The 545,873-nt window shown below is 45.9% G+C and overlaps 2 protein-coding genes and 1 long non-coding RNA gene across 3 annotated transcripts; 1 reads left to right on the top strand and 2 right to left on the bottom strand.

Annotated features, from left to right (window-relative positions):
• Positions 1-29,888: 29,888 nt before the first annotated feature.
• LOC147105154 (uncharacterized) lies at positions 29,889-32,596 on the bottom strand. Its single transcript, XR_015081759.1, has 2 exons — positions 32,324-32,596; positions 29,889-32,172 (listed from the first exon to the last, which is right to left on the bottom strand). It is a non-coding gene; the product is annotated as an uncharacterized LOC147105154 (long non-coding RNA).
• Positions 32,597-91,272: 58,676 nt separating this feature from the next.
• On the top strand, positions 91,273-99,448 carry LOC147105153 (interleukin-10-like). Its single transcript, XM_086011752.1, has 5 exons — positions 91,273-91,428; positions 92,120-92,182; positions 93,272-93,424; positions 97,298-97,375; positions 97,469-99,448. Exons 1-5 carry the CDS (start codon positions 91,273-91,275, stop codon positions 97,556-97,558), a joined length of 540 nt encoding a protein of 179 aa, XP_085867878.1. The 3' UTR covers positions 97,559-99,448.
• Positions 99,449-194,184: 94,736 nt separating this feature from the next.
• On the bottom strand, positions 194,185-461,482 carry LOC147105152 (MAP kinase-activated protein kinase 2). Its single transcript, XM_086011249.1, has 10 exons — positions 460,963-461,482; positions 303,433-303,572; positions 225,933-225,997; positions 222,980-223,059; positions 219,897-220,023; positions 209,496-209,571; positions 204,663-204,787; positions 202,399-202,484; positions 201,580-201,660; positions 194,185-200,525 (listed from the first exon to the last, which is right to left on the bottom strand). Exons 1-10 carry the CDS (start codon positions 461,242-461,244, stop codon positions 200,385-200,387), a joined length of 1,203 nt encoding a protein of 400 aa, XP_085867375.1. The 5' UTR covers positions 461,245-461,482; the 3' UTR covers positions 194,185-200,384.
• Between the last annotated feature and the right edge of the window lie 84,391 nt (positions 461,483-545,873).

Below are 545,873 nucleotides of genomic sequence, written 5' to 3'. Positions count from 1 at the left end.
CTGTTGCCCTCTTATTAATATAATAAGGTTGCCTAAATTTCCTATTTTCTTTTGACATCCTTAACTTTAAACCATATCTGTTGGTCCTCAAATCCTGCACCTCACAGGAAAAACTTCGCTGGATCTAATGCTCCAAAGGTGAAAATCTTAAGCATCTCTATCAAGTCTCCCCTCGCCCTCTCTCCCTTTTCATAAGTAGCAGGCAATCCTTCCGAACTCAGCTCCCTGGATTCAGGAGTCAGCCCTATAGTCCTCCTCTGAACTCTCTCCAATCATTTCAGAGAGAACATCTTTTAGCAGTCTTATTTGCTGACATTTTGGTTCCAATTGAGTTTGGATATTAAAGACAGTAGTGGATAGAAAATCCCGATTATTATGGGGGAACTTTATCACACTGCAACTTTACTATTTTTCTTCGTTTTCATTCTGCAACCACTATGCTCTGGATTCCATTCATCAAACGTTGTAGCACAGACAATTCATTTGGCAGATAACATGCATTAAGTATCTGTTGCCAGCCTCACTCGTTTTATTCCACTTCAGAAGATGCGCGCACTAAAGAGTTTTACTTCAATGTATCTCACAAGATAAGTCTAATTAATCTGATCTGGACAAAAGACACATCTTAAAGTTAGTCAATCGATTCCACTTTGAAATAATCAGTTGGAGAATCCGATTTGTATTCTCTAATACTTAAAAGAACGGATCTGGTCTAAGACCTGGAGAGAGTGGAGCTTACCTGAGTGTTTTTTCCTTGGGTTCAGGTGTGCTGATCTCTCCACTGTTCGCCCCCTTTATATACACCTGTACAGCAGAGCGGGGAAACTTTCCTCACCATTTTGACCTGGAAAGCAACGGAGAGAGATTGCATGTCATCAATCATTTGCGCAAACCGGATGCTGCAATGAAAAACGGCTCTCCAGCTATGTTGAAATTTTTCCAAGTCCCCAATTATAAGTTAATCAAGAAACTCTAATCTTAATTAGGTTCCTTAAAATGATTATGTCATAAGCAATTATTTTGTGAACTGCCTCAGCTATATCTCAAAGAATTGACTGACAGGGAAAAGCAAACCACTTTAGGTCAGAGCAGAACATGTTCACAGTTCCTTTACATTTACAGGTAGACCTGGATTCACAGGGACTCCTCTCATCTCTTAGTTCGAGATTGGTCCGTGGCACAGAGACAAGTAAAAGGGAGGACGTTCAGTTTAAAGTGTGTCAAGTAAAAAGATTGGATATATAAAGACTTGCATTTATATAGCGCCTCTCACGACCACTGGACGTCTCAAAGCACTTTACAGCCAATGAAGTACTTTTTGAAGTGTAGTCACTGTAGTAATGTGGGAAACGCGGCAGCCGATTTCCGCACAGCAAGGTTCCACAAACAGCAATGTGATAATCACCAGATAATCTGCTTTTGTGATGTTGATTGAGGGATAAATATTGCCCAGGACACCGGGGATAACTCCCCTGCTCTTCTTCGAAATAGTGCCATGGGATCTTTTACGTCCACCTGAGAGAGCAGATGGGGCCTTGGTTTAACGTCTCATCCGAAAGTCGGGATAATTAATATACTGTGTTAAAAGAAAGAAATAGTCTTTATAAAACACCTTATTACATCTGTCAGAAACATCACAAAGTACTTCACATACAACAAATTATTTTTTGAAGTGCAGCCACTGTTACTAACACAGCTCAATGTCCCACACACAACAGTGATATGAATGGCCAGTTATATTCTTAATGGTGTTGATTGAAGGCAGAATGTTGACTAGGATATTGGAACTCCCTGCTCTGTTTCGAGTGGCACAAAGAGATCATTAACACCCACCTGAACTATTACAATGGGCAGGCATGGCTTCGGGTCTAATATCCCATCTGAAGGACAGCACCTCTGACAGTGCAACAGTCCCTCAGTACTGCACTGACATGTCAGTCTAGATGATTTGCTACATAGAATATACAGCACAGAAATGGACTATTCGGCCCAACGAGTCTGTGCTGAAAGGCCTGGAGCGGGGTTACCCACAGCTTGGTAACTCAGACATGGATGTAATTGAGCTCACTCCACTCTTAACATTTTTATTTTCCATAGCCACCGTATAACTGAACTCCCAACTCTGGTTGCTTTTGATCAATGAAGGTTTTGGAACTGTACTGGAAACACCATTCTGTAAGCTTTTCGCGACGTCTGCTGCCACTTTAAATACTGAGGCAGCCCCTCTTCTGTTTATTAGCAGTATTGCAAACATTTTCAATACATTTTGTGTTTAGTTTTCTTCTTTTTGGTTTTTTCTTTCCATTGTTCTTTTGGCTTCTTTGTGTCTTTTTAGGGATGATTCCTTAAAATACTCAGCGAGAAATAACACTTGCAGAGGAGTTCGGGGCAGAAAATCACAGCCTACAGGTGTTAGCCATGGCTTAGTTGGTAGCACTTTCACATCTGAGTCAGGAGGTTGTGGGTTCAAGTTCCTCTCCAGAGACTTGAGCACAGAATTGAGGCTGACACTCCAGTACAATACTGAGGGAGTGCTGCACTGTCGGAGGTGCTGTCTTTCAGATGTGACGTTAAACTGAGGCCCGGTCTGCCCACTCAGGTGGATGTAAAATCCCATGGTACTATTCAAATAAGAGCAGGGGAGTTCTCCCCAGTGTCCTGGCCAATATTTGGCTAAATTTCAAAAGTAGTGCATTAGCTGTAAAGCACTTTGGGACATCCTGAGGTCATGAAAGACACTATACAAATGAAAGTCTTTTTTTTTCCAATTTCCACCCATTTAAATTAAAGACAGAAAATCAAACACGGCGGGCCCCCAATTTCCAGACCAGTTGTCCTTGTGAGCATCGCTCCTTGACAAGAACAGCAGAGCGACAAATCCACCCCTTTGCTCTGTTTCTCTTTTCCACTTTCTTTTTTCTGTTTCTCCCATTCTCTAACACTACCTTTATCCTGCAGCTTCCATGCTGAGACTGGGTTCCAGTGTCTCAATTATACTGCCTGACTGGAACTGCAAATATCTATTTCCTCCGTCAGTCTGTGAGCGACGATAGTTTGTTGTGTACTGTGAATCTGCTTCCCACTGGAATGAAACTGTCGAAATGAATTTCACTTAGAACGCTTAAAGCAGGCACAAGAGAAGTTTAGCAAACTTGACTAAATTCAAACCCAGAAGTGACAAGATTATGGTCATCCAGTAATAATCACATTTGAAAGTAAGCACAAATGTAAATATTCTTTGAGAGAGATGCAGAGTTAACGGTTCAGGTCTGTGAAGGGTCACAGACCTGAAACGTTAACTCTGTTTCTCTCTCCACAGATGCTGCCTGGCCTGCTGAGTGCTTCCAGCATTTTCTGCTGTGCAGGATATCTACCCCGAGAGGTGCCGGGGGAAGGCCCTGAGAATCATTAAAGATGCGAGTCACCCCAGCCACAACCTCTTCGCCCTGCTCCCGTCCGGTGAGAGATACCGAAGCATACGGTCTCGTACCAACAGGTTTCGAAACAGCTTCTACCCCCAGGCCATAAGACTCATGAACAATTAATTTATTATTATTTATTACTGTTGTTTTATTCATTATTACTGTCTTTCTATTAGTGTTTCTATTAGTATTTTTATTATTGTTATGCCATATTTATACCAATGTTGGGAGGACTCATAAAAATCAACATTTCATTGTGTAGTACACACGTCTGCTGCATATATGACAAATAAAATTGAATTGAATTGTTGTTATTTCAGATTTCCAGCATCCGCAGTATTTTGCTATTGTGTAAATATTCTTTGTTCTCTTTTCTTCCCTTCTAAATTTCTTTTCCTTCCCTTATTTTTGTTCCCTTTCTTTCTCCAGTCTTTCAAAATTTAAAACAAATGGAATTGTTTAGTACTTTGTAATCTTTATTTTATTAATGACTTTATGCTTAGTGTTCTATTTTAATAGGTAATCCAATGAGCAAAGTTTAGTTGACCATAGAAACATATTTAAAGTAATTGAAAATTGTGATTGGGCCCAAATTAAAAACAAGCAACAACCAGTAATGTAGACTCCTTTGTGCTTATCGAGGGGAGGGATGTTAGTGCCTGGAAATTACCATTGTAGGGGCCTAGAGTCAGGATCAAGTGCAGGTTAGGGACAAAGTAAAGTTTTATCCACTCTGTTCACAACAATGTGCTTCAAAGCCAACCTCAGAAAATGACACCCGACTGCAGCAGTGGGACAAATTGCATTTCCCACCTCAGTTATTCTTTTGACCTCTCTGTGTAAGATTGCCAAGTTAGGGTGCAGTTTTGTATTGTGGGTCCATGCCCACTAGGAGTCAGGTGAACACTGCCGAAGCTGATTTCGTTTGGCGAAAGGGGCCCTTTGAATTTATCAGTCTGGGCTGGATTTAACCCCATGTTACAGGGACGAAAGAGCAGTGTCCAACCTTTCAGCTCTCTAAGAAATGTATTTCATTTACTGTTTTTACCCTATTTGAAAACCAGCTGCATGAAACAAGTAGGCACAGGTTCATTCTGTAAAAAAAAAATCTGTATAATTTTATTTCTAAAAGGACCTTCAACAATTAACACAAGAGCAGATTAATTGAATTATAATTTATGATTGTTTTTCATTTAAACTTGGCATAGAACAGGTACTAATGTAATTTACAAGATCTTAATGGATCTATATGTTAATAAATAATGTCCCTTTTTGTAATAAGAGTCCCATCTCTGTGTGAACACATGGCACAGTTAGCACTTTGCATGCCGATTCCCAAGATTACCCCATATAAGCTGTCCAGTTTTCACACATCTTAACCTCTACTAAATGCAGTATGGTTTTTATGGCCTTGGAAGCAGGTGCTTTTGGGTTGAATAACTAGATTTTTGAAGTGACGGTGGCAGTACAGATTGAAGAGAAAGGGTTTAGCGAAACAGCAGAGACACTAAATTGCTAGTGTTTTTCTTTAAAGTGTGAGAATGTGGTTGTATGTGTTTTGCTAGATTTCAGTATGTGACAGACACTATTACAGAATGTCTGAAAATTTTAGGTCCTAGGAAAGAAATCAGACCCAAACACTCCAGAAAACAGGCCCAAGGTATGAATCAGATTTCGAACTATCAATCGCATTTTCTATTGAAATACCCCAACTTCCATTCAGCTTCATTGTTTTGGTAAATAAAGAAGCTCATACCCGGATGGGTAATGTACCAAAATAATCCAAGGTGTTATAACACTAGTGAGTTATCATCTCATTCCCGCATATTACATAAAAGTCGTACCTCTCTGTCAGTCTGTGGCATTTTGATGTACAGTGGGTGTTTTTTTTTCATTTTAAATTTTAGCAGCAGATTGGAAGTTTAAATCATAAAGGTTGCACCAACCACTGGGAATGTAAAAACTTTGGCAGGACATTCTGAAGGAATGATGTTTAGTACAGAAGATTCAGGGGTGTTCTGACCGAGGAGTTTAAAATGTTAGAATGATTCAACAGGGTAGATACAGAGAAACTAGTCCTTCTGATGGAGGAATCAGGAACAAGGGGACATAGTCTTAAAATGAGAGCTAAGCCATTTAGTAAGGAAACCTGGAAGCACTTTTGAACACAAAAGGGTAGTAGAAATCTGGAATTCTCGCCTTCAAAAGGCTGCGGATGCTGGGACGATTGGAGCTTTCAAGACTGAGATTGATGATCTGTTAGTTAAGGGTATCAAGGGATACGGAACTAAGGCTGGTAAATGGAGTTGAGGTAGAGATCAGCCATGATCGAATTGAATGGCGGAGCAGGCTCGAGGGGCTGAATGGCCTAATCCTGTTCATATGTACCTATGAAAAAAAAGGGACTATTTTAGCAGTGTTGAGAGAAGAACTGGCCAGTTCTCCACAGTTGGGAATTCACATGTCAACTATTAACTCAGGAGATGTGAGCAGGTCACTATTTCCCCTGGGCATGGCCACAACGTTATACATTTCTATTTCAATTTATAGTAATTGGATTGCAATTTCAAAATGCACGCCATTGCCTGTACCCTATTGTTAATGTAAAACACAATACCTACAAGAGACACCGGATGTGACACAAGTTACATTGTGACAGAAATATTTCCACAAATTGAGGCTGATCAGATATTATCGCCAGACATTGGTTTCACAACGGGCGCAAATACAAGTGGGGAAATTAAAAATCTGTCTCAAAGGGTGAGTTTCTCCATTTTACTCATAAGTGAAACTCATTTTTACTACGAAGGTGAAATTGATAAGAATGGATTTGATCTCTGAACTCAATATTGGAGGAGCGTGCTCTACATAAGTGGTTTGGTGAGTGAGCTTTTCCCTTAAGAATCATGTCAAATGCCAGAAAATGTGCAGTTAATAAAAAACATCAGTCATCATTCCCCAAGTTGAAACCAGAATTCACAGCGTTTCAAACCAGACCTATAGCCACCTGGCTATGACATCTTGATTCTAGTCAATGGCAAATCAAAAAGGGGTTCTCCCCTTTTACTAATCTTCTTAGTGCACAAGGGAGGGAAAACGTGATAGTTCTGCGAAATTATCTGTCATTTTACCCGTGTGTGTGTGTGTGTGTGTGAATGAGGCGGGGGAGGTGAGCTTATTGCTGGTGAGAAGTATAATAGCTGCTAATGTTGCCTTCCTATGGTCACAGGTAGGAGGTTTCTCAGAGTTTTTACCCGTAACACTCAGGCACTTATTTTATTTCAGGCAGTGAGGAGATGAACTATCTGACCAGCAGTTAAATACATAGTAAGTATAATTCAACACAACGTAGAATTAAGCTGCCCTCAATTACCGTTAATTCACATGCCTGGACTCCTGGTCCACTGATAAGAAAACTTCAGCTGTTTCAGGGAGTTCCATTTTTTTTAAATGGTCAGTGTCGTATGAAGACTGCCTTTTATTCCTACATTCCCAACTTGTAATTCGATGCAACTTTTGAACTGGATAATTAGGAGCAGTTGCCAATTATGCCAACTTGCTTCATAGAGCCACAGAAGTTTGCAGCAAAGAAGAAGGTCATTCGGCCCATCGTGTCTGTGATAGCTCATTGTCACAGTGACTTGAAACTAATCCCACTGCTCCAATTGATGTAATATCCTCACACAGTGAACCTTGTGTGATATTAGAGGTGGGGAGTGCCATTGAAAAATGATGGTTTCCTAAAGTTCACTGTAAACTCAATAGGAATGTTGTGATTGGCCATCATTGTGCTGTAAAGCCCTGGCAAACTCTCTTAAGATGGCGATTTAGAATTTTTATTTTTCTGCAGAAAGAGGCTTCTTACTGATGCAACTGTCATTTGAGCTCCATCTGAACATCATTTAGATCTTTAGTTAGAAGTTTAAACAGTTCTAAAAACTGTAATTTGTAAAACAGTAATTCATCTTTACATATCAGCGAAAAGGCCTTCTTTATTATTACCTGGTTTAAATATTGTAAGAACACCCAAGTGCCAGCCTTAGTGCCCTATACAAACTATGGGGCCAGTTTATCTCTCTGGGCTCCCTTTGAGAACTTGTTTGACATGCACAGTATACAGGAGGTGCACTACACCTGTGAGAGGATAGGTGCTCACAGTTTTCCTGGCACAGGCCCTTGCACTGGGATTGGGGTGTGGCGGGGGCGGGTAGTGGTGACAGCAGGAGCGGAACTGCACTCCTGGTCACCGGCATTGAGGTCCCAAGGCCCAAAAATCATTCTGGGGAAGCGGAATTCCATTAAAATTACATTTTTCTCGCCAACCATCTTTGGGCTGCCCTGGGACCTCTACAGACTCCTGAGTTTTCAGAAGGTTCCAATTCAGGCCCCACCATCTGACTTCTTCAGGCGCCCTCCACCTGGGCACCCAACGGACGCAGTGAGAGAAAACTGAGGCAGGAGGCCAGGAACGACTCTTCTCCCCTCATTACAATATTTACGCCGGGCCTCCACCTATTCCAGGTGCGGTTACGTGAATTTGAGGAAGCCCCAAGAAATCCCTGAGTAGCTTTGTGGGGGAGAAGATGTGACGCAAGGGGTCTTCAGCCCCCAAGTCACTCCTCGATGCGCCTGGTGCAACAAAGAGGAATATCTTCCCTTATAGGGCCTGTAAATTTCATAGAATCATACAGCACAGAAGGAGGCAATTCAGCCCATCGTGCCTGTGCCGGCTCTTTGTAAGATTAGTCCCACTCCCCTGCACTTTCCCCATTGCCCTGCAAATCTTTCTTTTTCAAGTATATATCCAATTCCCTTTTGAAAATTACTATTAAATCTGCTTCCACCGCCCTTTCACCCATTACAGATCATAGCAACTCGTTATGTAAAAAAGAATTCTCCTCATCGCCCCTCTGGTTCTTTTGCCAGTTACCTTAAATCTGTGTCCCCTGGTTACTAAGGTATTTTCGCTAGTGGGATGAATTCTGAGTAAGCCTCATCCCAATAGCACTGAAACACAGAAACAACTGCACACACTTATAGGGGAGCTATGTATTACAGTGTGATTAATGATCCAAATGGTTCTATTTTGCATCTGAAGGCTAATAAACACAGTTACAATTACAAAGTGAGAACAAACCTGAATCAGGAGACTTGATATTACTGGGACAAAAGTTGTGTCAGCCGTGGCTCAGTCGCCTCTGAGTCAGAAGGTTGTGGGTTCAAGTCCCACTCCAGGGATTTAAGCACAAGAATCTAGGCTGACACTCCAGTGCAGTACTGAGTGAGTGCTGCACTGTCAGATGTGCCATCTTTTGGATGAGACTTTAAACCGAGGCCCCATCTGCCCTCTCAGGTGGACGCAAAAGATCCCATGGCACTATTTCGAAGAAGAGCAGGGGAGTTCTCCCCGGTGTCCTGGCCAATATTTATCCCTCAATCAGTATCACTAAAAACAGATTATCTGGTCATTATCACATTACTGTTTGTGAGAACTTGCTGTGCGCAAATTCGCTGCTGCATTTCCTACATTACAACAGCAACTACACTTCAAAAAGTACTTCATTGGCTGTAAAGTGCTTTGGGACGCCCTGTAGTCGTGAAAGGCGCTATAGAAATGCAAGTCCTTCTTTTTCTAATTGTTTCCGCTTTCAGAGTATTGCGGTCACATTTGTGATAATACTTTAACATCTTCCCATGTATTAAGCTTATTAATAATCAGTCTGACGGGAGGTCAATAGTTTTTGTTGTTTATACCTCCTCCAATCCAGGGTAATTCTGCACAGCTTTCCCGCTCTGAGATAACCACACTGCAAAGGGATCATCAGTCAGTTATCACTTTCCAGACATATTTACACCACTGTTTATGAACATCTATCTTTATCCTAAAAGTAGAGAACACAAGAAAATATGTGCCTGGATAACAAAATGCAACCACACATGTGACAGATCTATCTCAAAGGGTCTAATGGATTACTTTGTTATAGCTAAAAAGTACATCAGATGTACTTCAAACATGCAATGGGGCACAGTCATCTTCAGTTATTGTTATCCTAGGCTGCTCTTTTTTGATAATCATTTTTTTTTGTTCAAGAAAATAAACCGAGTGCACTGTGTAATACCTGTAGTGCATTCTAAAGCAGTTGAGTCGGTGCAAGAAGAATGTGCTGGGCTCTGGACCAAGTGAGCTGAGCGTATGTCTGTTATTTTGCACCTGGGTCTTCCCAGAGGGTGAGTTTGCCAGTCTTGCCCTTTGAGGGAATGAAGGGGTTTCCTTCCCAAACCACTCAAGCACATCTGAGCCTGAGTCATTTAAAAAACAGCATCAAGATGCCCGTACGCTAGACCCTCCCATCCCCCCCACTGAGTGGAGGAGAACATTGATGTTCGAAGGGGATGGGAGCACTAAGAGTAGAATATTGTACTTAAAATACTTTAAATTAATGTTTATATAGTTGTAAAAAGATGTAGGCATTTCCTAACAGTAAGGAACTAATCCTATGGATGTAATGGGAAATGTAATGAATCAGAAACCAATGCGCAATGTTTGCATCAGCACCCAACGGCTTGGTTGGCTAATGGGAATGACCAGTTTTTCTGAATTTCACCTATATTTCCTTTCTCCACCTTATTACATGTGTCATCAGTGAATCTGTATTTCGCAACTTCTTCTTTTCACTGTCAAGAAAACTTTCCCCTTTTCCAGGTACAGCCAAACTCTGCCAACTCCAGCAGTCAACATCTTTCACTTTCAATACAACATTTCTTTTATTGGGAATCCAAGTGCAGGCGATTGTATTGAATGAAACAACTATTGTGATACCAGTTTGTATTCATTCACATATGTAACAGAAATTCATATGGAATGTATTAGTTTGGATGTTTTAAGATTATCTGTCATTAACTACCCATGAAAGATGGGAAAGGCATAATACAGGAAACTTTCTGGTATCCGGCACTGACGGGACCGAGCTGGTGCCGGTCGATCAAAACTGCCGTATAAACCAGCGCTAATGTTAAAACATACAGAGCTTCTCAGCTCCGTATGAAACAACAAACCCTGTTGCTTAGCAACAGCTTCAAAACAGTCGGCCGCAGCTTAAAAGCGTCTCTGTAGCTAAGCAACAGCTTCAGCTAGACGCTTGGGAGCCACGACTGGAAAAAAAAAGCAACGAGAAGTAAAAAAACTTATAGGAAACGGCTCCTGAATTTTGCCGGTAGATAGAGCTTTCAGGACATTTAACCTCCGGTTAAACGAAAGTTTCCTATACTGAGCCACCCAGTCCTAGAAAGAGCTTGGTTCAATCTCTGCTGCTCGTTGAGTTACTTGAGCCTCAATTTTAATCCCCCTCCACCCCGCCCCCAATGCATGGGAGCGGGTCGGGGGGGGGGGGTGGTTTAAAATATCGGGATCAAGCTACACGACCCCAACCTGACCTCATTCCCGTTTAAAATTTAATAAACACAAATCAGCCCATTGACGATGTTCCCTCACAAGGCAGGCAGGGTTCTAATTAACATTGAAAAGTCATTGCCTGATAACATCATCGGCACTGTGACTTATCTTTAATAGGCCATTGTATTTAGGCCCAAGGCCTAAAGATCAGCTTCTTTTAGCACTCCTTATGGGTCATGAAGTGCAGGTCAGCTCCCAACCAGGCCTCAGGAGGGAGCCTTCGGCCTTCCCCAGCCCCAATTGGGCCCCCGTTGTCATCGCTCCCTCCTCCCCCACCCCTCCCGCCACACTTCCCAATGATGTCCCGGAGCTTCCATCCTGTACTGACTGGCAGGGACCGTCCCCACGGTTCCCAGGCCACGGCCTCTTGCCGTTTGCTTGAGCCCCCATCCGCCGGCCAGGCTGCCAATTTGGCCGGCCGTCAGGCAGGTGTCTGAAGCAGTTATTTGAATGAGGCGTTGCTGTTAAGATCGACAGGGCCTCCGTGTCCCCGGCCTTGTCGGGTTTTCCCTGCGCTACCATGCGTTCTGCACACTTCCTGCCTCCCCATTAATATCAGGGTCTTGATCTTAGCTGGGGATAGAGGAGCCGACAATTGGCTTCATTGACTCTGAAGAAGGGGAGATAAGCCAGGGTTCCAAATGCTGACTGCTATCAATTGGTTAAGCATGTTCAAGGTTGAGATCGATAGATTTTTGGACTCTAGGGGAATCAAGTGATATGGGGATCGAGCGGGAAAGTGGAGTTGAGGATGAAGACAGCCATGATCATATTGAATGGTGGAGCAGGCTCGAAGGGCTGTATGGCCTACTCCTGCTCCTAATTCTTATGTTCTTATGTGAGGCTAACCTCTGACTCAGTTGTGATGCCATTTCCCCCCCAATCCCAATCCCTGCTGAAACTCAATAGCCACTTGGGTAATGTAATCAGCGACTTGCTGATATACCAACCAGTTGAAGCCTCGCTCCTGAACATAGGAACATAGGGACAGGAGTAAGCCATTCAGCCCCTCGAGCCTGTTCCGCCATTCAGTTAGGTCCATACCATTACCTAACAAAAATAACATCCATTTCTAACAAAAATTGGAGGGGGAAAAAATCCCAAAGGAACATATTCATCATGGTTACTGCCTTTTGCTTTAAAATTGAAACTGTATTCTATAGCATTCATTTTAATTGTGGTTTTATAATAAAATAGGTAAATTCAGTATTAATAAGACTTTACATGTAACATTTTAAATCACCAAAGTGTAAACAATGAATTAAAAACTTGTTTCCAATTTTTATTACAGCAACATTCACATCAGATATTCACATAAAGTGGGATCACTTCCTGTTCACTTCCACACTGATTCTATGCTCCACTGATTCTTTACATATAAAGGTAATGTATTGGGTTAATCATTTAGAGAGTCAAATATTTAGAGCTCTTTAATTTTCATTTTTTAGAATATTAAAGAAAACAAGTTTTGCTATTAGTCCAGTTTTGCTTCTCCTTCTCCAAAAAACTCAGAGAAAGAATAACAACGTGCATTTATATAGCGCCTTTAACGTAGTAAAACGTCCCAAGGCGATTCACAGCAGCGATTATCAAACACAATTTGACACCGAGCCACATAAGGAGATATTGGGACAGGTGACCAAAAGCTTGGTCAAAGAGGTAGGTTTTAAGGAGGGTCTTGAAGGAGAGAGAGGTAGCGAGGCGGAGAGGTTTAGGGAGAGAGTTCAGTATTTATTGTACGACAGCTAAAATGGAAATTGTCGCCTCCAGGTGGCGCCAGATGTTGCCAGTACAGCACTATTACAGCTCACAGTATGCCATTTACACTGAGTTGATGCTGTGCCAAAAGAGCAGTGCAAAGATATTGCAGCAGCCTAATATTGGCATGTTCAAGAGGACCTCCAGGAGGAAATCTCACTTCATTTTGACAGCTCACAGAAGTGGCACTGGAGCAGACCACTTTTCAACTTGTGCCCACTGGCAAGGTCTACACTGTTCTCAAATCAGTAATAATTGACCTTCCCTTCACAGCAATGCAAGCACCCAGTATAATCCTGGTTTTTATTAAAATGCTATTGGCGCTGGGCCAGTGAGGTATGAAGCCATAATTACTGCTTTTATACCACAGTGTCAGCAGCTTCATGGGCAGAAAACTGACTCAGTATAAAATGGGTCGTTATCCAATGGTGTGCTGGCAATGAGACCACCTGGAAGAGCTTTACACTGGAAATTATGCAAATCGGCTGCTGCGTATACACAGCCACTCCAAAACCCCGACTAAAGATTGCTTTTTGAATAAAAGTCTTGCAGCCTGCTGTACCACAATTCACTTTTTTTTGTTTCAATTTGTTTGTGCCGGGCTACAGCTTCTGGCCAAAGTGCTTGAGCCTGGACAATTTCAGTCAGCATGCACTTCAAACGTTGAGCCAGATCTCACTCTTACCCAGTGTCCACAGGTACGCACTCTCCGAGGGTTCGTTTGTATGTGAGTACCCTGGCTGGTTTCTCCCCGTCTGTAACTGAGGACAATTGTAGTGCCCACGACCATCCCAGCTAAAGTCAATACGTTCTGCACAGACCGAGGATCAGAATTTAAACCTTCCTTGGGGTGGGGGCGGGGGGTGAGGGAAGAGGGTGTAGAGGTGTCCCGGTTTTATTTGTATCCAAACCATAAATGCATTATTTATACATGAATATACCATTTTACTACAAATAGTAAAATGGAGAAATCTCCCCCATGTCTGTAACACATTGGAGGTCCAAAGAGATTTAGGGGTCCAGGTACATAGACATACAGGACATAATCAAAAAGGCTAATGGAATGCTGGCCTTTATATCTAGAGGACTAGAATACAAGATGATAGAAGTTATGCTGCAGCTATACAAAACCCTGGTTAGACCACACCTGGAGCACTGTGAGCAGTTCTGGGCACCACACCTTAGGAAGGGTATATTGGCCTTGGAGGGAGTGCAGCGTAGGTTTACCAGAATGGTACCTGCACTCCAAGGGTTAAATTACGAGGAGAGATTACACAAACTAGGGTTGTATTCCCCGGAATTTAGAAGTTTAAGGGGTGATTTGATTGAAGTTCTCAAGATATTAAGGGGAACAGATAGGGTAGCGAGAGAGAAACTATTTCCGCTGGTTGGGGAGTCTAGGACTAGGGGACATAGCCTAAAAATTAGAGTCAGACCTTTCAGGAGTGAAGTTAGGAAACACTTCTACACACAAAGGGTGGTAGAAGTTTGTAACTCTCTTCTGCAAATGGCAGTTGATGCTAGATCAATTGTTAATTTTAAATCTGAGATTGATAGATTTTTGTTAACCAAAGTTATTAAGGGATATGGGCCAAAGGCGGGTATATGGAGTTAGATCACAGATCAATCATGGTTTTATTGAATGGTGGAGCAGGTTCGATGGGCTGAATGGCCTACTCCTGTTCCTATGTTCCTATGTCACATTGTGTACACTGCATGGTGCATTCACTCACTTTTGAAACTAAAATTGTTCAGTACAGAAGAATGATAAAGATAGGAGGAAGCATTTTTTGTTTTAAATTAAATGTATACACATCAATGCAGGGCTTTGGTTATTGTGTCATTGTGCCGGGTGGCAGTTAGACATGATACTGGAATGCGACACAAAAGCAAAATACTACAGAAGCTGGAAATCTGAAATAAACACAGAAAATGCTGGAAACACTCAGCAGGTCAGGCAGCATCGAGGAGAGAGAAACAGAGTTAACGTTTCAGGTCGATGGCAAATACAGAGCCGGGAAAAGGGAGGTGGGGGCAGGGAAAGATCAAAAGGGAAAGGTCTGCGATAGGGTGGAGGCAAGAGTGATTAACATAAGAACATAAGAATTAGGAGCAGGAGTAGGTCATATGGCCCCTCGAGCCTGCTCCGCCATTCAATGAGATCATGGCTGATCTTCCACCTCAACTCCACTTTCCCACCTGATCTCCCCTCGATTCCCCTAGAGTCCAAAAATCTATCTATCTCAGCCTTGAATATACTCAACGACTCAGCTTCCACAGCCCTTTGGGGTAGAGAATACCAAAGATTCACAACCCTCAGAGTGAAGAGATTCCTCCTCATCTCAGTCTTAAATGGCCGACCCCTTATCCTGAGACTATGACCCCTGGTTCTAGACTCTCCAGCCAGGGGAAACAACCTCTCAGCATCTACCCTGTCAATCCCCCTCAGAATCTTGTAAGTTTCAAAGACATCACCTCTCACCCTCCCAAACTCCAGAGAGTATAGGCCCAATCTATTCAATCTCTAAATAACGAAAGGAATGATGGTGCAAGCTGAATTTGGGATGAGCTTCATCTGTTTTTGAACAGGCCAAACACGATAGCGGAGCTTGGCACCTGAGGACCACACAGGGGATAGCGGTCAGGAATTGCAGCTGTATGGCAAATTAAAATGAGGTAATTTGATTTACGATGCCCAACATCTCCAGCGGTTTATTATGAATAAGTCGCTTCCATATCACAGGGCATGTTTCTGCTTTGCATTCTTCACTGCGTATAATTTAGTGCCGACTCCTGCAATTCCATTTTAAAGAGTGATTACCATAGTGGAGACTGTCAGAAGTCAGACAACTCAATTCAAATGTTTTGGAGTTAGCATCAGATCTAGTTCGTGGCAGTGTCGTGACGTGTACTGGGCACAAACTGCATGAAACCACTCTAGACATTGCTTGCTTGCATGAGGTAAATATATTAAAGAAGCAGTTAGTGACAAAAGGCCTGAAGCAGTCACAGTTCATTCAGCTTCCATGCTGGAGTCCCACAGCTCATTAGCTTCACTTAGTCAGGGGTTCAAATTGAGTGGGGGTGGGGAGGGGCAGCAAAGGTGAAACAATCATGGGCTGCTGGGTCAGGACAGCCTAAACTCCAGTGCAGCTTTTGTTCAGATTTTCTCATTCTTACTTTAATATTAATGAGTGGTATTGAGGAAGGAATAACTTCCCTTGCTTAACCACTAGATGTCACTCATGTTAGATATGTCTTCATACAAGATGAGACTTATCTCATATGCGGCACTTACATTTCCATGGTGCCTCTCACTTTGAAACATCCCAAAAGCACTTCACACAAATACGTTTTAAAGTGCACTGGCTGGTGTATTGCAGGTAAATGCGGCAGCCAATCTGGACCAGCAAAGACCCACAAAGAGCCATGAAATGAATGCCCAGTCAACCTGCTTTCTTAGTGGCATTGGTTGAAGAAGGAATGTGGCCAGAACATTAAGAAGACGCATTTCACCTCTTCAATTGGTGCTGTTGGATCTGTAACACATTAAATCAAGTCATCAACCGTAACAATTTCATTCTCATCACTTATTCCTCTGGTTCAATTTGCTTTCAGTCTCTGAATATGACTCATTTAATTTTTCAGTCTGAGACTTTGGGGGTGAATTTCTGTGAAGGTTCTCTCACTTGTCCATTGTTAACTTCAACAGAAGAGCTGCAGAAATCCCAGCAACATATAAGCACCACTGGCACTGTTTGTCAGGGTTTCCGCAGCTCTTCTGCTGAACTTGCATAAAATTGCAAATCCACCCCTTTACAACTACATTTAAAATCTGTTTAATTTTATATATCACCTATACACATACATATTTTATTTGTACCAGTTACTGATACAAAAGTCTATAGATTTGTGAATAAGCACCAATAACTTGCCAATTAATGTACTTTTTAAATGATGTTCTCGATCGTATTTGCAGATGGCATCATATTACTTAATGATAGTATTCTTAAATATTTCTTTGTCACTCATATATAACTTTTATTATATTATTGTAGAGTAAAGATTCAACACCCACTTTGTTAGATTAAACTTCAAATGTAATGTGGCCAGGGTCCCTTTTAAGAATCCCGGCTGAAAACGCATCATGAATGATGTCACCAGACCTGCTTCATCTAATTGGGCAACGTGCTGGGCGGGCTTAATAGGCCCCATTAAGGTAAGTTCATTTTCTGCAGCAGGATGGAGCCAGCAGCGGAGTCACGACCCGCCATGGACACTGGCCGCACCAGACCTGCTAAGGTAGGCAAAATTCTGGCTGCTGTGCTGCCCGAAAATTAGCTCTCCAGCCTAATCCCACTTTCCAGCTCTTGGTCCGTAGCCTTGTAGGTTACGGCACTTCAAGTGCATATCCAAGTACTTTTTAAATGTGATGAGGGTTTCTGCCTCTACCACTCTTTCAGGCAGTGAGTTCCAGAGCCCCACCACCCTCTGGGTGAAAACAGTTCTCCTCAACTCCCCTCTAATCCTTCTACCAATTACTTTAAATCTATGCCCCCTGATTATTGACCTCTCTGCTAAGCGAACTAGGTCCTTCTTATCCACTCTATCTAGGCCCCTCATAATTTTATATACCTCAATTAAATCTCCCCTCAGCCTCCTCTGTTCCAAGGAAAACAACCCCAGCCTATCGAATCTTTCCTTATAGCTAAAATTCTATAATTCTATAGTCCTGGCAACATCCTCATAAATCTCCTCTGTACTCTCTCTAGTGCAATCACATCTCTCCTGTAATGTGGTGACCGGAACTTCACACAGTATTCTAGCTGTGACCTAACTAGTGTTTTATACAGCTCAAGCATAACCTCCCTGCTCTTATATCCTGTGCCTCGGCTAATAAAGGAAAGTCTCCTGTATGCCTTCTTAACCACCTTATCTACCTGTCCTGTTACCTTCAGGGACCTGTGGACATGCACTCCAAGGCCCCTCTGTTCCTCTACACTTCTCAGTATCCTACCATTTATTGTGTATTCCCTTAGATTGGCCCTTGACTGCCCACCAGCTGCCAGGTAAGTGGCGGGGAGGGAGATTTAGGAAGGTCTCATGGGAGAGTGGTGAGGGGTGGGGGTATGGGCAGGGATGGAGTGGGTATCAGTGACACAGGAGATCGCAACTTTCCTTGTGGTGTCCGGAGGAGTGCTCCTGCTCCTTCTAGTCCCACAAAAGAAAGTTTTAGGGGGTGATTTTCATTCAGAAGTCAGGAAGGAGGTGGGACTACAACTTTTGGGGTTGTAGTCCTGCCTCCATCGAGATGCGGCCAATCCATGCGATTTTAACCTGATTGACCTTGTTGAGCCCGCCCAGTGGCTGTCACTTTTGACAGTTCGCAGCCATTCTGCTTTCTGTGCCGGTGAGATGAGGGACTCCACGAACCTAAAGGGAGGCAGGCTGAAAAGGTAAGAAAATGTATGTAAAACTTATTTAATCACTTTAGTATGGAGATGCCGGAGTTGGACTGGGGTGGACAAATGTAAGAAGTCACACAACACCAGGTTATAGTCCAACAGCTTTATTTGAAATCACAAGCTTTCGGAGCGCTGCTCCTTCGTCAGGTGAAGTGGAGAAATGCATAAAGACACAGTTTATATAGTCAGAGAATCATACTCATGTGACTCGGCCAACGTTGTCTACCTCATACGTTGCAGGAAAGGATGCCCCGGAGCATGGTACATCGGCGAGACCATGCAGACACTGCGACAACGGATGAACGGACACCGCGCAACAATCACCAGGCAGGAGTGTTCCCTCCCAGTCGGGGAACACTTCAGCAGTCAAGGACATTCAGCCTCCGATCTTCGGGTAAGCATTCTCCAAGGCGGCCTTCGAGACACACGACAACGCAAAATCGCCGAGCAGAAACTGATAGCCAAGTTCCGCACCCATGAGGATGGCCTCAACCGAGATCTTGGGTTCATGTCACGCTACATGTAACCCCACCTGACGCAGGGTCATCCAGACTCGAGTCGACATTGGCTTGTTCTCTCTACACAGATGTGGCCGGACCTGCTGTGATTTCCAGCAAAAAAAAAGTTTTTTGTCTGTTTTTTTGTTTTTCATACAGACCCCAGCATCTGCAATATTTGACCCCTTGTGACCCCACCTCATTGTTCTTTGATGTAATGTTTTCCTGACTGACCTGTTTGGACACCATTCACACCTTTAATTGCTGTGATTATCTCTCTGCCGAGGTGTGGTAAATGGCAGTTGGCAAGATTACCTGTAAACACCTGACATTATTCTCTGACTATATAAGCTGTGTCTTTATGCATTTCTCCACTTCACCTGACGAAGGAGCAGCGCTCCGAAAGCTTGTGATTTCAAATAAAGCTGTTGGACTATAACCTGGTGTTGTGTGACTTCTTACATTAATCACTTTAGACACACCAAACACACTTACCTTTGCACTCATGCACACATCACTCACCTGAACACCGACATCTCGACCCCTCCAAGCCCTTGAACCCGACGGCCCGATTCCTCCAACTTGGCGTGGTTTGGAGCCGTCGGGAATCCCACAGTTCAAGCTTAAAAATAGGGATTAGGCTAAAAACTGCCTGTTACCTACCTGTTAACAGGCAGTTAATTGGCACTAATCCCTTCCCACCTCGGGTAGGCGGGTCCCAGTGCAGGGCGGGTACCCGCCTCCTTTGAAACTTACATGGAGGCGGGTTGGGGGCGGGATGGTGTCGGGACCCCCGATTTCGGGAATTTAACCCCCCGCACGCCTCCAATCCCGACTCCACGGCACACTGAAAATCGAGGCCTTAGACTTACCACAAGATCCTCTTCAGTCTTCAGACCAGCTGCAGACCTGCTTCTGCCTAGTGGAAAATCTGCAGTGGTTTCCCTGTTCAGGCCCTGGTTAAAATTGCATCGGGCTCAGATTGACGTAATTGACCCCAATTTGCATAAATTTATGTGGCTCCCTTCCTGCCTCATCCGCCTGAAAAACCCTGCTGGTTGACATCGGAAACGGTCAAAGATCAGCCATGATGTCATTGGATGGCGGAGCAGGCTCGAGGGGCGGTATGGCCTCCCCCTGCTCCTATTTCTTATGTTCTTATCTTATGTTCTTATACAAATGGTCAGGATCTAAGCGGATAAGTAACCTGTTCATTATCAACTGCACCCCCCCCCCACCCACCAACCCAGCTTCTGCCAGGCAGGTAGTGTTAAAAAATCAGCATTGGATTTGGGTAAAGTGAAAGAAGCCTTGCTCTGTGTCTAACCAGTGCATTCCTGACAAAAGAACATAAGAAAGTATACAATGAAGAAATAACAACAGAAAATGCTGGAAAAACTCAGCAGGTCAGGCAACATCCGTGGAGAGAAATTTGAGTTGACGTTTCGGGTTGGACCCTTCTTCAAAACTGGAAAGAAAAGAAACTAGATCGGAGGCAGGGCTGCGATCGGACAAAAGAATAAAAGAAACAAAAGAAGTAAAAGAGATTAGAAGCTAGACGAGATAGTAATAGGCTGGGATTAGGTGTAAAGTGTACTGACAGGGCAAAAGATAGCTGCCAGGTGTGAGAGAGAAACAAAAGAAAAGGGGGGGGGGGGAAAGGAGTGGAACAATTACAAGAGAAAATGAAATGGGGGCCGAGCTTATGATCTGAAATTGTTGAACTCGATATTGAGTCCGGAAGGCTGCAGACTGCCTAATCGGAAGATGAGGTGCTGTTCCTCGAGTTTACGTTGAGCTTCCATGGAACAATAGAAACAAAGAATCTAGTTTCTTTTCTTTCCAGTTTTGAAGAAGGGTCCAACCCGAAACGTCAACTCAAATTTCTCTCCACGGATGTTGCCTGACCTGCTGAGTTTTTCCAGCATTTTCTGTTGTTATTTCGGATTTCCAACATCTGCAGTATTTTGCTATCGTACTAGTGTTTGGTTCACTGCCACACCTCTTCTAGGAATGCCTACCTTGAAGAAGTTCTGCTCTTCTCTTCGACAGGATCTCCGTTTGGCTCTTCAACCTTGTTCATCTTCATTACTTTCAGTTTCCCTTCTCGTGTTTGATCAGGTATCTGCCAAGACTCGGTTTCACAGCCACATCATTTTCCTCAGCAACTGTCTCCGGTTCCGACTTACTCCACGTGGATTCCAACTAAACTTCCACCCTTCGTGCTTCGGATCCACCCAGGATTACAAATATCTCCAAGATATTCATCGTTCCTCGAACTACTGCTCTCGCCGCATCCTGAGATCCACGCTCAACGCCATGCGGCGCCACATGAACACACTCGACTTCTCTCTTCAGCAACACCGGCGCACTCTATCTCAAAGCTGTCCGGGTCCACAGTTCCATTTCATCCTTCGACTCATCCGACGCTTCAACAAAAAACTTTTCTTCTTCCTTTCCGATGTCAAGGATCGCAAGCTTCATCAACTCTTGGACACCAACGCCCCTCCGGAACCTTCTTCCCCTTCACTTTCCTCTGACCCCCCTTCTCCCAATCCCACCCCCTGCCGCGTTTTCACTATCCCCTCTGACCTTCCACTCTCTGACCCTGAACGATCAGTCCTCAGCAAAGGCCTGAGCTTCATCCCCTTACGCCCCCACCTCAATGAATTTCGAGCTCGGCACGATGTTGAGCTCTTTTTCCGCCGCCTTCGTCTCCGTGCCCACTTCACTGGCCAGGAGTCTTCCCCCCGCACAACTGACCCTTTCTCCCGCTTGCAGAATTCCCGTTCTACCTGGACCCCTCCCCCTGGCCTCTTACCCTCTCTAGATCTTTTCATCGCTAACTGCCGCCGTGACATCGGCCGTCTCCATTTCTCTGCTCCCCTCACCCACTCCAACCTACCTCCCTCTGAGCTTGCAGCACTCCATTCTCTTAGATCCAACCCTGACATTGTCATTAAACCCGCTGACAAGGGTGGTGCTGTTGTTGTTTGGCGTACTGACCTCTACCTAGCGGAAGCTGAACGCCAACTCTCCGACACCTCCTCCTACCTCCACCTGGACCATGACCCCACTACCGAACATCAAACCACCGTTTCCAAGACTGTCACTGACCTGATCTCCTCTGGAGATCTTCCCCCTGCTGCCACCAACCTCATAGTTCCCCAACCCCGCACAGCCCGCTTCTACCTCCTTCCCAAGATCCACAAACAGGACTGCCCTGGTAGACCCATCGTTTCAGCCTGTTCTTGCCCTACAGAACTTATCTCTTCCTATCTTGACTCTATCTTTTCTCCCCTTGTCCAGTCTCTTCCCACCTACATCCGCGACTCTTCGGACGCCCTCCGCCACTTTAACAGTTTCCAGTTTCCTGGCCCCAACCGCTTCCTTTTCACCATGGACGTACAATCCCTCTACACCTCCATCCCCCACCCGGATGGCCTGAGGGCGCTCCGCTTCTTCCTTGAACAGAGGCCCGACCGGTCCCCATCCACCACGACCCTCCTCCGCCTGGCTGAACTTGTTCTCACATTGAACAACTTCTCCTTTAACTCCACTCATTTCCTCCAAATCAAAGGTGTTGCCATGGGTACCCGCATGGGTCCTAGCTATGCCTGCCTTTTCGTGGGCTATGTGGAACAATCTTTGTTCCAGTCCTACTCGGGTCCCCTCCCTCACCTCTTTTTCCGATACATTGATGACTGTATCGGTGCCGTTTCCTGCTCTCGCCCCGAACTTGACAATTTCATTCACTTTGCCTCCAATTTCCACCCTTCCCTCACCTTCACATGGTCCATCTCGGACTCTTCCCTTCCCTTCCTCGACTTCTCCGTCTCCATCTCTGGGGATAGGTTATCGACCAATATTTACTACAAGCCCACTGACTCCCACAGCTACCTGGACTACACTTCCTCCCACCCCGCTTCCTGTAAGGACTCTATTCCATTCTCCCAGTTTCTCCGCCTCCGCCGTATCTGCTCCGACGACGCCACCTTCCACACCAGTGCTTCAGACATGTCTTCCTTTTTCCGCAACCGAGGACTCCCCTCTACTGTGGTTGACACTGCCCTCGACCGTGTCAGTTCTATCTCCCGCACTTCTGCCCTCACCCCTGCCCCTCCCTCCCAGAACCATGATAGGGTTCCCCTTGTCCTCACCTTTCACCCCACCAGCCTCCACATTCAACGGATCATCCTCCGGCATTTTCGCTACCTCCAAAGTGATCCCACCACCAAACGTATCTTCCCCTCCCCTTCCCTTTCAGCATTCCGCAGGGACTGCTCCCTCCGAGACACCCTAGTCCACTCCTCTATCACCCCAAACAGCCCTTCCTCTTCGCCTGGCATCTTCCCGTGCAAGCGGAGGAGATGTAACACCTGCCCCTATACCTCCCCCCTTCCCACTGTCCAGGGCCCCAAACACCCCTTCCAGGTGAAACAGCGATTTACTTGTACTTCTCGCAATCTAGTATACTGTATTCGCTGCTCACGATGCGGTCTCCTCTACATTGGGGAGACCAAACGCAGATTGGGTGACCGCTTTGCGGAACACCTCCATTCAGTCCGTAAGGGTGATCCCGAGCTTCCGGTCGCCTGTCATTTTAATTCACCGCTCCATTCCCACTCGGACCTCACCGTCCTTGGCCTCTTGTATTGTTCCATGGAAGCTCAACGTAAACTCGAGGAACAGCACCTCATCTTCCGATTAGGCAGTCTGCAGCCTTCCGGACTCAATATCGAGTTCAACAATTTCAGATCATAAGCTCGGCCCCCATTTCATTTTCTCTTGTAATTGTTCCACTCCTTTCCCCCCCCCCCTTTTCTTTTGTTTCTCTCTCACACCTGGCAGCTATCTTTTGCCCTGTCAGTACACTTTACACCTAATCCCAGCCTATTACTATCTCGTCTAGCTTCTAATCTCTTTTACTTCTTTTGTTTCTTTTATTCTTTTGTCCGATCGCAGCCCTGCCTCCGATCTAGTTTCTTTTCTTTCCAGTTTTGAAGAAGGGTCCAACCCGAAACGTCAACTCAAATTTCTCTCCACGGATGTTGCCTGACCTGCTGAGTTTTTCCAGCATTTTCTGTTGTTATTTCGGATTTCCAACATCTGCAGTATTTTGCTATCATATAATGAAGAAAGTTCATTTGGCCCATCAAACAAGTTTAATAGTCTGCTTCATCTGGATTTCTAGTTACACATACATATATATATATAGTGAGTGTCTGCAGCCCAATTGATCTATACTGGCATTTATTCTCCACACGAGCCTCCTCCCACTCCTCTTCATCTAACCCTATCAGCATATCCTCTATTTCTTTCTCCCTCATGTGCTTATCTAGTTTCCCCTTAAAAGTGTCTCTGCTAATTGCCTCAACTATTCCTTGTGGTAGCGCTTTCCACATTCTCACCACTTTTTGGTAAAGACATTTCTGCTGAATTCCTTATTGGATTTATTAGTGACTATCTTATCTTTGTGACCTTTAGTTTTGGACTCTCCCACAAGTATAAAACATTTTCTCCACGTCTAGCCTATCAAACTCTTTCATAAACTTAAAGACCTCTACTGGACGGAGGCAGGGACAATGGATGATGCTGTTGGCTCTTCTGCTGGTAATAGGTACAAATCCAACCCCCCCCCCCCCCCCGTTTGATGACTTTAGATGCACCTGAAAATGGGCAGGGCCTGGCTGCAGGAGTCTCTCCTCATAACGTGGAGCCCAAAGTTCTAGAATCATCAATGTTGCCCTTCTCTGAATCCTCCCCACTGCATCAATGCCTTTGAAGGTAGGGTACCCAGTGACATGAATCAGTCATTCATGAAGGAAAGACTTATGAAATAATACTGAGCGGCCTACGGGTGGTGCTGTCCAGGGAGAGTATAAATACGCGGGCACGGGCCCAGCTTGCGCAGGACATTCTTAACAGGAACTAGTGAAGGACACAACTAGACCTCCATGTTGTAAAACAGTTGATTAAAGCATTGTTTAACGCTTAGACCAAGTGCCTAGTAGTTTTCTTACATCACCCAGAATGGCACTAACCTGCGTTAATCGGTGCTGACAAAGCATTTTCAAATTCTTTGCTGGTGTCCCTCAACCTGGTAAGCACAACAGTTCACCCCAAAAGCATGATGTTTTCCATTAATAATAAGTCAACATTCACACTCCACTTTCTTCGTCTTCGTTTCAATGTTCGCCCAAAATATCGTTTTGTAGTTTCGCAAACTGTTTTTTAAAGGGGAAAATTCAATTCCTGACAAAGCCAGAAGTAGCCTGTTGTGAAAACTCAAGGGACACACTGCTGCAAAATCCCATGTTGGTTGTGGTACTCACTGCTACACCAACACAGCTTCCCGGTTGTACTTTAGCGATTGCTGGTGTCTGGAATATGGGATTTTTTAAGTCGCATGTTACAACCTGTGATGCAATAAACTCTGTTTACTAACCTGGTAGATTGTTGCAAGACAATAGACAATGTCAAATAGTGTCTCTTTCACACATTTTACTCCTGGGTAAGTTACCAAGGGTTTCCTTGCAAATAGATTCAACTGGATGTTTTTCCATTATATATGATGTTTACATAAAATTCAGAATAGAACGCATGCATTATTTAATAATTTTCTAGCAAGGATTTATACAAGATTTCGGGTGTTATAGCACTTTTTCCTCATATAATGAGCTGCCTTTTACCTCTCTCTGGAGATGACTGGCCATGATGACTAAATTAAACTGCCATTTAGAAAATCACTTAGCTAGGCACTACTTACTATCTTCTTGGGGTTGTCTGAGCCTCACGTATGACTCCTTCCACAGTGAGTCAGCTACTTATTCAACGTAAGAATATTCAAATAAATGTTATCTTCTCAATTTTTCTGTTGGTTTTACGGAAAGAGAAACTGCGTCTTGGGGTGTGGCTCAATAGAAGGGGCCATACCTGAGGCACCGTCACTGATGCGCTGCGGCTGAATACATTAAACTGATTGCAGTAATGGGAGAACTTGTTCCAGTCGTGCTGTTAAATGTGCACTTGTGGGTTAATTTTTACATTGGGTAATAATGGTTTAGATGAAGTATGCTGTATTCTTGCTTGACTCAGCCAAATGAGCCTTTTTAATCTCAATATGAATCACTGCAATTTGAGACATACAGCACTTGTAGGCACATCTTATGCATCTGTACTTTTTTTATTATCGCAATTGTCCTTCAGTTGTACATTGCTATATATTAATTGCTATGTTCACAAATTGTAATTGTTTGATAGTGAATGAGTCCTGCAACATGGCTTGGTCTCCAGATGATCCTGGAGACTGGTTCTGGGGGGAAACGGTAGCATTGGGGTCTATTTCTGCAGCCCTGCCACCATATCTGTATGAGCTACTATATTTAAATAGGGCCAGGTGGGTCTTTCTTGCCTGTAGCTGGTCATGTGGGGAGGGCTGCTGACATGTCAGCCAAACATGGCCAGTTTAGGCTAGGAACGGGGAACAAGGAAGATAAGTTTCACCTCATTCAGCCGCATTGAGTGCACGTCTTCCTCAGGCTGAGATTCTTTTCATACCTTGTTAATGCACATTGATTAGGTGGGCAGGTATACATGTCACCCATCTCAGTGGGGTGCACTGCTCGGTTGCGATTAGGAAGAAGACAGGCAGCTTACTCATGTTTGGATGCAGGGTTTATGATATCATAAAAGAAATTTACCTGGCACACAATCAAACCAGGCACAGCACGCTGAGTTCTGCTCCATCTGTAGTCTCACATCCGAAGTCTTAACACTCAACTTCGTTTTTAATGTATTCATGACACAAACATGATGGTTGCGATCAAGATGCTGACGGCATAGACCAGTAAGTCATCCAATAGGAGCAGTTTGTGATTGATGCTAGAAAAGCAGATCCAAATTTGACTTTACTGCATCTTTAGCATGACAATGTCAATCTTCAGGATAGTACCCTTTCACAAAGGGTAGTGGAAATCTGGAACTCTCTCCCCCAAAAGGCTGTTGCGACTAGGTCAATTGAAAATGTAAAAACTGAGATTGATAGATTTTTGTTAGGTAAGGGGATTACGGGTTACGGAACCAAAGTGGGTAATTGGAGTTAGGCTACAGATCAACCATGACCTACTTGAATGGCGGAACAGGCTCGAGGGGCTGAATGGCCGCATCCCATTCCTATGTTCAGAAGCGAGGCGTCAATTAGCTGGAAAATTGGTCTTTGGTGCCATTTGCCAGCCAATCAAAAGTAATTATTTAATGTAGGTTCAAAAGTAGAGAACGGGATTTGGAATGCGAGGGCAAAACGAGTAAGGGAAGTGTTTAAAATTATTTTCTTACAAAAAGAGGCCCAAGTACAGATAAAATAGGGTAGAGACAGAAATAAAGTAAAAAAAACAGGGAAAAGAGAAAATGGGAAAGATGAGAGAATGCAGGGAGAGAGATGCGCAGTTGGGCAGAGGTAGTGTTTTAATATTTATTTTATCAAATTTAGTGTTTATTTTAGCAGTTTAGTGTTAATATTGTGATAATAAAGATACTTGACATTCTAGTAGCTTTATTACTGTAATGTTAGTGTTTCTTTCAGTGTGACAGTGTATGAGCTGAAAACATTTAAGAGGATCTTCCAGGGAGATCGGAATTCCCTGGAGCTGCCAGCGGTCTACAGGCACAACCACCAACATCATGATGGTAGGGACATCAGAGGATTGCCCCTACATATGACCCACTCATACACGTTCCCTGCCCTGCTCAAGCCAACTTTCTCAGGCAGGACCCTACCAAAGATCTTTCAGTCTCTTATATCCTTCTTGCTAAGAGTGCTGTTGGGTTAAGTCTGGTGATGGTAATACAATATCTCTCTTCTCCTCCAGTTCTCTGTTTCGATCCTCCTTAACTTTCTCTATCTCTCACCACCGCTCCCCTCCAGTTCTGTCTCCCTCGCCTCCTTCTTTTCCATTTGTTTTAATCTTTTTCACTTCTCTTGCTTTCTTCCACTTCTGTTTATCTCTCTTACTTTCTCCCCCTCTACTTCAATTTCTCTCCTCCTTCACCTCTGTTTTCCTGTCTGTCTCCCTTCACTTCTGTATCTCTCTCTTCTTCATTTCTGCTTGCCACGCTCCTCACTTCTATTTTCTCCCTCCTCCTTCACTTCTGTTTCTCTGTCTTCCACTTCTGTATTTTTTCCTCTCTCTCCTTTCACCTCTGTGTTTCTTATTCTCTTTCTCCTGTTTCTGTGTTTTCTTCTCTCTCCTTTTTCACTTCTGCATTTCTCATTCTTTCTCTGCCACGTCTTTTTTGTTCTTTCTTGTACTTTCATTTCTGATTGCTTCATTTGTTTTTCTCTCTGTCCTTTTACTTTGCACTTTGCCTCCTCTTTATTACCTCTTACTCCATTTTGTCTCTGCAACAGTTTTTTTCCCTCTCCATTTCCTATAGCATTCCTCGGGAGACTACAGGGAGCTTCATGAGTATATTAGAGAGAGCCAGGCAGCTTTCTCAATAGGAGTACCACTGTAAAAGGTGCAGAGGAGCAGGAGTGTAAAGTTACTGGGGAGAGAACATAAGAAATAGGAGCAGGAGTCGGCCATTCGGCCCCTCGAGCCTGCCCCGCCATGCAATGAGATCATGGCTGATCTTCTATCTCATCTCCACCTTCCTGCATTATCCCCATATCTCCTGATTCCCTTAGAATCCAAAAATCTATCGATCTCTGTCTTGAATATACTCAACGGCTGAGCCTCCACAGTGAGGGAGTTTAAAAGGATCCAGGGAGCAGGAGTATAAAACCGTGCCAGGGAGTTGGAGCTCAAAGGAGCTAGGGAACAGGACATTAAAGGAACCAGAGAATGGGCCAAAGGCTGGGAGTTTAAAATGATTAGGGGGACAGGAGTTAAAAGTTACTGTATAGCAGGCTTCTGAAATAAAAATTGACAGGTTAATGTTAGCTGGGACTTTCTCGACTCTCCCGGGCAGTGGTTGTGTCAATCCAGTTGTCTAAGGATTAATTATATATTAAGGAATTTGGAGCTGGACATCACATAAGATAGCATATAGATTGGAGTGCATTACATCAAAAACAATTCACATCTGAGAGGCATTACTGGCTTGAAAAACCTTTTATCTTGTTCTTTACAATACCTAAAAATCTAAAGTCAGTATTGTCAGCTGTGGCTCAGTTGGTAGCACCCTCGCCTCTGAGTCAGAAGGTTGTGGGTGCAAGTTCCACTCCAGAGACTTGAGCACAAGAAGCTAGGCTGACACTCCAGTGCTGTACTGAGGGAATGCTGCACTGTCAGAGGTACTGTCTTTCGGATGAGATGTTAAACCGAGGTCCCATCTGCTCTCTCAGGTGGATGTAAAAGATCCCATGGCACTATTTTGAAGAAGAATACGGGAGTTAACCCCGGTGTCCTAGCCAATATTTATCCTTTAATCAACATCACAAAAACAGATTATCTGGTCATTATCACATTGCTGTTTGTGGGAACTTGGTGTGTGCAAATTGGCTGCCACATTTCCTACATTACAACGGTGACTACACTTCAAAAGTAATTCATTGGCTGTAAAGCGCTTTGGGACATCCTGGGGTTGTGAAAGGTGCTATAGAAATGCAAGTCTTTCTTTTGTTAATCCTTATCATTTTAACAAAATGGGAGTAGGAGAGTTTCCGTGTCCATTAGGTGACTGATCTCCTGCATTTGTAGATGACTCTGTCACACAGGACTGGCATGCAGTAGTATGCTAAATAATTTCCTAGAATGTTACAGGGAAATGGCTTACCCCGCACTACTTATAAAGTAATAACATATCCTAAAGGCTAGATGATTGATGCTGATAAATTGTTTGTGTTTTGCTGTTGTGATTGATATCATGTGAACTTTTGATGTGTCACTGCCTTGTACTGTACCACAATCTTTGTTATCTTATCCAATATTTATCCCATCCATATATTTGGTGACACAAATTATGACATGACATAGAGATTAAAAGTCATGAATCTGAGCCCATTTAAAACCAAAGTATAAAACAGTTTCCTTCTTACTTTTGAGTTATAAAATGCATAATTGCTAAACTTAATTTCTAAGAAAGCGAGCAATGGGTTCAGAATCAGTTTACTCCTTTGCGTAAGTCCTTTGATGTGGTTTGTTATCTTTCCAGTGTCAAAGGTTAGCCATTGTCATGTGAGGAAATCTAAGTTTAAAAAAGAGCTCAAGGTGAAATAATGCACAATAAAGCTATAACTACAGAAATACAGTTACTTCTGGTTTTGCCAAATCAAATAAGAAAAACCACATCAAAAACAACAACAACTTTTATTTATATAGCGCCTTTAACGTAGTAAAACGTCCCAAGGCGCGTCACAGGCGTATTATAAAGCAAAAAAATTGACACCAAGCCACATAAGGATAAATTAGGGCAGGTGACCAAAAGCTTGGTCAAAGAGGTAGGTTTTAAGGAGCGTCTTAAAGGAGGAAAGAGAGGTAGCGAGGCGGACAGGTTTAGGCAGGGAATTCCAGAGCTTAGGGCCTAGGCAACAGGAGGCACGGCCACCAATAGTTGAGCGATTATAATCAGGGATGCTCAGGAGGGCAGAATTAGAGGAGCGCAGATATCTCGGGGGGTTGTGGGGCTGAAGGAGATTACAGGGAGAGGGAGGGGCGAGGCCATGGAAGGATTTGAAAACAAGGATGAGAATTTTGAAATTGGGCCGTTGCTTAACCAGGAGCCAGTATAGGTCAGCGAGCACAGAGGAGATGGGCGAACAAGACTTGGTGCAAGTTAGGACACAGGCAGCCGGGATTTGGATCACCTCAAGTTTACGTAGGGTAAAATGTGGGAGGCCAGCCAGGAGTGCGTTGGAATAGTCAAGTCTAGAGGTAACAAAGGCATGGATGAGGGTTTCAGCAGCGGGTGAGCTGAGGCAAGGGCGGGGACGGGCGATGTTACGGAGGTGGAAATAGGTGGTCTTAGTTATGCTGCAGGTATGTGGTCGGAAGCTCATTTCGGGGTCAAATATGACACCAAGGTTGCGAACAGTGTGGTTTAGCCGCAGACAGATTTTAGGGAGAGGGATGGAGTCAGTGGCTAGGGAACGGAGTTTGTGGCAGGGTCCAAATACAATGGCTTTGGTCTTCCCAATATTTAATTCGAGAAAGTTTCTGCTCATCCAGAACTGGATGTCGGACAAGCAGTCTGACAATTTAGAGACTGTGGAGGGGTCAAGAAAAGTGGTAGTGAGGTAGAGCTCGGTGTCGTCAGCGTACATGTGGATACTGACGCTGTGTTTTCAGATAGATCCTTGGCCCCACCAGAGGCAACGATGCGGGAGCGGGAAGAGAAGCTGTTGCAGGTGATTCTCTGACTATGATTAGATAGATAAGAATGGAACCAGGCGAGTGCAGTCCCACCCAGCTGGACGACGGTGGAGAGGCATTGGAGGAGGATGGAGTGGTCAAGTGTGTCAAAGGCTGCAGACAAGTCAAGAAGGATGAGGAGGGATAGTTTACCTTTGTCACAGTCACAGAGGATGTCATTTGTGACATTGATGAGAGCCATTTTGGTGCTGTGGCAAGGGCGGAAACCTGATTGGAAAGATTTAAACATGAAGTTGCAGGAAAGATGGGCACGGATTTGGGAGGCGACAACACGTTCAAGGACTTTGGAGAGGAAAGGGAGGTTGGAGATGGGGCGGTAGTTTTCAAGGACGGAGGGGGTCAAGGGTTGTTTTTTTGAGGAGAAGGGTGATGACGGTAGATTTGAGGGAGAGGGGGACAGTCCCTAAGGAGAGAGAACTGTTAACAAAGTCAGCTAACATGGGAACCAGAAAAGGAAGTTGGGTGGTCAGCAGTTTGGTGGGAATAGGGTCGAGGGAGCAGGAAGTGGGTCTCATGGACAAGATGAGCATGGAGAGGTCATGAGGGGAGTTCAGAGAGAAACTGGAGAACGATGCGAGTTCAGGGCTAGGGCAGGGGGGAACCTTAGAGGAAGTTTGGCCCGATGGGCTAGGGGAAGGAAGGGAAGTGGCAGAGGCAGCTGAACAGATGGTCTCAATCTTAGAGACAAAGTAGTCCCTAAGCTCCTCACACTTGTCAGAGATGAGGGTGGAGGAGACAGGGGAGAGGGGTTTAAGAAGATGGTTAGCAGTGGAGAATAGAAGCCAGGGTTTATCCTTGCATTCCAGAATGATTCTGGAATAAGATAGATATCTTAAAGACATAAATTCCCTAAACAAGATTGCTTCCTGACATCTTCACACACACATTCACAACATTAAAAAAAAACTAATTTCTAATCAAAGGCTTAGAAATAACCATTGGCAATATTAGCAAACGTTTAATGCGGAACATTCTACTGTCCATTACTGTAGCCCCATTGAAGTTGAAGAGTTTTATGCTTCCATTAAAATAGCAGAGGAATTTCATACAAATTACAAAAAATGATTTGGAAATTACAACACGGAAACAAGGGCCTTTGTCCCAATCAGTTAATGTTGGTGTTTCTCTTCCACACAAGCAGTAGACCTAATTTTACGACTCGTCCTGTTTCCATATCCACCTATCCCTCTTTCCTTCAATCACCTATACAAAAGAATAAGACAACAGGAGGCATAATGAGAAAAGAAGAAAGATATTTATGAGATACAAAGAAAGAAGAAAGAAAGACTTGCATTTATATAGCACCTTTCACAAACTCAAGATGACCCAAAGTGCTTTATAACTAATTAGGTACCTTTGAAGTGTAGTCACTGCTGTAATGTAGAAAACACGGCAGACCATTTATGCACAGAAAAGTCTCACAAACAGCAAATTGATAATGACAAGATCATTTTTTTTTCTGATGTTGGTTGAGGAATAAATATTGGCCAAAACAATGGGGGCGAACTCCCCTGCTCTGCTTCGAAATGGTGCCATGGGATTCTTTTACGTCCACCTGAGAGGGCCGACGGGGCCTCATCTGAAAGACAGCAACTCCAACAGTCCAACACTCCCTCCGTACTGCACTGTCCTGTCATCCTAGAGTTTAAAGTCCCAAAGGGAGTGAAAATACCATCCACCTGAGAGAGCAGACGTGGCCTCGGTTTAATGTCTCATCTGACAGTGCGGCACTCCCTCAGTTAAATATTGACAAAGCCTCTGTTTCAATCACTAACTCTGTTAGTGTATTCCACAGCTTCATAACCCTCTGTGTAAAAAGGTTTATCCTGCTCCCTGTCCTAAACCTTTTCAATTTAATCTTGCCTCTATATCTTCTCGTTCTAGGCATCTCAACCACTAGAAACAGCCTGTTTCAATCTACCCGATTCCATTACTTCATAATAATTTGTATCACCTCTACAAAATTACCATGGAAATTCTGCTGTTCGAATAAAAACAGCCCCAATTCTTTCTTCATAATTGTATTTCCTCATACCAGGCAACATCCTTCGGAATCTGCACTGTACCTTCTGAATTGCCTCAAAATTCTTCTTCCTATAATATGGGCTGATTTTTCCGGGGTGGTAGCGGGTGCGATCGGTGGCGGGTTGGGTGGGAAAGTTGTTATTTTTGACAGCGGCTCGCTCCCACGTGCTTTGCCCCCAGACACGTCTGTCATCGCGGAGCCGGCCCGACCGGCTGCGGCGGGAGACCCAATTGAGATAATTATCAGGTAGTTTACAGGCAAGTAAGAGTCTTTTTTTCATTTACTTTTTAAATTTCCCTGCGTGGCCACGGGATTCACGCTGCGCGGGAACCACGTCTGTCAACCTGAGGCGGGAGTTCTGTGGCCATTGCTCCATCTGATGACTTGACAGCATGAAGAACAAACCAAAATAAAAACATGTTGATTACATCAGCTAACAGATTGATGGAGATTCTGAAATAACAACAGAAAATGCTGGAAACACTCAGCAGGTCCGGCAGCATCGAGGAGCAAGAAACAGAGTTAACGTTTCGGGTCGAGGACCCTTTGTCAGAACTGGAAAAGGTTAGAGAAGTAACAGATTTTTAAGCAAGTGCAGGGGCAGGGACAGGGAAGGGGGGAGGAAAGAACAAAAGGGGGGGACTGTGATAGGCTGGAAGGCAGGAGAGATTAAATGACAAAAGGGGTGATGGTGCAAGGCAAAAGGAGAAGGTAATGGGACAAGTTAAGAAACAAAAGATGACTTTAGATGAGGTGTAAATGGCGATGGCAGAATCATCAACAGCTGCCATGTGAGAAAAAAAGGGGAAAAATATAGGGGCCGAGGTTCTGGTCTGAAATTGTTGAACTCGATGTTGAGTCCAGAAGACAGTAAAGTGCCTAATCAAAAGATGAGGTGCTGTTCCTCGAGCTTACATTGAGCTTCATTGGAACAGTGTAAGAGACCGAGGGCGGAGAGATCAGAGTGGGAGTGGAGCGGAGAATTAAAGTGACAGGCGACCGGAAGGTCGAGGTTACCCTTACGGACTGAGTGAAGGTGTCCTGCAAAGCGGTCACCCAATCTGTGTTTGGTATCCCCAATGTAGAGGAGATGGGTCATGAGCAGCGAATACAGTATACTAAATTGTAAGAAGTACAAGTAATTTGCTGTTTCACGTGGAAAGAGTGTTTGGGACCCTGGACAGTGGGAAGGGAGGAGGTAAAAGGGCAGGTGTTGCATCTCCTGTGCTTGCACGGGAAGGTGCCGGGTGAAGGGGAGGGGGTGTTGGGGGTAATAGAGGAGTGGACCAGGGTGTCGTGGAGGGAGCGGTCCCTACGGAATGCTGAAAGGGAAGGTGAGGGGAAGATGTGTTTGGTGGTGGGTCACACCTGAGGTGGCGGAAATGGCGGCGGATGATCTGTTGGATCTGGAGGCTGGTGGGGTGAATGATGAGGACAAGGGGAACCCTATTGTGGTTCTGAGAGGGAGGGGAAGGGGTGAGAGCAGAATGCAGGAAATTGAACGGACACGGTCAAGGGCCGTGTCAACCACAGTGGAGCGGAATCCTCGGTTGAGGGAAAAGGAAGACATATCGGAAGCACTAGTATGGAAGGTGGCATCGTCAGAACAGATGCGGCGGAGACGGAGAAACTGGGAGAATGGAATAGAGTCCTTACAGGAAGCAGGGTGGGATGGAGTGTAGTCCAGGTAGCTGTGAGAGTCAGTGGGCTTATAGTGGATGTTGGTCGATAACCTATCCCCAGAAATGGAGACAGAGAAGTCAAGGAAGGGAAGATGGAGATTCTGTTCTACTTGGAAAGCTACTGGTAAATGTTAATTCAGAAATTCCTGAAGGGATGTGAGTGCTGAAGGCTCCCGTCCTACCCTGGATGGTGAGGGAAATACATTTTTCACTGGCCATTCTCGGTTGTTGCCTTCCACCTCAACAGTAATCGCAGTGAATTGATCTGCACTATAAAATGACACATACCATTTAAATAAATGATTGTGTTGTTTCTGGTCAGGTTTTTCTCACAGTATACTGTGATTGTCCAGTTATACATTAAATCTAGTCATCAACCGTAACAATTTCATTCACATCGCTCATTTCGCTGGCTCGATTTGCTTTCAGTCTCTGAATATGACTAATTAAATTTTTCAGTCTGAGAATTTAGGGTGAATTTCTGCGAAGGTTCTCTCACTTGTCCATTGTTAACTTCAACGGAAGAGCTGCAGAAATCCCAGAAACACATTGTAAGCACCACTTACACTGTTTGTTAGGGATTCCGCAGCTCTCCCGCTGAACTTGCATAAGATTGTAAATCCACCCCTTTACAATTACATTTAAAATCTGTTTAATTTTATGTATCACCCATACACATCTTTTATTTGTACCAGTTACTATAGATTTGTGACTAAAGCACCAATAACTTCCCAATTAATGTACTTTTATAATTATGTTCTTGATCGTATTTGTAGATGGCATCATATTACTTAATCATAATATTTAAATATTTCTTTGTCACTCATATATAACTTTTATTATATTATTGTACAGTAAAGATTCAACACCCACTTTGTTAGATTAAACTTCAAATCTAATGTGGCTAGGGTCCCTTTAAGGATCCCGGCTGAAAACGCGTCATGAATGACGTCACCAGACCTGCTCCATCAAATTGGGCCAGGTAACACTTAATACGGGCAGGCTTAATAGGCCCCATTAAGGTAAGTTCATTTTCAACAGCAGGATGGAGCCAGCAGTGGAGTCACCACTCGCCACGGCCACCACCCGCACTGGACCTGCCCAGGTAGGCAAAATTCTGGCCATGGAATCCAAAACTGCACACAGTATTCTAACTGGGGCCTTACTAAGGTTTTATATAGGTTAATCATTACATCTCAACTCTAATATTCTATAACACTTGCCATAAAATCTAATATTTCATTAGCTTTTTATGGCCTTATCCATGAGATACTGCATTTAATGTCTTGTGGGAATTTTTTATTTAAAAATCTGATTGACTAATATCCTTTAGGGAAGGGAACCTACCACCCCTATCCAGTATGACTGACTCATGACTCCAATCCTGCTCTAGTTGGTTGACTTTTAATTCCCTCCACAGTTTTTAAAAAATTCATTCACGGGATGTGGGCATCACTGGCAAGACCAGCATTTATTGCCCATCCCTAATTGCCCTTGAGAAGGTGGTGGTGAGCCGCCTTCTTGAACCTCTGCAGTCCGTGTGATGAAGGTACTCCCACAGTGCTGTTAGGCTGGGAGTTCCAGGATTTTGACCCAGCGACGATGAAGGATTGGCGATATATTTCTAAGCCAGGATGGTGTGTGACTTGGAGGGGAACTTGGAGGTGGTGGTGTTCCCATGCGCCTGCTGCCCTTGTCCTTCTAGGTGGTAGAGGTCGCGAGTTTGGGAGGTGCTGTCGAAGAAGCCTTGGCGAGTTGCTGCAGTGCATCTCTTTGTTTTCTGTGTAAACCATTTCATGCATTTTGATTACTGTATATTGAAAATAACGAAGCAGATAATAAAAAGAATTAGGTGTGCTGTTTCTTTTTCCATTTGTCATTGTGTTTCCCTATTGTCTCTCTCCACCCAAATTAGTCAAATCTCTATTGGCAAGGTCACTGGGCGTGAACTGGTGGTATGAAAAGTAGGGCCCTTGCAAGTCAGCAGCAGGAGCAGCAAGACCTTAAGGTCTGAGCTAGCTGCAAGTGTTATAACCAGGAGAGAGCTGGCAGTGGGAGCAGAAAGCCTATTGGGTCTCAGCTGGCAGTGGGAACAGTGAGACAGTGCTCGCTGACCTAGATTGGCTCCCGGTTAAGCAACGCCTCGATTTTAAAATTCTCATCCTTATTTTCAAATCCCTCCATGGTCTCGCCCCTCCCTATCTCTGTAATCTGCTCCAGCCCCACAAACGCCCGAGATATCTGCGCTCCTCTAATTCTGCCCTCTTGAGCATCCCCGAGTTTAATCGCTCAACTATTGGTGGCCGTGCCTTCAGCTGCCAAGGCCCTAAAAGCTCTGGAATTCACATCCCTAAAGCTCTCTGCCTCGCTACCTCTTTTTTCTCCTTGAAGACGCACCTTAAAACCTACCTCTTTGACCAAGCTTTTGGTCACCTGCCCTAATTTCTCCTTATGTGGCTCGGTGTCAAATTTTGTGTGGCAACACCCCTGTGCAGCGCCTTGGGACGTTTTACTATGTTAAAGGCGCTATACAAATGCAAGTTGTTGTTGTTGAGACCATCGCTTCAGAGTTATCACATCCTTCACCATCCAGCACAAGGTCACACCATTACCACTTCTCATTCTCGTGACAAATGCAGCCGCATCACTTCCTTGCACTCCTCACAGCACCCAATAGTTTTCAAGCTTGCAGCCTTTGTAAAAACAATCACCAACTTTTCTCACGGCTCCATCCTCACTTCACACTCCCCACACTTGCTTTCAATTTAACACTTTCCAAAAGGAACTTTGCCCACTGCCAGGACATATTGGAACATCGTGGATGCACTGTCTACGATTCTTTGTCCATCACCGCTAGATCGTTAAACTTAGGCTGTAATGTGTTAAGCGCGATAGTGGCATACAATTCATTTCATATGATACTTCAGTCAGAATCTCAAACAGTATTTAATTTATCTCTAACCATTCAATTTGTATGTAACAATTAATTATCCATAATATCTCTTCATTTTACAAATATACCTTGATGAAAAAGTTGTATTGTATAGAATAATATAAAGTAAAATGCAAAATAGCATAAAGTCAGCAAGCAAGCGAAATATTTATTCAGTGACCTATTCACAGTTCACATGAACAGTAACTGCACCAGTTTCACACTAATCCTTGTGTTAAATATACCTTTAGCAAATTGATAGCTGGTGCACAGTAGATACGTTAATGTTACACCTGCAACTTTTTATTACAAGGGAGTGGTAAGTGAAATATGTTGGGTGTGAACTTGGTTAAGTGTGTTAAAGAACTGTGAAATTCACTAACCAAAACTGGAAATAAACAATCTAAAATGTGCTCCTTAGGGTACAGTGTGTGCCAATGTGTTATGACCACTGCAGCCCCTGCACACTGTAGATTTTAATTAGTGATAGCTCTGTGGGTAGGACCATGAATTTGGTTTACTGTACATGAGTCACGGCCATTCCACTCAGCAGCAAGATTTTAAATTGGGCTAGAAATTCGTTATAGTCAAGGAATGGCGGTGTCAGTAGAAAAGTTGGAGAATTAGCGCCAGGCGTTAATGCTTTAGACTGCACGCAAAATTCGTGCTTACTGCTCAAAATAATGATTGGTGTCCTAATTCAAGTCTTAGGGGGAGAAATTCTGTACCTTAGTGCCTCCCGTTATTGCCTCTGGGGGGCGATAATGGGACGCGAATGACTTACCGACTGGGCGCGGCGAAATGAACGACTCCCGCTGAATTGGTTTGCGGTGGCGGTAACACTCTGCACCATGATCGTGATGTCATTGTCCTGCGCATTGCCCCGGTAACGCCCCGGACCCGAACTTTGGTTCCACCCCCTGCAGCATCGCAAGGCGACAACACCGACAGCTGCAGGAGGCGTTGTTCGGGAGGCCGGGTGCTTTGGGGGCGAAAGTTAAAGGGGATGTTGGCGCGGGAAGTATAAAAATTGTTGCAATGCATTACTTCAATTTTTTCCATTTTTCTTCAGCCGCGATCGATCAGCCCGGCACTCTGCTGGAGTGCATGGGGCTGGTCGGGCCGGATCATAGCTGCTGTCGGGGACCAGCTAACTGCAGCGATGGCCCGCCCTTTAAGGGAGGGAAGGAGCCTCAGATCTCGGCAGTGCTGCAAGGGACATTGTGCAGCGCTGCTCCACTACCCCCCCACCTGCATCCTTAGCACTCCAGGAAGGAAGTGAAGCATTTGATTTAGCACTTCACTTCCTTCCTCGAGCGCTCACAGCCAATTTAGGGGAAGCTCAGAATCATTAGCGCCTGGCGCTAATTTTTCAAGATTTCAAAAATTAGTGCCCCAAATGGGGCGATACTGAATTACTCCCCCAAAAAACCCAAGCTCATTGGCATTACACTCAAAGGGTGTTGTCATGATTGCCACAGGCTTATTTCACTACTTAAAGGGGAGGTTCATTGATGCTGCAGAACCTCATTCTCGTCATTGCTGGCAGTGCAGCTGCCTCATCAAGCAAAAGCAGGACAAGGAGAAGGAGCCGGAGGACTAAACCAGGTGTGCTCACGGCAGATCCACGCCCCAGGGAGAGAGCCTGCAGATTCTGCGATGAAGCACTGGAGGCATTGGTTTTCGTTGTGGGGAGACGAAGGGTGGTGCTCCAACCGGCAAGTGGCAGATGGCTCTTGCCACAAGTCTTCCGCACCATGTGGATGGAGTTAGTGCAGTATGTCTTGGGCAGAACTGTGGTCCCCAGGACCCACACAAAGTGCAGGAAGAAATTTAACGACCTCAGTCGGGTGGTCAGGATGAGTCACTGCCTCAACAAATGCTACATACCACCACCTGTACCACAGTCTACACACACTGGCCAATGCACCACACCCCCAGTACTCACCCACCAACAATCTCTATCAATTACTCATAAAAGACGGAGAGTTAGGAGAGTAACTAAAGGCTTTTATTAGCAAAGAACAGAGCATGCCTCTCGTGGTTGACTGGGTTCCAAGAGAGCAGGGGGCTGCAGGGCAATCACCTTTGTACCTGGGCCTGTGGGTGGAGCCAGGGGCGGAGCCAGCAGAGACATGCTGAGGCATGCATAGGTACAACAGTGTGCAACAACAACAACAGTGAACAACAATAACAGTGGTTTACCACAGTGCTCCAACCGGCAAGTGGCAGATGGCTCTTGCCACAAGTCTTCCGCACCATGTGGATGGAGTTAGTGCAGTATGTCTTGGGCAGAACTGTGGTCCCCAGGACCCACACAAAGTGCAGGAAGAAATTTAATGACCTCAGTCGGGTAGTCAGGATGAGTCACTGCCTCAACAAATGCTACATACCACCACCTGTACCACAGTCTACACACACTGGCCAATGCACCACACCCCCAGTACTCACCCACCAACAATCTCTACCTGCCAACAGTCACACCCACATCTCATACCTTGCACACAATGACAGCTATTCAATTATGGCAGGCACATCACCCAAACACATTGCTCCACACTCATTTACACACTTTCCTTTCTCTTGCAGGTAAAGGTGGCTCACAACAGGAGGGAGCAGGAGCGCACATGTGGTGGGGTGGACAAGACGACACCCAACCACTGCCTGCACTTGAGAATCGAGTGCTGCAGATTATCGGGCGCCAGGTGGTGGGCGCCGTGGCCACTGGCGACATTGACCCCCTTGGGGACAACAATGGTATGTTCATCCCTACTCCTTCTTCTGACATCCTGCTTCCCGCTCACCCCACAGGTGTTTCTCACTTTCCAGCTAATCATGTTGTATGCATGCATTTCTCCCTTCCTGCCCCCCTCCCCTCACGTTAACCCGGCTCTTGTGCCTTTATGCTTTCAGATAATCAGCAAGCACCCGAGCAGCCTGTCCCTAAAGGCATGGTAGAGAGCGAGGCGAGAGAAGAGGAGGAGGAAGAACACACCGCGTCACTGCATGTCTCACCCGCAGACACCAGCTCAGATACTGGCACTACGCGTTCTTTAGAGGCTAGTATAGTAACGCTTCCTGGTGCTTCATGCCAGCTCTCCCTGTCGGTGTTTACTCCAGGCATTAAGGTAAGTGGCGAGAATCAATTTAGCAGAGCGGGCGGTCAGTGAGCATTGGACATCCACTGATGTCACGATCCACCTGGCATTGACGTTCCCGGCGATACCTTTTACCAGCGGCGCTACGAGGGGGGGACAGGATTTGGCATGCGGTGCTGGATTCGCCTCACCCCGGCGATACTGCTGTAGTGCCCCATTAGCGCCGTCTGCTGGCACTAATGGGAGGCGCTAAGGGGACGAATTTTTCTCCCTTTGTTTCTTCTTCTTAAACTGCTGGTTACTGCGTCTTTTCCCTGTGTAACTATTATTGGGCAGAGAATAATTCAGAAGTCAACAGCTTGAGCTATTTATTTGGATATGCTTGCCAACATCTCCATGGAAACATCTCCAAGTGTTTGATTAGTAAGCTGAGCCAATGATTCACACAAAAAAAAGTTCTGTATTCCCCAATTTCTTTATAATTGGAATCATGATTGGGACTTATTTTCAGTGCTATTGAGGGTGAAACTGGTCTTCGACAGTAGCACAAGACGGGGTTTTAGTGAATCAGAAGTCCCTGTTACACTGTGCCATTGACTTCAATAGAAGAACAATTGTGCCCCCATTATGTCTTGTGAGTGCAAGTTTGTGGGGCATAAATGCAAGGAGAAAGGGGTAGAGGCCACAACATTGGGTCTCCTCCCATCTCATCCAAGTTTGAAGGTAGGTTGTGACAGGCACGTGTTGGAGGCAGAAAAGTTAAAACAATTGGAAAAAGCCCATGAGAACCAAAATGCCAGCAAAAGATACCAAAACAAGAATAATGCCATTTCCATGCAATTTTCTACTCCCACCACTAGTGCATTACCTACACCACCTCAAATCTGCACCTGGACTTGTGATGTAAGAAATTTGGATGCTATTAATACTCTAACATTCTGGCAGGATTTTCCCAGCTCTTAACCATTTAGATCTGGCTTACATTAGTAAGTGAAAACCGGGCCCAATGACTTTGATAAAATAGCTGGGGAATTTCACACGAACGTATTGACCAATGGGTTACTAATATTGCACAGTGGAATTCACACCCTTTGAAAATGTCGCAGACTTTGTTAAAAGATCAGTGTGGCTTTTTATGATGAATTCATCCTTTTCTTACACTGACAGATTCCTGTGGCTATCATAAATTTAATGATTGAACGAATGGATGGCTTTGATCAGACACTGATGCAAAGTATTCAGGTAGTTTTGACGATCTTGGAGCACAGCATTGAAAAGCCATCTATTCTTCTCCAAATAATTATTTTTTGGAAAATTTGGGACAATTGGACCATTTTCATGGGAAGGTTTTGTGCCGTAATCAAAATGTAAAGCACCGTACAATTATAAAGTATCGAATAAAGAAATAGAAAGAAATAGATGCATGCCGAGCCTGCAGACCAAACTATTAACACAGTAGCAACTCCTAACTCCTGCCTTCCATCCTAACACAGATTACCCCTTTTGTTCCTTCCTCCCCTCTTCCCCTTTCCCTGCCTCTGCACCTGCTTAAAACCTGTTACATCCCTCATTTTTTCCAGTTCCGATGAAGGGTCACAGACCTGAAATGTTAGCTCTGTTACTCTCTCCACGGATGCTACCTGGCCTGCTGAGTGTTTCCAGCATTTTCTGTTGTTATCACAGTAGCATTATTCCACTTGGATGGTGAATCTAGTTACTCTGGTAACAATTGATCCTAAACAGCACTCTGCAGTTTCCACCATCAATAACTGGTTCTTGGAGACTTAGTTGATGTAATAAGTTCATACGCTGTCAGATTGTCGTGAAAAACCCAACTGGGTCACTAATGTCCTTTAGGGAAGGAAACCTGCCGTCCTTACTTGGTCTGGTCTATACATGACTCCAGTCCCACACCAGTGTGGTTGACTCTTAACTGATCCTTTGAAGTGGCCTTGCTAAGCCACTCAGTTAACATCACATCGTCCGCATGCCCGATACGAGACTCCCAAAGCAAGCGTTCTGCTCGGAGCTCCGACACGGCAGGTGGGCAGAGGAAACGCTTCAAGGACACCCTCAAAGCCTCCTTGAACAAGCGCAACATCCCCACCGACACCTGGGAATCCCTGGCCCAAGACCGTACAAAGTGGAGGAGAAGCATCCGGGAAGGCGCCGAATACCTCGAGTCTCTTCGCCGGGAGCAAGCGGAAGCCAAGCGCAAACAGCGGAAGGAGCGCACGTCAACACAAGCACCCCACCCACCCGCGCCTTCAACCACCGTCTGCCCCACCTGTGACAGAGACTGTAGGTCCCGCATTGGACTCATCAGTCACCTGAGAACTCATTTTTAATGTGGAAGCAAGTCATCCTCAGTTCCGAGGGACTGCCTAAGAAGAAGAAGAAGGGATGGGCAATAAACACTGGCCTTGCCAGCGACGCCCACAACTTGAGAACAAAAAAAAAATGCCAAAGGAAACAAATTATTTATATTCAGCAACAAATATCTGCAAGATATGCAATGTTTCAATTTTATCTATCATTTATCTAAATATATCTTACATTTTAAGTAACACCCATTCTTCACATCCAGTAAGTAATTGGCAGTTCCGGTAAAAGTATTTCCAGTAAATGCAAGAAGCAATTAGAGCTATAGAAGCATCTCAAGGGTTATCGCAAGACAAAAATCATTTCTACACAGCTGGTGACTTGTGAAATCGATACTCTTGGACAAAACTGCAATATGCTGCAAAAAAAATGCTTCATTTTCACTTTACCAATACAGAGAATCACAGTGCATCATATCTATATTTATTTCATCTTGGTAACCAATCATTTATCTCTCCACATACTAAGTGCTGAATTATGGTGCAACTTGCAAAGTCATTTTACGATGAACAATTGCTGCGCAGTCATTTGGATTAAAGTAAAGGACGTCAATTGTAGCCCGCAAAATTGTATTGGTATGATGGTGGTGCATCCAATGTTCAACACTGCCGAACCGAACGTTGCAAAGCACCAAAATCAAGCATGATATTGGTATTACTTATATGAGGGACTTAACTCCAGAATGTACTGATATGAGGTTGGCGGTAGTGCATGCAACAGGTTGTAACAGGGCTGTGTGCTGCAGTTGGGGGCCCCGAACAGTGCACCCTCTCGCAAGCACCCTGTAATCGAAATGTTCAGTGTGTTCACAAAATTTATGGGGGTGAAATTGGAAATGGGCGGTGACACAAAACTGGCAGGATTGCTTTTCCTGCCCGATATACGACAGGCCCGATACTCAGTTCTATTGAAGACAATGGAACTGAATATCGAGCAGGGTGTGTAATGGGCGACCAATGTGATATCAGCTGTTTTGCGTTCAATTTCACCTCCTATATCTTTAGGTAAATTTTTAAATACAAATACATGATTAAAAAAACAAATGCCTGCCTATTAAGGTAATGGGAAAACATGGTGGGCACCCCATGTATTCTCCATTAAATGGCTTACTGCAATTAGTTGCTCATTGTTAAACCTGGGCACACTGACCCATACATGACAGTTAATAAGAAACACATTTTTGTTTCATTAACAAAATTGAGAGTCAGGGATTCATTTTATGATTCCCACTTCACCCATCTTTGTCACCTTTGAGCAAGGTTATTAATTTAGTGTCAACCTCTGCTGTATTATGGGCAATTTACATTCTAGGCCCTGAATTTAGACTGTCCAGCCTCATTTCACAAGTAGTATAAAGTATTTGCAACACAGAAACAGGCCATTCAGCCCAATAGGTCCATGACAGTGTTTATGCTCCACACCTGCCTCCTCCCACCCCTCTTCATCTAACTCCATCAACATATCCTTCTATTGCTTTCTCTCTCATGTGCTTATCTAGCTTCCCCTTAAATGCATCGATGCTATTCGCCTCAACCACTCCTTGTGGTAGCGAGTTCCACATTCTCACCACTCTCTGAGTAAAGAAGTCTCTCCTGAATTCCCTATTGGATTTATTACATAGAAACATAGAAGATAGAAGCAGGAGTAGGCCATTCGGCCCCTCGAGCCTGTTCCGCCATTTAATGAGATCATGGCTGATCATCCAAATTCAGTACCCTGTCCCTGCTTTCTCCCCATATCCCTTGATCCCTTTAGCCTTAAGAAATATATCTAACTCCTTCTTGAATATAATTAATAAGTTGGCCTCAACTGCCTTCTGTGGTAGAGAATTCTACAGGTTCACCACTCTCTGGGTGAAGAAATTCCTCCTCATCTCTGTCCTAAATGGCTTACCCCTTATCCGTAGTCTGTGACCCCTGGTTCTGGACTCCCCCGCCATCGGGAACATCCTTCCTGCATCTAGTCTGTCTAGTCCTGTTAGAATTTTATAAGTTTCAATGAGATCCCCTCTCATTCTTCTAAACTCTAGCGAATATAAGCCTAATCGACCCAATCTCTCTTCGTACGTCATTCCTGCCATCCCAGATATCAGTCTGGTGAATCTTCGCTGCACTCCCTCCATGGCAAGAACATCCTTCCTCAGATAAGGCGACCAAAACTGCACATAATACTCAAGGTGTGGTCTCACCAAGGCCCTGTACAACTGCAGCAAGACATCCTTGCTCCTGTACATTTATGGCCCCTAGTTCTTGTAGGGTTCTCAAAATTTCTGCACTATCCCAGAACAGAAGGAAAGGTCATTTTTAAAGTGATTTTGGAACATCACAGAAGAAATCTGTAAAAAGGACAAAAGTGTGGTTGGGCCAAACAGAAGGATTTCAAAGAGTTTAATTTAAGGAAGAGATTTTTGGACTGGTTTCAGAGTTATTGGGCAAAAAGGATTTAAATCAAAATCCCAGGAAGATTTGGCTGGTTCAAAAAAAGACATGTTCAGACTTGTAGGAAAAGGCTGCGACAGGAATGTGGGATTGACCTCTGCAGAGGAACAGTTTGTGTATTCGAAAGTAGCCAGACTGTCTGGGAGGAACAAAAAACAAAACTCAGCCCCTATCTGGGAATTTGCATTCAATCAATAAATCAATGAAAACCCCAGCCTCACCTAAAGCCCAAAGCCCATTAAAAGCCATGCATAAAAGAACCTGCACAGAATTTGAAGGCCTTACAGGAAATCTAAGATTAAAAGACTGTTTGAGACATTCAAAACCACTTTACACCTTCTTCAACTACTCAGGAAGCTATCCCGAAACCAGTTAACTAAATGGGATCAATCAAGTGGCCCTTAACGAGCCAGCCAAAAATCTAACAAGATTAGCAGGTTTCGTTTTTGTATAAACTAAAGACCTGTCTCCACAAGAAGGCAGTTCATTCGATGGGTTCGATCAGTACAGTTCGGACAGACACGGAAAAAGGCACAGCTCATTCGAAAGACATCAGCCTCGGGACAACAGAAGGAGAACAGAAGGAATCGCAGCAACCACGGGCCCCACAAAACAAACAGCCAACACTATTACCAACAACTAGGTAATATTGGGCCACCGCGACCAACAAGAAACCAACCTGGAAGAAACCGAAGATTTGCAAATTTTTCCCACTCTACAAACTATTCCTGCATTTGGTGAGCATTTCCTGGTCCTCTGGAATTCAACCTAGTTAGTATAGTGGGATTGGGAGGGGTAAGGTATTTTGTCTATTGTCATTCTCCTTCGCATATTCCGAAGTGTTCCCCCTTTTAGAGTGATAAGATTTATTGTGTTGTGTATATTTTCTTGTCTCAAATAAAATCCAAGTTCTTTTCACCAACTCAGTTATTTGTTGCAATTTCATTACAACCCCCAAATAAGTCCAGGTCTAGAACCAAGGGAGTGGGAGCGATTCGAACCGCTCAGGGAGTCAGAGGTGAAGATGACACACACACCACCCCCTACATTCTGGTCTCGCACACATGTAGGGTCAGGTAGGATCATTACAGCCTGCAGAAAGAGATGCTCATCCTATTAACATTTACAGAATTAATAATATACAAAAATGCACTAACTATACTTCAAAATAACAATAGTCACTTTCAAAGAATATTTTTTTCTAGGAAGGACAGATTTAATGTTTATGATATAAAGTACTACTGAAACAAATGGCAAAATGCTGGTTCATTTTCACATTCAGTTTCAAAAATCATCACACAAAGAGATGACTACGTATATGCCACATAGAATCAGAGAATCGTACAGCACAGAAGGAGGCCATTTGGCCGATCGTGTCTGTGCCAGCTGTTTAAAAGAGTTTTCCAATTAGTCCCACTCCCCTGCTCTTCCCTCCTGGCCCTGCACATTTCTGCTTTTCAAGCACATATCAAATTCCCTTTTGAAAGTTACTATTGCAACGTTACATTTGTATCCATTTTTAGAATTTTGGAATTCAGAAAAGCAGGAGCCAGGACTTTCCTTTTGAGTACCATCTACTTTCTGGGCAGTATTCAGGTGGGCGGGGGCAGTAAATGGGGCAGGGACCCACTATGCTGTATTTCCCATTGTTACCGCCTCAGTCATCCTGGACATAACTTAAGCAAGGCGATGGAAAACTCCCATGGAGGTTTAAACAGCGGCAGCATGCACTTTAATGGAAAGAGGGCACTTTGGATCTTCTGACCACTTCTAGATGGGATTTGCGATTCTGAATGGAGGCAGCTGCGTAGTACCAGCTGGAGTGAGGGCTGGGCCTTCAGCTGCTTCAAGCACTGGAGCAGCCATTTCCCCACACCACCCCCGGCGGAGACAGCAAGATGGAGTATAATGTGGGAAAATGTGAGGTTATCCACTTTGGTAGGAAAATTAAAAAAGCCAATTATTATTTAAAAGGAGAGAGACCACATAATGCTGCGGTACAGAGGGATCTGGGGGTCCTTGTACATGAAACACAAAAAGTTAGCATGCAGGTACAGCAAGTAATTAAGAAGGCAAATGGAATGTTGGCCTTTATTGCAAGGGGGATGGAGTATAAAAGTAGGGAAGTCTTGCTACAATTGTACAGGGCATTGGTGAGACCACACCTGGAGTACTGCGTGCAGTTTTGGTCTCCTTATTTAAGGAAGGATATACTTGCATTGAAAGCAGTTCAGAGAAGGTTCACGAGGTTAATTCCTGAGATGAAGGGGTTGTCTTATGAAGAAAGGTTGAGCAGGTTGGGCCTATACTCATTGGAGTTTAGAAGAATGAGGGGTCATCTTATTGAAACATAAGATTCTGAGGGGACTTGACAGGGTAGATGCAGAGAGGATGTTTCCCCTCGTGGGGGAATCTAGAACTAGGGGGCACAGTTTCAGGATAAGGGGCCGCCCATTTAAAACGGAGATGAGGAGGAATTTCTTCTCTCAGAGGATCGTGAATCTTTGGAATTCTCTACCCCAGAGAGCTGTGGAGGCGGAGTCATTGAATATATTCAAGGCAGAAATAGACAGATATTTGAGCTACAGGGGAGTCAAGGGTTATGGGGAGCGGGCGGAAAAGTGGCGTTGAAGCCAAGATCAGATCAGCCATGATCTCATTGAAATGGCGGGACAGGCTCGAGGGGCCGAATGGCCTACTCCTGCTCCTATTTCTTAAGACTGCTGGGAGTCGGCCATCATTATTTAAATGACACTGATCCCGTAAAATTTTGGCCAGGGTCAGCGGCAGGTCACACAGGTGGGGAGCAGTCCCACACAACCACACTGCCAGCAGCTACTGTACTGGAGAGGAAAATCTAGGCCAATGTGTCTTGCTCACCAAATGCAAGGTACCCCCATTGAAACCATGCAGTTCAAAACTAGAGCCGCACTGAGTCATCATTCAAGTAATGTGGGGCCCAGATTTTAGATTTAAAGGCACTTCAAAGCTTTGCAGTACCAACTCAGCAACCCTATTGCTGATCCAATGAAGTGGCAGTTTTTTTGTAGATAAAAAGCAACAAAAGAAAACTTGCAAATGCTTGAAAGCTGAATCAAGAACAGAAAATGCTGGAACCACATAGCAGCTCAGCTGGTAACCGTGGAGAGATCAGACCAGTTAATGTTTGGGGTTACAGTCCTTCATCAAAGCTGTAAAAAGTGAAAGATGAAGAAGCATTTAAATAGAATCAGAGCAAAGGGGAGGAGGGAAAGACGAGAGGAAAGTACCGTGGAATGACCTGTAACCTGCTTAAATAGACAGGGAGACTGTTGGGCGGCGGAGACAATCAGATAGTAATTTTTGTAAAGTTACTCACATCCACAAAGTGAACAATGCAGGAAAGGAGGCCAAAAAATGGTGATTTTTATGTAAGAAAAAAGAGTACCATTAAAGCTCAGAGAAAATGAAAATATTCAAGTCTTGGGGACTGTGTAGAGAAGAGCCACAAGGCTGATCTGTACCATCAGAGGACTGATTTTTGAGGAATGTATATATTCTTGAGCATGGGAGATTGAGGGGTGATCTGATTGAGGTGTTTAAAGTGTTAAAAGGATTTGATAAGGTATTTCCTCTGGTGGGTGAATCAAGAAAAAAGGGAAATAATCTTATAATTAGAGCTAGGCCGTTCAAGTGTGAAATCAGGAAGCACTTTTACACACAAAGGGTCAAGGGGCACTAAGTGAAAGGCAAGTTTAGGAGAGATTAATATTGGAATGGACTTGCAGGTAGATTAGTCAAAGGAAATCCCTTGGGTCGGTATTTTCCAGGGAGTCAGCAGGTGGGATCGATGGCGGGTCGGGTGGGAAATTTGATTTTTTTTTGACAGCGGGTCGGGGCCCCACCGTCAACCCGCTGCAACGTGCCTCTCCCAGTGTCAGGTCTATCAGCGCTCAGCAGACCCGACTGGCAGCGGCAGGCGACCCAGTTAAACTCATTAGCATCTGGCTGACAGATCATTAACAGGCTTTTTTAAACTTACCTTTTCACTTTGACTTCATGGCCACGGGAACCACGCTGTTTGGGGACCACGGCAGTCAGCCTGAGGTGGGAGTTCAGTGGCCATTGCTCCAGCTGATTTTTAAAAAGAAAATTCTACTAGACTTGATATACGCCACAAGACAGGGACTGTATGATGGGGATGTGGTAAACTACAGGGATCTGGGGTTTCATTCATGTGAATTGGAGATTGATGAGCCGGTCACGGACTGCCCGTCCAGAAGGCCAATTGTCTTGTTGCGTTCACCCTCCCTCCTGTTCCTCCTCCTCCTCGTCCTCTTCCTCCTCGTCCTCTTCTGCCTTGTCGTCCTCCTGAGGTAATCCCACAATCCCGCAGCCCCCATGACTGTGAGGAAGTTTGTGAGCAGAAGCCTTTAACAAATAATGAGTGACTTCTGCACTTGAATCAACACTCCCTGTCACCAAAAAAAGGTCAAATAACTAAAGAGAGCCGTTTCAGTTGCAGGAAGTAGAAAACAGGCAGTGAAACTGCAGAACCATGTTAGTTGCAGCTGATTGGGGATGGTACTGTTAGATCCGTGTGTTAATGGAGACACGGAATGCAGGAGTTGATTTAACAAGTGTTTACTGAACAAAGTCTGGAGGTGAACTAACAACACAAGACGCTACACAGGCTTATATACCCGAATGGTCACTACTGGTTCTACAGTATACAGGGGCTTCAAAAACATAGTTCCTCTTAAAGGTACATACACTACAATTCCTCCCCTTTTAGATAAATAGTACATAACATTTTAAGTAATCATTAAATAACATTTTTACAAGAACAATAATATACACATTTGCTGAAGTTAATCAATTACAAATTCAGTCTCTCTGGAGGCTTCCTGACTCGGTCCGGATAACGCCTCGGTGGTGTAGTAGGTTCTTTTGGCAAGGTCAATTCGGCTTCAATGCCAGTGTCGGGTTCATCTGGTTCCAGTATCACCTGATTGGAGGTAGATACTATGGGTATCTCTGCTTCATCACTAGGCATATAGAGTTGTGGTGTAGGTTGTCCTTTTTCGGATGACTCTATGATCTGGTCAGCATGGCGCCTTATTATGCTTTCTCCAATGTCCACGGTATACATCAGCGGTCCTAGTCGTGTGTAAATAGTTCCAGGCTGCCATTTCTCGGTACGGTAGTCCCGGGCCAAAACTGGTTGACCTATCTGGAAGGTTCTAGTTGGTCTTTAATTCATGCTTTGAAATTGCCAGTTCTCTACGTCCCTTCTGACGTTTGGCTTGACCAAATCCAGCCGGCATCTTAGTCTTCTATTGAAAAACATCATGGCGGGAGTTTGGTTTGTAACCACATGTGTTGCATTCCTGTACGCAAACAAGAAGTTATCTACCTTATGTTGTAGATTTATGTCTTCATTACCCATGGCCTTTATGGCCTTCTTGAAGGTCTGGACAAACCTTTCAGCCAATTCATTGGTGGCGGGATGGTATGGGGCGGACGTGTAGTGCTTAACCCCATTGTTTTTTAAGAACTTCCTGAATTCTTCGGATACAAATTGCGGTCCATTATCAGAACAGATCTTTTCAGGCAGCCCATTCCTGGCGAATATGGTCCTTAATACTGTGATGGTTTTTTCCGTGGTGGTGGAGGACATCTTTATTACCTCCGGCCACTTGGAGTGTGCATCCACCGCGATTAAGAACATTGAGTCCATAAATGGACCAGCAAAGTCGATATGTACCCTTTGCCATAGAGATGAGGGCCACTCCCATGGATGTAGAGGGGCTTGTGGTGGGGCATTTTGGACCTTCTGGCATCCTAGACAGCTCTTGGTCATTTCTTCGATGTCTCCATCGATACCTGGCCACCACACAAACGCTCTGGCTAAGTTCTTCATTTTCACTCCACCCAGATGCCCCTCGTGAAGCTCCTTTAGCACTCTATCCTTGAGTTTGGGTGGAATCACCACTCTGGATCCACACATCAAGGTTCCTCGGCACACTGACAGCTGTTCTCTTCTTTGCGAGAATGCTGGCAACAGTGGTTCGCCATGTGCTGGCTATCCCTTCACCGTTAAATCGTAGACTCGTGAGAGAGTCGGGTCATTTCGCATTTCCTTTTCAATGGTAGAATTTGTCACTGGTAGACATTCCACTATGGTCAAGTGGAACATTTCCACTGGGTCCACTGTAGGCGCCTCTTCCACCGTTGGCAACGGTAGGCGCGATAACCCGTCAGCATTCCCATGCTGTTTTGTTCCTTTGTATTCTATGTCATATTGGTGTGCCCCTAGGAAAAGGGACCACCTCTGTAGCCTTTGCGCTGTCATAATGGGAACGCCCTTTTTAGGGTTGAATATGGAGACGAGGGGTTGATGGTCAGTCAACAAGGTAAATTTTTGTCCGTGTAGGTAATGGTTGAATTTCTTCACCCCCCACACCAGGCTGAGTGCCTCCCTGTCGATCTGGGCATAGTTACGCTCAGCTGAGTTCAATGAGCATGACGCAAAAGCTATCGGCCGCTCCGAGCCATCAGGGAATCTATGCGATAATACCACTCCCACGCCGTAAGGGGATGCATCGCATGCCAGTCTGATTGGCAGTGATGGGTTGTAATGAGCCAACACTTCCCTGGACGTGATCAAGCCTTTGCATTTATGGAAGGCATGTTTACAGTCTTCGCTCCATTTCCAAACTACTCCCGTTTGTAGCAGTGCGTTAAGCGGGTGCAGAACCGTCAACAAGTTTGGTAAAAATTTATGATAATAATTTACTAATCCCAGGAACGACCTTAATTGTGAGACATTTTCAGGCGCTGGGGCCTTTACGACCGCTTCAATTTTTTCATGGGACTTATGCAACCCTTCTTCGTTAATGACATGGCCACAATATGATATTTGTTTCTGGAAAAATTCGTACTTGGGGCAATTTGCTCATAGGCCCCGTTCTCTCAGCCTCATGAGCACCTGCTCCAAGTTGGCAAGGTGCTCGTTGTCGTTTTCTCCTGTTACAAGGATGTCGTCTAGGTAGCATTGAGTCCCCGGAATCCCTTGCAGGACTTGCTCCATAGCTCTTTGCCAGATAGCCGGAGCTGATGCCACTCCGAAAACCAGTCGATTGTACTGGTACAGGCCTTTGTGTGTTTTTATCGTGAGATACTTTTTAGAGGCCTCCTCAACCTCCATCTGTAGATATGCCTGTGCTAAGTCAATTTTGGTGAAACGTTTCCCTCCGGATAGTGAGGCGAAAATATCTTCTATCCTCGGAAGAGGATACTGTACCATGTGAAGAACCGGGTTTACCGTCACCTTGAAGTCCCCACAGATGCGAACTTTTCTCTGTTCTTCAGATTTATCATTATTCAACGTTTTCTTCATGACCGGGACGATGGGTGTTGCCCACTCGCTCCAATCTACCTTGGATAACACACCTGCTTTTTCCAAATTCTCCAGCTCTGCCTCGACGGCTGGACGAATTGCGTATGGCACCGGCCTTGCCTTAAAAAACTTGGGAATTGCCGCATCTTCCACTTTTATTGAGGCGGTGGCGCCTTTCAGGGTTCCTAGTTCCTGTTGAAACACTTCTTTGGCGTTAGCCAAGATTTCTTTTAATCGTCCAGGTATGACGTCATCATCGTTTTTTTTCTTACTGGTCACCGTCAGTGCCTGAATGGAGTGCCAGTCTAAACGTATCTTTCTGATCCATTCACGTCCCAACAATGGTATAAATACAACTTCTGTATTTCCTTGCCGTTGTATACAACAGGCACCCTTATTTTCCCTCTGGGGTATACTTTCTGCCCAGTATATGTCTTCAAGACAATGGCTGTGTCTTTCAAAGGTATATACGGAAATAGCCACTCGTAATCCCGTCGACTCATGACGGTGAGAGCTGATCCTGTATCTAGCTCCATTTTGACTGGGGACCCCGCTATCGTGAGGGTAACCCAAATGGTCTGGTAATCTTCTTTGGCAATTACATTATGTAATTTGAGACAGCTTAGTCTCTTGTTTCCGGAGTCGCTATCGCTCTTCTGGTCTTTGGAGCTACTGTCCGTCATCATTTGTACCTTTCTGTACTTTTCCTTATTGACCTTTTCACTGTCAGCGGATTTCTTTCCAGATCTGCATACATGTGCAATGTGTCCCATCTTTCCGCATTGCCTGCATGCTTTGTCCTTGAACCAGCAGTCCTTCTGGTCATGGGTGGATCTGCCACAGCGATAAAATCTCTCGAAACCCCGTGTCATTTCATGGGTGCCAAAGTCCTGTGGCTTTTGCTGTATCTCTGCAGCTTCTCTTGCTGCTGCTTCGTATGATACAGCCACACTGAAAGCCTTGTCCAGTGTTAAATCTTTCTCAGAAAGTAGTCTTTTCTGTGTTCCTTCGCTTAGGAGGCCGCAGACGAATTTGCCTCGTAGAGAATCTGCCAGTCCTGCCCCGAATTGGCAGTGCTTTGACAGTTTGTGTAATTCGGTGAGGTAATCAGCGTTACTTTCATTCTTGTGCTGATTCCTCCTGAAGAATTTGAATTGTTCCGCTATCAGCAGCGGTGTTGGGTTTAAGTGCTCCTGTAAGGTATCAACAATCTCATTAAAATTCTTGTCCATTGGTTTGGCTGGAGTGATCAAGTTTCGTAACAGCCCGTATGTCCTTGCGCCCATCAGATTTAGAAGTACCGATGCCTTTTTATCATCCGCTACTTCATTCGCCTTGCAATATACCTCCACTCTTTCCACATATGTGGTCCAATCTTCTATATCACTATCGAAAGCAGTAATATTGCCAGTCTTCGGCATCTTGAAAATCTAAAATGGCGCTTCCCGCGCTTTTCCTCCGTCCCCGATGGATCAAAATGGCGCCTCCCGCGCTTTTCTTTCTTCCCCGCCGAGTTAAGATGGTGCCTCCCGCGCTTTCCCGCCGCTGCCGCTGCTGCCAACGCTGTTCTCCGCGGTTCCCGTTGCGACCTGCAGCTTTTCGCGGTATTTCTATTTTTTTTTTAATATATCGCTTCAATAGTTTCTCCGTTACTTGGAGAACCATTCCTGTCGTGGAGCGGACCCTCTGGGACTTTCCCCTCCCTCTGCTCGGTCCGAACGCTGACCTGCTTTGCAGCACCGGCCGCGCCGAGTGCTCCACCCTCTCTCTCTCTTTGCTTCTGCTTCCCGACTCGCTGCCCGGCCCCATTGCAGAGCCACCCGATCAAGCTCTAGCCCGCCGCAGCCCAGGAAGGATCAGTGCACTACCTGCCACCAGCCCGTTTAGCTGGGGAAACCACAGACTGGAGACCAAGCCTGGCCCTCGTTTTCGAGTTTCTTCGAGTTATTTATTTATTTTTTTCTTCTTCTTGCTTCTGGCTTCGAGCTTCGTCTGAGGAATCGATCCCCTTGAGGTGCTGCCGAATTGCAGGTAAATTCATTTCTAACTCGTTGCCACTGTTAGATCCGTGTGTTAATGGAGACACGGAATGCAGGAGTTGATTTAACAAGTGTTTACTGAACAAAGTCTGGAGGTGAACTAACAACACAAGACGCTACACAGGCTTATATACCCGAGTGGTCACTACTGGTACTACAGTATACAGGGGCTTCAAAAACATAGTTCCTCTTAAAGGTACATACACTACAGGTACCTTTAAATATCATTGCTGCAGCCTGCTTCCTGCTGGTAGACACCAGCTCTCCCTGTTGTTGTTCTGTGCTGCCGTTAAGGTAAGTGGCTATAATGAAGTTGGGAGATCGGACGTCCAGTGAGCGTTGCAGATTCACTGATGTCACGATCTCCATGATGGCGGGGTCCCTGGTGATTGAGTTTACCGGCAGCGCTACAGGCAATACCGATATGGCGTGTGATTCTGGAACTGGCATCAGCTGCCGTTACAGCTGTCAACGGCATTTTAGTGCCATCTTGTGGCACAAACCACATGAATTTCTAGCCCTTAGTCTTTTCCTTAAAGCTCTGGAAATCTTCCAAACCGGAAACCTCAACCACCTCAAAAGGACAAGAGAAGCAGATGCATGGGAACACCTCCAAGTTCCCCTCCAAGTCACATCGCATTCCGACTTGGACATATATCCTTCATCGTTGCTTCAACTAGGGATGGGTAATAAATGCTGGCCTTGCTAGTGTCATCCATATACCGAGAATGAATTAAAAAATATGAAAATGTGAATTATATCATGAGTAAATTAAGACTTTCTTTAATAAATGTGTCCAATCTTTTTAAATGTGTAAGAGCCCTGAAAGGCACAGAACAAACATTATGTTTATTGAAAGAACAAAATAACACTCTAATTTTGTGTGTGGAAGTGTGCAATTAGTATTCTACTCAGGCATATTTTTTATAGTGAGGGTGCTGAAGGAGATAGTCTATCACTTGTTTCAATCCTTCTCAAATGATTCTCACTATTTGAGGCCAATTTGCTTAAGGTGGCAACCCCTTCTTTCTCATTAATGTAATGCTTCTATCTGACCTATTTCACCACTCAAGCCTACTGCCATTCTGTCCCTTTGGCTCAAAACAGTACAGCCTCTGGAGCAGTGAGAACCTGAAAGGAGCCTAATTAAATTAAATTAAACTCTGAAAGTTCTCTTTTATGAAATAAAAATGACAGGGCTAAGGCACGTCACTGCTGGAACTAGCAGTAAAAAGTAGAAAAGAAAGTAGCACAGAGATTGATTTGTTACAAAGATCCTGACCACTATAAGAGGTGATTCAACAATGGTGCATTCTATGAGCGCACACACACGCTTGGTGCCTTGCACAATCCAGGCCTGAGTGTTAGATTTCTGAGATGCCATATTCAGTAAGCCTTTACTACTTTTTGGAAGTCTTAAAGAAGTGTGTGAGAGCCTTATTTTCCACTTTTTAATTTAATTCTATCTATGTAAGTTGGTGTGAAGAAGCCATTCAGTATTGTTCGCCTGCCCACTCCATTAGCTGTAAAGCAATTTCGGATGCCCCGAGGTCGTGAAAGGCGCTATATAAATGCAAGTTCTTTCTTTCTTTGAACTCCCCACTGTAGGCAGCCCCTGTAAGGCAATAATCCGGGACTCCAGCAGTAGAGGTCTCTGTTCACCTGGCTCCTGCCACCTCGGCTTGCTTCTCCTCACTTGTGCTGGGTGATTCACCAGGTGCTCCCTCCTGACCTTGCCTAAAAAGAATTTCACAAGGTGGATGTGTCTGAGGTGGTACTTGTGCGAACAGGAGTTTGTGAGGGCTGCTCGTGTGTTGGAATGGCTTCCCGATGCATTCCCGAACCAGGGACAAATTCTTGGAAAACACTTAGCTTGTAAGAAGAGTAAAAGGAGCATGCGTTACCATCATATCTGTATGAAATGAATGGGCACAGAGTTCCAACTTTAATGTGTTGAGTGACATACTGCTGTTGTCCAGAATGAGCCTGGGTTTTACTGACTGGGTTTGAAAGTTGAGCAAGAAGATGAAATAAAAGAGGGGACGTCCAGTGTTGGGCTGATATTAATTTGCCAAGGTCTTTCTCACACACAGATCTAATCGCATTCACTCCCAACTATTTGCAGAGGGCTGCCTGTCCACATTAATGCCACAAGGTAATTATGGATGAGGAAGGCCATTCAACCCATCTTAATCCACCCATCCAGAACAAATGTACACTCCCCCCACCCCCCCCCCCATTACTGCACGCTTCTTAAATAAGTCCAGGGTTTTCGCCTTCACTCCTGCACCAAGTGTTGATCACAGTTCTAAACTTAACTTTTACTAGATTGAATCTGTGTCCCCTTACCTTACTCCCACAGTTTAATTTGCAATATTGTTCTGCATGAACTGTTTCCATAACATTTGCCATTTTACATTCCTCGACAAGATCACCTATCAGACCTCTCCTCTCCTCTCCTGTCGGTTGTCACTTCCTCAAAGAAATCAGGGAGGTTGGTCAGGCAGGGTGTTCCCCATCTAAAGCTGCGTTGACTGCATTTACTAGGTTATTGTACATGTAATCCTCAAATTTACTCCTGATAATTAATTCCATTATTTTACACAGAATTGAAGTAAGACTATCACCTCTGGAGCTGCCTGTTTTATCACCCTTTATGAATGTGGGCACCACATTAGTCAGTTTACAATCGACCGGTACTTTTTTTTTTAAGGAGGGGAGGCATGTTGCTCGTCTCTTCTCTTGTGAATACTTTGAGGAACTGGTTATTCAGAATATTTACCATCTTGTGCTCACCTTCAACTTCAAGACAATTTGCATTTTCTGATAGTTCATTTGCTATTGTCGTACTGAAGGCATTTTTTTTTACTGTATTGTTCTATCTTTGCAGCTATGCTTTTTTTTCTACATAGTGACACAGTAACAGTTTCAAGCAGGAGAAGACCTTTGGTCTATCAAGCCCACCTATCCACAAGAATTCCATTTCTTGACAAGAACCTATTTAATTCCTTCTTGAAGCCCATTAAAGTTTCTTGTTTGACCACCCATGCTGGTAATATGTTCCACCTACTTACAACCTATGCATCTCATCATTTTTTTTAAAACAGTGTGGGAAAAATTCGGTAATGACCATTTTGGGGCGCTAACATCGCCTGGCTGCTAACTTTAGCGCCGGCGACCGCAAAATTGAGTTTTAGTGCCCCAAGAGGGAAGTGGCGCGCAAAATCAAACGCTATACACTTCTCTTAGGGTGCTAACGTCGGAGAGCGGGGCGCTACCTTCAGAGCGCTAATCAAGTTCCGGTGCTGTCAATTAGAAAATCGTCAGACAGACTGGCGCCTTCCAGTTCTTAAAGGGGAGGTTCAATCATGCTGGACAGCCTCCCTCTGATCATTGCTGCTTGTGACCTGGGCCTGCAAGGAGCTGCAAGCCTTCACTCAAAGAAGTCATGGCTGATCAGAAGCCCAGAGAGAGAGAGCTAGTTCAGCTACCATGCTTTGGACGTGCTGGTCGTGTCCGTGGAACGCCAATGGGCAGTGCTCTTCCTGGACACGGGCAGGAGGCCATTGCCACAGGCCTTTAGGAGGATGTGGAGGGAGTTTGGCCAGGACATGCTGGCCAGATGTATGGTCCACAGAACTCCCACCCAGTGCTGGAAGAAATTCAACTACCTCACTCGGGTGGTCAGGGTGTGTACATGCTTTGAAAACCTCTACATGCTACCATCTCAACCGCACTCTGTGCACACGTTGTATAAACCATCACATCCCCAACACTCACCCACCAACAATGCCTACCTACTAAAAGTGACATGCACATCCCACGCCTTGCATACATTAACAGCTATTCAACTATGGTAGGCACATCTGCCAAACACATCGCTGCACACTCACCCACACGCTTTCCTTTTTCTTGTAGGCCCAGCTTGCTCACAACAGGAGGGAGCAGCTACAAGCTAGAGGAGGTGAGGCGAACCTGCACCCCCTTACAGACCTGGAGGAGCAAGTGGTCTGCATCATTGGGGCCCAGGTCATGGGCGCTGTGGCCGTCGGAGACGCCGACCCCCTTGGGGACAACAACGGTATGTTCATCACCTCTCCCTCTTTCTCTCATGCCACTTCCCCCTCACACCACAAGCCTTTTCCACTTTCCATCTAAGCTGCTCACGATGCGGTCTCCTCTACATTGGGGAGACCAAACGCAGATTGGGTGACCGCTTTGCGGAACACCTCCGTTCAGTCCGTAAGGGTGACCCCGAGCTTCCGGTCGTCTGTCATTTTAATTCAACGCTCCATTCCCACTCGGACCTCACCGTCCTTGGCCTCTTGTATTGTTCCACGGAAGCTCAACGTAAACTTGAGGAACAGCACCTCATCTTCCGATTAGGCACTCTGCAGCCTTCCGGACTCAATATCGAGTTCAACAATTTCAGATCATAACCTCGGCCCCTATTTCATTTTTTCTTGTAATTTTTCCACTCCTTTCCCCTCCGCCCCCCCTTTCCTTTTGTTTCGCTCTCACACCTGGCAGCTATCCCTTGCCCTGCCAGTACACTTTACACCCAATCTCAGCCTATTACCATCTCGTCTAGCTTCTAACACCTTTCATTGTCTCTTTTTTACTTCTTTTGTTTCTTTTATTCTTTTGCCCGATCGCAGCCCTGCCTCCGATCCATCTTTTCTTTCCAGTTTTGAAGAAGGGTTCGACCCGAAACATCAACTCAAATTTCTGTCCACGGATGTTGCCTGACCTGCTGAGTTTTTCCAGCATTTTCTGTTGTTATTTCGGATTTCCAACATCCGCAGTATTTTGCTATTATACTGTCTTCATTCCTTGCTCCCTTCCTGCTCCCCCTCCCCTGACCTTAACCCCATTCTTGTGCCTTTATGCTTTCAGATAGTCAGCCACCACATGACCAGCCTGTCCCTCAGCCTCCCAGTGGCAGCGACGCAGGAGAAGAGGAGGAAGAACAAGCCAGAGCCTTACTGCCTGTATCTCCCGAAGGTGCTAGGTCTGATAATGGGGAGCTGCGGTCACTGAAGGGGAACCGAGTAGATGGGTTTAATGTGGGTAAAGCTCCAGGACCCAGCAGGCTGCAGCAACGCCTTGGGGAAAGGGAAGCTCGGGGGCCATCTCGCCGGAGGGTGAGTTCGCACGCGAGCTGGCTGTAATGATGTGGTTGTGTTGTGCAAACACCATGGGCTATGTCATTCATTGGAATCGCCGTCTAATGAGGAGCTCATGCACTACCCTTGCGGAAGCAAGATTCAGTGCCTCCCTCCTCCGTTGCTGCTGCTCCTCCTCCTCCGCCTCCTCCTCCCCCTCTTCCTCCTCCTGAGGTGGACCTCCAATACCTGCTGGCAATGGCTGGGCCCTCAGAATGGCCAGGTGGTGCAGCATGCAGCACACAATGATGAAAAGTGAGGCTCAATTAGGGGAGTACTGCAGGGCTCTTCCAGAGCGGTCAAGGCAGTGGAACTGTTGCTTTTGCACCCCTATAGTGTGCTCGATCAGGTTCCTGGTGGCGGTATGGCTGTCATTGTATGCGTGTTGAGCAGGAGTGTTGGGGTTGCGGAGGGGTGTCATCAGCCAGGTGGCGAGTGGATAACCCGTGTCTCCGCGCAGCCAGCCGCGAGCTTCATGTGGTGGGTGGAACAGTGCTGAGACACAGGATGAATGTATCGTGGCTGCTGCCAGGATAGCTGTCAATGACGGCAAGGATGAGCTGTCTGTGGTCGCACACCAACTGAACGTTCAGAGCGTGGTAGCCTTTGTGGTTACGGAACACCTCTGCATTGTGATGAGGTGCCCACAATGCCACGTGGGTGCAGGCAATGGCGCCCTGAACAGTGGGGAAGCCCACTATCCTTGCAAAGCCACATGAGTGTTCATCCTGCTTCTCTCTGGTGATGGGGAATGAGATGTACTCCCTTCTCCTTTTGTAGGAAGCATCTGTTACCTCCCAGATGCAGCAATGGACGGCAAACTGTGAAATCTTTGCAATATCCCCTGTTGAAGCCTGGAAGGAGCCACTGGCATAGAAATTGAGAGCATCTGTGACATTAACTGCCACTGAGAGAGACGTCCTGGTCCTGCACAGAGGCTGGAGGTCTGGCTGCAGGAGGTGGCAGAGCTCTGTGACCACCTCCTTGCTGAAGCGAAGCCTTCTAAAGCACTGCTCCTCTGAGAGATGAATGTAGGAGAAGTGCTCCCGGAAGACCCTGGGAGTGTAAGGCCTCCTGTTGTGAGGTCTGTCAGCCCTCCTCTTACCTCTGGCTACATTTGGCAATCTCTGTCACTGCATTCGCTGCCAAGACGTAGTTGCCGGAGGGCAAGATGGAGTGTCAGTACAGCCCCCATAAATGAGAGGAAAGAGGTAGAAATGTTCAGAGCCATACAAGTGAAGAAACTGTTAGAGCAGCAACAAAGCAAAAATGGAGAAAACGTGAACGCAGCTAAAACGCTATCTGACAAGCCAGCAATGAATCTGACCTCCCAATGACCCGGTAAGTGATCCCTTTAAATAGGGCCCCAGGAGCTGCAATCCCAGGTATCAATGCCTGCTATTTCTGTCGTTCTCAGCGCCAGGCGGTAAGTCAGGGGAAGCGGCTGAATTTCGCATCCGGGATCTAACAGGGCGTTGCACACTCATGGGTGTCACGGTCTGAGTAGTGCTAGAGGGCCAGGCGCCGGTGCTAAATGTCGACTGAATTTTGCGGGCGGCGTTGGAATCACCGTGCCCGGGCGATAAGCCCTTAGCGCACCATTAGCACCCCACCCGGGTGCTAACAGGAGGCGCTAAGGTACCAAATTTCTAGCCCAATTTGTGCTGATGGTGTAAAGTCTGTGGGTTGTGCAGTAAATAAATACACAGACTTTTGAAGTACAAACAAACAGGTCTTTACTATTCAGAGGTCAGGGCGAATCTGCCCTAGTTATCCTGTAGCATCACTTATATACTGGTGTGGTCACTGTCAGTATTACCATATACAGAAGCCAATCAAATAGTGCCACACCTAAAGTAGTTCTCTTAAAGGTGAACGGTTACACTCAATCGTTCCCTTAAAGGTAGACGGGTACATACACTACAATCCTCCCTTTTTAGCTTATTACTTACAGGGTCCCCGTTAAACATACATATCTTCAACTTCACATAACAATTTACAGATATACTCTCGGTGGAGAACAAACAATTTACAGAGATACTTCCGGTGGAGTCAACGTCATATAAAACAGTTTACAGATATACTTTCGGTGGGAACAGTTCACAGGTTCAGTCTCTGATCTTGACTCATTCCGAACAGCATCTCTTTGGTGTAGCCAGTTCACATGGCTAGCGTGACTCCTCCATAGCCTTTTTCTTAACGTAACAGCTTGACCTTCCGTCCTGTTGAACCAGCAGTGCGGACTTTTACAACCAACTGGCTGTCTTGATAATTTTCGGGTTTTCAACTAATTTCGCTCCTTTCATGGTGTCCCGCCTGAGATGATAGTATTTTAGACAGTTATTATCTCCTGCTTCTTCTTTTTCTTTTCTGCCTTTTTGAAACTCTCGGAGCTCCTTTCTCTGCGGCCATCTGTAGCGCCACCAACTCTCTATGTTCATTAGACCTTAAGTGCTTCATGCGGATTTCTGTACTTTGGGAGTTTTCATCACAAACTGGGCAGACCAGATCCTCGTAATATTCAGTGTCACTCAATAGGTCAGGATAGTATTCGGGGTCGTCCTGAGTTAGGCCAGTGAGGGGCCCTTCTACTTCCTTCTTATCCAACTGGACGTTAGCCGACGGTGGTTCCTTCTCTGACCATCTTTCTTGAAAAGACTTCTTCAAGCATTCATATTCATCCCGCTCTTCCTGGGATGTCTGCCATTCCTTCACGCCTGGCCTCATTTGTGAGTTCAATACCTTCCCTTCCATTGGGGATTCCATTATCAGGCTATTTAATTCTTCTACTGAAGTAGCTGTTTCCGCATTCTTCTGTTCCCCTTGACGTAATTCAGCATACTTTTGACATCCATGTGCAAGCTGTGTTGCCCCCTCAGCTCTCTCCGTGACTTTTGGAAGCTCCGAATTCTTTCCCTTTGAAACCTGAAACTCGTGTTCCCATTTTGGAGTCTTGTCCCTCAGCGTGTATAAGAGTTGGCTGGCCGTTAACTCTTCTACGGGGACACTGTGGATTAGCGCCTTCTCCATTTCATCCACCTTTCCCTCCAATGTTTTCACCTTCCCTTCCTCCGGTCCTTTGGTTTTAAGCGCTCGAAGAAATTGCGCCTTGGTGTTCTCTAACTCCTGATCAGGGGCCATTCCTACAGTCTCTGTGTTCCTTCCATTGGCCTTTCCTTCCACTGCCCGGATTCCTAGTTGAATATGTTCTTCAAGTTGTTGGACCTCTGCCATTGCCGCCTCATATTTGTCTTGGGTTTCCTTCAATAATTTAACGAGTTCTTGGACATCTTGAATTTCACGTTCTGCTATGTCTTCCACCTCTAATTTTCCATCTACGGATGGAATCTCTACCGATGAGTCTGTCTTGGCCTGGAGCTCGTCAAACATTTCCTGCAGCCTTTGTAATTCTCGCTCATGTTCAAACTTTAGTTGTTCATATGCTTTCACTAAAACTAGCTTTTCGGAGGTTGCCGAGTTAATCCCCTCCAGAATTGTAGCCTGGGCCTGTTCATACTGTTCTTTCCACTTCTCACACTCTGCTTGTAAGGAGTCGTAGAGAAGAACTGGAATAAAATCCCGGCTTCCTGAAGATTCCTCTTCATTTGCTTCTTTCGCAATTTCCTGTTGGAGTTCAGCCAAGGCTGCTATGCTATCTGCCTCTTGACGTCTCACTGCCATCAAATCTTCTTTATTCTTGCAGTCTATCTCAGTCATTTTCCCTTTATTTTCATTTAACTGAGTGATAAGCTCCTCTTGCAACATGGCCACATTATTCACATCAGGTAAAGAAGCGTTTCTCTTTTCCATGTCCAAGATTTTTTTCTGCATCTCTTTAAGTGCACACTGTGATTCAGCTTCTCTTAACCTTGCCTGCACTAGCTCCGTCTCCAATTGCAGAACAAAATCCTCAGTGTAGCGTGGTTTGCCTTTATGCTGTATCTCTAGATCATGCAAATATTCTAACTCCTGAACATCATAAGGGAGGTGTGATCGGTAATTGGTCACGATGGCTCTATGGTCACTCTCTGCTTGAGCCAGCAGGTTCTGTTGTCTTTCCAGACTCTCCCATTCGGTGTCATAGAACTTTTTCATTGTTTTCATCTCTTGTACGAGACGGTAACTTAATTGTTCGAATTGTTGTCGTACTTTGAAATAACGTTGAGTTCGAGCTCGGTGTTCCTCCGTAATGCATACGTCTGTGACTTGAACAGACTCAGAATTCTCTGTCTTTATGCACGCCATCGTTTTTCCAACCTTAGTCAGTGAGTTCATGTTAACCTTGTTTTTCATACGTGGGCTGGACTTATCGTCTTCCGGCTCAGAGTCTGAGCTGCTTGTCTGCACCGAGTCCTCACTCGTCATTGCTTGTAGGTAGTGCCATTCCATGTCTATTTTCTTGATCCACTCCCGTCCTAGAAGTGGTGGTCCTCCCTCATGTAGTACATACAAGTTCATTCTTGGGTGTTCTTTACCCCTATCTCTCACCTTGACTCTTATTTTTCCCATGGGGTATACTTTATGCCCCGTGTATGTCTGCAATACGAACTTGGTATCTCTTAAGGGTATGTGTGAGAATAGCCGGTGGTAATCCCCTCGATTTATGACTGATACAGCTGATCCAGTGTCCAACTCCATTTTCACTTGGACTCCAGCTATTTTTAGCATGACCCAGATAGTTTGTAGGTCAGCTTCCTTACTCACATGGTGGATACTCAGACTACCCAGCTCCTGGCCGTTTGGATCTGAGTCTGGATTCTGTTCGTCTGAACTCTTCTCAGCCCCCTTGTATACCTTGTTGTACTTTTCTTGTGATGGCTTCCTTTGGTTGTTGGTCTTCTTCCCTGACCGGCATACCTTAGCAATGTGACCCAGTTTGCCACATTTCCTACATTCTTGGTTCTTAAACCAGCATTGATTCTGGTCGTGTGTTGTCTTCCCACAACGATAGCATTTTGTTGTACTCGAGGTAATTTGGTCCACCCCGAGCGCCGCCGCCTTTAGTTGCATTTCCGCCGTTCCTTTCGCTGCGGCTTCGTGTGATGCGGCTATAAGGACAGCCCTGTCAAGTGTAAGGTCGTTCTCTTCTAGTAGGCGCTTTTGCGTCCCTTCCTTGGACAATCCGCCTACGAACTTGTCTCGCAGTGCCTCTGTCAGATTCCCTCCGAACTGGCAGTATTTTGCTAGCCTACGCAGTTCGACCAAGTATTCTGCGTTGTTTTCGTCTTTCCGTTGCGTTCTTGCATAGAATTTGAATCGTTCAGCCAACATCAACGGTGTGGGGTTCAAGTGGTCCTTCAGAACAACCACAATCTCTTCGAAAGACTGATCCGCCGGTTTAGCTGGTGCTAGTAAATCCTTCAAGAGCCCGTATGTCTTTGCGCCCATCGAGTTTAACAATGTTATCGCCTTGTCGTCTTCCTCTATTTTGTTGGCTTCACAATAGATCTCGATGCGTTCCACGTACGTGGCCCAGTCTTCTATTTCAGAATTAAAGTCGTTAATATTCCCTCGCTTAGGCATTTTTCTTCCCTTGGGAGCAGCACCAGTATTTCTTTAAGTATTATTTATTATCTTCTTTTTTTTTCTAAAATGGCGGTTTCCCTGCGAAAATGGCGGTTTCCCGCTCTTTCCTTCTCTCTCTCTCTCTCTCTACCCACTTCAATGGCAGTTAAGATGGCGGTTCTTTTCCCGCGAAAATGGCGGTTTCCCGCTCTTCCTTTCTCTCCCCGCCCACTTCAATGCCGGTTTCCCGCCTCTGTCGTCTTCTCCGCCTAATGGCGGCTTTCCGCGTTTCTCCCTGGTGTAAGGGGTACGCTTTCCCCACAGCGGACAGGTTCAGCCGCTGGGCTGGCTCTCGCACAGCTCCCCTTACTCGGCTCTGTCTTTTCCTCCCGCTCGCACGGCTCTACCGGCGCTGGGTACACCCCGATAACGGAGGACAGTTCAGCCGCTGGACTGGCTCTCGCGCAGTCTCTCTCTCCCCGTGCTCGGCTCGGTCTCTCCCTCTCCCGCACATTCGGTTCTACCGGCTCTGGGTACACCCCGTTAACGGAGGACAGTTCAGCCGCTGGACTGGCCCTCGCACAGTCTCTCTCTCCCCGTGCTCGGCTCTGTCTCTCCCTCTCCCGCACGTTCGGTTCTACCGGCTCTGGGTACTCCGTAGGTGGAAAACAGTTCAGCCGCTGGACTGGCTCTCGCGCAGTCTCTCTCCCCGTTCTCGGCTCCTGTTCGCTCTCCCACTCCCGCACATTCGGTTTTGCCGGCTCTGAGTACCCCGTTGGTGGAGAACAGCTCAGCCGCTGGACTGGCTCCTCGCAGTCTCTCACTCCGCACCCGGCTCTCACCCGCACGGTTCCCGTTCGCCTCCCCAGCCCTCTCGCAGACCGGTGTTTCCCTCCCCGGCTGCGGCTGGGTTTCTCCTCCCGTGCCTACTCGCAGGCTCAGCGCTTCGTGGCTGCGGTCGCTGCCCGGATTTTTCCCGCCGATCGTGGTCCGGCTGTCACCCGACGCCGTTGGACCCGACTTTTGGCCGGTACAGCTCCCCCTCGACCGAGGTCGAGTGCTCTGCCCTTCTCCTCCGGATACTTCTACCCCTTCCCCTACTCACAGTCTCTTCGGCCGCCTTGTTTCTTGCTGGTCGGCTCACTCCACACCGTGGTAGCAGGGTAATCAGTGCCTGTTGCTGATGAAGCTTTTGTTGCTAGTCTTCCAGCTTCTGTAAAGTACCACACTTTCTGTTGTTGTAGCCTCGTGTTTTCTTTTGGTAGCACGACGAGGGCGGTTGCCTCTCTTCGACGCTCTTTGTTACTTTGCTATTCTTGCCGCAGGGTACGATCGGACTCGTCGCCACTGTAAAGTCTGTGGGTTGTGCAGTAAATAAATACACAGACTTTTGAAGTACAAACAAACAGGTCTTTACTATTCAGAGGTCAGGGCGAATCTGCCCTAGTTATCCTGTAACATCACTTATATACTGGTGTGGTCACTGTCGGTATTACCGTATACAGAAGCCAATCAAATAGTGCCACACCTAAAGTAGTTCTCTTAAAGGTGAACGGTTACACTCAATCGTTCCCTTAAAGGTAGACGGGTACATACACTACAGATGGTTTTAGTAATTTGACCATTAAAACCTCAAGATCGCTCCCTGATTTTGATATCTCAAGTGCATTCACATTTAGCACATAATCTATATTAGATTTCTCTCTGCCAAATCTCATAACCTTACATAGCTCTGTAGTAAATTGGTAGCCCCACTAGGGTGGCTCTGGACAATCAAGGCCATCAGCTCCAGCCACATCCCTTCATTGTCTGAGGACACCAGCTGAGCACATTTATAATGAGGTTCATGTATCTGCCCAAGTAATCATTGAGAACACCAATGGTATGTTGAAGCAGCACTTCAGGTGCCTGCTTAGATCTGGGGACATCTTGCAATACAGCCAACTAAAGTTCCAAGCAACATGATAGTTTGCTGAAGGCTGCTTAGCTTCTCTTTGCAAAGAGGGCAGCAAGGGGACCACCAAGAGGAGAAGAAGCAACCTGAAGAGGCTGTGGAAGAGAACCCGTCTGCAGTCACAAGAGCTTTCTCAGAAGAGATGGTCTCTTAATTTGGAAAGGTGGCCGACATCTTTCCTATGCACAAATATGCCTTCAGCTACAGTGTCTTACATTTCCCATGCAGTTAACAAATTTTCCACTTATGCCACCTAATGAGACAGGCTGGTAAACTTTTACAAGAACATTCTTTGTACATAAACCAACCGTTGATATTTAACTGGAAGTAGTGCTCAGGATTAACTTTTACTGTTCCATTTAGTATCCATCTATAAATGCAATGTGATAATGTGGCTATTTACATCAATTCCTGCAGGGAGTACCAGAGCAGTAACTTTAAGGAGACAGAACGAGTTGAACATTGTTCTATCTTAGCAGTAGACAGCTTTCCTCAAGGTAATTTTTACTTCTATTAGAAATCTTTGGCATTCTCTACCCCAGAGGGCCGTGGAGGCTCAGTCGGTGAGTATATTCAAGACAGAGATCGATAGATTTTTGGATATTAAGGGAATCAAGGGATATGGGGATAGTGCAGGAAAGTGGAGATGAGCTAGAAGATCAGCCATGATCTTATTGAATGGCAGAGCAGGCTCGAAGGGCCAAATGGTCCACTCCTGCTCCTATTTCTTATGTTCTTAAAGGGCTAATAAGATGCAAGCACTCTCCCCCTTATTATTACATAGAAATTACAGCACTGAAACAGGCCATTCGGCCCAACAGGTCTATGCTGCTGTTGATGCTCCACATGAGCCTCCTCCCACCCTACTAAATCTAACCCCATCAGCATAACTTTCTATTCCCTTTTCCCTCATGTATTTATCTAGCTTTCCCTTAAATGCGTCTATGCATATATAATAATAGAATCTGCATTCTATGGTATAATGTTCTTGTCATTATAAAAAAAAATGTCCTCCAATTTGCCATAAGCAATGCCATCAGAGATTTGCTGGTATGTTCACAATTATCTTTTCCTAATGATTTTGAGGATGTTAAATGAACTAGAAAGAGTGGTTTGAGTGATGCAGTGCAGTGGTTTGCTGATACACTGCTGCATGGAATGGTAGAAGGCTGGTTCGCACCCATGATTTCCTAAGCAATAATCTCCCAATCTCAGTCACATCACAAGAGGTAGGTGGCAAGCGGAGGTGAGGTGTCATCCCACAAGAAGGATGGGCAAGTTGAAAGATGAGTCAGCCCAGGCAGCTTTCACAGGTCTTGTAGAAGTCGGTCACATAATCATTAACATGGACCCCACAATAGTTGCTTGTTGCCAATGAGGAGCACAAAACAGAACTATAAAAAGGTGAAAAGAGTTAACAAAAAAATCTTTGGAAATATAAAAAAATTCAAACTTTTGGAGGGAAAATCAAATTTCAAAAGAGAGACGTCTCCTGCAGTTTGAACTGATGACATAATTATATTTTTAGGATGTTCCTCATTCTAGGACCTGATTACAAAGCTCTTCAAAAGAACAGCAGATCCTCTTTAAACTGTGCACAAGCACATGCACATCCACATGGACAGGCATAAATGGATGGGTATGTCTACGTACCTGTACATGTTTGTCTCATAATTTGCTTATATATAATTAAATCCAAACAGTACCTTGGGCCAACCAGGGTTTCCATGAATCTTCTGCTGAAGTTACGGCGGACAATGAGGAGAATCCCCACGGATATTTAATGCCTATGATTTGAATTAATGATGGGGTTGAATTAATCTCACATCTTAAAAATCCAGTGGTTGAAACCCCCTGAAACCCCTTTGATGCATTACTGCTATAACACTGGTGGGAGTGCGGCAGAAGTGCTGCAAATTCGCCCGGCACCCACATACACTGGGTACTGACCATCCAGAGGTTTTTCTGGCCATTATTGGGGGTTCTGCCTCTACCCACCCCAGAAATGGCCATTTTTGTTGTAGGGATGGGGCCAGGGACTGCCGACACTGGGAGTTCCAACTTCCCTGGCCACTGAATAGGAGCTCTTCTCTTTTCTTTCCAGGTGAGGGAAGGGGCCCAACACCTCCTGTCCTCAAGATTGGCAGCCAGTGACTCAGTGTATGGCCTCTTTTAGAGGGTGGGTGCCCCAGAGGTGCCCTTGTTCTCCCTGACCACCACCTCTCTCAACACCTCACTCTTTCTAAATTGTCACAGTGCTTGTCCGACATCCAGTACGGGATGAGCAGAAATTTCCTCCAACTAAATATTGGGAAGACTGAAGCCATTGTCTTCGGTCCTCACCACAAACTCCATTGCCTAGCCACCGGCCCCAACCCTCTCCCTAGCCACTGTCTGAGGATGAACCAAACCATTTGCAAACTTGGTGTCCCATTTGGGATGAGCTTCCGACCACATATCCGCTCTGTCACCAAGACTGCCTACTTCCACCTCCATAACATCGCCCATCTCTGACCCTGCCTCAGCTCATCCGCTGCTGAAACCCTCCTCCATGCCTTTGTTACCTCTAGACTTGACTACTCTAAAGCTCTCTTGGCTGGCCTCCCATTTTCCACCCTCCGTAAACTTGAGCCCATCCAAAACTCTGCTGCCCATATCCTAACTTGCACCAAGTCCCGTTCATCCATCACCTCTGCGCTCACTGCCCTACATTGGCTCCCGGTCCAGCAACATCTCAATTTTTAAATGTTCATCCTTGCTTTCAAATCCCTCCAACGGCCTCGCCGCTTCCTATCTCTGTAATCTCCTCCGGCCCTACAACCCTCTGAGATCTCTGCCCTCCTCCAATTCTGGCCTCTTGCGCATCCCCGATTTTAATCGCACCACCATTGGCGGCCATGCCTTCAGCTGCCTGGGCCCTTAAGTGCTGAAATTCCTTCCTTAAACTTCTTTGCCTTCTAGCTCTCTCTCCTCCTTTATGATGCTCCTTAAAACTTACCTCTTTGACTAAGTTTTTGGTCACCTGTCCTAAAATCTCCTTATGTGGCTCGGTGTCAAATTTTGTTTGATAATCACTCCTGTGAAGCTCATTGGAACTTTTAAAGGTGCTATATAAATGCAAGTTGTTGTTGTTGTAATTGAAATCACATTTAGCCACCCTCTCGCACACCCCTTTATCCCCCTTTCCTTCATTCGCCTATCCAATCTAATCTTGAAAATTGACAAAGGTTCTAGCCTCAATCATTAACTCACGGAATGACAGTTGGGTGTTTAAAAGTGCCGCTGTCACTGACTTGGAGAGAGTATTTTCCAGGGATGGACGCAGAAGGAAGTGGGGTTGGAAAGCATCGGAGATGGCCTTGCCTGTGATTGTGACAAAGAATAGAGAGGCCACGTGAGATGGTAAGGTGGGGGGCGGCGGGGGGGGGGGGGTTGCCATGAATATGGGTGGGGGAGTTTATCTGGAGGGAGAGTTTAAGAGAAGACAGGAGGGCAGTGTACTCAGAGGTGAGAGGTTAAGGTGAGTTGAGATGGAGGTTAAAATCACCAGTGCAGAGGATATCTCAGTGGGAAACGTCATGGGAAGGTGGTAGAGAATGAAGATTTTAAAGGAGAGGCGAGAGGGATGAAACAAGGTGAGGTGCTCAAAGGAGGAGAAGGTGCCAGAGGAGTAGGGGAACAGACCACGATCAGACTTGGTTATAAGGGCCACACTGCCACTGGGGCGGTTGGGGCGGGGCGGGTGGAAGGTATAACCAGGCGGGGGAGGCTTCAGTAAGAGGCAATGTATCATTCCCCATGAGCCAAGTTTCTGTCAAGGCCCTGATGTCAATGCAATCATCCACAATTATAGCATGGGTCAAAGTTCAGAATGTCAGGTCACACTGAACGAGAACAATTAAAATATAATACAACAATTTGTTGGTGGAAATATTCAGCTTAAATGTTTTGGTTGAAAAACAATTGTAGTGGGAATGGAAGAAATACATTTTTTAAAAGATCACACTTGTTATTCTAGTTATGACAATGTCAGATAAATATCAGTGCGGCAAATGTGTATATTTTCCACTTTCACACAAAATTATGAAAGTGGAAAGAAAAATAATGTTGTAACAATTTTAAAGGAGTGACCCCCAATCACAGATGTAAACATTGGTACAATGCCTCAGGTGTCCTTGCCATTGCTGACTTAGATGGCTAATCGGCAATAAAGTGCGAGACCGTGCATTATGTGTGCTTTCTAAAGGTGTGCTCAGCGGGCTGGATTTTCATTGAGGAGGCGGGTAGGAGGTCGGACTACAACTTTTGGGGTTGTAGTCCTGCCTCCATCGAGTTCTAGCCAACCCACGTGATTTTTGACTTGATTGGCCTTGTTGAGCCCGCCCAGCGGGTTCAGCAGGCCAATTAAGGGCCACCCAGCAACAGGTGACGTCACAGATTGAAATTTCATCTGTCAAGACATTTTGACAGATGAAATATCAATGTTTCACAGCTGTTTGAAGCTGTCAAACATTGACAATCTGTACTCCAAGTTAATTCCTTCCTCTCAGGATGATTTAGAGATCTCCCCGGAACAGAAAGCTGAATGCTGCAGATTTTGACAGCTGGCGGCCATTCTGCTTTCTGTGCCGGTGAGATGAGGGACTCCTGAGACCTGAAGGAAGGAAGGTTGTAAAGGTAAGTAAAGGTTGGTAGAACTTCTTTAAACACTTTGCACAGACCAAACACACTTACCTCTGCACTCATGCACCCATTACTCACCTGAACACCGAACATCTCGACCCCTCCAAGCCCTTCATCCCGACGGCCCACCTCGCTAACTTGGTGTGGTTTGGAGCCATCGGGAATCCCACATTTCAACAATGAAAATAGGGATTAGGCTAAAAACTGCCTGTTAACTACCTGTTAACAGGCAGTTAATTGGCACTAATCCCCTTCCCGCCTCGGGTAGGCGGGTCCCAGTGCGGGGCGGGTACCCGCCTCCTTTGAAACTGGCATGGAGGCGGGTTGGGGGCGGGATGGGGTCGGGACCCCCGATTTCGGGATTTTAAACCCCCGCACACACCTCCAATCCCGACTCCACGGCCCAATGAAAATCCAGCCCGTTGTGTTGTTTCACTAGCAGGCAGCATTTTATTTCTGTCTAATTGTACTCTAATGGGTCTTTCTGAATTATGCCTCCCTGTAAAAATACTACGAGCTGCTAGGTACCACAAATGGGTGGAATTTAGGAGAGGTTTTTTGTTGCTTTATTGGTAATGTCCATTGGTATTTGACACACCTCATCCAAGCGCAGCCCCTGGAGCCAAGCAGCTTTCTGTTATAACGAGGCCGACTCAGGATTCTGGACTCCCGTGTTCATTTGTCATAAAACTGACATTGGGTTCAAAAAGTCAAAATGGAGAAATTGTTGGCTTAGTAATTACATTCTGCCTCCAACATGTTTCATAAATATATGATAAACTATATAGTGAAAGCCTTAGCAATATCCTTCACGGTATGTCAATGGAATCAGCCATTATTCACCACTATTATTATATTGACTCTCTAAGCAGTTGAGATACTTTCAGTATTTTCTATACATATTTAGTGAATTTTGGGAACATTTCACACTTTATCATTCAGTTTTTACTACAGTAGAAATGAAAACATTTGTACAATTCCATTCAATACTTGCACGATCATTTTGATTGCAGGGAGAGGATGAGCAGTTTAATGTCATTTTTGTTACAATTATGACACAACATTGCTACATTGCCAACACTGAAAAGCACTTTACGATCCTATAAAATGAATTGCAATCAAAAACGACTTGGAAATTAGCCTTTTAATGCAAACAATGCTATGACAATCGTCAACAAGATGACTTTCAAACAAACATCACTGAAACAGATCTGGTCATGTATCTCATTGCTGTTTGGGACGTTCTACTATGTTAAAGGCGCTATATAAATACAAGTTGTTGTTGGTGGTGGTGGGATCTTGCTGTGTGCAAATTGATGGCCACATATCCTACCTTACAACACTAACTACGCTTCAAAAGTACTTCATTGGCTGTAAAGCACTTTGGGACGTCCACAGCTCGTGAAAGGCGCTATATAAATGCAAGTTCTTTCTTTCCTTTTTTTTGTAATCTCAATTTCATACGTATTCTTTATAAGCCTCGGTAGATAACCCTCTCCGTCATCCGGAATTTTTGATCAACCGGCAACATGCCGGTCCCATCGGTGCCAGATACCAAAGAGTTTCCTGTACTGTGGTTGCTGGAAATCTGAATAATATATTATATTAGCAAGCTGAGAAACAGGAACGTTAACGGACATTATGGCCGGAACATTCTTTACCTGGGTGGTCCTGGTGCGGGCAGTGGCCGTGTCGGGTCCCGGCCCCGCTGCTGGCTCCAGCCCGCTGTTGAAAACGAACTTCCCTTAATGGGGGCCTATTAAGCCTGCCCAGCGCGTTACCCGGCCCAGTTAGATGAAGCGGGTCTGGTGACGTCATTCATTACGCGTTTTCAGCCGGGATCTTTAAAGGGACCATGGCCACATTAGGTTTAGAGTCTGGGGGAGAAATTGAAATTGGGTATAGCGCCACCTGTTAGCGCCTAAAGAGGGCAGTCAGTGGCTGTAGCGCCACTGGCCGCGCCTCCCACGATATTCAGCAGGGGCGCTAATGGTGGCGTTAGCCTGTTGCGCTGCGCCGCCACCGATGATGTCATCGGTGTGCGCAGCGCCCCATTAGCGCCCCGATCGCGATATTTGGTAGCGAACGCCGCTGTAGCGCCGTTCGCTACCCGCGCCCGGTTCACGGGGCCTTGCTGTGCCGGCAGTGGCGCAAGTTAAGGTGGAGGTGCGGGGCGGCCGCTTTTTTTGGCGGCCGCCTGCCAGCACCTCCGTCCCCGGCCTCCTGATCACCCCCCCCGCGGCATTGCCAGCTGTTTCCCGAGAGCCCGGCACTTCTCCTCGATGCCGGGCTCTTTTGCCGGCACTCGCGATCGGGGATCGCGCTGTTGCAGGCCCCTCCCCCTTAACAATGGGAGGAAGGCCTGCAGTACCGCAGCGTGCCGTGCCGCAGCGTGTGGTGCTGCGGCACGTTGCGCTGCGATATTCAGTTTCAACGCCCTAAGAGGGACGCAGAGCGCCTCGAGCCTCGCCCCGTCTCCCTCGAGGGGCACTGAAACTGAATTTCTGGCGATCGGTATTACTCCGAAAGCTGCGCAAAAATCAGCGCCCAGGCAAACTTGGCGCCTCAACCGAATTTCTAGGCCATAGAGTCATAGAATTATACAGCACAGAAAGAGGCCCTTCGGCCCATCGTGTCTGCACCGGCCATCAAGCCCTGTCTATTCTAATCCCATTTTCCAGCACTTGGTCCATAGCCTTGTATGCTATGGCGTTTCAAGTGCTCATCTAAATGCTTCTTGAATGTTGTGAGGGTTCCTGCCTCTACCACCCTTTCAGGCAGTGAGTTCCAGATTCCAACCACCCTCTGGGTGAATTTTTTTTTCTCCTCAAATCCCCTCTAAACCTCCTGCCCCTTACCTTGAATCTATGCCCCCTGGTTATTGACCCCTCTACTAAGGGGAAAAGTTCCTTTCTATCTACCCTATCTATGCCCCTCATAATTTTGTACACATCAATCAGGTCCCCCCTCAGCCTTCTCTGCTCTAAGGAAAACAACCCCAGCCTGTCCAGTCTCTCCTCATAGCTGAAGCGCTCCAGCCCAGGTAACATCCTGGTGAATCTCCTCTGCACCCTCTCCAATGCAATCACATCCTTCCTATAGTGTGGCGACCAGAACTGCACACAGTATTCCAGCTGTGGCCTAACTAGCATTTTGTACAGCTCCATCATAACCTCCCTGCTCTTATATTCTATGTCTTGGCTAATGAAGGCAAGTATCCCATATGCCTTTTTAACCACCTTATCTACCTGTCCTGCTGCCTTCAGGGATCTATGTACATGCACACCAAGGTCCCTCTGATCCTCTGTCCTTCCTAGGGTCCTACCATTCATTGTGTATTCCCTTGCTTTGTTCGTCCTTCCAAAATGCATCACCTCACACTTTTCAGGGTTAAATTCCATTTGCCACTGTTCTGCCCATTTAACCATCCCGTCTATATCATCCTGTAGCCTGAGTTTGAAGTTTAATCTAACAAAATGGGTGTTGAATCTTTACTCTACAATAATATAATCATAGATTCATAGAATGGTTACAGCAAAGAAGGAGGCTATTCGGCCCGTCGAGCTCATGCCAGCTCTCTGCAAGAGCACTTCAGCTAGTCCCAATCCCCCGTCCTTTCTCCGTAGCCCTGCAAGTTTTTTTCCTTCAGGTACTTATCCAATTCCCTTTTGAAAGCCATGATTGAATCTGCCTTCACCACCCTTTCAGACAGTGTATTCCAAATCCTGCGTAAAAAAGATTTTCCTCATGTCGCCTTTGGTTCTTCTGCCAATCACCTTAAATCTGTGTCCTCTGGTTCTTGACCCTTCTGCCAATGGGAGCAGTTTCTCTCTATCTCCTCTGTCTAGACCCCTCTAGAGGTCTTTGATAGAGGTCTTGAACACCTCTATCAAATCTCCTCTCTACCTTTTCTGCTCTAAGGAGAACAACCCCAGCTTCTCTAGTCTATCCACATAACTGAAGTCCCTCATCCCTGGAACCATTCTTGCAAATCTTTTCTGCATCCTCTCGAAGGTCTTCACATCCTTCCTAAAGTACGGTGCCCAGAATTGGACACAATACTCCAGTTGAGGCCGAACCAGTGTTTTATAAAAGGTTCATCATAACTTCCTTGCTTTTGTATTCTATGCCTCTATTTATAAAGCCTAGGATCCTGTATGCTTGTTTAACCACTTTCTCAACCTGCCCTGCCACCTTCAATGATTTGTGCACATATACCCCCAGGTCTCTCTCTTCATGCACCCCCCTTTAGAATTGTACCCTTTAGTTTATATTTCCTCTCCTCGTTCTTCCTACCAAAATGTATCACTTTGCACTTTTCTGCGTTAAATTTCATCTGCCACGTGTCCGCCCATTCCACCAGCCTGTCTATGTCCTCTTGGAGTCTATCGCTCTCCTTCTCACTGTTCACTATGCTTCCAAGGCTTGTGCCATCTGCAAATTTTGAAATTGTGCCCTGTACACCCAAGTCTAAGTCATTAATATATATCAAGAAAAGCAGTGGTCCTAGTACTGACCCCTGGGGAACCCCACTGTGTATCTTCCTCCAGTCCGAAAAACAACCGTTCACCGCTACTCTCTGTTTCCTGTCACTTAGCTAATTTTGTATCCATGCTGCCACTGTCCCTTTTATGCCATGGGCTTCAACTTTGCTGGCAAGCCTATTATGTGGCACTTTATCAAACGCCTTTTGGAAGTCCATGTACACCACATCAACCGCATTGCCCTCATCAACCCTCTCTGTTACCTCATCAAAAAACTCAATTTAGTTAGTTAAACATGATTTGCCTTTAACAAATCCATACTGGTTTCCTTAATTAATCCACACTTGTCCAAGAGACTGTTAATTTTGTCCCGGATTATCGTTTCTAAAAGCTTCCCCACTACCGAGGTTAAACTGTTTGGCCTACAGTTGCTGGGTTTATCCTTACACCCTTTTTTGAACAAGGGTGTAACATTTGCAATTTATCAGTTCCCGGGCACCACCCCGTACCCAAAGAGGATTAGAAGATTATGGCCAGTACCTCCGCAATTTCCACCTTTACTTTCCTCTGCATCCTAGGATGCATCCCATCTGGTCCAGGTGACTTATCTACTTTAATAATAGTTATATATGAGTGACAAAGAAATATTTAAATATTATCAAAGTAATATGATGCCATCTACAAATATGATCAAGAACATAATTTTAAAAGTACATTAATTGGGAAGTTATTGGTGCTTTAGTCACAAATCTATAGACTTTTGTATCAGTAACTGGTACAAATAAAATGTGTGTATGTATAGGTAATACATAAAATGAAGTAGATTTTAAATGTAATTGTAAAGGGGTGGATTTACAATCTTATGCAAGTTCAGCAGAAGAGCTGCGGAAACCCTGACAAACAGTGTAAGTGGTGCTTATGTGTTTCTGGGATTTCTGCAGCTCTTCCGTTGAAGTTAACAATGGACAAGTGAGAGAACCTTCACAGAAATTCACCCCCAAAGTCTCAGACTGAAAAATTAAATTAGTTATATTCAGGGACTGAAAGTAAATTGAGCCAGTGGAATGAGTGATGAGAATGAAATTGTTATGGTTGATGACTTGATTTAATCTGTAACTGAACAATCACAGTATACTGTGAGAAAAACCTGACCAGAAACAACACAAAAATGTATTTAAATGGTATATGACATTTTGTATAGTGCAGATCAAGTCACTGCAATTACTGTCGAGTTGGAAGGCAACAGCCGAGAAGGGCCAAAGAAAAATATATTTCCCTCACCATCCAGCGTGGGAGGGGAACCTTCAGCACTCACATCCCTTCAGGAATTTCTGAATTAACATTTACCAGTAGATTTTCAAGTAGAACAGAATCTCCATCAACCTGTTAGCTGATGTAATCAACATGTTTTTATTTTGGTTTGTTTTTCATGCTGTCAAGTAATCAGCTGGAGCAATGGCCATGGAACTCCTGCCTCAGGTTGACAGACATGGTTCCCGAGCTGCGTGAATCCCGTGGGCATGCAGAGAAATTTAAAAAGTAGGTGAAAAAAGGCTCTTAAGTGCCTGTAAAGTACCTGATAATGATTTCAATTGGGTCCCCTGCTGCTGCCGGTCGGGTTGGCTCCACAATGACAGATGTGCCTGGGGGAAAGTCACGTGGGAGCGAGATGACAACGGGATTCCCGACCTGCTGTAAAATAACAACTTTCCCACTCAAACCTCCACCGATCTTGCCCGCTACCGCTCCGGAAAATTCAGCCTGTAAAGTTGAGAAACGCTTGGCCCATTCAGCGACTTCTGACTTTCTGTTTGAAAAGCTCTTATTTTTATACCATTTTTGAATGGTATTTTCTTTGAAGTTTCCTGCTGATGTAAGCTAATTTTCTTATTCATTCTCTCTGTTGAATCCTTTCTATTCTTACTGTCATTTCAGCTGCTGCATGCATAATTATGTCTCTACCTTTAGGTGTGCAATAGTTATCATAAAAACAATATGACAGCAATGGTTTCTGTTTGATGCCATTTTTACAAAATTCTTTCATTCAATTCTTAATATTGGCTTAACTGGTTTTTAGCAGACATTGTGACTCCATGGTGTTCCAAGTTCAATACAAAAACAATGTAATTGCTTGGTGCATCTATTGAAGTCATACCTTCAAAGTGTGCTGCAGGTATCATATTTACTATGTATAAATTAAAGACACTTTGACTGAGTGTTTACTTGTTTTCTAGCTATCTCAATTGGTTGCATATTTAATCTTGTTTCTTGTCTTCCAAGTTTAACATAAAAACTATTTGACCAGCAGGTGTTTCTTTTACTTGATGTCATCGGTTCACGAGCACTGCTTTTCTTGATATATACTAATGACTTAGACTTGGATGTACAGGACTCAATTTCAAAATTTGCAGATGACACAGAAATTGGAAGTTTAGTGAAGAGTGAGGAGGATGGTGTTAGACTGCAAGGGGACATAGATAGGCTGGCAGAATGTACGGACACATGGCAGATGAAATTTAATGCAGAAAAATACGAAGTGATACATTTTCATAGAAAGAATGAAGAGAGGAAGAAATAAACAAAAGGGTACAATCCTAAAGGGGGTGCATGAACAGAGAGACCTAGGGGTATATGTGCACAAATCGTTGAAGGTGGCAGGGCAGGTTGAGAAAGCAGTTAAAAAAAACTTACGGGATCCTGGGCTTCATGAATAAAGGTATAGAGTACAAAAGTGTGGAAATTATGATGAACCTTTATAAAACACTGGTTCGGACTCAACTGCAGTATTGTGTCCAATTCTGGGTACCTCAATTTACGAAGGATGTTAAGGCCTTAGAGAGGGTGCTGAAAAGATTTACGAGAATGATTCCAGGGATGAGGGACTTCAGTTACGTGGTTAGACTGGAGAAGCTGGGGTTGTTCTCCTTAGAGCAGAGAAAATTGAGAGGAGATTTGATAGAGGTGTTCAAAATCATGAGGGGTCTGGACAGAGTAGATAGAGAGAAACTGTTCCCATTGGCAGAGGGGTCGAGAACCAGAGGACACAGATTTAAGGTGATTCGCAAAAGAACCAAAACCGACATAAGAAAAAACTTTTTTACTCAGCGAGTGGTTAAGATCTGGAATGCAATGCCTGAAAGGGTGGTGGAGGCAGACTCAATCACGGCTTTCAAAAGGGAGTTGGATAAGTACCTGAAGGAAAAAACTTGCAGGGCTACGGGGAAAGAGCGGGGGATTGGGACTAGCTGAGGTGCGCTTGGAGAGCCGGCACGGGCTCGACGGGCCGAATGGCCTTCTTCCGTGCTTTAACCATTCTATGATTCTATATCCCTTTATCCAGCAATGGCCTTATATCCAGCCATGTCCCTTATATCCAGCCATGTCCCTTATATCCAGCCACGTCCCTTATATCCAGCCACGTCCCTTATATCCAGCCATGTCCCTTATATCCAGCCATGTCCCTTATATCCAGCCATGTATCTTTATCCAGCCATGTCCCTTTATCACCAATCTCCTTCTGGGGGTTGCTGCTATGCTCTACTACCTCCCTGTGTAAATATGATCATTGTGAAAAGCTCAAACACTGTCTGCAGCTTCCACAAGTAGCTGGTTACCAGGATGTCTACCCACCCCAGGGATGACAATATGTTACACTTTTGTGTCCCCCACGCAAATTTTGTAAAATCAAACTGATGTGCCTCAATAAATCCGAGACTCGATGTTAGCGAAACAAAACAAGGCTTTTATTGACTTAGAAGGTAACACACAGAGGAGAGGTATCTTCCATCCAGAGGTCTGCCGTACTGGAACATAGGGGCCAGGTATGGGCGGAGCCCTACACACAGTACAATACAATGGTGAGGAAACGGAACTGAGGTAAGGGAAATGAAACTGAAACCAACCACAGTCACAGGCAGAGAATACCAATGAGTGATGAATGGAATATTTCATCACACAAACATTCATCCTGGATAATTCACTCTCCCATCGACACTATGATTTTCCTTGCTCACACAAGTGAGGACAGTGCTGAGCTAAGTATCAGAAGAGAATGAACGGGGCTCGCCTTCCACCAGCTGATCACATGCTTTGTTTAGAACATGGTGACATCACAAAGTCTATTATAAGGGTCACAGTGCTTGTCCACTATTGCTATTGCTCTCGGATTATCCAATAAGAGGTGCACTTGCATTTGGGAGAGCTGGGTGTGCCAGTTCTCTCTCCCTGAGCAAGTGCATTCTGCAGTTACAATGAGCTCCATCCAGCATCCAGAAGTAATTTGGGACTACAACCTGTCCTGAGACTCAAAGAGGTGAGTGTGTGAGTGGGTGGGGGTAGGTGTGTGGGGAGGGATATGAACCAAATGGTGGAAAAGTTATTTTCCTCCTTTAGAAATGCAAAATGGTCCCTGGAACTGAGACTAGCTATATAGTCAAGAATAATAATATGGTATTGCAGTATCAGAACAGCAAAACGTAGTTAGAGTGGATATTAAAATAACGAAAGAGAAAAGTAGAAGAAGGAGAAAAAAAGTCAGAATACAAATATGACATCCAATTGTTATAATTCTTCAAGTATCCAGATAAGTTTTACAGCAGTAAGTCAGTTCCTGCTCAAGTTGAAGAAAAATAAATCCACAGGGCCTGATGGTATATATCCAGGAGTGCTGGGCACAATGAGAGGGGAGATTCATGGGGCCCTCTGAGTATCCTTATTGAGTCATTGGGTGCTAGTGAGGTATCAGGACTGGAAAAAATAAATGTAATACATATATTTAAAAAGGAAAAGAAATTGAATCCAGGCAACTACCGGCTAACTTAAGCTAAGAAACAGAATCATGAACACTTTAATAAAGAACACCTTTGTAATTGATGAGAAGTCATTCTGTGAGACTGGGAGGCACTGTGGCAAATCACAACAGATAAAGATAAACCAAACGGCAGAGAACAAAATCCAAGGAGGGACGAGCGATGGAAGGATGAACCTATTTGTGTTACTGGCAATCTGGTGAATTCATTTGTCTTTCAGCTCACTGGAGCCGAGAGATAATTTGCCTGTGGCTACCTGGGGAGTACAATTGTTCAACCAGGCCATATATGTTACATATATCTTATAGAAAACATCAACCTGACTTCAATGTTATACAACAGTGCAATGCGGACAAAACCTAGAATAGCTGAGAAGAGGGAGTTAGACAGGAATGACAGAGCTCACCTAAACCACAAGAATGGTGTTTGACTGGCTTACAAACGTCATCTGAATCTTTAGTTTACACTATTTACTTTAGCTGCCTCCTACCTATTTACTGTTCTGTATAATGCAGTGAAGTTCATTCATAAGAACTTCCTGTTTATTACTTTAAAAAAGTCCCAGTTTGTTTCCATTAACCTAGATGTTAAGCAGCAAATGAAGCCCTGTTGGAAGAATGCTCCTCTGATAAATAACATTTTTAGGTGGTATTACTAGGGATTTTCCATGGATTTCTTCTTTTCCCAATTTTTCTTCCCTCTTCTCCGGAAGGCTCCACCTCTGGTTTCACAGGTATCCCGTACTATTTGCCATGCAAAGGTCTACATAGTGAGTGTTGGCAGAATGTTGAAATGTGCAGGGTATCACAGCTGCATTTAATAGTCGTCCAGCATCCACACCTCACCCACTCTTTCCCCGCCCTCCCCACCTCTCCCCACACAGACCAGGGGTCACTGGATAGTAATCAGTTCCAGGAACCTTGGGCGATCTTTCCTCTCCCTACTCAGGGGCGCTGGTCGAAAGAGACCTCTGACCTCTCCGTCCTTGGCCTCCTACACTGTTCCAATGAAACTCAACATAAGAACATAAGAAATAGGAGCAGCAGTAGGCCATTCGGCCCCTCGAGCCTGCTCCGCCATTCAATAAGATCATGGTTGACCTTCTACCTCAACTCCACTCTGAGGCACAAGCACTGATCCTTGCGGTACCCCACTCGTTACAGCCTGCCAACCCGAAAATGACCCGTTTATTCCCACTCCCTGTTTTCTGTCCGTTAACCAAACCTCAATTCAACGTAAGCTCGAGGAACAACACCTCATCTTTCGATTAAGCACTTTACAGCCTTCCGGGCTCAACATTGAGTTCAACTATTTCAGATCATAACCTCTTCCCCCCCATTTTTTCGGACGGCAGCTGTTGGTGATGGTTCTACTATTCCCATATACACCTCCTCTAGATCCATCTTTGGTTTCTTTACTTGACCCATTAATACCCCCTTTTGCCTTGCACAATCAACCCTTTTATTATTTAGGAGGGAAAATTCATGCGAGCCAAACAGAATTGCCAGTGTCACCAGCAACTCGATTTAAAGGCCGCCGTGTTACAGTTGAAAAATTGGCTCTGTAAGTTGGCAACGTGGGGCGCAGCGCTAACTTACCGAGCAACCCCCTCCTGGCGGTGTTACTGGAGGCCTCTGACCCGAAGTTCCCGTCCACAGTTAGTGTTGCAGCCTCTGACAGCCTGTGGGAGTGAGACTGTGGTGTTTGCAAGGCGTTGTGGGCAATTACAGGGGCTATGAATTAAAGGGGCCATGCATTCAAAATTAATAAAAATTAAAATCAAGTGAAATAATGTATTTTTCAGCCCTTACTGCCTTTCAAAAAAAAAATATTAAAAATAATTCCCAAATGGCAGTCTTCAGCTCTTAAAGCTGGATTGTCTACCACACCTCAAAAAATGGTAGAAGTGCTTCAGCACTAACACAAATGGCTCAACAAGCCAGGGAAGGGGCACCCAGGGTCTCGTAAGCAGCACTCCAGCTTTGTGCAGGGGGTCAACACTGCAAGAGAGGTCTTCTACCCACAGGGGCCAGAAGGCCCTCCAGAAAAACGATGTGGGACCACATCACCAAGGCCGTCACTGTCAGCAGTGTCACCCCCACCACCTGGCTCCAGTGCCCAAAGAAGCTTCATGACCTCAGACCACTGGTCAAGGTCAGTGAATGCATCTTCAAAAGCCGTCTCCTACCAACTGTATCACTAGCCTCACGCACTGCTCAATGCATGACTCACCTCACCATCACTCACCTACCAACAATCTGTATCAATCATGAGTCACATTTTCCATTCCTAACCTCACCTCACCCCATTGGAGGAGACAGTGCAGGCCATTTTTGGCAGGAACATGGCTGAGCCCTTGGCCAGCAGCAGGGCTGAAAGGATACAAGATGCTGGTATCCTCATATGTTATCCTCCTTCTCACATGCACCTCTTGATTTCCCACCCTCCCCTCACCACAACTGCACCCTTATGTCTTCCTCATTTCATACATCCAAGAAATGCAGCCTGCCCAGCCAGTGGGTGACCAAGAGGAGGGAGAGGAGAGTGAAGAAGAAGATTGATTTGACACACCCAGCCACCTCAAGGTTGACCAGCATGGCCATTTGTAGTGTCCCCCACTGAAAGTCAGCAGCCTTCCACCAGCCATGCTGCAGCCACTGGGGTAGCGCTGCACGACATCAGTAGGATAGACAAAGGCACACACAAGACAGTCACTAAGAGAATAAGGGTGATGAGTTGATTTCTTGATGTCATATTGGACAGATAGATGTTGGATTGGAAAGTTTGCTTTGTGGTGGCTTTTATTTCAGCATCGTGGCCAAGAGGACACTGTGATGGTCAGTAACAGAGGGAAGGGAAGGTGTGGGACTAATATTGAAAGGGCAATTGGAGTTGTGGTCACTGGGACCACAGGTGGATGATTCCAGCCGGGGTATCCCAGCCAGAAAGGGGCTATCTGGAATGTATCCTTCCTTCTGATTCCTCCTCTTCTGCTTCTTCTGTGTCTTCCTCTTCCCTCTGCGAGCGGATACTGTAAATCTGAAATGCCAGCATAAAATGCTGGAAATACTCAGCAGGTCAGGCAGCATCTCGACCTGAGACGTGAACTCTGTTTCTCTCTCCACAGATGCTGCCTGACCTGCTGAGCATTTCCAGCATTTTCTGTTTTTTTTATTTCAGGGGCGCTGAGGCTAATCCTAGTGTCCCTCAGCAAACTGCCCCAGTTCAGATCAGCTAACTCAACACAGATCTACGATTATGCAAATCTTGCACTTCTGGTTTTATATGGCTCAGTGTGACAGTAGACAGCACTTCTATTTACTTGATCATCAGGGGAAATATTACTGCTGATTTACCAAAGTGTTTTTTAAATTGGGGAGCCAAGGTTCTGGTAGCGTGCATTCGGAAAATCGGCCATATGGTATTCAAGTCCTGGAGTGGGGCTTTAACCATCTGACTCAGAGGCAAGAGTGCTACCAAATGAGCTGTACTGATCTAAACATCACTCCTAGTGGCAGTTGGCACAACGACTGGATAAGCTATATGGTAAGTACAGGAGACTATTGCTCTGAAGAAGTCTTCTTTCTTTCATATGGTAGTAGCAAAGCAAATCAAATGTCAATATCTAAGTCGGATATCCAGGCCAAAACTTCCTGTGTAATAGCGTGGTTTTCTTGTAGGCTGCCTGCGAATTTCCTCTGAGGGCAATGCTCAATGATGTGCTCCAGGGTCTGATCAGGAGCTCCACAGTCGCATGATGGGGAAGGTGGCAGCATCTACCACGGCCGGTAGAAGTAACAGCGCAAGAGAACCAAGCCCTGGGGAATCTTTTGAGTTAAAGGAGAAAGTCAGAGGATGAGCCATGAACTACAGCATAAATAAAGCAATTTGAGGGGAAAGGAAGGTATAAAGCTATAAGCATAGCCTAGATGTATATGGTGGCAGAAGATTTACTAAAGTGTTTAAGAGCAAAGTTCCAGAGGTGCAAAACAGCACATAGATATAAGCAAATACAAGTTCATCAGTCAAGTAACTGGTAAATTAATATTATTGTTTGAAATTATTTCACCTGAGGCACTGTTATTCCTTCATTTTTACATGTGTGGGGGAACACCAGGACTTGCAGTCTAGGAAACTGTCTAACAGGAAGGTTTGTTCCCTTAATCAGCTGTCCCAAAGACTCAACCACACGCCGTGGCTCCAAGAGAAGCTCGGAGTTTTATAAAGGGATGGGACCTGAGACTAGGAGTTTTATATCTCAGTGAAATAGTCACAAGAGCATTTTTGCAGGAGGCGAGAACCAAAACAGAGACAAACCATCAAGAAGAGATGTTGGAGAAGAGACTCAATGCTGACAGAATCCTACACAAGTTAAAAAATAGACTAAAGTTAAATCAGCGAGATGGTCTTGAGAGTCTGACTGGGGTTAAGCTGCACTATGGAACTCGACAGCTGCGCAACCCAGAAAGTGGGGCGGGGGAGATACAGAGAATGGAGAGCTTGGTTAGGAGGGATCTCACAAGGAGCAATATGAAGAGGTTCAAGCAAGTATCTGAAGACTTAAGGAATTAAGGAAGCTCTGCTTGCAATCCAAAAGGTGGGTGCCAAACAGTTCAAAGAGAATTTGTAAGTGATATCTTGCTTGTGCTGGTTCGAACCTTCAATTGAAACTGCATAATACAAACTGATGTGCAGCAGTTAATAAACACCAGCTTCATTTGTGACTCTGACATGTTTCACATATTTCTGTAGATAGTGATGAGGATAGTCAGTCAACAGGAAATTGCACTAAAATACATGACAATGCATTATTTGTATTAACTGAACATGTTTTGCAGTTGTATAAAAGCAGTCACTGTAATACTCAATGGATAACTGTAGAATGCCATTTTTATCCAATCGCTGAGGAATATCATTTATGTCACAAGACTACTTAAGCCACTCCCTTTTCATAGAATCATAGAAATTTACCGCACAGAAGGAGGCCATTCGGCCCATTGTATCTGTGCCTGCCGAAAAAGAGCTATCCAGCCTAATCCCACTTCCAGCTCTTGCTCCAAAGCCTTGTAAGTTACGGCACTTCAAGTGCATATCCAAGTACTTTTTGACTGCGATGAGGGTTTCTGCCTCTACCACCCTTTCAGGTAGTGAGTTCCAGACCCCCCACCACCCTCTGGGTAAAAAAAAAGTTCTCCTCAACTCCCCTCTAGTCCTTCTACCAATTACAGGAAACTTTTTTTTATCCGGCACGGACGGGACCGACGTGGTGCCGATTCATCAAAAATTCCGGATAACCAAACGCTATAGTAAAAGATACGGAGCTCAGAGCTCCGTATAAAGCAACAAAAGCTTCAGAACAATGGCCACAAGTTCCAAGCGTCTCTGTAGCTTAGCAACAGCTGCAGCCACACCCTTGCACAGCAACACATGGAGGAAGGCAAGTAATAAAAGTTACCTGAACCTACTCCTGAATTTTGCCGGTTAACCGACATTTCCGGTTGTTTAGGTGCCGGTTAATCGAAAGCTTCCTGTACTTTAATCTATGCTCCCTGGTTATTGGGCTCTCTGCTAAGCGAAATGGGTCCTTCCTATCCACTCTATCTAGGCCCGCATAATTTTATACACCTCAATTAGGCCCCCCCTCAGCCTCCTCCATTCCAAAGAAAACAACCCCAGCCTATTCAATCTTTCCTCATAGCTAAAATTGGAATAGGGTAGCAATAACATTCTACAATAATGCACTATTCCAATTAGACCACGAGTTTGATTTTGTTTCATTTGTTCTCGGATGTGGGTGGCACAGGGAAGGCTTATTGTCCATCCCAAGTCGCCCTGAGAAACCGACATTTTACCTTCTTCTTGAACTGCTGCAGCCCTTATGGTGATGGTGCTCCCGCCATGCTGTTAGGTCGGGAACTCCAGTGATGAAGAAGGAGTGGCAATATATGTCCAGATCAGGATGGTGTGTGACTTGTACGAGAACGTAGAGGTATTCATGTTCCCATAACTTTGCTCCTGCTGTCCTTCGCGCTGGTAAAGGTTACAGGGCTGGGAGGTGCTGTCAAAATAAGGTTGGCGAACTACTGCAGTGCAGCCTGTATATACATAAGCCTAGAAACTGGCTGATGCCACACCCGTTTTGGAGGCGTAAAATGGGCGGCAAAGCGTCCAATATGGCGGGCAGCATATTCTGCACTGGAATTGCACCGCCTACCATATTGGTAAAGGCAGTAAAAGAGACATCCAGGGCCTGGGCCCAAAACAGGCATTAATCCATTTGCATATGCAAATAAGAGGCCTAATCCTTGTTTGAGGCCCTTCTGCAAGATTGATCTGCCCTGAAAGGGACCCCTGGAGACCGCCATCAAAAAGGTAAGTTTGGTAAAAAATATTTGAGCCGGGAGGAGGAGGCTTCGCTGCAGTACCGAAGACTATCGGCCCCCCTTCCGGACGCCCCACCCCCACCCCCGCAGCCCCACTGAATTGTTTCCCACCTCTCACAATCGCCCCCTCTCTCCCGATTACCTTTACCCCTCGCAGGGTCACTGCCAATGGTCTAATTTAAATGAGGCTCAAGGCCCAATATAGGGTGCGCCTCACGCCCACCCATTACTGGGGCAGGGATTGTTCACACTCATCACAGAGTATAATGATGTATCAGTTAGCAAAAAAATGTTACCCAAGGTCAGATAAAGAAAGACTTGCATTTATATAGCGCCTTTCACGACCACCAGACGTCTCAAAGCGCTTCACAGCCAATGAAATATTTTTTTGAAGTGGAGTCACTGTTGTAATGTGGGAAACGCAGCAGCCAATTTGTGCGCAGCAAGCTCCCACAAACAGCAATGTGATAATGACCAGATAATCTGTTTTAGTGATGCTGGCTGAGGGATAAATATTGGCCAGGACGCCGGGGATAACTCCCCTGCTCTTACTACAAAATAGTACCATGGGATCCTTTACATCAACCTGAGAGAGCAGAAGAGACCTCGGTTTAACGTCTCATCCGAAATACAGCACCTCTGACAGTGCAGCGCTCCCTCAGTGCTGCACTGGAGTGTCAACCTAGCTTTATATGCTCAAGCTCCTGGAGTGGGATTTGAACCCACAACCTTCTAATGATCAGAGGCGAGCTGAGCCACAGCTGACATAAGGCAGCTTTAAATCATTGTGGAGTTTAGTTCCCTGATTTTGTTCACTTGGTGGCAGTGTGATTGCGAGGAAAGCATTTGATGTTCAGCACGTGATTTTATCTAGCATTTGTCTAAAGGGAAGCCAGTATTTTAAAGATTAAGCAATAAGCATGTTCTGTTATGCCCATGTATAGAACTAAAATAAGACCATGATAACCGTACCTCATGAGTGTTATTCCTGAGCTGAACAATATAGTCAGATGTGGTTGACCTGGTTGCCATGAATATCAGTCAAAAACTGAAATACATTTTTTAGATTGAGGCAAGCAAGAGGTTTTAACAAACTAGCTTCACATTTTTCAAACTGCAATTTAGTCATAAAGAAAATGTTTGCGTTTAGATATTGCTGTGGCTCAGGGGTATTTGTAAGAATGCTGAGCGGCTAATTATTCGCTTATATGTGTGGACTATTCTGCGAATTGGCTCTGCTCAAAACCACCAATATCCTGTTTCAACATTCAGAATTAAGATTAAAGGCTCATCGAGTAAAAAAAAAACATTTGTTTTATATTAAACTTGATTTATACTTTGCAATCAACATTGCAATCTCTCACACGTGCCTGTGTTTACAAGAGTGGGTGACAGATCTAACAACGCCAGTTCCACTCAATCATGGAGCATAAAGCAAGTCCAAACACTAACGTCAGAACTTTCTTAAAATCCATATATTCAAGGCAAAAAAATTATGTCATAAACCAAAATGTTTTAAAAAAGGAAAAGAAATATGTGATGATTAATAGTACCTTTAGATTACTTTTTCTGTGATCGTAAAATTGGCTATGGTGGTTTTGTGGTAGAATAGCTTTAATCAAGTTACTTTTTTAGTGTATAGAACATCTCTCAATCAAGAGCGTACAGGTGTGTCAGTGATACGTACATATCTCATGATTGCCCTACATTCTATGAAGAGTCATAGTTCAGAGTCTCAGTTTGTAATATTAGGGAGCTTCCCCACTCCAGAGACTTGAACACAAAATCTAGGCTGACACTCCAGTGCAGTGCTGAGGGAGTGCTGCACTGTTGGAGGTGCCATCTTTCGGATGAGGCGCTAAACCGAGGCCTCGCCTGCTCTGTAAAAGATCCCATGGCACTATTTCGAAGAAGAGCAGGGGAGTTATCCCCGGTGTCCTGGCCAATATTTATCCCTCAATCAACATCACTAAAAAACAGATTATCTGGTCATCATCACACTGCTAAGAATATAAGAACATAAGAAATAGGAGCAGGAATAGGCCACTTGGCCCCTCGAGCCTGCTCCGCCATTCAATAAGATCATGGCTGATCTTGGGCTCAAAGCCACTTCCCCGCCCGCTCCCCGTTACCCTTCACTCCCTTATCTTGCAAAAATCTGTCTATCTCCACCTTAAATGTATTTAATGACCCAGCCTCCACAGCTCTCTGGGGCAGAGAATTCCCAAAAAGTACCTCATTGGCTGTAAAGTGCATTGGGACTTCCTGAGGTCATGAAAGGCGCGATATAAATGCAAGTCTTTCTTGCTTCTTTCTTTTCATTAGATTGCAGGGAAGAAACCGGGAAATCACCTTAGAAATGAGGGAGAAGAGAGTCAGAATCACTTGTTCGCTTATTTTTTGTGATTTTCCCCAATTCTTAAAGCTGTTTCCTCAATTCTGGCTGCTAATGATGCCGAGTGATAGGCTGCTCCAACATTCAAAACACTTCATGAGAACTTATGATAAAATACATTCAATGATTTTCACTTCAAACCACATATTTGCATGAAACACTTAAATGTTTGTGTGAAGCAGGATTATAGTCAATCAAACTCTGTATCTTGAGATCTAATTTGCAGTGTAAAACAATTAGCAACACATTGCACCTCAATATAGGGAAAGGCAGAAGGGCTGGAATTCTATCATTGCTGTAAGATATTCTGAAACAGCCTCCATGTGCATTCATCAAGGGAACACCGGTACTATAGGAATACTCAATAATTATGGCATAGAAAAGATTTGCATTTATATAAGCGCCTTCCACGACCACCGGACATCCCAAAGCGCTTTATAGCCAATGAAGTACTTTTTGAAGTGGAGTCACTGTTGTAATGTAGGACAGGTTCTAGTCTACATCGCCGCATAAAGCAAACTTGCTAAAATGGTACCAAACTGAAGAGAAATGTTTGCAGACAAGAAATGGGAATTGAGGTTTGTAAGAAAAATATTTAGGATACAAAATGTTAATTGCACTAGAAGAGTTAGTTAACTACAAAAACTGCAAAATGTTAGTTTGACAGGAAAAAAATTACAGTCTGAAATATAACAAAATTCTGCCATTAAATTTCACAATGATTAATAGACATCAGGGGTCAATGGAAACTTCAAACTGCCGGGAAGGTTTAGTGACATTTAGAAATTTGACAGTAACCTCAAATAATACATAACCAACAGGAAATTTCAATAGGAAGTAAGAAACCAATAGTGGTCACGAAAGAAATATATAAAGAAAGAATCAAGGTAAGAACGCTATACGCTTTAGTGCACATCAACTCAGCGTTTTGCCAACCAGACAGAAACCATGAAGTGTGTCACTGTTACATTGTGTACACTGATTAGCATTCAGTGTTACTACTGCAGGCAAGAGCAGTCGGACGATCTCTGCTTTAGCTATGCTGTGTTCCCTGCTCACCTCAAAGAACTCAGAACTTCATATAGGAAAATAAGGACCTACTTTGTAAGTATAAAATTAAAATGCATTTTGTGCAGTTGTGCAGAACCATTCATTCTTTGTAAATTACAGGTCGAATGTATTACAATTTATAAAGTGAAGGAGAGTCAGTTCTCTCACTGACAAGTCTGTGACAAGGAATATTCAGAACTCTTTAGTTTGCTTTCATGTAAATTCATTCCAAATAGTATTTTAGGACATAAAATAATTTAAATTAGATTTGAAGATGAAAATTCAAAATGCTACAATATTAATTACATTGAAACAGTTGAATACCAGTTAATTGAGCTTTGATATCAGTTGTATTTTTATTGAGATAAAAGTGCTATTGAAAAGATTTAATGTGTAGATTTATTCAATTCTACTTTGTAATGTTCCATATATGAACAATAAGATAAGGATTGTTTCAGATAAATTATAGATATGTGGATGACAGCAATCCAAAATGTGTTATCCTAGTGATGGCATATTTTAAATGCAACAGAACGCTCTGTCTGCAGTTACTCAGGCAGAAAAAAAATGCCTCAAACCATCAGGGTCAACTATTGAGAGACGAGGTCAACAATAAAATGGGTTTTACCGTAATAAGTATAGGTCAGTACATTGCTGGAGATTGACTTAGGTCTAATTGACCTGCTGAGTTTGCTCACTGGAAACAATTCTGCATTTAGTAATTTGTATTTGTTACTTTTTATAGCAAAAGAAAGATGACAATTTTCAGATAACACTGCTGAGAGGCAGACTTCACCAGGGATTCAAGGTGAGGAAAGTTTAACATGAATAGATTGACATATAAACTGTAAAAGCCAGACATGAATGGAGCTCATTGACAGAGTTCCACTACTGGGAAATCCTTGTGTTGCTTATACTTGTAGCTGGGTTCTTGTGCTTTGGATATTGGTAATAATGGTGAGTGACTCTCTGTTAAGGGGTTGCTATACCAGACGTAATGTGTAAAGATAAGCCATTCATTACTACTGGCTCATTTCATTGCATTGATTTATGTGTCACGTGAGAGGGGGCTGAGTCACAGAGAATGTTCTGTTCTGTACATGAACAATTGGAAAATAAACAGCATGCAGAGAAAGCTCATGCCTGAGGGATAAGAATCAAGTGGACTGATATGGAACGTAAATGGCATAGCTGGCAGCAGTCATAGTCCTGTAGATATCAGTGTCCGTACACAAACAGGTGACTCCCACTCCCCGGCTGCCTCAAGGAGACAAATCAGCGACATAACTTTCACCACCACAGATTTCGCCAAGCGGATGTTGGGATTCAAACACACTGACTTTTTCCTGTAGGTACCGTCGCTCACCCCAATTGGAGGAGTCGTCTGTTGTTTAAATACTTTACCAATAGGCGCATGTACATATTTTATTAATTATAACCCCAGCTAGAAATGATGCGTCCAATATGCCAACGATGACATCAGAGACAGTCCAGTGGAGACCGAAACATTTCCCCACAGGGTAGATAAGCAAGCAAGTTTCTGCGAGCCACTCTCATGACTTCCTACTGGTCATCAGGAGGGCAACCTCAGCAGTGCCTTAGGAATAAGCTATCTGCCGATTAGTCCTCTCAGCTGGCATATGGTGGAACAGTGAGGGAAGAAATAACTAATTTTAAAATTAGGTCAAAAAAAATGAAACAATGTAACACTAAACTAGAAAAAAAAGTGTCTTCTGCTTAAGGAAACTGTTCTCCAAAGTGAGGATTTTGTAAATGCATAATTTCTAAATTAACATATAGACTGTGACATTATTCCAACTTAGTGACAGAATTGTCATTTCCTATTTGTGCAATGACCCCTTGCAAGGATATAACGGTGACTTCTTGAAATGTTTAGGGCCGTGAAGGATGTCAGTTTTTGAAGGAAATGCTGAATTTCTACCTCAGGGATGTAATCCCAGCAGCCAAGTCCCAGCACAGAATCATCAATAGCAACACCAGTAAAATTGGAAACACACTGTCCGAGCTGAAAGAGAACATACAAAATTGTGTAAGTATTAGATTTTGTCTTTATCCTTACACTATAACTATTCTTACTCTTAAATTAACAGGGAGTGTCATTGTTTGGAATATTTATTCTGGCTAAAAGTACATCAAAATATCAGAGAATGGGGGAGGAATTGGTATGTGCTGCAGCCGCTTTTCAAGTGTAAAACTGGAACAACATATACCAATTTCTGGACGCGAGTTCTTGCGTCCGATCTATGTCACTGTTAAAGCAGCGTAGGGCCAATTTAATTATGCAAAGAAGGATCCTGCATCTGTTTCAGGACCTTGCTGCAATATTCGTGAAAATCTAAGTGACAAGCTACACTTCTGATACCAGATGCATTTTGCCCTGTTGCGAATACACATAACCTACGTTTCCATCTTGATGCTATCTTCCGCGGCGCAGTCTGTTTTGCTGTAATGGGGCAGCAGCTGGTTTTCACAAATGCAGCCAAGTTCCTTGTGCATATTTTCTAATATGAAATAGCAGCTGGATGAATTACATATATGTGTACAACCCCCTCCGATTTTTGCCATGTGTTAGCACTCCCGCCATCTCTATTCACACATGGGGTAGGTTTTCATCTTCACCTTGAAATGAATGGAATGAAAATCTGGTGGGTTCTGTAAACAGCGCACAATCTGCACTACCAGATTACTATAGTACCATATCTACCCCATAGTGCCTTAAAAACCAACACATTTCTGTAATTCACCCATCAGTTGATAGCACTATCTCCTCCCAATTAGAAGGTTGCAAGGTCAAACCCACTATGAACTTGAACTCATAAATTAGTTTGACACTTCAGTGCAGTACTGAGGGAGTACTACTGCTGAAGATGCTAACTTTCAGATAAGACATTAAACGGAGGCCTCGTAGACATAAAAATCCCATGGCGCTATTTGAAGAAGAGCAGGGCGTTCTGCTGGTGTCTTGGCCAACATCCCTTCCTCCACCTCAACCAACACTGCCAGGAAGCAGATTATGGTAATTTATACAGTTAAACTGTTCATGATGTTTGCATTTGCCTATATAACACCAGTGACTGCACTTCAAAAGCAGCCCATTGGCTATAGAGCGTTTGGGATGGTTTGAGGATGCATAAATTGTTTTGCTTCTAATTTATCTCTGGCCTAACTACCAATCTCATAAGAATTTCTACAATTTACTCATCTTAACATTTAATTAGCCACATAGTATATGAATTCCTGATTTGTATAGTTGGACTTCCATCCCTTTTTAAGCAGAAGGCAAAGCAACATAGATACATTTATCCAGATAAAGGTGTGTTCAAAACTAAATTGGGTAGTGGATAAATATAACGTCACCATAGTGATTTGCTTCACGGTCTGTGTGAACTCTCCCAGTTCAGGCAGAGTGGAGAACAGGAAGTGAGGCCATCGACCTATCATTGCCTTGGCACACAAACCCTCCTGCCCCTTTGACACAAGACGGTGAAAAGAGAGGAATGATTTAGAAGGGGACCTGGGAGGAAAGGTCATGGAGCTCGGCTTAAAAGCACGAGCCTCTACACAAAGTTTTCGGCTTCAGAAAGCTCCTTCCAGCAATTTAAAACTTTGGAAACTCTCGCAGCAGAAATCGTTAAAAACGAGCGTCCTTTCCTTTTGCATATAATTACAAAAGCAGGCTATGTTGCAGTTTGTTGCAAACCAAATACTGAATGCCTGCCTTTTAAGTGACACACAAACACTTCTGAAACAATCTAACCAGCAGGTTCTGAAAGTGACATCTTTTCATGCCCAGTTTGAAGTGTGATTTATCGTAAAGTTAATTCAGACCTTGTCAAGTGATAAACAGCAGGGCTCGTGTTTTCCTGTTGGAATTAATTTGTAGAAGCTAAGGTGTTCATTGACCTCTGGTACAGGGCTCGGTCAACATGTGCAGCTCTTCTCTCTCCAAAATTATGTCTTTTTGAAGAGTTTCACAAAAGAAACGCAAAGCCCCAAATTTGCACCAATTCAGAATGAAACAAAAGCAGACGTAAAATGAATGTACCACCATAGCTGCTGTGAAAACCGTTAACCAGATAACCAGGCAACTAGAGCGTACTTGCAAAAGACTCTGCGAAAATAAAGAATGCAAATTTTCAGTGGGACAGCACCAGCTGCAAATCGAGGGCTTTAAATGAAAAAAAGAAGGGCTGACCTAATTGTTTTGTTAACTGTAACTCATGTGATTCCATCTGATCAAACAAAGTAATGGCTACCAACTTTGTGATGGTATTATTGGACAAATGAACACACCAAGTTTAGCCCTGGGCTCCTATCCCTTTTAATAATGTTTTGCAAATTGACTTTTGATGTCTGAACAGCTCTGAAAGATTAACATTCTTTATTTTCTCTGACTCATTGGGTGATTCAGCAATAAGTGGCAAAAGTACATTTAGCCAGATTCTACGTCTCAGCAACAGTTTGCAGCTGCTGCTTCTCTTTGAGTGTGACCTGACACTTGTGCACTGAATGGGATTTTTTTCTTTTGCTTTCAGAATATGCCCACACCCACTCTGTAATATCTGCCCAAGCAGTTGCCTGCATGCATATAGGACGTTATTTAATCTGCTGCTTCTCTAAGGCTGTAGTGTAAATCCCAAGTCAGGGCCTGAATGGACTCCAGAACCAGGGAGCTTTGCTCTGCTACACTCCAGGGTCAGGCCATGCCTTGACTCTGGATCTATACCACCACTTTAGTATGCATGTAAAGTGAAACTATTTGACACCAACAATAATCGTCATATAAATGAAGCCTAAATGGTGTGTTTCATTTTCTAATGTAGGTATGGAAAATAATGTCCAAAATGGTCACTTTTGCAGGAGCTGACACTTTCCCAGAAATTCGGGTTGGGGGCTTCCCGCGGGTGCAAGCCCCCGACCTGCACTTACCTTGCGCGCTAGCAGTTGAGCTGTAGGGCCCCGTGGAATCCCGATCCGGGGCCTGGCCTAGCTGCCGGTGCGCTGTGCTTGCGTGTCCCAGGGGCGCAGTTATTGCGATGCGTCCCCTGGGATCACGTGGGCCATGGGCAGCCAATCGGAGCAGGGAATGCTCCATTCATAAGTCTTGACAGGAAGAGCTGTCAAGACTTATAAATACTATGGCCCCAAAATAGCAGTAAACCTTTAAATTTAAAAAAAAATCACATTTTTTAAATAAACTATAAATTACATTAAATAACTATTTTAAACAATAATTTAAATTTTTTAAATATTCTAACGGGGCTAAAAATAAACTTACCTTGCTTTAAATTATTTAAAAATAATAAACCTGTGGAAAAAATGTTTTAATTTTAATTAATTGACCACTTACCTTGTAAAAAGCAGGCCTTACGCCTGCTTTTTCCATTTCTAAATTCTAAAGACTTACCCTCACGGAAAAACCTGTAAAAAAACGTAAGTTCAATGCGCACGCGCAGACTCCCCTGCACACGCATTCGACCTCTGAACCCCTGCTTTCAGAGGAACGGAAGTGCCGGTTTCCCGCGCATGCGCAGTGCATGCAGGAAACCAGCACTTCCATCGGGCCTACGGGTGAGTACCCCGTGCGTACTCACCCGTGGAGACCCGAATTTCTGGGCCATTGGTCAGGCAGCATCTGTGGAGAGAGAAATAGAGTTAACGTTTCAGGTTGATGACCCTTCATCAGAACATCTTTCTGTATGATGCCCTTTCCATTCAACGATGGTTTCAAAGCAATTGTGGTTCAGTTAGTATTCTCACTGCTTACAGTCATCAAACTACATCGTACTAGATCAGACTTAATGCTTAGAATTTGGTATCGGAATATGTCTGATTTCCAACTGCAATAATTGTGACGGACAACAGTTAGCCATTGAGTAAAATTAGATATTTTGTCTTTCAGCATAAGTTCTTCAACTGTGACCAGTGCAACTGCAGACCTAGCCCATATATCGAGAGTATATATAAAGCATTTGAGAAGGTAAGACAGACTTGATTCTGTTCCAAAACATCATGGAAGAGCTGACTTTAAAACATTTCTCATTGTCTAATGCTGTGTTATTGTCCTTATCAGTTGCAGGAGAAAGGTGTATACAAAGCCATGGGAGAGCTCAACATCTTTATCGACTGGCTTCAGGCATACATAACGATGAAAATGAATTGAAAAGTAGCAGAACTGACTTGAAGGAACCAATACTCCCTGATTTAACAAAGTCACTAGTATTTAAAGTGATATTTATATTTAGGATTGGCGGTTTCAGCATTTTTTAAAAAACCATTGAGAAATTGCGATGTTTGCTGCCCCCAACATTTGCTGCCCCTTTTAAAATAAAAATAATGGTCTTTTGGTTCTCCCAGCACCTATATCTCGTTGAGAGAGTGGGTAGGCTAGGCCACTCTGTAACCAGCTGCTAGGATTACACAGAAGTGTCCCACCACAATGTGCCTTCTGATTTGCCCAGCTTTCCTGTGCAGAGATGCCAGTTCTACGTTCAATTGACACTTGCTCTCCCATAATGAATTTACCACAAAACCTCCTGCGCTGAAAGTCCGCAAGAATACAATGACATGGACGGTTTCTTAGCAGTGTCTAAAAATGTTTCCCCTCACCTTGTATCTTCAGAATTCACCCCGAGACTGCCGAATCTAAATGTAAATTATATATGGATGAATTTCATTCAATTATTATTTTTCAATACGGCGCATATGAGAAATGCAGATAATGTTTTCTATATATTTGTGCAGAGTTATTTTTTGATTAGTGAAGACTTTGTGATCAGCGATTTTGTTTTTGACAAATGATATATTTCAGGAATAACAAATAGATTTAAAATGAGCTATTGTTGTTAGTTCATATAACATGCTGGATAATCTGCTCCTACAGTGTTCTGTATATTTTGATACATAGCTAAAATATTTTAATTAGAATATTTTTGTACTATTTATGGGACTGTAATATGGAGTTTTAATTACTTTAATTTCAAGTTATTTTCATATATCCATCCATTACTGTATCAGTAATTCTGTAACACCCAGCTTACAGCATTAGACACAGCCACATTTAATTCAACTATTTATTAACTTGGTATGAATACTATTAGTGTTCAAATGAATGTGCACTTGTGTGTACTTTATAATAAGTTATAGTATATTGTCTCCAGTAACTGTTTGCAGTATTGGAAGCTATCTTTTAGACTAGTTTAAAGTATAAACTCTTATGTGTACTACATCCTCAGATATCTACATGTTTGCCTCAGACGCTGTCAGTGTAGATAAGACCTCTCTGATTTGAACACATTAACCATTTAAAGACAGGGCTTTTTTTTGATGTGGAAAATCTTTTTGGTTAATAAGTGCATCAGGAACGAAATTACGCACTCGGTCTGACATCACTGTCACACTCGCGTACATCTGTACATTAACGTGAAAGAAACCTCCCCAGCAGAGGGAAGAGTGGGTAAAAATCATGTGCTAGCAATAAATAAATCGTTCATTATTTTCATTTGAGTTGTTCCAGTGATATTGGAGGAAGGTACACAAAGCAGATGCCGAGAATGCAGTCTATGTAAATGTTGGTACAATTTGCGCATGTATTTGTTAACAAGCATACCTCATCATATATATATATATATATAGCAAGCTGAGTCCAGTGATTTTCAAGTTCATTAATGAAATAACTAACCTCAGTGTTATGTTTTACAGTAAAATGTAGCATTTGCATTGACCCTTTGAGCTATTGAATCGTTTGAAAGTTTTCAGAACAGGCTGTATCTGAAATAAAATTCCCACATACTTCTACTGCTAAAAATTGTGAAGACAGAATTAGGGAAAAATATAGGGCTGCGGAACATTTTTGTAGTATTCGTTATATCAAGTTAAAAATAATTCTTGTAGTTTGGGGAAATGCTCCCATAGTGTTCAAAGGGTTAAAATGTTAATTATTCCTGCTTATTTGATGCACTCTACTTACCTCATGTTATGTGTAGTGTGTGAATCTGAATTGTAATGTACTTGATTGTAATGTTTGAATAAACACCATTCAATGCGTTCTTTACATTTTATCTCTCTTCATTTATTTAGCTTTTACCTTAATGCAAAACACAATACAAAGCAACGGAAACATGGGCCCATAATTTCCGATCGGAGGCTTCCTGCGTGCGGAGGCCTCCTATCGGAAAAAAATCTACGAACTTACCTGAGGGCTCCCGAGGTCCGGACACTTCCGCTCCTGGTCCTCTCCACAGTCGAAATGTGCAGGGCCCACGTATCCCAGGGGCGCATGCGGTTCGCAAGCTGGGCCGGGCCAGGCCAGCCAATAGGAGAAGGGAATCTCCCTTAATACTTTTGACAGATAGACCTGTCAAGTATATGAAGGAAGAGCACCCCAAAAAGACACTAAACAGTAAATAAATTTTTAAAAACCGTCACATTTTAAAAATGAGTTAAAGTTACATTAAATTAAATATTTTAAACAAAAATATAATTAAAGTCTTTTACGGGACTAAAAATAAACTTACCTTTTTTAAAAGTATTTTTAAATTATAAATGAGTGAAAAAAAATTATTTTTTAAAAACTTTTTTCAACTCTTATGCTAGTAAAAGCAGGCATCCTTGACAGATCGGAGGTGCTGGTTTTCAGCGCATGCGCTTCGCATGCCTGAAACCGGCATTTCCGATGTCCCTATGGGTGTGTACACAATGCGTACCCACCCGTAGGTATCAGAAAATACGGGCCATGATGTTGCTGAATATACACCATTGGTTAAACGATGATTTTGATCAAATATCATGCATAAATGTGAACGAGAATAGGACCTCACTCCACTTGGATTGTCCTTTGGAGCTCCCACTGCACCAGTGTCTTACTAAAAGAAATAACTTGCAGTTCTAAAGTGCTTTTCGCATCTTGAGTATCTGAAGCACTTCACAGCCAATCAATTAGTGTAGTTATATTGGCAAATCTAACAGCCAACAAAGCTAAGTCCAACAAACAGAAAATAAAAGATATGTTGCTTGAGAACTGGATATTGGATTGCACACCAGGAGATCTCCCTGAAAATGGGATCTTTTACATCCATCTAAACAGGCAGGCGGCACCTCAGCTTAGCATCTCATCTGAAAGTTGCAACTCCAACAATCCCTTAGTGCCATACTGAAGTATCATAGAGTGGGACTTGATCCTACAGACTTGAAGTGAGAGGGCAACCAAGTGAGCCCAACTGACATCCAGCAGGAATCACTTTGAACTTATGTTGAAGCTTTTCTGCCAGTCTTCATCCATTAAATGCACAAAAATATATAAGTTACTCAAATTGTTTTATATTTTAAATAAGGACTTTAAAAAAGCTTAGGCACCAAATAATGTTCAATTAAAAATTTACCTGAATTAATCTTATTCCTGTCAATAATACTCCTGCAAATTACAACTTTCAAATACTGTATTTGCACACTCACACAGGAACTTCCTGGAATGTCTAATGCTGAAAACTATAAATTTCGCAATAGGCTGTTGAACAGAATTCTAAACATATCTGCAATCATTTTATCATGTACAAAAAGATCTTTATAAATCACTTAGATGCAAACTGGCCTGGTAAGGTAAAGGTTTATATAAATGACTTGGACTTGGGAATACAGGGCACAATTTCAAAATTTGCAGATGACACGAAACTTGGAAGTGTAGTAAACAGTGAGGAAGATACTAATACACTTCAAGAGGACATAGACAGGGTGGTGGAATGGGCGGACACATGGCAGATGAAATTCAGTGCAGAGAAGTGTGAAGTGATACAGTTTGGTGGGAAGAGTAAGGAGGCAACACACACTAAATGGTAGAATTTTAAAGGGAGTGCAAGAGGAGAGAGACATATGGGGTGTTTGTGCACAAATCTTTGAAGGTGGCAGGACAGCGTATGGGATCCTGGGCTTTATAAATAGAGGCACAGAGTACAAAAGCCAGGAAGTTATGCTAAACGTTTATAAAACACTAGTTCAGCCCCAGCTGGAGTACTGTGTCCAATTCTGGGCACCACACTTTAGGAAGGACATGAAGGCTTTGGAGAGGGTGCAGAGGAGATTTACTAGAATGATTCCAGGGATGAGGGAATATAGTTACGTGGATAGACTAGAGAAGCTAGGATTGTTCTCCTTGGAGCAGAGAAGGCTAAGAAGATATTTGATAGAGATGTTTAAAATCATGAAGGGTTTAGATAGAGTAAATAAAGAGAAACTGTTTCCAATGGCCGAAGGGTTGATAAGCAGCGGGCACAGATTTAAGGTGATTGACAAAGGAACCAGAGGCGACATGAGGAAAAACATTGTTATGCAACAGGTGGTTAGAATTTGGAATGCACTGCCTGATAGGTTGGTGGATACAGATTCAACAGTAGCCTTCAAAAGGGAATTGGATAAATACTTGAAGGACAAAAAATTGCAGGGATATGGGGACAGAGCGGGGGAGTGGGACTAACTGGATTGCTCGTCGAAAAAGCCAGCGCAGACTCGATGGGCCGAATGGCCTCCTTCTGTGATTCTATGATAAAAGTCATTCTTATCAAGTGTGTCATGCCAACATCCCCAGAAGACGATGTAGCATTCAGCTTTAGTAAATAACTAGGACTGCCAACGACATAAGGAAGTTGCGCATGTGCAGTTCCAATGGTGTTTTGTTTGTTCTCGCAGATTAGTGAGAGAGAAAGGTGAGGGGTGGGAATTGCATGTATTGTGAGGTCTGTAATGTGACTTGAAGGTGATATTAGGATGTTATCAGCTTGTGAGAGTTTTACTGTAATCTCATGAAGTGTACTTATCGCTGTCAGCTCCTCTGTCTGTTGTGGTTTGAACACACGGCTGGCAAACAAAATGCAGGCGCAGGATGTTGGGATTTAATCGGCTGGGAAAAGGATCATTGAGACAGAGAGTGGGGACAGTGCGGAGAGATAGAGAGAGGAGCGCTAGACAAAGAGACTGGGGAGGAAAACGAGAGGGAGGGCGGAGAAGGAACGCGAGGAAAGAGAGAGAGAGAGAGGACGGCAGCAGTGTGATTAATTCATCAGAATGAACTGCTAAAACTTCCAGTACAATTTAACGAGGAGATGTGACTTGAAGGTGATGTTAGGATGTTGTCAGCTTGTGAGAGTTTTATTGTACTCTCGCCGAGTATGCTTATCGCTATCTCTGTCTGTTGTGGTGAATGTTACTTTTTCATATTTGGGATCTGACATTTATGCACAGAATGCTTCTGCGCAGCTTCCGGTAGCTTCCATTTCATTGGCAGCAGTCACTCCGAAATAACTATTATGTTAGTTTCAAACGACAGGTGGGAGAGAGTCCCTCGCCATCGGAAAGATGCCTGGGTAGCAGCAGTGTACCACAGTTGCCTCAACAGGGATGGGTTCAGATGTGATGATACCTTTGGTGGACTAGTCCACAGGACCCACACTGGATGACCATCACTACCTGTGGTATCATAACCCAAAATGAACTATCACATTCAAGGAAGGAGGGATAAGAGGAAACGTAATGAGAGTAAGCTGGAGGAGTAAAAAGAAAAGAAACGAAAAGGCAACAAATTCAATCTCAGGTGCTGATTCTTTCAATCCAAGAATGAAGACCCCATTAAATCAGGGGGCATATTGTACCAGCAATTATTTCATCAAAAAATTTGTACAGTAGAATTTTTGACAAAAAATGTATCTGTAATCTATAATGTATAGTTTCCCAAAGGCTCAGCAAGTATATCCAGTGAGCAGCTGAACCACACAGACCAGAAAGGTCCAAATTCAGTGTGCTAAGTTAGCTTACCTAGCTGGGTGATGGAAGGGGGTGCTACAATTGCTTAAATCCCCCCCCCCCGCCCCTCCCCACCAACCCCCCAGGCTTAGGGAAGGAGAAATTGGTAAGGGTTCCCATTCCTGATCACTTTCCAGTAACCCTTGCAGGAAATGGGCATGTGTGGTGATTGAGTGAAGTCAGGAGCTGGGTCAGTTGTGATGCCTTCCCTTTGATTAGCCTGCTGTCTTTCATTGTCTATGCCATCATATGAACAATGGTCACTTAAGCGACATACCAGAGAGGTAACCTTGGAGTTGTAGCTTAGCAACGTGCTAATCTCTCAGAAAAAGAAAGGGAACAGCAAAAACGTAATAACTTTACAAACAAAAACCAATAATTGTAATATATTATCACGTGGTTTGTCACATGGTTTGGTATGAGCATGCTCAGTTCGCTCTGGCCTAGTAACTAGGAACTCATCCTGTCTCTATCCTTCATTTATTCTACCCACATATATTACAATAATGCTGACTTCAACTATTGCGGAACTATTTTATGCGTTTCCTTGATAGTGACACTCCTGAGCTGACCAGTAGAGAATGGTACAAACTGGCTCACTCTAAGTTAATATCTGCTGGGCGACTTCAGTTAACAAATGTATTGATGCATCACATGCAATTCCTTTGTCGGAAATTTTAATGAAAGCTTTAATGATTTTATGGTAATCAGATTATTACCTTCATTAAAATGGCTGAGCAATTCCATGTGAATGTATTAATCGGTTTGTTATTAATATCACACAGTGTGATTCAACCCAACTGTAAAGAGCCATTTTATGTCCCCACAGCACAGGCAGGATCAGAAACTCACTGGGGCAGATCTTGACTTTGGGCGACAGTGTAAGATGGGTGATAGCGAGTCAGAGAATCATAGAATAGTACAGCACAGAAGGAGGCCATTCGGCTGAATCGAGTCTGCGCAGGCTCGTGCGAAGGAAAGTCCCATATCCCCGTTCTTTCCCCATATCCCTGCAATTTTTTCAGGGAGTGATGTAAAACGAGCTGCCAACCCATGTTACACTATCGCACAATGTTTGGGGTGACTCCAATGGTGGGACCATGACATAACACAGTAAATGAATGCATCAGTGTGGCACCTCCAGAGCTTTCTATGGATTTCCCAATTATATCAGCGGCCATGCCACATAAAAGAGTTACGGTAAAGGGACACCCTTTTTAAAATACATTTTCTTTTCTAAAGCCATGCTGTGCTTCTTGAATACTAATCAGTCACTTTCCCTTTTGTGGCTACCAATGCACTTGAGTCACTGGTGCAGACACTCGCACTTCAAAAGTAATATTTTCCCATCATGTAGTGCACCTCACTCACATAAGCTGCTTTTTTTTGTCCCCAATGGTACATATATTTCAAACCAACACTGTAGCAAAAGGCAAACTGCACCTCAAATTACATCAAGGAAATATACAAATGCAGTGGTGAGCGACTGATGCTCGTGACATCACGTATCACTATTATAACAAACAGCAACTCTTGAAACCAATGAAGTGAGTTTAAAGCGATTCTGAATAGAAACTCCTTTCCCCCAAATTAGACATTCTTCTTTGAAATAAATATTAATTCGCAATAAGGTGCTTATAATAAATGATGAAGGAGTCTTACTTGTGGTCACTTTGTTCTACCCTCTTACTCGTGCTTCATACCACAGTAGTAGTAAGTAAAAGCAAACAGGATCTTTATAACAGTTACTTGCTTTAACCTGTTGAAAGTTTCATCAGAGTCAGATATTAAGAATCCACGTATCTATTGAAGCTGATATATCAGCTTGCACCATCATCCCTTTTGTCTTATAATCTCTCCTGCCTTCCATCCTATCACAGACCTCCCCTTTTGTTCTTTCCTCCCCTCCCCCCTTTCCCTGCCCCTGCACTCGCTTAAAAACCTGTTCCATCTCCAGCTTTTTCCAGTTCTGACGAAGGGCCATCACCCTGAAACGTTAACTCTGTTTCTCTCTCCACAGATGCTGCCTGACCTGCTGCGTATTTCCAACATTTTCTGTTTTTATATCCGTTGATATATTGGTTGAGTCAAATAGCATAGATGCATTTAAGGGGAAGCTAGATAAGTACACGAGGGGGAAAGGAATAGAAGGAAATGTTGATAGGGTGAGGTGAAGTAAAGTGGGAGGAGGCTCGTGTGGAGGATAAACAACGTCATAGGCCCATTTTGGTGCTGTAAAATTTTATGTAATTCCATGCAATATTATTTAAAGTTAATAATCCTACCAAATAAATATTCTTTCTTCTCCAAAGACCTACGCAACTTCCAGCAAGCACAATTTCATACTGTGGAAGTACAGTGGGTTTGAAAACTACCGAGCCGCTGTGTGGTACTGCCCAGGAGCGCCCATGAGAGCAGAGAGGGAAGATTAACTTTTCCATGAGCCCGTGGGGGTGAGGGGGGTAGGGGGGTGGTGAGGGGGGTGGGGGAGGTGGGGGGTGGTGGTGGGGGGGGTGGTGAGGGGGGTGAGGGGGGTGGTGAGGATGGTGGTGGGGGTGGTGGTGAGGGGGTGGGGGGGTGATGAGGGGGTGAGGGGGTTGGTGAGGGGGTGGTGAGGGGTGGTGGTGAGGGGGGTGAGAGGTGGTGGGGGGGTGGGGGTGGTGGTGAGTTGGGTGAGGAGGGTGGGGGGGTGAAGGGGGTGAGGGGGGTGAGGGGGGTGGGGGGTGAGGGGGGTGAGGGTGGGGGCTGGGGATTAACAATTTTCTCATTTTATTTATGTAATCTAATTAAGTAAATTAAATGGGGGGGGGGCAACAGCAGCCCAGAGAAGGAGGGCGACTTCCAAGATCTGGGGGATGGGCATCGCTAGCACTGCCAACCCACCATTAAGCTTAACCACACCTTTTTAAAAATTTGTTCCTGGGATGTGGGTGACGTAAGAAAACTACTAGGCACTTGGTCTAAGCATTAAACAAAGCTTTAATCAACTGTTTTACAACATGGAGGTCTAGTTGTGTCCTTCACTAGTTCCTGTTAAGAATGTCCTGCGCAAGCTGGGCCTGTTTCGAGTATTTATACTCTCCCTGGACAGCGCCACCCGTAGGCCACTCAGTATTATTTCATAAGTCTTTCTTTCATGAATGACTGAATCATGTCAGTGGGTGTCACTGGCAAGGCCAGAATTTATTCCTCATCCCTAATTGCCCTTGAGGCGGTGGTGGTGAGCCACCTTCTTGAACGACTGCAGTCCGTGTGGTGAAGATACTCCCACAGTGCTGTTAGGTTGGGAGTTCCAGGATTTGTACCCAGCGGCGATGAAGGATCGGCAATATATTTCCAAGTCAGAATGGTGTGTGACTTGGAGGGGAACTTGAAGGTGGTGGTGTTCCCATGCACCTGCTGCCTTTGTGCTTCTAGGTGGAAGAAGTCACGGGTTTGGGAGGTGCTGCCGAAGAAGCCTTGGTGAGTGGCTGCAGTGCATCTTGTTGATGGTACACACTGCAGCCACGGTGCACTGGTGGTGGAGGGAATGAATGTTTAAGGTGGTGGATGGGGTGCCAATCAAGCAGGCTGCTTTGTCCTGGGTGGTGTCAAGCTTCTTGAGTGTTGTTGGAGCTGCACTCATCCAGGCAAGTGGGGAGCATTCCATCACACTCCTGACTTGTACTTTGTAGATGGTGGAAAGGCTTTGGGGAGTCAGGAGGTGAGACATTCATCATAGAATATCCAGCCTCTGATCTGCTCTTGTTGCCACAGTATTTATGTGGCTGGTCCATTTATGTTTCTGGTCAATGGTGACCCCCAGGATGTTGATGGTGGGGGATTCGGCAATCGTTGAATGTCAAGTGGAGGTGGTTAGACTCTCACTTGTTGGAGATAGTTATTGCCTGGCACTAGTGTGGTGCGAATGTTACTTTCCACATATCAGACCAAGCCTAAATGTCGTCCAGGTCTTGCTGCATGCAGGTACGGAATGCTTCATTATCTGAGGAGTTGTGAATAGAAGTAAACACTGTGCAATCATCAGTGAGCATTCCCACTTCCGACCTTACGATGGAGGGAAGGTCATTGATGAAGCAGCTGAAGATGGTTGGGCCTAGGACACTGCCCTGAGGAACTCCTGATGCGATGTCCTGGGGCTAAGATGATTGACCTCCAACAACCACAACCATCTTCCTCTGTGCTAGTTATGACTCCATGAAGAAATGCAGTAAATGGACTCCCTCCCATATATTTACTTCCTTCTTCTGGCATGTGTGTGATCTGCCAAATGCCACAGTGGGATTAGACACAATGGGCTGGATTTTGTCAATGGGGAGCTTTTGGAGGCGGGATTCCCACTTGTCGGGTTTTAGTCCCGCCTCCATCGACTTGTGGCCAACCCACGCTATTTTCCCTTGATTGACCCAGCGGGCATAGCAGGCCAATTAAGGGAAAGCCAGCTACAGGTGATGTCAGCGAGTGCCGTTTCATCTGTCAAGAGCTTTTGACAGATGAAATGTCATCGTTTGACAGCTCTGTGAAGCTGTCAAACACTGACAATCTGTCCTCTAAGTTGTGTCTTTACTCAAGACTCAATTAGAAAGCCTTCCTGACCAGAAAGCAGAAGGCTACAGCTTTTGACAGTTCAGCAGCCATTCTGCTTTCTGTGCCGGTGAGCTGAGGGACTCCCGAGACCTGAAGGGAGGAAGCCTGCAGGAAGAAGTAAAGGTAAGTAAAACTTATTAAAACACTTTACACTCACCTCACACACTTACCTCTGCACACATGCACCCATCACTCACCTGCACACCGGACATCTCGGCCCCTCCAACCCCCGCAGACCGACGGCCCGCCTCGCTGACCCTGGTGAGGTTCGGAGCCATCGGGAAGCCCACACTTCAGGGCTCAAAATAGGGATTAGCCAAAAAACTGCCTGTTAACTACCTGTTAACAGGCAGTTAATTGGCATTAATCCCCTTCCCGCCTCGAGGAGGCGGGACCCGGCGCGGGTTGGCTACCTGCCCCCTGGCAAGTTGGCATGGAGGCGGGTTGGGCACCCGCCCCCAAATTCTGCTATTTTCCCGGCAGTCCCGCCTCCAAACCCGCCTCCCCAGGGCTGGCAAAATCCAGCCCACTGACTCTCCAATGCCAATCTGACCAATTCTAATGGATATTCTGCATTGTGTTTCAGCATTTGTTACCTTCCTTTCATGGTCTCTGTGCCTCTGTCAGGAATCAGTCAAATGCAATTAAAAAGAACCTTTCTATGCCACTGAAATGATTTCATTGAGTTGATTAGCCTGCAAAAGTTGAACAAACAAGCTGATCTGTTGAGCTAGCGTGTAGCGGGTAGAACTTCATCTTAGAGAGTAGCGCAAAACAGGGGGCGGGGGATGGGGGACAGGGGGACAGGGGATGCTATGGCTTCATCCGCCCATTATATGCCCAGCCCAATATTAAGTTCTATCAAAGTCAATGAATATCATGCGGGGCGTATAACCAGTGGCCTACACGATCCCGCCCAAAACGAATTACGACCCATAGGTTGCTAAACAGAAAATGAGTTACCCAAAACTCTAAAAAAAATATTAAACTGACAGCTTTTCTTCTTCACTTCACTGCATTTCTGCAACAGAACTTAATGGTATTAGCTAGCTGTTGTTTATGTATCTGGTCTAAATGCAAGCTTTCTTTTATAGATTGTGGCAAAAAATGTACTTTTTTTGTCTGTGTGGAATTTTTAACTTGTATTTTGTATTGCTGGAAACATCGCGGAAAGAATTAACAGCCATCACTGTTGGTGGCCAAGCACAAAATATTTGGCATGCACAATATTAAGACACTTTCATCAGTTCTCCATCTGTAAATATTGCCAGTAATTCCCGCAGGGGTTCTCCCAATCTCCGACCGTGACACCAGCAGAAGATCTGCAGAAACCTGGGAGAAGCAGCAGAAACAGCCGTTCACGCTGTTTCTCTGGGATTTCCACCAATCCGCTGCCGAAGTTACAGCGGGAGATTCGAGAAGCCCTAGGGAAATCCTACCCCTAAAAATCTACTTGTCAGAATATTCCAATCCATTACATCTTAACTTACTGATGATAGCAAGTTGAAACAGCCTTATTTGTAGTGAAATTGTAAACCTGCTCTTTTTGAAGGTATTTATAATATTACTTCACACTGTGACCAGAGCAGTTCCTCTCGCAATAAAGTTCAGCCATTTGAAATATATATAAGAACATAAGAAATAGGAGCAGGAGTCGGCCATTTGGCCCCTCGAGCCTGCTCCGCCATTCAGTGAGATCATGGCTGATCTTCTACCTCATCTCCACTTTCCTGCACTAACCCCATATCCCTTGATTCCCTGAATATTCAAAAATCTATCGATCTCTATCTTGAATATACTCAATGACTGAGCCTCTACAGCCCTCTGGGGTAGAGAATTCCAAAGATTCACCACCCTCCGAGTGAAGAAATTTCTCCTCATCTCAGTCCTAAATGGCCGACCCCTTATTCTGAGACTGTGACCCCTGGTTCTAGACTCCCCAGCCAGGGGAAAACATCCTCCCACCATCTACCCTGTCAAGCCCTGTAAGAATTTTGTATGTTTCAATTAGATCGCCTCTCATTCTTCTAAACTCTAGAGAATATAGGCCTAGTCTACTCAATCTCTCCTCATAGGACAATCCCCCCATCACAGGAACCAGTCTGGTGAACCTTCGTTGCCCTCCCTCTATGGCAAGTATATCCTTCCTTAGGTAAGGAGACCAAAACTGTCCACAATACTGTCAGCTGTGGCTCAGTTGGTAGCACACTCGCCTCTAAGTCAGAAGGTTGTGGGTTCAAGTTCCTCTCTAGGGATTTGCACACATAAATCTAGGCTGACACTCCAGTGCAGTGCTGAGGGAGCGCTGCGCTGTCGGAGGTGCCATCTTTCAGATGAGACGTTAAACCAAGGCCTCGTCTGCTCTCAGGTGGGTGTTAAAGATCCCATGGCACTATTTTGAAGAAGAGTAGGGGAGTTATCCCCGGTGTCCTGGCCAATAGTTATCCCTCAATCCACAGAACAAAAACAACAGATTACCTGGCCATTTTCACATTGCTGTTTGAGGGAGCTTGCTGTGCGCAAATTGGCTGCCACGTTTCCCACGTTACAACAGTGACTCCACTTCAAAAAAGTACTTTATTGGCTGTAAAGCGCTTTGAGACATCCTGATGTCGTGAAAGGCGCTATAGAAATGCAAATCTTTCTTTCATCAGCGCTCTATATAATTGCAGTAAGACGTCTTTAATCTTATACTCAAATCCTCTTGTAGTAAAGGCCAATATTATCCACAATGACTATAATTGGCTCAATATAATTGCTGTAAACCGATTTAGACCATTACTTTTATATTGCTGTACTGGGTTTCCTCTATTTGAAAAATAGAACACAACTTCAGACATTTCAAATGGTTTCTGGACACTTCTGCAACATAAAGACTTGCTATTGCCACACTCTTTGTAGAAAGTTGGGAAACACCAACTGTGAACATTAGCTTAGAACAAGACTGTTGGTTTCCTTGCTACACTGAGCAATGCTCAGCTGAATTTTCTGAGTGATTTCTCCTCAGTGTAAGTTGGGAGCCAGTTTCTCAATAAGAGTTTTTATTCCCTTATGTGGGAGTGTGTTTGCAAATCAAGAATGATATAGGCCATCCTGAAACTATAGGGAAATAACTAGTCAGTCTTATATGTATGTATGTATGTATTGTGCACATGTACATATTAATGTACATTAGTTGCTACAGATATATAACTTCTTCAGCAGCACCTCGCAAACCTGTGACTTTTACCACCTAGAAGGCCAGCAGGCGCATGGGAACACCACCACCTCCAAGTTCCCCTCCAAGTCACACACCATCCTGGCTTAGAAGTATATTGCCGATCCTTCATCGTCGCTGGGTCAAAATCCTGGAACTCCCTCCCTAACAGCACTGTGGGAGTACCTTCACCACACGGACTGCAGCGGTTCAAGGCGGCGGCTCACCAGTACCTTCTCAAGGGGCAACTAGGGATGGGCAATAAATGCTGGCCTTGCCAGCGACACCCACATCCCAGGAACGAAAAAAAAAATACATATACTTGTGTGGACTGCATATGTAGATAACCATTAGAGATAAATAGTAAAGAACCAACTAACTCAGATTTAGAATACAAGTTTAAACTGAATTCTTCTTCTCTTCTGTGCCTAGCAGCACGTGAGGCAACCCATTTTTTCCACTGTTTTACATCCAGCAGATCATGTTCTGGGTTGTTCCTGTAACAAAGTCCCATTTTAACATGGACAGATCATTCGCCTGCCTCCCAATTCTACCAGAAAAACTGACTAGATAAAATGGGGGGTGGGTGAGTGGGTTGTTACTCCACTCCCATCGGACGTGAGCACCCCACGGAATAGCCGCCCAAACCAGAACTCAAGTCTCTGCTCGCCAGGGCTGTCCAGAGTGCGGCTCGAACCCATAACCTTCCAACTCAGATGCAGGAATGTTACCATTAAGTCAAAGCTCTCTCCCTTGAACTGAATTAAAGAGGTCAAAACCGTGTGAATCTGTAAGCACAGAAATGTCAGCACGGCATGAAACCATGCAGCCGCTCAAGCCCAAGCCTTGAATTATTTTTACATTTCATCCTGGGCTCTGGGTGCGCAAAATATATTTTTACAATTTTTAAGTTTTGTTCTGTTCTCCTTTCTTGACACCACCTACTGAGAAGGTGCACAGGGAACCTGCTTCTGACCCGGCTGCAAAAAGTTGTGCAAAAGCACTCGGGGTGACTCGGCCTTCAGTTTTCTGTTCCTCTTCCACAGAACTCGTCCAAAGTACACTTTTATATGACTTTGCTGGCTGATTGTTTTGGACAAAGACCTTCAAGTGTCAGTATTGGTTTAAATTAACATATAAATTCATTCAATTCTGTTTGAAATGAATGGGGAAAGAAACTGCAAGTAGGCGGCATGAGAACCAATTAGCCGTGTTCAAAGGATGAGTCAGAGGCACTGAAGAAATTCACATCATAAGAATTTTTAAATTCCCAATTGTATGAACAGATCATTAACACATTCTAAGGTGTTCCACGTTTTACTTTGATTTATTCAGTGATTGATTAATGCCAACTGTGACACAACATGGAACAAGGTCACCTTCGATTACTTTAAAGCACTGCCGGAAAATCAAAAGCATAAACAATTAAGTAAAAATGCTTGTGGTTGCCAGACGTTTAACATTATTAAAAAATAAATGGGAAAAATCATCACTACATGAACAATGCTCTTAATGGACCTCATTCTCACCCGAATTGTTGTTAAGTAAAATAATTCTTATGTGTCAAACGATGTGCCATTTTACCTGACTATATGAAGAGTGTTTATTTATTATTCCCGGGGGTGGTGGCAGGTATACATCAAATAAGCTCAGCACCCTGCCTTAAAGTGAGGAGAATCATCCATTGACGACTGTTAGAAGTGCAGATGCATGGACATTGGGTGAGGACAGGTTCAGGTTCAGCCATGATGTTGAATAAAAAGAAAGACTTGCATTTCTATAGCGCTTTTCACGACCACCGGACGTCTCAAAGCGCTTTACAGCCAGTGAAGTACTTTTTGAAGTGTAGTCACTGTTGTAATGTAGGAATAGCCCACTGAGTCACACATGAGTAATGGCCATGTGGGCAAGGTGTCTGTGGTCTAATACCCCATTATGAAGCAAAACCTTCAGGAGAGGGAGAGAATTGGCTGAGAAAAACGATATATCCTGAGTAGCTTCTTGTCTGTTCAAAGACAGCTGAGGCTCAGTGAGCAGCACTCTCGCCTCTGAGTCACAAGGTTGTGGAGTTCAAGCCCCACTCCAGAGACTTGAGCACAAAGTTTAGGCTGACACTCCAGTGCAGTACCGAGGGAGTGCTGCACTGTTGAAAGTGCCGGTTTAATGTGACGTTAAACCGAGGCCCTGTCTGCCTACTTGGGTGGACGTAAAAGATCCCATGGCACTATTTCGAAGAAGAGCAGGGGAGTTCTCACCGGCCAATATTTATCCCTCAACCAACCAACATCACTGAAACAGATTACCTGGCCATGATCACATTGCTGTTTGTGGGACCTTGCTGTGCGCAAATTGGCTGCCGCGTTTCCTACATTACAACAGTGACTACACTCCAAAAGTACTTCATTGGCTCTAAAGCGTTTTGGGGCGTCCTGATGTTGTGAAAGGCGCTATAGAAATGCAACTTCTTCCTTTTTTCTTTTGTTGAAGCAACAGATACGCATGATATAATATTTAAAACAAGGCTGGTATCTGCTATGGTTTCTGGCAACTGAATTGTAGTTTACTTTGGCCTGTCCTGCATGTACTTTTCGTTCCAAACCATTTTTTCAATAACATTTATTTTTAGAAACCATGAAGCTCGTATGCATTTTCTAATTTGAGTAAAAGAAATTTTGACCAAAAAAATATGCACAGGGATTTTTTTTTCTTTATGTTATTTTGAGACATTTTCCATTGTTAAAATATAATAGCATACCAAAGTGGATGATAATTTAATTTATTCAAATTCTTAACTCCAAAATTCAGACAGAGTTATGTAACTAACCACCAGATCGGTCCTATCTGACTCACTACACCTACGCAAGCACAAGCGAGGAAATGTCTGGGGAGCTAACGCTCACAAAAACTTGTGCTATTTACATAAGTCTGCAAGCATATATTTGAAAAATTAAATCAGTTTTTGTACTATCAGAGATGAGTAAAGTTCCTTCAGGAAGTTCCCGCGTGCATGGGGCTGTGTGAAGCCGCAATTCCTTTTTTTTTTGTTCAAGGTGAAAGGAGCTTTCTGTGGCTATTCTGTCAGCTCTAACACACTATCAGGGAATTAGGATGCGCAATGGGGAACTGTGGAATTCCCTCTCAATTCTACGAACGAGAACAACGTCATCATTCACGTGTGGCAAAGAAATATGTGAGTTAGTCATGAGTGAGTAAACCAGGTATCCTCCTGTATACATCATCATGTGTGGGGAAAATTTAGTCTGAAGTAAAATATTGAAAGTTTTAATATTTACTTGCCTTTAATGGGGTTTGTTACAAATGTAGAGAGTATTTTCATGCCCTTGCGTCATGTGAACTGCCGTTTCCCCCCCTCTCTCTCTCTCTGGCTCTCTCTCTCTAGATTTACAAAAATTGACCAAAGCAGGGTTGATGTTTTCAATTGACTGGCCTGTTTCAGCTGTCACACACACTCCTAAATACTCCTACTCTAATGAGTGAACCGTGGAGTTGGTATGAATAGGTAGTTCCACATCGCCGTAAAAAAAAAATTAAACGCAGGTCGTCAAACTTGTTAATGATTACGTAGGAGGAAAAAAAATCTATACAACTGATTATGAGTGGAAGCTGTGCTGCAAATTTCTTGAATAGCAATAGGTAGGGAGAGAGAGGAGCAGACCTAGTCATAAGGAGATCACACCATGTGATAGATGTCAAGTCATGTTTAACTTTGTGTGTAATTGGATTCATCAAAATATTTGTGCAGAAAGAGATTTTAAGTGCAGGAGGCAGAGCAGGTTTGTGGCTCTTTGTAAATTTCCCCACCTGATTTCCGTCAGTCTGAAATCTGCACTGTTTATTTGAGCGGAATCTGTTTTATGCACGGTTCACAAGTTAAGATAATTACGGATGAGGAAGGCTATTATAGTTAATCTATCCAAAATGACCTTAAAGTCCTCCCATTACGGCATCCAATTGTTTTTTAAATGATCCCAGGATTTTTGCTGCTGTTAAACTACCAGGTGATGCATGTGATCTCTTTCAGACCTGATATTTTGCACTGTGTGTTATAATTAGTGACCGGGCAGTAATTGTTAAAACCACACACAGTGTGGTAACAATACCCATTGCTGCTTTTAATTCAGTCCCAACTTTTCATAACATTAAATATCAGCATTAATGGGAAAAAACAGGAAAAAAGTAGATATTTGCTTGTTAAGGCCTTGTCATATCACAAACAAAATACTGCATTTTATAATTGGATAATGACCAGGTAGGAATTCTCTCATGTACTCAGTTGGAGTTAATGTAATGGGACTTAAACAGTAGCGGGTACTTGCAGAGCATTTTGAGTGATGTGTTGATTTTTGGAAAATGGGTAAAGTGCTTCCTTTGGTCTACTTCACAGTGCACTGCATGTGGCAGCAGGTAACGACCCAGGAGTGCAGACTTCACAGAGGACTAAGTACACATCGCACAAACTACCCCAAGGTTAGCGTGACAGAAGCAGCCGGCTTCAACTCACAGAGGAGCAGTACCTGATGAGGCTCTGACTTGCGAGGGCCAGCTGCGAATGAGCTTTGCCCTCTGATGCACCAAGACCCGCACAAACTGTGGCATTGAAGGGCCCCAGTGCCCTCAATTGCAATGCCATGGAAAGTTTCCAGGCACTCACAAGGGGAATGGCAGGAGTCAACCGCTATCCTGTCCACTTCTGATGCACACACATACATTGAGTTCAGCAGTCAAACTGGCCAGCAACATCAACCCAAGGAGGAGCACATTATGGCTATACCTATGTAGTCATTTGTATGTCTGCCAACAATCTGATGGTCTACCTGAGCCGGCGACGGTGAGGAGGAGGCCGCGGCGACCGGAGCATTCACATCCCGACGATGTGTTCGGCGAGTCGGGCGGAGGCAGCGCAGTGCAACGAGCAGCAGCAGCAGCCACGACGACCCGCTGCAGCACGTCGGCCGGCAGCTCCATGGCGGGAAGCTCGTAGTCCGACTGGGAGGAGGGGAGCCGGGCATGGCGGCCAGAGGTCAGATCGTGAGCGGGAGAAGCAGGCCACCACTTGGAGCCGGCAACAGTGAGGAGGAGGCCGCGGTGACGAGGAGGACGGAGCGGCTGAGGGACATCGTGCTCCCACTGCCACTGGATGCCATTGCACTGACTCTGAACACGGCGCTGTATGAATAGCTGACGTGTCCCTACGGGGAGTAAGCATTCCATTGTAATTGTACTTGTACTGGTTACATATGGCAAATAAAATTGAATTGAATTGAATTGAACAGAGAAGGTTACTGTCCTACCAATGTACAAATGCTATGTGAGCTACAAGAAAAAAGAAAGAAAGACTTGCATTTATATAGCACCTTTCACGACCACCGGACGTCTCAAAGCACTTTACAGCCAATTAAGTACTTTTGAAGTGTAGTCACTGTTGTAAGGTGGGGAAAGCGACAGCCAATTTGCATACAGCAAGCTTCCACAAACCGCAATGTGATAATGACCAGATAATCTGTTTTTTTAGTGATGTTGATTGAGGGACAAATGTTGACCAGGACACCGGGGATAACTCCCCTGCTCTTCTTCGAAATAGTGCCATGGGATCTTTTACCTCCACCTGAGAGAGCAGACGGGGCCTCGGTTTAATGTCTCATCCAAGAGATGACACCTCCGACAGTGCAGCACTCCCTCAGCACTGCACTGGAGTGTCAGCCTAGCTTTATGTGCTCAAGTCCCTGGAGTGGAGTCCCTGAACCAGACTGATACCTGGGATGGCAGGAATGATGTATGAAGAGAGATTGGGTTGATTAGGCTTACATTCACTAGAGTTTAGAAGAATGAGAGGGGATCTCATTGAGACTTATAAAATTCTAACAGGACTAGACAGACTAGATGCAGGAAGGGTGTTCCCGATGCTGGGGGAGTCCAGAACCGGGGGTCACAGTCTAAGGATAAGGGGTAAGCCATTTAGGACTGAGATGAGGAGGAATTTCTTCACCCAGAGAGTGGTGAACCTGTGGAATTCTCTACCACAGAAGGCAGTTGAGGCCAATTCATTAAATACATTCAAGAAGGAGTTAGATATATTTCTTAAGGCTAAAGGGATCAAGGGAAAGCAGGGGCAGGGTACTGAATTTGGATGATCAGCCATGATCTCATTAAATGGCGGAACAGGCTCGAGGGGATGAATGGCCTACTCCTGCTCCTATCTGCTATGTTTCTATGTTTCTATGTAGCCCACAACCTTCTGACTCAGAGGCGAGGGCGCTACCCACTGAGCCACAGCTGACACTAGAAAGCATATATGTCAGTGCACGCATATCAAGGAGCATGCATAGTGTCTACAACATCTTGGAACTCCCTGTAGAAAGGATGATAGTTACTCGGCAATATGGGCCTTGCAGTGCTATCGTGGAATATGCCACCTCTGCCACAAACCTTGCAATGTGCAAGAGTACAAATGCAATGGTGTACATGTACAAGCAAGGGTGCTCATTGAGTGCACAGTTAGTGTGACAAGCAATGTTGGTGGTGTCAGGACTATACCGAGGACATTTTACAATGTGCTGCAGAGAAAGTGACTAAAATAGCGACCATAGCCAACTCAATGCTGCCATGGATAGAGGAGTCACCATAGACTAGAAACAGAAGCGGCAGAAAGACGTAGAAGAGCAAGAAGATGAAAGTCTTACAGTTTTGAGCAACATTTTTGTTTTATATTCATGGTTAAAGAAGTGGTTTCCGTAAGCAGACTGAGTCTCGCGTTATTCAAACCCTGTGTCTTCATGTATGTCACGTACGGGTTAGTGTGCACAGGTCTCACAAGCCTTAGTTCACTGGAGATGCCCATCGCATTCTCCTAGCACTGCTAAAAGGTGAAAAATACCACACTGTCAGGCCAATGTTACCAAGCTAAAACTATTAACCAATATTATTTGTGGGTTTGCTAATACACAGAAGCGAGGTCGAGGCCCAGGAACGAGGACGGGACCCAGGAGCGAGGTCGGGGCCCAGGAGTGAGGTCGAGGCCCAGGAGTGAGGTCGAGGCCCAGGAGTGAGTACGAGGCCCAGGAGCGAGGTCGAGGCCCAGGAGCGAGGTCGAGGCCCAGGAGCGAGGTCGACGCCCAGGAGCGAGTTCGGGACCCAGGAGTGAGGTGGAGGCCCAGGAGTGAGGTCGAGGCCCAGGAGTGGGGTCGAGGCCCAGGAGTGAGGTCGAGGCCCAGGAGTGAGATCGAGGCCCAGGAGTGAGGACGAGGCCCAGGAGCGAGGTCGAGCCCCAGGAGCGAGGACGAGGCCCAGGAGCGAGGTCGAGGCCCACGAGTGAGGTCGAGGCCCAGGAGTGAGGTCGAGGCCCAGGAGCGAGGACGAGGCCCAGGAGCGAGGACGAGGCCCAGGAGCGAGGTCGAGGCCCACGAGTGAGGTCGAGGCCCAGGAGTGAGGTCGAGGCCCAGGAGTGAGGTCGAGGCCCAGGAGTGAGGTCGAGGCCCAGGAGTGGGGTCGAGGCCCAGGAGTGAGGTCGAGGCCCAGGAGTGAGATCGAGGCCCAGGAGTGAGGACGAGGCCCAGGAGCGAGGTCGAGCCCCAGGAGCGAGGACGAGGCCCAGGAGCGAGGTCGAGGCCCACGAGTGAGGTCGAGGCCCAGGAGTGAGGTCGAGGCCCAGGAGCGAGGACGAGGCCCAGGAGCGAGGTCGAGGACCAGGAGCGAGGACGAGGCCCAGGAGCGAGGACGAGGCCCAGGAGCGAGGTCGAGGCCCACGAGTGAGGTCGAGGCCCAGGAGTGAGGTCTGTGGTGTATGTAACCGTTCCACCTTTAAGAGAACTATTTTAAGAGATGCACTACTTTATCTTGGCTGCTGTATACTGTAATACCGGTGGTGACCACACCGGTATATAAGTGCTGTGTAATGATTTATTGGGCAGTTCAGCCTGACCTCCGACTAGTAAAGACCTGTTGAATTTACTCTTGCGGTCTGTGTGCAGTGATTCTTATTAACAATAACTAGAACACACAGACTTAACAGTGGCGACGATGATGATCTTACCCTGCGGCAGAGATATATCCAAGGCAGTTTAACGGGCGTCGAGAAGAGGCATCCGCCCTCATCATCCTGCTGAGAAAAGACTCGGGTCTGAAGAGCAAGAAAGAATCCTGACACGAAGCCTTCCATCAGCAACAGGCAGTGATCATCCCTTCTATCACGGTGGTGGGTAAGCCGATCAGCGACGAGCAGCAAGTCGGCCACGTTGGCTGTGAAGTAGGGGAGGGAAAAACGGAGGATATAAGGGCGGAGAACTCGACCACGGCCGGGGAAAAGAGCCGGACAGAAGTCGGGGCCAGAGGCGCTGAGACTGGGGCAGCATAAGGCACGGGAGCCGCGGTGAATGCAAACGCAGCCGGCATAAAAGACCGGGCTGCAAGCGGGCTGGGAGACGCAACAGCGTCGAGAGAGAGCTCGACCGCGACCGGGGAAAAAGGCCGGGCAGCTACCGAGGCCGCGAGGCGCGGGATAATTTTTTTTTTAAAAACGCGGAGAAATCAGCCGCAGCCGGGGGAAAGGACCAGACTGCAAGAGGGGCTGGGAGGCACGATTTGAGAACCGCTGGGGAGGGCGAACGCAGCAATACGGCAATCGCCATTACAGCCAGCAGGGGAGAAAGGCAAATGCGGGAAGCCGCCATTTTCGTAGGCGGGGGAAGAAGACAAGCGCGGGAAACCGCCATTTTGAAAAAAAATAAAATAATTCTTTTTGTTTCTCAAGAAGATTGCGAGGATGCCTAAGCGTGGTAACATCAACGATTTCGATCCTGATGTTGAAGATTGGGCCACGTATGTAGAACGCATAGAGATTTATTGTAAGGCAAATAAAATATCAGATGAAGATAAAGCACTAACCTTACTAAACTCAATGGGTGCGAAGACATACGGGCTATTGAAGCATCTTCTATCACCAGCTAAACCGGCGGATCATGCTTTCGCTAATATTGTTGCTGTCCTGAGAAATCATTTGAACCCCACACCGCTGATGTTAGCGGAACGATTTAAATTTTATGCGAGAACGCAACTGAAAGAGGAAAGCAACGCGGAGTATTTAATTGAACTGCGTAAGCTAGCGAAATACTGTCAGTTTGGGGTAAGACTGACAGAGGCACTGAGAGACAAATTCGTGTGTGGATTGTCGAAAGAAGGAACACAAAAGCGGCTGCTTGAAGAGAATGATCTTACACTTGATAAGGCTGTCACTATTGCAGCATCGCACGAAGCCGCAGCGAGAGGCACTGCGGAAATGCAGCTGAAGGCAGCGGTACTCAGCATAGATCAAATGGCTTTGGGTACAGCGAAATGTTATCGTTGTGGAAAGACAACACACGATCAGAACCAATGCTGGTTTAAAAATCAAGAATGTAGAAAATGTGGCAAGCTTGGTCACATAGCTAAAGTATGCCGGTCAGGAAAGAAGACCAGCAACAAAAAGTCACCGCAGGAAAAGTGCAGAAAGGTACATAAGGTGGCTGAGAAGAGTTCGGATGAACAGAATTCGGATTCAGACTCCAACAGCAAGGAACTGGGTAGTCTGAGAATTCACAATGTGAGTAAGGAAGCTGACCTACAAACTATCTGGGTCACACTTCAGATAGCAGGAGTCCAAGTGAAGATGGAATTGGACACCGGATCGGCGTTGACGGTCATGAATAAGCAAGATTACAAAAGGTCATTCACACATATTCCCCTACGGGATACGGAGATAGTATTGCAGACATACACGGGGCTAAGAGTATACCCCATCGGAAAGATAAAAGTCAAGGTGGTACACAAGGGCAAAGAACACCAAGGAATGGACTTATATGTACTACCTGAGGGAGGTCCACCACTTCTGGGACGGGAGTGGATCAGGAAAATAAATATGGACTGGCACTCCCTAAAAGCAATAACGGTAGATTCCGGAAAAAAAGATGTCAAACCTGAACGATTGTCCAGAATATTGGATGAGGTTAAAGAGGTGTTCCAACAGGGACTGGGAACACTGAGAGGAATTACGGCAAAAATCAAGATTGCAGAACATGCAAACCCAAAATTTTTCAAAGCCAGACCGGTACCTTATGCGATACGACCTGCTGTGGAAGCTGAGCTGGAAGGGCTAGAACATTCAGGAGTACTGTCTAAGGTGGACTGGAGTGAGTGGGCCACGCCCATTGTTCCCGTCATGAAGCGTTCATCGAGTAACAAGCCAGGGGAACCGGGGAAGGTCCGCATCTGTGGAGACTTCAAGATCACGGTTAATCCGGTGCTTCACACGGTGCAATATCCACTTCCGCGGATTGAGGATATCTTTGCTTCATTGTCTGGCGGGAAACACTTCACCAAGATAGACCTGGCGCAAGCGTACTTACAGATGGAAGTTGAGGAAGAGTTGCGCCAGTATCTCACAATCAACACGCACAGAGGCTTGTATCGATATAATAGACAGTTTTTGGAGTGGCTTCGGCTCCAGCAATTTGGCAGAGGGCCATGAAGCAGGTATTACAGGGAATTCCAAGCACTCAATGTTACTTGGACGATATCCTGATTACAGGAGATGACGATGAGGAACACCTTGCAAATTTGAAACTGGTGCTCACCAGATTGAAGGAATATGGACTTCGAGTTAATCACCAGAAATGTGAGTTCTTTCAGAAACGGATCTCGTACTGTGGTCATGTCATTGACCAGGAGGGGCTGCACAAGTCACCTGACAAGATCGAAGCTGTTGTGAAGGCTCCCGCTCCGGAAAATGTATCCCAGTTGAGGTCGTTCCTAGGGTTGATTAACTATTACCATAAGTTTCTGCCAAATCTATCCACGGTGCTGCACCCGCTGAATGCTCTTTTGCAGAAAGAAGTACCATGGAAGTGGAGCGAGGACTGTAAGAAGGCCTTTCGCAAAAGCAAGGCATTGATCACCTCAGAGGAAGTGTTGGCTCACTTCAGCCCAACGCTACCTATTCGTTTAGCTTGTGATGCTTCTCCTTATGGTATTGGAGCAGTACTCTCACACAAGTTGCCAAATGGCTTGGAAAGGCCAGTCGCATTTGCATCCAGATCATTGACCTCCGCTGAGCGCAACTATGCTCAGATAGATAGGGAGGCTCTCAGCCTTGTGTGGGGAGTAAAGAAGTTTAATCATTACCTGCATGGCCAGAAGTTTACACTGCTGACAGACCACCAGCCGTTGGTATCCATTTTTAACCCTAAGAAGGGTGTTTCGGTGATGACAGCACAGAGGCTCCAGAGATGGTCCCTTTTCCTAGGGGCACATCAATAGCAGATAGAATTCAAAGGTACAAAGCAGCATGGTAATGCTGATGGGCTGTCGCGCCTGCCACTACCTACTGAGGAGGAGGCACCGACGGTTGACCCGGTGGAGTTATTTCACTCGACCATCATCGAATGTTTACCTGTCACCAATGCAAATATTGAAAGGGAGACTAGGAATGACCCGACACTGTCCCGGGTCTACGAATTGACAGTAAAGGGATGGCCAGCCCATGGTGATCCACTGTTACCGGCATTCTCAGCAAGACGAGAACAGCTGTCCATCTGTCAGGGAACATTGATGTATGGAACAAGGGTGATTATCCCTCCTAAGTTAAGAGAGAGAGTTCTAAAAGAACTACATGAAGGTCATCTGGGGGGAGTCAAGATGAAAAGCCTTGCTAGGGCTTATGTGTGGTGGCCGGGTATCGACCAACAGATAGAGGATCTGACGAAAAGCTGCTCAGGGTGCCAAAAAGTCCAAAATGCACCTCCAATTGCACCGCTGCATCCATGGGAATGGCCTTCAACCCCATGGCAACGTGTACATATTGACTTTGCTGGTCCATTCATGGATTCCATGTTTTTAATTGCGGTGGACACACATTCTAAATGGCCAGAAGTGATTAAAATGACTACCACTACCTCGGAGAAGACGATCGCGGTGCTAAGAACGATATTTGCAAGAAATGGATTGCCAGAGCAAATATGTTCAGACAACGGACCACAGTCCGTGTCAGAGGAATTCCAGAAATTCCTGAAGAAGAATGGGGTGAAACATTATGGCCTATAAATTCGGTGACGCCCCGCCAGCACGTTTGCGCCGGAAATTTAGCGCCCGCCGCCGAGCCAGTTGTGCCCGCCCCAAATTCACTTTCAGCGCCCCAAAGCGGAAGCGGGCGCTGGTACAGGGTGTGCCCGCCCTGCTTGGGGCGCTGAAAGTGAATTTCAGCGCTGCCGGTCCCGCTGCGCCACCCGATGCGGAGCGGCAGGCTGCTGTACTGCAGGCCTCCCCCTTCTCTTAAGGGGGAGGTGCCTGCAATGGCCGGAGCCCCGTTGAAAGTGCCGGCAAAAGAGCCCGGCACAACGGCGAAGTGCCGGGCTCCACGGAAACCAGCCGGCAATGCCGCGGGGGGGGGGGGTGGAGGAGGCCGGGGAAGGAGGTGCGGGCAGGCGGCCGCCGAAAAAGCGGCCGGCCGCACCTCCGCTTTAAATAGCGCCTCTAAGGCTGCAGCACGGCCAGGTTTTCAAAACGTTGTTAGCGGCCGCCAGGAAAGAGGCGGCCGCTACTGAAGATGGGGATCGGCGTGGTTTCGGGCGGTACCGGGGCGCTGCGCACACCGATGACGTCATCGGTGCTGGCGCAGCGCTACCGGCTTACGCCGATTTAAAGGCCCACCTAATTTCAGCGGCGACGCAACTTCCGGCGCAACCCACTCTTGCGCCCCTAAATGGGCGCAAACCCAAGGGAATTTCTAGGCCTATACCTCTGCCCCATATCATCCAGCTACGAATGGGCTGGCCGAGAGGTTTGTACAGACGTTCAAAAAGGCAATAAAGGCCATGAGCGAAGATCAGATTCCACTGCAACACAAGGTGGACAATTTCCTACTGGCATATCGAAACGCCACCCATGCAACAACAAACCAAAGTCCTGCCATGATGTTCTATAACAGGAGGTTGCGGTCCAGGTTGGACTTGTTAAAACCAAATGTGCGGCGGGAAGTCGAAAACAAACAGTTCCAGCATATCAATAACAAGCCCACTCGGAGTTTTGAAATAGGACAACCGGTGTTAGCCAGGGACTATAAAAACGAGAAATGGCAATCTGGAACAATTCGGGCCAGACAAGGACCCCTGATGTACACAGTAGATGTTGGTGAAAATGTAATGCGACGTCATGCTGACCAACTGGTGGGATCGAGAACAAGGGTCGAGCCCATGGTTACGACAGAGACAACCGTGGAGGAAGTTAGTGAACCTGAAGCATCTACCTCAGAAGTGAATATACCTGATGGTGATGTCCTATCCATAGGGGATCAACTAGATGAGTCACCCCAGCAATGAGAACCAGAGACCCCTGAAAGGCGTTATCCGTCTCGGATCAGGAGGCCTCCTCAGAGACTGAATCTGTGAACTGTTTTTACATGAAGTTGTGTCTATATGTTATTATGTTATGTTTAATGGGGAATATATACTGTTAGGCTAAAAAGGGAGGATTGTGGTGTATGTAACCGTTCCACCTTTAAGAGAACTATTTTAAGAGATGCACTACTTTATCTTGGCTGCTGTATACTGTAATACCGGTGGTGACCACACCGGTATATAAGTGCTGTGTAATGATTTATTGGGCAGTTCAGCCTGACCTCCGACTAGTAAAGACCTGTTGAATTTACTCTTGTGGTCTGTGTGCAGTGATTCTTATTAACAATAACTAGAACACACAGACTTAACAAGGTCGAGGCCCAGGAGCGAGGACGAGGCCCAGGAGCGAGGACGAGGCCCAGGAGCGAGGACGAGGCCCAGGAGCGAGGTCGAGGACCAGGAGCGAGGTCGAGGCCCAGGAGCGAGGACGAGGCCCAGGAGCGAGTTCGGGACCCAGGAGCGAGGTCGAGGACCAGGAGCGAGGTCGAGGCCCAGGAGCGAGGACGAGGCCCAGGAGCGAGGACGAGGACGAGGCCCAGGAGCGAGGACAAGGCCCAGGAGCGAGGACGAGGCCCAGGAGCGAGGTCGAGGACCAGGAGCGAGGTCGAGGCCCAGGGGCGAGGACGAGGCCCAAGGGCGAGGACGAGGCCCAGGGGCGAGGACGAGGCCCAGGAGTGAGGTCGAGGCCCAGGAGCGAGGACGAGGCCCAGGAGTGAGGTCGAGGCCCAGGAGTGAGGTCGAGGCCCAGGAGTGGCGCAGCGCGGACCAGCAGTGGGATCGGGAGGACCACACTGCAGCCTATGAAACCCAGGCAGAGAGGACCTGCGGGAATGAGGGAGGAGGACAGTAGGAGTATGTTTGTGTGTGTGTGCTAGGCAGATGTAGCAGATCCTGTTCTCCAAACGCCTTGGATCCCCTTGCCATTGGACCAAGACCTTGCTCTGTCAAGCCCGTGTGGTAGCTGGTGTGCAACGGCCACCCCACGTTAAAAGAATTCACGCACAGGCATCTTCCACTCTTTAAAATGAAGTTCGGGAACTGGAATGTCAGGACCCTCATGGACAACCCCAACAGTGACAACCACAATGTGCGTGGATTCTTTAGCGCAGTCAAGACCACCTACGGCCCAAGCACCCAAGGTCCTACCCCACTGCAGGCCAAGAACAGAGAGGTACTCATCAAGGACAGAGAGGCAGTCAGTGCCCGCTGGAAGGAGCACTTCGAAGATCTCCTTAACAGAGACTCTGTCTTCGACGCGAGTGTCCTCAACTCCATCCCGCAGCATGCTACCCGCCCCCACCTCAGCACAACCCCAGCCTGGCATGAGGTTGAAAAGGCCATCCGACAACTGAAGAACAACAAGGCCTCAGGAGCAGATGGAATCCTCGCCGAGGCACTAAAACATGGCGGAGAAGCACTATTGGTGCGAATACATGAACTCATTTCTCTTATTTGGAAGGAGGAGAGCATGCCAGGGGATCTCAGAGATGCCATAATCGTGACCATCTTCAAGAAAGGTGACAAGTCCGATTGCGGTAATTACAGAGGAGTCTCCCTGCTGTCTGCCACAGGGAAAGTCATCGCAAGAATCCTCCTCAATCTCCTTCTCCCAGTGGCTGAAGAGCTCCTCCCAGAGGTGCAATGCGGATTCCGCCCACTAAGGGGCACAATGGACATGATCTTCACCGCGAGTCAACTACAAGAGAAATGCAGGGAACAGCACCAACCACTGTACATGGCCTTCTTTGACCTCACAAAGGCCTTCGACACCATCAACTGTGAGAGATTATGGAGTGTCCTCCTCAAATTCGGCTGCCCTCAAAGGTTTGTCACCATCCTCCGCCTGCTTCACGACGACATGCAAACCATGTTCCTGACCAACAGATCCACCACAGACCCAATTCACGTACAGTCCGGGGTCAAGCAAGGCTGTGTCATCGCGCCAACGCTCTTCTCAATCTTCCTTGCTGCAATGCTCCATCTCACCCTCAGTACGCTCCCCGCTGAAGTGGAGCTAATCTACAGAACAAACGGGAAACTGTTCAACCTCCGTCGTCTTCAGTCCAGATCCAAGGTCGTCCCATCCCCTGTCATCGAATTACAGTATGCAGACAACGCTTGCGTCAGCGCACACTCAGAGGTCGAACTCCAAACCATTGTCAATACATTCACCGAAGCGTATGAGAGCATGGGCCTTACACTAAACATCTGTAAGACAAAGGTCGTCTACCAACCTGCCCCCGCCACACAGTACTGCTCCCCGATTATCAAAATCCATGACGAGGCCTTGGACAACGTGGACCACTTTCCATACCTCGGGAGCCTACTGTCAACAAGGGCAGAGGTCGATGATAAAGTCCAACACCGCCTTCAGTGTGCCAGGGCAGCCTTCAATCGCCTGAGGAAGAGAGTGTTTGAAGACCAGGACCTCAAACCCAGCACCAAGCACATGGTCTACAGAGCAGTAGTGATACCCGCCCTCCTGTATGCTTCAGAGACATGGACCAAGTACAGTAGGCACCTCAAAGCATTGGCAGGATAGGCGCACCAATGTCAGTGTTCCCGCTCAGGCCAACATCCCCAGCATCGAAGCTTTGACCACGTTCGATCAGCTCCGATGGACGGGCCACATCGTCTGCATGCCCGATACAATCTCCCAAAACAAACGTTCTACTCAGAACTCCAACATGGCAAGAGAGCCCCAAATTGGCAGAGAAAACACTTCAAGGACACCCTCAAAGCCTCCTTGAAAAAGTGTCACATCCCCACCGACACCTGGGAATCTCTGGCCCAAAACCGCACAAAGTGGAGGAGAAGCATCCGCGAAGGTGCCGAACACCTCGAGTCTCCTCGCCAGGAGCAAGCGGAAGCCAAGCGCAAACAGCGGAAGGAACGCACGTCAACCCAAGCACCCCACCCACCCGCCCCTTCAACCACCGTCTGCCCCACCTGTGACAGAGGCTGTAGGTCCCGCATTGGACTCATCAGTCACCTGAGAACTCATTTTTAGTGTTGAAGCAAGTCATCCTCAGTTCCAAGGGACTGCCTAAGAAGAGAAGAAGAATACACAGAAGCCAAATAACATAGCAAAGTACTGAGTCAGCACAATATTTAAAAACAATAAAATCAGTTCAGAACAAGTAGAAGTACACTTTTTAAAATGTGCTATTTACAGAATTATCAAGACGTTTTGGATGATTTTAGTCGACCTTCTAGACGTGATGTTGTATATGAATGAAGTAGATCTTTGTTTATTCATGGAGTCCAGATCTCCAACCAGAAATGGTTAAAGGAGAATTCCTCAATACCTATCCAGTCCAAGGACCTTTGAAGTCGGAGCTATCAATCATCCATAAACTTAGATACAATAGAAGGAACTATTGCATAGAATGCTAATGAGCAGGTGCTCACATATTGGTTGGGTTCTGAAAATCTGTTAATGTCTTGACCAGATACAATTCACCTAGAACAAAGGTCCTGTATCCTAACAAACTATCAGGTCAATCACTCTTCCCTTGTACTCATGAATAACCGGTCTCGCACCCTTCACAAGAGAAGACAGCTTCCATAAAACCATAGAAGTTTACAGCATAGAAGGAGACCATTCGGCCCATCGTGCCTGTGCCAGTTTTTTGCTAGAACCGTTCACAGGGTGTGAGCATCTGCTCCACAGCTGGTTCCAGCTAATTTATGGATTAAGGTGATCCCAGTCTTTACCTTTGGTTGCTGTCTTCGTCAGATGTTGACGGTATGTGAGACTACGATATAGAATCAATCCAAAGTCACTTGGAAAGTCCTCGTAATAATATTTTATAAAGTGCAAACGAATTGAGTACACAAACAATTCTCAGTGACATTAGCCACAGTGCAATGTCCTGACTTCCTCTAAACAGTTCCTTTTATATTAATCTTATGCATTTTTTGGGGGGGATCTTCCCAGTGGCCGGCCTCAGCAAATCAAGCAGGTTTACTTTGGGTTGCCAACAGATGAGTGCGACCCATACATTGGGAGCCAGTGCCACTAGTATGGCACAAAACCAATATAAAAGCAGTTCCACGCCCTTTAACTGACAAGGTGGAAGTCTGAATGTTGACAGCCCAGTGTGGTAAGGAGGAGAACGTCTGCGTTTACGCAAGTGAGTGAAGCAGATTAAGTCGAGAGAGACAACCTGTTCTGCTCACCACGCAGTGTGACCTTGCAAAATGTTTTGCAATGTACTGAGCTCCCTTTGCATTGTGAAACGACATTCATACATTTCCAAAAGCACATTGCACACAAAATCCACAGGTTTATGTAATCTTTGTTTTTTGGGGCAAGATGCTTTCTCCTCACTGATCTGGGCTTATGGAGGAAAAGGAGAAGGCCCAGTATCTGCACACTCTTGTAGATATGTCCCTCTATCAGCACTAAAGAAACATGTTTGGATAAGCATAGAAGTCCCATATGTTCTAAAAGAAACAACAATCATGTATAAATTACATCTATTTTAGGTCCAATATTTATCTATCAGATGTTGGCATGAAGATTATTGAGTGGATCGATAATGAGGAGTACTAAGAAATGTGAAAAAAATATTGTCAATGTCAGACCATTGGAAACATTAAGCTTTTTCATTAAATTAGTGATATCGTTTGGAAAATGAATAGAGCTGGGGTTGTGTTTTCACATTGAAAGACATTACATTATTTTTTAGACAAAAGAAAACCAACTGACACTGGAAGTAGGTAAGGCTGATAGGTCTGGGGAAAGTCCTGACCACATTTACAGATATTACAGGTAGACCCGATTAATGCCTCAGCTTTTCCTGTCGGTTGTTTGCCAACTTCACTATTTTAATCTTCAATCCATTCCCTCTGAACGTCACTCATTTAGCCTCAGAGAAGGCCTTCCAACTTGAGAGTTATTTTATCAGGATTATACATTCAGCCCAGTGCTGAAGGTATGAGGTGTAGCAAAAATTGGTTGGGAACTCGTTTGGACCATACCAAAAAGCTTTGGAGTTGGTTCAAAGAAGTTGAGCACCTAACTGCGAACCAGCATTTCAAACCCAGCTACTGTAATGATGCATTCGTTGCCTCTGCATTTGTTTCTCCTCACAGCTCCGTGAAAGGCTGTAGGAGGTTTTCCTACATTAAAGGCGCTATATAGAAACATAGAAGATAGGAGCAGGAGCAGGCCATTCGACCCCTCGAGCCTGCTCCGCCATTCAATGAGATCATGGCTGATCATCCAAATTCAGTACCCTGTCCCTGCTTTCTCCCCATATCCCTTGATCCCTTTAGCCTTAAGAAATATATCTAACTACTTCTTGAATATATTTAATGAATTGGCCTCAACTGCTTTTTGTGGTAGAGAATTCCACAGGTTCACCACTCTCTGAGTGAAGAAATTCCTCCTCATCTCTGTCCTAAATGGCTTACCCCTTAATCTTAGACTGTGACCCCTGGTTCTGGACTCCCCCGCCATCGGGAGTATCCTTCCTGCATCTAGTCTGTCTAGTCCTGTTAGAATTCTATAAGTTTCAATGAGATAAATGCAAGTTGTTGCCATTGTTGATTGACCCCCTCGGAAGCTTTGGGTTGTCATGCACCCTTCATTTATTGTGTTCGCTACTAAATATACTACATTCAGTAAGGAGGTTAAAGCTATGATTATATAAAAGGCAGGCAATTCTTCTGAATGTGGAAAAGTCGCAGGGTCTGTCATCGGATTCCAACGCTTGTTGTTATCATTCTGGCTCTGCTCCAGATTTCTGTCCATTTGCAATCATTATCATCTCAGCTCCACATGTCTCTGGCTGCCAGTCTCACTAGTTTGGCTTCCTGGATTTCCTGTTGCCTGTTATCCTGCCCAGTTTTGGCCAAATAAGTCATCGTAACATTAGGACCAGGAATAGGCCATTCAACCCCTTGGGCCTGCTCCGCCATTCAAATAGATCATGGCTGATCTTCACCTCAACTCGATTTTCGCACCTTTGCTCCATATCCTTTGATATCCTGAACTAACAAAAATCTATCTACCACAGTCTTCTCAGTGGCTGAAATCACTCAAAAACCAAAATGTAGTGAAATAGAAAATACAAGGGAGACAGAGAAAGCAGAGAAAATGAAACACAAAGTGATAATGGAAGGCAAGAGAAAAATGAAAGAAAACATGAAATGAAAGAAAACATGAAATGAAAGAAGAATACAATAATGCAGACAAACAAAACAAAAATGAGCTAAACTATAAGGAGGAGTTGAAAGGAACTCAGGAAAGGGGATATAACAAACTAGAAGGATAATGAGGCCACATACTCCTTGGAAAATAACTGTCTAAATGGGGGAGATGAACAGAGGTGATCTGAGGGTACAGATGCACAAATCACTATAAGTAGCGACGCAGGTTAATAAGGCTATAAAAAAGCAAACCAAGCACTGGGGTTCATTTCTAGAGGAATAGAATTGAAAAGCAGAGAAGTGATGTTAAACTTGTATAGAACCTTGGTTAGACCACACTCGGAGTACTGTGAACAGTTCCGGTCTCCATATATTAAAAAGGATATAGAGGTACTGGAGAAGGTGCAAAAAAGATTTACTAGAATGATATCAGAACTAAGAGGTTATGTTTATCAGGAAAGATTCAACAGGCCGGGGCTCTTTTCTCTAGAAAAGAGAAGACTGAGGGGCGACCTGATAGAGGTCTTTAAGATTATGAAAGGATTTGATAGGGTAGACGTAGAGAAGGTGTTTCCACTTGTGGGTGAGACCAGAACTAGGAGCCATAAATATAAGATAATCACTAATAAATCCAATGGGGAATTCAGAAGAAACCTATTTACCCAGAGAGTGGTTAGAATGTGGAACTCGCTACCACAAAGGGTAGTTGAGGCGACTAGCATGGATACATTTAAGGGGAAGCTAGGTAAACACACAAGGGAGAAAGGAATAGAAGGATATGTTGATGCGGTTAGATGAAGAGGGGGTGGCAGTGGCGGAGGCTCATGTGGAGTATAAACACCAACATGGACTTGTTAGGTCGAATGGCTTGTTCCTGTGCTGTAGATACTACATAACACTGAAATCATAGGAAGAATCAAAATGATTTAATGGCTGTGGTCTCATAGAGTAATTGGACAGTAAAAAGAGGCCTTTTGGGAGTGCTACTGGGCTGAGTCGTTAACTTAAGATTTAGGATGGGATATTGTTCCCGTATTGTCTATCCTTCAAACTACTGTCCTGCTCTTTATGGAGCTAGGCTTGAGTATCTGAGAAGCATTTGGATGTTAATAAAGGAAGGGGCAGGTCATGTAGTTTGCCAAAGGTTTGCCAGAAAGGGGACTTATATTGTTTGGTATCTCTTGAACTTCATGTAGAGCCTCTGCATCACCTGTTCAGATTGACATAATTGTTTCAAAGTTTTGTTTCAGAAGCAAGAAGCCTTTGATCTCTACAAAAGCAAAATACTGCGGATGCTGGAAATCAGAAATAAAAACAGAAAATGCCAGAAATACTCAGCAGGTCAGGCAGCATCTGTGGAGAGAGAAACAGAGTTAACGTTTCAGGTCGATGACCCTTCGTCAGAACTGGAAAAAGTTGGAGATGGAACAGGTTTTTAAGCAAGCGCAGGGGCAGGGAAAGGGGGGAGGGGAGGAAAGAACAAAAGGGAAGGTCTCTGATAGGGTGGAAGGCAGGAGAGATTAAGAGACAAAAGGGATGATGGTACAAGGCAAAAGGAGATGGGAATGGGACAAGTTAAGAAACAAAAGATGAGTCTAGATGAACTGTAAATGGCAATGGCAGAATGATCGACAGCTGCCATGTGAGAGAGAGAGAAAAAAAAGAAAGAAAAAGATAGGGGCAGAGGTTATGGTCTGAAATTGTTGGACTCGATGTTTAGTCCAGAAGGCTGTAAAGTGCCTAATCGAAAGATGAGGTGCTGTTCCTCGAGCTTACGTTGAGCTTCGTTGGAACAGTGTAAGAGGCCAAGGACGGAGAGGTCAGAGTGGGAGTGGAGCGGAGGATTAAAGTGACAGGCGACCGGAAGCTCGGGGTCACCCTTACGGACTGAATGGAGGTGTTCCGCAAAGCCGTTACCCAATCTGCGTTTGATCTCCCCAATGTAGAGGAGACCGCATCGTGAGCAGCGAATACAGTATACTAAATTGCAAGAAGTGCAAGTAAATCGCTGTTTCACCTGGAAGGAGTGTTTGGGGCCCTGGACAGTGGGAAGGGAGGAGGTAAAAAGGCATGTGTTGCATCTCCTGTGCTTACACGTGAAGGTGCTGGGCGAAGGGGAAGGGGTGTTGGGGGTGATAGAGGAGTGGACTAGGGTGTCTCGGAGGGAGCGGTCCCTACGGAATGCTGAAAGGGGAGGGGAAGATGTGTTTGGTGGTGGGAACACGCTGGAGGTGGCGGAAGTGGCGGAGGATGATCCGTTGAATGTGGAGGCTGGTGGGGTGAAAGGTGAGGACAAGGGGAACCCTATCGTGGTTCTGGGAGGGAGGGGAAGGGGTGAGAGCAGAAGTGCGGGAAATAGAACGGACACAGTCAAGGCCGTGTCAACCACAATAGAGGGGAATCCTCCGTTGAGGAAAAAGGAAGATATGTCGGAAGCACTGGTATGGAAGGTGGCATCGTCAGAGCAGATGGGGCGCAGACGGAGAAACTGGGAGAATGGAATAGAGCCCTCCCAGGAAACGGGGTGGGAGGAAGTATAATCCAGGTAGCTGTGGAAGTCAGTGGGCTTATAGTGAATGTTTGTCAGTAACCTATCCCCAGAGATGTAGATTGAGAAGTCGAGGAAGGGAAGGGAAGAGTCGGAGACGGACCATGTGAAGGTGAGGGAAGGGTGGAAATTGGAAGCAAAGTGAATTAAATTTTCTAGTTCAGGGCGAGAGCAGGAAATGGCACCGATACAGTCATCAATGTACTGGAAAAAGAGGTGAGGGAGGGGACCTGAGTAGGGCTGGAACAAAGAATGTTCCACATATCCCACGAAAAGGCAGGCATAGCTAGGACCCATATGGGTTCCCATAGCAACACCTTTAATTTGGAGGAAGCGAGTGGAGTCAAAGGAGAAGTTGTTCAATGTGAGAACAAGTTCAACCAGGCGAAGGAGGGTGGTGGTGGATGGGGACTGGTTGGGTCTCTGTTCAAGGAAGAAGTGGAGTGCCCTCAGGCCATCCTGGTGGGGGATGGAGGTGTAGAGGGATTGGACGTCCATAGTGAAAAGGAGACGGTTGGGGCCAGGAAACTTGAAACTGTTAAAGTGGCGGAGGGCATCAGAAGAGTCGCAGATGTAGGTGGGAAGAGACTGGACAAGGGGAGAAAAATAGAGTTGCGATAGGAAGAGATAAGTTCCGTGGAGCAAGAACAGGCTGAAATGATGGGTCTACCAGGGCAATCCTGTTTGTGGATCTTGGGAAGGAGGTAGAAGCGGGCTGTGCGGGGTTGGGGAACTATGAGGTTGGCGGCCGTGGGGGGAAGATCGCCAGAGGAGATGAGGTCAGTGACAGTCTTGGAAATGGTGGCTTGATGTTCGGTAGTTGGGTCATGGTCCAGGGGGAGGTAGGAGGAGCTGGCAGAGAGTTGGCATTCAGCTTCCGCTAGGTAGAGGTCGGTTCGCCAAACAACAACAGCACCACCCTTGTCAGCAGGTTTAATGACAATGTTGGGGTTGGATCTGAGAGAATGGAGTGCTGCAAGTTCAGAGGGATGTAGGTTGGAGTGAGTAAGGGGAACAGAGAAATTGAGACGGCCGATGTCACGCCGGCAGTTAGCAATGAAAAGATCTAGAGAGGTTAAGAGGCCAGAGGGAGAGGTCCAGGTAGAAGGAGAATTCTGAAAACGGGAGAAAGGGTCAGCTGTGTGGGAGGAAGACTCCTGGCCAAAGAAGTGGGCACGGAGATGAAGGCAATGGAAAAAGAGCTCAGCGTCTGATGCGCTATCAATTACTCATAAAAGACGGAGAGTTAGGAGAGTAACTAAAAGGCTTTTATTAACAAAGAACAGAGCATGCCTCTTGTGGTTGACTGGTTTCCAAGAAGGCAGGGGGCTGCAGAGCAGTCACCTTTATACCTGGGCCTGTGGGTGGAGCCAGGGGCGGAGCCAGCAGAGGCATGCTGAGGCATGCATAGATACAACAGTGTGCAACAACAGCAACAACGGTGAGCAACAATAACAGTGGTTTACCACATTCACCCCTTGTTTAAATTTGAGTCCGGCGGGGTGAAGTGTACTAAAGGTTCGTGTAAGTAAGTCTATCAGGTGGCCTTGTATGCCGTCCTGATCGTCGTGGTGGCGGCAGTGATGGTGCAGCATCCAACGTTGAATCTGGCGTCTCATTGAGTGGTTGGGTGGTCAATGACAGGTCGTGGGGCTGCGGCATGCCGTCTACAGGGGTTGGGTTGTGGGTAGTGGTGGATGACAATGGTAGTGTTTCAGGGGCACCCGAAGGTGCGAGGTCTCGTATGGAGACTGTGTCCTCCCGCCCGTCCGGGTACGCCACATAAGCATACTGGGGATTGGCGTGGAGGAGGCTCACCCTCTCGACCAGGGGGTCCGTTTTATGGGACCTCACGTGCTTCCGCAGTAGGACGGGTCCTGGAGACGGCCACTGCGTCCTGACAAGCTCTAAATTCATTGAGGTGGGGACGTAAGGAGATGAAGCTCAGGCCTTTGCTGAGGACTGATCGTTTGGGGTCAGAGAGGGGAAGGTCAGAGGAGATTGTGAAAACACGGCAGGGGGTGAGATTGGAAGAAGGGATGGGGTCAGAGGAAAGTGAAGGGGAAGAAGGTTCCGGAGGGCATTAGTGTCCAAGAGTTACGATCCTTGAAACCTGAAAGGAAGAAAAAAAGTTTTTGGTTAAAGCGCCGGATGAGGTGAAGGATGAAATGGAACTGCAGACCAGGACAACTTTGAGATAGAGTGCGTCGGTGCTGCTGAAGAGAGAGGTCGAGAGTGTTCATGTGGTGGCGCATGGCATTCAGCGTGCATCTCAGGATATGGCGAGAGCAGTAGTTCGAGGAACGCTGAATATCTCGGAGATATCTGTAATCCTGGGTGGATCTAAAACATGAAGAGTGGAATTTCAGTTGGAATCCACATAGAGTAAGTCGGAACCGGAGACAGCCTTTGATCTCTGTTAGGAACATAAACATTGTGAGGCCGACATTCCTGCACCCCGACCACCTGGCCTGGCATGAGAAGTACATTGTGTCTATCCAGGTCCAGAAACATAGAAACATAGAAGATAGGAGCAGGAGTAGGCCATTCGGCTCCTCGAGCCTGCTCCGCCATTTAATGAGATCATGGCTGATCATCCAAATTCAGTACCCTGTCCCTGCTTTCTCCCCATATCCCTTGATCCCTTTAGCCTTAAGAAATATATCTAACTCCTTCTTGAATATATTTAATAAGTTGGCCTCAACTGCCTTCTGTGGTAGAGAATTCCACAGGTTCACCACTCTCTGGGTGAAGAAATTCTTCCTCATCTCAGTCCTAAATGGCTTACCCCTTATCCTTAGACGGTGACCCCTGGTTCTGGACTCCCCCGCCATTGGGAACATCCTTCCTGCATCTAGTCTGTCTAGTCCTGTTAGAATTTTATAAGTTTCAATGAGATCCCCTCTCATTTTTCTAAACTCCAGCGAATATAAGCCTAATCGACCCAATCTCTCCTCATACATCATTCCTGCCATCCCAGGTATCAGTCTGGTGAATCTTCGCTGCACTCCCTCCATGGCAAGTACATGCTTCCTCAGATAAGGTGACCAAAACTGCACACAATACTCAAGGTGTGGTCTCACCAAGGCCCTGTACAATTGCAGCAAGACATCCTTGCTCCTGTACTCAAATCCTCTCGCTATGAAGGCCAACATACCATTTGCCTTCTTAACTGCCTGCTGCACCTGCATGCTTACCTTCAGCGACTGGTGCACAAGGACACCCAGGTCTCATTGCACTTCCCCTTTTCCCAATTTATTGCCGTTCAGATAATAATCTACCTTCCTGTTTTTGCCACCCAAATGGATAACCTCGCATTTATCCACATTATACCACATCTGCCATGCATCTGCCCAATCATCCAACCTGTCCAAATCATACTGGAGCTTCTCTGCATCCTCCTCACAGCACACACGCCCACCCAGCTTTGTGTCGTCTGCAAACTTGGAGATATTACATCTAGTTCCCTCGTCTAGATCATTAATATATATTCTGAATAGCTGGGGCCCCAGCACCGATCCCTGCAGTACCCCACTAGTCACTGTCTGCCACTTGGAAAAAGACCAGTTTATCCCAACTCTTTGCTTCCTGTCTGCCAACCAGTTCTCTATCCAAGTCAGTACCTTACCCCCAATCCCATGTGCTTTAACTTTGCACTCTAATCTCTTATGCAGGACCTTATCGAAAGCCTTCTGAAAGTCCAAATACACCACATCCACTGGTTCTCCCTTATCTATGTTACCAGTTACATCCTCAAAAAATTCCAGTAGATTAGTCAAGCATGATTTACCTTTTGTAAATCCATGTTGACTTTGTCCGATCCTGTCACTGTTTTCCAAGTGCTCTGCTATTACATCTTTTATAATGGACTCTAGCATTTTCCCCACTACTGATGTCAGGCTTACCAGTCTATAATTCCCCGTTTTCTCTCTACCACCTTTTTTGAATAGTGAGGTTACATTAGCTACCCTCCAATCCATGGGAACTGTTCCAGAGTCTATAGAATTTTGGAAAACGACCAACAATGCATCTACTATTTCTAGAGCCACTTCCTTAAGTACCCTAGGATGTAGATTATCAGGCCCTGGGGATTTATCGGCCTTCAATCCTGTCAATTTCCCTAACACCATTTCCTTACAAATAATGATTTCTATCAGTTCCTCCCTCTCATTAGACCCTATGTTCCCCAACATCTCTGGGAGGTTATTTGTGCCCTCCTTTGTGAAGACAGAACCAAAGTATGTATTTAATTGGTCTTCCATTTCTTTGTTCCCCATTATAAATTCCCCTGATCCTGACTGCAAGGGACCTACCCTTGACTTCACCAATCTTTTTCTCTTCACATATCTATAGAAGCTTTTACAGTCAGTTTTTATGTTCCCCGCAAGCTTACTCTCATACTCTATTTTCCCTCTCTTAATTAATCCCTTTGTCCTCCTTTGCTGAATCATAAACTGCTCCCAATCCTCAGGATTGCTGCTTTTTATGGCCAATTTATATGTCCTCTCCTTGGATCTTATGCTATCCCTAATTTCCCTTGTTAGCCACGGTTGAGCCACCTTTTTTGTTTTATTTTTATGCCAGACAGGGATGAACAAATTCTGTAGTTCATCCATGCGATCTTTAAATGTTTGCCATTGCCTATCCACCATCAACCCTTTAAGTAATGTTCTCCAATCCATCCTAGCCAACCCGTGCCTCTTACCATCATAATTTCCTTTATTTAAATTCAGGACCCTAGTCTCTGAGTCAACTACTTCACTCTCCATCTTAATGAAGAATTCTATCATATTATGATCGCTCCTCCCCAAGGAGTCTCGCACAACAAGATTGCTAATTAATCCTTTCTCTTTACATAATACCCAGTCTAAGATGGCCTGATATCTAGTTGGTTCCTCGACATATTGGTCCAGGAAACCATCCCATATACACTCTAAGAATTCCTCCTCCACAGTATTGTTACTAATTTGGTTAGCCCAATCTATATGTAGATTAAAGTCACCCATGATAACTGCTGTGCCCTTATTGCACGCGTCTCTAATTTCCCATTTAATGCCATCCCCAACCTCAGCATTACTGTTTGGGGGTCTGTATACAACTCCCACTAACGTTTCCTGCCCCTTGGTATTTCTCAGCTCTACCCATACAGATTCCACTTCATCAGAGCTAATATCGTTCCTTACTATTGTGTTAATCTCCTCTTTAACCAGCAATGCTACCCCACCTCCTTTTCCTTTTTGCCTGTCCTTCCTGAATATTGAATACCCCTGGATGTTGAATTCCCAGCCTTGGTCACCCTGGAGCCATGTCTCCGTAATCCCAATTATATCATATCCGTTTACATCTATTTGCGCAGCTCATTCATCTACCTTATTACAAATGCTCCTCGCATTAAGACACAAAGCTTCAGGTTTGTTTTTTTAACACTCTTAGTCCTTTTAGAATTATTATTTACTGTAGCCCTGTTTGATTTACACCGTTAATTTCTCTGCCTTCCACTTTTTCTTTTCTCCTTCCTGTCTTTTGCTTCTATCCTTGCTTCCCTTTCCTCTGTCTCCCTGCACAGGCTCCCAACCCCCTGCCATTTTAGTTTAAACCCTCCCCAACAGCACTAGCAAACACTCCCCTAGGACATCGGTCCCGGTCCTGCCCAGGTGCAAACCGTCCAGTTTGTACTGGTCCCACCTCCCCCAGAACCGGTTCCAATGTCGCAGGAATTTGAATCCCTCCCCCTTGCACCATTCCTCTAGCTGCATATTCATCTGAAATATCCTTCTATTTCTACTCTGACTAGCACGTAGCACTGGTAGCAATCCTGAGATTACTACCTTTGAGGTCCTATTTTTAAATTTACCTCCAAACTCCCTATATTCAGTTTTAGGACCTCATCCCATTTTTTACCTATATCGTTTGTACCTATATGCATCACGACAACTGGCTGTTCACCCTCCCTCTCCAGAATGCCCTGCAGCTGCTCCGAGACATCCTTGACCTTTGCACCAGGGAGGCAACATACCATCCTGGAGTCTTGTTTGCTGCCGCAAAAACGCCTATCTATTCCCCTTACAATTGAATCCCCTATCACTATAGCTCTCCCGCTCTTTTTCCTCCCGTCCTGTGCAGCAGAACCACCCTTGGTGCCAGGAAGTTGGCTGCTGCTGCCTTCCCCTGATAAGCCATCTCCCCCAACAATATCCAAAGCGGTACATCTGTTTGAGAGGGGGATGGCCACAGGGGACCCCTGCACTACCTGCCTGCACCTACTACTCTGTCTGGTGGTCACCCATTCCCTTCCTGCCTGTGCAGCCTTTACCTGCGGTGTGACCAACTCCCTAAACATGCTATCCACGACATCCTCAGCATCGCGAATGCTCCAGTATGTATCCATTCGCAGCTCCAGCACCGCAATGCAGTCTGCCAGTAGCTGCAGCTGGATGCACTTCCCGCACACATGGTCGTCAGGGACACAGAAAGTGTCCCTGATTTCCCACATAGTGCAGGAGGAACATGCCACGGGGCTGAGCTGTGCTGCCGTGACTTAGCGTTTAATTAATTCAAATTAAATTGAGTCAAATCAGTACCACTAATTACACTACAATTAAACAATATACTCAAGGGCCCTTGTTTACTAGCACTCCCCGCTTCACAACAGAGACCTTAGAAACTATAAACCACAAAAATTAAGACCATCTAAACTTTATAAACTATTAACCTTAACTTTCAAACTATAGAGTAGTATAAGTACTCACCCAATCAGCTGCTTCCTCTTGCCCGCGTCACTTTTTGAATCGTGACGTGGCACTGGAACGCCGCCGCCGGTCTGCGAGATTGGTAAGTCTCTGAGGAAAAAAGCATGGGAAAGTGAGTTGAAATGCTCACTGTGCTGCCACTCTCCTGCTGCTCCCGACACTGGTCTCTGAGGAAAAAAGCCCACGAAAGTGAGTTCAAATACTCACTGTGCTGTCGCTTTCCTACTGCTCCAGACTAAAGCCTCAGTATTGGCTTTCCGAGCCATTTAAATGAAACAGGCTCACCCCCTGGCAGGACCTACTGCTGGCAACTGGGGGAGGAAATTACATAGAAACATAGAAGATAGGAGCAGGAGTAGGCCATTCGGCCCCTCGAGCCTGCTCCGCCATTCAATGAGATCATGGCTGATCATCCAAATTCAGTACCCTGTCCCTGCCTTCTCCCCATATCCCTTGATCCCTTTTGCCTCAAGAAATATATCCAACTCTTTCTTGAATATATTTAATGAACTGGCCTCCACCGCCCTCTGTGGAAGAGAATTCCACAGGTTCACCACTCTCTGGGTGAAGAAATTCCTCCTCATTTCAGTCCTAAATGGCTTACCCCTTATCCTTAGACTATGACCCCTGGTTCTGGACTCCCCGGCCATCAGAAACATCCTTCCTGCATCTAGTCTGTCCAGACCTGACAGAATTTTATAGGTTTCGATGAGATCCCCTCTCAATCTTCTAAACTCCAGTGAGTATAAGCCCAATCGACACAATCTCTCCTCATACGTCGTTCCTGCCATCCCAGGTATCAGCCTGGTGAATCTTCGCTGCACTCCTTCCATGGCAAGAACGTCCTTCCTCAGGTAAGGTGACCAAAACTGCACACAATACTCAAGGTGTGGTCTCACCAAGGCCCTGTACAACAATTCAAGTGCAACTGCAGGTCTCTCAGCACCACCGACATCAGGGCTTTCTGTCCGTTGCTGGAGGGCAGTAGCGAGAAGGCCCCAAGATCCTAAAGATTGCCCTGGGGGGAATGAGGTACATAAAAAACCTCACCTGAAGTTATCTTCAGACTCTCCCAGGGATAATGTCGCTGTCCAGTAGTACGAGAGGAAGGAAAGTGAGGCAGGAGACCAGGAACACCCCACCCACCTTATTTATGTGGCTGTGATGAGCCTGTGTCCACTGCAGGCAAACTCCCAGCTCCTGCCTTCAGGGAAGCATGGGAACCCAGAGGTAACGTAAAAATAGATTACATAGAATATACAGCAGAGAAACGACCCATCTTTTGTTTCTTGACTTGTCTCATTACCATCTCTTTTTGCTTTGTACTATCATATCTTTTGTCATTTAATCTCTCCTGCCTTCCATCCTATCACAGACCTTCCCTTTTGTTCTTTCCTCCCCTCCCCTCCCCCCTTTCCCTGCCCCTGCACTTGCTTAAAACCTGCTACATCTCTAACTTTTTCCAGTTCTGACGAAAGGTCAGCAACCTGAAACGTTAACTCTGTTTCTCTCTCCGCAGATGCTGCCTGACCTGAGTATTTCCAGTATTTTCTGTTTTTGTTACAGAAATAGGCCATTTGGCTCATCAACCAGTCCATGCCGGTGTTTATGCTCCGCTCGCGCCTCCTCCCATCTTTCCTCATCTAAATCTATCAGCATAATCCTCTATTCCCTTCTCCCTCATATGTTTATCTAACCTCCCTTTAAATGTATCTATACTATTCGCTTCAACCACTCCCTGTGGTAGCAAGTTCCACATTCTCACCACTCTCTGGGTAAAGAAGTTTCTTCTGAATTCCCTATTTGATTTCTTGGTGATTTCTTTGATTTCCTAACCTTGGCAGATCCAGTACGGCCGGTGTCTGTGGCGGGTCCCAACCCCGCTGCTGGCTCCATCCCGCTGTACAATATCAGCTTACCTTAATGGGGCCTATTAAGCCCACCCAACGTGTTAAGGAAGGCTATCCTTGCATTGGAGGCAGTGCAGAGAAGGCTCACCAGGTTGATTCCTGAGATGAGGGGATTGACGCATGACGAAAGGTTAAGCAGGTTGAGCCTATACTCATTGGAGTTTAGAAGAATGAGAGGTGATCTTATTGAAACATATAAGATTCTGAAGGGGCGTCGCACGCTCAACTGGCGTCATGATCTGCGGATGCCGGAGTTCGTGGTGGTAGCGGGAGGCGCAATGCAACTGAATTTTTCCCCCATAGACTTTTGTATCAGTAACTGGTACAAATAAAAGATATGTGTGTAAAGGTAAGACATAAAATTAAGCAGATTTTAAATGTAATTATAAAGGGGTGGATTTACAATCTTATGCAAGTTCCATACTTAATTAACATTGGAAGATGCAGAATTTATTTATTACATTTCTGGAAGCTTGCGTTTCCATTAAATCCAAATCAGAGTCCTTTGACTACTCAGTGCTGGAGCTGGGCAAGAAAATGGCATCTAGGTTAACAGCCACAACATTCCTCAATTATTTAGTGCTAGATTAAGTTATTCTGCTGTTAAAGTGGATCAGTGTTTAATTTAAAAGAAACAAAGTCTAATTGCTGTGAAAAGGCAACTAGTGGCTCATTCCTAAAATACATTCTGAGGTCAATTGCAAGCTAACTGCTTTCTCTTTTAAAAATTGTTCCTGATAGGTGCCCTGTCAAACATCCAACATGCTCATTACAGCTAACTTTTTGTATGGATCTGAATGACAACTTCACAGAAAAGGTAAGCATGCAGGTGCAGCAGGCGGTTAAGAAGGCAAATGGTATGTTGGCCTTTGTAGCGAGAGGGTTCGAGTACAGGAACAAGGATGTCTTGCTGCAGTTGTACAGGGCCTTGGTGAGACCACACCTTGAGTATTGTGTGCAGTTTTGGTCGCCTTATCTGAGGAAGCATGTTCTTGCCATGGAGGGAGTGCAGCGAAGATTCACCAGACTGATACCTGGGATGGCAGGAATGGCGTATGAGGAGAGATTGGGTCGATTAGGCTTGTATTCGCTAGAGTTTAGAAGAATGAGAGGGGATCCCATTGAAACTTATAAAATTCTAACAGGACTAGACAGACTAGATGCAGGAAGGATGTTCCCGATGGCCAGGGAGTCCAGAACCAGGTGTCACAGTCTAAGGACAAGGGGTAAGCCATTTAGGACAGAGATAAGAAGAAATTTCTTCACCCAGAGAGAGGTGAACCTGTGGAATTCTCTACCACAGAAGGCAGTGGAGGCCAATTCATTAAATATATTCAAGAAGGAGTTAGATATATTTCTTAAGGCTAAAGGGATCAAGGGATATGGGGAGAAAGCAGGGACAGGGTACTGAATTTGGATGATCAGCCATAATCTCATTGAATGGCAGAGCAGGCTCGAGGGGCCGAATGGCCTACTCCTGCTCCTATCTTCTATGTTTCTATGTTTCTATGAACCACTACAATTTAAAAAATCTTGTACACATGCATATCTGCCTATAGAATCATAGAATCATAGTTATTACATACGCTTCAGGCCCATTTCCTTAGTTAGGTCTTTCTCATAGTCTCGTGTGTTTTTTTTTGAAAACTACATAATAAACCTTAACCAACTGGATGAGCCCTCAGTTACTGGCGCTAAAAGCAGAGACGTTGGAAGGAAGGATGTTCTTGCCATGGAGACAGTGCAGCGAAGATTCACCAGACTGATACCTGGGATGGCAGGAATGACGTATGAAGAGAGATTGGTTCGATTAGGCTTATACTTGCTGGAGTTTAGAAGAATGAGAGGGGATCTCATTGAAACTTATAAAATTCTGACAGGACTGGACAGACTGGATGCAGGAAGGATGTTCCCGATCATAATCATAATAATCATAATCATAATCAACTTTATTGTCATTGTTAGTGCACAAGTGCAGTACAACGAAATGTAGGCTTGCGGCTCCCGAGAGTGTACATTTAGATTAAGACATTTAAACATTCAACATACATTTGGCTTGTGATACATTAACATAAACATAACCATAATAAAGTGCATTGGCAGATGTGCAGGCTTTAGAGTTTATTTGTGGAGTTCAGTAGGATGACAGCCCTGGGAAAGAAGCTGTTCCTAAATCTGGTCGTACGGGTGCGAATGCATCTGTAGCGTCTCCCAGATGGCAGGAGGGTGAACAGACTGTGGCTGGGGTGGGTAGGGTCTTTGATGATGGTCCGTGACCTCTGTAAACAGCGTTTCTGGTATATGTGCTCTATAGTCGGTAGCCGGATGGTCGGGGAGTCCAGAACCAGGGGTCACAGTCTAAGGATAAGGGGTAAGCCATTTAGGACTGAGATGAGGAGGGATTTCTTCACCCAGAGAGTGGTGAACCTGTGGAATTCTCTACCACAGAAGGCAGTTGAGGCTAATTCATCAAATATATTCAAGAAGGAGTTAGATATATTTCTTAAGGCTAAAGGGATCAAGGGATATGGGGAGAAAGCAGGGACAGGGTACTGAATTTGGATGATCAGCCATGATCTCATTAAATGGCAGAACAGGCTTGAGGGGCCGAATGGCCTACTCCTGCTCCTATCTTCTATGTTTCTGTGTTTCTATGTTGCAGAATGATCCGCTCGACACTGTGAAGTAACTGTCCACAGGTCAGCTTTAAACCATCATGCCACTACATTGACTACAAACTGTACCTGAGAAGCTTAAGCATCAACTTGTAGAACGATGCACTAATATGTAACAACATACAGCCAATCTCTCTGTAGGCCAAGTGGGTGGGATTTTCCACAGAAGACAATAACAACTTGCTTTTTACCCGAAACTTTTCTTATCTGGAATTCATCTTTTCATTATTACTAATTGATCTGAAACTTGGTGGTGGTGTCAGACTGCTTATAGAGCACATAAAGAAACTTGGCAAAGGTGGTACAGTAAATGTCTACAAATCGAAGGAAACATTGTTAGACAGCCAGTGAGTAGCCAACTCTAGGAAAATCTCTAGACAAAACAATCTTTGCCAACTGATACTTCATCTTATTCGCACTTTTTAAGAATAGCTAGTTAACACATTCTGATGATTAGAAATTGCAATAATGGACTGCAGCTGAGAGAAACTATTGCTTGTAAGTAAAATGATTTGCTAGTGTAACAAATCTGGTGCAAATGAAAACTCAAGCGAGGCAGGTAGATCTAAATTGGTTACATTTTTTAGTCAAAATGAACAAGTCACTCCAACTCAATGAGACAAATCAGGGTCTATTATTGTGCTTGACCTTCAGTCACAATAATAAGAACATAAGAACATAAGAATTGGGAGCAGGAGTAGGCCATACAGGCCCTCGAGTCTGCTCTGCCATTCAATAATATCATGGCTGATCTTCTACCTCAACTCCACTTTCTTCCCCGATCCCCATATCCCTTGATTCCCCATGAGTCCAGAAATCTATCGATCTCAGTCTTGAGTAGACTCAGCGACTCAGCATTCACAGCCCTCTGGGGCAGAGAATTCCCAAGATTCACAGCCCTCTGGGGCAGAGAATTCCAAAGATTCACAGCCCTCTGGGGCAGAGAATTCCCAAGATTCACAGCCCTCTGGGGCAGAGAATTCCCAAGATTCACAGCCCTCTGGGGCAGAGAATTCCAAAGATTCACAGCCCTCTGGGGCAGAGAATTCCAAAGATTCACAACCCTCTGAGTGAAGAAATTCCTCCTCATCTCAGTTTTAAATGACTGGCCCCTTATCCTGAGACTATGACCCCTGGTTCTAGACTCTCCAGCCAGGGAAATGACCTCTCAGCATCTACCCTGTCAATCCCCCTCAGAATCTTATTAGTGTGGGCACAGGTCAAGTACAGGGCAGTGATCATATATCTGATGAACCTAAAAAAAGAAAGCCATTCACCTCATTTTTCATTTTATCATGGGATCTCTGGGTTGAAGATGCACATGGAAGATAATTCTGCAGAGGCTCTCCAGTGGGCAATCAGAGTAAGGCCTTTTATGTCATTTCCCCAGGATTTCCGCTGATCTTCCACTAAAGTTACAGCGGGGGATCGGGAGGACCCTGTAGAAAGTTTCCCCATAACTTGAGTTGAATGTAAGATTAAATTAGGGGGGAAGTGGTGGAAAATTAGCTCAAAGATTTTTTCAAATGTTTATCTGACCTCAGTCTTGCATAAAGGGAGGGCAGGGACTCAACCAATGGGAAGGAAACAACCCAAAGAAACTAACTCGAAGTAAAGCTTAGTGTTGAAAATTATGGGGAAGTGTGAAAAATTGCAACGGTAAGCCAACTTAAAGTAAAAGCAGCAGAATTCACAGCATGAGTAACTGTGTAGAAGAAGAGGGGCCAAAGCATGAGATTGAACTTACATGTTTGAAACTGTAACACTTTTTTAAAACTTTTGGCACTTCATGGAATGACATTACATCCAAAAGTGAATCCTTTCTTTTGAGAGGTTCTTTAGTGTTTGTGTGTGTGTGTGTGTGTGTGTGTGTGTGTGTGTGTGTGTGTGTGTATCTGTGTGTGTGTGTGTGTGTGTGCGTGTATCTGTGTGTGTATCTGTGTGTGTGTCTGTGTGTGTTTCTGTGTGTGTCTGTGTGTGTGTCTGTGTGTGTGTGTGTGTGTGTCTGTGTGTGTGTGTGTGTCTGTGTCTGTGTGTGTCTGTGTGTGTGCCTGTGTGTGTGTGTCTGTGTGTGTTTGTGTGTGTGTCTGTGTGTGTCTGTGTGTGTGTGTCTGTGTCTGTGTGCGTCTGTGTGTCTGTGTGTATCTGTGTGTGTGTGTGTCTGTGTGTGTGTGTGTATCTGTGTGTGTGTCTGTGTGTGTGTGTGTCTGTGTGTCTGTGTGTGTGTGTGTCTGTGTGTCTGTGTGTGTCTGTGTGTGTGTCTGTGTGTGTCTGTTTGTGTGTGTCTGTGCGTATCTGTGTGTCTGTGTGTGTCTGTGTGTGTGTGTCTGTGTGTATCTGTGTGTGTGTGTGTGTGTGTCTGTGTGTCTGTGTGTGTCTGTGTGTGTGTGTGTGTGTGTCTGTGTGTGTGTGTGTGTCTGTGTCTGTGTGTGTCTGTGTGTGTGCCTGTGTGTGTGTGTCTGTGTGTGTTTGTGTGTGTGTCTGTGTGTGTCTGTGTGTGTGTGTCTGTGTCTGTGTGCGTCTGTGTGTCTGTGTGTATCTGTGTGTGTGTGTGTCTGTGTGTGTGTGTGTATCTGTGTGTGTGTCTGTGTGTGTGTGTGTCTGTGTGTCTGTGTGTGTGTGTGTCTGTGTGTCTGTGTGTGTCTGTGTGTGTGTCTGTGTGTGTCTGTGTGTGTGTGTCTGTGCGTATCTGTGTGTCTGTGTGTGTCTGTGTGTGTGTGTCTGTGTGTATCTGTGTGTGTGTGTGTGTGTCTGTGTGTCTGTGTGTGTCTGTGTGTGTGTCTGTGTGTGTGTGTCTGTGTGTGTGTGTGTGTCTGTGTGTGTGTGTGTGTGTCTGTGTGTCTGTGTGTGTGTGTCTGTGTCTGTGTGCGTGTGTGTGTCTGTGTGTATCTGTGTGTGTGTCTGTGTGTGCGTGTGTGTGTCTGTGTGTGTGTCTGTGTGTGTGTCTGTGTGTGTCTGTGTGTGTGTGTGTCTGTGTGTATCTGTGTCTGTGTGTGTCTGTGTGTGTCGGTGTGTGTGTGTGTCGGTGTGTGTGTCTGTGTGTATCTGTGTGTGTGTGTCTGTGTCTGTGTGCGTGTGTGTGTATCTGTGTGCATGTGTGTTTGTGTGTGTATCTGTGTGTGTGTACACCATTGTGAATGACAGAAGGCAGAGAGCTGACATGACAGAATGTCACATCAAGCTCTCAGTGAACTCTAAGACAGTTCTGTTCTTTGTCTGGTATAAGCTAATGTTACCAATAAATCAGACTTCATTAGACGTACTGAACAGGTCCCTGCCCTTTGGGTGACTGGAGTATGTCTTGCCTATTAAGGTATTTCTTCTGAAGGATGTGGTTTGTGATCAGAACAACCTCATACCATAATGAATCTATAAAACATAGACAAGGCCCAATGCATATGTGCAGATAAGAGATATATTCCTGTGTAGAACTTCCATTGACTCAGAAACCACCATATCCTTTCAATGATTCGCATTGAAATAACAGAGGACCAGACTCGTTTGTCCAAAACCTGTTTCAAAGGGATAAAACATGGCCAGTGTAACAACTGCCAGATGGTACAATACAAGAACAAAAACCAAGAATGTCACGCAGTTCTTTAGATCGCAAGAATATAATATAATCAGGTTTTGATTGGACTTCAAGGGGTAGAATTAAAACAATTACTCTCTCTCACCCTGGCCGTTCTGTAATGTATATACCTTTAAGGGAGGAACTACTTTTTACAGCTCATGTATACTGTAGTACCGGCAGTGACCACACCTGTATATAGCACTGAGTAGTAATCTGTACAGGCAGTTCCACTGTGAGCCACGTTGAGTAAACACCTGTTGTACCATTTCTCCTGCAGTCTGTGTCTTATTATACACAGACACAACATTGGCGACAAGGCAAGTTCGAACCTACCTGCAACTCTGCATCACCTCCCGGGGATTCGGTCCTGGAGATCAGTGGATTGGAGGTCAAGGCCAGAGACTCGGGCATCGACCACGGGCAACCGCCCAGTCATCCAGCAGAGACTCGAGAATTGCGGGGGAGGCTGTCGAGAGCCAGGCTTGGCTTTCCAGTCGAGGTGGTCCAGCGAAACGGGCTGGCAACAGGTAGTGCGCAGACCCTTCCCGGACAGCGGCGGGCTAGAGCCCGACCGAGCGGCACAGCAAAGGGCCGAGCAGCATCGATGGGGGAGAGAGAGAGCGGGCAGAGCGCACAGGGCGCAGCCGGTGTTCAGGGGCCGAGCAGCGTCAAAGAGAGGGAGAGAGAGACGCGCAGAAACCCGCGAGGCGCCGCCATTGCCACAAGGACCGCCGAGAGCGGCGTTGGCAGCAGCGCAGGAGAAGCGCGCGAAACCTACAGGGTGCCGCCATTGCCACGAGAGCCGCCGGGAGCGGCGTTGGCAGCAGCAGGGTAGGAAGGAAAGCGCGGGAGACACCATTTTAAGCCATTGGGAGATGCCATTTTAAACCACACCCAAAATGCCGAAGAGTGGCAGTATCACCGCATTTGACAATGAAGTCAAAGATTGGACTACATATGTCGAACAAATAGAGGTGCACTGCAAGGCAAATGAGGTGTCAGATGACAAGGAAGCGTCGGTATTGTTAAATTTAATGGGTGCAAAGACGTATGGTTTATTACAAAATCTAGTAACCCCAACGAAGCCAATGGAAAAGAGTTTTGAAGACATAGTAACGATACTACAGGAACATTTAAACACCACACCGCTGCTGATAGCAGAAAGATTCAAGTTTCACAAACGGAACCAGCATAAGGATGAAAGCAATGCTGATTATTTAACAGAACTGCGCAAACTATCGAAACACTGCCAGTTTGGAGCGGGACTGGCAGATACCTTAAGGGACAAGTTTGTGTGTGGGCTTCAAAGTGAAGGAACCCAGAAACGGCTTTTATCTGAAAAGGACCTTACGCTGGAAAAGGCTTTCAGCATTGCGGTATCATATGAAGCAGCAGCACGGGGCGCTGCAGAGATACAACAGAGACCGCAAGAATATGGCACAAACGAAATGTCACATGGAACAGAGAAGTGCTATCGCTGCGGCAGAACAACACACGACCAGAATGATTGCTGGTTAAAAGACAAAGTGTGCAGACAGTGTGGAAAAGTAGGACACATAGCACGAGTCTGCAGGTCGGGAAAGAAAACCAGCAATATGAAACCTACCAAAGAAAAGTACAAGAAGGTACATACGATGACAGAGAATAGTTCAGATGAACAAAAGAGTGATAACGACTCCGAAAGCAAGGAACTGAGTTGTCTGAAACGCCATAATGTGATCACAACGGAGGATCACCGAACCATTTGGGTCACTCTCAAGATAGCAGGAGTCCACGTAAAGATGGAATTGGACACAGGATCAGCCCTAACAGTCATAAACCGACGGGACTACGAGCGGCTATTCTCACACATACCCTTGAGAGACACAAAAATTATTTTGAAGACGTACACGGGGCAAAAAGTCTACCCCAAAGGAAAAATAAGGGTGACCGTTATATATAACGGTAAGGAAACACCAAAACTAGACCTGTATGTATTGCAAGATGGAGGACCACCATTACTGGGACGTGAATGGATCTGGAAAATACAACTGGATTGGCATTCCATACAGGCACTGACTGTGGCTGACAAAAAGGATGACGACGTCACACCTGGGCGACTGTCAAAGATCCTAACTGACGCGAAAGAAGTGTTCCAGCAAGGACTCGGAACACTAAAAGGCATGACAGCGACGATTAAAATTGAAGAAAACGCAAGCTCAAAATTTTTTAAGGGCAGACCGGTACCTTATGCGATCCGCCCAGCCGTCAAAGCAGAGCTGGAGAGTCTGGAATGTTCAGGTGTACTGTCGAAGGTAGACTGGAGCGAGTGGGCTACACCCATCGTCCCTGTGATGAAAAAGTCGTTGAGCAGCACGCCTGGGGAACCAAGGAACGTTCGCATCTGTGGGGACTTTAAGGTATCAGTGAACCCGATCCTTCACACCGTACAATATCCACTTCCGCGGATTGAAGATATTTTCACCTTGCTATCTGGAGGGAAACGCTTCACTAAGATTGATCTGGCCCAGGCGCATCTGCAAATGGAGGTAGAAGAAGCATCAAAAAAATACCTCACAATCAACACCCATAAAGGTCTCTACCAATACAACCGGCTGGTATTCGGGGTAGCATCAGCTCCGGCTATTTGGCAGAGGGCAATGGAACAAGTCCTGAAGGGATCCCAGGGACCCAGCGTTATTTGGACGACATCCTGGTCACGGGCGAAAATGACAGTGATCACCTTACCAACCTGGAGCAGGTGCTCACTAGATTGCAGGAATATGGGCTCCGAGCTAACCGCTCCAAATGCGAGTTTTTTAGAAAACAGATCTCGTATTGTGGCCACGTTATCGATAAAGAGGGGTTACATAAGTCCCCAGAGAAGATTGAGGCAGTAGTCAAGGCTCCAGCACCGGAAAATGTGTCACAACTGAGGTCGTTCCTCGGGCTGGTAAACTACTACCATAAGTTCTTGCCAAATTTGTCTCCAATACTACACCCACTGAACACCCTACTGAAAACTGGGGTGCCATGGAAGTGGAGTGACGAATGTAGACGAGCTTTCCAGAAGAGCAAAACACTAATCACATCGAAAGAGGTATTGGCCCATTGCAACCCAGCATTACCAATTCGGTTGGCATGTGATGCGTCACCCTACGGCATTGGAGCGGTGCTGTCGCACAAATTCTCAGACTGCTCAGAGAGGCCAATAGCCTTTGCGTCACGATCACTAACCTCAGCTGAGCGTAACTACGCCCAGATTGACAGGGAGGCCCTCAGCCTAGTGTGGGGAGTGAAAAAGTTCAATCACTATCTGCACGGGCAGAAATTCACCTTGCTGACTGATCACCAGCCTCTTGTCTCCATTTTTAATCCGAAGAAGGGCGTTCCGGTGATGGCTACGCAACGACTACAAAGATGGTCACTTTTTCTAGGGGAGTGGCCCTCATCTCCATGGCAATGGGTGCATATTGATTTTGCCGGTCCATTCATGGACTCAATGTTTTTAATAGCCGTGGATGCGCACTCGAAATGGCCTGAGGTCATCAAAATGTCCTCCACCACCACGGAGAAAACTATTGCAGTCCTACGGACCATTCTTGCCAGGAATGGCTTGACAGAACAGATTTGCTCCAACAACGGACCACAGTTTGTGTCCGAAGAGTTCCGGAGGTTCTTGAAAAAGAATGGGGTAAGGCATTACACATCCGACCCGTATCATCCAGCCACAAATGGATTGGCTGAGAGGTTCGTACAAACCTTTAAGAAGGCAATAAAGGCAATTAATGGTGGGAAATATGGAGATGGCAAAAACACTGAATGAATATTTTGTATCAGTCTTTACAGTAGAGGACACTAAGAATATCCCAACACTGGACAAACAGGGGGCTATGGGGGGGAGGAGCTAAACACGATCAAAATCACTAAGGAAGTGGTACTCGGTAAAATAATGGGACTCAAGGCGGATAAATCACCTGGACCTGATGGCTTACATCCTAGGGTCTTGAGGGAAGTGGCGGTAGGGATTGTGGATGCATTGGTAATAGTTTTCCAAAACTCCCTGGACTCGGCAAAGGTCCCGGCAGACTGGAAAACTGCTAATGTAACATCCTTATTTAAAAAGGGCAGCAGACAGAAGGCTGGAAACTATAGACCGGTTAGCCTAACATCTGTGGTAGGTAAAATTTCGGAGTCCATTATTAAGGAGACAGTAACAGGATATTTGGATAATCATAATTTAATAGGACAAAGTCAGCATGGTTTTATGAAGGGGAAGTCATGTTTGACAAATTTGCTGGAGTTCTTTGAGGAAGTAACATATAGGGTGGATAAAGGGGAACCAGTGGACGTAGTGTATTTAGACTTCCAAAAGGCATTTGACAAGGTGCCACACAAAAGATTATTACTTAAGATAAAAAATCACGGGATTGGGGTAATATTCTGGCATGGATAGAGGATTGGCTATCTAACAGAAGGCAGAGAGTTGGGATAAATGGTTCATTCTCAGACTGGCAATCAGTAACTAGTGGTCTTCCGCAGGGGTCAGTGCTGGGTCCCCAACTCTTTACAGTCTATATTAACGATTTGGAGGAGGGGACCAAGTGTAACATATCAAAGTTTGCAGATGATACTAAGATGGGAGGGAAAGTAGTGAGTGAGGAGGACATAAAAAACCTGCAAGGGGACATAGACAGGCTAAGTAAGTGGGCAGAGATTTGGCAGATGGAATACAATACTGGAAAGTGTGAGGTTATGCACTTTGGCAGGAAAAATCGTAGAGCAAGTTATTATCTTAATGGCAAGAAACTGGAAAGTACTGAAGTACAAAGGGATCTGGGGGTCCTGGTGCACGAAACTCAAAAGGTTAGTATGCAGGTGCAGCAAGTGATTAAGAAGGCCAATGGAATGTTGGCTTTCATTGCTAGGGGGATAGAATATAAAAATAGGGAGGTATTGCTTCAGTTGTACAAGGTATTGGTGAGACCGCACCTGGAATACTGCGTACAGTTTTGGTGTCCATACTTAAGAAAAGACATACTTGCTCTCGAGTCAGTACAAAGAAGGTTCACTCGGTTAATCCCGGGGATGAGGGGATGGACATATGAGGAGTGGTTGAGTAGATTGGGACTCTACTCATTGGAGTTCAGAAGAATGAGAGGCGATCTTATTGAAACATGTAAGATTGTGAAGGGGTTGGATCGGGTGGATGCGGGGAGGATGTTCCCGATGATGGGTGAAACTAGAACTAGGGGGCATAGTCTTAGAATAAGGGGCTGCTCTTTCAAAACTGAGATGAGGAGGAACTACTTCACTCCGAGGGTGGTAGATCCATGGAATATGCTGCCCCAAAAAGCTGTAGAAGCTACATTAAAACAGAAATAGACAGTTTCCTAGAAGTAAAGGGAATTAAGGGTTACGGGGAGTGGGCAGGAATTTGGACATGAGTCTAGGTTCGGATCGGACATGGCCCTGTGGGTAGCGGAGCGGGCCCAGGGGCCGTGTAGCCTGATGCTGCTCCTATTTCGTGTGTCTAATTCTGTTCGATTCAGGAGATGGTTCTGTGATAGTAGATTGGCGGTTAGGATCAGATCAGCCATGATCTTATTGAATGGCGGAGCAGGCTCGAGGGGCCGATTGGCCTACTCCTGCTCCTATTTCTTATGTTCTTATGTTCTTATGTAAGGCTATGTACAATGACAACATTCCGCTGCAGCACAAGGTGGACAATTTCCTGTTCGCCTACCGGAATGTGACACATGCAGTCACCATCCAGGCCCCAGCCATGATGTTCTTTAACCGAAGGTTAAGATCTCGCCTGGATTTGCTCAGACCAAACGTACGAAGAGATGTTGAGAGTAAGCAATTCCAGCACATCCATGAGAAGCCAACAAGGAGCTTCAATGTAGGGCAACCAGTCTTGGCCCGCGACTACCGAACAGAAAAATGGCAGCCAGGAACGATATGCACACGGCAGAGCCCACTAATGTACACAGTGGACGTTGGGGAGAGCATCGTGAGACGCCATGCTGACCAGATCCTAGAGTCACAGGAACAAGTCAGCCCCATGCCTCGCCCATACGTACCTGGTGATGAACCCGACGTACAGGTCGCATCTACCCCAGAAACAGTAGCATCGGAAGCTGATGAACCAACCGACGACAGGGGGCCAGAATCACCTCCGCACCAAGAGCAAGACACTCGGGAAAGGCACTATCCAGAAAGGATCAGGAAGCCTCCCCAAAGACTGAATATATAAATAGACTATTTTCAGCTAATGTTGCATGTTAAAAGTGTTAATTGTAATTAGTTTGATATTTAATTGTTAAATGAGTGTTATGGTACTGTTAATCTAAAAGGGGAGGAATTGTAATGTATATACCTTTAAGGGAGGTGTAAAGTCTGTGGCCTAGAAATTGGGTTTTGGCTTAGCCAGGGCTTTAGCGCCGGAAGTTAGTGCCGGCGCTAAGTCCCCCTGCGCGCGCCAAAAATTCAGTAGCACCGCGCCCAAATGGCTGCCGGCGCTACTGAAGGGTCCTAGCGCCTGGAAAAGGGCGCTAACTGCCGTTTAGCGCCGCAATTCCGGCGCTGCAGCACCCGATGCGGTGCGGCAGGCTGGGGAAGTGCAGGCCTCCTCCTTCCGTTAAGGAGGAGCTGCCTGCACCCGGCCGCGGCCCGCGCAAATCTGTTTAAAAATGAGCCCGGCACCTCGGACAAGTGCCGGGCTTGCATCTGTTCCGGGGGGGGGGGAGAAGTCCGGGGACGGAGCTGCGGGCAGGCGGCCGGCGGGAAAGCGGCCGGCCGCCGCGGGGCCTTTAATGCGCCGGCGCAAACACATGTTGGACTCTGTTGCCAGAGTCTTAGTTGCGGCTGCCACGGGCGAGGCGGCTGCAACTGAATTTCGGCGCTGGGGCCCGTCGGCATGGCAACCGGGATGCTGCGCACACCGATGACGTCATTGGTGCCGGCGCAGCGCTACCGGTGCAACGCCGCTTTAGGGCCCCAGGGAATTTTTCAACTGGCCATAACTCTGGCGCTAGTCCCTCTAGTGCCTCAAAAGCGGCGCTAAGGCTAGTGAATTTCTAGGCCTGTGGGTTGTTTAGTTAATTAATACACAGACTCCAAGAGTAACTTAAAACAGGACTTTACTATTCGAAGGCCAGGGAGAATCTGCCCAATAACTCCTGGCACAACACTTATATACTGGTGTGGTCACCGTCGGTATTACCGTATACAGAAGCCAAACAAAGTAGTGCCACACCTAAAATAGTTCTCTTAAAGGTGAACGGTTACATACAATAGTTCTCTTAAAGGTAGACGGGTACATACACTACAATCCTCCCTTTTTAGCTTACAACATACTTATTCCCCATTAAACATAACATATAATCAACTTCATGTAAAACAATTCACAGATATATTCTCTGCGGGAAACAGTTCACAGATTCAGTCTCTGCGGGAACAGTTCACAGATTCAGTCTCTGGTCTTGACTCGGTCCGAACAACATCTCTGTGGTGTAGCCGGTTCACATTTCTAGCGTGACTCATCCAATAGTCTTTCCCTTGGCTTAACAGCTTGAACTTCCGTCCTGCTGAACCAGCAGTGCTGACTTTTACAAACAGCTGGACTGCCTTGGTAATTTTTCCTACTTTCCAACTGATTTGGCCCCCTTCGTGGGCCCACGTGCATGATCTGATAGAAGTGATAATGATTTAGATGGTTATCGTCTTCTGCTTCGTCTTTTTCTTTTCTGCTTCTTGGAGACTCTCGGGGCTCCCTTATCCGCTGCCAGCTGTAGCGCCACCATCTCCCTATGTTCCTTAGACTTTAAGTGCTTCATCCTGATTTCTGCACTTTGGGAGTTTTCATCACAAGCTGGGCAGACCAAGTCATCGTAATATTCCGTGTCACTCAACAGGTCATGGTAATATTCGGTGTCGTCCTGAGCTAGTCTAGCGAGAGGGCCTGCTACTTCTTCCGTACCCAACTGGACGTTAGCCGACTGTTGTTCCCTCCCTAGACATCTTTCCTGAAGAGACTTCTTCATGCGTTCATATTCATCCCGCTCTTCCTGGGTTTCCTGCAAATCCTTCACTAATGACCTCGTTTGTGATTTCAATACTTCCCCTTCCCTCGGGGATTGATTGATCAGGCTATTCAATCCTTCTACTGGAGCAGCTGTTTCAACATTCTGCTGTTCACATTGACGTGATTCAGCGTACTTTTGGCATCCCTGTAAAATCTGTGTTGCAACCTCAGCTATTTCCATAACTTTTGAGAGCTCCGAACTCCTTCCCTTTGAAGATTGAAGCTCGTGTTCAGATTGTTCCCATTGTAGAGTCTTGTCCTTCAGCATATGAAGGAGTTGGCTGACCGTTAACTCTTCCACGGGAACACTGTGGATCAGAGTCTTCTCCATTTCATCCACCTTTTCCTCCAATGCTTTCACCTTCTTTTCCTCTTGTACTTTGGCTTCCAGCGCTCGGAGAAGTTGCGCCTTGATGCTCTCTAGCTCATGTTCAGAGGCCATTCTTACAGTCTCTGTGTTTCTTACAGTTCCCTTTTCTTCCACTGAACGGATTCCCAGTTGAATCTGTTCTTCAAGTTGTTGAATCTCGGTCATTGCCGCCCCATATTTGTCTTGGGTTTCCTTTAATATTTTTATGAGTTCTTGTACATCTTGTCTTTCATGTTCTGCCATGTCTTTCACCTCTAATTTCTCATCTATGGATGGAACTTCTACCGATGAGTCTGTCTTGGCCTTGAGCTCATCAAGAATTTCCTGCAGCCTTTGGACTTCTTGCTCATGTTCAACCTTCAGTTGCTCATATGCTTCCACTGAAACTAGCTTTTCGGAGGTTGCCGAGTTAACCCCTTCCAGAATTGTAGCCTGGGCCTGTTCATACTGTTCTTTCAACTTCTCACACTCTGCTTGTAAGGAGTCGTAGAGAAGAACTGGAATAAAATCCTGGCTTCCTGAAGATTCCTCTTCATTTGCTTCTTCCCGCAAATATTCTAACTCCTGAACAGCATAAGGGAGATGTGATCGGTAATTGGTCACGATGGCTCTATGGTCGCTCTCTGCTTGAGCTAGCTGCTTCTGTTGTCTTTCCAGATTCTCCCATTCGGTGTCATAGAACTTTTTCATTGTTTTCATCTCTTGTACGAGACGGTAACTCAATTGTTCTAATTGTTGTCGTAATTTGAAATAAGTTTGAGTCCGAGCTCGGTGTTCTTCCGTCATGGATATGTCCGTAACTTGAACAGGCTCAGAATTTTCTGTCAAACTAGGTTGTCGTTGTTCGGTGGAGTTCTGCTCTGAAACTTTGTTCTTCTCTGGAGCATAAGCCTTTATGCATGCCTTCGTTTTTCCAACCTTCGTCAGCAAGTCCATTTCAGCCTTGTCTTTCATATTTGGGTTGGTCTTATCGTCATCCGTTTCAGAATCTGAGCTGATTGTCTGCACCGAGTCCTCACTCGTTATGGCTTTTAGATAGTGCCATTCCATGTCTATTTTCTTGATCCACTCCCGTCCTAGAAGTGGTGGTCCTCCCTCATGTAGTACGTATAAGTTCATTCTTGGGTGTTCTTTACCCCTATCTCTCACTTTGACTCTTATCTTTCCCATGGGGTATACTTTATGCCCCGTGTATGTCTGCAATACGAACTTGGTATCTCTTAAGGGTATATGTGAGAATAGCCGGTGGTAATCCCTTCGATTTATGACTGATAGAGCTGATCCAGTGTCCAACTCCATTTTCACTTGGATTCCAGCTATTTTTAGCATGGCCCAGATAGTTTGTAGGTCAGCTTCCTTACTCACATTGTGAATTCTCAGACTACCCAGCTCCTGGCCGTTTGGGTCTGAGTCTGAATTCTGTTCGTCTGAACTCTTCTCAGCCACCTTGTGTACCTTGTTGTACTTTTCCTGTGATGGCTTCCTTTGGTTGTTGGTCCTTTGGTTGTTGGTCTTCTTCCCTGACCGGCATACCTTAGCTATGTGACCCAGTTTGCCACATTTCCTACATTCCTGGTTCTTAAACCAGCATTGGTTCTGGTCGTGTGTTGTCTTCCCACAACGATAGCATTTTGTTGTTGTCGAGGTAATTTGATCCACACTTAGTGCTGCTGTCTTTAGCTGCATTTCTGCAGTTCCCTTCGCTGCGGCTTCGTGCGATGCTGCAATAAGGACAGCCCTGTCAAGTGTAAGGTCGTTCTCTTCGAGTAGTCGCTTTTGCGTTCCTTCCTTTGCCAACCCGCACACGAACTTGTCTCGCAATGCCTCTGTCAGAGTCCCTCCAAACTGGCAGTATTTCGCTAGTCTACGCAGTTCGACCAAGTATTCTGCATTGCTTTCGTCTTTCCGTTGCGTTCTCGCATAGAATTTGAATCGTTCCGCCAACATCAACGGTGTGGGGTTCAAGTGATCCTTCAGAACAGCCACAATATCATCGAAAGTCTGATCCGCCGGTTTAGCTGGTGATAGTAGATGCTTCAAGAGCCCGTATGTCTTCGCGCCCATCGAGTTTAGCAAGGTTATAGCTTTGTCATCTTCTTCTATTTTATTGGCCTCAGAATAGATCTCGATGCGTTCCACGTACGTGGCCCAGTCTTCTACCTCGGCATTAAAATCGTTGATGTTACCACGCTTAGGCATCTTCCTCTCTTTCTGATAACACCCCGAATTATTTCTTTAACTTATTTTTTTTTTCTAAGATGGCGGTTTTCCCGCGAAAATGGCGGTTTCCCGCGCTTATCTTCTCTCCCCGCCCACTTCAATGGCGGTTTCCCGCTTCTGTCTTCTTCCCCGCCTAATGGCGGCTTCCCGCGTTTCTTCCCTAGCGGGAGGGGTACACTTTCCCCCACAGGCGACGGCCGCTGGCTTTCAGATTCACAGCCTGCACGTCGGCTTCAGTGCTTTCCCTTTTCTCGGCAAGGCAACCGGCGCTGGGTACACCCCGTTGACGGCGAACAGGTTCAGCCGCTGGGCTGGCTCTCGCTCAGTTCCCCTTGCTCGGGCTCGGTCTCTCTCCCGCTCTCTCGGCTCTACCGGCGCTGGGTACACCCCGTTGATGGAGAACAGTTTCAGCCGCTGGACTGGCTCTCGCGCAGTCTCCCTTGGTCGGCTCTGCCTCTCCCGCTCGCTCGGCTCTACCGGCGCTGGGTACACCCCGTTGACGGAGAACAGTTTCAGCTGCTGGACTGGCTCTCGCGCAGTCTCCCTTGGTCGGCTCTGCCTCTCCCGCTCGCTCGGCTCCCAAACGCCTCTCCCAGCCGTCTCGCAGTCCGGTGCTTCCCTCCCCGGCTGCGGCTGAGTTTTTATATCTTCCCGCGCCTACGCTCCCGGTCGCAGCGCTTCGTGGCTTTGGTCGCTGCCCGGCCTTTTTCGCCGGTCGCGGTCTAGCTGTCTCACGACGCCGTTGCGTCCCCAGCCTGTCTGTACCGCGGCTTCCTTGCTCCACGCTGCCCCAGTCTCAGCGCCTCTGGGCCCGACTTCTGTCCGGCTCCTTTCCCCCTCGACCATGGTCGAGTGCACCGCCCTTATCCTCCGGTTATTCTTTTTACTTTTCCCTTACTCACATTCACCGTGGCCGCCTTGCTTCTCGTGCTGATCGGCTCACTCCTCACCGTGGCAGAAGGGACAGTCAGTGCCTGTTGCTGATGGAAGTCTTTGTCTCTGAATTCTTCCTCCTTTCCAGCTCTGCAGACTCGAGTTTTCTCCCAGCAGAATGACGAGGGCGGTTGCCTCTTCTCGACGCTCGTTAACTGCTTCGGAATTATTGTTGCCGCAGGGTACGACCGGACTCGTCGCCACTGTAAAGTCTGTGGGTTGTTTAGTTACTTAATACACAGACTCCAAGAGTAACTTAAAACAGGACTTTACTATTTGAAGGTCAGGGCGAATCTGCCCAATAACTCCTGGCACAACACTTATATACTGGTGTGGTCACCGTCGGTATTACCGTATACAGAAGCCAAACAAAGTAGTGCCACACCTAAAATAGTTCTCTTAAAGGCGAACGGTTACATACAATAGTTCTCTTAAAGGTAGACGGGTACATACACTACAGGAGGAACTACTTTTTACAGCTCATGTATACTGTAGTACCGGCAGTGACCACACCTGTATATAGCACTGAGTAGTAATCTGTACAGGCGGTTCCACTGTGAGTCACGTTGAGTAAACACCTGTTGTACCGTTTCTCCTGCAGTCTGTGTCTTATTATACACAGACACAACACATCCCACCTTGTACGGCCCTCATCTTCGATCCCTTAATTCCAAGGGATGCAGCCTTGAACAGATATGGCGGACAACTGGTTTAGCCATTCACTGCCAGATCTGGCTAGACCACATAAAGCATTATCGGGTCCTGCTCTCGTCTGCTAAAATTGCTCACTCTTCCAGAATCATTCTGGAATGCAAAGATAAACCCCAGCTTCTATTTTCTACTGCTAACTGCCTTTTTAAGCCCCTCTTCCCTGTCTCCTCCACCCTCAACTCCGACAACAACTGTGAGGGGCTCATAGAATTCTTTGTCTCTAAGATTGAGACCATCCGTTCAGCTGCCTCTGCCACTTCCCTTCCTTCCCCTAGCCCACCAGGCCAAACTTCCTCTAAGGTTCTCCCCTGCCCTAGCCCTCAACTCACATCTTTCTCCAGTTTCTCTCTGAACTCCCCTCATGACCTCTCCGCACTCATCTTGTCCATGAGACCCACTTCCTGCTCCCTTGATCCTATTCCCACCAAACTGCTGACCACCCAACTTCCTTTTCTGGCTCCCATGTTAGCTGACTTTGTTAACAGTTCTCTCCCCTCAGGTACTGTCCCCCTCTCCCTCAAATCTGCCGTCGTCACCCCTCTCCTCAAAAAACAACCTTTGGCCCCACCGTCCTTGTAAACTACCGCCCCATCTCCAACCTCCCTTTCCTCTCCAAAGTCCTTGAACATGTTGTCACCTCCCAAATCCATGCCCATCTTTTCTGCAATTCCATGTTTGAATCTGTCAAATCAGGTTTCCGCCTCTGCCACAGCACCAAAACGGCTCTCATCAAAGTCACAAATGACATCTTTTGTGACTGTGGCAAAGGTAAACTATCCCTCCTCATCCTTCTTGACTTGTCTGCAGCCTTTGATACGGTTGACCACTCCATCCTTCTCCAACGCCTCTCCACCGTTGTCCAAGCTGGGTGGGACTGCACTCGCCTGGTTCCATTCTTATCTATCTAATCGTAGCCAGAGCATCACCTGCAAAGACTTCTCATCCTGCTCCCACATCATTACCCCTGCTGTCCCCCAAGGATCTATCCTTGGCCCCTCCTATTTCTCATTTACATGCTGCCCCTTGGCGACATCATCCGAAAACAGTGTCAGTTTCCACATGTACACTGACGACACCCAGCTCTACCTCACCACCACTTCTCTCGACCCCTCCATGTCAGACTGCTTGTCTGACATCCAGTTCTGGATGAGCAGAAATTTTCTCCAATTAACTATTGGGAAAACCGAAGCCATTTTTTCGGTCCCCACCACAAACTCCATTCCCTAGCCGCTGACTTCATCCCTCTCCCGAACATCTGTCTGAGGTTGAACCACACTGTGAAAGCTTTTATAGATATGTGAAGAGAAAAAAATTGGTGAAGTCAAGCGTAGGTCCCTTGCACTCAGAATCAGGGGAATTTATAATGGGGAACAAAGAAATGGCAGACCAATTAAACACATATTTTGGTTCTGTCTTCACAAAGGAGGACACAAATAACCTCCCAGAAATGTCAGGGAACATAGGGTCTGATGAAAAGGAGGAACTGAAAGAAATCAGTATTTGTAGGGAAATGGTGTTAGGGAAATTGATGGGATTGAAGGCCGATAAATCCCCAGGGCCTGATAATCTACATCCTAGGGTACTTAAAGAAGTGGCCCTAGAAATAGCAGATGCATTGCTGATCATCTTCCAACATACGATGGAATCTGGAACAGTACCCATGGATTGGAGGGTAGCTAATGTTACCCCACTATTCAAAAAAGGTGGTAGAGAGAAAACGGGGAATTACAGACCGGTAAGCCTGACATCGGTAGTGGGGAAAATGCTAGAGTCTAATTATAAAAGATGTAATAGCAGAGTACTTGGAAAACAGTGACAGGATCGGACAAAGTCAACATGGATTTACAAAAGGTAAATCGTGCTTGACTAATCTACTGGAATTTTTTGAGGATGTAACTAGTAAAATAGATAAGGGAGAACCAGTGGATGTGGTGTATTTGGACTTTCAGAAGGCTTTCGATAAGGTCCCACATAAGAGATTAGCGTGTAAAGTTAAGGCACATGAGATTGGGGACAAGGTATTGACTTGGATAGAGAACTGGTTGGCAGATAGAAAGCAAAGAGTTGGAATAAACGGGTCTTTTTCCGAGTGACAGGCAGTGACTAGTGGGGTACCACAGGGATCGGTCCTTGGACCCCAGCTGTTCACAATATATATTAATGATCTAGACAAGGGAACTAGATGTAATATCTCCAAATTTGCAGATGACACAAAGCTGGGTGGGCGTGTGTGCTGTGAGGAGGATGCCGAGAAACTACAGGATGATTTGGACAGGTTGGGTGATTGGGCAGAAGCATAGCAGATGCAATATAATGTGGATAAATGTGAGGTTATCCACTTTGGTGTCAAAAACAGGAAGGCAGATTATTATCTGAATGGAAATAGATTGGGAGAAGGGGAAGTGCAACGAGACCTGGGTGTCCTTGTGCACCAGTCGCTTAAGGTATGCATGCAGGTGCAGCAGGCGGTTAAGAAGGCAAATGGTATGTTGGCCTTCATAGCGAGAGGGTTTGAGTACAAGAACAAGGATGTCTTGCTGCAGTTGTACAGGGCCTTGGTGAGACCACATTTTGAGTATTGTGTGCAGTTTTGGTCGCCTTATCTGAGGAAGGATATTCTTGCCATGGAAGGAGTTCAGCGAAGATTCACCAGGCTGATAGCTGGGATGGCAGGAATGACGTATGAGGAGAGATTGGGTCGATTGGGCTTGTACTTGCTGGAGTTTAGAAGAATGAGAGGGGATCTCATTAAAAGTTATAAAATTCTGGCAGGACTGGACAGACTAGATGCAGGGAGGATGTTCCCGATGGTCGGGGAATCCAGAACCAGGGGTCACAGTTTAAGGATAAGGGGTAGGCCTTCTAGGACAGAAATGAGGAGGAATTTCTTCACCCAGAGAGTGGTGAACCTATGGAATTCTCTACCACAGAAGGCAGTAGAGGCCAATTCATTAAATATATTCAAGGAGGAGCTGGATATATTTCTTAAGGCTAAGGGGATCAAGGGATATGGGGAGAAAGCAGGGACCGGGAACTGAACTTGAATGATCAGCCATGATCACATTGAATGGCGGAGCAGGCTCGAGGGGCCGAATGGCCTACTCCTGCTCCTATCTTCTACGTTTCTATGTTACACAAACTTGGTGTCACTTTTGACCCTGAAATGAGCTTCCAACCACATATTTGTGGCATAACTAAGACCGTCTATTTCCACCTCCGTAACATCGCCTGTCTCCGCCCCTGCCTCAGCTCATCCGCTGCTGAAACCCTCATCCATGCCTTTGCTACCTCTAGACTTGACTATTCCAACGCACTCCTGGCTGGCCTCACATGTTCTACCCTACGTAAACTTGAGGTGATCCAAAACTCGGCTTCCTGTGTCCTAACCAGCACCAAGTCCCGTTCACCCATCACCCCTGACATGAATCAGTCATTCATGAAAGAAAGACTTATGAAATAATACTGAGCGGCCTGCGGGTGGCGCTTTCCAGGGAGAGTATAAATACTCGGGCACGGGCCCAGCTTGCGCAGGACATTCTTAACAGGAACTAGTGAAGGACACAACTAGACCTCCATGTTGTAACACAGTTGATTAAAGCTTTGTTTAACGCTTAGACCAAGTGCCTAGTAGTTTTCTTCTGTCAACCCCTGTGCTCGCTGACCTACATTAGCTCCCGGTTAAGCAACGCTTTGATTTCAAAATTCTCATCCTTGTTTTCAAATCCCTCCAAGGCCTCGCCCCTCCCTATCTCTGTAATCTCCTCCAGCCACACAAACACCCCTGAGATATCTGCGCTCCTTTAATTCTGCCCTCTTTTTAAAAAAAAAATTATTCATTGATGGGATGTGGGCGTCGCTGGCTGGCTAGGCCTGTATTTAGTGCCCATCCCTAATTGCCCTTGAGAAGATGGTGGTGAGCCGCCTTCTTGAACCGCTGCAGTCCATATGGTGTAGGTACACCCACAATGCTGTTAGGAAGGGAGTTCCAGGATTTTGGCCCAGCGACAGTGAAGGAACGGCGATACAGGTCCAAGTCAGGATGGTGTGTGGCTTGGAGGGGAACTTGTAGGTGGTGATGTTCCCATGCGTCTGCTGCCCTTGTCCTTCTAAGTGGTAGAGGTCGCGGGTTTGGAAGGTGCTGTTGAAGGAGCTTTGGCAATTTGCTGCAGTGCATCTTGTAGATGGTACACACTGCAGCCACAGTGCGCCGGTGGTGGAGGGAGTGAATGTTGAAGGTGGTGGATGGAGTGCCAATCAAGCGGGCTGCTATATCCTGAATGGTGTCGAGCTTCTTGAGTGTTGTTGGAGCTGCACTCATCCAGGCAAGTGGAGAGTATTCCATCACACTCCTGACTTGTGCCTTGTAGATGGTGGAAAGGCTTTGGGGAGTCAGGAGGTGAGACACTCGCCACTGAATTCCCAGCCTCTGGCCTGCTCTTGTAGCCACAGTATTTATATGGCTGGTCCAGTTCAGCTCCTGATCAATGGTAACCCCCAGGATGTTGATAGTGGGGGATTCAGCGATGGTAATGCCATTGAATGTCAAGGGGAGATGGTTAGAGTCTCGCTTGTTGGAGATGGTCATTGCCTGGCACTTGTATGGTGCGAATGTTACTTGCCACTTGTCAGCCCAAGTCTGAATGTTGTCCAGGTCTTGCTGCATGTGGACACGGACTGCGTCAGTATCTGACGAGTCTCAAATGGTTCTGAACAGTGTGCAATCATCAGCGAACATCCCCACTTCTGACCTTATGATGGAGGGAAGGTCATTGATGAAACAGCTGAAGATGGTTGGGCCTAGGACACTGCCCTGAGGAACTCCTGCAGTGACGTCATGTGATTGAGATGAATGACCTCCAACAACCACAGCCAACTTCCTTTGTGCTAGGTATGATTCCAACCAATGGAGAGTTTTCTCCTTGATTCCCATTGACTTCAGTTTTGCTAGGGCTCCTTGATGCCACACTCGATCAAATGCTGCCTTGATGTCAAGGGCAGTCACTCTCACCTCACCTCTTGAGTTCAGCTCTTTTGTCCATGTTTGGACCAAGGCTGTAATGGGGTCAGGAGCTGAGTGGCCCTGGCTGAACCCAAACTGAGCATCCCTGATTATAATCGCTCAACCTTTGGTGGCCGTGCCTTCTGTTGCCTGGGCCCTAAGCTCTGGAATTCCCTGCCTAAACCTCTCCGCCTCTCTACCTCTCTTTCCTCCTTTATGACGCTCTTTAAAACCTACCTCTTTGACCAAGCTTTTGGTCACCTGCCCTAATTTCTCCTTATGTGGCTCAGTGTCAAAATTTTTATCTTATAATACTCCTGTGAAGCGCCTTGGGACATTATATTACGTTAAAGGCACCATATAAATACAAGTTATTGTTGTTGTTGTAGAAATTGGTAGGTATTTTGCCTGTGGTCCGGGTGTATAACAGGATCAAAGACTACTGATTTAGTGGTGGGACAGACTGTGCTCAATGTGCGCAGGCGTTGGTCCTGCTAGGTTTGTGGGACCCTTTTATCGGCATCCTGGGCAGACACCTAAAATGGTGTTAGGCCTCTTAAATATGTAAATGAGAAATCCATCCAGAAATTAACCAATGAGGAGCACTCGAGTTTCTTCGGCAAACCATGCAGTCACCAGCGAAAGGGAAGTTGATTTTAAACATTCCCGTGGAGCCAGGAAGAGCAGAATTGCTCCTCCAAATCCACAGCTGTTGCCATCGTCCCCACCCGTAGCCCACTCCAAAATCCCCCTTCCTGAGACTTATCTGAGGGCTGCTGCCAGCAAGACAGGCAACGCGAGCCTGATCTCCTCACCATTGTGAATGACAGAAGGCAGAGAGAAGGCTGACATGACAGAATGCCACATCAAGCTCTCAGTGAACTCTCAGACAGTTCTGTTCTTTGTCTGGTATAAGCTAACATTACCAATAAATCATACTTCATCAGACGTACTGAACAGGTCCCTGCCCTTTGGGTGACTGGAGTATGTCTTGCCTATTAAGGTATTTCTTCTGAAGGATGTGGTTTGTGATCAGAACAACCTCATACCATAATTAATCTATAAAACATAGACAAGGCCCAATGCATATGTGCAGATAAGAGATATATTCCTGTGTAGAACTTCCATTGACTCAGAAACCAACATATCCTTTCAATGATTCGCATTGAAATAACAGAGGACCAGCCTCGTTTGTCCAAAACCCCTGTTTCAAAAGGATAAAACGTGGTCGATGTAGCAGCTGCCAGATGATACAATGCAAGAACAAAACCCGAGAATGTCACACAGTTCTTCAGATCACAACAATATACAGGAAACTTTGTGATATCCGGCACTGACGGGACCAAGCTGTTGCCGTTCCATCAAAACTGCCGGACAAACCAGCGCTAATGTTGAAGCATACGGAGCTTTTCAGCTCCGTATCTGGCAACAAACACTGTTGCTTAGCAACAGCTTCTAAACAGTTGGCCGTACCTTGGAAGCGTCTCTGTAGCTTAGCAACAGCTTCAGAGAGACTTTGTAGAGCCTGACTGTTGGAAAAAAAAGCCACGAGAAGAAAAAAAACGTAACAAAACGGCTCCTGATTTTTGCGGGTGGATCGAGCATTCTGGACAATTAACCTCCGGATAAACCAAAGTTTCCTGTAATCTAATCAGGTTTTGATTGGACTTCAAGGGGTAGAAATTGCTAGGCATTTGTCCATAGTCCGGGCAAATAACGGAATCAAGTGCAGCCCAGAGCAAATCCTAGCCTCATTCTCATCATCTACGATCAATTTCATAAATTGCAATACTTGTCATATTAGTTATGAGAAAGCGTACTGTGGTTGAAGCCCTATCATCAATTGTGCCAACATAGGTTTCTTTATTTGCTGTCACCGTGTAGGCGAGCACAATGTCAGCTAAACAGTAAACATCTTACCTATTCTGTGCCTGGGTTTGAAATGTTCCACCAATATCTGAACCAAGTCTCACTTCCTGCCAACTCTAAACATATAACTTGACGTGTATCTTTCTGCAGGCAAACTGTGTGCTTTGGATTATTTTTATGCATACAAAATAGTGCATTAAACCTTTGTTCAACTCTATCAAACATGTTATGTTTTCACTCTTCGTTATGTACCAGCAAGTAATTTTTGAGCATTTGGCATCATTAGCTTTTTAAAGTATGCCATTTTTAATAATCCAGGTCATTTCTGCAATGTGCTATCCTGTCGGGCTTTTGAGAATGCGAATTTCATTATATATTGGTGTAAGTTGACTCACTTTAACCATCTGCACCAGACTTGTGTGGGTTAAAATCATATGAAAAGATAGACAGGGAGATAGACTGGTCCATCAAGCCTGTCCCAAACAGTCATAAAGCAACTGAGCATCAGAACTTGAGCACAAAATCTAGGCTGACACTCCAGTGCAGTACTGAGGGGGTTCTACACTGTCAGAGGTGCCGTCTTTCAGATGAGATGTTAAACCGAGGTCCCATCTGCTCTCTCAGGCAGACGCAAAAGAAATCTGCCACTATTTCGAAGAAGAGCGCGGGAGTTCTCCCTGGCCAATATTTATCCCTCAACCAACATCACTAAAACAAATTATCTGGTCATTATCACATTGCTGTTTGTGGGACCTTGCTGTGCGCAAATTGGCTGCTGTGTTTCCTACATTACAACACTTCAAAAGTACTTTATTGGCTGTAAAGTGCAGTGTAACACGCTGAGGTCATGAAAGGCACTATATAAATACTAATTCTTTCTTACCCAACGTCCCACTTGTATAGTGATATTAGCCGTAGCAAGGAACTTGTCCAGCTCCTTTGTGAATTGTTTCAGTGAATCCACATATACCAAACGAGCTCCACCCATGCGCACAACACTACATTTTATCAAAATTAAATGTCATCGGCCAAGATGTGGTTGCCATTGCATCTAGATCAGATTGTAGAGTTTCTTCTCATCTCGGGTCCTATCACTAGCACAGATCTTCATGTCATCCGCCAACTTGCGGACAGTACCCATGACACCATCGTCTAGATCATACGAACATATAACATTGACGGGCAGGAAAAGACCAGCTGGTCCATCAAGCCTGACCCGCACCATGATGGCCGGAGCACCATGATGGCTGAAACATCATGACTAGACACTTTCTCCCGCCCTCCCTCCGCACCCCCCACCCCTGTCCTTCCCCTCGCACACCCTCCCCCACCACCACCCACAGCCATGTTATCTCCTGGGAGAGGCAAAAATCAGAGAAAAAACCCAGGGCCATTATGGGAAACTCTGGAAAATTCCTCTGTGACCCCCCCTCAGGTATTAAAGTAGATTTTGAAGAGCAGCGGACCCAACACGGATCCCTGAGGGACCCCACTAGTTCATGGATCTCCACAATGACCTTTTCATTAATAACAACCTGAACGGCTTCTACTCATATCTAGTTTTCTGTGGTTGAGGGCGATTGTACAAACAGGCTTGGAATTTGTAAGGTTAAAAAATCTGGCAGTGTAACGGCACAGCACCAGTGTGTGCTTCCAGAGTCTAGGATGCAGCTCTGAGCCCCATTCTCTGCCAAGCTCGTTCGTGCTGCTGTGGGGAGGCACTGAATGGAAGACAGGTGCTTCCCCACCAGAGGGAGGGAACTTGAAAGGAGAGTCATTGCAGAAGTGCTGAGACATATCTACACGTGCCTTCACAATTACAAGAGATGAGTGGTTAGGTGAGACATCTATAGAAAGAAAAAGGGGGCGGGATGGGGAGAGATTGCACACTGTCAAAAATCATCCAGTTCCATTGAAGCACAATTTTTAATCTGGTCGCTGTGTGCATGGGAAAACCTTCAGGTGAACCGCCAAGGACTCAGAGGCATACCAGCACCAGAGAACTATGCTGAACCTGTTGCATACAGTGAACTTTCAACCCTGCTCCATACTACCAGGAGTCTAACAGAGGTGAATAATAAACAGGCAGGCAATCACATGCATGCATCTCCTGGCTTCCACTGGGCCTCAAACGCACACAGCTTCCCTCTCGGACACCTGCGAATAAACCTTTATGGCTTTGGTCATAGGGAGCACCCACAGAGGAGTGTTTAATGAGTTATTACCCCAGCAGCCACAGACAAGGACCTTTGGCACAGATACCTCGAAATTTTGCTATCAGATATGCTTAAAGTCATTTTGCCCCTTTTGTTTTAAGTGTGACATTTATTTAATCTCCTAAGCACTGTAATGCAAACTTGAGTTGCCTTGAATTCAGCCAAATGCTGATACTTCTATGTTAATCTGAAGAGCTTGATTTTATATGTTTGGTTTCGGATCCAGCACTTGTCCCTGTAGACACCCCGGTGCAATTTAAATGGACCACTGCAACACTGGAGGCATTGGGCAGAAGTTACAACTTTGTCAGGAGGCGTAAAACAGGCATTAATGGATTGGCCGGCAGCTATACACCCTGACCCATCCACTGCCGCTGGTTTTCCGCCCCCGCCAATGACGAAAGTTTCGTCCATTGTCTTTAGAATTTGACATTAACCCCAGGTCCTGACTGCGGCCAGCCTGTCAAATGTAGATGCTAGGGCCACTAATTATGAAGAAGCATTGGTGACCTCCCCCCTTCCACCACCCCATATCTTGATCAATATTTCTCGCAAGAAAAAAAAATTGTTTCTGCTAGATAATGTACTTCAATTGTGCTGGACCAACTGGGCTAAATTTTTTCAAAATAAACATTAAAGTTAATAGGTTAAGGCATTGGAATTGGAGAGGATGGTAGAGATTGCAATGCCAAGGCGGCTGCCAATAGGTGTGGGTGGAAGAATGCCCGAGAAAGGTGAGATTGGCTGGGGGTAGGAGGGCAGAAATGGCATAGGAGAGGGTGTTAGAGGAGTTTAGGTATAGGCTGAAGTCACCGAGGGTGCGGTATAGGGGCAAGTTTCCTTCATCAAAACTCTTCATAATTTGAAACATCTCGAGCAGATGTCTTCATTTGAACAAAGAAGATTGAAAGAAGTACTAGACACAATATTCTAACTCTGATCAAGTCAGTAATTCTGTACAGGATTAATATTACCGTTTGCTTTTGAACTCTATGGGCTGGATTTTCATTCAGGTGCAGGTTGGTGTTGTGTCATCCGCATTTCGTGTTATCCACACGAATCTAAATGGATGTGGGAGATTGATGCAATTTTAACTTAATTGTCCAATTGATTTCCAACGTGCGGGAAACCTTAGCAAATGAGTTTCTCCTGACTGAAAGTTGCCTCCAATGATGTCATCATTGCTGCAGCATTTAAGGTCTACAGCAAGCCTTGCTTCTTCTGCAGACTGCCAAGCTTTTTGACTGTGGAGTGAGAGGGACCTGGAGGCACCATGAGCAGCGGGAGACCCAGATCAGCTGCTCGTTTTGACGAGGTGGCCTTGCAGGCTTTAGTAGATGGGGCTGCAGCCAACAGGAAGGTGCTCTTCCCTTCTACAGGGAGGAAGAAGCCTCCCAAGCAGACCAAGGCAGTGTGGATGCAGGTGGCTGAGGAGGTCAACTCCTTGGGAGTCACCCGCAGAACTTGGATTCAGTGCCGCAAGAGATTTCATGACCTTCTCCGCACTGGAAAAGTGACTATGATTTTCCCATCACCCTCAATCTGATCCCCATTGCCTTTCCTCACCAGCACTCAGCTTCAGCAATCTCTTCCTCCACATCCCACTTGACACTGACATCCATGCACCCTTACCCATTCCCTCTCTCTCTATGGTCACATTCACATAACTATTCGACTATGCAGCCCTCACACTCCCTATCACTCTGATGCTTTGCAAACAACTGACAACACACAGGGAGGGCCCTTGGTCTTGCCACCTCACTCCACCTTTGTCTCCTTCTAAGTATCGATGCTATGGAATATCTACACTCACTCCTTCATTCTCACTTTGTTGCAGCATTGCGCAGATGTCACTCACTACCTCTCGCGAAAGTCGGAGCTGCCTTTGGCACTGCTGCTCAGACATGTTGAGGTAGCTGACCCTGTGTCTGTAGACCCTGTTTGGGGGGTATCTCCTGCGCCGACGGGCTTCCAAGCGCTGGCCCCTTCTGGCCTGTGCAGCTTCAGGTGGATGAGCAGCAGCCTGGCGCTCCTGTTGCTGCTGCTGCTGTTGTTCCTGGTTCTGCTGGTGCCGCGGCTGGTGCTCGAGCTCATCTAATGCCCAGAAGGGAAGGAAATAAATGGCTCCCATGCTTCTAGTATATGCCTCAGTTGAGGAAGCGCTCAGTGAGGGTGGCGAGAGGGGTTTCCCAGGAGGTCACACTGGATGGGTGTCAGGCTCCAAACTTCCACAGCTGTGGTTATGCCTTCTAAAAGTTCCCCCAGACCTGAGACAACAAAGTCCTGCCACCTGCAAATGATGGCTGATCAAATCTCCTCTTTAATAGTTGACCTGCAGGTGATAGTCAGCAATCCAATAGTGCTCCCGCCAGGTTTCACCATCGTGTTTCCCACCAGGCGTGTTTCACGTGGGAAAAGGGTTAAATTCGCAAGGGCCTTTCAAAATAGGATTATAGAGGCTATTTACTACTTGTTAAGGGCCTTAATGACCTATCCCGCCTGCTGGAGGCGGGACGGAGTCGGGACTATTAGACACGATTGAGTTAAAGTTGCTCGGAGTCGGGAACCAGGCCGGCGGGGGGGGGTGTCCCGACCGCCAGTTTTCGCAATTAACCCCCCACACGCCTCCAATCACGCCTCCACGGCCCAATGAAAATCCTGGCCTATGCCTCTTTTCATAAAGCCTGGGATCCATATGCTTTTTTACAGCTCTTGATTTATCTAACCTTTTCAATGTTGGTGCAGTCCTGCACTATGGTCCTTGGCTCTTCATCCCGGTTTTTCATAAAATAAATTGTAGGTATGCAAATTAATAAGGCTGTACAACAACTTTGAAGTAAATAAATGGATTGCTGTTTGAATTGTTTTCACTACTGAACAATAAAAACAGTTTCCAAGTTGTTGAGCATTAGAATGTTCTTTCGCCCCAGGTGGGAGGTGAAAGGAAAATGACACAGAACTCCGAAATTTCTTCACAGCCATGCTCCTTGCCTCTTAGTATCTCTTAATCAGCAAATCTCTCTTTGATCTCTGCTCCCTTTCAGTCCGTTGGTCTCACTCAACCTCAGTCTCTCACTTTTGTGCTGCGCTTTAGATTTTATAGACATATACATCTCAGTTCCTTGGTCTGTCAGCCACCACCAAACTCTCTCAAACCAAGACTTGACTCTCACACATCCTGCGCTTTGTTTCGCAGCACATTCAAACGCCTCACTCATTTCTTTCAATATACTGATTGTCTTGTGAGGAGGAGGATAGGCAACCATCTCTCTCTCTTTTTTTGTCTCAGTGTCTTTATTGAAGGCTCTACCAGGGAGCCAGCATGGGCACGTCGGGCCGACTGGCCTCGTTCTATGATTCTATGAAAGTAGCAAAGCCGGAACAAAATAATTGCTCTTGCATCTTTTCAATGGATTCTTCCTTATATTTGGCCTTATCATTGCCAACGTGGCAAGATTTGGCCTTGGGTTCCAGGCTCTTCTTACGATCCTTGTTCCAGCTTTAGTCTGGTAATCAGCACCTTGTTTACCGCAGTTACATTGCATCTTTCTTCCCATTTTCAAACAGTAATTTACAGCGTTGCAAGGCTGGGTGAAGGGCAATTGCTCCAAGGGACCACGCTTAGCTGGCAAGTTTAGAGAAAGGAACCGTTTTGTTTCCATAAAGTGAGAACAGAGATTTAGTCTGGCCTACATGAAAACTACATCTCTTCAATGAGTCAGTTATCATGAAAAAGCGTTGCAGTGGCTGAATATTTGTGTTTTATCAGCCAGCACATTGGAGCAACTTACAGTGGCTAGAGATTGTTAACATGTACATGTAGTTTGACTCTAACCTTTATTCCACATTCTAGTTAGAACATCCATTTTATGCCGTTTGCTTTTGCAGATAGTATCACAAGACCATAGGGTAGGTAGGATTGCCAACCCTCTAGGATTGGCCTGGAGTCCCCAGGAATTGAAGTTTAATCTCCTGGACACTGCTGTGAGCAACCCTGAAGAAAAATCATAGGAGCATAAAAATCATTTTACATCGGGTATACGGCACAGAAACAGGCCATTCGGTCCAACCAGTCCATTCTGGCATTCATGCTCCACTCGCGCCTCCTCCTGTCTTTCCTCATCTAACTCTATCAGCATAACCCTCTATTCCCTTCTCCCTCATATGCTTGTCCAGCCTCCCCTTAAATGCATCTATACTATTCACTTCAACCACTCCCTGTGGTAGCGAGTTCCACATTCTCACCACTCTCTGGGTAAAGGAGTTTCTTCAGAATTCCCTATTGGATTTCTTGGTGACTATCTTATATTGATGGTCTCTAGTTATTCTCTTCCCCACAAGTGGAAACATTCTCTCTGTATCCACTCTATCAAAACCTTTCATAATTTTAAAGACCTCTATTAGATCACCCCACAGCCTTCTTTTTTCAAGCAAAAAGAGACCCAGCCTGTTCATCCTTTCCTGATAGGTATACCCTCACATTTCTGGTATCATCCTTGTAAATTTTCTCTGCACCCTCTCCAGTGCCTCTATATCCTTTTCATAATATGGCGACCAGAATTGTATGCAGTATTCCAAGTGTGGTTTAACCAAAGTTCGATAAAAGTTTAGCATAACTTCACTACTTTTCAATTCTATCCATCTAGAAATAAACCATAGTACCTGGTTTGCTTTTTTAATGGCCTTGTTAACCTGTGTAGCTACTTTTAGTGATTTGTGCATTTGTACTCCGAGATCCCTTTGCTCCACTACCCCACCCAGACTCGCACCCGCCAAGTAATAAATGACCTCCCTAGTCTACCTACCAAAATGTAATACCTCACATTTATCTGTGTTGAATTGCATTTGCCAATTATATGTCAATTCTGCAAGTTTATGAATGTCTTCTTATAATTTGTTGCAGTCCTCCTCAGTATTGACTATCCTCCCCTCCAATTTGGTGTCATCTGCAAATTTAGAAATTGTGTTTTTGATTCCAAAGTCTAAATTGTTAATATAAATTGTGAACAACAGTGGCCCCAGTACTGATCCTTGTGGAACACTACTACCCACCTTCAGCCATTGTGAATAGCTACCCTTTACCCCACTCTCTGCTTTCTGTCTTGAAGCCATCTAGCTATCCATTTTGCTACTTGTCCCCTGACTCCGCATTTGCTGACTTTATTCATTAGTCTATTATGTGGCACCTTCTCGAAGGCCTTTTAAAAATCTAGATAAATTACATCTACTGCATTACCCTTGTCTATTCTCTCTGTTACCTCTTCAAAAAATTCAATGAGGTTGGTCAAGCAAGACTTTCCTTTTTGAAATCCATGCTAACTATTCATTATTATATTTTTGGCTTCTAGATGTTCTTCTACTTTCTCCTTTAGTAGGGATTCCATTGTTTTTCCTATCACCAATGTTAAGCTGACTGGTCTATAGTCCCTGGACATGTTCTATCTCCCTTCTTAAATATAGGTATTATGTTAGCTATCCACCAGTCCTCTGGCACTACACCTTTTTATAATGAATTATTAAATATGTGTAGTAATGGCTCTGCTATCTCTTCCCTAGATTCTTTTAAAATGCACGGATGTAATCCATCCGGTCCAGGGGGTTTTTCCTCTTTGAGTTTGATTAGTTTATTTAATATATCTCCTCTTTTTATTTTAAATGCAGTTATTTCATTACTAATCTCATGATCCAATGTCATGTCCACCTGTTCTATCTACCTGGTAATTACTGAAGCAAAGTAATTATTTAATATTTCTGCCATCTCTCTATCACTGCCTGTGGTATTATCCTGTCCATCCCTTAGTGGCCCTATTCCCATCCTGACCTTCCATTTTTTATTGATGTGCCTGTAAAATATTTTACTATTTTATTTTATGTTCCGTGATAATTTAATTTCATAGTTCCTCTTTGCCTTCCTAATTGTTTTTTTGACTTCTCTCCTAATCTCTTCATATTTTCCCTTATCATACTCTCCCCTGCTGTCCATGTACTTAATGTATGCCTCTTTCCTTACCCTCAATTTTTCCCTTATGGCTTTAGTCATCCATGGTGTCTCATCAGTGTTTAGCTTGTTCTTTAGCAAAATACTGCAGATGTTGGAAATCCGAAATAACAACAGAAAATGCTGGAAAAACTCAGCAAGTCAGGCAACATCCGTGGAGAGAAATTTGAGTTGACGTTTCGGGTTTGACCCTTCTTCAAAACTGGAGAGAAAAGGAACTAGATCGAAGGCAGGGCTGCGATCGGACAAAAGAATAAAAGAACCAAAAGAAGTAAAAGAGATTAGAAGCGAGACGAGATGGTAATAGGCTGTGATTAGGTGTAAAGTGTACTGGCAGGGCAAAAGATAGCTGCCAGGTGTGAGAGAGAAACAAAAGGAAAGGGGGGGGGGAAAGGAAAGGAGTGGAAAAATATAAGTGAAAATGAAATAGGGGCCGAGGTTATGATCTGAAATTGTTGAACTCGATATTGAGACCGGAAGGCTGCAGACTGCCTAATCGGAAGATGAGGTGCTGTTCCTCGAGTTTACGTTGAGCTTCCGTGGAGCAGTACAAGAGGCCAAGGACGGTGAAGTCCGAGTGGGAATGGAGCGGTGAATTGAAATGACAGGCGACCGGAAGCTCGGGGTCACCCTTACGGACTGAACGGAGGTGTTCCGCAAAGCGGTCACCCAATCTGCGTTTGGTCTCCCCAATGTAGAGGAGACCGCATCGTGAGCAGCGAATACAGTATACTAGATTGCGGGAAGTACAAGTAAATCGCTGTTTCACCTGGAAGGGGTGTTTGGGGCCCTGGACAGTGGGGAGGGGGGAGGTATAGGGGCAGGTGTTACATCTCCTCCGCTTGCACGGGAAGGTGCCAGGTGAAGGGGAAGGGCTGTTTGGGGTGATAGAGGAGTGGACTAGGGTGTCTTGGAGAGAGCGGTCCCTGCGGAATGCTGAAAGGGGAGGGGAGGGGAAGATACGTTTGGTGGTGGGATCACTTTGGAGGTAGCGGAAATGCCGGAGGATGATCCGTTGAATGTGGAGGCTGGTGGGGTGAAAGGTGAGGACAAGGGGAACCCTATCGTGGTTCCGGGAGGGAGGGGCAGGGGTGAGGGCAGAGGTGCGGGAGATAGAACTGACACGGTCGAGGGCAGTGTCAACCACGGTAGAGGGAAATCCTCGGTTGCGGAAAAAGGAAGACATGTCTGAAGCACTGGTGTGGAAGGTGGCATCGTCGAAGCAGATACGGCGGAGGCGGAGAAACTGGGAGAATGGAATAGAGTCCTTACAGGAAGCGGGGTGGGAGGAAGTGTAGTCCAGGTAGCTGTGGGAGTCAGTGGGCTTGTAGTAAATATTGGTCGATAACCTATCCCCAGAGATGGAGACGGAGAAGTCGAGGAAGGGAAGGGAAGAGTCAGAGATGGACCATGTGAAGGTGAGGGAAGGGTGGAAATTGGAGGCAAAGTGAATGAAATTGTCAAGTTCGGGGCGAGAGCAGGAAACGGCACCGATACAGTCATCAATGTATCGGAAAAAGAGGTGAGGGAGGGGACCCGAGTAGGACTGGAACAAAGATTGTTCCACATAGCCCACGAAAAGGCAGGCATAGCTAGGACCCATGCGGGTACCCATGGCAACACCTTTGATTTGGAGGAAATGAGTGGAGTTAAAGGAGAAGTTGTTCAATGTGAGAACAAGTTCAGCCAGGCGGAGGAGGGTCGTGGTGGATGGGGACTGGTCGGGCCTCTGTTCGAGGAAGAAGCGGAGTGCCCTCAGGCCATCCGGGTGGGGGATGGAGGTGTAGAGGGATTGTACGTCCATGGTGAAAAGGAAGCGGTTGGGGCCAGGAAACTGGAAACTGTTAAAGTGGCGGGGGGCGTCCGAAGAGTCGCGGATGTAGGTGGGAAGAGACTGGACAAGGGGAGAAAAGATAGAGTCAAGATAGGAAGAGATAAGTTCCGTAGGGCAAGAACAGGCTGAAACGATGGGTCTACCAGGGCAGTCCTGTTTGTGGATCTTGGGAAGGAGGTAGAAGCGGGCTGTGCGGGGTTGGGGAACTATGAGGTTGGTGGCAGCGGGGGGAAGGTCTCCAGAGGAGATGAGGTCAGTGACAGTCTTGGAAACGGTGGTTTGATGTTCGGTAGTGGGGTCATGGTCCAGGTGGAGGTAGGAGCAGGTGTCGGAGAGTTGGTGTTCAGCTTCCGCTAGGTAGAGGTTAGTACGCCAAACAACAACAGCACCACCCTTGTCAGCGGGTTTAATGACAATGTCAGGGTTGGATCTAAGAGAATGGAGTGCTGCAAGTTCAGAGGGAGGTAGGTTGGAGTGAGTGAGGGGAGCAGAGAAATGGAGACGGCCGATGTCACGGCGGCAGTTAGCGATGAAAAGATCTAGAGAGGGTAAGAGGCCAGGGGGAGGGGTCCAGGTAGAATGGGAATTCTGCAAGCGGGAGAAAGGGTCAGTTGTGCGGGGGGAGGACTCCTGGCCAAAGAAGTGGGCACGGAGACGAAGGCGGCGGAAAAAGAGCTCAGCATCGTGCCGAGCTCGAAATTCATTGAGGTGGGGGCGTAAGGGGATGAAGCTCAGGCCTTTGCTGAGGACTGATCGTTCAGGGTCAGAGAGTGGAAGGTCAGAGGGGATAGTGAACACACGGCAGGGGGTGAGATTGGGAGAAGGGGGGTCAGAGGAAAGTGAAGGGGAAGAAGGTTCCGGAGGGGCGTTGGTGTCCAAGAGTTGATGAAGCTTGCGATCCTTGACATCGGAAAGGAAGAAGAAAAGTTTTTTGTTGAAGCGTCGGATGAGTCGAAGGATGAAGTGGAACTGAGGACCCGGACAGCTTTGAGATAGAGTGCGCCGGTGTTGCTGAAGAGAGAAGTCGAGTGTGTTCATGTGGCGCCGCATGGCGTTGAGCGTGGATCTCAGGATGCGGCGAGAGCAGTAGTTCGAGGAACGATGAATATCTTGGAGATATTTGTAATCCTGGGTGGATCCGAAGCACGAAGGGTGGAAGTTTAGTTGGAATCCACGTGGAGTAAGTCGGAACCGGAGACAGTTGCTGAGGAAAATGATGTGGCTGTGAAACCGAGTCTTGGCAGATACCTGATCAAACACGAGAAGGGAAACTGAAAGTAATGAAGATGAACAAGGTTGAAGAGCCAAACGGAGATCCCGTCGCAGAGAAGAGCAGAACTTCTTCAAGGTAGGCATTCTCTCTCACACCTGGCAGCTATCTTTTGCCCTGCCAGTACACTTTACACCTAATCACAGCCTATTACCATCTCGTCTAGCTTCTAATCTCTTTTACTTCTTTTGGTTCTTTTATTCTTTTGTCCGATCGCAGCCCTGCCTTCGATCTAGTTCCTTTTCTCTCCAGTTTTGAAGAAGGGTCAAACCCGAAACGTCAACTCAAATTTCTCTCCACGGATGTTGCCTGACTTGCTGAGTTTTTCCAGCATTTTCTGTTGTTATTTTAGCTTGTTCTTGTTTATTAGTGGAATATATTTTTCCTGCACTTTGTTGAACACCGTTTTAAATGTTTCCCATTGCTGTTCTACATCATTGTTTGCCAATATTGTTGTCCATTTTATTTTCCCACGTTCTGTTCTCAACCCTTCAAAATCAGCTTTTCTCCAATCTATTACCCTGGTCTGCATCATACTTATGGTCCTTCTCAATTATTATTTTAAAGCGTATTATATTATGGTCACTATTGCCTAGATGTTCCCCTACTTTTACTTCTCTTATCTGCTCTGGTTCATTTCTTCAAACGCTTCTGTTTATTAGTTATAAAAATATTGGAGATGGTAAAAAAAAAGGCTGTTTAACTGACCATCAAAAATCATTCAATTGGGTCGTTTCACTTTCCAATTGCTGTGGGAAGTTGGTGTACCATGTTGATGGACGTGTTGGGCGACCAATGGCGGAAGTGGGGCAGCTGGGGGTCATGTGATGAAACATCCAGGACTATATTTAACCAGAGTTGGCGACCTAAGGGTAGGAGGAGGGATTGCCAGGTTCATTTGGGGGGTACGGGCTTTCACTTCCTCCGCTGAAGCTGCCTGTGGGATGCACTGATCAGATTTTAACAATCAATAAAGGAAGAGAGTGGAGATGGGGTTATCGCAAAAAGTACATGGAAGAGTTATCACAAAGGTCACGCACAAAGAGGGAGTGGAGAATTTCTCCTCGATACACAATCTCTGTAAAGGAGGCACTTCTATTTTGTCCAATGAAGTGCACTTACAGCGCAGGTATCCGGCATTGACACCTTCAGGCAAGCCTGTGGTAGTCAACAGATGATAATTGGCAAGTGAGATCTTACACTGGGTCCCCAACCAGTATATTTACCTTTCATTTTCCTGAGGCCTGCTGCATGCAAATGATGATGAGTGGGAGGGGTTTACTGCAGGGACCCCATTTCCCTTCCCACTTGCCCAGTCGCTGTTGGTGCCTCTACTAAGTGATCATAGAAATTTACAGCACAGGAGGCCATTCAGCCCATCTTATCCGTGCCGGCTGACAAAGAACTATCCAGCCTAATCCCACTTTCCAGCACTTGGTCCGTAGTCTTGTAGTTTATGGCACTTCAAGTGCATATCCAAGTACTTTGTAAATGTGATGAGGGTTTCTGCCTCTACCACCCTTTCAGGCAGTGAGTTCCAGACCCCCACCACATTCTGGGTGAAAAAGTTTCTCCTCAGTTCCCCTCTCAACCTCCGACCAATTACTTTAAATCTATGCTCCCCGGTTATTGACCCTTCTGCTAAGGGAAATAGGTCCTTCCTATCCACTCTATCTAGGCCCCTCATAATTTTATACATCTCAATTAGGTCTCCCCTCAGCCTCCTCTGTTCCAAAGAAAACAACCCCAGCCTATCCAATCTTTCCTCATAGCTAAAGTTCCCCAGCCCAGGCAACATCCTCATAAATCTCCTCTGCACCCCCTCTAGTGCAATCACATCCTTCCTGTAATGTGGTGACCAGAACTGCACGCAGTCTCCTAGCTGTGGCCTAACTAGTTTTTATACAGTTCAAGCATAACCTCCCTGCTCTTATATTCTATGCCTCGGCTAATAAAGCAAGTATCCCGTATGCCGCCTTAACCACCTTATCTACCTGCCCTGCTACCTTCAGGGATCTGTGGACACGCACTCCAAGGTCCCTCTGATCTTCTGCTCTTCTCAGTGTCCTACCATTTATAGTCTACTAGCTGGAGTGCCCGGCGGTGCCGAGGGATTTTTGAGGGCATGTTGTTGTTGGAAGAGAGAGAGAGAGCGACTGGGGGGAAGAGAGAGAGCGACTGGGGGGAAGAGAGAGCATGACTGGGGGGAAGAGAGAGCGCGACTGGGGGGAAGAGAGAGAGCGACTGGGGGGAAGAGAGAGAGCGACTGGGGGGAAGAGAGAGAGCGACTGGGGGGAAGAGAGAGAGCGATTGGGGGTAGAGAGAGAGTGACTGGGGGAAGAGAGAGTGACTGGGGGGAAGAGGGAGAGCGACTGGGGGGAAGAGAGAGAGCGACTGGGGGAAGAGAGAGAGCGACTGGGGGGAAGAGAGAGAGCGACTGGGGGGAAGAGAGAGAGCGACTGGGGGGAAGAGAGAGGGCGACTGGGGGGAAGAGAGAGAGCGACTGGGGGGAAGAGAGAGAGCGACTGGGGGGAAGAGAGAGAGCGACTGGGGGGAAGAGAGAGAGCGACTGGGGAGAAGAGAGAGAGTGACTGGGGGGAAGAGAGAGTGACGGGGGGAAGAGAGAAAGCGACTGGGGGGAAGAGAGAGAACGACTGGGGGAAGAGAGAGAGCGACTGGGGGGAAGAGAGAGAGCGACTGGGGGGAAGAGAGAGAGCGACTGGGGGGAAGAGAGAGAACGACTGGGGGGAAGAGAGAGAGCGACTGGGGGGAAGAGAGCGACTGGGGGGGAAGAGAGAGAGCGACTGGGGGAAGATAGAGAGCGACTGGGGAGGGGGGGAGGGGGGAGGGGGAGGGGGAGGGGAGGGGGGAGGGGGAGGGGGAGTGGGGAGTGGGGGAAGGGGGCGATGGGGCGGGAGGGGGGAGTGGGGGAAGTGGGAGGGAGGGGGGGAAGGGGGTAGGGAGGGGGGAAGGGGAGGGGGAGGGGGGAAGGGGAGGGGGGAAGGGGAGGGGGGAAAGGGAGGGGAGTGGAGGGGGGAAGGGAGGGGGAACGGGAGGAGGGGGGAGGGGGAAGGGGAGGAGGGGGGAGGGGGGCATGGGGAGGAGGGGGAGGGGGTGTGGGGTGGGAAGGGAGGGGACAAAGGGAGGGGGGGAGAAATGGAGGGGGGAGAAAGGGAAGGGGGGAGCCAGCAGACCCTTTCCCCTCTGCTGGCGATGGCTCCGCGGAGCTCTGTGCCACCCCACGCACTGACATGGCCCAGCCGAGTGCAGTGCCCCGGTCACAATGAACCCGCCCCCACTCGATGCAAATGAGCAGATAATGAGTGGAATTTTGAACGTTTTTTGGATACCATCGGCACAATTGTTGTCCGACCAAAAAGTAAATATGCCTACAAGAGTCCCCTAATGATGGGCTTTCTTTTGATATAACATATGTGTAGGTATGCTCTATAACTTTTGATTGTATAGCCGGACAGACAGACAGACAGAGAGACAGAGATAGACAGACAGACAGAGAGACATACTGTTTTATATATACTAGCTGGAGTGCCCGGCGGTGCCGAAGCTTTTTCGAGGGCATGTTGTTGTTGGAAGAGAGAGAGAGAGCGACTGGGGGGAAGAGAGAGAGCGACTGGGGGGAAGAGAGAGAGCGACTGGGGGGATGAGAGAGTGTGACTGGGGGGAAGAGAGAGAGTGACTGGGGGGAAGAGAGAGAGCGACGGGGGGAAGAGAGAGCGCGACGGGGGGAAGAGAGAGAGCGACTGAGGGGAAGAGAGAGTGCGACTGGGGGGAAGAGAGAGTGCGACTGGGGGGAAGAGAGAGAGCGACTGGGGGAAGAGAGAGAGCGACTGGCGGGAAGAGAGAGAGCGACTGGGGGGAAGAGAGAGCGACTGGGGGGAAGAGAGAGAGCGGCTGGGGGGAAGAGAGAGAGCGACTGGGGGGAAGAGTGAGAGCGACTGGGGGAAGAGAGAGAGCGACTGGGGGGAAGAGAGAGAGCGACTGGGGGGAAGAGAGAGAGCGACTGGGGGGAAGAGAGAGAGCGACTGGGGCGAAGATAGGGAGCGACTGGGGAGGGGGGGAGGGGGAGGGAAGGGGACGGGGGGAAGGGGAAGGGGGGAGGGGGGAAGGGGAGGGGAAGGGGAAGGGGAGGGGGGAAGGGAGGGGGGAGGGGGAAGGGGAGGAGGGGGGGAGGGGGAGGAGGGGGGAGTGGTGCGGGGGGGGTGGGGTGGAGGGGGAGGGGGGGTGGGGTCGGAAGGGAGGGGAGAAAGGGAGGGGGGAGAAAGGGAGGGGGATGAGCCAGCAGACCCTTTCCCCCCTGCCGGCGATGGCTCCGCGGAGCTCCGTGCCGCCCCATGCACTGACATGGCCCAGCCGAGCGCAGCGCCCCGGTCAGCCCGAGCCCCGCTCTCCCATGTCCCGCCCCCCGCTCTCCCGAGTCCCGCCCCCCGCTCTCCCAAGCCCCGCTCTCCTGCGTAAGCCGGCTTCAAGACCGCTGAGCGTGGAAGAGAGAGAGAGAGACGCCGCATCTCACCTGCTGGCTTCCCGCGCTTTATGCCTCGGGCTTCTGTGTGTCGCCTGCTGCGCGTGCACCCTGTGCCTGTCCCATGTCCCTCGCGGCCGATGCCGTTGCCCCGGGTAATGTGACGGGGAGACTGGGTGAGGGGGGGGAGGAGCTTGCCACAAGCCGTGGCACAATTACCTAGCTCGGGCGTGGCTGGGCAGGAGAGGCCCAGGCTTTGAGGCCTTACAAAAACGGGGAAAGGTAGGAAAAAGAATCAGGTTATAGAAAATATTTACAAATGAATTAACTTCTTTTTTTAAACAATTTAATAAAAGCAATTTTTTTTTGCTAGAAATGTAGATTTGAAAAGAAACACGCAGAAAGTGGGAAAAAGAAATGAACAGCTTGGAATCAAGATGGCGGCCACTCACCTCGGTTCAGAACGATAAGGTCCGCCCACACACGCACCAATTGGTCAACCGTCAGGTTGCTGAACTGTAGGATTGGTCAATCATCACGTCACTCAACTGTAGGATGGCCCGCCCGCACACACAATGAACCCGCCCCCACTCGATGCAAATGAGCAGATAATGAGCAGAATTTTGAACGTTTTTTGGATAACGTCGGCACAATTTTTGTCCGACCAAAAAGTAAATATGCCTACAAGAGTCCCCTAATGATGAGCTTTCTTTTGATATAACATATGTGTAGGTATGCTCTATAACTTTTGATTGTATAGCCGGACAGACAGACAGACAGAGAGACAGAGAGATAGACAGACAGAGAGACACACTGTTTTATATATACCAGCTGGAGTGCCCGGCGGTGCAGAGGCTTTTTCGAGGGCATGTTGTTGTTGGAAGAGAGAGAGAGAGCGACTGGGGGGAAGAGAGAGAGTGACTGGGGGGAAGAGAGAGAGCGACTGGGGGGAAGAGAGAGAGCGACTGGGGGGAAGAGAGAGAGCGACTGGGGGAAGAGAGAGAGCGACTGGGGGGGAAGAGAGAGAGTGACTGGGGGGAAGAGAGAGAGCGACTGGGGGGAAGAGAGAGAGTGACTGGGGGGAAGAGAGAGAGCGACTGGGGGAAGAGAGAGAGCGACTGGGGGGAAGAGAGAGAGCGACTGGGGGGAAGAGAGAGAGCGACTGGGGGGAAGAGAGAGAGCGACTGGGGGAAGAGAGAGAGCGACTGGGGGGAAGAGAGAGCGACTGGGGGGAAGAGAGAGAGCGACTGGGGGGAAGAGAGAGAGCGGGGGGGAGAGAAGGGGGAGGGTGGGGAGGGGGGAGGGGGGAGAGAAGGGGAGGTGAGGAAGGGAGAGAAGGGGGAGGGGGGGAGAGAAGGTGGGGAGGGGGGAGAGTGGGGGAGGAGAGAGAGAGACACAGAGGGAAGGAGAGAGAGAGGGCGAGTGGCCCGCGGGCACAAATGGAGCCAAGCCCCGGGAACAGGCGTGAGCCGGCTTGAGGCTGAGAGAGACGGCCAGGCCCGGTTGCCGGAGTAACCCTTCCCCCCGTTCCGAGCCCCGGCCGCCCCGCCCCGCCCCGCACTCCCGAGCCTCGCCCCCCGCTCTCCCGAGAGCCCCGCCCCCCCGCCCCAGGCCCGCTTGCCAGAGTAACCCTTCCCCCCCTTCCGAGCCCTGGCCGCCCCGCCCCACACTCCCGAGCCCCGCATTCCCGAGCCCTGCTCCCTGCTCTCCCGAGAGCCCCGCCCCCCGCCCGAGCCGGCTTCAAGACCGCCGAGCGGGGAAGAGAGAGAGACGCCGCATCTCACCTGCTGGCCTCCCGCACCCTGCGCCTTGGACTCCTGTGTGTCGCCTGCTGCGCGCGCACCCTTTGCTTGTCCCGTGTCCCTCGTGGCCGATGCCGTTGCCCCGGGTAACGGGCCGGGGGAGACTGTGGGGGGGGGGTGGGAGGAGCTTACCACAAGCCATGGAACAATTACCTAGCTCCGGCGTGGCTGGGCAGGAGAGCCCCAGGCTTTGAGGCCTTACAAAAACGGGGAAAGGTAGGAAAAAGAATCAGGTTACAGAAAAAATTTACAAATGAATTAACTGTTTTTAAAAACAATTTAATAAAAGCAATTATTTTTTGCTGGAAATGTAGATTTGAAAAGAAACACGCAGAAAGTGGGAAAAAGAAATTAACAGTTTGGAATCAAGATGGCGGCCACGCACCTCGGTTCAGAAGGATAAGGCCTGCCCACACACGCACTGATTGGTCAACCATCATGTCACTGAAGCGTAGGATTGGTCAATTGTCCTGTCACTCGACTCTAGGAGGGCCCGCACGCGTGACGAACCCGCCCCCGCGACGCTGTGATTGGCCGACCGTCGGGTCGCTCGACCATACGACTGGTTGACCTCGACGTCACTCGATGCTAATGAGCGGATAATCAGCGGAATTTTGAACGTTTTTTGGATACCGCGGACGCAATTTTTGTCTCACCAAAACGTAAATATGCTTATGACCGTTCCGGAATCGTAAGCTTTCTTTTGATGTAACGCACGTGTAGGTACGCTCTATAACTTTAGAGTGTATAGCTGGACAGACAGGCAGACAGACGGAAGGACAGACAGACAGAAGTACCGCTTTATATATATATATACTAGCTGAGGGGAGCCCGGTGTTGCCAGGGCTGTTTTGGGCCGGGCGGTTTAAATCGAGTGCCAAGCTTTGGGGCCTCTCCGTGTCCCTCTGTGAATCTGCTGCCGGGCAACATTTTAAATCGAGTCCCAGGCTTTTGGGCCCTGTCTGTGTCCCTCTCTCAATCTGCTGCCAGGCAACATTTCTACCTTTTAATATCTTGAAAGATGAAAGTGAAAGTACTTTAAAAAATAACATAACATTTACCAAAAACGTTTTATAAGAGATACTAACTTTTTCAAAGTTGGATAAGGAGAGTAGTTTGAGCTGCAAGCAGTGAAACAATGGCTGGCACATCCCTGAGGTGAAAACAATTAGTCCCGCCCACACACACACACCGATTGGCCAACCATCAGGGGACTGTACTGTAGGATTGGTCAATCGTGACGGCACAGGATTGGTGGAACCTTGACGTCAGTCAATCAATGCTAAGTAGCAGATAATGAGTTTAATTTTGAAGGTTTTTTGCATAAGGCGCGAACAATTTTCGTGTGACCGAAAAGTAAATACGCTTACGACCGTCCCGGAAGCGTAAGCTTTCTTTGGAGGTAACGCGCGCGTAGGTACCCTCTATAACTTTCGAGCGCATAGCCGGACAGACGCACACGTGAGGACAGACAGAAGGACAGACAGGACAGACAGACAGACAGATCGATTCCTTTATTTATATATATAGATAGATAGATAGATTCCGTTGCCTTGTTAGCCCTCCCCAAAAGCATTACCTCACACTTCTCCAGCTTGAATTCCATTTGCCACTGTTCTGCCCACCTGACTAGTCCATTGATATCTTCCTGCAGTCTGCAGCTTTCTTCTTCATTATCAACCACACATCTGCAAACTTCTTAATCATACTTCCTACATTCAAGTCCAAATCATTGATATATACCACAAAAAGCAGAGGACCCAGTACTGAGCCTTGTGGAGCCCCACTGGAAGCAGCCTTCCAGTCACAAAAACACCCTTCGACCATTACCCTTTGTTTCCTGCTCTGAGCAAATTTTGGATCCAACTTGCCACTTTGCCTTGGATCCCATGGGCTTTTACTTTCGTGACCAGTCTGCCATGCGGGACCTCATCAAAAGCCTTGCTAAAATCCATATAGACTACATCAAACGCACTACCCTCATTGACCCTCCTTGTTGCCTCCTCAAAAAATTCAATCAAGTTAGTCAGACACAAACTTCCCTGGACAAATCCATGCTGACTATCCTTGATTAATCCGTAAGAAGTCACACAACACCAGGTTATAGTCCAACAGTTTTATTTGAAATCACAAGCTTTCGGAGCGCTGCTCCTTCATCAGGTGAAGTGCAGAGATGCATAAAGACACAGCTTATATAGTCAGAGAATAATGCCAGATTATTACAGGTAATCTTTCTAACTGCCATTTATCACACCTCGGCAGAGAGATAATCACAGCAATCAAAGGTGTGAATGGTGTCCAAACAGGTCAGTCAGGAAAACATTACATCAAAGAACAATGAGGTGGGGTCACAAGGGGTCAAATGTTGCAGATGCTGGGGTCTGTAAGAAAAACAAAAAACAGACAAAAAAACATTTTTTTTGCTGGAAATCAGAGCAGGTCCGGCCGCATCTGTGTAGAGAGAACAAGCCAACGACAACTCGAGTCTGGATGACCCTACGTCAGGTGGGGTTACATGTAGCGTGACATGAACCCACGATCCCGGTTGAGGCCGTCCTCATGAGTGCGGAACTTGGTTATCAGTTTCTGCTCTACGATTTTGCGTTGTCGTGTGTGTCGAAGGCCGCCTTGGAGAATTCTTACCCGAAGATCGGAGGCTGAATGTCCTTGACTGTTGAAGTGTTCCCCGACTGGGAGGGAACACTCCTGCCTGGTGATTGTTGCGCGGCGTCCGTTCATCTGTTGTCGCAGTGTCTGCATGGTCTCGCCGATGTACCATGCTCCGGGGCATCTTTTCCTGCAACGTATGAGGTAGACAATGTTGGCCGAGTCACATGAGTATGTACCATGTACCTGGTGGGTGGAGTCCTCACGTGTGATAATGGTATCTGTGTTGATGATCTGGCATGTCTTGCAGAGGTTGCCGTGGCAGGGTTGTGTGGTGTCGTGGTCGCTGCTCTCCTGAAAGCTGGGTAATTTGCTGCGAACGATGGTCTGTTTGAGGTTAGGCGGCTGTTTGAAGGCAAGTAGTGGAGGCATGGGGATGGCCTTAGTGAGGTGTTCATCGTCATCGATGACATGTTGAAGGCTGCGAAGAACATGGCGTAGTTTCTCCGCTCCGGGGAAGTACTGGACGACAAAGGGTACTCTGTTGGTTGTGTCCCGTGTTTGTCTTCTGAGGAGGTCTATGTGATTTTTTGCTGTGGCCCATCGGAACTGTCGATCGACGAGTTGAGCGTCATATCCCGTACTTACGAGGGCGTCTTTCAGCGTCTGTAGGTGTCCATCGCGTTCCTCCTCGTCTGAGCAGATCCTGTGTATTCGCAGGGCTTGTCCATAGGGGATGGCTTCTTTAACGTGGTTAGGGTGGAATCTGGAGAAGTGGAGCATCCTGAGGTTGTCCGTGGGCTTGCGGTAGAGTGAAGTGCTGAGGTGTCTGTCTTTGATGGAGACTCGTGCATCCAAGAATGAAACCGATTCTGAGGAGTAGTCCATGGTGAGTTTGATGGTGGGATGGAACTTGTTGATGTTATCGTGTAGTCTTTTCAGTGATTCTTCGCCATGGGTCCATAGGAAGAAAATGTCGTCGATGTATCTGGTGTATAGCGTTGGTTGGAGGTCCTGTGCAGCGAAGAAGTGTTGCTCGAACTTGCGCATGAAGATGTTGGCGTATTGGGGTGCAAATTTGGTCCCCATGGCTGTTCCGTGTGTTTGGTTAAAGAACTGGTTGTCGAAGCTGAAGACATTGTGGTCAAGGATGAAGCGGATGAGTTGTAGGATGGCATCTGGAGATTGGCTGTTGTTGGTGTTGAGTACTGAGGCTGTCGCAGCGATGCCGTCATCGTGGGGGATACTGGTGTAGAGTGCCGAGACGTCCATCGTGGCGAGGAGTGTTCCTGGTTCAACTGGTCCGTGGGTGCTGAGTTTCTGTAAGAAGTCTGTAGTGTCACGACAGAAGCTGGGGGTTCCCTGTATGATGGGTTTCAGGATGCCCTCGATGTATCCAGAGAAGTTCTCACACAGGGTTCCGTTGCCTGATACGATAGGACATCCGGGTGTGTTGGCTTTGTGTATCTTTGGGAGGCAGTAGAAGTCTCCCACGCGGGGAGTACGTGGGATGAGAGCACGTAGGATGCTTTGAAGGTCTGGATCGAAGGTCTTGATCAGGCTGTTGAGTTGGCGGGTGTGTTCTTTGGTCGGATCTGCGGGTAACTGTCTGTAGTGTTCCTGGTTGTCCAGTTGTCGTTATGCTTCTTTGCAATAGTCCGTTCTGTTCTGTATGACGATGGCTCCTCCTTTGTCTGCTGGTTTGATGACGATGTTGCAGTTGGTCTTGAGAGTGTGGATGGCGTTGCGTTGTGCTCGGGTGACATTCTGGACTGTCTTGTGAGTGCGGCTGATGAATCTGGCATTGATGCATCTCCTGACAGCTTGAGCATACATGTCAAGCTTAGGGCAGCGACCCTCCGGAGTGGTCCAATTTGACTCTTTCTTCTTCGGTTGCTGCACTGCGGATCCCTCTGTCTGCTGTTCCGGATCATTGGTTGTCTCATTGGGTTCACTGCTGACATCTTGGGATTTGTGGAAGAATTCCCGAAGCCTCATTCTCCTGATGAATTCCTCTGTGTCTGCTGCGAGACCGATGGGGTCCATTTTGGTGGTGGGGCAGAAATTGAGCCCTCGGCTGAGAACTTCAATTTCGTCTGGTTGAAGGATGTGGTCGGACAAGTTGACGATGGACCGGGGGAGGCTTGGTTGCTGCTGGTGGTGTTGCCGAGTTTCTCAAGCTTCCTGTTCTTGGTGTGCATGTAGGCAGTGTAGTTCCATTGCCTCGTCTGTTTGGCGGTGTCTTGTAGCTGGTCTGCTGTGTCCTGAGCATAGGCTGAGAACATGGACTCTATCTCAGTTTCGAGGTTGCGGCGTTTGCTGTAGAGCTGGTGTACGAGATGGTTGAGGAGTGTGCGAGAGGTACGACGGCAGAGTCGATCAGCGTAGTCTGTGTTGTAGGTCGACTTGAGTGGGTTCGTGATCTGTAGTCCTTTTGGGATCTTGTCTGCTTTCTTGCATCTCTGTAGAAACTTGATGTCTGTGTTTAAAATGCGCGATCTTCTTGGCGATCCTCTCCACTTTGAGCCGGCAGTTTGTGGTGTCGATAGCTCTACAGCAGATGCCGCAACCTCAAAACTGAGATAGAGTCCATGTTCTCAGCCTGTGCTCAGGACACAGCAGACCAGCTACGAGACACCGCCAAACAGACGAGGCAACGGAACTACACTGCCTACATGCACACCAAGAACAGGAAGCTTGAGAAACTCGGCATCACCACCAGCAGCAACCAAGCCTCCCCCGGTACCACGGTTGAAACCACAGGGAAGTCCATCGTCAACTTGTCCGACCACACCCTTCAACCAGACGAAATTGAAGTTCTCAGCTGAGGGCTCAATTTCTGCCCCACCACCAAAATGGACCCCATCGGTCTCACGGCAGACACAGAGGAATTCATCAGGAGAATGAGGCTCCGGGAATTCTTCCACAAATCCCAAGATGTCAGCAGCGAACCCAATGAGACAACCAATGATCCGAAACAGCAGAGGGATCCGCAGTGCAGCAACCGAAGAAGAGTCAAATTGGACCCCTCCGGAGGTTCGCTGCCCTAACCTTGACATGTATGCTCAAGTTGTCAGGAGATGCATCAACGCCAGGTTCATCAGCCGCACTCACAAGACAGTCCAGAATGTCACCCGAGCACAACGCAACGCCATCCACGCTCTCAAGACCAACCGCAACATCGTCATCAAACCAGCAGACAAAGGAGGAGCCATCGTCATACAGAGCAGAACGGACTATTGCAAAGAAGCATACCGACAACTGGACAACCAGGAACACTACAGACAGTTACCAGCAGATCCGACCAAAGAACACACCCGCCAACTCAACAGACTGATCAAGACCTTTGATCCAGGCCTTCAAAGCATCCTCCGCGCTCTCATCCCACGTACTCCCCGCGTGGGAGACTTCTACTGCCTCCCAAAGATACACAAAGCCAACACACCCGGATGTCCTATCGTATCAGGCAACGGAACCCTGTGTGAGAACCTCTCTGGATACGTCGAGGGCATCCTGAAACCCATCGTACAGGGAACCCCCAGCTTCTGTCGTGACACTACAGACTTCTTACAGAAACTCAGCACCCACGGACCAGTTGAACCAGGAACACTCCTCGCCACGATGGACGTCTCGGCACTCTACACCAGTATCCCCCACGATGACGGCATCGCTGCGACAGCCTCAGTACTCAACACCAACAACAGCCAATCTCCAGACGCCATCCTACAACTCATCCACTTCATCCTTGACCACAATGTCTTCACCTTCGACAACCAGTTCTTTACCCAAACACACGGAACAGCCATGGGGACCAAATTCGCACCCCAATACGCCAACATCTTCATGCGCAAGTTCGAGCAACACTTCTTCGCTGCACAGGACCTCCAACCAACGCTATACACCAGATACATCGATGACATTTTCTTCCTATGGACCCATGGTGAAGAATCACTGAAAAGACTACACGATAACATCAACAAGTTCCATCCCACCATCAAACTCACCATGGTCTACTCCTCAGAATCGGTTTCATTCTTGGACACACGAATCTCCATCAAAGACGGACACCTCAGCACTTCACTCTACCGCAAGCCCACGGACAACCTCAGGATGCTCTACTTTTCCAGCTTCCACCCTAACCACGTTAAAGAAGCCATCCCCTATGGACAAGCCCTGCAAATGCACAGGATCTGCTCAGATGAGGAGGAACGCGATGGACACCTACAGACGCTGAAAGATGCCCTCGTAAGTACGGGATATGACGCTCGACTCATCGATCGACAGTTCCGACGGGCCACAGCAAAGAATCGCATAGACCTCCTCAGAAGACAAACACGGGACACAACCAACAGAGTACCCTTTGTCGTCCAGTACTTCCCCGGAGCGGAGAAACTACACCATGTTCTTCGCAGCCTTCAACATGTCATCGATGATGATGAACACCTCACTAAGGCCATCCCCATGCCTCCACTACTTGCCTTCAAACAGCCGCCTAACCTCAAACAGACCATCGTTCGCAGCAAATTACCCAGCTTTCAGGAGAGCAGCGACCACGACACCACACAACCCTGCCACGGCAACCTCTGCAAGACATGCCAGATCATCAACACAGATACCATCATCACACATGAGGACACCACCCACCAGGTACATGGTACATACTCATGTGACTCGGCCAACGTTGTCTACCTCATACGTTGCAGGAAAGGATGCCCCGGAGCATGGTACATCGGCGAGACCATGCAGACACTGCGACAACGGATGAACGGACACCGCACAACAATCACCAGGCAGGAGTGTTCCCTCCCAGTCGGGGAACACTTCAGCAGTCAAGGACATTCAAACTCCGATCTTCGGGTAAGCATTCTCCAAGGCGGCCTTCGAGACACATGACAACGCAAAATCGTAGAGCAGAAACTGATAGCCAAGTTCCGCACTCATGAGGACGGCCTCAACCGGGATCTTGGGTTCATGTCACGCTACATGTAACCCCACCTGACGTAGGGTCATCCAGACTCGAGTCGTCGTTGGCTTGTTCTCTCTACACAGATGCGGCCGGACCTGCTGTGATTTCCAGCAAAAAAAGTTTTTTTGTCTGTTTCTTGTTTTTCATACAGACCCCAGCATCTGCAACATTTGACCCCTTGTGACCCCAGCTCATTGTTCTTTGATGTAATGTTTTCCTGACTGACCTGTTTAGACACCATTCACACCTTTGATTGCTGTGATTATCTCTCTGCCAAGGTGTGATAAATGGCAGTTGGAAAGATTACCTGTAATCATCTGGCATTATTCTCTGACTATATAATCTGTGTCTTTATGCATCTCTCCACTTCACCTGATGAAGGAGCAGCGCTCCGAAAGCTTGTGATTTCAAATAAAACTGTTGGACTATAACCTGGTGTTGTGTGACTTCTTACATTTGTCCACCCCAGTCCAACACCGGCATCTCCACACCTTGATTAATCCGTGTCTTTCTAAATGAAGATCTATCCTGTCCCTCAGAATTTTTTCCAATCATTTTCCCACCACCCAGGTTAGGCTAACTGGCCTGTAATTACTCGCTCTATCCCTTTCTTCGGGCTAGGGTTGCCAACACTCCAGGATTGTCCTGGAATTAATGATTAATCTCCTGGGCACTGCTGTGTGCAACCCAAGGGGAAAGTTAAATAGGCATCAATATTTTTATTTTATTTTTTCATTTTCTTTGAACACTTGTTTATTAGTTATAACAAGTATTGGAGATTGGGTGGCGGGGGGGGGGCGGAGAAAGCTGTTTGACAGAGCGGGGCAATGGAAGCAAAAGGTCATGTGAGGAAACCAAACCTCCAGGAATATACCCAACCAGATTTGGCAACCCTAGATAGGGCCGGTTTGTGGCAGGCCAGAGGTGTCCCACAGCCGCAAGGGACCCAGAGCAAGCTGAGGTAAGTTTAGTCATTTTTTTTTTTTAATTTCAGGTTTTAAAACAGTATATTTGCTTGTTTTTTTCAATACTTTTCTTAGTGTTTAAGTCTTTTAAAAATATATTTAAAGCATTTTAATGGGGGGTTTTTTGTCCACAATTTTAATGTTGCAGTCTGGGCCTCGGGAACCAATGGAACTTCCTCGGCTTTGAGGGTCAGAAGTAGCACTGCAGAGATACCAGGCTGAGTAGGCCTGGAGAATGCCTCTACCAATTGAGCCCCGCCATCACAGTTCCCCTCCCCCCTCAACTCAAATCGCTTGTTGGCACGTAGCTGTCCTCCACAGCTACCAGGGCTCCCATCTGGTGAGCATTGCGTGCCACGCCCTTGCAGAGGCAGTGTTCCCATTTTGCGCCACTCCCTTGCAGAGGCAGTGTTCCCATTTTGCCACAAGTCATTCTGCACATACCCCTCAGTGGCAAAATGATTCAGTGAAAACATACCCGCCAGGCTTTCTACGGTTTAGAAGCACAGTGCCTCCTCTTGGTGCCTGATATTATGCGTTCTTTTAATCCCAGCCTCTAACATCGCTTGCAGAGGCAGGAAGTTGTGAGGTGGCTGGTTGATGCTATGACGTATCCCTTATTACTCAAAGGTCATAATTCAGGATACTTACGCAGCATTCGTAGAAGAAGACATAAGTATTACTGCATTGAGCAGCACTTAGGATCTTTGGCAGATGTGCAGGATTTTTCTACAAATAAACCCAGTATTCCCTCAAGTCAAAAAAGAACACTGTGTTGATATATTGTATATTGTGTTGATCGATTTTAACATTGCAACAGAAATAGAGACAGATGAGAACAAAAATTGCACCAGGTTTGAATAAATATAATTTTTAATTGCTGAAGGTGGTGTCTTTGAATACAATGGGGTACAGTCATTGAATGTAACACATAACATGCCAAGTCTGCCTAAAATAGTAAAAAAAACAAAGAAAACAAACACCCTGTGTGATTTGATAGATGTAGTGAAAAATACCTCCGACACATTTTATATAGAAAGAGTAAAACTAGACAATGTAATCAATACTGCAGAAATTGTTGTATGAAATGAGCAGAGGTCAATATACAGCATGCCAAAAACTGGACACCTGACTTGCCAGATTTCAAAAACAGCAGCTCAGAGCAATAAACACTGATCAGGGCCGCACACGGACCAACACTACAGCCCTGAATTTAAGCAAACCTGCCCAGCGGGAACAGGGAGGGATCGGGTCGGTTGGCCAGAATAAACCCCGCCCAATCAGATGAGGTGGAAATAGGGCTTTTCAACCCTAACCCAGCCCATCCATGCCAGGTGGGTTAGATTAAAATCGGTGCTCTTGATTTTGCAATGGAAAGGTTCTACACTTTTCTTACAGAAGTTCAAATTTGCCATAATCTTAGGTGCTACGTCCTTGTGACACCTGAATTTGTGCGACAATCTGAAGTTGTGGAGACAATAGAAAATATAAAACCCCACCCAAAGTGAATGAATTCAGTGTAAAATATGGCTGCAGGCCCCTATCGAAGACACACATGGTCCAGTTCCTAAAGGTCGAGCAGTTCCTAGATTCAGTGGATGTATGTCTTCCCAAGTGAAACCTCTATTTTTTTTTCAAACACTAATCTGTCTTTTTTTCATGTAACCTACATGGCATTTTCATGCTATATACAAGCTCCGTTTATAAAACTAAACTATTATATAGATCAGCACTTGTGGCTTTTGTGCGTGTATGTGAAAGAGGGAAAAAACGCAATGCATTGGCTCAGATAGTGATCACATTTGATGCTGATCTTATGCGACAGTCAATGATTGGGACAGTCATTTTCACTTAGCACGAATACCTGATAAGGGTATATTTCCACCTGTACATGAACAACTGCAAACAATGGAGGTGGCAAAACTGCATTTTTTCCCCCCCTAGACAGGATGGTTTTGTAAGACCAAGTTCTGGAATCAATAATGCAGCTCTAGCACAGGGAATGCATGAATACTGCACTAGCTCTGCCTGCGTTCCACTGGGCTGAGCTCACCGGAAAGTGGATATTTTAAAGGGGTGCTCCCCGAGCACTGCCAGTTCCCTGGGGCTCAGGGCTGAAATGTCAGGTGGCAGCAGCATAGAAACATAGAGCAGCCTTAAAAAACCTTGCCGTATAAAGATCTCTGAGAAATTGGCTGCTGGAGGTCAAGGGAATGGCGGGGCATAAATGCTAGGCGGGGCCTGTTACAAGGAGAGGATCACCCAGGAAAAATCATCTTATTAAACCTGGCGTGCTGCTCAGGTGCGTCAGTCAGGGGCGGGCCTCTCTTTTAAATACACCTTGTGGCCTTAATAAGGCTTGCACATAGTTGGTGCACAGGCATGCTAGACCTTCCCATTCTACAGTGTAGCACACTGGGTGCTTAGTTACAAAGGAGGCCTGATTACACTGTGCTAATAACTTCGGCCCTGGTGCTTGAAAGCCCACAGTGCTTCAGGTACCTGACATCACGTAATTGGCCCTTGCGGTTTTCAGCAGTAGAACAAAGCGTGGTCAAAAATAGTTTTGCCTTTTTAAAAAAAAAATGGAGTTAATTATTTTTCATCTCAATAATTCACTCAGATACTATTAGAAAAATATTGCTGCAATGTGGTGTTTTATGAAAAATTCACACCAATGCCTCTTCCGGATCTTGGCTCTCATTAAATGACTCTCAGCCTCTTTGAAGTGGGTCTAGCTTGTTCATTCTCAGTGCTTGGTGACCCAATGGTTTGCTCTCCACCTCGAAATACTAGAGTGCAGTAAGCTACCTATGATGAGCAAATAACAACTGAAAATCCCAAAGCATTTCCTATCTATTCCTGCTTCATTTTTGCACCGATACCACATTTATGTTTATACTTCAATTGCACGCCAACATTTTCTACACAACCTCTGTGGCCTCGACTATCCTCTCCTGGTGCACGGTGCATTGCCACCTAGCGCAAGGATAAGGAAGATTAGGGTTAAGATAGGGGAGTGAATCTTCTCTGAAGGTTTTTGGGGAGCTCAGAATTTGAGTGTGTTGATACCTCACAGATCTGTAGAAATTACTAACAATTTTTGTTGAGATTCTACTTGTAGAATGCAGTGCTTTGGAGGCCTGACCTTCAGAAGGATCAGAGCAGTATGCACACGAGATTGGATCTAAAGGAGTGCATTGCAAGATACTGCAATCTGGCCCAATTTCAATCAATGGGCTCTCTAATTTTTTTGCAAGCTGCCAAACAACAGAAAGTTTAAATGAATCGGCGTAAGAAATGAGCCAATCTTCTGTTACAATTAAAAGGATAAAACAGATTGCGTAACTGTAACAGAACACAACTAGGGAGAACAGCTGACTTTAGTGGAGCAAACCTTAGAATTTTCTTCCGCATCCTTTGCTGCTAGCTCAAACCAGGTTCATGCAGCCCCTCCATCTGACTGGCTCTGCCATAGCTGTGACGGTCCCCCCACCCCCCCGGCTTGCCATCCACACAAGAAATGGGGTTGAAAATTATCAACAGGTCCAAGGACACATTCACGCAGGAAACAGTGAACACATGCATATAGTTGCGTACGTCTCAAAGAATTCCTCAACGCTAATCCATTCCCACAAAGATTTGAATCTCTCCTTCTGACTGCTAACCATCCAGGCTTGCACAGGATGAGTTTCTGATATGTCAACACGTTTTGTGGTGAGCAGATTATTCAGTTAACAAGTATTGGCTCTATTCAAGATGGAATAGTTAGTCTTATGATGGTCAGTGCAGACCAACAGAGCAACTACTTGCCAAGCCAGACAAGTAGGTGCTTTACTGGCTCAATTTCCATTTCCATCAATCTACAACTCTCTCTTACTCCTTTTATTCCTCTCCATATCCTAGTCCCCTAGAAAATACTTCACAAGTATGGAGTTCCAGTTCTTGGGTTCAATCATTGCCTATTTATGGTTGATTTTGTTTCTTCATTACAAAAACAGTGTGAACCGCCCTCCAATACATTTTTGTATCTTTGCAAAGTCCACACCGGGGCATGGAAACTAACAGTAACTCCAGGCTAGGTATAACATTTTTAGTCTAAATCGCGTGAGGCACTGCAATACCAGGCGCTAAGCTCCAATCTTCACTGTGTAAAAAATGCTGTACTATCTTGGGTCATTTTTAACCACATAGAGATGGTTATTGCCTTTAGACGCATAAACATTCTCGATGGGCTATAAATGTTTATACTTAGGTAGCCTGACTGATTTTTTTTTTTAAAAAGCTAAAATTAACATCCATGTCCTGGAGAATATTGTTTGCATATTTCTACATTGGTTCAAAAAACAGATGAATTTTGCTTAAAAATAAATGAAACTGTAGACAAGGTGAGGCCACGTATGGATGGGTGCTTATCAGGTTATCCTGTGCTGAATGCAAAACTATCTACTGGAGCTTTACTTTTAGGACTGGTTGACACAGGCTAAACTACTTGGAGTGAAGTGCAAGGGGCACACAGTGCTTCCCTGAAGAAGCTAAACATGGGCTTTAAGAAGCTGCAGACCCTGTGTTATATTTTTTTTAAAGTAAGCAAGTTTTTGAAAGTATATTTTTATAGTCGCTGCTTACCACTTTCCTCTCTGTGTACGGCATGGCACTGGGACTGGTGCAGTGAATCTTGAGGCTGTAAACCTCATGGTCCAGGTTCCCTTCACCTCTCAGTAACTGGAGAATGCTAGCTAAGAAGTGGATTTAATTGCATCTACTTAAAAAAAAAAATTACTTTTTTTGAAATGTTTTTCTTGTAAGTGGAAATATTTACAACAGTTTTTTGTTAACATAACTTGACATTTTTTTTTTTTTTAAAGGATCCCTTCCTTTGGGGCCTAGTGGTTGCTCCCATTGAGCAGCTTTTGAGAAGGCTCAAGTGAGAGTGGTCAAAAATTAACTATACGCCACTGGATTTGAAGGTACCACATGACTCGTTAACACAGTGGCATGATTGGATGAATGTGGGCTGTGGTGCCACAGTGCTTTGCATTGACTTGTGTCATTGTGCTTTGATGATGCCATAACATCCAAACTAGAGTTTCCGGAGTCCTTCATTTTGGCCAAACTCGGCATCCAAAGTTGGATGAGTCAAATGGACTCCTTTAAAGAGCATCTTAAAAAAAAAAATCTGTAATATTCGTACTGTACCATTTTTATCAAAGTTGGTCAGTGTTTCCAAAGTATTGTGGTAGAAATTATGTCATACTTGCCCAGCTCGAATATGGGGCAGTTCAAAATACAGACACATTAATCCTCTGTTTGAACAATTCGTCAGAGCAGCATTTCAAACCGTCATCCTACCCCATAAAAGAGCACAAGAATAAAGGCTTGTCACAATATGGACCTAAGATGACAGAGACAAAACTGCAGAAAACTCAACTCTGGACTCTGCCCATACAGAGTCTCTCGTAAATGGCACAAAGACTGAAAAGCTACTCGACTCTCTACCTCTCAAATACAGATTGCTATAGAACAAATGCCAACAAATCTGTACAACTGACTGCTAACCTTTTAACTGGCATTCCGCCACAAGGGCTAACTCTGCTAAAACTATCAATGGCTTAAAAGAAAATAACATTCATAAGAAATATGGGCAGATGGCCAAACACCTTTGGGTTACATTCTATGAACCATCTCAGTAAGAATCTAGCTTTTTTATTGTGCATTCTCCTTCTTTAAAAGCATCGGTGCTTGTTGCTGTCTCTGAATGGACACTTTAACTCGGTATCTGCTGCAGGGCAAGTGGTTATTTCAACTTCTAGATGCAAGAGATTTTAGTCAAATATATAATTTCACAGTGACACATATGGGTAAATTCACCAGTCCAATACTGACAATGGGGACCCACACTCAAGGTTTCTGCCCCCATCTCTGACCTATGCCCTCTTCGAGTGTGGCATCAATAAGATTTACCCCAGAGGGAGCAGAGGGGCCATCTCACTGGCGACTTCTCAACACCATGACAGGAAAAGCCAGAGGCTTGGCCTTGTAAAGGTTAGCTCTCCAGTTTTATTTTAATGCTTGCCGGTGGAAAATGCTGATAATTCTTACTCCTTTTTAAAAAAAAGTGTTGCATTTTGTAATTACTTATTGTGCAGACATTTACATGATGTGATGAGAATTAGATGGTTGATGGGAGACGAGAGGAATAGAAAGCTGCCTACCAGGCATTAATGGGAGTCATGGCAACAGTTCTAATTGTGACCATGTCCCAATTAATCCGAAGGATCATTTCTGTAAAGCAAAGGATGTAATTTAACCATTCAGAGAGTGAGTACCAGTGCAATGGAATTACACAAAGCTTATAATTGTACCAATTCAGTGAGGACATGGTCAAACCATTGAGACCTCCAAAGCTCTGCACATCTAGAAACATCTGAAGTTTTCTTTATTATAAAATTCATACTGCAAGCCTGCATTTGAAATGGGAATACTGTAAAACCTGTTCCGTTCATGGGGAATTTCACAGATTTTGTGGATTTGTTTAAACATCCATAAAAAATTAATGCAAGCCTTTAATAATACAGCTTTTAGCGTTAAAAAAGTTCAAATATAATGCATACCTCGGTCTTTTAAAACCACAAAATTTTAATCCCATGAAACTAAGATGGTTTTAAAGTAATCGAATAAAGCTTCAAATAAGACAAAATTGCAAAAAGGCATGAATGAAATTTCTCCGAAATAAGCTTTACACAGAACAACAAAATCAGATAGGAATATTCAGTTTAAACACCGAGTCAGCCTTTCACCGAATTCACCAGCTGACCGTTTCACCCCACTCTGTCCCTTCACATCGGTTTAAAAAGCCAGCCACACATCGGGCTAGTAGTATCATAACAGAGTGTTCACCTCAGCATTAGAGGCAGAAGTAAAATAAATCTTTAAAAAAAAATCCAAAAAGCCAATTGATTAAAAATTTCTGAACTTCATGCGACATTTAAAAAGAATTTTCTAAAAAATAGTGAGGCACACTTCGTGGTGCACTTTCCCATGTTGTTTTTCAGTGGCTGGCTGGAGTTGGGGCAGTTAAGGCCTTCTTTCTCCTTTTTATCAGCAAGGGGTTGCAAGACTCTTCTATCTTTTTGATTTTAATTTGTTCATAATCAACCCTCATGGTTGCCAAGGCACTGGTCATTTCCTCCTGTTGTGAGAGAAAGCCGTATTAGAATTAAGAACCAGCACAATAGAAACAAGAGACAGCGCTGTTTTTCTTCCCATCTTGTTCCGGGGGTCCCTGCACCACGATTGTCCCAGTTGAAAGGATCTGGCCAGTGACTTGCTCCTAAGCCTCTGTCTAGAACATTCTCGAACTGGCCCCTAAGAGATGCACTGGAGCAGCCTGCAGTAAACTGTCCTGCCGCCTTTCCTTTCATTCCCTTCCCGAGTGGGAGTGCCTGGTCTCGACTCTGATATCAGCACAGCTCAGATTCGTGACTCACCGTGCACAGGATTGCGGGCACACACTTGTAGGGCAGCAACTTGGGGCTCCAATGTGACCTGTCACCCGAACTGAGCATTTGGATAAATTCACCAATCCCACACTCGCTCTCTGCGGGTAGTCACGCGCGAAGGGATTGCAGGTTGTGCAAAATCAGTGAATTTATTCTAGACTTTGTCAAATTTTTAAACAGTTTGTTAGGGTGGAGAATGGCATATAGTGAGAGGGAATTTGATACTGGCAAGGTTTTTAATAACTCAGGGGTGTACGATTCAAACTTTGGTAGGACACGTTACAATAGTGTCACTGTAGCATCCATTAGCTCATCTTATAACACGTTTCAAAACAGAAATATACATCCATCTCATGTAATTGAAAAGGGGAAGGCCATGCGAGTTAGACTTCTTGATTTGCTGATGTGTAATCAGATTCACAGAAAGGGAGAATGTTCAAAGTAAACTAGTCGCGACTGCCGTGAACTGCAATAAAAAAAACACCCAAAGCAAGTGTTTTACCACTGGCACACATCACTGAAAGGAATCAGCGCAGATGAACCCTTTTGAGCTTGAGAAATGGTAGTGTAAGGAATTTAACGATAGATTTATCCTGCATATGGGGCAGATGGAGTGAGACACATGCATATAAAATAGTTCCATTATCCAATAGATGTTACGCCATACTTCCACAGACTTGGCCTGAAATATACCCAGTTTTTCTGATGGTTGTGTTACAGAAGTAGACTAAAATCCACTTTTACCTTTACATCTTCCCATAAATCTTTCTCTTCTTTCAGGACCCTGCTGGTATGAAGAGGAGTCTGCGGTACCTGCATTGACTGCTGAAGAATAGAAAATAGAACAAAGTCAAGCCATATTCCAAATACTGAATCAAGAAACAATATAGACCTGACCTGAAACTGCAGGCTTACAGAAGTGTTTTTTAAAAGTGTTTAATTTGGTTGCTTCCAGGTTCAAACTAAACTGTTTAGGTCTCCTTTAACTTAATGTGAGGCAAGGCACAGTATCTGAAAATTAAAATGGGATCTTCCCTTGCATTAGAAGTAAAGAACAGTGCTCATCTGGAAGATTTTACTGTGATCCTTATCATTGTGATTTAAAAGGGAATGACTATTAAAGGAGTTATTGGGGGTTTGAGAAAATACTTAGGCAACAAACTACAGAATAAAGAGCTCGCTTCCCCCTTATGTCTCTGAAGCATGTTGGAACATTTTTCTGCATTAAAGGTATATGCAAGTTCCTGTTAATGCACTTATCTGAAATTCATCTCATGCAATTAAAAAAAGACTTTAATCCTATTAACTAGTTAACGTCGCTGCTAAAATAGCAGAAAGGAATTTTAGACAACCCCATTAAGCATTTGGCCGCTAGCTTGCCGTGGCTACAGTATAATCTTTTGAAATGATCGGAAGAGGTGGAGAGGAGAAATTTGATGGAAAAAGGGGGGAAAAAAAGAACAAAAGCACTTGAACAATTCTATAAGGGAAAAGGAAGTAATTAATTCGCTAGGAATGGCTTCTCTTAAACCCGCAAGCCCCATTCCGCCAGTAATTACGTACATTAATCCAGGGATGGTTCATAAATTCCATGATGGTCATGCGTTGTGTTGGTTCAGTCTTCAGGAGATGTCTGATCAGCTGTTTGGCTGAAAAATTCAACATGAACAGATGCAATGGGTCTTATTACAATTGTGTTAATGTAACTTCAGAAACCAAGTTTACAGACAGGATATCTTCAGAGTATGTAAACCAAGCCTTCCATGAAGTGCAATTCATTAAACTGTCAGGAGTAGAATAGCAAGAAAAAGAAACCAGTATCAGCTCCATTTTGCTTTATTCTATGTAATACACAATGTGACTGAACATGCCGTTGTATGAGGTGACATAAACACAACTGGAGTCACAATCAAAAGTGAAATCAAATCCACTGGTATGCAAATCTCAACCGAAGTAAATCTTCAAGTTCCAGTGAATTTTTGTCTGGGCAAACCAAATTTGCAGAAATAGTGCAGAGGAAGAGTTCATGGAATGCATTCAAGATAGTTTTCTAGATCAGTATGTCAAGGAAATATGAGGGAATTAGCTTTTTTAGATCTAGTACTGTGCAATGAGACAGGGTTAATTAAATAACCTTGCAGTAAAGGAAATGGCAGAGAAATTAAACAAATGCTTTGTGTCTGTCTTCACGGAAGAAGACGCAAAAAACCTCCCGGAAATAGTGGAGAACCAAGGGGGAGTGAGAATGAGGAACTGAAAGAAAGTAGTATTAGTAAAAATAAGTACTGGAGAAATTAATGGGATTGAAAGCCGATAAATCCCCTGGACCCGAAGGCCTACATCCTAGGGTTTTAAAAGAGGTGGCTATAGAGCTCAAACACATTTCAGTGCTGTGCTGTGCGAGGGTGTTCCCGTCTTTAGAGCTTTTAAGTTTAGTGAGCTTTTATTGATCCCATTTCAGTTGAGAATCCACTTGTGCCACGCTCCCTCTTTTAGTCTCCACGTTGGGAGCAAGGCTCTGCAGCGGTGCTGGTCTCCCCCATACTGAAAGAGCCAGAATGCAAACTAAACTGCTGAAATTGGGAGATAATATTTAGATTCATCGCATCTTACAGCACAGAATGAGGCCATTTGGCCCAGTGTGCTTGTGCTGGCTCTTTGAAAGAGCTGTCCAATTAGTCTCACTCCCCTGCTCTGTCTCTATAGCCATGCAGATAGTTAGTGATTTGTTAGAGCAAGCATTCTATTTTGGTTGCAAGAAAGGTTGATTTTATGACAAATAAATCAGGAATTAACAGTGCTAAATGTTTTCTAGTCTATTTACTTATCTTGCAGTTATATGGAAAGCATTAGATTGGGGACCTCTGCCATGACAATGACACCCATTAAGTATGCTTTACTAAAAATGAAGCATTTACACAATGTCCTGCCATTAAAATCTGACTATGGCTTCAGCAGATACCACCATTTATCAATGCAAGTTAATGTATTATCGCTGCCATGAGCCAGGCTTGTGTCTTATTCGCAATGTGTGTAGATGCTAACATTCTTCACAGGACGATTCATGTGAGTAGATTGTCTAAATACTAGTCACTGCACTCCAAAAGAAATTCATTGTGTGAAGCTCTTCGAGATGATTCAAGGATATGATAGAGCTTTTTATAATATGCAAGTACTTCTTTCTTAGATAGTCTTATTATGCACAATAGGTGCTGAAGCAAGAGGGTACCTGACGAGGGGTCACAGTCTCAGGATATGGGGTAAGACATTTAGGACTGAGATGAGGAGAAATTTCTTCACTCAGAGGGTGGTGAACCTGTGAATTCTCTACCACAGAAGGCTGTGGAGGCCAAGTCACTGAATATATTTTAGAAGTAGATAGATTTCTAGACGCAAAAGGAGTCAAGGGGTAGGGGAGAGAGGTGGAATATGGTATTGAGATAGAGGATCAGCCATGATCATATTGAATGGCGGAGCAGGCTCGAAGGGCCGAATGGCCGGCTCCTGCTCCTATTTTTCTATGTTTCTGACTATATCACAAGCTATAAATATATGAAAGTACAGAGGTAATTTTAAACTACTGTACTTCTTAAGACAAGCAGATTTTGGATTTTGATTCTCCTTTAAGTGGGCAATTAGGGGTAATGCTCTCCACTCATTTATTTTTGGTACATTTTTAACACTACCATTTTTAAAATACAATTTTTGTACAATTTAGCATGATTTGATTACTGCAAAGTTAAAGGTGAGGGAATGTTACACACGTATTTATTTGGTGAAATATAAATAGGCAGGTATTTCAAGTAAGTTTAATAAAGCTAGATTACCCTCCTCCGATACTTCTGACCATTCCGGATTGGGGAATTCATACTGTCCCATTCGGATTCGTTTCTTCATTCCAGGCGAGATGGCCAGTCCATGGTTGGAGTAGAATGGGGGATATCCACACAACCTATGGATTTATAAAAAAGGATTTTTTTTTTATTTTTTTTTTACAGATACAGCACTTGACCAACCTACAGTTAACAGATTAAAATACAGCAGAACTGAAGATTATCTTTGGCCAATAAGTAAAACATCCAAAACTGCGTAATCAGTAGCTGCTCAGATCATCACATTGGATATAACTGTTTTTCGGTTCAAGAAGTACATTTCCCCCGATTTAAAAAGTAAAATCGGCATTTTTCAGTGAAGGAGAGGATTGCTGCAGGATCTGCAGAATGCTTGACTGGTCTGGTGTCGGGCATGAGCATCAGTTATATCTGATCTCAAATTGCTCCTATGCTCTTACACTAGGTTTATTTGTGTCAAATCTATGCAGTTAATCGTGTAAAATTATAGCATAGAGTTGGTCAAGTTTCAGTGAGCACTCCAGAGACTTGAGCACAGAATCCAGGCCGACACTTCAGCGCAGTCACGAGGGAGTGCTGCACTGTCGAAAGTACCACCTTCTCAGAGAAGACGTTAAACCACCTCTCGGGTGGACGCAAAAGCTATCACGGCACTATTTCGAAGAAGAGCTGGGGAGTTGGGTGACCTGGCCAAAATTTCTCTCTCAATTAACATCACTAAAACAGATTATCTGGTCATTATCACATTGCTGTGCACTTTTTTGACAGCTGCATTTCCTACATTACAACAGTGACCACACTTTAATTCACCATTCACCACTCGATTCCCACTCGGACCTCACCGTCCTCGGCCTCTTGCATTGTTCCACGGAAGCACAACATAAACTCGAGGAACAGCACCTCATCTTCCGATTACGCACTTTGCAGCCTTCCGGACTCAATATCGAGTTCAACAATTTCAGATCATAACCTCGGCCCCTATCACATTTTTACTTATATATTTTTTTTCTCCCCACCCCTTTGTTTCGGGTTTTCCCTTCCCCCTTCCTCTTTTTTTTTTACATGGCAGCTGTCTCTCATTCTGCCAGTACATTTCACACCTAATCTGAGCCGCCTTTTGTCTCTTTACTAGTCCTATCACCATCTCGTCTCGTTTTGAACACCTCTTAATGTCTATTCACTTCTTTTGTTCCCTCCCCAGCCCTCCTTTCGATCTATTTCATTTCCTTTCCAGTTTTGAAAAAGGGTTTCGACCTGAAACGTCGACTCTAATTTCTCTCCACGGATGTTGCCTGGCCTGCTGAGTTTTTCCAGCATTTTCTGTTGTTATTTCAAAAGTACTTCGTTGGCTGTAAAGCCCTGTGGGATGTCCTGAGGTTGTGAAAGGCATTATATAAATGCAAGACCTTCTTTCAGTATTCCCAATAATTGCACCATAGAAGGCGAGTAGGACACGATCCAGGTCGAGTGCATGTACTACTTCTTTTCACAGGCTTCATCGAAACTGCAACATTGTATTATTACAGTTTCAAACATCAAAGAAATCATGTTGATAATTTGCTACAGATGATGGAAAATGACAAGCATTGCCACTGCACCGAAACACCAAACCATCGGAACAGCTTTCTGTTTCGACCAATGCAAAAAACTAACGGATTGCATTTCAGTCAACCGATAAGCTTCCAGTTTGCGAATCTCGCCAGCGTTGCTGCGTGAAATAATAAACTACCTGGCAGCATTATGCCGAGGTACAGTAGAAGCATGCAACTCAAGCGTGCCACAGGTAGATGAACCTGCAAAATCCAGTTTCTATGGTATAGCGTTGTGGTTGCCATCTTTATTCAATGCATCTTATCTGTCAAGTTTTGATACAGCTGTGAACTTATCAGCCTGAAGTGCAAAATCAAAACCTCAAACTAGTCAGTCAGAGTGAGAGAAAAAAACAATGGTTTTCGCTGGCACACTGCATCAGATGGAACATCAACAGATACCGATAATAATAAAAATGTAACTTCTTGATGCAAATTCCGTCGTGTTGCGAATTACAATTATAAGCATTACATGGCCATACTAATTTTTGGTGATCTTTTAATGGCACAGATCTTGTCTCTTCAGTTAAAATGCCAACTGAATGGCATAACTTAGCGTTAGCAGCTTTTTGCTTTTATGTGGCAATACTGTTGAGTAGGAGAACTAAAACACAGGTCAGCACACTCCAGGACAAATACATCAATCATTTCAAAGGGAAAGTCATGACATCAAGTCAACTTAGTTTAGCAATACAGGAAAGGCTTTTGCGGAAACAACTTCACCAGTGTTTGAACTCTCAGAAGATAAAGTTACTTAGCGGGATAATGCGTAAAACCGTAAAAACAATTTTCCTGTGTGTAGCAGGGATCTGTAGTTTTAGTATATTTCTTCAGGTTTTCCCTCTCCACCAGAAGCTACTCAACTTTTTTTTTATTATTCGTTCCTGGGATGTGGGCGTCGCTGGCAAGGCCAGCATTTATTGCCCATCCCTAGTTGCCCTTGAGAAGGTGGTGGTGAGCCGCCTTCTTGAACCGCTGCAGGCCGTGTGGTGAAAGTACTCCCACAGTGCTGTTAGGGAGGGAGTTCCAGGATTTTGACCAAGCGACAATGAAGGATCGGCGATATATTTCCAAGTCAGGATGGTGTGTGACTTGGAGGGGAACTTGGAGGTGGTGGTGTTCCCATGCGCCTGCTGCCCTTGTTCTTCTAGGTGGGAGAGGTTGCGTGTTTGGAAGGTGCTGCTGAAGAAGCCGTGGCGAGTTGCTGCAGTGCAACTTGTAGATGGTACACACTGCAGCCACGGTACGCCGGTGGTGGAGGGAGTGAATGTTTAAGGTGGTGGATGGGACGCAAATCAAGCGGGCTGCTTTGTCCTGGATGGTGTCGAGCTTCTTGAGCGTTGTTGGAGCTGCACTCATCCAGGTAAGTGGAGAGTATTCCATCACACTCTTTACTTGTACATTGTAGATGGTGGAAAGGCTTTGGGGAGTCAGGAGGTGAGATACTCACCGCAGAATAACTAGCCTCTGACCTGCTCTTGTTGCCACAGCATTTATGTGGCTGGTCCAGTTAAGTTTCTGGTCAATGGTGACCCCCAGGATGTTGATGGTTGGGGGATTCGGCGATGGTAATGCCGTTGAATGTCAAGGGGTGGTGGTTAGACTCTCGCTTGTTGGAGATAGTCATTGGCTGGCACTTGTGTGGCGCGAATGGTACCTGCCACATATCAGCCCAAGCCTGAAGGTCATCCAGGTCTTGTTGCATGCGGGCATGGGCTGCTTCATTATCTGAGGAGTTGTGAATGACGCTGAACACAGTGCAGAATACTCTCCACAAGAAGCTACTCAACTGACCTCAGTAAGCAGCTCCACTGAAAATAGCATTAGCAAAAAAAAAACTTGCATTGCTATAGCGCCTTTCATGACCACTGGATGACCCAAAGCGTTTTACAACCAATGAAGTACTTTTTGAAGTGTAGTCACAATTGTAATGTAGGAAACGTGGCAACCAATTTGCACACAGCAAGCTCCCACAAACAGCAATGTGCTGATGACCAGATAATTTGTTTTAGTGATGTTGATTGAGGAATAAATATTGGCAGGACACCGGGGATAACTCCACTGCTCTTCTTCGAAATGGTGCCGTGGGATCTTTTACATCTACCTGAGAGCGCAGGTGGGGCCTCAGTTTAACGTCTCATCTGAAAGATGGCACCTCCAACAGTGCAGCACTCCCTCAGTACTGCACTGGACTGTCAGCCTAGATTTTTGTGCTCAAGTCTCTGGAGTGGGACTTGAACCCACAACTTTCTGACTCAGAGGCGAGAGTGCTACCAACGGAGCCACAGCCGACATGTGTAGCAGCATTCTTTCCTGCGCTGGATGCTGATCGGGAACCATCTGGTCCGACCGAGTAATGAACCTTCCCAACTTGGGCACTTCCACAGATTCGCAAAGAAGGAAAACTGCATCAAACATATGAATTTCAAAATGGAGCCACTTGTTGATGTTGAATCGGCGTCAGTTGAGCAGCTCCCTACTGAACAGGAAGCCTCAAAGTGATGGTGGAAAGACAATCATAAAACTACAAACCTACCTTAAGAGGAAGGTGGTAATATTGGTAACTAATAGCAGATCCCCCATGATGTTGCTCACAGTGAGCTCAGAGTTGGAAGGGTGGGGGGAGGGGGGGGTGCAAATCTCAACTGAAACACTGGAGAAAATAACCCGACTGTGAAAAAGTATTATTTGATTGATTCTGGTAAAACAAAAGCAGTTTTCTTACCCACTGGAGACAGAAATAAATATATCAACTTGGTCCCTCACATGCCAAATAAATAATAAATTTTGCCAACTTTTGCGATGGGAATCCCTTCTTGTGCAGGCTACTTGCAGACGGATAGCTTGCCCAGCGAGCTGGGCCTATAGCACACTTGGTTAGGGAGGGCAAAATCTGTTGCACCAACAAGGGCATTTCTGGTGGTAGCAGAGAAGTGAACTCAGTGTTCACAATGGCTGTTCCTTTGATGTGAAGATCTGAAAGCCCTGATGCAGGAGGTGATTTTAATTACCCCCGATAAAATAGTGGGCAAAGGAATTTGATAAGAATGCACTCAGCATTCATTTGATAATATCGCATGGCGCAACTTCCAGTCATAGACTACTTAGAGGAATTATTTTATACTGGAAATGTTCTCGTTGCCTGCATTCTTCTTCAGTTACACCTTCACAATTTTTGTCATCTAATGCATATATGGAGTCTGTACTACTTAAAACTTACAGAATATACATTATTACACCCAAGGACCACATGTCACATGATTTGTCATACTTTTCAGGCCCAAGAACTTCAGGAGCTGTAATATAAAGAGAAAACACAACAGTTAGTTTTATCGGCCCATCACTGTTGGATTCGTGACTGTGAAAGATCACGTGTTATAATACGTAGAAGTTACGACATGGAAACCGGCCATTCAGCCCAACCAGTCCATGCTGGCATTTACTCTCCACACGAGCAAATCATTCTAATCAACTTTACCCACCCAGTTCCCAAAGCCCTTCAACCCCTTTTCCTTGATCCACCTATCCAATCTAATCTTGAATGTTGGCAGAGTTATAATGCCCAGCTTATTACAGGTTTGAAGCCCACGTGTTGTAAACATCAATGTTCACTCATTACTGTAATATGAAAGGACAAAACAGGGGTTTCATACATAACACACCGAGGAAAAAAAAACTGATTAGTGCAAGGAGATGATTACCTAACAGCAAGCCAAAGTTTAAGGAAACCAAATTTCCTAGAAATTCCCTACCGACTGCAGACTAGATGCAGCATCATGGGGAGAAACAATGAAAGGTAGATCAGCCCCTCCTACAGATTAAACAGACTGCATTGGTCCTGAATATGTGGCCTAGGATCAACAATAAAGAGACTAAGACTTCTGACTGAATACTTGCCTGTTGGATCCCTCAGTAAAGAAACAGATGACAGTGGGGTGGATGGGTGACCAGTTGGTCAAATGAGTCACCTGCCTAGCCTGTGTAAAGTACAAATTCTTTTAATTCATACAGCACACCATTCTCGAGAAATACACCCATAACTGACCCACCCTCATTTTTTATGAAGCCAAAAAAGACACAGATTGAAATAACTATCAAATTCCCCTCTCCCCTTTCTCACTGCACGAGCTCTTTTCCACTCAGAGTCTTGTATTTGTCGTCATTGCTTAACAAGTTCATTTCCATAAATATATCCTGTGACACCAAACCAGTCAAGAGAAACTACCACAGTATCACTTTCCCAACTGCATTCTTGACTCACTGAAGTTACTCTCATTGACGAGTAGAGCAAATTATCTTGAACCCTTGGATCAAACATTACTGGGGAAATAGGCCATGAGAGGGTGAAGAAAAAATAAATTGTACTGTTAAAAAAAAGAGACTGCAGAAATTATACTGAATGAATCATGGAGACACAAAGGAATTGTAACTATTATCTTGAACCCTTGGATCAAACATTACTGGGGAAATAGGCCATGAGAGGGTGAAGAAAAAATAAATTGTACTGTTAAAAAAAAGAGACTGCAGAAATTATACTGAATGAATCATGGAGACACAAAGGAATTGTAACTATTTTCTCTAAGAACAGCACAAAATATGAACTCCCAAGCAATGTTCCTCGTATTTTTTTTGGGATGCGCAGCCCCTCACAGATTTGTACTTGCGCGAACTTTAACATTGCAAACGCCAGTCCCGCGCAGGGAGCTGTGCGGCTGCGTAGGGAACGTTGCTCCCAAGGTGTTTCTCCCAATGCACAAGGTCATGTAGTACAGTATTTAGCCAAGGACACATTGGAGAGGGGGTGAGGGGATGGCGGGGTGGGGGGGGGGGGCGGTTTGGTGTTGTTCCTCTAGTAGAGAAGATGCTATAAATTATGTGCCTTATCAGAGGCTATAGGATATCCAATAATATTCTTATCAAAATTATTCACTTAATAGCACACAAATGGGATATATTAAAAGACTGAAATAACAACAGAAAATGCTGGAAATACTCAGCAGGCCAGGCAGCATCCGTGGAGAGAGAAACAGAGTTAACGTTTCAGGTCTGGTCCTGAAACGTTAACTCTGTTTCTCCCTCCACGGATGCTGCCTGGCCTGCTGAGTATTTCCAGCATTTTCTGTTGTTATTTCAGATTTCCAGCATCCGCAGTATTTTGCTATCGTATATTAAAAGACTGTGGCCTAGAAATTCGGTGGGCTGCGCCACCAGTTAGCGCCTAAAGAGGGCACTCAGTGGCTTTAGCGCCACTGGCTGTGCCTCCCATGATATTTAGCGGGGCGCTAATGGTGGCGTTAGCCTGTAGCGCTGCGCCACCACCGATGACGTCATCGGTGTGCGCAGCGCCCCGCTACTGCCCCGATCGCGATATTTGGTCGCGCCCGCCTCTGTAATGCCAGTCACAAATCGCGCCCGGTTCACGGGGCCTACCTGTGGCGGTAGTGGCGCAAATTAAGGTGGAGGTGCGGGGCGGCAATTTTTTTCGGTGGCCGCCTGCCAGCACCTCCGTCCCCGGCCTCCTGATCCCCTCCCCGGGCAGTGCCAGCTGTGTCCCGAGAGCCCGGCACTTCTCCTCGGCGCCGAGCTCTTTTGCCGGCACTCGCGATCAGTCATCGCGCTGGTGCAGGCCCCTCCCCCTTAAGAAGGGGAGGAAGGCCGGCAGTACCACAGCGCGCCATGCCGCAGCGTGTGGCGCTGTGGCACGTTGCGCTGCGATATTCAGTTTCAGCGCCCCCAAGAGGGACACGGGGCGCCTCGAGCAGCGCCCCGAGTCCCTCTTGGGCGCTCCAACTGAATTTCCGGCGGGTGCAACAGCTCCGTTCGCAGTGGTAATTCCGGCGCCCAGGCGAGCTTGGTGCCCCATTTGGGGCTCCACCGAATTTCTAGGCCTGTTTGTCTGATGGACATAGCAGTTCTATACCACAACATTGGACAATTTAAGACATTTCCTGATGCCTGAGGCCGTCAATCAAAAGTTTGTATTTATCATCAGGTTTTATGGAACCCTTTAGAAGTCCAGGAGGTTTATTTCTACGGGTATAGAATTCAAAAGTAGTGAAGTTATGTTCAACTTGTATAGGACCCTGGTCAGGCTGAACTTAGAGTACTGTGCACAGCTCTGGTCTCCATACTATAAAAAGGACACAGTTCTGGTCTCCATACTATAAAAGCACTGCAGAAAGTGCAAAAAAGATTTACAAGGATGGTACCAGAACTGAGAGATGACAGCCATCGGGAAAGATAGAACCGGCTGGGGCAATGCCCTCTGTAATTTTTTTTGAGCACTTGGCCCTTTAAGTGGCTGCGCGGCCCTTTCAAATTTTCGTGCATGCGCGGTTATTCCAACAGGCGAGCGGCCTGTGCGGGAGCTCCAGATTGCACAGTGGTCTCGCAGCTTAAAGGGAACATTGGGTGGGGTTTTTTTTCTTTAGAAAAGAGAAGACTTAGAGACCTGATAGAGGTGTTTAAAATTATGAATGGGTTTGGACGGGGTAGATGTGGAGACAATGTTTCCACTTGTGGGAGAATCCAATACTAGGGGCCATGAATACAAGATAGTTACTAATAAATCCAAATTGGGAAATAAGGAGAAATTGCTTTACTCAAAGAGTGGTTAGAATGTGGAACTCCCTATCACAGGAAGTGCTTGAGGCAAATGGATGTTTTCAAAAGGAAACTAGATGAGTACATGAGAGAAAAGCGAATAGAAAGATATGCTGAAAGGCTGAGATGAGGTAAATGGGAGGAGGCTCGCGTGGAGTATAAACACCAGCACAGACTAGTTGAGCTGAATGGACTGTTTCTGTGCTGCATATTCTATGTAATTCTAATCAATGTAAGTATCTGAAGTCTGGATTTGGCCTAAGATTTCCTATCTGTGTACTCTTATGTGACAGGGTCTAATAAGAATATTCTTAGATTTGTCTCTCAACTAGAGAAACAACACGAAGCACCTTTCCAATGAGATATTTGCCATATTTCTTTTTTCTTGTCTCTTGGAAAGACTCCTTTTACAAAAACACTAGAGTACTCATCAGTTCTAAGCAGCACCTCCCACCCTCACATACACATATCCAAGCATACTCTAGCCTTTCAGTATTGGTCTATGGTCAGCCTCCTGCAGCAAGATAAAATGGGCACAGTTTTTGTACCAGTCAATCCTAATTGTAGATGCTGATGTCAGGTAGCAACAGTCCACCATTTGGTTGTGGAGTGAGTGATGATACAGTTAAGCTGATGGGCAGTTCAAGACTTGCCCTCCTTTAAACAGAAAGGAGGTAAAATTGCTCTGTGCATTGGATCAGGCGCATGCTCTGCCTACATTAACGTCTAACAATATTGTGCATTAGTTTTAGCAGAGCAGGTTGTGATCTCATTAAGTGCATGGTTGGCAGCTTAATAAGTGACAGTAATATTATTGCATATGAATTCTGTTACAACATGGAAACAGGCTATTCTGCCCAACCAGTCGGTGTCAGCATTTACCCTCTACAAGAGCAAATAGTTCTAATCATATTTACTCACCTGTTTCCAGATCCCTTTAACCCCTTTTCATCCGCCTACTCAATCTAATCTTGAATGTTGACATGATTTCTGCCTCAACCACTAAACCTAGAAGTGAATTCCGCATCCTCGCAGCTCTCTGTGTAAAGATACCTCCTCCTGCCCTCTGTTCTAAATCTCTTGCATTATAATCTTGTACACGTGTTCTCTTAATCGTGACCCCTCAAAGACTGGAAACAGTCTGCTTCTATCTACCCTGTGCCAGCGAGGGTTCCCAACTCTGGTTGGGCGTATTCCGAGAGGTTTGATCGCATGACATCTGATCACGTGACACTTCCCTACAGTTTGCAAATGTTATTACATTTACCCAATAAAGGTTGGGTCTCCAATAATTGAATATGCCCGCAGTTTCAAGCTAGCAGTTTTGAGAACTGGGAAGGTCACCCCTGTGCTGGCAAAAGAAGAAACCACAGGCGCAAAGCTCTACTTTTCGCCCAGGTTGCTGGAGATTCAACTTGCCTTTCTGGAGACTCCCAGGCAATCTGGGAGGGTTGGCAACCCGAATGCTCCCACTAGCTCTCCCCAAAATACAGTTGTTTCTAGCAAAGAAATAATCCCTAATCAAGGCTTATGATTCAGCCTCCCAAGCATCTGGTGCATGGCTCTCCATAAAACTGGTGCCTGATGTTAGATATACTTGCCATAGAGGGAGGGCAATGAAAGTTCACCAGACTGGTTCCTGGGATGGGGGGATTGTTCTATGAGGAGAGATTGAGTAGACTAGGCCTATATTCTTATATTCTTCGAGGGAGCACCAACAACTTCTCCACACTGAGGTCCTATTTAACTAAACTGAGAATATTTTTTCCCCCAAGGATGTTACAGGCATAGTGACATCAGAAATGCAGTTGATGCTATGCTTGGATTTCAGAAACCTTTTGACAAGGTTTCACGTCGATAATTAATGGCTAAAATAAGGAGTCACAGCTGAGGGATTAAAATGTGATGCAGTTTCAGTAAGTTTTCAATTTCTCAGCTCTCATTACCACATCGTTCATCCGGTTTGCAAACCCTTTGAGTAAATTCAACAAACCGGAAACCTTTCAATGAATCCGCTCGAGACCCAGGGCAGTTGCATGACCCCAACGCTCCCCCGGTTAATGAGCCCGGTGGAAGTGTGGGTTGGAGTAGAGAGGAAGTACGTAGGCGCAAAGCTTTACTTTTCTCTCAGGTTGCTAGTAACAGCGCCCTGGAGATTCATCTTCCTTTACTTGGGGGTGGGGGGGGTCCTCAGATAATCCAGGAGGGTTGGCAACCCTAGTCTCATCCTTTCATAATTTTATGTACTCCATCATATCACCCTGTAACCTGCGCTGTTTTAACAAGGAAGGGTTGTAATTTTTAAAGCCTTTCTTCATATTTGTATACCCATTCTAGGCACCATCCTCGTGAATCTGCGATCTCTAAGACCTCAACATCCTTCCTATAGTGTGGTGCCCAATACTGCACACAGTACTCTAAATGAGATCTTGTTAAGGTTTCGTACAGACTCATCATTACCTCTCGGCTTTTATATTCTATGGGGGAAAAATTCGGTTGGTTTGCGCCTCCCGTTAGCGCCTTAAGAGAGCGCACCACGCATTCTGAGTGAGAGAGAGAGACTGCAGGAGATATTCAAAGCTGTGTTGAGTAGTTTTGGGTACTGAGCAGCACTTTGCAGGTTCTTTCAGATTTGATCTTCCTTGCATCGATTTAGAAGAGACTATAGGGGCTGCAGTCTGAGCTCTTTCCCTGGGCCTCTCCATTGTTCTTTCCAACAGATTTGATGTACAGGTCTCTCCAGGTCGAGATTTAAGGCTGCAATGAGCAGGGTGTGGGTGGAGAGCAAGATCGACCCTCCCCTTTAAGAACTGACCGGCGCCAGTGTGTCTGTGTTCCATTGCTGACTGACATCACATGAGCTTCGCCAGCGCTCTGAGTTAGCGCCTCGCTCCTTGCCCTTTGCGCCTTAAGACAGGCGTGAAGCGCCTGATTTAGCACTCCAATCACCTCCAGGGGCGAAAAAAGCCAAGTTTGCAGTCGGAGGCGATAATTAGCGCCAGGCACTAAACTTTGCGCCTGGCCGATAATTGTGCCCCAAATGGGGCGATACCGAATTTCTCCCCCTATATGTCTTGTGACAAAACCTAGAATTTTATTCACTTTTTTGTAAACAGCATTTTCAACCTGAGGTGTTGCCTTTACTAACCTGTGAATATGTACTCCCAATTCCCTCTGGTCTTCCACGGAAACGAGTCTACTTCCATTCAGAGTATAATCACTGCTGTTTTTTAACCAACATGCATCACCTCAGACTGAATGACATTGAATTCCATCTGATCAATATCACTTTTCAGCTTCCTTTGGTCATCTAAGGAATTAACTATACCTCCTACCTTGGTATGATCTGCAAATTTCGACACCACTCCCTCTAGATCTATGTCCAAATCTTTGATATATGCAGTGACCAGAAGTTGCCCCAGAACTGAACCTGTGGGACATCACTACCCACTTCCAACCACTCTGGAAAAACTCCTACTTCCTTTTTATCCCTGCTAACAAATGTTTAAGCCCGTTTGCTATCCTGCCCTTAATTTCACACCCCTTAATTTTCTCTAGTAATCTCCCATGCGGTACCTTGTCATAGACTTCCCTGAAGTCCATGTACACTACATAAACACATTTCCCCCATCTACCAAAGTGGTTACCTCCTCAAAGGAATTCTGTTAAGCACAATCGTCTTTGTTGAAAACCATGCTGGCTGCTTCTAACTATTCTCTTTATATTTAGATATACGGTCATTTCAACCTTAATGAAAGACTCAAAAATTTTCCCTACCACAGAGGTTAAGCTAACTTGCTTGCAATTACCTAGAATAGCTGTCGCCCTTTTTACAAATAGGTACTTTGTTGGCCACTCTCCAGTCCTCCAGTTAACATCCACATTCACTATTGCCCTATGCAGCACGGTGGCATAGTGGTTAGCACTGTTGCCTCACAGCGCCAGGGACCCGGGTTCAAATCCGGCCTCAGGTGACTGTCTGTGTGGAGGTTGCACATTCTCCCCGTGTTTGCGTGGGTTTCCTCCGGGTGCTCCGGTTTCCTCCCACAGTCCAAAGATGTGCGGGTTAGGTTGATTGGCCATGATAAAAAAATTGGCCCTTAGTGTTAGGGGGGATTAAATACGTGGGGTTACAGGGATAGGGCTTGGGTGGGATGGCTGTCGGTGTAGGGACCGGGTGCTAGGGTTTGGATGATCAGCCATGATCTCGTTGGCCTACTCCTGCTCCTATCTTCTATGTTTCTATGTAAAATATATAATTTCTACAGCTTTTGCAATTATCCTCTCTCATCTCCCTCAGGATCCTTGGATGTATTCGGTCAGGCCCTGGCATTTTGTCATCCTTCAGCTTGATTAACTTATCTAAAATTTTCCCTTTATCCATCATAACATCGCTCAGCTCACTCTTAACCACTTCAGGATTCACTTCCCCTTCAGATATCCTTCTCTTTAGTAAAGACAGATGCAAAGCACTTACTAAATACCCGAGCCATTTATTGATCATCATCTATATAGATCGACAATCCTCTCCTCTCGGGGGTTTCAACTCACTTCTAACAATTCGCTTTTTTACTGATAAAAGCAACAGTGAAGTATTTTCTAACAGTTTTTGATATTTTTCCTTAAATTCTCTTAGCTTTCTTTATCCTGCTCTTAACCTCATTTTCTCAAATTCTTCTTCAGACTTTTCATGATTACTCTTATAGTTCTCATGGGTCTTTTTCGATTTTAATTAATTTTTAAACTCTTCATTTATCCATGGCATCCTAAAACTATTATTAGCTTCCTTCTTTTTTAATGGAATATACTTGCTTTGTAACTTTGCAATCGCTTTTTAAAAATCTCCCACTGTTGCTTTAGAGTCCTTTGTACCAAGTTCTCCTTCCACCTCACCTCAGTCACTCCTCATCTTCCTAAATCTGCCCTAATCCAATCAGGTGTTCTAGTTTGTGTACTGATATTTTCCCTTTCCAGTTGGATCTTAAACTTTATCATATTGTACTCACTAGTCAGGTGCTGATCCACATTTAGCTCATCTATCTGATTTATTTCATTAATAACTAGATCTAGCAATGCCTTTGCCCTTGTAGATCCACTAACATGCAGCTTAAGGAGGGAGCCCTGTACACATTTTAGGAGTCACATTCCTCCTTCTCAATTTACTCCCTCACTGTCCCAATCGATAAGGGATAACTAAAATCTCCCAAAACAACAATTTTGTTACTGTATTCCTGTTTATCTCTCTAATCTGACTGAAGGTTTTCTCTTCCATTTCCTTCCCACAATTTGGAGGACTGTAATACACTCCTATTAATGTAGCTCCTATTAATGTAACTCCTATTAATGTAACAAGCCCTTTTGATCTTTGACCTCTAACCATATTAACTCTGTCTGTACTCCTTCTTTGTCTACATCAACTCTCTCTACATCACCTATTCCCTCTTTCACCAATACCTCCACTCTGCCTACTTTCTTACCTTTTCTATCCCTTCTAAATATGTTATATCCCAATTTGTTTATTTGCCATTCTTGTCCAATTTTCAGCCAGGTTTCTATTAATGCTGTGAAGTTTACATCTTCCTGTAAAATAATTGCTTCCACTTCCCTCACTTTGTTTCCCATGGTCTGCGCATTGCAATACATGCATTTTAATCATGGTTTGCTTTGCATTGTTTACCCTCGTCTAATTCTCCCTTCTTTAGTAGCTGCTCTTGGCTGGTTTTACTTTCCCCTCCGCCCTCCTCCTCAGTTTAAACATCTCGTCACTTCCCTCGGTTGCGCATTAGTTGCAATGCGTCAGATCTCACAGGAAGCGCACCGAGTAAAAGTTGTGATAAATATTACTGTGATGACGAGAGTAAAACTGAGCTTTCACTTAATGCACTTTCAGTGTGCTTGGAATAATGTCAACTCTGAGGGGTTTAAAATGGCAGCTTCAACATATGAGCGATACAAGCAATGGCAATTTTGCCACTAATGTCATCGCATCCCCATGTCCAACAAGCTGAATTCAAACAGACACCGAAACTTGGACATTGTGTTATACACTCTTAGGCCTAGAAATTCGGTGGGCTGCGCCACCAGTTAGCGCCCAAAGAGGGCACTTAGTGGGTTTAGCACCACTGGCCATGCCTCCCGCAAAATTTAGCAGGGCGCTAGTGGCGGCGTTAGCCTGTAGCGCTGTGCCGCCACCGAAGACTTCATCGGTGTGCGCAGCGCCCCGCTACCACCCCGATCGCGATATTTGGTCGCGCCCCCCGCTGTAATGTCGGTCGCAATTTGCGACCGGTTCAGGGGGGCCTACCTGTGGCGGTAGTGGCGCTAATTAAAGGGGAGGTGCGGGGCGGCCATTTTTTTTGCTGGCCGCCTGCCAGCACCTCCTCGCGCCGCCGTCCCCGGCCTCCTGAGCGCCCCCCTCCCCCCGGGCAGTGCCGGCTGTGACCCAAGAGCCCGGCACTTCTCCTCGGTGCCAGGCTCTTTTGCCAGCACTCGCGATCTCTGATCGCGCTGGTGCAGGCCCCTCCCCTTTAAGAAGGGGAGGAAGGCCTGCAGTACTGCAGCGCACCGTGCCGCAGCGTGTGGCGCTGCGGCGCGTTGCGCTGCGATATTCAGTTGCAGCGCCCCAAAAGGGATGCGGGGTGCCTCGAGCAGCGCCCCGCTTCCGTTTGGGGCACTGAAACTGAATTTCCGGCTGGCGCAAGCGGCTCCGTCTGTAGCGGTAATTCTGGCTTTATTGAATTTGAGCTGAACAAGCGCGAAAAGCATGAACTGGTGCAATAATTTTTTAAAAAGCAGTAATCATGTTGCTCCGGTGTGAAACAGTGAATACTTTCATTTAAAAAAATGTATTTGCCACTTCATGATTTTATGACAAGTATTTCACCCGATCGAGAGACGTCTGAATGACTAACTGCAGCAAGAGTTTCGAAACTTCATTTTTAGAAGGTTATGTTGCAAAAGAGTTTCACTGCAAATGGCCGTAAGGTTATGCCTGGTGAAGTCAGATGTAGTAACTTACCCACATAATATGGTGTGTAGCAAGGAGTGGCTAATGAATTGTAGCTGGTGGTTTCTTTGGCAAAGCCAAAATCCGTTAGTTTCAGAATAGCATTGGGTCTTTTGGTGGTGTACAACAAATTTTCTGGCTGCAGAAGAAATACAAGAGTGATTATTTTTTTTTAACGAGACACTGCAAAAACAACCTGTTAATCTTTAAACTCCAATGTGCCTACTGCATTCAACTGAACTTTTAATAAAGCTGATTACAATTTTCACACACCAAAGAATTTTGTTCAGCTATTGGGTCCATTCATAAACTTGGAAGAGATAAATATTGCATAACATGAATGTGACAGTGTTTGGATGGTTTAAAAAGAAAACCACTTTCGCTTGTGGCAAGGTGAATGCCCAGAGAAGTGAGCAATGCTCTCAAACATCCCCCACAGAGAACCTTGGCAACAATGACTTTCAAAATCATTCAAAAGGACTGCGCCAATGTGATTAGAGCAGAACGGAACAGTTACAGGAGCTGATAGCCACAGAATATATGTCTTATTCTAACCAATCTGATAGTTATGGTCTACGAAAAAAATCCAAATTGTGTGCACATCCCAACAGTGGGAATCAAAAGGTTATTGCTGAATTAAAAATAACTATTTTTATAAAAGTTCATCAAGACGAGGGGGCTGCTAGTACTGGGGAACGGACCTCTTCCCACTTCAAGCACCCAGTGTCAACATCAAGCACTCCCAGGTAAAGTACAGCACAGCCAGATGCACAGTAAAGCTGCCTCTACTCTGTCCCAAGAAAGTGCCTCAGCCCCAAACCTCAGAAGGGCATCCATAGTCTGTGAATAACACTTTTCCATTTCTCACACCAGCCATCCTGTGACCTTTCTGAGTGAGTTAGCGCCAAATCTGTTTTGTGCTATAGACTATGTCCACTGGAAACTGGACCGAGACTGGATTTCACATAGGATTGAACCATCGGATTTGAACCAAGGTCTCAGAGGCAAAAGGCTGTATCTAACCCACAGCACTACTCTAAAAAAAACGTGAACTAAAGAGACCTGAATTTCAACTTCCAGGCCTCCAATACAATGAGCTCCCCTTCAACCTTCCATCAGTCCTGAAGCTCTGCATAAGATGTCTGTCTATTATATCAACCTAGTGCAAAACAGGCACCCTCCTCCTTGCCTCATTGCTTCATCAAATTCCATCACTGGGTCAGGGATTAAGAAAGACTGCCTAGCTGCGAGGACCTTTATCAATCCTCAAATGTAGACATCCCACACTCTACCTCCCCCTCTGTCCTTTGCTAGAGAATGTGTGGAATCTTGCATCACTCCCTCCTTTTTCTCTTGGGGCCAATTTAAACAGATTGGTGCTACACCAGCGGAGCCTTGTACTGCACAGCATCAAGGGGGTCACAATGGCAACATCCCAATGTGAAAAGCAAGGGACATCAGTAATGGATTTTTCCCCCAATTGGAACATGTTCCACATTCCTGGCAAATCCAATGTGTCTAGGATCTCCTCTACTCGAAGAATGATAACAATCTCATCTGGTAGGCAATCTATTTCCAGTGATGGGATACACTCTCATTTGGGCTCATTAAATAAAGCAACATTAATTACCAATTGGTTTATTATCTTTAGGACTGCAGACAAATGCTGATATTGATAAAGAACTATTTGTACTGAAACTGGGTATTAATAGAAATAAGCGTTTCCCAATTGCTGGTTTCCTGCAAATTTGCTCATAGCACAGGAACAATTTGTACAGCCCTTGTAATCAGACATAGAAACAAAAAGAACAAGATTTCTTCATTCCAATGGGTTTTCAATATTATTCAATACTATGGTATAAAATTAGTCAAACAGTGAAACCATGAAACAAAGCAAATCTTTTTCTTTTAAGATGAACACCAGATGGCTGATTAATCAATTAGACTTATGGGCCCAGAAATTCGGGTCTCCACGGGTGAGTACGCACGGGGTACTCACCCGTAGGCCGAATGGAAGTGCCGGTTTCCTGCATGCACTGCGCATGCACGGGAAACCGGCACTTCCGATCCTCTGAACGAAGGGGTTCAGAGGTCGAACACGCACGCAGGGGAGGCTGTGTGTGCGCTTTGAACTTAGTTTTTTTTTGCAGGTTTTCGCGCGAGGTTAAGCCTGCAGGATTTACACATTTAAAAAGCAGGCGTAAGGCCTGCTTTTAAGTGGTCAATTAATTAAAATTAAAACATTTTTTCCACAGGTTTATTATTTTTAAATACTTTAAAGCAAGGTAAGTTTATTTTTAGCCCCGTTAGAATATAAAATTATATTTTCAAAAATTTAAATTATTGTTTAAAATAGTTATTTAATGTAATTTATAGTTTATTTAAAAAGTGTGATTTAAAAAAAATTATTTGAAGGTTTACTGCTATTTTGGGGCCCGTAGTATTTATACATTTTGACAGGTCTTCCTGTCAATCTTATGAATGGGCTTTTCCCTCCTCCGATTGGCTGCCCATGGCCCACGTGATCCCAGGGGACGCTTCGCACTAACTACGCCCCTGGGACACGCAAGCACAGCGCGCCGGCAGCTGGGCCAGGCCCCGGAGCGGAATTCCACGGGGCCCTACAGCTCAACTGCCGGCGCGCAAGGTAAGTGCAGTTCGGGGGCTTACACCCGCGGGAAGCCCCCGACCCGAATTTCTGGGCCATCGATTCAGAATGACAAACTTGCACACGTGCAAAGAACACAAGGAAAATATTACAATATAATCATTGTCTTATCGCAGGATATTAAAAAGAACCTTTTTTTTGGAAATAACAGCGAATGCAATTTAAACCAAAACCTTGCTGAAATGAGTCGAGATTCGATACACATCTAAGAGGTGACAAAGCAGATTGTAAAAGAGATTCACCCAATCAGTATAGACAGGCAGTCGACGTGGGCATGTAATTCACCAACTATAATAGTAGGAAAGGGTCAAGATGGTGCTTTGTTGGCTTGCAGCTGCAGATGGTTCACCATATCCAAGTACAGTAGTTGCTCAGATTGTTCTTCACCCATACACTTAAACTTAATGGAATATAAGCTTCTGCTTACCTTCACATCTCGATGTGCAATGTTCACTGAATGTAGGTGCTGTACTGCTTCTCCAATGCTTTTCATGATTTCAGAGGCCTCTATGGAAGATGTAGAGACACATTACTCTTAATCTGGCGTTTGGTTTTCCCTGTATAACCTCCATTGTTCCTCTTTTTGCTAAGAGTGGAAGGTGATCTGGACTGTGGAGACCTGCAATTCCACTCCAAGATCTGCTGACAGTAGGTACACTTGTGTCGCTTATCATCCACCCCCTTTCCCACCCAACACCCCCAACGCTTCATCCCCAACCCCAGGGATGGCAACAAAACAATGCAACAGGTTACAGCAAAGCAGTTAATCAAATGGTTACAAGGATTCTACGCACTGTCCATAACTCAAATTCCAATAGATCTTCCTTAAAACCCAGCGTTGTGGCCAAGCTTTTGGTTATTCCTCCAAATAGCTTGTCTTTGATATGCTTGTGGGAAGTACCTTTGAACATTAAATCTATGTGAAAGGCACTCTATAAATGCAAGTTGTTGTTATAGTATTGTGGAGAGGAGATGTTATTTGTAAAATCATCAAAATGCATAACCTTTACCGTATACTTTTAAGATGGAATGAACAATACAGGCTGCTGTTTGAACTAGTGTGGAAAAGCTGAGCACATAGAAGTCCCCTGGTTAGAATGTAAAAATAAATGCATCGGATGCCACGAATAGTAAAAATTAAAAATATATTCCACTAATAAACAAGAGAAAGCTAAACACTAATGAGACACCGTGGATGAATAAAGCCATAAGGGGAAAATTGAGGGTAACGAAAGAGGTATACATTAAGTACATGGACAGCAGGGGAGAGCATGATAAGGGAGAATATGAAGGGATTAGGAGAGAAGTTAAAAAAACAATTCGGAAGGCAAAGAGGAAGTATGAAATTAAATTATCAAAGAACATAAAACAAAATAGTAAAATATTTTACAGGCACATCAATAAAAAAAACGGTTGGGCTGGGAATAGGGCCACTAAGGGATGGAAAGGATAATACCACAGGCAATAGAGAGATGGCAGAAATATTAAATAATTACTTTGCTTCAGTATTTACCAGAGAGATAGAACAGGTGGACATGACATCGGATGATGAGATTAGTAATGAGTTAACTGCATTTAAAATAAAACAAGGAGATATACTAAATAAACTAATGAAACTCAGAGGATGAAACCCCTGGTCCAGATGGATTACATCCACGTATTTTAAAAGAATTTAGGGAAGAAATAGCAGAGGCATTACTGCACATATTTAATAATTCGTTAGAAAAAGGTGTAGTGCCAGAGGACTGGCGATAGCTAATGTAATACCTATACTGAAGGGAGATAGAATATGTCCAGGGAACTATAGGCCAGTCAGCTTAACATTGGTGGTAGGAAAAATAATGGAATTCCTACTAATAGAATCCCGACTAAAGGAGAAAATAGATGAACATCTAGAAAAGAAAAATATAATAATAAATAGTCAGCATGGATTTCAAAAGGGAAAGTCTTACTTGACCAACCTCATCGAATTTTTTGAAGAGGTAACAGAGAGTAGACAAGGGTACTGCAGTAGATGTAATTTATCTAGATTTTCAAAAGGCCTTCAAATAAGGTACCACATAATAGACTAATGAATAAAGTCAGGGAATGTGGAGTCAGGGGACAAGTAGCAGAATGGATAGCTAGTGGGCTTCAAGACAGAAAGCAGAGAGTAAAGGGTAGCTATTCAGAGTGGCAGGAGATGGGAAGTGGTGTTCCACAAGGATCAGTGCTGGGACCACGGTTGTTCACAATTTATATTAACGATTTAGACTTTGGAATCAAAAACACAATTTCTAAATTTGTGGGCGCACCAAATTGGAGGGGGGGATAGTCAATACTGAGGAGGACTGCAACAAATTACAAGAGGACATTAATAAACTTGCAGAATGGGCATATAATTGGCAAATGTAATTCAACACAGGTAAATGTGAGGTACCACATTTTGGTAAGAAAAATAGGGAGGTCACATATTACTTGGAAAATAAGAATCTAAATGGGGTTGAGGAACAAAGGGATCTAGGAGCACAAATACACAAATCACAAAGTATCGACACAGGTTAACAAGGCTGTAAATACAAGTAAACCAGGCACTATGGTTTAGTTCTAGAGGGATAGAATTGAAAAGTGGTGATGTTATGCTAAACTTGTATCGAACCTTGGTTCGACCACACTTGGAGTACTGCGTGCAATTCTGGTCACATATTATAAAAAGGATAGAGAGGCATTGGCGAGGGTGCAGAGAAGATTTACGAGGATGATACCAGAAATGCGAGGGTACACCTATCGGGAAAGGATGAACAGGCTGGGTCTCTTTTCTCTTGAAAAGAGAAGGCTGAGGGGTGACCTAATAGAGATCTTTAAAATCATGAAAGTTTTGATAGAGTGGATAGAGAGAGAATTTTTCCAATTGTGGGGAAGAGCAAAACTAGAGGCCACCAATGCAAGGTAGTCACCAAAAAATCAAATAGGGAATTCAGAAGAAACTTCGTTACCCAGAGACTGGTGAAAATGTGAAACTCGATATCATAGGGAGTGGTTGAAGCGAATAGTATGGATGCGCTTAAGGGGTGGTTAGATAAGCATATGAGGGAGAAGGGAATAGAGGGTTATACCGATAGGGTGAGATGAGGAAAGACGGGAGGAGGCTCGAGTGGAGCATAAATACCAGCATAGACTGGTTGGGCCGAATGGCCTGTTTCTGCGCTGTATATCCTATGTAATCCTATGTAAAGAACTACTAGAGTCAAGGGTCAGCTCTGCCGCTTTGTAGAGGTTGAGACACATTTTACCTGTGTGATATTTATTTACTAGTGCAGAATCACTGACCATCAGCAATGCTCCAGCGGGTTACTCGTATTGAATCTATTAAAAGAGATTGGATGGTGTTAAGCACTTACCCCTTTCTGTGAATGCCTGATCCCCTCGGTCCTGGATTCTGCTGAACAGCTCACCTCCTTCCATACTGCAAAAAAAAGGCATAACTGCAAGGTTAAAAATGACAACAGAAATCAAGGTTGATGGGTTGAAATCCAGCTTGTGCAATATTAGCACAGCCACATGAGAGTCCTCTGTTCGCTACATAAAGAAGCCATGGTGTGGAGATGCCGGTGTTGGACTGGGGTGGACAAATGTAAGAAATCACACAACACCAGGTTATAGTCCAACAGCTTTATTTGAAATCACAAGCTTTCGGAGCGCTGCTCCTTCGTCAGGTGAAGTGGAGAGATGCATAAAAACACAGCTTATATAGTCATATTCTCTGACTATATAAGCTGTGTTTTTATGCATCTCTCCATTTCACCTGATGAAGGAGCAGCGCTCCGAAAGCTTGTGATTTCAAATAAAGCTGTTGGACTATAACCTGGTGTTGTGTGATTTCCTACTTAAAAAAGGTAGTAACACATTTGCATTTTTTTAAATGTTAAAATAGCAAAGGAATTTTATATAAACACATATCCAGTACTAGTAGCACACAGTGTGATTTCAAACCCAATAGGATACTGGCAGGATGTTAAAACCCTGATGTATCTAGAAAAGTCCACAATTTGACATTATTAAATTTTTCTCCTGTTGAAAAGGGCTCACATTTTGTTAAAGGATGGCATTGTGTGTCATCTTCCTGGGATTCTCTGATAGAAGGTGTTTGCACGAAGGAACATTATGGGCCAGATTTTGCAGCAGCAGGGCATCTAACGGCATCTGCCGTTAGGCTTGCTTTTGCACGTTTAGGTTTTATAAATTTTTTGCGCGGGAAATTGCTGAAAGTGCGAGCTGATGAGTGTCACAGCGAGGGAAACAGGGCATCTGGGACCCGAGTGAACAGGGCAAGCAGCTGTGTATCTCCTTACCCAATCAGATTGAAGGATTGAGAAATTAAAAAGCGTAAGGACCGAGAAGGAAGTGTAAATTAGAGTGGTCGAATGCAATATCAAATCAGGCACAGAAAAAGAAATAAAGAGAGGGAAAGAAAGTTTGGATTGAGAGAGAAAGTGAAATGTTAGAAAGGAAAAGTTTTTTAAAAATTAAATTAATTTTTTTTTACATTTTTTAAATCTCCAACAATAATTAAAACCTGAAGGAATGAGACTCCACACTTGTAATTTTCAGTGCCAGAGAGGTTGATTGGCAGTAATTAACACGTATCATGTTGTTAAAAGGGTACTTACACTTGAAATGACAAGACTTAACGCTGCGGCGAGTACCTACTGTGCAAATACATCAAATTCACGCCATTCAATGTGTTTCAATGGTGAGGCAGACAGGAAGATGCCATTTACGTGAAGCTAACGGCTGCACAACTCGGACAGCAACTTTTGGACATTGGCGTTTAACCGCGCATCTGCCCCTCACCTGACTGAAATTGCCTCACTTATTTTGACAGCAAAATCTGGCCCTATATATGAATATCTGATATGGTAATAAAAAAAGCTTTAGAAGTCAATGTATAAAAATGCAACAGCGCAAACTTTTAAAGTTACATCTATTGTTGCTGCACTTCCTTTCAAAAATAGTCACAATCGCTGTCTTTTTTTAAAAAAAACAATGCATATTTCATTAGTCAAATACTGTATATAGATTAGAAGTGAATGCAAGAATAATTAAACCCGACCCTCTTAAGGACTGAAGCAGTATTGCCCAGGAAATTAAAGATAAATTTAAAAACAAAACCTTTTATTTTGTTTCACCCATGACCTCCCAGCATCTTCCCACATTGAGCCTAAGATGATAGCAGTACTGTACAGACATAACAGTCAAAGCCAATCTGCCCCGCGCTTGATGTCCACCGATGGATACTTGACAGCAAGAATCACTGGATAGTAATCAATAATTAGCTGATTCTTTATTGAACCTCTCAAGCCCAGGAACACTGAATATGATTGCAGTGGCTGTCTTGATTCAGACCCACTAATTCAAAGACCAGAATTTAGAACTATGATTTTCATTATGACTACCACATTTCTGTTGATACTAAGCTTTAGTGTTGTACAAAATGCACAGGAAAGGGAAAATGATCTTCCTTTCCTGTATAGATCAATGCCACACTTTTCTCACTGAAACGTTTCATTTAAAAAATAAATACTGAAACCATCTTTAGTTCCTGAGGCTGCTCAGATTTTTTATAATTTTGTTTTAAATGCCTTTGTTCCCATTTTTTGTTCCCCCTTCCTTTCTTTTCCTCATCGTAGGGGCAGAGGAACCTTCTCTACTTTCAGCAGGCAAGGCTTCCATCTAGAACACAAAGTCAGAAAATTACCCCTCGCGCCATTTTCTACCAAAAGAGCTAAAGTTGGTCTTGAGGTAACTGTGGGGCAATGTGATCTCCTACATCCCTCCACTTCTTCAACTTGTGAAAAGTCACCCTGCCCACACAGTAACCCTCTCAGCAAACACTCTCAGATCTGCAAGACTGCTTTGGAAGCTCATGGGCTCAAACTTGGATTCCTCCCTTCAGAGTGCAGCAGACGGCACCACCAGGACAACTGCTCGATGCATATTTTGTGAGCATTTTAAATCTGTCATTCTGATATTGAAAAAGATCCGTTCAACTAAAATTACCATAAATATGTTAAATCTTCTCTATGATGTATACTTCTCTGTGCTAGTTATGGACAGGTTATAGAAACTACACGTTGAAGTCTAACAGAGTGATTGGGTTGATTAGCACTATTTAACGTCAGCAGTAAACCACATTAAAACCAGCAAAGCAATGAATAACAAAACGCCATTGTGACAGAGAGCTGACATCAGCCACCCAAAATCAGCTAATTATCACTGGGTGCAAGCGGTGCACCTTTTGAACTCTGCAGGTCTCAAAGGGTTAAGTATTGTTTACAGCAGCTAATTAACAAGGTATTAATCCGAACCATTAAATAGAAAGCACTGTGTGCAGTAACCAGATTGTTATTGTAGCATGCATCTTCATCCACACCTCCAGCATTGCAGCAAGTGTGTGTGTGGGTGGTGCGGTTTTCCTCGCCGTTCATTTCAGCAGAGTCATACATCACCCAATTGGCAGCTTTATTTTTCCTACCTCCACTCATGCTGCACGCGGCACTGCCCGGCCAACCAAGAGTCACAAGTTTATTGACAAACATTGGGATACTACAAACCGTGACGGTGAAAACAATGGGCAACACTGCTGCTGTCTAATATGGAGAGTATGTTGAGCCTCTGACGCGGTGTGTGACACAGTTTTATTTCATTCAGAGCTGAAGTAACAGAAAGGAACTTTATTCCCTCCCTATCCAAAATAGCAGAAGTTACAAACCTACTCTTATTTTCTTAACTCTTTGCTTCCTATAACAAAATTAGCTCACATTAGAAACTAACGATTTTCAGGTTAAGTTTCACAAATGGATACAATGCCTGCAGAACATGAAGATTCAAGGAGGATGAGTGCGGTAAAAACTATTTCAAGCTTCGAACTGATTTTGGTACCCCAAACAATAAATGAAAGAACATTCAAAATAATGGCAGTCAGTTGTGTCTTGGAGACTGTGAGGATATTTCTCCTCTCCAGCAGTTCAAGCTGTTCTTGCAGCCTCATTAACGCCACACATTAGCTTTCACTCTATCACAGAATCACAGTTATCACAGAATCCCCACAATGCAGATAGAGGCCATTTCGGCCCATCGAGCCACATATCCCACCCTATCCCCGTAACCCCATGTATTTAATCCCCTAACACTAAGGGTCAATTTATCATAGCCAAATCAACCTAACCCGTACACATCTTTGGACTGTGGGAGGAAACCGGAGCACCCGGAGGAAACCCACGCAGACACAGGGAGAATGTGCAAACTCCACACAGACAGTCGCCCGAGGCCGGATTTGAACCCGGGTCCCTGGCGCTGTGAGGCAACAGTGCTAACCACTATGCCACCGTGCCCCCCTATGTATAACAGGAGATGCCAAGTTGGTACTGACGTCACTGGCAAACAATTTCCAGTGTAAACAAAGTGCGAAGTGATTATTTGCACGAATAAGATTGAGTTGTTCTGCACATGCGCACCTGGATGGGGCGGAGCCTTGCTCTCTGGGTCAAGCCTAATAACTGTCCCGCCCCCACTGGAGCCGCACATGCGCACCCGACATTGCACTGCGCATGCACACATGGTGTTCCAACCGTGCATGCGCCTGGCCACGTTTCTTCCCTGTTGCCAGCCATTTATTGTGTGGAGAAGGTCAGGAGAACAGAGTGGGGAGAGAAGAGGGAAGTGAGAGGGAGGGGCAGCAAAGAGAAGGCCAGAAGCTCGTTGGGTGGTGGTGGTGGGAAGGGGGGGGGTGGTATCAGGGAGAGAGATGGTCAGGAACTCGGGGGGATGAGAAGGTCAGGAGCTCGGGGGGAGAGAAGATCAGGAGCGAGGGGGGGGAAGAGAAGATAAGGAGCTCGGAGGGGGGAGAGAGAAGATAAAGAGCTCGGAGGGGGGTGGAGAGAAGATCAGGAGCCCGGGAGGGAGAGAAGGTCAGGAGCTCGGGAGGGAGAGAAGGTCAGGAGCTCGGGGGAAGAGATGGTCAGGAACTCGGGGGATGAGATGGTCAGGAACTCGGGGGGGGGGCGGATAAGATAGTCAGGAACTCGGGAAGGGAGAGAAGATCAGGAGCTTGGGGGGAGAGATGGTCAGAAACTCGGGAAGGGAGAGAAGATCAGGAGCTTGGGGTGAGAGATGGTCAGGAACTCGGGAAGGGAGAGAAGATCAGAAGATCAGGAGCTCAGGGAGGAGAGAAGATCAGGAGCTCTACGGTTCTGCCAGTAATGTCACTTGCAATGGCGTCAACCTCACCTGTTCTCGTTGAATGAAATGTGCCTCACTAAACCAGCCTTGCAGCTCAAATTACATGAAATAGTCAATGCTGTGGATTTGTCAAATTCTGCCTCAGAGAACGAGCTATAGCACCCCACGTGATCTTGCATCGCCCGTTCATAGGGTCCCATTTTTGAAGGGGCCCACACGTCAACTCAAACTTAGCATTGGCGAGCAGCTCAGCGGTGGGCAGGTGTTGCCTGATGGCACCATTGCTGATTCCTACCGTCACTCTGCTAATTCCAAAAACAAAATACTGCAGATGCTGGAAGTCAGATATAAATTACTGGAAACACTCAGCAAATCAGGCATTTATGGAAAGAGAAACAGTTAGTGTTTCACGTTCGGATGATGAAAGGTCATCGACCTGAAACGTTAACTCTGCTTCTCTCTCTCCACAGGTGCTGCCTGACCTGCTGAGCATTTCCAACATTTTATGTTCTATCACTCAACTGATGATTGGGAGGAGGTCGGCAGGGCAGGTCATATGTGGCCGTGTGAGAGTTACCTTGCTTTTCTAGGTGACCCTCTACATTAACAGGTAGATGCCATTGTCATGGCTGCACTGGAGCAGCTTGGCTCGGGGGAGCTTGCCTGTGACAATGACTGGATCAAATTACACATTACATGGCCACCTGTGGCTGAAACGCTCCCAAATGTATAAGCCTTTGTGAATCTTCCCTATTGGAGGAAGGGACTGAAATCAACGCAATTCATGCAACTTAAAAACAACTGCACATTGTTTTGTTTTTAATGAGAAACCAAGGCAAATGGCCAAGGGCCATGGTGCAGGAAAGAAACTAAATTCCTGGGATGAGGGTTGTCCTATGAGGAGAGATTGAGTAGAATGGGTCTATATTCTCTAGAGTTTAGAAGAATGAGAGGTGATCTCATTGAAACATATAAAATTCTTACAGGGCTTGACCGGGTAGATGCTGAGAGGTTGTTTCCCTTGGCTGGAAAGTCTAGACCTAGAGGTCGCAGTCTCAGGATAAGGGGTCGGCCATTTAGGACTGAGATGAGGAGAAATTTATTCACTCAGAGGGTTGTGAATCTTTGGAATTCTCTACCCCAGAGGGCTGTGGATGCTCAGTCTTTTAAGTATATTCAAGACGGAGATCGATAGATTTTTGGATACCAAGGGAATCAAGGGATATGGGGATAGGGCGGGAAGGTGGAGTTGAGGTCGATGATCAGCCATGATCTTATGGAATGGCGGAGCAGGCTCGAGGGGCCATATGGCCTACTCCTGCTCCTAGTTCTTATGTTCTTCTGTAAAAGAGAATTGCAGAAAATGAGGCAAGTCAAGAACTAGTGATTAGGAGACACCGAGCTTGTGCAATGCATGAGGAAGGGAAGAGTTGAGGGAGGTAAAGAGTTTCACAGTTCTGTGGTCCTGAAAACGAACTAGTTAAATTTGGGGATGGTACGATGAGTCTTGATTTCGCCATAATAAAACCATTTTGTCCTACAATATAAAGTGGAAATTGAAGATACTCTTCTCCAATATAAATAAACCAATGGCTCTATATTTCTTATCTAATCATTTCCTCCAAGTTCTTGGTTTTTCTCCCTCCACTCATTCCAGTTATTTTTGTCCATCATGAAGATGCTGGGGATGACTCTCAGTTGGCCGTCGTAGCGAGAGGGTTCGAGTACAGGAACAAGGATGTCTTGCTACAGTTGTACAGGGCCTTAGTGAGACCGCACCTTGAGTATTGCGTGCAGTTTTGGCCACCTTATCTGAGGAAAGACGTTCTTGCCATGGAAGGAGTGCAGCGATGATTCACCAGGCTGATACCTGGGATGGCAGGAATGACGTATGAGGAGAGATTGTGTCGATTGGGCTTATACTCACTGGAGTTTAGAAGATTGAGAGGGGATCTCATCGAAACCTATAAAATTCTGTCAGGCCTGGACAGACTAGATGCTGGAAGGATGTTCCCGATGGTCGGGGAGTCCAGAACCAGGGGTCATAGTCTAAGGATAAGGGGTAGGACATTTAGGACTGAAATGAGGAGGAATTTCTTCACCCAGAGAGTGGTGAACCTGTGGAATTCTCTGCCACAGAGGGCGGTGGAGGCCAGTTCATTAAATATATTCAAGAAAGAGTTGGATATATTTCTTAAGGCTAAAGGGATCAAGGGATATGGGGAGAAGGCAGGGACAGGGTACTGAATTTGGATGATCAGCCATGATCTCATTGAATGGCGGAGCAGGCTCGAAGGGCCGAATGGCCTACTCCTGCTCCTATCTTCTATGTTTCTATGTTTCTATGAATCGACAGACTGTCCTCAAACTCCCAGCTCAGTCCCACTTCTGTATTCACAACACAATCTTTTCATCTCACGCCTGCAAAACACTGCCCAACAAAAAGAGTCCAGCCTCCTTTCCTGCGCATTTTGTACAACACTAAAGTTAATCATCAACAGGAATGTGATTAGCCATGCTGTAATACTGTAGTTTGCTCCATTCCAAAAAGCAGTCCTTCGCGTGCAAGCTTTTCATCTCCTCTATGCAGCTCAAGCACTGCAAATGGCAAAACAACACTTGCAGATTGTGCACATTATGTATTTCACCCTGTCATTATGTTAGTAAAATCACAATTATGTTCTCCAAGTGGCTAGGAAGTAATGGGCCAGGAAAGAATCCTCCTCCTTGGTGTTCCAGCATCACAGCCAGTTACTTAACGAAAGTTAATTCTTTTGCCTCGGCATGGCTTGATGACTAAAATTAAAACCAAAACACTGACAGTTATCTAGATTGTGATGAAGTAAAATCCAAATTTTGAAGTTGATAAAATGTTAATTAAATCACTAAAATATATATAATATATATATATATATATATACACACACACTTTTCAAATTCATACGCTGGACTTGTCGCAAGGTGTGGTTAAAATTGTGCTTCCCCCTGCATATAACGTGTATGTGTGGCATTTCGGATGCCATTTGGTGGCTGAGGGAACGGGTATTTACTGCATCAGAAACAGCCATGCTGCTGGTACAACTACGCAATTCCGTGACAGGGCAGACTGTTTCCAGCTGCAGGTCTAATCAAAACGAAACCACACGTGGTGTCTGTATTCATGTCAAAGCACTGCTCCTCTGAGCCAGTTAACACCGCTTTGAACGGGTGATATGAGAATGTCCCTTGTCAAAAGATGCAGCATCTGCTTTCCTATGTCTCATCTGGGGCTTTTGTAGAAATTGCTTTCCAAGCAAACAAAGTGGATCGGTTCAAATTTCTCAAATTATTTTAATGCCGAGCATTTTAAAGATCTGGAAGAATGTCACTGCAGTGATCTCATTATCTTGCTGTTAAATTGCTAGGTCCAGTGGAAAGAGAGATTGGTTTCATTTGCCGAAAGTTTTACAAAACTGTTTTCTTTGCATGGCCCTATCAGATCGTGAAACTGAAGGCATCATTTGAAAAGTCCAATCAAGAAATACTGCTTTACTATAGAAACCAGTGGTCATCGGTCTCTGGTCTTATCCACCCACACGTCTTACCCTGTCTAATTATACAATCATGTCCACACCAGCCAGAAATATTGATTAAGGTGCTCACTGGCCTGTGCTGGTACAGCTAGAACCTCATTGAGCGCACTCACTGGCCTGTGCTGGTACAGCTAGAACCTCATTGAGCGCACTCACTGGCCTGTGCTGGTACAGCTAGAACCTCATTGAGCGCGCTCACTGGCCTGTGCTGGTACAGCTAGAACCTCATTGAGCGCACTCACTGGCCTGTGCTGGTACAGCTAGAACCTCATTGAGAGCGCTCACTGGCACGTAATGGTGAAGCTGCCATCTGGTAGAGGGAGCTCACTGGCATGTAGCAGTGCAACAATTGTCCCATTGAGGAAGCTCTCTGGTACATACTGGTTGAGTTACCACCTTGGTGAGGGAGATCACTGGGTGCAAGTACTGCCTACCACCTCCAGGATCACTGGCCTTGTGCATAAAGCATGTTCAAAGCTTCCAAAAGTTTAAAAGCAAACCTTCCTTACAATTACAAAATGAGCCTACAATATGTTCTAGGGGCTTGTTTAATCATCAGAGGCAGATATCACTGTAAATAAAACAGGATTAAAAAAATCCAACCAAGGAATACCTGCGAACAAGCAACTTCCACAGTCTTACATTCTTTAACTTTATAAAAATCACCTGAGTATATACGGTTTGTTTGTTGAGAATTGATGGGTATGGGGAGCAAGCAGAAGAGTGGGATTAGACAAAGGGGCTCACGTGGAGAAAAACACTGGAACATAGAAACATAGAAGATAGGAGCAGGAGTAGGCCATTCGGCCCCTCGAGCCTGCTCCGCCATTCAATGAGATCATGGCTGATCATCCAAATTCAGTACCCTGTCCCTGCTTTCTCCCCGTACAGCTTGATCCCTTTAGCCTTAAGAAATATTTCTAACTCCTTCTTGAATATATTTAATGAATTGGCCTCAACTGCCTTCTGTGGTAGAGAATTCCACAGGTTCACCACTCTCTGGGTGAAGAAATTCCTCCTCATCTCTGTCCTAAATGGCTTACCCATTATCCTTAGACTGTGACCCCTGGTCCTGGACTCCCCCGCCATCGGGAACATCCTTCCTGCATTTAGTCTGTCTAGTCCTGTTAGAATTTTATAAGTTTCAATGAGATCCCCTCTCATTCTTCTAAACTCCAGCGAGTATAAGCCCAATCGACCCAACCTCTCCTCATACGTCATTCCTGCCATCCCAGGTATCAGTCTGGTGAATCTTCGCTGCACTCCCTCCATGGCAAGAACATCCTTCCTCAGATAAGGCGACCAAAACTGCACACAATACTCGATGTGGTCTCACCAAGGCCCTGTACAGCTGCAGCAAGACATCCTTGTTCCTGTACTCGAACCCTCTCGCTACAAAGGCCAACATACCATTTGCCTTCTTAACCGCCTGCTGCACCTGCATGCTTACCTTCAGCGACTGGTGCACAAGGACACCCAGGTCTCGTTGCACTTCCCCTTCTCCCAATCTATTGCCATTCAGATAATAATCTGCCTTCCTGTTTTTGCCACCAAAGTGGATAACCTCGCATTTATCCACATTATACTGCATCTGCCATGCATCTGCCCAATCACCCAACCTGTCCAAATCATACTGGAGTTTCTCGGCATCCTCCTCACAGCACACACGCCCACCCAGCTTTGTGTCATCTGCAGACTTGGAGATGTTACATCTAGTTCCCTCGTCTGGATCATTAATATATATTGTGAATAGCGGTACCCCACTAGTCACTGCCTGCCACTTGGAAAAAGACCCGTTTATTCCAACTCTTTGCTTCTTGTCTGCCAACCAGTTCTCTATCCAAGTCAGTGCCTTGCCCACAATTCCATGTGCCTTAACTTTACATGCTAATCTCTTATGCGGAACTTTATCGAAAGCCTTCTGAAAGTTCAAATACACCACATCCACTGGTTCTCCCTTATCTATTTTACCAGTTACATCCTCAAAAAATTCCAGTAGATTAGTCAAGCACGATTTACCTTTTGTAAATCCATGTTGACTTTGTCCAATCCTGTCACTGTTTTCCAAGTGCTCTGCTATTACATCTTTTATAATGGAGTCTAGCATTTTCCCCACTACCGATGTCAGGCTTACCGGTCTATAATTCCCCGTTTTCTCTCTACCACCTTTTTTGAATAGTGGGGTAACATTAGCTTCCCTCCAATCCATGGGAACTGTTCCAGAGTCTATAGAATTTTGGAAGATGACCAGCAATGCATCTATTATTTCTAGGGCCACTTCCTTAAGTACCCTAGGATGTAGATTATCAGGCCCTGGGGATTTATCGGCCTTCAATCCCGTCAATTTCCCTATCACCGTTTCCCTACAAATACTGATTTCTTTCAGTTCCTCCCTCTCATTAGACCCTATGTTCCCCGACATCTCTGGGAGGTTATTTGTGTCCTCCTTTGTGAAGACAGAACCAAAGTATGTATTTAATTGGTCAGCCATTTCTTTGTTCCCCATTATAATTTCCCTGATTCTGACTGCAAGGGACCTACGCTTGACTTCACCAATCTTTTGCTCTTCACATATCTATAGAAGCTTTTACAGTCAGTTTTTATGTTCTCTGCAAGCTTACTCTCATACTCTATTTTCCCCCTCTTAGTTAATCCCTTTGTCCTCTGTTGAATCCTAAACTGCTCCCAATCCTCAGGTTTACTGTTTTTTCTGGCCAATTTATATGTCCTCTCCTTGAATCTTATGCTATCCCTAATTTCCCTTGTTAGCCATGGATGATTCACCTTTTTTGTTTTATTTTTATGCCAAACAGGGATGAACAAATTCTGTAGTTCATCCATGCGATCTTTAAATGTTTGCCATTGCCTATCCACCGTCAACCCTTTGAGTAACATTCCCCAATCAATCCTACCCAACTCGCGCCTCATATCATCGTAGTTTCCTTTATTTAAATTCAGGACCCTAGTCTCTGAGTCAAATACTTCACTCTCCATCTTAATGAAGAATTCTATCATATTATGATCGCTCCGCCCCAAGGGTCCTCGCACAACAAGATTGCTAATTAATCCCTTCTCATTACATAATACCCAGTCTAAGATGGCCTGATCTCTAGTTGGTTCCTCAACATATTGGTCCAGGACACCATTCCGTATACACTCCAGGAATTCCTCCTCCACAGTATTGTTACTAATTTGGTTAGCCCAATCTATATGTAGATTAAAGTCACCCATGATAACTGCTGTGCCCTTAATGCACGCGTCTCTAATTTCCCGTTTAATGCCATCCCCAACCTCCGCATTACTGTTTGGGGGTCTGTATACAACTCCCACTAACGTTTTCTGTCCCTTGGTATTTCTCGGTTCTACCCATACAGATTCTACATCATCAGAGCTAATATCCTTCCTTACAATTGCGTTAATCTCCTCTTTAACCAGCAATGCTACCCCACCTCCTTTTCCTTTTTGCCTATCTTTCCTGAATATTGAATACCCCTGGATGTTGAGTTCCCAGCTCTGGTCATGCTGGAGCCATGTTTCCGTAATCCCAATCATATCATATACATTTACATCTATTTGCGCAGCTAATTCAACCACCTTATTACGAATGCTCCTCGCATTAAGACACAAAGGCCTAGAAATTGGGTTGGGGCGCCAAAGTGGCGCAAAAGTCGCCTGAGCCCAGGATTTAGCGCAGCGATCGGAATAATACCGATTGGCAGAAATTCAGTTTCAGTGCCCCTTGAGGGACACGGGGCGAGGCTCGAGGCGCTCCGCGTCCCTCTCAGGGCACTGAAACTGATTATCGCAGCGCAACGTGCCGCAGCGCCACACGCTGCGGCACGGCACGCTGCGGTACTGCAGGCCTTCCTCCCACTGTTAAGGGGGAGGTGCCTGCAACAGCGCAAGCCCCGCTCGCGAGTGCCGGCAAATGAGCCCGGCACCAAGGAGAAGTGCCGGGCTCTCGGGAAACAGCCGGCAATGCCGCGGGGGGGGGGGGGTGGTGGTTAGGACGCCGGGGACGGAGGTGCTGGCAGGCGGCCGCCGAAAAAGCGGCCGCCCCGCACCTCCACCTTAACTTGCGCCGCTGCCGGCACAGTAAGGCCCCGTGAACCGGGCGCAGGTAGCGAACGGGGCGCGAATGGGGTGCTGCGCACACCGATGACGTCATCGGTGGCGGCGCAGTGCAACAGGCTAATGCCACCATTAGCGCCCCTCCTGAATATCGCGGGAGGCGCAGCCAGTGGCGCTACAGCCACTGCCTGCCTCTTTAGGCGCTAACAGGTGACGCTACTCACCCAATTTCTCCCCCACAGCCTTCAGGCTTGTTTTTTTTAACACTCTTAGACCTTTTAGAATTATTATTTACTGTGGCCATGTTAGATTTAAACCCTTGATTACTCTGACTGCCACTTTTGCTTTTCTCCTTCCTGTCTTTTGCTTCTATCCTTGTTTCCCTTTCCTCTGTCTCGCTTAACAGGTTCCCAACCCCCTGCCATTTTAGTTTAAACCCTCCCCTACAGCACTAGCAAACACTCCCCCTAGGACATTGGTCCCAGTCCTGCCCAGGTGCAAACCGTCCAGTTTGTACTGGTCCCACCTCCCCCAGAACCAGTTCCAATGTCCCAGGAATTTGAATCCCTCCCCCTTGCACCAATCCTCTAGCCACGTATTCATCTGAAATACCCTTCTATTTCTACTCTGACTAGCACGTGGCACTGGTAGCAATCCTGAGATTACTACCTTTGAGTATTTATAAATTTACCTCCTAACTCCCTATATTCAGCTTTTAGGACCTCATTCCGGTTTTTACCTATATCGTTGGTACTGATATGCACCATGACAACTGGCTGTTCACCCTCCCCTTCCAAAATGCTCTGTAGCCGCTCCGAGACATCCTTGACCCTTGCACCAGGCAACATACCATCCTGGAGTCTCGTTTGCGGCCGCAGAAACGCCTATCTATTCCCCTTGCAATAGAATCCCTATCACTATAGCTCTCCTACTCTTTTTCCTCCCGTCCTGTGCAACAGAACCACCCACGGTGCCAGGAAGTTGGCTGCTGCTGCCTTCCCCCGATAAGCCATCCCCCCCAACAATATCCAAAGTGGTATATCTGTTTGAGAGGGGGATGGTCACAGGGGACCCCTGCACTACCTGCCTGCGCCTACTACTCTGCCTGGTGGTCACCCATTCTCTTCCTGCCTGTGCAGCCTTTACCTGCAGTGTGACCAACTCCCTAAACGTGCTATCCACGACGTCCTCAGCATCGCAAATGCTCCAGTATGTATCCACTCGCAGCTCCAGCGCCGCAATACGGTCTGTGGGTAGCTGCAGCTGGATACACTTCCCGCACACATGGTCGTCAGGGACACAGGAAGTGTCCCTGAGTTCCCACATAGTGCAGGAGGAGCATACCACGGCACCGAGCTGTCCTGCCATGACTTACCCTTTAATTAATTCAAATTAAATTAAATCAAATCAATCCCACAAATTACACTCCAATTGAATGATATACTCAAGGGCCCTTGTTTAACAGCAGTCCCCGCTACACAACAGAGACCCTAGGTACTATAAACCACAAAATTTAAGTTTGGAAAAAATGAGAAAGAGAGAAATACTCACCAACCAATCACTTACCAGCTTTCTGACAAAGTCAATGAATCGAATGGCCTGGGCTGAGACGTTCCATGAATATTCCATTTAGAAATACAGTTTACATAATGGAGGAATGAGATTCAAGGAAACAATCTAATACAGGAGTGTCAAATCTAGCCTGCAGAACAGTTTTTGCTCGACCCACAGATGCCCCGTGGCGGTTTGAGTTAAGAGTACATGTACCCAGAAAGTGTATTCAGGGTTGAGCAGCCATTACTGTGGAGAAGTCAGCAGTTAGTCAGTAGTTAATCTGAAAGAGCGGCAGCTAAGCAGAACCGATGGATGGAGATCAAAAGGCCGAGAACGGAAGGGCAATGGTGCATGGGTTATTAAACAGCTAATTAATAAAACTGGCCCAATTATTACGTTCTTTACTAATTTCCATCAACAGCTCATTGGCATGCAACAGCAATTTTGTTTTAAATCAGTCAGTGCTGTGAAGAGCTATCAACATAAAATCGGCATATTAATCACTCACTAAACCCAGTCAACAATTCATTAAGCTAGCTATTAAATTCAACCCTCAACTTATTTATTATTAAAATAGTTAGCTAAATTAAAATCTCCCCCATCAAAAAATGTATAGTACAACAACAACTTGCATTGATATAGCACCTTTAATGCAGTCAAACGTCCCAAGGCGCGTCACAGGACCAATTATCAAACAAAATTTGACACCAAACCATATAAGGAAATATTAGGGCAGGTGACCAAAAGCTTGGTAAAAGAGGTAGGTTTTAAGGAGCATCTTAAAGGAGGAAAGAGAGGTAGCGAGGCAGAGAGGTTTAGGCAGGGAATTCCAGAGCTTAGGGCCTGGGCAGCTGAAGGTGGAACGATTAAAATCGGGGATGCGCAAGAGGCCAGAATTAGAGGAGTGCAGGGGTCTCGGAGGGTTGTAGGGTTAGAGGAGGTTACAGAAGTGGTGAGGCCATGGAGGGATTTGAAAACAAGGATGAGAATTTTTTAAAAATCGAGGCATTGCTGGACCGGGAGCCAACGTAGGTCAGCGAGCACAGGGGTGATGGGTGAACAGAACTTGGTGAGAGTTAGGATACGGGCAGCAGCGTTTTGGATGAGCTCAAGTTTACGGAGGTTGCAAGGTGGGAGACCGGCCTGGAGCGCACTGGAATTGTCGAGTCTAGAGGTAACAAAGGCATGGATGAGGGTTTCAGCAGCAGATGAGCTGAGGTAAGGGTGGAGACGGGCGATGTTACGGAGGTGAAAATAGGCGGTCTTGGTGATGGAGCGGATATGTGGTCGGAAACTCATCTCGGGGTCAAATAGGACACCAAGGTTGAGAACAGTCTGGTTCAGCCTCAGACATTGGCAGGGAGAGGGATGGAGTTGCTGGCTAGGGAACGGTTTCGTGATGGAGGGTGAATTATGTTACTTTCTCTCTTCTTTTTTACCCTATTTAAGTTTATTCACTTCAATGTATACAATTTATTAATTTATCTTCCCTTCTTCCAATTGAGCACTTCCACATTACTGCTTTTCCAGTTATAGTCTGATTCCTGTTCCCTTCCATAATCTCTTTTTTTCAAAAACTTTAATTTCCTCCGCCAAGGGTCTATCATTGGCCCCCTCCTGTTTCTCATCTACATGCTGCCCCTCAGCGACATCATCCGAAAACACAACATTGGATTCTGCATGTACACTGACAACACCCAGCTCTACCTTGCCACCACCTCTCTCGACTCCGCCACTGTCTCTGATTTATCACGCTGCTTGTCCGACATCCAGCATTGGATGAACAGAAATTTCCTCCAATTAAATATAGGCCAGATTGTCTTCCCTAAAGGACATTAATGAACCAGATGTTTTTTTTTCAACAATCCAGTAGTTTCATGGTCACCGATACTCAAACTACTGCTTTTTTTGCCCCTCTGAATCATTAGTCTAGGCCTCTGGCTTACTAGTCCAGTAACATAACCACTATGCTACCGTACCCGCTAAGATGTAGGGAACGTACAAATCAAAAGCAAACTAAACAGCTGGAAAACTGCCAACGAGCAACTACTAAGACGTTATGAAAGAAACCAAACATGTCAGGAGAAACTACCAATAAAAGTTTTAAACAAAAACTAGTACATCTTACATACATAGAAAAATAGGAGCAGGAGTAGGCCATTCGGCCCTTCAAGCCTGCTCCGCCATTCAGTATGAGCATACCAGCTTGCTGTGTACCTGGAGCTTTAAAATCTAGCAGAATGGGGGTTGGGGGGTGGGGGGAGTGGAGGGGGCAATGTTCCCTGTAAGCTGCACTTTGTTCTATGCAGCCTGTTTCTTTTAATGCGCAGTCCCTTTAAATTACTGCGTATGCGCGGTACATACAATGTAAAAGCCGGTGAGCAGCCTGCGCAGAACCTTTCAGATTACTGCACGCACCTTAGCGGGAACATTGGGAGGGGGCAGAGATGAAATACTGCGTGTGGACTCCTGGTGTTTGTCAGCAGTGAGGGAAATTGAAAATGTTTAATTTGAACCCTTGCAATGAAGAATAAAATATAGAACTTATTTCTATATTTGAACTGATTAAACCATTATTGCAATCACAATTTTGCTTTATGCTTTAAATGAACTTGCTCCAAGTGATAAGGGGAGATCTTACCCATCATACACTACAGTGTCACTATGGACGTCCAATCCCTCTACACCTCCGTCCCCCACCAGGATGGCCTGAGGGCACTCCGCTTCTTCCTTGAACAGAGGCCCAACCGGTCCCCATCCACCACCACCCTCCTCCGCCTGGCTGAACTTGTTCTCACATTGAACAACTTTTCCTTTGACTCCACTCACTTCCTCCAAATTAAAGGTGTTGCTATGGGAACCTGCATGGGTCCAAGCTATGCCTGCCTTTTCATGGGATATGTGGAACACTCATTGTTCCAGTCCTACTCAGGTCCCCTACCTCACCCCTTTTTCCGGTACATTGATGACTGTATTGGTGCCGTTTCCTGCTCTCGCCCTGAACTAGATAATTTCATTCACTTTGCTTCCAATTTCCTCCCTTCCCTCACCTTCACACGGTCCATCTCCGGCTCTTCCCTTCCCTTCCTCGACTTCTCTGTCTCCATTTCTGGGGATAGGCTATCAACCAACATCCACTATAAGCCCACTGACTCCCACAGCTACCTGGACTACACTTCCTCCCACCCCGCTTCCTGGAAGGACTCTATTCCATTCTCCCAGTTTCTCTGTCTCCGCCGCATCTGTTCTGACGATGCCACCTTCCATACTAGTGCTTCCGGTATGTCTTCCTTTTTCCTCAACCGAGGATTCCCCTCTACCGTGGTTGACATGGCTCTCGACCATGTCCGTTCCATTTCCCACACTTCTGCTCTCACCCCTTCTCCTCCCTCCAGAACCACGATAGAGTTCTCCTTGTCCTCACCTTTCACCCCACCAGCCTCCACATTCAACGGATCATCCTCCACCATTTCCACCACCTCCAACGTGATCCCACCACCAAACACATCTTCCCTTCAACCCCCTTTCAGCATTCCAAATGGATCGCTCCCTCCACGACACCCTGGTCCACTCCTCTATCACCCCCAGCATCCCTTCCCCCAGCACCTTCCCATGCAAGCGCAGGAGATGCAACACCTGCCCTTTTATCTCCTCCCTTCCCACCATCCAGGGCCCCATATACAGCGATTTACTTGTACTTCTCACAATTTAGTATACTGTTTTTGCTGCTCACGATGTGGCCTCCACTACATTGGGGAGACCAAACGCAGATTGGGTGACCACTCTGCGGAACACCTCCGTTCAGTCCGTACGCGCAACCCCAAGCTTCCAGTCGCCTGTCACTTTAATTCTCCCCTCCATCCCACTCTGATCTCTCTGTCTTTGGTCTCTTACACTGTTCCAATGAAGCTCAATGTAAGCTCGAGGAACGGCACCTCATCTTTCAATTAGGCACTTTACAGCCTTCTGGACTTAACACCGAGTTACATAAGAACATAAGAACATAAGAACATAAGAAATAGGAGCAGGAGTAGGCCAATCGGCCCCTCGAGCCTGCTCCGCCATTCAATAAGATCATGGCTGATCTGATCCTAACTGCCAATCTACTATCACTGAACCATCTCCTGAATCTAACAGAATTAGACACACGAAATAGGAGCAGGATCAGGCTACACGGCCCCTGGGCCCGCTCCGCTGCCCACAGGGCCATGACCGATCCGAACCTAGACTCATGTCCAAATTCCTGCCCGCTCCCCGTAACCCTTAATTCCCTTTACTTCTAGGAAACTGTCTATTTCTGTTTTAAATTTATGTAATGATGTAGCTTCTACAGCTTTTTGGGGCAGCATATTCCATGGACCTACCACCCTCTGAGTGAAGTAGTTCCTCCTCATCTCAGTTTTGAAAGAGCAGCCCCTTATTCTAAGACTATGCCCCCTAGTTCTAGTTTCACCCATCATCGGGAACATCTTCCCTGCATCCACCCGATCCAACCCCTTCACAATCTTATATGTTTCAATAAGATCGCCTCTCATTCTTCTGAACTCCAATGAGTAGAGTCCCAATCTACTCAACCTCTCCTCATATGTCCATCCCCTCATCCCCGGGATTAACCGAGTGAACCTTCTTTGTACTGACTCGAGAGCAAGTATGTCCTTTCTTAAGTATGGATACCAAAACTGTATGCAGTATTCCAGGTGCGGTCTCACCAATACCTTGTACAGCTGAAGCAATACCTCCCTATTTTTATATTCTATCCCCCTAACAATGAAAGCCAACATTCCATTGGCCTTCTTAATCACTTGCTGCACCTGCATACTAACCTTTTGAGTTTCGTGCACCAGGACCCCCAGATCCCTTTGTACTTCAGTACTTTCCAGTCTCTTGCCATTAAGATAATAACTTGCTCTACGATTTTTCCTGCCAAAGTGCATAACCTCACACTTCCCAGTATTGTATTCCATCTGCCAAATCTCTGCCCACTTACTTAGCCTGTCTATGTCCCCTTGAAGGTTTTTTATGTCCTCCTCACTCACTACTTTCCCCCCCATCTTAGTATCATCTGCAAACTTTGATATGTTACACTCGGTCCCCTCCTCCAAATCGTTAATATAGATTGTAAAGAGTTGGGGACCCAGCACTGACCCCTGCGGAACACCACTAGTTACTGATTGCCAGTCTGAGAATGAACCATTTATCCCAACTCTCTGCCTTCTGTTAGATAGCCAATCCTCTATCCATGCCAGAATATTACCCCCAATCCCGTGATTTTTTATCTTAAGCAAGAGTTCAACAACTTCAGACTATAAATTGGCCCCTGTATTTCTTTATATATTTTCTTCTCTTGTTTCCTCACATGGTAACTGTTAATGTTGCTGCCATGATCACTCACACATCATCTAGAGCCATCTTTTGTTTCTTAACTTGTCCCATTACCTCTCCTTTTGCCTTGCACTATCATCCCTTTTGTCATTCAATCGCTCCTGCCTTCCATCCTATCACAGACCTTCCCTTTGTTCTTTCCTCCCCTCCTCCCTGCCCCTGCTTAAAAATCTCTCCTCCCTAACCTTTTCCAGTTCTGACGAAGGGTCAGCGACCTGAAACGTTAACTCTAGTTTCTCTCTCCTCGATGCTGCCTGACCTGCTGAGTGTTTCCAGCACTTTCTGTTGCTGTTACAGTGTCAACCTAGTTCCATGCCGGTGATCGACACATTTCAGATGAGTTGAACTATTAATACACATTTAACAGAAATGAAAACATGGGAGGGAGAAGATTTCCTGTGTGTGGCTTATGTAATAAAATCACAAAACCATAGTCTTGTCACATAATGAAGAGACAAAATTCTCTCATGGTTTTCAAAACAGCCAGGGTAGAGCTCTCTTCAGAACCTAGATAAATGCTACAGCGCAAGCTCATTTTACTTTCTAGATCTTGACATATTAAAACATAGTATGACTTCTTTGAAATCCTGAAAAGATCCCGGTAGCGATAATGGTTCTTTGCAAAGAGAAAGACTGATTACAATAGTTTAATGATTACCTTGTGGTTGAAATGTGGGTGTAATTTCTGTGAATAGGAAGATCAAAAGGAACAAAAGAATGACAAACCTTAACAACCACGAGTCCTGGTCAAATCTACTACTGGCAAAAGGTAACATTTCTGGTACAGTATGGATCGACAGTAATGATGCTTTCTACGAATTTCAAATGCGTAGATCACGGGATTTCTTAACCATTTTCATGAATCGTTATAAATTTCTAGTTGCTGATATTGCATCATTTGCTACTAATTAAAAAGGCCAGGCTCAATATTAAATCGAAAACGTACCATTCCCTTGTAAAAATCTTATGACGCAGCCTTGTGTTTATTTTACATTCTTCTACAGTGAAGAGAACACATTTCATTCCAAATCTTTTTGCTGGATCTCCCTTATTAAAGCTGAAGTCCTCCATGTTAATGTCTCACCAGTATGGCAGGTGTTGGATAGACAACCGGTAAAAATGTTCTTTTCCTTATGGATAGGTACTATCGCTTTCAGATAAAGAAATGATTATGGAAAGCTACTGAGTAATTTGCGAGCATCATTGGCACAAGTAGAAGTACATTTTAAGGAGGGTCTTAAAAAAGTGGAGAGAGAGGCGCGCCGAGGGACTAAGAGCCAATGTAGGTCAGCAAGAACGGGAGCTGATGAATAAGTGGAGCTTGGTGCATGTATCGGATATGGGCAGCAGAGATTTGGACGAGCTAAAGTCTGTGGAGGGTGGAGAATGGGAGCCAGGATGGACGCTGGTCAGGCCAGGATGGACGGTGGTCAGGACAGCATTGGGGTAATCGAGCATTGGAAGTGACAAAGGCACGTACTTGGGTTTCAGCAGCAGGCGGGATGAGGTAGGGGCAGAGATGTTATGGAGGTGGAAGTAGGCAACTCAGTTCTGGGTTGGACAGGATGTCGAGGTTGAGAACAGTCTTGTTCAGTCTAAGACTGTGGCTAGGAAGCAGAATGGAGACGGTCGCAAGGGCTGAAGTCAATAGTTTGAGTCTTCCCAATGTTTAGCTGGAGGAAGTTATGACCCAACCAAGACTGGTTCATTCCTCTGCCAATCCTCATCTTGCTCAAGCCTCCTGAATTTCCAGAGGAATGCCCATTGTAACACCTTTTAAGATCCCCGAGATGCTACAGCAATGAACAAGCAAAACAGGAGAAATAAGAAACAAAAACAAAACAACAAATTTACCAAGCATAAGTCATTAAAGAAACTAAAATGTAAAATACGTAATCATAAAGAAAAGAAAGACTTGCATTTCTATAGCGTTTTTCACGACCACCGGACATCCCAAAGTGCTTTACAGCCAATGAAGTACATTTTAAAGCGTAGTCACTGTTGTAATGTAGGAAGCGCGGCAGCCAATTTGCGCACAGCAAGCTCCCACAAGCAGCAATGTGATAATGACCAGATTATCTGTTTTAAGTGATGTTGGTTAAATATTGGCCAGGACACCGGGAATAGAAACATAGAAAAATAGGAGCAAGAGTCGGCCATTTGGCCGCTCGAGCCTGCTCCGCCATTCAATATGATCATGGCTAATCCTCTATCTCAATACCATATTACCGCTCTCTCCCCACACCCCTTGATGCCCCTTGTGTCTAAATAACTCCCCTGCTCTTCTTCAAAATAGTGCCACGGGATCTTTTACATCCACCTGAGAGGGCAGACAGGGCTCGGAGAAACAATCCTGAACGATCACCACGTCAATTCATTGAACAAAAGGCAATAGCCAGGAATGGCCATCCACTGCAGCTATTGTTGGGGGCCTCGGCGTGCTGGCTGTGCATGTCTCAGGCAAACCTTGGGCCTACTGAAGTTCTACAATTTTGCAGCCTTAATGAGGCTCACCAAAAGCAAGAGCCTCCAACGATCCAAGCACAACCTGGCCTCCAAAACACAAGCTGTACACTCCCATCACAGGTGGCAGGTACAGGGCCAAGGCATTCGCCTGGGATTTTACACAAAAATCAGCACATCACATTGTAAAATATTTCCTTTTAAGCCACAATGGTGGACCTGGAACTATTATGGAAAGAGTGGGACAATGAAAACTGTTCTATTTTTAAAGACAATTGCCAAAGCAAGGTTTGTACATCTGGTTTTAGTTATCTTTATTATGGCACAGAACTCAATTGAATAAAAGGCAATTTTCTTTCAACTTTAATTCAGTGTCTGGATTTAGAATCATACCTGGGCCCACGCTCTCAAATTCTACTTACTAGAAATTTGCATAATGAAGGTTTTACAAGGTGCTCTATGAAGGAACTTGCGCCTACAAATTCAAAAATGTCTTCAGCAATTTAAAAGGTTAAGTGCAAATTATTGCATCTTTCTCCACAATGTAAAAAGTAGCTTTTTAAATTCTACGAAAAGATTAGAATCGTATTTTTCAAGAGTTTCGGGTTTAATATCAGCACAAACACTTCACCACTTTGGTCACATTTTAAATCGCATTAGATCCAAACTGGGCTGTCTGAAAGAAAGACTTGCATTTATATAGCGCCTTTCATGACCACCGGACATCTCAAAGCGCTTTACAGCCAATGAAGTACTTTTGAAGTGTAGTCACAATTGTAATGTGGGAAACTCAGCAGCCAATTTGCGCACAACAAGGTCCCACAAACAGCAATATGATAATGACCAGATAAACTGTTTTAGTTATGTTGATTGAGGGATAAATATTGGCCAGGACACCAGGTATAACTCCCCTGCTCTTCTTCGAAATAGTGCCATGGGATCTTTTACATCCACCTGAGAGCGCAGATGGGGCCTCGGTTTAAAGTCTCATCTGAAAGACGGCACCTCCGACAGTGCAGCACTCCCTCAGCACTGCACTGGAGTGTCAGCCTAGATTTTTGTGCTCAAGTCCCTGGAGTGGGACTTGAACCCACAACCTTCTGACTCAGAGGCGAGTGTGCTGCCCACTGAGCCACAGCTGACACTGAAGGCGTGCCCTACTTGGGGGGGGGGAAAAACTGATCAATCCAACCCCTCCATATCCACAATATGGGCTAATGTAAATTTTACACACCTCCGCTCATCAACCAAATCAGCAGACATGCGACAACAGACCCTTTCATCTGTGTACAAACCCAACCGGAAAAGCTTGGCAGAAGAGGCGAGAGACAAATCATGGGTATCGGTATGATCCACAGACGAGAAAATGGAGATTCATTCGTAAACTTCTTCAGATCTTTCTGATTCAGAGACGCAAAGAACATTATCTAATTCAACTTCACAGACTAAAAATACCACAAAGCACAAGTAACTACACTTCAGTGACAATTGGGCCGTGGTGTTTCCCAGCTTCTTTACAGATGCTTTTTGAATGCGGCGAGTGTCAGCTGTGCACCAAACGTTTCAGGGCTTTTAATTAAACATTGGCTAAAATGAAAGCTTTGTGTTAAAAACGTTTTACTTCATTATAAAGGTGACACCCAATAAATGATAACACCGATATAATTCTCCTTCATTAAATTCTTCCAGAATCCTGGAAGGTTGTGGTGGTGAATTGCTCGAGTTTATAATTTTACTGAATTCCTGTTTTTCCACTCATGCTGGCTATTTATTTGCTAAAATTATCAACATGAGGAATTTGGCAGCCTCATCACCCATTGCTATTTGATCATAAGCAGAAAACCGAGCTCTCAACATCAGGGAGATGTTAGGAGTAACATTAACACTCAGGAAGAATGGCAGAGTTTGCAAATGCACTTAAAACATAAGAAAGCCATGTTCATTTTTAACACAAATCAAAAAAGCTAACTTTTTCAGCCAATCACCTCTCCTAGTAAATGACTCCTGGCAACTGAGGTTTCTTATGATTGGCTGGTTTGCCAGACAAAAATGGATGCATTTCATCTTAAAAGTGGGATCTTCGTACTTCCAACAGAACCAACAGTGGCTTTCTGCCACTGATACATCTGTCGCAGACTCCTCTTTGAAAGTGTTGTCTTCTTCTTGCTTATTATCTTGAAGCAGACTTGCCTCAAGATAGCAATTCAGCTTCCTTAATTTCTAAATTATCCTGAACACCAAGGCTAACTCTGGTCGTATCTTTTCTAATCTTCCTACACATCCCATACCCTTACATATTAAATTCAATACCATGTTCTAGCGAGGCACACACACCTTTCTGTTATCCTTCCACATCAGATTTCCGCTGCTGCATGTTCCTTTAACTGAAGCATCTTAACTCAAATGTCTCCAGCATTCAGGTATACACATGGTTCTCTTCTCGGTGTCAATGAAAAAGAAAAATATAGACATGAACTCACCCACAAATCCTGGTGGGTGGTCTGTAGGGTCGGAGATGATAGTGATTTTATCAGAACACATGCTGTCAACTCTTCAGCCAGCAAGTTGGTAAGGAAAAGTCAAATGAACCAGGAAAGGCTGACCATATTAGGTGTTTCACAGACAGCCAAATCAGTGTGAATTGAATGGCAACAGCACAGAAGGAGGCCATTCAGCCCGACGAACCCATGCCAGCTCTCTGCAAGAGCAAGTCAGCTCGTCCCACTCCTCCGCCCTTTCCTCGCAGCCCTGCAAATTTTTTCCTTCAGGTACTTATCCAATTTCCTTTTGAAAGCCACGCTTGAATCTGCCTCCACCACCCTTTCAGGCAGTGCATGCCGGATCATAATCATTGGCAACATAAGTTTGTTGCATCTATTCACCAATTTTTGCTACTGTATCTGAATGATGAAGAGGTTGAGGAGCTAGGTTGCAAAGGACTGGTAACCCAGGGGAGGGGGGGTAGGGCGCGATATGCCTGATGGAAGGCGCAAAGTAGTTATTGAGTATCCACCAGCCTAGTGTGCGGGGAGCAAGCCCAAACGGGAGTGCAATATTCCACAACGGAACAGCATAATGCCAGAGCCGATGAGTGCAAAGTGGAGGCGTTTGCTCCCCAGGCAGAGCCAGAAAGTTTGGCGATTAGGTTATTCCGGATTTTGATTTTCTCAGCAGTTTTCAAGCAGATGGCTTTCGTAGGCCCTTGATCGGTCGAGGGTGATGCCCAAGTACAGGAAACTCTCTTTTAACCGGCACCTAAATATCCAGAAATCTCTCTTAACCAGAGTAGGTTCAGGTAAGCTTTACTATATATTAGTGGCCGTGTAACCGGGGTTCCTGGATCTGTGGCCGTGTAACCGGGACTCCTGCACAAGTGCCGTGTAACTGGGGCTCCTGCACCTGTGGCCGTGTATGGGGCTCTCGCACCTTGGTAAGTATACCCCTCTGTAATCCGGACTTTTTGATCAACCGGCACCACGCCGGTCCCGTCGGTGCCGGATAAAAAAGAGTTTCCTGTATACAGGGTGAGCATCGTGTTTAAGAAGTTGACCATTTAGGATGACAGCATGTTCACGAGAGGCACTAGCATTGTGCAAGTGAAAGTCGGAGGACACAGTCTTTGTGATACAAAAGTAAAATACTGCGAATGCTGGTAAATCTGAAATAAAAACAGAAAATGCTGGAAATACTCAGCAGGTCAGGCAGCATTTGTGGAGAGCAAAACAGGGTCAACATTTCAGGTCAATGGTCTTCGTCAGAACTTTGTGGTATTTTGTTGAAGGCCCCATTTCAGGCAGTACTCCACTACGAGTTTCACATTTTTACTGTGGTTCCCAAAAGTTACTAGCTTGGTGCTTTCTTCATCATCGTCAAATATTGAACCAACAATTCTAACAACCTATCACCAGGACCCCCAATTCTCTTTCCTTCTCTGCTACCTCAAGCAAACTGCCATTTAATTAAAAGGGTCTAGTTTCACTCGCAACACCATATACAATATACTAAAAGAAAAATGAAAGGGTACTTATGAGAAATGTGGACTATATAGTCGATCGACCTAAAAACACCACAAGCAGTGTACAGCAGGAAATGATGGGCACAATGTATCGCGGCAAATGCAAAGAGGCGTCCCCCCCCTGCACACCCCACATTTGCTTAAATTTGTTTTTTTAAACTCATGACCGTAAATGATTTTGATTTTCTAAAGTGCCTCATAATGAAAATGGATAAAATACATCATTTCTGTTAATTTCCCCTTCCCCGATTACCCTCACTAATTTATGAAGAGTGGGCGGGGAGAGCAGAACGCTCATATACATCGCCCCCGATTACTTAGGCAGCCCTCCACCCACGAGAGTTGCCAAACTAATGCTGTCAAAAGTAAAACCAAGTGGGCAGGCTGCTTTCGCCTCCCAGAAATGCATATACGATTCCACCAGAAAACTCCCATGACTTGTACAGTCCATATATGTATAAAAATATATGTAAAATAAATCAGATCAAATTATTGACCTTCAAGCAAACTTTCCCTGCAATTATTTGTCACAATTTCATGAGAGACAGGATACAACTATTTGCCCCAAAACACATTTGCTCCTTGCCCATGACGTGGGCTTACATTTTCTCAGCACCCTTACTGTCTTTTTGCAGCATGTACTTAAACCAGTTCCATTTTTGCTTCTGTCAATGATATTAAGAAAAGTAGAGTATTCAAGTGGTTAGCCCACTTCCCGTAACATTACGGACATTTCACCCACTTGGAGGCTGATCAGTAACAGAAGAAAGCACATAATCATTTAAGTACCTGTGGCCAACCTCAAATGAAGCATGGCTCAAGTCTAGCCTGGTCCCTTGTTGTTAAATTAACCTTTTCAACTCTGGCTAAATACATAGCACGAGGCAACACCAATTAAAATCTAAATGACAGGATCACTTTCTTGTAAGTGCTCCCCGCACAATTTGTACCAACAGTTCTTGTAAACAATACCACAATCTCATTTGCGCTCTAATTTCTTTCATTCTTGTTCCCTTAATCAGATTATGGTCATCCGTTTAAAGATTTCAAAGAGTCACAAACCACTAATTACTTACTGATTCAATCATCTTTAGAAGACTGGTCATTTTATTTTACTATGCTTGCAGAAATAACCGCAACACTACAGAAACTCCAATTTAGTCAATGAACCTGATTTATACACAAACTTTTATTCTGCGCCAGAAGAGGACCAAACAGGGACTGAAATTTCTCTTGTTCAAGTACGCAAAAGACAAGAAGGGCACATAAAATAAAATAAAATGCATTCAGCCCTTGGGAATATTAAAAAAAACACACACACATACATACTACAGCTCTCTAATAATAGTTTCAGAAGAAATCTTTGGTGGACTGGGAGGGTTTAACTGTATTCTACAACGCCTATGAAACCACACACAAAAAATGACATCACATGGCACAACAGACTGCACGAAACACTCAAATCTAGGGCACGATGTACCATAACGTTTTTGCTGAGAGTCCAAAAGTGCATAAAGCATTTTATCTAGTTTTTAAACAAAGATTGTTCATGACTTTTTCATTTTTGTTGATACGTTTATAATCTACCTACCACTTAGGGTAGTTAAAAATCTTTCATTTCTAATAGCCTGAACGCAAACATTTTCAAGCCTCATTATTAATGGAGCTCTGGTGTCAAATTGTTTTTAGCTAAGAGCAATTTATATTTATAGAACTAAATTCAATCTAATTCAAATTAAGCTCAGATAGGGAGGGGAAGGGGGAGGGGGAGGGGAGGAGAGGGGGAAGGGGAAGGGAAGGGAGGGGGAGGGGAAGGGAAGGGAAGGGAAGGGGAAGGGAAGGGAGGGGGAGGGGAAGGGGAGGGGGAGGGGAAGGGGAGGGGGAGGGGAAGAGGAAGGGAAGGGGAAGGGGGAGGGGAAGGGAAGGGAGGGGGAAGGGAAGGGAGGGGGAAGGGAGGGGGGAAGGGAGGGGGAGGGGAGGAGAGGGGGAAGGGGAAGGGAAGGGAGGGGGAGGGGAAGGGAGGGGGAAGGGAAGGGAGGGGGAAGGGAAGGGAGGGGGAAGGGAAGGGAGGGGGAAGGGAGGGAAGGGAGGGGAGGACGAAGGGAGGGGAAGGGAGGGGAGGACGAAGGGAGGGGAGGGCGAAGGGAGGGGAGGGGGAGGGGAGGAAGGGGGGGAAGGGAGGGAGGGGAGGGGGAAGGGGGGAGGGGGAAGGGAGGGGAGGGCAAAGGGAGGGGAGGGCAAAGGGAGGGGAGGGCAAAGGGAGGGGAGGGCAAAGGGAGGGGAGGGCAAAGGGAGGGGAGGGCAAAGGGAGGGGAGGGGGAAGGGAGGGGGAAGGGAGGGGGAAGGGAGGGGGGAGGGAGGGGGGAAGGGAGGGGGGAAGGGAGGGGGAAGGGAGGGGGGAAGGGAGGGGGGAAGGGAGGGGGGAAGGGAGGGGGGAAGGGAAGGGAGGGGGAAGGGAGGGGGAAGGGAAGGGAGGGGGGAAGGGAAGGGGGAAGGGGAAGGGGGAAAAGGGAGGGGGAAAAGGGAGGGGGAAAAGGGACGGGGAAAAGGGACGGGGGGAAGGGACAGGGGGAAGGGACAAGGGGAAGGGAGGGGGGGAAGGGAGGGGGGAAGGGAGGGGGGAAGGGAGGGGGGAGGGGGAGGGAGGGGGGAGGGGGAGGGAGGGAGGGGATGAGGAACAGGAGGTAAGACGAAGTACTTAATGAACCTAATGGCCCCGTAATTCCTGTCACAACGCGTGAGTACGGACGGGGTACTCACGCATGTGCCCGGAGGAATTGCCGGTTTTCAGCATGCACAGCACATGCGCTGAAAACCGGCATTTCCTGTCCTCTGACCCAAGGGGTTAAGAGGCAGAATGCGTGCGACTTGTGATGCAGCGCGTGCGCAGTGAAATTCCTTTTTTTTTTCCAGAGTTGCCCGAGTGTAAAGGCCTCCGGTTTTTACGCGTGGAAAAACCAGACGTAAGTACTTAGTTTTACAGGTAAGTGGTCTTTTAGTACAATTTAGAAATTTTTTTTCCACAGGTTTATTATTTTTAAAGAATTTACAAGGTAAGTTTAGTTTTAGACCCTATTTTTTTTTAACTTATTTTTTCAAAAATTTGATTAATTGTTTAAAATATTTTTTTAAACTTATTTATAGTTAATATAATCAGTGGGATGTTTTTTAAAATTTTATTTAAAGTTTAAGTAGTGTTTTGGCAGCCCATACTTTTCATGAGTTTGACAGTTCTTACTCTCAAACTCATGAATGAAGTTTCCCCTCCCCTGATTGGCTGCACAGTGCTCACCTGATCCCAGCCGGCACATCGCACTAACTACGCCGCTGGATCAGGTAAGCACATCGCGCCGACATCTGAACCGGGCCTGTGACAGGAAATGCGAGCAGGCCCGGGCTTCAGATGTCGGCGCGCCGGGTGAGTGCACATCGGGGGCTTGCACGCGCGGCAAGCCCCCGATCCTAATTTCAGGGCCAATGTATCCCTGTAGCTCAAAGAATGTTTCAATGCACACAGGAGGGAGAGACACCAAACCCAATTTAACTTAAGAGTTGGTATTCATGGCTCAGCCCCAAACTCACCAGCCGCCCTCTTCACAAAATATTGTTTTCAGAGACACCAATGTTCCCAGTTTCTGCCAACATTCCCAACACAAGGATGGTTGAAGATCAACTTGGAGAGCAAACCACGTCGCCCATACATATCGTGTTATCCAATATCCTTCACGAAAACACAAATCAGGGGCATATTTTGCAGTGTTCATCCTCAACGTGTGAATTTATCAGTTCTAATAGAAATATTGGCTTTTTCATTAATAAATACTCCCCACTTGCCTGGATGAGTGCAGCTCCAACAACACCCAAGAAGCTCGACACCAATCAGGACAAAGCAACCCGCTTGATTGGCACCCCATCCACCACCTTAAACATTCACTACCTCCACCACCGTGGCTGCAGTGTGTACCATCTACATGATGCATTGCAGCAACTCGCCAAGGCTTCTTCGGCAGCACCTCCCAAACCCGTGACCTCTTCCACCTAGAAGGACAAGGGCAGCAGGTGCATGGGAACACCACCACCTCCAAGTTACTCAACATTCTGACTTGGAAGTATATCGCCGATCCTTCATCGTTGCTGGGTCAAAATCTTGGAACTCCCTCCCGAACAGCACTGTGGGAGTACCTTCACCACACGGACTGCAGCGGTTCAAGAAGGCGGCTCACCACCACCTTCTCGAGGCCAATTAGGGATGGGCAATAAATGCTGGCCTCACCAGCGACGCCCACATCCCGTGAATAAATTTTAAAAAAAGAAAACCACCTTTGTGCTCCCCCAGTGTATCCATGGGTAAATGCTCTCAATAGGTTGGTGCTGAACTTCACAGATTAGGAAGACTCAGATTGAATCCTTGGTTTCAGCTGAGACAGCTAATCCCATCCCAGCAGCCATTTGCGGTGGCGGTGGGGCTGGGGGTGTGGAAAGAATGGCTTCCTTGCCCCTTGGCAGAGAATCAGTTAGAGTTCCCACTCTTGATTGATATTCACCGACCCCATGCATGAATGTTGGGCAAGGATGGGATTCGGCTCAGATATGTTGGCCTAGAAATTCAGTCGCGTTTGCGCCCACTTATTGGCTAAAGAGTGGTTTGCGCCGAAAGTTTTTTAGTGCCCGAAATTCAGTTGGTCCCGAAAATCGGCGTTAGCCGGTAGCGCTGCGCCGGCACCGATGACGTCATCGGTGTGCGCAGCGCCCCGGTTCCAACGCGATTCCGTGCCGACGGCCAAATTCAGTTGCGGCCGCCTCGCCCGTAGCGGCCGCAAACAGCGTTTGAAAAACGGGGCCTTGCAGCTCCGAGAGGCCGGCGCATAAAGGTGGAGGGGCGGCCGGCCGCTTTCCCGGCGGCCGCCTGGCCACACCTCCCTCCCCGGACTCCTGCACCACCCCCCCGCGGCATTGGTGTCTGACTCCCGCGAGCCCGGCACTTCTCCGTAGTGCCGGGCTCATTTGCCGGGGGAATCCAGCGGCGATCTCACGGCTGCAGGCAGCTCCTCCTTAAGAGAAGGAGGAGGCCTGCAGTACCCCAGCCTGCCGCACCGCATCGGGTGCCGCAGCGGCAGCTGGACGCCTGAAATTGACTTTCATCGCCCCAAGCGAGGCGGCCAAACCCTGCAATAGCGCCCGCCTCCGTCTTGGGGCGCCGCAACTGAATTTCAGGCGGGCGCTACGGGAATCCGGGCGAGCGCTAAATTTCGGGTGCTAAAGACCTGGCGCGGTGATAGTGAATTTCTAGGCCGTTGTGCCCTATGTTCATGTACTCCGCTCTCTCTGCTTATGCCAATTGGACGAGGTACTGGAGAACTGGCAGCACCCCGTATATATCATCACCTTTAGGAAATGAGGGGGATAAACTAGACAGGACAAAGTCACACGAGTTACCTATGTCAGACCCGACTTAAATATATTTGAAAAATATGACTGTTAGGTAGATTTTGTCAGCTATGTTAACGTTACTTTTTAAAAAATTCATTTATGGGATGTGGGCGTCACTGGCAAGGCCAGCATTTATTGCCTATCCCTAGTTGCCGTTGAGAAGGTGGTGGTGAGCCGCCTTCTTGAACCGCTGCAGTCCATGTGGTGATGGTACTCCCACAGTGCTGTTAGGGAGGGAGTTCCAGGATTTTGACCCAGCGACGATGAGGGATCGGCAATATACTTCTAAGTCAGGATGGTGTGTGACTTGGAGGGGAACTTGGAGGTGGTGGTGTTCCCATGCGACTGCTGCCCTTGTCCTTCTAGGTGGAAGAGGTCGCGGGTTTGGGAGGTGCTGCCGAAGAAGCCTTGGTGAGTTGCAGCAGTGCATCTTGTAGATGGTACACACTGCAGCCACAGTACGCTGGTGGTGGAGGGAGTAAATATTTAAGGTGGTAGATGGGGTGCCAATCAAGCGGGCTGCTTTGTCCTGGGTGGTGTCAAGCTTCTTCAGTGATGTTGGAGATGCACTCATCCAGACAAATGGAGAGCATTCCATCACACTCCTTACTTGTGCCTTGTAGATGGTGGAAAGGCTTTGGGGTGTCAGGAGGTGAGACACTCGCCGCAGAATACCTAGCCTCTGACCTGCTCTTGTTGCCACAGTATTTATGTGGCTGGTCCAGTTAAGTTTCTGGTCAATGGTGATCCCCAGGATGTTGATGGTGGGGGATTTGGCGATGGTAATACCATTGAATGTCAAGGGCCGGTGGTTAGACTCTCGCTTGTTGGAGATAGTCATTGCCTGGCACTTCTGTGGCGCGAATGTTACCTGCCACTTATCAGCCCAAGCCTGAACGTCGTCCAGGTCTGGTTGCATGCAAGCATGGACTGCTTCATTATCTGAGGAGTTGTGAATGGCGCTGAACACTGTGCAGTCATCAGCGAACATCCTCATTTCTAAGAAGTCACACAACACCAGGTTATAGTCCAACAGCTTTATTTGAAGTCACAAGCTTTCGAATAAACTTCAAATAAAGCTGTTGGACTATAACCTGGTGTTGTGTGACTTCTTACATTTGTCCACCCCAGTCCAACTCCGGCATCTCCACACCATCCTCATTTCTGACCTTATGTTGGAGGTACGGTCATTGATGAAGCAGCTGAAGATGGTTGGGCCTAGGGCACTGCCCTGAGGAACTTCTGCAGCGATGTCCTGGGGCTGTGATGATTGACCTTGAATAGTGAGCAAAAATTGGTGTTGCAATGTTGCTTGTTGGTTTTCCACCTTCCATCATATTTCATCTAACTACCCGGTAGTGCAGTGTCTATCTTTCTGCTGACGATACAAAGCTAGGCGGGAAAGTAAGCTGTGAGGAGAATGCAAAGAGGCTGCAAAGGGATATAGACAGGTTAAGTGATTACATAGGATATACAGCACAGAAACAGGCCATTCAGCCCAAACAGTCCATGCCGGCGTTTATGCTTCACTCGAGCCTTCACCCGTCTTTCCTCAACTAATTCTATCAGCATAACCCTCTATTCCCTTCTCCCTCATGTGCTTGTCCAGCCTCCACTTAAATGGATCTATACTACTCGCTTCAACCACTCCCTGTGGTAGCGAGTTCCACATTCTCACCACTCTGGGTAAAGAAGTTTCTTCTGAATTCCCAATTGGATTTCTTGGTGACTACAGGAAACTGTGCGCTATCCGGCACCGACGGGACCGAGCTGTTGCCGGACACTCCAGCGCTAATGTTGAAAGATACGGAAGCTTTTGAGCTCCGTATCTGTCAACAAACCCTGTTGCTTAGCAACAGCTTCTAAACAGTCCAAGCGTCTCTGTAGCATCTCTGTGGCTTAGCAACAGCTTCAGCAGACCTTGCAGAGCTTGACTGTTGAGGAAAAAAGCAACGAGAAGAAAAAAAACCTAACGAAAACGGCTCCTGATTTTTGCTGGTGGCTCGAGCATTCCGGACAGTTAGCCTCCGGATAACACAAAGTTTCCTGTATCTTATATTGATGGCCTCTAGTTTTGCTCTTCCCCACAAGTGGAAACACTCTCTCTGTATCTACTCTGTCAAAACCTTTCATAATTTTAAAAGATCTCCATTAGGTAACCCCTCAGCCTTCTCTTTTCAAGAGAAAGGAGACCCAACCCGTTCATCCATTCCTGATGGGTATAATCTTGCATTTCTGCTATTATTATAAATCTTGTCTCCAGTGCCTCTTTATCCTTGTTATTTGATATATAAGTGAGTGGGCAGAACATGGCAGATGGAATATAATGTGAAGAAATGTGAAGTTATCCACTTTGGCAGGAAAAATAGAAAAGCAGATTTTTTTTTTTTTTTTAAAGGTTAGAGGCTGGGAAATGTTGATATTCAGAGGTAAGAAGTCACACAACACCAGGTTATAGTCCAACAGTTTTATTTGAAATAAAACTTCACCTGACGAAGGAGCAGCGCTCCGAAAGCTTGTGATTTCAAATAAAACTGTTGGACTATAACCTGGTGTTGTGTGACTTCTTACATTTGTCCACCCCAGTCCAACACCGGCATCTCCACACCATTGATATTCAGAGGGCCTGGGTGTCCTTGTCCACGAATCACAAAGTTAACATGCAGGTACAGTAAGCAATTAGGAAAGCAACTGGTATGTTTATAAGAGTAAAGTCTTACTGCAATTATATAGGGCCTTGGTGAGACAACACCTGGAATACTGTGTATAGTTTTAGTCTCCTTACCTAAGGAAGGATATACTTGCCTTAGAGAGAGTGCAGTGAAGGTTCACTAGACTGAATCCTGGGATGGGGGGATTGTCCTATGAGGAGAGATTGAGTAGACTGGCCGATATTCTAGAGTTTAGAAGGAGAGGTGATCACATTGAAGCATATAAAATTCTTAAGGGTCGCATTTGTTTCCAACACCAGATTTCTGATTGGTCACCTTGGAGGACAAGACACACCAAGCAGTTTCTCTGGACTGTGTAATTAGATCCTGCCTGCCTAAGTAATCAATCACTTTGCAAAGTGTAATTCGAGCCCATTCTGACTGCCAGACTCCAGACAGAACAGAACTCATATAGAACAGACAGGGCTTGCCCTCGCAGGTTAAGACCTTCTCCCATACCCCAAACAAGTTCCTAACCTTCCTCCCACCACCCACCCAGAGTTTCTGATCTTTTCTTTCTCCAACAAGTTCCTGTCCCTGACCTTCAGCCCCACCCCCACAAGTTCCTGACCACCCTGCCGATCTCCTCACACTCTCTCCCCTTCGATCCCCTCTCTCTCTCCCCCCCCTCCGATCCCCCTCTCTCTCTCTCTCTCTCTCTCTCCCCCCCCTCCGATCCCCTCTCTCTCTCTCTCTCTCTCTCTCTCTCTCTCTCTCTCCCCCCCCTCCGATCCCCCCTCTCTCTCTCTCTCTCTCCCCCCTCTCCGATCCCCCCTCTCTCTCTCTCCCCCCCTCCGATCCCCCCCTCTCTCTCTCTCTCTCTCTCTCTCCCCCCTCGATCCCCCCTCTCTCTCTCTCTCCCCCCCCTTCGATCCCCTCTCTCTCTCTCCCCCCTCTGATCCCCCCTCTCTCCCCCCTCTCTCTCCCCCTCTCTCCCCCCTCTCTCTCCCCCCTCCGATCCCTCCGATCCCCTCTCTCTCTCTCTCCCCCTCCGATACCCCTCCGATCCCCTCTCTCTCTCCCCCTCCGATCCCCTCTCTCTCTCCCCCTCCGATCCCCTCTCTCTCTCCCCCTCCGATCCACTCTCTCTCTCCCCCTCCGATCCCCTCTCTCTCTCCCCCTCCGATCCCCCTCTCTCTCTCCCCCTCCGATCCCCCCTCTCTCTTCCCCTCCGATCCCCCCCTCTCTCTCTCCCCCTCCGATCCCCCCTCTCTCTCTCCCCCTCCGATCCCCCCTCTCTCTCTCCCCCTCCGATCCCCCCTCTCTCTCTCCCCCTCCGATCCCCCCCTCTCTCTCTCCCCCTCCGATCCCCCCTCTCTCTCTCCCCCTCCCTCTCCCCCTCCCTCACCCCCTCCGATCCCCTCTCTCTCTCCCCCCCTCCGATCCCCTCTCTCTCCCCCCCCCTCCGATCCCCTCTCTCTCTCTCCCCCTCACTCTCCCCCCTCACTCTCCCCCTCTCTCTCCCCCTCTCTCCCCCCCTCCGAACCCCCCTCCGAACCCCCCTCCGAACCCCCCTCCGATCCCCTCTCTCTCCCCCTCCGAAACCCCCCCTCCGATCCCCTCTCTCTACCCCCCTCCGATCCCCTCTCTCTCCCCCCTCCGATCCCCCCTCTCTCTCCCCCCCTCCGATCCCCCCCTCTCTTCTCCCCCCCTCCGATCCCCCCTCTCACTCCCCCCTCCGATCCCCCCTCTCTCTCTCCCCCCTCCCTCTCCCCCTCCCTCACCCCCCTCCGATCCCCTCTCTCTCACCCCCCCTCCGATCCCCCCCTCTCTCTCCCCCCTCCGATCCCCCCCTCTCACTCCCCCCTCCGATCCCCCCTCTCACTCCCCCCTCCGATCCCCCCTCTCTCTCCCCCCCTCCGATCCCCCCTCTTTCTCCCCCCTCCCTCTCCCCACTCCGATCCCCCCTCTTTCTCCCCCCTCCCTCTCCCCACTCCGATCCCCCCTGTCTCTCTCCCCCCTCCGATCCCCCCTCTCTCTCCCCCCTCCCTCTCCCCACTCCGATCCCCCCTGTCTCTCTCCCCCTCCGATCCCCCCTCTCTTTCCCCCCCTCCGATCCCCCTCTCTCTCTCTCTCTCTCTCCCCCCCAACCCCTCTCCCTCTCTCTCCCCCCCTCCGATCCCCTCTCCTCTCTCTCTCCCCCTCACTCTCCCCCCCTCTCTCTCCCCCTCTCTCTCCCCCCTCACTCTCCCCCCTCACTCTCCCCCCTCCGAACCCCCCTCCGAACCCCCTCCGATCCCCTCTCTCTCTCCCCCTCCGAAACCCCCCCTCCGATCCCCTCTCTCTACCCCCCTCCGATCCCCTCTCTCTCCCCCCTCCGATCCCCCCTCTCTCTCCCCCCTCCGATCCCCCCTCTCTCTCCCCCCCTCCGATCCCCCCTCTCTCTCCCCCCTCCGATCCCCCCTCTCTCTCCCCCCTCCGATCCCCCCTCTCACTCCCCCCTCCGATCCCCCCTCTCACTCCCTCACTCCCCCCTCCGATCCCCCTCTCTCTCCCCCCTCCGATCCCCCCTCTTTCTCCCCCCTCCGATCCCCCCTCTTTCTCCCCCTCCCTCTCCCCACTCCGATCCCCCCTCTTTCTTCCCCCTCCCTCTCCCCACTCCGATCCCCGTCTCTCTCCCCCCTCCGATCCCCCCTCTCTCTCCCCCCTCCCTCTCCCCACTCCGATCCCCCCTGTCTCTCTCCCCCCCTCCGATCCCCCCTCTCTTTCCCCCCCTCCGATCCCCCCTCTCTCTCTCTCTCTCTCTCTCCCCCCCAACCCCTCTCCCTCTCTCTCCTCCCTCTGATCCCCTCTCTCTCTCTCCCCCCTCTGATCCCCCCTCTCTCTCCCCCCTGCGATCCCCCCTCTCTCTCCCCCCTGCGATCCCCCCTCTCTCTCCCCCCTGCGATCCCCCCTCAATCTCCCCCCTGCGATCCCCCCTCACTCTCCCTCCTCCGATCCCCCCTCACTCTCCCCCCTCCGATCCCCCCTCACTCTCCCCCCTCCGATCCCCCCTCACTCTCACCCCTCTGATCCCCCCTCTCTCTCCCCCCTCCGATCCCCCCTCTCTCTCGCCCTCTCTCTCCCCCTCCGATCCCCCCTCCTCTCTCCCCCTCCGATCACCCCTCTCTCTCCCCCTCTGATCCCCCCTCTCTCTCCCCCTCTGATCCCCCCTCTCTCTCCCCTCCGATCCCCCCTCTCTCTCCCCTCCAATCCCCTCTCTCTCTCCCCCTCCGATCCCCTCTCTCTCTCCCCCTCCGATCCCCCCCTCTCTCTCTCTCTCCCCCCTCCGATCCCCTCTCTCTCTCTCCCCCCTCTGATCCCCGCTCACTCTCCCCCCTCACTCTCCCCCCTCACTCTCCCCCCTCACTCTCCCCCTCACTCTCCCCCCTCACTCTCCCCCCCTCCGATCCCCTCTCTCTCTCCCCCTCCGATCCCCTCTCTCTCCCCCTCCGATCCCCTCTCTCTACCCCCCTCCGATCCCCTCTCTCTACCCCCTCCGATCCCCTCTCTCTACCCCCCTCCGATCCCCTCTCTCTACCCCCCTCCGATCCCCTCTCTCCCCCCCTCCGATCCCCTCTCTCTCCCCCCTCCGATCCCCTCTCTCTCTCCCCTCCGATCCCCTCTCTCTCTCTCCCTCCGATCCCCTCTCTCTCCCCTCCGATCCCCTCTCTCTCTCTCCCTCCGATCCCCTCTCTCTCTCTCCCTCCGATCCCCTCTCTCTCCCCCTCCGATCCCCTCTCTCTCCCCCTCCGATCCCCTCTCTCTCTCCCCCTCCGATCCCCTCTCTCTCTCCCCCTCTGATTCCCTCTCTCTCTCCCTCTCTCTCACCCCCTCGCTCTCTCCCCTGATCCCCTCTCTCTCTCCCTCTCTCTCACCCCCTCGCTCTCTCTCCCCTGATCCCCTCTCTCTCTCCCTCTCTCTCTCTCTCTCACCCCCTCACTCTCTCCCCTCCGATCCCCTCTCTCTCACCCCCTCGCTCTCTCTCCCCTGATCCCCTCTCTCTCTCCCTCTCTCTCTCTCTCTCACCCCCTCACTCTCTCCCCTCCGATCCCCTCTCTCTCACCCCCTCGCTCTCTCCCCTGATCCCCTCGCTCTCCCCCTTCTCTCTCTCTCTCTCTCCCCCTCTCCTCCCCTCTCCCCCGATCCCCCCTCTCTTCCCCTCCCCCGGCCACCAATAGATTCAGTACCCTTCTCCCACGGAGCCACGCTGCAGGCCGCAACTGTTGGGTACTCTGCTTGCACGGCTTCAGTAAACAGCATGCATGTGCTGAAGGGGACCGGGTGTGCATGCGCAGCTCGGGGATACCGCATTCATGCGCAAAAGGCCACAAAAGTGTCCGTGCAGACAATCACTCGGAATTCTTATGGGACTTGATAGGGTAGATGCTGGGAGAATGTTTCCCCTGGCTGCAGAGTCTCAGGGGTCAGTCATTTAGGACTGAAATGAGGAGAAATTTCGTCACACAAAGAGTTGTGAATCTTTGGATTTCGTTATCCCAGAGGGCTGCGGATGCTCAGTCGTTGAGTATATTCAGGACCAAGATCGATAGATTTTTGGATACTAAGGGAATCAAGGGATATGGGGATAAGGCGGGAAGAGGTGAGTTGAGGCAGAAGATTAGCCACGATCTTACTGAATTGCAGAGCAGGCTCAAGGGGCTGAATGGCCAACTCCTGCTCCTATTTCTTATGTTCTTATGTTCTCCTGGGCACTCTGCAACCTCTGGCCTGAACACTAACTTTAGTAGCTTCAAACTGTAGCCAGATCCTCCATTTTCTTTACAGCTGGGAGCAGTGGGGTAGACCGGCCAGTGTTCAAGAGGGGAGGCAGGTTGACATTTTGCATTCATTTTGTACCCCCTGCATTTGTGTTTGTCCCTCCCCCCAATTTTCTTTGATTTTCTCATCTTTTCTTTATTGTGGGTCTCTCCCATGTCTTGTCTCCCTCCTCTTGTCTTTGATTTTCTTTCTACGTCTTTCCATTGCCTGAAATGATCTAAAACAGCGGCTCATTTACCCCATCAACTCCCTCACCATGACTGGAATATGTGTTGTTTCTTCCCTTTTTTTCTCCCCTTACTAAACTGCTTGCTTGTCTTTTGGTTTTCCGTTCTGATGAAGCGTGTACACCTGAAGCACCAACTTGTCCATTCTCTTTACAGATACTGACTAACCTGCTGCATTTTTCCTGCATTTCTCTTTTTCTTTTGGTAGTTCCCTGTACATATAAAAATGAAATGCAGGTACTACCAGGATTAGACACTAGCCCAGATAACAATGTCAGCTGTGGCTCAGTGGACTGGACTCCGAGTCAGAAGGTTGTAGGTTCAAGTTCTACTCCAGTGTAGGAGTCGCTGGAAATCAACAGATTGCGAGACTTTCGTAGCAGCAAAGAAAAACGCGTGTTGGCTTTATTAACTCTCCGCATGGACTGAGGGACTCGGCTCGTCGCAGGGCTATGACGTCATCACACAATCGATGACTCTTAAAGGGACCCTGCCCCGATAACCCAACCAAGTTCCGTACATAACGTGGAGCGATACAACATTGGCTATACATAGTGAATTGTGTTACTGTCCCTATGTGGTCTCCGCCACATACGTCCCCCCAGAATTCACTAGAACTGGCAATGTCAGCCGTTGAGGGGCCCGGATCACACGGCCGAAACGGCTCCTTAAGTCCGGGGCAGGGACCGAGGGGGTCGCCGGAGGGTCCCCGGGCGCTCGGTGGTGGACTGAGGGTGCAGAAGCCAGAGATTGGCCCCGCCGCGGGGGCTGAACCAACCCAACGGGTCGGTCCAGATCCAGGTGTGCCGGCTTAAGACGGTCCACGGAAATGTAGTCCGGCTTACCGCCGACATCCACCACGAAGGCCTTGTCCCCGGCTTCCAGGACGCGGAATGGTCCATCGTAGGGTGGGTGAAGAGGTCCCCGGTGGCCGTCATGGCGGACGAAAACGTACTCCGCTGCACGAAGGTCGGGCGGAACGTGGGACTGAGGGAGACCGTGCTGCGACATGGGCACCAGCGCGAAAACCTTGGCGTTGTCCAGGCGGGCGGACCGCTGATGGGCCGCGGACCAAGGGTCCGCGGCGTTGGGGATGAAATCCCCGGGAACTCGCAGCAGCTGCCCGTAGACGAGCTCGGCGGACAAAGACTGGGGGTCCTCCTTGGGGGCGGTCCCGAGTCCCAGCATGACCCACGGGAGTCTGTCGATCCAACTGTCGTCCCGGAGGCTGGCCCGTTAGCCTGAGGGTGATATGCGGTGGTGCGGTGGAGTCTCAACCCGAGGCCTTGGGCGACAGCGTTCCAGAGCTCCAACGTGAACTGGGGCCACCGGTCGGAGGAGACGTCAGATGGGGCGCCGAACCAGGCGACCCAAGTGTTGATGAACACCCGAGCCACATCGGCGGATGTTGTTGATGACAGCGGGACGGCTTCCGGCCATCGGGTGGTTCTGTCGACCATCGTGAGGAGGTGGGTGAACCCGCGGGAGGGCGGCAGGGGCCCCACCAGGTCCACGTTAACATGGTCGAACCGCCTCTCGGGCACCGCGAATGGCGCCAACGGGGCCTTAGTATGGCGATGCACTTTCGAGCGCTGGCATACCACGCAGGATTTGGCCCAGTCGTGAATGTCCTTCTTGAGCCCATGCCAGATGAACGTAGCCGCCACCAGCTTCTGTGACGGCTTCCTGCCCGGGTGGGAAAGGCTATGGACGGCGTCGAAAACCTGCCGTCTCCACCCGTCGGGGCGTGGCTGCCCAGCGGAGACGTCGCACAGGAGCGTGGTGCCGGCATCGTCAAATGCGACGTCTGCTAACTGAAGGCCCGTGACAGCCGTCCTGTAGGCCTGGACGTCCGGGTCGGAGGCCTGGTCGGTCGCCATGCGGGTGTAGTCGATGCCGAGGTGTACGGCGCTGGTGACGGCCCGGGAGAGACAGTCGGCGACGGGGTTGTCTTTCCCAGCCACATGCTGGATGTCCGTCGTGAACTTGGAGACAAAGGAAAGCTGGCGCTGCTGACAGGCCGACCACGGCTCGGAAACTTTGGCCATGGTGAAGGTCAACGGCTTGTGGTCCACGAACGCCGTGAACGGGCAGGCCTCCAGCAGGAAATGGAAGTGTCGGACGGCGAGGTAGAGGCCGAGAAGCTCACGATCAAAGGTGCTGTACTTCCGCTCGTTGGGGCGGAGCTGCCAGCTGAAGGCGGCGAGCGGCTGCCAGGTGCCATTGACCCACTGTTCGTGGACGGCGCCGCCAGCATAGTCTGAAGTGTCAGTAGCGAGAGCGATCGACGCATCGGGCAACGGATGCGCCAGCATGGTCGCGTTAGCCAGGGCCCTTTTCGTGTCCATGAAAGAATTGGCCATCTCCTCGGACCAGTCAATGGCGAGCTTGCCTTTGAGGGCCTCGTAAAGGGGCTGCATAAGCTGGGCTGCCTGGGGAACGAAGCGATGATAAAAGTTTACCATTCCCAAAAACTTCTGCAGGGCCTTCACGGTGAGGGGTCGCGGAAAATCCTTCACCGCCCCGTCCTTTGTGATGCGGTGCCCGAGAAAGTCGATCGAGGACAGCCCGAACTGGCACTTGGCCGGATTGACGATTAGGCCGTGCTGGCAGAGGCGTTCGAAGAGAGTCCAGAGGTGGGACACATGCTCCGTCCTGGAGGCGCTGGCGATGAGAATGTCGTCCAGGTAGACGAACAGGAATGGCAGGTCCCGTAACACGGTGTCCATTAGGCGTTGAAAAGCCTGAGTGGCGTTTTTGAGACCAAATGGCATGTGGAGGAATTCGAACAGCCCGAACGGGGTGATCACCGCGGTTTTCGGGACGTCCTGTGGCCGGACGGGGACCTGGTGGTAACCTCGAACGAGGTCCACTTTAGAGAAAACAACTTTCCTGGCCAGGCGGGCGGAAAAGTCCTGGATGTGTGGAATCGGGTAGCGGTCGGGGGTCGTAGCGTCATTGAGGCGCCGGTAGTCGCCGCACGGGCGCCAACCGCCGCCTGGTTTCAGTGCGATGTGGAGGGGAGAGGCCCACAGACTGTTCGACCGGCGAATGATGCCGAGGCGCTCCATCGTGTTGAACTCGGCTTCAGTGATGGCGAGTTTCCCTGGGTCAAGGCGCAGAGCGCGGACGTAGACAGGAGGACCGGTGGTCGGGATGTGGTGTTCTACCCTGTGCTTGGTGGCAGCGGACGAGAAAGTGGGCTTCCTGAGGTCCGGGAACCCGGCGAGGAGGCGGGAAAACTTGTCGGAGGCAGAGAGTGCGCTGGACAACTTCGTCGTGCCGGAACCACTGAGTGAACACAGGAGCGAACTGAAAGTCTCAGCATTGATGAGACGTCGGTTCTTGACATCCACCAAAAGGCCATTGGCGCAGAGGAAGTCAGCGCCGAGAAGGGGGGTGGACACTTTCGCTGTAACAAAGTCCCAAGCGAAACGCTGCCCACCAAAACACAGCACCACGCTCCGTTTCCCGAAGGTACGGATGGAACTGCCGTTGGCGGCTTCGAGGGCGGGGCCGTGGTTCCCCCCCTGTATGTCTACAGTTGACGCGGGCAGGACGCTCACCTAGGCACCCGTGTTGCAGAGGAAACGACGTCCAGAGTCAGTGTCCGTAATGAATAACAGACTACCTGAACGGCCGACAGCCATGGTAGCTAATGAGTGGGCCTTCGCGTTTCCCGACGCGGTAAAGCTGCACGGGGGCCGGCACTTCTTAGCTTTGGGGCCGAACTGCGCGTGGTAGAAGCACATGCTTGGGGGCTGCCGCTGTTGGGCTGTGGCGGTGGGGGCAGGGCCCCGCATGGCCACGCAGTACTGTTGCCCGGCGGAGAAAAATTTGTCGGCCTGCTTGGCCAGGTCGCAGAAATCACTAATATGAGAGTTGGCTAAAGCCGACCGTACCTGCCCTGGCAGCTGTTGTAGGAACAGTTCTCTGAAGAGGAAGCATGGCTTGTGCTTGCCCAGGAGGGTTAACATGTGGGCCATCAGTTCTGAGGGCTTGGAGTCGCCAAGCCCGGGTAGAGAGAGAAGCTGGCGTGCGCGCTCGGGTTCAGTTAGTCCAAAAGTCTCTAGGAGGTGCGTTCTCAGCGTCGCAAATTTGTGGTGCTCCGGGGGGTCCTCGAGCAGGCTCACGACTCTGGCCGCGGTGGAGCTGCCGAGAGCAGAGATAACGTAATAATACTTCGTGTCGTCTGCGGTGATGTCCCGGAGTGCAAACTGAGCCTCGGCCTGGGCGAACCAAGCGGCAGCCTGTCGTTCCCAAAACTCCGGTAATTTGAGAGAAACGGCGTTCGTCGCCATCTCGGATAAAGTTTTTGGAAACGTCCAAAAGAGAAACGGGGTCACCAGTGTAGGAGTCGCTGGAAATCAACAGACTGCGAGACTTTCGTAGCAGCAAAGAAAAACACGTGTTAGCTTTATTAACTCTCCGCATGGACTGAGAGACTCAGCCTCGTCGCAGGGCTATGATATCATCACACAATCGACGACTCTTAAAGGGACCCTGCCCCGATAACCCAACCAAGTTCCGTACATAACGTGGAGCGATAACAACGTTGGCTATACATAGTGAATTGTGTTCCTGTCCCTATGTGGTCTCCGCCACACCAAAACTTGAGCCTGTAATACAGGCCCAAACTCTCAGTGCAGTACTGAGAGAGGTGGCCTCTTTCGGATGAGACATTAAACCGAGGCCCCATTTGCCCTCTCAGGTGGACGTAAAAGATCCCACAGCACTATTCGAAAAAGAGCAGGGGAGTTCTCCCCAGTACCCTGCCCAATATTTATCCCACAACCAACACCACAAAAACAGATTATCTGGTCATTATCTCATGCTTCTTGAGTGTTGTTGGAGCTGCACTCATCCAGGCAAGTGGAGAGCATTCCATCACACTCCTTACTTGTGCCTTGTAGATGGTGGAAAGGCTTTGGGGAGTCAGGAAGTGAGACACTTGCCACAGAATACCTAGCCTCTGACCTGCTCTTGTTGCCACAGTAAGGGGCAGAGCTCAGCGAGACCAACTGTTAATTCCAATTTCACGATAAGGGTACAATGTTACTGAAGTTGCTACGTTGAGCTGTTCACTTAACCTCCAATTTGACCTGCTGCTGTCAATCAAATAAGTAACCCATGGGGAAATGGATGGAACTTCTGGGGTCAGAGATCAGCATCTTCGACTCACATCAACAAAGGGCTGATGGTGGTATGTTGAGAAATGCCCTGGCTGGTGAATTGAATGGAAGAGATTCTGTGGAGAAGCTGCTTCTCTGGAATAAGAAATACATAAAGCAAATTCTCCAGAGGAGCAAAAAGACCAGTTGCAGGCTGAAATAAACTGTGAGAAACCAAACTGGGCAGGAAGGAGCAAGAAGTTGAGACGATTGATGTGCCTCAATAAATCCGAGACTCGATGTTAGCGAACAAAACAAGGCTTTTATTGACTTAGAAGGTAACACACAGGAGAGAGGTATCTTCCATCCAGAGCTCTGCCGTACTGGATGTGCTGCAGGCTGGGCCAGCTTACATAGGGGCCAGGTATGGGCGGAGCCCTACACATAGTACAATACAATGGGCCAGGTATGGGCGGAGCCCTACACATAGTACAATACAATGGTGAGGAACCGGAACAGAGGTAAGGGAAATGAAACTGAAACCAACCACAGTCACAGGCAGTGATGAATGGAATATTTCATCACACCGATGTTGCTGGAAAGCTGGGATGAGGGGAGAAGAAAGAAGCAAATAAGGAAAAAAATTGAAGAAAGAAGTGTAGTGAAAAGAAAAGTTTGGTAAAAAAAATTGGTTATTCAAATTATTTATTCACACAAAACCTTAATACTAATTACTTAATGAATAAAACATTTGTTTACCAACTCCAAATCTTTGTATATTTCTTTTATTTAAATGTGGTGCAGGAGACTGCTCTTGTACGGTCAATAGAGATATAGGCCCAGAAATTCGGGACTCCACGGGTGAGTACGCACGGGGTACTCACCCGTAGGCCCAATGGAAGTGCCGGTTTCCTGCATGCACTGTGCATGCGTGGGAAACCGGCACTTCCGTTCCCCTGAAAGCAGGGGTTCAGAGGTCAAACGCGTGCGCAGGAGAGGCTGCGCGTGCGCATCGAACTTACGTTTTTTTTTTTTTTACAGGTTTTCCCGGGAGGGTAAGTCTGCAGAAGTTACACATTTAAAAAGCAATTGCAAGGCCTGCTTTTTACAAGGTAAGTGGTGAATTAATTAAAATTAAAACATTTTTTCCACAGGTTTATTGTTTTTAAATACTTAAAAGAAAGGTAAGTTTATTTTTAGCCCCGTTAGAAAATAAAAATTATTTTTTCAAAAATTTAAATTATTGTTTAAAATAGTTATTTCATGTAATTTATAGTTTATTTAAAAAATGTGATTTAAAAAAAAAAATTATTTGAAGATTTAGTGATGTTTTGGGGCCTGTAGTATTTCTAAGTTTTGACAGCACTTCCTGTCAAACTTATGAATGGAGCATTCCCTGCTCCGATTGGCTCCCCATGGCCCACGTGATCCCAGGGGACGCATCGAACTAACTGCGCCCCTGGGATACGCAAGCACAGCGCGCCGGCAGCTGGAGCAGGCCCAGGATCGGAATTCCACGGGGGCCCACAGCACAACGGCCGGCACGCTAGGTAAGTGCAGGTCGGGGGCTTACACCCGCGGGAAGCCCCTGACCCAAATTTCTGGGCCAATATACTATAAGCAAAAGCAAACATTCAATGTAAACGTCTCAGCCCAGCAGACAACTTTGACTCAAACTACCGAAAGCTAGTAAAAGGTGGCAGTAATGAGGAGTGGATTGCGTCAATAGGTAGGTTCAATTCTGATCTGCATCATTTCATAAATACTAGCAGGTACAGGTGTTCCAGCTCTAGTTCGTGTTTCTGCTGAAAAGCCACAAGAGAAAATACTCTAGAACAAGTACAGATTACTCATTCCTTCTCACCATAGAATGCTGACTGATTTGTAAGCATTTGCTTGGCTTGCAAGGTGTACAAAGAGCAATGCTTTCTCATTCTCGTCTCTGAATGGCGTCAGCAAACAGTTCAAGTTTGTATTGCTTTCTTCCAACTCAATTCTTACCTTAGATAAAAAATATTGCACCTCGAGTATGACGCACACGCCTTACGCTAATTCCTATATGACATTGATAATTGCGCACTATGAATAAAGCAGGAGCGGTCAATCTTTCCAAGTTCAAGAGCAAGAAAAATAAATTGTACACTGAAACAATCTCAAGTTACATAGAATTACATAAAACGTACAACACAGAAACAGGCCATTCGGTCCAACTGCTCCATGCCTGTGTTTATGCTCCACACGAGCCACCTTTCACCCTATTTCATCGCCTTCTATTTCTTTCTCCCTCATGTACTTATCTAGCTTCCCCTTAAATGCATCTATGCTATTGGTCTCAACTACTCCCTGTGGTAGCAAGTCCCACATTCTAATCACTCTCTGGGCAAAGACATTTCTCCTGAATTCCTTATTGGATTTATTAGTGACTATCTTCTATTTATAGCCCGTAGTTTTGGTCTCCCCACAAGTGGAAACATCTTCTCCACGTCTACCCTATCGAACCCTTTCATAATCTTAAGGACCTCTATCAGGTCACCCCTCGGCCTTCTCTTTTCTAGAGAAAAGAGCCCCAGCTTGCTCAATATTTCCTGATAGTTATAAATTCTCACTTTCGGTATCATCTTTGTAAATTTTTTTTGCAAACATCGATCTGGAAATTCCACCAGGATTCTCCCGATCTCCTGTCTTAACTTCGGCAGGAAATCGGGGGAACCTACAGAGAAATGGCACAGGTGGAACGCCCATTTCTAAAATCATAGAACTTTATGGCACAGAAGGAGTCCATTGGGCCCATCATGTCCGTGCCGGCCGAAAGAGCTATCCAGGCCTAATCCCACTTTCCAGCTCTTGGTCCGTAGCCTTGCAGGTTACGGCACTTCAAATGCATATCCAAGTACTTTTTAAATGTGATGAGAGTTTCTGCCTCTACCACCGTTTCAGGCAGTGAGTTCCAGACCCCCACCACCCTCTGGGTAAAAAAAATTCTTCTCTACTCCCCTCTAATTCTTCTACCAATTAATGTAATTGTATGCCCCATGCTAAGGAAAATAAGTCCTTCCTATCTGTAATGTATGTACCTTTAAGGGGGAGAACTACTTTTTACAGCTCATGTATACTGTAGTACCGGCAGTGACCACACCTGTATATAACGTTGAGTAGTAATCTGTACAGTTCAGTTGCAGTCTGAGCCACGTTGAGTAAACACCGTTTGTACCGTTCTCCGCAGTCTGTGTCTGATTATACACGGACATAACAGTGGCGACGAGGCAGATTCGAACCTACCTGCAACTCTGCATCACCTCCCAGGGATTCGCTCCTGGAGAACAGTGGAAGAAGGTCGAGTCCAGAAGCACGGGCGTCGACCACGGGCAACCGCCCAGTCATCCAGCGGAGATTTGAGCATCGCAGGGGAGGCTGTCGAGAGCCAGGCTTGGCTTTCCAGTCACGGTGGTCCAGCGAAACGGGCTGGCAACAGGTACTGCGCAAACCCTTCCCGGACAGCGGCGGGCTAGAGCCCGACCGAGCGGCACAGAAAAAGGCCGAGCAGCGTCGACGGGGGAGAGAGAGAGGGCAGAGCGCACAGGGCGCAGCCGGTGTTAAGGACCGAGCGACGTCAACGGGGGAGAGAGACGAAAGAGCGCAGAGCGCAGCCGGTGTTCAAGGGCCGAGCAGCGTCAACGGGGGAGAGAGGCGCGCAGGTAAACGCGAGGCGCTGCCATTGCCACGAGGACCGCAGAGAGTGGCGTTGGCAGCAGCGCAGGAGCAGCGCGTGAAACCCACAGGGCGTCGCCGTTTGCCACGAGGACCGTCGAGAGCGGCGTTGGCAGCAGCGCGGGAGACGCCATTTTAAGCCGCAGCGGGGAAGAAAGGAAAGCGCGGGAGACGCCATTTTAAGCCAGTCTAACCACACCCAAAAATGCCAAAGAGTGGCAGTATCACAGCGTTCGACAATGAAGTCGAAGATTGGACGACATATGTCGAACGCATAGAAGTGTACTGCAAGGTGAATGAAGTGCCAGATGACAAGAAAGCGCTGGTATTGTTGAATTCAATGGGTGCAAAAACGTATGGCTTACTACGAAACCTAGTAACCCCAGAGAAGCCAGTAGAAAAGGATTTTGAAAACATAGTGTCAATCCTACAGGACCACTTAAACCCCACACCGCTGCTGATAGCAGAAAGATTTAAGTTTCACAAAAGGAACCAGCATAAAGATGAAAGTAATGCTGAGTATTTAACGGAACTGCGCAAGCTATCGAAACACTGCCAGTTTGGAACGGGACTAGCAGATACTTTAAGGGACAAGTTTGTGTGTGGGCTTCAAAGTGAAGGAACCCAGAAACGGCTTTTATCTGAAAAGGACCTTACGCTGGAAAAGGCTTTCAGCATTGCGGTATCATATGAAGCAGCAGCACGGGGCGCTGCAGAGATACAACAGAGACCGCAAGAATATGGCGCAAACGAAATGTCATATGGAACAGAGAAGTGCTATCGCTGCGGCAGAACAACACACGACCAGAATGATTGCTGGTTCAAAGACAAAGTGTGCAGACAGTGTGGAAAAGTAGGACACATAGCACGAGTCTGCAGGTCGGGAGAGAAAACCAGCAATAAGAAACCGACCAAAGGAAAGTACAAGAAGGTACATAAGATAACGGAGAATAGTTCAGACGAACAAAAGAGTGATAACGACTCCGAAAGCAGGGAACTGAGTTGTCTGAAACTATATAATGTGATCACAACAGAGGATCACCGAACCATTTGGGTCACTCTCAAGATAGCAGGAGTCCAGGTAAAGATGGAATTGGACACAGGATCAGCCCTAACAGTCATAAACTGACGGGACTACGAGCGGCTATTCTCACACATGCCCTTGAGAGACACAAAAATTATTTTGAAGACGTACACGGGGCAAAAAGTCTATCCCAAAGGAAAAATAAGGGTGACCGTTATATATAACGGTAAGGAAACACCAAAACTAGACCTGTATCTATTGCAAGATGGAGGACCACCATTACTGGGATGTGAATGGATCCGGAAAATACAACTGGATTGGCATTCCACACAGGCACTGACTGTGGCTGACAAAAAGGATGACGACGTCACACCTGGGCGACTGTCAAAGATCCTAACTGACGCGAAAGAAGTGTTCCAGCAAGGACTCGGAACACTAAAAGGCATGACAGCGACGATTAAAATTGAAGAAAACGCAAGTCCAAAATTTTAAGGCCAGACCGGTACCTTATGCGATCCGCCCAGCCATCGAAGCAGAGCTGGAGAGTCTGGAACGTTCAGGTGTACTGTCCAAGGTAGACTGGAGCAAGTGGCCTACACCCATCGTCCCTGTGATGAAAAAGTCGTTGAGCAGCACGCCTGGGGAACCAAGGAAGGTTCGCATCTGTGGGGACTTTAAGGTAACAGTGAACCCGGTCCTTCACACCGTACAATATCCACTTCCGTGGATTGAAGATATTTTCGCCTCACTATCTGGAGGGAAACGCTTCACTAAGATTGATCTGGCCCAGGCGTATCTGCAAATGGAGGTAGAAGAAGCATCAAAAAAATACCTCACAATCAACACCCATAGAGGTCTCTACCAATACAACCGGCTGGTAGTCGGGGTAGCATCAGCTCTGGCTATTTGGCAGAGGGCAATGGAACAAGTCCTGCAAGGGATCCCAGGGACCAAGTGTTATTTGGACGACATCCTGGTCACGGGCGAAAATGACAGTGATCACCTTGCCAACCTGGAGCAGGTGCTCACTAGATTGCAGGAATATGGGCTCTGAGCTAACCGCCCCAAATGCGAGTTTTTTAGAAAACAGATCTCGTATTGTGGCCACGTTATCGATAAAGAGGGGTTACATAAGTCCCCAGAGAAGATTGAGGCTGTAGTCAAGGCTCCAGCACCGGAAAATGTGTCACAACTGCGGTCGTTCCTCGGGCTGGTAAACTACTATCATAAGTTCTTGCCAAAATTGTCTACAATACTACACCCACTGAACACCCTACTGCAAACTGGGGTGCCATGGAAGTGGAGTGACGAATGTAGACGAGCTTTCCAGAAGAGCAAAACACTAATCACATCGAAAGAGGTATTGGCCCATTACAACCCAGCATTACCAATTCGGTTGGCATGTGATGCGTCACCCTACGGCATTGGAGCGGTGCTGGCGCACAAATTCTCGGATGACTCAGAGAGGCCAATAGCCTTTGCGTCACGATCACTAACCTCAGCCGAGCGTAACTACGCCCAGATTGACAGGGAGGCCCTCAGCCTAGTGCGGGGAGTGAAAAAGTTCAATCACTATCTGCACGGGCAGAAATTCACCTTGCTGACTGATCACCAGCCTCTTGTCTCCATTTTTAATCCGAAGAAGGGCGTTCCGGTGATGACTGCGCAGCGACTACAAAGATGATCACTTTTTCTAGGGGCGCACCACTATGAGATTGAATATAAGGGCACGAAACAGCATGGAAATGCTGATGGGCTATCACGCCTGCCACTGCCTACTGCGGAGGATGCACCAGCAGTGGATCCTGTCGAAGTATTCCATTCGACTATAGTTGAATACCTACCAGTAACTAACGCTTGTATCGAAAAGGAAACCCAAAATGACCCAATACTGTCTCGGGTATATGATTTGATGGTGAAGGGATGGCCAGCACATGGCGACTCACTGTTGCCAGCATTCTCGACAAGGAGAGAACAGCTGTCAGTGTGCCGGGGGACCTTGATGTGTGGATCCCGAGTGGTAATTCCACCCAAGTTAAGGGATAGAGTGCTCAATGAGCTTCATGAGGGTCATCTGGGAGGGGTAAAAATGAAAAGCCTAGCCAGGGCTTATGTGTGGTGGCCGGGAATCGATAAACAAATCGAGGACCTGACCAAGAGCTGCTCAGGATGCCAGAGAGTCCAAAATGCACCACCACTGGCCCCTCTACACCCATGGGAGTGGCCCTCATCTCCATGGCAATGGGTGCATATTGATTTTGCTGGTCCATTCATGGAATCAATGTTTTTAATAGCCGTGGATGCGCACTCGAAATGGCCTGAGGTCATCAAAATGTTCTCCACCACCACGGAGAAAACTATTGCAGTCCTACGGACCATTTTTGCCAGGAATGGCTTGCCAGAACAGATTTGCTCCGACAACAGACCACAGTTTGTGTCCGAAGAGTTCCGGAGGTTCTTGAAAAAGAATGGGGTAAGGCATTACACATCCGCCCCGTATCAGCCAGCCACAAATGGATTGGCTGAGAGGTTCGTACAAACCTTTAAGAAGGCAATAAAGGCTATGTACAATGACAACATTCCGCTGCAGCACAAGGTGGACAATTTCCTGTTCACCTACCGGAATGCGACACATGCAGTCACCAACCAGGCCCCAGCCATGATGTTCTTTAACCGAAGGTTAAGATCTTGCCTGGATTTGCTCAGACCAAATGTACGAAGAGATGTTGAGAGTAAGCAATTCCAGCACATCCATGAGAAGCCAACAAGGAGCTTCAATGTAGGGCAATGTAGGGCAGCCCGCGACTACCGAACAGAAAAATGGCAGCCAGGAACGATATGCACACGGCAGGGCCCACTAATGTACACAGTGGACGTTGGGGAGAGCATCGTGAGACGCCATGCTGACCAGATCCTAGAGTCACAGGAACAAGTCAACCCCATGCCTCGCCTATACGTACCTGGTGATGAACCCGAAGTACAGGTCGCATCTACCCCAGAAACAGTAGCATCGGAAGCTGATGAACCAACCGACGACAGGGGGCCAGAATCACCTCCGCACCAAGAGCAAGACACTCGGGAAAGGCGCTATCCAGAAAGGATCAGGAAGCCTCCCCAAAGACTGAATTTATAAATAGACTATTTTCAGCTAATGTTGCATGTTAAAAGTGTTAATTGTAATTAGTTTGATATTTAATTGTTAAATGAGTGTTATGGTACTGTTAATCTAAAAAGGGAGGAATTGTAATGTATGTACCTTTAAGGGGGAGAACTACTTTTTACAGCTCATGTATACTGTAGTACCGGCAGTGACCACACCTGTATATAACGTTGAGTAGTAATCTGTACAGTTCAGTTGCAGTCTGAGCCACGTTGAGTAAACACCGTTTGTACCGTTCTCCGCAGTCTGTGTCTGATTATACACGGACATAACACTATCCACTCTAACTAGGCCCCTCATAATTTTATACACCTCAATTAAGTTTCCCCTCAGCCTCCTCTGTTCCAAAGAAAACAACCCCAGCCTATCCAATCTTTTCTCATAGCTAAAATTCCCCAGTCCCGGCAACATCCTCATAAATCTCCTCTGCACCCTCTCTAGTGCAATCACATCGTTCCTGTAATGTGGTGACCAGAACTGCACGCAGTTCTCTAGCTGTGGCCTAACCTAGTGTTTTATGTAGTTTTTGTCCGGACGTTCCACCAAAGTTATAGCAGGAGACCAGGAGAATCCCTGCAAAATTTCAAGGCCATATTATATAAACTAGTATGCTGCTCAATACAAAGAGAAAATACTGCAGATGCTAGAAATCTGAAATAAAAACAGAAAATGCTGGAGATACTCAGCAGGTCAGGCAGCAACTGTGAAGAGAGATACAGAGTTAACGTTTCAGGCCAATGACCTTGGTCATCGACCTGAAACGTTAACTCTGTTTCTCTCTTCACAGATGCTGCCTGACCTGCTGAGTATCTCCAGCATTTTCTGTTTTTATTGCTGTTCAATAGTTTGACTGTAACTGCAACGAGTACATACAAAGATTTTTGAGACCAAGTCCATCAGTGTGACTTCTAATGTGCTATGAATACTTTAAATGTGTATTGTACTCTGATTCCTTTTCTCTCCCCATCTCGTATGTCTTTCACACCATGCACAATTCTGTATGGCAGCTTATGTATTCTGATAATTACTCACAAAGCACACAGAGATTCCTATACATCAATTATAATGGTATCTTTATAATTCCATTATATTGTGCCTTACTCTATACGAATGCCATTATGACCACAATGTTTGACTGATTACGAAAAGGCAAATAAAGTTGTACAGACTTAGAGGTTAATGAGGTACAATATGTCTACATCAGATGCATTTAAACCCAAGGTGTGATTCACTGCGTGCGACACATGAGATCATGGTTGATGCTGGGAAATGCATCATCAATGCCAGCTGATGGTGGCATTAAATAAACTACATTACATTAGGAAATATTATCTGTATTCATTTCATAATTTAAAAAGAGAGACTAAAGGATAGAAAAATATCACACAGGTGCACTGGGGTAGAGTAGAGGGAGCTTTACTCTGTGTCAGATTGTTTGTACCCGTTCTGAGAGAGCGTTTAATATTTACGTTGGGTGCTTGAACTGGAAAGTATTCCAATTCCAGCACTAACATAGAATCACAGAATAGTACAGCACAGAAGGAGGCCACTCAGCCCATCGAGTCTCTGCCGGCTCTTTCGAAGAGCAATCCAGTTAGTCCCACTCCCCTGCTCTGTCCCCATATCCCTGCAATTTTTTTCTCCTTCAAGTATTTATCCAATTCCCTTTTGAATGCTACTGTTGAATCTGTATCCACCGCTCTATCAGGCAGCGCATTCCAAATCTTAACCACTTGTTGCATAAATTTTTTTTTCCTCATATCGCCTCTGGTTCTTTTGTCAATCACCTTAAATCTGTGCCCTCTGCTCATCAACCCTTCGGCCATTAGAAACAGCTTCTCTTTATTTACTCTATCTAAGCCCTTCATGATCTTAAACACCTCTATCAAAATCTCCTCTTAGTCTTCTCTGCTGTAAGGAGAGCAACCCCAGCTTATCTAGTCTATCCACATAACTGTAATCCCTTATCGCTGGAACCATTCCAGTAAATCCCTTCTGTACCCGCTCCAAAGCCTTCATGTCCTTCCTAAAGTGTGGTGTGCAGAATTGGACACAAGACTCCAGCTGGGGCCGAACTAGTGTTTTATAAAGGTTTAGCATAACTTCCTGTCTTTTGCACTCTATACCTCGATTTATAAAGCCCAGGATCCCATACGCTTTATTAACTGCTTTGTTAACCTGTCCTGCCACCTTCAGAGATTTCTGCACAAACACCCCAGGTCTCTCTCCTCTTACACCGTCTTTAAAATGGTACCATTTAGTGTGTATTGCCTATCCTCGTTCTTCCTACCAAACTGTATCACCTCACACTTTGCTACATTGACTTTCATCTGCCTAATATGTGTCCGCCTATTCACTTGTCTATGCCTTCCTGAAGTCTATTACTATCGTCCTCACTGTTTACTACACTTCCAAGTTTCGTGTCATCTGAAAATTTCAAAATCGTGCCCTGTATCCACAAGTCCAAGTATTAATGTATAATGTGATCCTCGTACTGACACCTGGGGAACTCCATGGTATACCTCCCTCCAGTCTGTCAAACAGCCCTTCACCACAACTCTGTTTTCTATCCTTTAGCCAATTTTGTATCCATGCTTCTACTGTGCATTTTATCCCATGGGCTTCAATTTTGTTAATAAGCCTAATATGTGGTACTTTATCAAATGCCTTTTGAAAGTCCATATACACAACGTCAACTACACTGCCCTCATCCACCACCTCTGTTACCTCATCAAAAAACTCAATCAAGTAAGTCAAACACGATTTGCCTTTAACAAATCCATGCTGGCTCTCCTTTATTAGTCCATGCTTGTCCAAGTGGCTGTTAATTTTCTTCCGGATTATTGTTTCTAAAAGCTTCCCCACCACTGACGCTAAACTGGCTGGCTTGTAATTGGCAGATTTATCCTTCTCCCCTTTTTTGAACAAGGGTGTAACATTTGCAATCCTCCAGTCCTCTGGCACCACCCCTGTATGTGGGCCTTTGATAAAGTCCCACATAAGAGGTTCGTGTGCAAAATTAAAGCACATGGGATTGGGGGTAATATACTGGCATGGGTTGAAAATTGGTTAACAGACAGGAAGCAGAGAGTAGGAATAAATGGGTCTTTTTCAGGGTGGCAGGCGGTGACTAGTGGGGTACCACAGTGATCAGTGCTTGGGCCCCAGCTATTCACAATATATATCAATGATTTGGATGAGGGAACCAAATGTAATATTTCCAAGTTTGCTGACGACACGAAACTAGGTGGGACTGTGAGCTGTGAGGAGGATGCAGAGAGACTTCAAGGCAATTTAGACAAGTTGAGTGAGTGGGCCAATACATGGCAGATGCAGTATAACGTGGATAAATGTGAAGTTATCCACTTCGGTCAGAAAAACAGAAAGGTAGAGTATTATTTAAATGGTGATAGATTGGGAAATGCTGATGTGCAAAGGGACCTGGGTGTCCTTGTACACCAGTCACTGAAAGCAAACATGCCGGTGCAGCAAGCAGTTAGGAAGGCAAATGGTATGTTGGCCTTCATTGCAAGAGGAATTGAGTACAGGAACAAGGATGTCTTACTACAGTAGTACAGGACCTTGGTGAGACCACACCTGGAGTATTGTGTGTAGTTTTGGTCTCCTTACCTATGAAAGGATATACTTGCCATAGAGGGAGTGCAGTGAAGGTTCACCAGACTGATTCCTGGGATGGCAAGACTGTCGTATGAGGAGAGATTGGGTCAACTAGGCCTGTATTCACGAGAGTTTAGAAGAATGAGAGGGGATCTCATTGAAACGTATAAAATTCTGGCAGGGCAAGACAGACTGGATGCGGGGAGGATGTTTCCCCTGGCTGGGGGAGTCTAGAACGAGGGGTCACAGTCTCAGGATATGGGTAGGACATTTAGGACTGAGATGAGGAGAAATTTCTTCACTCAGAGGGTGGTGAACCTGTGGAATTCTCTACCACAGAAGGCTGTGGAGGCCAAGTCACTGAATATATTTAAGAAGGAGACAGATAGATTTCTAGACACAAAAGGCATCAAGGGGTATGGGGAGAGAGCGGGAATATTGCATTGAGATAGAGGATCAGCCATGATCATATTGAATGGCGGAGCAGGCTCGAAGGGCCGAATGGCCTACTCCTGCTCCTGTTTTTCTCTGTTTCTATGTATCCAAGGAGGATTGGAAGAAGAACATCTCACACATTATTCACAAAAACAGATAAAAAATAAAATAATTAATTTAAATACAGACCTCACCGCTTACAGTTCACTGTGACAAAGACTGGATTAAAGGCAGTGTTACACAATGCTATTTGAGCACTGAATTCCCAATTTATGAAATGTATATAATGCAAAAACAGGTATTCTGTAACTTTGCAGTGATAAATACAGAAGAAGAAAATGGGCAAAATAATTACTGAGGGCACACTCTAAATCTTTCAAACTTCTTTTGGTGCAAGAATGCAAATGTGGATGTAATTTAATCTTCTCTGTAATATATTAATTTTTAAAAATTCTTTCATGGGATGTGGCCGTCACTGGCAAGGCCAGAATTTATGGCCCAATCCCGAATTCCCCTCGAGAAGGTGGTGGTGAGTCACCTTCCACAACTGAGTGACTTGCTAGGCCATTTCAGAGGGCAGTCAGCCACATTGCTGGGGGTCTGGAGTCACATACAGGCCAGACCAAGTAAGGATGGCAGATTTCCTTCCCTAAAAGGTCATTAGTGAACCAGATGGGTTTTTACGACAATCCGACAGTTTCATGGTCACCATTACTGATACTCGCTTTCTATTCCAGATTTTTTTTAAATTTAATTAACTGAATTTAAATTCCCCAGCTGCCGTGGTGGGATTTGAACTCATGTTCCCCAGATCATTAGTCCAGGCCTCTGGCTTACTAGTCCAGTAACATAACCACTATATAAAACTAGCTGAAGTGCCCGGCGGTGCCAAGGCTTTTTCGAGGGCATGTTGTTGTTGGAAGAGAGACAGAGAGCGCGACGGGTGGGGGGGGAAGGGGCGGGGGGAGGAAGGGAGGGGGGGAAGGGAGGGCGGGGAAGGGAGGGCGGGGGGGGAAGGAAGGGGAAGGGAGGGGGGGAGGGGAGGAGGGGAGGGGGGGAAGGAGGGGCGGGGAGGAAGGAGGGGCGGGGGGGAAAAGGAGGGGCGGGGGGAAAAGGAGGGGCGGGGGGGCGCAGCGGAGGGGGGAAGGGGGAGGCGGGGAGGGCGAGGGGGGAAGGGGAAGGGCAGGGGGGTGAAGGGGGGTGGGGGTGGGGGGAAGTGGGTGTGGGAGGGGGGTGTGAGAGGGGTGGGGGGAAGGGGGTGCGGGGGGGAGGGGGTTGGGGTGTGGGGGGGAATGGGGTGTGGGGGGGAAGGCGGGTTGGGGGGGGAAGGGGGTGTGAGGGGGGGGTGGGGGGTGGGAAAGGAGGGGGGAGATAAACTTAAAGTACAGGAAACTTTGTGCTATCCGGCACCCACTCTCAATGTTGAGAGATACAGAGATTCTGATCTCTGTATTTAACGACAAACACTGTTGCTTAGCAACAGCTTCTAAACACTGCAGGTGTGGCCCTGAAGCTCTGTAGCTAAAGCTGTTGCTATAGCGACAGACCTTGCACAGCTACACAGTCGATTGTCTGTCACAGACACAGATTTGGAGCACAGAAGCCCCACCCACTCTATGTTCCTGTACTAAGATGGCCGCGCATGCACTCTGTTACACACTGAATCAAAATGGCGTCGCACTGAAACTTTTTGCCCTCCTTGACAAACATGGCTGCCGTTAACCGGGGGCTGTCTGCAGAAGAAATTTCCTCAGCTGCAAACACAGGATCTTCAGATTATTATTTGGGGCTTGCAATCTTACCCCAGTTGCTTATGAAGCCTCCCCACCTACTGACCCCGGGAATGGAGCTGAGGCAGCACACCCTCTGCCCTCTGCCAGTGTTTGTCTCTGTCTAGGCCGGGAGCCTGGGTCTAGAGTTGCACTGCTGGCAGTTGGAGAAGCCTAGGCCCCGGGCCTGGAAAAACGGTGAAAGGTAGGAGAAGTATAGAGGTTAGACAAAAGATTTACAAATTAATTCACTTTTTTAAAAAACAATTTGCGTTTTAAAAGCAACTTTTTTTTTTGCTGGAAATGTATATTTGAAAAGAAAGACGCAGAAAGCAGGAAAAAGAATGGAAGCACGATGGCGGCTACTCACCTCGGTTCAGAACGATAAGGCCCGCCCACACACGCACCGATTGGCCCGGCGGCACACGCCAGCAACCCGGCGTACGATTGGTCGAGCTCGAGGTCACTCTGTCGCTAATGAGCGGATAATGAGATGCTAATGAGCAGAACGTTGAAGGTTTTGGGAATACCGCGGGCGCGATTTTAGCCCGGCCGAAACGTAAATACGCTTAAAACCGTCTCGGAAGCATAAGCTTTCTTTGGAGGTAACGTGCGCGTAGGTACGCCCTGTAACTTTCGAGCGCATAGCCCGACAGACGCACACGCGATGACAGACAGAATGACAGACAGACAGATGTACCGATTTATATATATAGATACTAGCTGAAGTGCCCGGCGGTGCCGAGGCTTTTTCGAGGGCATGTTGTTGTTGGAAGAGAGAGAGAGAGCGCGTGACTGGGGTGGGGGGTGGTGGGGAGAAGAGAGAGAGAGAGAGAGCGACTGGGGGGTAGAGAGAGAGCGACTGGGGGGTAGAGAGAGAGCGACTGGGGGGTAGAGAGAGAGCAACTGGGGGGAAGAGAGAGCGGGTGGGGGGAAGGGAAGGCGGGGGGAGGGGGCGAAGGGAGGGGGGGAAGGGAGGGGGAAAGGGAGGGCGGAAGGGGGGGAAGGGGCGGGGGTGAAGGGAGGGGGGGAAGGGAGGGGGGAAAGGGGCGGGGGGGAGGGAGGGGGGAAGGGAGGGGGGAAGGGGGGCGGGGGGGAGAAGGGGGGGAAGGGGGGGCGGAGGGAGGGGAGGGAGGGCGGGGGGCCCCCCCGAGGGTCGCGCACCCCCCCGACGGTCACGCCCCCCCAAGGGTCGCGGCCCCCCCCCCCGAGGGTCGCGGCCCCCCCCCCCCCCCGAGGGTCGCGCCCCCCCCCGAGGGTCGCGCCCCCCAGGGTCGCGGCCCCCCCCCCCGAGGGTCGCGCCCCCCCCCCCCCCGAGGTGAAGACCGCCGATTGCGGCTGTGCGAGACGGCCGGGGGGCCGGTTGCCAGGGTGACACTTGACGCTCAGCAAGCCCCGCCCCCCGGCCGAGCCAGAGAGAGACGCCGCGTCTCAGCTCCTGCTGCGCGCGCACCCTAGCGGCGCTGGGCTGAGGCTCGGCCCTCCAGCCTTCGAGTGGGGCTGGGAGGTGCCTCGCTCGGGCGTGGGTGCAAAGGAGAAGCCGAGGCTTCGAGGCCTACCTGGAAAAACGGGGAAAGGTAGGAAAATTAATGAGATTAGATAAGTTAATTCATTTCTAAATCTTTTTTTTTAAAACAATATGTGCTTTAAAAGCAACGTTTTTTTTAAAGACGCAGAAAGCGGGAAAAAGAAAGGAAAAGTTTGGAATCAAGATGGCGGCGACTCACCTCGGTTCAGAACGATAAGGCCCGGCCACACACGCACCGATTAGCCCGGCGGCACACGCCAGCAACCCGGCGTATGATTGGTCGAGCTCGAGGTCACTCTGTCGCTAATGAGCGGATAATGAGATGCTAATGAGCAGAACGTTGAAGGTTTTGGGGATACCGCGGGCGCGATTTTAGCCCGGCCGAAACGTAAATACGCTTAAAACCGTCTCGGAAGCGTAAGCTTTCTTTGGAGGTAACGCGCGCGTAGGTACGCCCTGTAACTTTCGCGCGCATACCCGACAGACGCACACGCGATGACAGACAGAATGATAGACAGAAGTACCGATTTATATATATAGATAAAAACAGGTAGCAAGAGTTTCTACAGTTATATAAAAAGAAAAAGGGTGGCTAAAATGAATGTTGGTCCCTTAGAGGACGAGACCGGGAAATTAGTAGTGGGGAACATGGAGATGACAAATACGCTGAACAAATATTTTGTATCAGTCTTTACAGTAGAGGACACTAAAAATATCCCAACACTGGACAAACAGGGGGCTATAGGGGGGGGAGGAGCTAAACACGATTAAAATCACTAAGGAGATGGTGCTCGGTAAGATAATGGGACTTAAGGCGGATAAATCCCCATGACCTGATGGCTTACATCCTAGGGTCTTGAGAGAAGTAGCGGTAGGGATTGCGGATGCATTGGTAGTAATTTTCCAAAACTCCCTGGATTCAGGAAAGGTCCCAGCAGATTGGAAAACTGCTAATGGAGCGCCCTTATTTAAAAAGGGAGGTAGACAAAAGGCTGGAAACTATAGGCCAGTTGGCCTAACATCTGTGGTTGGTAAAATGTTGGAGTCCATTATTAAGGAAGCAGTAACAGGACATTTGGATAAGCATAATTTAATCGGACAGAGTCAGCATGGTTTTATGAAGGGGAAGTCATGTTTGACAAATTTGCTCGAATTCTTTGAGGACGTAACAAACAGGGTGGATAAAGGGGAACCAGTGGATGTGGTGTATTTGGACTTGCAAAAGGCATTTGACAAGGTGCCACACAAAAGATTACTGCACAAGATAAAAAATCATGGGATTGGGGGTAATATACTGGCATGGGTGGAAGATTGGCTATCTAACAGAAAACAGAGAGTTGGGATAAATGGTTCATTCTCGGGTTGGCAATCAGTAACTAGTGGTGTTCCACAGGGGTCAGTGCTGGGACCCCAACTCTTTACAATCTATATTAATGATTTGGAGGAGGGGACCAAGTGCAATGTATCCAAGTTTGCCAATGATACAAAGATGGGAGGGAAAGCAGTGAGTGAAGAGGACATAAAAAACCTGCAAAAGGACATAGACAGGCTATGTGAGTGGGCAGAAATTTGGCAGATGGAATATAATGTTGGAAAGTGTGAGGTTATGCACTTTGGCAGAAAAAATCAAAGAGCAAGTTATTATCTAAATGGAAAGAAACTGCAAAGTGCTACAGTACAAAGGGATCTGGGGGTCCTGGTGCATGAAACACAAAAAGTTAGTATGCAGCTGCAGCAGGTGATCAGGAAGGCCAATGGAATCTTGGCTTTTATTGCAAGGGGGATGGAGTATAAAAGCAGGGAAGTCTTGCTTCAGTTATACAGGGTACTGGTGAGGCCACACCTGGAATGCTGCGTACAGTTTTGGTTTCCATATTTAAGAAAAGATATACTTGCTCTCGAGGCAGTTCAGAGAAGGTTCACTCGGTTGATTCCGGAGATGAGGGGGTTGACTTATGAGGAAAGGTTGAGTAGGTTGGGCCTCTACTCATTGGAATTCAGAAGAATGAGAGGCGATCTTATCGAAACATATAAGATTGTGAGGGGGCTTGATCGGGTGGATGCGGGGAGGATGTTTCCACTGATGGGTGAGACTAAAACTAGGAGGCATAATCTAAGAATAAGGGGCTGCCGTTTCAAAACTGAGATGAGGAGAAACTTCTTCACTCAGAGGGTAGTAAATCTATGGAATTTGCTACCTCAGAGAGCTGTGGAAGCTGCGACATTAAATAAATTTAAAACGGAGATAGACAGTTTCCTAGCTGATAAGGGAATTAAGGGTTATGGGGAGCGAGCAGGGATGTGGACGTGAGTCTAGGTTCGGATCAGCCATGATCCTATTGAAATGGCGGAGCAGGCCCGAGGGGCCGTATGGCCTACTCCTGCTCCTACTTCTTATGTTCTTATGCTACCGTACACGTAAATTAATGTATAAATAGTTGCAATTTCCCAATAGCATCACAATAGCATAAATATTCCTGTGCCACTGGCCCTTCCTATTGTGGAACACAATGTACTCGAGGGCTTTTCTTATAATGGCTTTCTACCTTCTTCATCGGTGGCATAGTGGTTAGCACTGTTGCCTCACAGCGCCAGGGACCCGGGTTCGAATCCAGCCTCGGGCGACTGTCTGTGTGGAGTTTGCACATTCTCCCCGTGTTTGCGTGGGTTTCCTCCGGGTGCTCCGGTTTCCTCCCACAGTCCAAAGATGTGCAGGTTAGGTTGATTGGCCATGATAAATTGACCCTTAGTGTTAGGGGGATTAAAATGTGTGGGGTTACGGAGATAGGGTGGGATATGTGTTGGTGTAGGGGTTACGGGGATAGGGTGGGATATGTGTCGGTGCAGGCTCGATGGGCCGAAATGGCCTCTATCTGCACTGTGGGGTTTTCTGTGATTCTGTGAATTCATGGCCTACAACTCACTACAGAAAATGATTGAAATAGAAGAGCAGCCTGGCTGAACTTCAGAACACTATTTGTAACTGATACTCTCACCGCTGAGGAGCTCATCTGAAACCTTTTCTTGGGTTACAACTGTGTAATACACCGAGGAAGCACTGCACTGTCGGAGGTGCCGCCATTCGGATGAGACGTTAAACCGAGGCCCTTCAGGTTGATGCAAAGATCCCATGACAATATTCAAAGAGATTTATCCCTCTAATGACATCAATAAAACAGATTATCTGATCACTATCTCACTGCGGTTTGTGGAATCTTATGGTGCACAAATTGGCTGCCGCATTTCCTACATTACAACAGTAACTACACTTCAAAAAGTCCTTTTGGCCTTCCTGAGATCATGAAAGGTGCTATATAAATGCAAGCTCATTCTTTGCTCGTCTTTAACCCAAATATTTCTCTAGTACCATTTCAAAAAGTCATGAGTCATTTTTCAGTGTACTGAAAGATAACCATTTGCGTTCTTTAACTCTCATCCTAGAACATCATTCTTGTCGATTTGAGGAGATAAAGGTATGACTCAAGCTCCCCACCATGCCAGAGAAAGCTACATGAAAAAGGTAGAATCGGAATATTTTCCTCGTAATTGGTCCACATTGACGGTGTTCTTGAAATGAGAAACAAGTAACATTATTCAATGTATGATGTGTGCACATTGTTCCATGATGCAAGTGTCTATTAAAAAGGGCAGTCTATAGTTTTGTCTGGTTATCAGTAGAAACGTATTGTTCAGTCAAAGTCTCAAGTAGTAAAGAAAGAACATGCATTTAAATAGCATCTTTCACATTCTCAGGAAGTTCAAAACTACTTCACAGCTAATTAATTACTTCTGAAGTGCAATTACTGTTGTTATGTATACAAATGTGATGGCCAATTTGCACACAGCAAGGTCCCACAAGCAACGAGGAGAATGCCCAACTGACCTGTTTTTCATGCTGGGCTGAATGTTGGCCAAGGTACAAGAGCAACAACTCCCTGTTCTCCTTCAAAAAATAAAATGGGACCTTTTCCATCCGCCTGAACTGGCAGACGGGGCCTCTGTTTAACATCGCATTCGAAAGACAACACTTCCAACAATGCAGCATTCCCTCAGTCCTACACTGAGGTCTAGATTATGTGCTCAAGTCCTGGAGTAGGGTTTGAACCCACAACTTTCTGATTCACGGGCAAGAATGCTCCCACTGAACCAAGCTGACACTTTTTGAAATTATTCCTTTGACCACTGTTTCAACTAAGGCATTAATCCATCCCTGTTAGAACATAGAACAGAGAAACATAGAAAAATAGGAGCAGGAGTCGGCCATTCGGCCCTTCGAGCCTGCTCCGCCATTCAATATGATCATGGCTGATCCTCTATCTCAATACCATATTCCCGCTCTCTCCCCATACTCCTTGATGCCTTTTGTGTCTAGAGGCAAAGGAATTGCATAAATACATGTTACAAATATTGCGCAGCACAATTTGAATCCAATTCTAAACACATGGTCAAAATTTCTTTGAAAGACAATCTGTTGAAAAATTCCTTCTTTCATAGTTTTCAGGGTATAGCAGAAACAATTATTCATCTTTTGTGTCTATATATAGTCTATGAAATAGATCTAGGGAATATATACTCATCCCAGTGAGGATTGTGCTACCCAAGGATGGAACATTTTTCCACTGTTTGTACCTGATGATATTAAGCAGTCACAGATCAAGTAACACAAGCAAGATAAAACATTTGCATTTAAATGGTGCTATTAACAGAAAAACACCCCAAGGAGCTTCACAGAGGTGTAAGGACCATAAATGGAAGTGAAGCCCAAGGTGACCAAAAGATTAGTCAAAGAGGTATGTTTTCAGAAGAGGTACGTGAAGGAGGGGAGAGGTTCAAGGAGGGAATTCCGGAGTGTGGGGCCTAGGTGGCTGAAGAAATGGCCACCAGTGGTAAGGCGAGGGGGTGGGGAATGCAGAAGAGGCCTGAGTCAGAGAAAGAGAGAGTTGGGGGGGTTGGTTGGGGGGGGGGTGGGAGGAGGGGTTTGCAGCACTGGAGGGGATTACAGAAATAGGGAGGGGCAAGGTCATGGAAGGATTTAAACAGAAGGATGAGAATTATAACTTTCAGGCATTTGGGAACCAGGATAGGATACGGGCAGCAGAGTTTTAGATGCGTGAAGTTTACATAAGATGGAGGATGAGAGGCCAGTCAGGAAAGCATTGAATTAATCGAGTTTGGAGATGACAAAGGCATAGATGAGCGTTTAAGTGGCAGACAGGCTGATGTAGGGGCAGAGGTGGGCAATGCTAGAAGCAGGTCGACTAGAACACAGGGGTTGCAAACAGTCTGATTCAGCCTGAGACACTGGCTGGGAAGGTGGGTGGAGCCAGTGGGGTGGTGAAATAAAGAATAGATTTGCCTTCCAAAGCTAGGCTTTATTAACTTTAAAATCTGCAGCACATCTTCCCGCATCCAGTCCCAACCAAAGCTGGAAAAGAACTGAATTTAAGGTGGCCACAACACATCATGTGATCATCAACTACCAATGAGATTACAACATATATCCCAAGGCAGTTAACAAACAACCAATCACAATACTTTTACTAAACAAGGAATAATCACCACATTCACCCCTCCTTTTAAAATATACTCCAACCTAAATAACCTTTACAATTTATAATTAATTATTTACAACTAAAACTATGCACAACAAGAATAAAACTGTTCACATGACACAATACTAAGTGAACAACAACAAATAGTAACATTGCACATAAGTATTAAGTATCTCTCAACTAAAACAATATACTATAATATTTCAACAATTTTAAAACATTACTATCAATTTAAAAGTCCATTTTCAATCGGTCGACTGGATATCTTGTTCATGTCGACCTTCTTAACCTTGGTGAAATTCCTTGCCCTCCCACACCAGAAGGCACAGAAGTATCTTCAGCAGGAAGGCTATCCATATCCCGATTTTCAACGGTTTCCGGATTAGAAATCCCATCAGAAGGTAAACTGGGATGGTCATAAACATCTATCAAGGGCTGACTAATATAAGTATAATTATCTGCAATCCGATTGGAAATATTCGTAGTATCTGTAACAGCATCCACATTATCTGAATCATGACTATTGTTAATATCCTCAGAAGAGGGCTGGCCCCCACAAGGAGCCAAGTCTTTAATTGAAACAGTATTTTCTTTCCCATCTTGGAATCGAATATGAGCATATTGGGAATTTGCCTCCAACAGCTCCACCTCCTCCACCAAAGGATCATATTTTGACAATCTAACATGGCGTCGAAGCAGCACAGGTCCCTGTATAGTAAGCCATGAAGGTACCGAATATCCCGTAGTAGATCTCCGCAGATAGTTAAAGAGCCTTTCATGGGGGGTCACATTAGTAGCCGTTGAAAGCAATGATCTAATGGAATGCAGAGCATCAGGCAGTACCATTTCCCACTGTGTATTCTTAAGGTTCCGGGATGTCAAAGCCAACATAACTGCCTTCCAGATCACCCCATTGTATCGTTCGCACTGTCCATTACCCTGGGGATTATACAGGGTAGTTCTACTAGTAGAAATTCCCCGACTCTGAAGGTATTCCTTCAACTGGGAAGACATAAAAGAACTTCCCTGATCCGAATGGATATACGCAGGCATCCCAAAGATGACAAAAAGTTGAGTCAGACATTTAATAACTGTAGCAGCTGATACATCTGCACAAGGAAAAGCAAAAGGGAACCTTGAAAACTCATCCACAACAGTAAATATATATCGGTTTTGAGTAGTTGAAGGAAGAGGCCCCTTAAAATCGACGCTCAAACGTTCAAAAGGAGAAGTAGCCTTTATAAGATGAGCTCGTTGAGGCTTAAAGAAATTCGGTTTACACCGAGCACAGATAGAACATGATGAAGTCATCCGCTTGACGTCTTCAACTGAAAAAGGCAAGTTCTTACTGCGTACAAAGTGTATCATCCTCGTAACCCCAGGATGACATAAGGCATTGTGAAGATTAATAAGCGTATCTCCGTGAATCACAGAACAATAAGCCCTCGACAGTGCATCAGCAGCAACATTATCCTTCCCCGGACGATAAACTATGTCAAAATGGTAACATGCCAACTCAATCCTCCATCTCATTATTTTATCATTTTTGATCTTTCCAAAATGTTTAACATCAAACATAAAGGACACAGATTTTTGATCAGTTACCAACGTGAAATGTCGCCCCGATAAATAATGTCTCCATTTACGCAATGCTTCTACTATTGCGTATGCCTCTTTCTCTATTGAAGAATGTCTTTTTTCACTATTGTTCAAAGTACGTGAGAAAAAGGCCACAGGTCTTCCATTTTGGTTCAGAGTAGCCCCAATTGCAAAATCCGAAGCATCCGCCTCGATCACAAAGGGAACCTGCTCATCAATAGAATGCACAACTGCTCCTAAAATATCCTTTTAAAAATTCTCAAAACATGTCCTGGCCTCCCATGATAGAGGATATGTCGTAAACCGAATAAGAGGCCGGATCTTCCGTGAAAAATTTGCAATCCAATTAGAATAATAAGAAAACAGTCCAACAACTCGTTGCAAGGCCTTAGAATTAGTAGGACAAGGTAAATCAATCAATGGTCGCAGATGTTCTGGATCTGGTTTAATCTTGTTTCCCGAGATAATATACCCCAATAGATTTACCTCAGTAGTCAAAAAGATACATTTCTCTTTGTTAAAAGTTAAACCAACTTTTTCCGCAGCTTGAAGGAATCTTTTTAAATTAGAATCATGCTCCACCCTTGATTTGCCACACACTGTGATGTCATCTAAGTATGAAAAGGTGTCAGAGAGGGAGTTATCACTTATAAAAGCATCCATTGCCCGTTGAAAACAAGCAACACCATTAGTAACACCAAATGGTATTCGGCAAAACTGATACAGCTTTCCACCAGCCTCAAAGGCCGTATATGGTTGATCCTTCTTAACAATAGGAATCTGATGATAAGCACTCTTTAAATCAATAGTGCTAAAAACCTTATACTGAGATACTTTGTTGATAAGCTCATCAATCTTAGGCAAAGGGTACGCATCTAATTGAGTATACCTATTAATAGTTTGGGAATAGTCTATCACCATTCGTTTCTTGTGTCTCTCGTTAGTCGTGACAACTACCTGTGCTCGCCAAGGCGAACAACTAGGTTCAATGATTCCTTCCAATAAGAGACGTTGAACTTCAGAATTAATAAATTCTCTATCCTGACTACTATATCTTCTTGACTTGGTAGCAATTGGCTTACAATCCGACATCAAATTGGAAAAAAGTGATAATGGAGAAATAGATAAAGAGGTTAATCCACAAATAGATAAAGGTGGCTTAGTCCCTCCAAATGAAAGACTAAGAGACTCGTGTAACTGAAGCACATCATGACCAATCAAAATATCCGCACAGAGATTAGGCAAAACAGATAGGCGTATATCAGTATACGTATTACCTAGAAGAATCATTTTCACAAAGCAACGACCAGCTATTTGTGAAGTAAGGGTCATCTGAGCCATACACACCTGATACGTAACAGGTGAAATTTTCAAATGCTTCTCCTTCGCAAACTGAAGACTTATAAAACTCTCAGTACTGCCCGTATCTATAAGGGCCTTCACTTCCAACCCATTAACTTGAGCCGTAACTATAGCTTTGTTTAGGCCATGAGCAAATGCAGCAGAAATTGATGCAATAAATGCCCTATCTAAAGGCTGAATAGTCACAGAGGAGGTAGTGGAGGAAGGCCCTCCCACACCAGGAGAGGAGGAGGTAATTGAACCTGATGATTTGCACACGCGTGCATAATGACCTCTCTTGCCGCATTTACTACACACAGCCTCCCGAGCAGGACACTTCAGACAAGGGTGCCGGATATTCCCACAAAAATAACACTTCTGAATCCTAGAGGCAACAGCCGCCGAAGTAGAAACTGTTTCAGAATCTAGTAAACCACTCCCATTAAGTCCACATAATTCCTTTTCATCCGAAACTGCCGAAACCATAGTCGCAGGCCGATTAAAAAGAGCATAAGAATCCGAACTTCTTTGAGCCACATCCAATGTAGAAGCTTGCTCAAAAGCACTTTTAAGATCCAAAGTCTTATTTTCTAACAACCGCTGATGAATTGATCTAGACAGTGATATACCTATCAATTCCTCCAATAAAAGGCGAAGAGTTACGAAGGTGACTAAAGGTTTTTATTGACTAAATAACAGCCCACTCTCGTGGGTGATCCGATCCAAGCAGGAGGAATACCAGCCAGTCGCTCACCTTTATACCTGGCCTGGTGGGTGGAGCCAAGGCGGAGTCGGCAGTGGTCATCCCAGGTATAACAGTGTGGCAAGAGGCGACCTCGTACCGTGATACAATAGTGGTCAGTGATACAGTTATAACGAACAGTGGTGAACAGTGCTAACGATAGTGAACGTGGTTTACCACATTCACCCCTTGTTTAGAATTAAGTCCGGCGGGGTGAAGTGTACTACCAATTCTGGTAGGTCAGTCTGTCCGGAGGCTTCGTAAGCCTCTCCGATCGCCGCAGCGGTGGTGTTGCCTTATCCGGTGCTGGTGCCTTATCCGGTGTTGATGCTGGTGTTTGCGTGGTCGGCGAGGGCTCGTGGGGTTCCGGCATGCCGTCTACCTGGACTGAGGTTGGGGGGGGTGGTGGCGGTGTTTCCGGATCGGCTGAGGGTGCGAGGTCTCGTAGGGAGACAGTGTCCTCCCGCCCGTCTGGGTACGCCACGTAGGCGTACTGGGGGTTGGCGTGCAGGAGGTTCACCCTCTCGACCAGGGGGTCCGTTTTATGGGTCCTCACGTGTTTCCGCAGCCAGACCGGCCCCGGGGCGGTCAGCCAGGTTGGTAGAGTGGTTCCCGTAGTCGACTTCCTGGGGAAAACGAACATTCGTTCATGGGGGGTGGTGTTAGTGGCCGTGCAAAGTAATGACCGGATGGAGTGCAGCGCTGTCGGGAGGACTTCTTGCCAGCGGGAGGTTGGGAGGCCCTTAGACTTTAAGGCTAAGAGGACGGCCTTCCATACCGTCGCGTTCTCTCTTTCCACCTGACCGTTACCTCTGGGGTTGTAGCTGGTGGTCCTGCTTGCTGCAATACCTCTCTCTAGGAGGAATTGCCGGAGTTCCTCGCTCATGAAGGAGGAGCCCCGGTCGCTGTGTATATAGTTCGGGAACCCGAACAAGGCGAAGAGGGCATTCAGGCACTTAATGACCGTGCTACTGGTCATGTCGGGGCAGGGGAAGGCAAAGGGGAAACGGGAGTACTCATCAACGATGTTGAGGAAGTACACATTACGGTCAGAGGACGGGAGGGGCCCCTTAAAGTCGATGCTCAGGCGCTCGAAGGGGCGGGTGGCCTTGATCAGGCTTGCTCGGTCCGGCCTATAGAAGTGCGGTTTGCACTCCGCACAGGTCTGGCAGTTCCTGGTCATGGTCCTGACCTCCTCGATGGAGTAGGTCAGGTTGCGGGCCTTAATGAAATGGTAGAGTCTGGTGACTCCGGGGTGGCAGAGCTGGTCGTGGAGGGTCTGAAGCCTATCGATATGCGCGCTGGCGCATGTCATTCGTGAAAGGGCATCAGGGGATTCGTTCAGCTTGCCTGGCCGGTACAAGATCTCATAATCGTAGGTGGAGAGCTCGATTCTCCATCTCAAAATCTTGTCATTCTTGATTTTGCCCTTCAGCTTGTTATTAAACATGAAAGCCACCGAACGCTGGTCGGTGAGGAGGGTAAATCGTTTGCCTGCCAGGTAGTGCCTCCAGCGCCGTACTGCCTCCACGATCGCCTGGGCCTCTTTCTCGACCGACGAATGTCGGATCTCGGGGCCCTGTAGGGTCCTTGAGAAGAAGGCCACTGGCCTCCCCTCCTGGTTTAGGGTGGCGGCTAAGGCGAAGTCGGAGGCGTCGCTCTCCACCTGAAAGGGGATGGACTCGTCCACTGCGTGCATCGTGGCCTTGGCTATGTCTCCCTTAATGAGGGAGAAGGCCGCGCACGCCTCCTCCGTGAGGGGGAAGGAAGTGGCTTTCAGGAGGGGTCTGGCTTTGTCCGCGTAATTGGGTACCCATTGGGCATAGTAGGCGAAAAGCCCCAGGGTTCTCCTAAGTGCTTTAGGGCAGTGGGGGAGGGGTAGCTCCATGAGGGGGCGCATTCTTTCTGGGTCGGGGCCGATGATTCCGTTCTCCACTACGCAGCCGAGGATGGCAAGGCGCGTGGTGTTAAACACGCATTTCTCCTTATTGTAGGTGAGGTTCAGCCGTTGGGCCGTACGGAGGAATTTCTCCAGATTCGCGTCATGTTCCTGCTGGTCGCGGCCGCAGATAGTGACGTTATCTAGGTAGGGGAATGTAGCCTGCAGTTCGTTCTGGTCAACCATCTGGTCCATCTCCCTTTGGAAGACCGAGACCCCATTAGTGACACCGAAGGGGACCCTAAGGAAGTGGTATAGGCGCCCATTCGCCTCGAAGGCGGTATACTGGCGGTCCTCAGGGTGGATAGGGAGTTGGTGGTAGGCCGACTTCAGGTCGATGGTCGAGAATACTTTATACTGTGCAATCTGATTGACCATGTCAGATATGCGGGGGAGGGGGTATGCGTCCAGCTGGGTATATCTGTTTATGGTCTGGCTGTAGTCGATGACCAGGCGGTTTTTATCGCCGGTCTTTACGACTACGACCTGGGCACGCCAGGGGCTGCTGCTCCCCTCGATAATGCCCTCTTTCAGGAGGCGCCGCACCTCAGAGCTAATGAAGGCTCTGTCCCCGGCGCTATACCGCCTGCTTTTGGTAGCGACGGGTTTGCAGTCAGGGGTAAGGTTAGCAAACAGAGAGGGTGGCGGGACCTTGAGGGTGGAGAGGCTGCAGGTGTTACGCGGTGGGCGGTTTAACGTTTGCTGGTTGTTGACTGTGAGTGGGGGGAGGGGTCCACCGTATGCTAGGGTTACGCTTTGGAGGTGGGATTGGAAGTCCAGCCCTAGTAGGACGGCAGCGCAGAGATGGGGGAGGACGAGGAGTTTAAAGTTTTTATACTCCGTGCCCTTAACCGACAGGGTCACGACACAGTAGCCGCTGATGTCCGTGGCGTGGGACCTCGATGCCATCGAGATTCGGCTGCGCGTTGGTAGGACAGAGAGGGAGTAGTGGCTCACCGTGTCTGGGTGGATGAAGCTCTCCGTGCTTCCGCTGTCGAACAGGCAGGTCGTGGCGTGGCCGTTCACTTTGATGTCCATCATTGACTTGGACAGATGGTGCGGGCGGGCTTGGTCCAGGGTGACGGAAGCTAGTGTGTAGCTGAGCGAGTCGTTGTCATCTGCGGGCGAGGCGGTCGGGCGTGGTGAGTAAAATGGCGTCTCCCACGAGGTAGGGCCCCATGAGGCACTATTGGGGTCGGTTGCCTTAATCAAAGATGGCCGCCCCCATGACTCATGTGTGGGGATGCTGGCCTCAGTTGCCCTAAACAAAGATGGCCGCCCCCATGACTCATGTGTGGGGATGCTGGCCTCAGTTGCCCTAAACGAAGATGGCCGCCCCCATAGTTCGCATGCGGCACTGCTGGCCTCTGAGGATCCGCTCCTGCAGGCCTTGGAGAAGTGGCCTTTCTTCAGGCAGGTTCTACATATGGAGTTCTTGGCTGGGCAGCGCGACCTCGGGTGCTTCTCCTGGCCACAAAAAAAACAGCCGGCGGCCCGATCGCGGATGCCCGATGTCGGGGCCGGTGCCGGGGGTGGCAGGGCCGGTCGGGTCCGGGACGCCGACGCAGAGGTAGGTCCCGGGGGCGGCGCTGGGAAGGGTGCTGTGGTAGGGGTCGGGCCCGAGTCCCAGGGTCGCGAGCAGTACCTGGTGAATGCTTCCTGATCTTGGTGGGCCACTTCCAGGGAGATAGCGAGGGCTTCAGCTTTTTCCATGCTGAGGTCTTTAGCTTCCAGCAGTCTTTGCCGTGAGTACTCGGACCGTAGGCCTTTCAGGAATGCGTCGCGGATATTATCTTCAGTATTTTCGGCTGCCGACACCGATTTAAAGTCACAGTTCCTGGCGAGTGCATATAGCGCCTGTGAGAATTCGGCTACTGATTCTCCTGGCTGTTGCGGCCGTGATCTTAGGAGGTGCCTAGCGTACATGTAGTTTACCGGGGTCCGGTACTTCTGTTTCAGCAGGTTGATGGCGGTCTCGTAGGTAGTCATGTCCTCGATGAGAGTGTATACTCTCGGGCTCAGTTGTGCCTGCAGGACACTTAGTTTGGATGCCTGAGGGACGCTGGATTCTCTCAGGTATGATTCGAAGCAGACCAGCCAGTGTTTAAAGTCTGCGGCTGAGTTTGCTGCTCGTGGGTTCAGGTCCAGGTACGGCGGTCTGAGGGCTCGCAGCCAAGCTGGCTGGTGTGGCTGTGCTCCTGGGAGCTGCGCTGGTGGCTCCTCCGCCGGTTGTGACTCGTTGTCGGACATCATTAAATTTAGTCAATAAAATTGATATACCTATCAATTCCTCCAATAAAAGGCGAAGAGTTACGAAGGTGACTAAAGGTTTTTATTGACTAAATAACAGCCCACTCTCGTGGGTGATCCGATCCAAGCAGGAGGAATACCAGCCAGTCGCTCACCTTTATACCTGGCCTGGTGGGTGGAGCCAAGGCGGAGTCGGCAGTGGTCATCCCAGGTATAACAGTGTGGCAAGAGGCGACCTCGTACCGTGATACAATAGTGGTCAGTGATACAGTTATAACGAACAGTGGTGAACAGTGCTAACGATAGTGAACGTGGTTTACCACAGACAGTAATCCATTAATAAAAGCATCCCGTACCGATTCTTCCTTATATTCTTCAGCCGTCACGGCCTTATAATTACAGTTAACACTAAGGCACCGAAGTGCTTGTAAATAAGTATCCAAAGATTCTCCCACCTGCTGCCTACGGGCAGATAGAAGGTGACGTGCAAATACCTCATTCTTTGGTTTAACAAAAATCTTTTCCAATGTAGAAATAGCCACTTCATAAGTTTTACAGTCCAAAATATATTTATATACATCCGGAGCAATGTAGTTGATCAGCATATTCAGCTTATTTAGAGACTCTTGATCCAACACGCCCAAAAAGTTTTTAAATGTACAATACCAATGTTTCCATTTATCATCCACTCCAGCAGAATTGGGGTCAGCCTTGAATCGTTCTGGTTGAAGATATCGCTCCATTCGAACATAAAGTTAATAAATTGAAATAAAGAATAGATTTGCCTTCCAAAGCTAGGCTTTATTAACTTTAAAATCTGCAGCACATCTTCCCACATCCAGTCCCAACCAAAGCTGGAAAAGAACTGAATTTAAGGTGGCCACAACACATCATGTGATCATCAACTACCAATGAGATTACAACATATATCCCAAGGCAGTTAACAAACAACCAATCACAATACTTTTACTAAACAAGGAATAATCACCACAGGTGGGTCGTGAAGGTTGTAGCATGTCCGAAGACAATGGCTTTGGCCTTCCCAAAATTTAGCGGTGCCCCAACATACTGTATACAGATCCCAATGTCAGACATACTCCCTATTACAGTAAAATGTAATTTCACACATTATCGGTTAGTTAGGTTCGCTTCTTTTGTAACTTTTCATCCTGTGAGTATTTGAATCGGTCAGCCAGCCAATCAGCTTGTGAGTGCATTCCATTGCTTAGTAAATGACTTTAGATTAGAGCCTTCAACAAGGATTATTATCTATATATAGGACTGCTATTAGTCGGTCCTGTGATACTGGAGCAAAGGGAGTCAATATTATGGTAAATCCTGCATTTCCTGTGCTAAATATAGACTGGGATCGTAACAGTATAAAGGGGAAAGAGGGGGAGGAAGTCCTGAAATGTGTACAAGAGAACTTTCTTGACCAGCCCAACGAGGAAGGAAGCAGTGCTGGCTCTAGCTCTGGGGAATGAAGTGGGGGAGCATTTGGGGAACAGTGATCATAATATTATCAGATTGGATTAGTTATGGAAAAGGACAAGGAGCAATCAAGCATAAAAATAATTAACTGGAGGAGGGCTAACTTCAGTGAGCTGAAAAAGGATCTGGCCCAGGTGGATTGGAATCAAAAATTGGTAGGCAAAACAGTAATTGAACCTTGGGAGACTTTCAAGGAGGAGATGGTTCGGGTACAGAATAGACACATTCCTACGAGGGGGAAAGGAAGGGAATCCAAACCTAGAGCTCCCTGGGTGACTAAAGATATAGAGATTAAAATGAGACAGAAAAAGGAGGCTTATAACAAATGGAAGGTATAAAAAACAGTAGAGAACTAAGCTGAATATAGAAAGTATAGAGAGCTAAAAAGGGAATAAGAGGGGCAAAGAGAGAGTATGAGAACAGATTAGTGGCTAACATAAAAGGGAACCCAAAAGTCTTTTATAAATGTATAAATAGTAAAAGGGTAGTCAAAGGAAGGGTTGGGCTGATTAGGGACCAAAAAGCTGTTCTTATGGAGGCAGATTGCATGGCTCAGGTCCTAAATGAGTATTTTGCATATGTCTTCACTAGAAAAGAGGATGCTGCCAAAGTAGCAATCAAAGAGGTAGTAGCGATATTGGACAGGATAAAAAATATATAAAGAGGAGGTACTTAAAAGGCTGGCAGTCCTCAAAGTAGAAAAGAGACCCAGTCCAGATGGGATGCATCCTAGGTTACCGAGGGAAGTAAGGGTTGAAATTACGGAGGCTCTGTCCACAATTTTCCAATCCTGTTTGGATATGGGGATGGTGCCAGAGGAGTGCAGGATTGCAAATGTTACACCTCTGTTTAAAAAGGGGGAGAGGGATAAACCTGGCAACTACAGGCCAGTCAGCCTAAGGTTGGTGGTGGGTAAACTTTGAGACAAATAATCGGAGACACTATTAACTGACATTTGGAAAAGGATGGGCTAATAAATGAAAGTCAGCACGGATTTGTTAAAGGCAAATTGTCTTTGACTAACTTGATTAAGTTTTTAGATGAAGTAATGGAAAGGTTTGATGAAGGCAGTGCAGTTGATATTGTGTATATGGACTTTCAAAAGGCATTTAAAGTCCCACGTAATAGATTTGTTAGCAAAATTAAAGCCCATGGGATTAAAAGGGACAGTGGCAGCATTGGTATAAAATTGACTAAAGGACAGAAAGCAGCGAATCGTGGTGAAATGTTATTTTTCCGACTGAAGGGAAGTATACAGTGGTGTTCCCCAGGGGTCGATATTAGGACCACTGCTCTTTCTGATATATATTAATGACCTGGAAGTCGGTATACAGGGCATCATTTCAAAGTATGCGGATAACACAAAACTTGGAAATGTAGTAAATAATGAGAAGGATATTAACAGATTTCAGGAGGACAAGGACAGACTGATGAAATGGGCAGACACATGGCTAATGAAATTTAACACAGAAAAGTGTGAAGGGATACATTTTGGTAGGAAGAATGAGAGGCAATATAAACTAAATGATACAATGTTAATGGGGGTGCAGAGAGACCTGGGGGTTTTTGTACACAAATCTTTGAAAGTGGCAGGACAAGTGGAGAAAGCTGTTAAAAAAGCATATGGTATCCTTGGCTATATTGATAGAGGCATAGGGTTGGATTTTCATTCAGAAGTCGGGTTGGAGGTGGGACTACAACTTTCGGGATTGTAGTCCCGCCTCCATCGAGATGCGGCCAATCCACGCGATTTTAACTTGATTGACCTGGCCAATTAAGGGCCACCCGGCAACAGGTGACGTCACAGACTGAAATTTCATCTGTCACAACGTTTTGACAGATGAAATATCAGCGTTTCACAGCTGTTTGAAGCTGTCAAACACTGACAGTCTTATTTCTAACATGAGTCCTTCTCCACAGACTCAGTTAGAAATCTCTCCTGCACAGAAAGCTGCAGGCTGTCACTTTTGACAGTTCGCAGCCATTCTGCTTTCTGTGCCGGTGAGATGAGGGACTCCCCGAATCTAAAGGAAGGAAGGTTGAAAAGGTAAGAAAAGGTAATTTACACTTCTTTAATCACTTCAGACACACCAAACACACTTACCTTTGCACTCATGCACACATCACTCACCTGAACACTGACGTCTCGACCCCTCCAAGTCCTTCAACCCGACGGCCGACTCCTCCAACTTGGCGTGGTTTGGAGCCATCGGGAATCCCACAGTTCAAGCTTAAAAATAGGGATTAGGCTAAAAACTGCCTGTTAACTACCTGTTAACAGGCAGTTAATTGGCACTAATCCCTTCCCGCCTCCTTTGAAAGTGGAATGCCAGGGCGGGTTGGGGGCGGGATGGTGTCGGGACCCCCGATTTCGGGAATTTAACCCCCCGCAAGCCTCCAATCCCGACTCCACGGCACACTGAAAATCGAGCCCATAGAGTACAAAAGCAAGGAAGTTATGCTAAACCTTTATAACACACTGGTTAGGCCTCAGCTGGAGTAGTGTGTCCAATTCTGGGCACCACACTTTAGGAAGGATGTCAACGCCTTAGAGAGGGTGCAGAAGAGACTTACTAGAATGGTACCAGGAATGAGGGACTTCAGTTATGTGGAGGGACTGGAGAAGCTGGGGTTGTTCTCCTTGGAGCAGAGAAGGTTAAGAGGAGATTTGATAAAGGTGTTTTACATGGTCATTTCTTTGATTGCTGCTTGTGAGACCCAACTATGCGCAAAATGGCTGCTGCATTTACTCACATAATAGCAGTCACTGCACTTTCAAAGTAACTCATTCTACGTGAAGCAAATTAGCACATTTCTACGAGATGTGGTACGGTACAATAGAAATGTAAGTTCTCTCTTTCTGGGGGTGAGCAGAGTCAGCAGAAATCAACATAGTTTCATTCCGGGTCCCTTTCGTGAAAGCATTCATTTTGACCTGTAGCCGCTAGAAACTGAAAACCCTATGAGAGACGTACAGAAGGTAGCTTGTACACTGACAGGACCTGCCCCTAGACTGCTCTTCTTAAGCCCAATTCAGGGTCTCACTGAGATTTTGCTTTCTCATTGCAGCCCTTAATGTGTTTGTGTGTTTTTTTTAACTAAACACGCTCCAGACTGTGTTTTAACCTGCATTTAATTCACCACCAAATTGCATTTTCCTTCACTAGATTCATAAAAGTCTGTGTATCTCGTTGTGGCAGAACTTACCATTCCATCACTATAAGTAGGCACTTCCTTCCCTGGTACAGATTCTCATAGACATCTACAATTCGTACAATGTGAGTACAGCCGGACGCTCGCCAGTGTAGGTCCACCTCCCGTCGGGCTTTTGGGCAGTCCTGCAACATCTGAAGGGGAGAAAGTAAAGTTAAGCAAAGGAGGATTCTTCACTTAAATATGGGCGCTAAGTAAGTTAACTCATTGCAGCAGAGAGTTTGATACAGAGAGCGTGCAAATAGTCCAGGTGTGCAGAGATTTCCCCTCAAGGAAAGGAGCTGGGGCCTTCCCTGGTGACTCACAGAGTATCCAGTGAGTAGCTGAGCCACACAGACCAGGAAGGCCCAGATTCAATCCAGGGTCTGTGCCGAGTTATCTGATTTCATAAAATTATAGAAATTGACGGCACAGAAGGGGGCCATTCGACCCATCGTGTCCGTGCCGGCCGAAAGAGCTATCCAGGCCTAATCCCACTTTCCAGCTCTTGGTCCGTAGCCTTGCAGGTTACGGCACTTCACGTGCATATCCAAGTACTTTTTAAATGTGATGAGGGTTTCTGCCTCTACTACCCTCTCAGGCAGTTAGTTCCAGACCCCCACCACCCTCTGGGTGGAAAAAGTTTCTCCTCAACTCCCCTCTAATCCTTCTACCAATTACTTTAAATCTATGGTGTGGAGATGCCGGAGTTGGACTGGGGTGGACAAATGTAAGAAGTCACACAACACCAGGTTATAGTCCAACAGCTTTATTTATATTATATTTATTTATAAAGCTGTTGGACTATAACCTGGTGTTGTGTGACTTCTTACATTTAAATCTATGCCCCTTGGTTATTGGCTTCTCTGCTAGGGAAAATAGGTCCTTCCTATCCATTCCATCTAGGCCCCTCATAATTTTATACACCTCAATCAAGTCTCCCCTTAGCCTCCTCTGTTCCAAAGAAAACAATCCCAGCCTGTCCAATCTTTCCTCATAGCTAAAATTCTCCAGTTCTGGCAACATCCTCGTAAATCTGCTCTGTACCCTCTCTAGTGCAATCACATCTTTCCAGTAATGTGGTGACCAGAACTGTACTCAGTACTCTAGCTGTGGCCTAACTAGTGTTTTATACAGTTCAAGCATAACCTCCCTGCTCTTATATTCTATGCCTCGGCTAATAAAGGAAAATATCCCGTATGCCTTTTTAATCACCTTATCTACCTGTCCTGCTACCTTCAGGGATCTGTGGACATGCACTCCAAGGTTCCTCTGTTTCTTTATACTTCTCAGTATCCTACCATTTAATGTGTATTCCCTTGCCTTGTTAGCCCTCCCCAAATGCATTACCTCACACTTCTCCAGATTGAATTCCATTTGCCACTGTTCTGCCCACCTGACCAGTCCATTGATATCTTCCTGCAGTCTACAGCTTTCTTCCTTACTATCAACCACAAGGTCAATTTTTGTATCACCTGCAAAATTCTTAACCGTGCCCCCTACATTGAAGTCTAAATCATTGATGTATACCACAAAAAGCAAGGGACCCAGTAATGAGCCCTGTGGAACCCCACTGGTAACAGCTTTCCAGTCGCAAAAACATCCGTTGACCATTACCCTTTGCTTCCTGCCTCTGAGCCAATTTTGGATCTAACTTGCCACTTTCCCTTGGATCACATGGGCTTTTATTTTTTTGACCAACCTGCCATGTGGAACCTGGTCAAAAGGCCTTCCAGCCTATCACAGACCTTCGCTTTGTTCTTTCTCCCCCGCTCCCTTTCTCTGCCCCACACTTGCTTAAAAATCTGTTACTTCTCTAACCTTTTCCAGTTCTGACGAAGGGTCATCGACCCGAAACGTTAACTCTGTTTCTCTCTCCACGATGCTGCCTGACCTGCTGAGTATTTCCAGCATTTTCTGTTGTTATTTCGGATTTCCAGCATCCGCAGTATTTTGCTATTGTCTTGCTAAAATCCATGTAGACTACATCAAATGCACTACCCTCATCAACCCTCCTTGTTACCTCCTCAAAAAATTCGATCAAGTTAGTCAGACATGACCTTCCCTTAACAAATCCATGCTGACTGTCCTCGATTAATCTGTGCCTTTCTAAATTACGATTAATACTGTCCCTCAGAACATTTTCCAACAATTTGCCCACCACCAAGGTTAGACTAACTAGCCTGTAATTACTCGGTCTATCCCTTTCTCACTTTTTGAACAACGGTACAACGTTAACAGTCCTCCAGCACCACACCTGTAGCCAGAGAGGATTGAAAAATGATGGTCAGAGCCTCTGTTATTTCCTCTCGCTTGCTTCTCATAACAGCAGGAAGTGCAGCAGAGACACTATAACTGTACTCAGTGCTCCGGGTTAGGAAGTGGAAAACTTGGCCTGAACATCCACTCCTGACCATTATCCAACAGCTCTTTGTTGGAAGTGTGAAAGTGCGGGATGTTGGGCGAGGGCAGGATTAGGCTGAACATATGATGTTCTTCCTGGCTGACTAGCCAGCCACCGTCGCTGCTGGGGCTCAAAATGGCTACCAGAGGGCAACCAGCACCTGTAGGACTCTACCCAAGCAAAGAGTAATGCCCTCGGAGCGGGGAAAAAAAGGAAGAAGGCATGCACACCAATGCAATTTTACAGATAATTACAGTCTCTTCACCTTCCCCGCAACAGACACACACATTTACTGTGAACTTGGTGGCTCAGTGCATTGGCCCACTGCAGTGAATACCCGAGTGTGGGTTTGAACTCTAGCTGAGCAATGAGGGATCGTGGAGCTACCTGGCAAAGCACTTCCCTTGAGCGAGAAGAAAATGTTCAACATCTATGTTAAATTGGCTAGATAAATCGTGCACTCCTTCTTTGGGCAACTTATTTTTTTGCCTGCCGCTGCACACATCCACCACTAGAGGGCGCCTCAAAAGCTCCAGCTCCCCGCAACCTATACCTACCTATATAACCGCACTCATGCTTTGTCCCAACTTTCTGTGGGTAAAGCCATAGGAGATCCAGCAGTAATTATAATTCAGAGAGTCAGTCCACACTGCGTACTCCCCCATTTTCAATAAAAGTCCCCGCATTTGACAATCCCACGGATAGAACTACGGAAGTGGGGCACCTTTCCGTTGTTAGAGGGGCGTATTACTGAGAAATCTAGAAGGAGAGAATTGAGGGTAAAGGACATCCTTTGGGGCTGAAATTGGTCTTGGGCCATAACGAGCTAATCGGCCGTCCATTTTACACTCCGCACAATTTTCTTTTCCATTGACGTTAAAAGGAAAATAAAATCGGGCAGGGCGTAAAACGGACGGCCGATTTGCTATCGCTCGTTTTGCACTAATGCGCAAGAACAATTTCACCCGCTTTGCAAATCCATTTTGGACTTTCGAAAATATATAGGGCCTCCATTGTCACTCAATAACTTCAGAACAGAAGGCTCGTATAATGCTTTATGCATATTGTGAAGTAGTATTATACAAAACTGTTCACATTAATTAATGCAGTAGCACCCACATTATAGCTGGTACTTTTGTTTGCCAGACTGCTGGTGCTCCTTTACATTCGCAATTAGCAACCAGTTAGTCCCCTTTTCAAGAAGAATGATATTTCTAAGCATGCCAGCGAGTATTCATTACACACTTAAAGGAGCAAGACAGTCATGAAAAAGTGGCAAACATTTTTCGTTTACAAGTGCCCATCACCCCTTGCGCCAACAGCTCCGAGATAAAAATGACACACATCTGTTTTGGTCCTCGTCCTTTCCCAAACAAAATCAATAATTTTATCATTTTATTTTTTAAATGGAGAGACAACACTTAGTAACAAATACAGAAGATTTCTGCAGTGTAATCTTGTAACTGCAATCTGTTTACAGTACTCAGGAAGGGAGTCAGGCAGTGGTCTAGGTTTAACACCCAAACCACGAAGGTGATTGTTATGTTGGTGCTGTGCTGTTGGAACAATGCCAGATCTTGATAACGGGTCATTTGCTTTATTTTTTTTAACCCAATGGAGTTCCCAAACAGAAGAACCGACAACACAAGCATTCATGCGTAATCAAATCGAAATTTACATGGCTTATCTCATCCATTCTGGATGCAAGTACATTCTTCATAGTCCAGCTGTTTATGAATCAGTCCATTGGTTATTGTTGTTATACATAAACTTGGTTATCACAGGAATCCGTCCACCTTCACTGCGACCTGCTCGTTCCTGGAGTCGGATTGCTTCCTGCAATAACTAACTTATTTTCCAAACGGCATTCCATGAAAGGGAGACACAGCAACAATCCTCAGTAAAGGACCCCATCATACCAAGCCATTCTGTTATTTCGGAATCCAACCCGAAACGTCAACTCAAATTTCTCTCCACGGATGTTGCCTGACCTGCTGAGTTTTTCCAGCATTTTCTGTTGTTATTTCGGATTTCCAACATCTGCAGTATTTTGCTATCGTACTAGTGTTTGGTTCACTGCCACACCTCTTCTAGGAATGCCTACCTTGAAGAAGTTCTGCTCTTCTCTTCGACGGGATCTCCGTTTGGCTCTTCAACCTTGTTCATCTTCATTACTTTCAGTTTCCCTTCTCGTGTTTGACCATCTCGTCTAGCTTCTAATCTCTTTTACTTCTTTTGTTTCTTTTATTCTTTTGTCCGATCGCAGCCCTGCCTTCGATCTAGTTTCTTTTCTTTCCAGTTTTGAAGAAGGGTCTAACCCGAAACGTCAACTCAAATTTCTCTCCACGGATGTTGCCTGACCTGCTGAGTTTTTCCAGCATTTTCTGTTGTTATTCCATTCAGCTACCTGGCATAGCTCTGCTCCCAGCAGCTGCAGGCCTAGTTGAATGACCAGTAGCTGAGACTGTAATCTGTAAACATCTTCCTCAAACTCAAGCCAGTGAAGTGTTCCATAGATTGTGCTTTACCATACAGCCACTCCAAATCACCACTGTACACCATTTCAGACTACGAATCAGCCATGGCTCAGTTGGTAGCACTCAATAACAACAATAACTTGTATTTATATAGCGCCTTTAATGTAGTAAAACATCCCAAGGCGCTTTACAGGAGTGTTATAAGACAAACAATTTGACACCGAGCCACATAAGGAGAAATTAGGGCAGATGACCAAAAGCTTGGTCAAAGAGGCAGGTTTTAAGGAGCGTCTTAAAGGAGGAAAGAGAGGTAGCGAGGCGGAGAGGTTTAGGCAGGGAATTTCAGAGCTTAAGGCCTAGGCAACAGAAGGCACGGCCACCAATGGTTGAGTGATTATAATCAGGGATGCTCAAGAGCGCAGATATCTCGGGGGGGGGGGGGGGGGGGCGCTGTGGGGCTGAAGGAGATTAGAGATAGGGAGGAGCGAGGCCATGGAGGGATTTGAAAACAAGGATGAGAATTTTGAAATTGAGGCGTTCCTTAACCGGGAGCCAATGTAGGTCAGCGAGCACAGGGGAGATGGGTGAACGGGACTTGGTGCGGGTTAGGACACGGGCAGCCGAGTTTTGGATCACCTCAAGTTTATGTAGGGTAGAACGTGGGAGGCCAGCCAAGAGTGCGTTGAAATAGTCAGGTCTAGAGGTAACAAAGGCATGGATGAGGATTTCAGCAGCGGATGAGCTGAGGCAAGGGCAGAGACGGGCGATGTTACGGAGATGGAAATAGGCGGTCTTGGTTATACTCTTGCCTTGGGAGTCAGAAGGTTTTGGCTTCAAGTCCCACTCCAGACACTTGAGCACATAATCCAGACTGACACTCCAGCGCAGTACTGAGGGAATGCTGACCTATCGGAGGTGCCGTCTTTCGGATGTGATGTTAAACCGAGGACCTGTCTGCCCTCTCAAGTGGATGTACAAGATTGTCCTATTTCGAAGACGAGCAGGGGAGTTATCTAAAAGAATGTTCTGGTCATTATCACATTGCTGTGTGGGGGACCTTGCTGTGCGAATTGGCTGCATGTTTCCTACACTTCAAAACGTATTTAATTTGCTGTAAAGCACTTTGGGATGTCCTGAGGTCATGAAAGGCCCTATATAAATGCAAGTCTTTCTTTCTATCTTATACTAGGATTTGGATTCAGTCCAGTTCAAGTCTAGCCAAACTTGATACAACACCTAACCACATCTACCACAAATAAATCCGGGTAGCAGATCAGATTATGGTACAATTTTCAGGAAGGCTTTTTTTTACAATTTATTAAATTTGCATCTTTTTCTTTCATTAAAGAAAGCTATGGTTCAAGCTCCGTTCCAGGCTTTGAGCATGTCGTTTAAGATGCTACTTCTGTGCAGTACTGAGGGAGTGCGGCATTATCAAAAGTGCATTCTTTTGAACGAGACACCTACCTGTTCAGGTGGACATTAAACGTCCCACCGCATAATTTAAAGAAGTGTGTTCCCCCTGCGGTCCTGACCGACATTCTTCCCTCAGCTACCACCACCAAAAACAGATTAATTGGTCATTTATCTAACTGCTGTTTGTGGGACCGTACTGCGTGCAAATTGGCTGCAGCATCTGCCAACATAACAACAATGACTGCACATCAAAAAGCAACTCACTGGCTGTAAGGCACTTTGAGATGTACTGGGACGTGAAAGGCACTATATAATACAACTTCTTGCTTGCTTTGTGAACTCCCAAATAGACATCTCGTCCTGAATGCACACCTCCCACCATCCTCAAGATGTATACCTCCGAATTTCGCACTCTTCTATCCGCTTGATTTTTTAGCCAGTCATCTCAGTTGCTGTTTGTGTGACTTTGCTGTCTGCAAACTGGCTGCCGTGTTAACCTGGAACTTGTTTCTTTTGTATATTTGTTTGATGAGAATGTTAAAAGTGTTCAGATTCCAATCCCAGGTCACCCGTTTGCCCAATTGGAGTTTCACCAGCTTCAGTGCGAAGGAATTCTAGGTGGTAGAGGTCATGTGTTTCGGCAGCACCTCTGAAGTAAGATTTAAAAATGAGCGTAACAGGGCACGTTTAGTAGAACGCAATTGCGCAGCAAAATGTTTAAAGATGAAATGTACTAATTACTCGTATGTTTAATTGCAGAAATGACCATACCAGTTTAGAGAGATGAAACTTACAAAAAGAGACACTGACATAACCCTTTTCTGGAAAAACGAAACTTAGTAGTGGTCAAGAGAGAGAGGGTCTCGTTTCTCAGAAATCACATGACCTGATGACTCATTTCCAAGAAATCAGAGGGGCCACAGGCCCATACAGTGAAAAGTGAAACTTATGTTATTGGTTACCTTGTAGAAGTTAGGCACACCTAGTTAGTGATTAATGTATAGACTTTTAAATCGATTGGACCTCTGGAGTAGGAGGTCTCGGAATATGTGTATAACTGTGTAAACCTCAAGAGATTCGGTGGAGTCGGAGCCTTGTGTTGGGACACAAGAGCCATAGCTCCCCAGGCCTGAATAAACCGTTTTACCTCAATTATTGGGTCTGTCTTTCTTACAACAAGCCAGTGTTGTCGACTTTGTATATCACTCAGTCCACACTTTGGGGGCTTACTTCAACCTCCCAAACCTGCGACCTCTTCCATCTAGAAGGACGAGGGCAGCAGGCGCATGGGAACACCACCACCTCCAAGTTCCCCTCCAAGTCGCACACCATCCTGACTTGGAAGTATATTGCCGATCCTTCATCGTCGCTGGGTCAAAATCTCCCTCCCTCCCCAACAGCACTGTGGGAGTACCTTCACCACACAGACTGCAGCCGTTCAAGAAGGCGGCTCATCGCCACCTCCTCCGGCGCAACTAGGGATGGGCAATAAATGCTGGCCTTGCCAGCGACGCCCACATCCCAGGAACGAATAAAAGAAAATTGAATCTGCATTATTTTGCTTTGTGTTCTACCTTTTTAACCTGATTCATGTTTGAAGTATGAACATGATACATTAGGAGAGCTGATGGATGAGCTATATCACATAGATATACGACCCAAAGACAGAAGCTGAAGTTATGAATTATTAATAGACAGCATCATGAGTGGGACACACATTATCACACAGGTCTTTGTAATGAATGCTCTATTTTCCACCGGTATAATGCACAATATGCTATTACCCCCCACTAGCCTTCCAACATGTCTATCCTTCTACATCTCTCTCTTCAGGTTATCTTCCTATTGCTGCTTTAGCTTTACTCATCGTCTTCATCCAATCAACTTACTCTTGGTAATCATCTGAACGACCTACTTCGGCCCATAGCTACTCATATAATTCTTCACCTTCTTAATAGCATATCTCAGTAACGGCAGCTGCGCGTCTTAATTTAAAAAAAATATTTAAACTTTTCATGAGCGGATTTTTTGTGCTCGTCAAAGTAAAGGGAGACACTGCTAGGGAATGGAACACTTTCCCATTGCGGGCACCCACGTCAGTAACAAGCAGTCCCAGGTCAGCTCTACCATGGTTAACTAACGACTTGCATCTATATAGCACCCTTAGCATAGTAAAAGGTCCCAAGGCGTTTCACAGGAGCGTTATCAAATAAAAATCTGACACCAATCCACATATGGAGATATCAGGACAGATGACCAAAAGCTTGGTCAAAGAGGTAGGTTTTAAGGAGCGTCTTAAAGGAGAAAAGAGAGGCGGAGAGGTTTAGGGAGGGAATTCTGGAGTAAAACTCGCCTGCTCTTGTCTTAGTATTATCCTAATTAGAAATATAAATAAATATATATATAAAAATATGTATAAAGATAGATCTAAAAATAATATATCTAAATAAAAATATATAAAAATAAAAATGTATATAGAAATAAAAATATTTTTAAAAATGTATATTATATATTATTCCATTTTAGATTGAAACTAAATTACATTTAAAGTAACGAGGGCAATGGCTTCTTCTTAAATTGTTGTACAAGGTTATTTAATGTACCAGTCAGATATCACTGTTGTCACCAGTGCAACAAGTTGCCTCTCATTGCAAGTGCCCCCAGCAAATTTTTGAATAGTGTACTGAAAGATCAAGAGGTGTTTTACCAAGGTTTGCATTTCCCTCTGCGTCTGATATGGTGGGAGCTTTTCCAGTGAGGCTGTTCCAGGAACTGAGCATAACCAGTAACGAGAAAACTCCCCCACCCTGTGAGCAATGCCCATTTGGAGCAATATTGTAAATGACAGTCCCAGGCTTGACAAAACCCACTGTAAAATAAAAAGATGAAAGAAGTGCAGCCAAACATAACATTGGACGCGCTTATTAGAAAGAAGCTATTGGGCATTGGATGGTCCTAAAAGTAATTTTCAGAAGTTCTTCACAATAGCATTTGATCACTATTGTTATCAAATAATTATATCTCTTTATATCAGCGATACTTGGACTTGATTGCATCATCTTGAATGCATCATCAATAAAGCCAATTCTTATACCAAGTTAACCAGCTCTACCGGCTGCATTTCAAGGGTTTCCAGTAAATCATTAGCATTACTGAGCGGACAATCTATACCCAGCCCTTTTTTGACAGGAAATTCACATTGTGGCCTGTGTTCTCAACCAAATGTAGCGACCACCTCTGCTGTTATCTGTGGCGTGTGATATGCAAAGTTTGCAGCATGTAAACCACATGGAAGGCACGGTGTGAAGGCTGGTCCCACACTGGTTTGGAACGTGGATCCTGTCAAAGAACATAGTCTTCAAAATGACTAATTGAACTTATTTCCAGTAACTCAAACAGTGGCATTCTTGGTATCCATTGTGCTAACCCTATAAGATTTCTTGCTGTATTTTGGTAACCATTTCACAGAAAAAAAACTAGCCCTTTTCTATTCTGTTTTCCTGTTGCTGCCTCCTTGGTTTACAGTGGAACAGTTAGGGCTGTACCAATCTTCATCATTGCCATTGACAGTACTGCATAGTGAGTCTACATACAAGATCAGCCATGATCGTATTGAATGGCGGAGCAGGCTCGAGGGGCCGTATGGCCCACTCCTGCTCCTAATTCTTATGTTCTTATAGGGTGTGCAGTCTCCAGGCAACCCCAGGGTTGATGCAACAGTTGTTCCAGTGTAAAACTGGCACTAAATGCTCAATTCCTGGTCAAATCTTTGGAACTCTCTATCTCAGAGTGCTGTGGATACTCGGTCGTTAAGTATATTCAAGACTGAGACCGAGATCAATAGATTTCTGGACTCTAAGGGAATCAAGGGATATGGGGATCGGCTGGGAAAGTGGAGATGAGGTGAAAGATCAGCTATGATCTTATTAAATGGCGGAGCAGACTCAAGGGGCCATATGGCCTACTCCTGTTCATATTTCTTATGTTCTTAAATTCCTTGAGCCATACTAACATTATAATATGCTTATTCTGAGAAAGATTTACACTGAAGCCGAGGGGGTAGTCACAAGATGGAATTATAATAGCAAAATACTGCGGATGCTGGAAATCTGAAATAATAACAGAAAATGCTGGAAATACTCAGCAGGCCAGGCAGCATCCGTGGAGAGAGAAACAGAGTTAACGTTTCAGGTCTGGGACCCTTCATCAGAACTGGAAAAAGCTGGAAATGTTACAGATATTAAGCAGGTGCAGAGACGGGGTGGGGGGGGGGGGTTAGGAGGGGAGGAAGGAATTGAAAGAACATCCTGTACTTTTGTAGAGACAGGAAAGATAAAATGTTGCAAATGGGAATGGCAAAAATCATACTGCATGAAAAATGGGGGCAGGGATAATTATCTGAAATTGTTGAACTCGATGTTGAGTCCAGAAGGCTGCAAAGTGCCTAATCGAAAGATGAGGTGCTGTTCCTCGAGCTTACGTTGAGCTTCATTGGAATAATGTAATAGGCCGAGGACAGAGAGATCAGAGTGGGAGTGAAGTGGAGAATTAAAGTGACAGGCGACCGGAAGCTCAGGGTCACCCTTACGGACTGAACGGAGGTGTTCCGCAAAGCGGTCGCCCAATCTGCGTTTGGTCTCCCCAATATAGAGGAGACCGCATCGTGAGCAGCGAATACAGTATACTAAATTGCAAGAAGTACAAGTAAATCGCTGTTTCACCTGGAAGAGGTGTTTGGGGCCCTGGACAGTGGGAAGGGAGGAGGTAAAAGGGCATGTGTTGCATCTCCTGCGCTTGCAGGGGAAGGTGCCAGGTGAAGGAGAAGGGCTGTTGGGGGTAATTGATGAGTGGGCCAGGGTGTCGCGGAGGGAGCGGTCCCTTCGGAATGCTGAAAGGGGAGGTGAGGGGAAGATGTGTTTGGTGGTGGGATCACGTTGGAGGTGGTGGAAATGGCGGAGGATGATCCGTTGAATGTGGAGGCTGGTGGGGTGAAAGGCGAGGACAAGGGGAACCCTATCGTGGTTCTGGGAGGGAGGGGCAGGAGTGAGAGCAGAAGTGCGGGAAATAGAACGGACACGGTCGAGGGCCGTGTCAAACACAGTAGAGGGGAATCCTCGGTTGAGGAAAAAGGAAGACATACCGGAAGCACTAGTATGGAAGGTGGCATCGTCAGAACAGATGCGGTGGAGACGGAGAAACTGGGAGAATGGAATAGAGTCCTTACAGGAAGCGGGGTGGGAGGAAGTGTAGTCCAGGTAGCTGTGGGAGTCAGTGGGCTTGTAGTGGATGTTTGTTGAAAGCCGATCGCCTGAAATGGAGACGGAGAAGTCAAGGAAGGGAAGAGTCAGAGATGTACCATGTGACGGTGAGGGAAGGGTGGAAATTGGAAGTAAAGTGAATGAACTTATCTAGTTCAGGGCGAGAGCAGGAAACGGCACCAATACAGTCATCGATGTACCGGAAAAAGAGGTGAGGGAGGGGACCCGAGTAGGACTGGAACAAAGAATGTTCCACATATCCCATGAACAGGCAGGCACAGCTAGGGCCCATGCGGGTTCCCATAGCAACACCTTTAATTTGGAAGAAGTGAGTGGAGTCAAAGGAGAAGTTGTTCAATGTGGGAACAAGTTCAGCCAGGCAGAGGAGGGTGGTGGTGGATGGGGACTGGTTGGGCCTCTGTTCAAGGAAGAAACGGAGTGCCTGAAGGCCATCCTGGTGGGGGATGGAGGTGTAGGAGGGATTGGACGTCCATAGTGAAAAGGAGACGGTTGGGGCCAGGAAACTGGAAACTGTTAAAGTGACAGAGGGAGTCGGAAGAGTCGCGAATGTAGGTGGGAAGAGACTGGACAAGGGGAGAAAAAAGAGTCGAGATAGGAAGAGATAAGTTCCGTGGGGTAAGAACAGGTTGAAACGCTGGGTCTACCAGGGCAGTCCTGTTTGTGGATCTTGGGAAGGAGGTAGAAGCGGGCTGTGCGGGGTTGGGGGACTATGAGGTTGGCGGCCATGGAGGGAACATCTCCAGAGGAGATGATGTCAGTGACACACTTGGAAACAATGGCTTGATGTTTGCTAGTGGGGTCATGGTCCAGGCGGAGGTAGGAGGAGGTGTTGGAGAGTTGGCATTCAGCTTCCGCACGGTAGAGGTCGGTTCGCCAAACAACAACAGCACCGCCCTTATCAGCAGGTTTAATGATAATGTTAGGGTTGGATCGGAAAGAACGGAGTACTGCAAGTTCAGAGGGAGGTAGGTTGGAGTGAGAGAGGGGAGCAGAGAAATGGAGACGGCCGATGTCACGTCAGCAGTTAGCAATGAAAAGATCTAGAGAGGGTAAGAGGCCAGGGGGAGGGGTCCAAGTAGAACGAGAATGAGAATTTAGAAAGCGGGAGAAAGGATCAGCCGTGCGGGGGGAAGACTCCTGGCCAGAGAAGTGGGCACGGAGACGAAGGCGACGGAAGAAGAGCTCAGCATCGTGCCGAGCTCGAAATTAATTCAGATGGGTGCGTAAGGGGATGATGCTCAGGCCTTTGCTGAGGACTGATCGTTCGGGGTCAGAGAGGGGAAGGTCAGAGGGGATAGTGAAAACACGGCAGGGGGTGAGATTGGAAGAAGGGATGGGATCAGAGGAAAGTAACGAGATGGAATTACTTGGTTTACCTTGAATAAATTATCCAGTGTGAACAAAGTCTCTGGCTGTGGGGACAGGCAGGAGACAGAATGGGAGTCATGATGGTACAATGACGAGCACTTGCTGTAGATGGAGACACAACGCCTGACGTAAGAAAACTACTAGGCATTTGGTCTAAGCATTAAACAAAGCTTTAATCAACTGTTTTACAACATGGAGGTCCAGTTGTGTCCTTCACTAGTTCCTGTTAAGAATGTCCTGCGCAAGCTGGACCCGTGCCCGAGTATTTATACTCTCCCTGGACAGCGCCACCCGTAGGCCGCTCAGTATTATTTCATAAGTCTTTCTTTCATGAATGACTGATTCATGTCAACGCTATTATTGTTCAAAGGGTTGTTCCAGTCGCTATTTGTAGCAACATTAAAATCACATTATTTTTGTATTCATTTTTAAGTTGCTGTATATAGGCGACCAAAGTAATCCTTCCCCAAAGGGAACTGCTCTATTTCCAGAAGGTTTCAAGTGGAAGAAAGAAGATATCTTCATCACAACTATGTCAGGGTGATTCGAGTTACAGGCTGTGGAAAGTCAGAGCAAGTATTTTCTTCTTTTATTTTTCAACTTTCTCTTCTTTTCTTCTATCGAATGCACCGACTCATGCTGGGGAACCGTGCCATCTCTGGCATCCCATCTAACTAGCCATTCATCATAGATGGCAAGTTTTGGCGGATTATTTGGCGAAAGAATCAGAGGCGACATGAGGAAACTTCCTTTTACACAGTGAGTTGTTGTGACCGGGAATGCGCTGCCTGAAAGGCTGATGGAAGCAGATTCAATAGTAACATTCAAAAGAGAATTGAAGAAATACTTAAAAGGGGAAAAAAAATTCGAGTTATGGGGAAAGAGCAGGGGCAGTGGGATTCATTGGATAGCTCTACCAAAGAGCCGGCACAGGTACAATGGGCCGAATGGCCTCCCTCTGTGCTGTATCGTTCTATGATTCTGTGATCTGACCCCAGACACATCATCGCCAAACCCAATCCTGTCCTTGCTCGACACTAAAATAGAGACTTTTTTTTTTTAAGCACTGGTCAGTAAATAATGATCAGAAACAGAAACTGTGGTTGATGTTCCTCCTCCCTACTTCAGGGATGCTGAGGCCAGTCGTATGGTCCCTTACTACCATATCAGCTGGATGACAGGAGACTGGATCACAGCTGGGATCTCTTAGTACAAGGAGAGATTACACAAACTAGGGTTGTATTCCCTGGAATTTAGAAGGTTATGGGGTGATTTAATCGAAGTGTTCAAGATCTTAAGGGGGAACAGATAGGGTAGATAGAGAGAAACTATTTCCGCTGGTTGGGGATTCTAGGACTAGGGGGCAGTCTAAAAATTAGAGCCAGACCTTTCAGGAGTGAAATTAGGAAACATTTCTATACACACACACAACGGATGGTAGAAGTTTGGAAAACTCTTCCGCAAACAGCAATTGATGCTAAATCAATTGTTAATTTTTTTAATCTAAGGGTGATGGATTTTTGTTTTAACCAAAGGTATTAAGGGATATGGGGCAAAGGCGGGTATGTGGAGTTAGATCACAGATCAACCAGGATCTCATTGAATGGCGGAACAGGCTTGAGGGGCTAAATGGCCTACTCCTCCTGTTCCTATATGATCTTCTGCTAATGAGCGGGGGACTTATGTGCGTCAGTACCACAGTGGGCGATGTTCTTACTCGCTGAGCGCCACAGGAACAACGTGAAGTGAACATTTTAATCAGAACATTAACAGGTCAGCGAACAGGTCTACTGGGTATTCAGAACAAAGATTTAGAACAGGATCTACTGCAATTACTACACAACACAGTAGGATGGATATTTTGAATGAAGTACAGTATTGATAAAACACTCTTGTAAATTTGGTGCAAGCAGTTCATTTGTGGCTACGAGTCAGTCCTTAACTTTCATTTACAATAGCGACTCTGCATTGAATAAACCATTCAATTCTTCAGTGTAGATGCTAAGAATACACTGTTGCTGCAAACACGCAGACAGTCTGGATGTTCTGTACCAGCATTCACTGGTATATCCTCAGTGTACACTGGCGAGAAGATCAAGATGTGTTAGTCTCTTGCAAGGCCCCACAAGCAGCAAGGTAGGTAGATTTGTCCTAACAATAACGGCAGGACTCACCGATTCAAAGCAGTGTACACACTGCTGCCCAGGGCTCATGGTACCAATGATCACCTTGCAAGCAATAGGAAAATAGGCGAGCCATAAATCCCCTTTTAGGAATGGTTTTCCTTCCAAATGTCATTTTGCTCGACAAGACTAGCAACCAGGGCATACAAGAAAGCAACTCGGTGAAGGCTCCACACCTGATTGTGCCTACTGCTCCTTTGCAGGGAGGCACCTGGCTTCTGCTCACTGCTTCTCCTGTGGCAGCACAGCTGAGATCTAACTGTGCTACTACAGGAGAAGCAATGAGCAGAGGCCAGGAACTCGGTAGAGTGAGAGCTTGGCCCCACTGCAACTTGGCGGCACCAGTTAGTACTCCAGCAATCCGTGGAACCAGACCCATCGCCAACGCTAATAGAGCAGCTCCAGGAGCCAACATGATGACAGGGAGAAGGCCCTCTGCTGAAATAGTCAGCTCTGTTATATGCAGGTCTATATTACTCTCGTGTGGGCTCAATAGCAAATATTAGCATCGCATTGGGAAATGCCAGTTGTGCCCATGAAGATATCAGTCGAGGCACTGAGCTGGCAGAATTCCAACATGTGTAATGCAGCACATGGAATCATGTCATACATGACTTAGCAACAGAGAGACACTTGGGGGTTTAGATCACTTAGTCCCTATGGTTTATGACTAAGGCATTGCTCAATCCTGTTACCGTACGAGATTTTCCTAAAACTTATTGAAGAATCCCCTTTACAAAAGCATGATTACAGAGTAGCATTAGCAACTTCCTGCTCATATGATTGAAAATCATGGCCAGGTACGCGTAAAAGAAAGCTTTTCCCAATTTACAACACCACATACCGCTCATCGCTGACAAGTTCAAACAGATCATGTCCCTGCGTGAACCAGGACACTTTCCACTTAACACAGCTCAACACCTCCGCCCCGCCACGCCTTCCTAGAATCTGGAGATAGCAGTGCAGACCGACAGTCGTGTTTAACACCCGACATTATCCATGCAACACTTTCAAACAGTGTGAAGCGCAACAACCAACAGCAGAAACGCTCACAAGATCCCAGCGCAGTATTGGGTAGAGCGTTAAGCCCCGTTGTATGCATGGTCTGCTCGGCAGAGCACGTTTCTCAGGCAATGCGCCGTGAGTTTCACTGTTGTCAATAGGATTTCAGTGATGTAAATGGAGGCTGTGGGAAACTTTCATGCAGTAACGCTGGCCATGGTTTCATCAGCATTTAGCGGATGACCGGTGGGCGAGAGAATTTTCATAATATACTTACTTGAAAATATAGATTGTGGTGCCAAAACGTTTACTAATTTTAGCCAAAAAGTAGGCACAAGTAAAAAAAAATGATGCATCTACTTTTTCACTAAAATCAGGGTCGGGGGCAAGCAAGTTTTGGTTCCGCAATTCGGTTGTGGCTGGGGTGGGAGACTGATTGTATGGAAACAAATACTTTGAACTATGCAACAGTACGGTTCGTGAGATCAATTTAGTTACAGGTCAGGCAAGCGTTTAAGACAATGATTCAAGAACATCAGGAGAAATGTTTTCAGTCGTGGCTCAGTGGGTAGCACTCTCGCCTCTGAGTCAGAAGGTTGTGAGTTCAAGACCCGCTCCAGAGACTTGAGCACAAAAATCTAGGCTGACATTCTAGTGCCATACTGAGGGAGTGCGGAAGGGGGCTCGGTTTAACGTCTCATCTGAAAGACGACACCTCTGACAGTGCAGCATTCTTCCAACTCTGTCCTCTTGTGCATCCCCCCTTTCCTTTACCCCAGAGAAAACAGCTCCATATGAACTCATTAATGCACACATTACCGATATTACTCATGATTTCAAGGTGTGTGTGCTTAACATGACAGCACACAGTTTAGTTCTGCATTGAAGTCCTACCTCAGCTGTCGCTGTTCATCAGCAAATAAATTTAATAAAATTGTGTGACAACAAAATAGGAGGTTGCAGGTACCAGTACCGCTTTATTAATTGAATAAAAATTAGGTGGACATTATACATTATGTGTATTTTATTCCATATTAAACCGGTTTCATGTTAATTATCCTCCCTATATGTTTGTTACAATTTTCTTTATAAAGGCATCACAGCTTTAGCTCCTGGTACCATGTAGCACTAAATTCTTTGTAGGAAGATCCTGCCATTCACTACACATAGCAAAATGATCAACAGGTCCTTCACCGACCCCATTGCTCTCCCTAGCAACTGTCCGAGGCTGAACCAGACCATTCGCAACATTAGTGTCATATTTGACCCCAAGGTGAGCTTCCAACCACATATCCGCTCCATCACCAAGACCGCCTACTTCCACCTCCATAACATCACCTGTCTCCATCCCTGCCTCAGCTCACCTGCTGCCGAAACCCTCATCCACGCCTTGGTTAACTCTAGACGTGACTATTCCAACACACTCCTGGCTGCCCATCTTCCACCCTCTAAAACCTTGAGCTCGTTTAAAACTCTGCTGCCCGTGTCCTAACTCACACCACGTCCCGTTCTCCCATCACCCCTGTGCTCACTGACCGACATTGGCTCCCGGTCCAGCAACACCTCGATTTTAAAATTCTCATCCTTGTTTTCAAATCCCTCCATGGCCTCGCCCCTCCCTGTCTCTATAACCTCCTCCAGACCTACAAGCCTCCAAGATCTCGGCACTCCTCCAATTCTGGCCTCTTGTGCATCCCCAATTTTAAATCGTTCCACCATTGGCGGCTGTGCCTTCAGCTGCCTAGGTCCTGAGCTCTGGAATTCCCTCCCTAAACCTCTCTACCTTTCCTCTTTTAAGACGCTCCTTTAAACCTACCTCTTTGACCAAGCTTTTGGTCACTTGTTCTAATATCTCCTTACGTGGCTCGGGGTCACATTTTTGTTTGATAACGCTCCTGTGAAGCACCTTGGGACATTTTACGATGTAAAGGCGCTATATAAATACAAGTTGTTGTTGTTCATACATTCACACCTTCCCTATAAATGGCAACAGCAGATATCCCCCTCCACCTCACCCCGCTTGGTTTTGTTAGAATATATAGAGGAGGCAAATTATATTCTAGCAAATGCTCAGTATTGAATGCAGACTCAGACTGATGAATTAGTCTTGCCTTTGCCACAGAAAGAACAAAAAACTTGCATTTATATAGTGCCTTTCACAACCTCAGCAGGTTCCAAAGAACGTCACAGCCAAGGACACAATATTGAGGTGCATTCACTGTTGTAGCATAGGAAGATACAGCAGCCAGTTTGTGCACAGCAAGGTCCCGCATACAGCAATGAGATAAATGCCCAACAATCTGGGGGTTTTTTTTGGAGATGTTAGCTGATGGATAATTATCCTGCTCATCTTCAAATAGTGCCATTGCATTGTTTACATCCACCTGAGAGCAGACCAGGCCTCGGTTAATGTTTCATCTAAAAAGACAGCACCTCCGACAGTGCAGCACTCCACTCAGTACTGCACTGACATGTCAGCCTAGATTATGTGCTCATGTCTGTGGAGTGGGGCTTAAACCCTTGGCTCAGAGGTAAGAGAACAACCAGTAAGCCACAATTGCGTTAACTTATGTCAAGGTGTCGAGATGTTAATCAGTTTGAAAAAGTCAGCATAAACCTGCCTTTAACTAATTCTCTATGTCTTGTTACACACTTCGAGAGTTCTTAAGATGAATGCTTATTATGTACTCCTCTTAAGCATCTTCAATATAAATTATGCTGCATCATATTTACATGGAAAATAAACATTTTCAAACAGACTGAAGAACAATGACATTTGCACGGTGTAGATTTTAGGAATTAGAGTGCTAATCTGTTTTTCTAATTAAATTGTAGCTGCACTAATTTTCTTCCCATTTTACTACAGGAGTACTCCTTGAATATCACAATCTTGCATTTATATAGCACCTTTGATGCAGGGAAACATCCCAAGGTTATTCCATGGGAAAAAAACGGATTGGGTGTCAAGACTTTGCGAGGGATTCAAGAGGTGACTCAAGGCTTAGTCGAAAAGATGGGTTTCAAGGAGGTTTTTTTTTAAATAGCAAGGAGGGAAGTAGAGAGACAGAAGGTTTTAGGGAGGGAGTTTCAGAGAGTAATGAACTGAATGCTGAAGGTTCTGCCACCAATGGTGGCACAGGGTGAACAATGTACAGTAGGTCACGGTGAAAGGACCAAAGAGCACGAAGGGGGATGTAGGGCTAGAGAAGGTTACAAAGATAGGATGAGCGATGCTGTGGAGGAACTTATAGATGAGTATGAGGCGTTTAAATTCAAAGCGTTGGGTGACAGGAAGCCAGTGCAGGTTGGTGAGGATGGCAGTGATAGATGTGTGGGTCAGGATGCAAGCAACGGAGTTCTGGACGGAATGGAATTTATGAGGGGTAAAGGTTGGCAAGGAAGGCCTTTGGCATGACCACATCTAGAGGCAGTAGGTGTGCACAAGTGCTTCAAAACGCAATCTCATTTTACTTGTGGTGTAAATGGGCTGTGAACCTAACTGGAGGCTCATTTTATACAGATTAGAGAACACATTCAGATTCAACTTTTTAATCTCAAAGCCACAGCTTTCTGCAGCAACGGTGACAGCATAATTAAATTACACCTACATTGTGACAAACTCTCTTTAGTCACCAGCGTTTACGTACAGAGAGTGATGAGGCGCAGTCGCAATATCCAGCAGTGATGGCACTTCTTTGTTATTATCATTGGGTAGCTGAGTCACACATTACATTAGGAAGAGATGTGCTGTTGCATTAAAGTGACACATCTTATCCTCATCTCATCTTGACTACCAGCGAATCTAGAAACGTGCATTACCTGACAATCGAGGATTAACAGGACGGGTTAGAAGGTTGGGGGAGGAAGAATGCAAGATGGTGAAGAGGCCCAATTTTCTTTTTCAGTAATTGAGCTTCCATGGGGTTGCACACAACAACTTGTATTTAGATAGCGCCTTTAACGCATATTTATAATGTGAACTTGTCACGCTGTAACTATACTCCTCCACCATTAGAGGTGCTGCAGTGCCACACTGGCAAATGATGTAATTACACGTGACAAGTTTACTGGGGTTGTTTCCATTATAAATGTGGGCATAGGAATTTATAACGGGAATATGAACATAATGACAGAATGTATAATTTTATAAAGGGGAGCTTTATTACGTCTGCACACAATAAACCATTTAACCCTTAACCCTGTCTTAACCCTACTTCACTAAAAACAGCATTTGTTCTCGACTTATATTGGCTCCCGGTTAAGCAACGCCTCAATTTTAAAATTCTCATCCTTGCTTTCAAATCCCTCCATGGCCTCGCCCCTCCCTGTCTCTGCAATCTCCTCCAGCCCCACAACCCCGCCCCCCGTGATATCTGCGCTCCTCCAATTCTGTCCTCTTGTGAATCCCCGATTTTAATCGCTCCACCATTGGCGGCCGTGCCTTCAGCTGCCAAGGCCCTAAGCTCTGGAATTCCCTCCCTAAACCTCTCCGCCTCTCTACTACCTCTCCTCCTTTAAGACACTTTTGGTCACCTGCCCATATATCTCCTTATGTGGCTCGGTGAATCGCTTTGGGGCATTTTACTACGTTAAAGGTGCTATATAAATACAGGTTGTTGCTGAAGTTGTAAGGTTTCACTGTTGCTGACAGAGCCCCACCACCCCGTTTCTGAAGGGCTAAGTGTTTGAAACGAGAATACTGGATTCTGAAACTCTGCTGTTACAGAGTCTCACTCTATTCTTCCTGTAGTGAGTGTCAGCTTGGCTCTGTGCCAGAAGGGTTCAAGTCCCACTCCAGGACGTCGTGAATAATCGAAGCTAACAATTCAGTGCTGCATTGCGTGACGTGCCAGCTTTCCGATGGGGCATTAACCCGTCCACCATCTCGGGTGTATATAAAAGATCCCATGGCACTATTCAAAGAGCAATGGGGAATCCTCCTGCTGTCAGCAATATTCCTCCCTCAACCAACATCACCAAAAATCCCGGATAATCTTTCATCCCCTCCCCCATTTCCCAGCCCCCAAACTGGCCTTTTAATCGGTTTCATTTCCTGCCTTTTTTTTCCTCAGTTCTGAAGAAGGGTTTCGACCTGAAACGTTGACTCTATTTCTCTCTCCACGGATGTTGCCTGGCCTGCTGAGTTTTTCCAGCGTCTTCTGTTGTTATTTCGGATTTCCAGCATCTGCAGTATTTTGCTATCGTATTCAATCATTTGTTGTCTGTGACACCTTACTGTGACCGAGTGGGTTGCTTTGTTTGCCTATAACAATAGTAACTGTTCTTCAAAGCAAACCATTGGCTGTGAAATGTCCTACAAAAGGGATTATATAATTGCAAGACTTTCTTCCGCAAAAACACCCATGCGGTCCTGTTGTTCTCTGATGATTCTCTGATATAGATATATATATATATGTGTGTCTAACTATAAAGAAAGAAAGAAAAAGAACGACTTGCATATATATTGGTATATCTAGCGCCTTTCATGACCACCGGATGTCTCAAAGCACTTTACAGCCAATTAAGTACTTTTGAAGTGTAGTCACTGTTGTAAAGTGGGAAACGCGGCAATTTGCGCACAGCAAGCTCCCACAAACAGCAGTGTGATAATGACCAGATAATCTGTTTCTGTTATGTTGATTGAAAGATAAATATTGGCCAGGACACCGGGGAGAACTCCCCTGCTCTTCTTCTGAACGGTGCCATGGGGTCTTTTACGTCCACCTGAGAGAGCAGGCGGGGCCTCGGTTTAACGTCTCATCCGAAAGACGGCACCTCCGACAGTGCAGCACTCCCTCAGCACTGCACTGGAGTGTCAGCCTGGATTTATCTAAATGTACACTCTCGGGAGCCGCAAGCCTACATTTCGTTGTACTGCACTTGTGCACTAACAATGACAATAAAAGTTGATTTGATTTGAAGTCCCTGGAGTGGGACATATACATGTATACACATGTACATCAGGTAAGAACAAATTTGAAGAGAAAACCAAAACAGGAAATGTAATATATTTCGAGGAAGCTGCTCCGAAATTACAAAAGTGCACAGGAAAGAACATAAAAAATAGGAGCCGGAGTCGGCCATTCGGCCCCTCGAGCCTGCTCCGCCATTCAATAAGATCATGGCTGATCTTCTACCTCAACTCCACTGTCCTGCACTATCCCCATATCCCTTGTTTCCGTTAATATCCAAAAATCTATCGATCTCTGTCTTGAATATACTCAACGGCTGAGCCTCCACAGCCCTCTGGGGTAGAGAATTCCAAAGATTCACCATCCTCCGAGTGAAGAAATTTCTCCTCATCTCAGGCCTAAATGGCCGACCCCTTATTCTGAGACTGTGACCCCTGGTTCTAGACTCCCCAGCCAGGGGAAACATCCTCCCTGCATCTACCCTGTCAAGCCCTGGAAGAATTTTGTATGTTTCAATGAGATCACCTCTCATTCTTCTAAACTCTAGAGAATATAGACCTAGTCTACTCAATCTTTCCTCATAGGACAATCCCCCCCATCCCAGGAACCAGTCTGGTGAACTTTGTTGCACTCCCTCTATGGCAAGTATATCCTTCCTTAGGTAAGGAGACCAAAACTGTACACAATACTCCAGGTGTGGTCTCACCAGGGCCCTATATAATTGCAGTAAGACATATTTACTCTTATACTCAAATCCTCTTGTAATAAAGGCCAACATACCATTTGCTTTCCTAATTGCTTGCTGTACCTGCATGTTAACTTTTCGTGTAGAAGGACACCCAGGTCCCTCTGAACACCAGCATTTCCCAATCTCTCACCATTTAAAAAATATTCTGCTTTTCTATTTTTCCTGCCAAAGTGGATAACTTTACATTTCTTCACAAATGACAGATGATATTAAATGTGGGGAAATGTGAAGCATGTGGGAAGGAAAAATGGCCACTACACATGACCCATGAACACAGTTAAGGATGAAGTTGAAAGCGACAGAGTCTCAGTAGATTCATGCCTCAATGTATCCAAACTAGCAAAAGGCTGATATCAGGAAGTTCCTTACACAAAGTGAGTGTTCAATATATGAATGGACTCTGGAGCAGATGCAAAAAACCTGGAATTATTTAAGAAAGAGGGGACTATAGGGTCTTTCTGATGAATGAAATAAGAAAAGAAAATAAGACTTGCATTTCTATAGTGCCTTTCACGTCCACCGGATGTCTCAAAGCGCTTTACAGCCAATGAAGTACTTTTTGAAGTGTAGTCACTGTTGTAATGTAGGAAACGTGGCCGCAAATTTGCGCACAGCAAGCTCCCACAAACTGCAATGTGATAATGACCAGATAATCTGTTTTTGTTATGTGGATTGAGGGATAAGAATTGGCCAGGACACCAGGGGTAACGCCCCTGCTCTTCTTCGAAATAGTGCCATGGGATGTTTTACGTTCACCAGTCAGAGCAGGCAGGGCCTCGGTTTAACATCTCCTCCGAAAGACGGCACCTCCGACTGTGCAGCACTCCTTCAGTACTGCACTGCCTAGAATTTTGTGCTCAAGTCTCTGGAGTGGGACTTGAACCCACAACCTTCAGACTCAGAGGCGAGGGTGCTGCCCACTGAGCCACGGCTGACACTGAAGGGACGATTGGCCTTCCTCACCTGTAATTTGTCTTGTGATTGAGTTCGGGCGCGATGCCCCATTTTTAAACAGCCTGCCAATACTCACTGCCTTTACTCACTGGTGAAGGGCACCCACTTGGGACATGGTGCTGGATGGCTGCCTGCACGGAGGGGAAACCGTACCCTAAAGAGGAATCACAGCCTTCAGAAAAGGAAGTGAATAATATAAATAATAAAAGGAAGGGAAGAAAAGGACTGGGAACAGAAATGATTTCAGCATGGTTGAATGGAAGATTTTGTATGAGGAAATGGCTCGTTTAAGCTGCGCAACACCTTGAGAAGACTAAACCCACCTGAATTCCCAATATCCTTTCTCAATATGTAAATATTCGAGTCGCTGCTCCGTTTTTGAGATCAGTGTTGCAAGACTTCCCAGAAACTATCCAACACAACCAAAAGATGACGTTATTGGGGACACCTTGCCGCTTTCAGGAGCCTCAGGGTGGTGAAACAATGCTGACTACCTCTTGTTAAACAGGAGGCAGATACACAAGCACAGGTCTCAACACATTAACCGAGCAGGAACTATTCCTCTATTCCAGGCTCCACCCTGCAGTCATTAACTTGTGCAAAGAAAAAAAGAAAGCGTTTGTCAATTGGCAAGTTCTTCACAGGCCTGCAAAATCAAAAGTAATTACTGTTCACTTCCTCTCTTGAACAGCTGCCCTCCTTGCCAAGAATGTAGGTCATGGACCAGTTCAGAAACCCGAGTCGTGTGGGAGGAGAGAGCAACAGAGCGGTCCGGCTGTGTGAAAGGTCCGAGCGAGATATAGCAGCTGCAGAACATTGCAATTTTACTGTGCTGCGGTACATCGGGCTAACTGACATAATTAACTGTTAGCACACGAGGAAACCCCGCCAAGTCCATCGGTGATTATACTGGGGCTTGCAAATCTACAACACTTTCACATCCATGGTTTAAAATGGGACGTTGTTAAATACTCCGAATAAAACTACCACAATCTTGGCATTGGTGGTGCATCAGGCAAGTTCCAAATAGCACCAGTCAAATTTCCTGCTGATGTCAGTAAAAATGACATTTTAAAAATGACTTCGAAGATGCAGACGATTTCATAGCCCACCCTCAAAAATGACTCCGTTAGATCTCGGTGGACGAGGGCCGCATTGCCCTGAAAAGCTCCCGTTTATGTTTAAGCAAGAACTTGCATTTATATAGCACTTTTCACGACTTCAGGACGTCCCAAAGTGCTTTGTATAGTCACTGTTGTAATGTAGGGAAACATGGCAGCCAATTTGCAAACAGCAGCAATGAGATAAATGACCAGATAATCTGTTTTCGCGATGTTTGTTGAGGAATAGATATTGGCCAGGACACCGGGGATGGCTCTCCTGCTCTTCTTTGAATAGTGCCGTGGGATCCTTTACACCCACCCGAGGTGGCAGACGGGACCGCAATTTAACGTCTCATCCGAAAGACGACACCTCAGACACTGCCGCACTCCCCTCAGTACCACACTGAATTGTCAGCCTAGATTATGTGCTCAAGTCTCTTGCGCGGGACTTGAACCCACAGTCTTCTGTCTCAGAGGCGAGGGTGCTGCCCACTGAGCTGAAGAGGACAACTGCTCTAATGGGTGTCGTACAGCAGGTGACAATACCACAGTAACTGTAATAAAAACAGAAAATGCTGGAGATACTCAGCAGCATCTGTGAAGAAAGAAACAGAGTTAATGTTTCAGGTCGATGACCTTTCGTCAGAACTGACTTTTGTACCACAGTAACTATGTTGGATTTGCTCAGTCCAGGAACTGGGGAGAAGCAGTTTTATTAAAAAATGGCACAGAGCCAGAGCAGAATAGAAGCTGCTAAAGTTCAATAGGCAGCCTGACTGAAACGCTCAGAGACCGGCCCTGTCTGACAGAGCAAGTCCCGAGGAGCCCAACAGATGATTGGCTTCACAGAAAGAGTTTGAAGTGGTTGTGGAAACCTAACAATTTTCTAGCAAATACTTCCTTAAAAAAAAGCACAGCCAGATTCATTGATATTTTACCATTTCAGACATTCTCAGAATTTAGTAAGGAGGACTTGGTCACTACGACACTGGTGCACGGCAGTTCCAGCTGGGAGACGGAGCTTGAATCCCGGTCCCTACTGATACTCACAACCAGCTGGGCCAGACACACCAGTCTTGATTAGGAATACTGGACAAGGAATCCCATCCTGACTGGTCAGGCATACCTCGGACCTGGATCCCCAGCTCGGTTTAGTCACCAGTTGCTGCAGTGAGGCATTGACACCTTCTAGTCACTGCATGTAGGTGCTAGCCACAATGTGGATCTGCGCTGTATACACAGAATACAGCATTCTGGTTTTTAAAATCACCAGCTACTATAACAAGACTGATTGCAGTCACTGGAGTTCAAGAGGACGCAATGTCCATTGTTCCATTTCTGTGGTCGGAGAGGTTGAGTGGTATTACAGGAACATAAATCACATCAGTAAAAACAATACTTACGCCGTTAACATAAGAAATAGGAGGATTCGGCCATTAGGCCCTTCGAGATTGCTCCGCCTTTCAATAAGATCAGGGCTGATCTTCTACCTCATCTCCACTTTCCTGCACTATCCCCATATCCCTTGATTCCCTTAATATCCAAAAATCTATCGATCTCTGTCTTGAATATACTCAACGACTGAGCCTCCACAGCCCTCTGGGGTAGAGAATTCCAGAGATTCACCACCCACCGAGTGAAGAAATTTCTCCTCATCTCAGTCCTAAATGGCCGACCCCTTATTCTGCACCAGCTCTAGCTTTCTGTGGCGAATTTAATTGACAATTGATTGCGTAAATGCAGCAACCTCACGAATCTCACGGGTCGGTCGAGGGCGAGCTGCCGTTTTCGCGAGGCTAATGGCGGAGCGGCGCCAACCTTCCAGCAACGTGTGGGCGAGTGGCAATTCACGGGGTATCTCCTCTCCGCCACGAGCGGCTGGACGATTTACATATTACTGACGGCGAGCGCCGTTAAATTCACTGTTATTGTGGCAGCCACTTCTTGGCTAATCTTAACGAGGTTATTTGCGCAGCTATGAGAAAACTGGGCAGAGCGAGAGACAGAGCTGCTATAATGCAGGCAAATTTTGGATCATGGGCGTGTAGTAAAGATTAACAAATTGTTCCCGAGTTCCGAGTTCCATGATGTTCTGAGGCACTAAAACAGTACAGCTGGCTGAAGGGTGAAAAACTCTTTATATTTGCTGTACTGGGAGATTTTCAGAGACACGGACGATACACTAAAAGAGCTGGACACAAATTTGTGTTTAATTTTGAAGGGGATAATGCAACATATATTTGGGAAAAAAAGGAATGGAAGGATTTGAAGGGTCACCACTGTACACCAGGTGGCGACAACAGTGGAAGGTTTTCACAGGCCAGGAACGGTCTCCAACTAAAACCTCAGCCCTGTTAGATGCAGAAATTCATCAGTTTCCACAGCAACAGGATTTGCTCCGATCCTTACAGACAGAAAAGGATTCTTGAATAATGAAACTTCAAGCAAAATTGGAGCCTGCAGTGAAGCAGTGAATGACGATAGCAAAATACTGCCGATGCTGGAAATCCGAAATAACAACAGAAAATGCTGGAAAAACTCAGCAGGCCAGGCAACATCCGTGGAGAGAAAATAGAGTCAACGTTTCGGGTGAACCCTTTGTCAAGACTGAAGCAGCACAGGAAATGAAACAGATTAAAAGGCCAGGCTGGGAGAGAACAAAAGAGAAGTGAAGAGACATTACGAGGTATTCAAAACGAGACGAGATGGTGATAGGACGAGTGGAGACAAAAGACAGCTCTAGATTAGGTGTGAAATGCGCTGGCAGAATGGGAGACAGCTGCCATGTGGGAGAGAAAAAAAGGGGGGGAAAGGGTCGAGACAAAGGTGTGGATAAAAAAAAAGTAAAAATGTAATAGGGGCCGAGGTTATGATTTGAAATTGTTGAACTCGATATTGAGTCCGGAAGGCTGTAAAGTGAAGCAGTGAATGATTAGTTAGCAGAGAGAGTGCCAATGAACTGATTTGTTTTAGGGAGGTACAATAGTACCAGGTGCCAATATTTCCGATTCATGTGTTAACTTGCTGCCACCTAGTGGAAGTGTAACAACATGCAGAACAATTTGGATTATTTTTGACAGTCCCCGTTTCTTCAGAGAGTCCTGGCTTCCTGGATTGTCATGGGAGTCTCCCAGTTTCTCTGCACTTGCCTGACTGCTAATTTAGGGTCAGTCAGGCCGTTCCTTCCTTTATTCCAATTCAGCCAATGAGGACCTTTGTGACTGAGATCCTGCACAAAAGCCCAGGTCTGGGATTGCTTCATTTTTTTTGTATCTTTTGGAGTTGCTTTGTTGAGGGGGGGGTGAAAGAATGGGATATCAACAACAACTTGTGTTTATGTAGCGCTTTTAACGTAGTAAAACGTCCCAAGGTGCTTCACAGGAGCGTTACTAACAAAATTTGACACTGAGCCACATAAAGAGATATTAGGGCAGGTGACTAAAAGCTTGGTCAAAGAGGTAGGTTTGAAGGAGCGTCTTAAAGAAGGAGGAGTAAAGAGGCGGAGAGGTTTAGGGAGGGAATTCCAGAGCTTAGGGCCCAGGCAGCTGAAGGCACGGCCACCAATGGTGGAGCAATTAAAATTGGGGATGCGCAAGAGGCCAGAATTGGAGGAGCGCAGAGATAGAAACATAGAAGATAGGAGCAGGAGTAGGCCATTCGGCCCCTCGAGCCTGCTCTGCCATTCAATGCGATCATGGCTAATCATCCAAATTCAGTACCCAGTCCCTGCTTTCTCCCCATACCCCTTGATCCCTTTAGCCTTAAGAAATATATCCAACTCCTTCTTGAATATATTTAATGAATTGGCCTCTACTGCCTTCTGTGGTAGAGAATTCCACAGGTTCACCACTCTCTGGGTGAAGAAATTCCTCCTCATTTCTGTCCTAAATGGCTTACCCCTTATCCTTAGACTGTGACCCCTGGTTCTGGACTCCCCGAGGATCAGGATAGTGAAACAGTTTGGGTGGAGATAAGGAATAATAAGGGGAAAAAGTCACTAGTGGACATAGTCTATAGGCCTCCTAACAGTTGCAACTATGTTGGTCGGAGTATAAATCAGGAAATAGCTGGGGCTTGTAATAAGGGAACAGCTATAATCATGGGGGATTTTAACTTTCATATTGACTGGACTAATCAAATTGGGCATGGCAGCATTGAGGAAGAGTTCATAGAGTGTATTAGGGACGGGTTCCTTGAGCAGTATGTAACTGAACCAACCAGGGGGCAGGCAATCTTAGATCTGGTCCTGTGTAATGAGACAGGATTAATAAAAAATGTCCTAGTAAAGGATCCCCTTGGAATGAGTGACCATAATATGGTTGAATTCCAAATTCAGTTTGAGGGTGAGAGAGTTGGATCTCAAACCAGCGTACTAAGCTTAAATAAAGGAGACTATGAAGGTATGAGAGTAGAATTGACTAAAGTGGACTGCGAAAACAGATTAAAGTGTAAGATGGTACAAGAGCAGTGGTCTACATTCAAGGAGATATTTCACATCTTTCAAGATAAATATATTCGACGGAGGAAAAAGGGGAGTAAAAGAAAAGACAGCCATCCGTGGCTTAGTAAAGTAATAAAGGATAGTATTCGACTGAAAACAAGGGCATATAAATTAGCCAAATCTAGTGGGAGGATAGAAGATTGGGAAGCATTTAAAAGCCAGCAAACAATAACTAAAAGATTAATTAAGAAAGGGAAGATAGATTATGAAAGTAAACTAGCAAAAAATATAAAAACAGATAGCAAGAGTTTCTACAGCTATATAAAAAGAAAAAGGGTGGCTAAAGTGAATGTTGGTCCCTTAGAAGATGGGACCGGGAAACTAGTGGTGGGGAACATGGAGATGGCAAAGACGCTGAACAAATATTTTGTATCAGTCTTTACAGTAGAGGACACTAAAAATATCCCAACACTGGACAAACGGGGAAATTGGGGGGGAGGAGCTAAACATGATTAAAATCACTAGAGATGGTACTCAGTAAAATAATGGGACTTAAGGCGGATAAATCCCCCGGACCTGATGGCCTACATCCTAGGGTCTTGAGAGAAGTGGCGGTAGGGATTGTGGATGCATTGGTGATCATTTTCCAGAACTCCCTGGACTCAGGAAAGGTCCCGGCAGATTGGAAAACTGCTAATGTAACACCCTTATTTAAGAAGGGAAGTAGACAAAAAGCTGGAAACTATAGACCAGTTAGCCTAACATCTGTGGTTGGCAAAATGTTGGAGTCCATTATTAAGGAAACAGTATCAGGGCATTTGGATAAACATAATTTAATAGGACAGAGTCAGCATGGTTTTACGAAGGGGAAGTCATGTTTGACAAATTTGCTCGAATTCTTTGAGGATGTAACATACAGGGTGGATAAAGGGGAACCAGTGGATGTAGTGTATTTGGACTTCCAAAAGGCATTTGACAAGGTTCCACACAAAAGATTACTGATCAAGATTAAAAATCACAGGATTGGGGGTAATATACTGGCATGGGTGGAAGATTGGCTATCTAACAGAAAACAAAGAGTTGGGATAAATGGTTTGTTCTCAGGCTGGCAATCAGTAACAAGTGGTGTCCCACAGGGATCAGTGCTGGGACTCCAACTCTTTACAATCTATATTAACGATTTGGAGGAAGGGACCGAGTGCAACATATCCAAGTTTGCCGACGATACAAAGATGGGAGGGAAAGCAGTGAGTGAGGAGGACAAAAAAAACCTGCAAAAGGACATAGACAGGCTAAGTGAGTGGGCAGAGATTTGGCAGATGCAATATAATGTTGGAAAGTGTGAGGTTATGCACTTTGGCAGAAAAAATCAAAGAGCAAGTTATTATCTAAATGGAAAGAAACTGCAAAGTGCTACAGTACAAAGGGATCTGGGGGTCCTGGTACATGAAACACAAAAAGTTAGTATGCAGCTGCAGCAGGTGATCAGGAAGGCCAATGGAATCTTGGCTTTTATTGCAAGGGGGATGGAGTATAAAAACAGGGAAGTCTTGCTGCAGTTATACAGGGTATTGGTGAGGCCACACCTGGAATACTGCGTGCAGTTTTGGTTTCCATATTTAAGAAAAGATATACTTGCTCTCGAGGCGGTTCAGAGAAGGTTCACTCGGTTGATTCCAGAGATGAGGGGGTTGACGTATGAGGAAAGGTTGAATAGGTTGGGACTCTACTCATTGGAGTTCAGAAGAATGAGAGGCGATCTTATCGAAACATATAAGATTGTGAGGGGGCTTGATCGGGTGGATGCAGTGAGGATGTTTCCACTGATGGGTGAGACTAGAACTAGGGGGCATAATCTTAGAATAAGGGGCTGCCCTTTCAAAACTGAGATGAGGAGAAACTTCTTCACTCAGGAGGGTAGTAAATCTATGGAATTTGCTACCCCAGAGAGCTGTGGAAGCTGCAACATTAAATAAATTTAAAATGGAGATAGACATTGTCCTAGCAGATAAGGGAATTAGGGGTTACGGGGAGAGGGCAGGGAAGTGGACGTGAGTCTAGATTCAGATCAGCCATGATCCTATTGAATGGCGGAGCAGGCCCGAGGGGCCGTATGGCCTACTCCTGCTCCTATTTCTTATGTTCTTATGTTCTTACATCCTTCCTGCATCTAGTCTGTCCAGTCCTGTCAGAATTTTATAAGTTTCAATGAGATCCCCTCTCATCTAAACTCCAGTGAGTACAAGCCCAATCATCCCAATCTCTCCTCATACGTCATTCCTGCCATCCCAGGTATCAGCCTGGTGAATCTTCGCTGCGCTCCTTCCATGGCAAGAACATCCTTAACATCTGAGAACAAGAACATCTGAGGATTGTAGGGCTGGAGGAGGTTACAGAGATAGGGAAAGACAAGGCCAGGGAGAGATTTGAACACAAGGATGGGAATTTTAAAATTGAGGTGTTGCCGGACCGGGAGCCAATCAAACTAAACCATATTGATTTATGAATGAATTTTCTTTGCCTTTACAAAGAGAGAGACCGTCACCGTCTGTCGACGGTCGCCGGAGCTCCGAGACTCCTCGTTCATTTACTTGTTCAGTACTGCAGCTGAAGGATGTCATGGCTGGAAGGATGTCAATGCCATGGGCTATTGGAGGATAAGCTCATCCGCCAATTGATGCCATTTCCTCCTTCCAAGGGTCCCGTCCCCCTCCTCCAGGCTCATCCACCCGAAATCGTTGGCACTTAACCGCCACCCCGGCGTTGACCAATCACAGGTAGCGGGACATAGGGTTGCCAACTCTGGTTGGGTGTATTCCTGGGGGTTTTATCACATGACCTCCCCCGTCCACCAGCCTTGCCCAGTCACACACCCTTTATTTTTACCCATCTCCAAGATTTCTTATAACCAATGAGGTATTCAATGAAAAAAAACCCACAATGTTGTTTAACGCCCCCATGCTTTTTCTCCTGGCTTGTTCTCGTTAGTGTCCACGAGATGAATCCTCCATTCCTGGAGATTCCAGGACAATCCTGGAGGATTGGCAACCCTAGAAATACCATTGTACCTGGAGGGGTGACCAGCAGGGAAGACCAGGTGCAGAAGGTCACGGAAGGAGCCCCGAGGAGGGGCGGTTGGTGAGAAGGTCACGGAAGGAGCCCCGGGAGGGGCGGCTGGTGAGCAGGTCCGGGCGTTGGGCTGAAGATTGTCGGACAGGAGGAATGGTGGAAATGGAATGGCGGCGCGCACAGACGCAGCGGCTTTGCTTCTCCCAGGACGGTGCTATTTACGTTTAATGTTAATGTTATTTGTACTGGACTCATGGGAGCTTGCAAGATCACATTTCGTTGTTCATGTACTTGTGCATTGTACAATGACAATAAAGTTGAATTATTATTATTATTATTACAGTAGCAGGTTTTAATGCTGAACAAAGAGAGATAACCCAATATTGGCGCGCCACCACACGCCCTAGCAGGTGTGGACACTGCCCGATGTTACACACCTGCTGTGGGAAAGCATTACAGCAGATTGAGATCACCGCTCAGAGAAAACAATCAACCAGTGTTGCGCAGTACACTGCTGCCCTCTTGTGGATTACTGCAGGAAATACAAGCAGACAAATGATGACTGCGATTAAACAATTACCCTGTGGTGCACTACACTACAAACAGGCAGCATATGAGCTCCCCCAATGGCTTAGCGAGTGCTGCACAGCTCCTTGCAGTCACAACTCCTCAGATAATGAAGCAGTGCATGCCCACATGCAACAAGACCTGGACGATGTTCAGGCTTGGGCTGATAAGTGGCAGGTAACATTCGCACCACACAAGTGCCAGGCAATGACTATCTCCAACAAGCGAGAGTCTAGCCTATGACATTTAACGGCATTACCATCGCTGAATCCCCCACCATCAATATCCTGAGGGTCACCATTGACCAGAAACTTAACTGGACCAGCCACATAAATACTGTGGCAACAAGAGCAGGTCAGAGGCTAGGTATTCTGCGGCGAGCGTCTCACCTGACTCCCCAAAGCCTTTCCACCATCTACAAGGCACAAGTCAGGAGTGTGAAGGAATACTCTCCACTTACCTGGATGAGTGCAGCTCCAACAACACTCAAGAAGCTCGACACCATCCAGGACAAAGCAGCCCACTTGATTGGCACCCCATCCACCACCTTAAACATTCACTCCCTCCACCACCGGCACACCGTGGCTGCAGTGTGTACCATCTACAAGACGCACTGCAGCCACTCGCCAAGGCTTCTTTGACAGCACCTCCCAAACCACCTAGAAGGACAAGGGCAGCAGGCGCATGGGAGCACCACCACCTCCAAGTTCCCCTCCAAGTCACACACCATCCTGACTTAGAAGTATATCACCGATTCTTCATCGTCGCCGGGTCAAAATCCTGGAACTCCCTCCCTAACAGCTCTGTGGGAGTACCACCTTCTTCTCTTCTTAGGCAGTCCCTCGGAACTGAGGATGACTTGCTTCCACACTAAAAAAAGAGTTCTCAGGTGACTGATGTGTCCAATGTGGGACCTACAGTCTCTGTCATAGGTGGGGCAGACGGTGGTTGAAGGGGCCGGTGGGTGAGGTGCTTGGGTTGACAAGGAGTACCTTCACCACACGGACTGCAGTGGTTCAAGAAGGTGGCTCACCATCACCTTCTCAAGGGCAACTAGGGATGGGCAATAAATGCTGGCCTTGCCAGCGACGCCCACATCCCAGGAACGAATAAAAAAAAATTTACAATTAGGTTAGCAGAGATCTGGGAACAGCCGACTTTGCCCATTCTCTTGGCCAGGGAGTGGTCCGGGAGCTCACAGGAAGGGAAAGTACTGTAAATACTTACTAAGGAGTTTTACGCACACACATGGGTCTTGTCAAGTGCAAGTCCAATTTGCAAAGATAAACAATTGCATACGTCAAGAATATCTCCAGTCAGGAACTCACCTTTGCACTGCTACTAACTGATTCCAGATACAGAGAGCTACTGTGTCCCGAAAACCAAGCGTGTTAAGTGGAAAAGCTTAGAAAGCACAGCAATTCCTACAGACAGACAGACAGGTCTCAGACAATTCCGGTTCAATTGAAATTTTGCATTGAAATGGACGTGGAGACTTAAAAAGTAAGCAGTGCTCTTAATCAGGAATTTAGTCAGGAAATGAAATGGGCGGGGGGGGGGAGGGGCGCTCTCATTGATATGGAGCAAAACGGAATACATCAACTGTAGAGATTGGAGCAGGTCAACTTTGTAGCCGCGCAGCCCAAACTGCAGCAAGTTCTTTTAATACAAAAAGGAGTCTAATTTCTACTTAATAGCCCAGATTTTGCTGGCGCGGGGCATCTCACGGCGTGGCTCGTTAGTTAGACCTTTACCCTCACCCTTCAGATCAAAACATTTTCGGACTGCAAGTTGCTGGAAGTGCGAGCTGATAATGGTGCAGCGAAGGCAACAGGACATCTGGGACCCGAGTAAATGACGGGACCAACAGTCTATCTCCTGAGCCAATGAGAGTTAAGGATTGAGAGAGAACCAGATGGAGAAGGAAATAGGGTGACTTAGAGTCAAATCAGGTACAGAAAGAGAAATAAAGAGAGGGAAAGAAAGATTGGATTGAGAGAGAGAGAAACTAGAAACAAAATGAAAAGTAAGAAAAAAATTAAATTTTAAATTTTAAAAATCTCTCGCAGACAATTTTCTACCTGCAAGAATGAGGCTCCACAATTTAACCTGTTCCCTATCTGGCCGGAGAGGTTAAGTAACATTGCAGGAACAAAATTTATTAAAACATGTAAAGTACCAGCCCTAACTTTCTGTGGCAAGTTTAATTAACAATTAATGTGCAAATGCAGCAATTTCTTGAAATTCACGGCGAGGTTGAGGGCGAGCTGTCGTTTTCGCGACGCTAACGGCAGAAACCTGTGGCGATTCGCAATTCACGGGGTATCTCCTCCTCGCCACAAGTTGCTGGGCGATTTGCGCCTTAATAGTCCCACTCCAGGGACTTGAGCACTTAAAGCTAGGCTGACACTCCAGTGCGGTGCTGAGGGAGTGCTGCACTGTCGGAGGTGCCGTTTTTCAGATGAGACGTTAAACCGAGGTGCTGTCTGCTCTCTCAGGTGGATGTAAAAGGTCCCATGGCACTATTTCGAAGAAGAGCAGGGGAGTTATCCCCGGTGTCCTGGGGCCAATATTTATCCCTCAACCAACATAACAAAAACAGATTATCTGGTCATTATCACATTGCTGTTTGTGGGAGTTTGCTGTGCGCAAATTGGCTGCCACGTCTCCTACATTACAACAGTGACTCCACTTCAAAAGTACTTCATTTGCTGTAAAGCACTTTGAGATGTCCGGTGGTCATGAAAGGCGCTACAGAAATGCAAGTCTTTCTTTCTACTAGCAGCCAGCGCCTTGCTGTGCTGCCTTAACCCAGCTCATTCACCTGCTCAAAACAAGTAGATTGTCAGCAGTGTTCAAACAGTTTGTGCTACCTGAGGAAATTAAACCCCATAGTCTCCAGCTCCAAGTTGCTGTGCACAGGTCAAGGGGAGGGCAAGGAAAAATTTGTGTTTATTTGCTTTAGACACGCACTCTCCCCCTCCTCTCCCAAACGCACCGACTCTCCCCGGGGTACAATTCCATTGCCACTGTGACCACTCCCTGGTACACCTCATCTAACTCGACAGCGGAGACCCTTTCGAATGGACTCAGGATGGGGGCATGGAGAGATTTGGAATAAGAGCTGGAAGCTCTTTTTAGAAAAAGCACAGTGGCATGACAGTAATGGTGAGAGACACAAGATCCAGCGCAGAGTGTTGACAGTGGACAAGCGCATCGATTGGAGGGGGGAGGGGGTTGGTGATAGATGATGCGAAATCTGAAGACCAGCATTCTCTCAAGAAGAGAACTTTAAAGAGGGAAGGCGTGAAAGCAGAGACTGTTTTAGGGAAAGTTTACAAATGTGCTTTCCTATTAATTTAATATCCAGTATTAATTAGCTCCCGAGAGGACTGAATGATCCCAAACCATTGCATTGCTGCTGATGAATATCCCGCTCTAGATTCCAGTTTTCCTTTACATTAGGATGACACTCCACTCAACCCTGGTTACTGAAGATCCAGTTTTAATAGAGACAATTTTTGAAAAATAGAATACCGATAAATATCCTTATACAGGTGCAGTATAATGCATTTACGACAGCCTTGTGTCTGTGCAACTGCATGGCCCATGGCGCACGATATTTAGTGTCAAATAAAACATCAACCTAATGGAGCTCAACACTGCCAAATTTCTGGTCTGCTGAAAGGATCCTGGTCCAGTTTACTTTGGTAAGGAGCTCATAGAAGAGCAGTCTTCGCATCACAATTTCTACCCTTATATTTTTCTCCTCAACTGCACTGTGGTGTTCCTTGTGGGCACATCTGCTCAGATAGACAGTCCTGATCAACCTGGATTGACACAGGTCTCTTCTTTCACAGCCTTCTCCCCTCTTAGCTCGTTCTGCAAACTCACCTCACAGTGATGCAACTGTACAGGGAGGGATTCTACAGCAAACAGAGTAAAGGCCTCTGCCATATACCCCAATGTCTGGAGAATGTGGAATGTACAAGACTGAACAAACCATTATTTTGCATCTGGCCAGTGTCGATATTGGAAAGAAAATACTATACGCTACTCTCTGAGGTAGCCCTCAATTACTTTCGCTACCAAATATCTATCCAATTCCCATTTAAATTTCCCAAAACTGTCCACATATTCACCAACCTCTCTGTAAAGTAGTTAAAGCTAAGCTGTTCCGCCTCACTCTTCTGCATCGAGTCTATTCCCCGGGTAGTGGAAATCTGGAACTCTCCTTCAAAATGCTGTGGATGCTGGGTCAATTGAAATTTTCAAGACTGAGATAGATTTCTGTTGGAGAAGGGTATCGAGGGGGATGGATCAAAGGCGGGTAAATGGGGTTAAGATACAGATCAGCCATGATCGGACTGAATGGTGGAACAGGCTTGAGGAGCTGGATGGGTCTGCACCTGTTCCTATAATCCTCATGATGATCTAGAACCATCCTACGAATACCATAATGACTTCACTAAAGATAGTGCCTTCTAGTCATCATGCTGGAGGGTAGAAATTCCAATTGACAAACTTCATATACAAACCCCTAGTGTGCTTGTACCTGTACTACATTCCTGCGCACTTTTTACACCTGTGTTAATTAATGTCAGTGCAAAACCACACATGGGTACATCAGTGATCGTAGCTTCCACCCTTCAGAGTTCAAGATCAGGATTCGCAGCCTCCCTCAACCGTGGGTCTTTATTCACTTCTACAAGTCAGCTGGGCACCAGCTAAATCTGACCGACTTGAAGGAAAGTAAGCATGAAACTAGCAATTGCACTGGAGGAATTGGAACATGTCTGCCTTACTACAAACAGGATATTGATTAAGGACCTGCAATCATGCATGGTGCTGTCGGGATCTCTTCATCTGTCTCAGTACGTCTCATGACTGTGCTACGAAGAGGACCTTGACCTCGGTGGTGGGAAAATTATTGGAAAACATTCTGAGGGACAGGATAAATCTTCATTTAGAAAGACACGGATTAAGCAGGGACAGTCAGCATGGTTTTGTTAAGGGAAAGTCATGAATGATTAACTTGACTGAATTTTTTGAGGAGGCAACAAGGAGGGTCGATGAGGGTAGTGTGTTTGATGTAGTCTATATGGATTTTAGTGAGGCTTTTGATAAGGTCCCGCATGGCAGACTGGTCACGAACGTAAAAGCCCATGGGATCCAAGGCAAAGCGGCAAGTTGGATCCAAAATTGACTCAGAGACAGGAAACAAAGGGTAATGGTCGAAGGGTGTTTTTGTGACTGGAAGTCTGTTTTCAGTGGGGTTCTGCAGGACTCAGTACTGGGTCCTTTGCTTTTTGTGGTATATATCAATAATTTGCACTTGAATGTAGGAAGTATGATTAAGAAGTTTGCAGGTGATACAAAAATTGGCCGTGAGGTTGATAATGAAAAAGAAAGCTGCAGATTGCAGGAAGCTATCAATGGACTGGTCAGGTGGGCAGAATAGTAGCAAATGGAATTCAATCTGGAGAAGTGTGAGGTAATGCATTTGGGGAGGACTAACAAGGAAAGGGAATACACATTAAATGGTAGGACACTGAGTAGTGTAGAGGAACAAAGGGACCTTGGCGTGCACGTCCACAGATCCCTGAAGGTAGCAGGACAGGTAGATAAGGTGGTTAAGGCGGCATACGGGATACTTGCCTTTATTAGCCGAGGCATAGAATATAAGAGCAGGGAGGTTATGCTTAAACTGTATAAATCACTAGTTAGGCCGCAGCTGGGATACTGCGTGCAGTTCTGGTCACCACATTACAGAAAGGATGTGATTGCACTAGAGTGGGTGCAGAGGAGATTTACGAGGAATTTTAGCTATGAGGAAAGATTGGATAGGCTGGGGTTGTTTTCTTTGGAACAGAGGAGGCTGAGGGGAGACTTAATTGAGGTGTATAAAATTATGAGGGGCCTAGATAGAGTGGATAGGGAGGACCTATTTCCCTTAGCAGAAGGGTCAATAACCAGGGGGCATAGATTTAAAGTAACTGATTGGAGGTTTAGAGGGAATTTGAGGAGAAATTTTTTCACCCAGAGGGTGGTGGGGGTCTGGAACTCACTGCCTGAAAGGGTGGTAGAGGCAGAGACCCTCGTCACATTTAAAAAGTACTTGGATATGCACTTGAAGTGCCGTAACCTGCAAGGCTACGGACCAAGTGCTGGAAAGTGGGATTAGGGTGGTTAGCTCTTTGTCGGCCGGCACGGACAAGATGGGCCGAATGGCCTCGTTCTGTGCTGTTAATTTCTATGATTCTATGATAATAAATTCAGAAAGAACTTGAATTTATATAGCGCCTTTCATGACCTCAGGATGTCCCAAAGCACTTCACAGCCAATTAAATACTTTTGAAGTGTCGTCACTGTTGTAATGTAGAGAAAGGCCCCCAAATGGTTTCAACAGACACCACAGAAATTGATGTGCAATATGCAGAGATGCATGTTACATGTTAAATGTCTCTGAGCTCCATTTTCATAAAAATGCTTATATGCAGACACGTGCTGTATGCACTGGGCTGGGTTTCGAACCTATGCAACACAGTGAGCAATAAACAATGGGAACGTTTCCCATGTAGCTAAAATGTAAACAAATTAGCACAGGAGGAGTGCTGGGTGTGGAGTGGTTTGAAACCTTAAGTTCTCAGTTGAAGTGACCCATTAAAAATCAGTTCAGTTCTGTTCTGTTCTCTCAAATAACTCATGCAGTTTCAATTCATTCCAACAATAGTGCAGATGTTCTAAAACTGAGGAACTGCATACCAAAAACTAGGGGAGAGGGGGAAGACTAACTAGTTGGGAGCAGGGGGCCCTCATTGCTTTCATTAAGATCAGCCAATTGTAGGTGAAACAAGCAGCAGCAGCACTGGAGATACCAGCAGGGAGGATGACCACTTGTTCCTAAGCAAGGATGATAGTGTGGCAAAACCACCAATGATCTTCTGTACAAATGCATAACTGTCTTTAACCCAATGCTACAGCATCTGTGTTTGTTGGCTGAGTGTAAATAAGCTTTCTGCAAAAGCCCTGAAACAACGTGATGACGTCATCACGTTGGTCACGTGATGCCCCAAACGGCGGGAAACGTGATGACGTCAGAGAGTGGGAGGTTCTAAGACCAGACCTCGTGTAACAAGCTGCTGAAAAGACCTGTTTGCTGTTGCTCCTGCATGTTTTTGTTTTGTTCACTTGTTTGATTAAATTCAGTTGAATTATTGAACTGACTCGACTTCAGTGCTTCAGTTAGGGATAGATCGATTCCTACAATAGCAAGTTTCCTTGGAGCAACTCGGTTTGAGAAAAGGAAGAGAATTGACTAATAATCACAGAATCACAGAATCTACAGTGCAGATAGAGGCCATTTCGGCCCATCGAGCCTGCACCGACACATATCCCACCCGATCCCCGTAACCCCACGTATTTAATCCCCTAACACTAAGGGTCAATTTATCATAACCAAATCAACCTAACCTGCACATCATTGGACAATGGGCCAGACTTTACTGTAGCTGGTGAACAAACAGCACCCGCCCTTAGTTAGACTTGCACTCGCCCATTTAATTTCCACGAGATCTTGCACTGGAAGTTGCAGCAAGTAGGTGATGAAAACGGCGCGGCGCCCTCTACTGTGCATCTGGGACATGTGGGCACTGGGCAAGCAACTGTGCGCCTCCTTAACCAATCTTACTGAAGGATTGTTAGATGAACAGCGCAGAGTCAGAACGAGGTAGTGCAAGTTAAAATGGTGAATTCAATGTCAAATCAGGTACAGAGAAATAAGAGGGAAAGAAAGTTGGGATTAGGAGAGAGAGAAAAAGAGACAGAAAGAGTCATTTAAAAACATTTACATTTAAAAAAATAAAATCTCGAACAACAATTAAAATTTGAAAGAATGAGACTCCACATCGTTGATTTTCAGTGCCAGAGAGGTTGTTTGGCAGTAATTAAGACTTGCCATGCCATTAAAAAGGGTACTTAGACTGAAATGGACAGTCCCTAACTTTCTGTGGTGAGTTTAGTTCCTATCTACTGCGCAAGTACAGGAACCTCACGGCGTTCAATGCATTTGAACGGGGAGGCAGACAGCCAGATGCCGGTTTCATGAAGCTAACAGCGGAGCGATGCAACTCAGACAGCAACCTCCAGATTTTCACATTTAACCGGACATCTGCCCTTGTCTGAAGTTGCTGTGCGATTTGCGCATAAATAACGGTGAGCGCCATTAGCCACACTGTTATTTTGACAGGAAATTCTGGGCCAATGGGCCAAAAAGAACTATGAACAAAGGAATGATTCTGCAGGGGTTTGCAGCAGGGGTGGGGGGGACACAGAAAGAGTGTTGTTCATGTGCAAATTCAACCTTAAGGAGACGGTAGTTCCTATTTATTGGAAGTTCCTGAATCAAGGCAATGCCTTTCCCAACTGGGAAGTTTGCCAGTATAATCAGGATTAGGTCATTGCTGTAGAAGAAACTTTAAAAGAAACATACCTACAGTAAAAGAGCCAGTTTGGGATTAGATCAATCAGTCCTTGTACGCATTCCTCAGTCCTGTGTCAGCCATGGCAGCGCTCTCGCATGAGTCAGAAGGTTCAAACCCCACAACCCCATAATCTAGGCTGAGACGTCGGTGCAGTGCTGAGGGAGTGCTGCACTGTCAAAGGTGCCGTATTTCGAACGTGACATTATAAACCGAGGTCTCGTCTGCCCTCTCAGCTGAACGTAAAAGATCCCACGGCTCTATTCAGAGAAGAGCAGGGGAGCTCTCCCAGGGCCAACACTTATCCCTCAACCAAAGTCAATAAAACAGCTTAATTAGTCATTTATCTCATTGCGGCTTGTGGGGACCTGTGCACTATATTACAACGGTGAAGCGCTTTGATTGGTCCTGTGGTCGTGAAAGGCGCTATATAAATGCAAGTTATTTCTATTGGTACAGTACTTATAATGTAATGGGATAGAGCCATCTGCCGCTTGCCTCCCCCTCATTTGTGGCCCCTCAGTTGTGACATCAATGTGGCAGGACATCTATTCCATCAGAGCTGGGATGTTGCTAGAGCTGGGGAGATATAAAGACCAACACATGAGCAATGGGTTTGATGCCCTTGACAAGAATTTGGTGAGTGACTCTGCCCTAACCTCAGGGTCTGATATGGGGGGGGGGCGGGGAGGCGGGTCAGTGCCTTTTTCTACACTGACGTTGCCCTTTAAGTATTTAATATCCAGCTCTGCATTCTGCAGTTAGCTCGGTAAACCACCAGTGCGATCGCTTGGCCCTTTCCAAGAAAGAGCAGGCAAACTGCCTGAAAGAAAAATGTATGACAGCCTTTGGAAAGAATGCAACCTCATCCGTGCAGTGTAAAGGATATTCTCCCAACAGCAAGTAACCTTCACAGTGAACAGCCTGCTGAACTGAGTCCAGGCAGGTCACATTCCTAAGATATGTGCTATTTAAAAACTACTCCCCGGTTCCCGTCCCCCGTCCCCCTCCTGGTCTCGTCTCCAGAATTCTGGCAAATCAAATAACTGCCTAATTCAATAAGTGAAAACCATGGCAGTTACATGCACAAAATCCGACTAAACTAACTGGAGTGTTTGCCAAGCTAGATTTTTTGTGCAATCAAAGTAACTGTTCAGAACATCAGGATCTTGCCAAGTCCATCATTCGCGGTAATACACTAAACGCCTGTTCCTCTGCCGTTCCCTCTCTGGGACCCCCACAGCTGTCAAATTATTTTAATCCAGCACACAGGTAAGGAAAGGAACCTGTCGTTGCAAATCATTTCTAAAGCCGTTAATTACAAAGATATGCAGGCAGCACAATGGAGCGATAGCTCAACACACAAGCCCAACCACTGGGGAGGGGGTGGGGGGGTGGGGAGAGAGGGGAGGGGAGGTGGTGAGGTCTATGTGCCCCTCACCTCGGTCAATTTGGTGGCAGAGATTATGTTCCCCCCCTCCCCCACCCCACGATTGGAGATGGAACCGTGTACTTCCTCTCTGTGGCAAGACCTTCACAACTCCGTTTTTAAACTCTGTCTGCTTTTATGCCACCAGGAGAATAAAGGAGTCACTTTTAGAATGATCACTTGGGGTGTCACATTAAAATAATGCCAAGGGGGGTGATTTTCGTGCCGTTAACGCCTCGCGGGCACCGGCTTGCAGGACATAACAACATGAGAAAAGAGGCGGGGAACACATCTCCACCCTTTATGCATGAGTCGTGTTTCTGGTGAGCTGGGGTTAGCTGGGGGGGGGGTTGTGGAGGGACGAGAGGGGGGTCAACTTTAATGCCAAACCACCCGGCAGAAATCGGGCAAGTGGAGTTAAAAACGAGCGGGCTGCTTGCCCAATCGAAACTCAACCCGTTTACCCTGTGGGGTTCTGCAGGTGGATGAGGCACCCGCCCAGAGCAGGATTCTATGCAAATCAGGGGCCTTATTAGGTCAATGGGGGCATGATTGAATTTTAACTGGGTCCTGACGCCAGGCTGAAGCAGGTCTGCCAGCGGAAGAGCCCCCCCCCCCCCCCAACACAAGTGGAAAACTTTCCTCTTGTGGTGCCAGGAGGAGCGGGAGCGCTCTCCTTCCCCAGGTGACCCCCTCCCCACAATTTACCTCCAGGTCAGGGAGCACTTAGTGGCCCGAACTTCCTCCCCCACCTGCGGGCCTGCTGCCACGTTCTGCCCATTTTGGGCGCGCACCAGACCAGCAGCACGTGGGTGAGGCCCAGGAGTTAAAATATCCCTGGTCTCAAATTTAGGCCTTTGTCTACTCCCCCTACTCCCCGCTACAGTTGTACAGGGCGTTGGTGAGACCACATCTTGAGTATTGTGTGCAGTTTTGGTCGCCTTATCTGAGGAAGGATGTTCTTGCCATGGAAGGAGTTCAGCGAAGATTCACCAGGCTGATACCTGGGATGGCAGGAATGAAGTATGAGGAGAGATTGGGTCGATTGGGCTTGTACTCGCTGGAGTTTAGAAGAATGAGAGGGGATCTCATTGAAACTTACAAAATTCTGGCAGGACTGGACAGACTGGATGCAGGGAGGATGTTCCCGATGGTCGGGGAATCCAGAACCAGGGGTCACAGTCTAAGGATAAGGGGTAGGCCTTTTAGGACAAAAATGAGGAGGAATTTCTTCACCCAGAGAGTGGTGAACCTGTGGAATTCTCTACCACAGAAGGCAGTAGAGGCCAATTCATTAAATATATTCAAGAAGGAGTTGGATATATTTCTTAAGGCTAAAGGGGTCAAGGGGTATGGGGAGAAAGCAGGTACCGGGTACTGAACTTGGATGATCAGCCATGATCGCATTGAATGGCAGAGCAGGCTCGAGGGGCCGAATGGCCTACTCCTGCTCCTATCTTCTATGTTTCTATGTATGCCTGCTAGGGGCTAAAAAAAAAACCCCGGGAAGAGAGTGCATGAAGCACCATAATATTATTGTAAATGACACAGAAGTGACACAATAACCCCTTTAGTGTCATGTTCCAGCCATCTCACACAGTGCAAATCCTGCCCATATATAATGGGAATCCAGGATTACTAAGGTATCGAGATCTACATAGCAGTAAGTTTGAAGGGTCTTTTAAGATTCATTCAGCAGTTACAAGGCCTTTTCTGCACTGTTTTTCTTCACTTAAATTGGCACTTCAGTTCTCACGAGCTGTAATGCCAATTTGTGAAATTTTCTTTGCTCTCCCGTTTGCCTTCCCCCATCCCCCACATCATTACTGGGACCAAAGGGCTTCCCAATGGGAATCTCCCATCTGACATATTTGGAAGAAGAGGAGCAACTGAGGGGTGCCAGCCAGGGCAGGTTGCACAAGAGGTGCTGTGTGTTGACCCAGCGGTCCCTGAACCAGGCCTGACTAGAATACAGTGATCAGCGCATGCCGAGGCACCTGTTCCCAAAGAAAGTCTGGTCAGCAGTGCCACTAAGATACGTGAATGTCTGACTAACCATAACATTGGATGGTATGTCACAAGTATCCCAATCACCGTACACAGAAAGAAGGCATGAACAACAGCCAGCAAAGCCTAATTGATTACACCCGCCAAGACACCATCAACCATATCTGCAAGCATTCCCACACCTACTTTGCAACATCTGTGGCAAATAGTCCTTACAGGATCCAAGTCAGCAGCAAGCCAGGAGCAGAGCTGTGCCATCTGCTGCTCGAACACCTGAAGCCAGCCTTGCAGCACAGCGCCAGAGTCAGCAATGGTCAAGCCTGCCTCCACTTCCTTTCCGGCACGATACAATGAGGACTGAAGGAGATGGTACCACATGGTGGCACAAAGGACGACCCTCTTTGCACCCACCTCATACAGCGCCATCTCCAGTTCAACAACCATCAGACAGGTTGGGGGGGGTGGGCTGGGGAGCAGGTGCTGGGTCATTCCGTCGCTTACCTGCAGCCTCATTGGGTTTCATTTTCCTTCACTTTTGCCCATCACTTCTTAGCCCTCGACTCCTGTAGCCTGGTTAAAGCCTGCCAAAGGGTTGAGTTAAGAATACTTGCCCCCATTTAGCAGTCTGCAGACCTTTAAATATCACATACACACAATATTCTGCTCGCAGTAATGCTGTGCTCACTCCATCCAACTGTCCCAATTTGCACCTGAAGCCAAGAATAAGTGTACACTAATGAGCACACTAGCATTCTGGCAGAATTAGCACCAGTTCTTAACCATTTAGAACTAACTGAACACAAAAATCTGTCCCCCAAGAGCTCTAGAAATCCCAGCAAAAATGGAGGAAAAGCGCAACGTTCCGCTGCAGTCTCTAAACCTCTCCGCCTCTCTCCTCCTTTAAGAGGCTCCTTAAAACCTCTCTCTTTGGCCAAGCTGCTGCTCACCTGTTCTAATATCTCCTTAACGTGGCTCAGTTTCACATTTTGTTTGATAATTGCTCCTGTGGGACGTTTTACTACATTATAGGGCACTATATAAATGCAAGTCGTCGTTGTTGTTGCAGCCATTAGCTCATCTCTGCCGTGTTGGGAACATGGAAGCTGGTGGAGGAGGAACCTTTACTTCTTGCTGTGTTACCCACCTCCCCCACTTCATATGTGGCTCCGTTCCCGATCGGAGCCATCTTGTACTGGGAGAGTTGGATTACCTCTTGGTTGGGTGGGAGGGAGGGGTGGCAGATACAGGGAGAGGAGGAGGTCAAATCAGAGGGGGACAATGCAAATTACAGAGGAAAAACCCGGGGGGAGAAAGAGAGAGAGAGAGAGAGAGAGAGAGAGAACGAAGGAAGGGCAGACATGCCTTTCACGACCTCCAAACGTCCAAAAACGCTTTACAGCCAATGAAGTATTTTAAGTGTAGTCACTGCTGTAATGTAGGAAACGCTGCAGTCAGTGTGTGCACAGCAAGCTCCCACAAACAGCAATGTGCTAATATTGGCCAGGACACTCCCCTGCTCTTCTTCAAAATAATGCCATGCGTCCACCTGAGAGAGCAGATGGAGTCTTGGTTTAACGCCACACCTGAAAGACGGCACCTCTGACAGTGCAGCACCCCCTCAGCACTGCACTGGGAGTGGTAGCCTAGATTTTTAGGCTCAAGTCTCTGAAGTGGGACTTGAGACCCACAACCTTCTGACTCAGAGGCGAGAGTGCTACCCACTGAGCCACGGCCGACAAAGAAGTTAGAGCCCCAAATGCACAAACTCCGCCTTCCTCCTAGAAATCACAGAGCCAGAACCACAGTTAACAGGGTCAGTGCACACATTGTTCCTTCCTGAACAGACTCCTCAGCACCAGGAAAAAAAAAACCTAATTATTCTTATAACAGATGATGCTGGCAAGAGAAGAGAGAGTCCTCCATATTCAAATACAGGAATTAGTGCGGTGCGGGCCTGAAGCTTTAAGTAACTTGGAAATGTACTATTCAACTGTCAAAGCTAGAACAGAAACAATGCATTTGTTTCGGGTGCCAATCCAGTCAGCAGAATTGCCTGGAATTTACCATCTGTGAGACAGCCAGACCACTCGCTGTTTCATTAACAGGCACATCCTGGTTCACAGCAAGACAGATCAGAGAGCCCCCCCCCCCTTTCCCAAGAAGCACTTTGTATTCCACATGCCAGAAGGCAGTTGTCCTAATTAAGACTGCAACTGATTAAACAAAAAAGGAACACATTTAAATTGTCTGCGCTTGGTTATTTTTGAATTTGACAGTGCTAACAACTTCTTTAACGGTGTTGTTTGTATTTCATTAAATGTTAGCACCTTATCTTGAATCATTTGCTCACAAAATGGAAACCAGAGTAAAAGTACTGTTGTTTTGACAGTGTATTCGCACTAGACAAGTTTAGGCTCAGTAGGAAGCCAAAACCACTTCACGCCAACCCTAAACTTGGGAGTAGAATTTGGGTAAGAAGGCCCAAACTGACTCCGAAGCAAAGTGAAGCTAAGCTCTCTTCTCCAGTGAATCTCACTCCACTTTTCTCTGGTGGTAAGGTTGGCCCTGAACCTGGATTCAGGCCACATTTACACCATAGCGACAGTGTTGGTGCAAAGTGAAGCCATGGTACTATACAAGCGCATTTCACACTTCATCTAGAGCTATCTTTTGTCTCTTTACCTGTCCTATCACTAGCTCGTCTCGTCTTGAATATCTCTTAATGTCTCTTCACCTCCCGGGCCTTCCCTTTTGTTCTTTCATCCCCTCCCCCATTTCCCAGCCCCCAAACTGGCCTTTTAATCGGTTTCATTTCCTGCCCTTTTTTTCCTCAGTTCTGAAGAAGGGTTTCGACCTGAAACGTTAACTCTGTTTCACTCTCCACGGATGTTGCCTGGCCTGCTGAGTTTTCCAGCGTTTTCTGTTGTTATTTCGGATTTCCAGCATCCGCAGTATTTTGCTATCGTTCTATACAAGCATCTGTTCTTTTTTCCCTGAGGAAAGAATCTACAGATATTATTCCAATGGTACGAGTTTAGGATAGCTGAAGGTAAGCAGGCTGATTGTACCGTTTCCTTCCTCGTCTCTGCTCTGTCATCATTCAGAATTTATATTCACACAGGATGGACAACAAGGCTCAATATATATGAGGCGACAGTCTTCAATGGACCATCAGAGACGGAAAAGAAAAAGTTTAAAAATTAAATTTTTACATTTTTTAAAATCGCCAATAATAATTAAAATCTGAAGGAATGAGACACCACACTTGTAAAAGTTAATTTTCAGGGCTAGAGAGGTTGTTTGGCAGTAATTAAGACTTATCGCGCTGTTAAAAATTTACTGACACTGGAATGGACAAGTCCAAACTTTTTCTAACGAATTTAGTGGGTCTCTATCATGTAACTTCACACACTTCCATGTATTGGAATGCCGAGTCTCTCGGCGAGACGCTGTTATAAGCAAAGCTTCTGGAGGCGTAGGGCAACTCGGACAGCAACTTCCTGATTTCCGCGTTGAACGGTGCATGCACGTCGCCAGAAGTTGCTGTCCGATTTACTCTTCAATAACAGTGAGCGCTGATGGCATCGCCGTTACTTTTACCACAAAATCCGGGCCATTTTTGTGCAACCTTGTAAACCAGGTGATAGCGAGTCGGCAGCCTGTTTTACACTGTCGCACAAAGTCAAGATCTACCCCAGTGTGTTCACTGTTGTGTGATGCTCGCAACATACCCGATGAGGTCTTGGAGTGAGAAGATGTAAGAGATGAGGACCATCTCCTGGCTACCACCTCTTCCAATGGGTCTTCGGCTTATCTCAGTGAGAACAGCTAATCATTCCATGCTTCGGTGCGTTTCTGTAATTCTACTTTATTGCATCAGAAACTCTGGAATATAACTTTAACAGGAAAGTGTTGGAGCATATTATGCTCAAAGGGTTTAGAGCTTGTTCCTTATTATACCTCTTAGGAATTTCGATTGATATTAGACACGGGTCTGCGATTGTTCAAGTTCTGCCAATACTGTGTGATTTCAGCACTTCATTTGGAGGTGGAAGATGTATTGCAGACAGCTCCACTTTAGTAGCGAAGGCAATTGGTGTACATGACTTATTGTGTGCGACTCTTGTCTGAGATGTTAAGAGTTGATCTCATCAGGCTGTATATATGGTGCTGTTCAGGGGTCTGTTGAATGACTCGTACAAATTCCTGTACAGTATTGTAATCCAAGGGGCATATTCTTTTAAATAAAGGAGCTTGCTGGTTTGCCATTACAGGCTCAAACCATTAATCTCAGACATTAGTCTTGCTGTCCCTTCCTTTAATGGTAGCTGACATTATGAAGAGCGTTCATTTGTCAAAAAGGATTTGCCTGAAAGGATAATGTACTTTAAAAAACATATATATACAGTTTGTCAAAAGTAATCCAAACCCAACTCCTGGATTTTGTTCAGTGGCAGTGCACATTCGACAAGCAGGAGCTTTTCTTGCTACCCATCTTCAGTGCTATCCAAACATGGTCATCCATTTGTTAGGTCTGGTCATGCTTTAAACACATGCACTTGTTGCTTTACCAATTGGCATGTTGATTCGGGGCATCAGCCTCTCGCCTATGAGTCAGGAGTTCCATTCCCACACCAGACACTTGAGCACAAAAACAAATCTAGGCCGATAGTCCAGTGCAGTACTTTTGGACGAGCGATTAAACCCATCGTGGGCCGTCGGCCCTCTCAGGTGGATGTAAAAGATCCCATGTCACTATCTGGTGTCCTGGCCAATATCAACATCACCAAAAAAAAAATTATCTGCTCATCATCACATTGATGTTTGTGGGAGCTTGCTGTGCACAAATTGGCTGCCGCGTTTCCTATATTACAACAGTGACTACACTTCAAAATGTATTTCACTGGCTGTAAAGCACTTCGGGATGTCCTGAGGTCGTGAAAGGTGCAATATAAATGCAAGTCTTTCTCGCTTCCTTTACAAATTGACATGTTGATTTGGGGTATCTACTCAGGATATCCCGGCTAAGCCTGAAGATTAGTTTCTCAAAGGCTTCCTGTCTAAAGGTGGAGCTCAGACACAAAATAGTTTCTAGCTGATAAAAAGGGCAATGATATCACTGCCTGCTTCTGGAAAAAGGAGAGAAACACATTTTTGTAGCGTTCCTCAAAGCTGGACAACTCCCTTTTCAAAAGATCTAATTAACAGATTAAAACTGACAATTAGCGTAAAATCTACTTAATGTGAGAGAGAATCTAATGAGAACAAGTCTGTGTTGTGATCTTTTCTTTGCCCCACTTCTACAGTACTGGAGGAGGGTGGAGAATTCACAGACTGGTGCCAATACAACAATAACTTGCAGTTATATAGCGCCTTTAATGTAGTAAAACATCTCGAGGCACTTCGCAGGAGCTCCACAGGCATCAAGGCGAAGTGGAAATTAAACACAGACACTCAGTTCCAAATTCTAGAAATATAATTTGAAAATCAAATTTGAAATATAAATTCTGCCCCCCACACACATAAAATCACCTCACGATTCAAAAGCAATCAATGGTAATCACCAGATGTGTATTTTGAGGTAAAATTTGCAGTGAAACTGCAGAATTGTTCAGGAAAACAATAAGATTTGTATCAAAAACTTTGATTACCATAAACCTGTGTTTCCAAGATCAGACACAGCAAAAACACCAACAACAAAAGAATTCTCTGAGCTGGGAAAACAGAGACAGACCAGCGGAACTCGGTTTTTACACATCGATCAGGACTGAACTTCCGATAGTTCAGCAAAACGTTGAACTGCCACAACATGACCCTGTGCCACCTGTAGTGGAAAACTACAAACACAGACTGTTCCGCTGTTTCCCCTTTGACACGTTAAAAATAGCAGACTAAGAAATGGAAGCAAATTCTGGATCGCACTGAAGAAATTCGGAAGAAAAAAGAAGCTCTGAAGTGGAAAATGTGTCGTACAGGCCTTCAGGTAACCAATGAAGTCAAGTGAAAATTCATTCTGAATGCAGTTTAATTTTAATCCCGGTTTTGTCTATGGGCAAGAAAACCTTTTTTTTTTAACCTGAGGCTGAAAAAATGGGTTTAAAAAGGCGGGCTGGATTTTGTTAATGAAGGCACATTGGGGACGGGACTGCTGGTTTTCGGGTTTTAGTCCCGCCCCCAGCGACGTCTGACCAACCCACGCTATTTTCCCTTGATTGACCTTGTTAAGCCCGCCCTGTGGGCTTAGCCGGCCAATTAAGGGAAAGCCGGTGACAGAGGACGTCAGCGTATGACGTTTCATCTGTCGAAAAGTTCTTGACAGATGCATTGTCAGCGTTGGACAACTTTGAGAAGCTGTCAAACACTGACAATCTCTGTTCTAAGGTGAGCCCTTGCACAGAAGACTCACCAAAACCTCTCTCCTCAGCAGAAAGCAGGTGGTTGCTGCATCTGAGAATGCAGCAGCCATTCTGTCATCTCTGACGTTGAGGTGAGGCACCTCTGGATCCCCAAGGGTTGAACCCTGCAGGAAGAAGCAAAGGTAAGTAAACTTTTTCTAACACTTTACACTCACCTCTCATACTTGCCTCTCCACACTTGCACCCATCACTCACTTCCACAGCAAACTTTTCGACCCCTCCGACCCCCGCAGACCCCCTGCTCGCCTCGCTGACCCTGGCGAGGTTTGCAGCTGTTGGGAAGCCCACACTTGCAGGGGGCAAAATGGGGATAAGCCTCAAAACTGCCTGTTAACAGGCAGTTAATTGGCTCTAATCCCCTTCCCGCCTTGGAGACTGGGCCCTGCGCGACTCGGGGACACGCCTCCCGGGAAGATGGCATGGAGACAGGTTGGGAGCAGGGTTGGTACCCACTCCCAGTTTCTGCCATTTTCCCGGCAGTCCCGCCTCCAAACGGCTGTTAAAATCCAGCCCAAAGTATTTTGTGATAAACTTCTACTCAAGGTGTTTTATCCTTCACCCAAAAGGAATGAATGTCACAAGTCTATTTTTTTTAAAACCAAGCATTTGAGACAGGCGAGAAGTCAGTCAGCAAGATACAAAAGGTTAAATGTTCTATGGGGTCCTTTGTGGAAAGGTTGCAGATGGGACGATGAACCTTCAAGATGACAGGATATTTTGTTCTGCAAATTAACTTGTTTTCAAGCTAATTGTCCAGTGAGATTTTACAGCACAGTTGATAGTCTATGTTAAGACACTCATTGACTTGAATTTAAAGGAATGAACAGAATTGCGAGGTTGACGTCTCCCACCGAAACCCTGTCAATTTAAATGGTTTGATTGTGCCAAAACAAAAATCCAGTCAATTAATACTGTGGGCAGGGCCAGAATATTCAACTCTGCTCTTCACCCTGCCAGATAGTGACAGGCATAGCCGGCAGTCACCGCCGCCCATCAGACGACCGTATTGATCGGGTCAGAAATGTGATGCAGCAAGTTCAGCAACTGACCGCTGTCTGTTTGGTTTTGAAGTAGCCTTCAATATAATTTTTTTTTTTTTTTAAAACAAACATTCAGGAAAAAAAAGTTTTGGAGCAATACGGAGAAAAAAAAGGGCCGTGTACAGACTCGAACATTAGAGTGAGCAAATCCATTTTACAGCCGGTGTCTTTTGCAGCTTTCAAATGTCTGCGTCGCATCAACAAGCATAAAGAAACCATTGATGAGGCCCTTAATGCCATACACCATCTCGGACACACTTACAGATTCTACCATTATGTCCCTGCAGCAAGTAAGGATGGAGCTAAGCCAAACTGACAGTTAACTATAATAGTTAAATGAAGAGCAAAGGCCATTACCTTACCCAATTTAGACAATGAACTGGCATATAAAGTGGAAATGCCTTTTTCGTCAAAAAAAGCTTTCTGTTCTATATATTTAGCTCTCGACGTAACCATCTGTTGAAGCAGTGGTCAATGAACAGCATGCACTGACATGATTGTGGATACAATGTCATCACATTGACAATGTTGGTAGTTGCTGCTTTTCTTTAACGTTCACAGATTAAAGCACTAGTTCGGCCCCAGCTGGAGTCTTGTGTCCAAATCTGGGCACCACACTTTAGGAAGGACATGAAGGCTTTGGAGAGGGTACAGAAGAGATTTACTGGAATGGTTCCAGGGATGAGGGAATAGTTACGTGGATAGACTGGAGAAGCTGGTGTTGTTCTCCTTAGAGCAGTGAAAGTTAAGAGATTTGATCGAGGTGTTTAAAACCGTGAAAGGTTTAGATAGAGTAAATAAAGCGAAACTGCTTCCAATGGCTGAAGGGTCGATAACCAGAGGGCACAGATTTAAGGTGATTGGCAAAAGAACCAGAGGCGAGATGAGGAAAAACATTGTTATGCAACAGGTGGTTAGGATTTGGAATGCACTGCCTGATAGGGTGGTGGATACAGATTCAACAGTAGCCTTCAAAAGGGAATTGGATAAATACTTGAAGGAGAAAAAATTGCAGGGCTATGCGGACTAACTGGATTGCTCATCGAAAGAGACGGCACAAACTCGATGGGCCAAATGGCCTCTTCTGTGCTGTACTATTCTAATGATTCTAAAAAAAAGTTAGAAATTCTGAAATCAAATCTCAGGGCCCGAAGTATCTCCCGCTCCTTCAGTAGTTGGGTTTTCTGTCTGGACCACTTGAAAAGTACTTCTCTCGGACACCAGTAGAGAAAGTGTCATTCCATTCAGGAGTACCTCATTCTTACTGCTATGTTGGACTACATCAACCTCTGTGTTGAAGTAGGTTACTGTAATACCGGATTGCATGCAATACGTAGCACTGTGCAGAAATCAAGGCTTCCAACTGCAGTTTCTGCCTCGTCCCAGTGTTATCTATTAGCTCAAATCAATTACTCATCGATGTGTCATAGCACCTCCTAGGGACAAGGATCAATTTCTGCATCCACATGGGGAAATTTACAACTACAGGAAACTCTTTATTATCCGGCACCAACGGGACCGGCGTGGTGCCGGTTTATCAAAAAGTCCGGATTACAGAGAGGTATAGTTAAAAGGTACGAGAGCTCCGTACACAGCAACAAATCCAGGCTTCCCTGTTGCTTAGCAACATGTGCAGGAACTCCGGCCACAGACCAAGCGTCCCTGTTGCTTAGCAACAAGTGCATGAACCCCAGTTACACAGCCACAGATCCAGGAACTGCCACTAATATGAAGTAAAACTTACCTGAACCTACTCCTGAATTTTGCCGGTTAAAAGAGAGTTTCCTTACAAAAGCAAAATACTGCGGATGCTGGAAATCTGAAGTAAAAACAGAAATTGCTGGAAATACTCAGCAGATCAGGCAGCATCTGTGGAGAGAGAAACAGAGTTAACGTTTCAGGTTGATAACCCCTTTTTGCCCTCACAAGTGCGGGCTTCCCGAAGGCTCCGAAACCCGCCAGGTCAGCGAGGCAATTACGGGTCTGCGGGGGTCGGGGTGAGTGCAAAAGTGTGCTGTGAAGGTAAGTGATGGGTGCAAGTGTGGAGAGGTGAGTATCTGAGGTAAGTGCAAAGTGTTAGTAAAAGTGTACTTACCTTTATTTCTCCCTGCAGGCTTCAGTCGGTGGGTATGAGGAGAGTCTCGGACCTCCGTGTTGGAGATGACAGATGTCCATTGCATTCTCCAATGCAACAACCATCTCATTTCTGTAAAAGAAAGAAGTTTGATGAGGTTTTGAATTCAAGACCTCATCAAACTACAGAGAATGTCACTGTTTGACAGCTTCACAGAGCTGTCAAACGATGACAATTCATCTGTCAAAAATTTTTGACAGATGAAACGTCATCCATTGACGTTCTCTGCAACCAGCTTTCCCTTAATTGGCCTGCTAAGCCCGCTGGGTGGGCTTAACAAGGTCAATCAAGGGAAAATAGCATAGGTGGGACAGAAGTTGATGGAGGCGGGACTGAAACCCGACAAGTGGGAGTCCCGCCTCCAAAAGCTCCCCATTGAGAAAATCACCCCCTAGGGCTGAGCCAGGTGAACAGTCTTTGTCAGAACATTGCTACCACATGTTCATGCAGAAGTAGACTTATTCTGGTGTTATGTTGAAGTAACACTGGGGCAGGATTCACTAAATACAACAAGCTGCTTTGTATTTGTGCTTCAGGCTGTGATGTAGGCCAGAAACCACCTATTCTAGCACGACTTACAACAGCTCAAGGGCTGCTTCACTTATAGGCCCGCTTCACTTATAGGCCCAGAAATTCGGCTCTCCACGGGTGAGTACGCACGGGGTACTCACCCGTAGGCCGAATGGAAATGCCGGTTTCCTGCATGCACTGCGCATGCGCGGGAAACCGGCACTTCCGATCCTCTGAACGAAGGGGTTCAGAGGTCGAACGCGCGCGCAGGGGAGGCTGCGCGTGTGCTTTGAACTTAGGTTTTTTTTGCAGGTTTTCACGCGAGGTTAAGCCTGTAGGATTTACACATTTAAAAAGCAGGCGTAAGGCCTGCTTTTTAAGTGGTCAATTAATTAAAATTAAAACATTTTTTCCACAGGTTTATTATTTTTAAATACTTTAAAGCAAGGTAAGCTTATTTTTAGCCCCTTTTTTTATAAAATTATTTTTTCAAAAATTTAAATTATTGTTTAAAATAGTTATTTAATGTAATTTATAGTTCATTTAAAAGGTGTGATTTAAAAAAAAAATTATTTGAAGGTTTACTGCTATTTTGGGGCCCGTAGTATTCATAAGTTTTCACAGGTCTTCCTGTCAATCTTACGAATGGGCTTTTCCCTCCTCTGATTGGCTGCCCATGGCTCACGTGATCCCAGGGGACGCATTGCACTAACTACGCCCCTGGGACACGCAAGCACAGCGCGTCGACAGCTGGGCCAGGCCCCGGAGCGGAATTCCACGGGGCCCTACAGCGCAACTGCCGGCGCGCAAGGTAAGTACAGGTCGGGGGCTTGCACCCGCGGGAAGCCCCCGACCCGAATTTCTGGGCCATTCTGTATTCAGAGTTTACCACAGAGTTTAGAGGTACCAGCAGTGGCAAAATACAAAGATAAATGCACTGGGTTTCTCCCACCTCACTTTTAAAACTCAAAAGCCTTGCCTTTGCCAGTTCCACAGTTTTAATCCTACAAATTGTGAGACAGCTGGCAGGAGCTTTAAAAAAGAGGAAAAAATGTAAATATTGCTTCAAAAGGGAAAAGAAATAGATTTATGTAACTCAATCCAAAAACACTCTCTTCAACTGTAAAATGCAAATCATTAATCTAATAATTACCTAACCCTGCAATGACATTATATTAAGACTTAAAATGACTGCTGCAGGCATAATACAGTGACTGCAATTCATTGCATGCGACGTGCTTTGTGATGGTTCTGAGAGATGTGATGAGGCACTATATAAATGAAAGTTCTTTCTTTCTGGTCGCAATTGAAACACAGAATGGGTATTAACAGATTTCAGAATTTTGACTGAAATAGTTATCCGCAAACATGGGGCCAGGTTCCACATGTACGCCAACGACATCTAGCTCGACTTCTCCACATCTCTCCTGACCTCCTCAACTGCCTCTGTGCTGTCAGACTGCTTGGCCAACATCCAGTCTGGGATAAACTGCAATTTCATCCCGCTCAACATTGGGAAGATCAAAGCCATTGCCTCGGAGTTCCTGCCACTAACACCTCAATCCTGCCAAAGATTACGCTCCTGGCCACTGCCTCAGGCTGAACCAGATGGTTGGCAACCTCCGCATCGATTTCACCCCAAGCTAAGCTGCTGACCCCATATAAATTTCCATTAAAGACCGCCTACGTCCATTTCTGTATCATCTACCTTCATGCATCTTACTCCATCTACTGCTGAAACCCTCATCCACATCTGTGTCATCGCCGGGCTCAAATATTCCAATGCTCAACTAGCCAGCCTCCCCATCCGTCATAAATTTCAGCTCATCCAAAACTTTGCCGTCACATCATATCCCACGCCAAACTCTACCGTCACATCATATCCCGCACCAAACTCTGCCGTCACATCATATCCCGCACCAAACTCTGCCGTCACATCATATCCCACACCAAACTCTGCCGTCACATCATATCCCGCAGCAAACTCTGCCGTCACATCATATCCCGCACCAAACTCTGCCATCGCATCATATCCCGCACCAAACTCTGCCGTCATGTCATATCCTGCACCAAACTCTGCCGTCACATCATATCCCGCACCAAACTCTGCCGTCACGTCATATCCCGCACCAAACTCTGCCGTCACGTCATATCCCGCACCAAACTCTGCCGTCACGTCATATCCCGCACCAAACTCTGCCGTCACGTCATATCCCGCACCAAACTCTGCCGTCACGTCATATCCCGCACCAAACTCTGCCGTCACGTCATATCCCGCACCAAACTCTGCCGTCACGTCATATCCCGCACCAAACTCTGCCGTCACGTCATATCCCGCACCAAACTCTGCCGTCACGTCATATCCCGCACCAAACTCTGCCGTCACGTCATATCCCGCACCAAACTCTGCCGTCACGTCATATCCCGCACCAAACTCTGCCGTCACGTCATATCCCGCACCAAACTCTGCCGTCACGTCATATCCCGCACCAAACTCTGCCGTCACATCATATCCTGCACCAAGTCCTGCTCGCTCACTGACATTGGCTCCCCCAATGCCTCAAGTTTAAAATTCTCATCCTTGTCTTTAAATCCCTCCATGGCCTCGCTCCCCCCTCCCTATCCTTGTAACCTCCTCCAGCCCTACAAGACCAACCCCAAACACTCAATTCTTCAGACTCTCGACTCTTTTGCATCCTCCACTTCCCTTCAGCCGCCATTGGTGACCGTGCCTTCAGCCGCCTAAGCCCCACGCTCTGGAATTCCCTCCCTAAACCTCCCTCTCCTCTCCTTAAAACCCATCTCTTTGACCATCCTCCTAATAGCTCCTTCTTTGGTTCAGCCTCCAATTTTTTCGTTACACCTCTTTGGAATGTCTTTCCTACTTTAAAAAGGTGCTATAAAAATGTAAGTTGTTGTTACTATGGATTTCCCCCCGCCCCCAGACTCAATGTTTTAAGGGATTGCCTTTCATATTTGGAACCTGAAAAATGCTTTAAAAGTAACAGTTAAGTTGCTATTTAAAACTGGGTTCATCAACATTCGCTCAGACAAAACTTTCTATGGACTGTAGTCTTGCTGGATGACACACTCAAAGTCAGCCTGTGTTCAATACTGTTGTTGCCCACGTGATCTCTTCCTTTCTGTAGGAGGCAGTATCTTGGGTTGCAGTTATTTAAGGGAATGTTTGTAACACCACTTTGTGGCAGGGAAGGGGGGGCGGGGGGGGGAAGAGTGGAAACCAATGCACACCACATCCAGCCTTGGTAAAAGGACGAAAGCATTTTAAAAAGCTTCCATCATCATTATTCAGCAAGTAGTGTTCTATTTTAAAACAAAACTGCAGGGGGAAAAAAGAGGCAACCTCAGTGTACAATCCCAAATAAATAAAATAAACCTTAGCGTGGAGGAAGATGGGGCGAGAGAAGCTGGAGGAGGCTATGAAGGATGCACGCTGGTGATGGTAAAGTGGCGAAAGCAGCGAGGAATAGCTGAAGGGTGAAGAACACATTATTTAGAAAGACGGAACAAGGTAATTGCTTTGAAAGATGCCAAAGATAGAAGACTACTTTTCCCTTGAGCAGTTTCCTCCCCTCCCACATCCCCAGCAAGCCAGAGAAAGATGCCGAGAGCTCTGGGCAAGGACAAAAAAACTACATTTATAGCAACAACAACTTGCCTTTAGATTTATATCCAGCCTTTAATGTGGAAAAATATCCCACGGCGATTTACAGGAGGGAAAAGTAAAGCAATATAGAAACTAGGAGCAGGAGTAGGCCATTCGGCCCTTCGAGCCTGCTCCGCCATTCAACGAGATCATGGCTGATCATCCAAACCCTAGCACCCGGTCCCTACACCAACAGCCATCCCACCCAAGCCCTATCCCCGTAACCCCGTAACCCCACATATTTAATCCCCCCTAACACTAAGGGCCAATTTTTTTTATCATGGCCAATCAACCTAACCCACACATCTTTGGACTGTGGGAGGAAACCGGAGCACCCGGAGGAAACCCACGCAAACACGGGGAGAATGTGCAAACTCCACACAGACAGTCACCCGAGGCCGGATTTGAACCCGGGTCCCTGGTGCTGTGAGGCAACAGTGCTAACCACTATGCCACCGTGCTGAGAGTTAGGAGAAGTGACCGAAAGCTTGGTCGAAAGAAGGCTTTTAAAGATGGGGAGGGGAGTACATAAGAAATAGGAGCAGGAATCGGCCACTTGGCCCCTCGAGCCTGCCCCGCCATTCAATGAGATCATGGCTGATCTTGGGCTCAAAGCCACTTCCCCGCCCGCTCCCCATAACCCTTCACTCCCTTATCTTGCAAAAATCTGTCTATCTCCACCTTAAATGTATTTAATGACCCAGCCTCCACAGCTCTCTGGGGCAGAGAATTCCACAGACTTACTTACGACCCTGAGTGAAAAAATTCCTCCTCATCTCAGTTCTAAAAGGACAACCCTTTATTCTGAAACTATGCCCGAGTTCTAGATTTCCCCACGAGGGGAAACATCCTCTCTGCATCTACCCTGTCGAGCCCCCTCAGTATCTTATATGTTTCAATAAGATCCCCTCTCATTCTTCTAAACTCCAATGAGTATAGGCCCAGCCTGCTCAACCTTTCTTCATAAGACAACCCCTCATCTCAGGAATCAACCGAGTGAATCGTCTCTGAACTGCCTCCAATGCAGGAGTAAGGCCAGAGCAACTACAGGAAACCCTTTGGTATCCGGCACCGACGGGACCGGGATGGTGCCGGTTGATTAAAAATTCCGGATGACGGAGAGGGTTATCTACCGAGGCTATTTTTAACAAACAAAAATAAAAAAATCAAGAAATGTTAGTATACAGTAATTGGGTACTCACCTACAGAATGTTGTGTTAAATGGATGGTGGAAGATGCTTGATTAAATACAGTGCTTGAACCAACTTTTGGGAATTCCATAATGCAAGATGAGGGAGATAATTCACGATAAAGATGGAGAGACACACAGAAAAATGGCGGATCGGAAGAGACTACCGGCAGCGCGGGAGACACACAGAAAAATGGCGGATCAGAAGCGACTACCGGCAGCGCGGGAGACACACAGAAAAATGGCAGATCGGAAGAGACTACCGGCAGCGCGGGAGAGTCAGACTCCTGTTATTGAGGTGTTCGGACTTCCGACAGCGCCAAGAAGCCGAGTAGTGGCAGTTTGGAGAACTACCCCCACTGACTAACTCGGCCACCGCGGGAGACTCGGACTCAGCAACATTTCCGGTTATTGAGGTGTTGTTTTCGGAGTATGAATTTTGTCGGTTAATAGAGAATTCCGGATATTTAGGTGCCGTTTAAATGAGAGTTTCCTGTAAAAGGGTCTGCCACCAGTGGCGGGGTGAAGGGAGAGGGGAGAGAGAAGGTGGGTAATCGGAGGATGAGGAGTTTATAATTATAGGAGGTAAAAAAAAGAAAAAGTATGTTTGCTGGAAACTTGAAATAAAGCTCGAGTTCCAGCGTGCTGGCAGCAAGACTCTAGAGGAGTGCTTTCACTTACACTGGGCTTTAGTATCAGGCCAACCGCAGCTTGTGTGGCACGGTTCAGCTACTTTTATACTGGTGCTAGTTTTAATTCAGGGTCAGGGAGACCGGCATCTGTGAGGCGGCTCGTATCATTTCTTATCACAGCAGCAGACTCAGAGTCTCCGTTTTTTGAGGGGGTCGCAGAGTAGAGGTCATGGGTCTCCTAGAATCCAAAGTTAAACAAGCACCAGTATAAAACAACAACTTGCACTTATATAGCACCTTTAACATAGTAAAAGGTCCCACGGCGCTTCACAGGAGCGTTATCGGACAGAAAAATTGACACAGCCACATTAGGACAGGTGATCAAAAGCTTTAAGGAGCGTCTTACAGGAGGAGAGCGAGAGAGAGAGGCGGAGAGGTTTAGGGAGGGAATTCCAGTGCTTGGGGCTTTAACGTATTAATAGTGGCTTTAATGTATTACCTCAAATTGCCGGCAAGTCTATAACCAGCAATAAGTCACTACCAACAACCTCCCCAGGTTATAATTATTGCAGGATCATCTCTCTGGATACAGCACAAAATTTAAAGGAATAGTTACTGTATGTCTTGATAATTCAAGTGTACATAGTACATCCATTCACACTCTCACCTTTACAGGTCAATAAAACCCTACTGGCATTACCCAAAATTTGTATTACCTTTTCAGATGATCAACTTGCTGTTCTTTTCCAGCATTTTTTGTTTTGACATAAAATAACATAAATTGGACGTGCCATAGCCACAAAGAACTTTCGATGCATTCCCACAGGAAACTCAGACTGCGGCCAACATGTTCGAGAACAACTCCCATTTTGTTCTTTTGCCAATAATCCAGTTTCATCTAAATGCATATATTTACCTTTCTTTGAAGGAGTGACTCTGGGTCCATTTGCACTGGTTAATTTTTTGTCAGCTTGACTTCCAAATAAATGATATAGCTGGAGCATTATCGGCAGAGACTGTAACACCAATGCCCATAAATAAATCACTGCCCGTGATTTTATTGATTTGAAGAAATCATTCACCGGTTCAAATGAAGGTCAGCGTATGATGGAAGGGCTATTTGGTTTGAAAGAGGCTTACTAAACAGAGAGAGAGTGAGTGTGTGTGTGTGTGTGTGTGTGTGTGTGTGTGTGTGTGTGTGAGAGAGAGTGTGTGTGGTGCGAGCGTGTGCGTGTGTGGTGCGTGTGCATTAATATCTTTTATGAGGAGCACATAACTGTAGTGCTAAATGAGCTTCAGGATTACATGTTCCTCATAGTTATAGACAATGGCTCTACTATTCCTGCACCTCCAATCACAAGCCTAAACATTCCTCATTTCACAGACCATTTAAACACCCATAAATCAAGAGACAGAAACATTACACACACACACACACACAAATAAAAGTTCAGTAAAGAGGTTGGCAAATCACTGTTGCTGTTAGAGCCCCAATCCCCTGTTAGCGGTTACATTTCCAGCATCTTTTGCTTCCGCCCTTCCTCTTTCTCCCATCCACCTTTATAGAGTCTCTCTTCCGCTCCCATCCCCACTACAAAATCTCTCTTCACGTCCACTCAGTGGGGGTTACCCTCCACTTCCCTCCATCTACTCAACAGGGCATCTCTTCCCCTCTTCCATCATCTACTTAGCAGGGCATCCCACACACTGCTGAATGGGGTCTCCACTTCCTCGCCTCTCTACCACTCAACAAGCTCTCTCTCTCACCCCTTGCTGCCCAACCAGAACCCAAGGCTGTGGAGAGGAGGGCCTAGATGTTGGGAGGAATGAGAGGTGGCGAACCGAAGAGCAATGCCTAGAACGGCAAAGTGGTGGTGAACAGAGCCTGGAGTGGCAAATCTGTGTGAAGTGAAACCCAGAGTGGCAGGTCAGTATGGAGAGATTCACGGCCTTACCTGGACCTGGGGAAATGTGCAGCACTGGACGGGCCCACCTGCACCAGGATTGGGAACTCAGGCAGAGAGGATGCAAGATGGGGTCCTGGATTCACTGCTGAGGTGGTAGGGAGGGATTGGGCGGGAGAGTGGGCTTGGAGGAAGTTAGCTGGGCATGGAGCTCCAGATAGATGGCAGTGTTGTTAGTCGGATCTAAATATAATTTTTTTTCCTCTGTTACCTCTAGACTTGACTATTCCAATGCACTCCTGGCCGACCTCCCACATTCTACCCTCTGTAAACATGAGGTCATCCAAAACTCTGCTGCCCGTGTCCTAACTCGCACCAAGTCCCAAGCACCCATCACCCCTGTGCCCGCTGACCTACATTGTCTCCTGGTTAAGCAACGCCTCGATTTTAAACTTGTTTTCAAATCCCTCCATGGCCTCGCCCCTTCCGTATCTCTGTAATCTCCTCCAGCCCCACAACCCTCAAAGATATCTGCGCTCCTCTAATTCTGGTGGTTGAGCATCCCCGATTTTAATTGCTCCACCTTTGGTGGCTGTGCCTTCAGCTGCCAAGGCCCTAAGCTCTGGAATTCACCTCCCTAAACCTCTCTGCCTCTCTTTCCTCCTTTAAGACGCTCCTTAAAACCTACCTCTTTGACCAAGCTTTTGGTCATCTGCCCCAATATCTCTAGCTCGGTGTCAAATTTTGTTTGAGAACACGCCTGTGAAGCGCCTTGGGATGTTTTACTACGTTAAAGGCGCTATATAAATACAAGTTGTTGTTGGATAAGCCTCTCTCAACATAATGAATCCACTGGCACAACGTAAATGGATTTTTTTTAAAAATTGTTTAAGTTAAACTGGTCAGGATGAAGTCAATGTACTCCTCAACAAAAAGGGTCGATGACTGCATAAATCAAGCTCACAGCAGACTTCCAAACAAGATAGTTGGAGCCAAGATCCTTGGGAGTCCACAGTTGAGGCCATCCTGCGGGCTTGTGTTCCACCACCTATTTCAGTCAGTGAGTCAAACAGTGCAGTGATGCGAGTGTTGTGACTGATGGTGCAACGATTATATCCAGCAGCAAGGCTAAGGATATATTTAGCTCCAGTTAATTGCTTTGAAGGTTTGGCACCCATCGGAATGATCCTTTGCAGCCGTCGGTAAATCTCATTGGCTCCAAAGTGGAGGCATAGCTCATTCAGAAGCTGAATCTGGTACCAGTTTGGCTCCAGCCACAGGAAGATATCTTGGTTGTAGAGCAAGTTACCAGTGTGTAAATCCAGGCAGATTCACTTCAGAGAACCAACCTGAGCCTGCTTATCAGAACACTGGGGATGGTGATGCAATGCCATTAAATTCACTTCAGTGAGAGATCACGACATCAATTAATGAAGCTGTCATTTTGCAACCAGCATCTATTCTTGCTTGATCCAAGATTTATTTGATCAATAATCTACAAACACAGCCAGCAACATGAATTCAGCACAGCTCTACTCTAGAGCAGCTCGGCCTACACAAGTCTTAGCCCTGCAGCAGCACATTCACAGTTTTATCAGGGTGCTATATAGGGCAGCTAATCAGTAGCTCATTCTGGCATCTTGGCGCTCCTCTCCTCACGTGTTACCCAGCAACTGGGCACTGTGATTGGAATCCACCATGGACATGTCCCACAGCTAATCAACCATACTAAACAGGTAGAAGGGCTACTGTGGCATAAAATACTGCAACTCTAGGATTACTACCTACACCAAGAGTCACTCGGGATTTACAACCGCAAATGCACCAAATCTGAAGTGAATCCTAACTCACACCAAGTCCCGTTCACCCATCGCCCCTGTGCTCGCTGACCTACATTGGCTCCCGGTTAAGCAACGCCTCGATTTCAAAATTCTCATCCTTGTTTTCAAATACCTCCATGGCCTCACCCCTTCCTATCTCTGTAATCTTCTTCAGCCCCACAACCCCCCGCCGAGATGTCTGCGCTCCTCTAATTCTGCCCTCTTGAGGATCCCTGATTATAATCGCTCAACCTTTGGTGGCCGTGCTTTCTGTTGCCTAGGCCCTAAGCTCTGGAATTCCCTGCCTAAACCTCTCCATCTCTCTTTCCTCCTTTAAGACGCTCCTTAAAACCTCTCTCTTTGACCAAGCTTTTGGTCACCTGCCCGAATTTCTCCTTATCTGGCTCGGTGTCAATTTTTTGTTTTATAATACTCCTGTGCAGCGCCTTGGGACGTTTTACTATGTTACAGCACAGAAGGCGGCCATTCAGCTTGTCGAGCCCGTGCTGGCTCGCTGCAAGAGCACTTCAGCTAGTCCCACTCCCCCGCCCTTTCCCCGTAGCCCTGCAATTTTTTTTCCTTCAGGTACTTATCCAATTCCCTTTTGAAAGCCACGATTGAGTCTGCCTCCACCACCCTCTCAGGCAGTGTATTCCAGATCCTAACCACTCACTGAGTAAAAAAGTTTTTCTTCATGTTGCCTTTGGTTCTTCTGCCAATCACCTTAAATCTGTGTCCTCTGATTCTCGACCCTTCTGCCAATGGGAACAGCTTCCCTCTATCTACTCTGTCCGGACCCCTCATGATTTTGAACACCTCTATCAAATCTCCTCTCAACCTTCTCCGCTCCAAGGAGAACAACCCCAGCTTCTCCAGTCTATCCACCTAACTGAAGTCCCTCATCCCTGGAATCATTCTCGTAAACCTTTGCTGCACCCTGGTGTTGTTGAAGCCATCTCGGATTCCGAACAATAGGAAATATTTACTTGTTCACTAGAAGCTTTCCACAAATTGTGGGCATCACACAACATTGGCGATTTTGTTCAACTATTTTTGTTCAATTATTTACTTGGAAGTTGTTACTATCAATGACTTTGGTAAATCTCAGTACAGACGAACCACTCCTATTGTGAATAGTGATGCCCTCTGTGAGCAGCAGAGGGCGGCGCACTTGTAAACGAATTATCAGTCCCTTCAAAGTCATGCATCTGAAATTCAGAATTGCCCCAAGTTTGAACTGCTTACACGTAATTAGTTCACGACCAGCTCAAATGAGCAGCCCTAATGGAAGCGAAATCTGTAGAGATTTTTTAAAAGAGTTAATCCAGTTCCTCCAGAAAGTCATTTGCTTAGATTCTCAGTGGCCAGTATCAAGCTGTGAATTAGCGGCTTTCACTTGATGATTTGACTCAAAATACACAACTGGATAGCAATCACACCCCAATGCTGTTCCACACCCCCTACTGCTGAGATACTAACCCCCCCTCCCCCCCGTCCCCACCCCGAGGGCAATTAACAGAAAAACTAATCGAGTTAGAGCTTAAATGGCAACAACAGTCCCCGAATCCCCGATGGCACTTCTAGTGTTGCCCAGGGAATCCAATTCTATCCAACAAAAAAAAATTAACTTGCAGAGACTGAATATCCCACTCCCAATAATTTAAACAGCGAAAAATAGGTCTGGCAACAATTTGCCTACATCTCATTGCCAGTTCTTTCTGTGCATCAGGAAGTGGGTTTTTGAACATGCCAGTGTTGAGAGCAAGCCAGCAGAAAGCTGGCTCTGTAAACACTGGCAGCACAGCGATAACAGCATTGGAAATGAACCTCTCAGTCTGAGGGGTTTATTCCCCTTCCATACCTGTGCCTCCCAGATGCGAGAGAGCATGCACCATCCTGGCACCCTGCCAACCATGGCCCTCATCATAAGATATGGACCTTGCAAATAGAGCACAAGTGGGTCTGGCTGGTAACTGCAGCTAGAAAATTGCATCAAAACGATCGGAAACTGAGACCATAGAGGATTGAGAATCCTTCCCGATACATATTTTTTTTAAATGAAAGAGGAAAAGTTAATTTTAAGCAGGTTATGTTGGGGTTGCTAAATGTTGTTCTGTCATCCAGAACTGCCACACTGAACCACAAAGACAGAAGTCAATGTAAAATTTTCCAATTTTGCCATATCAGCAGCTCTTCTGCAGGGGATTTCTGCCTTTGCAACACCGTACTTTATATACTTATTGGGTACGGTAGTATAGTGGTTATGTTACTGGACTGGTAATTCAGAGACAGGAGTTAAAATCCCACCATGGGGAATTTAAATTCAGTTAACTAAATAAATCTGGAATTAAAATGCTAATTGTCGTTAAAAACTCATCTGGTTAATTAATGTCTTTTAGGGAAGGAAACCTTACCTGGTCTGGCCTATATGTGACTCCAGACCCACAGCAATGTGGTTGACTCTTAACTGCCCTCTGAAATTGCCTAGCAAACCACTCAGTCGTACCAAAACGAGAAGACTCTTCGCCGGGAGCAAGCGGAAGCCAAGCGCAGGCAGCACAAGGAGCGCACGTCAACCCAAGCACCCCACCCACCCGCCCCTTCAACCACCGTCTGCCCCGCCTGTGACAGAGACTGCAGATCCCGCATTGGACTCAATCACCTGCGAACTCATTTTTAATGTGGAAGCAAGTCCTCCTCGGTTCCGAGGGACTGCCTAAGAAGAAGAGAAGAAGAATTAAGAGAAGCAATAATAAGAATAAAATTGGATCGATCTAGGCACCGGATTCAGACACAACAAAGGCACACTCGGCCCAGCCCAGTCAACCCTGCAAAGTCCTCCTCACCAACATCTGGGGACTTGTGCCAAGATTGGGAGAGCTGTCCCACAGACTAGTCAAGCAACAGCCTGACATAGTCATACTCACAGAATCATACCCTTCAGCCAACGTCCCAGACTCCTCCATCACCATCCCTGTCCCACTGGCAGGACAGACTCACCAGGGGTACACAGTCGGGAGGGTGGCTCTGGGAGTCCTCAACATTGACTCCGGAACCCCATGAAATCTCATGGCATCAGGTCAAACATGGGCAAGGAAACCTCCTGCTGATTACCACCTACTGTGCTCCCTCAGCTGATGAATCAGTGCTCCTCTATGTTGAACAGCACTTGGAAGACGTACTGAATGTACTCTGGGTGCGAGACTTCAATGTCCATCACCAAGAGTGGCTCGACAGCACTACTACTGAGCGAGCTGGCCAAATCCTGAAGGACATAGTTGCCAGGCCGGGTGAGAGAACCAACACAAGGAAATAAACCGACTCGACCTTGTCATCACCAGTCTATCTGTCGCAGATGCATCTGTCGATGACAGTATTAGTAGGAGTGACCACTGCGCAGTCATTGTGGAGACAAAGTTCCATTTTCACACTGAGGACACCCTTCATCGTGTTGCGTGGCACTATAGATTCAGAAAAAATCTAGCAGCCCCAAATTGGGCATCCAGGAGGCGGTGCGTGCCATCAGCAGCAACAGAATTGTATTCCACCACAATCTGTAACCTCATGATCCAGCATAGCGCCAACTCTACCATTGCGATCAAACCAGGCAACTAACCCTGGTTCAATGAAAAGTGTAGAAGGGCATTCCAAGAGCAGCACCACACGTACCTAAAAATGAGGTGTCATCCTGGTGAAGCTACAACACAGGACTACATGCATGCTGAACAGCGGGAATCGGGGAAATCTGGGTATTCTGCGGTGAGTGACTCATCTCACGACTCACCAAAGCCTTTCCAACATCTACAAGGCACAAGTCAGGAGTGTGATGGAATACTCTCCACTTGCCTGGATGAGTGCAGCTCCATCAACACAACACCAACCAGGACAAAGCAGCCCGCTTGATTGGCACCCCATCCACCACCTTAAACATTCACTCCCTCCACCACCGGCGCACCGTGGCTGCAGTGTGTACCATCTACAAGATGCACTGCAGCAACTCGCCAAGGCTTCTTCGACAGCACCTCCCAAACCCGCGACCTCTTCCACCTAGAAGGACAAGGGCAGCAGGCGCATGGGAACTCCACCACCTCCAAGTTCCCCTCCAAGTCACACACCATCCTGACTTGGAAGTATATTGCTGTTCCTTCATCGTCACTGAACAAAATCCTGGAGCTCCCTCCCTAACAGCACTGTGGGAGTACCTTCACCACACGGACTGCAGCAGTTCAAGAAGGTGGCTCAGCACCACCTTCTCGAGGGCAATTAGGGATGGGCAATAAATGATGGCATTGCCAGCGACGCCCACATCCTAAAAATGAATGAATATTTAAAAATTCACTCCTTTCTTCCCCCCTCACTCTGGGGACGACTGTGTGAGGCATGACGTCTGCTTGATTTAAGAATTAACTTCAGAGACCCTACGAGCCAACAAAACCATTCCCACACACTTCATAAAAGCACACCAACCTCTGTCAATCTTAGCACAGTAAAGGCAAGGATCTCTCCCTCTAATAGAACGGCTAGGCTTTCTTCAGAAGAGGTGGCAAGCTATCATTTATGGATGGCAGATATCTGCTGTCCTCCTAGAAGTATCAGGATTAAAAATGACTGATTTACAGTTTATTCAGAGAAACAGAAAAAATATTCTATTCTACACTAGACTTTAGATTGGGGCAGGAAAATGCATCGCTGGACCGAGACAAAAGATGTCCTGTGTTGTGACTGGTACCGATACATTATCACGGGGGTGTGGGGAGAAGTAGTTGCACTTGTCAGTATGCTTTATTGTTATGTCAATAAGGCTCTGTTAATTCATGACCTCAAACTATAACCAGCAGGTTTGTATTTCATATGCTCCATACACAATCCACGTTCGGAAGCCTAAAATCTATAATTGTACTGCTGGTGTTATTTTTGCAATTCAGTAGAGAGAGATGAAGAGACAGAGAGGTTTAGGGAGGGAATTCCAGCGCTCAGGGCCTGGACAGCTGAAGGCACGGCCACCAATGGTGGAACAGAAGGAATAGGGGATGCCTAAGAGGCCAGAGTTAGAGGACGCAGAGTTTGGGGCGGGGGGGTTGCGGGGAGTGGGCGTTGTAGGGGCTGGAGGAGGTTACAGAGTTAGAGAGGAACAAGGCCATGAAGGGATTTGAACACAAAGATGAGAATTTTAAATTTGAGGCGTTGGGAGGACCAGTGTAGGACAGCAAGCAAAGAGACGATGAGTGAGCAGGACTTGCTGCAGGACAGGATCTAGGCAGCAAAGTTTTGGATCTGAAGTTTCTGGAACGTGGAGGATTGGAGACCAGCCAGGAGTGTGCTGGAATAATGGAGTCTGAACGTGACAAAGGCATGGACGAGGGGTTTGGCAGCAATTGGGCTGGGGTAGGGATGGAAGTGGGCCATGTTACAGCGGTGGAAGCAGGCGATCTTTGCGATAGAGAGAATAAGGGGTTGGAAGTTCAACTCGCAGTCAAATAGAATGCCAGATTTGCAAACAGTCTGGTCCAATCTGATCTAGTGGCCAGGAAGGGGATGAAATTGGAGGCGAGGGTATGGAGTTTGTGATTTTGGCTTCGGTCTTCCTAATATTTAACTGGAGGAAATTGCAGATCACCCAGGACCCGATGTCAGCAAAGCAAGCTGACAATACAGAGGTGGTGGAGGGGCGTGGAGAGGTAGGGCTGGGTGTCGTCAGCATACATGTGGAACCTGACACCATGTCTTCAGGTGATGTTGCCGAGGTGCAGCATGTAGATGAGGAAGTGGAGGTGGCCAAGGACAGATTGTTGGGGGACTCCAGAGGTAACTGTGCAGGGGTGGGAAGAGAAGCTATTGATAAAGATGCTCTGGGTATGATCGGGTAGGCAACTGTGGAACCAAACAAGGACAGTGCCATTGAACTTGAAAATAGAGGATAAACGTTGGGAGGACGGTATAATTGAAGGCTGCAGAGAGGTCAAGAAGGAGGAGGAGGAATAGTTCACCATGGTCAAAATCAGAGGATGTCATTTATAACGTTGGTTCGGTCTGTTTCAGTGCTGTGGCAGGAGTAGTAACCAGATTGCAGCGACGCAAACATGGAGTTGCGGGAATGATGGGCATGGATTTGGGAGGCAACAACAACATTCAAGTACGATAGCAAAATACTGCAGATGTTGGAAATCCGAAATAACAACAGAAAATGCTGGAAAAACTCAGCAGGTCAGGCAACATCCGTGGAGAGAAATTTGAGTTGACGTTCCAGGTCGAACCCTTCTTCAAAACTGGAAAGAAAATAAAATAGATTGAAGGCAGGGCTGCGATCGGACAAAAGAAGTAGAAGAGACAATAAAAGGTATTCGAAGCCAGACGAGATGGTAATAGGCTGAGATTAGGTGTGAAGTGTACTGGCAGGGCAAGAGATAGCTGCCAGGTGGGAGAGAGAAACAAAAGGAAAGGGGGGGGGGGGAAATGAGTGGAAAAATTACAGGTAAAAAATTAATAGGGGCCGAGGTTATGATCTGAAATTGTTGAACTCGATATTGAGTCCGGAAGACTGCAAAGTGCCTAATCGGAAGATGAGGTGCTGTTCCTCGCGTTTACGTTGAGCTTCTGTGGAACAATACAAGAGGCCAAGGACGGTGAGGTCCGAGTGGGAATGGGGCGGTGAATTAAAATGACAGGCGACCGGAAGCTCGGGGTCACCCTTACGGACTGAACGGAGGTGTTCCGCAAAGCGGTCACCCAATCTGCGTTTGGTCTCCCCAATGTAGAGGAGACCGCATCGTGAGCAGCGAATACAGTATACTAGATTGCGAGAAGTACAAGTAAATCGCTGTTTCACCTGGAAGGGGTGTTTGGGGCCCTGGACACTGGGAAGGGGGGAGGGATAGGGGCAGGTGTTACATCTCCTCCACTTGCACGGGAAGGTGCCAGGCGAAGGGGAAGGGCTGTTTGGGGTGATAGAGGAGTGGACTAGGGTGTCTCGGAGGGAGCGGTCCCTATGGAATGTTGAAAGGGGAGGGGAGGGGAAGATACGTTTGGTGGTGGGATCACCTTGAAGAGGAAAGGGAGGTTTGAGATGAGGCAGCGGTTGGCAAGGACAGTGGGGTCAAGAATGGAATTTTTGAGGAGGAGGGTGATGACAGCAGTTTTGAAAGGGAGCAGGACAGCAGCTAAGGAGAGGGAACCGTTTACAATATCAGCTAGCTTGGGGGCCAGGAAAGGAAGTTGGATGGTCAGCAGTTTGGTGGGAGTGGGGTCAAGAGGGCAGGAGATGGTCTCATGAACAGGATGAGCTCAGAGAGGGCACGAGGGGAGGAACTAGAGATTGTTCCTACTGGTAATTGCAAACTGGAGCACATCAAAAATTGGAAGTGTTTTAGTTGCTAGCTGGACAGAGGTGTGAATAAATAAATTCTAAGTGGAGAGCGCAGTATTGTAAAGTTTATAAGGTCTGACTGCTGGGACAAAATTGCACAAAAGCTGGGAGAAAGAGAGATTTAAAAAAACGATAAAAGTTTAAACATGATTTTGTCTTAATTATTCATCATTACAAACAGCATCTTGCTCAGATTAAATCTATGAAGTAAAAAATGTTGTCTGCTGTTCAGGGCACAAGTAGTCGAAAATAGAACTAAAGGAAGAATTGAGAATCTATCTGGAACTTCCCTTCCCAGTAACTGAAATATAAATTCACTTCCTTTAAACAAGATATTTAAAGCCAGTAACAAATGAAGCAACCCTGTAACACTTCTTCAAACTGATCAACTTTTCCAAACTTTCAAAACCCAGTTTGCAGCATAAGCTTTATTGCTGGATAAATTGGGTACAGGTTTGAGCACCAACTATTAAAACTTACCAAAACGGCACCACCGCAAAAGCTCAGTGGACAAGTGTTCTGCCTGGTGTGGTACTGAGGCACATAGGCCGGGTACATCCCAGGTTCAAAGCCTGGTCTGTGCTCAGTTAGCTGATCTCAGCTGGAATAGTGGTGAGGCCACTACAATAAATTAAATAACAGGGGTACAGTAGCATAGTGGTTATGTGACTAGACTAGTAATCCAGAGGCCTCAACTAATGATCTGGAGACAGGAGTTCCAATCCCACCACGGCAGCTGGGGAATTTAAATTCATTTAAATAAATCTGGAATATAAAGCTAGTATCAGTAATGGTCACCCTTGAAACTCCTGGATTGTCATAAAATCCCATCTGGTTCACTGATGTCCTTTAGAGAAGGAAACCGTACATATGTGACTCCAGAGTCATTGTGGTTGATGCTTAACTGCCCCTCTGAAATGGCCTAGCAAGCCACTCTGTTGTCAAGGCTCACCACCACTTTCTCAAGAGCTGGCCTTGCCAGTGACAGCCACATCCTGTGAAAATAATATATATTTTTTTAAAACCTATCCACGGGTTCTGCTCCTGACCAGTAATCAGCAGCCCATGCAGGGAGTGCGCGTGTGAACACAAGGCGAGGACAGGGTCAGCACCAGCACCGACACCTGTGGTCACATAGCATGACAACATTCACTGCCTAGATTCACAGGTGAATTATGATCACTTGGGCGAGAGACCCATCAAGGAGTCTGCTTTCACAAGAGGGGGGAGGGAGAGGAGAACGTTGGCAACCAAAAAAAAAAATCCTAACAGCCCTTGTTGTCTGTAGCCTTTGGAGATGCAATATGGTAAAATCTGCAACGTGTAATGTTTTTGCTGTCATAGGAGTCTAAACCACTTCTTTAAAAATAATCCTTGTTGTTATAAGTGGCCAAGCAGGTTAATATATAGATGGAGTCCACCAAAGTTGGCCAGGTGTTATTCTGAAAACAGCTTGCAAACAGTTGGCATCTGATTGAATTGCATCAGACATATGCTCCAAAGTACAAGCAGATGCCATGATAGGAAATAACCTTCGATGGGCTGAATGCCCTTCTCTCATCACTGACGTTCCTTGATGAGCACATACGATTAGCAGGCAACATGTCTACACATCAAAATAACTATTTACAGTACATTTCACTGATCTAATAATCAATGTTCGCTGTAGTCTTCGCTTTGTTCTGTGCGGCCTGTTTCTTTTAGTGCGCAGTTCCTTTAAATTTCCACGCATGCACAGTATTTACACTGGAGAAGTACGGTAGCATAGTGGTTATGTTACTGGACTGGTAATCTGGAGGCTCCAGAGCTGTGAGTTCAAATCCCACCCCAGACAGCTGGGGAATTTAAATTCAATTAATTAAATTAATCTGGAATTTTTTTTTAAACTAGCATCAGTACCATGATTGTTGTAAAAACCCATCTGGTTCATTAATGTCCTTTAGGGAAGGAAATCTGCTGTCCTTACCTGGTCTGGCCTATATGTGACCCCAGACCCACAAGCAATGTGTTTGACTCTTAACTGCCCTCTGTGGTTTAAGGCAGCGGCTCACCACCACCTTCTCAAGGGCAATTAGGGATGGGCAATAAATGCCGGCATTGCCAGCGACGCCCACATCCCATGAGCAAAAAAAAAGTCGGTGAGCGGCCTGCGCAACCGAAGGAACATTGCTAATAATGCACAAGTGACAGTCACAAGTTGTGTAGCCTATCCTAATCAAATAAAACGAGAAGTGGACTTTTCACACTTCTCGGTACATCATTTATTTAGAATTCATGTGTTTAAAGATATCCCTATTTCAGTATTAAATATTGCACAAGAGGCTCTTTTTCTTAAAACAGAACGAGTGGTATTTAAAATGTATTTTCATTTCTCCTCGTCTTAATTTACACTGTATCTACATCCCTCAGTGCATCTTTGGCCAACTCAGCCGTTGTTCAGGTACACAGCACACATTCACGGACAGAGTGTGCCGACGGTCCTTTCAACAGCAACAGCAGCTGGCACAAACAAAAATAAAACCAAACACTAGGAAACAATTACAAGGAAGTATTTGACCTTGAGACACATGCGCTAGTTATACTGCAGTGCATGACAACTTACGGGTGAAGGGTCGATAACCAGAGGGCACAGATTTAAGCTGATTGGCAAAAGAACCAGAGGCAACTTGAGGAAAAACTTTTTTACACAACGAGTGGTTAGGATTGGGAATGCACTGCCTGATAGGGTGGGGGAAACAGATTCAATAGTAGCTTTCTAAAGGCAATAGGATAAATACTTGTAGGAGAAAAAATTGCAGGGATATGGGGGAAATAGCGGGGGAGTGGGAGTAACTGGATTGCTCGTCGAAAGAGCCGGCACAGACTCGATGGGCCGAATGGCCTCCTTCTGTGCTGTACTATTCTATGATCCTATATGAATCTTTAGTTACACACGTCCTTATAATCCCCTCCCCCAGAAGGCACCTATTATTCTATAATCAATTAGATTATATAAACCACCTAAATTCAACAATTAGGTTACTGCCTTGTGATCGTAGCCATTATTATTCTATAAACATATAAAGCACCATTTTCTCTCTCTAAATTACTGAAGTATAATCACTCTGAATTATTGTCTAAGCAACAAACACATTTTAAGTGCACAGGCCACTCAATTATGTGTATTTAACAAAATTAAAATACTTCCATCAGTTTGTAGTTGTGATTTCAGAGATGAACGTTGCTATAAAACATTAAAAATAATTTAAAAGGCACACTGTTCCAAGTGGGAAAGAGGACTACACACCAAATGCTACAGGAACGATTACAATTGTCATAGTAAGACCAAACAGTTTACTTTTAAACATAAATATTAAAGGAGTGTTTACAACATGAGTTGTACATAATTTGTACAACATTTGTTGTACATAAAGAACGTGAATTTGCATAATGTGTTCGACATCCTGAGGATGTGCCAAAGTGCTTCGCAGCCAATAGATTCTGTTTTGAAGTGTAGTCACTGTTGTTAATGTAGGCAAACACGGCAGCCAATTTTCTCCCAGCATGGACCCACAAATAGCAATAAGATAAATAACCAATCAGTCTATTTTGGTGGTATTGGTGGAAGAATAAATGTTGGTCAGAACACTGGTAGAACTTCCTCTTCCCTTCTTGGTATAGTGCTATTGAATCTTTAGCATCCACCTCAACAGGTGGACGGGGCCTTGGTTGAACATCTTACCTGAAAGACACCTCCGACAATGCAATTCTACCTCGCCCTCAGTACCGCATTCAAGTGGCAGCCTAGGTTACGTGCTCAAGTCCTGCAGCAGAGCTGAAAAGCACAGCCTTCTGACTCAGAGGCTAGAGTGTTAACACTAAGGCAAGCAGACACTTAACTGGCCTTTCAAAGTGCTGATTAACTCTACATATCAAAAACAAATAACTGAAGGGACACTGAAGGAACTAATTTAATCTTCCTAGGATATTCCCAACATGGCTGCACTTCATTCATTGTTAAGGACATCAGTTGGCGCACCCTGCCCTCTAGATGATTCCTTGTAATTCCTTTCGAGATATTGCATCAATTGGACTTGGTGCATTTCGCCACAAACACGGCCAGAGTGCTGGTAAGACATTCCCAAATGCACACTCAACCAAGAGAAGTGATGCTTCACTTTCCCATCGCATCCAGATTAACAATAAACACTTCAGTTTCTATACAGGTTCAGTGCAAATAGCAGATCGACTCTCCGGGGCAGGTGCGATAAGGTCACAGAAATGATGGAATGCAGCAAATAAAGGTAACATTATTCTACTGAGATTGAAAAGGATTCTCCCGTCTCCACTTTAAGCAAATGGAACTTGCCAATAACCAGTACGGTACAATGAATATGGCTCACGTCTACAATGAGTAATCCCTGTTGAGTCTGCCCAAACTGAAAATAAGATGGAGTACCAACGCATTACAGGCACTTCCCACTCCTCTCGTTAATTGGGAAAGTGACTTCAATGGGCCGGCCAAGTCTGCCAGCCATCTGAAGGTGATGAAGCAGACACAAAAGTGTTAACTATTGTGATCATTTGCACATGGTGTTCCCATTAAAAACACAGAACACCACACACACAGAACACAGAACACACACACACATGTATATTATATATTAAAATATATATATAAATAAATACGCCATGTTTATTTATATTCAAAAAATGTAGCTTGAAATATTTCGCACAGAATAAGCTGTGTGTCCTGGCCTCTAGCCTACGAAGAGCTCAAGTTACTGGTCCAGACTGCAGCGGCATGTGGCTCATTGCAAGCCTTTCATTCAGGTGATGTCATTTGGCCAGTTGTCACTAAAACCATCTCGCAAATTCCACACTCGCCATAAATAGCCCATCAGGAAAAAAAAAACAGGACCTTTAAATAACTCTTAAGCCCAGAGGTCCACTTAAACCTAGGTATGGTGGGATGGTCGTTTGGAAATCTTTATGCTCACTCCAGCTAGTGTATCACTAACACAGCAGAGACTGGGTGAACTTATATCTGCAATGTACAATTCTCATACATTCACTCTCATTTTAGTTTAAGGACGAAAACCATCACAGAATTCAGCAACAGTTTGAGCCTTCTCTACTTTGCATATTTCAGGATTGCATCTTTCTGCTTTTATGCAGAGCCACTATGACGATCTCAAGTGAAACCAGTTTGCACTGCCTCGGTCAACAGCCTAGAAGATGCTGGCCTGGAGTTCCCTTCTTGGGCGCAACCCGGAAGTTAGACCTGAAAATGTGGTCAATCTCGCGCCCATTTTGCCAAAGTCAAGTTACACCAAAGTATCCACCCAATCTCATTAGAATACGCCCGAACTTAAAATGGGTGTAAATCAGCGTAAACAATCGGGGCCAAGGAAACGCTGAACCTCACACCGGTACATTTCTTCTTTGAGCCTTAAAATCCCAGTTTCAATGTAATTAACCATGAATCATGCACATCGGGCACAGCATGCTTGAAAACCTGCAATCGGGGCAGCTTTTCAATTTTTAATGTGATTTATACTTTGCAATAAAACTATTCAAAGAAACAGAAAATACATTGCAGGTTTCAGTGAGGATAAATTGTGTTTTATATTAAAACGCTCAACAAATTGCAACTAAAAAGACCAGAAAAATGACCGTTTCCTGCTACACCTGAAAATCTGGTCTCAACGTCGAGACACCCTCCCAACATCGAGTCGAGGCACCCTCCCAACGTCGAGACACCCTCCCAATGTCGAGACACCCTCCCAACGTCCAGTCGAGGCACCCTCCCAACATCGAGTCGAGGCACCCTCCCAACATCGAGTCGAGGCACCCTCCCAACATCGAGGCACCCTCCCAACGTCGAGACACCCTCCCAACGTCGAGACACCCTCCCAACGTCGAGACACCCTCCCAACGTCGAGGCAACCTCCCAACGTCGAGGCAGCCTCCCAACATCGAGTCGAGGCACCCTCCCAACGTCGAGACACCCTCCCAACATCGAGTTGAGGCACCCTCCCAACATCGAATCGAGACACCCTCCCAACGTCAAGACAACCTCCCAACGTCGAGTCGAGGCACCCTCCCAATGTCGAGACACCCTCCCAACGTCGAGTCGAGGCACCCTCCCAACGTCGAGACAACCTCCCAACGAGTCGAGGCACCCTCCCAACATCGAGACACCCTCCCAACGTCGAGGCACCCTCCCAACGTCGAGTCGAGGCACCCTCCCAACGTCGAGACACCCTCCCAACATCGAGTCGAGGCACCCTCCCAACATCGAGTCGAGGCATCCTCCCAACATCGAGTCGAGGCACCCTCCCAACATCGAGTCGAGGCACCCTCCCAACATCGAGTCGAGGCACCCTCCCAACATCGAGTCGAGGCACCCTCCCAACATCGAGACACCCTCCCAACGTCGAGTCGAGGCACCCTCCCAACATCGAGACACCCTCCCAACATCGAGACACCCTCCCAACGTCGAGTCGAGGCACCCTCCCAACGTCGAGTCGAGGCACCCTCCCAATGTCGAGTCGAGGCACCCTCCCGTCGAGGCACCCTCCCAACGTCGAGTCGAGGCACCCTCCCAACGTCAAGACGCCCTCCCAACAGCGAGGCACCCTTCCAGCGTCGAGTCGAGGCACCCTCCCAACGTCAAGTCGAGGCACCCTTCCAACGTCGAGTCGAGGTACCCTCCCAACAGGCGCAATTGGAATAAACTCACATTTGAGAGTTGGGGGCGCGGCCAGTTTTGTGGGCGGAGATTCGTTTGGGCGGTGGGGTTTGACGGACCGACGTAAAAGATCGAGGAGACGTGGGCACACTGTAATTACGTGAGTAACACTCCAAATTCTGCGATCTTTCAAGCCCCGTAATTGGTTTGTGACCTGGTTACAGATGCATCTGGGCGCAAATGAAGAGGAAACACCAGGCCACTGTGTGTTATTGAACTCAAACACAACTATCCATATCATTACTAGCACGTCCTAATCCACCACAATTACTGAGCTGGTTTTGGTTTTGCAGAAGGAGACACCGCGGGACACACTCACTGGAAGGAGACACCACGGGACACACTCACGGGACCCAGGAGCGAGGACGGAGCCCAGGAGCGAGGTCGGGCCCAGGAGCAAGGTCGGGAGCGAGGAGGAGGCCCATAGGGGAAGGACAAGCCCAGCAGCGAGGTCGAGGCCCAGGAGTGGCATAGCGTGGACCAGCAGCGGGTCAGAAGGACTACACTGCAGCCTATGAAATCCAGGCAGTGAGGACCTTCGGGAAGGAGGGAGGACAACAGTGGGAGTATGTTTGTGTGTGTCTGCTAGGCCGATGTAGCAGAGCCTGATCTCCAATCGTCTTGGATCCCCTTGCCATTGGACCAAGACCTTGCTCTGTCAAGCCCATCTGGTAGCTGGTGTGCAACGGTCACCCCACGTTAAAAGAACTCATGCACAGGCATCTTCCACCTTCTTTTGGTTTTAACTCGATTTGAGTTTTAGTAAGAGAAGTTCAAAGCAATGTTTAGACGGATGGACCCTTTCATTACTTAAAGGATGGCTAGCCCAGAGATGGAAAAGGTGGTGGGGGGGGGGCAAGGAAATGAGAAGCCTATTAAGAGTGTTAAATGTGGTACAAAATATGACAGAGTCTCCTGGATTGCAACAAAACAATCATTAACCTTCTTGAGTGAGCATCATCGTTCAAAGACGTGGAGTGCACTAATAGAGGCATCCGCATCACTTATTACTGGCACAAAACTGTGCTCCTTACACAATTATATTAAAAGTCTTGTGTAAAAGCATGCAATTCCTGTAAGTGTCACAATTCCTGTCACACTTTAGCATATCCTTTGACTCACCATGAGCAACTTCTATCACATGCTGACACTAGATAACAGGAAAGGTTTTTAATCTAATTCTGATGCGGAACATAAATTGATCGAGCCTCTTTTCCCCACTTAGGGCATCATCTTGATCTCAGTCTATGGTCTCCAAGATTTCTAAACAGTCAGTACGGGTAAAACATTTTATAATGGATTTTAATATGGTGCTCGTCCCAATGTGACCTGAAAAAAAAGAGACTCCCTTGACCGTAGTTGAACACCTTTATCTATTCCAAAACATGCAGCAGATTTATAATCAAATCACTTACCAACAGCGCGCCATCTCGCATAGGCCCACGAATGGGAATGCTTAGTTAACTTGGTATTTTTCCGCAATGAGACAAGTCAGTCTGGAGCAGTTAGTGGACCACAGAATGTCGCAACCACAGCTGTGTTGAACAGCTCATGGTAGAAATGTTTTAATCTTGCACTGCAGGAAACTTACTGTACATGTACGGAAAGGGCCCCCATGGCTCTGTAACTTTCCTTTGAAAAGAGTGCGTGTATGTAAACAGTGTCAGTGACTGTGGAGGATTAGCTTTGTGAATCAACAATGAGCAGTCCCCCAGATTCACTGGGCATCACATTTTGAAGGCGGGCAGGCTTTGCTGCAGAAATGCTGGCTCTCTCTTAAAAGCAGCAGTTCCTTTGAGGAAATACTGTAATTATGCTCAGTGCCAGGGGGAGTGCTAATGTAAAGCCATTACTATCCACTCTTGGGAACAGTTTACACTACAGTAGTCCCTTAAATCAGCAGGACGTCTTCCTAGCAGCCTTCACAAATAATTTAGGATTTTATCTGTGTGTGTTACTTTCACAGCTAAGATGTTACCATGTCTGAACATAGGAACAGGAGGAGGCCATTGAGCCCCTCGAGCCTGTACTGCCATTCAATGAAATCATGGCCGATCTGCGGCCTAACTCCATATACCTGCCTTTGGCCCACATCTCTTAATACCTTTGGTTAATAAAAATCTATCAATCTCAGATTTAAAATTAACAATTGATCCAGCATCAATTGCCATTTGCGGAAGAGAGTTCCAAACCTCTACCACCCTTTGTGTGTAGAAGTGTTTCCTAATTTCACTCCTGCAAGTAACAACAGAAAACGCTGGAAAAACTCAGCAGGCCAGGCAACATCCGTGGAGAGAGAAACAGAGTCAACGTTTCGGGTCGAAACCCTTCTGCAGAACTGAGAAAAAAGGCAGGAAATGAAACAGATTAAAAGGCAGTTTGGGGGCTGGGAAATGGGGGAGGGGATGAAAGAAGAGACATTAAGAGATATTAAAGGCGAGACGAGATGGTAATAGGACAGGTAAAGAAACAAACAATGGCTCTAGATGAAGTGTGAAATGCGCTGGTAGAGTGAGAGACAGCTGCCGTGTGGGAGAGAGAGAAAAAAAAAGGAAAAGGCACAAACCAAAAGTGTGGATAAAAAATATATAAAAATATAATAGGGGCCGAGGTTATGATCTGAAATTGTTGAACTCGATATTGAGTCCGGAAGGCTGTAAAATGTCTAATCGGAACATTGCTTTCACTCCTGCAAGGTCTGGCTCTAATTTTTAGACTATGCCCCTTAGTCCAAGACTCCCCAACCAGCGGAAATAGGGTAGAAAGAGAGAAACTCTGTTCCCCTTAAGATGTTGGAAACGTCGATCCAATAACCCCTTCAGCTTCTAAATTCTAGCGAATAAAACCCTAGTTTGTGTAATCTTTCCTTGTAATTTAACCCTTGGAGTCGGGTATCATTCTAGTAAATCTATGTTGCTCTCCCTCCAAGGCCAATATACCCTTCCTACGGTGTGGTGCCCAGAACTGCTCACATTCCCCCAGGTGTGGTCTAACCAGGGTTTTGTATAGCTACAGCATAACTTCTACCCCCTTATATTCAAGTCCTCTAGGTATAAGGGCCAGCATTCCAGAAGCATTTTTGATTATTTTCTGTACCTGTTCATGACATTTTAATGATCTATGAACCTGGACCCACAAGTCTCTTTGGACCCCCACTGTTTTTAGCTTTTCACCATTTAGAAAGTCCCCTGTTCTATTCTTTTTAGGTCCAAAGTGGATGACCTCACATTTGCCTACATTGAAATCCATTTGCCACTGTTTTGCCCATTCACTTAAGCTATCAATATCCCGTTGCAATTTTATGCTTTCATCTACACTGCCTACAATGCCGCCTATCTTTGTGTCATCGGCAAATTTGGATATGTGGCTTTCTATGCCATCATCCAAGTGGTTAATAAATACGATGAATAGTTGAGGCCCCAACACAGATCCCTGTGGGGCACCACTAGTCACATCCTGCCAGTTAGAGTACATGCCCATCATCCCTACTCTGTTTCCTGCCACTCAGCCAATTTCCTAACAAAGTCAATACAGGAAACTCTTTGGTATCCGGCACCGACGGGACCGGCGTGTTGTCGGTTGATCAAAAATTCTGGATGACAGAGAGGGTTATCTACCGAGGCTATTTTTAACAAAGAAAAATTTAAAAAATCAAGAAATGTGCAGTATACAGTAATTAGGTACTCATCTACAGAATGTTGTGTTAAACGGATGGTGGAAGATGCTTGATTAAGTACAGTACTGCCAGTTGAGGGCAATGCAATGCAATGACTACCAGCAGCGTGGGAGACACACAGTACTAGGGTTGCAAAATTCTGGGAATTTTTAAAAGAGGAAACTTTGCATGGGAATTTTCGGGAATTTTGAGTTTTTTTGCACACTGATGGTTTTTGTCTCTGACCCTTATATTATCTTTGTCGTCAAAATAGACATACTGTTCCATACAAATAAAAACAGGCTTTCAAAACTTTATTTAGGTTATAATTTTGAAGTTTATTGAACCCCCACAAAAAAGACCCATCTAAAATAAAATAAAAAGAGCATCAGCTTATTTAGCCTGTAATTTGTCCTTATTTTGTCCCTTTGAGTCTTCTACTCATGAGTCTTCTGAGTCTTCTACTCCTCATTGCTCCTCCTGATTCTCTGACTCTGGCTCTGACGTGTCCATTTCCTCCTCTGTGTCAGTGTCTAGCTGTGTGGTGGACACTTCTGTATCTGGCTCAATAAGTTGTAGGTTTGCCCGGATAGCCACCAGTTTCTCCACTCTCTTGTTAGTCAGCCTGTTGCGCACCTTTGTATGCGTATTCCCAAAAAGTGACCAGTTTCGTTCAGAGGCCGCTGATGAAGGAGGGATTTGGAGTATCACCGATGCAATAGGTGACAGGGCCTCAGATGCACAAAGTCCCTTCCACCAGGTATGTGCACTGATATGCTTGCATGATTCCCATATCCCATCCCCATTCCAAAGACCTTGCTTGGTAGAGAACGTTGCCAGACTTCCCAGAACTTTGCCCACATCCAGATTGAGATGGTGTGAGAAGGTAAAAATCACACTGTAAGCGCTGTTGATCTGTTCTCCAGAAAGTATTGGTCTCCCAACATGCTTTGGGTCCAGCATGTATGCTGCAGCATGAATCGGCTTGACACAAAATTCTTGACGCGTCTGTATGAATTGAACAATTGCCTTCTCCTCTGCTTTGAGCAGCAGGGATGTGGGTAGGGCAATGCTGATTTGTTCTTTTAAATCAGTAAAAAGCCTGAGAACATCTGACAAGGCAGCGTCATCTCCTTCAATCTGAGCAATTGCAGATGCTACTGGTGAGAGTAGTTTAAGGCTGCTAACCACTCTCTCCCAAAACACATCATCCAGCAGTATTTTCTTGATGGTGGTTTCCATATCCCCAGACTGGGATATTGCCATTTCTTGCAGCGACTCCTTACCCTCCAGAAGGCTGTTGTACATTATGACAACACCACCCCATCTAGTGTTGTTGGGCAGCTTCAGTGTGGTGTTCTTGTTCTTTGTCATTTGCTTGGAGTTGTAGGTTGCTGCAACTACCTGTTTTCCCCTGACATACTTAACAACTTGCTTGGCTCTCTTGTACAGTGCTTCCATGGTTCTCAAACCCATGATGTCCTTGAGGAGCAGGTTAAGCCCATGAGCTGCGCACCCAATAGACGTAATATGAGTGAAGTTGTTGCATTTGGATAAATGCTGCTGCATCTTTGTGGCATTCTTTACATATGGCTTTCTACAGTGTTTGCACATGTACATAGTCTTTCCATCTTTAATGCCTGGGGTAAAATGCTTACACACATCCGACGGTAAACGTGGCATTGTTCTATGCAGAGAAATAAAGGGCAATCATCTCTGTGTCGAACTGCGGTCGATCAGCACGATTGCAACAGGGTGAGTACATTTTTGCTGATGCTCCATGTGATGGAAGCATGACCTGTACACACATGAAGCTACATCACCAATAGTGTATTATTTTGTATATTTTAAATTGAAGGACAACAGAGTTCAACAAGTAACTGGTTTATTTGGTATAAAGTCTGATTTACTTACTGCATCATCACAGCATCAGCAGAAAACAAAATGACTTCCCTCAGGCCCCCTAACCTGGATCTTAAAAAAACTATAGCAGTCTTACAGATGCCTGCAGGCCAATCACAATTCGATATGCAAATATTACAAATAGAGGGAGCTAATCGCTCATCCACTCGTCCAACCAATCAGGACACATTTGTTCACAGTCACACACAAAACTTGTAATTATTAAAACAAGCCAAGTAAGAAGATAAACATATATTGATTAAGAAATTCCTTAATAATTAAGATTCCATCTCTGTTAGTAATTTTAAGAGAGGACCTGTGGAAAAAAAAGAAATACAAAAAAAACAATATTATGCTAGCATGTGCTTTTTTGGGCAAAATTCCCAAGCTAAACTTCCCGTGGAAAATTTCCGGAAATTTACCGGAAACTTTCCACCCCTTTGCAACCCTACACAGTACCCCAGTAAAATGGCGGATCAGAAGAGACTACCGGCAGCGCGGGGGAGTCAGATTCCTGTTACAAGGGTATTGAGGTGTTCCGACTTCCAACAGCACCAAGAAGCCGAGTAGTGGCAGTTTGGAGAACTACCCCCACTGACTAACTCAGCCACCACGGGAGACTCGGACTCGGCAACATTGCCGATTATTGAGGTGTTGTTTTCGGAATGAGAATTTTGCCCGTTAATAGAGAATTCGAGGTGCCGTTTAAACGAGCTTCCTGTAATTTGCCTTCAATTGCATGGGCTTCTACCTTAGTTAACAGTCGCTTTTGGGAGACTTTATCAAATGGCTTCTGGAAGTCCATATAAATAACATCCATAGACATTCCCCTGTCCACTACGTCAGTCACCTCTTCAAAAAATTCAATCAGGTTTGTTTGGGCTTTTTAAGTTCATAGAAATTTACAGCACAGAAGGAGGCCATTCGGCCCATCTCGTCCGTGCGGGCCGACAAAGAGCTATCCACCCTAATCCCACTTTCCAGCTCTTGGTCCGTAGCCTTATACGTTACGGCACTTCAAGTGCATATCCAAGTACTTTGTAAATGTGATCAGGGTTTCAACCTCTACCACCCTTTCAGGCAATGAGTTCCAGACCCTCACCACCCTCTGGATGAAAAAAATTCTCCTCAAATCCCCTCTAAACCTCCGACCAATTACTTTAAATCTATGCCCGCTGGTTATTGACCCTTCTGACAAGGGAAATAGGTCCTTCCTATCCACTCTATATAGGCCCCTCATAATTTTATACATCTCAATTAGGTCTCCCCTCAGCCTCCTCTGTTCCAAAGAAAACAACCCCAGCCTATCCAATCTTTCCTCATAGCTAAAATTCCCCAACCCAGGCAACATCCTCGTAAATCTCCTCTGCACCCTCTCTAGTGCAATCACATCCATTCTGTAATGTGGCGACCGGAACTGCACGCAGTACTCTAGCTGTGGCCTAACTAGTGATTAACACAGTTCAAGCATAACCCCCCTGCTCTTATATTCTATGCCTCAGTTAATAAAGGCAAGTATCCCGTATGCCTTCTTAACCACCTTATCTACTGTCCTGCTACCTTCAGGGATCTGTGGACATGTACTCCAAGGTCTCTCTGATCTTTTGCACCTCTCAGTGTCCTACCATTTATAGGGTATTCCCTTGCCTCGTTAGCCCTCCCCAAATGCATTACCTCACACTTCTCCAGATTGAATTCCATTTGCCACTGTTCTGCCCACCTGGCCAGTCCATTGATATCTTCCTGCAGTCTGCAGCTTTCTTCTTCATTATCAACCACATGGCCAATTTTTGTATTATCTTCAAACTTCTTAATCATACTTCCTACATTCAAGTCCAAATCATTGATATATACCACAAAAAGCAAACAACCCAGTACTGAGCCCTGTGGAACCCCACTGGAAACAGCCTTCCAGTCACAAAAACACCCTTCGACCATTACCCTTTGTTTCCTGCCTCTGAGCCAATTTTGGATCCAACTTGCCACTTTGCTTTGGATCCCGTGACCAGTCTGCCATGCGGGACCTTATCAAAAGATTTGCTAAAATCCATATAGACTACATCAAACACACTACCCTCATCGACCCTCCTAGTTACCTCCTCAAAAAATTCAATCAAGTTAGTCAGACACAATCTTCCCTTAACAAATCCGTGCTGACTATCACTGATTAATCCGTGTCTTTCTAAATGAAGATTTATCCTGTCCCTCAGAATTGTTTCCAATAATTTTCCCACCACCGAGGTTAGGCTGACTGGCCTGTAATTACTCGATCTCTTTCTCCCTTTTTAAAATACAGTACCACATTAGCAGTCCTCCAATCCTCTGGCACTACACCTGTAGCCAGAGAGGATTGGAAAATGATGGTCAGAGCTTCTGCTATTTCCTCTCTTACTTCTCTTAACAGTCTGGGATACATTTCATCCGGGCCTGGGGACTTATCCACTTTCAAAGATGATAAACCCCTTAATATTTCACTTTGTTTCTTTCATCTAATATTTCACACTCCTCCTCCCTGATTGCAATGTCTGCATCGTCCCTCTCTTTTTTGAAAACAGACGCAAAGTATTCATTAAGAACCATACCCATGTCTTCTGCTTCCACAAACAGGTTACCTTTATGGTCCCTAATAGGCCCTACTCTTACTTTAGTTATCCTCTTGCTCTTAATGTATTTATAAAACATCTTTGGGTTTTCCTTGATTTTACTTGCCAATATTTTTGCTTTACTAATTTCCTTTTTACTTTCACCCCTGCACTTTCTATACTCCTCTAGGGTTTCTGCAGTATTGAGCCCTTGGTATCTGTCATAAGCTTCCCTTTTTTTCTTCATCATACCCTGTATGCCCCTCGAAATCCAGGGAGCTCTAGATTTGTTAGTCCCACCCTTTTTCTTTAAGGGAACATACTTGCTCTGAACCCTCACTATCTCCTCCTTCAATGCCTCCCACTGCTCTTCCACGGATTTACCGTGAAGTTTCTGTCTCCAGTCCACTTTGGCTAAATCACCTCTCAGCTTAGTAAAATTAGCTTTTCCCCAATTGAGAACTTTTATTCCTGATCTATCCTTGTCCTTTTCCATAACCACCCTAAATCTAACTGAATTATGAACTCTACCGCCAATATGCTCTCCCACTGATACCCTTTCCACCTGCCCAGCTTCATTCCCTAAAACTAGGTCCAGAACCACCCCCTCTTTTTTTGGGCTAAAAAAGTTCTCTTGAATGCATTTTAAGAGTTCTGCTCCCTCTATACCTTTCACACTAATTTTATCCCAGTTAATATTAGGGCAGTTGAAGTCCCCTACTATTACTGCCCTATTTTTGCACATCTCAGAAATTTGCCTACATCTCCTATCTCCCTCTGACTGTTCGGAGGTTTATAGTACACTCCCAGCCGTGTGATTGCCCCTTTTTTGTTTTTCAGTTCAACCAATATGGCCTCATTTGATATTCCTTCTACGATATCCTCCCTCCTCACAGCTATAATTGATTCTTTAATCAATATTGCGACCCCCCCTCCTTTTTTATCCCCCTCTACCTCATCTGAAAACCCTGTAACCAGGAATGTTGAGCTGCCATTCCTGCCCTTCTTCCAGCCATGTCTCAGTAATAGCTATAATATCATACTCCCACATGTCTATCTGTGCCCTCAGCTCATCTGCTTTATTCCCTAGACTCCTTGTGCCGAAGTATATACCATTTAGCACTGCCAAACTCCCTTGTTGTTTATTTTCTAGCCTTTGTTTCCTCTGCCTACCAAACTCGTTTACTAATTTTCTGACTTCCATTTCCGGCTTGGCTTCTCTCCCTTCTGAATCCACTCTCAGGTTCCCATCCCCCTGCCAAGCTCATTTAAACCCTCCCCAACAGCACTAGCAAACCCCGCCGCAAACCAAATTAGTAACAATACTGTAGAGGAGGAATTCCTGGAGTGTTTACGGGATGCTTTCCTGGGCCAATATGTCAAGGAACCAACCAGAGACCAGGCCATCTTAAACTGGGTATTATGTAATGAGAAAGGATTAATTAGCAATCTTGTTGTACGAGGCCCCTTGGGTCGGAGCGATCATAATATGATCGAATTCTTCATTAAGATGGAGAATGAAGTAGTTGACTCAGAGACTAGGGCCCTAAATTTAAATAAAGGAAACTACGATGGTCTGAGGCGCGAGTTGGATAGGATTGATTGGGGAATGTCACTCAAAGGGTTGACGGTGGATAGGCAATGGCAAACATTCAAAGACCGCATGGATGAACTACAGAATTTGTTCATCCCAGTTTGGCATAAAAATAAAACAAAAAAGGTGACTCAACCATGGCTAACAAGGGAAATTAGGGATAGCATAAGATCCAAGGAGAGGGCATATAAATTGGCCAGAAAAAGCAATAATCCTGAGGATTGGGAGCAGTTTAGGATTCAACAAAGGAGGACAAAGGAATTAATTAAGAAGGGGAAAATAGAATATATGAGAGTAAGCTTGCAAGGAACATAAAAACTGACTGTAAAAACTTTTATAGATATGTGAAGAGAAAAAGATTGGTGAAGTCAAGCGTAGGTCCCTTGCAGTCAGAATCAGGGGAATTTATAATGGGGAACAAAGAAATGGCAGACCAACTAAATACATATTTTGGTTCTGTCTTCACAAAGGAGGACACAAATAACCTCCCAGAGATGCTGGGGAACATAGGGTCTGATGAAAGGGAGGAACTGAAAGAAATCAGTATTTGTAGGGAAATGGGGTTAGGGAAATTGATGGGGTTGAAGGCCGATAAATCCCCAGGGCCTGATAATCTACATCCTAGGGTAGTTAAGGAAGTGGCCCTAGAAATAGTAGATGCATTGCTGATCATCTTCCAACATTCGATGGAATCTGGAACAGTGTCCATGGATTGGAGGGTAGCTAATGTTACCCCACTACTCAAAAAAGGTGGTAGAGAGAAAACGGGGAATTACAGACCGGTAAGCCTGACATCGGTAGTGGGGAAAATGCTAGAGTCCATTGTAAAAGATGTAATAGCAGAGCACTTGGAAAACAGTGACAGGATCGGACAAAGTCAACATGGATTCACAAAAGGTAAATCGTGCATGACTAATCTACTGGAATTTTTTGAGGATGTAACTGGTAAAATAGATAAGGGAGAACCAGTGGATGTGGTGTATCTGGACTTTCAGAAGGCCTTCGATAAGGTCCCGCATAAGAGATTAGCGTGTAAAGTTAAGGCACATGGGATTGGGGGCAAGGTATTGACTTGGATAGAGAACTGGTTGGCGGACAGAAAGCAAAGAGTAGGAATAAACGGGTCGTTTTCCGAGTGGCAGGCAGTGACTAGTGGGGTACCGCAGGGATCGGTCCTAGGGCCCCAGCTATTCACAATATATATTAATGATCTGGACGAGGGAACTAGATGTAATATCTCCAAATTTGCATACGACACAAAGCTGGGTGGGCGTGTGCGCTGTGAGGAGGATGTTGAGAAACTCCAGGATGATTTGGACATGTTGGGTGATTGGGCAGAAACATGGCAGATGCAATATAACGTGGATAAATGTGAGGTTATCCACTTTGGTGGCAAAAACAGGAAGGCAGATTATTATCTAAATGGCAATAGATTGGGAAAAGGGGAAGTGCAATGAGACCTGGGTGTCCTTGTGCACCAGTCGCTGAAGGTAAGCATACAGGTGCAGCAGGCGGTTAAGAAGGCAAATGGTATGTTGGCCTTCATAGCGAGAGGGTTTGAGTACAGGAACAAGGATGTCTTGCTGCAGTTGTACAGGGCCTTGGTGAGACCACATCTGGAGTATTGTGTGCAGTTTTGGTCGCCTTATCTGAGGAAGGCTGTTCTTGCCATGGAAGGAGTTCAGCGAAGATTCACCTGGCTGATACCTGGGATTGCAGGAATGACATATGAGGAGAGATTGGGTCGATTGGGCTTGTACTCGCTGGAGTTTAGAAGAATGAGAGGTGATCTCATTGAAACTTATAAAATTCTGACAGGACTGGACAGACTAGATGCAGGGAGGATGTTCCCGATGGTCGGGGAGTCCAGAACATGGGGACACAGTCTAAGGATAAAGGGTCGGCCATTTAGGACAGAAATGAGGAGGAATTTCTTCACCCAGAGAGTGGTGAACCTGTGGAACTCTCTACCACAGAAGGCGGTGGAGGCCAGTTCATTAAATATATTCAAGAAGGAGTTGGATATATTTCTTAAGGCTAAAGGGATCAAGGGGTATGGGGAGAAAGCAGGGACCGGGTACTGAATTTGGATGATCAGCCATGATCGCATTGAATGGCGGAGCAGGCTCGAGGGGCCGAATGGCCTACTCCTGCTCCTATCTTCTATGTTTCTATGCAAGGATATTGATTCCAGTCCTGTTGAGGTGTAACCCGTCCGGCTTGTACAGGTCCCACCTCCCCCAGAAATGGTCCCAATGCCTCAGGAATCTGAAGCCCTCCCTCCTGCACCATCTATCCAGCTACGTATTCATCTGCTCTATCCTCCTGTTTCTGTACTCACTAGCACGTGGCACCGGGAGTAATCCCGAGATTACTATCTTTGAGGTCTTGCTTTTTAATCTCTTTTGTAGCTCCCTGAAATCTGCCTGCGGGGCCTCATCCCTCTTTCTACCTATGTCCTTGGTACCGATGTGGACCACGACCTCTGGCTGTTCACCCTTTCCCCTCAGAATGTCCTGCAGCCATTCAGTGACGAGAATGAGCCCTTGCAAAATGAGATGAATGGTAGCAAATGTTGTGGTACTGCAGCTTTAAGGTTTCAGCTTATCTTTTTGCCTGCTTGGAAAGTCCGAACAAAAGAAACCTACTAAATTGGGCGAACATTCCTGAAACACTTTCTTTTGGCACAGCTCAATGTGGGAACATTATTCTGTTATGGACACCTAAATGATGTACAAGCAGCTGATCTCCATTCCCAATCTGGATTTAACGTGCAATGTTAAAAATCTTATAAATGTTGCTCTTTCCCCTCCACCCCAATGAATGGGAGAACAAGAACACCCTAGCATTGTGAAAACAGCAATCGGTTTCCCCATCTCTTTTCCCTTCCCTCTATTGCCACCACCAGGTTTAAACACCATATTCTGGGGAGGCAACCAGCAGTTCAGATGAATGTGGACAAAAAGGATCTGATTGATTCAAATGAAAGGCTGCACTGGGGCTTGAAACCATGGCAATCTAGGAATATGGCCACTCAGCAGCGGAATGCCTCTGTATGGTTTTTTTGTAACGGTCGTAGGCCGGCCGGTTTACTGCACCAATGCCGATTGCCTTTGTAGGATCACTCAAGCAACAAAGCCTTAAAAGGAGTGGCCCTTCAGCCTTTGACGACGACAACTTGTATTTATATAGCACCTGACATAGTAAAACATCCCAAGGCGCTTCACGTTATCAGACAAAATTTGACACTGAGCCAGATAGAGATATTAGAATAGGTGGCCAAAAGCTTGGTCAAAGAGGATAGCGAGGGGGATTGGTTTAGGGAGGGAATTCCAGTGCTAAGGGCCTAATAAGCAGCTAAAAGGCACAGCCGCCAATGGTGGAGTGAAGGAAATCAGACATGCGCAAGAGGCCAGAATTGGAGGAGTGGAGAGATCTTGGAGGGTTGTGGGACTGGAGGAGGTTACAGGATTAGGGAGGGGCGACGCCATGGAGGGATTTGAAAACAAGGGTGAGAATTTTTTTTAATCGAGGCGTTGCCGGACTGGATAGCCGATGTAGGTCAGCAAGCAGAGGGGTGATGGGTGAACGGGACTTGGTGCGATTAGGACACGGGCAGCCGAGTTTTGGATGAGCTCAAGTTTACGGAGGGTGGTTGGTGGGAAGCCTGGAATAGTCACACACACCCCGATTGAGAGCGCGCAACACCCAACCTTCTCCACATCTGACTGCCTCAGAACTGAATCTGCACTGCAGATAATGGAGTCGGCGCCCAATAAGGTAGGAGAGCTGCGCATACTGACTTGGGAATACTGTACCATGGGCATCCCCAGGTTTCTGTGTTTAGCTCCTCTCGTGACATCAGTGAGCGTACGTTATATGCAAGAGTAGAAAATGCACACTTGCATTCAGCAGCAGGAGTAAAAGAAAATAGGAAGTGGCACAGGGTACTCTAACCAAAGAAACAATGGTCAAAAATCTTCACAACACTAAAGAGAAATACAATGTTATTTTACTAGTTTTACCCTTTCCCCACAAGGGTTAAAGAAAGTGCAAATTTCTTGCCAATAACCAATAGAAAGTTGTTACAAATCCCATACTGCATTCATATGGAATGTATAATTTACCAGGTGCTCCAGTATGGAAAAACATCAAGTTCCCACAGCAGAAATGTGATGTATTAGATGGTGTTCTGGCACTCAAGTGTTCTTTCTGGAATAATGTTCAGCTACTTTTAACATAGTGATAGAAATGGCTCAAGTCTGTAAACCGTGGTAGGGATTAAGCATGATGGGTAAGACTCGGTGCCCGTGCAAAGCAGTAATTCTTTCGCTGCAGTGTTCCAACGTGCTGGCTGAGCTTTCAGAAGATGTACCGGGCAACAACTTTCATGCAACAATTATCTCCGGGGCCTCTCTCCTCGGCCCAGTGACATTCACAGTGCCAAACCACAATCCCCAGAGCGCCATGTGGGCAGAGGTCAGAAAGTAATCCAGTATCCCACTTTGCACATGCGCGATGGGGTTTAAATGTACAGCTGGACCCGTGCTTATTTTTACTTTCCTCTTTCCCCTCCCCCATTCCAGACAACTCTTGAAACAAAGGATGTGTAATCAAATAGACTGGAAGCCAAGATTCAGGGAATCCAGAATTCACTTCTTTGAGCTTTCAACAACAGTTTGCATTTATATAGCGCTTTTAACGTAGTAAAGCATCCCAAGGTGCTTCACAGGAACGTTATCAGACAAAATTTGACACAATGAGATATTAGGACAGGTAGTCAAAGAGGAAGGTTTTAAGGAGTGTCTTAAAAGGAGGAGAGGTGGAGAGGCTGCTCGAGAAAACTGAGAAACAAAAAAGGCACCCAAAATGCATCAGGGGTTCCACCACACATGGTCAGAAAGATTTATTTGAAATGATCCGATAAATTCAAAATGCTTGACTGAATGTTTCCTCAGTTTTGGATTTAGTGCTTACCCTGATTCAGGCTTCTGCAGAACATGCAAGGAAAACCAACTCCAAGCTTGCCGGTCTCTAAGACCATCTGCTCTTTGGGGGAAGTCACAGCAAGGAATGAAAGCCATCCCCCTCACCCACTCGAATGGACAGATTAAGGAGGAGGTATTGCCTTGGTTCTCCCTGCTCGTCTCCCAATAGTTCGCACCAGCGGTATCCAAATTTCAGAAGCAGAGGGGCCGGAGCCACACGGCGCAACCACCGAGTGGGCGGCATGTGTAAAAGTCCCAGCTCCCCATATACAAACACCCCACCCTAAAAACTGAACCCCACTCCATACAAAAAATCCAACCCCCACGGGCAACAAATGCAAACCCAGTAAAAAAAAATTAAATCCTCCCTCCACCCAAAAGAAACCTCTGCACCTCAAGTTATGCTTTTGTACTTTCTGGCCTGCTCAGTCGCCCCACATAATATTCTACAGCTTGGCCTATTCCACTATCCGCTGCTTTATTTGCTGTCTCACTGTTCTCAAGGGGGAAGCTCTTTCAACCTCTCAGATGTTGCAAATGTTCGGCTTTTTCTTTCGTCTAAACGCACTAGTCAAGCAGCAGCTTTTCCAATGCTCAAGGCCCAGGAATTCTGAACCGCCAGCCACGCTAAATGAACTTGCAGGCCGCCGCATCTTGTGCGCCGTAACCCTAGCCCTGTAACCCTAGCCCCACTAACAGCACACTGGGACAGGTGACTTGCTCAGTCAGATGTATTCTCAAGGAATTCAAAGGCATATTAAACCATTCCTGTCCATTCAAAAAGAAACCTTGGCTTCATTTTACAATACAACATTCCTTAAATGAAAGAGGATAACTAGTATGAACCTCTACATCTGTACATTTGTCAAATTGCAGTTTTATTAAACAAATTGCTATAAAGTAGTTTTGGTTACCAAATATGCATGACAGCCATGAATTCAAAATGGCGCTTTGTCCACATTCCCAAGAGTGGATTCTTGGATACCCCAACAGGCAGCCAGCCTCAATAGGGTGTACCAAGCTCTCTAAAGACAAAAGGAAATGACTTGCATTTATAGAACACCTTTTATGTCCTCAGGATGTCCCAATGTGCTTTACAGCCAATGAAGTACTTTTTGAAGTGTAATCACTGCTGTAGTGTAGGGGAACTCAGCAGCCAATTTGCACACAGCCAAGTCCCACAAACAGCAATGAGATACGTGACCAGATAATCTGTTTTAGCAATGTTGGTTGAGGAATAAATATTGGCACCAGGACACCGAGGATAACTCCCCCTGCTCTTCTTCGAAATAGTGCCATGGGATCTCTTATGTCCACCTGAGAGGGTAGAGGAGTCCTCTGTTTAACATCTCATCCAAAAGACGGCACCTCCGACAGCGCAGCGCACTCTCAGTACTGCACTGAAGTGTCAACCTAGATTATATGCTCAAGCCTCTGGAGTTTGGTTTGAACCCATAGCCTTCTGACTCAGAGGCGAGGGTGCTACCCACTGAGCCACGGCTGACACTCAAGGCCTCAAGCTATTAAGACAGTGAAGACATTTTTGTCTCACTAAAATATTTGTACAGCTTTCATTTGACCAAGGCGCTATTTGGTTATGTGGCAGGAACCACACCTGTAGAAGTGAAGTAACGCATAAAGATTCATGTGTGTTGTTTTTACAAAGGCTAGCATGCATTTCAAAGAACCTTTTGGTTCACAGCCAAATTATAAACAGATGTTAGCAGTCACTTTGAATTTTATTGTGACTGGATTGGGTTCTTAAATCACAACAAAGTCTAAAAATCAAGGTTTATTTTTTCAAAGGTTTTTTTTAATAAAATTGCATAAAAGGGCCTTATCGGGTTCATTCAGTGGTGTCGACCAGGATTAACCAACACCTGCCTTAATATTTCAAGCAAGAGCCTTTAATAAAAAAAATAACCCTAGACACGTAAGTACTTCTCCAATTCCCACCAGTTCTTTGGTGAATTCAGAGTTCAATACACCCTCAAAGACAATGGTGAGCTGACTGCACTCAGTGATACACCCGCTATTGATAGGTTGGAGTGGGGAGGTCAGGGGTTGGAGTGGGGAGGTCAGGGGGAAGAGAGGGAAAATGAGGGCCGGAATTTTCACGGGAAAAAAACAGGTTGGTTGGAGGCGGGTGGGAAGTGAAAGCTGTAAAAGTCTAAAACCCAACCTCAACTCGCCCACATTCACCTTTCACTCAGGCGGGGTGGTAACAGCTATCGCCGGGGACTTCAACACCAAGGAGATCGTGACGTCAGTGAGGGTGCAATGCTCGCTGAATGCCCGATTTCCCAAATTGTTTTTAGCCACTTACCTCACCGCTTGGAGTAAACACCGATATGGAGAGCTGGCGTGCAGCACCAGGAAGCCAGCTGCAGGGATTTTTTTTTTTTTAAGGGATCATCAGTAATCACTCGCACCCGTCAGGTTAGTGCAGTTTCAGAGGCTTTTTGTTAGTTTCAGTTACTGCAATAGTTTCATTGAGTAATTTCAAGGTTCTTTTGCATCAGGAGTCTTGTGGCAAGTACAAAGTAGCTACATTTATTCTTCAAAGATTCAAACTGCAACACTTGGGGGCTATACTGGCATGCCACTTCGCCCTCCAGGAGCTACGGCAGAGGGAGCGTAGGCAGTGAGAAAGATGGGAACATGTACGCAGAGGGAGGAGGAAGACGATGAGGAGGAAGATGACAAGAAATAAGAGGGAGGGAGGAGGCAGCCGGACAATCGGGTTTCTGGACGGGCGGTCCGTGATGTGGTGTGCCACCTCTCACCACATAGTGCAGCAGACTTGTGGCAAGAGCCTCCTGCCAGTTGGTGGGTACAGGACTACCTGTCTTCTCTCCAGCGCTAATGTCACCAATGCCTCCAAAACTTCATCGGAAAACTTGCAGGCTCTCTCCCTGGGGCAGCGATCTGCCATGAGGATTTGTAAATAAGTGCTCCTTCTCCTTGTCTATCTTCTTATGGTTGTTGAGGCAGCTGCACAGCCAACAATGCGGAGAATGAGGTGCTGCAGCATCAATGAACCTCCCCTTTAAGTAGTGAAAAAAGCCTGTGGCAATCATGAGTTGAGATTCAACTGCACCGGATATTGGTCCAGACTTTAAGTCTAAATGAGCTTGGGATTTTATACTTGATTTAAGACTCCAATCATTTTATTGAGCAGTGAGCACGAATTTTGCATGCAATCTAGAGCATTTTTGTCTGGCGCTAATTCGCCATCTTTTGTCCCAACACTGCCCATTCCTTGGCTATAACGGCTTTCATGATCTACAGTCATGTTGTTGGGACTTGGATGTACCAGTGCAATCTTCTGTCTGCCATCTAAATCAATGATTTTACACTGGAAGTTGATGTGTTGGACTTTAATCGAGAGTACTTGTGACATCTAATGGCAGCACTAAAAGCTAAACTCAGTTTTGGGACCAGGCTGAAAAATGTCCATCTAGAAATGGAAATCCCTGCTGTCTAGAAGCTGAACTATGGAACTCTGGCTGTTAATGGGCCTCTCACTTAAATCTAATCTAGGAAATTCAAAATCCTAATCATATTTTATCGACAAGTTATATTGCTCTTCAGTGCGGCTTGTGTGTTGTGATTGAGTAATATGGAGAAAATGGCTGGTATTCCGCCCACCATACAAGTTATGAAAGGTATGGAGAGATATGAAGATATTATAAAACCATTTGAATATTTGGAATACTTGCCAAAACATCTGGCATGGTTTACATTCAATATCCTCACTGATGGCAAGTTCCCTCTCTCTCTCCCTCGCTCTCCACTGGGGGAAATGCTAAGTGGAAGCCAGGGCCTAGAAATTCAAGCGCGCCCATTCTTGGGGACCAATACCATTCAGGTATAGGAAAGGCCCGAGGCACCACCATTCACATCGATACAGCAAGCTGCCAAGAGGAACAGGCAGCCTGTAGGCGAAGCGCGGGTGAAGATTGGGCCGCTGTTAGCATTGCAGCAGCCCTCAGGTAAGTGGGGGGTGGGTGGGGAGAGACCTGGTTGGGAGATAGCAGCGGCAATCGGGTGTTAGTGCCGGCGATTGCCAGATTGGCTCCACATTCCGGTAAGTATATTTTAAAAACTTACCTTGTTGGTTGCGACCTTTAAGCACCGTTCGTTAGGCCAACGTGTAGACCCCATTTTCCTCAGGGCAAACCAAACCTGCCGTGGCCATTCTCAAACGGGCGTTAGGCCCCCTCATTTGCATATGCAAAGGGGGCTAATGTCTATTTCAGGCGTGGACACTCGCGTTGCTTTTTTGGCTTTTACCCACACAGCCATCTCTCCCATCTCGTAATGAGCACCCGCTTCCTGCCCACCATACTGAAGGCTTAGGAAGCTGGTTTGCAACCAAATATGTGTTCCAACAGGAGAAGAAAAGAAAATGGCCAAGGCTACTTGTGTACTTCATTCCCACTCGGACCTCACCGTCCTTGGCCTCTTGCATTGTTCCACGGAAGCTCAACGTAAACTCGAGGAACAGCACCTCATCTTCCGATTAGGCACTCTGCAGCCGTCCGGACTCAATATCGAGTTCAACAATTTCAGATCATAACCTCGGCCCCTATTACATTTTTACTTATATTTTTTCCACCCCTTTGTTTTGGGTTTTCCCTCCCCTCCCCCCTTTCCTTTTTTTTCTCTCTCCCACATGGCAGCTGTCTCTCTTTCTGCCAGTACACTTCACACCTAGAGCCGTCTTTTGTCTCCACTGCCCTATTACCATCTCGTCTGGTTTTGAATACCTCTTAATGTCTCTTTACTTCTTTTGTTCTATCACAGCCCTGCCTTCGATCTATTTCATTTCCTTTCCAGTTTTGAAAAAGGGTTCACCCGAAACGTTGACTCTATTTTCTCTCCACGGATGTTGCCTGGCCTGCTGAGTTTTTCCAGCATTTTCTGTTGTTACTTGTGTACTTGTTGGACAATTACTAAAGTTATTGCAGATGTCATCTAGAAAATGGTGTTCCTTGTACCTAAAGGTTGCAGATGATGGGTTGCTGCATTTGTTACACAAAAATCATGACATTGTAACAGACTATAACGGTAAGAGTTAAATCTAACACTTGGAACAGCGCTTGGTAGCCAAATGATATCCATGGTTTGAGGCCAAGGTTCACTTTTCTTTCTCTTTGTCCTCCCCCAAACTTGTTGTGCAAAAGGAGCACTATAATACAGTATTAACTACACGCACTGCTCAAGGACACAGCATAAATCCCAGAATTTATACGCAACAGTTGGATTAGATCAACCTTGGTCATTTGTTTTACCTGACTGCACAAATCCTCCAGGCTTTTGACACAATACTGATTGTCAAACATTTCCCCAGATAATTTATGATCCAACCGTGACAAGGCTCAATATGGGTTATTGATTTGTATTTATTGGAGCTCGCCAAAGCATGTCAGCACTCTTGTTAAAATTTTCCTTCCCAAGCTCTTCTGCCTGACAGCTACATTGCTGCAGGGTAAGAATCATTAGCTCGCAAACTTAAATACAAAAACAACAACACCAGAAGTCCCACCAAGCCTTCTGTTTGAAACACTTTTATGATGGCTGCGCAGAATTGACTGGATTCCTGGAGTATGTTTCCGTTACCAGATCATGGAATCTAAATAGATTACAATTTTTTCTTTAGGAGTAAGAAAGGTCAAGGGGGGGGGTGGGAGGGGGGGACTTTTTGCAAAGGATTGTGCAAGTTAAAAAGGAAGGCCATTGAAGTGGGCCGGACAAAGGGCAATCGCATGCATTTCCACGGTGAGAAGGAATTGAGGGATTATACTTGGGTTGAGCGGAGTTGTTCAATCAAAAAGAGAAAGAGGCTTGTTGGGCCAAATATAAACAAAAAAAAACCCAAAGATGCTGGAAATCCAAGACAAAAATCAGAAAATACTGGAAACACTCAGGTCAGTCAGCATCTGTAGAGAGAACAGGCAAGTTAACATTTCAGGCGTGGACTCTTTGTCAGAACTCCTTGGGCCGAATGTCCGTTTTTGGTTGTAAAATCCTTGTCTGCCTGTTCGGTTTGATCCTCCGGCCTGATAATAACATTGTCATTCTCTTTTACAAGAGGCCTAACAATGGGATGTTTCACACTGGATGACTCGGCAGTAAGTATTGCCAGGGCGTCTCCTTTGTTTATTTTTTTTTAAAGTTGATGAAGCTTGATTTTTGGAGCCACAGCCCAGATGCTCTACATGCCATGTTCACATCTGTCAACAAACAACGAATGCAGTTCTTGGCTTTGAGGTCCTATATAGTCAACATGCTTTTAATAAAAGTGAACAGCTGTCAATCTAAAGAGCAAACTAACCAAGCGATAACAAATTAAATTTATTCTGAACACTACTCCTGATTAGTGAGATATCGGTGGATTAAAGATTGCGCTAGACTAAAGGTGAAGTGACATGTTATTTTATCAAATAGTTTTATGATATATTTTATCGAATCGTTTTATGGCTATGTCCTTTGTGCTGGGGAGATGAATTGCTTTTTAGAACAGTTGAATTTTTTTTTATTAATTCATGGGATGTGGGCATCGCTGGCAAGGCCAGCATTTATTGCCCATCCCTAATTGCCCTCGAGAAGGTGGTGGTGAGCTGACTTCTTGAACCGCTGCAGTTGTGTTGTGAAGGGCCTCCCATGGTGGTAGGGAGTGCCAGGATTTTGACCCAGCGACGATGAAGGATCGGCAATATATTTCCAAGTCAGGATGGTGTGTGACTTGGAGGGGAACTTTGCATTCAAGTTTCTGTTATGTCCACGTGAGGAAGGTCACGTCTATACAGGACGATCTCAATGCCAGAATGACCAAAAGGGGGCCCGCTCTCAGATTCCAGTTACGCTTCTCCCCTGTAAAATGTACTTTCATTGTCTTTTTAGGTTTCTATAGCCCACGTATTATTTGTCAGCACGTGGGAAGAGAACAAGTGTCCGAGCCAAAGGCTCAAAGTACTGTTCCTGAGCAAGCTCTTGAAGAGTTCAAAGTCTAATTTTCACTAAAAACCCCCAAGAGCAGCAACAGGCTGCACATATGTTGAGCTAGGGTCCCTTCATGCCAGCCCATTTATTTTAAATACCCAGATGTTTGTAGTTCACTCACACAGCCTCCAGTGAGATTGAAGTACTAAGGAAATATCTTTATTTCCTCAACAGCTCCTCTCTGCCTTCTGCATCCAGGGGCTTTTACTGATTTGTATTGAAGTATGACAGCTGGTGCAGGTGTAGCTCTGCCCACTTTTTTTTTAATTGGCTCTTGGGATGTGGGTCACGCCGATAAGGCAATGGGCCAAATCTTAGTGGAAAAATAACAGCGTGTTAATGACGCACGACGTTATTAATGTGCAAATTGGCCAGCAAGTTAAAGAGATTAAGAGATACGGCACGAGTTACGAATCTCCAGAACAAACAGCATCTCGTCCTTGGCCGTCCCATTATTTTTAAGAACTTGCTGGATATGCACATTAATTGCCTGTTAATTCCAGCAATGCTAGTAGAGACACGATGGGCCGAATAACCTCCTTCTGTGCTGTAAATTTCTATGATTAAACTCACCACAGAGAATTGGGGCTGGTAATTAAGAATGCAAGTAACCTTTTAACAACGTGATGATTGTTAATACATTGCCAATCAACCTTTCTGGCCCAGAAAGGGAACAATTTAAACTGCTCAATCTCATTCCTACATGTAGTCAATTCTTCTTGAAGATTTTTCAAAAATTACATGAATTATTTTTCTTATTTTTCCTGTGTCTCTATTTCTCTCTCCCTTCATTCAATCTTTCTTTACCTCTCTATTTCTCTTTCTGTACCTGATCTGACTCTAATTCACCCTCCTTCTCTGTCATTCCCATCTCTTTCTCAATCCTTAAATATCATTGATTAAGGAGATCGACTGTTGGCTCTGCCATTCACCAAGGTCCCTGATGTTCCCATTGCCCTCGCCACATCATTATCAGCTCTCACTTCCAGCAAGTTACAACGCAAAAAAGTTGAGTTGAAAGAGCAGGAAAAAGTCCAACTAACAGTGTACGCCCCTCGCTGCCCCGCTCCAGCAAGGTCGACCAAATATCTATCGCCCATTGATATGAAGAGTCCACCACATACTGCGGTACCAGAGTATTGTATACAGGTAGCAGCTTCGCTTCCCAGCTGCTTTCATGGTCATTTTCTCCTGGTACCAGCCCACAAATTACCAGAGTTCTTGAATTCAATTTTCACAACTTACCATAGAATCATAAAATGGTTACAGCACAGGAGGAGGCCATTCGGCCCATCGAGCCCGTGCCAGCTCTCTGCAAGAGCACTTCAGCTAGTCCCACTCCCCTGCCCTTTCTCCGTAGCCCTGCAATTTTTTTCCTTCAGGTACTTCTCCTATTCCCTTTTGAAAGCCACAATTGAATCTGCCTCCATCACCCTTTCAGGCAGTGTATTCCAGATCCTAACTACTCGCTGCTTAAAAGTTTTTCCTCAGGTCACCTTTGGTTCTTTTGCCAATCACTTTAAATCTGTGTCCTCTGGTTCTCCACCCTTCTGCCAATGAGAACAGTTTCTCTCTATTTACTCTGTCTAGACCACTCATGATTTTGAACACCTCTATCAAATCTCCTCTCAATCTTCTCTGCTCCAAGGAGATCAACCCCAGCTTCTCTAGTCTATCCACGTAACTAAAGTCCCTCATCCCTGGAACCATTCTTGTAAATCTTTTCTGCACTCTCTCGAAGGCCTTCACATCCTTCCTAAAGTGCGGTGCCCAGAATTGGACACAATACTCCAGTTGAGGCTGAACTAGTGTTTTATAAAGGCTCATCATAACTTCCTTGCTTTTGTACTCTATGCCTCTATTTATGAAGCCCAGAATCCCATAGGCTTTTTTAAACGCTTTCTCAACCTGCCCTGCCACCTTCAATGATTTGTGCACATATACCCCCAGGTCTCTGTTCCTGCACCCACTTTAGAATTGTACCCTTTAGTTTATATTGCCTCTCCTCGTTCTTCCTACCAAAATGTATCACTTCGCACTTTTCAGCGTTAAATTTTATCTGCCACATGTCCGCCCATTTCACCAGCCTGTCGATGTCTTCTTGAAGTCTATCACTATCATTCCAAGTTTTGTGTCATCTGCAAATTTTGAAATTGTGCCCTGTACACCCAAGTCCAAGTCATTAATTTACAGGAAACTCTCTGGTATCCAGCACCGACGGGACCGGGATAGTGACGGTTGATTAAAAATTCCGGATGACGGAGAGGGTTATCTACCGAGGCTATTTTTAACAAACAAAGAGTCAGACTCCTGTTATTGAGGTGTTAGAGGTGTTCGGACTTCTGACAGTGCCAAGAAGCCGAGTAGTGGCAGTTTGGAGAACTATCCCCACTGACTAACTCGGCCACCGCGGGAGACTCGGACTCGGAAACATTTCCGGTTATTGAGGTGTTTTCGGAGTATGAATTTTGCCGGTTAAGAGAGAATTCCAGATAGTTAGGTGCCGTTTAAACAAGAGTTTCCTGTATATCAAGAAGAGCAGTGGTCCTAGTACCGACCCCTGGGGAACACCACTGTATGCCTTCCTCCAGTCCGAAAAACAACTGTTCACCACTACTCTGTTCCTGTCACTTAGCTAACTTCATATCCATGCTACCACTGTCCCTTTTATTCCATGGGCTTCAACTCGATGGGCCGAATGGCCTCCTTCTGTGCCGTTATGACTCCATGACTTTGCTGGCAAGCCTATTATGTGACACTTTATCAAAAGCCTTTTGGAAGTCTATGTACACCACATCAACCGCATTGCCCTCATCAACTCTCTCTGTTACCTCATCAAAAACTCAATCAAGTTAGTTAAACACGATTTGCCTTTAACAAATCCGTGCTGGCTTTCCTTAATTAATCCAGACTTGTCCAAGTGACTGTTAATTTTGTCCCGGATTATCGTTTCTAGAAGCTTCCCCACTACCGAGGTTAAACTGACTGGCCTGTAGTTGCTGGGTTTAACTTTACACCCTTTTTTTGAACAATAACATTTGCAATTCTCCAGTCCTCTGGCACCACCCCCGCATCTAATGAGGATTGGAAGATTATGGCCAGTACCTCCACAGTTTCCACCCTTACCTCCCTCAGCATCCTAGGATGCATCCCATCTGGTCCTGGTGACTTATCTGCTTTAAATACAGCCAGCCTTTCTAGTACCTCCTCTTTATCAATTTTTATCCCATCCAGTATCTCGACTACCTCCTCTTTCATTATGACTTTGGCAGCATCTTCTTCTAAAGACAAATGCAAAGTACTTATTTAGTACCTCAGCCATGCCCTCTGCCTCCACATGTAGATCTCCTTTTTGGTCCCTAATCGGCTTCACCCCTCCTCTTACTACCCGTTTATTTATATGCCTATAGAAGACTCTTAAATTCCCTTTTACAGGAAACTTTCTGGTATCCGGCACGGACGGGACCGACGTGGTGCCGGTTCATCAAAAATTCCGGATAACCGAACGCTATAGTAAAAGATACGGAGCTGAGAGCTCCGTATAAAGCAACAAACCCTGTTGGCTTCAGAACAATCGGCACAAGTTGCAAGCGTCTCTGTAGCTTAGCAACAGCTGCAGCTGCACCCTTGCATAGCAACAAATGGAGTAAAAAAAGTAATAAAAGTTACCTGAACCGACTCCTGAATTTTGCTGGTTAACCGACATTTCCGGCCGGTTAATCGAAAGTTTCCTGTATTTTAGCTGTCAATCTATTCTCATACTCTCTCTTTGTCCCTCTTATTTTCTTTTCCACTTCCCCTCTGAACTTTCTATATTCAGCCTGATTCTCACTTGTATTTTCAACCTGACATCTATCATACGTGCTCTTTTTCTGCTTCATCTTATTCGCTATCTCTTTTTTTACATAGAATTTACAGCACAGAAACAGGCCATTCAGCCCAACTGGTCTATGCCGGTGTTTATGCTCCACACAAGCCTCCTCCCACCCTACGTCATCTCACCCCTATCAGCATATCCTGCTATTCCTTTCTACCTCACGTACTTATCCAGCTTCCCCTTAAATGCACCTATGAAAGAGAACAGTTGCTGGTCTGTGGAATTTCTCAAAATTACCCTGATGCAGCTTTAGAATCGTAGAAATTTACAGCTCATCGTGTGTGCACGCTGGTTCCATGTGTATCGCAAGTGTCCCATCCCTACTCTCTACATTTCAACATCTTAGAGCAGAATTTCGGCAGTCATACTGATAAATGCCGGACAGCAAGAATCTTTGGGTTGTACCAGAAGTATGATTTTGACAGTAATAGGATAGGGGCAACCAGAAACACACACTGTTGGTTTCAAGAGAATTCATGCAATTAACCTTTCAGGACATGTGAATAAAAATTAATAAAGCATGCAAATGGGATCACTTTGGGGGGGGGGTGGGTGGAGGGGATTGAACAACCCATAAATATAATGTAGTTTTACTTTTTCATACAGTTTATTTAATCGCCTACCTGCAGAACTACATTTAGCAATTGCTGAATCTTGCTGGAAACCTACCATTTTGGGTTCGCTTAGCCAAAAGAAAGCCACTCTGCTGACACGCGTTTTGGTTCTGTTAATGAAAAGCTCTCACTGTGGGATCAGAGGCTAACTAGTCCGAGCTGGCATTGGTGCTTTACCATCACTTTGGAGCCCTAAACACCAATTTTAACAATGAAGTGAATGGGGAAGGAGAATATTTCACATTCAAAGCACTTCTCCAGAGAACACAGTTCACCTTCAACAACAATATAAGCATTAACCACAGCTCCTCCCTAAAATATGGAAAAATAAAATTGCAATTGTTTGTACCTCATCGGGTCTTCCTTCTGCATCTTTCAGCTGAATATACGGCTTTTTTCTAATCCTATTCAAATCTTCATGTAAGCCATCAAGAGGAAATGCAAGCAATTCTTGGGAGTCCTGTTGCTGGTAGCCAGAAAACTGAGGAGCAAATCGACCCACTTGCATCTTAAATGCCCTTGGTGTTGTCGTCTAGGGAGCTACTGATGGTGGGATTTGAACTTGCAACCACTGGGTTGCTGATCCATCACCATAACTGCCAGGCTACCATACTCTGTGTGCACATTCCCTCAGATTTGCATGTTCTGTTGCCTGATCATCTATTCTTTACCCCACACCCATTTTTGCCTCTTTCAAAGGTAGACTATCCTTTATCCGAACTTCCGAAAACCGAAAACCTCTAAAAACCGAAAGTTTTTTCGTTCAGCATAAGTCATGCGCACGACATGACCAGAGTGGCGCACGACTTACGCTGAGCAGGGCAGAGGGTCACAGAGTTCCCTCCTGGGTAAGAGATTGCAGGCCGAGCCGGGCAGTGTGAAGGAGGTACCGGGAGAGTGAACCCAACACCCGACCCGACCCGACCCCCGACCCGTCAGATATTCTTTTCTCCCCCACCCGACCCGACCCCCGACCCGAACCACGGCCCGTCCGATATTCTTTTCTTCCCCCCCCCACCCCCTGGACCTGAACCGCGGCCCATCCGATATTCTTTTCTCCCCCCCCACCCGACCCCCGACCTGATTTGCGGGCCAGCTTAGTAGGAGTCAGCCGATATCCGGCTTTCCAGAGAAGCAGGAAGGGGAATGAGACACGGAACAGTCGCAAGAGGTAGCCTGAACTTTAAAAATGTATATTAAATACAAATTTCCCAGTCTTATAATAATACCTTCTGAAATCCGAAAAATTTCGAAAACCGAAACTCAGCTGGTCCCAAGGCTTTCGGATAAGGGATAGTGTACCTGTATTGCCATAATTCCATCTTTATAAAGCTTCTGTGAACATACTTGAATGAACAAACGCCACAATTATTACAGCTCATTTTCAACTCAAGCAAAATCTAACCATCAGTAACATCATTAAGGAAAGCTTTGCTTTGCAAACAGTTACTACTAGATTACCTGTCACCACGAAGTCTACGCTGGCTCATATTACCCAAATTTGGCATTGCAAGGAATGAGCTCAAGATGAAAAGCAAAAGGTATGAACGTGGTAAGTAAAAAGTATGCAACTTGTAATGGCAAAGGCTCAGTAGACTGAGGATACTGACTAGATGGACCAATACAATTTTTCAACCATCTCCATAATGCTCAATTGCAAAGTTGGTTTCCGTGGTGCTTATTGCGCTTATTTTATTGCTTCCATGAGCTACTTGATGAACTGATACGGATTCCAATTTTTAAAAATATATAAGCCACTTAGACAGGGTGTTACAGAAAAATGACATCTGGACTACATAAACCATTTACTCGGTGGGCTATATGATCTCTTAAGTTTCCAGTAGATTCTATGTCACTGCTAACTGTCATCCCAAGGCCAGAGCAAGACATCATCTGTGACAAGTGTCAATTCACTTAATTGGAATTTGGAATCATAGAATGATAAAGCACAGGAGGAGGCCATTTGGCCCATCGTGCCCGTGCCGGCTCTTTGAAAAAGCTGTCCAATTATTTCCACTCCCCTCCTCTTTCCCCATAGCCCTGCAAATTTTCCCCCTTCAAATATTTATCCAATTCTCTTTTGAAAGATATTATTGAATCTGCTTCCACCACCCTTTCAGGCAGTGAAATCCAGATCATAACAACTCGCTGTGTAAAGAGTTTTTTCCTCATGTCGCCTCTGGTTCTTTTGCCATTCACCTTAAATCTGTGTCCTCTGTTTACCAATGCTTCTGTCATTGGAAACAGTTTCTCCTTATTTACTCAGCAAAACTCTTCATGATTTGGAACACTTCTATCAAATCTCCCCTTAACCTTCTCTGCTCCAAGTAGAACAACCCCAGTTTCTCTAGTCTCGCTGCGTAAGTGAAGTCTTTCATCCCTGGTACCATTCTAGTAAATCTCCTGTGCACCCTCTCGAAGGCCTTCCTAAAGTGTGGTGTCCAGAATTGGCCACAATACTCCAGCTGAGGCCTAACCGATGTTTTGTAAAGATTTAGCATAACTTCTTTGCTTTTGCAATCTATGCCTCTATTTAGAACTCCCTACACTTCAAGTAATGTTATGGGATCTGTTATGTCCTGCGAGACAAGACAGGTTTTTAGTTTAAAGTCTCATCCAAAAGAAGAAGAAGAATGAAGTATCAAGCCTATTTCAAGCACTAGATAACAAGGTTATTATTCAGGAAGAGGAAAAAGAAATTAAGCTTAGCAGAACAAGGGCGAGAAGCTGTGGTGAAGGAAAGATAGAGTGCAAGAAAATTCAATGGGCAATTGGTGGATAATTTACATTTGTTGTAAAGATAATTTACCAACCAGGGGTTAAAGTTGCAGGTATTGAATTAAGGACAGATGATGAGTGCAACAAATGGAAGAGGAGCCAGTGGTAGTCCATGTGGGAACAGGAGAATATAAAAGAATCCATGGTATTATTTGGAGGAGAGCAATGGATTCTCCCAGTGTCCGGACAAATATTCATCCCTCAACCAACATCATCAAAACAGATTATCCGGTCATTTCTGATTTGTTGTTTGTGGGACCTTACCGTGCATAAAATTGGCTTCTGCCAACAAAACAAGAGTGACCACACTTCGGAAAAGTAACTCATTGATTGTGAAGCACTTTGGGACATCCTGTGGATGAGGAAGGCGATGGGGAAGTACGATCAGAGGTGCTCAAAAGCAGTCTTCAGTACACTGCTGGGAAATTGGAAGAAAGGGTTGTAAAGCTGTGGGTTTTTAAACAGGTCTTTGGAAAAGGCACATAAAATGGAATTGGGGTGGGGGGTAAATGAGTGAGTAGCCAATTAGAGTAATTTACAAATATTATACAAAGGATTATTTTGGAAGTAAATCAGGTCGACATAGAAAAGAGATGAGCCTGAACTAGACTGGATCAGAGAGAATATTCATTAATAGAGATGGAAATGATGGTTCTTTTAAACAAACACAAAGGGAATAAATAATCTAAGAATAAAGTACAGATTTCAATTAAGTATCTACACCAGAATACTAAAAGCATTCAGAATTAGATGATTCAGTTAAAGTAGTAGCAGGAAATGGTTATACGGATTGCAGAAACATGGTATACCCCATAAAATGGGAATCATTTCAACATAGAGGTACAGGATGTTCTGGAAGAATAAGAAAAAGAGTGTGTGGGGGAGGGGGGGGGGGAAAAGAGGGTAGCTTTAGTTTTTGAGGAGCATTTGGAAATTAAGAAAGGTGAATTGATATCCATGGGGAAGATACAAAATGAAATCTGGATTGTTAACAATTGTGGCCTGTAGGAAAGGCTGAATGCTTGTTTCATTTAGATTGTGTGATCACAAACTAAGTAAGTTTTCCCTTGATTTAATTAGCACCATGTTCCTTTTGATTGAAAAGAACTAGCTTATTTCATTGTGATTCGTTGGTCTATTTAAAACGGATATGAGGAAGACCTTCTTTACTCAATGATCTCTGTCCGTACTACCCGCTTGGTAAATTAGTCCAAAAAAACTGAGCACATCCATACTAAACAACAGCAACACCAACACGCATTTATATAGCAACTTTAACATAGTAAAACGTCCCAAAACGCTTCAAAGGAGTGTGTTACCAGACAAAATTTGACACCAAACCAAATAGAGATATTAGGACAGGTGAGAGATAGGTTTTAAGTCACTCCTTAAAAGAGAGAGAGAGGCAGAGAGGTTTAGGGAGGGAATTCCAGAACTTAGGGCCTAGGCAGCTGAAAGTTAAGGTGGGTGAGTCCAAATCCTAGAGGGAAGAGAAATAATTGTCCAATTCTAAACCTAAGAAAATCAAGAGAAACTCAAGCTTTAGAATAAGTTTTAGATACAAAAATGTGCTAGTAGAGATTCTACACTTGGAAATGGTGCGACAGCCTGATACTGTCCATGCAACCAGTATCAAAGGATTACATCCAAACTCTGACCTCTCTGTCCTCGGCCTCTTGCACTGTTCCAACGTAAGCTCGAGGAACAACACCTCATCTTTCGATTAGGCACTTTACAGCCTTCTGGACTCAACATAGAGTTGAACAAGTTCAGACCACAACCTCGGCCCCATCTTTTTTTTCATATTTTTTTTCTCTCTCACATGGCAGCTGTCTTTCATTCTGCCATTGCCATTTACACCACATCTCGAGTCATCTTTTGTTTCTTAACTTGTCCCATTACCATCTCCTTTTGCCTTGCACCATCATCCCTTTTGTTTCTTAATCTCTCCTGCCTTCCATTCTATCACAGACCTTCCCTTTTCTTCTTTCCTCCCCTCCCCCCTCTCCCTGCCCCTGCACTTGCTTAAAAACCTGTTCCATCTCCAGCTTTTTCCAGTTCTGACGAAGGGTCATCAACCTGAAATGTTAACTCTGTTTCTCTCTCCACAGATGCTGCCTGACCCGCTGAGTATTTCCGGCATTTTCTGTTTTTATTTCAGATTTCCAGCATCCGCAGTATTTTGCTTTTGCATTAGTGATGTTGCCATGGTGTGGCATGTCACACTGATCTTGCCAGTAGTAATACAATTCAAAGTGAAACAGGCCTGGCAGACCAACTCAGGAACAGAGTGTACTGAAACTGAGCCACTAGGATTTCCATTGAAAAGCAGACCCTTAGATGCACAATCCAATACCACAAGTTTCACATACTTTAACATTTTGTATTTATATTGTGTCTTTAACATAGAAAAACGTCTCAAGGTGCTTCAATGAAGTCTAATCAGATAAAAATGGCTGCCAAGTCAAAGAAGGACATATTAGGCTGGTGATGAATGCTTCAAATGGAGATACCCTGGAGCGGAGCCATTCCTGATGTTTTCATGACAAGTTGATTTAAAACTACTTGATTTTTGGTTGCCTTGAAAGAGCAGCTAATATAGCAGATTATGTCCTTGCTCGGAGACAGAAACTGGCTTAATTGACATAGTTTGCTCAATGGAGTATTTGAAACTACTAAACTTTTAGGAGGCCAAGTGCATTTTGTTATAAATCTAGGATAAAATTACCTGTGTATAAGGCGGCCACAATATCACATCAATTGCTTACTCTACAAGTACAGTACTTTTAAACTCACTTCTGAAGACCGAAGGAGAATTGCACTCTGCCTTTTCATTTACTTTAATTTCCTCGTTTCTACACAGGTTGAAGAGAAAGGAAAGGAGCAGGCCCGGCAAGGATTGAATTACAATTAGCTTCTCCCATTGTTATAAGGGTATTAATATTCTTTCTACTTTTAAAGTATCAGGGAAAAAAAGTGCATTGTATGTACTTAAAGCAAAGTTTATATAATTGTTTAGGATTTTGTGCTTTTCGCATTTAGCTTAACTCTTTATGCCGACACTTAAAATGCCTGTACTTTATTTCAAATTCTGTGGAAATTTGTAGCATTATTCCACAATACTTCTTCAGCCCATTTAAGCGCAAACTGCATGCAGTACTTTGGCCAGCTCCGAAGTAGAAAGAAGTATGCCAGCTGCAGTCTGGGTTTTCCTGCTGTTTTCTTCGACGAAACTGCAGCAAAATAACTTCATTTTTACTGCTTTGAATATCAATTAGGCCCCAGCCAACAAAGAATCCGCCTCCCGTTCAGATAAATCTTCAACTTTCTGTGTCCTGTGCACAACAGATGTGCCTGCATTCAGCTCTCGAGAGGAGGCACAATAGAGACTCTCCAAAAGCACGCAGGGTGAGTGGCATAGCTTCTGTTTAAGAAAGGATCCACCTGCTCCCCTTCAGATAAAAGGGATTACATCAGTCACCCCACTCACTTTGCTTCTACGCCAGCAAGGAAGGGCTTTCATGAAAATACAAACTTTTTCAAATTAAACTTCTGGCCCACAATTCAGTTATGTTAGGGATAATATTCTTTTTAAATTGTTTACATCTAGCTCTCACTATTAGCAGCAGTGACTGAGTAAATCCTTTATGTGGTAAACATAAATGAGGAATGGGTGATATTTTGTACCCGTCAAAACATCACTGTAGGAACACATACACCAGGAAAGGCTGGCCAGGCTGTATACACTACAGGCGGATCAAAGTGAATCTTATTCAATGCAAAGGATTTTTAGAAATATGGAACTAAAAGACATGCCAAAATGCATAATCTACCTCAAAAGCAAAGACACCGTTTAAAAGGAGCACAAATCCAGTTAATTAAAACAAGGAAACAGCATTGGCCTTTTCCTCTTAAAACATGCTCAATGAGAGAGTGAAGCTTTAGGCTCAGTCACAATACAGTACATCGAATTTACAGCACAGAAACAGGCCATTCAGCCTAACTGGTCCGTGTTGGTGTTTATGATCCACACAAACCTCCTCCCATTCCTCTTCATCTAACCCTATCAGCCTAACCTTCTATTCCTTTCTCCCTCACGTGTTCATCTAGCTTCCCCTTAAATGCATTAAATACTAGAAGTATAATATTTTGCTGACTACATTTACTTCACACTGGGATGATTCTGGGACTCCTCAAAAAAGGGAGGAATGGAACCTCACAAATCCTTTATTGAGAAGCTACTTAGTCCACACAGGAAGGCTACAGCTGATGGCTAGTGTGCCTTTTAGAAGAATACTGTAACCTAAAGATTGAGATGATCTTATCATTAAGTGACCAAAATGAGAAACCTTCTGTCCTAATTTCTGAAAAACACACCAGCTACCCAAAGGATTATCACTGCAGAAAAGGTTTTTTTTTTTAATTAGTTTATTACAGCAACAGAAATAATATCTTCTCAAATCAACAAAATACAGAGCTCTCATTACCTTGCTCCCAAAGATGTCGGGGAACATAGGGTCTAATGAAAGGGTCTAATGAAAGGGAGGAACTGATAGAAATCAGTATTTGTAGGGAAATGATGTTAGGGAAATTGATGGGATTGAGGGCCGATAAATCCCCAGGGCCTGATAATCTACATCCTAGGGTACTTAAGGAAGTGGCCCTAGAAATAGTAGATGCATTGCTGGTCATCTTCCAAAATTCGATAGACTCTGGAACAGTACCCATGAATTGGCGGGTAGCTAATGTTACCCCACTGTTCAAAAAGGGTGGTAGAGAGAAAACGGTAGTGGGGAAAATGCTAGAGTCCATTATAAAGGATGTAATAGCAGAGCACTTGGAAAAAAGTGACCGGATCGGACAAAGTCAACATGGATTTACAAAAGGTAAATCGTGCTTGACTAATCTACTGGAATTTTTTGAGGATGTAACTGGTAAAATAGATAAGGGAGAACCAGTGGATGTGGTGTATTTGGATTTTCAAAAGGCTTTCGATAAGGTCCCGCATAAGAGATTAGCGTGTAAAGTTAAGGCACATGGGATTGGGGGCAAGGTATTGACTTGGATAGAGAACTAGTTGGCAGACAGAAAGCAAAGAGTCGGAATAAACGGCTCTTTTTCCCAGTGGCAGGCAGTGACTAGTGGGGTACCGCAGGGCTCGGTCCTTGGACCCCAGCTATTCACAATATATATTAATGATCTGGACGAGGGAACTAGATGTAATATCTCCAAGTTTGCAGATGACACAAAGCTGGGTGGGCGTGTGTGCTGTGAGGAGGATGCCGAGAAACTCCAGTATGATTTGGACAGGTTGGGTGATTGGGCAGAAGCATGGCAGATGCAATATAACGTGGATAAATGAGAGGTTATCCACTTTGGTGTCAAAAACAGGAAGGCAGATTATTATCTGAATGGCAATAGATTGGGAGAAGGGGAAGTGCAACGAGACCTGGGCGTCCTTGTGCACCAGTTGCTGAAAGTAAGCATGCGGGTGCAGCAGGCGGTTTAGAAGGCAAATGGTATGTTGGCCTTCATAGCGAGAGGGTTTGAGTACAGGAACAAGGATGTCTTGCTGCAGTTGTACAGGGCCTTGGTGAGACCGCACCTTGAGTATTGTGTGCAGTTTTGGTCGCCTTATCTGAGGAAGGACGTTCTTGCCATGGAAGGAGTGCAGCGAAGATTCACCAGGCTGATACCTGGGATGGCAGGAATGACGTATGAGCAGAGATTGTGTCGATTGGGCTTATACTCACTGGAGTTTACTCACTGGAGTTTAGAAGATTGAGAGGGGATCTCATCGAAACCTATAAAATTCTGGCCTGGACAGACTAGATGCAGGAAGGATGTTTCTGATGGCCGGGGAGTCCAGAACCAGGGGTCATAGTCTAAGGATAAGGGGTAAGCCATTTAGGACTGAAATGAGGAGGAATTTCTTCACCCAGAGAGTGGTGAACCTGTGGAATTCTCTTCCAAAGAAGGCAGTTGAGGCCAATTCATTAAATATATTCAAGAAGGAGTTGGATATATTTCTTACGGCTAAAGGGATCAAGGGATATGGAGAGAAGGCAGGAACAGGGTACTGAATTTGGATGATCAGCCATGATCTTATTGAATGGCGGAGCAAGCTCAAAGGGCCGAATGGCCTACTCCTGCTCCTATCTTCTATGTTTCTATGTTTGCTGACTCCAGTTTAAAAAGCTATGCCTTAATGGGCTGGGAGGATGATCATGGAAAATTGGGATAAAAGGGATGGGTTAACATTTTAATAAATTTGTGAAGCGCAATCAGAATGTCAACGTTCTTAGTTTACAAAAAAAGTGCTTTATCTCTGATCGGATCAAACCATTTCGTCTGTGATCAATGTTACTTTTAGCTTGTGTGGGATGAAATCCACCTACAATTCTTCTTCACAAATGGGACTTTATGACTGAATACCAACTCTTAGCTGTTCCTCGGGATGACATTTCACATCTTTCTATGAATGTCCCTCGATCCAGTAATTGTCATAGAAGGGAAACTTACTCTGAAGTAGAAACAGAAATTAAGTAGCAGCAATCCAAATTCTGGCTTCAATTACGGTCGTCTGGACAGTGTAAAAGGGCTGACATCTCTATTGTTCAATATTTATAATGAATGGTATCCGGTGATGACTGCAAACCAGATTATTAGAGCAATTTGACAGCATCAGCATCAGCTAACCATGATTTAAAGTGCTGTGCAACTTGCACAGTTTAGACTGATTGCCACATGTCAGAATCAATGAAACTGCAAGTCTTTCACTCCATCTGTTTTCTACATACAGCCATCAGTGAATGGCACCGGGAACTCGCTTTCTCATACAGCCAATACTCTCTACAGACAATTATGCATTAAACTGCAAACGGATCAGTAATGATTCTGTCGACATTCGCACACATCATACATGACTCAGCTACTGTTGCAAAGCAAAGGGCCCCGCCCACAAATCAAAACTGTGCCGAAGTTGAATGTCCCAATCCGGTTTTCATTGTATTATTACAAATATCAATAGTGTATTGAATATCGGAGAACGGTCTGACTATATATAGTTGTTTTGCCTCTCCTAGGAGGCTACATGGTTGCCTAGGGGGTAGGAATTCTCTCGTCCTGCTGCTCCAGGCATCTAGAGAGAGTGCGGCAGACTTGATGGATCAGCTGGTCTTTCCCTGCCCATCATTTTCACACACTTGTACAGTGTTGCAAAGAAGTAGCTACTTCAGGTTGCTGCTGGCTGCCCCTGATTTTAACTCACTCACAGAGCAGGAAAAAAACAACCGGCAGCTACTAGCATTTGTGTTGTGTCTGTTAGAAACTAGAGGTGCCTAAAAATGTATATGGCTACATGAAAAATGTATATGGCTACATGAATAATACTGTTTTTAAATGATAAGTTTAATTTTCCTAATGAAAGCTTACATTAGAATTTGAGACAGTCTTTTTAATCAGTTAGATTAGGTGAAACAAACATTCCACACAGGGGCCCATAGGATGGTCCTGCCAGGCTAGTTATCTGTTTGTAAGTTAGGGTTTTGACTTTGTTAATGTATCTTTAATTTGGCCAGTGAAGGCCCAACCTATGTTTCTTCCATTATTACTAATAACCATATTATAATCTCCACAGATTTGTTAGATGAAGGTGAGATAGCCCAAGCAGCTGCAAGTTGCTATGTATTTTTGAAAGGGAAGAAAAGTATAAAGCAACAGCTATTGAACACTGAAAGCAGCGCAAAACCATAATTCATGGGAATGTAAAAGTTCTGAGAGAAAAGTTCACAGCAGAGAGAGGGAGTGTATCATAGACCTTACTTGTGAAGGTCAGAATGGTGAGACAGCGACTGGTTAATGTGCGACAGCTCTGACTGGGGCCTTGTACTTGCTGGGTTAAGGGGGAGAGAGTAAAAAGAGATAAGATGGATTCCAATGGAGGGACCTTCAAAATGTAAAAACAAGGATGAAGTAATGAGACCCTCTTTTGGGGAGGGCTTTCATCCAAGCACCAAGACAAAGAACTTAAGCTGTCATTGGTTGATGAAGTTTTGGAGGAACCTCTATAGATAAATGGTCTTGTCAATAACTTGGCCTCAGGCCCACCTCTAAAAAGAGAATAAAAAGTGACACCCCAAGGGCTTGCACACAGACTGTGGAAGGGAGAGCCGAACAGAAGTTAAGAGAAGTTGGGCTGGTCGAACACTCGAGAGTGATCCATGCTCACCATCGAAGGAGACAGACAGACAGACAGACAGACAGAGAGAGAGAGAGAGAGAGAGAGAGAGAGAGAGAGAGAGAGAGAAGAAGCCAGAGAACTGTTCACACATGCCAGCCGTCTGTCTGATCGGGTCCGGTACAAGCTGCTTGTCACGGTCGTATGTTTTTGCTGTATTACTAGTGTGTTATATTCCATCCTAAACTCTGATTAAACACAATATACCCACCATATTGGTTTGCACTCAATCCTGTTTACCAGAGATAAGTGAATCTCTACATGTCTTTCATGTTGAAAAATGTCCTAAGGTGCTTCACACAGGCGTGAGGAGAAAGCATGTTGAATCAAAGGAGCGATCAGGAGGGGGGTGGCCAAAAGCTCCGTTGAGCTTTAAAGCTGCCCAGCAGTAAATTGGTATCACATGTCACCACTCTCGCTACCACAGGCCTGAAATACCCCATCAGTTTAGGCGCCACTGGCAAATATGTGCCGCTATAAAGTTATTGCTCTAATAAGAAAGAAAGTAGAGCTGAATGCACTTTCATGGAGAGGGTCATGATTAAGTCCCACACAGACCTCCTCACCTGCCCTTTCTCTGCACCCTCCTCCTTCCTGTCCTTTAGTACTGGGCAGAGGGAAATTTATGATATTTTTAGGTGACGGCTACAGTTAAAGGAGTACCAACATTATAAAAGTTGGTCAAACTTTGCGCTAGGAAGGGGGGGGGGGGAGGAAGAAACTAAAACTAGATACAGACCAACCTTAGTGTATAACTAACAGCTGTCGTGTTGCTCATCAGTATTTGAAACAGTCGAAAGAGAAAAAAATCCAAAGTAAATATTTGGCTTTACTTCAATGTTCGAAATCAAATCATTCAAATGCTTAAAGTCATCCTTGGTCCGCCCTGGCCCACATGTCACCTGCAAATCAACACACTCCCAGGACTCCCACCTCTGTCACTCATGATCCAAACCGATAAAACAGGGAAAATCACACGTATGGCTAAAATTAGATAAAAATATAGGAATAGCAAAAAAAGATGTTTACTTATGTGCGATCTACATACCTCCAATAGGATCGCCATATTTTGAAGAGGAGATATTTGACACTCTCCACATGGAAATCAGCCATTTCCAGGCCCAAGGAAAGGTGCTACTATGTGGGGACCTAAATGCAAGGACCGGATGTGAACCTGACTTCATAGACCCACAGGGCAACAACCATGTGTTTGGCCAGACCCCTTTATATGTCACACCAGCCATCGCAAATCGGAACAACCTTGATTGTGAAATAAATAAAAGCGGTATGGAGGTAGTGCAACTCTGCCGAGCCTTAGGCCTGTACATAGTTAACGGTAGGTTCAGAGGGGACTCCTTAGGGAGACTCACATATTCCTCAACTCTTGGGTCTAGTGTGGTGGATTATACAATCACTGACCTGGACCCCTGCGATATCAACGCATTCACTGTCAGGCAGCAATCCCCCCTCTCAGACCATAACCAAATAAATGTGTACCTTAAACTTTCTGCCCAAACTACAGACACAAAAAAGGAACCCAGTAAGCTCCATAAAATAAACCAGACATACAGATGGGCCCCAGACAGTGGAGACAAATTCATCACAGCACTAAACTCACCTGATCTCACAAGTAAAATGTCAAAATTTAAAGAAAATCTATATGAGATCACCAGAGATGGTGTAAACATGGCCATAGATGATATAAATATGATCTTCCATGAGGCAGCTGTAAAAGCCGACCTTGTGAAACAGAAGAGGAAACGTTACAAAAGACACAATAAAAATGAGAAATGGTTTGACCACGAATGCAAAAATGCCAGAAAAGACCTGAGAAAAATATCAAACCAAAAACATCACCAACCAAACAATCCAGACCTACGTACTAGATACAATGAGACCCTCAAAAGATATAAACACACCATTAGGAACAAAACACAAAATTATACCCACAAAATACTGGAAGAAATTGAAAACTCCATTAATCCAAATCAATTCTGGGAAATGTGGAATAACCTGAGTACAACACAATTGCAAGCATTACCAATCCAAGATGGCAACATCTGGAGAACACATTTTGAAAACCTCTACAAAGACATCCCAATAAACGAAACAAACCCAAGTCAACATCATGTCACAGAAAAACTCCACACATTAGAAGCAACAATTAAAGACAACCAAAACCCTCTAGACTCCCCAATCACATGGAAAGAACTGGCCACAAAAACAAAATCTCTCCACCTAAAGAAAGCCTGTGGTCCAGGCAACATCAAAAATGAAATGCTCAAGTTCAGCAACATGGAGATGCAGGGTGCGGTACTCAAGTTATTCAACATCATATTACGTTCAGGCTGTTTTCCCGATATCTGGTGCCAAGGACTCATCTCTCCCATATATAAAAGTGGAAACAAATCAGACCCAAATAACTACCGCGGCATCTGTGTCAACAGTTGTCTAGGGAAGTTATTCTGCAGTATTCTAAATAGTAGATTACTGGATTTTCTTAACAAACATAAGATCCTTAGAAAAAATCAAATAGGCTTTCTTCCAAAACACCGCACCACCGACCATATCTATACCCTTCACACTCTCATTGAAAAGCATGTACACCAAACAAAAAATGGGAAAATATTCGCTTGTTTCATTGACTTCAAGAAAGCCTTTGACTCTATCTGGCACGAAGGGCTCTATTACAAACTTCTTCAGTGTGGAATAGGGGGCAAAGTCTATGACCTTATTAAATCGATGTATCTGAAAAATAAATGCGGTGTCAAAATTGGAGACAAACGCACCTGTTTCTTCACCCAGAGAAGAGGCGTCCGGCAGGGCTGCAATTTGAGCCCGACCCTGTTCAACATATACATAAATGAACTAGCAGACATGCTGGAGCAAAGCGAGTCACCGGGTCTATGTCTCCTGGATGGAGAAGTGAAGTCCCTGTTCTATGCGGACGACCTGGTTCTGCTGTCTCCCACAGAACAGGGATTACAGCAACAACTAGACCTACTCGACAAATACTGCCAAAATTGGGCCCTAACAGTAAATCTAAAGAAAACCAACATCATGATTTTTCAAAAAAGGCCCAAGTGTCAGGAAAACAAATACCAGTTTACTCTCAGTGATACCATCATAGGACACACTATGAGCTACACTTACCTTGGTCTAACCATTACAGCATCAGGGAGCTTCAGCATAGCAGTGAATGCACTAAAAGAAAAAGCCCGAAGAGCCCTATATGCAATAAAAAGAAAATTCTACAACATCCAAATCCCAATCAAAATCTGGCTAAAAATATTTGACAGCGTAATCCTGCCGATTGCGCTGTACGGTAGTGAAGTATGGGGCCCGCTCAATCACTAAATGGGAAAAACACACAATAGAAGCCCTACATGCAGAATTTTGCCGAAGCATCCTTCGCACCCAAAGGAAAACACCAACAAATGCATGCAGAGCCGAACTAGGCAGATACCCACTGATAATAAACATCCAAAAACGAGCACTAAACTTCCTAAATCACCTCAAATCTAGCTCCCCAGACACCCTTCATTTTAAAGCCTTCCAGACCCAAGAGCTAAACCCAGAAAAGAGTCCCCTGAGTCAGCTGCTACTGAAACTAAGTACTCCTACTCAGCCGGACCCTGATCAGTCCCAGGCCAACACTGCCGTCCAAACACCAATCCGAGTGAACCAAATCATTAAACAAAGCAAAGAAACCTACCTGGAACATTGGAACAAAATAACCAAAAGCCAAAGCAGATTAGAATGTTACCGGGCCCTAAAAAGAGAATATAAACTGGCAGACTATCTCTCGACCATCAGAGACACAAAACAGAGACAGACCCTCACCAGGTACAGACTAAGCGACCACCAACTGGCAATTGAAAAAGGAAGATACAAGAAATCCTGGCAGCCTAGAGAGAATAGAATATGTGATCAATGTCTGGCCGGCGAGGTTGAGACAGAGATGCATTTCCTCCTAAAATGCGAAAAATTCAACACATCAAGAAACATATTATTTGACAAGCTCAGCCAAACAACCTGTCAAAATTAAGATTAGTCCTGGGAGAAGGAGACAGACCATACCTTGGTGCCAAATATGTAACAACATGTCACAACCTGAGGACTGTTTAAAATTAATACTGAATGTACCCACTGATGTACAAAGACTGTTTAAATTAATATTGTTTAAAGTAATATTGTATGTACCCAACGAAGGTCAGAATTGTTTGACACCTACAGAATGTTGGAAAACTGTACTTTTTGTTATGTAAGCTTTGGCAATATGGTTCCCTGTAAACTTTCATGCCAATAAAGCATTTGAATTGAAATTGAATTGAATTGAATTGGTAAAAAGCTAGGCAAGCATGAGCCAGTGATAGAATCACAGCACAGAAGGAGGCCATTGGCCCATCCTGCCTGTGCCAGCACTTTGAAAGCTATCCAATTAATCCCACTCCAGTGTTCTTTCCCTATAGCCCTGTAAATTTTTCCCTTCAATTATTTTTCCTCCCCCCTTCTTCCTTGCTTCTTTTGAGTAAGTGTCTGCCACTGGAGTATTAATCAACAACAACTTGCATTTATACAGCGCCTTTAACATAGTAAAACATCCCCAAGGTGCTTACAAGAGTTTTATCAGACAGAATTTGACACTGAGCCACATACGGAGATATTAGCGCAGGTGGTCAAAAGCTTGGTAGGTTTTAAGGAGCATCTTAAAAGGAGCAGAGGTAGAGGCGGAGAGGTTTAGGGAGGGAATTCCAGAGCTTAGGGCCGAGTCAGCTGAAGGCACGGCCATCAACGGCGGCGCGAAAGATAGTGGAGATGCACGAGAATCCAGAATTGGAGGAACGCTAAGTTCCCCGTGTAATCAGACCAGAACCTCTGAATGGAGAAAACTGAACCATCCCATCAGAGTGACAATGTATATGTGGTGTACTCATTCTTAGAAGCCTTTCTGATTAGAATGTAGCTTCAGACAAGGTGACCTATAATCAAAACATTAGCAGTAACTTATGAAAAGGGAGGAGGGGTGCCTTCAAATCCAGAAGTTAATGAATGCCCTGTTACCACCCACTTTTTGAGGTGAACATCTGGCCGTGTGTGCCTTCAATTTGTCAGCGTGATTTTAATGAGCTTGTATTAGAAACAAGGGTTATAAAATACACGGCTGTTTCAAAAAAAGTTGTACTATAAATTTTCCAATGGAGTGCTTGTAAATTAGAAGTCAGTTTTACACATAAAACATTTATGTGCTCCACCTACAGCACTGCAGCTGTTTTTAGAAGTGGGGCTTTCCATCTGTTTAAAGTGGCGAGCTCCTTTCATAGAATTTGGGTTTCGTCCAATTCTCATTCCACTTTAGTTTCTCAAAGCTAAAAGCAATCAAAAGAGTAAGTGTGTGAGTAAACCCACAAAAATTACCACAAAAAAAAACTTTCCACTTTGGTTTCTGGATATTCAAGTAACATGCGTCAAATGGATGATAAAACCTGCAACTGTAAAGCAAAGGAGTTCTAATTACTGTAATGTGGGTGACACAGCACTCAATCTCTGCTTTAGTCAGATCTCTTTGCGACAAGCACCTATTTGCCCTATAACGGAGTGTCAATACAGGAGTGTGTTGCACTAGGTGAGATAACATGGCATCTCACCCATTTTAAAAGTAAAACAAACATGTAATCTGTCTTCAAATGACCCTCATCCCCAACAAATAAGCTCAAAGAAGTTATATCTCTCCCTTTAACAGATATTGCTGGTTTTTTCTTGTGTAAGACACAAATCATAATATTATTGATGTGAACAAGTCGTGCCAGTAACAACAATTAAATTCTATTTAATTAGTAGACGTTGATTGTTTCCTTTTGGGGAAAAAAAAGCATCCTTTAAACCATGAAATGTCTATGCAGATCTCCAGTAGCCATAGTTCCTGTTAATATCAGGACGAGAGAAACAAAACGAGTTTCACAAACAGGCGGAAGAAAAAATGGATGTAACATTTGAATTGTATTAACTTAAGTGTCACATGACTTTGACTTGTATGAAAGTTTAACCACCTCCCCATCACATTCAACGACATTACCATCGCCGAATTCCCCACCATCAACTTCCTGGGGGTCACCACTGACCAGAAACTTAACTGAACCAGCCATATAAATACTGTAGCTATAAGAGCAGGTCAGAGGCTGGGTATTCTGCAGTGAGTGTCTTACCTCCTAACTCCCCAAAGCCCTTTCACCATCTACAAAGCACATGTCAGGAGTGTGATGGAATACTCTCCACTTGCGTGTTGTTGGAGCTGCACTCATCCAGACAAGAAGCTCGACACCATCCAGGACAAAGCAGCCTGCTTGATTGGCACCCCATCCACCACCTTAAACATTCACTCCCTCCACCACCAATGTGTACCATCCACAAGATGCACTGCAGCAACTTGCCAAGGCTTCTTCGACAGCACCTCCCAAACCCGCGACCTCTACCACCTAGAAGGACAAGGGCAGCAGGCGCATGGGACCACCACCACCTCCAGGTTCCCCTCCAAAATCACACACCATTCTGACTTGGAAATATTTTGCCATTCCTTCATCATCGCTGGGTCAAAATCCTGGAACTCCCTCCCCAACAGCACTGTGGGAGTACCTTCACCACATGGACTGCAGCGGTTCAAGAAGGCAGCTCTCCACCACATTCTCAAGGGCAGTTAGGGATGGCCAAAAATGCTGGCCTTGCCAGTGACGCCCACATCCCAGGAACAAATAAAAAGAGTGAAATCACTAATGCCAACAGTGGGAAGAAACCTGTATACAAGTCAGCACAGAAAGAAGAAATCTCGAACAGAATCGTAGAATAGTACAGCACAGAAGGAGGCCATTCGGCCCATCGAGTCTGCGCCGGCTCTTTCGAAGAGCAATCCAGTTATCCCACTGCCCCGCTCTGTCCCCATATCCCTGCAATTTTTTTTTACAAGTATTTATCCAATTCCCTTTTAAACACAATGAGCTGTATTTTGCAACCCCTACAGGTGTGTATGAGGCCAGCACTTGCGATCTGTCAAGATTCCTCTTGACAGATCCTCCACATCCGCAGGAGATGGGCCTCTGCAGGTGGAGAGTTGCGCTATTTGCCCAACTTCCGCCCGCTAAATGCCTGTGAAATTCTTATGCTTGCTTTGGCGCAAGGCCTACTTTTACCAGTATAAGAGTTTTAAAAAACAGAAAAATAAAATTTTATCACTCATCTATACATTAAAAACCCTGTCCAATAAGGTAAGTTTATTTTTAGCCCTGTTAAAATATAAATCTTTTTTCCAAAAAATTAAATTGTTGTTTAAAATATTTAATTAAATGGCATTTTAATTAATTTTAAATATGTATTTTTTTAAATTTATTTCATGTGTTTGTGTATTTTTTAAGTGATCCCCATTCATACTTATGGGTGTTCCGTACTTACACAACTCCCATAAGTATGAATGGGGATTCCCTTCTTTTATTGGTTGGGCTGGCCCATGTGATCCCAGGGACGCTTGCGAACCGCATGCACCCCTGGGATATGTGGCCCTCGCCAACCCGGAGAGGCCCAAGGTTGCAAGCCTCCGTATCTCCCGGACCACCAGGTAAATGTGTAGATTTTTTACAGGTCGAGGCATCTGCTCGCGGGAAGCCTCCGATCGCAAATTTTGGGCCAATAATTTATGTTTAAAAACACAATAATTTATGTTTAAACACAATCGGAGGGTTCTGATGGTATAGCTAATCGAGGTTAGCTTTTGCACCTTCGGTGGTTGCCTGCAACACCCACAAAGCAGGTTACTGCCCTATATAATATACAACAGGCAAAAAAAATCACAGAGCCCAATGCTAAATAATTGGCACCCCTGAGATAACACCCTTTTGTGAATGTTTGCATCATGTACGTGCCACGCTGTCACCAGTATAAGCAGACAATCCTAATGAATAGAGCACCCACACCGAGCCTCTCAGCTAAATGACAGACACCTCCTACACACAGCCTCACAGAATGTATTTGAGAGTGTTACACTCACTACTACAATGGCCCCTCCAGTGAAGATGGAAGGTATAGAATCTCAGAATGTTACAGCACAGAAGGAGGCCATTTGGCCCATTGTGCGTACAGTGGCACTCAGTGATCCACTTCGTCCAGTTCCCCGGGTCTTTCCGCATACCTTTAAAATATTTATAACACTGTAATGGTGAGAATGTGGGGATGGGGGATGGGAGGAGACAGTGTTTATTTCCATTTGTTTTGGAACATTCTTTGGTTAAATATTTATCAAATGGAGCAAGTACACCTCAAAACGGTGTAGGACCCTGCATTAGAAGGAAATAATACTTCCTATTAGTCAGTACAGAAAGAAAAATTCTGGGTTACACTTTTTAACTCCAAATGGCACAGATCATTTTCCAACTACAGCCACACTCAACAGCAAAGTCAAAGGCAATTTACATTATTCCATGTTAAACCGCACACACACACACACACACACCATCTTCACCGACACTACTCTGACATAATCACACCGTTATTTTTGAGGATATGGAAAACGATACTCTCAGTAAACAAAGCTGAGTCACAATCAGCCTGTTCTAAAGTAAGGATGGACAGTGGCAAAGCCTTCTTCGCTGTCAAAATCTAAACTTAGCAACCTCTGATACAGACAAGTCAACAGAAATAGTGACTCCAGGATACACTGCAATCACAACAACTACAGAACTGTTGTCTTTACTACTTGACGCTTAAAATGTATTAAATAAAGTGTTGCCTATGGCAACGCACGGCTTTCCTACCACCTGTCGCACTTTTACATATAAAAGGTGTTTACTTACCTGGTTCCAGCAGCAACCGAGAGCCAATGGAATATTTTTCTTAACCCCTCGCCTCCCCCCCCACCTCAGTGCGTTACGTGGAATGCACCTGAAGTGTGTTCCCCCTCTTTCTGGCTTCAGTCACTTTAATAGGCCCAATGCTCCTTTTCAGAGCCTGCACCTAAAAGTGTGGGTGGGGGCAGAAAACCAGTGGGTGGTCAGCCACCTGCTGCAACAAATAGACTTGCATTTATATAGCGCCTTTCACAAAGTCCCAAAACACTTTACAGCCAATTAAGTACTTTTGAAGTGTAGTCACTGTTGCAATTTAGGAAATGCGGCAGACCACTTGCACACAGCAAGGTCACAGCAGTATGATAATAACCAGGTAATCTCTCTTTTAAGTGACGTTAGTTGAGGGATAAATATTGGCCAGGACACCAGGGAGAACTCCCCCCTGCTCTTCTTCAAATAGTGCCGTGGGACCTTTTACACCCACCCGACAGAGCAAACGGGGCCTCAGTTTAACATCTCATCCGAAAGATGGCGCCTCCGACAGAGCAGCACTCCCTCAGTACAGTGTCAGCCTGGATTATGTGCTCAAGTCTCTGGAGTCGGTCTTGAACCCACAACCTGCTCACTCAGAGGCGAGAGCGCTACCAACTGAGCCACAGAGGCCTATGGTATCGGAAGCTGGCTTAAGGGCCATCCGACTGCTGTCCATAAATAGCAGCCAAAACGCCCTGAAGCTCCGCCTCTCTCAGTTCCTCTAACCTAGAGGTGAGGCCCACTACTAGTGCCAGGCTTCTAGACAATTACAATACTTACACCTGCTGTAGGCTGAAGCACAAAATCGTCCCTATGCTTTTTAATGGGATGTGTGTGAGCGCATGTGTACGTACACACACACACGCACACACACACACAAACACACACAAACACAACTTAGATACAGCTGCGGTTTTATTGAAGCTTTTATTTCAATGTTGTGGCTATCTTGAGTTTTTGATTACAAAATTACTTAGTAACAAGTCAGTCGTGTTTCGGTTATATTACTTGGTGCTTTGAACATCCAAAAGTACATCTGGTACCAACAACACGTATTGTTTTTCATGCCGTGATCAGTAAACACCACCCAGCAGTACAATTGTAGATTACTTCCTTCCAAACTCGAGTTCTATCTGGAGAGAGCATTTCGAGTTATGTAACACAAGAGTTGCACAACTCAGGATACTCTAGTGGTTACAGATCTATCACTGATAGCCACAGGTGACGTGGTAGCAATTTCAGGGTCAATTAAGGATTATCAGATTAAGTGCAATCTTTCCGATTGCCTATTGGTACCAATATGCTAAATGTGCTTTGTGAGAACACAAATCATAGCGACAATTTAAAAATATATATATTTATTCTGTTTGAACAAATTTTTTTATGTTGCATTTAGAATAAGGCACAAGTTACTGTAAGTAGATGCTGTAGTATTAAGGAAGGTTTTTTTTAAGAAAACTATTTTTTCTTACTGTGTTAAGAGTGTCAGGATATCAAATTTTGCTGATATAATTATTCATAGATATGTAATGTTGTGAATAAACTTAAATCACTTCAAGCTGACTGATGTAATGGAGCCTAGATAAACATTAATCAAAGTATAACATTCACCAGGATTCAACTGTATAAACAAGAACTAGAATGAACTAAGAACTATCTGATACCACAACAATGAAGGAGACGGTAATAGCACTTCCTGTTAGCTTAAGACCTCCTCTTTTAAAAAAAAAAGTTGCCTCTCAACCTTAACCTAATTAGACATCAGGTTTCTAGGGTCCCTGATTCAAATCAGACATTAATAACATTAACTCTTGGGAAAAACCCTCCAGTACTAATCACAATACCCTTCACCAGCTTTGGTATCACAGGAAACTCCTGTCATGCCAGCAGAACTACTACTGGGGAGGGGTTTAAGCTGGACACTCGAAGGGCTGAATGGCCTACTCCTGTGACACCATGATGCAAAACACCTCCAAGTATTTTCTAGTCCGTACAAGAATTCAACTGCTGCTGTTGAAAAAATCATTTAAAAGGACCACCTCCCTTTAAGCCATGCCTCACTATCTCTATATAATTGGCTGGCTTGATCAAGTGTTCATGAGGAGTGCTGTGTGATTGACTGGGAATTGTGGGCAGACTCGGTCAATACAAATTTTAATAATTTGCCTGCAAGTTCAGGCAACGACTCTCAAATACGTGCAATTGGAATTCAAATGACTACTTAAAATGGAGTGCATTGTGAATTTTAACTTCTGGCCAATTCTAAATATTCCCAAGTGCCTTAGATAAACCCAAACCGTTTTCTATAATCATTATATTCTCTTTTGTCATCATTGACCATTTAACTGTTCTGTTAAGTGATTGTTTTTTTAGCCGGCAGCACACATTACACATTCCTGAGAGATACACTGAATTTGGACCTGCTCACATGTTACAATGAAGTTGAAGAAATCGAAATTGCAGAAGAGTAAAATAATGAACTTACGTTTCAGAATATTAAATGACAGTGACATGATATGTAATAAATATTTCACTGCAAATTCCTTTTATGTATCATCAATATAATTTTATGAAAAACAGACTTCATGATCCAGCATCTGTTTTAAGAATTCAGCGCCACCCCCTGCCAAAACAGGCAACAAATACGGTGACAGTCAGTAATTTGTCATTAAAAGTCCAATTCGCCGATTTAAATCTTGGAATAACCTTCAGAATTAAAGAGATTTCAAAAGCAATATTTTTCCCCCCTAAGAGTTCTAAAGTGGAAAATACTTGTAGTTAAAAAGCACAGAAAAGAGCTCATTTCAAGACTTGCATAAGGTATTGGGAAAGGATTTCATTCTGGACTTAGCATCTCCCAATAATTAGCCGAGTATACTTGTGGCAATATTAACAGGAGTACTAATTTTCAGTGTGCACCAGTGGATTAAAAATATTGACAATATCAGCGTCGAAACTGGCCAAAAGCAGAATGACCCCAACCCCATCCCCACTCCCTCCCCCCCCATAGAATTGGAATCGCGTGTAATTATAAAGAAACATGGAACTGATTTCAACACTGCGGTACAATAGAGGGATGCCGAGTAAAGTGAGTCAGTGGACTTGTGCTTCTGATAGTGAAGTTTATCAAAACATCATCTGTAACAAATTATCAGGAAATATATAAACAAATGTCAAAGAACAAATTCTAGCTCTAAGTAATCTCTCTGGGGTCAGCAGCCAGCACGGTGGCATAGTGGTTAGCACTGTTGCCTCACAGCGCCAGGGACCCAGGTTCAAATCCGGCCTCGGGTGACTGTCTGTGTGGAGTTTGCACATTCTCCCCGTGTTTGCGTGGGTTTCCTCTGGGTGCTCCGGTTTCCTCCCACAGTCCAAAGATGTGCGGGTTAGGTTGATTGGCCATGGTAAAAAAATTGGCCCTTAGTGTTAGGGGGGATTAAATATGTGGGGTTACGGGGTTACGGGGATAGGGCTTGGGTGGGATGGCTGTCGGTGTAGGGACCGGGTGCTAGGGTTTGGATGATCAGCCATGATCTCGTTGAATGGCGGAGCAGGCTCGAAGGGCCGAATGGCCTACTCCTGCTCCTAGTTTCTATGTTTCTAAAGGCATTAACTGGTTTCAAATAGATTCATCTCTTAATTGGAATAGAAGACAAATGAATTTATTATGAAAGCACGGACATGTCCTGTTACCAATATTGACAGCTCGTGTTCACGCCATGTGTTTATAATGTTATCTGGACCTTTGATTAAATTACTTTCTGCTAACACACCCAGGCATGTGTTAATCTGCATGTAATTAATACTGAAACTAGAATACCCTGGGATAGTTTGGACACACACACACACTACTTGCCTGGGTCTCCCAGCCTGAAAAGACCCATTTCAGTCACAGGCCCTGTGTGGACAGGTTCATCCCATAGGGTTGCCACCCATATGTCCGGAATTTGCAGTCAGCAGCGAAGCAAAGGCATTCGCCGCTGGCCCCGAAGAAAGCTTCACACAAAGATCCCACGATCTCGGTGGCGAGAATTTGGGGTTTTCCCGACGTGCAGTTGAAATCAATGGAAGTTAATGGGGATTCCCAGCGAAGAGCTGGTGTGATGTCGACGAACTGTCTAAGCAGCCAATCAAAACGCAGAATTCTCACAGACAGCGAACAAGGAAGTGAGTAAGCTCCTAAAATTTTAACTTCTTAAAAATGTTAGAGAGCGCAAAACAAAGATTGGGGCTCTCACATGGGGAAAAGGCAAACCTGAAATAAGGATGAACAAACTTTAAAAAACAATTAAAAACTTCTTTTAAATTTCTTTAAATTTTTAATTTTTATTAAACTGGATACATTTGACACTCCACAATTAGTTTTCCAGGGCCATAACCTTTGTTTAGCAGTCAATACACTGTTAAAACCCCAGTTACACCTAATCCAAAAGGTCCTAGCTTTTAATGGGGTATTTAACAGTGGTATTACCGTGGAAGAGCCGAGGTTTTCGTCAGTTTCTCCGATTTGACAAATTTCACTGATTACCAGCTCTGTGGGGGGAGGTGGGGGGGGCCCACAGTTCAGCCTGTGGAGGAGCAGTGAATGACAGACCGCAACTTCAGGATTTCCGCGTTAGGCTGCGCATGCGCTAAATTCTGAAGTTGCATTCAGTTCCAAAGGCAAAATGACAGCGACCGCTGCCAGTTCACCATCATCAGGACCACAAATTCCAGGCCATTTGCAAGATAAGACTTTTTAAAATATATTTATATATATATACATACACACACACACACACATATACACACACATATACACACACACAACAGTACAACATAGCTTCCGAGTAAGAACTGTACTGCACCTGGCTTTATTATTATATACATCACACATTGGGCAGCAAGTTCTGAGCAGAGACTGTGTTCCTGCTTTTCATTCAGTTTATCAGGCCACACACATTCTGAGATACCGGCAGACCTCAAGTACAGGTCTGAGCTTTCTTGGGAGTTTGCCCATTTGAAATCTGGCACATTAGTGGGAGTTGACTTGAAGTACGTGGCTGCCCCTCCAATGCCGCAGGCTGCCTCGTGAATCCTACTGTTTAGGTTGGTGGATTTATTTCTGTTTGTTGGGATTCTCTTCCATAGAGGTGTGGAGAAATAAGATTTGTGAAAGGTCTCCACAATAAGAAATGAGACTGGGGCAAATGTACGAGATCACAGGAATTGTCACAAATGCAACAGCTGTGGGTGGGGGAGGTGAGGGGGAGAGAGATAAGTGTTGCCTTCTAGCCCACATTTTTTGGCATTGGTTTTGTTCCCTTCTTGCCCTGCTGCAGGTCCTGAAGTTACTGCTCACTTCCACTCAAACTCTCTATACATTGTTGCTTCGCTGGGGTATGGAATAATAGGTTTATCAATGGACCTTATTAAATTTTCCAGACGGAACACCTTTTTTCCCCGTAATATATAGGGGCCTAGAAATTGAGTAGCCTTAGCGCCGCATTTGAGGCGCTAGAGGGCCTAGCGCCGGAGTTATGGCCAGTTTAGAAATTCCCTGGGGCCCTAGAATTGGCGGTAGACCGGTAGCGCTGCGCCGGCACCGATGACGTCATCGGTGTGCGCAGCGTCCCGGTTGCCGTGGTGACGGGCCCCAGCGCCGAAATTGAGTTGCGGCCGCCTCGCCTGTGGCAGCCGCAACTAAGATTTTTTCAACCGAGTCTTCCCCGAGTTAGCGCCGGCGCATTAAGGTCGCGCGGCGGCCGGCCGCTTTCCTGCCGGCCGCCTGCCCGCACCTCCCTCCCCGGACTCCTCCACCCCCCCCCCCCCGCGGAACAGATGCGTCTGGCCTGCAAGCCCGGCACTTGTCCGAGGTGCCGGGCTCATTTTTTTCAATATTTGAACGCACAGCGGGCGGGTGCAGGCAGCTCCTCCTTAACTGAAGGAGGAGGCCTGCACTTCCCCAGCCTGCCGCACCGCATCGGGTCCCGCAGCGCCGGATTAGCGCCGCAATGCGGCAGTCAGCGCCCATTGGGAGGCGCTCACGCCCGCCAGTAGCGCCGGCAGCCGTCTGGGCGCGGCGCTACTGAATTTTTGGCGCGCGCAGGGGGACTTAGCGCCGGCGCTAAATTTCCGGCGCTAAAGCCCTGGCGCGGCGCCAACTCAATTTCTAGGCCATTATCTCAAAAATCGGGGAGAGTTTTATTTTTTCCTGAAGCTGTATCCGTATCCATATATAAAATATATATTTTTGATGTCCCGACTGAGCTAATTAGCAAATAAAGAATGAACTTGCATTTATATAGTGCCTTTTACATCCCCAGAGCATCCCAAAGTGCTTCACGGTCAATGGATTACATTTTGAAGTACAGCCACAGTTGTAATGTAGGCAAATGCAGCAGCCAATTTGCGCACAGCAAGTCCCAGAAACAACAATGAGATGAGTGGCCAGTTAATCTGTTTTAGTGGCGTTGGTTGAGGGATAAATGTTGGCCGGGGCACCAGGGAGAACAGCTCTGCTCTTCTTTGAATAGTGCCATGGGATCTTTTACATCCACCTGATCAGGCAGATGAAGCCTCGGTTTGATATTTCATTGGAAAAACAGCACCTCTGGCAATGGAGCACTCCCCCTCAGTACTGCACTGAAATTCCGCCTCGATGATGTGCTCAAGTCCCTGTAGTGGCGCTTGAACCCACCACCTGACTCAAAGGAGAGGGTGCCAACATTGGGTCAAGTTGACACTTGGTTTGACTTAAGGCTACAGCATGAGGTAGGAGACTACTTGAGCACTGCATGAAACAGCGAGGTGAAGTGAGTGAGGCAAGGGGAGAATGTTTGTGTGTTGCGAGCTGAACAAACTACAGCAATTTTGTGCTAATGCCATTATTTTTCTGCTTCCTTCCATATTGTCCAGGTAAAAGTCCTGCACTAGATTTGATTGTACACAGCATGGAGATGTATGTTGCATCTCACTGCATCAAATGATGTCAATTGGACCAGTTAAAAATATTTCTGCACCAATTTTCAAAACAGCCTAGCAGCAAATAATAAAAACATTTTGTTCACCTATGTGGAATAAATGTGGCCGTTTAAAAAAATCAGAGTCGCCATTTGTTTTGAGCAGGGCATTTAGAAATGTCTAAAATATAAATCAGATACCAAAAGTCTTAAACATACCCAGGCCCCCAGCCAAATATGGGACCCTCGCCAGACTTTGATGACCTCATCAATAACCCCTCTCCTAAAAGCTTTTAAAAGGTAAGACACACATTTTGATGTTATTTCTGCGTTTGTATTTTTTTCATCTTTGATTACACACTTAATATTACTGTATTAAAAACGTAGGCAATTTTTTAATCAGACACATATACATGCAAACTGTGTGTTTGCAATCACTGCATATTTGATAGCCATTGTCCCTAAAGCAAAGTTATTTTTGTGCAAGTGAGTGTGAATGCATGTGACAAGATTAAGCAGCTTCATTAAAGCGCAGTATATTGTGATATGATTTGCTTTATTATTAATGCAGTGTATGTAACCATTCTACAGGCCAATTCCTTCATGCATTTTAATGGATCGGAGAGGGGGTTGTGTGGTGGCGGGGGTTGGGGCGGGGGGGGGGGGCTGGGGAACGCAGAGGTGTCCCAGGTGTTTGTGGCATCCAGGGCCCCAAAAATTCTTAACCCGGCTCGGTTTCTGTATCTTCTGATGTGGAGGCATCAGCAGAAAAGCAAAACCTCAAAATTAGAGCCCTTCTCCTTGTCCCCCCTGTCCCACTCTTGTCCTACTCCCTTCCAATTTTGGACTTTGCAATTTCCCAACATCCTAGGTCAGCCTGAATGCATATCTCATGGCTCTGACCCAAATAAAAAGGCAGAGTTTTGGTCTGGATTTGAGGAAGGGATGGAGCACTCCAGTGTTAAAGTACTTCCTGCGCAGTGCTGCTTAAAAAAATTATCTGCTAACATCCACATATAAGCAACAATATATTGACCTTTTAGAAGGCGTTCCCCTCCCATCTGTTTAAGGATGTTCCCTCCTTTCTAAATTGGAAAAATGATAATCTGGGTGGGAACTTCAGCTCTGTGAAGCAAAAGGAAGCAAGGCGAAGATAAAAATGAACAAAAAAAACATAGCTTAGTTGGAACTGTTTCTTAAAAAGGAGATACTCGTCACCATTTGAAGGTAGATCAGATTACATTAGATTAAAAACAAAATAAAAGTGAGTCACAAAGTTCCACGTCCTATTTGATGACGGAAGCATTATTGTTAATGGTGCGATTGGTGATTTCTGTGTAAAATTATCTTGGCCACAGATCAAGAACACAGCAGTTCAGTGCTTCAAACAACTGGGCACATCTACTGGGGAAAAAGCAGTGACCTCGCCAACTCCCTCAGATTACCCATGGCAGCTTGTAAGAGGGCCAAGATAAACATTTCCCAGTACAAGAAAGCTGGCATCTCTGCCAAGAAGAGTGATCAGCATTTCACTGTAAATCATTCCGCTACCGTTTGATGTGCTCCCAAGTGCGCCACTTTCTACTAAATCATCCGATGGTAAATTAAACATTTGTCTGCAGACACAAGTGAAAGGGTTTTGAAGAAGGTCAAACCCGAAACGTCAACTCAAATTTCTCTCCACGGATGTTGCCTGACCTGCTGAGTTTTTCCAGCATTTTCTGTTGTTATTTCAAGTGAAAGGGTTGCTGTATGAGTCAGACGCTTTCAAAAGAGCCAGCACCTGCATAGCTCGAGGTAGCCAAATCCTCGGAAAACTTGCATCTAATTGCCTAAGGAGTATGTCTGGACCAGGACTTTTACATAATCACACCTGGGTCAAAATTCTGGCCATCCCACCCCAACACTATCGTGAGATTACAATCACCACAAGGACGGCAGAGATTTCAGAAGATGGCCCACCACGATTTTCTCGCGGCAACCAGTGATGAGCAATGAATGTGGCCTCGCCGGAGTTGTTCACATCCCGAGAACAAACAGGATTGTTACCGGAGTGACGGAATTCTTCACTTGGAGGATTCCAGGCAAAGGTTTGTAAACAGAAGCAGAGGCAGATGCAATTACATCACGGAGAGCATCTACTACAATTAATTAATTTTGTTTTCAAAAATACAAACGCTGCATTGAAATTGTCTGCAGTGCTGGTCACAGTGATGGGAGTCGGCCATTCAGCCCCTCGAGCCTGTTTCACCATTCAATTGGATCGTGGCTGATCTCTATTTCAACCCCATTTACCCACCTTTGTTCCATTTCCCTTGATACCCTTACCTAATGAAAAGTCCACCGATCTGAGTCTTGAAAATTTCAATTGGCTCAGCATCCACAGTCTTTTGGGGGAGGAGAATTACACATTCCCACTATCCCTGGTGTGAAAAAATGCTTCCAGATTTCACTCCTGAATAACCTAGCTCTAATTTTAAGATTGTGCCCTTTTGTTCTGGATTCCCCCACCAAAGAAAATAGCTTGTCTGTATCTACTGTATGGAATCCTTTCATCATTTTAAACTCAATTAGATCACTCCTTAACTTTCTAAACACAAGAGAATACAAATCAAGTTTATGCAACCTGTCCTCATAATTTAATCCTTTATTGAGGAGCAGTGCCTGAATGTTGTACCCCTGATGGGGTCTGACCAAGGCCCTGTACAGCTGAAGCATCACTTCTTCTCCTTTGTATTCCAACCCCCTTGGAGATAAAGGCCAACATTCCATTAGCCTTCTTGATTACTCTTCGTACCTGTGCACTAGCTTTTAGTGATTTGTGTACCTGGACACCCAAATCTCTTTGCTCCACCACAGTTCCCAGTGTCTCACCATTAAGAAAACATTTTGTTTCGTCTTTCTTGGATTCCAAGTGGATGACATCACACTTCTCCACATTGACCTCTATCTGCCACAGTTTTGCCCACTCACTTAATCTGTCCAAGTCTCTGTGTAAAACCTTCTGCTCCCTTCGCGGTTTGGCAGCAGAACGCTTTTTGGTCAAATTGTTGCCAGGTTTAACCTTTCATTTGCCAGCTTACTTCTTCCACCAGGCTCTTCTGGTCATCTCCGGAGAAAGATTTTGTGGGTTTTTTTTTAACAAAAGGTACAGTCCCTTCCTTTTTTAAAAAAATTCATTCACAGGATGTGGGTATCACTGGCAAGGCCAGCATTTATTGCCCATCCCTAATTGCCCTCGAGAAGGTGGTGAGCCACCTCCTTGAACCGCTGCAGTCCATCGTAGCAGTTTTTTTTGATACGACAGAGTGACTTGCTAGGCCATTTCAGAGGGCAGTTAAGAGTCAACATTGCTGTGGGTCTGGAGTCACATATAGGCCAGACCGGGTAAGGGCAGCAGATTTCCTTCCCTAAAAGGGACATTAGTGAATCAGATGGGTTTTTATAACAAAACAATAGTTTCATGGTCACAATTAGCTTTTTAGTCCAGATTTATTTAATTAACGGAATTTAAATTCCCCAGCTGCCGCAATGAGATTTTAACTCACATCTCCAGATTATTAGTCCAGGCCTCTTGATTACTAGCCCAGTAACATAACCACTATGCTACCGTACCCTTACGTTCCTACTGCTCCACAAAAGACACTGCCCCAACCCAACAAGTCCATCACCAGATGTGTTGATACTCTCTGAACTAACCAGATCCTGGGGACTTTGTCAAATTATCCTGATCCCCAACAGCATATGGTTCCCAGCTCGTAGACCATGTACCAGCGACCCTAATGTACTCCTCTAAGTATAAATACACCTCTGTAAGTACCACGTGACTTAATAAAATACAAGTGCCTGTTTTATTTTTAAAAATTAAAATAAAAAGAAAATGGGAAAAAAATTGTTTGGACAAAAACCAAAAAGGAATTTGCATGTACATAGCACCTTTAACATAGAAAATACTCCCATAGCATCTCACAAAGGTGTAAGGACAAACAGATGCCATCCCAAAGGAGAAGGACAACCAAAGGCTTGGTCAAAGAAGGGTCTTAAAGGAGAAGACGGGAGGTGGAGAGATGGAAGAGTTTAGGGGGGGATGGCAGGGTGCGGAAATTCCAGTGCGTGGTATCTACACAACTGAAGTGTTGGGGGATACACAAGAGGTTAGAGTCAAAGGAACAGAGAGTTTGGGGGCGGGAGTTATAGGGCTGGAGGGGGGGTTTACAAAGACAGGTTTAAAGGCCAGTTTTTCAGTCAGTAACAAGTCAGAATAACGAGCACCCACATGGTTAACTGCAGCCGGATCAATATGCGACACAGTTTCATTCATCAAAAACAGGGAGGGGTCGAGGAGGAATGAGTAAACAATTGTTGGCAACCCACAAAAGGAAGAGCATGCCTTATGAATTATTGTAAATCTGCATTTTGGATCTGCTGGCCTGTGCTAATGTTTGTGTCCTGTTCAGGAGTTCACACATCCCCTTCTGGCAATATGAAATTAACTGTAAAATTCAGGAAAGACAAACAAAAAAAAAGTCTATTTTAGGAATGAAAGGCATAGAAAAAACTACTTGTAGTTCAGAAACAGCACAGGCGGAGTAAATCGGAATATTTCACAATCAGGATTCCACTTCTAGGGTGCATTTACACCACAGTGATGGTCCTGAGACAAGTAGTTGTTGGTCAGGTTCCAGTCAGATAGAATCCTGTCTGCATTGCTTGCCTCCTACTTGACTGGATCTTTAACATTGCTTCCAAGGAGTTAGCTCCAAATGTGCACCAGTTAACAATTCAAATGTTTAGAGATAGGGAGGGGAGAATTCCTACCCTATAAAATTTTAATGTAAATGCCCGGGAGATCCAGCAGACACTTTCCTCCAATATTTTATAAACCAGGTTTGACACCGCACTTGATTTACATTCCGTGCAAGGGATTACTAGCTCCAGGGAATCTCGCTTGGAGTCAGGTCATGTCCTGACGCTGGATTCACACTACAAATTTAGCGTTCACACAAAGGAGAAATCGTTTCACACACACAAGGCCGTTAGAAAAGCATATGGTTTCCTGGGCTTTATAAATAGAGACATAGAGAACAAAAGCCAGGATGTTATGCTGAACCTTTATAAATCAGTGCTTAGGCCTCAGCTGGAGTATTGTGTCCAATTCTGGGCACCTCACTTTAAGAAGGATGTTAAGACCTTGGAGAAGGTGCAGAGGAGATTTACTAGAGGGATAAAGGACTTCAGTTACATGGAGACCAGAGAAGCTGGGATTGCTTACCTTCGAGCAGAGAAGGTTATGGGAAGGCTTAATAAAGGTGTTCAAAATTCTGAAGGGTTTTGATAGAGTAAATGAAGGAGAAACTGTTTCCACTGGCAGGAAGATCGATAACCAGAGGACACAGATTTAAGATAATTGGTAAAAGAACCAGAGGGGAGATGAGGAGACATTTTTTTTTTTAAACGCAGCGAGTTATGATGATTTGGAATGCACTGCCTGAAAGGGCGGTGGAAGCAGATTCAATAGTAACTTTCAAAAGGGAATTGGATTTATACTCAAAAAAGAAAAATTTGCAAGGCTATGGGACTAACTGGATCACTCTTTCAAAGAGCCGGCACTGGCACAATGGGCCGAATGGCCTCCTTCTGTGCTGTATCATTCTACTGATGTTAAGCTTGCAGTGCTAAGATTCTTGGTGCTGTTCACCAATACCTAGCCAAAATAGCAAGGATATGACCTGCCCCCAAGCTTTCCCAGTGACAGTGGTTTAGTTTCTAGTACATGAATGAGAGTGGTTCAAGTTACCTCCCCTCCTGCCCCCACTGCCCCACATATCAAAATGTCTAGTCTTTATTCCGGGGTCATTATATATTGGGAAGACCGAAGCCATTGTTTTCGGTCTCTGACACAAACTCTGTTCCCCAGCCACTGACTCCATCCCTCTCCCTAACATCTGTCTGAGGCTGAACCACACTGTTCGCAACCTTGGTGTCATATTTGACCCTGAAATGAGCTTCCGACCACATATCCACAGCATAATAAAGACCACCTACTTCCACCTCCGTAACATCGCCCATCCCCGCCCTTGCCTCAGCTCATCCACTGCTGAATCCCTCATCCATGCCTTTGTTACCTCTAGACCTGACTATTCCAACGCACTCCTGACTGGCCTCCCACATTCCACCCTACGTAAACTTGAGGTCATCCAAAACTCGGCTGCCCGTGTCCTAACGCGCACCAAGTCCCATTCGCCCAGCACCCCTGTGCACGCTGACCTATATTAGCTCCCAGTTAAGCAGCGCCTCAATTTCAAAATTCTCATCCTTGTTTTCAAATTCCTCCATGGCCTCGCCCCTCCCTATCTCTATAATCTCCTTCTGCCCCACAACCCCCCCCCCCCCCCCCCGAGATATCTGCGCTCCTCTAATTCTGCCCTCTTGAGCATCCCTGATTATAATCGCTCAACCTTTGGTGGCCGTGCCTTCTGTTGCCTAGGCCCTAAGCTCTGGAATTCCCTGCCTAAACCTCTCCGCCTCGCTACCCCACTTTCCTCCTTTAAGACGCTCCTTAAAACCTACCTCTTTGACCAAGCTTTTGGTCATCTGCCCTAATTTATCCTTATGTGGATCGGTGTCAAATTTTTTGTCTTAAATACTCCTGTGCAGCGCCTTGGGACATTTTACTACGTTAAAGGCGCTATATAAATACAAGTTGTTGCTGTCATAAGGAAGGGCTGGTGTGGGAAATGGAAGTATTACATTTAGGATTGCTTTGCTGAGGGTACCTAATACTGTGATGCAAAGTGGAAGTGTTCCTTCCTCTACACCGACACCAAGTTAAATATTTTCTCCTACTAGTGATCCAAACAATGGATAATGCAACATGCGAGGAAATCTCTGCAGTTTCTGGCGAGAATGGGGTTAGAACTGCCCAAACAAACAATCTTGACAGGGCCTTCAACAAGAACAAACAACAACAGAAAGGAAACTTTCATCATAAATCAATCTGAACCGGGTTTGAAAGCACAGTGCTCAAAAGGGATGTACTCCAACGTACAATTCTTCGATTATCATCACGACAGGCTTAAACTGGCACTGTTCATGAGACAGCTTCACAAATTCAAAATACAAGGGCATGAATCAAGTCAGCTCATCACGATTTAGCTTGCACATGAGCTCACCGTCGGCAAAATGACGCATGGCCCTCCTTTCTCCCCAAAGCTCACAGTTCACTCTTTCTGGGGAGTATTTCTTTAAATCAATCAGCGTCTTTAAACCATATTCTAGGTACATAAATCCTACGGGAAATGGAAACCTTTTCTCCCACCACCAAACTGGATTCGTGCCAAACACCCCCCCCCACCCCGCCCTGTAAACTCTATTTTTACAGGCCTAGGTTTGTCACAGAAAAATGAGGACATTATTAGTGTTCGCCTATAGTCCAACTCCACCCCAACCTTTTCAAAATGTTTCCAAAGGAAAGACTTGGGTGTTACCGCAGAAACATTTTAGTGACTCCTTCCATTACTCAGCACTACGAAAAATACCAGATGCCCAGTTAAGATGCGGCATAATCCCAGCAGCACACGGGCAGGGACTCACAGCAGTACACTGGGTAATTTGGTTGAAAATACAGCACACATACAATGCTGTTTTCTTAGCAGGCTAATCCTGCAGGTTACTCACTTTGGTCAATTAGTCTTCAAAAACCGGCTAAACCTGCTTATATTTGTTTTTGGCATGACCTACTTAGATGGTGTTTTTCACAGCCTCGGTCCAGGTCCTAGTGGTTTTCCTCTTATGTCACAGTGCTACTTTCAAGAACTTTCCATCACTTTTAATCTATTGCCTGAAGGACAGACCACACTCAGACATGCAAATGGGCCCCCAAGAATATAACCACAATAACAGTATAGCTCGTCCAATTCTGCCATTTTGTGGCTATTTCAATTCTTCTCTCTCAGCCAACTGGCCAATATTCATGCACAAGCCTAGATTGTGAGCGTTGGATAAACTATTCAACTGCGAGGGAAATCACAGCCAAACCCCAATCTTATCCTCTACATATTTCTTTTTATTCATTGGATGTGGGCATCGCTGGCAAGGCCAGCATTTATTGCCCATCCCCAATTGCCCTCGAGAAGGTGGTGAACCGCTGCAGTCCATGAGTTGAAGGTTTTTTTTCCCCTAGCGGTTTGATGGCTTGCTAGGCCATTTCAGAAAGCAATTGAGTCAACCACATTGCTGTGGGTCTGGAGTCACAATTAGGCCAGACTGGGTAATGGCAGCAGATTTCCTTCCCTAAAGGACATTAGTGAACCAAATGGGTTTTTATGACAATCCAGTAGTTTCACGGTCACCATTACTGATACTAGCTTTTTATTCCAGACTTATTCAATGAACTGAATTAAATTCCACAGCTGCTGTGATGGGATTTAGAACTCATGTCTTCCGGATCCACTAGTCCAGTAACATAACCACTGTGCTACTCTTCCTGGTTTTGCAGCAAGAGTCCTTGGTTAATGAGCAGGATCAGCAACCCTAGCTGACTTCACCTGTCCGGTGTCCCCTGCACCACACTTCCCCCTCCCCCGAATACCAATGGCGCCAAGGCCACCCATTGCACCTCGACTGCTGCCTTGACTACAATCAGCTAATTTGGCACTAAACAGGGATTGAGCCTTGGATTTCCCTGGTCTGTTATGACTGAGCACTACACCACCAGGCATTTACTCACTAGGTCACAGGGGAATATTTCATCTTTACTTTTGTCTCTAAAACTATGGCTTCAGGGGAAAAAAATGACTTTTTTGCTACTAAAATAAATAGTAATTTGCCAGCTTCATTATGCATTCAGTATGCACCAGCATCAATGCTGTCAGAGAACCGGGAGGTTATGGGGGTGTGATGTTGGAACCTTAACATGAAGACTACCGTGATTTTTTTTTTTTTTTTAAGTTCTCACTCACGCTGAGAAGTTAAGAAAACAAATCTGGTACAGTGTGAAATTAGAAACCCACTCCTGCCATGGGTGCCATCAGCACCTCCCGCCCAATGTTCACTGTCATTTGGTTTTGGGCGTGCAGCCCCTTTAACGGGCTGCGCGGCCCATTCAAATCTCCACCCATGCAAATCTCCACCCATGCATGGTTGTCCCATTGGGAAGCCGGCAAGCAGGCTGCGCGGGACCTCCGGAACGGTGTGCAACTGAACGGGAACATTGCTTCCAATTGCCCCGCCCCTACCCTCCCACTATTGTCCATCCTTGTGGTGCACCGCCTTCCCATGCCAATTCGACAACAAATAGACTCGTCATGATTCAATTGGATGATTCGACTGTCAGTCAAACAGCCTCCAACACCACCCCCCCCGCCCGCCCCCCCAATCTTCAATATTTTTATAACTAATAAACAGTAGTGCTCAAAGAACATGAAAATAAAAGAGTGTCCTTGTGATGAATCTTCCTGGAGACTCCAGGCCAATGAGACCTGCAGTCACAGTCTCCAACAAGGGGTCACAGTCTCAGGATACGGGGTAGGACATTTAGGACTGAGATGAGGAGATGAGGAGAATTCTCTACCACAGAAGGCTGTGGAGGCCAAGTCACTGGATATATTTAAGAAGGAGATAGCTAGATTTCTAGACACAAAAGGCATCAAGGGGTATGGGGAGAGAGCGGGAATATGGTATTGAGATGGAGGATCAGCCATGATCATACTGAATGGCGGAGCAGGCTCAAAGGGCCGAATAGTCTACTCCTGCTCCTATTTTTCTATGTTTCTAATCCTAGAGGGTTGGCAATCCTACTCGCAGGAATCCAGCAAAATGGCGCCCAAGCAGAGACCCCGGACCTCTTGAGCATTGCTCTCTTGTCTTTAGTGTGCCTTCTCTGTACCAGTCCTCCAATAGAAATCGCCCCAATTTTACATGTCTTTAACCCCTCTGCTCCGGGGTTGGGGGTGTGCCTGGTTTATATTCTAGTGAGCTGGGGCGTCCCATCATCAGTACAAAAGGGCATCTCATTCGTTCTACATGAGAAAAGCACGTGCTTAGGAACTGCTTGCCTGGAATCCAGCTTCTGCTTGTGTTTTAATACCTTGTCCATAGTAACAAGGGGGCAAGTGGATTTGTTTTTTAAATGGTGATTCATTTCCCATGTCCCACTAAAAAAGAAAAAGACTTGCATTTATATAGCGCCTTTCGTGACCTCAGCACGTCCCAAAGAGCTTTACAGCCAATGAAGTACTTTTGAAGTGTAGTCACTGTTGTAATGTAGGAAACGCAGCTGCCAATTTGTGCACAGCAAGCTCCCACAAACAGCAATGTGATAATGACCAGATAATCTCTTTTTGTGATGTTGATTGAGGGATAAATATTGGCCGGGACACCGGGGAGAACTCCCCTGCTCTTCTTCAAAATAGTACCATGGGGTTTTTTACATCTACCCGAGAGGGCAGATGGGGCCTCGGTTAACGTCTCATCTGAAAGACGGCACCTTCGACAGTGCAGCATTCCCTTGGAGTGTCAGCCTAGATTTTTGACCTCAAGGGACTTGAGCCCACAACCTTCTGACTCAGAGGCGAGATTGCAACCAACTGAGCCACAATCATCAAGATAAATGATGTTCTGATTTTTCCAAATTTAAGAGTTCCTGCCAGTGTGAAGGCATGCTGGTCTGCTCCACAAACAAATACACAGCAACAAACTGACATCGGCACAGCCTGCCCCCACTTTTGTCCAGGCTCACCTCTGAAGCGGGTTTCAAAGTATCTGCTTCATACATTACTCCTCTCAGAATTGATGGAGGAAGGGCGGAGGGAAGAAACTGTGGAAGCATTACCACAGGATGCAGGTGGGCAACTGGAAGCTGTGAATCACTTCCTCCCGTTAATGAAACTGCCCTGCTGTGTAAATGAAGAACACAGCTCCGAGAATAAGCCAGGTATTGGAACGGATGCTGCGGAGCTTGGACTGGTGCTTGGAATAAGCCAGGAGGAGCTGTTCCGAATAACTCTCCATCACAGGGCTCCTGTGTCAGCCATGGCTCTGTTGCTAGCACTCTTGCCTCCGAGTCAGAAGGTTGCGGGTTCAAGTCCCACTCCAGAGACTTGAGCACATAATCTAGGCTGACACTCCCAGTGCAGTGCTGAGGGAGTGCTGCACTGTCGGAGGTGCCATTTTTGAGATGAGATGTTAAACCAAGGCCCTGCCTACTCTCACAGGTGGATGTAAAAGATCCCTTGGCACTATTTCGAAGAACAGCAGGGGAGTTATCCCCGGTGTCCTGGCCAATATTTATCCCTCAGTCAACATCACAAACAGATTATCTGGTCATTATCACGTTGCTGTTTGTGGGAGCTTGCTGTGCGCAGATTGGCTGCCACATTTCCTATAATACAACAATGACTACACTTCAAAAAGTACTTCATTGGCTCTAAAGCGCTTAGGGATGTCTGGTGATCATGAAAGGCGCTATAGAAATGCAAGTCTTTCTTCTTTCTTTTCATAGACAAAGGTCCCGTACAGGATCAATATCAGCAGTACCTACACCAATACCAGACCAGTGTTTGCAGTGAACAATGGGTAGTTTAGAGAAGGGGGAAAGTGCAGCATTGTTGATGAGCCACATTATGATGATCTGGAACGCGCTGCCTGAAAGGGTAGTGGAAGCAGATTCAATAGTAACTTTCAAAAGAGAATTGGATATATACTTGATGGGGAGAAGGTTGCAGGGTGAGGAGGAAAGACCAGGGGATGGGACTAATTGGACAGCTCTTTCAGAGGGGCATGGGCACGATGGGCCGAATGGCCTCCTTCTGTGCTGTATGATTCTATGATTCCACACCAGGATCTGGAGATAGCTCAGAACATCGGTTTCTTGTTAACAGCATCCCATTGTCCAGCAAGAAGCCAAATCTGCATTTCAATGAGGGGCTGATTTCAATGAATCCAGTCCAGGGCTCCTGGATATTACACGGTGGATGGCTGCAGTGCAGTTAACTGCTGACGTGAATAGGGCCCTTTTTCTTCGAAAGGGGAGTTGCAATGTCCCCAGAATTCTTGGAATTTGTACAGTGTGTGTGCGCGAAAACATCCCACATCCTGTGAGGAGGAGGGCAGAAGATGAGAAAATAAAAATATGGTTGCACAAGGTTTTTTTTTAAAAAAACTAAAAATTTTGCTACATGTCAACTTGGCTCAATTAGTGGTACCACTGTAACGGAGGCAGAAGGTTGTGGGTTCAAGCCCCCCCACTCCAGGACCCGAGCATATAATCTAGGCTGTTTCTCCAGTGCAGTACTGACGGAGTGACGCATTGTTGGAACAGCCGTCCATTCATTGAGACACTGGGCCAGAAATTGCTGGGAAGTTGTGTAATTATAATGACGCACTAACGGCGCTTGCCATTATTAATTCATAAAAGCTCCAGCAATTTGAGCAGTGAGAGATACACCACGAATTCCGATTCTCCGCAAATTGCTGGACGATTTGCGTCACTCTGCTGTTAGCCTCGCCAAAGCCGATAAAGGTCCCTTCTCGCCATGAGGCGCCCCGTTGAACTCGACAATCGAGAAATTGCTGGATTTACGACGTTATCACAAATTGATTTTGCCGCAGCCATTTAGGGCTGATAATTAATGTCATAGAGGACCCAGTTAATGACATGAATTATGGCCATGATCTGACACTCAACCTTGGAGGCCCAGAAAGGCACCAATGAAGCTGTGGAGTCTCAATCAAGTAGGTAGTGAATTGTTCCTAGATGCTTTTTAATCCGTCTTGGCAGTATTTGTGTGCTGGTCTTGCCATCCATACTCCTGTTAGTGTCAGAGGGCAATGGTTTTCAGGGCGCAAAGCCTGTTGCCACACTCAAGAGGGTCACTCATTCAAATGCAAATTAGGTAGATCTCTTCCAGAAAATAGCATTTTGGAATACATTATGAGTAATGAGACGAGACATGTGGTAAGCATAGGTAATTTTTGAGAGAAAATAAGTGACTTTGACCTATGGTTGCTAAAGCTCTTCACCACTGGGGTTTCCCTCGTGTCTGGGTTTGTTGTAGACTAATTGATAGCTATGATTAGTCAAAAATTCCATTATTATTGTATCATGTGACTTCGAGGATGGCAGATGGCAAACTAGATGGATCTTTTATCATCAAACAATTCCTATGTTCCTATGAAAGCAGTGCAATGGCGTATCCACTGAGTGTTCCTGATCCACTGTTCCTGATGAAGTTTGGGACCGCTGGTTGTATACTTCATGGCTCAAGAATGCTTGTACATTTTGCACACCTACACTGCCGTTCATTTATTAACTTTGCAAGGGCCAATACAGCACTTCCCAAACACAACTGGGCTACAATGCCTTCTTCTGCTTGTTCCTTTTAATTTTCTTACATTCCATTCTGTCTCTTTATCCACTCTTTCTTCATCTATATGTCTCTATATTTCAGTTGACACTAATTTTCTTCTTCGTCTTCATTCGCTATCCATTTCTTACGTTGGTTAAAGGGATAAGCCATTGGACACGACGTTCACGGGATCCCAGATGTGACATTGACATCGCTGCGCCGCTATTGGTCCGATATTACGGCAATTTGCGAAGCCAATATAGTGCGAGCAATGGTGAGCATAAAAGTCCAATTAATGCTGTTCGCCGCCAAACACGCCACAGCAGCAATTTCTGGCCCATTAACTCAAGTCCCCATTAGCCATTGGTTCAAAAAAGTGTCAAATATCCCATGGCACTATGCAAAGACAAGCAGAGAGTTCCCTCACTGTGCTGACCAACATTCCTCTCTCAACCAACAGTGCCAGAAGCAGATTGCTTGGTCTCTATTGGTTGAGAGAGGAATGTTGGTCAGCACAGTGAGGGGACTCTCTGTTTGTCTTTGCATAGTGCCATGGGATATTTGACTCCAGTATGATTTGGACAGGTTGGGTGATTGGGCAGATGCATGGCAGATGCAGTATAATTTGGATAAATGCGAGGTTATCCACTTTGGTGGCAAAAACAGGAAGACAGATTATTATCTGAATGGCAATAGATTGGGAAAAGGGGAAGTGCAACGAGACCTGGGTGTCTTTGTGCACCAGTCGCTGAAGGTAAGCAGATGGTTAAGAAGGCAAATGGTATGTTGGCCTTCATAGCGAGAGGATTCGAGTACAGGAGCAAGGATGTCTTGCTGCAATTGTACAGGGCCTTGGTGAGACCACACCTTGAGTATTGGGTGCAGTTTTGGTCACCTTACCTGAGGAAGGATGTTCTTGCCATGGAGGGAGTGCAGCGAAGATTCACCAGACTGATACCTGGGATGGCAGGAATGACATATGAAGAGAGATTGGGTCGATTAGGCTTATATTCGCTAGAGTTTAGAAGAATGAGAGGGGATCTCATTGAAACTTATAAAATTCTAACAGGACTAGACAGACTAGATGCAGGAAGGATGTTCCCGATGGCGGGGGAGTCCAGAACCAGGGGTCACAGTCTAAGGATAAGGGGTAAGCCATTTAGGACAGAGATGAGGAGGAATTTCTTCACCCAGAGAGTGGTGAACCTGTGGAATTCTCTACCACACAAGGCAGTTGAGGCCAACTTATTAAATATATTCAAGAAGGAGTTAGATATATTTCTTAAGGCTAAAGGGATCAAGGGATATGGGGAGAAAGCAGGGACAGGGTACTGAATTTGGATGATCAGCCATGATCTCATTAAATGGCGGAACAGGCTCGAGGGGCCGAATAGCCTACTCCTGCTCCTATCTTCTATGTTTCGATAACTGTTTGTGGGATCTTTCTGTGTACCCACGGCCACCAGATTTTCTAGCATAATGATGGTCAATGGAAATTTCAAAAGTAATTAATTTTATGTGAAGTGCTTTGGGACATTTCTGAGAGATGTGACAATGTGCTATGCTATACCAATACAAATTTTATTTTCGTGAATGAAGAGGCAAAAATACACACACACACAAACATAAAAACGATTCCCAAACCTTCACAATCAAAAATATTTTGACGCGAGAGAGAAATTCTTGGCCACCTTTGTCAATAGTGGGAAGCAGAAAACAAAATGTAATCAATCCAACTTTTCTCGTTTTCGCGAGCTATATCAAAAGAACACGTCATAATTTTTCTGCTTACAGGCCAGAATATCACCATTGGAAATAATCAAATCTGGTGCTGTGAAATACTAACAGCCGGATGTCCTCTTGTACCCAACCCGGAGAGGCCAAGTGCAAATAACTCAGTGATGTGGCATAAGGTATCAGGCATCACTCCATCAATTCCAGCCTTCTATCTGAGCAGCCAGCCCTTAACACAAAACCCTTAAAGTCACACTACTCCTCCAACTACTGAAAGCTACACAGTGCTTTCGATTTTGGCAATGACTTGGTGCACTGGAGTTCTGGTGTGCTGTGGTAAGGAGAAAGGGAAAGGGCATTTATCAGAATTAGCAGAGGAGGAGGAGGAACAGAAACAGAGCAAGGAGAGAGAGAATAGAAAATGGGAAGCGGGTGTTTCATCTACAAACAAGCGTCACTGGAATGAACAGCGTTTGGAAACTCCAGGCCTGTATTACAGCCCAATCCAAGATGGTTAACTAGCACACTGGGCTTTCGGCAAGACTTCTAGAGTTTCTATAGGCCGCGTCGTGGCACATGCATCCAGAGCAGCCGGACATAGGAAGATAAGAACAGGGGTAGGCCATTCAGCCCCTCGAGCCTGTTCAAACATTCAATCAGGTCATGGTTGATCTGTACCTCAATTCCATTTACCTACCATTGCTCCATGTCCCTTGATGCCATTATCTAACAAAAAGGTCATCAATCTCAGTCTTGAAAATTTCAATTGACCCAGCATCCACAGCCTTTAAGGAGAGAATTTCAGATTTCCACTGACCTTTGTGTGGAAAAGTGCTTTCTGATTTCACTCCTAAATGGCCTAGCTCTATTTCCCCTTGTTCTGGATTCCTTACCAGAAGAAATAATTTCTCTGTATCTACTCCATCAAAGCCCTTATTCACCTCAATTTGATCACCCCTCAACCTCAAGGAATACAGACCAAGTTTATGCAACCTGGCCTCATGATTTAACCCCTTAAGCGCCTGTATCATTTTTGTGAATCTGTGCTGTACACGTTCCAAGACTAATAGACCCTTCCTGAGGTTAGGTGCCCCAAACTGAATGCGGTACTCCAGATGGGATCTGACCAAGGCTATATACAACTGAAACATCACTTCCTCACTATTGAATTCCAAACCCCTTGAAATAAAGGCCAACATTCCATTAGCCTTTTTGATTACATTTTGTACCTGTGCACCAGCTTTCAGTGATTTGTGTACATGGACACCCGAATCCCTTTGCTTCTCCACAGCTCCTAGTCTCTCACCATTAAGAAATTATTCCAATTTGTCTTCGTTGGGTCCAAAGTGGGCAACCTCACATTTCTCCTCATTGATCTCCGTCTGCCATAGTTTTGTCCACTAGTGTAGTCTGTTTATGTCCCTTTGTAACTTCCTGCTCCCATCTACACAACCTACTGTGCCTCCTCATTTAGCGTCACCTGCAAACTTGGATATACAACTCACTATTGCTTCATCCAAGTCACCAATATAAATGGTAAAAAACGGAGGCCCCAGTACAGAGAACAACCATCAAGAAATGATGGTCATCAAACTATGTTGGGGGATGGTATCATACAAATGCTTAATACAGCACCTGAAAATCTTTCTCTACTATTTTAAGCCGAGATGGATGAGTTGACCTTTCCACTAAAACAATTTCAGATGAACTCATCAAGCATCTGTACACTATTACCCCGCAGCCTAATTTCAATGTCACCAGCACAAGCTGGCATAGTCAGTGCCACAATCCTTCATTGCATATACTGCTGATATCATACAGCAAATTGATTGGGGAAAAGTATTAATAAAAATAAGTGTTGACTGGGGAAAAGTCTTAACTGTATTTGAACGGATTTCATATATTTTTGGAATCTGATTTCAGTAAAACCACTATTTTCCAATTATACTGTTCAGATTGCACAAAACCACAACCATCCACATCACTTTAAAAATAATGACACAATAAATCATTACACTTAAGAAATAACAGTTTTTCTGAAATGAGTAACTGGCAAAAAAAAGAAAAGTTCCCATTAATAACGTAATGTAGCGACATCATCCCCATGGAATGATTTTCTGTACTCCATTGAGATGTCATTAAAAATACCAAGAGAATTATTTTACACAATTGAAAAAAGCACTGTATATACAGCAGTTGATGTCTGCTATACACATCCTGGGGCAAAAAATCCATTAAAAACTAGCAATCCATTGGAGTTGAAGTATTACCATCACCAAATCCTCCACTAGCATCATCCTGGGGGTCACCATTAACCAGAAACTTAACTGGACCAGCCACATAAATACTGTGGTAACAAGAGCAGGTCAGAGGCTAGGTATTCTGCGGCGAGTGTCTCACCTCCTGACTCCCCAAAGCCTGTCCACCATCTACAAGGCACAGGTAAAGAGTGTGATGGAATACGCTCCACTTGCCTGGATGAGTGCAGCTCCAACAACACTCAAGAAGCTCGACATCATCCAGGACAAAGCAGCCCGCTTGATTTGCGCCCCATCCACCACCTTAAACATCCACTCCCTCCACCACCGGCGCACCGTGGCTGCAGTGTGTACCATCTACAAGATGCACTGCAGCAACTCGCCAAGGATTCTTCGGCAGCACCTCCCAAACCCATGGCCACTTCCACTAGAAGGGCAAGGGCAGCAGGCGCAAGGGAACACCACCACCTCCAAGTTCCCCTCCAAGTCACGCACCATCCTGACTTAGAAGTATATCACCGATCCTTCATCGTCGCTGGGTCGAAATCCTGGAACTCCCTACCTAACAGCACTGTGGGGAGTACCTTCACCACACGGACTGCAGCGGTTCAAGGCAGCGGCTCACTACCACCACCTTCTCAAGGGCAACTAAGGATGGGCAATAAATGCTGGCCTTGCCAGTGATGCCCAGATCCCATAAGCGAATAAGAAAAAAAAAGTGACATTTCCTGTTGCAGTATCAAGTCCACCACTGAGATGGATAGGGTGGTGCAGTGCTTTCCAACATTTGCCTCGCATCTCCCTGTCCTGGGTACAAAATCAATCCAGCCATATGGGAAGATCGATCCATTACAAGTCATGGGGAAGGAAGACAAACAAAGCACGTTTGTTAGTCTCAACTCATTTCACCAATTACAAAGTTTGTGAACATTATGAATGGCCTGTTTGAGAAATAGAAATGTCACCCATGTATAGTCGGAAGTTGCCTATTGAGATTGGGGTTAAAGCACAATGTTGAGGTAATGTAGAATACTTCAAGTCATGCTACGTCTGACCTCAACTTACTTGATGTACATAAACACGTATCAGTTTTAACATGACATATCTGAAATACAGCAAATCTGGGTACATTATCTGGATCCCAAAGGGAAACTGTTCTTTCCCCAGCACAGTCAGCACCCAACATAGTAAAGTCGAAAATGTCCAGCCTTCTGCACAAAGGTTCCTCTCAATGCGTTACTGGAGGAATGAGAACTAGAAAACATTCAAGCTTGGCTCTCACTATCGCAGTTTAACAAATGTGTTATGATCCCATTACATCAAACATGCTATTATGTTTATAACTCTGTACTTTGCAATAAATTGTCTCTTTCTGTCACTTAATGATGTATCACAATACCTGTTAAAACTATTTTTCCATCACATAACATAAGCAGAACAGAGGGGGATTCCAAAACTAAGGGGGCGGAGGGTAAAGAAAAGGAGCACACAGTCCGTTCACCATTTAGAACAGTCAAATCAAATTTTAAGTGTGCTGTGTAAAATAGCAGCTAGTAAGGAACAAATGAAATGAAATGTCCCACAAACTCAGGGTTTTAATAGCATGAGCAAAGCACTACAGCTTAGAACAAAGCCATAGTCACTGGGAGCAGGTAACAAGGCTCCTGCATACTTCAAGTACGTCATACTTGAAATGTGGGATATGGTAGTGTAGTGGTTATGGTAATAAAAATCCAACTGGTTCATTGATGTCCTGCCCCCCCTACATGCAACTCCAGGCCCACAATGCGTGGTTGACTCTCGCTGCCCTTTGAAGTTATAAAAGCCAATCAAGAAGGTGGTCCATCACCACCTTCTCAGAGCAGCTGCAGATGGGCATTAAATGCAGCCTTGCCAACATCACTCACATCCCGAGAACAGGTTCAAAAGAGTCAGAGCTCAGAAAAATACAAGTAGTGGCAAACTACTGATGCCAGAAGAAAATCTTGTGCACATCCAAAGTTGGACAACCATTGTGAAAAGCTAGGGGACATTTTTCAGCTGAGTGAACAATGTTATGTATGCTCACTTTGAACTAGTGCCACTGAGAATGCCAGCAGGCGGTTTGCAGAATAATGGAGAGGCACAATTTACACAGCAGTAATGCAATTAAGAGCTTCAGATGATATCAAAATCATGATGATGCATTCAAATGGTCTCCACAGGCCATCTGGACCCCCAGATTATGCCACAGCTTTTAATTCCCTCACACTTGAGATGGCTACAAACCACAGTGGTATGGCAATTGTGAAAGATCAATATTTTACACTTGAACAAAAGTTACAATTGCTAAAACCAGTGGTGTTCCACAACACCACACATGCTTCCCAATTCCCCATCTAGATGCCTGCTCATGCAATCACAATGACTCATTTGGACACTATGGAAGAAACTAAATTGATCTTTTCGTCACTCTGTCTCCAGTTAGAAAAATACATCAATGTTGACGCTGGTACTTTGGGAATTAAGTGTCTGAGAATACATCAGGCAACTTGTAATAAATATGTCACCTTCAGGTGAGGAGAAGTAGGGGGATAAATCACAGGGGGGAGGGGGGGACAGAGAGAGAGAGACACACACACACACACACACAGAAAAGAGAGAGAGAGAGAGAGGTTAATAAAAATGCCAAATGCATATGAATCAGGTGTAAAAACTGGCCACCTTTTTCCAGCACATTTTTAAAAAGCAGACACGTGCAAACAAGACCGTAACACAACTAAGCAATGATCTGTGATTCACCTTCGACCTCTCCTGAACGTGCATGCAAACAAATCATGTAATCAAGGACAAACCATTTCATGCAGCAGACTGATGTTCAGTCAGCTGTGGTAAAACACAACAGACATGTTTGTCAGTACTCAGAACAGTGAGTCACCTCACCCACAGATTTGGGGACAAAGTATTGTACTATCAATACAATACAATCCATCATACAGTATCAGGAGCCGATTTTTTTTTTAAACCAGCTTCAGAAATGATAGTAAATCATACAAACTGATTCATGATCGTCAGTCCTAATATAATTTTCCAAGTAAGCCAGTTTCTTCCTTTCTTCAAATTCAAGCTTGTAAATCTAAATAATTGCGCACGCACACATATAACAAAAAGAGACAACTGAGTCATCGCGGACCTGCTACCCTGATATGTCCCATCATAAGTGAACCTTTTCAGCCACTGATGCTTCAGCAAAACTGAGGCTTTTTGAGTCAGGTTAAGACACCTCAAAACACACACTGAATCACAGCGGTGTTTTCCTCAAATTTAGTCAACTTCCCCTTTTCAAAAATGTCCCTTCCATTTATTCAGGCAACTTGCATTTATATAGCGCTTTTAAAATAGTAAAACGTCCCAAGGCGCTTCACAGGAGCGTTATCAAACAGAATTTGACACTGAGCCACATAAGGAGATATTAGGGCAGGTGACCAAAAGCTTGGTCAAAGAGGTAGGTTTTAAGGAGCAGCTTTAAAGGAGGAACGAGAGGTGGAGAGAGGGAGAGGTGTAGGAAGGGAATTCCAGAGCTTAGGGCCTCGGCAGCTGAAGGCACGGCCACCAATAGTTGAGCGATTAAAATCGGGGATGCTCAAGAGGCCGCTGCACTGTTAACTATAATAAAATTCCATGTTTTTAAAAACTAAAAAAAATCTGACCTACTTAACGGTTAAAACAGCGAGTCATTTCACCCAATCGACACAGGGAACTTTTCCTGCTACACATTTAGCATTTGGTCACGATTACTAGAATTTTGTATCACATAAATTGCAGGTGTGAAGCCTCTAGATAAAATGCAAATTTCTTGATATTCTAGATCATCGAAAATGCACACATATGTAGCACCAAAAAGTGAATGAAGACAAAGAATTTTACAATGGAACACGTAATAAAGATAAGATTTGCAAATGGAAAGTTTGCGCTGCTGTGCCTAAGAACTACCCATCGACATTTTGGGAAATTTTAAAATGTGTAAAAAGGAATTACTAGTCACGTCGGCCTTTCCCCATTTTCCTGACTGAATGCAGGCACATATAGAAACATAATTTAGAGCAGGTACGTGCAAATGTAATCAAAGACTTGTACAGCATCCAAGTTAACACTTAAAGTGTAATAACTTTTAAAATTGCAACTGCATGCCTGCACAGTACAAAGTTGTTGTTTTTGCCAAGTAGATTGAAGTAAGCGACATAAATAAACATAGGAAAGTGGGAATTTAGTGTTTTAAAAATAATTGAAATATCAATTTGAATTAAGCAACTTGAGTGTTCAGCTGTGGCTCAGCTGGTAGCACACTCGCCTCCGAGTCAGAAGGTTGTGGGTTCAAGTCCCACTCCAGGGACTTGAGCACATAAATCTAGGTTGATTGGAGGTGCCATCTTTCAGATGAGACGTTAAACCGAGGCCCCGTCTGCTCTCTCAGGTGGACGTAAAAGATCCCATGGCACTATTTCGAAGAAGAGCAGGGGAGCTAACCCCCGCCCAGGTGTCCTGGCCAATATTTATCCCTCAACCAATATAACAAAAAAAACAGATTATCTGGTCATTATGACAGTGCTGTTTGTGGGAGCTTGCTGTGCCACATTACAACAGTGACTACACTCCAAAAGGTACTTCATTGGCTGTAAAGCACTTTGAGATGTCCGGTGGTCATGAAAGGCGCTGTAGAAACGCAAGTCTTTCTTTCACTTTTAATTAAGAGAAGTAACCTGTATAATTTGCATATATAAAACCGCACTATTTAGAAATAGGAAAATTCTGTCATGGTATTTATGCACGCTGTGGATATGCAATAGGATTCTGAATCAGAGTTTGTGCACTAAATTCCTTGGGGTTAAGATGGAATTACTGAAAGAAGAAACTCAACCAGACGCACTCAGCATCAGAAAGCTGGCTAGAATACCTCAATTATTTTATTGCACAAATTCTCACTATTTCTCCCCCTCGCTACTCTCTCCTGTACTACACACCTTTCCCAGACCCTGGCCTGAAATTCCACTTCACTGATCCTTTCACTAAGTTCAAAGTGAACCTCTAAAAAGGTTGCAGCGTTACTTGGCCATAGCACTTAATGGGATCGGGGGACGGTGGGGGGATATGGCTGACAGCGTGTGGCAGCAACAGTTAAACCTCACCCCTTTGAGCATTTGTTTTATTGGGGGGGGGGGAGGTGAAGTGAGGGTTATGCACCTTGGACAGGAGCCAATTGTCCACCTATCCTAATCATGGGTTACTGACCTAGTTCCTTGTTCAGAATGATAATGTAATCTCTCTATACCAAGTAATCTTTTACATTGCACACAAACACACACTGGACACCAACTCCAGCCAGAAGAACACACATTACCAGTGACGGGCGCACTAAAATACTTGATTCTCTATTTAAGCATTGCATAGGTGTATCCTTGATTCCTCTCCTACACACTTTAAATAACAAAGCACTACACTTGCTATGCACACATTTAAAAGTCACTTATTGAAGAGCTATGTTCTGACATATCTAATCAGGAAGCACAATTCAGGCAAATACAAAAGCAAAATACTGACGAAAGGGTCATCGACCTGAAACGTTAACTCGGTTTCTCCACAGATGCTGCCTGACCGGCCGAGTGTTTCCTGCAATTTTCTGTTTTTATTTCACAATTCACTCAAACTTGGTACAATGTGGCTCCTGAAAATCCAAGCGTCAACTCCCTTATATGAGTACTACAAGTTCAACCGGCACCATTACACAGCTGTGGTGCTGAGAAAATATCAATGCGTTGAACCAGCTGAAATATGATGTGCCTGGATCTCTTCCCACGTCGCTAGCAGAGATACAATCGAATGGATGGAGGAAGAGATCAGGGTTAGCTTTACCCAAACAATTGCTTCTTAGCTAGAAATAGATTAAATTGAAGGAATGAATACAATCTAACAAAAAAGAACTTCCAATAGAGAAAGCAATCTACACTCTAAAGGAAAGAGTTATTAGCCTTGATTCAATACCACTTTAAGATCAAAAACATGAATACATTAATAAGAAATAACAACAGAAAATGCTGGAAAAACTCAGCAGGTCAGGCAACATCCGTGGAGAGAAATTTGAGTTGACGTTTCGGGTCGAACATTACTTTGCTTGGAGGGATGAGGCTGAGCACCAGCTATAAAAAAAACATTTAAGTCATTTCCTATAGCTACAATTATCTAAACTTTCCTCTCTTGTTCCTTCCAAGCTCCAAATATGCCACCATGCTATTCTTTATCGCCAGTATATTAAAATCCAGATTCACTAGTGTCTTCCGCTCTAACTCACTCTTTACCAGGACCTCAAACTGTAAAAGTCAGCTCCTTCAGTTTCCACCGCCCCCCCCCCCCCCTACAATAAGAACATAAGAAATAGGAGCCATGGTGTGGAGATGCCGGTGTTGGACTGGGGTGGACAAATGTAAGAAGTCACACAACACCAGGTTACAGTCCAACAGCTTTATTTGAAATCACAAGCTTTCGGAGAAGTCTTCACCTGACGAAGGAGCAGCGCTCCGAAAGCTTGTGATTTCAAATAAAACTGTTGGACTATAACCTGGTGTTGTGTGACTTCTTACATAAGAAATAGGAGCAGGAGGAGGCCATCCAGTCCTTCTAGCCTGCTCCGCCATTCAGTAAGACCATGGCTGATCTTCGACCTCAGCTCCACCACCCCGCGCTATCCCCATATCCCGCGAGTCCCTTAGTATCCAGGCGTTTGATTAATGTCACCGAATCACTGCTTCTTGATGTACCTCATCTTCTGTTTTACTGACTTCTCACAGTTCAGTGGTCATCGAAAGGTCTTTGATCTGAAACGTTAACTCTGTTTCTCTCTTCACAGATGCTGCCTGACCAGCTGAGTGTTGCTAGCATTTTGTGTTTTTATTTCTGTTTTACTTTTTTTCCAGTCTGGGTGGTGTCCTACACCGTGGGCCTTATCCTTTCACCTTGGTTTCTCAAAAAAATAGTAACTTCTAATCAGCACGACAGCAGCAGACCACCGCGATCTAAACACAATTGTAATGTGTCCGAGCCTCACAGTGCGAGAACTTTATAAACAGTCCCACTGATACGGTCCCAGTGCGACAGCCCAACTCCATCTGTGGATTCTGCCAAGTCCGTTAGAATCTTTTAAACGAGGCTTGTTTATTTTTGAAGATAACAGGAAGATGCACAAAGAATGTTTTCACAACAGACCTGTTTAGAAACACGACTGAACCACTTCAAATGTAAATGGGCAAGTTTTGGAACGCGTAGGGATGTCAGCCCATTGACATTGGAGACAGCGTCAGAAGCACATCATCAACAATGTGTATAAGCTTATCTACTGGACTGAATGTTTGCTGAACTGAACCACATATAAACACAGCTAACTTGCAATAACCTCTTGTCCTCAAAACTCAGTTGAATAACCTTAGATTTGACACAGTGTACTAATGTCTCTCACAAAAAAACAGCAGAGGTGTTGTCAGTGTTCAAGTTATTTCCTTTCAGCGAAGTGTGTGTCTCAGGGGAAATGTACAAGTCGTGTCCCACAGATCCTTCATAGTCCTGCTTTGGCAGAAGCCCATGGGATAGGAGATTAATCAGAGAACCATCACAAACCGACGTAGAGGCAGCCTGCAAGAATATCTGGCCTACCAAACCTGGCTAACGGCGGGGCTCCGTTCTCCCCAGGAATAGTCAACACAATACACAGATGTGACAGCATCTTTTCCATCGGGATAATTGCCCAATGATGAGCTATTTTACTGCATAAAGCTAGCGTTAGCAATTGGTCAAATCCGTGTAACTGGATCAACTTGATATACATGCACAAATAGAGGATCCCAGACATTGGAATTTTAATATATCTTCATAATAAAAGAAATTAAACATGGGAGTTTGATAACGAAGAGGTGAATGTTCTGTTTCCCGCCCTCCCCCACACACATAGTGAAAAGAATTTTAAAAGCACCAACATCCAACGATAAGTAAACAAGGGATGTCAACACTGACATCTGTGAAAAATGCGTATTACGCACCCCGTTTCTACCAAGTGAGGTGATCCCACGGCTATGTACAATGTGGTCATTCCCTGTCGTCACGTCAGTGCAGCTACAGAACATCAATTACTGAAATTACAAACTTATTACACTCCCGAAACTGGGGAAGCCTCCCAAGAAAGCTCGTGTGTCTGTCTGTGCTATAATTAAACATCAAAAGGGTCGCTGATCAGTTCCCTTGCGATTGCAGTCGGCGGGAGAGCGAGAAAAGGCAGACGCACAAGTTCACTTGCTGAAACCCAGCCAGGGCTGGAGACAGAGCGGATCCGTATTGTCCGCATGCCATTCATTCCCTTTCCACATAATCTCGTTTCCGGGAGAGGTTGCAGTGTGACAAAAAAAAAATCCCAATACAAATAAATAAAGGCGAATCACTTCCCCGCGGGGACCTGGAGTATCTGGGAGGAAACACACCTGCTGTGAATGGAAACACTGTTTTGAGCGAACAGTTCAACCGTCTCCATTTCGACAAAAAGGGAAAGGAGGGGGGCGTGTGTCTTCTTCCCAATTCTGGGGAGAGCCTGTTAGGCCCAACTGGGAGCGAGATGATCATTTCACCTTTCAGTTCACTCAGCTACTTCAAGACCGCACATTAAACAAGGTATCACCACTGTCCCCCAGCACAAGGCGAAAGCTGCAGTAATAGGAGTCCAATTAAAGACAGACTGATTGAAATCAGTGTGTTATTACCCTGGAGAATGGTTCCAACTACGCCCTGGTGACTCTGTCTACCCCCAATCATTAGGGAGTTACTTTAGATTAAACTACATACACACACAGGCGGTGAAAACGAAAGTGGCGGCGATCGGTTGTGATAATGCTGCTGTCACTTACCTTCAGGGCAAATTTCTCCCCCGTTTTCTTGTTGTAACATTCCAAAACTTTGCCATTGATGCCCAGTCCCAAAACCTGCGCCGTGACCTTGTACTCGTCGGTGATGGCGTTTTTCTTGGTCTGGGTGCCGGTTCTCTGGAGCTGGAACTGAGCCGGGGGCGGAGGGTAGAGGGGAGCCGGGGGGGGAAGCGGGGGGTAGAGGGGGGACGGCGGCGGCGGCAGCGGCTCCTGGATCTGGTTGCCTTGCTGCGGATCCCTGCCTGCCGCAATATTCGACAACATTGTTACAATCCGCGGTCCGCCCGGGGGGGGAGCTCGATACTTTGTAAACCAACACGCCGGCTCCTCAAACAAAGTTGCCGACTTGGCAGCGGAGGAGAAAAGTGACCGATCCGGATCCCACAGAGCGCCCCAAGCCGCTGGCCCGCTTGTCACTAATTTAAAATAATTTTGGTTTTTTAAAAAAAATCTCCTTTTCTAGTTAAAGCCTTGATAAAGATCCCACTTGGTCAGTTTCACAGCACTTCTCTTCTAGTTGAGTTTCAGTGGAAATAGACGTGCTGACGTCAAAGCCTCACTGCCAGACGGGAGTCTTTTCTTAAAGGAGGCCGGTGCAGCAGACGCTTAAAGGCAATGTCGGTTTAACCCCTTGATGAAGGGCTGAGGTGGAATTTCTGTCGCACAATTAGACCCATTTGCATTGTGTTTTTACAGAATGGTAATAGGCCAAGAAATATCATTGCACGCAGAGTAAAAAAAAAGAAGAGGAGGTGGGTGGAAGTGACTGACAACAAGAATTTGCACATTGGGCCAGAGCTTGAGTCATGAGTCAGCCACATACCTGAGGCCCCACCTTGCAACAACAGCATAAGAATGGCTGCAAACGGGCACAGTCACACAGTCTGCGGTTACCACTGTCTCGTGGTTCTCAGTACCCGACTTAATCATTTTTGTTTGGCATTCGTTTTTCATTCTTGTGTATTCCTTTGTTCAATTTCTCCTTCTCGAATGCATTTCTGTGTATATAGAAGACGGCGATACAAGAGTTTTCTTCTGTGAAGATATTTCTGAATTGCTTTTTCCTTGGTAACTGATGAAAGGGGTGTTTTTAAATGATCACCGATGAGAAATCACCTGGCAGGTCAGATCTCAACCAGGAAGATTCGATTGTCTGGCATTCAAATGTAGCTACTGCCACGGATAAGCCTGCATGTTGAAAGGTAATGTAAACTCTGGTCTAAAAACACCTCAATGACTGAAAAGAACTAACTATCTTGTCAGGTACTTTCAATAATTGCATTTTCTATTGTTGGTTGGAGGTTGCTCAGCAACGGTCCACACATGCAGTTAAGTACTGAGCATGGAGCTCTGTCTTCCCCAACACCAGCAACCTGTGAAGACATGGTTTCTGCTTGAACTACAGTCCATAATGCATCCTTCAATACAGTATACATGTGGCATCAGCATAGTTTTCTCTTTCTAATCTTCTTTGTCTTTATTCTGCCATTCTCTCTCTACTTTCCCTTTCATTTGCTCCTCGTTTTCACTTTCTTATTTTCTTCTCTCAAGTGTCGGCCATGGCTCAGTGGGCAGCACCCTCGCCTGAGTCAGAAGGTTGTGGGTTCAAGTCCCACTCTGGAGACTTGAGCACAAAAATCTAGGCTGACACTCCAGTGCAGTACCGAGGGAGTGCTGCACTGTCGGAGGGGCAGTCTTTCGAATGGGATGTTAAACCGAGGCCCCGTCTGCGCTCTCAGGTGAACATAAAAGATCCAATGGCACTATTTCGAGGAAGAGCATGGGGGTTATCCCTGGTGTCCTGGTCAATATTTATCCCTCAATCAACATCACTAAAACAGATTACCTGGCCATTATCACATTGCTGTTTGTGGGAGCTTGCTGAGCACAAATTGGCTGCCGCGTTTCCTACATTACAACAGTGACTACACTTCAAAAATACTTCATGGGCTGTAAAGCACTTTGGGATGTCCCGTGGTTGTGAAAGGTGCTATATAAATGCAAGTCTTCCTTTAACAGCCCATCCAGCTGTGGGCAGCACAATCACATTTTTGCCTTCCATTCTCTTGCTGGAGAGGTTCCAGTCAAACTGAGTTCCAGGTTCTGCATCGGGACTTAGATCCAAAATGATAACCTATCTCTTTTCAGCTTGTGACAGACTTGCTATGTATTTCCAGCATTCTCTGAATTAATGTCAGATGTTCAGCAATTGCAGCCTATTTTTTGGTCTTAAACCTGGGTCTTACTCAGTGCCATTCCTGGCCAGTGCACAACTCAAACTCCCCGATCCCACAGCCCAGACACAGTTGCTGCATTGCTTCTCCACAACAATCAACATGGGCTGCTGAGCCACCACCACCAGCACAAACCTTTGGAAATGACAACCTAAAATTCCTAATAGAACCCTGATTCTCAGCAGATGTCCCCATTCAATCTTTATAACCCTGTGACAGTGAGATTGATGTGTTTTCCTGAAATGTGCTGAAGGGGGAAAAAAACAGCAAGAAGATTCTATGCTGCTGCTTCTGGCATATTTCCCAACTCCAGCTGTAAACAAATCCTGGTTCAAATCTTTAAATGAGCTGCTCTAAGGTTATCTTCTGGGGCAAATCTTAAAACTGCATTTTGGCAATCTTACAAGACCAATCTTGTGCATATATTGATGCTATTATGATTTGTTTTCAAAATTCTCACACAAACACATAACAAAAGGTTAAATGAGTTCTGACAAAAAGTCATCGACCTGAAACGTTAACTCTGTTTCTCTTTCCACAGATGCTGCCTGACCCGCTGAGTATTTACAGCATTTTCTGTCTTTATTACATTAAATGTTACTGTTTATCGTATTGAGCAGTTTCTAACACAGAAAACTGTATTTTTTAAAGAAGTTTTGAGTTCAAGTATCATCACTAAACTTTGATACTGTGTTTAGTTTTACAGAGTGAATATTGACACCCACTGTCAGCCAATGAGTTGGAGATGGGGCGGGACTCAAGACCGAAACTACAGCAAACAGAGTTTTATTCCATACACAGACACAAACAGTACTGTGACTATGACGGGGAATGACACAGCCTTTATAATGAAACTTTCAAATGGAGTTTGATAGTGACAGGCTCTTGCACATGCAGAACATCTATTGATTGGAAACCACTTGAATCCAATATGCAGTTGTCTCCCCATGAATTTGCCTTCAATCTTTCCAAGTCCCCAGATGCCAGACACTATTCTGTGACTTCAAGGGTGAGCAGATGACTTGCCTATGCTGGGGGTGGCCCAACAGGAGATGTAGAAGATCATGCCAGGGTGACTCGCTCTCCAATCTTCTCTCTTTATATTTGGGAAAGTGCCTTTGCATTTCCCTGCCTCGACTCAGCTGAGATTTGGAATTTGACATGTGAAGGCTCAGGAGAACGAGCTACTGACAAGCTACACCTTGATGCCGCCTCTAACCTGGTCACTAATAGGCAAATATTGTCACCAAACCTAAAGAAGCAGACCAGCTCCTAATCCTTTGGTTCTTTTAATGGAGCCCTTCCACCGATGACAGACCGGAGAAACTTTCTTCATACTTTACATTTTTGTTACAAAAATTAGATACTAAAGTTATTTAATACTTTTGCATTTGACATTCACTACTGAGTTCTTCATACAGTCATAGTTCACTTTGTATCAGAATTTGTACAGGCAAATTGACAATTGTGGAATCCCACAATATTGATGATAGACTGCGACATACAAGAGTTATTTGTTGTATTACTTAGCTGTAGGCAAAATGTACATTAAATGCTAAATATGTAAAGTTCTCAACTAGTGACGAGGCATCTCTTAATCTTAAGTAGTGTTCCAGGGGCCTGCACCACTGATGTTATTGCTGAGGGGGCTGTCGGCATCCAAATACGGGGCTGTGTTTACAGCACAGAAACAGGCCATTCAGCCCAATAGGTCTATGCTCAACAGAAGTCTCCTCCCATTCCACTTCACTTCACTCTATCAACATATCCTTCTATCCTTTCTCCTTCATGTACTTATCTAGCTTCCCCATAAAAGCATCTATGCTATTTGCCTCAACTAAGCTATGTGGAAGCAAGTATATAAACACATACATACATATTATGTATGTATGTGTATATGTATATTGTTGTAGAAATAAAAGTTTTCTGTTGCCACTTCATCTGACTTGCTTTCAGTGCATCATTATATAATAATGAAGTTAAGTTATTAAAACATTCCAACAGTTTCAGTCCGCATCCAGCCCATTGGAGAGCCCACATTCCAACACTCAGTTTTCGGAGCATGTTACTGGTCCAGTCATTCCTCCCACCACTCAGAATGAGCCTCACATCAGTAGTCGGGAAAATGCTGGAATCTATTATAAAGGATGCAATAACTGGGCACTTAGAAACTAATAGTAAGATTGGGCAGAGTCAACATGGATTTATGAAAGGGAAATCCTGTTTGACAAACCTATTGGAGTTCTTTGAGGATGTAACTAGTGGAGTAGACAAAGGGAAACCGGTAGATGTGGGGTACAGTATTTGGATTTTCAGAAGGCCTTCGATAAGGTCCCACACAAGAGGGTAGTGGACAAAATTAGGGCACATGGAATTGGGGGTAATATACTAGCAAGGATTGAGAATTGGTTAACAGACAGAAAACAAAGAGCAGGGATAAACGGGTCTTTTTCAGGATGGCAGGCTGTGGCTAGTGGGGTACTGCAAGGATCGGTGCTTGGGCCACAGCTATTCACAATCTATATCAATGATTTGGATGAGGGGACTAAATGTAACATTTCCAAATTTGCTGATGACACAAAGCTAGGTGGCAGTGTCAGTTGCGAAGAGGATGTGAAGAGGCTTCAAGGGGATCTTGACAGGCTCAGTGAGTGGGTGAGAACATGGCAGATGGATTATAATGTGGATAAATGTGAAGTTATCCACTTTGGTAGAAAAAACAGAAAGGCAGAGTATTTCCTAAATGGTGAAAGATTGGGGAATGCAGATGCTCAAAGGGACCTGGGTGTCCTTGTACACGAGTCACTGAAAGTGAATGTGCAGGTGCAGCAAGCCATTAGGAAGGCAAATGGTATGCTGGCCTTCATTACAAAAGGATTTGAGTACAGGAGTAAAGAAGTCTTACTCCAATTATATAGGGCCTAGGTGAGACCACACCTGGAGTACTGTATACAATTTTGGTCTCCTTACCTAAGGAAGGATATACTTGCCATAGAGGGAGTGCAACGAAGGTTCACAAGATTGATTCCTGGGATGCCGGGACTGTCGTATGAGAAGAGATTGAGTAAACTAGGCCTGTACTCTCTTGAATTCAGAAGAATGAGAGGGGATCTCATTGAAGCATACAAAATTATTACAGGGCTTGATATGGTGGATGCTGGGAGAATGCTTCCCTTGGCTGGGGAGTCTAGAACCAGGGGCCACAGCCTCAGGATAAAGGGTAGGCCATTCAGGACTGAGGTAAGAAGAAATTTCTTCACACAGAGGGTGGTGAATCTTTGGAATTCTCTACCCCAGAGGGCTGTGGAGGCTCAGTCATTGGGTATATTCAAAACAGAAGTCGATAGATTTCTGACTAGTAAGGGCATCAAGGGATATGGCAATAAGGCCGGCGAATGGAATTGAGGCAGAAGATCAGCCATGACCTTATTGAATGGCGAAGCAGGCTCGAAGGGCCGAATGGCCGACTCCTGCTCCTATTTCTTATGCTCATGGTTGAAAGGAAAAAAGAAAGAAGTGCAGTTATATAGTGCTTTTCATGACCACCGGACGTCTCAAAGCGCTTTACAGCCAATGAAGTACTTTTGAAGTGTAGTCACTGTTGTAATGTAGGAAACACGGCAGCCAATTTGCGCACAGCAAGCTCCCACAAACAGCAATGTGATAATGACCAGATAATCTGTTTTGTGTTATGTTGATTGAGGGATAAATATTGGCCAGGACACTGGGAATAACTCCTCTGCTCTTCTTCGAAACCGTGCCATGGGATCCTTTACGTCCAGCTGGGAGAGCAGATGGGGCCTCGGTTTAATGTCTCAGCCGAAAGACATTAAAGAAATGTTCCAACCAAGCACAGTCACAGAAGTGATTGAGCATAAATAGAACACATCCTATTGAGGAGGACCCGAGTCAGAAACGTAAATTTATTATGACACAACTGTGACACATTTTCATCCACTGCCAGCTCAAGGGCAAAACAAGGTCAGTCTGGGACACGATGCAATTAGAAAAATAAAGAATGATTCAAGAAATTCAGAGGCAGTTTTGAATACAAGGCCATTGCATTGCCATTTAATTTAAAAACAAAACGAATGTAAACTGTGAATTAGGAGATAAGCACGTAACGTTCATTATTACTCATCAAAAGAAGGAAATAAAGGCAGGGTACAACCATGCCGTCCTTTGTGCAAGTCTTCTGTTCTGGTGCTGGTCTTATTTCAGCAAAAAGAAATGCATACGGTGACTACTCCACAGCCCACATTATTCATGAGCTTTTATTGACTGCCAACACATTCAGTCACTGTTTCAACTCTCACTGTGTGAAACACGATGACTGAGCACCTCAACACATTTGATAATGTACTGAAAGCAATTAAAAGCAGAGGTGCTTCTGCAAACTCAGTTGGGGATGGATAAATGGTGTGATTAGGCAGGCTGAAGACTTTGATCTATCAATGGGAATTAGACATATTTCATTACCTTTCATTGACTACAGCAATAACATTTCAGGCTAGGCTTCCGAGCACAGCAGAATTCTCATCATCAGGACAGCTTTGGCAAATAATTGAATCTCTAGTGAGCGACTTGAGTATCACTATCAATATCTCATTTTCAAAAATCAAAGCTAATAAAGATTGGATTTTGCAAACATTTTGAATGTGAGAATTTTCAGGGACAGAGAAAAGCCAGTGCCCAACAAACCCATTCCTTTTTCATGGATCAGCCCCACCTAATCATCTCCCCATATCCCTCTCAATCCCTCTTTTATCAGAAACAAACCAAATCATTCCTTCAACCCATTTATAGTGTCTAGCAGCTCTGGTAATTCATTCCAATGTTTATTACCATTTTTATTAACAATAAGCATTCGGACCATTGAGAGGACTAACTTGAAACAGTTACTAAGTTTGGCGATGTGAAGGAGCTGGGTTAATGTCACTCAATGCAGTCTTCACTCCAGACATTTCAATGATCTTGGGATATCCACTATGGTTACTCATCTCTATCATAATACTGCACTCAGTAACTTCTCCAAGCCGACCCCTGATCTGTGAAAGCTCAAGAATGGCATCGGATGGCTCTGCCAACGATTCTATGGGTAAACATACCAAACAAGATGGGATTCAATCAGAGACAAGAAAGATCCCAGGTTCAATTTCAGGTCTAGAATGAGTTAGCTGATCTTAGCTGGGATGGTGGGGTGAGGGCACCATAATTGGCCTCTTCATTCCAAGGCTACGGAAAAGAGAAATCAGCCAAAGTTCCGGCTCCTGATCACTATCTAGTAACCCTTCATAAAAACTATGCACAGGTGAGCTTAGGATGGGATTCAGTGGACATGGGGTGAAAACAGAATGCATTATTAATATTATCACCACTACAGGATCCGTTGTGATAATAATAATATAGTTCCATTTATGTATTTCCTAGTCACATCAAAAACATTCCCAAAGCACTTGGCACAATGAATTACTTCTGAAGTATGATAACTGTTGTTATATTGGCAAATGCAGCAGCCACTCTGCACAGCGATGTCCCACAAACAGCAATGAGATGAATGGCCAGTTAACTGTGTTTCTTGGTGATATGAGTTGACAGGGGTAGGTTGGCTATTCCCTGCTCCTGTGCAAATAGTGCTATGGTATCCTGCCTAATATTTAATCCCTCAACCAATCACTAAAACAGTTTATCTGGTCATTATCACATTGCTATTCACGGGACCTTACTCTGCATAAATTGGCTGCCGTGTTTCCTACATTACAGCAGTGACTCCACTTCAAAAATAGTTCATCAGCTGTAAAGCGCTTTGGAATGTTCCAAGATTATCAAAGGTGTTATATAAATGCAAATTCCTACCTCCCTTCCTTTACTTTGTTTTTTCTCTTCACACCTGAATTGGCAGACGGCAGTTCAGTTTCACACCTCAGAAGTTTTGCTAATAATCATTGTGCAGCTTCATACATGAAAAAAGTTTACTTAGGCAAGGTACCAGAAACTGCTTGCAGCAGTAGAACTGTAACCGCGTAATAATCACTGCCTGCAGGAGGGAAGGCCCAGTTTTTTTTACATGGTATGTCCCCCTTTTGTTCCAAGCTCCAAATCCTGAAAATGCCAATGGTTCCTGCCCTCCCACGTGGTTTTTGCCTCTTCCTGGCTTCACAGCCCTCCCGAGGGCTGCTGTTGGCCCACGATTGCCCCTCCTACCTCACTACCATCCTCCTCAGCAATGTTCCCTCTAAGTTGCGTGTAGTGCAGCCTCGCAGTAATCTGCAAAGTACCACGCAGGCCGCTCACAAGCTTCTCCATATGAAATTCCAGGCAGGCACAGAAATTTAAAGGGACCACGTATTGAAATAAACAGGCCACGCAGAACAAATATAACTTAGAAAGAAAGACTTACATTTCTATAGCGCCTTTCAAGCCCACAAAGTGCTTTACAGCCAATGAAGTACTATTTGAAGTGGAGTCACTGTTGTAATGTGGGAAATGTGGCAGCCAATTTGCACACAGCAAGCTCCCACAAACAGCAATGTGATAATGACCAGATAATCGATTCTTGTTATGTTGGTTGAGGGATAAATATTGGCCAGGACACTGGGGATAACTCCCCTGCTCTTCTTCCAAATAGTGCTATGGGATCTTTTGTGTCCACCTGAGAGAGTAGATGGGGCCTCGGTTTAACGTCTCATCTGAAAGATGGCACCTCCGACTGTGCAGCACTCCCTCAGCACTGCACTGGAGTGTCAGCCTAGCTTTACGTGCTCAAGTCTCGAGTGGGACTTGAACCCACAACCTTCTGACTCAGAGGCGAGGGTGCTACCAACTGAGCCACAGCCGACACTAGAGGGAACATTGCTCCTCAGGCAGCTCAAGTTTGCTTCTCCAGTCGGGCAAGCTGCCTGCAACGGCGCAGCGCGACAGGCACCCACGGCTTACCACCATTATTTAGATGATGATTTAGAGGAGGACCAATTTCTCGCGATCCTCGAGCTTTCGTGTCTTCAGGCACAAATATCGTTCTCTGCGCCCATTTGGTGCCTGAAAACTGGCCAAAAATAATTTCTAGGACTTGATGTCCACATGCAAGTCTTGCAGTAGGGGTGGCTGGATAGTGGGAACCCTGGCAGATTGCAGCTACCGTAACCAATGGATCCCAAGGCCAATTGTAGTGCTTCTACCACTGGCCTGGCTGAGGTCAGCTAACTCGGAATGAGACTGAAGCTAGAACCCACTATCTGTATGGCTCAGCAACTTTCTAGGTAAGTGTACTGAGCCACTGAGGGTAAAGCACTCAACAACTTGCATTTATATAGCGCCTTTAATGTAGTTAAACGTCCCAAGGCGCTTCACAGGAGTGTAGTCGGACAACAATTGACACTGAGCCAAAGAAGGAAGCATTAGGACAGGTGACTAAACGCTTGGTCAAAGAGGTAGATTTTAAGCAGCGTCTTAAAGGTGGAGAGAGAGGCAGAGAGGTGGAAAGGTTTAGGGAGGGAATTCCAGAGCTTAGATCCCAGACGGCTGGCATTCCTGCAGAATGCATTGAATGCCTGATTCTCCGTGTTGGAGTTGCAAAAGTAGGAATTACACCCTTGTGAATTTATTGTATGATTAATATATAATTACTGAGCTATAGTAAATTCATAACATGAAACTGCGGTAATTTGCCACTAATTATACATGTTTCGCTCAGAAGAACAAGATGTTGAAAATAGTAGTTAATGGTGGGAGGTGTTCTTCTGTTGCTGGAATTCATCTCATCTGGTTAGTGTAGAGCGAGCTTGACCCTTCAGCTAACCAATGATCTACCAAACCCAAAGTATTGGACGCTGGATGAAAAAGTGGCACCAATTTCTATTTATCAACACTAATGTCTCTTATTTTAGATACAAATGTCCACCTCAAAAATACCCTAAATATAAATTGAATGGAGTCTAATCTGTCTCTGAACTGCTCCAAAAATCTTATGATTGTAAAATCCAGACAAATATTGAAGTAACAGGTAGGACCTTGCAAAGGAAATGACAACATCAGTATATCATTGTGAAGCTTGAATCAAATTTAGAGGGTATCATCATAATATATATGGGGGAGCCTCTGAGAATATTTGATACATGGCTATAGCTTCCCTCTTCTTTGGTTCCTCACCTCCGTTAAGTGTAGAGGATGCTTCCATCCCACTGCACTTACAGATTTAATCGCTAGACAATGATTCACTGACTTATTTGCAACTAATAGCTATTTTTAAATGTGTCTCTATTGCCTTCCTCTTTTCCTTTGTATTCCCTCTATTGTACTTTGCTTTCTATATTCTATTGATTGTACGGGTGTACAATTTTGCTTTTACTGTGAGAAAGGCAATTTTAAAAATGCACAAAAAATAATGCAGGCACTTTTCATTTTATGGGATGTTGAAAGCTCTCTCATCAACAAAGTCTGTGCCAGACAGGAGGCAAATTGCAAAGACAGATTAAAATAATGAATGACATTACAGTTTCTAACCTTTAAAGAAAATGACTTTGTTCTTTATGTTTTTAGTGAAGTTTGTGCCTATTAGTGGGAAAGATCAGTACCAAGGATTGGAACACTTTTAGCCTTAAAGTTACACCGTGGGATATTACTGTATGAATAAACATGATTCTTATATTGCTCTCTCGGATAGTGAAAGACAGAATTTCAGATATACGTGTTCAGCATTGTTGCACTGGTAACCCATGGCACAGTTCGACAGCCTTTGGCTATTTTAAGCACCCAGTGTTAGCATCAAGCACATTAAATCAGTATGCAGCATTTACATCACTTACAGCAAGTTTTAGAAAGAGAGAAAGAAAAAGAAAGAAGAGAAGAGGAGAGAAAGATATAGAGCCTTTCACGACCACCGGACGTCTCAAAGCGCTTTACAGCCAATGAAGTACTTTTGAAGTGTAGTCCCTGTTGTAATGTAGGAAACGCGGCAGCCAATTTGCGCACAGCAAGCTCCCACAAACAGCAATGTGATAATGACCAGATAATCTGTTTTTTTGTTCTGTTGATTGGTTGGTTTTAAAATCTATTTATACATATATCGGTCTATCTAACTATATCTTACTAAAACTCCTGCATAGGGTGGGCACTCCATTGAAAACCGATATTTAAATATTTTGTATGGGAATTGCAATGTTAAAATGTCAACCTATAAGTATTGCCTGTCATGCCACTAGGCTTTAAAGGGAATTCCAATATTAATACAATCACTGACTTGTAATGGCTCCCTGTCATATCACCAAGTGGTGATGTATTATTAGTGACGATGTGGCTGCTATTGCCCATCGGCACCCCCAACCCGCCGGCACCAAAAGAGGAAGCAGGACTGGTAGGATGTCATCATCACCCACCAGAAATCCTGCCAATTCTGCCTCCTCTGCCCCAGTGCAAAGTATGCCTGCATGAAAAAAACCTTCTTGTGTTGCCAGGTTATCATCTTGGCAGACGAGCAAGTCCACACTGGTGATTTGCTACTTCCTGTCACACAGAACAAATCAGCCGCAATGGCCATCTCGGATTTAACTTCTATTCCAGAAGTTTATGACAGATTTCAAAAGAAGATCGGGATGAATTTCACAGTGCCCTGGATAGCTCCCATCCAAGTATCGGCTGCACTGCTGAATTTCAACCATTTGAAGCCCAGCAGTTGCAGGCCAATTAGGACAAGTTAGGAGAATGGAGCAGTGTGTGGCACATGTCTTCTAATGTGAACAAATGCAGGTTTGTGCATTCGGGTTTGGGAAATTCCAGGCCTGTTCATAGCACGCAAGAGCACCCTTGTAATGGATCAAGAAAGAGACCCGTGGGTAATAGTTGCTCACTCATTAAATGTGCACAAGCAGTGTGGTCTGGCTACAGGGAAAGTAAATGTGATTTTAGGTTGCATCGCAAAGATTATAAAAGTATAAAATGAAGAGTACTGTACTTCAGCGACATAGTTCTGGTATGTCTGCACTTGGAGTATCATGTCCAGTTTTGGTCCCTGCACATGGTAAAGATTATCAAAGCTCTGGAGAAAGTGCAGAGAAGGGCAACCAAAATTACCAAACCAACCAAAATCTTAAGAGCACTTAGATACGAGGATGAGCTCGAAGGAGTTAGGGCTATTTACTCTGCAGAAGTGCAGGCTTAGAGGGGTTTTCAAAAGGATGCAGCGATTGGACTCAGTCCACTGCCCAGGTTATTCGCGATGGATAGGAATGATAGGACAAGAGAATATGCTTAAAATATCTGTAGGCAAAAAAATTAGGCTCTATTCGAGGAAGTATTTATTTTCAAAGGGTCATCATTCTATCTCGAACATCCTCCAGCCCAACAACCCTCCGAGATCTCCGCACTCCTCCAATTCTGGCCTCTTGAGCATTCCCAACTTTAATCGCTCCACCATTGGCGGCTGTGCCTTCAGCTGCCTAGGCCCCAAGCTCTGGAATTCCCGCCATAAACCTCTCTCTCCTCTTTTAAGACCCTCCTTAAAACCTCCCTCTTTGACCAAGCTTTTGGTCACCTGTCCTAATATCTCCTTATGTGGCTCGGTGTCAAATTTTGTTTGATAATCGCTGCTGTGAAGCGCCTTGGGACATTTTACTACGTTAACGATGCTATATAAATGCAAGTTGTTGGATCTGATCTGTCTTCACCTGGTCACTGGACAGTGATCAGGAGAATGAATCTTCAGCCCAGGGGAGCTGAGGCCAATTATAGCATCTCTACTGCCCGCAGTCAGCTGAGCAAAACGGTCTAATTCATTAAAAGTCGTTGATTTACGACCTGTTCACCAATGATTCCCTTTGTGAATTAAACAACAACTACTTGCATTTAGATAGTGCTTTTAACATAGTAAAATGTCCAAAACCGCTTCGCAGGAGCGTTATCAAACAAAATTTGACACTGAGCTACATAAGGAGGTATTTGGGCAGATGACCAAAAGCTTGGTCAAAGAGGTAGGTTTTAAGGAGCGTCTCAAAGGAAGAAAGAGAGGCGGAGAGGTTTAGGAAGGGAATTCCAGAGCTTAGGGCCTCAGCAGCTGAAGGCACGGCCGTCAATGGTGGAGCGATTAAATTCAGGGATGCTCAAGAGGTCAGAATTAGAGGAGCGCAGATATCTCAGTGGGATGTAGAGCTGGAGGAGATTACAGCGATAGGGAGGGGCGAGGCCATGGAGGGATTTGAAAACAAGGATGTGAATTTTAAAAATCGAGGCGTTGCTTAACCGGGAGCCAATGTAGGTCAGCGAGCACAGGGGAGATGGGCGAACGGGATTTGGTGCGAGTTAGGACACGGGCATCAGAGGTTTGGATGAGCTTATGGAGGGTGGGAGATGGAATGCCAGCCAGGAGTGCATTGGAATAGTCAAGTCTAGGCATGGATGAGGGTTTCAGCAGCAGATGAGCTGCGGCAAGGGGCGGAGTCAGGCGATGTTACAGAGGTAGAAGTAGGCAGTCTTAATGATAGCGCGGATATGTGGTTAGGAGCTCATCTCATGGTCAAATACGACACCAAGATTGCAAACAGTCTGGTTCAGCCTCAGACAGTTGCCAGGGCTGGAGTCCCCAAATCTAACCTACCCTACCTGACAGGAATGGGACAAGTTTGGGTTGGACACCCATTTTACATCGCGCCCAATTTTACGCTCCATTGAAGTCAACCGGACATAAAATTGGGTGGGGCGTAAAACAGGCGTCTGACCTGAACCCACTGAAGGTGGGTTAGGTTGAAATCAGGACTACAGAGTAATTCAAGGTCGGAAGCAAATGAGTCTGTTTTTAAGGTAATGCAAATAATTTGACATTGTCAAGTGGATGACTGAATGCTACAATATTGATGTGGCACCATATAATAGAACATTCATGTAAATATGTCCAAGAGATCCAGTCCATATATTTCAGGCAAGGATATGCCCATTTGCGTAGCTATGTTGCGATATGTAAGCATGCATTCGTCATGTGGACTCTGGAGTACAGTTGTGGTAAAAATGTATCCCATATAAATTTCAATTGTAATAAGATCACTGGCACGCTCAAGTAACACTTCCACTGCCTGGACCATTTGGGAGGAACTTTGTAGTACAACCCTGAGCATGTAGCCAGATGTGTGGCTGTGTGTTACATGCTGCATAACTTTGCGATAATGAGGGACCAGCCTTTACCACCACCTGGGCAGAAAGAAGTGGAGGAGGAGGAAGTGGAGCAGCACGAAGAGGAGGAAGAGCAGGAGCAACATCAACCTCGAATGCCCCTAGCTGCAGAGCTCTTAGAGAGCAGCTCATCCAAGAGTGCTTCACGAGAACCATCCCACCTATCCTCAATATGCCAGCAGTCCCACAATCATTATCACCACCGTCCTTTCTACCACCATCCGATTGCCTTCCTTCAGTCCAGCCTTATGGGTCGTGTTCTCACTTTATTACAAATATTAACACTAACATGTCCAGAACAAAAAGAAAATTATTCAAGAACTCAATTCCTGGAGAGAGACAAACAGAGAGTGTAAGAAATAGAAAGAGAGAGCGAGAGCGGGGGAGGGAGAGAGCGGGGAAGGGAGAGGGCGGGGGAGGGAGAGAGCGGAGGGGGAGAGGGCGGGGGAGCGAGAGGGAGGGGAGCGAGAGGGAGGGGGAGCGAGGGGGGAGAGAGGGGGAGCGCGGGAAGGAGAGGGGGAGTGTGGGAGAGAGAGGGGGAGCGCGGGAGAGACAGGGAGGGGGCGAGAGCGAGGGAGGGAGGGAGCAAGATGGAGAGAGAGAGGGGGAGCGAGAGAGAGCGAGAGAGGAAGAGGGAGCACGAGAGAGAGAGAGGGGGAGGGCGAGAGAGAGGGGGAGGGCGAGAGAGAGAGAGGGGGAGCGCGAGATAGAGAGAGAAAGGGGGAGCGCGAGAGAAAGGGGGGAGCGCGAGAGAGAGAGGGAAAGAGAGAGGGAGGAGGGGAGCGCGAGAGAGAGAGAGAGAGAGAGGGGGAGCGCAAGAGAGAGAGAGAGGGGGAGCGCGAGAGAGAGAGGGGGAGCGCGGGAGAGAGAAGGGGAGCGCGGGAGAGAGAGGGGGAGCGCGGGAGAGAGAGGGGGAGCGCGGGAGAGAGAGGGAGCGCGAGAGAGAGAGGGGGAGCGCGAGGGAGAGAGAGGGGGAGTGCGGGAGAGAGAGGGGGAGTGCGAGGGAGAGAGAGAGGGGGGAGCGCGGGAGAGGGAGAGGGGGAGCGCGAGGGAGAGAGAGAGGGGGCAGCGCGGGAGAGGGAGAGGGGGAGCACGGGAGAGAGAGGGGGAGCGCAGGAGAGAGAGGGGGAGCGCGAGAGAGAGAGAGAGGGAGCGCGAGAGAGAGAGAGGGAGCGCGAGAGAGAGAGGGAGCGCGAGAGAGAGAGAGGGAGCGCGAGAGAGAGAGAAGGGGAGCGCGAGAGAGAGAGAGGGAGGGAGCGCGAGAGAGAGAGGGGGAGCGCGAGAGAGAGAGAGGGAGGGAGCGCGAGAGAGAGAGGGGGAGCGCGAGAGAGAGGGGGAGCGTGAGAGAGAGAGGGGGAGCGCGAGAGAGAGAGAGGGAGCGCGAGAGAGAGAGAGGGAGCGCGAGAGAGAGAGGGAGCGCGAGAGAGAGAGAGAGGGAGCGCGAGAGAGAGAGAGGGAGCGCGAGAGAGAGAGAGGGAGCGCGAGAGAGAGAGGGAGCGTGAGAGAGAGAGAGAGAGAGAGAGAGGGTGGGACCGTGAGAGAGAGAGAGGGGAGCGCGAGAGAGAGGGAGGGGGGGAGCGCGAGAGAGGGAGAGAGAGGGGGGAGTGCGAGAGAGAGAGAGAGGGGGAGCGCGAGAGAGGGAGAGAGAGAGTGAGCACGCGAGGGGCAGAGCGCGCGCGAGGAGCAGAGAGCGCGCGAGAGACAGAGAGCGCGAGGGACAGAGGGCGCGAGGGGCAGAGGGCGCGAGAGGGCGCGAGGGCGCGAGAGGGCGCGAGGGGCAGAGGGCGCGAGAGGCAGAGGGCGCGAGAGGGCGCCAGGGGCAGAGGGCGCGAGAGGACGTGAGGGGCAGAGGGCGCGAGGGGCAGAGGGCACGAGGGGCAGAGGGCGCGAGGGGCAGAGGGCGCGAGAGGGCGCGAGGAGCAGAGGGCGCGAGAGGGCGCGAGGGGCAGAGGGCGCGAGAGGGCGCGAGAGGGCACGAGGGGCAGAGGGCGCGAGAGGGCACGAGGGGCAGAGGGCGCGAGGGGCAGAGAGCGCGAGAGGGGCAGAGAGCGCTGAGGGGCAGAGAGCGCGAGAGGGCGAGAGGGGCAGAGAGCACGAGAGGGCGAGAGAGGCAGAGAGCGTGAGAGGGGCAGAGAGCACGAGAGGGCGAGAGGGGCAGAGAGGGCGAGAGGGCGAGGGGGCAGAGAGCGCGAGAGGGCGAGAGGGGCAGAGAGCGCGAGAGGGGCAGAGGGCGAGAGAGGGCGAGAGGGGCAGAGAGCGCGAGAGGGCGAGGGGGCAGAGAGCGCGAGAGGGCAAGAGGGGCAGAGAGCGCGAGAGGGCGAGGGGGCAGAGAGCGCGAGAGGGCGAGAGGGGCAGAGAGCGCGAGAGGGGCAGAGAGCACGAGAGGGGCAGAGAGCACGAGAGCGCGAGAGGGGCAGAGAGCACGAGAGCGCGAGAGGGGCAGAGAGCGCGTGAGCGCGAGAGGGGCAGAGAGCGCGAGAGGGGCAGAGAGGGCGAGAGCGCGAGAGGGGCAGAGAGGGCGAGAGCGCGAGAGGGGCAGAGAGCGCGAGAGGGCGAGAGGGGCAGAGAGCGCGCGAGAGAGAGAGAGGGCGAGAGAGAGAGAGGGGCAGAGCGCGTGAGAGAGAGAGAGGGCAGAGAGCGCGAGAGAGAGAGAGAGGGGCAGGGAGCGCGAGAGAGAGAGGGGCAGAGAGCGCGTGAGAGAGAGAGAGGGGCAGAGAGCGCGAGAGAGAGAGAGAGGGGCAGGGAGCGCGAGAGAGAGAGGGGCAGAGAGTGCGAGAGAGAGAGAGGGGCAGAGAGAGGGGGGAGAGAGAGAGAGGGGGGAGAGAGGGGGGAGAGAGAGAGAGGGAGGGAGAGAGAGGGGAGAGAGAGAGAGAAAGAGGGAGCGAGAGAGAAAGAGGGAGCGAGAGGAGAAAGTGAGAGAAAAGAAAGTTTCCCTGCTGTCTGAAGCCACAGTGTACCTCCCCTTTAAGAGTTGCTCGCTGCCTATATGTGATGTCAGTCGAGCCTGGTTTGCCGTCCCACTAACAGACGTGCAGCCAATGAATGGTGGTAACGCTGGCTACACACCTGAGCTGGAGATCAACTCCACGTGAACGGGCATGTGAAGCACACACCCCTCCTCCTGCTAGTCCGCTTTTGAGCACAATCACATTTCTAGGCCATTCCTTTTTAACCAAAGTTTCTATGTCTTGGGGAATGATCACATTCTTATTCCATTATCCATTCTAATCAGGAACAAATCTTTTATAAAGTAGAGAGCAATGGAAGCAGTATGTTTACCAATAAGGAAGAGGAGGCAGGAAGGAAGGACTTGCATTTCTATAGCGCATTTCACGACCACCGGACGTCTCAAAGCGCTTTACAGCCAATGAAGTACTTTTTGAAGTGTAGTCACTGTTGTAATGTAGGAAACCCGGCAGCCTATTTGTACACAGCAAGATCCCAGTTGGTAGCACTCTCGCCTCGGAGTCAGAAGGTTGTGGGTTCAAGTCCCACTCAAGAGACTTGAGCACAAATAAACCTAGGCTGACACTCCAGTGCAGTGTGATAATGACCAGATCATCTGTTTTTTGTTATGTTGATTGAGGGATAAATATTGGCCAGGACACCGGGGAGAACTCCCCTGCTCTTCTTTGAAATAGTGCCATGGGATCTTTTACGTCCACCTGAGAGAGCAGACGGGGCCTCGGTTTAATGTCTCATCCAAAAGACGGCACCTCCGACAGTGCAGCTCTCCCTCAGCACTGCACTGGAGTGTCAGTCTGGATTTGTGTGTTTAGGTCTCTGGAGTGGGACTTGAACCCACAACCTTCTGACCCAGAGGTGAGGATGCTGCTCACTGAGCCACAGCTGATCAAGAGGTATCACTCATGAAGTATGGCTTTGATAAGTGGTGAGGCAGCATCTCAGAAATAAAGGAGATACACAATTACTTTACACAGCAGTAACACGAGGAAACACGTAGGCCCCGATTTTCGGGTAGCCGTCGGGCGGCTTTTCATGTGGCCGTGGTCCGAAAATCGCGGAAAAGGCGGGTCGGGACCCCCCCCGCCTGATTCCCCGCCCCGTCCAACTTTCGGACTGCCGTTTTCACGCGCCCCGCTTCAGTCCTGGCCGCCGCTGGCGGGACTGGTCGTCGGAGCACTAACAAGCAATTATCTGCTTGTTGAAGTGGATTTTCCCGTGCCGTTGCGACTTTGGGGCTTTCCCCACCTGAAACCCGCCTGCGGGGAACCCCGCCGATGAGCGCTGGCGTGAAAACAGCTGGCTTGCTTGCTTGCAGCAGCAGGTCGCTGAGGGCTGAAGATATTTAAAGAGGCAGCATTTGCAGGCTGCAGGACCCTGTTGATCAAGGCTTGGGGGAACTTTTTGAAGCCTTAGGAGCAGCTGCAGAAAGTTGGAGCCTCACACACTTCTTCAGTGTGAGCTCCTGGGAAGCCCCTCTCACCACCCTAACTCAGGACCTCCTCAACCGAGGCATCTGCCAGAAGCATGGGAGACCTTTGGCACCTTCCCTTCCTGGCATTAGAGGATCTCCAACAGCAGAGGTGGCAGCAGCAGAACCAGGAACAGCAGGATGATTACCAGGAGCACCAGGCTGCTGCTCACTCACCTGAAGCTGCACAAGCCAGAAGGGGCCAGCGCTTGGAAGTGGCTTGAGAGCACCTTGCTGCGCTTTAGGGGGCCAGTGGGACCCGTTTCTGCACTGGCAGTCCTACTCAGAAGGACTTCCATGAAGATCTGGTTTCTCTGTTCAACAGATGGCCAACGCTCCTCAAGAGATGTCATTCTCTTATGAGCAATCACCATGTTTTCCATATGCTGGCGAGTTATCTCCTCCATGGAGGTTGCCAACCTTTCCATGGTGCTGCGTTCATGCACCAATGACTCCACAAAGGCTCTGCTCATGGTCGCTATGGACTCCTCCATTCGCTCCACACTTGCAGCGACCCTGGAGACAAAACCTGCCAGAGACTCCTGCATCTGTGCATGGAGATCCATCACCTCTTCTCTTGCGGATGGACCCAGAGGCAGAGGGTCGAGATGCAGCACAGCTGAGCTGAGCTGGCAGAGCCCTGCGCCCTCCGACGAGGACTCTCCACTGCTGTCCCTGTCTCCAGAATCTGCTGAGGCTCACTTGTCAGCTGTGAAACACCAGGTGACAACACTACTCTATGTCCCAAAGGTCCCCCCGAGGTGTGAGTGTCTGCGCTGGTGCTGGGTGCGCTTACTTCTGCTGACACTGTGCCCTCAGAGGTTGGAGCTTCCTCTGAGGAGTCTGGCTGCACAGCCTCTTCCTCCTCCACAGTGAGGACGGGGGCTCTGGATGGTACTGTGGGGGAGTAAAGGAAGGAGATAGAGATGTAATGCCAAGCTTCTTCTGGTGACTCCCAGCGAGTTGGCATCTGCTGACACCTGCATCCATGCAGCATTGGTCTCAGTGGGAGGCCTCTTCCTCCCTGACCTTGGGAAGAGGACCTCCCTGTGGGCCCTAACCCCATCCAATAATGCCTGCAGTGAAGCTTCGGCGAATTTGAAGGCAGCTCGGGGTCTGGCACTGGCCACAGCTGCTGCAGGCTCCTCTGCCATCCTGTATGGTTCGTTTGGAAGCCTTCAGAGGATGCAGTGCTTGCTATGGACCTTGAAAGCACCACGAATGATGACATCATACTGTGGGGATTTCTGACTCGATTTAGACAATTAGCAAGGCTTCCCACATGCTGGGAATTAATTGGCCAATTGAGGGAAAATTGCGTGGGGCTGGCTGACACTTTTTTATGTGTGTCAGAAACCCCACATTCGGGGAAATCCGACCATTTCCCACACAAGCCGAAAATCGGGGCCGTAATGTGTATTCAATGTAGCGATGGTGAAATATGTTCCTTTGTCCAAAACAGCAGTGACCTCTCACGAACCCTCCTTATATCAAAACACACAGAGCTCTCTGATCGATGGAGCTGTGTAGTCACACACTGCATTTCAAGCTCATTTGCCAAATTGACCTGCTCCTAAACTCTTATCGCATTGGACATTGGGAAACAGTTTGTGCTGTCGCTGCCTCAGTTCAAACTTTTCTCGTGCTTTTATTTTCAAAGCCACACTTCATGAGTGACATCTTTTTATCAGCTGTCCCAGCCTATACAGCAGGAGGTGTGTCCTTGTGTTGGAGAGATTTCAGGCGTACTGAGTTCGCTCAGTTACCCCGAGGAGAGCATTCTCATATTGGACAGATTTCAATCATGCTCAGTCCTCATAGCTTTCAGAAACTGCAAGGGGTGATCCAGATATATAACGGTGCCTCGGTTGTATCATTATGGCACTATGACTCCGATATTTACAGCAAGGCGGGGAGGGGGTGGGGGAGAATGTTTGCGGGGGCGGGGGGAAATGGGGAGAGGGAACCAGGAAATCCTGGGAGGGCGGTGGTCCTGCCGAATTTAACGGCAGGACCTCATTATCATTCTTTTATTCCATTTCCCACCTAGCCGGCCAGCTTGACAGGCTGCCGGGCGGGAAGTAGAAGGCCGCAGCCGGGGAAGAGCGAGAAAGATTGCGGGTTGAAGGGGAGGGTGTCGGTAAAGATCGCGAGGGCATTGGGGGGGGCGGCGGGGGAGTCGGACTAGTAATCGGGAGGGAGGGAATGATTGCGGGGTGTAAGGCTTGAGAACGTGGGTTTGATGGGATGGGGAGGGTCGGGGAGAAGAATTTTGCTGCAGAAGTGTGTCAGTGGGCTTGCATGACTTAGGAAACATCAGGAAAAAGAATCATTTCACGCAGGGTTTCCTCATCTGCAGGTTTAGGCTCTGCGATCAATTGCACTGCAAGACCAGACTTTTAAATTTTCCAGCCACACCGAACATCAGGGACGCACAGGCGTCCCTGGCATCCATGTTGCCAAGGACGTAAATGAGGAAAATTCATCACGGGGTGTTTTTCTCCTCATTTCCATGCCATTGTGATACGTCCACCCACACAGGTGTATAGTGGGCCTGACCCCTAAACTGCCGGGATTTCTGACTGGGCCAAGATGAACCCTGGTGGGCCCAAATCCCTTCCATTGGCAGCACGCCCACTCCAGTGCCCTTCCCGGCTCCAGGAATCTTGGGGCCGGAGAATCCAAGTGTTGTCTGTTCAGTTGGGACGAAAGTTTCATTTCACTCAACTGTGGCTGGGGTTTTTTCTAAGATGGCATTATGGATCATGCAAAAAAAAGTTCAAACATAGAAAAAGTAACAGAGCAAGTCTCCACTGAGTTCAGTAGATCGGGTTACAGCTTGAAGGGATTCAATGTGGTTCATAATGAGTCAATCTGAATATCCAAATAAAAGCCAGCACATTTACCCTACAGTTTTTTTATTTCTCAGTTGGAGGCGCCCTCTTCTCTGATTCAGAAGATTGTAGGTCCAAGTCCCACTCCCACTCCAGGACTTAAGCACATCAACTGGACTGACAATCTGAGGGCATGTTGCATTGTCAGACGTGCTATCCTTTGGATGAACTGTTAAGGTGAGGCCCTATCTGCCTGTTCGGGCGGGTGTTAAAGATCCCATGGTACTATTTGAAGAAGAGAAGCTAATTCTCCCAGTGCCTCAGCTAACACCACCAAGAACAAAAAATAGTCATCCATCTCATTACTGTTCCTGTGATCTTGCTGTGCACAAAATGGCTGCCAAGTTTGCCCACCTAACAACAGTCACTGTACTTCAAGGTAATTCCGTGTACATGAAGCACTTTGAGACATGTCTGAAAGACGGGAGGGGGCGCTATTTAAATGCAAGTCTGTTTTTATGCTGTTAAAAGTCCTTAATTGAATTGTCTTACTGATTACATTAGGTGGCAGCATACACAAGGTTTTAACTGGATCAAGTTTGAGTTGCTGACAACACTATTCGATAATGCAGACAGTTTAAGCAAAAAGGAATTGTTTCGATTTAATAAGAACACAGTTTATTTTTGAAACAGGAAAACGCCATTAGGTTCAACAAGCCCATCCCTCTTTGAGAAGCCAGCCCCCCCACAATATCCCTCAATCTCTCCTCTACAGAGACATATCCAAATGTCTCGTTAATCCATTCACTTGTTTCTATGACCTTAAAAAAGGGATTCTTTTCATCAGTGTGGCACCAATTTCTCACGGGACTATTTTCGACTGCTGGGCCGCGATTTTGCCGGCGCTCAGAGGGCAGGTTGGAGGCGGGTCCGGAGTAAAAATCTAAATGATTGACAGCGGGTTGCGAACCCACCGCCATCCTGCCTCCACGCAACTTTACAAAGTGTTGGGTCTGCGAGTCCCGATCAGACCCGACACCAAGCGGCGGGAGAGCCACTTAAGGCCGTTAACAACTTGTTAACTGCCTGGATAATCCGATTTTGAGAGGCTCTTCCCATTTTGCAATATTTTCACGTCGTGCCGACAAACACGTCAGCTGATTGTGTCGGGTTCAGTAACTATCTAAATATTTGACAGCTGCACCTGCAGCATAAAAGCCGACCTGCAACATGGCTGACTTTCAGATGGCTGAACTTTGTGTTTTGAGATGTTGGAACACATTTTGCAGGTCTATTGAGCTTGTAAGTGTTTAAGCTGAGATCCATATGCACTGTGACCTCCTTGACTGTGACTGAGCGCTTATAACATCTATTCCTCAACTAAGATATATACCAGCGGAATGGGAGCCATTTATACCCTCTCATCCTGGTCCTCAGAATCGGAGGAAGAGCAGCCATGGCAGCAGCAGAACTAGGCACAACAACAGCACCAACAACAGGAGCACCAACCTCCTCCTCAGCCACCTGATGCTGCACAGGGCAGAGGACGTCAGCGCAGGGCTGCACCTCGCCACAGGAGATACCCCCAACACAGGGTTTACAGGCCGAGGATGAGCTTCCTCAACATGACTGAGCAGTAGTGCCAAAGGAGGCTGAGACTTTCGCGAGAGGTAGTCATTGACATCTACGCAATGCTGCTCCAACACCTGGAGCCCCGAGGAGCGGGTGGACACTCCTTACCAGTGGCTGTCAAAGTCACCACCGCACTCAACTTCTTTGCTTCGGGCTCCTTCCAGGGATCAGCAGCAGACATCAGTGGCATCTCCCAGTCGGCCGCACACAGTTGCATCACGCAGGTTACCGAAGCCCTCTTTGCACAATTACATCCACTTCTCCATGATGAAGCAAGTGTAACCATGCGTGCGGTTGGCTTTGCAAATATGGCAGGCTTCCCAAGGGTGCAGGATGTCGTAGACTGCACACATGTGGCCATTAGGGCACCCCATCACAACCCAGCTGTATTTGTCAACCGCAAGGGCTTCCACTCCCTTAACGTCCAGCTGGTGTGTAACCACAGGAAGAACAATTTGCATGTTTGCGCCAAGTTCCCTGGCAGTTGCCATGACTCGTTGATCCTTCGGCAGTCTACTGTGCCTCCGCTCTTCAATCCACCAACCCAATTTTCCGGATGGCTACTTGGAGACAAGGGCTATCCCCTGAAGACATGGCTAATGACACCGATGAGGAGGCCATCAAACGAAGCTAAGGAGCGCTACAATGTGAGCCACATTTCCACCAGAAGCATCATAGAGCAAACCATCGGCTTGCTCAAAATACGATTCAGTTGCCTGGACAGATCAGGTGGAGCCCTACAGTACGCACCAGCCAGGGTCTCCAGAATCATCATGGGCTGCTGTGCCCTGCACAACATCGCACAGCAGCGTGGCTTACCGCTGTCTGAGGAACAAGTGGCTCAGCGCACAGCCTCCTCAGAAGAGGAGGAGGAGGAGGCAGCAGATGAGGAAGACCTTGTAGAGGTGGACGTGCCAGTGCCACCAGCATGCGAGCACATTGCTGGCCGTGTGGCAAGGGATACATTAATCCATGCCAGATTCGCGCAAGTTTACACAGCAAACACATGTAGCTGGCACACAGAAATGAGTGTCTGGCCGACCTACTTAACACACCATACACAGCATCTGTACAATAAACCGTGGGTTCCTATCACTCTCCCCACCATCATTACAGATGAAAGGCACCCTGAACCCTCAATGTGCAACTTCCATTTCTGAGCACACATAGGCCAACTCTTTGAATCTTTGACATCACATTTCTTTAATACAATTGAAATAACGATGAGAAACGTAACTTTGTATTAGATTCAAACACCCAAGTGACTACCCTTGTGACTATTTGTGTGTTAACTTTCTCTTACGCGTGCTTCTACGTGGTGCTTCCCCTGTGGCTTCAGCAGATGTACAGGTAGCTTGCGCACTTCTATGCTGTGCCTGCTTAGACGCCTTTGGCGGGTGTCCTCTGGGTTTGGGAGCCTGGGAGGGCTCCGCAACAGTCTGCTGCTCCTGCGGCTGTGCAGGGGCTGAGATGGCCATCTCACTTGGGTGAGGAATCTGGGGCTCTGACCGAGGGCTCTGCAGTGGCATGGGAGTGAGTGCTTGGAAAGGAGCCCACACTTCCTTGTTGTCGACCACCACATCCCTCTCATGGGTCACCCACACTTCATTACTAGCAAGTAGCTGGAGAGCACCTTGCTGCATCAGTGGGGCCATGAGGACCAGTCTCTGTACTGACAGTCCTCATAACGGGGATGTCCATGTACCTCTAGTTCCTCTCCTAAATAGATGCCCATCTATCCTCCATAGCAGACCATCTATTTAGAAGAGTCACCATGCTCATTTGCATCTGGCAATTTATGTCCTCTATGGAGGTTGCCATCCTTTCCATGGCGGCACCTACATTCGCTATTGGGTGCACCATGGCATTGCTCATGTTTGAGATGGATTCCACCATTCTCTGCACACTCGCAGTTACCATGGATGCAAACCTTGTCAGAGACTCCTGCACTTGTTCCTGAAGTTCTAGCACCACTCTCTTTCTGGATGACCCCAGAGGCACAGGGTCTACATGCAGCTGAGCAGAGCTAGGAGCGCCCTGCAGCCTCTGACGAGGACTCTCCACTGCTGTCCCTGACTCCACCATCTGCTGATGCTCACTTGTGAGCTGTGAGCTGTGATACACTAATCTATCTCGCGAAGGATCCACCGAGGCGTGCGTCTCTGCACTGGTGCTGGGTGCGCTCAATTCTGCTGACACTGCGCCCTCAGAGGTTGCAGCTTCCTCTGAGAAGTTGTCTGGCTCTTCCTCCTGGACAGTGGGGAGGGGGGCTCTCGATGGTCCTGTGGGGGAGTAAAGGCATGAGTTAGACATGTGATATTAACATAGCAGACACATCGAATTGTGCAGATGATCAGAACTCAATCTGTATGAACATCAGATGCCATATCAGTCACTCATGCAATCTAAATGAGAGGGTTGCAAATCTATTCGGTCAGCAGCTTGCTCTATTGCGCCCGTCTCTCCATCCCCCACTTCCAGCTCCTCTGCACCTCCGACGATCTCGATAGCAGCCGCATCAGCGTTGGTTAAATGCGCCATGGAAGGTGGCCTTCCTCCTGTCCTCCCCCTCTTATTGTGGGCTCTCTTTTCCTGCAATGAGGGAGACAAGTGGAGTTTGAGCGAGTATGTTAGAGGGAGTGTAGAGAATCCATAGCCTGTGATGCTTAGAGGGAGACAAAGATGGAGTGAGGTGCCAATACCAAGGGCCCTTCCTTTGCATTGTTAGTTGTTACCATTGCATAACAGTGAGAGTGAGTGTGATGGGGTGAATAGTAGAATGGTGGAGTGAGTCTGTACATAGAGAGAGATGGTTAAGGGTTCAAGAGATGTAAGGGTAAGTTGAGATGTGTAGGAGTGGGTTGACAATGCAGAGTGCTGGTGATGAGAAGAGATGGGGAGCAGATTGAAGGTAAGTGTGATGTTCTCTTCACTTTTGCTGAGCGTAGCAGGTCATTGAACCTCTTGCGGCACTAAACCCAGGAGCGTGCACACAAAGACCTGACGCTCACCTCCTCAGCAATTTGCAGCCAGGCTGCCTTGGTTTGCTGAGGAGGCTTCCTCCGTCCGTTTGAGCGGAACAGTACCTCTTGGCGCCCTCTCACTCCCTCCACAAGAGCATGGAGGGAGTCATCATCAAATCTTGGAGAAGCCTTGGCTCTTGAAGCAGTCATCGCGCTATCAGTAACATGGAGAAGCAGCAGAATATGTGACTGATACACCACAAGGCTGCATGGGCCCCTTAAATGCAGCTGAATCGAAGACGTCAGCAGAGGCGAGCAGCAGACCCGAACCCACTGATTGGGCCGGGTAATGCACACGGCGGGCTTAATAAGCCCAGTTAACTCAAAATCCTTAGCGCAGTGCGACTGAAACCGGCAGCGGGACCGCAACCTGCCGAGCAGCGAACCCGACGCCAAACCGCCTCCGATGGCAAAATCGCGGCCTTGCAAACTCATCACTGCAGCCTGTGATCAAAGTTTATTCTGAAACAATTATTTTACTTTAGAGCCCAAAATAAAACATGTGAAATAAAGGGGTTCATGCCTCTTAAAATAACGGAAGGGGGAACAGCATACGAACGTGCTATCAGTGTCATCAAAAAATTATTTCTAGGCTCATGTTGGTGCTCTCAGTTTGTCCCAGGATGGAAGTCAGAGTTCTGGTGGTAACACTGAAGCAATGGCACATGCAAAACGACTGCACATGTGCAGTTGTTCAAGATGCACAATTACATCTGTAAATCAACTGTGCATGTGCAATGTTGCATTCACGCAGTTGCTTCCATATCATTTTTGCAGCTTTCGTTTGCTGGCCTTGGGCCTCCCCAAGCTTGGAAAATGGTCTCCCATTGCATTTTGAATTTGCATCCCTCCTGAACAGAGTAGCGCAATGCAGACTTTGCATTGCAAGCATGTACAAACCTTCCCACATTACTACACTTCAAAAGTACTTGATTGGCTGCAAAGCACTTTGGGACATCCTGAGGTCATGAGAGGTGCTATATAAATGCAAGTCTTTTTAAAAAATATAATATTAGAAGAATGAAAGGGGATCTCATTGAAACTTATAAAATTCTAACAGGACTGGACAGACTAGATGCAGGAAGGATGTTCCTGATGGCGGGGGAGTCCAGAACCAGGGGTCACAGTCTAAAGATAAGGGGTAAGCCATTTAGGACAGAGATGAGGAGGAATTTCTTCACCCAGAGAGTGGTGAACCTGTGGAATTCTCTACCACAGTCAGTTGAGGCCAATTCATCTATATCTATATCTATATTTATACAATAAAGCGGTTGGTTTGTCTGTCTGTTTGTCTGTCCGCTATACACTCAGAAGTTATAGAGCGTACCTACACGCATGTTATATCAAAAGAAAGCTTATCATTTGGGGAGTCTAATAGGTGTATTTACTTTTTGGTCAGACAAAAATTGTTCGGACACTATACAAAAAACGTTCAAAAATCCTCAAAAATCCGCTCATTAGCGGTTGACCAACCCTACCGCTCATTAGCGTTGAGTGACGTGATGGTTGACCAATCCTACAGTTCAGTGACCTGATGGTTGACCAATCCGCCGTCTGTGGGCGGGCCTAATCCTGCAGCCTCCCGAAACTTCGCCACCATTTTTTTCATCCCCACAGCGACAGCACCAGCCAAACAAACCCCCACATTGTGGCTCCGGGAGCGGGAGGTGAGTTGGAGTCACTCGGGCCGGGCCTCACAACCGCTCGGCCCGAGACACAGAGCGGGCAGGGGAGCGTCAGCGGCCGTCCATAAACCACGCTTCCCGCGGCATGGCGGCTGGGCGCACCAGGTAATCAGCTGGGGTCCGTCTCATAAGAACATAAGAACATAAGAAATAGGAGCAGGAGTAGGCCAATCGGCCCCTCGAGCCTGCTCCGCCATTCAATAAGATCATGGCTGATCTGATCCCAACTGCCAATCCACTATCACAGAACCATCTCCTGAATCTAACAGAATTAGACACACGAAATAGGAGCAGGATCAGGCTACACGGCCCCTGGGCCCGCTCCGCTACCCACAGGGCCATGACCGATCCGAACCTAGACTCATGTCCAAATTCCTGCCCGCTCCCCGTAACCCTTAATTCCCTTTACTTCTAGGAAACTGTCTATTTCTGTTTTAAATTTATGTAATGATGTAGCTTCTACAGCTTTTTGGGGCAGCATATTCCATGGACCTACCACCCTCGGAGTGAAGTAGTTCCTCCTCATCTCAGTTTTGAAAGAGCAGCCCCTTATTCTAAGACTATGCCCCCTAGTTCTAGTTTCACCCATCATCGGGAACATCTTCCCTGCATCCACCCGATCCAACCCCTTCACAATCTTATATGTTTCAATAAGATCGCCTCTCATTCTTCTGAACTCCAATGAGTAGAGTCCCAATCTACTCAACCTCTCCTCATATGTCCATCCCCTCATCCCCGGGATTAACCGAGTGAACCTTCTTTGTACTGACTCGAGAGCAAGTATGTCCTTTCTTAAGTATGGACACCAAAACTGTACGCAGTATTCCAGGTGCGGTCTCACCAATACCTTGTACAACTGAAGCAATACCTCCCTATTTTTATATTCTATCCCCCTAGCAATGAAAGCCAACATTCCATTGGCCTTCTTAATCACTTGCTGCACCTGCATACTAACCTTTTGAGTTTTGTGCACCAGGACCCCCAGATCCCTTTGTACTTCAGTACTTTCCAGTTTCTTGCCATTAAGATAATAAATTGCTCTACGATTTTTCCTGCCAAAGTGCATAACCTCACACTTTCCAGTATTGTATTCCAAATCTCTGCCCATTTACTTAGCCTGTCTATGTCCCCTTGAAGGTTTTTTATGTCCTCCTCACTCACTACTTTCCCCCCCATCTTATTATCATCTGCAAACTTTGATATGTTACACTCGGTCCCCTCCTCCAAATCGTTAATATAGACTGTAAAGAGTTGGGGACCCAGCACTGACCCCTGCGGAACACCACTAATTACTGATTGCCAGTCTGAGAATGAACCATTTATCCCAACTCTCTGCCTACTGTTAGATAGCCAATCCTCTATCCATGCCAGAATATTACCCCCAATCCCGTGATTTTTTATCTTAAGCAATAATCTTTTGTGTGGCACCTTGTCAAATGCCTTTTGGAAGTCTAAATACACTATGTCCACTGGTTCCCCTTTATCCACCCTATATGTTACTTCCTCAAAGAACTCCAGCAAATTTGTCAAACATGACTTCCCCTTCATAAAACCATGCTGACTTTGTCCTATTAAATTATGATTATCCAAATGTCCTGTTACTGTCTCCTTAATAATGGACTCCAAAATTTTACCTACCACAAATGTTAGGCTAACCGGTCTATAGTTTCCAGCCTTCTGTCTACTGCCCTTTTTAAATAAGGGTGTTACATTAGCAGTTTTCCAGTCTGCCGGGACCTTTGCTGAGTCCAGGGAGTTTTGGAAAATTATTACCAATGCATCCACAATCCCTACCGCCACTTCCCTCAAGACCCTAGGATGTAAGCCATCGGGTCCAGGTGATTTACCCGCCTTGAGTCCCATTATTTTACCGAGTACCACTTCCTTAGTGATTTTGATCGTGTTTAGCTCCTCCCCCCCCTTTAGCCCCCTGTTTGTCCAGTGTTGGGATATTCTTAGTGTCTTCTACTGTAAAGACTGATATAAAATATTCATTCAGTGTTTTTGCCATCTCCATATTTCCCACCATTAATTTCCCGGTCTCATCCTCTAAGGGACCAACATTTACTTTAGCCACCCTCTTTCTTTTTATATAACTATAAAAACTCTATCTGTTTTTATATTTTTTGCTAATTTACTTTCATAATCTATCTTCCCTTTCTTAATCAATCTTTTTGTTATTTTTTGCTGTCTTGTAAAGTTTTCCCAATCCTCTATCCTCCCACTAGATTTGGCTACCTTATATGCCCTTGTTTTTAGTCGAATACTATCCTTAATTTCTTTACTTAGCCATGGATGGCTGTCTTTTCTTTTACACCCTTTTCTTTTCAGTGGAATATATTTTTTTTGGAAGTTGTAAAATAACTCCTTAAATGTACACCACTGATCATGTATCGTCTTACCCTTTAACCTATTTTCCCAATCCACTCTACTCAATTCCGCTCTCATACCTTCATAGTCTCCTTTATTCAAGCTTAGCATGCTTGTTTGAGATCCAACCTTCTCACCCTCCAATTGAATATGGAATTCAACCATGTTATGGTCACTCATTCCAAGGGGATCCTTTACTAGGACAATCCTGTCTCATTACACAGGACCAGATCTAAGGTTGCTTGCCCCCTGGTCGGTTCAGTTACATGCTGCTCAAGAAACCCATCCCTAATACACTCAATGAACTTATCCTCAAGGCAGCCCTGCCCAATTTGATTTGTCCAATTAATATGATAGTTAAAATCCCCCATAATTATAGATGTTCCCTTATTACAAGCCTCAACTATTTCCTGATTGATACTCCGTCCAGCAGAGTTGCCACAGTTCGGAGGCCTATAGACTACACCCACTAGTGTTTTTTTCCCCTTATTATTCCTTACCTCCACCCAAACTGTTTCATTGTCCTGATCTTTTGACCCAATATCATTTCTCTGTATTACAGTGATTCCTTCCTTTATTAACATAGCCACCCCACCTCCCCTTCCTTCCTGCCTGTCCTCCCTGATCGTTAAATAACCTGGTATGTTTAATTCCCAGGCATTGTCACCCTGCAGCCATGTTTCTGTAATGGCCACAAGATCATACCCATATGTAGTTATTTGTGCCATTAACTCATCTATTTTGTTATGAATGCTACGTGCATTCAGATAGAGAACTTTCAAAGATGTTTTGTGACACTTAGTTCCTGCTTTTGCCCTTTTTATTACTTTACCTTTTACTCCATACCTTCTGCCCCTTCCTGACATGCTCTGGTTTTTAATTTCCCCACTGCTACCTAAGTCTATGACCTTCTCTGTTGTCATTTGTATTATTTGCTCTCTAGGAACCTCCCCCCCACTAGTTAGTTTAAAGCCCTCTCTACAGCCCTAGTTATATGATCCGCCAGGACTCTAGTCCCAGCACTGGCCAAGTGAAGCCCATCCCAACAGAACAGCTCCCTCCTGCCCCAGTACTGGTGCCAGTGTCCCAGGAAGCAAAACCCATTTCTCCCACACCAGTCTTTGAGCCACGTATTTAACTCTCTAATTTTATTTGTCCTCGCCAAATTCGCTCGTGGCTCGATTATTACCCTTGTGGTTCTGCTTTTTAATTTGGCCCCTAGCTGCTCAAACTCCCTCAGCAGAACCTCCTTCCTTGTCCTATCTATGTCGTTGGTACCAACATGGACCACGACAACTGGATCCTCCCCCTCCCACTCCAAGTTTCTCTCCAGTCCAGAGGAGATGTCCTTAACCCTGGCACCGGGCAGGCAACACAGCCTTCGGGACTCTCGCTCTCGGCTGCAGAGAACTCTATCTATCCCCCTAACGATGCTATCCCCTACCACTACAACATTTCTTTTAACTCCCCCCACTTGAATGGCCCCCCGCTCCACGGCGCTGTGGCCAGGTTGCTCATCCTCCCCGCAGTCCCTGTTCCCATCCTCACAGGGAGTAAGAGCCTCGAACCTGTTGGACAAGTGCAAGGGCTGCGGCTCCTCCAACACTACCTCCTGGATCCCCGTACCTGCCTCACTTCTAGTCACACCATCCTGACCCTGGCCACGGACTACATCTGAATTAATTAATCTAATTGGTGTGACTACCTCCCGAGAGCCCGAACCGCTAGGCCCCGCACAGCTACCGCGGCCGGGCTCAATTTTCAAAGCCCTTCCCCGGGTGCCAAAAGAGGGGGAGGGAGGGAGGGAGTGAGATCAGAGGGGGAGAGGTAGAGAGAGGGAGAGAGAGAGAGAGAGAGAGAGAGAGAGGGGACATACAGGGGCAGGGAGAGAGAGGGGGGGAGAGAGAGAGGGGGCAGGGAGAGAGAGGGGCAGGGAGACAGAGGGGGAGGGACAGAGAGAGGGTCAGGGAGGGAAAGAGTGACACAGAGCGCGGGACCCGGCAGCACCCAGCCGTAGGGAGGGAGAGGAGAGGGGTAGAGGGAGAGAGAGGGAGGGACAGAGAGAGGGGACAGACAGGGGCAGGGAGATAGAGGGGGGGGGGAGAGAGGGGCAGGGAGAGAGAGGGGGAGGGAGAGAGGTTCAGGTAGGGAAACAGTGACACAGAGCGGGGGAGCGGCAGCGCCCGGCCATAAACCGCGCGGCCCAAAATTGCCCTGGCAATGCTGGAACCCCCAGCTCGTTAAATATATTCAAGAAGGCGTTAGATATATTTCTTAAGGCTAAAGGGATCAAGGGATATGGGGAGAAGACAGGGACAGGGTACTGATTTTGTATGATCAGCCATGATCTCATTGAATGGCGGAGCAGGCTCGAGGGGCCAAATAGCCTACTCCTGCTTCTATCTTCTATGTTTCTATGTTTCCTTCCTTAAGGTGGGGAGAGGTTGTGCACAGACTAGCGCTGCAGAAGCTGCTCTGTACGAGAGTGCTGAGAGTTCAAAGTAACACGATAGCAGAAGGTATCAAACAATGACGGTGATAAGCTATTGACCTTTGATGCCAGTCACACTTCACCGCCACTGGCACGGGGAGCTGGGTTTCCATGCAGTTGGAGCCATGAATGCAATTATATTGCAGCAAAAAAATTAATAAATGGGGGGGGGCGGAAAAGTGCTTTCACACAGAATATTCAGCCACAGTGCCAACAATACACAGCTTCACAGGTCACCGGATGCCTCGTGACTGTCAGTGATTTGCGGCTTCAGAACATCCCACAGCAAGTCCTGCAAATGTATTTGTGTAGCACTGCCCAAGTATCTCATGTTACATGTCCTGGGGCAGTAGAAATGCTGGTTTCCAAGTGGATGTGAGTGATAACAAATCGCTTGCCCTGCACATGACAACTTTGCAGGTTAGTCTCCATCGCAACCACATGACAGACCAATCACAACGTGGAAACGGAGGCCACTGGCAGTGATAAAGATTCCAACAAAGCAGCTCAATGTGCCAGTGAACAACAGATTACAATTAAACGTCGAGACAACCCCAGAGTTTCTCTTGGAAATAAAAGATGAGTTTCTATATTAAGTCTTAGAATAAATACTCCACATAGACGTTCACAAATACTGGCCAAAAAAAACTGTCCACAGATACCAGAAATTTCCACAGAAAAATGTAGAAACAGCAGAAGCGGTAACCAGAACAATCAGGACTTTCAAATGCAACACAGGTCAACAGCAATAGAAAGCGGACCAGACAGAATAGGGGCCCTCAAATCAACTACAAGCGATAAATTAATAACACACCACGTACAAAGCGTATTTTACAAATATAAAAAATGGACTTGGCACTGCTATCAGTACAAATCAGAAATGTTACGGGACAATCATTCACTAAGAACAGTCGATACCACACTGCACAATACTTTCAAATTCATGCTCCAAATACGAACAGAAACATGTGGAAGAGTCTCTGAACACAGCACTCTCGGAGGGAAATTGTCAAGCACAGACAGACAGACAGCTAAAAGAGCGGAACAGAAGAAATGATGCAAGACAGCACGGAATGAGAAAAAACCTGTCAGTCCCATCAAGTCTGCTGCTTGCTCAGACCGTGCTAATCTATTCTATCACAGGGTCCAGTTCCCTGCCCACAATCTCCCGAGTGATAGTTATGCATAGATACTCTCATATCCCCCCAAAAAGGTAATCCAACAATACTCCCGAACATCTATTCATCTACTACATCTCCTATATTCATCCAGGGTGGCTGTCCGCAAGCTAATGCCTCTGACACTACGGGAAGTATCATGGGGTATTTGATCATTTCTGGCTATGCTGATCCTTCAAGCCTTCAATCTCATTCCATACCAGATATTTATCAAATTCTGTTTGAAAGAGTTAGTCAACATAACATCAACTGCAATTAGTGAGAGTCTGTTCCACATATCCATTATTCTGCTTCGGTAAAGAATACTTTTAATCTCTAATACAGAAGCAGATGGACGAAGGAAGAAATGAATTGGTTGCATTTCAAAGTGAAGGCTCACTTCCATTCTGAGGTCTTTTGTTCTTCATCTGCAAAGAGGAGGCATGTCTGTCGATAGTTTATAAATAGCAAGGTTAGTCATAACAGTAGCCAGAGTTCACCAAACACAAGCCTCCTCCGTACCGCTGAGGAACTGTTCTGCCCACAGTGCTCCAAGGGTACAGGACTGTAACTAAATGAACATGTAAGTACATATGATTGATACACTGGGCACACCAGGAAAGATAAAGAAAGAATTAATTGAATGCTTGAATTCAAGTAAATTGCTTACATAAAACTTGATTCTCTCATTACCTTTGGCCGTTCTCCATTTTAATATTTTGTATCTGAAAGAGATACCATTGTTATAATTCAGATTTGCTCCCAATTCTTTCTTCTCAGTTTTAATCATGAAAGGCAGCTGCCCTAGATAAGCTTACCACTCCCTATGATTTGAAGCTTAACCTTATGCACATGGAATGCCACAAGGTAAACATTATTTGCTTTTACTGTAAACTTGCTACTAGATAGTGCACATTATATCACAAATCAGCTCAGAAGACAGACAAGATCAGCCCTGCCAGATACCCTTTTGTAATAGGCTAAACTATCAAACAGGTTTTTCATAGATAAGAGTTATTTATAGAAGTGAGTAATATAGGTGAAATATTGAGCAATGCAATACAGTGCAAACAGTCTGGAAACAGTATACAAGGACTTAATCAAAAGAAGTCATTTTTGAATTCCTCTTACAGAACTTAAGATGAAGTATTTCCAAAAAAGGAATAAGGGATCTTAATCCTCAGTATAGAAAACAAATGTAAATTCACCAAACCAACACTCCCAGAGATTAACTCCACTTGAAGGGTTGGAGATAGCATTGCAATTGTTGATTCTTCAATCCATACTCCCTCTTTCTGGGAGAGTGGGATTGGCGAAATTTCTGTGCAGTCAGAGTGAGAAGTGCATAAGCATACGGTCCCTAATTAATCACTGTGCTCCACAGAAAGACAATCTGAGCTGAGTTATAGTTGGCAGCAGAGTATCATTAATGTCCAGGTTTCATTTAAAAGCAGTTTTCTTTTTGATAATTCTCAGCAAAATGAGATTACAGGGCAAATACGCTATTCACAAATCAATCCCAGCAGGATAAATAGATACCGTCAGGCAAATTTAATTGATGAATTGTTGAGAAGACATGTTGCTGGATCAAAAAGCTCCCTACTTAGCACTGTGGGAGTACGTTCACCACATGGGCTGCAGCAGTTCAAGAAGGCGGCTCACCACCACCTTCTCTAGGGCAACTCGGGATGGGCAATAAATGCTGGCCTTGCCAGTGACGCTCACATCCCGAGAATGAATAAAACCAAATTACAACAATGACTGCAGCCCCGATTTTAACCAAACCCACCCAAAATCAATGGAGCATAAAGTTGTGTGGGGTGCAAAATGGCCATCCAACCCGAACCTGCCTCATTCCTGCCACGGGGTTAGATTGAAATCGGGGCTTGCATTTCAAAAGTACTTTGTTGGCTGCGAAGCACCTTGAAATGTCCTGGGGACATAAAGTGTAAAGGCAAATTCTCTCTTTTTCCATGTCAAAATACTTTGTTCGCTTCAATGAGGTGCTGTGGCAGTAAACCGCACACCTGGTCAATGAGCAAATGTATTGACTTTTAATGAAAGTGTAACTTCCGTATTGAGTGTGGTGTTTAAAACTGATATTTCAAAACTAAGCAAAGCAAAGAGAAATCATTGACAAAATTCTCGTTTCATCACAGTCAGAAGAGATACAAGGGAGATTCCCATGGGTCTGTGCTCAGGCACACTGAATCACTTGGGTGCAGCAAATATCGGAAATCTGGGCGGGCCAGAGCACACACTTATGAAGGAACGTGCCAATTTTCCTCAATTTAATTTAACACCCTCCCAGTGGTTAAAAACAATTGCTTCAGGGCAACTAGGATTGGGCAATAACTGTGGCCGAGCCATTGTTGTGCAGATTCCATTAATTTAAAAAAAAATCAATCATTGAATGTTCATTTGAAGCGGCAACTTTAATCAATTCCTAGTTCAAGAAAGAGAAAATATGTATGTGTAACAACAAAATGAAAACAGTTATATTGGTTCCTGAAACAGATGTGATGCTGGGTGGGCTAAATGGCTTTTCCTCAATCTTACATTCTTATCAAAAGAATGACACCGAGCATTGCCAACTCTCCACGCTTGTCCTGGTGTCTCCAGGAATTAAACATTAATCTCCAGGACACTGCTGAAAGCAACCATGGAAAAAATTATAGGTGGTATTAAACAAAATTGTTTTTTTTGTTGCCTTTTCTTTGAACACTTTCATTTATTGATAAAAAATATAGGTGATGGCGGAAAAACGGCTGTTTCACTAACTGCGAAGATTTATCCAATTGGTTAACAAAGAGTCTATTCCCTTTCCAATTGGCTGTGGGAAGGCAGTGCGTCTGGAGGATGGACCAATGGCGGTTCAAGGTGGCAGGTCATGTGCTAAAACCTCCAGGAATAACCCAACTAGAGTTGGCAACTTTAATCTGTAAGGGGCACATTCTTCATTTACCCCCTGATATTTGAGGCCTCTCTAAAGGAGAAATTGTGGAGAATGCAGCAGATGATTAGTATTTCTGCAAAGCCAAGGGGGGGAAGAGGGATGCATTGCAAGATTGCCCCAAGCAGTCCAGACATGTGAAGAGTTTCTTCAAGATATTAGTTGATACCGGTTGAGTGCCAGGTACACTCAAGTTTGCACCCTCCTGATATAAGGGAGTGAAGATAATGGTTACCAGCAGGGTTGATAGGAATGAAAGACAGTAATGGTTTGGCTAGAAACAAGGGCTTCAAAGGCGAAGGTGAGGGAACAATTTAGTAGACCAACAGCAGCAGAGGTTAAAGAAGGGATTAATACAATTGTAATGAAGGATATTAGCTCTGATGATGTGGAATCTGTATGGGTAGAATTGAGAAATACCAAGGGGAAAAAAACATTAGTGGGAGTGGTATATAGACCTCCAAACAGTAAGGCAGAGGGAAATTAAAGAAGCGTGCAATAAGGGCACAGCAGTCATCATGGGTGACTTTAATCTACATATAGATTGGGCCAACCAAATTAGTAACAATACTGTGGAGGAGGAATTCCTGGAGTGTTTATGGGATGGCTTCCTGGACCAATATGTCGAGGAACCAACCAGAGATCAGGCCATCTTAGACTGGGTATTATGTAACGAGAAAGGATTAATTAGCAATCTTGTTGTACGAGGCCCCTTGGGTCGGAGCGATCATAATATGATCGAATTCTTCATTAAGATGGAGAGTGAAGTATTTGACTCAGAGACTAGGGTCCTGAATTTAAATAAAGGAAACTATGATGGTCTGAGGAGCGAGTTGGGTAGGATTGATTGGGGAATGGCACTCAAAGGGTTGACGGTGGATAGGCAATGGCAAACATTCAAAGACCGAATGGATGAGCTACAGAATTTGTTCATCCCAGTTTGGCATAAAAATAAAACAAAAAAGGTGACTCAACCGTGGCTAACAAGGGAAATTAGGGATAGCATAAGATCCAAGGAGAGGACATATAAATTGGCTAGAAAAAGCAATAATCCTGAGGATTGGGAGCAGTTTAGGAGTCAACAAAGGAGGACAAAGGGATTAATTAATAAAGGGAAAATAGAATATGAGAGTAAGCTAGCACGGAACATAAAAACTGACTGTAAAAGCTTTTATAGATATGTGAAGAGAAAAAGATTGGTGAAGTCAAGCATAGGTCCCTTACAGTCAGAATCAGGGGAATTTATAATGGGAAACAAGGAAATGGCGGACCAACTAAATACATACTTTGGTTCTGTCTTCACAAAGGAGGACACAAATAACCTCCCAGAGATGCCGGGGAACATAGGGTCTAATGAGAGGGAGGAACTGAAAGAAATCAGTATCTGTAGGGAAATGGTGTTAGGAAAATTGATGGGACTGAAGGCTGATAAATCCCCAGGGCCTGATGGTCTACATCCCAGGGTACTTAAGGAAGTGGCCCTAGAGATAGTAGATGCATTGCTGGTCATCTTCCAGAACTCGATAGACTCTGGAACAGTACCCATGGATTGAAGGGTAGCTAATGTTACCCCACTATTCAAAAAAAGTGGTAGAGAAAAAGTGGGGAATTATAGCCTGACATTGGTAGTGGGGAAAATGCTAGAGTCTATTATAAAAGATGTAATAGCAGAGCACTTGGAAAGCAGTGACAGGATCGGACAAAGTCAACATGGATTTACAAAAGGTAAATCATGCTTGACTAATCTACTGGAATTTTTTGAGGATGTAACTGGTAAAATAGATAAGGGAGAACCAGTGGATGTGGTGTATTTGGACTTTCAGAAGGCTTTCGATAAGGTCCCACATAAGAGGTTAGCGTGCAAAATTAAGGCACATGGGATTGGGGGCAAGGTATTGACTTGGATAGAGAACTGGTTGGCGGACAGAAAGCAAAGAGTTGGAATAAACGGGTCGTTTTCCGAGTGGCAGGCAGTGACTAGTGGGGTACCGCAAGGATCGGTCCTAGGACCCCAGCTGTTCACATTATATATTAATGATCTGGATGAGGGAATTGGATGTAATATCTCCAAATTTGCAGATGACACAAAGCTGGGTGGGAGGGTAAGCTGTGAGGAGGATGTTGTGAAACTCCAGTACGATTTGGACAGGTTGGGTGATTGGGCAGAAACATGGCAAATGCACTATAATGTGGATAAATGTGAGGTTATCCACTTTGGTGGCAAAAACAGGAAGGCAGATTATTATTTGAATGGCAATAGATTGGGAGAAGGGGAAGTGCAAAGAGACCTGGGTGTTATTGTGCACCAGTCGCTGAAGGTAAGCATGCAGGTGCAGCAGGCGGTTAAGAAGGCAAATGGTATGTTGGCCTTCGTAGCAAGAGGGTTCGAGTACAAGAACAAGGATGTCTTGCTGCAGTTGTACAGGGCCTTGGTGAGACCACACCTTGAGTATTGTGTGCAGTTTTGGTCACCTTACCTGAGGAAGGACATTCTTGCCATGGAGGGAGTGCAGCGAAGATTCACCAGGCTGATACCTGGGATGGCAGGAATGACGTACGAGGAGAGATTGTGTCGATTGGGCTTATACTCACTGGAGTTTAGAAGATTGAGAGGGGATCTCATCGAAACCTATAAAATTCTGTCAGGTCTGGACAGACTAGATGCAGAAAGGATATTTATGATGGCCGGGGAGTCCAGAACCAGGGGTCATAGTCAAAGGATAAGGGGTAAGCCATTTAGAACAGAAATGAGGAGGAATTTCTTCACCCAGAGAGTGGTGAACCTGTGGAATTCTCTGCCACAGAGGGCAGTGGAGGCCAGTTCATTAAATATATTCAAGAAAGAATTGGATATGTTTCTTGAGGCTAAAGGGATCAAGTGATATGGGGAGAAGGCAGGGACAGGGTACTGAATTTGGATGATCAGCCATGATCTCATTGAATGGCGGAGCAGGCTCGAAGGGCCGAATGGCCTACTCCTGCTCCTATCTTCTATGTTTTCTATGTTTTCTATGTTATGGATGGCAGTAGGCCAAATCAGACTCTGTCATGATCAGTGCAACTTCCAAGCCTTAACATTGTATTTCCAGCTGTCTTGCTTCTGTTGTTTCTGACCATGTGGATGTCACTTTGGAGCTGCATTCTCATCATTTACATTCTATCTTCATGTCAATCAGTTGCAGAGGTGCAACATGTGTCAGCTGTGGCTCAGTGGGCAGCTCTCTCACCTCTGGGTCAGAAGGTTGTGGGTTCAAGTCCCACTCCAGAGACGTGAGCATAAAAACAAATCTAGGCTGACACTCCAGTGCAGTGCTGAGGGAGTGCTGCACAGTTGGAGGTGCTGTCTTTCGGAGGAGACGTTAAACCGAGGCCCTGTCTGCCCTCTCAGGTGGATGTAAAAGATCCCATGGCACTATTTCGAAGAAGGGCAGGGTAGTTATCCCTGATGTCCTGGTCAATATTTATCCCTAAAATTAGCATCACTCAAAACAGATTATCTGGTCATTATCACATTGCTGTTTGTGGGACCTTGCTATGTGCAACTTGGCTGCCGCATTTCCTACATTACATTCGTGACTACACTTCAAAAGTGGCTGTAAAGCCTTTGGGACGTCCTCAGGTCATAGAAACATAGAAGATAGGAGCAGGAGTAGGCCATTCGGCCCCTCGAGCCCGCTCCACCATTTAATGAGATCATGGCTGATCATCCAAATTCAGTACCCGGTCCCTGCTTTCTCCCCAGATCCCTTTAGCCTTAAGAAATATATCTATAGATCGTGAAAGGTGCTATATAAATGCAAATCTTTTTTCTTTTGTCTAATGTCATTCCAAGTCGATTGAGAATATCAGACCTGTGTGAAAATCTTAACGTTGTCATAATGTAACTGTAATTAAATGGAGATTGCCACCTCAGTGATTAAAAGCAGTGCTGCATTCTGTTTTAGTATTACTTTCGATGGCTCCGATCTTTGCTGGGAGGGCTTGCTTGCCTTTCTTTACAGGAAACCGGGGCCAAGTCAGTCACTAGCGCTATTGCTAATTTGTTTTTCAGTAGTTATGGCAATTACAACCCTATTTGAAGAGATGTATCGAAACAATGAAAGAAAGTATTCGGTATAAAATGTTTTGTATTCTTGTTTTGACATGTTGAGCCAGTTGGAACACAAAACAAACTCAGAAATAATTGTCTGTTTACATTACTGTAAAACCTTCTCTGTGACATTTCCATGGAGAATAAATGCTCTGTTGCAGATTTTCTTTTCACAGGGGAATTATTTGTTGCTTTTAATTATCCTGAAATCCCTTTGCTATGTTCTGCACAATGTTTTTCAGCTGCGTATATTCATGCTTTTCAATCTTTACTGCCTGCGTTTTGTACTTCCATTTTACTCACCTCTCTCCTTTACGCATCCACCCCCCACAATTATTTTTAACTTGTTTTCTGAATTTTTACGAATGAGCTTTCTATCAGAGATTAGTGCAAACAATTTGAAATCCAGCTGGCCAGAGCAGTGCAGAATGTCGGAGCATCAAGAGCTGTAATACAGAGCGGTGACCGTGAGTTATGGGTCTGCCCTGCGGTTGCTCTCAAAAGATGCTGAATCCCGGATCTCATCTGTGCGAGTGCCAGCGAGGCGAGAGTGAAGACCAGAGTGTGAAATAATCAATGACCCACTAACGAAATGGCATTCTCAATAACTGCATGCTTCAAAGCCTTGCATTCCTTGCTAATGACAAAGATAAACAGGTATTCTCCTATTCTTTTGTTAAATAGCACATTCACCGCAGCTCCCAGTGATTTCGCCACAAGGAGGGAAAGAAAATTTCGACTCCCTGCTTCCAGCTGAGTGCTATTGTATTCTTCACCGAGTACTGTAAAGACAGCAGTCTATCTGAATTTAGTATTTTTGCTTGAGCTAGGCAAAAAACAGAGCTTTGAATGAAATTAGCTGATATGGGCCTTAGCTTTTAAAATGTCAGCATTTATTCTTTCCTGCTGTATCAAACGGCACTAAATTTTAACTCCACAGTAAATGGTAGCTTCTTGCTGAATCTATCTATCTATCTTTATTTATCTATCTATCTATCAATCTATCTCTATCTATCTATCTATCTATCTATATCTATATATCTATATATCTATATCTATCTATTATTATTATTATATATATATATAAAGCTGTCAGGGCGAGGCTGGTTCTGGACCCAAGTGCAGACAGACGAGGCGAGAAGCAGGTATGCAGTCTTAAATAAAAGTACTTTACTAGAATCACACAGGTAAACAGTTACATAGGAGCTCAAGACAAGCTACCACAAGGCAAACGGCTTGTCAAGACTGAGCACAGAGGGAAGAAACCACAGAACTTAAATACAAGCAAAAACAGGTGAAACCAATAAACCTGATAAAAGGCAGTTAAGTAAACTAGTAACAATTTAGCAAAAGGAAACAAACAAGTGAAGGTGCCATCTAGGGGTTACTGAGGGAACTAACCGGCACCCTCACAGGACCCCCTCCCCTAGGAACGGCTCCTGATGTTCCTCCTGGATGATCAGGGTGGCGACGGCAAAAATCCCTGATGAGTTCAGGATCCAAAATGTCCCGGGCTGGAACCCAGGAACGCTCGTCAGGACCACAACCCTCCCAGTCGACCAGGTATTGAATGCTCCTCCTAACCCGGCGACTATCAAGGAGGCGACGGACAGTGTAGGCTTGCTGACCGTCAATCATGCGGGGCAGGGGGGGGAGGTCTGGAAGCAGGAACCAAGGGACTGGTAAGTACCGGCTTGAGGTGAGAGACGTGGAACGTGGGATGTATCTTCATCGACCGAGGAAGGAGGAGCTGGTAGGCCACAGGGTTTATGTAAAGTCCGCACCTCAATAATACATGGACTTCGGGAGAACAGTTTAACAGGTACTTTACTGAACAAGAGGCAGCTTGAAACTGAAACTACAGAAGCCTGCTAGGGCCTTTTATACAGGGGTGGTCACTGCCGGTACTGCAGTCTAAGACCAGTTATTCCCTTAAAGGTACATACATAACAATTCCTCCCCTCTTAGATAAACAGTACATAACATTCATTTAACAACTAAATAATAACTAATTACAATTACAATTACAATTTTCTCAGTAATATATACATCAACTGAAATAGTCATTTATAAGTTCAGTCTTTGAGGAGGCTTCCTGATCCGGACTGGATAGCGCCTTTCTCGAGTATCCTGTTCTGGCGGTGGTGTCAATTCTGGCTCATTGTCATTGGTTGGTTCGTCAGCTTCCAATAACCTGCTTCTGAGGTAGACGCAATCTGTACTTCGGGCTCATTACCAGGTGCACATGCTTGTGGTACAGGTTTGGCTTGTTCCTGTGACTCTAGAATCTGGTCAGCATGGCGTCTCACGATCCCCTCTCCAACGTCCACTGTGTACATTAGTGGTCCCTGCTGTGTGCATATCGTGCCTGGCTGCCATTTTTCTGTTCGGTAGTCGCGGGCCAGGACTGGTTGCCCTATCTTGAAGCTCCTGGTTGGCTTCTCATTTATGTGCTGGAACTGCTTATCCTCAACATCTCGTCTTATGTTTGGTTTGAGCAAATCCAAGCGACATCTTAGTCTCCGGTTAAAAAACAGTACGGCTGGAGTTTGGTTGGTTACTGCATGTGTCGCATTCCGGTAAGCAAACAGGAAGTTATCCACCTTGTGTTGCAGTGGTATGTCGTCATTATACATTGCCTTTATGGCCTTTTTAAAGGTCTGAACAAACCTCTCAGCCAATCCATTTGTGGCTGGATGATATGGGGCAGATGTGTAATGTTTCACCCCATTATTCTTCAGGAACCTCCGGAAATCCTCAGACACAAACTGTGGGCCATTGTCGGAACAGATCTGTTCTGGCAACCCGTTCCTGGCGAAGATGGTTCTTAGGACTGCAATAGTTTTCTCCGTGGTGGTGGAGGACATTTTAATGACCTCTGGCCATTTCGAATGGGCGTCCACAGCAATTAGAAACATTGGCCTAGAAATTCAGTTGCGTGCGCCAGCCGTTAGCGCCTTAGGAGGAGTAGATCTCGAGCGCTAGGCACTTAGCGGCCGGGCGCAGCGCGATCTGCATCTACGCCCAACTTCAGTAGACATTTAGCGCCGCGCAAAGTGTTTGCGCACGCTCAGCTGCGCGCGCAGATTATGACGTCATTTCCTCATGCAATGCCCTTTGTGCGCCCCAATCCGGAACTTCAGTCGCGCCCGCCCAATGTGGGCGTGGCGGTCCTAAGAACTGTGAAATGGAACGCAGCAGAGGCCATGCGGGCCGCGGGGAGCGCAAATTAAAGGGCACTTACCCTGAACTGTAAAGGCCAGCCATTTTGCAGCAATCACTCTTGTGCAACGGATTTATGGACAGAGACCAAGGAAGAGAGCTTACTGCTTTGGCCCAAGATAGGAGAGGTATTTTTGGCTTCAGGCCAGAGCTTGGCAATTCGCCTTCATTGTGATGTCATTGTTTGCCAGTATATTATGGGGGCTGCATGGGGTGCCAACCCTCAGTTTCAGCATTATGTGCGAAGGGCTCGCAGACACTGTGTGAGAGGGGCAGCCCTGGCTAGACGCAGAGGGGGCAACAGGCGTCGGCAACGTAGGCCTTACCCACTCAGGGAATACCGCCAGCAGGTGTCCTATCTCACCATGACTGCCGCGCAGTGTGTTAGGAGGCTGCGCTTCAGAAGGGAGGTGGTTGCAGAGATCTGCCAGCTGCTTCACAGAGATCTGCGTCCACAGCTGAGGTGCAGGACGTCTCTGTCAGTGGAAGTGAAGGTCACGGTGACTCTGAACTTCTATGCAAGCGGCTCCTTCCAAGCCGCTGCTGGGGACATTGCTAACATATCCCAGTTCGCCGTGCATTGCTGCATCCGCCAGGTGACCAGTGCCCTTTTCAGAAGGAGACACCAATTCATCTCCTTCCCCATGACCTTGGAGAGGCAGCAGCAGCGTGCAGTCGGATTTGCAAGGATCGCGGACTTCCCCATGGTGCAGGGCGCCATTGACTGCACGCATGTGGCTTTGCGGGCACCTATCGACAATGCCGAGGATTACCGCAACCGGAAGGGCTACCATTCCCTCAATGTACAGCTGGTGTGTGACCACAGGCAGCGCATCCTAGCTGTCAATGCCCGCTTTCCAGGCAGCAGCCACGATGCATTTATCCTGCGACAGACTACTGTGGCTGACATGTTCCAGGCACAGCCTCCCCCAAGAGGATGGCTTATCGGGGACAAAGGCTATCCTTTGTGTACCTGGCTCATGACCCCGCTCCGCGCGCCCAGGACCCCTGCTGAGGAGGCATACAACGAAAGCCATCAAGTCACTAGGAACATCATAGAACAAACGATTGGCGTCCTCAAGCAACGGTTCCGCTGCCTGGATCGTTCCAGCGGATCTCTGCAGTATTCGCCGGAGAGAGTCTCCCAGGTCGTGGTCGTTTGCTGCATGCTGCACAACCTGGCTATCTGCAGGACTCAGGCCCTGCCACCTCACGCTGGAGCACCACCTCAGGAGGAGGAGCAGGAGGAGCATGAGGAGGAGGAGGAGGAGGAGGAGGAGTACCAGCCCAGGAGGGAGGCACAAGGTCCAAGGGCCGCCCGTCGGCGGCTTATTGAACGTCACTTCTAGGCACCCTGTCAGGGAATGGCTTGTGGCAATGAAGGGACCTGAATGCAGCCGCTCCGCAAGCCCTCAGCCGGTTAAGGCAACAACCACTTCAAACATCAAACATGGACAAGCTGAATAAATAAAATGCTTTATTGAACAAACTCAGGGCCCTTCCCACATGAAACCCAAAAACAGACAACACCCCCAAAAAACAGTCACACACATGACTCACTCCCACAACCTGGGGAGGAATAACAAAACATTTCCACAAAAATGGCCTTCATCCTCGGCCTTACCAAAACAACCATCCCCATAAACAAAACAACCATCCCCATATAAAAACAACCATCCCCATATAAAAACACATTTGCCCACACCCTCTACTTTGTGGCCCGCGAGGGCGATTCCTTGTCCAGCCTTTTGCGGCCCCTGGCCGCCCTGCTGCTCCTCCTCAAAGTGTGCCCAGTGGCTGCTGCAAGGCTGCGGGAAGGCTCCTGAGGGGCACATGGCGTGACGGCAGATGCCCTTGGGGGTCGGCCTAGACGAGCTCTGGCCCTCGAGGGGCCGGCTGGTGACTGCTGCAGCTGTGGCTGGGCAGCATCAGTCTCTCCAGCAGCTCGTCGCAGCTCCACTGGGGGAGTGGCAGTGGCGGCTGCAGGAATGGGGGCAAGCTGGCTGATGGCAGGCGCTCGCTGCTCGCCTGAGACACTGGCACTCGCCCGGGCCAGCACTGCAGCATGCGCAGCAATCTGCTGAAGGACAGACCGCTGTGCTGCTGCAGCGTGGCGGGCGCCCTGGCGATGCCTGGCTGACACAGCGAGTGTGGCAGCAGTGAGTGCCCGTACTGCCCTGGTCTGTGCCCGCAGCAGACCAGCCAGTGACTGCACGGCACCACTGATCACCTGGCCACTCGCTGCGTGAGCTGCCCTGAATTCCGCCCAACTCGCTGCCTGTGCTGCCCCGAATTCGGCCCGACTCGCGGCCTGTGCTGCTTCGATTTGCTCGAAACTCCTGGCCTGTGAGGCCCCGAAATCGGCCACACTATGAGCCAGGGACTCGATGGCCTCAGGCAACCGTGCCACAACCCCCATGAACTCGGTGTGCCGGCGATCCGAGTCCACGGACATTTGATCGAGGAGGCGCACCTCCTTGGCGAGGACCGTCTCCGGACTGGAGGCCGGACTCTCCCTCTGGGGAGAAGGCCGCCGAGCTGCCCGACCTTTCCCGCGTTGCTGGATGCCACTGGGCCCAGCAACTACACTCCCCTGCGACCCTTCCCCCCTCTGGGAAGAAGGCCGCCGAGCTGCCCGACCCTTCCCGCGTTGCTGCACGCCACTGGGCACAGGAGCTACACTCCCCTCCGACACTTCCCCCTGGCTCTCCTCCAGGGAAGAGGTGTCCCCTCCATTGGCATCCCCTGGCGCGGCTGAGGGTTCCCCTGATGGGCCGCCTTCCTCTTCCTCTTCCTCCTCCTCCTCCTCCTCTTCCGAGGGGCTGTCACTGGCAGCTTCAGGGACCGCCTCCTCACCATCTGAAAGCAGGAAGGCACAAGAGTAGCTTTAGAGTGAGGAGAGGGCGTCAGCGAGGGAGGCATGAGTGGTGGCATTCAGCGCATTGGTCGGACAGTGGCAAAGGATGTAGATCTGAAGCGCAAGTGGGACGAGAGAGGTCCAAAAGGTGATGTCCTTACCATTGGTGCCCAGAACAGGGTCGGCATCTCCAGATGCAACAGGGCCAATCACCCGGGCACCCATGAGGCTACCCACGCGCTCTTCCAGGGCACTGAGCTGCTGGATCTGGGGACGGCCTCCCCCGGTCACAGTCCGGCTCTTCTGATTGTGTGCCAGCTTGGCCTGCAAGAGAAAGGATGGCCTCTAAGTACAGTGTGGTGCCCTGATCTTGTGTGCACTGCCTCCCATGGTCGAATAGCTTGGCCAGTGTGGTGCCCTGATCTTGTGTGCACTGCCTCCCATGGTCGAATAGCTTGGCCAGTGTGGTGCCCTGATCTTGTGTGCACTGCCTCCCATGGTCGAATAGCTTGGCCAGTGTGGTGCCCAGATCTTGTGTGCACTGCCCCCCATGGTCGAATAGCTTGGCCAGTGTGATGCCCTGATCTTGTGTGCACTGCCTCCCATGGTCGAATAGCTTGGCCAGTGTGGTGCCCAGATCTTGTGTGCACTGCCTCCCATGGTCGAATAGCTTGGCCAGTGTGTAAAGTGCAGAATGTGCAATTGATGTTCATGCCAGTCCCATAGCTGCTGGATGAGGGCTGGCCATTAGGGCTTTTAGGTCCCTTTGCCCATAATGTGAGGTGCACATGCAAGGATGAGGAGGACACTGGAAAGGGGGCTCACCCTGACAATCCTTGTGAGGTCATTGAACTTTTTCTGGCATTGGACAGCGTTCCTGGGGACCTCGCTGTTGGATGTGACCCTGTGGGCGACCTCCCTCCAGGCTTTCCTGTAGACGCTGGTGGCAGGCTTCTTGCCACTGTCCGGGAACAAGAGTTTGCGTCTCCTCTCCAAAGCCCTAACCAGCACCCTCAAATCATGGCCAGTGAAGCGCTGCGCTCGTTCACGGGCCTTCTGCATCTTTCCCGGTGCTATTTCTGTTCAGCAGCAGTGTTTAGGCCTAGCTGGAGGGCTGCAGTGTCCAGGGCGTGGCAGCAGACGAACTCGACCCTTCCCCCTTTAAGAGCTGGCCGGCGCCAGGGAGTCTGCTGTCAATCAAGAAATGACCGCACCTGCGCTGCGCCCGGCCTCGGCGGTTTAGCTCAGCACCGCCGGCTTTGCGCCTAAAGATAGTTGTGTAACGCCAGTTTTAGCGCTCGAGCAAACTCTTAGGGCGAAGCTCCTGAATATCGACGAAGTGGCCTCGACTTTGCGCCGGGCGCAAACTTTAGCGGCCGCCCGACTTTTCCGCCCCAAAAGTGGCTATACTGAATTTCTAGGCCATTGAGTCCATAAATGGACCAGCAAAATCAATGTGTACCCATTGCCATGGAGATGAGGGCCACTCCCATGGATGTAGCGGGGCCTGTGGTGGAGCGTTTTGGACCTTCTGGCATCCTGTGCATCTCTTGGTCATATCCTCAATTTCTTTATCGATTCCCGGCCACCACACAAACGCCCTGGCTAGGCTCTTCATTTTTACCCCTCCCAGATGACCCTCGTGAAGCTCATTGAGTACTCTATCTCTCAACTTGGGTGGAATTACCACTCGGGATCCACACATCAAGGATCCCCGGCACACTGACAGCTGTTCCCTCCTTGGCGAGAATGCTGGCAACAGTGAGTCGCCATATGCTGGCCATCCCTTCACCGTCAAATCATAGACCCGAGAGAGTGTCGGGTCATTTCGGGTTTCCTTCTCAATACCTGCGTTTGTAACAGGCAAACATTCGACTATGGTCGCATGGAATATCTCCACAGGGTCCACTGCAGGTGCTTCTTCCGCCGTAGGCAACGGTAGGCGCGACAGCCCATCAGCGTTTCCATGTTGTTTCGTACCTTTGTACTCTATGTCATACTGATGTGCCCCTAGAAAAAGTGACCATCTTTGCAGCCGTTGCGCCGTCATCACCGGAACGCCCTTCTTTGGGTTAAAAATTGAGACCAGGGGTTGATGATCAGACAGTAGGGTGAATTTCTGCCCGTGCAGATAGTGATTGAACTTCTTCACCCCCCACACCAGGCTGAGGGCCTCCCTGTCAATATGGGCGTAGTTACGCTCGGCTAAGGTTAGTGAGCGCGATGCAAAGGCTATTGGCCTCTCTGAACCGTCACGGAATTTGTGTGACAGCACCGCTCCAATGCCGTAAGGTGACGCATCACATGCCAACCGAATCGGTAGTGTTGGGTTGTAGTGGGCCAATACTTCTTTTGAAGTGATTTGGCATTTAAATTCCTGAAAGGCACGCTTACACTCATCACTCCATTTCCATGTTACACCAGTTTGAAGGAGGGCGTTCAGTGGGTGCAGAATTGTAGATAAATTCGGCAAGAACTTATGGTAGTAGTTCACCAACCCGAGGAACGACCTCAGTTGCGACACATTTTCTGGTGCTGGAGCCTTGACTACAGCCTCAATCTTGCCCGGCGACTTATGCAACCCTTCCTCATCAATCATGTGGCTACAATACGAGATTTGTCTCCTGAAGAACTCGCATTTGGGACGGTTGGCTCGTAGCCCATATTCCTGCAATCTCGTGAGCACCTGTTCCAGGTTGGCGAGGTGTTCATTGTCATTTTTGCCCGTAACCAGGATGTCGTCCAAATAACACTGGGTCCCCGGGATCCCTTGCAGGACTTGTTCCATTGCCCTCTGCCACATAGCCGGGGCCGATGCTACCCCAAATACCAGTCGATTGTACTGGTAAAGGCCTTTGTGAGTGTTTATCGTGAGGTATTTCCTAGATGCTTCTTCCACCTCCATTTGTAGATACGCTTGAGCCAGGAGCCAGGTCAATCTTTGTAAAATGTTTCCCTCCAGATAGCGCGGCGAAAATATCTTCTATCCGCGGAAGTGGATACTGTACTGTGTGCAGGACTGGGTTCACAGTCACCTTGAAGTCCCCACAGATGCGAACCTTCCTTGGCTCCCCAGGCGTGCTGCTCAATGCTTTCTTCATTACAGGAACGATGGGTGTGGCCCACTCGCTCCAGTCCACCTTAGACAGCACCCCCGAACGCTCCAGACTCTCCAGTTCAGCTTCCACAGCTGGGCGTATCGCGTATGGCACCGGTCTGGCCTTGAAAAATTTTGGGGTTGCGTTATCCTCAATCTTTATGGTTGCCTTTACTCCTTTTAGAGTCCCAAGTCCTTGTTGGAACACCTCTTCCGCGTCAGATAGAATTTGTGACAGACATCCAGGTGCGACGACATCATCTTTTTTGTCAGTCACAGTTAGTGCCAGAATGGAATGCCAATCCAATTGTAGTCTTCGGATCCATTCACGTCCCAATAATGGTGGTCCTCCATCTCGTAGTATATACATGTATAGTTTCTGTGTTTCCTTTCCGTTATATTCAACTGGCACCCTTATTTTTCCTCTGGGGTAGACCTTTTGCCCCGTGTATGTCTTCAATACAATGGACGTGTCCTTTAAGGGTATGTGTGAGAATAGCCGCTCATAGTCTCGTCGATTCATGACAGTTAGGGCTGATCCTGTGTCCAATTCCATCTTCACTGGAGACCCTGCTATCATGAGGGTGACCCAAATGGTTCGGTGATCTTCTTTTGCGATCACGTTGTGTAACTTTAAACAACTTAGTCGCCTGCTCCCGGAGTCCTTATCACTCTCCTGATCTTCTGAACTACTATCTGTCAGTTTCTTTACTTTCCTGTACTGTTCCTTAGTAGTTCTTGTTGTGTTGGTCTTCTTTCCCGACCTGCAGACTCTTGCTATATGTCACATTTTCCCGCATTGCCTGCATATTTTGTCTTTAAACCAGCAGTCCTTCTGCTCATGGGTTGTTCTGCCGCAGCGATAGCACTTTTCGGCTCCATACGCCATTTCGTTAGCGCTGCATTCTTGTGGTTTCTGTTGTATTTCCGCAGCTCCCCGTGCTGCTGCTTCGTAGGATACTGCCACGCTGAAAGCCTGTTCTAGCGTCAGGTCCTTTTTTGAAAGTAGTTGTTTCTGGGTTCCTTCACTCTGGAGCCCGCAGACAAACTTATCCCGTAAGGTGTCTGCCAGTCCTGCTCCGAACTGGCAGTGCTTCGATAACTTGCGTAGTTCCGTAAGATAGTCAGCATTGCTCTCATCTTTGTGCTGGTTTCTTTTATGGAACTTGAATCTTTCTGCTATCAGCAGTGGTGTAGGACTTAGATGTTCCTGTAAGATATGAACAATCTCCTCAAAACTTTTCTCCATTGGTTTAGCTGGGGTAATTAAATTCCGCAATAGGCCATACGTACTCGCACCCATCAGATTTAATAATACCGACGCCCTCTTTCCATCAGCCACCTCATTTGCCTTGCAGTACACTTCAATTCTTTCCACATACGTGGTCCAGTCTTCTACCTCGTTGTCGAAAGCAGTGATACTGCCACTTTTCGGCATCTTGGGTGATTTAAAATGGCACCTCCCGCACTTTTGCTTCTTCCCCTTACTGCCACGCTGCTCCTAGTGTTCTATGGGGTAATGGCGGCGACCCGCAGCTTCGGCGTGTCTCGCTTTCCTTCCCCCCCGTTTAGTTTCTCTCCGCTGTCCTGTTCTCGAGCACCAACCGCGCCCTGTGCGCTCTACCCTCTCTCTCTTGTTTTCTTTTCCCGGCGACGCTGCGCAGCCCGATTTGTAGAGCCGCTCGATCGAGCTTGAGCCCGCCGCAGTCCGGAAGGGTCAGCGCGCTACCTGCTACCAGCACAATTCGCTGGAACCACAGTCTCTCCCACAATTCTCCAAACACCGATGGATTCTTTGGGTGGCTGCCCTCGGTCGACGCCCATTGCTCAGACTACGACCTTCCAGGACCTTCCTTTCAGGCGAGATCCCCGTGAGATGATGCCACACTGCAGGTGAGTTTGAACTTACTCGTCGCCACTGTAAAGTCCGCGCCTCAATAATACACGGACTTCGGGAGAACAGTTTAACAGGTACTTTAATGAACAAGAGGCAGCTTGAAACTGAAACTACAGAAGCCTGCTAGGGCCTTTTATACAGGGGTGGTCACTGCCGGTACTGCAGTCTAAGACCAGTTATTCCCTTAAAGGTATATACACAAGTTTACTTTTTCCAAAATCCTAAAAGGTCCGATGAACCGGAGAGCCAACTTGCGGGACTCCACATGGAGCGGAAGATTCCGGGTAGACAGCCAGACCTTCTGTCCGGTCCGGAACCGAGGAGCTGGGTGGCGGTGTCGGTCAGCCTGCACCTTCTGCCGAGAAGAAGCGAGCTGCAAGGCAGATCGGACCCTCCTCCAGGTACGGTGGCAGCATTGGACGAACCCCTGGGCAGCCGGGACTCCTACCTCCCTCTCCTGTTCAGGGAAGAGTGGCGGTTGGAAGCCATATTGACATTCGAAAGGTGAGAGGCCAGGGGAGGAGCTCTGAAAGGTATTGTGCGCGTACTCTGCCCAGACCAGATACTTGCTCCAGGTGGAAGGATTGGAGGACACAAAGCTTCTTAGCACCCTCTCCAGATCTTGGTTGGTTCTCTCAGTCTGGCCATTAGACTGTGGGTGGAACCCAGAGGAGAGACTGACGGAAGCGCCCAGGAGGGAACAAAAAGCCTTCCAGAACCTGGATGAGAACTGGGGACCACGGTCAGAGACGACATCCAGGGGCAAGCCATGGAGGCGGAAGACATGCTGGACAACCAGCTGGGCAGTCTCTCTGGCAGAGGGAAGCTTGACAAGAGGGACGAAGTGAGCAGCCTTGGAAAAGCGATCGACCACAACTAGGACGGTAGTGAATCCCTCAGATGGAGGTAGCCCGGTGATGAAATCCAGTGCGATATGAGACCAGGGACGGCTGGGGATGGGCAAGGGATGCAGGAGACCAAGCGAAGGTTGTTGGGATGTCTTGTTCTGGGCACAGACGGGACAAGCGGAGACAAAGGCCCGGGTGTCGGCTTCAATAGAGGGCCACCAGAGCCTCCTCTTATGGAACTCGAGAGTCCGACAGATCCCAGGATGACCAGTCAATCGAGAAGAGTGCCCCCATTGAAGGACCTGGGCGCGCACCTGACTGGGGACATAAAGGCTATTAGGAGGGCCTCCTCCAGGGTCAGTCTCCTGACGTTGGGCCCCTTGCACCACAGTCTCAATCTCCCATGCGACGGGAGCAACGATGCAGGAACTGGGGATGATAGGTTCCGGGGTCCGGTCCTTTTCCGAGGGGTCAAACTGGCGAGAAAGGGCATCCGGTTTGAGGTTCTTAGACCCTGGGCGGTAAGACAGGAGAAAGTTGAACCGGTTAAAGAGAGCCCACCTGGCCTGCCGAGGGTTGAGGTGCTTGGCGTCCTGGATATATGTCAGATTTTTATGGTCGGTCCAGACAACAAAAGGATGCTCTGCTCCCTCCAACCAGTGTCTCCACTCCTCCAAGGCCAGCTTAACTGCCAAGAGCTCCCTGTTGCCGACATCGTAGTTATTCTCTGCTGGCTTCAGGTGACGGGAAAAGAAGGCACAGGGATGTAGCTTTTGGTCCTTAGGGGAGCGCTGGGACAGGACAGCCCCGACTCCAATATCCGAGGCATCCACCTCTACGATAAAGGGCAGGGTGGGGTCCGGGTGTACCAGAATGGGAGCAGAGGTGAAACATTGTTTAAGCTCCTGGAAGGCCCGTTCCACTTCAGAAGACCAACTGAACCATAAAGACGAGCCCTTGGTCAATGCGGAGAGGGAGGCGGCAATGGAGCTGAAGTTGCGGATGAAGGGTCTGTAAAAGTTGGCGAATCCCAGGAACCGCTGAACCTGCTTAACCGACGTGGGATGCGACCAGTTCAAGACGGCTTGAACCTTGCTAGGATCCATCTGGATGCTTCCACAGGAGATGACGTAGCCCAGGAAGGTGACCTTAGAGACGTGGAATTCACATTTCTCAAAAGCCTCTGCAGAACCTGTCTGACGTGTTGGACATGCAACTGGGGGGACTTTGAGAAGATGAGAATGTCATCCAAATAAACAAACATGAACTGGTTCAGCAGGTCCCGGAGCACGTCATTGACCAGAGTTTGGAAGACAGCAGGAGCGTTAGTGAGACCAAAGGGCTTGACGAGGTATTCCCAGTGACCGCTAGGGGTGATAAAGGCAGTCTTCCATTCATCCCCCTCCCTAATGCGGACCAGGTTGTACACGTTGCAGAGGTCAAGTTTGGAGAAGATGGTGGCTCCCTGCAGCTGCTCAAACGCTGAAGACATCAAAGGGAGGGGATAGCGGTTCTTAATGGTAATTTTGTTAAGCCCCCGATAATCTATGCAAGGCCTGAGACCACCATCCTTCTTCTTTACAAAAAAGAAGCCAGCACCCGCTGGGGAGTTGGAAGGGCGAATGAAACCTGTAGCGAGGGCTTCCTTGATGTATTCTTCCATGGAAACATTCTCAGGGCCAGAGAGAGAGTAGAGCCGACCCCGAGGGGGGCTAGTGCCAGGCAGGAGATCAATGGCACAGTCGTAGGACCGGTGTGGGGGGAGTGTAGTGGACCGCCTCTTACTAAACACTGCATGGAGGTCCGAATATTCAGGGGGCACATGAGCATGGTCCAGCTGATCAGCTGGCTCGGGAGAGGAAGGATGGGGCAGACTAGGGAAGACCTTAAGACAGTTGGCTAGACATGAAGGACCCCACTCCAGCACAGTCCCGGTAGTCCAGTCAATGTGAGGGTTGTGAAGAGAGAGCCACGGATGTCCAAGAACGAGAGGGAGCTCAGGTGAATCGATAAGGTGAAACTGCAGCAACTCTTGATGTCTCTCCCCTACTTGGACATGTAATACTCCGGTGATATGATGAATACGCCCAGAACCAAGGGGCCTGCCGTCGAGGGCGGTGACTTGTAAAGGCTTGTCAAGGCGGGAGAAAGGAATTTTCAGGCTGCGCACAAGGGTGGCATCGATAAAACAGCCAGCGGCCCCGGAGTCAATGAATGCCTGGAGGTTGTACTGTTGTCCCTCCCAAGAGAGACAAGCGGGAAGCAGGGTTTGGAAGACAGAAGGGGTGGGAGAAGGGATTTGATCTGTCTGCATTTTCCCAATCCTCCTGGCTTTTTCCTGAAGCTCAGGGCATGTGGCTCTGAGAGGCCAGACAGGCCACAGTAAAGACAACAACCCTCTCTCAATCTCCTCTGTCTCTCAAACTGGGAGAGCCGAGTTCTGCCGAGTTGCATAGGTTCCTCTTCGGCGCTAACAGGTGGACTCGGCGGTACTTGGAAATTCTTGGTCAGATTCGAAACACCAGAAGATCTCACCTCTGTGGAAGTAGTGAATCTCCTCTCTCTACCATGCTCCCGGAGGCGGTTATCCACTCTGATGGCAAGGGAGATGAGTGTGTCAAGGTCCTCCGGAACCTCTCTGGACGCCAGTTCATCTTTGATAGATTCGGAGAGGCCATGAAGAAACGTGGAGAGAAGGGCCTCGGTGTTCCAGTGGCTTTCTGCAGCAAGTGTGCGGAACTCAATGGCGAAGTCGGCTACGCTGCAGTTGCCCTGGCGGAGATTCAAAAGTCTCTTAGCTGCCTCCCATCCACTCACAGGATGGTCAAAGACTTTGCTCATCTCTTCGGTGAAAAGGAGAATGTCCGAGCAGACGAAAGATTGCTGCTCCCAGATAGCGGTAGCCCAGGCGAGAGCTTTTCCCGAGAGTAGTGATATGATGAACGCTACCTTAGAGTGGGGTGATAGGAACATGGAGGGTTGGAGTTCAAAAACTAGGGAGCACTGGGTCAAGAAGCTGTGACACTTGCCTGGATGACCGTCATAGCGCTCTGGCGCGGGTAGGCGAGGCTCTCGGTGAGTCTGGAGATCGGCGACCGGTGGGGTAGCACCCAAAGGAACTGACTGAGGAGGAACATCCTGAGCAGAAGCCACAGCAGCTGGGTGTTGAATGGTCTGAGTCCACGTATCTACCTTGTCCGAAATGCTTTGGAGAAGTTGCTCAAGGCGGCCGAGGAAAGCACCTTGATGGGAGAGAATAGAACGAAGTTCCTCCATCACTGCTGGGTCCATACTGGCTCAGTCTTGCTGTCAGGGCGAGGCTGGTTCTGGACCCAAGTGCAGACAGACGAGGCGAGAAGCAGGTATGCAGTCTTAAATAAAAGTACTTTACTAGAATCACACAGGTAAACAGTTACAAACATAGGAGCTCAAGACAAGCTACCACAAGGCAAACGGCTTGTCAAGACTGAGCACAGAGGGAAGAAACCACAGAACTTAAATACAAGCAAAAACAGGTGAAACCAATAAACCTGATAAAAGGCAGTTAAGTAAACTAGTAACAATTTAGCAAAAGGAAACAAACAAGTGAAGGTGCCATCTAGGGGTTACTGAGGGAACTAACCAGCACCCTCACATAAAGCAGTTGATCTGTCTGTCTGTCCTCTATACACTCAAAAGTTATAGAGCGTACCTACACATATGTTATATCAAAAGAAAGCTTATGATTATGGAAGTGTCATAGGCATATTTACTTTTTGGTCAGACAAAAATTGTTCGGACACTATACAAAAAACGTTCAGAAAGCCTCAAAAATCCGCTCATTAGCGGTTGACCAATCCTACCGCTCATTAGCATTGAGTGACGTGATGGTTGACCAATCCTACAGTTCAGTGACCTGATGGTTGACCAATCCGCCATCTGTGGGCAGGCCTAATCCTGCAGCCTCCCGAAACTTCGCCGCCATTTTTTTCATCCCCACAGCGACAGCACCAGCCAAACAAACCCCCACATTGTGGCTCCGGGAGCGGGAGGTGAGTTGGAGTCACTCGGCCGGGCCTCACAACCGCTCGGCCCGAGACACAGAGCGGGCAGGGGAGCGTCAGCGGCCGGACGTAAACCGCGCCACCTGCGCCACCCGCAGCGCGGCGGCCGCACGCACCGGGAGCTCAGCTGGGGTCTGTCTCGGCCCGAGAGCCCGGCCGGGCCTTCAGCGCTAGGCCCCGCACGGCCACCGTGGCCAGGCTCAATTTGCAAATCCCTTCCCCGGGTGACAAAAGAGTGGGACGGAGGGAGGGAGGGAGGGAGGGGGAGGGGGAGAGGTAGAGAGAGAGAGAGGGGACATACAGAAGCAGGGAAAGAGATGGGGGGAGAGAGAGAGGGGGCAGGGAGAGAGAGGGGCAGGGAGAGAGAGGGGGACGGACAGAGAGAGGGTCAGGAGGGAAAGAGTGACACAGAACGCGGAAGCGCCAGCGCCCAGCCGTAAACCGCGCGGCCCAAAAAAGCCCTGGCAACGCCGAGCACCCCCGGCTAGTTATATTATATATATATGTACAACAGTATGTCTCTCTGTCTCTCTGTCTGTCTGGCTATACAATCAAAGGTTATAGAGCATACCTACACATGTGTTATATCAAAAGAAAGCTCATCATTAGGGGACTCTTGTAGGCATATTTACTTTCTGGTCGGACAAAAATTCTTCGCACATTATACAAAAAACCTTCAAAATTCCACTCATTATCCACTCATTAGCATTGACTGACGTCAAGGTCGACCAATCCTGTGCCATCATGATTGACCAATCCTACAGTTCAGTCACCTGATGGTTGACCAGTGTGTGGGCGGGACTAATCGTTTTCATCTCAGGGATCTGTCAGCCATTATACAGCAGCCAGGGCAGCTAAAAACTTTGGTAACCCAGGTCAGTTTCTTTTTTAAAAAAAATAAGATTTACCGAAAATGTTTTATAAGTACTTTAACTTTCACCTTTGAAGGTATTAAAAGCTAGAAATGTTTACATAAGAACATAAGAAATAGGAGCAGGAGTAGGCCAATCGGCCCATCGAGCCTGCTCTGCCATTCAATAAGATCATGGCTGATCTGATCCTAACCGCCAATCTCTATCACAGAACTATCTCCTGAAACTAACAGAATTAGACACACAAAATAGGAGCAGGATCAGGCTACACGGCCCCTAGGCCCGCTCTGCTACCCACAGGGCCATGTCCGATCCGAACCTAGACTCATGTCCAAATTCCTGCCCACTCCCCGTAACCCTTAATTCCCTTTACTTCTAGGAAACTGTCTATTTCTGTTTTAAATTTATGTAATGATGTAGCTTCTACAGCTTTTTGGGGCAGCATATTCCATGGACCTACCACCCTCTGACTGAAGTAGTTCCTCCTCATCTCAGTTTTGAAAGAGCAGCCCCTTATTCTAAGACTATGCCCCCTAGTTCTAGCTTCACCTATCATCGGGAACATCCTCCCCGCATCCACCCGATCCAACCCCTTCACAATCTTATATGTTTCATTAAGATCGCCTCTCATTCTTCTGAACTCCAATGAGTAGAGTCCCAATCTACTCAACCTCTCCTCATATGTCCATCCCCTCATCCCCGGGATTAACCGAGTGAACCTTCTTTGTACTGACTCGAGAGCAAGTATGTCTTTTCTTAAGTATGGACACCAGAACTGTATGCAGTATTCCAGGTGCGGTCTCACCAATACCTTGTACAACTGAAGCAATACCTCCCTATTTTTATATTCTATCCCCCTAGCAATGAAAGCCAACATTCCATTGGCCTTCTTAATCACTTGCTGCACCTGCATACTAACCTTTTGAGTTTCGTGCACCAAGACCCCCAGATCCCTTTGTACTTCAGTACTTTCCAGTTTCTTGCCATTAAGATAATAACTTGCTGTATGATTTTTCCTGCCAAAGTGCATAACCTCACACTTTCCAGTATTGTATTCCATCTGTCAAATCTCTGCCCACTTACTTAGCCTGTCTATGTCCCCTTGCAGGTTTTTTATGTCCTCCTCACTCACTACTTTCCCTCCCATCTTAGTATCATCTGCAAACTTTGATATGTTACACTCGGTCCCCTCCTCCAAATCGTTAATATAGATTGTAAAGAGTTGGGGACCCAGCACTGACCCCTGCGGAACACCACTAGTTACTGATTGCCAGTCTGAGAATGAACCATTTATCCCAACTCTCTGCCTTCTGTTAGATAGCCAATCCTCTATCCATGCCAGAATATTACCCCCAATCCCGTGATTTTTTATCTTAAGCAATAATCTTTTGTGTGGCACCTTGTCAAATGCCTTTTGGAAGTCTAAATACACTACGTCCACTGGTTCCCCTTTATCCACCCTATATGTTACTTCCTCAAAGGACTCCAGCAAATTTGTCAAACATGACTTCCCCTTCATAAAACCATGCTGACTTTGTCCTATTAAATTATGATTATCCAAATGTCCTGTTACTGTCTCCTTAATAATGGACTCCAAAATTTTACCTACCACAGATGTTAGGCTAACCGGTCTATAGTTTCCAGCCTTCTGTCTACTGCCCTTTTTAAATAAGGGTGTTACATTAGCAGTTTTCCAGTCTGCCGGTACCTTTGCTGAGTCCAGGGAGTTTTGGAAAATTATTACCAATGCATCCACAATTCCTACCGCCACTTCCCTCAAGACCCTAGGATGTAAGCCATCAGGTCCAGGTGATTTATCCGCCTTGAGTCCCATTATTTTACCAAGTACCACTTCCTTAGTGATTTTGATCGTGTTTATCTCCTCCCCCCCTATAGCCCCCTGTTTGTCCAGTGTTGGGATATTCTTAGTGTCCTCTACTGTAAAGACTGATACAAAATATTCATTCAGTGTTTTTGCCATCTCCATATTTCCCACCATTAATTTCCCGGTCTCATCCTCTAAGGGACCAACATTTACTTTAGCCACCCTTTTTCTTTTTATATAACTATAAAAACTCTTACTATCTGTTTTTATATTTTTTGCTAATTTACTTTCATAATCTATCTTCCCTTTCTTAATCAATCTTTTTGTTATTTTTTGCTGTCTTTTAAAGTTTTCCCAATCCTCTATCCTCCCACTAGATTTGGCTACCTTATATGCCCTTGTTTTTAGTCGAATACTATCCTTAATTTCTTTACTTAGCCATGGATGGCTGTCTTTTCTTTTACACCCTTTTCTTCTCAGTAGAATATATATTTTTGGGAAGTTGTAAAATAACTCCTTAAATGTACACCACTGATCATGTATCGTCTTACCCTTTAATCTATTTTCCCAATCCACTCTACTCAATTCCACTCTCATACCTTCATAGTCTCCTTTATTCAAGCTTAGCATGCTTGTTTGAGATCCCACCTTCTCACCCTCTAATTGAATATGGAATTCAACCATGTTATGGTCACTCATTCCAAGGGGATCCTTTACTAGGACATTTTTAATTAATCCTGTCTCGTTACACAGGACCAGATCTAAGGTTGCTTGCCCCCTGGTCGGTTCAGTTACATACTGCTCAAGAAACCCATCCCTAATACACTCAATGAACTCATCTTCAAGGCAGCCCTGCCCAATTTGATTTGTCCAATTAATATGATAGTTAAAATCCCCCATAATTATAGATGTTCCCTTATTACAAGCCTCAACTATTTCCTGATTGATACTCCGTCCAACCGAGTTGCAACTGTTCGGAGGCCTATAGACTTGGCCAACTAGTGTTTTTTTCCCCTTATTATTCCTTATCTCCACCCAAACTGTTTCATTATCCTGATCTTTTGACCCAATATCATTTCTCTGTATTACAGTGATTCCTTCCTTTATTAACATAGCCACCCCACCTCCCCTTCCTTCCTGCCTGTCCTTCCTGATCGTTAAATAACCTGGTATGTTTAATTCCCAGGCATTGTCACCCTGCAGCCATGTTTCTGTAATGGCCACAAGATCATACCCATATGTAGTTATTTGTGCCATTAACTCATCTATTTTGTTATGAATGCTACGTGCATTCAGATAGAGAACCTTCAAATATGTTTTGTGACACTTAGTTCCTGCTTTTGCCCTTTTTATTACTTTACCTTTTACTCCATACCTTCTGCCCCTTCCTGACATGCTCTGGTTTTTAATTTCCCCACTGCTACCTAAGTCTATGACCTTCTCTGTTGTCATTTTTATTATTTGCTCTCTAGGAACCTCCCCCCCACTAGTTAGTTTAAAGCCCTCTCTACAGCCCTAGTTATATGATCCACCAGGACTCTAGTCCCAGCACTGGCCAAGTGAAGCCCGTCCCAACGGAGCAGCTCCCTCCTGCCCCAGTACTGGTGCCAGTGTCCCAGGAAGCAAAACCCATTTCTCCCACACCAGTCTTTGAGCCACGTATTTAACTCTCTAATTTTATTTGTCCTAGCCAAATTCGCTCATGGCTCAGGTGATTATTACCGTTGAGGTTCTGTTTTTTAATTTGACCCCTAGCTGCTCATACTCCTTTAACAGAACCGGCTTCCTAGTCCTATCTACGTCGTTTGTACCAACATGGACCACGACGACTGGATCCACCCCCTCCCACTGCAAGTTTCTTTCCAGCCCAGAGGAGATGTCCTTAACCCTGGCACCGGGTAGGCAACACAGCCTACGGGACTCTCGCTCAGTATACGACAGTATACAAAAAACGTTCAAAAATCCGCTCATTAGCGGTTGACCAATCCTACTGCTCATTAGCGTTGAGTGACGTGATGGTTGACCAATCCTGCAGTTCAGTGACCTGATGGTTGACCAATCGGTGCATCACAGGCGGGACCTAATCCTGCAGCCTCCAGAAACCTCACCGCCATTTTTTCCCCTGCTTTTCCTAAACAGCGAGCGGGGCAGCTGCGTCGGCCCGCCGGAGCGGGAGGTGAGTTGGGGTAACTCGGGCTGGGCCTCACAACTGCTCGGCCCGAGACGCAGAGCGGGGGAGCGGCAGCGGCTGGCCGTGAACCGCGCGGCCCGAAACACAGAGCGGGGGAGCGGCAACGGGCGGCCATCAACCGCTTGGCCCGAGACACAGAGCGGGGGAGCGGCAGTGGCTGGCCGTCAACCGCGTGGCCCTCTAAACTGCCCTGGCAACACCAGGTCCCCCCAGCTAGTATATATATAAAAAAGGATCCGTCCGTCTGTCTGCGTGTCTGTCTGTCTGTGTGTATGTCCGCTATACACTCAAAAGTTATAGAGCGTACCTACACATATGTTATATCAAAAGAAAGCTTATGATTAGTGGAGTGTCATAGGCATATGTACTTTTTGGTAAGACAAAAATTGTTCGGACAGTATACAAAAAACGTTCAAAAACCTGATGGTTGACCAATCCTACGGGGGAATCCGCTCATTAGCGTTGATTAACTTGATGGTTGACCAATCCTACGAGGTGGGTGGGGCCTAATCCTTCAAACTGCCATGTTACAAAAAAGCCTTGGCAACGCCGGGCCCCCCAGCTAGTAAGATCATAAAGTTAATGCTCTTGCCTGTTAGAGTCAGAGTGGCCAGCACTCATTTTAATGTCAAGGAAATATAAAAAGAAAAAAGAAAGACTTGCATTTCTATAGCACCTTTGTAGGATTCGCAAAAATCCAGGAAAATACAGTCTACATTGTAAAACCCCTGAAATGGCCACATTTTATGAACACAAGATGGAGTTGGCAGATCACATGACTCATTTCAGAAGGACATACCACTGCAGTATCTTACAGAAACCTGAGTCAGCACCGATTAGAAGATTCCAGAACTGACTGCAATTGATATGGTAAAATGGTTACAGTAGTAACGAAGTCAAAACAAAAGTATTTACACCTCAAGGTGTGTTAATTGCTAGCAAAACGCAAACCCATCTCTGAAATCGCAGAGCACAGACAAAACCTATTATCTGTACCAAACTCAGAGGGACACAGGACAGATCCCATTAGTTTCATTTACAAGACATTAAAATAAAGTACCCGCTTTTGTCAAAGCAGCCTGCCCATTACTTTAACAAACAAAAACCCCTGATTTGGTGCCAAGATAAGAGCATGAAAACAGTATAACTGTTGGTGGAAAAGAGACAAAAACACAGTTTTCACACAGACACGAGGTCAAAGGCAGAGCGAGTGGAGAGGTTAGATTACGGTTCGAGGAGCACGGAGGGCCTACAAGTTCGAGCAGGAGAGCAGGTTTAGGAGCCGGTCCCATAAGGAAGATTGGAGATCCCGGACGATACAGGAGCACCAAGGTCAAGGACAGTTTTTTTAAAACCCTGGTGAGCATAGAGGCCCAACTCCACCTAGCTGATCTAGTTGAGGTATACTTTAGACGGGAGGGTTTTTAATATTAAGGGCTTTGTAATTCGGGAGTGTTATTCATCCTTCGTTGTGCCGTGCGCTTTCTCCACCCCCGTTTTATTATATCGCTGATCTAGAATTGATGTATTATGATAGTCAAAGTAACTCTTGTGTGTTAAATTTTAGTTCCCATTGAGAGGCGTGTTCATGATTTTTGTCTGCATTGTTTCTCCATTCTCTATGTTTTATTCTCCTTAAAAATAAAGATACCTTTGATTTAAAACTTACCTTGTCTCACCTGATCCATTTGTCTTCCGAGTCACAAGTTGGGCCAACACATCAAGGTGGTCTGGCAATAAGCCCAGTGTCTAGAACCGGTGAGGGGGGAGCGCTTCGGAACCGCTCACGAGCAGTGTGAAATCAAAAACCGATCTCGCACACCACAAGCACGGTGGTATAGTGGTTAGCACTGTTGCCTCACAGCGCCAGGGACCCGGGTTCGAATCCGGCCTCGGGCGACTGTCTGTGTGGAGTTTGCACATTCTCCCCGTGTTTGCGTGGGTTTCCTCCGGGTGCTCCGGTTTCCTCCCACAGTCCAAAGATGTGCGAGTTAGGTTGATTGGCTATGATAAATTGACCCTTAGTGTTAGGGGGATTAAATACGTGGGGTTACGGGGATAGGGTGGGATATGTGTTGGTATAGGGGTTACGGGGATCGGGTGGGATATGTGTCGGTGCAGGCTCGATGGGCCGAAATGGCCTCTATCTGCACTGTGGTGATTCTGTGAAGCTCGTTAAAATGACCCCTTACACCTTTCACAACCAACAGATGTCCCGAAGTGCTTTACAGACAATGAAGTACTTTTGAAGTGGAGTCACTGTTGTAATGTAGGAAACGCAGCAGCCAATTTTGTGCATAGCAAGCTCCCACAAACAGCAATGTGATAATGGCCAGATATTCTGCTTTAGTAATGTTGATTGAGTGATAAATATTGGCCAGGACAGCGGGGATAACTCCCCTGCTCTTCTTCGAAACGGTGGCATAGGATCTTTTCCGTCCACCTGAGAGCGCAGACAGGGCCTCGGTTTAACATCTCATCTGAAAAACAGCACCTCTGAGTGCAGCACTCCCTCAGTACTGCACTGGAGTGTCAGCCTAGATTTGTGTGCTCAAGTCTCCGGAGTGGGGCTTGAACCCACAACCTTCATGCTACCCACTGCACCACGGCTGGGGCCACTTTCTCTAGACTGAACCATCAGGAAGAGTTACTTTAATACAATGAATAATATTGTCTCGCATGAAAAAATCCAGACCAAGTGGGGGAACTTGCATTGTTTTAAGAGCACTTGTTCATTCTGCATTGTCTTAACGAAGTTAACATAGTCATAGCCACGGAAGCTCAACGTAAACTCGAGGAACAGCACCTCATCTTCCGATTAGGCACTTTGCAGCCTTCCGGACTCAATATCGAGTTCAACAATTTCAGATCATAACCTTGGCCCCTATTACATTTTTACTTATTTTTTTTCCCACCCCTTTGTTTTGGGTTTTCCCTTCCCCCCCTTTCCTTTTTTTTTCTCTCTCCCACTTGGCAGCTGTCTCTCATCCTGCCAGTACACTTCACACCTAATCTGAGCCGTCTTTTGTCTCCACTGTCCTATTATCATCTCGTCTGGTTTTGAATACCTCTTAATGTCTCTTTACTTCTTTTGTTCTATCACAGCCCTGCCGTCGATCTATTTCATTTCCTTTCCAGTTTTGAAAAAGGGTTCACCCGAAACGTCGACTCTAATTTCTCTCCACGGATGTTGCCTGGCCTGCTGAGTTTTTCCAGCATTTTCTGTTGTTATTTAACATAGTCATTAATGGTCCAGAGTTTTGGGTTAAATCAAGAGCACCTCAACTAATTAAACCTGTAACCAGATAAAGGAGACCGTAATTTTAACAGGCATGCTGATTTTGTTTGAATGTCTTTGTCATTCTTCATAATGATGGAGCAAATGATGTAACAGAGTGGAAGAACGCGAGAAGCTATAGTGGACAAACCAGAAAAATCGCACCATGTGAGAGACAGGAAAAGCAACAACTAGAGACCAATGTCTCTGGAGCAAGCAGCTAAAGTAGCAATTAATATTGGATCATGGATCAGACAGGAGGATATTAACATGAAATAAATAAAATGCTGGTTGAGCTGTGTTACCTTTCAAATCTGTCCCTGTCTCTTACCCATTTCTTTTTATTAATTGCAATTGTTCTTTGGTTACAGCATATTGACATACATTTCTTGCGTTATTTTATAATGGGGGGGGGGTAATGTTAACCCCCCCAGGGCGTGTGGGGGATTAAAAATGGGAACCCTGACCCAACCTGCCTACTTGTAATGGTTTTAACAGAGGCGAGTCGGGTGGGGGGGGGGACCAAACCGCTCTCAGGAGGTGGGTCGGTCTGTAAAATATTTTAAGGAGGCTGCCGTGCCTCCATTTTAACTTACGTTTTAATTTTAACTTATGCTTTAATTTTAACTGCTGCAGATTGCGTTTCCCGGGACTCAGGAAACCTGGCGGGTGAAAAGAAGTGAGAAGGGCCGGATCCATGATGCAAGTGCCTTTATTGCACTGCTTGTGGGCCAGAGGGCTCAGGACTACTTCACCCCACCACCCCCCGGACCACCAAGCTTACCTTTTCAACACCATGCAAGTGGAGACCGTGAGATCGGCTGACTCCCCCTCTGATGTCAGCCAACTCCCACCCCCCACGATATCCATTTTCCCCTGCAATGTCTGAATCCCCCTCCCACGATGTCCGATTAACCCCCCCCCCCACTGCGAGGTCATGAATAGAACCAAGAGATACCACTGTAGACATATTGAGAAAGCTTGTATGCTGTGCTTCTTGTTGTGATTACACTGTGCTCGCAACAACAGCGATGATTTATTAAGGGATCATAAGATAGTCATATGATAAATAGTGCACAACACTGCTGTAAACCTATTTACAATATAAAGTTGTTCTACAGGACATCTGGAAGGAATATTATAGTAAACAAATAGGAAAAAAAAAATCTTGTATTTATATAGCACCTTTCACAACCTCAGGCCATCCCAATGAAGTACTTTTGAAGTCTAGTCACTGTTGTAGTGTGGGAAACACGGCAGCCAATTTGCACACAGCAAGCTCCCACAAATAGCAATATGATAATGAACAGATAATCTATTTTAGTGATGTTGGCCCAGGACACTGGGTAGAACTCCCCTGCTCCACTTCGAAATAGTGCCATGGGGATCTTTTACGCCCACGTGAGAGAGCAGACGGGGCCTCGGTTTAACGTCTCATCAGAAAGACGGCACCTCCGACAGTGCAGCGCTCCCTCAGTACTGCACTGGAGTGTCAGCTTAGATTTTGTGCTCACTTCTCTGGATTTAATGCATATTAAATTCCCACTAGAAAGTACTTAACAGGTTTACATAAACTGCACAAGGCACAGCACATGGCAGACTACAAGACACAGTGTTATAAACAAACAAAGAAGAATTGTTACAAATTTTGGGTCTACACTTAATATTCTCTTGGGTTCAGTATCACCAGCCACTCCCATAAGCAGACTCTGCATCTGCTAGGTTTAGGAGTTTACCGTTACTGCCACTATCCATTTATATGATAGTGTGATTCAGAGTGTAACAATGAGACCCCTCATTGTGTACACTGGACACTGTAATCTCACACATGCCCCCATGTGCACTTCTGCTATCTTCCAAACAGGTGGCGCGATAAACAATCTAGCCAACTGTAAACCAACGAACTGGTTTACTTCAGATGTAATATATGAATGAATACAATACAGTTTTCAGTGAATTTCAATCCATTTCGTAATGTTCCTCTTGACATTAAAAAATAACAAAGCGCACCACGCTAAACCAGCAAATCCTTGAAACTAGTCAACTCTCACCTTACGAGAAGAGTTCCCTCCCCCACTCTGACCATTTCCACTTTAAACTTCCACAGACTGCCTTCTTTGCCAGCTGGACAGGAAATCAAAGACTTGACCTCTGACCCTTGCCCAGCTCCCCATGTTGGGGATTGGCTAGTTAAACTACCAATCAAACCTGTCAGTGGTCTCCTGGGTGTGGATCCCCTGGCAGTTACCTCCCACTGGACTAAAATGCATGAGGCAATTCCAACAAAATAGCCCCGATTTTAACTTGGAGCAGGAGGTGAGCGTGGGCAGGCTCGTCCTGAAGCCTGGTCCATTTTAACTGCAGGAGCCTCATTACCGTACTGAAGGAACAACTCCCGCCTAAACCCAGTGGAAATGATGCAGCGGCCAGTAGGCTGCCACCAGATAAGTGTATCGGGGGAGGAGGGGAAGCCTGGGGCAGGAGAGGTCCAAGGTTTCCGTGTGGGGCCTGGAGGAGCCTTGTGGCATCCTGCTCCTTTGAACTGCAAGGAAACTTTAAAAAAACACCTGACTTACCTTATCAGCCTGGGCCTGCTGTTCTTTACTTTCCTTTTTACTTTCACCCCTGCACTTTCTATACTTCTCTAGGGTTTCTGCAGTATTGAGCCCTTGGTATCTGTCATAAGCTTCCCTTTTTTTCTTCATCATACCCTGTATGCCCCTCGAAATCCAGGGAGCTCTAGATTTGTTAGTCCCACCCTTTTTCTTTAAGGGAACATACTTGCTCTGAACCCTCACTATCTCCTCCTTGAATGCCTCCCACTGCTCTTCCACTGATTTACCTTGAAGTTTCTGTCTCCAGTCCACTTTGGCTAAATCACCTCTCAGCTTAGTAAAATTAGCTTTTCCCCAATTGAGAACTTTTATTCCTGATCTATCCTTGTCCTTTTCCATAACCACCCTAAATCTAACTGAATTATGAACTCTACCGCCAATATGCTCTCCCACTGATACCCTTTCCACCTGCCCAGCTTCATTCCCTAAAACTAGGTCCAGAACCGCCCCCTCTTTTTTTGGGCTAAAAAAGTTCTCTTGAATGCATTTTAAGAGTTCTGCTCCCTCTATACCTTTCACACTAATTTTATCCCAGTTAATATTAGGGCAGTTGAAGTCCCCTACTATTACTGCCCTATTTTTGCACATCTCAGAAATTTGCCTACATCTCCTATCTCCCTCTGACTGTTCGGAGGTTTATAGTACACTCCCAGCCTTGTGATTGCCCCTTTTTTGTTTTTCAGCTCAACCCATATGGCCTCATTTGATATTCCTTCTACGATATCCTCCCTCCTCACAGCTATAATTGATTCTTTAATCAATATTGCGACCCCCCCCTCCTTTTTTATCCCCCTCTATCTCATCTGAAAACCCTGTAACCAGGAATGTTGAGCTGCCATTCCTGCCCTTCTTCCAGCCATGTCTCAGTAATAGCTATAATATCATACTCCCACATGTCTATCTGTGCCCTCAGCTCATCTGCTTTATTCCCTAGACTCCTTGTGCCGAAGTATATACCATTTAGCACTGCCAAACTCCCTTGTTGTTTATTTTCTAGCCTTTGTTTCCTCTGCCTACCAAACTCGCTTACTAATTTTCTGACTTCCATTTCTGACTTGGCTTCTCTCCCTTCTGAATCCACTCTCAGGTTCCCATCCCCCTGCCAAGCTAATTTAAACCCTCCCCAACAGCACTAGCAAACCCCGCCGCAAACCAAATTAGTAACAATACTGTAGAGGAGGAATTCCTGGAGTGTTTACGGGACGCTTTCCTGGACCAATATATCAAGGAACCAACCAGAGATCAGGCCATCTTAAACTGGGTATTATGTAATGAGAAAGGATTAATTAGCAATCTTGTTGTACGAGGCCCCTTGGGTCGGAGCGATCATAATATGATCGAATTCTTCATTAAGATGGAGAATGAAGTAGTTGACTCAGAGACTAGGGCCCTAAATTTAAATAAAGGAAATTACGATGGTCTGAGGCGCGAGTTGGGTAGGATTGATTGGGGAATGTCACTCAAAGGGTTGATGGTGGATAGGCAATGGCAAACATTCAAAGACCGCATGGATGAACTACAGAATTTGTTCATCCCAGTTTGGCATAAAAATAAAACAAAAAAGGTGACTCAACCATGGCTAACAAGGGAAATTAGGGATAGCATAAGATCCAAGGAGATGACATATAAATTGGCCAGAAAATGCAATAATCCTGAGGATTGGGAGCAGTTTAGGATTCAACAAAGGAGGACAAAGGAATTAATTAAGAAGGGGAAAATAGAATATGAGAGTAAGCTTGCATGAAACATAAAAACTGACTGTAAAAGCTTTTATAGATATGTGAAGAGAAAAAGATTGGTGAAGTCAAGCGTAGGTCCCTTGCAGTCAGAATCAGGGGGATTTATAATGGGGAACAAAGAAATGGCAGACCAATTAAATACATATTTTGGTTCTGTCTTCACAAAGGAGGACACAAATAACCTCCCAGAGATGCCGGGGAACATAGGGTCTGATGAAAGGGTGGAACTGAAAGAAATCAGTATTTGTAGGGAAATGGTGTTAGGAAAATTGATGGGACTGAAGGCTGATAAATCCCCAGGGCCTGATAATCTACATCCTAGGGTACTTAAGGAAGTGGCCCTAGAAATAGTAGATGCATTGCTGGTCATCTTCCAGAACTCGATAGACTCTGGAACAGTACCCATGGATTGGAGGGTAGCTAATGTTACCCCACTATTCAAAAAAGGTGGTAGAGAAAAAGCGGGGAATTATCGACCGGTAAGCCTGACATCGGTAGTGGGGAAAATGCTAGAGTCCATTATAAAAGATGTAATAGCAGAGCACTTGGAAAGCAGTGATAGGATCGGACAAAGTCAACATGGATTTACAAAAGGTAAATCGTGCTTGACTAATCTACTGGAATTTTTTGAGGATGTAACTGGTAAAATAGATAAGGGAGAACCAGTGGATGTGGTGTATTTGGACTTTCAGAAGGCTTTCGATAAGGTCCCGCATAAGAGATTAGCGTGTAAAATTAAGGCACATGGGATTGGGGGAAAGGTATTGACTTGGATAGACAACTAGTTGGCGGATAGAAAGCAAAGAGTTGGAATAAATGGGTCATTTTCCGAGTGGCAGGCAGTGACTAGTGGGGTACCGCAAGGATCGGTCCTAGGACCCCAGCTGTTCACAATATATATTAATGATCTGGACGAGGGAATTGGATGTAATATCTCCAAATTTGCAGACGACACAAAGCTGGGTGGGAGGGTATGCTGTGAGGAGGATGTCGTGAAACTCCAGTACGATTTGGACAGGTTGGGTGATTGGGCAGAAACATGGCAAATGCACTATAATGTGGATAAATGTGAGGTTATCCACTTTGGTGGCAAAAACAGGAAGGCAGATTATTATTTGAATGGCAATAGACTGGGAGAAGGGGAAGTGCAAAGAGACCTGGGTGTTCTTGTGCACCAGTCGCTGAAGGTAAGCATGCAGGTGCAGCAGGCGGTTAAGAAGGCAAATGGTATGTTGGCCTTCGTAGCGAGAGGGTTCGAGTACAGGAACAAGGATGTCTTGCTGCAGTTGTACAGGGCCTTGGTGAGACCGCACCTTGAGTATTGTGTGCAGTTTTGGTCGCCTTATCTGAGGAAGCACGTTCTTTCCATGGAAGGAGTGCAGCGAAGATTCACCAGGCTGATACCTGGGATGGCAGGAATGACGTATGAGGAGAGATTGTGTTGATTGGGCTTATACTCACTGGAGTTTAGAAGATTGAGAGGGGATCTCATCGAAACCTATAAAATTCTGTCAGGCCTGGACAGACTAGATGCAGGAAGGATGTTTCCGATGGCAGGGGAGTCCAGAACCAGGGGGTCACAGTCTAAAGATAATGGGTAAGCCATTTAGGACTGAGATGAGGAGGAATTTCTTCACCCAGAGAGTGGTGAACCTGTGGAATTCTCTGCCACAGAGGGCGGTGGAGGCCAGTTCATTAAATATATTCAAGAAGGAGTTGGATATATTTCTTAAGGCTAAAGGGATCAAGGGATATGGGGAGAAGGCAGGGACAGGGTACTGAATTTGGATGATCAGCCATGATCTCATTGAATGGCGGAGCAGGCTCGAGGGGCCGAATGGCCTACTCCTGCTCCTATCTTCTATGTTTCTATGGTACTACACTGGATTTGTATTAACCCCCAGAATATCCCGTTCATGTCAGGTGGCGGAGTTTAAATCGGCCCTAATATGTGGGCATGTCACTAGAATGTATTAACCCCATTCTTAAACTGATATCGGATGCAAGAAACACCATTCTGCCAGTCACTTTATCTAGTTGCAGCTGTTGGTGCAAAAAAACATTTCCTAGATAGCTTGTGTGTAGTTAACTCCTTGTGCACTGAATTTAACTTCATAGCAAAGTTTTAATAAAAAATGAATCCAGAACCCCTCCTAGGTCAAGAAGTCAAACATCTCAAAACATGACTATATTAACTGATGCAGCCCAGCTTCTGTTCCACTCTGTGATATCAAATTTAGCAGAGCAGGCCTAAAACAGACATTAGGCCCTTCGTGTGGGGACGCCTGAAAAATCACCCAAGCCAATATAGAGTAGGAGGTTTTTCAGACATCCTTTGTGAGCAGGATGTTGGTCCTCGCAATTGGCCCTCGATACACCGATTTTACATCCATAAAATGGGGGCGACAAGGTCCAATTTCTATCCCAATCTTTTCCATTACCAATACAGTAGCTCTGTCAGCCTCTCCCTCTAAAGAGGGATCAGTTTGCACTGCTTATTTACTTAGGTTATTAGATTCTGTGCCTTTTTGAACTCCAGCAGCAACAATAAAGATTACACATGGTGGCTACTGTGCTGGCAAAACAGCAATGACCTCTGAACATAAGTCCCACCCCGAGTTTCAGGTCATAAAAGCCTGCGTAAGCTATAGCTTGTACATTGGATTTGACGTAGTTTTCTGATAATGGAGCCAATTAACAAATGATTTCACTAGGAGCTGAGTCAACGGAATATCAGGTATGACCTGCAATATCCGGAAATGTTTCTTCTGGAACAGTGTACTGCGAACATTAGCAACATGTACTGGGCCAGATACAGTACTAGGATTATCATCATGGGCTGTAAATATAATTGGTTGGTGTTGCTTAATATGGAGCTATGCGTAGGGGGAAACTGCAGGGAAACTGAACAGAGATGGGTAACTAACCAGAATTCCCGCCCCCAAATCAAACGCAATTGAGGCAGCAAGACATCCCCTTCCATTAGGCAATCCGGCACCTTATAAAAGGTTTGGCAGCTGTTATCACAGGGTGTAGGATATGGTCCGGCCTGAGCCAGATTCCGTGGGCAGACTAACCACTGAGCTGACACTCCTGGTTATTTGTCCTCTGCCAGCTTGAGCAGTTGTATGCAACTGTCGCACGTTATTATCCATCTGGGCGAGACCAGAATCGATAGTGTCCTCCGCATGTCTGCTATGCCAGTCCGGTTAGCAGGCCATACTTTGCAAAAAGAAAGACTTGCATTTATATAGCGTCTTTCATGACTACCAGACGTCCCAAAGCGCTTTACAGCCAATGAAGTGTAGTCACTGTTGCAACGTAGCAGCCAATTTGCACACAGCAAGCTCCCACAAACGGCAATGTGATAATGACCAGATAATCTGTTTTTAGTGATGTTGATTAAGGGATAAATATTGGCCAGGACACCAGGGATAACTCCGCTGCTCTTCTTTGAAATAGTGCCATGGGATCTTTTACATCCACCTGAGAGAACAGACGGGACCTCGGTTTAACATCTCATCCCTCAGCACTGCACTGCAGTGTCAACCTAGATTTTTGTGTTCAAGTCTTTGGAGTGGGACTTGAACCCACAGCCTTCTGACTCAGAGGCGAGGGTGCTACCAACTGAGCCACAACTGACACACAATGGCAATGGCAAGATTCCATGTTTCCTGCAGCTTTAAGACATCTCACAGGAATAGCAGACTGAGAAGACCAAAAGGCTATGATTATTAGATGAAATAATTAAATTTCATACAAAATATCAAATTCAGAATTTAAAAATGCAATTGGCCTCTAGAGAAGGCGGCGGTATTACTAATGGTGATGGTGGGGGGATGGTAGCTCAGCTAGTCTCATAGGCCGAGATTTTCCTTACCTCAGCGGATCCTGGGCGGGCGACGTCGGTGGCGGGTTCCGACCCCGCTGCTGGCTCCATCCTGTCCTCTGAAATGAATTTCCATTGATAGGGCTTGTTAAGCCCGCCCAGTGCATTTCCCGGTCCAATTAGAGGAAGCGGGTCTGGTGACGTCATTCATGACGTGTCATCAGCCGGTTTTTTGAAAGGGACCATGGCCAACTTTCTTTTAACGTTTGTGCTGTCAGTGTTCTACAGCATTGAGGTGCTGCAAACACTGACAATGACTGCACAGAGGTGCAGGGCTACAACCAGGTTCTCCCATGACTCCCTCCATATACTTATGGAGGGAGTCACAGCAGGCAGGGAGGTCCTCTTTCCTTCCGATGGGCAGAAGAGACTTCCCCAGGAGACCAACTCAGCCTGGTTGCAGATTGCAGAGGAGGACACAAGCAGGGATGTGGTCAGGAGGACCTGGGTGCAGTGCCGCAAACCTTTCAATGATCTCATTAGCTCATGAAATGTTAGTACAAACTCACACTCACCTTCATCCTCCTGTGCCACTCATCACATCCCCATCACTCTGCCTTCCCTACCCTACTCCTGCATATCTTCACTCACACCAACATACCTTGCACCTCTACCCATCCCTCTCTCTCTATATACATTCGCACATCCCCATCTCACTAGCCACCCCTCACACTCACCTTCATCCTAATGCAATCATACCAACTAACAACACACAAGGGTAGCCACTTGGGTGGTTTAGCCAATGTTCATGTAAAGTTTCTGTTAATGTGCTGTCAAACATTGAAACCTTTATTTTCAACACTTTCCGTTCTTGGACAGATTTGTGTGCACCTTTGGAAGTGGCTTAGTGAGTTGCAGTGAATGGTGAGACATAACCGTAGCCCCCCCTCCCCCCGCCCCGCAATGGTGGTGAGTATGAAAGGAATGGCTTGGACATTGTAGGGATGTTTTATGGTGTTGGTGTGGGGTGGTGCCAACCTGACGCATCATGTGGCAGCCAGGGTCTACAGCGTCAAGTGAAGTAAATCTGGCCATGGTGAGGCTATCCCTGACCTCCCGGGCAGCAATGATGCCCTCTGTCCTGTGCAGCATCAGGTGATTGCAGAGAAGGTTGGTGTTGTTATTGGTGCTGCTGGTGTTGAGGCTGATCATGGCTGGATTCTGAGGACCAAGGTGAGACAGTATAAAGGGCACCCATGGAATAGATGGTAGGTGAAGTAGAGATCTGTCAATGGTGAGAGAGTTCTTCCAATGAGGCAAGAGTGAATGGAGAGAGGAAAGTGGAAAGCCTGCAGAATCTGTGCTGGAAATGGACTGAGAAACAGCTTGTGGCTGAGGAAAGTGATGATCTGTCAGGTCGGAGCTTTTACTGTACATTTGAAGCTGTCAAGTAATCAGCTGGAGCAATGGCCGCTGAACTCCCACCTCAGGTTAACAGTTGTGGTCCCTGAACAGTGTGATTCCCATGGCCATGAAGTTAAAGTAAAAAGGTAAGTTAAAAAAGCCTGTTAATGATCTGCCAACTCGATGGTAATGAGTTTAACTGGGTCGCCCGCCGCTGCCTGTCAGGTCTGCTCAGCGCTGTCAGACCCGACATTGGGAGAGGCGCGTTGCGGCGGGTTGACAGCGGGATCCCGACCCACTGTCAAAAAATCAGATTTCCCACCCGACCCGCCACCGATCCCGCCTGCTGACCCCCGGAAAATTCCAGCCTCAGTCCCCGAGATGAGTAAGTACAAACCTTTAGCTCATGCCTCAGGGAATTTCTTTCCCCCACAAAAGCAAAAGTATGAGCTCCCCACGTGTCTTAGTTGGTAGCAAACTAACCAGCATGACTGGTGGGGAAAATAACTCGGAATGAGATCGAGCAAAGTAACATCATTGTTGCGTCTTAATGTTCATCATTTGTCATTGGTATTTTTTCTTTATTTTTAATGTATTCATTGGAAACCTTTTCTGATGTACCATATTCAGCAAGTGGGGGGGAAAAAAACCTCTTAATTGTAATGAAATGCTAAAAGCATCTTAGTCTGATTTCGCTAAAATGGGTTAGGACTGTATCCACCCAGCACTCTGGAAATAGCATCAGGAGCAGGAATGTTGTTGAGGATCGGAAGCTTGCCTGCTCCATGTAACGTGACTCACAGTAGATTATTTCAGCATCAGTGTTACTGCTGAATCTATCGCCACTGATTTAGTGCAATCCCCAAGGGACACAGCTTCCACCTCGTGCACTACAGGAGTTAGCACTAAAAATAACTGGTGTGGTTACAGGAGCCCCAGCTTGCTCTGTGCCATCTGCTTACAAGATGAAACATAAATAAAGCTAAAGAGGCCAAAAGTATCTTTGCATATTTAGACCGTGAGGTCAAGAGTGCTCATGGCTTTCAAGTTGTCTCAAACAGCTGGGAGTATAAGTCAAAACCTGACAAGGTCATCGTGGTCTTAAAAATATAACATTAGAAGAATGAGAGGGGATCTCATTGAAACTTATAAAATTCTAACAGGACTAGATGCAGGAAGGATGTTCCCGATGGTCGGGGAGTCCAGAACCAGGGGTCACAGTCTAAGGATAAGGGGTAGGCCATTTAGGACAGAGATGAGGAGGAATTTCTTCACCCAGAGAGAGGTGAACCTGTGGAATTCTCTACCACAGAAGGCAGTTGAGGCCAATTCATTAAATATATTCAAGAAGGAGTTAGATATATTTCTTAAGGCTAAAGGAATCAAGGGATATGGGGAGAAGGCAGGGACAGGGTACTGAGTTTGGATGATCAGCCATGATCTCATTGAATGGCGGAGCAGACTCGAGGGGCCGAATGGCCTACTCCTGCTTCCATCTTCTCTGTTTCTATGTAAAAGATTTCTTATCAGGAAATAAAGTGCCATAAAGACGAAAGAAAGAACTTGCATTTATATACGGCCTTTCACGATCTCAGGACGTCCCAAAGGGCTTTACAGCTGATGAGGTACTTTTTGAAGCGTAGCCATTGTTGTAATGTAGGAAACACAGCAGCCAATTTGGGCACAGCAAGCTCCCACAAACAGCAATGACATAAATGACCAGATAATCTGCTTGAGCTGTTGGTTGAGGGGTAAATATTGGCCAGGACACTGTTCTTCTTCGAATAGCGCCATGGGATCTTTTACGTCAACCTGAGAAGACAGACGGGGCCTCAGTTTAACGTCTCATCTGAAAAATGGTACCTATGATGGTCCAGTACTCCTTCAGTAGTGCACTGGAGTGTCAGCCTAGATTTCATGCTCAAATCCCTGGAGTGGGACTTGAACCCACAACCTTCTGATTCAGAGGTGAGAGTGCTACCACTGAGCCACATCTGACACTAAATATGGCTATCGTCACCCATATTTTTTAAGATGTATTTTTCTCCTTCTACCAGTCCCTCGTGGAATATACTGAAAATTAAACACAACATTGAATGATTAATTCATAGCACTTTAAAGCTTCCCAGATGAATGAGGAAAGTGTTCCTGATAACCACTCATGTTGAGGTCATATCTCGGAAACAGTTCTTTATCTTTCGGTCCCAAAAAAAATTTCACATTATTTATAAATTGATAATTCTTGTGCCGAACAGTTGAGGGATGTTAATGGTGGAGAATGAAATGGTCATGTTGTTAAATTACTTCATTTGATATTTTAATCAAAGTGGCCATGAAATTCCAATCAGGACCAAAACACAAGTGGGGCAATCTTCTGGTCCAGGGACTTCACCTAGGATAGAATTCCGGTCATGGAGTGGAGCTTGGGCGGGTCTTTGACCCGTCCTCCCCACACAGGCGAGTCTGGGGGAATTCTTGGGCCAAGCCAAGAACTTTGAAAGGCCCCAAACCCTCTGCAAGCAAATTAATTTGGTTCTAAAGGGTAAATAAGATTATATACATGGATGGCACAGGCATTTTGTAGGTCGCTCACTGCCACAAAGTTAAGGGGTATTGTCCAGCAGTTCGGATGTAATAATTTACCTCCCTGTCCCTGGGCTAGAGGGAGAAAATCATCCAGGATTCCCTCTACTTATTCCTATCTGATGACCTCTTCTGGGAAAGTATGCGTGTGAGATATTGGGTGAGGGCAGGATTGGGCTTGGCTGTCACTCACTGTGCAGACTCACAAGTGAAGAATGGCCACGTGAGAGAGGTATCAGAAGGCTGATGGCGTTTGTGCAGCAACAATCCACCAGAAGTCAGTACATTCAGGAGGAGAGAAAACTGGGGGAAAGCAGCAGAAGTATATTGTGGTAAAGCCCAGCCACAATGCAGCGACAAAGCCAGCAGTGACAATTTTACACACGGATGTGCACTTGATCAGGCGTGAATAACTCCCATATGTCTGCAGTAAAATCCAAATAAATGTTTATAATAATTAATGAACTGCCAAGTAGTTTCATCGTGCAGCAAAACTGAGGCTTTAGTTTGTGCATGCTGTTCCCCACACTTCATGTTGAGCAGAAAATCTTTCTCTTTAATTCCATTTCCTTAATCCATTGGATATTAATTGAATTTCTTAATCACTTGAGGTTAATATTTAAGCGGAAAAACCCCTAAAACAATGAGGGGAAATGATGACAGAATTTGAATTGATTTACATCCACAAATAAATTGGTAACAGCATCACTTTATTTCCTTATTTGGAGGCAAAAGGCCCACAATCTCTGCTAGTTTGTGGTTCATTTACGAGATTTCTGCAGGTACGGTAGTGTTATGTTGTGTATAAATCAAACTGCCAGAAAGAATTGTGATTAACTTTAAAATGTCTTTCTTTCACTCTGTTGAGTTTTACAAATGTTTTTGTTCAAATAACAAAAACAGAAGACATCAGGGAAAGTAATTTCCGAGCCTGTAGTTTGAAGAATTTGAATTATCATTCTATGTTCATTTATCTCCTTCCCACTGACACTCAGTAACTCAACCAATTCCCACTATTACGTCGTTGGTATGGATTCTTATTTAAAGTTAGCCTTAAAAAGAAAGAGCTTGCATTTATAAAGCGCCTTTCATGAGCTCAGGCCGTCCCAAAGTGCTTTACAGCCAATCAATTACTTTTCAAGTGTAGTCACTGTTGTAATTTAGGAAGCACGACAGCCAATTTGCGCACAGCAAGGTACCACAAATGGCAATGAGATAATGACCAGATAATATGCTTTTTACTGAATGTTGGTTGAGGGATAAACGTTGGCCATTAGGCAGAACTCCCCTGCCATGGAATCTTTTATGTCCACCCGAGAGGGCAGACAGGGCCTCAATTTAATGTCTCATCTGAAAGACGGCACCTCCGACAGTGCAGCACTCCCTCAGAGCTGTACTAGAGTGTTGGGCTGGCTTACATGTTTTTGTCCATCTAAGGAGGGACAAGTCAAGGAGTTCAATGCAATAGAGGTGACCTACCCTTCTCCGAAATGTGTTGTTCCCCTCAGCCCTGCATCGATGACAAATGGTAACTCCTTAGAATTACTGCTCTCCGGGAAGTAAAAATATCCCCAGCACCAGTGCTTCCATTTGCTCCCAGTTGGGACCGGAATATACACTAACAGTATTTACAATGCTGTGACAATCTGGAAATGTTATTGATAGCGTTGAAAACAACAAGTGTGTTAAATCACACAAAAGCCACTCTTTTTACTTAGTAGACCAGGGTTCTTTGCAGTCCAAAGCTTCATCAGAACTGGTTATCCTGCTTTATTATTTTAGTTAAATATAGAAAAGTCAATGGAAATAAACAAATAGAAAGTTATTTCAGACCTTAGCTTCTAATAGCAGAATCCCTTGACTAAATTACAAAATTTGTAACACCCCACCAGCTATGCATTATCCTAGATGTCTTCACTTTACCCATAAACTGCAGTAGTGTTTGCAACAAATAAATGGAAGATCTGGTCCACTTCTATTTTCATATCAGCCCTCCGTAGTTTTAGATTCTGATTTCCAAACTTACTGTATTGCAGTGATCTGAACCAGTGCAGAAAATATTTTTTAGATAACGAAGCAAAATATAATTATCGGATTGTACCGACCTTCATCTTGCTCAGAACGATGATACTAGGGTACAAACCATCCCCATGGAAACCAGGATTAATGCACCTAGAGCATGCTCTAGGAATGGAACACACAAGAGTTGGATGTTGAATAAACTCTTTTATGCACACTCGAAGAGTTGTGGGGCTTTTGTTGATGCCAAATGGCAGCTTTGTTGAAGAGCATCCCATAATCATTTTCCAGCCAAGCTGATTTTGGCTTCAGTACCCAATTACTCATTCTTTTCATCCTTGGCATAAACACTTTTTTCACTGAAAGGTTCCATAGTAGATTATAAAGTATATAAAGAAAAATTAAACACCATGTATGAATAAATGAATTGCAGAGATTTAAAAATGGTTTATTTGGATTAAGAGCCACTTCGTAAGTACTGGAGGAGCAGAGCTGTAGTCTTTTTGTGCCAAAAAAGAGGCAAGATAATTGGATTTCATACAGCCTTTTTTTTTCTCCCAGTCTTGATGTATCTCAAGGACCATTCCTGCTTTTTCTTGGAGGCCTCAGTCTTTTCACACCATTTCGGAGCAGACTGCAAAGATTACAGCCCTTAGTGATGTCCAAAGGAAGAACTAATTATGGAATACCACACAGCTTATAGTACAGAATATACATTAATTAGATCCAATGGGGCTTTCAAAAATGACTGTCAGCCATTTGTTCCCATGAAATAAGCACATGAAACGTGAAAAAAATTAAGTAAAATGTAATTTGAGAATTATTTCAATTCCCCCCCCACCACCCCCCCCCCCCACACCCCCAGAGAAGTAATGTTTAGAATCATTTAGAACAGTTCTGGCTTTTTGCCAATACCTTCAACTCATAAAAATGACTAGACATCAGTTTACATAAGCAGACCAAGTCATCCGTGAATGAGAACCCTCATCTTATTCTCTGCTGTATTTAGGTTAGTGTAGTAACAGTCTAACAATCACAGCAAATTGCCTACTGGATAATACTTACCCACTACATCTCCTATCACCTTGGACAACAAAAACATATCACACTGCTGGACTATGTCATAAAGCCGACTCCATTGTTTATATTTATGCACCAGTGAAATTACGCAAAGAAACAAAAGACATAGACAAACTACTAACCGGCATAATATTAATAAACTGAAATTGGTTCCCAAGAGCTTAATATAACTTTTTGGCACATTGCCTCTTAGTCTCTTGGCATGTAACAATTTGGATGAAACAACAGAGCTTTCTTATTCCTAAGTACATAATCTGTGGCCAGTTCGATTCCTGACCTTATGATGGAGGGAAGGTCATTGATGAAGCAGCTGAAGATGACGGAGCTGAGCACATTGCCCCGAATGACTCCTGCAGCCACATACTAGGGCTATGTTTGGCCTCTAACAACCACCTTTGAGTCAGATATATAGCTTATAATTATATATATAGCTTCAAATTCCTGGGTGTATTCATTACGGAGGACTCAACGTGGTCACATCACAGCGACGTCGTAACGAAGAAGGCATGCCAACGCCTGTTCTTCCTCAGGAGACTGAAGAAATTTGGAATGGCCCCCCAGATTCTCACCAACTTCTACCGGTGCACCATCGAGAGTATCCTGTCCGGCTGCATCACTACCTGGTATGGCAACTGCACCGCCACAGACCGCAAGGCTCTACAGATGGTGGTGAAAGCTGCACAACATACTATAGGAATTAAACTACCTGCTGTCCAGGATATCTACCCCGAGAGGTGCCGGGGGAAGGCCCCGAGAATCATTAAAGACGCGAACCACCCCAGCCACAACCTCTTCGCCCTGCTCCCGTCCGGTAAGAGATACCGAAGCATACAGTCTCGTACCAGCAGGTTTCAAAACAGCTTCTACCCCCAGGCCATAAGACTCATGAACGTATCATTTATTATTATTTATTACTGTTGTTTTATTTATTATTACTGTATTTCTATTAGTATTTTATCATTGTTATGCCATATTTATTCCAATGTTGGGAGGACTCGTAAAAATCAACATTTCATTGTGCAGTACACACGGCTGCTGCATATATGACAAATAAAATTAAATTGAATTGATATGACTCCAGTCACTGGAGGACTTTCCCTTTAACACTATTGACCTCAGCTTTGCTCAGGCTCATTGGTGCCAAACTTGGTCGACTGCTGCCTTGATGGAGAGGGCAGTTACTCTTCTCTGGCAGGCAGCTCTTGCATCCTTGTCTGTATCAAGACTCTGACAAGGTCTGGAGCCAATGTTCCCTTTAATTTTTTTGGGGGGTGCACGGCCCCTTTACATGCACGTTTTTTCCTATTTAAAAGCCGGTGAGCCAGCTGCACGGGAGCTGCAGAGCGGCACACGGCCACGCAGCTTAAAGGGGACATTGTCTGGAGCCTGAAATAAAAGCAGAAAATGCTGGAAATACTCAGCAGGTCAGGCAGCATCTGTGGAGAGAGAAACAGGATTAACGTTTCAGGTTGATGACCATTCGTCAGAACTGTTACATCACCAACTTTTTCCAGTTCTGACGAAGGGTCATCGACCTGAAACATTAACTCTGTCTCTCTCTCGAAAGATGCTGCCTGACCTGTTGAGTATTTCCAGCATTTTCTGTTTTATTTCAAATTTCCAGCATCCGCAGTATTTTGCTTTTGTAGTGTCTGGAGCCTAGTGGTTCTGGCAGAACCTGAACTGAGCATTGGCGAGTAGGTTATTGGTGAATAATTGTTACTTGATGGTGATTGATGACTCCCTCAATCACTTAATCATGAACAAGGGGAGGCTAATAGGTGGTAATTGGCTAGCTTAGATATATCCTGTTTTTGTGGAGAGGACACACCTGGGCAATCTTCACCATTGTGGATCAATCTCATAATCAACTTTATTGTCATTGTTAGTGCACAAGTGCAGTACAACGAAATGTAGGCTTGCGGCTCCAGAGAGTGTACATTTAGATTAAGACATTTAAACATTCAACATTAATTTGACTTGTAATACATTAACATAACCATAATAAAGTGCATTGGCAGATGTGCAGGCTTTAGAGTTTATTTGTGGAGTTCAGTAGGATGACAGCCCTGGGAAAGAAGCTGTTCCTAAATCTGGTCGTACGGGTGCGAATGCATCTGTAGCGTCTCCCAGATGGCAGGAGGGCGAACAGACTGTAGCTGGGGTGGGTAGGGTCTTTGATGATGGTCCGTGACCTCCGTAAACAGCGTTTCTGGTATATGTGCTCTATGGTCGGTAGCGGGTAATGCGTTGGGCAGTTTTGACTACCCGCTGCAGGGCTTTCCGGTCATAGCAGCTACAGCTATGGATGCATGGGCTCCCTTCCCTAAACCTCTCTCGTCTTCCTACTTCTCTCCCCAACTATAAAAGCCTCATCAAAAAGTACTTCCTCGAGTCCTCCTTTGAGCACCTCGCAATGTATGTCCAATCCATAATTTTTGAGAAACACTTTGTTACTGGACGTCACATTGAGATTTTTGACCATTTTGTCCACAGAAAAGATGTGGAAGTGAGTTCCATTTAAGTGGAATGTGAGCTCACGCAGATTTTAAAAATCTCTTCCAAACTATGTGCTGCAGCTGCTGAGACAGAAGTTATTGGTTAATGGAAATAAAAAACAAAAAACTGGAAACACTCAGCAGGTCAGTCAACATCTGTGAAGAGAACAGACAAATCAATGTTTCAGGTGTAAACCCTTCATTAGAACTAGAAAATATTACAAATTAACAGCATTGAGGGGGGAAAGTGCACACACACACAGAAAATAACCTGTAGTGTTAAAAAGATGGTTAAATAGCTGAAGTAATATTAACATGATATAACAGGAAGCATAATGAGAAAATTAAAATATATTTATGAGACACAAAGAAATAAGACTTGCATTTATATAGCACCTTTCACGACCTCAGGAGGCCCCAAAATGCTTTACAGCCAATGAAGTAGGAAACATGGCAGTCAATTCTCAAACAGCAAGATCCTACAAACATAAATGAAATAAATGGCCAAATCATCTATTTCAGGTGTTTTTTGAGGGATAAGTATTGGCCAGGACACCATTCTTCAAATATGGATCTTTTACATCCACCCGAGGGCAGATGGGGCCTCGCTTTACTCTCTCAATAATGCACTGAAGTGTCAGTCTAGATTTTGTGCTAAAGTCTCTGGAGTGGAGCTGGTATCCACAACCGTCTGGCTGAAGAGGTGAGAGTGCAAGCACGGAGCCACAGCTGACAATGAACTTATGAATATCTGAGGCAGTGAGACAGGTAGAAATGGAAACAGGAAAAACTGGCAAAGTAGACTCCCATGACCCAGGAGCCTGGAAAAGCAAAAGGTAGACAAGCAGAGGAGCAGACTGCCCTACCAGCACTGCGGTTGGACGATGGGTTTGCACCCCAGAAATACCAACACACCCATTCAACACCACCAACATCTCCTGAAGAGAATGTAGGAGCTGTAGTTAAGAGTCTGAAATTTTAAAGTCAATATTAAAGCAAGATACTTAGGGACATCCAGAGCACATTTCTCCACCAATGCTGACTAACCTTCTGAGTGTTTTGAGCAATTTCTGCCTTTCCTATATAACTGACTGCAGCTCACGGTCTCCTCGGTGTTGCTTTTGAAACTGTTGACCCCTGCATCTTCCTCGAACATCTCTCCTCCACAGTCCACCACAACGGTTCCCGATTCCATGGCTACCCATCACCATAGACATTATATCCCCCGCCAATAGTTTCTCCTCTCATGCTCACACAATTACATCCGGTGTACCCCAGAATTCCAGCTTTAGCTCCCACCTTTTCATCACTTACATGATATCCTTCAGTGCAGTTATGGGATAGCTTTCATATTAATGCTGATGACACCCAATTCTACCGTGGCAACTGCCTAAACAACCTGCATGAGCCATAATCTCCTCCAGCATAAAGGCGGCTAAAGCCAAAGGTACTCTTTGGTGCCTATAAATACCTACATGCCCCTGGCATCACCTCTATCCATTTCTCCATCTGCCACCACAGGCTATGCCCAGGGGTGCAGATCCTTGACATACAGCTTGTTCCTGATCTGAGTTTCCTTCCCACATGCATTTCAATTAATAGTTTCAGCTTCAAATTTCCAACCAGACCCAGTGCTATAGTTAATATTTACATTTCAACTGAACCGTGGTGATTTGTGGTTTGGATCTATAAATGGAGGATGCCCCAAGAGATTAGCATGTTCCAATGTCAGGAGGAAAACCCTTGGTGTCCTCATCATTGACTACCAATAGTCCTCCTGTCCATTAGATGAAAATAGCCATGGGTAATTACTCTGTGGCTTCAAGTCACCTTTCCATCCCAGTGTGCCCCGAAACAAGGGATTCTTTGAGAGAAGCACCAGGAAAAGTCTGTGGGGGGAAGAGAGAGAGGCATCGCTTTGCAAGACAGTGGAGACA

The sequence above is a fragment of the Somniosus microcephalus genome, chromosome 18 (assembly GCF_052327205.1).
Source record: "Somniosus microcephalus isolate GS21.2 chromosome 18, FLI_Smic_1.0, whole genome shotgun sequence".
NCBI lineage: Eukaryota > Metazoa > Chordata > Chondrichthyes > Squaliformes > Somniosidae > Somniosus > Somniosus microcephalus.
This window is presented reverse-complemented; position numbering and strand designations above follow the sequence as displayed.

Coding starts and splice junctions, on each gene's coding strand:
- LOC147105153 (XM_086011752.1), top strand. CDS start 91,273: ATGAAGTGTGTCACTGTTACATTGTGTACACTGATTAGCATTCAGTGT. Junction 91,429..92,119: donor GGAAAATAAGGACCTACTTT/GTAAGTATAAAA, acceptor TACTTTTTATAG/CAAAAGAAAGATGACAATTT. Junction 92,183..93,271: donor GACTTCACCAGGGATTCAAG/GTGAGGAAAGTT, acceptor TGAAATGTTTAG/GGCCGTGAAGGATGTCAGTT.
- LOC147105152 (XM_086011249.1), bottom strand. CDS start 461,244: ATGTTGTCGAATATTGCGGCAGGCAGGGATCCGCAGCAAGGCAACCAG. Junction 209,572..219,896: donor CTACACACCATATTATGTGG/GTAAGTTACTAC, acceptor TTTATATTACAG/CTCCTGAAGTTCTTGGGCCT. Junction 202,485..204,662: donor GTCAGAAGTATCGGAGGAGG/GTAATCTAGCTT, acceptor TGAATTTTTCAG/CCAAACAGCTGATCAGACAT.